At 38.4% G+C, this 576,716-nt stretch overlaps 2 protein-coding genes and 1 long non-coding RNA gene across 10 annotated transcripts; 1 reads left to right on the top strand and 2 right to left on the bottom strand.

Annotated features, from left to right (window-relative positions):
* Positions 1-104,231: 104,231 nt before the first annotated feature.
* On the bottom strand, positions 104,232-142,633 carry TMX3 (thioredoxin related transmembrane protein 3). Of its 2 annotated transcripts, XM_086372211.1 has the most exons (16): positions 142,376-142,633; positions 141,418-141,472; positions 138,096-138,135; positions 136,748-136,871; positions 130,181-130,226; positions 128,520-128,600; positions 126,384-126,483; positions 125,630-125,707; positions 122,956-123,022; positions 121,437-121,535; positions 119,004-119,061; positions 118,752-118,805; positions 115,347-115,403; positions 110,370-110,499; positions 109,117-109,185; positions 104,232-107,631 (listed from the first exon to the last, which is right to left on the bottom strand). In XM_086372211.1, exons 1-16 carry the CDS (start codon positions 142,419-142,421, stop codon positions 107,371-107,373), a joined length of 1,365 nt encoding a protein of 454 aa, XP_086228337.1. In that variant the 5' UTR covers positions 142,422-142,633; the 3' UTR covers positions 104,232-107,370. The 2 variants fall into 2 exon arrangements, with proteins under 2 accessions (XP_086228337.1, XP_086228339.1); XM_086372213.1 differs by lacking the exon at positions 130,181-130,226 and having other exon boundaries at positions 142,376-142,549.
* A 54,147-nt stretch (positions 142,634-196,780) lies between these two features.
* On the top strand, positions 196,781-475,077 carry CCDC102B (coiled-coil domain containing 102B). Of its 7 annotated transcripts, XM_086372205.1 has the most exons (10): positions 196,781-197,147; positions 238,104-238,710; positions 240,070-240,290; positions 251,103-251,211; positions 273,110-273,226; positions 295,852-296,061; positions 397,185-397,355; positions 431,015-431,118; positions 467,230-467,268; positions 473,898-474,178. In XM_086372205.1, exons 2-9 carry the CDS (start codon positions 238,120-238,122, stop codon positions 467,237-467,239), a joined length of 1,533 nt encoding a protein of 510 aa, XP_086228331.1. In that variant the 5' UTR covers positions 196,781-197,147; positions 238,104-238,119; the 3' UTR covers positions 467,240-467,268; positions 473,898-474,178. The 7 variants fall into 7 exon arrangements, with proteins under 7 accessions (XP_086228331.1, XP_086228332.1, XP_086228330.1 ...); XM_086372206.1 differs by lacking the exon at positions 431,015-431,118 and having other exon boundaries at positions 473,898-475,077; XM_086372204.1 differs by lacking the exon at positions 467,230-467,268 and having other exon boundaries at positions 473,898-475,077.
* A 73,302-nt stretch (positions 475,078-548,379) lies between these two features.
* On the bottom strand, positions 548,380-551,564 carry LOC147345880 (uncharacterized). Its single transcript, XR_015153406.1, has 3 exons — positions 551,461-551,564; positions 549,618-549,734; positions 548,380-548,622 (listed from the first exon to the last, which is right to left on the bottom strand). It is a non-coding gene; the product is annotated as an uncharacterized LOC147345880 (long non-coding RNA).
* Positions 551,565-576,716: the final 25,152 nt, after the last annotated feature.

The following is a 576,716-nucleotide window of genomic DNA, read 5'->3' as shown; positions in this document are numbered from 1 at the left end:
TCTGGCTGCCTTTGCCACAGGCCAATACATGTGGCATTGGAGAAGACTCCTGAGAATCCCTTGGACTGCAAGGAGATCCAACCAGTCCATCCTAAAGGAGATCAGCCCTGGGTGTTCTTTGGAAGGAATGATGCTAAAGCTGAAACTCCAGTACTTTGGCCACCTCATGTGAAGAGTTGACTCACTGGAAAAGACTCTGATGCTGGAGGGATTGGGGGCAGGAAGAAAAGGGGACGACAGAGGATGAGATGGCTGGATGGCATCACCGACTCGATGGACATGAGTCTGAGTGAACTCCGGGAGTAGGTGATGGACAGGGAGGCCTGGCATGCTGTGATTCATGGGGTCACAAAGAGTTGGACACGACTGAGCCACTGAACTGAACTGAACTGAATACAAGTTTTGATTATACTGATTGTTTTTGGCATTGTTATTGCTGTTGTTGTTGTTCAGTCACTCAGTCGTGTCCGACCCTTTGGGACCCCATGGACTGCAGCACGCGTTTTTGGCATTGAATCCTTTCAAAATAGGGAAGAATCTTTTAGTCTTTAAAATAATATGGTAATACAATTGCCATTAACCTGATGGAAAATATGGATTCTTATAAATCTCAATATGCTTTATCACATATGCTTATTTTTTAGAAATTACTTCACCCAATTTCAAACAGAATTTGAGATAATCTGTTTACAATGACCACCATATACATACATATAGAATAACACTCTCACAGATGTGAATATTAACAAGTAATACAGTAAGACATAATTGAAATGTGTACATAAAAATCAGCAGCTCAAGTAAGTGGGATCTAAAACTAGGATGAATAGTTTTCCAAAGATTTGAAGTTTTTCTCTATTCAAAAAGGGGTTATCTTCTGAAGGAACTCTAAAGGATTCTAAAGGGATTTATGGCTAGCTGACAACTGTCTCTTGGGAAGTTGTACAGCATCAAAACTACTGATCCAGGAAAGCTTGCCCACATTTTGGAAAATGTCTTAGTATACCTCTTCTGTTTTATCTGAAAGTAAAAGTGAAAGTCGATCAGTTGTGTCCAATTCTTTGCAACCCCAAGGACTGTAGCCCACCGGGTTCCTCTGTCCATGGAATTCTCCAGGCAAGAATACTGGAGGGGGTAGCAGTTCCCTTCTCCAAGAGATCGTCCCAACCTAGGGATCGAATCCAGATCTCCTAATTGTAGGTGGATTCTTTACCATCTGATTCACAATTGTCGTTTTTCAGAAAGTTTTTACTGATGTGAACATTCATCATCAAAATATTTACTGAAAAACTACTATACATTAACCAAAATATTTAACAGATATTAAGCTAAGTAAACCACTTTTTTTAACATACAAAAGGAGCCCATGTGGAGGGTGGGGGGAAACAAGAGGGATCCAGACACAGGAACAAATAGCTCAGTTGTAAACACTGTTAGTGTAGTGAACTGTATTCTAATACTCCATATATTATTCTTCAATCATTGGTACCCAAAAGAATCAATAGAATAATATGGAATTTAGATTTTAATAAACATGCTTTTAAAAATATACAATGAAGTAATTTGGGAATGATATTGTATTCAAAATTATTATACGTTGAATCTACCGTCTTTAAATCTTCATCTTGTCCCTTATGTTTGGCTTATTTTTAACTTTGCTTTGTCCTTTTTCTTCCTTCTAAAGTTACAAAAAGGAATTTTTCCTTGTCAGATTTCTATGCAACCTTTATTATCTATGATATTTTTACATTGCTTCATTATTATTAAACCATCTAAAATTAGTTCACAAACTTTACTTTTCAAGATGTCTCAGAAGACAAATTAACTTCACTGTGTCTTCTAAAAACACAACAAAAAGTGTCTCATATTTAACTTTTATGCAATAAAAAATAAAATGTCTACATATATATACTATGGAGCATTACACAGAGAACAAAGAACTATGTGTATGCATTATACATTCTGTATAGCACAGACAAAACTATCTCAACAGGTGCCACACAAGGACAACTGGCTTTGCAGTAGGTTGAGATAAGGAGAGAATATCATGGTATGAGATGGGTCATTTTTGGTTTAACCTTCAATTCAGTTCAGTTCAGTCACTCAGTTGTGTCCATCTCTTTGTAACCCCGTGGACTGCAGCACACCAGGCTTCCCTGTCAATCACCAACTCCTGCAGGTTATCCAAACCCATATCCATCAAGTCAGTGATGTCATCCAACCATCTCATCCTATATCCGCCCCTTCCCCTCCCATTTTCAATCTTTCCCAACATCGGGGTCCTTCCAAATGAGTCAGTTCTTCACATCAGGTAGCCAAAGTATTGGACTTTAAGCTTCAGCATCAGTCATTGCAATACATATTCAGGACTGATTTCCTTTAGGATGGACGGTTGGATCTCCTTGCAGTCCAAGGGACTCTCAAGAGTCTTTTCCAAGAGCACAGTTCAGAAGCATCAACCCTTCAGTGCTCAGCTTTCTTCACAGTCCAACTTTCACATCCATACATGACCACAGGAAAAACCATAGCCTTGACTAGATGGACCTTTGTTGGCAAAGTAATGTCTCTGCTTTTGAATATGCTCTCTAGGTTGGTCATAACTTTCCTTCCAAGGAGTAAGTGTCTTTTAATTTCATGGCTGCAATCACCATTTGCAGCGATTTTGGAGCCCCCCAAAAATAAAGTCAGCCACTGTTTCCAATGTTTCCCCATCTATTTCACATGAAGTGATGGGGACAGATGCCATGATCTTCGTTTTCTGAATGTTGAGCTTTAAGACAACTTTTTCACTCTCCACTTTTACTTTCATCAAGAGGCTTTTTAGTTCCTCTTCACTTTCTGCCATAAGGGTGGTGTCATCTGCATATCTGACGTGATTGATATTTCTCCCGGCAATCTTGATTCCAGTTTGTGTTTCTTCCAGTCCAGCGTTCCTCATGATGTACTCTGCATACAAGTTAAATACACAGGGTGACAATATACAGCCTTGACGAACTCCTTTTCCTATTTGGAACCATTCTGTTGTTCCATGTCCAGTTCTAACTGTTGCTTCCTGACCTGCATACAGATTTCTCAAGAGGCAGATCAGGTGGTCTGGTATTCCCGTCTCTTTCAGAATTTTCCACAGTTTATTGTGATCCACACAGTCAAAGGCTTTGGCATAGTCAATAAAGCAAAAATAGATGTATTTCTGGAACTCTCTTGATTTTCCCATGATCCAGCGGATGTTGGCAATTTGATCTCTGGTTCCTCTGCCTTTTCTAAAACCAGCTTGAACATCAGGAAGTTCACGGTTCACATATTGCTGAAGCCTGGCTTGGAGAATTTTGAGCATTACTTTACTAGCGTGTGAGATGAGTGAAATTGTGTGGTAGTTTGAGCATTCTTTGGCATTGCCTTTCTTTGAGATTGGAATGAAAACTGACCTTTTCCAGTCCTGTGGCCACTGCTGAGTTTTCCAAATTTGCTGGCATATTGGGTGCAGCACTTTCACAGCATCATCTTTCAGGATTTGGAACAGCTCAACTGGAACTCCATCACCTCCACTAGCTTTGTTCGTAGTGATGCTTTCTAAGACCCACTTGACTTCACATTCCAGGATGTCTGGCTCTAGGTCAGTGATACACCATCATGATTATCTGGGTCCTGAAGATCTTTTTTGTACAGTTCTGTGTATTCTTGCCATCTCTTCTAAATGTCTTCTGTTTCTGTTAGGTCCATACCATTTCTGTCCTTTATCGAGCCCATCTTTGCATGAAATGTTCCCTTGGTATCTCTGATTTTCTTGAAGAGATCTCTAGTCTTTCCCATTCTGTTGTTTTCCTCTATTTCTTTGCATTGATTGCTGAAGAAGGCTTTCTTATCTCTTCTTGCTATTCTCTGGAACTCTGCATTCAGATGCTTATATCTTTCCTTTTCTCCTTTGCTTTTTGCTTCTCTTCTTTTGACAGCTATTTGTAAGGGCTTCCCAGACAGCCATTTTGCTTTTTTCCATTTCTTTTCCATGGGGATGGTCTTGATCCCTGTCTCCTGTACAACGTCACGAACCTTAGTCCATAGCTCATCAGGCACTCTATCTATCAGATCCAGGCCCTTAAATCTATTTCTCACTTCCACTGTATAATCATAAGGGATTTGATTTAGGTCATAGCTGAATGGTCTAGTGGTTTTCCCTACTTTCTTCAATTTAAGTCTGATTTTGGCAATAAGGAGTTCAAGCTCTAGTCTAAATAATCCCATTTGGTAAATTACAATAAATTACTTAAAAATCTATACCATCTGGGAAGATATTCATTACAGTATATCTATAATAGTAAAACTAAATCATAAGTGACCAAATAATACATATTGGCTCAATGTCATTTATAGCTGTGAGCCTTGATAATATTATGAAAACTAACAGTAAGAAAAAAAGTTCAGTGATCTAACGCTAATGATATTTAGCAATATAAAAATATGAATTTAGAACATCAAGAAAGAAATATGTAATATCTCACTACAATGGTAATTATGAGTAAATCATTGTCTTAACACGTTAATGAATGCTACTAAAATAGTGTTCCTAGCAATAGAAATATTGGTAAAATTTTAGAACTATTAGAACTATTCTGTAATTGAACTTGCAAGAATTTAAACAAGAAATAGAATGCCATACAAATAGGAAGTGGATTTCTTACATTCTCTGATTTTTTAAAAAATACATTTAATTGTCATAATTCAAACAGTGTCATATAATTTTTTTAAACTTCTTTATATTTTTAGGTCAATTAATTATTGGCAGAAACATCTTTTTGTCAGTCTCTGAGCCATTAGAGTTAAGGAGATAGAAAGGAATGATAGTGATTCTCTTGACTTCTGTTGATTTACCCCTGTTGAAGCAGACAGAATTTTCTTTTAGGTATTAAAAAAAAAAAAAGACTCTGATTCACAACAAACAAACAAACACTCATACTCTCTCAATATAAAGTCCAATAAAAGCAATAAAACAAACCACATAAGCCACTATGAACCAAAGAAGACCCATATCCTTGTTGTTTTCTTTTTTTTTTCTTTCATCTTTGTCCTTTTGTGAGTATATAGCTTTCTGGGTACAAAATTTAGTCTTTATTTTCAAGTGATTTCCCATTAATTGAGGGAATCATTCCAAATCAAGTTGTTTTATTTTTTCTGTACTACACTTACACAGGAAATAATTTCAGGGGAGTGTTGGAGCTGGCTTGTACTGACTTGCTAGAGTCAAATAATAAATTTTCAGGAATTTTGAAAACTGATTGTTAAAGCATTGGTGGTTGAAACTAGCTGTTGTGAGATAATTTCCACCACAGTTCCCAGGTAGTTATGAATCCACCTGCCAGTCCAGGAGATGCAGGTTCAATCCCTGGATTGAGAAGATCCCCTTGAGTAGGATCCACTTTAGTATTCTTGCCTGAAAAATTCCATGGACAGCGGAGCTGGGAGGGCTACAGTCCATAAGGTCACAAACAGTCAGACACAACTGAGCACGCACACACGTAAACAGTCATCAAACCTACCAATCAGAACCTTGCTTTTCCCCCTTCTGGTGGCTTTTAGACATTTACCAGTACTGCACTGGCTAGAATTTGCTTCCATATAAGATTTTTATGGCAACCCACTCCGGTACTCTTGCCTGGAAAATCCCATGGACAGAGGAGCCTGGTAGGCTTCAGTCAATGGGGTCGCGAAGAGTCGAACACGACTGAGCGACTTCACTTTCACTTTCCACTTTCATGCATTGGAGAAGGAAATGGCAACCCACTCCGGTGTTCTTGCCTGGAGAATCCCAGGGACAGGGGAGCCTGGTGGGCTGCCGTCTATGGGGTCGCACAGAGTCGGACATGACTGAAGCGACTTAGCAGCAGCAGCAGCATCCTATGTATGAAAAACTCCATCAAGCACATCCCTGGAGTGGAATCGGCACAGAGAGTGGTCTGCACTCCAACCTACCAGCAACACTGTGCAGTGTGGCTACTTTCTTCACCATGAAAATACTGACTTCCTGGAAGGAACATTCTTCCCTGGAAATTTCTTTACAGCAATTGTGAGCTTTCTGCAGAGATGAAGAAATAATGAAATATAAGAAACTATTGTGACAAAATTAAAGTAGGGCTATCTGTTAGCCTAACCATCAAAAATCTATCCACCTTGCTTCTACAATAAATATTCAGTAAAAATTATTTTTCTTGAGGATGCCAATGACATCTTGGATTACCAAAAAATACCTTCTAAATATCCAGAGAAAGAGGAATTCATGTTAAAGGCAATTTTACTATTTTCTGCATTTTATTTTATATTTTCACAAATCATTTATCCATAGATAGCATGATATATATTAAAATTCTATTAATCACAGATAATTGGTTATATTAGATAAAGGAAAATTTATTCTTTCAACACATATAATTATAAATTACTACCTAGAAAAATGAAGATAATGGTAGTTTTCCTGTCTTTATTTTTGTTACAAGATGATGTGAGAATAATAAATTATGCTTGAGCCTTCTTTGGTGTAATATTGCTTTTCAAAGGTAATGATTTCCACCAGTGACTAAACTGATTTCAACACTTTCTTAATTCCTGGAAAAAGTTATAAACTAATACACACACACCACTCAGGAGCTGGTAATATGTGTTACTTGTTAGCAAGACTATTTTAGGACTGCTGCTGCTAAGTCACTTCAGTCGTGTCCGACTCTGTGCGGGTCGACCCCATAGACGGCAGCCCACCAGGCTTCCCCATCTCTGGGATTCTCCAGGCAAGAACACTGGAGTGGGTTGCCATTTCATTCTCCAATGCATGAAAGTGAAAAGTGAAAGTGAAGTCGCTCAGTTGTGTCTGACCCTCAGCGACCCCACGGACTGCAGCTTTCCAGGCTCCTCCGTCCATGGGATTTTCCAGGCAAGAGTACTGGAGTGGGGTGCCATTGCCTTAGATCACATAAAATGTTAAGATTTATCTTCCCATCAGTTTGTGGTAGGAGTCACTTAATTTGATTGTAAAATAGAATAATGGATGTTAATTCACAGTCTCAAAGGTACTTGAATCCCCAAGTAATAAATACTTAGAAAGGCCTGGCAATCCCTTACAAGAAAGTATTAACAATTATTTATTTTGTCATGGCAAAGGATACTCTGTAACTGGTGTAGCTAAACAAAAAACCATGAGCATTTTATTGTTATTGTTTATTCACCTAAAAATACATGAGATTACAAAGAATCATTTTCTTACCACTGAAGTTATAACTCTGGTTTTATAAAAGGATGAGTGTAACAGTAGCAGTCTCAGCCTAAATTCTACTATAATTTTTGACTAAGATTTTAAAAAAGCAGCTCCTGATATTTGTGAACTGATCTGACTCTCACAGCTAAACTGTGTTGATAGAGATTTTAAATGAAAGAGGTTTAAAATGTCTAAAGATATAAAATGAACAATCGAACCATAAGACAGAAGTGGGAGATAACGAAAGGACCAACTAAAAATCCTGAAAGTAAAAATATAGTCATTGAAACAAAAATGACAACAGATAGCTTGTAGATATACCACACATAGTTAAAGAGAGGAGTAGGGTCTAAATTAGGTTGATAGGAAGAAATTACCAGAATGCCACACATTCTGGTAAAATATGATATATGAAAAGATATAGATATCTTTCCATAGATATATGAAGAGATATATAGATATCTTTCCATAGATATATGAAAAGATATATAAAATGTCCATCAGCAGATGAATGGGAAAGAAAGCTTTGGTACATATACACAATGGAGTATTACTCAGCCATTAAAAAGAATACATTTGAATCAGTTCTAATGAGGTGGATGAAACTGGAGCCTATTATACAGAGTGAAGTAAGCCACAAAGAAAAACACCAATACAGTATCAGTTCAGTTCAGTTCAGTTGTTCAGTCGTGTCCAACTCTTTGCGACCCCATGAATCGCAGCACACCAGGCCTCCTTGTCCATCACCAACTCCCGGAATTCACTCAGACTCACGTTCATCGAGTCAGTGATGCCATCCAGCCATCTCATCCTCTGTCATCCCCTTCTCCTCCTGTCCCCAATCCCTCCCAGCATCAGAGTCTTTTCCAATGAGTCAACTCTTCGCATGAGGTGGCCAAAGTACTGGAGTTTCAGCTTTAGCATCATTCCTTCCAAAGAAATCCCAGGGCTGATCTCCTTCAGAATGGACCAATACAGTATACTAACGCATATCTATGGAATTTAGAAAGATGGTAACGATAACCCTGTATGCAAGACAGCAAAAGGGACACAGATGTATGGAACAGTCTTTTGGACTCTGTGGGAGAGGGAGAGGGTGGGATGATTTGGGAGAATGGCATTGAAACATGTATAATATCATATAAGAAACAAATCACCAGTCCAGGTTCGATGCAGGATACAGGATGCTTGGGGCTAGTGCACTGGGATGACCCAGAGGGATGGTATGGGGAGGGAGGTGGGGGGGGGGTGGTTCAGGATGGGGAACACGTGTGCACCTGTGGTGGATTCATGTTGATGTATGGCAAAACCAATACAATATTGTAAATTAGCCTTCAATTAAAATAAATAAATTTAAAAATAAATAAAATCATAAAAAATTTTGAATATTAGAAAAATGTTAAATCAAAAACCCTTAATATTTTTCTAAAAGAAATTTCAAATAAAATAAAATAGTATTTGAGAATTTTTCAGAACTGAACAAAAATATGACTCCTCAAGTTGGAAAAAGAATGTATATTATCTCACTTCACTCTCACAACTATTTGAATTGAGAATTATTTCTGGTGAAGAAAATAAGCACAGAGAAGATAAATAAGTTGGTTAAATCCATTCAGTGACCAGGAGTGGACTGGTCACCAGGGTTTCCAGACTCTGTTCCTGCTCTTGGGCACCTATCCCCAGATCAATGCCTCCTGGTGCCCTGGATCTAGTTAGAAGACTCTCCACCTTCATGACTATCTGTTTCCTATGGATAGATCAAATAAACTCTAGAGACAGTGTTTGAAAAGATAGACAAGACTGAGCATCCATCTAGGCAAATAAAAAGCCAACAGCATAAACAAAACCATTTCACTAAAGAGTAATTAAGTGCTTTTAGCTAGAAAAGGGTCCATTCGGGGCAATACTAGGTTGTTTGAATTTGACCTTGTACAAGGACATGAACTACTTCCTCACCATGTCGTAAGTTCCAGGAGTCAAAATCATGTCTTATTCATTTTGTTTTCACTACAGCATCAATAAAGTACCACACAGAGGAGATACCCTTCTTAGATGTGTGATGAGTTTGAGAACTAGAGCACCCACATTTAGGGAATGGAAACAGAAAAGGGAGCCAAAGAAGAAGATAGAAGATTTCAAAGAGATAGAAGGATAATATAGCATTGGGGAAGTTAAAAGAAAGTCTAAAAAAGAAGTAGTATTCAATGCCCAATGTCTACAAGAGATCTCTAAAAGACTTTTAAGTGTAGTAACCAAGAGATAGAAAATGAACTCCGTATATTTACCATCAAGTAAAAGGAGAGAGATCAGGTACAATACATAATATCTGTCTGCTACAAATATACAGTTCCACTAAGAAGACAAGAAATAATCAAATGCAATAAGACTTATAAGTCCAATTTCTACAATTTCAATAATCTGTCTTTGTTGTTTATGTAAAATTAACTCTACTAACTTACAAAAACAAACAGAAAAATAAGAATCTAATTTAGAAAATATTTTGAAATAGTTGAAGATAATCAACACTAGAAAAATGGAATGTTATAAGCAGTTCATATTGTATATTATAGTTAACTAAAATAGTAAACTTTTACTATTACATAATCTTCTTAGATTTGAAAATGCATAACCTTAGAATCTACTTATTACCTGAAAAATAGAAATAACACCCACAGTGGTCATTTTAGAAATAGCATTTTTCTCTCCTTAAAGAAGAATAAACTTAAGGAGAGTGTTATTGCTTATTATCTTAGAAGTTTGGATTTTAGAGCACATGCCCCTTAAAAAAAAATTTTTTTTTTTTCTCTAAGACTTATAGGAAAGTTACTTTTTCCTGTTTTCGAAAGACAGAATCAGGCTTTGCTCATAATATTATCATTCCAATTTATTCCTTGAAAAATTAACATTGAATAGTTTTATATACCGGGAATAGGAAATGGCAACCCACTCCAGTATTCTTGCCTGGAAGTTCCATGGACAGAGGAGCGTGGCAGGCTACAGTTCATGGGGTCACAAAAGAGTCAGACACAACTGAGCAACTGAGCACACACGTACACAGTTTTATACACAGTTGATCCTTGAGCAATATGAGTTTGAACTGCATGTAACCACTTATGCATAAATTTTATTCAAAAGTAAATACTACAGTACAACACATTCTGAGGTTGGTTGAACTATTAGAGGCAGAACCACAGAGACAGAGAAACCATGGATATGGAGAGCCAACTATAAAGATGGCAGGGTTTTGATTGTGGGAAGGGTGCCCAGCACTAATCCGTGCATTTCTCAAGGGTCAAGTGTATTTGTAAATATAAGGTATACACACAGTATGCAAACCCGCCTAGGCTTTTGCAAACCTACCCACAGTGAGTAGGAAGAACTTACCTTCTGAGGCCAGAGTAAGAAAACACTAAGTAGTCTGCCAACCTTTTCAATCTGGGCCAAGGCAGAAAAGCAAACCAAGAAATATGTATAATTGATATTAGTGAGAAAGTTTCTAATTAACTTTGCAGCAAGGCCCAAGAGTTCCATCAGCAAAAGCTTCTTACAAATTAAATGCTTACCCTGCCCCATGCTTTCTTCCTTTAAAACCAAAACTCTCAAGAGAGGAACAGCTGACAGCTACATTTAAATCCAATAAAACAACAGAAAATGAATCAGCTTGCTTTTACAGAGAAAAGTAACTGCAATCTAATGTTTACAAATTTATCAAATGATCAACTGACTTTTTTCTGAATTTTTCACTTCCCTCAATTAAGGTTTTTGTTTTGATGTTATTATTGTTTTTCCCCTTTTAAACCAAAATTGTCGTGTTAAATAGAGACTTGTGAGGATCAAAGACTTCGAATTTGTGTAGAACCTGGTCTTAGCTGTAATCTTAGGGCATCGGTCGGTCAGCAGCTACTAGAAACACTTTCCCGATATGTATGTATGTGTGGGCTTCTCAATCCCCAATGTCATTCTGTTACAGATCCCTGCGTCAGAACCACTTGTGTAAATTACTTAGCAACTACCCGCATGGCCGATAAATATATCAATGAGTCCGTCAACAATTGGTTAACTGTTTGGATTCTCAAAAACTTACTTTTTCATGTGAATACCATGGATTAGATGTCAGGGTATATCTTCGCCCCTTCTCTGGAACTGCTCTGTTTCACCCACATTTTCACAGTCTCCAGTCATTTCCATGTTAAAAACAAAAAGGGATCCTGAATCCTACTGGTTCCCCCAGCTATCCTTCTCTCTCTCTTTCACTTTTCCTTTTCAGCAAGTCTTCAGAAGGTTGTCTGTTCCTATTTTTCTTTTTTTTTTTTTCTTTTTTAAAATTGTTATTTTAATGGGAGGCTAATTACTTTACAATATTGTAGTGGTTCTTGCCATATATTAATATGAATCACCCATGGGTATACATGTGTTCCCCATCCTGAACCCCCTTCCCACCTCCCTCCCCATCCCATCCCTCAGGGTCATCCCAATGCACCAGCCCTGAGCACCCTGTCTCATGCATCAAACCTGGACTGGCAATCTGTTTCACATATGATAATATACATGTTTCAATGCTATTCTCTCAAATCATCTGTTCCTATTTTTCACTCCTCAAGACATTTAAAAATGGTCTCTGACTTCATAGCTTCAGCATTTACCAACATTTGTTCATTCTCTTTGAGGATCTTGGGCTTCCCTGGTGGCGGCTCAGTGGTAAAGAATCTGCTTGCAATGTAGGAGAAAATGCAAGAGATTCAGGTTTGATCCCTGGGTTGGGAAGATCCCCCGGAGGAGGGCATGGCAACCCACTCCAGGACTCTTGCCTGGAGAATCCGATTGATAGAGGAGCCTGGCAGTCTGCAGTCCATAGAGTGGCAAAGAGTCAGACACAACTGAAGCAACTTAGCAAAAATGCATAGTGGATCTGAGGGTGGCCAAGTGGAAAATTCAAAGATAATACAGAAGGCAATGCAGTGACTGCCAGTTACTGCATTTAGGGCAGCCCTTTCTATGGAGCAGGATCTACGGTTTGAGAGGCTAGCTTGGTAACAAGGAAACAGGTGCATAGAAAGACCTGTTGGTATAAACCTCTATAATATTTCTAATTACTTTGCTCATTTTTTTCTCTTCTAGGTCCCAGGTATTGGTCACATGTTGTTTTAAGCTTGATGGAGTTATCCCAGCATTGACAAAGAATACTTGAACTAAAACGAGGCCCTATAGAGTGACAGCTCTGTCTTTGTCTGCATACTGATATTTAGTGCCCAGAGAGACAACCTTTGTTCCACCATTGATTTTTATTTCAGAAGACAGAGAGCAAATTTAAGCTATGAGGGAAGGGAGTGTGGACAGAGTCAGAGGCTGAATCCTTTTAGGAAAGATTTGAACACACAGCTAAACACCTGGCAAGGGCAGAAATAATAACAAAGATAAACTCTATTTCAATATACAAAAAAAATTCCTTCATCTTGGATTAAAGACAATTTGCTAACTGGAACTATAAATCTACCTTACCTGTTGATGTTCTGACTCCAGAAAATTCTTTCTCTACTTTGTGAGCCAGTTTCTACACATATAGGAAAGCAATAAGGTTAACTCTGTCCTTCTAGAGTAGTTGGAAAGATAAATGAGGTAATATTTCAAAAGTGTGAAGAATCTCCTTAGAAGAAAATTGTTATATTAATCTAAGGTATAAATGCAATTATAGGAATAAATTTCTTATAATGAATTCACCTTAGAAGAGTATCCAGGTCTTACAAAAGGGTGTGGCATTGCTGATGTGGGGCTCTGGAGTAGGAAAAGGCAACCGACTCCAGTATTCTTGCCTTGAAAATCCCCATGGAGAGCCTTGAGGGTTACAATCGATGGGGTCACAGAGTCCAACACGACTGAACATGCACGCAATTCAACGATGAGTGGCTAGTAAGAAAAAAAAAGGTGGGGGGGACCAGAGCAATTTTCTGACAGCATTTTATTCATCAAATTAACTTAGTTCAGTTCAGTTCAGCTGCTCAGTCGTGTCCAACTCTTTGTGACCCCACGGACTGCAGCATGCCAGCCTCCCTGTCCATCACCAACTCCTGGAGCTTACCCAAACTTATGTCCATTGAGTCAGTGATGCCATCCAACTATCTCATCCTCTGTCATCCCCTTCTCCTCCCACCTTCAATCTTTCCTAGCATCAGGGTCTTTTCAAATGAGTCAGTTTTTTTAATCAGGTGGCCAAAGTATTGGAGTTTCAGCTTCAGCATCAGTCCTTCCAATGGATATTCAGAACTGACTTCCTTTAGGATGGACTGGTTGGATCTTCTTGCAGTCCAAGCGACTCTCAAGAGTCTTGTCCAACACCACAGTTCAACAGCATCAGTTCTTCAGCACTCAGCTTTCTTTATAGTCCAACTCTCACATCCATACATGACCACTGGAAAAACCATAGCAGTAACTAGACAGACCTTTGTTGGCAAAGCAATGTCTCTGCTTTTTAATATGCTATCTAGGTTGGTCATAACTTTTCTTCCAAGAAGCAAGTGTCTTTTAATTTCATGGCTGCAGTCACTATCTGCAGTGATTTTGGAGCCCCCAAAAAATAAAGTCTGTCACTGTTTCCACTGTTTCCCCATCTATTTCCCATGAAGTGATAGGACCAAATGCCATGATCTTAGTTTTGCAAATATAGGAGTTTTAAGCCAACTTTTTCCACTCTCCTCTTTCACTTTCATCAAGAGGCTCTTTTGTAAATCTAGAAATAGACACGTATATAGATGAACATGTAGATTTATATGAGCATAATTAGCATCTTTTTAGGTACATAGTACTGTGCCAGGTGTTGTAGGATATTTAAAAAATAGTTATTGTTTTCCATCCTCTACAATCAGAAAACTTTCTGAAACAGTAGTGGGAATGTGTTTTCTTTCTCCCATGAAATGGATCAATGATCCCCCATCTGCCTTAGGATAAGGTGCCACGTGGTCTCACCCTCGTTATCTCCCGGGTCACTTCTCTCTCGTCTTCCTCACTCACAACTACACGGAGCCCTCTCGAGAAGTCACACGGTGCTCCATACATCCTGCTCTGTCGAGAAGCCACCAGTACCTTCTGCCCTTTGAACGAACTTCTGCAAATTTTCACTTGTCCTGTCTTCTCTAATCTCTCTGTAAGTTCCAGCTTAGTCACTTCTTTTGGAATATATGCATTGTCCTTTCTCTCACCTCCATTAAGTTTTTGCTCAGAAGTCCCAATTCTCCATCACTCCAGACCCGTGCACTGTGTATGACTTCCTGTATTTATCCACAGTGCTATTCATCACTATATAAACAGTATAGATTAGTATATAAATATACTAATTAGTACAACTAGTATTCTAATTACTGTTATTGTCTATTAACTTTCTTTTTCCATCAGAATGAAAGCTTAAAATTTTTACTGTCTCATTTTTTCACTGATAGATCCCAAATGCCTTAAATGGTGACTGGTTCATACTTACGCAAAAACTTCTTAAAATAATAAGACAATAATGATAATACTACCACCTAACATTTAGGGTTGTTGTACTCTTGAGTAATCATAATAAAGAATTTGCACAATTCCAAGCACATGATATGCTAGTAAAGTAATGCTCAAAATTCTCCAAGCCTGGCTTCAGCAATACGTGAACCGTGAACTTCCTGATGTTCAAGCTGGTTTTAGAAAAGGCAGAGGAACCAGAGATCAAATTGCCAACATCTGCTGGATCATGGAAAAAGCAAAAGAGTTCCAGAAAAACATCTATTTCTGCTTTATTGACTATGCCAAAGCCTTTGACTGTGTGGATCACAATAAACTGGAAAATTCTGAAAGAGATGGGAATACCAGACCACCTGATCTGCCTCTTGAGAAATCTGTATGCAGGTCAGGAAGCAACAGTTAGAACTGGATATGGAGCAACAGACTGTTTCCAAATAGGAAAAGGAGTACGTCAAGGTTGTATATTGTCACCCTGCTTATTTAACTTATATGCAGAGTACATCATGAGAAACGCTGGACTGGAAGAAACACAAGCTGGATTCAAGATTGCCGGGAGAAATATCAATAACCTCAGATATGCAGATGACACCACCCTTATGGCAGAAAGTGAAGAGGAACTCAAAAGCCTCTTGAGGAAAGTGAAAGTGGAGAGTGAAAAAGTTGTCTTAAAGCTCAACATTCAGAAAACGAAGATCATGGCATCCGGTCCCATCACTTCATGGGAAATAGATGGGGAAACAGTGGAAACAGTGTCAGACTTTATTTTTTGGGCTCCAAAATCACTGCAGATGGTGATTGCAACCATGAAATTAAAAGACACTTACTCCTTGGAAGGAAAGTTATGACCAACCTAGATAGCATATTCAAAAGCAGAGATATTACTTTGCCAACAAAGGTCCGTCTAGTCAAGGCTATGGTTTTTCCCGTGGTCATGTATGGATGTGAGAGTTGGACTGTGAAGAAGGCTGAGCGCCAAAGAATTGATGCTTTTGAACTGTGGTGTTGGAGAAGACTCTTGAGAGTCCCTTGGACTGCAAGGAGATACAACCAGTCCATTCTGAAGGAGATCAGCCCTGGGATTTCTTTGGAGGTAATGATGCTGAAGCTAAAACTCCAATACTTTGGCCACCTCATGCGAAGAGCTGACTCATTGGAAAAGACTCTGATGCTGGGAGGGATTGGGGGCAGGAGGAGAAGGAGATGACGGAGGATGAGATGGCTGGATCTCATCAGATGCCAGAGATGGCATCACTGACTCGATGGACATGAGTCTGAGTGAACTCCGGGAGTTTGTGATGGACAGGGAGGCCTGGCGTGCTACAATTCATGGGGTCGCAAAGAGTTGGACACGACTGAGCGACTGAACTGAACTGAACTGAAGCACATGACAAGAGCTATATAAATATTAGTTGCAATGTATTATTTTTTTAAAAAAAATCAGTGTCTACTCACATTCAGAGAAAAGAAATCAACCCAAAGCCAAGTGATGAGCAGTAGAAACCCACTCCCTTTCAGGATTGAAGCTGAGTGTTCAGCCATAACAGCTCAAAGCTGAGTCACTCTACCCATAATTAACAAACTACCTTAGTCAAGGTCATGTCCTCTTTCTAAAAGAATCCTGCATCCAACTGATCATGCACCCAAAATGTTTAGGGCCTCCAAAATCACTGCAGATGGTGACTGTAGCCATGAAATTAAAAGCTGCATATTCCTTGAAAGAAAAGCTATGGTGAACCTAGAAAGCATATTTAAAAGCAGAGATGTTATTTTGCCAACAAAGGTCTGTTTAGTCAAAGTTATGGTTTTCCCAGTAGTCATGTATGGATGTGAGAGTTGAACTATAAAGAAAGCTGAGTGCGGAAGAATTGATACTTTTCAACTCTGGTGTTAGAGAAGACTATTGAGATTCCCTTGGACAGCAAGGAGGTCCAACCAGTCCATCCTAAAGGAAATCAGTCCTGAAATGTTCATTGGAAGGACTGATGCTGAAGCTGAAACTCCAATATTTTGGTCACGACAGAGGATGAAATGGTTGGATGGCATCACCAACTCGTGTCAGGGGACATTCAACTTTAAGGGATCCGATCTGTTTTCTTCCTTTGTGTACCATTTCTCAAGGACTCTGTTCCTTATCAGTTCCTGGAAAACAGGAACGAGCAGAGCTGCAGGCAGCTCTCAGGACTGAGATCATGGGAAAGAGCATCTGCTTGGATTCCCTTCAGTGACTCTCTTCAGTGACCCTTTACTTAAAGGACTATACATTTTGTTGCAACTGGTGGAATTTCATTCTTTTTAATGGCTGAGTAATCATCTTATTGAAGATATATAAGCATGTGTTTCTGCAAATAAAGTACCCTTGTTTCACTCGAGACTTGGGTCCCCTCTGTGCTTCTTCTCGTCGACTCCAGTCCCCAGGTCCCGGTCTCCAAAGACCGTGACAGACTTTATGGACATGAGTTTAAGTAAGCTCCAGGAGTTGGTGATGGACAGGGAAGCCTGGTGTGCTGCAGTCCATGGGGTGGCAGAATCGGACATGACTGAGCAACTGAACTGAACTGAAAATGTACCTCCTTCACCTTATTTTGGGCTCCTCTGGTGGCTCAGACAGTAACAAATCTGCCTGCATTAAGGGTAACCCAGGTTACATCTCTGAGTTGGGAAGATCCCCTGGAGAAGAGAATGGCTACCCACTCCAGTATTCTTGCCTGGAGAGTTGCATTGGGCAGAGGAGCCAGGCAAGCTATAGTTCCTGGGGTTTCAAAGTCAGACACAACTGAAGTGGCTCTGCTTTCACTTTTTCATCTTCTTAGAGACAATATGCAGAAGTAACCCAGTGCCCCAGCTCATGCACAGGTGAGATCCTTAATGTGACTTCCCAGTAGCCCAACACTCCTGCTTCTGCTCTATGCTGATGACATTATTCTCCAACAAAGCTCCTGAACACGTAAATTTCCATCTGAGTCAGCGTCCAAGAAACTCTGACTATAAAAGTTGGTGCCAGGTGTGGTTTGAGCAACAGACTCTAACATGACATTTCAGAACAGAATCACACTCTGGTGACTGACAGTGACAGCCATGTCCTGGTGGTAGGTGGGTACTGACAGACCTCTGCACACAGTAGTTGCATAACAGTTAATATGTTCACCAGTAGCAAACGTGTGTAAGAAGATGCACAGGATGGAGAAAGTTATCAGTCATCTGGGAAGTCAGGGGAGTAAAGAGTAATTCAGAAGACGGTGGACTTGAGTGGCTGTTGCTGGGAGTAATAGATGTCTTGAGAAAGCCTGAGGTTAGCAACTAAGGTTCAAGGTGAAAGTCAGAAATGATGGCAGCACTTGAAAACAGAAAAAGCTGAATCCAAGGACTTCATCATAGGAGTAGCAGAATTGAAGAAAATTTGGATTCTCAGCTCTGGAAGGTTTCTGTACCAAGGTCAGAATCCCAAATGAGGACTGGCAGCATGGGTTAAAAGCCAGGGCATCTGTGTTGAGGCATTCAAAAAACACAAATTTCCAGATGCCCTTGAACTCTTTAGTCCTGCCACATTGACCACTGCTTGAACACAAGATGGACTCTGCCTTGCAGGTAAATAGGTGGCAATGTAGGGACAAACCCAGGTGAAAAGTAAGACTTCATTCTGCCTGCTAAAATAGGAAAGTTTCCTCTACTTCCTTTCCTTAGAGCACTGACTTTAAGGAGTCTTGTAAATTCTTTCTCTATCACTTTGAAATGTATGTAAATCTTCTTAAAAACTAAATAAGCCTCTTGTCAGCTTTACAACCCAGTAATGTCTTTTTTAAGAACCCCCAGAACCATCTCTTTGAAATGTAATCTTCGAGGAATATACCTCCCTTAGCTCCCAGTTTCTGTAAAAGAAAAGGAATCTAACTTCAGAGGCCCCCACTCCAAGCTGCAAAACTACCTCTAGTCTCAAAGATATAAGGAGCTTATTTGTCCCTTTGGATAAAGTCAACCAGCAAACACAGATGATGGTTCCATTTACCAGGTGAATCTGAGATGAATTATGTGTGACAAATGGTCTGTCATGTCCTCTGACTTGATCTAGTTATAGTTTATCTTAGTAACACGTGTAATGGTTTATATTTGCTTGGCTCTATAAAAGGATGTGATTTCCCATCTTGGCAATCTCTTAATGGATTTCCTCTGATGCACATTACATTCTGTTATAATGCTTACTCGGTAATAAAATTGTTTCTTTCCCCTCTACCTTTGCAGAGAGGTTTTCTGGGCTGGAAGGAAATTTTGGTTTTCACTATATTTCTTCAGCAACTCTATCCTCAATTCAGTGCCTTCTCTCTCCTAGACACCAGATCCATAACCAACAAAGGGACTGTGGGATCTGCTAAGAAAGACAGGGCCACCTACCAGAAGAGCCGCAGGACATGGTTAAGATAAACCATAGGAACTTGTGTGTGCCTGAAGTAAATCTTAGAATGGTGGATCAATAGAAGAATAGACAGCCAGATAAGGGAATGTTTCATTATGGGAGCATTCTCAAGGGATGGAATTTAGCTCCATAGAAGAGGTCTCAGGAGACATTTTTAATAGTACTGCTTGATGACAATTGGAGGCTTAGAAAAAGTGACAGCTCATATTAAATGGAGTTAAAATGGTAGAACCGCAGTGGCAAACTCTGCAGGATGCAATCAAAAGGCTTGTTGAAGAGGGCTTGCTCAACTGGCTCTGCTCAATGAGACCCAAATAGCTACCAAATGACTCTGTGATGGGAAGGACCTGCCTGACGCTCCCTGTATCCGGGCAGTAAGGATGTTTATCTCAGTTTATCAGAGTAACGAGGAATATACAACATCTTACCAACATCACTAAGTACTGGTGCCTGTCTTCTTAAGGTAGGAATGATGGTAGAAGAGGCTGTTACAGAACTAAGCTCCCTGATAGCAATGGGAATAATAACAGTACTAAGTTCCCTGATAGCAATGGGAATAACAGGATTTCAAAGTAGGTGGACAGATCAACCTCCACAAGTGGGACTATCATAATGAGCAGACAAAAATGATGTGACAGCCACCTGAGTTGCAGGAGTATTTGAACTGTTAACAGCAGATGACTTTTCCAGATACGTGGGCATCAGAAAAGGATACTCTCAATTTATACAATGACAACTATTAACGCATGGATGCTGTGGAGGCTGTGGTTGACCACTTCTGTGAGAAGCCACAATCTCTTGCCTAGTTGTTAGACATGAGCCAGTTTTCAAGTCTGGAGCCCATTTTCTGAAGGAGAGGCAGAGTCTCAAGCAGGATGGCCCCTGAAATACCATGGTTAAGTCTGTGTGTTCAGTCATGCCCAACTCTGCAACCCCATGGACTGCAGCCCGCCAACGCTCCTCTGTCCATGGGATTTCCCAGGCAAGAATACTGGAGCGGATTGACATTTCCTCCTCCAGGGGATCTTACTGACCCAGGGATTTAACCTGCATCTCCTGCATTGGCAGGTGACAGATTTGTTACTACTGAGCCATCTGGGAAGCCCCTTATGTTATGTGTATAAGGTAATAATCCTTCCAGTTCATCCCTAGAAGACCTTTGGCCACTTACTCAGGTAACCACATATTCCTAAAAGGAAAAGCTCATACACTGTGAGGTCAATTGGGCAGAGGACCTGCATTGTCACTGAGACTTGGGAACACAAAGCATCATCAAGTCCCTTCATGAGACAGTAGAAGGAATATGTGGGCCAGGTAATAAATGGACACCGAGCCTAAGTCCAACTCATATTGTGTCCACTGGGACAATGCACTCTGCTAGTGGACTGGATATATTAGGACTTAGCTTGGTTTGCTGCATTGTCTTCTCATAGTGGGAAAGACCAGGTGGAAGCTTTCAAAACCATTCCCACCCTCTTCTGCCAAGAAGCCAAACATTAGATTGCATTCTGGGTCTAGGTTAGGGATCTACACCAACCTTAAGGACCTAAGGCTTACTGGAGTGATGCACTCCATTATTCCTCCATTTAATGCACTGATGTACGCCAGAAGTTGGCAAAGTTTTCCTCTAAAGGAACAGATTAGTAAATACTTCAGTCTCTGCCATAATCATTCAACTCTGCCTTTGTAACCCAAAGCAGCCAAAGATAATACCTGAACAAATGAGTGTGACTGTGCTCCAATAAAACTTTATTTACAAAAATATACAAAAGCCAGAATTGGGCACAGGTTGTGGTTTGGTGACCTGAAATGTGACAGTATTTTTTGTAAATAACTCATTTATTGAGAATAATAATGAGTTTTAACAATAAAAATAAAATAACTCATTTACCATTTGCCAGGTATGATCAGATTCTTCCACTTATCATGTATTCCTTACTACAGCCATATAATTATGTTCACTATTGTCCCCATTTAAAAAATATAGCCCTTTTTACTTTGTATAAAATACAAAAAAAAAAAAAAAAAAAAAGAAAATCTAGATCTTAAATAACCAACCAAACCAATGGGAAAATAGACAAATGCTACACCTATGACACTCACAAAAGACAAAATTTCAATAGCCACTAAACGTATAAAAAGACACCCAACGAGACACCATTTCATAGGTATGAATGTCATAAGAATAACAGATTATACTCTGCTCAAAATATGCTCCCCTCCTGCTAACAGAGGAGCATATTTATTCCATTGATGCTGGGCTTGGTATGTGATGCGAACTGATATGTGGCTTAGTGAGTCTCTCCCTGACGTCAGGCTTAGCCATGGGAAGCGGGGACAATGAGGGACACGCTAAGGGACAATGTCTCACGCTAAGGGACAATGAGGTATGATCAGACCCTTGGCTTTAGGAGTGACCACGTGACTTGCTGTGGAAAATGACAAGTAAACAGAAGTGCTGCGTGTCACTTCCGGCAGGAGCTCTCGGAGCAGGCTCACTGCCAAGACCCCCTCTTCCCTCTGCCTTGAGACTGACGACATCCTCAGCAGAGGACATGTCTTCAGCCAGACTGAGGGGAATAAAGCAGCCGCTAAGGAACGACGGGCTTACAACACGGGGGGCATGGAGAAAGTGGGTTTCTTAGCATTTGCGTTGATTGTATAGATCAGTTATGGCCAATTAGGTGGGATTTGAAGGTGTTAGGCTCCTTGCTGGGGGGGTCTCACCTTGGAAGGCTTGCTCACTTCGCCTTCATTTCCTAATGTGCCGCTACTGACATTATTTTTAGGGATAAGTTTGCCTTGAAGATGAAATGAATTAATACCTGGAGCATCGCCAGAGAGCTTCCCATGTGGCCCAGCGATAAAGCGTCTGCCTGCCAATGAAGGAGACTGGGGTTTGATCCCTGGTTTGATTCCTGGAGAAGGAAACGGCAACCCATTCCAGTATTCTTGCCTGGAAAATCCCATGGACAGAGGAGCCTGGCAGGGTCACAAAGTATCGGACACTACTTAGAGACTCAACAACAACAACAAGCATACCTAGAATAGCAGTGAGCACTTGCAGGGTTGATGCTATTTCTATGGTTCATTTTACTTCAGGAAGTCAGCACTGGTTATGCTAAAAAGTTGACCTGGTGGGGGGTGACAGAATCAGCAGCTACTTATAAAATTTGTCACCCTTCTTTATTCTTGAACCTTCCCCAACTATTATTTTGTGTCAGGATATTTGTTTTGAGCATGAGATCCCTCAGGAACAGACTCCAGCTTGGCAGATGGCCCCTCAGAAAGTAGAGGAAGGGAATATGTGAAGAGCCGGGAGACTGGGAAGAGATTCCTTACAAAGTAGTATGTGTGTTCAAAAGAGGGAAAAAAAAAATAGTAGGGGTGGGGGCGGTGAGAGGAGACAGGATTTTCCTGCAGGAAAGGATAAAAGAAATCTGAAAGTCATAGCAACTTTATCTAATCTTTGAATTTCTGTGTATAAAAGAGTCATTCTCTCTGACACCCAGGGAAGTTTGGTATTGTAATCACTGTGATATTTACATATGAAAAGCATCTAGGTAATTATATTCTGACTGTTCCACCTTCACGAAAAAGATAATCAAAACAAGAAAAGGGTCAGAAAGAACATACAACATTCATAAGGAATTCAAAGGAGTTCAGGCTCCAGAGTAGTGGGAGATGCTGCTGCTAAATCTGAAGTGTCTTGTAGGTCCTAACCCCATGGTCAGGACTTGAAGGATCTTTCCCATTCAGGTTAGTGCCAGCAGCACATCTGGCACATCTAATGTGGGCCCAGCTCTGCTGGTCTCTGGAGGTAGGAAACAGAGAGAGCGTGAACGCTGGCTGCCTCGAGAAACCCCAGCTCCCCTGAGGCACACAGGACACAAAACACGTAAAGAAATCTAACTATAAAGGGCTTCCCTGGCCGCTCAGATAGTAAAGAATCTGCCTGAAATGTGGGAAACCTGGGTTTGATCCCTAGTTTGGGACGATCCCCTGGAGAAGGAAATGGCAACCCACTCCAGTATTCTTGCCTGGAGAATCCCCATGGACAGAGGAGCCTGGCAGGCTACACAATCCATGGGGTTGCAAAGTCAGACACGACTGAGAAACTAAGCACAGCAAGCACAGGTATATAGGCCAAGAGTGGTACAGAAATACACCAAGAAGGAAATAAGTCTACCTTCTTGAGGCAGGAAAAAAAGAGCTCCAGAAGAGTAAAGTCTCATTATTATAAATTCAGAAACAAAGTGAAACATTAAAGGTTACTGAGTTGGCCAACATCAGCAATAGAATGTGAACTACAGACGTATTTTTTGTTATACAGAAGTCGGAAACTTTTTCCAACTCTTTTATGGTTTTGCTCATTCTAGGGCCATATCTCTCCAAAATGTAAATTTAAAATATTCTCATTTTTAAAACAGCATCAAATCTGAATTTTCATTAGGATAGAGAATTATTGTATCAATGCAAAGATTAAAATTCTGGTTCAAATTTAAACCTGGGGAAGTTCAAATTAAATTATCAGGATTAAATAGCTAATATGGAAAGCATATGGTAAAGAATACTTGGGAACTCGTATTACTGAAATCTCCGTATCAGTCAGAAAAATGCCTTTCTCTAAAACATTATCTCCTTCTGAAAAAACTGGAAAAAAAAAAGAATTAATTTCCTTTAGATATCTGGGACAAATTTAAAATATTTTTGAATTTATGAAATTATTTGGTAATAATGCTCACTACCTTGGAAGTGCTTAGGATTTGGCCATTTGGTCTTTTCCTGGCATCTAACTGAATCCATTCCTGGTATCTAACAGAGTCCATAGGATGTATATATTGTATAGAACGAAAACTTATTAAAAGTAATTGGCAATTAGAGAAGTTAAGAAGTCCCAAGATCTGCAGTCAGCAATCTGGAGACCTGGGGGTGTTTATGTTTTAGTTCTAGGCCAAGTGGAAAAGCCTGAGAAGCAAGAAACCCAACAATACAAGCTCCAGTATGAAAGCCAGCAGATTTCAGACCCTAGAGGAGCGGATGTTTCCCTTTGCATCCAAAGGCTGTGAAAAACAACAAGTCTCCCAGCTCCAGACAGTCAGGCAGGAAGATCCTCTTCCCCAGGGAGGCACACTCACATTGGGAAGAGCAACCTGCCCTACTCAGTCTATTGATTCAGATGGTAAACTCATCCAGAAACTTCACAGACAAACTAATCTGAAACAATACAAGAAAATAAGATGGTCTCTCCTGAAGATTTTTAAAGATTATTATAGTAAAATGCATTAGAAGAGTACTTTTTATTAATACAGACCTAGAAAAATATGTCTGCAATTATTTTTAAGTTTTAAAATTCTGGTTCTTCACATCTTAAAAATATAACACAAGCAAAATCTACATTGAGATGTTTCTTCTTCCTAATATGAGCTGTAAAACATTGTTCAGTTAATTTCTGTCACTCAGCCATGTCCAACTCTTTGCGACCCCATGGACGGCAGCACACTGGGCTTCCCTATCCATCACCAACTCATGGAGCTTATGGAAACTCATGTCCATCAAGTCAGTGATGCCATCCAAACATCTCATCCCCTCTCTTTCCCTTCCCTTGCCACCTTCAATCTTTCCCAGCACCAGGGTATTTTCCAAAGACAGTTCTTTGCACCACGTGGCTAAAGCATTGGAGTTTCAGTTTCCAATGAGTATTCAGGAGAGATTTCTTTTAGGATTGACTGGCTGGATCTCCTTGCTGGCCAAGGGACTCTCAAGAGTCTTCTCCAATACCACAGTTCAAAAGCATCAATTTTTCACTGCTCAGCTTTCTTTATAGTCCAACTCTCACATCCATACATGACCACTGAAGAAACCACAGCCTTGACTAGGTGGATTTTGTTGGTAAAGTAATGTCTCTGCTTTCTAATATGCTGTCTAGGTTGGTCATAACTTTTCTTCTAAGGAGAAAGTGGCTTTTAATTTCATGGCTGCAATCACAATCTGCAGTGATTTTGGAGCCCCAAAAAATAAAGTCTGTCATTGTTTCCACTGTTTCCCCATCTATTTGCCATGAAGTGATGGGACCGGATGCTACCGGATCTTAGTTTTCTGAATGCTGAGTTTAAGCCAACTTTTTCACTATCCTCTTTCACTTTCATCAAGAGGCTCTTTAGTTCTTCTTCACTTTCTGCCAGAAGGGTGGTGTCATCTGCATATCTGACATTATTGATATTTCTCCTAGCAATCTTGATTCCAGCTTGTGCTTCATCCAGCCCAGCATTTCGCATGATGTACTTTGCATAGAAGTTAAATAAGCAGGGTGACGATATACAGCCTTGACATACTCCTTTCCCAATTTGGAACCAGTCTGCTGTTCCATGTCCAGTTCTTTTGGACATGGAACTGTTGTTTCTTGACCTGCATACAGCTTTCTCAGGAGGTAGGTCAGGTGGTCTGGTATTCCCTTCACTTTAAGAATTTTCCACAGTTTGTTGTAATCCACACAGTCAAAGGCTTTGGCATAGTCAATAAAGCAGAAGTAGATGATTTTCTGGAACCCTCTCACTTTTTCAATGATCCAACCAACGTTGGCAATTTGATCTCTGGTTCCTCTGCCTTTTCTAAAAGAGCTTGAACATCTGTAAGTTCATGATTCATGTACTGTTGAAGCCTGGTTTAGAGAATTTTGAGCATTACTTTGCTAGCGTGACAGATGAGTGCAACTGTGTGGTAGTTTGAACATTCTTTGGCATTTAATTTCTTTGGGATTGGAATGAAACTGACCTTTTCCAGTCCTGTGGCCACTGCTGAGTTTTCCAAATTTGCTGGCATATTGAGTGCAACACTTTGATAGCATCATCTGTTAGAATTTGAAATGGCTCAACTGGAATGCCATCACCTCCACTAGCTTTCTTGGTAGTGAGGCCCACTTGACTTCACATTCCAGGATGTCTGGCTCTAGGTGAGTGATCACATCATCATGATTATCTGGGTCATGAAGATCTTTTTTGTATAGTTCTTCTGTGTATTCTTGCCATCTCTTCTTAATATCTTCTGCTTCTGTTAGGTCCATGCCATTTCTGTCCTTTATTGAGCCCATCTTTGCATGAAATGTTCCCTTGGTATTTTCTTGAAGAGATCTCTAGTTTTTCCCATTCTATTGTTTTCCTCTATTTCTTTGCATTGATCACTGAGGGAAGGCTTTCGTATCTCTCCTTGCTATTCTTTGGAATTCTGCATTCAAATGGGTATATCTTTCCATTTCTCCTTTGCCTTTCACTTCTCTTTGCTCAGCTATTATTAAGGCATCCTCAGACAATCATTTTGCCTTTTTGCATTTCTTTTTCTTGGGGATGGTCTTGATCAATGCCTCCTATACAATGTCATGAACCTCTATCTCTAGTTTATCAGACACTCTGTCGATCAGATCTAATCCCTTGAATCTATTTGTCACTTCCACTGTATAATCCTAAGGGATTTGATTTAGGTCATATCTGAACAGTCTAGTGGTTTTCCCTTCTGTCTTCAATTTAAGTCTGGATTTGGCAATAAGGAGTTCATGATCTGAGCCACAGTAAGCTCAAAGTCTTGTTTTTGCTGACTGTATAGAGCTTCTCCATGTTTGTCTGCAAAGAATATTATCAATCCGATTTCAGTACAGACCATCTGGTGATGTCCATGTGTAGAGTCTTCTCTTATTTTATTGGAACAGAGTGTTTGCTATAGCCAGTGCATTGTCTTGGAAAACCCTGTTAGCCTTTCCCCTGCTTCATTTTTGTACTCCAAGGCCAAATTTGCCTGTTACTCCAGGTATCGCTTGATTTCCTACTTTTGCATTCAAGTCCCCTATAATGAAAAAGACATCTTTGAGGGGTGTAAAACATTGACAGTTGTTTTAATTATTCACCCTACCAAGTATATTTCTGTTTACTTGACCCTGTAGTATCCTTGAATTTGAATATTCCATCTTTTATTCTCCAGGCCACAAACAACATTCCACGTGGGATATGATAATGCAGAGAACTTTTAAACTTCTTTCACTTAGAAAAACATATATGTTCTCTCCTCTCTCTCTCTCACAAACACACTCTTCAACCTCAAACAAGAGTTCAAACTGAAGCCTACTTTAATATAGTAGAGAGAAGGAACTTGGAAAAGTATGAGACAGAAATTTCAAACTAGACTGGAAACAAGCAAAAATTACTGGAATGTTCTAGAATTTGCCCTAAAATGATACTGCTAGGTAGTCAGAATAGGAAAAATGAGTCCAAAATGGCCGTGGCTAAAAGACAAAGAAAGGCAAAGCCTGCGAAAATGGAACAAAAGAAAATCTGAGGACGAGAGTGAGAAACTCGGGGGAAACAAACAGCCCTCCTGGCTAGCCCAGTTTGCATAGGGCAGGCTTAGGGAGAGGAGAAAAACATATATAAAGAGGGGCCCAAATTGAGCCCCTCTCTTCTTTTGGGTCAGCCCACCCTCATACCTTGAGGATTTATTTTCCTTTGCTTGCCAAATAAAACTGAGCTGTAACTGAGGTGTAATGCTGGTCTGCTGTTTCAAATCTTTGCTGCGGTGAGACAGAACCAGGGAAATTACACACTCCCTGGACAATATCAAGTGACGAGAAGAAGATGAACCCCTGGAATACATTATTTGGAAAAGTTATTTGAAACAAACAAACAAAAATACATATATATACATAATTATACCTCCAACGAATTGTGATTTTCAACAAATATATAACTCATAAAGATAATTTTTTTAAGTTTTAATCAGTCTATTATTTTCACCTCCATTAAATGGCTAAAAATAATGGGAATCTGAATTTATGATCTGTTCTTTTCCTAATGCAATTTTTGGATCAATTTGAAGAGATTAAATTTTAGGGATGTAGATGAAGTATAATGTCCCCTCACACTGTTTACCACACTATTTTAGTAATATATACCTACAGTGTAAAACAGTACAGAAATATGAAATGTTAACTTTTATCTGTGTGATAATTTATTTAAACCCTTCAATTGAATATTTCTCTTTTTATCATGAACAATTTTTTATTAAGACCTCTCAGTTTACATTCTTTTAAAAATATCCCAGAAAAAAAAATAAAAAAAATAAAAATATCCCAGAAACCACTATGAGGAGCAATTACTAGGGAATAAATACCAAAGCATTACCATATATAATGCTCTGATGTGTATGTTAAACAACTTTTCTCTCGTTAAATCTATCATTTCTCCAGTTTAGGCTAAAGGTTATAGCAAAATATGACATTTGTCATGAGTGGCTCATAAAGTGGGAGTGGCTATGCTTCTGAATTAGGTTCACCTCACCTTCCAGGCACATTACATTAATACCTAGATATCCTAGTTTGGGGCCCTCCCAGGTGGCACAGCAGTAAAGAATCCATCTAGCAATGCAGGATACTCAGGTTCGATCCCTGGGTCGGGAAGATCTCCCGGAGTAGAAAATGGCCACCCACTCCAGTATTCTTGCCTGGAAAATTCCATGGACAGAAGAACCTGGTGGGTGGGCTATAGTCCGTGGGGTCACAAAGAGTCGGACATGACTGAGCAACACACATCCTAGTTTTGTTTCCTAAGAGTTCCAAGCAGATGATTCCAATTTTACAAAAGAAACAGACATGGAAACCTTGTCCTTGTAACTAGTCGTGTCATGATAGAACTTTGACTTATACAAAGGCTCAGTGGGTTATGGGAAAAAACACTACATTATATGGGGCTTCCCTGGTAGCTCAGACAGTAAAGAATCTGCCTGCAGTGCAGGAGACAGGGTTTGATTCCTGGGTCAGGAAGATCCCTGGAGAAGGGAATGGCTAACCACTCCAGTATTCTTACCTGGAGAATTCTATGAACAGAGGAACCTAGTGGACTCCAGTACGTGCAGCCACAAAGACTCAGACACTACTGAGCAACCAACACTTTCACTTGTTTCTTTTTATGTGTTAATTAAAATAGAGAAAAAAATAAAGTTAGCTTTTCCCAGGTGTAAGTGCATATTTAAAGTTTCACATTATAAATTAACTATACTTCAATAAAAGAATGGTCAAAAAATTTTACAGTAAGCAAATATACCTCAAATGAAGATTTCCCCATATTTCTAGAAAATGCTGAACATAACTTATGAATGAACTTTATATCTGACCTTATTTTTTCAGTAAATGCAGTTGTGAAAATTGAGTTACAGATTCTTCCCTTTTAACAATTATCCCCTTCCCATGTACCTCTTTCTAAGATCAGTCTAGACAATTTGGCACACTGAGGCAGCAATGTTCAGAAGGATAACCTCCCCCATTTTTACCTTTAGTCTTAAGTTTTAATATCAAAATAAGGTCTTAAAATGATCCTTTCACAAATACAAGACTGACTGATGTTGCAATATTAGTTCTTTGTCAAAGGTTATATTCTTCTGTCCTCTTCTGCAGTCACCACCCATCAGCCCCTCCTTTAAAGATCAGCTTTTTTCTCCCAACATCTACATGCCACTCATTGGCTGTCCAGGTAGGTTTAGAGAACCAAGCTCCACGGTGGTATCACATGCCTGAACACCTGAGCTCGTCCTCGTGTTCTCTACACATCTAAGAGGATCTTGGAGAGGCAATGATGGAACTCCTCACCACAGTCATGTCTGCTTTTGCTCCAGGTCTCATAGCCCCTGTTGTGGTGGTTGCAACACTTTGTCAGGGAAGAGATGCTCATGTCAAGATGAACACCAAACAGTGGACAGACACATCCATTTGAGGGGGTGGCGGGGGAGGGCGGTCGGGGAGGTTTATAACCATAACACAGGAAAGACTTCAGTTGCTGCACTTCTACTGGCAGAGCCCGATCTCGCTTCCCAAGAGAGATCCAAGGTGGCATTCAAGGATGTGTCTATCTTGCAAATACTCTTCCAGATGGTCTTCAAGGTGGCCCTCCAGTCAGTGGTCTGAGCCTGCTCCTGGCACCTGAAAGCGGTGGTCAAGGGGAGGAGGAGCAGGGCCATCTGTGCAACGTGGGGTGGCACAGGGCCCCAGGGTCCCCAGAGCCCCACAGAGCCCGCAAAGCACCCCAGGCAGCAGCACAGGCCTCCCACATGGCTTTCACATCAACTCTTTATCATCCTCTAAAGATAAATATGTGAGTTATCTAAACCAGCTTTCCAGAGCACAGCATCACAATTTCCACCTAAGTTGTCAGGATAACCTTTTGAACAGAGGCATGGATCCTGCTACTAGGAGCTTTACCCAAAGCCAAAATCTCCCCTGTACAACACACAGCCATTTTCTAAAGACACATTCACATCACGTCCAAGCTCTTTTATCCTTAGAAAAAATTCCCAATAATAATCACTAAACCTGTGCTCAATTTCTTTGACACATTTTTCCTGGTTATTTCAGGTAACCTTTATAAGCTATCAAATATTACTACTGAGATTATTTTAGGTTAATTTGTCTTCTCTAAATATGACTTTGTTTACAATAAAATCACCATGTTCATTCTTTATATGAATGACTTTGTAAGTACTCTCTCATATGAGGCATCTTCCTCTTTTCCGAGGCCGGTTTGAAGAAGAAACCATACCTTATATCTAGGGATTATGAGGTATCTTATTCTCAACATTGGATTAGGAACTAAGGCTCTCTAAAAATGCCACTGATATAGTCCTACCAGCAATTTTCTATTATTGCCCTCTATTATTTAACCAGTAAAACAAACTACTTTAAAAACAAAGAAAATGAAAAAGACATTGAGTAAACAAGATTCACAAAAGATTTCTATTACTTTTTTTGGATGCATCAAATATGTAAATAAAAGACTCCCTTTGTCAAGTATTTTGACATAGAATCAGATTTTTTAATATATTTTAAAAGTCTAATACATATATAATTATAGTATTTGTTGTGTTTTTCCTGAAATGCCAATTTTTAACAATTTTAGAAATTCATACACCATTGCAAATTTTAGTGAAATGAAAATATTTTAGAGTAGCAACCTAATAAGTCAAGCTAATAACATCAATTCTAGAGAATAATCTGATAGTCAAAGTAAATACACCTGCATTTAATAACTTTCTAAACCTGTTGCTATATATACTCTAGAGAAATCCTCCAAAGGTTCATAAGGAGATACTTTGGGCCTGTTGACTGCAGTTTTGTATGCAGTATCAGAAGGACTGAGGCAACTACTCACCCATCTCTGGGGGGAAAGGCTAAGCAAAAGGACACGTGAGCAGGGTTTGGGATGCCATGGAAGAGTTAGACAATGGACTAGATGAAGCCAGCGATATGACTGGATCATATGATTTTAATATAAACATGATTGGAACAAGTGAGAAACAAAATGAGGTCTATACCACAATAACATATTTTAATTACAAATACATGCCCATCAACATTTACATAAGGAAAACTTATACACATAAAGACTAAAGAAGCATAAACTATATATATATATATATACACACACACACACACACACTATGCATACACACACACACACACACACACATATATTTGGATGCGACAACACAAATTGCAAAAAAATACTGAATTTACTAAGCACTGTTAGTGATACCATGGTCGTATTTCTCAAATTACATTTATATACTATATTATTGAGCAAATGAATAATATATATGGTTGGGTGTGAGCATTTTCATTGGGAAAGACGGGAGATACAAATGTAGAAGGGAAAATGGTGAGAAAGAATTTAGCATTGAATTTTAATTACTGGTATTAACATGAACTCATATTTTCTAAAATATGTGTATATTTTAGTGTTGTCCACAGAAATAGCCCAGGAGCGACAAGACCTTAATGGCAATTAACAAACCCAGATCTTGGTGCCTATGCCCACTTCTCAACAAAATAAACCGTGGCTCCTTGGAGTAATTTCTCCAGGACAGAGAAAGTACTGATGAATAAGTACTTGATGAATAAGTAACTTGTTGAACCAGAAAACACTTAAAGAGATGACAGGGTCATATCAAAATCACCTAGAAGCCACCTGAATGGATTCCACATTCCAAATTTAGGTCAACTTGAACATTAAGAAGAAAAATCATAGCAAGGGATGTTGACACATTGAATCTTAAAAAATGAATGGATCAAAAGAGGAGGGGGGTATCTGAAACAGAATATATATATATATATAAACCACTTTTTTGTACATCTGAAACTAACACAATATTTTACATCAACTATACTTTTTAAAAAAAAAGAATGATGAAAGACTCTTCTTTACAGATGAATGCTAGGAAAATAGTTAGAAAATAATTACTTTGCAACTACCAAGAGACAGACTAAGAAGATGATAGACCAAAGAGGACATGCTAACAACTGCTAATCTAAATTCTTCATTTTATTCACCTTTCAATATTTCTATAGCTTTGCAAATTTTACAAATAAATGTAACAAATTTTAAAAACAGACACCCAGAATGCTACCATGTTTCTCAAGGACTCATGCAAAATAAGGATACAGATGAAACACTATATAATTGTTTACCATGGGACAGGAGAAACAGGAATATGGAAACAGGGAAAACAGATCATATTTCACTGTCATTTGAAATGATACTAACACCTGAAGATGCCATTTTGCCAGGGGGAGAACAAAAACAAAAATAAAGAAAAAGATGGAATCATATTCCAAGATCAATCAAGCCCCTAAAATAATTTGTTTTAATTTAACTCTTTCTTCTTTAACCTTTCATCTAATCTAAGCCTTGTTTATAAATTCGGTACACAAAATATCACAGAATAATATTTTCTTTTGTGGGTACCAACAGTATAATACATATTTACTCAGAAACATAATTGCATAGTGAATGTCCCTTGCATTTTTATTACTTTTAACACAGAACCTCACATTTACACAGAGAGAAAGATTTTGAGATCTTGCTATTTTCTCCAAACTTTTGAATTTTTCACTTCCTTCCAGAATAAATATAATAGTTTAATGTAATAATCACATGGATATTTGCATATGAAAAGCATCTACTTAATTATAGCTTGACTGCCAAACTTGCCCCAAATAGGAGGATAAAAACATCTAAATAAAATAATACCAGATCATCAAAGCAAGAAGCAGAACAGCAGGAAGTCCAGACATCAATAAGATAAGTTCCAGTAAGATATAATATGCTAGCATTTCTTAAGTCTTTATAAATTTGAACCACACTATTTTTTTTTCATGCAAAACATAAGAATAAAAACCTTTCAATAAAAACTGTCATTATATGTAAATTGGTTATAAGAAAAGAGTCTTCTGGAATCTATACTGCGGAACTGCAACAACTGGATTCCTTCAAGTTAAAGGATCATAACACTTGGGAAATACTTTAAAAGACAATGAAAAGTGGACTGGGGGCAGTAGTGGCGACCACCCAGTAAACTGCCAGGGCCGGCACTCGCTTTGTCCATAACCCTCACTTTATCTGTACTTGCTCAAAGTTCCCAGAGGCTCAAAAAGAGTCAGGCTTTGCACAGGAAAGGCTTCCCTGGTAGCTCAGACGGTAAAGAATCTACCTGCAATGGTTTGATCCCTAGTCAGGAAGATGACCTGGAGAAGGGAATGGCAACCCACTTCAGTATACCCTAACCGAAACTGAGAGTCTGCGGCTCTCCGAGTTTGAGTACTTCAATAAGCTGAACCATTACCCAAGATTGTTCCACATTTGTAAGTCATGTTATACTTCAGAAATCCCTTGAAGCTCCATGAAGACCAGGAACCCATTACACACGCCCTTTATGTATTCAAAACTATGCATTATTTTCCTTAAAGACTGCACCAAAATTGTACCAGCTTTTCGAACCTGCTCAACATTCAGAAAACTAAGATCATGACATCTGGTCCCATTGCTTCATGGGAGGGAAACAGATGGGGAAACGGTGGAAACACTGGCAGACTTTATTTTGGGGGGCTCCAAAATCACTGTAGATGGTGACTGCAGCCATGACATTAAAAGACGCTTACTCCTTGGAAAGAAAGTTATGACCAACCTACAGAGCATATTCAAAAGCAGAGACATTACTTTGCCATCAAAGGTCGTCTAGTTAAGGCTATGGTTTTTCCAGCGGTCATGTATGGATGTGAGAGTTGGACTGTGAAGAAAGCTGAGCGCCGAAGAATTAATGCTTTTGAACTGTGGTGTTGGAGAAGACTCTTGAGTCCCTTGGACTGCAAGGAAATCCAACCAGTCCATTCTAAAGGAGATCAGTCCTGGGTGTTCTTTGGAAGGACTGATGCTAATGCTGAAACTCCAATAATTTGGCCACCTGATGCGAAGAGTTGACTCATTGGAAAAGACTCTAATGCTGGGAGAGATTGGGGGCAGGAGGAGAAGGGGACGATAGAGGATGAGATGAGATGGCTGGATGGCATCACCGATTCGATGGACATGAGTTTGAGTGAACTTCGGGAGTTAGTTATGGACAGGGAGGCCTGGACTGCTGTAATTCATGCGGTCTCAAAGAGGCGGACATGACTATGCTCATTCAGTGGAGCGGTCCTAACCTCTTCCAGGTGCTGCTACCTTATTGGAATGGATTTTTGATCAAATAAACTCTTAAAAGTTTGAATATGCCTCTGTTTATATTTTAAAAGTTCTATCACCAGAAAAACAAGCCAAAGGGACCCCAAGGGCCCACAGGAACCCCGAGCAATCGATTAGGCGGAGTTACCTGTGGAACTGCTGCCTCCTCGTGGCCTGCGGAGGTCGTGGGAACGTCCCCTCCCTTCGGATTCCGGTCCTCGTTTAGCAGCTTCGCGTCCGGAGCATTCACACTTTTTTTTTTTTTTTAATTTTTTTCCCCCTAATTTTATTTTATTTTTAAACTTTACATAATAGCATTCACACTTTGACTAAAGTCTCAACTTTTTCTGAAAACTGGGGCTTGAAACTGGCTGGAGTTGGCTTAGGTCGAACTTAGAAACCGGACTAGTTCCAGGGTCGGACCTGGTCCAATTTAGAAAGTAGTCCGGGTTCTGGTTCTGATGGGGCCTGGGTTAGATTGGTTCCGGCCTCAGACCAGGTCTGACTAAAAGTGGGCTGGGCCCGCGTGAGACCTCAGGGGACTAAAATTTGATTTTAAGCCTGAACAGTAGGTGACTACCAAAGATGATCTTGGTCATCAAGTGGTCACAGCGGAGACCTTGTAACCGAGAAAACTCGTAACGGTGTCCATTTAGGAGCAGCCCCTCAGGAAAAGGGATAGTTCAAGCATTTCTGTGAAGGGTAGAGGGAAGGTTAGTTTTCCTTCCCTGCAGTTTCTGGGGCCCAAGAGAGTCGCTGGGACATCCCGCTCACTCTGCAGACTGCATCCCGGGCAAACTGGCGAAGCCCACGAAGGGTAACAAGTCTCCCCAGGCCTGCCCTCCTTAACTTCTGTCTGGGTGACTAATTGAGAGAAGAAGGTAAATTTTTATGTTGTTCCTTCCTTTCCACATTTAGATTGTCTGGCAAAAGGCATTTCTAAGAATTAGATCTTTGAATTGTGATTTATGGATTTCCATTTGGGTACCCATTGGTTGTCTTCTTTCTCTCTCAGAAACAGCTGTTAACTTCTGGTCGAACTTGTTTTGTGTCCTGAGAACTTGGCTTTAGCAACTGTCAGATGGGGGGCCCCCTGAATCTGGCTGGAAAGAAGTATGGTTTATACCCCATTTGCAGCTAGAATCCTACCAACTTTGACCAGCTCTCAGGAATCGTCTGAGTTTTTCTTTCTTTCAATTATTTTTGAAAGCATTTCTGAATCTTGGGAGGGTGGAATCTTTTCACCCTCTTTGGGACCCTTCCTGTGTCCATGGAGTTGTTTAATATTGCTAGGAATATTTCCTGTTTCTCCTGGCTGACACTTGACAAGATTTTATTTATTTATTTATTTATTGTAGTGCTGAGATCAGAAGTTGGCAAAATTACAAGCTGATATTCAACAGCCTGATAGGATTTTTTTTTTTTTTTTTTGCGTTCTCCCCTGAGCTAAAATAAAACTAGGCACCCAGAGAGAAAGAAAAACTTTCTGAAGACAAATATATCTAAATCTAGAACATAGGAATTAAGAATCTTTCCAGCTTATACTTATATCATAGTTGAAGATTTTCTTCCTGATGTAAAGAAGCAAACTGAAGAATAAGTAGCTAAATGGCAGATCAGCCTAGGTAACTTTCAGGTTGCAACTCAATTCCTTGAGAAATTAAAAAAATAAATAAATAACTGCACTGTTCTTGCATGCATGGGTGCTGTCACTTCAGTTGTGTTGGACACTTTCCAACCCAATGGACTGTAGCCAGCCAGGCTGCTCTGTCCATGGAATTCTCCAGGCAAGAGTACTGGAGTAGATTGCCATTTCCTCCAGGAGATCTTTCCTTGACCCAGGGATTGAACTGTAATCTGTTACACCTCCTGCACTGGCAGGCACGTCCTTTACCACTAGCGCCACCTGCACTCTTCTTGGACATGGAAGCAACCTAGATGTCCATCAGCAGATGAATGGATAAGAAAGCTGTGATACATATACACAATGGAGTATTACTCAGCCATTAAAAAGAATACATTTGTATCAGTTCTAATGAGGTGGATGAAACTGGAGCCTATTATACAGAGCGAAGTAAGCCAGAAAGAAAAACACCAATACAGTATACTAACGCATATATATGGAATTTAAAAAGATGGTAACAATAACCCTGTATACGAGACAGCAAAAGAGACACTGATGTATAGAACAGTCTTGTGGATTCTGTGGGAGAGGGAGAGGGTGGGATGATTTGGGAGAATGGCATTGAAATATGTGTAATATCATATATGAAATGAGTCACCAGTCCAGGTTCGATGCACGATACTGGATGCTTGGGGCTGGTGCACTGGGACGACCCAGAGGGATGGTATGGGAAGGGAGGAGGGAGGAGGGTTCAGGATGGGGAACACATGTATACCTGTGGCAGATTCATTTTGATATATGGCAAAACCAATACAATATTGTAAAGTTAAATAAAATTAAATTAAAAAAAAAAAGAATCAAGTTTTTACAAGAACAGAAATGCAGCTTTAGAAACAGTTCAAAGCCCTTCTTTTTTTACCAATCCCCAACCCTGTCATCTTAAAAAGCTTGTAGGTACTATTAAAATTCTGAATTTAGGTAACAAAAGTCCTTGGGGGAACTCAAATTCCTTCCCAGTGCTTTTGAGATGTAAATGTTTTACCCAAATTTCTTTAGGAACTGAGAGCCATCCGTTATCAGAAGAAAAAGAGAAAAAGGAAAAGCTATTTGAAAACTAGGTGAATGGAAAATATTAAAAGCTCCACAAATATTAGTAAAACATTAAAGGCATCTAAGCAGTTATATGCAAGTTATGCCATCTGCCAGAAACAATCTATATTCCACTGCTCTTTTATAAACTAGTCAGCTTTGCATTATTTTGTCCATCTTATGGCTAAATTTTTAAAATGAAAGCTGTAAGATCTCTGTTTGCTTTCTGTCTGTATGTTTCTGTATGTCTATGCATGTATGTTATGGATGTATGATATTATGTGTATCTTAAAAATTCAATCTAAGATTCATTGTGAGAAGTTCTGCAAGGTTGATTTTTATAAAGCCTTATATGGTCAATCAGTACTCTTGCTGCACTTATATAAATAATTAGGCCAAGTTTAATGAGATTCCATTTAGTCTTCAAACAAATTAGTCTTACTGTGATCAGATTTGATTAAAATGAGGGTGATTAGACTGAGGAAAAAAAACTATGTTTCAATAGAAAATTGTAAAAACAACCTGTGGATGCCAGATTCTAGTCCATTCTAGTCTGTTCATTGTCTTTGAGGTTTTGTTATGTATCCACAAATTGAACTGGATCCTGAATTCTACTCTACTCAGATATCTGGCTAAAACACCTGGCTTGAGATACAGGTGCAATTCATATGGCAGATAATTATGGATGAAGTTAATTTTGTGGTAACTCTCAAAGTAGAGTACGGGTGGTTTTACCAATGGATGGAAGGTAACAAAGCCCAAATGAAAACCCTAGACAAACAGGCATTCTGTGAGTTTGAAAAAATAACAAGTGATGGTGACAATGGTATAGGAAGCAAGGAAGGAGAGAGAAGTTCCCCAAGTGAGTTTCAGTTCAGTTCAGTTCAGTTGCTCAGTTGTGTCCAACTCTTTGCAACTCCATGGACTGCAGCACGGCAGTCTTCCCTGTCCATCACCAACTCCCAGAACTTACTCAAACTCATGTCCATCTAGCTGGTGATGCCATCCAACGATTTCATCCTCTGTTGTCCCCTTCCCCTCCCACCTTCAATCTTTCTCAGCATCAGAGTCTTTTCCAGTGAGTCAGTTCTTCCAATCAGGTGGCCAAAGTATTGGAGCTTCAGCTTCAGCATCAGTCCTTCCAATGAATATTCAGGACTGATTTCCTTTAGGATTGACTGGTTGGATCTCCTTGCAGTCCAAGGGACTATCAAGAGTCTTCTCCAACACCACAGTTCAAAAGCATCAATTCTTCAGTGCTCAGCTTCCTTCACAGTCCAACTCTCACATCCATACATGACTACTGGAAAAAAAATAGCTTTGACTAGACAGACCTTTGTTGGCAAAGTAATATCTTTGCTTTTTAATATGCTGTCTAGGTTGGTCATAACTTTTCTTCCAAGGAGCAAGCATCTTTTAATTTCATGGTTGCAGTCACCTTCTGCAGTGGTTTTGGAGCCCAAAAAAATAAAGTCTGTCAGTGTTTCCACTGTTTCCCCATCTATTTGCCATGAAGTGATGGGGGCAGATGAATGATCTTCATTTTCTGAATGTCGAGTTTTAAGCCAACTTTTTCACTCTCCTCTTTCACTGAAGCACAAGCTGGAATCAAGATTGCCGGAAGAAATATCAGTAACCTCAGATACGCAGATGACACCACCCTTATGGCAGAAAGCAAAGAACTAAAGAGCCTCTTGATGAAAGTGAAAGTGAGTTTGGGACAAAATAACTCACTGAGACTGAAGAAAAGCCAAGCATAAGTTAGAAAAGACCTTTACATTTGGGGACTAAGAACCCAACCACGAAATTTAAAGGAGAGATTTCTATGGAGAGGTGTAGGTGGAAATTAAATTGCTTAAACAGTAAAGAAAGGTGTGAGTCATGTTGTCAGGCATTTTGGTAGTGAAAAGGAAATTAAAAAATTATCCCAGCCATGATGTCATTTAATCTCAATAAAGTCTATTGCAATACTTTTCCAAATCTGTTTCCTATACCCAAGACTCTTCTCATTTGAATCTATCCTAAACACCTCATCTTAGGACTATTTCCAATGTGAAGATCAAATAGTAACTTCCTTTTTCAAACATACTGACAACTTCATTGTGTGGTTTAAATTATACAAATTCTTCACACTCAGCTTCATGGTCCTTCAACATATAACATAAATAGTATGATTTCCCATTTATTCTCTGCTGCTCCCCAACACATATTCTGTGCTACACCAGAGTTGTAATATTTGTTATTCTGCAAATAACCCTGAACTTTCAAGTTACTATTCATTCCTGGTCTTTCTTCCCCTTAGTTTTGAGTAAGACTTCCACCTCCATGTTCTACATTCTTATGTATGCTTCCACTCTTTCCCAAGTGGTGCGTTCTTTATCTAACCTTTCCTGATTGCTGCAGAATATGTTCCCCCCAAATTCATATGTTGAAGCCCTAATCTCTGGTGTATTTGGAGGTAATAGGGTCTTTGCTTGCATGCGTGCTAGGTCACTTCAGTTGTGTCTGACTCTTTGCGAACCTATGGACCATAGCCCTCCAGGCTCCTCTGTCTGTGAGATTCTCCAGGCAAGAATACTGGAGTGGGTTGTCGTACCCTCCTCCAGGGGATCTTCCCAACCCAGGGATTGAATCCACATCTCTTACATCTCCTACATTGGCAGGCAGATTCTTTATTGCTAGTGCCTTCTGGGAAGCCCCTAATAGGGTCTTTAGGAGGTTATTAAGGTTAAATGTTATCATAAAGACAGGGTCCCTATCCAAACTTATCCATGCTGGCCTTATAAGAAAAGGAAGAGAGAGAGATTTCTGCAAGCACTCAGAGAAAAAGCCATGTGAATTCAAAGAGGAGGCCTGCAAAAAAGAAGAACTCTCATCAGAAAGCCAATTCCACATAAACTTCATCTTGGATTTTCAGCCCCCAAAATTGTGAGAAAATGCATTTCTGTTGTTTAAGCCACCTATTCTATGGTATTTTGTTTTGGCAACCTGACTTGACTAATACATTGATCCAAAATGAGATATCACTTGCATCCCCTCCACCACCATATATAGAATTCATTTTTGCCTAACTCTAGAGCACTATATCTATTTTTATAGCTATCTTGTCACAGATATTAGGATAAAATTTTTGGATGAGAAGAAATACACTTAGTTTTATAAACCCCATGTATTCTACATCCTGCACATTCACTAGAACAATTAATATACTGAATTATAATTATAAAAATTCTATAATTCGAACAAAGCCAGATTTTACTAAGAGAATTACCTGTCTGTATGTATGAATTGACTAAGTAGTCACCTCTCTGAGAATTTAAGGCTGAATTTGCAACCCTAATTTTCTGAAAATACTATAATATCTTTGCACTGCATTATTGTACAGATATATCTGAAAATCTGTATAGCTATTAAAAACAAACAGCAAACTAAAGTATATGTAGTTGTGTGAAACTGGAGAAGTCACTTTCACCCTGGACCACATCTTACAGACCTAAAAATGAAAGTAGATAGAATATGACTCCCAGTGCTCCCAATTATTACCACCTATGGGTCTGTGGATTTGAGGTGACTAAACAAGTACCAACCAATTCATGATGTTTTCATTGTAGCAATGTCTTCAAGCTTTGACCTTATCAGTAGAGTCCTGAGGGCATTTTAATTTGCTACTGTGTTGACTGTGGGGAGAAATTATTCGCAACACTGTCTGTGAGATTTAAGGAGAACAAGAAGTAAAAAAAGTATCTTCAAATTACACTCATCATGGCCCTAGTATTTGCTAGTGCTTTGCTTTGGATGCTTTCCTACACTCTTGTATCTTTACAAAAATTCTCTCACATTGGTACAAGGACTTCATTTGGAAAGGAGACAGATAAAGTTCAAAAGTATTGGAATTAAATTTCTCAAGATTTTATATATATAATAATTATACCAATACAGTATACTAACGCATATATATAGAATTTAGAAAGATGGTAACAATAACCCTGTATACGAGACAGCAAAAGAGACACTGATGTATAGAACAGTCTTATGGACTCTGTGGGAGAGGGAGAGAGTGGGAAGATTTGGGAGAATGACATTGAAACATGTATAATATCATGTATGAAACAAGTCGCCAGTCCAGGTTCGATGCACGATCCTGGATGCTTGGGGCTGGTGCACTGGGACGACTCAGAGGGATGGTATGGGGAGGGAGGAGGGAGGAGGGTTCAGGATGGGGAACACATGTATACCTGTGGCGGATTCATTTCAATATTTGGCAAAATCAATACAATATTGTAAAGTTAAAAAATAAAATTAAATTAAAAAAATATATATAATTATTGTTGTTGTTCAGTCGCTAAGTTGTGTCCAACTCTTTGCGACCTCATGAGCTGCAGCATGCCAGGCTTCGCTTTCATTCCCTATCTCCCTGAGGTTGCTCAAACTCCTGTCAGTGATCCTATCTAACCATCTCATCCTCTGTTGTCCCCTTCTCCTCCTGCCCTCAATCTTTCCCAGCATCAGGGTCTTTTCCAATGAGTCAGCTCTTTGCATCAGGTGGCCAAAATATTGGAGATTCAGCTTCAGCATCAGTCCTTCCAGTGAATATTCAGAATTTATTTCCTTTAGGATTGACTGGTTTGATCTCCATGCTGTCCAAGGGACTCTGAAGAGTTATGTCCAGCACCACAATTTGAAAGCATCAGGTCTTTGGCACTCAGCCTTCTTTATGTTCCAACTCTCACATCCATAGTTGACTCCTAGAAAAACCATAGCTTTGACTAGATGGACCTATGTTGGCAAAGTGATGTCTCCACTCGATGTATACAATATACAAAGTATAATTTAAAGTCAATATAATTATTATACATTGTATGTTTATTATACAACATATTATAATGATATGAATATATGTTTAGACATTAGTACATCATATATAACATATCAATATATTTTATATAGTTGTAATAATATATAATTTATGATGTAGCATATATATAGTTAGGGATAGGATCAGCACACTAAAGCTTGTGCTGTTTCCAACATTCTATGCTAACAGCTTTAAAATCACATTTTTAAATTTTAAAATTATAAAGAAATTAGAGAAAAGATGATTGTTTGAAAGCACAAGTTATTATGAGCTCTCACTTATGTTATAATGAAAAGTACAAAGAAAAATACAAAATAAAATGTCTCTTGCTAGACTATGCATTAAAATTTCTTATCTTAGGTTTGCTCTTTTCATTTTGGTTTTTTGAAATGTGTGGTATATTTACACAGAAGGAATAAACTGAATGCCACATATCTTTAAACTTGAAACCTGACATTATATTGAATTTCATTTGCTTCTAAGTTCTGTTCATCAAATTGTGAAATTCAATATTTTTTTTTCTTCCAGGTAATGGAAAATGCTTAAATAAATGACATTTTGGTCCACTATATTATATTTGGTGGTGGATCATAGATAAGAGTGGAAAGAAGCAAAAAGCTAAAGCATTTACTTTTCTAAAAAAAATAAGACTGCTACTATTTTTAATCTCTGTAACCTCCAAGGGTTTGTTTGGTTTTGTTTTGTTTTTGTTTTTTACAAAATTAAAAAAATACATTCTTAAGTTTGTGCTACACACATTAAGTTGGCTATTTTAAGATGATAAGCATTTCATATATTAGACATTTAACATAACTAAAAACCAACGCTTTAGAAAACAGGACTGAGGGGGTTGCTTACCAATTAAAATTTGTTGCAGGAAATTGAATGGCAACAGTTGAGATGTGATTAGCTCACAGCATAAAGCCAAGAGAAGCCTGTCAGTCTCCACCCGCTCCTTCCTGCTACCTCTGTTCCCACTATATTGTAGTCTCTCATTTTTAACTTTTTTGAAACTTCCCACACTCTCCTACTTACCATGCAAGAACAGATCTATTGAACGCTCCCTGTATCTTTCCAACTCCTCAATCCTTTAATTAACTACTTCATTCTGACTAACCCCTCTTCATGGGCCTCCAGCCACCTGGATGATAATAGTAAGCCCCTTTCTGCAGTTGATGCCGTGTGCGTCTTTAACCACAAAATTAGAGAACTCTGATGATCACATGGAGTTTTGACAATTCTGACATTTCATAGATGTTAAATTTGTCAATCTAGATTTAATTCCTCTTACTGTCTAAAACTTTGAAAGTACAGTGCTATATATGCCAAAATATATTTTATTCTGAAGACAAACAAGTAATGTCTGTCACCATCACACAGGTGATGAGAAGGTAGCCCAGAAGGGACAGTGCATTCTCACCAGGCTAGTCCTGGCCTCTCTCATCTCTTGCCCACAGTTCTGCAGTTTCCTCATCTCTCTGTCTCCAAGCTCATCATTCTTCAACTCATCCTCAACACTATCGTCACAGAGGTCTTCCTAAAATACCCTCAGTTGAGGCTGATTTTCAGGTCTAGTACTTCATGCTTTATTATTATCTATAAAATACAGCTCTGTCAAAACAAGATGTTAACAAATTGTTTGCTAAACTATTTCTACTAGTCTCCTATAAGAAATCTTCATACTTCTGAACTGGTCTTTTAGCAAACATTGAAAATATTTTTCCAGGCCCTCAAGATTTTCTTGCATAAATAACCATTCTCCTCATCTACACCTTCCTTTCCTTCCAACCATCCCCACATTGTGATGAAGGTTGAAAAACTGAAAGTGTTAGTTTCTCAGTCCTGTCTGACTCTGTGAGCCAATGGACAATAGCCCCTTAGGCTCTTCTGTCCATGGAATTCTCTAGGCAAGAATGCTGGAGTCAGTACCCATCCCCTTTTCCAGGAGATATCCTGACCTGGAGATCAAACCCAGGTCTCCTGCATTGCAAGCAGATCCTTAGCCACCAGGGAAGCCCGTGATGAACATTAGGACCACGCAGTGCAGTGATGTCTCTCTTGTCAAACCCCCTTTCACTTATCATCTGTCTTGCTTGTTTGGCTTGTACTAACGCTATCTCATAATACAGATTTTTATAGAAATACATTGTTCTCTTTGGGGATATAACTTTGTTGAGGGTAGAGACAACTCCCAATAAATGTATGTCAATTGTTAGAACAATTAAGGGGACTCAAGCAAGTATACAAATAATTTGGAGATCAGATTCAAAATAATCAAACAATCACCTGACTGACATTTATTTAGTTTTGACACTTTATTTATGGAAGATGTTAGATTGCAGGGATTTTTTTAATGGGTAGGAAATAGACTGTTGTGTGAAAATTGTATAAGTCTTAATTATGTTGAATTGGTTCATGGTGTTTTTTGGGTCTACTATAGTCTTCTACTTTTCTGTGTATTCATCCTATTAATTTTTGAGAGTTTGATATTGAAACTCCAACTAAAAATCTTAATTTATCTACTTAAAAAATAATTGTAATATACTCTGGAACTATGTTTAACTTTGGTCTGTATCTCCCAAGTCATATGCAAATGTGTTATCATAATTTCATAATTTAAAAATTAAGAAAGAGAAAACAAAACTGATTAGGAAATAGTCTGCCCTCTTCTCAAGAGAATAATCATGTAATCTTAATAACATACAGGCAAAATATTTCAAAAAATACACCTTATGCTATATAAAGAAAAACTTAGTACTGTACCTCGTATTTCACTTTAACTTTTATTATACATACCAAAGTCTCTATCAGTGGTAGTATCCCCTTGAGATACAAGGAATCTGTAACAACATTTAAATAAAAGAGAAAGGAAATTAGAAATCCTTCTGAGACATGTCTTCAATAAATTATCCATGCAAAACTGTTAAGATACTGGCAGGTGCTCAGAAATAAAATACTGAATCTTGCATCCCAGGAGAGTAGACCCATGTCAATAAATTCAGTTGTTTTAGTCTGAGAGTTCACATTACTTAATACCTTTAGAATCTACTCTTATTAAGATAGTGCTCTAGAGTCCAAACTGTCAGGGTCTTGCAACCATTTCAGTGTATAAGCTATCTCCTTTCTTATAAGATCCTATAGATGAGAATAATTATCCATGGTAGCAATGTAGTGTGAAGTGGAGAGGATCTAGCCCTGAAACAATATCTATCCTTTTACGAAATTGGTCTTCAAATGTAATCATTGAGAATTTTGACAAGGTGAGCTCTTGTTTTTCAGACGGAAGTCAAGGGTGAAAGTGGTGGAGGGATGTGGTAGATGGTTTTCTCCAGCAAGGAAGATTTAAGATTTGGGAGGGTTCCCAGTTTTCAGTCTGACTTATGTCTTCCTACATACCCCTTCTCAACATTTAGAGTCCCAGTTTTGAGCCACCAAGGCTCCTAATGCCCATAGTAGAGACCTGGCGACGTGTGTGGATCTGAATGGAAGCTGCGCAACAGTTCCAGGTAGGCCCTAAACCTGAGGCTCCAGAACAACTTCCCTGCAATGATATGAGTTAAAAGAGAACCCAGAATATACTAAATACCACATGCTAGCAACTCTATTATATACAAATGGGATAGATTCAAGAGCAAACAACCATAGATCTGTGATTAGAGCATAGATGAGTCAAAGGAGGGGAACAAAGAGGCCAAATGTAACAATAATATTTACTAAGGCATATACTTAACTCCAGGCTTTCCAGATGGTTCAGTGGTAAAGAATCCGCCCGCAGTGCAGGAAACACAGGTTGTGAAGATCCCCTGGCAGGAAATGGCAACCCACTCCAGTACTCCTGCCTTGCAAATCCCATGGACAGAGGAGCCTGGTGGGCTACAGTCCATGGGGTCACAAAAGAGTCAGACACAACTCAGTGACTAAACAGCAACTGCAGCAATCAACAATAATACTTAACTGTATTGAAGAACAGTCAGAAAAAGTATAATAACATGAAAAACTATGTAGGAATGAAATGAAACTATACATTTTTCTAAATTAGCTACTAATAATAAGCCTAGCATCTACCTTGAATAGTTAATGCAGACTCAAAATATATTAGTTAATCCTAATAGCTGACTGAACATATTAAGAAAAAATAAAAGAGGATGATTAATACCATAACCTATAATACACAGAGAAAAATGAATGTAAAATAAGTTATATATCCCAAATACTTTAGTTTATAAAGCCTAAAGATGAAAAGTAAGGAAGTTAATTTTTATCTTGATAAATTAGAAGAACAGTTTTGAAAAAACGAAGGACTTCCCCAGTGGTCCAGTGGTTAAGACTCTCTGCCGTCAGTGCAGGGGGCAAAAGTTCAATCTCTGGTTGGGGAATTAAGATCCCATATGCTATATGGAGTAGCCAAAGAGTAAATTAATTAAAATTTTTAAAATAAATTAATTTTAACAAATAAACAAGTGAAACTAAGAATAGAAAATTTAAAAAGATTAAAATCTTTAAAATCTTTTTAAATTTTCTATTCTTAGTTTCACTTGTTTATTTGTTAAAATTAATTTATTTTAAAATTTTTAATTAATTTACTCTTTGGCCACTCCATATAGCATATGGGATCTTAATTCCCCAACCAAAATATAAAACAAAAACTATTCAAAAAACTAAATAAATCTCAAATATGATGCTTTGATAAGATTAATAAGAGATTAACTCCATGAAGATTTAACAAGGCAAAAAGATAGTGAGCTTGAAGGGCAAGATCAGTAATGAACTAGGAATCAGAAGAGTACATATAGAAGAAAGTAGGGGGTTAGAGACAAATACTGTGCACTATATATGGTAGTCAGTTTGAAAATTGAGGAAAAATTATATCTTAGTGAAATACAAGTTACCAGAGTCAAGTCTAAAAAATAGGAGAAACTGAATAAGCCAGTTATAACTGCCAAAATTGTGAGTTTTTAGAGCTTTTCCACTGAAAAGGGCACTAGGAACAAATGGATTCACAAATGAGTTTCTGTCTCCTAAAGAACAGATAATTCCAATATTGTTTACAATATTCCAGACCATGGGAAAAACTAAACTAAAAACTCCTAATTTATTTTATGATTATAACATACCACAAACTTGGCAAAAGTAATGCCAAAGACTAATATGATACAGAGTAGATACGTAGCTATAACCAAAAAATTAGTGGAAACATACAAGAATTACAAAAATACATATGCAGTGCCTTATCAGGTCTGCAGGATTTTTTCACTTTGGGAAACTGTTTAGGACATTTTACCATAGCAACATATTAGAGAAGAAAAACCATATGAATGAATAGATACAGTACATGATATAAAAAAAAATTCCATCCTGTTAATAAAATCTCTATCTAGAACAGGAAAAAGTTTGTGCAAAATTAATAGAATTCTTGTGACATTTTGTTGCTACAGAGACTTGCATTTCATTAAATAAAATAAATGTTGCCCCTGGAAGTAAAGACACTCGATTACAAAAGAACCCTGGGGCTTTTAACTTTATTTCAATGTCACTTTAAAATATTAAAGATGGAGCATTAATTAAACATAGTGAAGTAAGATTTAAATATTAACTTGCAGACAACCAAGAGTTGTGCTTAAAGGAGAATGAGAATTAAAAACTTGGGATTGCTTGGGGAGCTTAATTCACACTCTAGTATGTACTTTAAGACAGTATTTTCCTCAAATAGGTATGAGTTACACAGTTATTTTTGAAAAAATATATAGTGCAAGAGGCAAATGTTTTCCATGAAAATGTGTAGATCTGAGGTTTTTTTCACTTCTTCATTTAATATTTTGTATTAATAGATATAGGGTGGGGCAACTGCAGTGGTAGTCATTTAATATCAGAGAATGTTTCCCTGATTTGGACTTAGAGGCATTGTGTTTTGAATATCAACTATGGAGTTAAAAAGAAAAAATCAAGAAACTTCATTCCAGTTTGTTCCTGTATACTTTACTAACTAGAGTGAAGGATGTCTTTCCTTCATGTCTTTGTACCTTCAAATCTAAGGGAAAAAAAGGTGTCTCAACTACTGGTTGGTAATTCTAGTCCAACATTTTTTTTCAGCCCTATTTAAGCACTGTCAGTATACGTCAGTTGAATTTAATGTTGCTTTGATATCACAAATTATACTCACTTTGAGGTTACTTGCACATCCACTTGCTGTGATGTAAGTATGTTAGAAGCCTATTTATAATCACAGAACATTCATGGAATTAAAAAACCAAAATGTTAACTCACTCTTTCATGAAATAAAGAAAAAAATTGATTAAACCATTCAAAAGATACTATAACCAGGACAGTCTAACAAAATGAGATGGGAATATCACCCTTTTCCATTAAAAATAAATAAATCTTCCTAAAAATTTAACTTGTAAAATGTAAGCTTCCAAATTGTATATCATCAGCTTTATTCATCTCACTATGAAATTACTGTCTGCTCCTGAAAATAATTATCCAGTGGTACCAATTATACAGGCTTCCCCAGTGGCTCAGCAGTAAAAGTATCCACCTGCAAAGCAGGAGATGCAGGAGACACAGGTTCTACCCCTGGGTCGAGAAGATCCCCTGGAAGAGTAAATGGCAACCCGCTCCAGTATTCTTGCTGGGAAAATCCCACGGGCAGTGGAGCCTGGCTGGCTATGGTCCATAGGGTCAAACGAGTGAGACACAACTGAACACACACACATTCACACACACCAATCATATATTCTTAGGGACAGTGAATTAGACGTTATTAGAGATTATAAAAGCAGTCTTTTTCACAACATAATTTATAAGGACAGAAATAGGGAATTTTAGTTTCTGAAATCTTGATTTAACAATGATTTAAGGACTTGTGCTCAACCCCAAGGTTAAGAAGCAGGCACACTCTCCCTTCTCTGGAGAAATATACTGTCTACATAGATACAGACATAAAACTCAAAATTATATTGGGGTAAGCAGAGAAGAGTGATGTCAGCAAGAAGACAGAATAGATATTTTCAGCACTCATTTGTTAGAATTAACAAATGATCTCAATAAAGTTGCAGGATACAAAATCAACGTATATAAATCAGTTGCACTTTTGTACACCAACAACAAACTGGTCAAAAAAAGAAATTAAGAAAACCATCCCATTTACAGCAGAATCAAATAGAATAAAATACTCAGGAATACATTTAACCAAGGAGATGAAAGAGCTATATGCTGAAAGCTATTAAACATTGATAAAAGAAATTAAATAATACGCAAATAAATGGAAAGATATCCTATGTTCATGGATATAAAGAAATAACATTGCTAAAATGCTAATACTTGATCCTGAATTGCCAAAGCAATATTGAGGGGGAAAAAAAAGCTGAAGACATCATACTCCCTGACTTCAGAGTGTACTATAAAGCTACAGTAATCAACAGTTTGGTACTGGTGTAAAAACAGAGACACAAATCAATGGAATCAATAGAGAACCTAGAAATAAACCCACACACTTATGGTCAATTAATCTATGACAAAGGAGACAAAAATATACAATGGGGAAAAGGCATTCTCTTTAATAAGTGGTTCTGGGAAAATCAGACACTTACATGTGAAAAAATGAGATTATATTTTCTCAAATCATATGTGAAAACAAACTCAAATGCATTAAAGATGTAAATTTAACAGCTGAAACTATAAAACTCCTAGTAGAGAATATAAGCAGAGCACTCTTTGACACAAATTGTAGAAATGGTTTTTTGAATCTGTCTCCTAAGACAAAAGAAATAAAAGCAAAAATAAGTAAATGGATCCTAATTAAACTTAAGCTTTTGCACAGCAATAGAAACCATCAACAAAATAAAAACCTACTGAATGAGAGAAAATATTTGCAAATAATATGACTGACAAGAGTTTAACATCCAAAATATACAAACAGCTCATACAACTCAATATCAAACCAAACAACAAACAACCCGATTGAAAAATGGACAGAAAAGAAGGAAACCTTGTTATTTACAATAACATTAATGAAGCTATGAACCTGAAGGACATTATGGTAAGCAGAATAAACTGAAGCCAAAATTTAAACACCGAATTATCTAACAGTCAAACTCATGAGAGCAGAAAATTGAACGACAGTGGCTAGGGGCTGGAGGGTCGGGGAAATGGAGAGATGTTAGTCAAAGGGTATGAAGTTTCAGTTAGGCAGAATGAATAAACTCTGGAGAGCTGATGTCCAGTATGGTGACTCTAGTTAATAATACTGTATTGTATACTTGAAATTTGCTAAGAGAGTAGATCTTAAGTGTTTTCACCACCACCACCACAACAAAAATAGTAATGATGTGAGGTGACAGGTATGTTAATATGATTGTGGTAATCATTTCACAATGTAGACTTATAAAAATTTTCACATGTTAAACGTTAAGCATACACATTTTTATTTGTTCATAATAACTAAACCAAACTGGAAAGATACTGAGAAAAGATCTATGGTATAAATTTGTATGGTATTAGTTCAGTTCAGTTCAGCCACTCAGTCGTGTCCGACTCTTCGAGACCCCATGAATCACAGCACGCCAGGCCTCCTTGTCCATCACCAACACCCTGAGTTCACTCAGACTCACGTCCACCGAGTCAGTGATGCCATCCAGCCATCTCATCCTCTGTCATCCCCTTCTCCTCCTGCCCCCAATCCCTGCCAGCATCAGAGTCTTTTCCAATGAGTCAACTCTTCACATGAGGTGGGCAAAGTACTGGAGTTTCAGCTTTAGCTTCATTCCTTCCAAAGAAATCCCAGGGCTGATCTCCTTCAGAATGGACTGGTTGGATCTCCTTGCAGTCCAAGGGACTCTCAAGAGTCTTCTCCAACACCACAGTTCAAAAGCATCAATTCTTCGGTGCTCAGCCTTCTTCACCATCCAATTCTCACATCCATACATGACCACAAGAAAAACCATAGCCTTGAATAGATGAACCTTTGTTGGCAAAGTAATGTCTCCGCTTTTGAATATACTATCTAGGTTGGTCATAATTTTACTTCCAAGGAGTAAGCGTCTTTTAATTTCATGGCTGCAGTCACCATCTGCAGTGATTTTGGAGCCCAGAAAAATAAAGTCTGACACTGTTTCCACTGTTTCCCCATCTATTTCCCATGAAGTGATGGGACCGGATGCCATGATCTTAGTTTTCTGAATGTTGAGCTTTAAGCCAACTTTTTCACTCTCCACTTTCACTTTCATCAAGAGGCTTTTTAATTCCTCTTCCCTTTCTGCCATAAGGGTGGTGTCATCTGCATATCTGAGGTTATTGATATTTCTCCCGGCAATCTTGATTGCAGCTTGTGCTTCTTCCAGTCCAGCGTTTCTCATGATGTACTCTGCATATAAGTTAAATAAACAGGGTGACAATATACAGCCTTGACATACTCCTTTTCCTGTTTGGAACCAGTCTGTTGTTCCATGTCCAGTTCTAACTGTTGCTTCCTGACCTGCATACAAATTTCTCAAGAGACAGATCAGGTGGTCTGGTATTCCCATCACTTTCAGAATTTTCCACAGTTCATTGTGATCTACACAGTCAAAGGCTTTGGCATAGTCAATAAAGCAGAAATAGATGTTTTTCTGGAACTCTCTTGCTTTTTCCATGATCCAGCGGATGTTGGCAATTTGATCTCTGGTTCCTCTGCCTTTTCTAAAACCAGCTTGAACATCAGGAAATTCATGGTTCACGTATTGCTGAAGCCTGACTTGGAGAATTTTGAGCATTACTTTACTAGAGTAAAGTAATTGTGTGGTAGTTTGAGCATTCTTTGGCATTGCCTTTCTTTGGGATTGGAATGAAAACTGACCTTTTCCAGTCCTGTGGCCACTGCTGAGTTTTCCAAATTTGCTGGCGTATTGAGTGTAGCACTTTCACAGCATCATCTTTCAGGATTTGAAATAGCTCCATTGGAATTCCACCACCTCCACTAGCTTTGTTCGTAGTGATGCTTCCTAATGCCCACTTGACTTCACATTCCAGGATGTCTGGCTCTAGGTGAGTGATCACACCATTGTGATTATCTGGGTCATGAAGATCTTTTTTGTACAGTTCTTCTGTGTATTCTTGCCATCTTGTCTTAATATCTTCTGCTTCTGTTAGGTCCATACCATTTCTGTCCTTTATCCTGCCCATCTTTGCATGAAATGTTTGTCTACATATCTATTATATATATGGAATATTATTCAGCCATGCAAAGAATGAAATCCTGTATTTATGACAACATGGATTGACCTACAGGGTATTATGCTAAAGTGAAATAAACCAGAGAGAGAAAGACAAATATTCTGTTATCACTTATATGTGAACTCTGAAAAATAAAACAAATTTAACAAAACTTAAACAGTCATAGAGACAGAGAGCAAATGGTAGTTGTCAGAGGGGAAGGGGTAGGAAGAGGAAAGAAATAGGTCAAAGGGGGACTAAGAGGTCCAAACTTTCAGTTACAAAGTCACTGAGTCACAGGTATGAAATGTAGAGTCTGGAGTGTAGTCAGTAATCATATGATACTTTTGTATGGTGACAGAGGGTAACTAGACTTAATGTGGTGATCACTTGGTGATGTATAGAAATACATTTCTTGTTTACCAGGAAGTAACATAGTGTTAAAAGTCAATTGTGCTTCAAAAGTGAATAAACAAACATTCATAGAAAAAGAGATCAGATTTGTGACTACCAGTGGTGGAGGGTGAGTGAAGGGGGGATTGAATGAAAGTCATTAAAAGGTACGAACTTCCAGTTATAAGATTAGTAAGTATTAGGGATATAATGCACATGATAATTATAAATAACACTGTTATTTATATGCAATATATGAAAGTTGTTAAGAGTAAATCCTAAGAGCTGTCATCACAAGGAAAAAATATGTGTCTGTATGAGATGATGAATGTTCACTAAACTTGCTCTGGTAAACATTTCATGATGTTGGTTTGCCAGATCATTATGTTGTACATCTTAAACTTATCCAGTGCTGTATGTCAATTATATCTCAATAAAACTAGATGGAAAAATCATACTAGAAGATAAGGCTAAAAAGAAAAAGAGTAGTGCTATAGCAGTATAAGGATGTCCCATACCATATTGGAATATGCTTATTCTTTTTTTAAAGATTTTTTGAACCACTTTTAAAGTCTTTATTGAATTTATGTTTTTCATTTTTGGCTGTGAGGCATGCGGGATCTTAGCCCCCTGGACAGGGATTGAACCTGCACCCTGTGTGTTGGGATGCAATCTTAACCACTGAACCACCAGGGAAGTCCTTGGAATATATTCCTTCTATAGAGTGACCTTGAGCAAATTATCCACCACCTATAAACCTATCTGATTGTTTGAAAAATGGAAATAATGATACCAAACTTTATGATCTTCTGAAGCTTAAAGATAGTGTGTGTAGCATCTAACACTCTACTCTGGCATTTAGTGTTAATTTATGAATGATACATATTGTGTATATTATTATTAGTTGGGATATGGCTGTGGCTGCTGTAAGAGGTACCCTAAAAGGCCAGACCTGAAACTGACCATATAATCTCATATGCAGAAATTAGTCTCTATCCTGAGCAGTTACCTGTACCGCGCTATGCTGTGCTAAGCCGCTTCAGTTGTATCTGACTCTTTGCAACCCTATGGACCATAGGGCACCAGGCTCGTCTGTCCATGGGATTCTCCAGGCAGGAGTACTGGAGTGGGGTGCCCTGCCCTCCTCCTGGGGGTCTTCCCCAGCCAGGGCTCGTAGTGGTGTCGCTTGCATCGCCTGCATTGGCAGGCAGACTTTTTACCACTGCAGCACCTGGAAAGACCAAGAATGTGCTGTAGGAGCCACCTATTTGATTAACATTGGAGCAGAAAGTTCTCTACCACAGTTATTCTTCCCCATTGTTAAGGAAATTTAAGACTGGATTCTCAAATATTGTTACCTCAAGCAAATGAGATTGAATGGTAATTGTATATTTCTCTTGCTAATTGTGCTTTTCAGACACTACATCAACCAGAGATATGAGAAAGGAAGATTATTTATTCAAAAATGTGTTAATTAGTACAGAGAGAAGAAGAAGACCTATGTATTATTTATAGTCCAATGGCTCATAACTTTGAATTAACTTCAAATATTTATGATCAGCTGAAATTAATGATGGCCTTTTAAAAGGAAATTTATATTTCACACAAAAAAAGTCTGTAAGTTTAACAAAAGTCCTACAAGGATGATAAAATTATATAAATTGAAAATATATACATTTATATTTAGTGAGCTGGGAACTGTAGTTTCATTCAGGATATACCCAAATCTAGATTAATTTGATTTTTAACTGTAGAGTTCTCCTAAAAGTGATAACCAGCAATTAAAACAGGCAGGTTTCTATATTTCAGAACAAGATCTAACATTAAAGCCCTAATATTATAGTTGAGAAATTCTTTATTTCATTTATAAGGAAAAATAAATATCTGGTTTAGAAAGTTTGAATAATCAAATACTTAAAAATACAATACAAACTAAGGATAACACTCTAAACAGATCCTTTCATTGCACCTCTTTCTTCTACACACAAAAAAATCATTGCGTGCTATGTTATTTCACATAGAAATGCTCTGGTTTTAAAATGTGTATGTTACTTTTAAGAAAAAAGTATGAAGCTATTATTTATAAAAGGAATACTTAATATTCAAAATTGACATTCCAAAGGTTAAAAATGGTAATCTTATTATTCTTCTCCTTTATACTGTTTCTCTGTTAACATAAACTGAATGCTATTTTCATACATAAACCTTTACATCTCTTAATGAAGTGCCCAATTTTCATGTACTCCTTTGTTATTTCAGACAAAAAACTTCTAAGTGCACAGTGATTTACATAAAGAAAATTCTGCAACCCTCGTTGTTTCTAAAATTTTCTATAGTTACCCTCTGACATAAAACCATTTCATTTAGTGTGTGGCCTGTGGCAATAGCTAATAACTCAGCAGTGGTCTCGGCGAGGAGATGAAAAGCTCCCAGCAGTGCTGTAAGTTAGTGCAATAACGCTGAGAGGTGGGTGCGTAGAATTGCTTTCTGATTCTGCTGATGACAAGCCTGCACATGAGATTTCCCCATCACGTAACCTTAGCCTACAAAACTCCTGTACATTGGCATAACTGTAAGATGTCAATAAAGTGTTTGTAATAATGACCATGAAAACCTTTTTCTTTAGACTAATAATGTATCCCTTATTGGATTTTCCTAATATTTTGGAGGATATACTGTGAAGGCAAATTGATTTTATTCATCTACAGTGTTTCATACATCTAATAACTTTTGAAGCTTCCTTTAACAATCCTTAGAAGCCTCGTTTTACAATCCATTAATTATATTTTAGTGTCTTTATGCAACTACATCACTTTACACAAAAAAAATAAAATTAAAAACATGCCTGCTTTAAAATGAGAATTACAGGTAAAAATCAATACTAATGATGTGTTCAACACTCTAACATTGATGGTGATAATACATTGTTATGCTAAACACAATATAGATAGTAATACACACACACACACACACACACATATATAATGGTATACAAAGGTATACAATAGAATGTTATACAGTATTAAAAATTTAGGAATATTAATGTCATGAAAAATGTTGACAGTGCAATATTTAGTGAAAAAATAAGCACTGTTCAAAGTAAATGTGGCTTCCCTGGTGGCTCAGTTGGTAAAGTGTCTGCCTGCAATGCAGGAGACCTGGGTTCTATGCCTCGGTTAGGAAGATCCCCTGGAGAAGGAAATGGCAACCCATTCCAGTATTCTTGCCTGGAGAATTCCATGGACCGAGGAGACTGGTGGGGTATAGTCCACAAAGAGTCAGACACGGACTGACTAACTTGCACCTGCAAAGTAAATGTAATAATTATTTAATTAGGGGAGAATGGTAGTTTTACTGAAGCTGGGCAGAATTCACCTTAACCAAGTGCTCTACTGTAATAAGACAAATCAAAATAAATGTCCCCTGAGAGGATGTAGCAAGGAGAGCTTGGCATCCCTCCTCTGACCTACCTGCAAATCATTCATAACCTGGATCTTGTCATGATGAAACACCAGGCAAACCCAAATTGAGGAACACTCAATAACCTGACGAGCCTGTAATCTTAAAGTAGCAAGGTCAAGAAAATCAAAAGAAAGTTGAGGAAGTGTCACAAGTTGAAGGCAACTAAAGGCAACTGACAAATACAACACAAGACTCTGGACATGTATCCTTTTGCTATACAGAGCATTATGACAAAAAATGGCAAAACTTGAATGGCATCTGAGGGCTAGACAGTAGTGATTATCTGTTAACTTCCTGATTTTGATGACTAAATCATAGTCATGTAGGAAAATGCCCTTGTTTACAGGAAACAGCATTCGTGTAGAGGGGTGATGGATCATCACATTGCCATCTACTTTAAAATAAGTTCTATTTGCTATTCTTGCAGTTTTTTCTTTCTAAACTTGAGATTGTTACAATCATACATAAAGTGTGAAAAATTAATAATCATATACAACCTGGTTACTTGGATAACTGAGAAACAAAACCTGGCTAAGTTTTCATCCTTCTGTTCAGAAGCTTGTTTTTCTATCAGGTATCCCTCATATGTACATATGTAGATGAATATTTATATATTATATTTTATTGATTTCTATTTATGTTTTGGAAAATAAACATTAACCACTATGAGCTATTGCAGGAGATGCAATAGATGCAGGTTCAATCCCTGGGTAGGTAGTATCCCCTGGAGAAGGAAATGGCAACCCACTCCAGTGTTCTTGCCCAGAGAATCCCATGGACAGAGGAGCCCGGCAGGCTACAGTCCATAGGGTCACAAAGAGTTGGACACAACTTAACCGACAACCCAGCAAGCACATTCAGGTATGTGAATGCACTCTGTCGTGTCCGACTCTTTGTGACCCCATGACTGTAGCCCACCAGGCTTCTCTGTCCATGGGAGTCTCTGGGCAAGAATATTGGAGTAGGTCACCATGTCCTCCTCCAGGGGATCATCCCAACTCAGAGATCAAACCCATGTTTCTTGCATTGGTAGGCAGGTTCTTTGCCTCTAGCACCACCTGGGAAGCCCCCCACCCCTTCCTGAATACTATCATTATAAGGAGCTACTACTTTGGGGGGCTTAAAAGAGCAAATCCAGGAAGAAGCCCTACATAACTTAAGGCAGGACAAAAGCTAGTCTCAGTTTCTGACAGGAATCGACTAGCATCTGCTGGCATTTGAATCTTCACTAACATCAAATTTGACCCCCAGAGGAAGAGTGGGACCTTTCTTCCCTCAGTTTTAATTTCCATTACCTTTTCTGCCTGATGGAATAGAAAGCATTCTTGTTCATTTGGGGAAAATCAACATTGTAATCTAGCTTACATTTCAGAGGAAGGAAAGTCATATTTTCTTCTCTAAAGCTCACTACATTTCTTTAGCTTTCAACTATGAGCATACTCTACATTTACAATCATAAAAATGTTATTTAGAATATATTAACCATCCATTAAATCTGAACACACTATTCAATAAATGGTAGCTAATAGCTTTATAACTTATCCTACAACAGTAATTGCATTTTAAAATGTGTAACTGCTACCAGGCTACATGAATTAATCCAACTTGGTTATGGTATATAATCTTTTAACATGCTGTCAGAATTAGTTTGATAGTATTTTGTTGAGGACTTTTGCATCATTATAATCAAGGCTATTAGTCTATAGGGTTTTTGTTTTTTGTTTTTTTTTCCCTTTGTTGCTGTGTCTCTGTCTGACTTTAGTACCAAGGTAATGCTGGTCTTGCAGAATGAGCTTGGAATTATTCCCTCCTCTCCACTATTATTTTTGAAGAGTTTCAGGAGGATTGGTATTAAATCTTCTTTAAATGTCATAGTCTTCTCTAGGGAGGTCAAACTGACCCAGAACTTTACTGTGCTGGGAAGTTTTTGATTACCAATTCAGTTTCTTTATTTGTTATTGGTATATTCCAGTTTTCTATTTCTTCATGAGTATCTAGATAGACTGTGTGTTCTTAGGAATTTATTCATTTCCTCTCAATTGTCCAATTCATTGGCATACAATTGTTCATTATATAAATTATTTTCTGATTTTAGTTACTTGAGTCTTCTCCCTGTTTTATTAGGTAGTCTAGCTAAGAGTTTTTCAATTTTGTTGAACTTTTCAACAAATCAACTCAGTTTCATTGATTTTTTTCTATTCTCTATTTGATTTATTTCTGCTATAATCTTTATTTCCTTCTTTCTGTTAGCTTTGAGTATAGTTTGTTCTTTTTCTGGTTTCTTGAGTTGAAAGTTAGTTTGTTGATTTAAGGTCTTTCTTTTTTAATGTATACATTAAAGCTATCAGATTCTCTTTTAGCACTGTTCTGTGTACCCAGCGTTTTGTCCCTAACAATCAATATTTGGTGCCTTTTAAAGTGAGTTTATTTATTCTCTGTTTTCCACACTGGATCCTCATTTTTGTGTGTGGTAGTATTTTTTGAGAATCTTTTGTATACCAACCACTGTATTGTAGCTGGTGGACATCACAGACAAACATAAGAATACTTACCACAGTATAATAAAGACTATAAGGGAATTAGTGTATTGGTGATAATAGAACACATATTTTCAATTCTATCTCCTTTTTAGAACATTCCAGTCACCACAAACTAAATTTGTCTTGTGACTGGCCAATGGAGGATTCCCTGAGGAGTGAGCTACAAGAGCTTAGATCTATCAGGGTCCAACCCTAGAGTTAGGTACAGTTTCCCAAACTGCATAGCATTGGAGAATGATAGCAAGATTTCAGGAAGGAGAACACCATGATGTCAACCACAGGCTGCTCACACAAACCTGAATGGTTATGGTGGGAGGTGGAGGTATTTGAAGTAAGAGTAGCATGTTAAGAGATGTTGAGTGTGGCCAGAATGTAGAGTGTGAGATCATAAGTGTGAGGATAGGCATAGAAAGGAATTTTAAGAAGTCAGGACTTATCATGAAGCAAAAGGAAGCTACTAAAGATTTGAAAGCTAAAGGATAATAGTAAAAAAGGAAGATAACTGTAGTTATAGTATAAAAATATCTTGGAAAGGTATTCTACCTAGCTGAGCTCGTGATGGTATATGGAGGGAATGGTGTGTGGATAAAGAGATTGAAAGGGTAAAAAGATTCTCTGGATCTGTGTAGTACAGCTAGGAAAATTATATCCATGAGTTAGAGAAATAGAAATATCAATTAAATTAAAGAAAAAAAAGTGAGCTAAAATTAGAAATACTGTGCTCCTTTGTCTATGGGACTTTAGGAGATAAATCAGAAGTCTAAGCAGGGATTTAGAAATTAGTAGCGTACAGAGGCAAATGGGGTTCCCTATGAGGAGTCAGAGAACCAGAGAGGGAACCCTAAAGAATACCAGCATTTAAGGGGTAGAGATAAAAACAAAAGCAGCTGCAGAGACTGGACGAGAGTAGCCAGAATGTGGGACACATGGAGAATGAGGCAGCAGAGAAGGCGAGGAAGAAATATAATTTTTTTTAAAAGTCAAAAACTACTATAAGTGACCAATAAGAAAGGTATGGAAATTATCTTTGGGATGCAGAGCAGAGAAAAAGAGATTGCTAGCCATCCTGGGAAACTAACTGAACCTCCCTGTGGCTGGTGACTGCAGTGTGTTAACAAGGAGCATTCCTGAGTTACAAAAGACTCCATGTCCATGAACTTGATGGTAAAGGCAGGTGTGAGTGAGGTCTAGATGGACAAATGCATATTTTCATTAAGATAGAGAGACAAGCAAATAACTTCAGTAAATATAACAGCACATTTTGTAATCACAAAGTAGCCCTGAATACTCTAGCCACAAGGCACTAAACACACTCTAAGAAACATACAATCAGGCAGATCAGAATGAATTAGTGTTCAGGACTTTACACCCCTTGTCTTTCACATGTGGAGAGGGCAATGACTGGTGCAACTGACTGTATTTTCACAAAGATAATTCTCCTTCTCCATCCAGATTTCCTGCTCAGAACAGGTGCTTGCCCAGGAGCATTGCTGTGCTTCTGCAGAAGCAGTGCCACATTCCTGAAAACAAAGAGCCCTGACCTCTGCAAATGTGAAAGAAGCCCTGAGGGCCAGCATAGCCCCTGTGGGCAGTGCTTTGCCCAACAGATTATGAGCAGTTTGATCTCCCAGCCCATCCTTCCTCAGAAAAACTGCATCACAAATAACTACAAGGAATCCTTCCCCTTGGACAGAAAGAAAGCTCTACAAGGGGTAAGGAAACCATTGCCTTTCCTTTTCTTTGAAGACAGTTGCATCATTTCATGTTTCAGTATTTATAGATGGTACTAGGCATCTGTATCAATAGAACTAATAGAGAGCATCCCTAGATTATACTGACACAATACCAGAGCATGTTAGGTCAAAAAAAGAAGCTTGCTCTAAAGGCTCTGAATAACCATTTGATTCCTGCACTCCCTCGTAGCTCAGATGATAAAGAATCTGCCTGCAATGCAAGAGACCCAGGTTTGATCCCTGGATCAGGAAAATACCCTGGAGAAGAAATGGCTGCCTATTCCAGTATTCTTGCCTGGAGAATTCCATGGACTCCCTTTTTAGTTCCACCCTCCTTCTCTACAGGGTAATGTCAACCCACTTTGCCTCATGTTCAAGAAATCAGGCTGCAGATTACCATCTGGTATTATTTTCTCTAGCCACGTGGAGGAATTACTCAAGCCATCTGGTCTATCTTGAACATGCATTCATGAAAAGTGCCCTCCATTCTCCTTGTTCTATCCTCCCAAACCAACAGGTCCCACAAACTAACTCATACTCTCTTCTCTTAACACTCCATCCAGCATCATTCTCCTCCCTGTGCTGTGCTATACTAAGTTGCTCAGTCATGTCCAGCTCTTTGTGACCACATGGACTGTAGCCCACCAGGTTCCTTTGTCCATGGGGATTATCCAAGCAAGAATGCTAGAGTGGGTTGCCATGCCCTCCTCCAGGGGATCTTCCCAACCCAGGGATCGAACCCAGGTCTCCTGTATTGCAGGCAAATTCTTTACTATCTGAGCCACCAAGAAAGCCCAAGAATACTGGAGTGGGTTCAATTCAGTTCAGTCGCTCAGTCATGTCCGACTCTTTGTGACCCCATGGACTGCAGCATGCCAGCCTTCCTAGTCCATCACCAACTCCCAGAGCCTACTCAAATTCATGTTCATCATGTCGGTGATGCCATCCAACCATCTCATTCTCTGTTGTCTTCTTCTCCTCCTGCCTTCAGTCTTTCTCAACACCAGGGTCTCTTCCAGTGAGTCAGTTCTTCACATCAAGTGGCCAAAGTATTGGAGTTTCAGTGGCTAGCCTATCCCTTCTCCAGGGGATCTTCCCAAACCAGGAATCCAACTGTAGTCTCCTGCATTGCAGGCAGATTCTTTACCAGCCAAGCTACAAGGGAAGCCCTACCTTCTCTTAATTCTTTATAGTACAATTTTTTATATCAACTTCACAAAAAGTTGGGGATCATATATAACTTCCTAGTCTATTTCAGTTATTTATTAAACATGTATTTATTGAGGAGTTACTAGGGCCCATATAGTGTCCATAAAACATTCTTGCCTTCTTGGAACTATGGCTTTAATGGCAAATAAAAGAACAATGATATAATAGCTATTCAAATCCATATCTTTTGATGTGACCTCCTCCAACTAAACAGAAACTATGTGGAAAACAAAATGTTATACTAAGTATTTCACCCTTATGGCAGAAAGCAAAGAGGAACTAAGGAGCCTCTTGATGAAAGTGAAATAGGAGAGTGAAAAAGTTAGCTTAAAACTCAACATTCAAAAAACTAAGATCATGGCATCCAGTCCCATCACTTCATGGAAAATAGATGGAGAAACAATGGAAAGAGTGACAGACTATTTTCTTGGGCTTCAAAATCACTGCAGATGGTGACTACAGCCATGAAATGAAAAGACACTTGCTCCTTGGAAGAAAAGCTATGACCAACCTAGAGAGCATATTAAAAAGCAGAGACATTACTTTGCCAACAAAGGTCCATCTAGTCAAAGCTATGGTTTTTCCAGTAGTCATGTATGGATGTGAGAGTTGGACCATAAAGAAAGCTGAACGCTAAAGAACTGATGCTTTTGAACTGTGGTGTTGGAGAAGACTCTTGAGAGTCCCTTGGGCTGCAAGATCAAACCAGTAAATCCTAAAGGAAATCAGTCTTGAATATTCATTGGAAATGCTGATGCTGAAGCTGAAGCTCCAATACTTTGGCCACCTGAACCAAGAACTGACTCATTGGAAAAGACCCTGATGCTGGGAAAGATTGAAGGCAGGAAGAGAAGGGAACAACACAGGATAAGATGGCTGGATGGCATCACCCACTCAATGACATAAGTTTGAGCAAACTCTGGGAGTTGATGATGGACAGGGAAGCCTGGTATGCTGCAGTCCACAGGATTGCAAAGAGTTGGACACAACTGAGGGACTGAACTGATGTACTAAGTATAGCATGAATCTTGGAGTTGGATGCACCTAATTCAAGTCTCAACTCTCTGTGAAACAGGCTATAAGTCAATTAACTTCTTTGTGGCTACTTTATTCACCTGTGAAATGAAGTCATTACTATCTACTTCTGAGGTTTCTGGAGAGGCTTAACTAATGTAATATATGCAAAGTTTACTTACACTGAGAAAGTAAACATTACTAAAGGAATTAAACATTACTGAAAGAATGAATCTTTTGATCTGTTTGAAATTATGAAGGTGATATATATGTATATATATATACATATATATATACATATACATATACATATATATGTGTATATATATCACCTTCATTAAAACAAGAGACTTCATTAAAACAAGTATGTCAATTGTTGCTTCCAAAAACTAAATAGAACACAAAAATATGAGTGGATAAAAAATGTTGTTATTAAAAAATCTAAAAAGACTAATGAATAGCTCTCATGCTGGTTTTTTATTGAGGGCACTGTATGCCTGGCACTAGGCTGATGAATTTGATATCACCTTATGTACCTTTCAAAACCAATCTGTGAATAAATTTATAGGGATCAAATTTAAGACTTAGAAAGGCAAGTAACAGGGTTGATACATGTCAGAGCCACTTGTCTTCACTTTACTGCCCAGGTACTGGCCATAATGTAGCAAGAGATTTTTCAATATACATGCAAGGATTTTCATAAACATACCAGAACAAACTACACCAAATTTGCAACTCTGAATTATTGTTTTTGCATTCTCTGTGCTTAAATGAAAGCTCCATACATCTTTAATAAATAAAAGAGTAAAGAGTAAAGTTTTGTCTCTAGATAAATGTTCAATTCAAGGGAGTCTCAGAAAGTCCTTTGTGTATTTCAAGTATTCCAATGCTGTTTATTTTTCAAACTCTCAGTGGAGTTTCTTCACAATCTGTGTATCTTTTTTTTTTTTTTTTTTTGCATTTGTGAAACTGAGGCATTCTCATCTTTTAAAAATGGATGTGATTTCTGAAGATGATGAAAATTTATTCAAGGCCAAAGCTGGAGAGAAAGCATGCAAACATGTTGAGTACAGCTGTTGTGGGATTACCATGAAGTCACACAACAAACTCTCCCTCTAAGTGGGGATCAGATAAAAGAGTTCTAGCAGTCCTCCTTTGTTCTGGTGCACGTGGCCTCTCACTGCACTCGGCTGTTTGATAGATTTTGACTGATGCAAAGAAAACATGCCGAAGAAGGAGTACAACTTACCTCTATCTCTGTTTTCTGTCCCTTTAGAGGAAATGATCAGCACCATGTGGAAACATTAGCAGATATATCTCAAGACAGCACTTTCATCTGACACTGTGAGTTATAACACCCTGTGTTTGCAGAGTGATTTATCATTTTAACATATTCTGCAGTTAGTTAACTTTACCGGGCCCCAAAGGTACAGTTGCTGGTATTTTCACTTCATTTTTCCCTCATGAGCACAACAAGGAAGTTTCACTCCCAAACTATTTTCGTCATGTCGTTCTCATCTTAGAAGTAAGTAACTCTCTTTGTGGGCTTTTGCACTTGTTTTTGCTAACTCTACTCAGCTTTAGTCCCTATGTATGTTGTTTTCAGTTTGATTTCAGGTTTTAAGTATTATAACATCATGTTCAGAAAAGTTTGTTTTTCCATGTGGAAGTCAGCACACATCACAGTACCACCATACCAGAAACAATGAGAAAAAAGATAGACTAATATGGTCACATAATTTAAAAAAAAAAAATCTGCACATAGCAACAAGTGATACAGACAAAGTTGAAAGATGACAAGCTGGTAAAAATTCATTTGGCAACCTTATATGACAGTGTGGCTTGTGATACATTGCATTTGTATTGTGGCTTATAGTTTATAGTGAAATAATTACATAATTGTTATTTAAATGCATATCTTTTGACTCCCAACTAAACAGAACTCTGGAAGCCAATATATTAATATGTCAGGGCACAGGCTTTGGAGGGAGGTGCACCAAATTCAAGTCTCAACTCTGTGTGCAATAGGCTGAGCCAACTAACTTTTCTGTGGTCCAGTCTCTTCTCTTCTGAGAATAAGGCATTATTATTTATTTCTTAAATTTTAATATAATCTAAATGGTATCACTTATCTTGGAATCTAAAAAAAAAGTCAACTCACAAAAACAGAGTGTAGAAAACTGGTTGTGAGGGGGCATGGGTAAAGGAAGAAGTTGGTAAATGGGTACAGACTTTTGTTCATAAGATGAGTAAGTTCTGAGCATCTGATGTGCAACATGGTGACTATAGCAGATAATATGGTATTGTTTAACTGAAATTTGCTGAGAGAGTAGGCCTTAAAAATTCACACACAAAACCAAGGAAACCAGAATTGTACACACAGACCTGAATGTTCATCACAACACTATTTACAATAGCTAGGACATGGAAGCAACCTAGATGTCCATCGGCAGATGAATGGATAAGAAAGCTGTGGTACACATAATGCAGTAAGATTAAATGTCAATTACAGGAGAAAAACTATTAAAAATTCCAACATATGCAGGCTGAACAACACACTGCTGAATAACCAACAAATCACAGAAGAAATCAAAAAAGAAATCAAAATATGCAGGGAAACGAATGAAAATGAAAACACAACAACCCAACACCTGCGGGACACTGTAAAAGCAGTGCTAAGCAGAAGGTTCATAGCATTACAGGCTTACCTCAAGATACAAGAAAAAGGTCAAATAAATAACCTAACTCTACACCTAAAGCAACTAGAAAAGGAAGAAATGAAAAACCCCAGGGTTAGTAGAAGGAAAGAAATCTTAAAAATTAGGGCAGAAATAAATGCAAAAGAAAAAAAAGAGACCAAAGCAAAAATCAACAAAGCCAAAAGCTGGTTCTTTGAGAAGTTAAATGAAATTGACAAACCATTAGCCATACTCATCCAGAAACAAAGGGAGAAAAATCAAATCAACAAAATTAAAAATGAAAATGGAGAGATCACAACAGACAACACAGAAATACAAAGGATCATAAAAGACTGCTATCAGCACTATATGCAAATAAAATGGACAACTTGGAAGAAATGGACAAATTCTTACAAAAGTACAACTTTCCAAAACTGAACCAGGAAGAAATAGAAAATCTTAACAGACCCATCACAAGCACAGAAATTGAAACTGTAATCAGAAATCTTCCAAGAAACAAAAGCCCAGGACCAGATGGCTTCACAGCTGAATTCTACCAAAAATTTAGGGAAGAGCTAACACCTATCCTACTCAAACTCTTCCAGAAAATTACAGAGGAAGGTAAACTTCCAAACTCATTCTATGAGGCCACCATCACCCTAATACCAAAACCTGACAAAGATGCCACACACAAAAAAAGAAAACTACAGGCCAATATCACTGATGAACATAGATGCAAAAATCCTTAACAAAATTCTAGCAAACAGAATCCAACAACATATTAAAAAGATCATACATCATGACCAAGTGGGCTTTATCCCAGGGATGCAAGGATTCTTCAATATCTGCAAATCAATCAATGTAATACACCACATTAACAAATTGAAAAAAAAAAAAAAACCATGATTATCTCAATAGATGCAGAAAAAGCCTTTGAGAAAATTCAACATCCATATATGATAAAAACCCTCCAGAAAGCAGGAATAGAAGGAATATACCTCAACATAATAAAAGCTATATATGACAAACCCTCAACAAACATTATCCTCAATGGTGAAAAATTGAAAGCATTTCCCCTAAAGTCAGGAACAAGACAAGGGTGCTCACTCTCACAACTACTATTCAGCATAGTTTTGGAAGTTTTGGCCACAGCAATCAGAGAAGAAAAAGAAATAAAAGGAATCCAGATTGGAAAAGAAGAAGTAAAACTCTGTTTGCAGATGACATGATCCTCTACCTAGAAAACCCTAAAGACTCCACCAGAAAATTACTAGAGCTAATTAATGAATATATTAAAGTTTCAGGATATAAAATCAATACACATAAATCTCTTGCATTCCTATACACTAACAATGAGAAAACAGAAAGAGAAATTAAGGAAACAGTTCCATTCACCATTGCAATGAAAAGAATAAAATACTTAGGACTATATCTACCTAAAGAAATAAAAGACCTATATATAGAAAACTACAAAACACTGGTGAAAGAAATCAAAGAGGACACAAATAGATGGAGATATATACCATGTTCATGGATCGGAAGAATCAATATAGTGAAAATGAGTATACTACCCAAAGCAATCTATAGATTCAAGGCAGTCCCCATCAAGCTACCAACAGTATTTTTCACAGAACTAGATCAAATAATTTCACAATTTGTATGGAAATACAAAAAACCTTGAATAGCCAAAGCAATCTGGAGAAAGAAGAATGGAACTGGAGGAATCAACCTGCCTGACTTCAGGCTCTACTACAAAGCCACAGTCATCAAGACAGTATGGTACTGGCACAAAGACAGAAATATAGATCAATGGAACAAAATAGAAAGCCCAGAGATAAATCCACGCACATATGGACACCTTATCTTCAGCAAAGGAGGCAAGAATATACAATGGAGAAAAGACAATCTCTTTAACAAGTGGTGCTGGGAAAACTGGTCAACCACTTGTAAAAGAATGAAACTAGAACACTTTCTAACACCATACACAAAAATAAACTCAAAATGGATTAAATATCTAAATGTAAGGCCAGAAACTATAAAACTCCTAGAGGAAAACATAGGCAAAACACTCTCCGACATAAATCACAGCAGGATCCTCTATGACCCACCTCCAAGAATATTGGAAATAAAAGCAAAAATAAACAAATGGGACCTAATTAAAATTAAAAGCTTTTGCACAACAAAGGAAACTATAAGCAAGGTGAAAAGACAGCCTTCAGAATGGGAGAAAATAATAGCAAACGAAGCAACTGACAAACAAATAATCTCAAAAATATACAAGCAACTCCTGAAGCTCAATTCCATAAAAATAAATGACCCAATCAAAAAATGGGGCAAAGAACTAAACAGACATTTCTCCAAAGAAGACATACAGATGGCTAACAAACACATGAAAAGATGCTCATGCTCAACATCACTCATTATTAGAGAAATGCAAATCAAAACCACAATGAAGTACCATCTCACGCCAGTCAGAATGGCTGCTATCCAAAAGTCTACAAGCAATACATGCTGGAGAGGGTGTGGAGAAAAGGGAATCCTCTTATACTGTTGGTGGGAATGCAAACTAGTACAGACACTATGGAGAACAGTATGAAGATTCCTTTAAAAACTGGAAATAGAACTGCCATACGACCCAGCAATCCCACTACTGGGCATACACACCGAGGAAACCAGAATTGAAAGAGACACTTGTACCCCAATGTTCATCACAGCACTGTTTATAATAGCCAGGACATAGAAGCAACCTAGATGTCCATCAACAGACAAATGGATAAGAAAGCTGTGGTACATACACACAATGGAATATTACTCCGCCATTAAAAAGAATACATTTGAATCAGTTCTAATGATGGAGAAGGAAATAGCAACCCACTCCAGTATTCTTGCCTGGAGAATCCCAGGGATGGGGGAGCCTGGTGGGCTGCCATCTATGGGGTCGCACAGAGTCGGACACGACTGAAGCAACTTAGTAGTAGTAGTAGTAGTAGTTCTAATGAGGTGGATGAAACTGGAGCCTATTATACAGAGTGAAGTAAGCCAGAAAGAAAAATACCAATACAGTATACTAATGCATATATATGGAATTTAGAAAGATGGTAACGATAACCCTGTATGAGTGACAGCAAAAGAGACACAGATGTATAGAACAGTCTTTTGGACTCTGTGGGAGAGGTCGAGAGTGGGATGATTTGGGAGAATGGCATTTAAATATGTATATTATCATATGTGAAATGAATTGCCAGTCCAGGTTCGATGCATGATACAGGGTGCTCGGGGCTGGTGCACTGGGATGACCCAGAAGGATGGGATGGGGAGGAGATGGGAGAGGGGTTCAGGGTGTGGAACACATGTACAGCCATGGCTGATTCATGTCAATGTATGGCAAAACCAATACAATATTGTAAAGTAATTAACCTCCAATAAATAAATAAATTTTTAAAAAAGGATGTGGTGCATATATGCAATGGAATATTACTTAGCTATTAAAAAGAATGCATTTGAATCAGTTCTAATGTGGTGGATGAAACTGGAGCCTATTATACAGAGTGAAGTAAGTCAGAAAGAAAAACACCAATACAGTATGCTGGTGCTGCTGCTCCTAAGTTGCTTCCGTCATGTCCGACTCTGTGCGACCCCATAGACAGGAGCCCACCAGGCCCCTCCATCCCTGGGATTCTCCAGGCAAGAACACTGGAGTGGGTCCAATATAGTATAATAGCACATATATATGGAATTTAGAAAGATGGTAATGATGACCCTATATGCGAGACAGCAAAGAGACACAGATGTAAAGAACAGACTTTTGGACTCTGTGGGAGAAGGCAAGGGTGGGATGATCTGAGAGAATAGCATTGAAACATGTATATTATCATATGTGAAATAGATCGCCAGTCCAGGTTCGATGCATGAGACAGGGTGCTCAGGGCTGGTGTGCTGGGATGACCCTGAGGGATGGGATGGGGAGGGAGGTGGGAGGGGGGTTCAGGATGGGGAATCACACCCCATGAATCACACCCGTGGCTGATTCATGTCAATGTATGGCAAAAGCAATAAATATTGTAAAGTAATTAGCCTCCAATTAAAATAGATAAATTGCTGCTAAGTCGCTTCAGTTGTGTCCGACTCTGTGCGACCCCATAGACGGCAGCCCAACAGGGTCCCCCATCCCTGGGATTCTCCAGGCAAGAATACTGGAGTGGGTTGCCATTTCCTTCTCCAATGCATGAAAGAAAAAAGTGAAAGTGAAGTCGCTGAGTCGTGTCCGACTCATAGAGACCCCATGGACTGCAGCCTACCAGGCTCCTCCATCCATGGGATTTTCCAGGCAAGAGTACTGGAGTGGGTCGCCATTGCCTTCTCTGAATAGATAAATTAATTTGCAAAAATAAATAAATAATATTAAAATAAAAAGCAGAGACATTATTTTGCCAACAACAACAAAAAAAGTCCACACCAAAAACAAAAGGAGATAGGGACCTCTCTGGCAATCCAGTGGTTAAGACTCTGCACTTCCAGTTCAGGGGGAACAGGTTTGATCCCTGGTTGGGAACTAAAGATGCCACATGCTGCTTGCCATGCCCACCCCCCCAAAAAAGACAGATAAATACATGATGTATGATATGTTAGTTAATTCCATGGAAGTACTTCTGTTACAACATTTCTCTGTATCAGATAATTATGTTGTAGACATAATTATATGTACATAAATATATTACCATTTTACTTGTCAGTTATACCTCAATCAAGCTGGATAGACAGATAGACAGATGGATATATGAGCATCAGAAAGAATGATGATGGCAGGGATTAAAATATCAAAGATGCTAAAGTACATGAGCTATTTTTATTATTATTATCACTACCAATGACAGTAAATAAACTATTCAGCCACTACTGGAAGTTGCCAGGATCCTGTATCCTAACTCTAGTGATTAATAAAGGCATCCCTTTGCAATTTCCTGTAGGTTATTTGTGTGACAAGTGACAAAGTTTATTCATATTATAGTTCATTCCTTGAAGAAAACAAAACCCTGGGAACCCATGCTGAAATCCCACTAGGATTTTATTTTGTGTTATTTGGAATACAAAGCAAAAAGCATCTGTCATTAAAGACACAAAAACCAAAAACAGATTTCTAAAAAAAGGGAAATTTAAACAAGCAATTTCCAGATTTTATTCACTCTCAGTGCCTATATGCAATTGTGTTTTAAGAAAGACATAAAGATCATACCAAACATGCTTACAAGCAAAAGTGTTAACCTACTAGTGCTGTGCTCCACCAGGAAGGAAAAACCATTCCAAGACTATGTCAAAGCTGTCAGGCCCTATTCAGAGATCACCCCCACCAATGCCCCATAACAATAGCCTAGCAGGAAATTCATAGGTTGAAATCCTAACCCCAGGTACCTTGGAATGTGACAGTATTTGAAGACAGGGTTTTCGTAGAGGTAATTAAGATAAGGTCACTGGTGTTTGTTTGCTTTAATCCAGTATGATTGGTGTCCTCATAAGAATAGGACTATTTGGATAAAGATACAGATGGAGGGAAGCTGATATGAAAACACAGAGAGAGCACAACCGCCTCTAAAGCAAAGAAGGAGACCTGCAAGAAATTGTTTCTCATGTCCCTCAGAAGGACTCAACCCTGCTGACATCTTGATCTTAGACTTATACCCTCCAGAACTGTGGGAAAATAAACTTAGGTTGTTTAAGCCGCCCAGTCTGTGGCACTTACTTATGGTAGCCTTAGCAAAACAGTACAAGGGCTGAGTCACATCTTAGTACAAAATGGTGATTTCTTCACAGCCAGGATTGATGTCCAGAATAATGGCATTAATGCCTGGAACCTTGGGACAGCATCTACATGAAAGATAAAACTATAGATTCATGTAGGGGCAATGAGGTATGGAAAATAAGGTAATTATAAAAAGTAGATGTAGATGCAGAAACACAGAGAGAAACCATTTAGTGATAAAACTACATTTTGCTCTCTTCATATTAAGAAGAAAAAAAAAAGCAGAGTTAGTTACTACATGCATCAAAAGAAGGACTCTCATGCCATTTCTAAACAGACTCAACACACTGTAACTAAAATTAAATGGTACAAATACATATTTACTCCTGTAATTGCCCTTAAATGTATTATTCATTTCAGAAGCTCTAAGAGGAGACTGGAGTGGGCCATCTGAAATATATAATAGAGCAGACAAGGATTGTGTGCCTTTCCCCAGTAGGAGAATATGTATTAGGAGGAAGCAATTGTTTGATGATGTGTGGGACACAACCGGATCTATTTGTATTCTGCCCTTTGAAATAGTCCTTGTATATACATATTTTCATGCCACACAGCTCAAGGGCTGGTGATTATCTCTTTAAAGGAACTGCTAACCATTTCAGGAAATTGTTGAATATAATATCTGAAAATGATTTCAGAGTGTGAAAACATTTTATACACTTTGCAAATCAAATGTATTCGGCTGGAAGGGACTAGCTTATGTTGCTGGCTCTATTTTGCATGTTTTTAATACTTAAGAGTCAGATGATTTAATCTTTGGCTTCTCGGGCAGGATGCAGGTGCACTGATGCTGATACGCCTCAGTAAGCGTCCTCCCGTACCTTAGGAGAGTTTTCAAGTCTGCCACATGACATGACATTTTCTGCTGACGGCAGACTGGTAAGAAAATTAATAGGTCTTTTCCCGTTAGGTATTTTCTGCTTCCAGTCGCACCTAGAGTTAATGAATACAAAAAGTTCACCTGGAATTTATTCAAAAGGAAAGAAGAAAAGGGAAACAGTAAAACTGCAAGCAAAAATCTCTTACAAATTTGGGCTTGAAGCCAGTTTTAGAGTAATACCCTAATTTAGTTCCTTTTGCTGACAAAGGAAAAACCCAAAGGAAACATAGACAGACATGTATAGCCATTAGTGTGGGGTCACTGATTCTGTTGGCAAGCCCCCAAGTGACTTGATGGACCTCATCACCTCCCTGTGAGATAGGACCTTGGGTCCGGACCCTATTTGCCTATAAATTATATTGTTTAAAAATAGACAGTTTCAGGGGGTGAATGAGAAATCTGCACCCTCCTCTCATTTTACTCTGAACCTAAAACTGCTCTAAAAATTGTCTTAAAATTGTGTTTTTAAAACACAATTCTGCAATATAAATGATATTGTTAGGAGAATTAAAAGACAAGCCACAGACTGGGAGAAAATGTTTTCAAAACATATTTGTAATAAAGGACCAATATCCAAAATATACAAAGAAACCATAAACTCAATGACAAGAAAATGAACAACTCAATTTAAAAATGAACCACAAATTTGAACAGAGACCCCACCAAAGAAGATATACAGGTGGCAAATAAGTATATGAAAAGATCCTTAGTATTATGTCATTAGCAATTTGCATATTAAAACAGCAGTGAATTACTATTACACATCTGTCAGAGCAGCTTACATCCAAAACATTAACACCAAATGCTGGCAAGGATGTGAAACAATAGAAATGCTAACTCTGCTACAGGTTAAGTTTGAAAGACAATTTGATAGTTTCTTGCAGAACTAAATATACTTTAACCATATGATCCAGCAACTGGCTTATATTACCCAAGTTGGTTGAAAATTTATGCCCACTTGAAAACCTGTACTGAAATTTTACAGCAACTTTAGTTGTAATTGCCAAAGTTTGAAAGCAACTGAGATGTCCTTAATCTCGGTGGTGAAGGTGAGTGGGGAAACAAGCTTGGGTATATCCAGACAACGGGATATTCAACAACAAAAAGAAATGATCTGCCCAGCCATGAAAGAACAAACCATAAAATATGGAGGAAGCCTAAATGCACATTGCGAAGTGAAAGAAGCCTATCTGAAAATGCGATGTACTGTATGATTTCATTTATATGACATTCTAAAAAAGGCAAAACTATGAAGGCAAATAAAATCAATGGGTTGCCAGGGATTTGAGGAAATTGGGGCCTGGGGGGATAAACAGATACAGCATGGGATTTTTAAGGCAATGTAACTATCTCTATGATACTGTAATGAAATACTTTTTAAGACTGGGACTGAAAACAAGTGTCGTGTTCTTTGTGGGAAATTAAATGATGTCAACTGGGTTTTGTGCTTAGATTCCTATGCATTTTTATTTAGGAGGCCTCAGGAATAATTACACTCAGGAAAGAAGGGAATGTCTCTTGTTTTCTAGCCACTTCCACATATTTCAGCTTCTTCATTTCATACTGTTAGAAACAATGGCAAAAACCTTCTAATTAAATATTTATATAAGAATACAATGCTTTTAGCTGTGGTTATCTTCATGAGCACTGAGGGAAGAGAAAAATAATTTTACTTTAACTCCTGCATAATATTTGCTTACTCATTTGGACTTTTATGAAGTTTCAGGCACGTATGTGCCACATCCTTAGGAAACATCGTTATGAACTCTTATCCTCTCTCCTCTTCTTTTCTATGACTTTTTTAATTAAATATTTTCCTTCTTTTCCTTTTCTAATTTTCAACCTAATTAAACCCAGCAAGCATTACTTAAATAGCTACTATATTACCAGATCCCATGCTAGGTATTATAAGTAATACAAAGGCATATAGAACTATATCTTTATCCTCAAGTGGAATACAATATTGCAGGAAGACAAACACACACATATATCATCTAAAATAGAATAAATAATGGTAAGTTCCCCCACTTACTATTTAGTGGTAAAACAAAGTGATATGAAAGCAATCATGTATATGGGTTGCTAAGTCGCTTCAGTCGTGTCCAACTCTGTGTGACCCCATAGACGGCAGCCCACCAGGCTCCCCCGTCCCTGGGATTCTCCAGGCAAGAACACTGGAGTGGGTTGCCATTTCCTTCTCCAACGCATGAAAGTGAAAAGTGAAAGTGAAGTCGTTCAGTCATGTCCGACTCTTAGCGACCCCATGGACTGCAGCCTACCAGGCTCCTCCATCAATGGGATTTTGGAAAGGCAAGAGTACTGGAGTGGGATGCCATTGCCTTCTCCCTGTATATGGGTTACATGATGAAAAGTGAACATCACTGAGCAGGTGACACAAAAACTGGACAAATTGTTTTAAAAAATAATTAAGGTTAAGAAAAGGGCTAAGAAATTTCAGGAAGCAAAAAGGAAATCATTAATGGGATAACCTTTACTTTGCCACTATGTAATTCTTTAAATGAGTAACTGAATTTACATCTTTGTTTAGAATTAATTGTGGACTGTATTTTTTACTATTAATTTTGCCATTGGTTCAGTTTTGGGATTAGAGATAGGCCAGCAAACAAACTAGACTAAGAAAATTTCTAACTTTTTCTATCATCAAGAAGACTAAATAACACTGCAATTAACTTTACTTAAAAGTTTGGTAAAGCTTTCTCTTTAAGTTAAGAACCAATTTCCATAATTTTAGATTAAAGTAGAATACTTTTAAAGTGTGTTCCTATTTTTGGCTGCTTAAGCTTGACATATTTTATTCTGTTTTTGGTACTTTGCATTTTCTTAGAAATTATCCATTCGATCTAAAATTATAAAATCCAAATATATTAATATAATAGTCAAGATAAGATTCTCCAATCCTTACCCCCCATCAAATAACCATATATTTAATTAACATCTTTCTCTTACCAAGCATTACATTTCCTCTCCTAACACCAATTATTTTTGAGGTCTTTATTTTTCTTTTTGGCTCTGTTCACTATTTGAATTTTGTAATTGTCTGTTTTCCATTTCATTCATTTCTGCTCTCCCTGTTAATTTAGACATTATACTTTCTTAGGATTTATTCTTGTGCATTTGTTACTTTGTTAAACTGAATGCTTACTTTATATACTTTTATCCTCCCTTTCCAAAAACTGTATTTAAAACTGGACAGTTTCTTCTCAGTATAAGTTTGATCACATTCTATAATTTCTTCTAGTCCTATCTCTGTTGTCTGTAATTAAATAGCTTGGAGTTTTTAATTTGATAAACTGTAAGACAGTATTTTTAGAAAAACAATTTAAATATAGCACATCATGCTTAGTTGCTCAGTTGTGTCCAACCCTTTGCACCAGGCTCCCCTGTTCTTCACTGCCTCCTAGAGTTTGCTCAAAATCACATTCACTGAGTCGGTGATGCCATCTAAACATCTCATCCTCTGTCGCCCTGTTCTCCTGCCTTCAATCTTTCCCAGCATCAGCGTCTTTTCCAGTGAGTTGATTCTTCTCATCAGGTGCCCTAAGTATTGGAGCTTCAGCTTCAGCATCAATTCTTTCACTGAATATTCATTCAGGGTTGATTTCCTTTAGGATTGACTAGGTTTGATCTCCTTGCAAGCCACAGGACTCTCAAGAGTCTTCTCCAGCACCTTAATCAAAAGTGTCAATTCTTTGGCACTCAGCCTTCTTTATGGTCCAACTTTCACATCCGTACATGACTAATGGAAAAACCATAGCTTTGACTAGATGGACCTTTGTTGGCAAAGTGATGTCTCTGCTTTTCAATATGCTAACTTTGTCATAGCTTTCCTTCCAAGGAGCAAGTGTCTTTTATTTACATGGCTATAGTCACTGTCCACAGTGATTTTGGAGCCCCAGAAAATAAAATATGTCACTGTCTCTACTTTTTCCCCTTCTATTTGCCATGAAGTGAATAGGACTAGATGCCATGATCTTATGTTTTTGAATGTTGAGTTTTAAGCCAGCTTTTTCACTCTACTTTTTCACCCTCATCAAGAGGCTTTTTAGTTCCTCTTCACTTTCTGCCATTAAAGTGGTATCATCTGCATATCTAAGGTTGGTGATATTACAGAGTCAGTTTCTGTGATTGTTCCATCAATTTTTGAAAATGATACTCAGTCTCTTTTAGATGTTTATTTTTATGGATGCTTAAATTAAACTTCTTAATTGCATGATTTAAATCCATAGTATCCTTAATTCTCGACTTAGTCGATCCATTGCCCAGAAACTACTTAAGGTTTCCCAGCCTGATCACATTGTTTTCATATTCTTATATTTTCATCATTTTCTGTTTCAGACATTTCAAACTTGTAATTCACATAAACATCGATGATTTTATACTCTCTTATTAGATTTTATATTCTGTCAATATGAAATATCTCTCTGGACTTTTAAATGCTTTTAATATCAAACCCTATCTTATGAAATAACATTGCCAAATCTGATATTTTAAAGTATCTAAGTAATTTTAAGAGTAGTTTTTCTTCTCTCTTTTTCTCTTTCTCCTCCTTGCTCCCTAACTCTCTCATTCTGTTTTTTATCCTTTTCATAAAATAATAAAACCTGTGGCAAAATTATGCTAATGGAAAATGAAATATTAACTTCATTTTTTTTAAAGTTAACCAAAATATCTTTTCTATCTCAAAATTAAAATATTCTTCTAGAAACCTAGATCATGAATCTGTATTTTATCCAAGCATTATGATTTCAGAAGAATTGTAGCTATGATTCAAAGTCTCCTTTCTAAAATAAAGGTCATCTGACAGAAAATTACCTAGTTATCTTATACTTGAACTCTTTCTTTCCTGATTAGATTCCAAGGTCCAAATCTGTCAAATCCAAATTTGTATCGAAAACAGGCACACAAAGTTTAATATTACAAAGGCAAAGTAAGCATGTATGAAAAGAAAAAAAAGTTGATCATTTTAAAGATTCATGCCTTATTTTTAAAAAATAATGGGAAAGGAACTGAAATGTCAAGACAAAAAATAAAAGACCCATAAACTGCAGACAGAGAGCACTATTTGGGGCTGGTTTCCTCTCTCAAGAGGGTTTGCTGCCCTCTGTCAGTCTTTACAGAAATAGAATTTAAAAAAAAAATACAAAGCATTTAAAAACCAAAATTAAAAGGGTTTGATTGTAAAATATTTCAAAGGGAAGTTTACGTGGTATATAAAGTAACCCTTTTAGTGGGATCCGTGAGGCTCTAGAGCCACCCCATCTCTGGTTCCCATGGAGAAGGCAGGTATGAGGGGTCCCACCATGTGAATCGTCTTGCTTTCTTACCTGATTTCACCCACAGACCAGATTCCCTAATGAAGACAACCATCTGTACAGTCTGCACAAATTAGACTGTGTGATTGAAATTCTATACAAAAGTGCACCAGAAAAACACCTCCTCTTGAAAGGTGATTGAATAACTTACAGGACATACAAAGAGCTGTATAAGAAATAGAGAAGCAGCAAGTAAAAGAGAAGTTAATAAAGCCAAAGTCACAAAAACAGATAAGAACACCAACAAGAAAATAAAATTTAAAGAAAAAGAGGAGTTTTCTACTCTGTTTACAGTTCACATGTTGAACAAGCATAAATCTTCACAGTGTTTTTTTGGATCTATCTCCTAAGGCAAAAGAAATAAAGGAAAAACTAAACAAATGGGATCTAATTAAACTTAAAAGCTTTTACACAACTAAGGAAACCATCAACAAAATGAAAAGACAGCCTACTGAATGGGAGGAAATATTTTCAAATGGTATAATAGGTTAATAGCCAAAATATATAAACAGTTCATACAATTCAATATCAAAAAACCTAGTCAAAAACTGGGTAGAAGACCTGAATAGATATTTTTCCAAAGAAAATATACAGATGGTTAACAACACATAAAAAGATACTCAAAATATTTCTAATCATCAGAGAAAGGCAAGTTGAAGCCACAATAAGATATCACCTCACCTCTCTCAAGATGGCTATCATCAAAAAGACTACTAATAACAAATATTGGAGAGGATGTAGAGTTGATAGGAATGTATACTGGTGTGGCCACTATGGAAAACTATGGAGGTTCTGCAAAAAGCTTAAAATAGAACTACCATATGATCCTACAGTTTCACTCCTGAGCATGTACTGAAGAAAATGAAGTCACTAACTCAAAAAGATACATGCACCCAGTGTTCATAGAAGCATTATTTTCAGTAGCCAAGATATGAAAGCAAACTGAGTGTCCCTCAACAGATTAATAGGAAAAAATATGTGGGACATGTGTATAATAGACTATTACTCAGCCATAAAAAAGAATAAAATTCTGCCATGTACAATGACATCGATGAACTTGGAGGGCAGTATGCTAACTGAAATAAGACAGAGAAAGACAAATACTATGTATTATCACTTATATGTGAAATCTTTACAAAAAAAAAAAAAGACTGAATACAAGAAAGCAGATACAAACTCAGATACAGAAAACTAGTAATTAGCAGAAGGGAGAAGTAAACAGAAAGGAGAAATATAGGGGTATGGGATTAAGAGATACAAACTACTATTTATAAAATAAATATCTAAATGTAAGACCAGAAACTATAAAACTCCTAGAGGAGAACATAGGCAAAATACTCTCCGACATACATCACAGCAGGATCCTCTATGACCCACCTCCCAGAATATTGGAAATCAAAGCAAAAATAAACAAATGAGACCTAATTAAAATTAAAAGCTTCTGCACAACAAAGGAAACTATTAGCAAGGTGAAAAGGCAGCCTTCAGAATGGGAGAAAATAAGAGCAAACAAAGCAACTGACAAACAACTAATCTCAAAAATATACAAGCAACTCCTGCAGCTCAATTTCAGAAAAATAAATGACCCAATCAAAAAATGGGCCAAAAAACTAACAGACATTTCTCCAAAGAAGACATACAGATGGCTAACAAACACATGAAAAGATGCTCAACATCACTCATTATCAGAGAAATGCAAATCAAAACCACAATAAGGTACCATTTCACGCCAGTCAGAATGGCTGCAATCCAAAAGTCTACAAGCAGTAAATGCTGGAGAGGGTGTGGAGAAAAAGGAACCCTCTTACACTGTTGGTGGGAACGCAGACTAGTACAGCCACTATGGAGAACAGTGTGGAGATTCCTTAAAAAACTGGAAATAGAACTGCCTTATGACTCAGTGATCCCACTACTGGGCATACACATCGAGGAAACCAGAATTGAAAGAGACACGTGTACCCCAATGTTCATCACAGCACTGTTTATAATAGCCAGGACATGGAAGCAACCTAGATGTCCATCAGCAGATGAATGAATAAGAAAGCTGTGGTACAGATACACAATGGAATATTATTCAGCCATTAAAAAGAATACATTTGAATCAGTTCTAATGAGGTGGATGAAACTGGAGCCTATTATACAGAGTGAAGTAAGCCAGAAAGAAAAATACCAATACAGTATAAAATGCATATATATGGAATTTAGAAAGATGGTAACAATAACCCTGTATGAGTGACAGCAAAAGAGACACAGATATATAGAACAGTCTTTTGGACTCTGTGGGAGGAGAGAGTGGGATGATTTGGGAGAATGGCATTGAAACATGTATAATATCATATATGAAATGAATCACCAATCCAGGTTCGATGCATGATACAGGATGCTTGGGGCTGGTGCACTGGGATGACCCAGAGGGATGGTACAGGGAGGGAGGTGGGAGGGGGGTTCAGGATGGGGATCACATGTATAACCGTGGCAGATTCATGTTGATGTATGTTAAAACCAATACAATATTGTAAAGTAATTAGCCTCCAACTAAAATAAATAAATTTATATTTTAAAAAATAAAATAAGAATTAAGCCTTAAAAAATAAATAAAATAAGCTACAAGGATGTATTGTACAGCACAGGGAGTATAATCAATATTTTATAAAGCTTTAAATGGAGTATAATTATAAAATTACTGAATCAGGACTTCCCTGGTGGTCCAGGTGTTAAGAATCCACCTTGCAATGCAGGAGACGTGGTTTCCATTCCTGGTCGGGGAACTGAGAGCCCACATGCCGCTGGTCAGCTACATCTGCATGGTAACCACTGAGCCCGTGCGCCACAAGTAGAGATCACACAACAAAGATCGTGAGTGCTGCAACTCACACCCAATGCAACTAAATAAATAAATATATTTTTTTAAAGTTGACTCACTCTGTTGCACACGTGAAACTAATAAAATATTGTAAATAAACCATACTTCAACTTTTAAAAGTAAGTACATTTTCTAAAATAAATGTTCAAATTTTCATCTTAAAAGAGGAAAAAATGGTAAAGAATAACATTCTAGTACACGTATGTAACTGATATTGGGGTGCAGGTAGAAAAAAAATTTTATGAAAAGGAAAAAAATCAAGTATCTCAGACTGTTCCTCTGAACTGCCAGTGTCAACAAAGTTTTGAAGTAAAAGAAAGTGTGAAGAGACAGTTTTATTCCTATTCATTTTTTTCTCTAAATGCATTAAGGAAATAGATATTCATTTTCAAGCACATATAACTCAGGGAACATAGGACCCATGAGCTCTTCTTGAAAAGAAAGATCTATTTTAAGGTGAAATCCAGTCAACCCAGAGCAGATATAAAACAAAGAACTCAGGAAAGGAAATCTGTGGTAAATGGATTGGGGGTGAGCATTAAATTGATTTACATATAAAACCATAACTAAACAACTCTTGCAACTATGGTTACAGAACAGAATGTAAAAATTATAAAGTTTATTAAAAAGTAAAATGCAACAAAATCAATAGTTTAGGAGACTGAATGTGGGAGGAAGTAGAAATATATTGATTTCCCCATTTTTCCATAATGAGACAGTAGACATGTCTGTAGTCATTAATTGACTCTAATCTCCTCCAATTTTGTTCATAGCCTTTGTTCTTAAATTGGGAGGAATTGCTTAGAAAATAATCTCTTCTATCATAAAGCATTTTCCTGAATTTCATCTATTCCTTCGATCCATATAGAAATTCAGGAGAAATAATTTTGTACTTACAGTTTAAAACTGTATATATGAAAGTTCTTATCACATTTTTTAAAAATTATTTTTTAAAGAAGTTAATCAGTTCAGTTCAGTTCAGTCGCTCAGTCGTGTCCAACTCTTTGTGACCCCATGAACCACAGCATGCCAGGCCTCCCTGTCCATCACCAACTCCCAGAGTTCACTCAGACTCACATCCATCGAGTCAGTGATGCCATCCAGCCATCTCATCCTCTTTCGTCCCCTTCTCCTCCTGCCCTCAATCTTTCCCAGCATCAGGGTCCTTTCACATGAGTCAGCTCTTCGCATCAGGTGACCAAAATATTGGAGTTTCACCTTCAACATCAGTCCTTCCAATGAACACTCAGTACTGATCTCCTTTAGGATGGACTGGTTGGATCTCCTTGCAGTCCAAGGGGCTCTCAAGAGTCTTCTCCAACACCACAGTTCAAAAGCATCAATTCTTCAGCGCTCAGCTTTCTTCACAGTCCAACTCTCACATCCATACATGACTACTGGAAAAACCATAGCCTTGACTAGATGGACCTTTGTTGACAAAGTAATGTCTCTGCTTTTTAATATGCTGTTTAGGTTGGTCATAACTTTCCTTCCAAGGAACAAGCGTCTTTTAATTTCATGGCTGCGATCACCATCCACAGTGATTTTGGAGCCCCCAAAAAATAGTCAGACACTGTTTCCACTGTTTCCCCATCCATTTGCCATGAAGTGATAGGACCGGATGCCATGATCTGAGTTTTCTGAATGTTGAGCTTTAAGCCAACTTTTCACTCTCCTCTTTCACTTTCATCAAGAGGCTCTTTAGTTCTTTTTCACTTTCTGCCATAAGGGTGGTGTAATCTGCATACCTGAGGTTATTGACATTTCTCTTGCCAATCTTGATTCCAGCTTGTGCTTCCTCCAGCCCAGCATTAAAGAAGTTAGTATTTATCCTTAAATTTGTTATTCATCCCAAAGAAAACCACATAATGGTGAAGGAAGAATCCCAGGGCTTCCAGAAACCTATTCAGTTTTTACAGTGTCCATTTTCATGAAAAAGCAATCATTGCTGAACCAAAAGATTACATTTTAGGAAAGAAAAGGAATCCGCAGCATTAACCCCTACATGATGGTGTGTTGACCTGTTACTGACAGCCGGGTCTGAGATGATAAACGTACTTCATTCTCGACTATCCTTTTTTTATCATCATCCCTTTGGCATTTTGCTGCACTCAGTGACACTTATACCTACTGTTTACTACTCAACAATAAAATTATCTGGTAGAGCATGAAACTAATTGATATGTTTTTTTCCTAATCTATTACTACCAGAGACTAGAACTTTAACAAATATTTCCATGATGATAACAGTATAGTTTTATTTAACATAAGCATCTAGGAATTTTCTTAACCAGGGAAAGGACTCTATGCATGACCATTCCTATGTCATTAGTTTGACTCTGGAGGATGTTCCTGTAGACTCGAAAGAAAAACACGACATGCTAATTCCTTGACTCAGGGGTTTGGCTTGTAGACAGCTCCCTGAGAAGGGCAAACTATTCCTGGACATATCAGAGCCCATATTTCTCAGCCCTCTTTCCTGTTTCCTTTTTTATCTTTAACTTTCACTATCATTCTATATTTTACTTATTTATTGTCTATCTTCCCCACCAGTACATACATTCAATGACAGAAGGACTTTATTTTTATTACTATACTCCCAGATCCTAGCAATGTGCCCATGACATATTTGGAGCTCACTAAATAGTTGTTGAATAAATAAATTGAATGCATGAATCTGCAAGTTATAACCATGTGTTATGTGTTACCTGCCATAAAAATAAATTTTAGAAGTAAGGTATTATTTTTTCCTGGAGTTATCAAATGTTAGCTACATTAAGCATGTGGCTTAAAAATTTAAGAATGCACCTTAAATTTTTTGTATACAAGTGCTTGCAAAAAAAACTGTATTTGTGGCCTTTAATTGATTCCAATATTGAAATAACTACAAAGAACTAGAATTTGTGCCAGGACATGTGATCTAGCAACCAAAATTTATACTATCATTGGAAATATACATTGGACAGATAGTGACTTGACAGTGTTTTTCTAGATGATCTTTGTAATTCTCATTACCCCATCTCAGAATATGTAGAAGTATTAGAAAGTTTATCTTGAATTCTTCAGTAGAAATCATGTTACAAATTCTTCTATTAATACCATAGTTGTTCCTGAACCATAATAAGTAGTCACATCTTAAGTACAGACAGGCTCGTGTTCAAGCTCCAGTAGCTCAGTTTGCTAAAGTGGTTAGCTTACCAGAACTGAAGGTCACACACTGGACATTTAGATTTTGGAGAATCACCTAGTCACTAAAACACATTTATAAACTGTGAAATAGAGTGTGTAGAGATGTCTAGTGCTTAGCCACACCAATTCTTTTCTCATTTTGGTGTGTAGTCAGATTATTTTTTTCTAACCCTAAAACAGATCAGGACTGTAGAACTGTTCCTCACCAGTTGTCTATGAGCATAAATTGCTTTGGTGACCAAGGAGTCCTCTTGTTTAAGATGGCGTAGCACGAGACAGGGAAGTCTCCCACAGTCTGGGCTCCTGAGCCATTATGGAGAGCAGAGCTTTCCATTTGCTGACCCAAGCTGCTTATGTACTACAAGCAAGAGATAAAACTCAGTGTATTAAGCCAGTGGGAGCTTGTATTTAACCTTTTAGTCTGTTACCGAGATATAATAAAAATCTTGAATATTATATGTATAATAATGATATTTACCTCAATATTATTGAGTGAATATCTAATACATTTAAAGCAATAGGCTCAGTGTCTGCATAGTCCTTTTAAAATTTTATGATTTTTAATTATCATTATTATTATTGCTAACTCTTTATTCACGTAATCCTTTAAAGTGGGCTCAAGAAGATAAGGGAAGAGAGGAGAAATGGCATTTAAATAAGGAAATCAATTCTAAAATGAATAAAAGAAAATTCAGCTGGTCATAACATTCATAGGGATGAAGATGGCATACAGAACTTAACCTCTACACCCACAGTATTAGCTTACGTTTCATCACATTAGACAAAACAACACAAGTGGCAGAAACAATGACTGAAACTGTTTCAGAGAATAACTCAACTTATCAGCTTTAGTTAAAGCAGCTACAAGGAAATGAAATCACCAATATCCTCCCCTCTCTCACACATAGACTATAGGCTGGAAATAAAAATCAGTGACTCTGTTTTGTAGAAATATAGAAACTTATTCAGAAATCTATGTGGAAAATCACACATTCTAGAACAAGTAAAGCAACCTTGAAATGGAAGAATGAAGTGGGAGGAATCTCTGCTCCCAAGGTCATGGTTTACAGTTTAGCTACAGTACTCAAGGCAGTGTAGTGTTGACAGATTCAGAGATCAATGAAACAGAATAGAGAATCGAGAGACAAATCCACCAAATGCACCCAAATGATTTTTGACAAAGATGCAACAGCAATTCAACAAAGAATAGTCTTTTCAATAAATGGTGCTGCTGCAATTGGACATCCATAGGCAAAAAAAAACTACCTAAAACAACACCTCACATTTTATTTTAAAACTAATTTAAAATAAATCCAGGACAAATGTAAAATTATAAGACTTTCAAAAAAAAAAAAAATAGAGAAAACTTCACGATTTAGGACTAGGCAAAAAGATCTCCAACTTGACACCCAAAGCACAATAAGCAATAAAAACTGTAAAGCTGTATCTAATTAAGATTTGAAACTTTTGCTCAGTGAAATGCCCTGTTAAGAGGATAAGACCAGTTACATGCTTCCCAGATGGCACTATTGGTAAAGAATCTGCCTGCCAGTGCAGGAGATGCAAGAGACACCGGTTAGATCCCTGGGTTGGGAAAATCCCTCGGAGAAGGAAATGGCAACCCGCTCCAGAGAAATAAAACCACAAAACGTGTGAAAATGATTCAGCTGGTTACATTAGGGGATAAGCCTTGATATTTGCTCTTTCTACAGAAAATTAGTGCAAGTAGTTTTCTTAGCATTTTAGTTAAGGCTTTTACAATGCTTTCTACCAACTGTCATAGACAAATAGCCTATCTATGTGCTATCAACCATATTACATTGGAACATAAAAATACCGTGATTTTTTAACTATGAATTTGTGTTTAATAGCTGAGACTGATTTTTAGGTGAAACAAACAGTGTTCTACTAATTTGATCACAGAATAACTATGCTGTTACAAGGAATGTCAGCAGGAACTGACTTCATTGGAAAAGGCCGTTCCATGCCTAATAAAAATGTTGTTTTGGTCACATCTGGAGAAATATGGTAATCTATAAATTTTAGCGTTCCAGAGAGCTGGTCTCATCGAAAGGCAGGAAAGGGATCAACTGGTCCCGTTCCCTGAGCCTTATTACTATATTCCCATTCCTCAGATGGAGCCGACTGATGCTGTAGGCCAGAATTGCTTTCACCTTCCTTTGAATGCCCTACACTCTGAATGTTTGTGCCCTTCCCTCACCCCCAATTCAAGTGTTGAAATCCTAAGTCTAGAGCTGATGGGCATTAGGAGGTGGGGCCTTTGGGAGGTGCCCAGGTCGCGAGGGTAGAGTCCTCATGAATGTCCTCCAGAGAAATCTCTTGCCTCTTAGCAGGAGTTGTCTTTCTTAATAGTCTGTTTCCTTTTGGTTCTCAGTAGAATACCCTGAGCTGGCTGGAGAGCTGGAGAGAAATTGGAAGGTAGCTGAACCCACCCGAGTTTGCTCACTCATAACCAAATTCATAATTTAAAATACAGCTGGTCACCATAGGTCAGCACACTGGCCTGATATCTTATCTACTCTTTCAAGAGGATCTGTGCAGAGCTACCCTTTTATTTAAGAAATATTGCTCAGCATGGCTCAGAGATAATAAACTTTACTGGGGAGCCACAGGGGCTGATTTGTCCCCGGAAACCTGCTCTTTCAAAGTTTTGCTGTGTTTTATTGGAAAGTCACTGAGTTGGTACTTGTTCCTCCAGATATAATCTTTCTCTAAATAACCACCCAACAATGTGTGGTTATAGATGACTGACAGGATGTAATGAGAACATTTGTTTGCTCAACCACTGAGCTTTTTTTTTTTTCCTAAGAAAGAAATATAAAACTAAATAATTCATATAACATTACCAACTCCCACAGTATTGATTATCATCATTGTCATCAATTTGCTGCCCCTCCAGCCATCCCAACAGGTTATTACTTACAGATTGTGGTATTATTTGCTGCCAGGATTCCAGTTTTAAAAATGAGTATAAACAACAGGAGGAAATTCTGAGCACCCCAGAGAGTTCCTTTCCTCTTGAAAATAACATAAGTTGTACCTCTGATTTTTAATTAATCAGATGCAGCTGATCCTAAAATTTCAAGTAGGATCAAAATGAGCGGCAAATGATAAGACCAAAATAATTGCAAGGAGTAAAGAACGGAAGTTATTAGAATGCATTTCTTTATGATTTAAGACCAATGACAGAGAAATCAAATTTTGATCATTTTTATTGACAAAAGGCTACAATTAAATGATATATTTATTAATTAGATTATAAAATAACAACAGTCTGTCTTATTATAGGTCCAGCTCCTGGATGTAGAGAGAAAAATATAAAATATGGCAAGCTATTAAAAATTACTTATCATTTATTACCAATGAGGAGATTTTTAGTTAAATATTAAAGAATTACCTTGAAGCATTTCCTTTCTTCTTCAGAAGGCTGAGAGTATTCTATTTATCTAAATTCAATAGCCAGGTTAATAACAAGCTATGTGACATGCAGAACGGGTAACTAGGGAAAAACACTACCATGTCATGTTGCAAGGCATATCCTCTGTGCTGCATACAAAAGAGGGCAGGGGGAGGCCCTTTCTACTCTAAAAATACTTAGTTGATAAACATTCTTAATAAGTTGTCTCCTCTAAGTCACACAAGCAACCAGAATAATAGCAATTTATAATAATTTATAGTTCTAGATTTTCTTGGTGCTGGGTCTATCTGTAAACGTAAGCTTTTCACAATTTGTTCTAATATTTGTGATAAGTATTTTCTTACCTTCAAAATTATCACCAAGGTACAATTTCAACAGTTTGAACAAAAACAGTTTAAAGAGGTCATGAAAAACAGTACCTCGAAAACAACAACAAACCCCAAAGCAATTTTCAACCCCCATTCATGCGCCTGAAAGTGGGCACAGGTGTAGGTCAGGGAAGCTGGATTGATTTCTGTGCTTCGATAGCTGAAGAATTGCCTTATAGTCTTAACCACCTTGATTATATAATTTTCCCATATATGTTTCCCCCTCAAAACTGAGAGGGGCCCCTAATGTCTGAATCTTTAAAAATTTTTAAACCAAATATAGCATTTAATATGTAGGGGATGATAAAGTCTACTTGAATTCAATCTACCCAACTTATTCATTATACAGACTTATAAAATAACTGAAATTGTTTATTTTTTCTATGCATTTTCATCAACGTGGCCCAAACACATACAAACACACAACCCACATCCTCTTTTTATAGCCCTCTGATATACTTTGAATTCACCTACTTATGCCCATTTAGCTTTCAAAGAATGAAATACATTCCGAATTGCTTCACAAATTACAGTCACTGCCCTCCTCCTCCCCACCAGCAAGCTTTGCCCAATCACTTGGTATTCTTACAGTGCTTTGGATTTGCCAAGGGTTTTAAAGTAATTTTTATTCTCTAGGCTATCATATTCTTGAAGAGTAACCATATTTCAAATGTACTTTATTACCTTATAGTTGCTTCTAGTCTTCCCTGGTGGCTCAGATGGTAAAGAATCTGCCTGCAATATGCAAGACCCAGGTTCGATCCCTGGGTCAGGAAGATCCCCTGGAGAAGGGAATGGGAACCCACTCCAGTATTCTTGCCTGGAGAATCCCATGGATAGAGGAGCCTGATGGGCTATAGTCCATGGGGTCACAAAGAGTCAGACACAACTGAGTGACTAATACACACATATATCACTAAGGAGGAGAAATAAGGAATCAGAGGGGATGTCCTTGAACAATATTAGTATCAACCAAGTGGACAACTTTGGAACAAATAGTATAATGTGAATTAAGTCATCATTCCTTTCCTATAATTTAGATTTATTATTATTCATGTGAAACTGCTGGCTACCCAACCTCCTAAAGCCAACTTTCTGCCAAACAGACTTGTCAGTAAATCACTAATCCACTGATGATTTTTCAGAGTCTATGACTTTTTTTTTCCTCTTCGTTTATATCACATCACTCTGGGTCCCTTGAGATGATCATATTTCATCTCCAACTAAAGAAAGAATAAAAATCTGAATAAATAGAATGTAGATTTCAATAATTACACTGTTTCAGAAATATATCAGCCATGAATCATGTTGCCTTTAGCAATTTTCAGCATCATTTGCTTATATATACTCAGATTATATATCAATACATCTCAAGAATTCAGAAGCAGTAAACGACATAGTGTTATAAGCTGAAACTGCAAATCAACAACCAGTGTTGATTGCTATTTGTGCAATACAGTATTATTCACCATTACTCTCAGTCATAAACCCTTCAGGTTTGCCCAGTAATTCACGTATTACTAGCAGCACATTGATTCATGACCTGCTTTATTTTATTCTATGATCTTGGATTCCTTTCCTTGTTACCAATGCTCATTTAAATCCCAGCAATCATTTCTTATCCAATATTCACTTCAAAAACCTACCCCAACTGTTGTAATCCATGAAATTCTTCAGAAGTGTGCAATGAAAGCATAATGAAAAGCTTTGCAATTGAGTCCTGGCTTAAATGTTTACTCCTATAACATGGGGCACATTGTTTATTTCACTTTAGCCTCAGATTCCTCATTTGTAAAGTTGAATGGTAATTATACCTATTTCTCAAGTATACAGTTATTCTATAATGAAATAATTTAAAACAAGTAATCATCAGAAGTTATATAACATGTAAATTGTTTTTAAATGTCTGTGCTTAGTCATTCAGTTGTGTCACTCTTTGTGACCTCATGGATGGTAGCCCTCCAGGCTCCTCTGTCCATGGGGATTCTCCAGGCAAGAATACATTAAATGTCTAGATGCTACTATTACACTTGGGGTCTAGGCACAGGACCTAGCGGTTTAATAACATGGTGTATTTTTCTGTCTTACCCTCCAGAATAGATTGCAAACTTAGTGATGCTAAAAAATTTGTACAGAAATTTTATTGTCTTCTGCAAAACATGTAGTGAGTACTGCTAAGTCACTTTAGTTGTGTCCGACTCTGTGCAACCACATAGACGGCAGCCCACTAGACTCCTCTGTCCCTGGAATTCTCCAGGCAAGAATACTGGAGTGGGTTGCTATTTCCTTCTCCAATGCATGAAAGTCAAAAGTGAAAGTCAGTCGTGTCCGACTCTTAGCTACCCCATGGGCTGCAGGCTACCAGGCTCCTCCGTGCAAAGGATTTTCCAGGCAAGAGTACTGGAGTGGGGTGCCATTGCCTTCTCCAGTAGTGAGTACAGTGCTAAACAAATACCCATTTCAGTAAAATCTGCTTAGAGATGGATGGGTTCTTTTTCTTATTTTTTCAACCAGATGACTAAATAGATTAACAAATGAGTTTAACTTGATGGCTCTCACTTGACATTTCATTACCTCTTTTCTTCAAAAGCGATTAAAGCATTTGAGCAATTTCTTTAAGAGAGTTTCTCGCTGGAACAAAATATTGGAGGAGTAAACAAACAAAGCAGGGACTTTCTTGTGATGGAAATGAAACCTTGTTTTAGGACAAAGCAGTAACAAAAATCACTAACGAGAAGATCACATACACTGAGAAAACGACAACTGAGTAGTAATCAGCCAAGAAAGGAAATAGAGGAAAATGGACAGCTTCAAGTTCCTGCTACACTGAGAGCAACTGGGAAGCTGTAGGGAAAAGGAGTTTTGGTGACCATCATATTCTAGCTTTGAGATCTTGCACAAATAGGTTAAAATCCGTTTACTCAAGTTTCCTCATCTATAAGATGGGGCATAATAACATCTTGTTCATAAGAGTTGGGAATATTGTTTAAGCAACTGTTAATTTTATCAAAAAGCAAGTTCTCTGACAGGTTCCCTAACTTTGGAAATTTCCTCTAAAACATTAGTCTTAAGAGGAGTGAACTAGAATGACCAAATCTGAGTAGATAATTAACTGCATAATTAAGCCAATACCAAGGTCTTGACTTTTCTTTATGATTAACTGAAAACTAAACCTTTGTGACATGTTTTCTTTTTTTTTTTTTCGTGACATGTTTTCTAAGAAACAGTTTCCTAATACCAAATTATTCAGTAATCTGTAATGATTCCATGTAATAAAATACAAAAATATATATTAAAAATTCATTGGGTTATAGCATTCACAATTAAATCAAAATGTACCACAGATATAAATGCAAAAGTATAGAATTCCTAAAATATAAGAGAAAGTCTACATGACCTTGGGAATGACAATGACTTTTAAGATACAAAGGCATGATTAATGAAAAAATAATTGATAAGTTAGAATTATTAAAATTAAGACTTCTGCTTCATTAAAGATACTGCCAATAGAATGAAAAGACAAGCTACAGGTTGGGAGAAAATATTTGCAAAAGACATAGCTGATAAAAGAATGGATTCCAAAATATGCAAATACTCTTAAAACTCAACAGTAGGAAAGTAAACAACCCAGTCTGAAAATGGGCAAATGATCTGAATAGACACCTCACGAAAGAAGATATACAGATGGCAAATAAGCATTTAAAAGATACTCAACATGATATATCATCAGGGAAACACAAACCAAAACAATTAAAAATTAAAACTACACACCCATTAGACTGTGGAATCCAAAACACTGACACCACCAAATGCTCGTGAGGATGTGGATTAATGGTATTAGCTGCTGTTGGGAATGTAAATGGGCAGCCACTTGGGAAGACAGTCTGACAGTTTCTTATGAAGTATACTTCCTACCCTATGATCTGGCAGCTATGTTCCTTGGTGTTTACCTAAAGGAGGTGAAAGCTTACACCTGCGTACAAAAAACCTGTGCATGACTGTGTTCAGCAGCTTTGTTCGTAATTGCCAAAACCTGGAGGCAACCAAGATGTACTTCAGAAGGCGAATGGATAAATCGACTGTGGTTCACCCAGAGAACAGAATGTTATTCAGGGCTAAAAAGAACTGAGTGGTCAAGCCCTGAAAAGTCATGGAGGAACCTTGCATGCATATTACCAAATGAAAGGACCCAATCTGAAAGCACTACAATACTGTATGATTCCAATCTGGAAAAGTAACCAGTGATTGCTAGGAGTTATGGGGAGAGAGAAGTAAATAGGTGCTGCATAGAGAATTTTGGCAGTGAAAATACTCCGTGTGATCCCACAGTGATGGAGAAATGCTTGGATATTTCTATTCATCCAACCCCGTAGAATGTACAGATGAAGAATGAACTCGAAGGTGAACTGTGGACTTTGGATGATTGTCACTGTAGGTTCATACTTGGTAACAAATGTACCACTCTGGTTGGGAACATGGATAACAGCAGAGACTGTGCTCTGGTGATGCGGAGAGGGTGGACAGGAAATCTCCATACTCACCACTCAGTTTTGCTGTGAAACTAAAACTAAAATACAGTTCTAAAAATACAGTTTAAAATACGTGTCTAAAATACAGGTCTAAAAATACAGTTTGTTTTAAAAAGAACTCTAGTAAGACATCTGGAGAGGCACATATAAGTATAAATCATTGATAACTTCAAGACAAATGCCAAGCTAGTTATGTTGAATGTTAACATCTGAGCTTGAGTTGGATGAAGGAGGTAAGACCAGGTCCCACAGGTCACAAAGGTTCCACATAGCCCATCCAGTTTCACCTGTGAACATGAAACATTAACTTCCTTAACCCCACCATGTCCAGCCTTCTTTATATCTGACCTCATTCCTGTTTGCAGCCTTTTAAAAAAGCAGTTTTCAACTTCCTTATTTCCATGCCCATCCTAACCTGATTCCAATCCATGGAACTCTCTCTTATTGCTCTGGTTTTGATTCCTGGCTGTATCCTGTCTCTATTTAACTTGAAATAACAGCGGTAAAAATTCTGGGCCCTTTTCTTGGCATTAATTAGTGTATGGCAAAAATGTATTTAGATGGTACTCACCTATTTTCTCAAAAAGGGTAAATTTAAGCCACTTCTGTTACACTTACATGTTACATGTTAAGTTTAACACTTACATGTTAAGTTTTATTCCCCAAAATGACACTTTTGTGGTGTATTAAAATAAAAATTGACTTTTTAATCTGATAAAACAGACTACAGAATTGTTTGGAAGTAGTTACTGTATAATTTATATCACATATCTGTACAAAGGACTTCCCTGGTGGCTCAGGGGTAAAGAATCCACTTGTACTGCAGGAGACACAGGAAACACAGGTTTGATCCCTGGGTTGGGAAGATCCTCTGAAGAAAGAATGGCAACCCACTCCAGTATTCTTGCCTGGGAAATCCCATGGACAGAGGAGCCTGGAGGGCTACAGTCCGTAGGGTCACAAAGAGTGGGACATGACTAAAGTGACTTAGCACACACGGCACTTGTATGTATCAAAATAATGATAATCAACCAACAGAAAATACACCAGCAGCAATGAGAAATACACACGTTCACACACACAGAGGCATTAGGGATTTGGTTTTTGCCTTCCATCAAGACCAGGGCAAGAGATGGTTTCTTTAAAAGCTAACTTTGAAAAGATCTGTTGCAAAAAAAAAAAAAAATGTTATACACTTAATAAGTTAGGCATTGTTTTTTTTACCCACTGAAAAGTGACTTATTTTATTCATGTGCATATTAAGAAGATTGCTCAACTTTGACTCCGTTGTCAGAAATTCTAAACTTGCTAGTCAATCTTGGAGGATCATAAAGCAGAAACACATCTATGAATATGAAGTTGGTATCTCCCTTGATCAATATGACAGTGATTACTTATACCTTCATCCTGTAAAGAAATTCCCTTACTACTCATCCTTATCACACTAAATTAGGATAAAGGGTATAAAATTTTTATTTTCTTAAATATGTCTGTTTCAATGATTTTTTTTCTCTTTATTTAAATACTAGAAAATAGAGATTAAATGAGAATAATTTGGAAAATTTATTCAAAAAATAAGTATTTCTGTTTTATTTGCATCTACCTGTTCTTCATAAACAAAATGTCCTTCATAAACATTTTGAAGATAGTGGAAGATTTAAGATGCATACAGCTAACAGTAACAAAATTTCATCCCAAGCCAATTTATACAGTGATAAAAACGCTTTATCTCACATAAAAGAAGTTCTGAGGAGAGCAGGTGGAGGGCTCAGTGAGCTTAAGCTCAAAGTTCTCTTCAGCCTTTCACACTGCCTGCGTGGCTCTCAGCATAGCATCTCATGGACACAAGATGGATGCCAGAGTTCCAGCAGTCTCATGCTGACTCCACAGCAATCAGCAGGAAGGTGAGAAATTTCTTCCTGCGTCTTTTGTTCTCAAAGTAAGCATTCTGAGGGGAGAAATGACAGAAAGTATGCCCCAAGCCCATTTCTAATGGGTGGGTGGTTTAATCACTCACAAGGAAAATTGGATTACCAAGACTAACTTGGGGACAAGTGAAGAAACTGGATATAGGAATAAATCAACATCTTTTCCTAAGGATAAATCCTGCAGGCACCATCAGTGGCTGTTATGTAACTGAAAAGCAAAAATTTTTCCTGGCTTTATTGAGGTGTAATTGACAAATAAACGTCATGCCATCCAACCATCTCATCCTCTGTTGCCCCTTCTCCTCCTGCCTTCAGTCTTTCTCAGCATCCAGGTCTTTTCCAATGAGTCAGTGCTTCGCATCAGGTGGCCAAAGGATCAAAGGATTGGGGCTTTGGCTTCAGCATCAGTCCTTGCAGTGAATATTCAGGGTTGATTTCCTCTAGGATTGATTGGTTTGATTTCCTCGCTTTCCAAGGGACTCCCAAGAGTCTTCAATTATTTTTATATATATATATATATATATTTGGAGTGTAATTACAACATCGTGTTGGTTTCTGCTGTACAATGAAGTGAATCAGTTACACGCATACATACATCCCCTCCGTCTGGAACCACCTTCCCAGCCCCATCCCCCCATCCCACACTTATAAGCCATCGCAGAGCACTGAGTTGAGCTTCCTGTACTTTTTTTTAATGCTTGCTTTTACAAACTAAATTCCAAAATCCTTTATGTATTTTCATTATACACAAAGTAGATATGCAGTGAACATTTTTCATAATCCATTATATTGTAATTCAATAAGTCATAAATAAAATGACTCTCTCTAGGGTTTGGCATAAGAAACTTGCCTCCAGTCATGAATTTCAAAATAATAAATAGTGTTTTATTTAGTTTAATGCAAGCTGCTATAATTGTAATTAGTCCCCAAATGTATAAAGTTAAAAAAAAAAAAAAACAGATAAGTCTGTTTCTAGCCTGCCCAATGGTACTTGTCAGCCAACAGCATAACGTGGTTCACTCTCATGCAGTCATTTTTGGATCCAGGATAAGAAAGTTTCCACTATCTTTACTTTCCAAGTTTTCCCTAGGGGTTTTCTCTCTTCCAGCCTGATGGAATGGCCACAGAGCATGGGACGAACCATACTCTTCTTCCGGACCAGGCTTGGAAATGTTACAAGTCATTTTTTACTCACATCCCGTTGGCTGGTGTCACAGTGTCCCAGCACAGAGTCTGGCTGGGAAGGGAGCCCAGATGTGTGCTGGCAGGAGGGCAACACAGACAGAGATGCACTCTGACACATACAGAGCATGTTGTACACTGATGACCATGCTTAATTCTCATAATTACCCCATGATGTAAGTGTGATTAATACCTCCATATTGCATATGAGAAAACAGACACATTCAAATAGATTAGTCTATTTTTTTTTCCAGTAAGTAGTGACATACTAATTTGCTTCAGTCGTATCCAGCTCTTTTCAACCCCTTGGACTGTAGCCCGCCAGGCTCCTCTGTCCATGGGATTCTCCAGTCCATGTCCACTCCAAGAATACTGGAGTGGGTTGCCATGTCCTCCTCCGGGGGATCTTCCTGACCTAGGGATTGAACCAGCGTCTCTTAACATCCCCTGCATTGACAGGTGGATTCTTAGCACTAGCACCACCTGGGGAGCCCAAGTAGTGTCACCTGGAGTCAAAATTTCCAAGTGTTTTCCTTTAATGTTACATTTGGTTCTCTGAGGAGAAATAAACTTTAGTTACTTGTCCTCTCAAGGTTGTCTCAGTCATTCAGAGAGAGTTCAGCAAGGTTTCAGCTGCCAGAGCCTGCCTTCAGCAGAAAGTGTCTGCGCTCCTACATAATTAAGTCTCAGTCACCCACTGCGCTTGATGCTTTAATACACAGCCTTTATCGGCTGCCTCTGCCCACCTGTATCAGTTCATTTATCCACTGGTGTTCTCAGAAATTTCCACAAAAATTGCTTTCACTCAGATCCTGTTTCAGGGTCTGCTTCTGAGAGAATCAAAACTAGGATAATTAATCTCAAAAACAATTTTGATTGAAAAAAAAAGTTGCAGAAGAGTTCAAGAGTATTATACAGAGCTGAGAGACATGCAAAACTAAATAACATTGTGTAGGGATATATGTATGACAGATCTTTTTTAATTTTACTTTATTTTTAAACTTTACAATATTGTATTAGTGTTGCCAAATATCAAAATGAATCCACCACAGGTATACATGTGTTCCCCATCCTGAACCCTCCTCCCTCCTCCCTCCCCATACCATCCCTCTGGGTCGTCCCAGTGCACCAGCCCCAAGCATCCAGTATCGTGCATCGAACCTGGACTGGCGACTCGTTGCATACATGATATTATACATGTTTCAATGCCATTCTCCCAAATCTTCCCACCCTCTCCCTCTCCCACAGAGTCCAAAAGACTGTTCTATACATCAGTGTCTCTTTTGCTGTCTCGTACACAGGGTTATTGTTACCATCTTTCTAAATTCCATATATATGCGTTAGTTTACTGTATTGGTGTTTTTCTTTCTGGCTTACTTCACTCTGTATAATAGGCTCCAGTTTCATCCACCTCATTAGAACTGATTCAAATGTATTCTTTTTAATGGCTGAGTAATCCTCCATTGTGTATATGTACCACAGCTTTCTTATCCATTCATCTGCTGATGGACATCTAGGTTGCTTCCATGTCCTGGCTATTATAAACAGTGCTGCGATGAACATTGGGGTACACGTGTCTCTTTCAATTCTGGTTTCATCAGTGTGTATGCCCAGCAGTGCGATTGCTGGATCATAAGGCAGTTCTATTTCCAGATTCTTAAGGAATCTCCACACTGTTCTCCATAGTGGCTGTACTAGTTTGCATTCCCACCAACAGTGTAAGAGGGTTCCCTTTTCTCCACACCTTCTCCAGCATTTATTGCTTGTAGACTTTTAGATCGCAGCCATTCTGACTGACGTGAAATGGTACCTCATAGTGGTTTTGATTTGCATTTCTCTGATAATGAGTGATGTTGAGCATCTTTTCATGTGTTTGTTAGCCATCTGTATGTCTTCTTTGGAGAAATGTCTATTTAGTTCTTTGGCCCATTTTTTTATTGGGTCATTTATTTTTCTGGAGTTGAGCTGTAGGAGTTGCTTGTATATTTTTGAGATTAGTTGTTTGTCAGTTGCTTCATTTGCTATTATTTTCTCCCATTCTGAAGGCTGCCTTTTCACCTTGCTAATAGTTCCCTTTGTTGTGCAGAAGCTTTTAAGTTTAATTAGGTCCCATTTGTTTATTTTTGCTTTGATTTCCAATATTCTGGGAGGTGGGTCATAGAGGATCCTGCTGTGATGTATGTCGGAGAGTGTTTTGCCTATGTTCTCCTCTAGGAGTTTTATAGTTTCTGGTCTTACATTTAGATCTTTAATCCATTTTGAGTTTATTTTTGTGTATGGTGTTAGATCATTTTTTAAAAGTGTTAAGGAATGAAACATGCAATTCAGGACAGTGCTGCTTTGTGTGAATAACCACATGAGATGGTTTTGTTATGCATCTACTGGACTAGGCTGAAAAGCATTTTCCAGAATTCTTTTTTCTGTATGTTTCCCATTAGTTCCAGCTGCAGGCCTGGTTCAGTGGTAAAGAATCTGCCTGCCAATGCAGGTGACATGGGTTCGATCCCTGGGTTGGGAAGATCCCCTGGAGGAGGGCATGGCAGCCCACTCCAGTATTCTTGCCTGGAGAATCCCATGGACAGAGGAGCCTGGAGGACTACAGTCCATGGGGTCACAAAGAGTTGGACATGACTGAGCGATACAGCATGCACCCAAGCCTGACAAACTGAAGTCTGAATTGAATCCCCCAAAAGAGGGCCAATGGCCCTCGATCAATTCCCAGTTCACACATCCAGAGACCCTCAAATTTAGGGGAAACCAGGTCCCATTGATGAAAAGATGCTACCTCACAGCAAAGGAAAAAAAAAAAAAATTAGAGTGTAAATCATCTTCTTTGCTGGACTTTTAACTGTCCTGTTGTCCTGTTATCAGGATGAAAGCCTTGGGGAAGAAAAAATAATCAGATATTAAGGATTTATGGACATTGGGTCAAAATTTCTGTGGTCCACCAGAAACAGCAAGGAGCTAGCAGGTCAGATAAGCCACAGGGTTTGGTCTCAAGTCCGTCTCACAGCAGCTCTCCTATCTCTGTGATTATTTTCCTGGTTCTGGAATGGATAATTACAAATAATGTATAGCGCATCTTAGGATTTCCACACGTCACCTGAACATGGTGTGAGGGCCATTTAACAGGGAGAGTTAAATGGAAGGCCCTGAAACTGGCTCTGCCTTGCCTTTTTTTTTTTTCATATTTTATTGAAGTATACTTGATCTACAATGTTGTATTAATTTCTGCTGTACAGCAAAGTGGTTCATTTATACACTTAGATACATATTCTTCTTCGCAGCCTTTTCCTTTATGGTTTATCACAGGATAGTGAATACAAAACTCTGGGCTTGTTGTTTATCCATCCTGTATATAATAGTGCATATGCTAACCCCAAATTCCCAATCCTTCCCTCCCCTGATTCAAAGGCTCTGCCTTTGAAAAATAGTAAACCAAAGGCAATACCACATTCCTGGAAGGACTGCAGGACTTATTGCCATCATCAAGGACATAAAAAATGCAGGGGTGTTGCTTCCATTCAAATTGCCTGCTGTGCCTATATAGAAAACAGATGGGTGTTGAAGAATGAAAGTGGATTATTGAAAATTTAATCAGGTGGCGACTCCACCTGCAGCTTCTGTTCCAGATGTGACTTCTTCGCCAGAACACAGAACACACCCCCTCGTATCTGGAATGTAGCTGTTGATCTGGTAACTACTCTCTACCAGGGAAGCTGTGGCATGCTGGCCAGATTCAGCCTGCAGCTTATTTTTGAGGAGGCTTTGAGCTAAAAAAAAATATTTCTACATTTTTTTTGAGTTAAAAAACAAAGTAAAGAATATGTGACAGAGTCCACACGTGGTCCTCCAAGCCTAAATTATTTATCATCTGGCTCTTTACAGAAAACAAAGTTTGCTGACCCCTTGTGGGGCTTTAAAGAAAATGTTTCTATATTGCTGTGTTTTGAGGCCTGTCGGAGCCAGTTTTACTCAGAGTTGGGAAGTGAACTGAAAACAAGCGTTGGAAGGTAATTTATGAGTGTTTTGAAAAAAAAAAAAAATGCTCTATTTTCCATGCTGTATTTCCCAAAAAAAAAAAAAAAAAAAAATGCAGTATTTCCAAGATTGTGACAAGGAAACAAGAGTTTATTATAATGCTTACTCTGTTTTGTCCCTTAACATTTATTTTTTAGAAGATTAAACCTACATAAAAGTTGCCAGAATAGTACAATTGGTGATTCTAGGTGAAGGGTACATAACACCGATATAGCTTGCCTGGAAAATCCCATGGATGGAGGAGCCTGGTGGGCTGCAGTCCATGGGGTCGCTAGGAGTCGGACACGACTGAGCGACTTCACTTTCACTTTTCACTTTCATGCATTGGAGAAGGAAATGGCAACCCACTCCAGTGTTCTTGCCTGGAGAATCCCAGGGACGGGGGACCCTGGTGGGCTGCCGCCTATGGGGTCGTACAGAGTCGGACACGACTGAAGCGACTTAGCAGCAGCAGCAGCAATTGTAAACACTGAACTATATTTGCTTTACTTACTTTCCTCAGTATACACGTAATAAGAAGTCTTTATAACATGGTTTTGTAAAAAAAAAAAAAAAAGCCAGAATACATAAACCTGATAAGAAGCAGAACGGGGACAAAGCCATGGCACCATCTCTTCCCTTCTGGCCGGTATCACTCCATGGGCACCTGGAAATTTAGTTCTTCTCATTTTCTTATTATTCTACAATCTAGAGTCAAATAACCCAGTTTCCTAGTGAAGAAACTGCTCTGATCACAAAAGTCCCACTGTCTAGAACTGAACTGCACTCTTGGATGTGCTGTGCTTAGTCACTTAGTCCCGTTGGACTCTTTGCAACCCCATGCACTGTAGCCCACCAGATTCCTCTGTCCATGGGGATTCTCCAGGCAAGAATACAGGAGTGGATTACCATACCCTCCTCCAGGGGATCTTCCCAACTCAGGGATCGAACCCAGGTCTCCCGCATGGCGGTCAGATTCTTTACTGACTGAGCCAACAGGGAAGCGCACTCTAGATGGCCCAGCAGAGACGCCTTCCTGCAGGACTGTGCGCTGGCGATTTCTGCATTTTGGTTTTGCATTGCTAAGTGAACATCTGGCATACAATTTATATTTGGGACCAGTTAAAAGCAGAGACATTACTTTGCCAACAAAGGTCCATCTAGTCAAGGCTATGGTTTTTCCAGTGGTCATGTTTGGATGTGAGAGTTGGACTGTGAAGAAAGCTGAGCGCCGAAGAATTGATGCTTTTGAACTGTGGTGTTGGAGAAGACTCTTGAGAGTCCCTTGGACTGCAAGGAGATCCAACCAGTCCATCCTAAAGATCAGTCCTGGGTGTTCACTGGAAAGACTGATGCTAAAGCTGAAACTCCAATACTTTGGCCACCTCATACTTATTGCAAAAGACCCTGATGCTGGGAGGGATTGGGGGCAGGAGGAGAAGGGGATGACAGAGGATGAGATGGCTAGATGGCATCACTGACTCGATGGACATGAGTTTGGGTGGACTCCGGGAGTTGGTTATGGACAGGGATGCCTGGCGTGCTGTGATTCATGGGGTCACAAAGAGTCAGACATGACTGAACAACTGAACTGGTCACATAAAATCTTGTTCTACATTAGATAGCGTAGAAGCAAGAAGTGCCATTGTGCATACACATTTGCATTTTACATTCCGTTTTCCACATAAACGACTCATGATGAAGCCAGGAAGTCTGAAACCTTGCCGGGCAGGTCACACCTCTCAGAGCTCCTCCGTCTTGCACGCCCTCGCCAGCAGAGGCGGATTTCAGTCCATTGTGCCATTGCTCATCTCAAGGGGAAATGAGAGTTAAATGAGCTCAGCGGACATAACCAACTTTCTTATCTTCAAGAATAAAAAACACTTTCCTGAAGCTGCTACTGTTATGCTGGCAAGCTGACTCCTGGTCAGCTGGGGCTGAGGGGTCAGGCTGGGGCTACTGAAGCATGTCACACTCTGGCATCGTCTTTGACTTCTGAAGGCTCACATGGAAATCACAAAAACTACAACTTTCTCTCAAAGGCACTGACACTCTGACCCCTCCTAGTAATTAGTTAAGCCATTGGTTCACCACGTGGAAAACATGTCAAAATCAACCAGGGAAGGTTTTTTCACTGTTCTGGCTTCAAGCAGACATTCATCCAAGACCAGCCAAATAGATTTTCTAGGATTTATACATGTTTCTTTTTTGGGGCTCCAAAATCACTCCACATGGTGACTGCAGCCATGAAATTAAAAGATGCTTACTCCTTGGAAGGAAAGTTATGACCAACCTAGATAGCATATTGAAAAGCAGAGACATTACTTTGCCAACAAAGGTCCGTCTAGTCAAGGCTATGGTTTTTCCCGTGGTCATGTATGGATGTGAGAGTTGGACTGTGAAGAAGGCTGAGCACTGAAGAATTGATGCTTTTGAACTGTGGTGTTGGAGAAGACTCTTGAGAGTCCCTTGGACTGCAAGGAGATCCAACCAGTCCATTCTGAAGGAGATCAGCCCTGGGATTTCTTTGGAGGAAATGATGCTGAAGCTGAAACTCCAGTACTTTGGCCACCTCATGTGAAGAGTTGACTCATTGGAAAAGACTCTGATGCTGGGAGGGGGTGGGGGCAGGAGGAGAAGGGGACGACAGAGGATGAGATGGCTGGATGGCATCACTGACTCAATGGATGTGAGTCTAAGTGAACTTCGGGAGTTGGTGATGGACAGGGAGCCTTGGCGTGCTGCGATTCATGGGATCACAAAGAGTAGGACACAACTGAGCGACTGAACTGAACTGATATGTGTTTCATTAGAGGCAATCGATGCTCTTGTAACCTGATAAGCTTTCTGGTTAAGAGTCCCTGATAAGCCCTACTGGTTAAGAATCTTTTAACTTAAAAGTATGACTCTGCAAGACAATGGAGTGTAGCCCCCCAGGCACCTGTCCATGGAATTCTCCAGGCAAGAATACTGGAGTGGGTTGCCATGCACTCCTCCAGGGGATCTTCCTGACCCAGGGATCGAACCCAGGTCTCCTGCATTGCACATAGATTCTTTACTGTCTTGAGTCACCAGGGAAGCCCATAGTAATTATTACAAACAATTTTAGATGGACATGTGCAAAATAGATAATTATTTTCCCACTGTTGAGGGACGGAGAATAAGATTACCTAAAATTTCCCACAGTTCTTGACCATCTATTCTTATTGTGACTATAGATTTTAAGATTTTATATCATAAGCTAAATAACAATTTTCCACATTAATATATATTTTATAAATACAAAAATATTTTCAAAGCTTATGATTGTATGTTAATTATCTTTTTTATTGCTTAATCATTAAGTATTTAGATACTTTGGGAATATGCATTTAAAATCAATTAAAATAACATGAATGTTTTACAAAAAAATCAGAAACCTTCAACTCTGAAACACGCTAGTGATAAATACATCATTATATAAATACATTATATTCAGTTGCTCATTCACTCATTCTACAAGCACCTACTGAACGCATACTTCTTGCCAAGCATGTTTTAGCAACTGGGAGTATAGCCTTGAAAAAAAAGTCCGGCCATTCGGAGCTTACATTTATTGTGTATTTGAGAGGGGAAGCAGTCAACAAACAACATATATGATCAAGAAGAGCTTACACAAAATAAAGCTGCGGGATAAAGGGGTTAGGGAGAGTGGGCGGCCAGCAGGTGCAATTGATAGAGTCATTAATACTGGCGTTAGAGTAAGTGACCTAAAATAGGGAGTGAGCCCTGAGGACATCCAGATTATTCCAAGTAAAGGGGAGTCTGGGGACAGGAAGGGGCAGAAGGCTGTTATGGCATGAACAAGCAGCTGGGAGACAGGGAGATGCAAGTGGGAATACGTGGGAGCCTTGGGAAAGCGCCCAGAGGCTCTGTCGGAGTACTACACCCAGGCTGACTTAAACAACAGGATTTTATTCTCAGTGTCCCTGGAGGTCAGCAGTCCAAGATAAGGGTGTCGCCAGGGTTAGTTCTTGAAGCCGAGACAGCTTCCGTCCCATGTCTCTCTCCGCTTCTGGAGGTTTGCGGGTGTGATCTTTGGCCTTCCTTGACTTGCAGAAGCCTCACCTCAACCCCTGCCTTCATCTTCATTTGGCATTCTCCATTTACGTGTCTGTCTTCAGATTTCCCCTTTTTGTGAGGACACTGGTCACACGGAATTAGGACGCACCCCATTTCAGTATGGCTTTATACTGACTGGGGCTTCCCTTTAGACAGTAAAGAATCCGCCTGAAATGCGGGAGACCTGGATTTGATCCTGGGACAGGAAGATCCCCTGGGGAAGGGCATGGCAACCCACTCCAGTATTCTTGCCTGGAGAATCCTATGGACAGAGGAGCCTGGAGGGCTACAGTTCATGGGGTCATAGAGTCAGACATGACTGACTGACACACTTATGCTAATTATGTCTGTAACAGTCCTACTTCCAAATAAGGTCACATTCTGAGGTACCAGGGGTTGCAACTCCATTGTATGAATTTCGGGGGGACATATTTCAATCAGTAACATGGCTATTAATGCTGAATGAGAGAAGCTATTGGAATCTTATGAGCAGATAAATGCCACGATCCCCCTTAAATTATAAGAGGACACCTTTTGCTGCTCCTTTGATGCTGGGCTGCAGTCAGGAAGGCTGGAGCAGTGAAGCCTGGTGACGGCCTGGACGTGGCAGCCTGAACACAGATGGGTCATTCCTGCGCCAGAGACATTCTCATTAAGAGATATGCTCATGGTGTATCCAGTGTGAAAAATACATAATCAAAATAAAGTTCTGTTTTTTCAATAATACACTCTCCCCATTTGATGCTACTTTAAAGAAGAAACCTTGAGGTTCTAGATTTTCACTTTATTGACAGTGAGAGTGAGGGGCTGGGTCTAAGACTACAATTTAGCAGTTGGATCAAGGACTCAAATCCAATTATTCTAGCTTTAAATTCTGCAATTAATACTTAATATAATCAGGTTTTACAAATACAAAATATATCAAACTCATGAATCTCAGGTTTTTCATCTTCTATATGAAAGAATTAATTATAACCTGATCTCTATCAAATTTGTTTAAATTTTTAAAAACTATGTTTCTATAATTACAAACTTACAATTAACAAGAGGGGAAAAAAATTACTTTGTGTAAGATGAGTCTCAACTGCCCTTTTTGCTTGCACAGAGAAAAATTTACATCCCAGACAACCAAAAGATAAATAGTAAAAATAAAATGGTTATATGTTTTCAATTAATTTATTTAGAAAAACGAAGGTTTACAATTGGTGCCTTAAGGCAGGAGATCATGAATTCAACAAGTTAGTATTAATAATACAGACTTTCAAAAACCTTTATAGATTAGTCCAAAGTAGAAAATTATTTTCTGCCCACTCTTGGACTCAGACACATTCAGAAAAAATATATATTTATAAAAATAAAACGGCAAACATAATCCCACCAATGAACTGATATCAGTTTGTCAGAATAACCTCTGTGTAATAAGAATAGCTGAGTGATTTTTCCCTGCCCTACCTCCATATCATATGAAGTGATGATGAAAATATTTATTTTTGAAAAATAAAAAACATCCCTGAAACAAAACACAAGAAACAGTAAGAACAAATATCCGCTAAATAAAAAAAGTGTAACTAATTGCTTTACTATTCATACAGCCTGTCCCGACTCAGCCTCTAGACTTCTGGCTCTTCATGTTATCTCTACTTCAGACACGAGGGAGCACATGTATGAAGAAGAAAATGGAAATCCCCGGTCTAATCCACCTAGATTTCAGATGGCAGTTTCAGAACTATTAATGCATACAATGAAGCAAAAAGGACTGCCAGCTATAATGAAGTGTGCTGCTGATAAAAACTCTCGCTGAAACATCTTTAAAAACTGTGAGCACCGGATTAAGCAACAGCAAGCATCTAGGATCCTGGATTTCAGAAGTTAGAAAGAGAACTTTATTGCAACTGAAAGAGAAGGCAGAAGTCCAACTTACTAAAGGATATTCCCCCTACTGACATGATCACAGTAAGACTTGTCACTGAATTAGGATGTTCAGTGTATCTATGTTCTACAAGATTCATTAAGAAACCTACCTTTATTTTGAAGAAATTTTTCCTAAAATGAAAACAGCATTCCTAGTAAACTCTGCTATCACACTAAAGGGAAAACCATACTAGTGAGCAAAACTTTTCCATTTGTTTTGTGAAGATACTGTGACAGTTATCTTAAACAACTAAAAAGCAAAATTTAAAAAAAAAAATCACTTACAAACCATCTATACTTTTTGTTTCCCCAACATCACATTTTGAAAACACAAACAGAATATGAGGCAACAGTACAGAGTTGTGAAAAAGGTAACAAAGAACTAAGGCTTTAATAGATGAGAAAAATCTCAGAATACAAACGTCACTGAACTGTGTTGATACCTACTAAGCTTTGCTCTTTTTCTCTTACCTCTTTTGCTGTTTAATTTACAGGTGTGCTTGACAAAAGACAAAACCACGCCGATGATGGACCTGATAGAGATAAACATGAAGAAAAAAGCCGTGACATTCTCGCAACCTCCTCCTGTCGCTGGTAGTGGCTAAGCTCTAACTTCCCGGCCAGGCTGAGCCCGAGGATCTGTGTCTAACTAAGACTTTCACACACACAGAACAAAACAAGCCTATTCATACCTATTTTCCAAAAGACTCACTTGTTACTCGTTAGAGAGAAATTTCCTTATTAAATTAACAGTATCTATATTCAATTTCCATTTAAGAATACCATTTCATTCTAGTGTTTCCTGCAATTTCCTGTGACTGCCTATGTGCTTCCATTATAAAAATGGTAATGATGAAGTACCAAATTTAAGAATAAATAATTATTATATACTAAAAGGTACAAGAAAGCAATTACAGGTGACTCCTTAGGACTTAAGACTCAAGAGCTTCAGGTTAGTGGTGATCATGGCATCAGAGATAACCCTAGGCTGCCCTGGGGACCGCAGCCCCGAACAGCTTCAGTATCAGGACCATAAATTACATACTTTCAAAGTGATGAAACATTTTAAAATGTTTAATAATTCAATGAATAACCACTCAAATTACAGTCACTTAATAAAAATCCTAAACTTAGTTCAAAAATAAAGGTCTCAAAAATAAGCTAATCTATGATAAACATACCATACTATTATTTAAAAAAAAATACCAACTTTGCTCATTACTTAGGATAGAATTCCGATGTTATTCCATCATGGAGAGATGAAGGGTCACTGGCTGAAATGGGTAACACCTGGGAGGATGGAGAGAGCAACTGGCAGATCTCTACTCACTGCCATGTGAATTTTCTTCATAGGCTGATTATGTCACTCATTATGAACAGGCACGCCCATAGCATAACATAACAGATGTCAGTAAATTCTGTATGTGTATATGTATGTGTATATATATACACACACCCACATATACACACATTAGATCTTAAGTTACCATAAAGTTACTAAACATAAACATAAAAATATATTACTAAGCAGCAAGAGCTTTTTATCAGAGAAAATTTTTAGATGAAATGCCAATATATAAAACAGAGAAACAAGAGTAGGCTGTTCTGGCTAAAGCAGGGGAGGCAGGAGTAACAAAGAGCCCTGCCCTTCCCACAGCGTTGGCTGAGACATTGACTCAGTGTCCGAGCCATCATCTGAAATCACTGATCCAAGTAAATCCTGTTTACGCGGTGAAGATTAAACGTAAGACAATACAGGCCCACATTATAGGCCCCTATGAAAGTTCTATAATGCAACCGAGTATAAAGGTAAGAAGTAACAGTTCCTCTCCTTTAAAAATAATAACAAAATAAAATCACTATGCTATATAAAACCAAATTATCTCATAATCTTAATTTGATCCTTGGAAAAAGTTACTAGTTCTCTTTAAAGTGCCTAAATTTCAAAGACTTAATTTTGTCCATATAAATCTTATCCAAAACAGAGGAGAATGCATGGTGGGAGGTGGAGGTGTTATTTTTCTCTATCACACATGTATCTTCTACCTGACTGGCTGATTTAAATATTCTGCCCAGGAATCTTAATTTTGTCACAGAATATTCAGATAGAGAAACATGCAAATAGAACTGGTCTGGTAGAACAACATCTACAAGGTAAACTCTGACGGAGTGTTTTGACTGACTGACTTGGACAAACTTCCCATCTCTTTGCTCCAAACATCTCCCCGTTTGTGGAAGGACTATTTTATAACCCATGCAGTTGATGTTAGCAAAATACAAATACCACGTTCTCTTCTGGAAAGGTCATGATTAAATGTCTAAATTCAATAAATAGACTCTTTTAATAATGTGAAATCCTATGCAACAGTCTATCCGAGCCGGGTCTCAATCCTTCTTCTTCTCTAGCACGTCTTTGGGCTCCTGCGGGGCGGGCAGCGGAGACGCCGCGCCCCTGGGCTGCGGGGGCTCGGAGCGCTCCGCCGGCTCCGGGCTGTCGTCGGGCTCGTTCTTGGACACTTCGTACCGCTCCTCTATGTAGCCGCCGTCCGCGTCGGCCGTGCAGATGCCGTAGCACATGATGCTGATGACGCCCAGGGGCAGGCCGAAGAGGAAGCAGCCCATCAGCGGGGAGCTCCTGAATATGGACTGTGGAGAAACAAGGAGGCCCCTGTGAGGCCGCCTGACACGGACACCGGCAAGGAACTTGAAAGCCACTACAGAGTTCCTCCTCCTACGGCCCTCCAATCTGCTTTTCGTTCCAATGAATCAATGTCAGTTTTTCTGCAGTAACTACCCCGTGAAAGACACTTTAGACATTTTATATCCGTGTATGTGAGTATGTGGAGCCAAGCTATCGGCAGCAAAAAAGGGCACCAAATCCTCCATTTTGTTTTGTTTTTTTTTAATTGAAACTTTTTATTTTGTATTGGAGGATAGCCGATTAACAACGCTGAGGATAGTCTCAAGTGGACACCAATCCATTTCCTTTTCAAACGACATTTGTTTTCCTCACATTAATCACAAAGCTCTTTGAGGTGGTTGTTATGTGCCAACAGCTTTACAGCCATATCCTGGCTTGAGAAGGCTGGTTATTTACCATAAGGAAGGTAATACTCTCTTCACATAACATTTTTTACTTGTCTGATTAGAAATTACTAAAATTAACTTAGTAATTTCCCTCAGATCCCAGAAAAGTAAAAGCAACATGAATGAGTTTTTCAACTATACTATAGTCTATGGATTGTGACTGTAACTCTTGAGAACTAAAGAGACAAATTCAAAGCAGAGCAGGGTCACTTGGGAGTGAGATAATGGAAAACAACATCACAGAGTCAAGGTGCTGCAAGCAAGAACAAGGCAGGCCGGGGTCCAGTGTGGGCTCAGACCGAGAAAATGTAAGAGGGACAGAGAACAGTGACGTGAGTCACTGGAAAAGGGGAGGAGAGTGATCAGTGCCGATCACTGCAGTTAACACTAATCATGCAGAGGTTCAGAGAGGACTTGGAGACAGGGCAGGACGAAGTGAGCAGCAAACCGCGTGGAGGCCATTCACACGCATGTGACCAGGGCCCAACCCATGGAAAGGTCACGAAAAATGGAAGGCGCAGGAGTAGGTCAGGATTAATAGCGGCAACTTCTCACCAGTGGAAGATGAGTTCAGTTTTAGTTACTTCAGGCCACAATGAATGAAAACACCCGAGGAGTAGTTAAAACAGCGAGAACTACGTTTAAGGCTTCAACAAATTTAGGGCTACTCTGCAGCCAAGCTGACAGCTGAAGCTGGGATAGTAAGAGAGATTTCCTGGACTTCTCAGCAAGAGGGTTTCAGATCCAAGGACTGAGAAGGGCAGGAGGAGGAAAGAAACTCTGAAAAACACCAAGTCATGCTGTTAAGTTGAGCGATACTGAATTCCAGTTGCCTCACCAATCATACAGAAAAAAACAACTGGAGAAACTTAATTTTCATCTGATCAGTATCTTTTCTTAACATAAATATGTACTAGATCTCATCTTGTAAGATGTATTTTTATCAAATCCTTTGCAACTCCAGATTTTATTAATATCTTAGACAAAACCTATATCCCTATGTTCTCAATTATCAATGACACTAAACACACTGTCACAACTTACCACAACAGTAGATTTGGCATCAAATACTATTCGTTTCAATCTCTGCAAAATGCTGTCACCTCCTTGGGCCTTAAAGTTAACAGGAAGAAACAAACTATTATTTCAGTGCTATCATTTCATTCATCTGTTAGGTAATCATTCTTAGGATGGTAGGTCAAGAGTTGACGACAAAAGATTACACGGAGCACCTGAGAGTTGTGGAGTAAACCTTCCTGTTCTTTCTATCCCTCCCTGCTTCTGTCCTCCTGTATGAACACACTCTGACTCTCCTCTGAAAACACGTCCTCCCTAGCACTCTGGCTGAGGCTGGCCCGCCCCGGGTACAGGCCCGCCCTGTTTCTGAGTTTAGCTGAGCGTGCTAAGAGCTGCTGCAGGGTCTTTCCTGTCCTACAGGGAGAGCCTCCTCGGTGATGAAACCCAAAGGGAAACAGGGCTGGAAGGCAGAGGGGGCAAGATTCCTGACGGAAACCCATCCAGTTCCTTATTCAGCACCCCCTGAAGTCTGTTCCCTCCCCCAATCTCACTAACGGACACAGAAGGGCTCTTACTCACACAGGTGAGCCTCACTTGAACAAGTGTTACCTTTACAAACATAAAACCCTACTACGTGGTTAAGAGCATTCCCAAAGAAGAAATACTTGTTACTCTGTGAGCCAACTTTCAAATAGTTTGTGTAAAGCTGAAACCAGTCTCACAAAATAATTAAGTTTCATGAAAGCACAGAAGTTTCATATTTTCTCTTAAAAAAAGTTTAGATTATCCATTCATCATTCTGAGAAATGTTTTACAGAATTCTATTTGGAATTGTCCACTCAGGCTGGTTCTAAATACACTTCCTGATCTTTTACAGAAACTGTGGCTTTATTCACAGGTTTTTTTAAGAAAACTAATCCAAGTGACTATTCAACTGTATTTGTGAATCCAGATACTAAGAATTATTTAGTTCACCATCAGATGGCTCTGTCCCCCGCAGACCTCTCAGCCTCCACAGCCCTGACTCTGACTCTACATGTCAAGCACCTCCCCGTCACTATGACAACCGGACATGCCCTCCCAACAGAGTCCCGCCCATCAGTGCCCTGGCCACTGACAGCCTGCGGAACTGACTCCACCTACAGTGAGAGAACTGGGGAGGACAGAGGTCTGCCCTACCCGGGGGGAGGCCGAATCATCTTCTCAGAATCACAGGAAAAGAACTCATTTCTCCTCTACGTCCTCCCATCACCCCTTTGAAATTACAGTGAACAACTCACATCTACTGTGCCATCCAAGATGTTATTAATGAACTGGACCATGTCTTCTGCATTCTTAATCTGTCTATCTAGTAAAAAGTACTGTTGGTTTGAAGTATTCAGTACAACCACAGTTGGGACTTTCAATTCACTGAAAATAAAAAAAAAAAAACAGAGAAGTCAAAATACATGTTAAACACAGAGACAACAAATATCCTGATGTTTGAATTAAATCCAAATAACTAAAAATACAAAAGGGAGCTATAATGGTTTTGCCTTCCTCTGTTTACATAATTTCAAATTGTGCATCAATTTAAAAAATAGCTAAATTAACATTTATGAGAATTGCTAGCATACAATATCAGATAGCTAAATATTTATGATTAAACCTAAAGATAAAAGTTAGTATGTATGAAGTGCCCGTTTCTGGGCAGTATAATCCCTTGCACAAGTCTATGTTAAACACCATCACTGTTAATCACACACAGCCCACTTCAGTTGAAGCGTTGTCTCCAGAGTCACTGCCTGTGGTCCACTCTGATGCTTTCCCACAATGCAGCTTAAAGCTAATATTTTTCATTTAAAGGTAAATAAAGGTGGGGGAGTTTGAGTAAACTCCAGGAGTTGTTGATGGACAGGGAGGCCTGGCGTGCTGCAGTCCATGGGGTTGCCAAGAGTCAGACACGACTGAGTGACTGAACTGAAGTGAAGTGAAGTCGCTCAGTCGTGTCCAACTCTTTGCGACCCCATGGACTGTAGCCCACCAGGCTCCTCCATCCATGGAATTTTCTAGGCAAGAGTACTGGAGTGGGTTGCCATTTCCTTCTCCAGGAACTGAACTGAAAAGGGGGAGGACTTATCTTGTAAAAGCAATTAAATGAGAAAATTCAAGTTAAATATCCAGCACATCCCTTGTACAGAACAGCAGTTCAATAAACATAATTCCAAAGCCTCTCAACTTGCCACCACCCCACAGTACAATCACCCATCCTCCTGGGTGCTCCAGGGACATACTAGATGTCAATTCAGTTTGCAGACAAAAACCGTAACATAATATTACTAATGTGTCATTTACTTCAAATACTTTTTATCTTTTTCCCTTCAAGGATAGGACTTTGCATAATTATAGAAAGGGCCTTCATTCAGGTTAGGGTGAGTTGTGTGTCTATTTGTATCAGTTCATGGTTATTCGTGTGTCTATTATGGAAAAGCACAGAACTTTACAGTAGAAACAATTCACAGCCCTGTATGATCACCACATGAGTAACTGAGTCCAGGAGGCTGCTTTCTTGCTTAATAATCCTCGACCCCTCCCCACACCACATGCTTCTCCCAGGGAGACAATGTGCGCATCTTCGCGTGTCTCCATGATTGCCTTGAGCAGAGGATCTACCTGCCAAGTATGGGGACGACAGGGAGGCGAGGCCTGGACCTAACTGGCAGCCTGCAGCCACATGGGACTATGCCCAGACAAGGTCAGCCAAGCCCAGACAAGCGAGAGAGAGAATAAATGATTACTGTTTTACACCAGTGGGTACTAGGGTACTTTATTATCCAGTATTATTAGGCAATAATTAACTGTGTAATTAAAAAATAATCTTAGCTTCATTCTTGTTCACAAAACCAGGAAACAACTTTTTGACTTATAGCAATTATCATTATATTGTATCAGAAGCAAAATTCTATTTTTATGGAATGAATTAAGAACCTGGTCTTCCTACAAAAATATACTTTATGAAGAAATTAAAATACACAGCTGAACTGGAAACAATATTTTCTGAGATAATTCAATTTGAATAATGATGAAAAATAACCCCTCATCCTATCTCACAGACACCTAATACAAAATAATTTAACACACCAAAGGTCTGAGAGGACCCTATTTCCTTGGAGAAAAAGTAAAAAACATAGTCAAAGCTACCGTGTTAAACTATCATGTAATATCATGTATTTTGCCCTAAGTTAAAAACTTCTAGGCATAAATACTGATTAAATTCCACTAACGTATGTGTCAGTACTGATGGTACACTGGTGAGGAGCTTTTGGAGTTAGAGAAGTCTGGATTCGGGGCCTGGGTCTCTGACTTACTTGCTGGGCATCATTTGGCTTATTAGTTAACTTGAGTTTCTTCTAAGAAATTTCCATTTCCTCATCTATATAAAATGGAAAGAATAATAGTACTTACACCTTACTGAGTTGGCGTAAAAGTCAGAAAACACAGGCTGACCACCCAGTCCAGTGTTGATCACAGAAGTGTTCATTGAGGACTTTCAATTACTATATAACCATCATTATATGCTTTCTCTCTTCTCTCAAAAAAAAAAAAATACAAACTTCTAACCATAGCAGTAGCAAAACTTCTACTATCACATAACTCACATTAGAAATAATACTCCTGAAGGAATGTCCATCCATCTCTAGAAATTCTGAGTATTACCCAGAATCAAGATGTTTATCAGGCACAAACTGCTTTGGCCTCTTGCTCACAATGTTTTACTTCATCACTTTACTGGCTTGCCTCCAAGAACATTATAAAAAGTGGTTGTATTGAAATCCTCACTATACACAGTATAACAAAATTCTACAAAACACATTTCTACTGTAATATGGGGCTTCCCAGGTGGCGCATAGTAAAGAATCCGCTTGCCAGTACAGGAGACACGGGTTTGACCTCTGGGTTGGGAAGATCCCCAGGAGGCAGAAATGGCAATCCACTCCAGTGTTCTTGTCTGGAGACTCCCATGGACAGAGGAGCTTGGTGAGCGACGATCCATGAGATCTCCAAGAGTTGGACATGACTGAGCACATTATAATGTGCCCCCTTTATAAGATCACGCAGCATAGCAATTTCTCTTATGTCTCTACAGGGTCAACCGAACTCCTGTAAGCAACAGTCATTTTATAGGTGATGGGAATGCGTAAACCATGTTTTTATACTTTGTATTGAGTATTAAAAATTCAAATAAGTACCTTTAATAATTGTATACTTTATTTTCCTTTGTCTTAATTTCTTCATTATGTATTAAATCTGGTACTTTATATCTTTGGTAAACCCTCTCAAATTCTTACTGGAATAAGGATAATGCTGCTAAGTCACTTCAGTCATGTCCAACTCTGTGCGACCCCAGAGACGGCAGCCCACCAGGCTTCCCCGTCCCTGGGATTCCCCAGGCAAGAACACTGGAGTGGGTTGCCATTTCCTTTTCCAATGCATGAAAGTGAAAAGTGAAAGTGAAGTCACTCAGGCGTGTCCGATTCCTAGTGACCCCATGGACTACAGCCTACCAAGCTCCTCTGTCCATGGAATTTTCCAGGCAAGAGTACTGGAGTGGGGTGCCTTTGCCTTCTCCAAGGATAATGAATTGATTATAAATGAATAAAGCTACTTTACTTTGTAATTTTAAGATTATTAAGACATTTGCTCCCTGGAAGAAAAGCTGTGACAAACCTAGACAGCCTATTAAAAAGCAGAGACACATCACTTTACCGACAAAGATCCATATAGTCAAAGCTATGGTTTTTCCAGTAGTCATGTATAGATGTGAGAGTTGGACCATAAGGAAAGCTGAGCACCAAAGAATTGATGCTTCTGAACTGTGGTATTGGAGAAGACCCTTGGACTGCAAGATCAAACCAGTCAATCCCAAAGGAAATCAATCCTGAATATTCCTTGGAAGGACTGATGCTGAAACTCCAATACTTTGGCCGCCTGATGCAAAGAACTGACTCATCTGAAAAGACCCTGATGCTGGGAAAGATTGAGGGCTGGAGGAGAAGTGGATGACAGAGCATGAGATGGTTGGATGGCATCACCGACTCAATGGACATGAGTTTGAGCAAGCTCCGGGAGTTGGTGATGGACAGGGAGGCCTCGTGTGCTGCAGTCCATGGAGGCCAAAAAGTCAAGCACCTGAACTGAACTGAACGTTGTAATTTTAGGCTCTGGAGGGATTTCCCCATTTTCACGCCTGTGCTCTTTTTAAGACCCATTTTCCAAACGCTCGTGTGTCTGCCTATTGCTCCCTGCCTGAAATGACCTCTCTGCGTTCTTCATTCAGCTACCTTCTCATTCTTTAGAACTTCTCTTAATTACTGCCTCCTCTGGCAAGCATTTTCTGAGCCCCTGCGCCTTCTGTGTGTCAGGATGAGGGCGGCAGTGGGGGGTTTCTCACATTCTCAGACAGTCTGCAACCATCATCCTGTCTAACCGAGCAAACTGGAAACATCTGAAGACGGGGACTCCATAATCTACTCACTTTTTTGCATCAACAGTGCAGTGCCAAACACAGCGTGTGACATACAGCAAATACTCACTAAATGTCCAATGAATCTAATAGGCTTTCATTTGAAATTTATTACTTTGGTATAGGTTTGGTAAATGTTTTCTAATATCAACTTTCTGAAGTGACAAATCATATCTTAATACCATAAGCATAATCAGTATTATTTTAAAACTGCATAGTTTTCCTATAAAGTCTGTTAAAATAAATTCTTTTAGAATAGTAATTAATCCCTGAATGCTAAAAATTTTCTAATTAAGTTTTATTCATTAAAACTGAATTAAGGTGCATTTTAGACAGAAACTACAAAGTTTACAAATTTTTGAATGATGATATTCTTTCCAAAATACTATGTTATCAACATTAAAATGGGAGTATATTTTTAGAATAGAGAATTTTAAAGTTTAGTAAGTTTCAAATACAGATTTTAAAACCTAAAGTAAAATATTTAATGGGAGTGTATCTTTACTAACATATACAAAGGTTTGCTTTCTTTCAGCTATTAGTCCTTCTGCCTGTCTTTGAAAAACAGAAATTTAAAAACTAATAGTCAGGACTGCCCTGGTGGTCTGATGGTCAGGACCCCACACTCCTACTGCAGGGGGCATGCGTTCAAACCTCGATCGAAGAACTAAAATCCTGTAAGCCACACAGTGTGGCCAAAACAACAAAGAAGAGTTGGTAACAAAATCATTGAGTCATTTAGCATTTTACTTACTCCATCAGCAAGGTATTTATATAGTCATTTCCATCCATATGGCCAAACTGAAAATCCCTAATCAACAACCAAAAAGAAGAGAGATAAAGAGAGCAATGTTAAATATTAATATACAAAAAGAGAATAAATACAAACCACTGAATTTATTGTTTGCTAAGCATGTAAATACTGTAAACATATAACATATAAATTATATACAATAAATATTAAAAAGTGTCAATTCTACTAGCTTTGGAGATACAAACACAATATAACAAGAAAATTTTAAAGACATTTCTATTTTGTTTCATACTATGTAATAGGAGAAATAAATATATATATATAATTGACACATCATTGAGAGACTCAGCATAAAAAAGGTACAATATGTAATGTGACAGATTTACACTGACTGTCTTATGACAAACTGACTCAGCACACAGGAAAAATACTACCTATTTTTTAGGTTCCATTTACTTTGAGTTCTTGTTAAAATCATCATCTTTCTGCATCTGATTTGTAGCTGCTCACTGAACTGTACCTCAAATGCATGACTAAACAGACAATCTCATTTTACTGGGCTTTGCTTTACTGTAGTTCCCAGATCGGAGAAGGCAATGGCGACCCACTCCAGGACTCTTGCCTGGAAAATCCCATGGATAGAGGAGCCTGGTGAGCTGCAGTACATGGGGTCCCTAAGAGTCAGACACGACTGAGTGACTTCACTTTCACTTTTCACTTTCACGCACTGGAGAAGGAAATGGCAACCCACTCCAGTCTTCTTGCCTGGAGAATCCCAGGGATGGGGGAGCCTGGTGGGCTGCCGTCTATGGGGTCGCACAGAGTCAGACACGACTGAAGCGACTTAGCAGCAGCAGTAGCAGTTCCCAGATAGTATGCTTTTTTCCTTTTTTCACCTTAACAAATTGAAGTTTCTTGCAACTCCGTTGAGTGAGTCTATCAGTGCTATTTTACCAACAGTATTTGCTCATTTTGTGTCACATTTTTAGTAATTCTCACAATATTACAAATTTTTTCATTATTTTTATATCTGCTCTGATGATCCGTAAGCAGTGATCTGTAATGTTACTGCTGTGATTTTGGGGCGCCATGAACTGTGTCCATGTAAGACTTCCAATTTAAGTAATAAATGTTATGTGTGTTCTGACTTCTCCACCAACCAGCCATTCTCCCATCTCTCTCCCTCTCCTCTGGCCTCCCTGTTCCCTGAGACACAACAATGTTGAAATCAGACGGGGTAATCACCCTACAATGGCCTCTAAATGTTCAAGTGAAAGAGTCCCGTGTCTCTCACTTTAAATCCAAAGCTATAAAAGATCCAGTTCAGAAAGGGAGGGAAGTTGAAGGTTGAGATAGGCTGAAAGCTAGGCCTCTTGCAGCAAAATAGTCAGCCAAGTTATGAATGCCAAGGGAAAGTTCTTGAAGGAAATTAAAGGTGCTATTCCAGTGACTACACAAATGGCAAGCAAGTAAAACAGCCTTATTACTGATACGCAGAGTTTGGGGGTTTCTGGATAGAAGATCAAAGCAGCTAAAACATTTCCTTAAGCCAAAGCCTAACCCAGAGCAAGGCCCTAACTCCCTTCAGTTCTGTAGAGGCTGAGAAAGCTGAAGAAACTGGGAAGAAAATTTGAAGCCAGCAGAGGGTGGTTTATTAGACTTAAGGACAGAAGCCTACTGCATGACAGCAAAGTGCAAGGTGAGGCAGCAAGAGCTGATGCAGAAGCCACAGCAAGCTACCCAGATCCAGCTCAGATCATTAATGAAGGTGGCTGCATCAAACTAGAGATTCTCAGTGTAGATGCAACAGCCTTCTGTCGGAAGAAGATGCCATCTAGGACTTTTGGAGCCAGAGAGGAGATGTCCATGCCTGGCTTTTAAACCTTCAAAGGACAGGCTGACTCTTGTGAGGGGCAAACATAGTTCGTGACTCTAAGTTGAAACCAATGCTCATTTATCATTTTAAAAATATTAAAAGTTTTTAAGAATTATGCTAAATCTACCCTGCCTTTTTATGACAACATAGCCTGGGTGTAGCATATCTATTTACAACATGGTTTGATAATATTTTAAGCCCTACTGTTGAGACCTACTGCTCAGGAAAACAAAAAAGATTCAAACTATCTGCTGGTTGACAATGCACTTGGGTCCCCCAAGAGCTCTGATGGAGAGATACAATGAGATGAATGTTGTGTTCCCTCCTGCTAACGTTAACACAACACCCATTCTTCAGCCCTCTGACTCTCAAGTCTTCTTAGGGAAGAAGCACATTTCCTAAGGCCACAGCTGCCACACACAGTGACAGATCTGGTGGATCTGGGCAGAGTCAACTGCAAACCTCCGGCAGGGAGTCACAATCCTAGATGCCACTGAGAGCATTCATGATTCATGGGGAGAGGTCAAATATCGACACCAAGAGGAGTTTGGAAGAGGCAGATTCCAACCCTCATAGACGATTCTGAGTCGTTCAACATTTCAGAGAAGGAAATGACTACTGATGTAGTGAACAGTCAGAAAACTAGAGTTAGGAATGGAGCCCGAACTGCTACAATCCTGTGATAACATATGAGTGGATGAGAGTTGCTTCTTATGGATGAGCAGAGAAAGTGGTTCCAGGAATCTACTCCTGGGGAAGAGGTTACCAAGACTGTTGAAATCACAACATTTAGAGGACTCAGAATATTACATAAACTTAGCTGACAAAGGAGCAGGGTTTGAGAGGATCACTTCAGATTCTGAAAGATGTTCTAATGTGGGCAAAATGCTGTCAATGCTATGGAGAAATTGTTCAGGAAAGGAAAAGTTGATCCATGAGGCAGATGTTATTGTTCTATTTTAAGAAAAAGCCACGGCCACCCCAATCTCGACCACCCTGGTCAGTCAGCAACCTTCAACACGGGGGCAACCTTCCACCAGCAAAAAGATTACAGCCCACTGAAGGATAGGGTAATGATTGTCATTTTTAAAGTATGGACATTTTTTCAGACACAGTGCTGCTGCACACTTAACAGACCACAGCATATATCAAAACATAATTTTTATATGTACTAGGGAAACAGAGATTCCGTGTGACTTGCTGTACTGCAGTGGTTTGGAGCCAAGTCCACAACACCTCTGAAATATATGCTTGTGTATGGGCATGTTTTCTTACCACATACTTACCCTAAATCCTAACAAGATGCAGGTATGATTCAAATTAGAAGGTTTTTTTTTTTTCTAACTTGTAAGACATATATCAACAAACTTCAAGTCCAAACAATTCATAATGAAATGCAACATGCTGTAATTAATTTCAGCTCCTTGATTCATCTTTTAAAGTATGGAATACACCTTACTTTTGCTTTACTGTATTACAAAATATAATGAAATAAAGATAATGGAGCTTTCCAGAATGCAAACACCTACCTGTGGAACTGGTCTCTGTAATCTCTAGCAACTTCCTGAATAATTGATTTTAATCTGTAAGAAAATAAAAAACACATGAACATTCCATCTTGTCAACTTGAAAAAATAAAATTATTCAATTATAGTATCTGCTGCTTTATCTAATGTTTAACGCTGCAGGAAAAGTAACATACCATATCAATTTATCTGAAGGCCATGTAAAGTCTGAACTGGATGACAGCTGAAGCTTAAAACTATTTCAAGGCACTATACCTGGTATGTTCAACTGATGTATTTTTCTCATCAATTACTGCAATAGCCACAAGCTTTCCTGAAATGAAGAATGACATATCTAAATTCTATAGTCCTAATTATACAAACTTTCCAATTATTACTGTACTTACGAACAAGAAAATAGTATATAGCTTATAAATCCAATTCCAATTATTTTAAACATATTATGTTTAACAGAGTGAAACCCTGAATTATTTAACATCAAGTGATAAATTCTAACCTACCTCCAACCCCCAAAATATAAATATCAATTAGTGAGTGAAAGTCGCTCAGCTGTGTCCGACTCTTTGTGACAAGGAGTATGTCAAGGCTGTATATTGTCACCCTGCTTATTTAACTTATACGGAGAGTACATCATGAGAAATGCTGGGCTGGAGGAAGCACAAGCTGGAATCAAGACTGCCAGTAGAAATATCAATAACCTCAGATATGCAGATGACACCACCCTTATGGCAGAAAGTGAAGAAGAACTAAACAGCCTCTTGATGAAAGTGAAAGAGGAGAGTGAAAAAGTTGGCTTAAAGCTCAACATTCAGAAAACTAAGATCATGGCATCTGGTCCCATCACTTCATGGGAAATAGATGGAGAAACAGTTTAAACAGTGGCTGACTTTATTTTTCTGGGCTCCAAAATCACTGCAGATGGTGGTTGCAACCATGAAATTTAAACACACTTACTCCTTGGAAGCAAAGTTATGACCAACCTAGGCAAGAATGTTAAAAATCAAGAGACATTATTTTGCCAACAAAGGTTCGTCTAGTCAAGGCTATGGTTTTTCCAGTGGTCATATATGGATGTGAGAGTTGGACTGTGAAGAAAGCTGAGCGCCGAAGAATTGATGCTTTTGAACTGTGGTGTTGGGGAAGACTCTTGAGAGTCCCTTGGACTGCAAGGAGATCCAACCAGTCCATCCTAAAGGAGATCAGTCCTGGGTATTCATTAGAAGGACTGATATTGAAGGTGAAACTCCAATACTTTGGCCACCTGATGCGAAGAGATGACTCATGTGAAAAGACCCTGATGCTAGGAAAGATTGAGGGCAGGAGGAGAAGGGGACGACAGAGGATGAGATGGTTGGATGGCATCACTGACTCGATGGACATGGGTCTGGGTGGACTCCAGGAGTTGGTGATGGACAGAGAGGCCTGGCATGCTGCATGCAGTTTATGGGGTCACAAGGAGTTGGACACGACTGAGCGAGTGAACTGAACTGGACTATACAGTCCATGGATTTCTCCAGGCCAGAATACTGGAGTGGGTAGCCTTTCCCTTCTCCAGGGGATCTTCTCAACCCAGAGATCAAACCTATGTCTCCTGCATTGCAGGCAGATTCTTTACCAGCTGAGTCACAAGGGAAGCCCAAGAATACTAGACAGGGTAGCCTATCCCTTCTCCAGTGGATCTTCCTGACCCAGGAATTGAACCGGGGTCTCCTGCATTGCAGGCAGATTCTTTACCAACTGAGCTATCAGGAAAGCCCCAATAATGGTAAATATTTAACAATTCATATACTCAAACTGCATTCTTTCACACAACTCACAAACTGATGAAAGTTAAGTATTTTGTTGAAAATTAATACAAACTAACAAAGCACTTCTTCCTAACACGTGGTTGGCTTCTTATAATTTTTGTAGTTTATATCTATTTGAGACCATTCAGCTAGTTTCTTACAGCTTTCTTTCTGTATCTATATTTATATTTGCTTTGCTTATCATTTTCGAGCATGTAACTTCAAGAAACCATGCCAACCTGACACCCTTATTTTCCGCACAAGTAGAAGTGTGCTTTCAAAGGTTGTCATTACTTGTATTCCAAATTCTATTACAAAATCAGTCTTCTGAGGACAGGTTTCTGGTGGTTATTTTTTTCTTATTTCCTTATTATCCAGGCTCTGTTTTCCCTGTCACTACTGATTCTTTAACGAACACTTTCATGTTGTTGCTAAGTCGCTTTAGTCACGTCTGACTCTGTGCGATCCAACAGACATCAGCCCACCAGGCTCCCCCGCCCCTGGGATTCTCCAGGCAAGAAGACCGGAGTGGGTTGCCATTTCCTTCTCCAATGCATGAAAGTGAAAAGTGAAAGTGAAATCCCTCAGTTGCGTCAGACTCTTAGCGACCCCATGGACTGCAGCCTACCAGGCTCCTCTATCCATGGGATTTTCCAGGCAAGAGTACTAGAGTGGGGTGCCAACGCCTTCTCCGAACGTACCCTTTCTAGCTAATCTTTATTCCACATGTATGTTCTTTGGTAATATTCATCTATATTCTCATAAAGTTGAACTGGCATTCAGGTCTGAAAGAAGGAATGATATTATGAAATAGAAATTAAAAATTCATTTCCTACAGATTTATGTAATCAGTTAAGGAAAAGCTTTGTAGAGTGATGGAGAGTTGTACATATGCTGTTACCAGTGTCTCCAAGTTCATACAAGAGGAAGCCATCCATCGTAAGGTAATTCTGAAACCTCTCCCTGTTGATCCAAGATGACAGATCACCATCTTCATACTCTTTAAAACAAAGTTAATAAATTAGAGTACAAATATGACATTAAAATGTTTACAATGTTTAATCTAGCAATATTTATAAAATGCCTGACACAGGACCATAATCTTAAAATCACGAACTTCATTTTTAGAAAGCTATTCGAAGCAAACAATCAAATGTAAAAAGAGGATTAATACACAAAACAATTCATCATTATAGCATCATTAACACAGCAAAAGATAAATAAATAAAAATATAGGAAATAACTGAAATACCCTAAACAGGAAGTAATTTAAATCATTATGGTACACATTGAGGAAGGCCATTTATACATTTTTAAAAATTACAATAATTAAGGGGTGAAGCAGGTGACAAAATAATACAACATGACTGTAATACTGCCAAAAATGCAGTATGTAAGAAAACTGACAGAATGATAAAATGAAGGCACATATATACTCCTACTACATAGTTTTCCTGGGCTCATGATTATTCTTGGATGATGTCCTTATAGACAATTATTTTACTCTAATTTCTTTGCTCTTCTGTATTTTATGACATCCTTTTTCTTATGTAAAACAAAATCACATATAACATCAAACACAGTATTTTAGCCTTTTCTAACATCATATACTTCCTCTGACAGGAAATATAATATCCAAGATAATTCTGTCCTAATTAGAAATGTAAGTCTGAAAAATGATCACAACTGCATGAAAAAGCAGCTGATGGAAACGCCTGCCAACGTGTTTGAAGGAAGACTGGATTTTATTGACTTCTTGAAAGATGTGCTTTTTCGGTCACTTGCTAAACAGAACGTTTTCAAGTTATCACACCTATAAAATGAGTAATATGACACAAATCTGAAAGCATTTATGGATTCAGATTGATGACTTAGGAGAGTAAACATAAAACCAGAAGTTGATCACTGGGTCACAATCTCCACTCCAGGTCAAATTTTCTGAAGATTATACATGAAAGTGATAAAACTAAAACTCATTAGGAAATATACCACGCCCTCTGAGCTTCATCCCCATGCTCCTGACATTATCAACAACAATGAAAAGGCAGGAGAAGCAGGCTTCACTGTGGAAGATGGCTTATTTCTTCCACTTCTTTGTGTGTCTCAAATGTCAGACCCTTTTAAAATGAATTCTGAATATTTTAAAGTAATGTAGAGAAACTGCATAGGGCTCATTTCTAAAGAAGGCAAATGATTTGATTTAAAAAAAAGAAAAAGAAACTTATTGTAAGGAAACTCAGAATGAAAGACCACTGAGTGGAAAACACGAAGCTGAAGGGTAAGAAAACCCAGCAGTCACTGAGCTAATGGGTTTTGTGAACAGTAGGTGCATCTGACAGCAACATCTAAGGCATGTAATAGACACAGCATTTTAATCGTAAGCTGTTTTGTTTTACATCAGTTAAAATGCTGGAACTTACCATCATAAACAAAATAGGTTTCATCTTTGAAAACAAGCACGGCGGGCATCTCTTTCAGGGTCACATACTGCATAAACCAGAAGAGGAAATGAGTTTGACAGTTAAAATTTTTCAGTTGGTCACCATGAGTTTTAAAAGTTTTGAAAGATACTTGGGGGAAAACTCACAATGCTAACAAAAAAATTACAAATGGTTAAAAAGAACACAATCAATCTCAAGCTCATTCAGTGACTGGACTTGTTACCTCTTGATACATCCCCTGGTACGTGCCCTGTCTGCTATGGAGGAACCATGGAATATTCTTAGAGTTGCTAACAGACAAAGATATCACAAGAAGTGGGGTCCAGGCGGCACGCTGAAATGGCAGAGGAGCTGGGGCGGAAGTAGCAGGCAGCACAGGCCCATCCTCCCCCCAACTCTCAGGCCGTGTGACAAAGACTCCTTCACTGCAGCTGTGAGTCGGCTTCCTGTGAACCCAGGAGGCATCACTACCTCACTGGAGAATAAGAGATGCTAACATATGGGAGAGGCGAGAACAGGCTTAGACTGGTTCATGAATGAGAACTCATAATGGCAATAAATAAGAAGAAATTCATTCAGTGGGTGCCTGCTTCTTAGCCCTGTGCTGTGCTTAGTCATGTCTGACTCTCTGCGACCCCATGGACTGCAGCCCGCCAGGCTTCTCTGTCCATGGGGATTCTCCAGGCAAGAATACTGGAGTGGGTTGCCATGCCCTCCTCCAGGGGATCTTTCCAACCCAGGGATAGAAGCCAAGGTCTCCTGCATGGCAGGTGGATTCTCTACCCACTGAGCTACCAGGGGAGCTGTGTTGTACTAATTTCAAAAGAGAAAAATTACAGAAGAGAAATCAGCATCAGAGCAGGAAAGATGTAACTTGGGTAAGCCACAGAGAATTACTACATGACATAAAAATGAACAAATTAGTAGACGACTAATAAAATAAAAATAATAAAAGGAAGGACAGCTGTCCTGGAAAGATTAAAAGGGAGGGAGGTATGTCTCAGGTGATACAGAATGATCTGGTTACAATGCATTAAAAAATTCCACAGCACCATGAAGACAGCCACTGAAGGGCAGCGGTAAAGCCCTCAGGAGAGGCTCTGCCATCAAGCACGCCGCTAGTCACCCATCCATACTGATGCTCTCGGAGCAGTTCAGAACATCCCATGTCTCTCCCTTCCAAGGGCATCCCTGAGTCAGCCATTCCTGAAATCACACACCTATGAGGCACCTATCCCCATTACTCCTCTGAAACCGTTTCTCTTAAAACCATCAACTACCTCCACGGGGACAAACACCACTGTTCCTTCCTCAAGTTGGTATTTCACAAGCATCTTGCACAACTGGCCACTCTTCTCTTACATACCTTGTATCCTGGCTTCCCTTTCACCTTGTTTTCCTACTTTACTGGTGAGTTTTTCTCATTATTCTCTGCTGTCTTTAGGACCCGGGACCTTTTACCCACCACCCTCCCCAAATTTGCACTCCATGTCTGAGAAGTTTATTTTATTATTTATGCGGCTGTGACTTAACTCCCAACCCTTATATCCAACAACTTATTTGATGTTTGTACTTGGATGCTTAGTATGTCAAATTAAAATAAACCTTCAAAACTCGATCTTTCCTCCCATACTCTTACCTTGTTCCTTCCCCAGTATTCCCAAGCTCCTAAGTAACACTACCAGCTACCTACCCAGTTGTTCAAACCAAAAACCTAGAGTCATCCTTTTATTAAATTACTAAAGCACCTCTTTATTTTGCAACTGAACAATTCAAAGTCACAGCTAGAGTCTTTTCATGTTTGAACCTGAACAACTATTTCTCAATCAAAATGAATTACAACCAAGAGAACACGTATAATGACTTATTATTCATCTCTTTTCCTCTAGGGCAAGCTCAAACAATTCCATCTCCAAACATAATTCTCTCCTTCTCCCTAATTCTTTTACTACCTTTCAAGCCTAAATCCTAGATTGTTTCAAGAGCTCAACTGATGTTCCTGATTGAGTCTCATCCTGATCCAGTCCCTTTTGCACTTAGCAGAGGAATGTCCTTAAAACAGACTTGAGACCAAGTCCTTCCCTAGCCCTTCGCATGCGTGGCCATGACCTACAAGGCTTCCACTGGCCTCTACCTCCCTCTCGTCTTTCTCACTGCAGTACAGCCGCAGTGGCGACCGCTGTCACTCCACTACGCCGGGCAGGCTCTCATCCAGGGCATTTGCATCCCCTGGTCCTTGTTTCTGGTTTACTTTGGCCACAGACCTGTGTGTGGCTCCTTCATGTCCCGTAAGTCCCAGTTCAAATATATTTTCTCCTCAGACAGATACTTCTTGATCAACCAGTCAAGAGCAGCCATCCCACCTCTAAATGACTACACTGCTGCTTTTTTTTTTTTAAGCAGTTATGATATCTTGTTCACAGCTTTGTTTCCCGAGGACCCAAGCACAGAAAGACTCATCCACAATACTAAAATTTAATCCACTTCCCCATCCACAAGAACATAACCTCTACCGTATGAGGGTCCTGATGACTTTGGTTGTCATCAATAATCCAGGACTTAAAACTGTGCATGCTACAATGATTAAAGAACAATCAACAGTTGTTGAATATACATATTAACACATTACTTAAAATTCAACTTAAAATATTACCGCAGGGACGACTTCTTCTGAGGCAGAAAAGAAGTATGTATATACAATTAATTCTGAAGCAGCATCAATGTATTTCTCCTGTGAAGATACAAACAGAAAAAAGGTAACTTTTAAACAGTAACCAAGATCAAAATTCATTCCTCATTAAACATTCAGAGCAAGTAGTATCATTGCTAAGTATTAATAGATCACGACAATTTGCTACCTTAAATCCTTTCATTTGGAAAGATTAAACATAAATAAACTGTTTCTTAGGCAAAAGACCATTATAACTAAGTGCTTTTATATGCCTTCAAATAATGTTCATTAAATAAAACAAGCTCAAATTACATTTATTAATTTAATTTGCTAATGAAGAGATAAGTGCATGTCCACACATGCAAACATACACATACATGTATACAATAATCTTACAACAGTGAGCTTTTGCCTATTACACTCAACTGCATGTTGCAGTCTCAAAGTCTCAAAATGCTGAAAAGCAATACAGAATTTAAATAAATAGGTCAAGAACAGAAGAAAGACTAAGGTAGGCCACATCCACCCACTTTTTACTCAATTGTTTCATGAAGGCAAATACTATAGAGGGTATATGACAAAGTGCTTTTATTATAAAAAACACTTAGATTGAACTAAAGTATTCCTAATAACGATGAAATAAGTCCTGAGTTTTTCAAGAAAGTCTTCATTATACAGAAAACTAAATTATAATACATTCTGTTCTTATGGATTAAAAAATAAAATCATTTGATACCTTCAGAGGTGACTCTCCACCTATATAAACAAAAAATACACGATGTCTCTTCTGCATATGTTCAAACATGTGCTGACTAGGAAGTGGCCGAATTAGAGCCCTGTTTGAAAATAGAACAAATGAAAAAAACCTTGTACTTGAACTAAGAGTAGTACATACTTTATTTCTATTTATGTCAGCCCATCATGTCTAATGTCACAAACTTTTATTACTGTATGAATTGCCTTTTAAGTATATCATTCAATCCACATAAATCTTATAAACTATAGCCTGTGACCACTATTAAAATACAGTACCTACAATTTGATCTACCAGTTTAAAAAATAAGCTTTAAATATGTCCCTCTGGAGAATATCACCTTAACCAATGTTTGGATAGGCAAAGATGGGACTATAGTCCATTTAGAATCCTCAGCTAAAAACAAAACCATCCACGTGAGAGGTGATTTTTTTTCTCCCTTTCAAAAGATCATTCACACAAACACACTGTGAAATATACTATTCTAGGAGTTAATAACATTATATTTAGAATGTTTATGTCTTACTCTGTCCATTTAAATGCTATGTAGTTTTAAAACACTCTATAAAGATTAAAATCTAAAATGTTCCTAAGTATGTTATTCTTCTAGGGAAAAATAAAATGGAAAATGGTAGCATATAAGAATTTTATGAAAACAAAACTGTAAGAAGTTTTATTATATATTTCAAAGCCAAATAAACTGAGAAATGAACTACATCAAAGGTGACTATAAAACATATGACTTATGAAATATTACTAAAAGCTAAGAGGCAGTCTGCTTCTAAATGTGGTCTATAAGATTTTTATTCCATCACATTTGCAAAAAGAACAAAATGTATTCTGCAAAGGCAAACATATTTTCAAAATGCACAGTTCTTTAAATGCATTGCATCACTCTATTCTAGTCTCTATTTTCACGCGTGAGTAATTAACTGGTAAGTGACGCAACTCCAGAAGTGATTCTTGAAATTTCCTTTGCAGTAGATTCAGTCCTGGTTACATCAGGAGAAGGCCATCTTAAAATTGCCAAAACATAAAGACTAATCTAAACCACAGGGGAATAAAGTAACCCTACTAGAGACCCCCTCATGTAATATAAAGTGACCTCAAAATTATTCACAAAGCAAATAAAATGAAACATGCAATCAGTAAGAAAATACAGTAAAAATTATACTTTATCAAAGCTTTGCAAACTTTAATATTCAAAGATCATTCCTAATTCTGTGTCTTTTCTCAAATAATTTAAGCTATATAGTATCATGCCACCCAACAAATCTACCCCAGTATTTCAATTTAACTTAAAAATATTTAGAGCTATCAATATATTACATTCTGTCAAACTCATAAGCTACTATATTTTCGAAGTAACCTACTTAGATAAATGTTCTCTTCAAGAAGTTATACATAATCCCACTAAACAATTATATGCACCAACTTTCTATATATGCCAGCAAGATGTAAATTAAAAAAAAAAATCACCAGATTCAAACCAAAAGGAAAGACAAAATTCATTTTTTTAGCAGTAAAACTTCAGAGATCTGAAACTCAAAAAGATCTCTGGGTTCTAATTACATTATATTCTAAGCAAAATGTGCAACAATACCTCACAGCTGGCATACAGGAGCATGTGAAAGATGAGGGAAAGAATCTTAGTTACATCTCAAAAGCATCTTCACGTATCACAGGCTAGGGATTAAAGCCTAAGACTATTCAGAACATCACGTTGTGGGGTTTCTCTTAACACTGAAACTAGACAATGAGCAAAATAATGTAAACCAGGTCGTACAAAGGCGAAACCATCATGAAATAAAAATTAAGGTTCACAAAGCCGTTAGAAGTAATCAAGTCTTGAAAATGTATTAAAAAAATCCATTGGGGAAAAGCTCTTCTATACACAAAATAAATTTAAATGTGAGTGAGGTCAGCAAGTATGTAACATAAATCATGGACCCCTTTATTTTTCTAGAGAAGCTCTTTGCATATGCTGTGCAACTCTATCTCTCCTCATAGACAATTTTATTTAAAAACCTAAAAATATGTATATTCAGTGCAGTTTATTAAAATACATTTAATTTTCAAACACTGATATCATAAAGGCCTGTCAGAACACAAACTTACCCTGACACCCTGTGAGCAAACTCAATTATATCATCTTTTGTTCGTGGTCCTCTATAATTATATGCTAGGTCTCCTTTTAATCTTAAAAGAAGAAAAGAAGATAAAAGTTTACATTAACTGTTTTCATATTTAATGATAATCACTCTCTTTTGTTACACAAATTACAGCATACAAAACAGTAAATGGAGTTTTAGAAGCAGCATAATCATGGGGAAAAAACAGCTGAACACTGCCTTCAGGGGATCAACAACTCAAAATGCAAAGAAGAAGACTATATTTTTCTAAAATTATGTGAAAAGATTTTACTCTATGTTTGATAGCTGCATATATTTATCCTTCTAATAAATGAAAAAATACACATTCATCGTCAGGAACTCAAAGCATAAGTCTTACTATCTTAGTCTTATGGACTCTGTAGGAGAGGGAGAGGGTGGGGAGATTTGGGAGAATGGCATTGAAACATGTATAATATCATGTATGAAACAAGTCGCCAGTCCAGGTTCGATGCACGATACTGGATGCTTGGGGCTGGTGCACTGGGACGACCCAGAGGGATGGTATGGGGAGGGAGGAGGGAGGAGGGTTCAGGATGGGGAACACAGGTATACCTGTGGCGGATTCATTTCGATATTTGGCAAAACTAATACAATATTGTAAAGTTTAAAAATAAAATTAAATTAAAAAAAAATAAAAACAAACCAAAAAAAGGTCAGTGAAAGGACAGGGAATTAATATTTTGGTAAAGATAAAAACAATTTTAAGCAATACAACAGAGTAACGTGATAAATCCACCAAGATTACAGGGTAAAACAATGCATTAAAAACACCTCTTCTAGAAAATTAGATAATCGTCTAAAATCTTGCCAATGAATTGTGTCCAACTAACTGAAATTTTAAAAGTTGTGAAAGTGCAACAGAACACCTATAATTAAACCAAAAGAATAAAAAAGATAATTAACTGAACACAGGAAACTAAGAGGCTTAGCAAACATTTTTAAACAGTGGGAGAAGGAGGGAGGCCAAGACAGAACCCAAGGAACTAAAAAATAACTTACTTTATTACAAAAATAAGTTTCCAAGTAATTCCTCAAGTCTTCATATTACCAAAATAAGGATGAGATCAGGATTAAACTCATGAGAAAATTCAATAAAACCATGATTACAAAACAAGGCCTTTAGAATTATCACAAGATATTTTTTACTGTATATGCTCTGTGACAGATGTGGTCAAATCTATAGGTGATAACTAACATCCATCAATTTTATTCTCTTTTTCTTTCACCTCTAATGAAGCAAGTCTATTTTAATTATAGAAAAGTAAAATCTGTTACGAGATAGGATTCACAAGTTAAACAGAATACACTCTTGAGCACCTGAGGGGTAAAAGACCTGTTGTAATTTACAACTGTACACCTTTGTCCTGCTAAGCGCCTCTCACAGTCCAACTCAAAACACATTTGGTGAATTAGCCTTAAATCACACATTAACTTAAGTGCAAAGAAAAAGCACAGATGGATCCCTTTCCCTGAACCACACTGCACCTAGAAAGAACTGCTGAACCCAAGTCTTCAATTCTCCAAGGAAGCTACTAGAAATATAATAAAATGTAAGTAGAGTGAACTAATAAAAATACACATATAAACATACAACACTCAACTTACAGCTTAATTGTTGGATAACCTCGAACTCCAAACTCTGAAGCAATGCCTTGATAAGAAAAAGAATAAATAATTCTAAATTTTTTTAAAATGAGAAACTAGGTAATAAATGAGCCTTTTACTTAAAAAAATATATACTTATACAAACCCATATAGATATGTTGTTCTTAACTCTTAAAAAATAATGTAAACACACAAAAAGGAAAAAACATGACATTCTCATACAAAATAATTACTTGATAATCCAACTTATGACTTACACAAAAATACTATAACAAAATAAAAAATAAATTCCAAGAGAGTAAGTTTTATCTATAAAGTACTTATTTTAAAAGATGTTGTTTTTTTAAAAAATTATATATAAATATATATATACCCACACGTATATAAAGTCTCACTCTTCATTTGACTTCATTTACAGGACACATTTCTCCAAAAAAAGGCCCAGTTTTCTGAGTCTTAAAAGAACTGCTTTGTACTTTAATTTTAAAAACATGAACTGTAATTGCAAAAATATTATCTCAAAGCAACATTACTTGTTTTAAAAGTTTCTGCTTTTGTAACAACCTAGAGTATTAATAATTTCAGTTACTTCGAAGTTACTGTGAAATCTCCACATTAATTAAAATAAGATACAGTCACTACAATGGCATCTTTTTAAGGAGAACAAAAAATAGTAACGAAAATAAGGAAACAATAGAGAATTAGACGACTTTAAGAGGCATAGTAATCACTATAGAAAATCAAAACTATACTACTTTACAGATTTAAGGCAACTGGGACAGAAAAAAAAGAAAATATTCTCAGTAGGCAAAATACAATATGTTTACACAACTATCCTAACTTATGCAAAGTATACTGTATTTACTCACATAATTGCTCCCTCTGTTCATTTTCTTTTATTTCCAGAATATTTTTTATGACAGTTGGGTATAAAAAAACTGGGTGCTGATTTACCAATCACTTTAGTAATCATTAATTTTGGTTTCTCTCCCCCGCACCAAAACACAGGAAAAAGACAAAGTGAATTTGTGACAGATAGTACCGAAAATCTCTCCTCCTTTCTTTTTCAACTCTAGACCTTTTCCCTTAAACATGAAGAGAGGTGACTAGGAGGCTCTGGCCAGTGATCAACAATGGCTTTTATTAGAGATGGCACAAACAATAGGGGTGACAAAAATAAAAACCTGGTGTATATATATGAAGATACAGGTCCTGTCTTTGAATAGCCCTGTGAGCTTAGACCAACACATAATTTATCCGTGCCTACCTCTAACTTAGGACTTAATTCTATCAAGTGTTACACATACATATATATAATTGAAGTACAGTTGGCTTTCAATATTATATTAGTTACAGCACAGTGACTCAATATTTTTATAGACTATGCTCTACCTAAGGTTACTATGAAACATGGCTGTATTTCTCTGTGCTGTGCAATACAGCCTTGTTGCTTATTTACACATGGTTTGTAGCTCTTAACCCCACGCTCCTATCCCACCCCTCTTTGCTTTCCTCGCCCTACTGGCATCCATACTTGGTTTTCTATTATCTGTGAGTCCCTTTCAGTTTTGATATTAATATATACATTGGTTTTGTCAGATTCCACAAACAAGTGATAACATACAATATTTATCGTTTTTTGTCTGCCTATTTCACTAAGCATACTACTTTTTAGGTCCATTCATGTTGCTGCAAATGGCAGAATTTCACTCTTTTTTTATGACTAAATAGTCCACTGTGTATATATGTGTGTGTGGGTGTCTCTCTTTCTCTGCCTCTCTCTCTTTATATATATATATACATATATACACATTTCTCGCATCTTCTTAAACCAATCATCTGTTGATGGGCACTTGGATTGTTTCCATGTCTCAGTTCAGTTCAGTTCAGTCGCTCAGTCGTGTCCAACTCTTTGCGACCCCATGAATCGCAGCACGCCAGGCCTCCCTGTCCATCACCAACTCCCGGAGTTCACTGAGACTCACGTCCATTGAGTCAGTGATGCCATCCAGCCATCTCATCCTCTGTCGTCCCCTTCTCCTCCTGCCCCCAATCCCTCCCAGCATCAGAGTCTTTTCCAATGAGTCAGCTCTTCGCATGAGGTGGACAATGTACTGGAGTTTCAGCTTTAGCATCATTCCTTCCAAAGAAATCCCAGGGCTGATCTCCTTCACAATGGACTGGTTGGATCTCCTTGCAGTCCAAGGGACTCTCAAGGTATTATAAATACTGCTGCCACTGGGGTGCATATATCCTTTCAAATTAGAGTTTTCGTTGTTTCCAGATATATACCCAGGAGTGGGATTGCTGGATCATAGGGTAGTTCTAGTTTTAGTTTTTTAAGGAAGCTCCATACTGTTTTCCAAAGTGGCTATATCAATTTAATTCCCACCTACAGTACACAACTGTTTTCTCCACATCCTCGCCAACATTAGTTATTTGTAGACTTTTTGATATCAGCCATTCTGAGAGGTGAGAGGCAACATGCCTTTGTGGCTCTGATTTGCATTTCTCTAATAATTAGTAATGTTAAGCATCTTTTCACATGCTTGTTAGCCATTTGTATGTCTTTTTTGGAGAAAAGTCCATTTAGGTCTTCAGACCATTTTTTAATCAGGTAGTTTTTTTGGATATTGAGTTTTTTTGATATAAGCTGTTTCTATATTTTGGTATTAAACCCTTATTGATCGTATCATTTACAAATACTTCTGGGTCAAGGATATTCTAATTGAATACCGTTATTGAGATTGCCCTCTTTCAAGTAAAAATAGATTATGTGAGTAAATATGTTCTTAATGCTCCTCACCTCAAATTAAGAAGGCAGGCAAACATAAGCCCTGATTACCTTCAAATGCATCTAATTAAGTGCCAAAATACAGAGACAAATGTCACTGATCTGGAGAGGGAGGGTATAGCTAGTAGCAACGGCTTACATAACTCAAAATCTACACAAATCAAATAAAATGAAATACGCAATCAATGAGAAAAATGGTGGTGGAATTGTATAGCTGATGTTACAGTTCTCGTAACAGGCTGCAGTGAGAGAATCCCAGCTCCACACTTCGTGCCATCACTTAATCTCCTCGACCTCAGTTTTCTTGCCTATAAGATGGAGTTGATACCATCCACCCTTTAGCCACTCGGTTCTTTGAAGGTTAACTTCCATCCCTGATAGAATTTCAGCTGACAGTGCTGGGGGAGGGAGGAAAAGGGAGCTAGTGGTATCCAGTGAGCAGAGGCCAAGGTCGGGGCTGAACACTGGACCATGCACAGGCAACTCTTCCCCCGAAACATCATCGGGCCCCAAATGTCCACCGGACCAAGTTGGAACAACCCTGAAATACAGTCACTGACTAGAAGGGCTTATACTCTAGAAACGTACGACTGATCTGCAAATTTATCTGCAATCACAGAATAAAAATAAGAATCTTATTGGCCAAATGCCCCTGAAAGTTTATACATCACAGAGGGGTAAAATATGATCTTTATATAAAATGATGTCACACTCAGGCATCAGTGTGGAATTTTCAGTGGAATTTTCAGTGGTTTCATAATAGAAATCAGTACATGATTACAGGTAACATCGTAACATTTTAACTTTTGGATGAGAAACTTTTTGTCCTCATTTTTTAAGGAATATGTAGAAAATGAAAGGCCAAAGTAACATCTGAATTTACACTGGACATAATATATCAAATAACACTAAGAAGTCATATAAACAGTTAAAACAAGCCATCAAGAAATATCTGATACAATTCCAAATACATATTGCAGGATAAATCAGCAAAGTTCAAATCTCTCCCATTCAACAATTCTATACACAGAGACTTGCTGGATTGAATATGATGGTGTTTATTTCAATCACTGCAATTACATGATTGAGAACTAAGCTACCCTCAAGTAGTCTTAAGAGATTTTCTCTACTTGATCACTGAATAATCCTATCCCACGCCAAACTGAAATCCCTTAACGATCCATCAAAATTATACTTTACTTCATGATTCTCTAACTCAAGAATCACCCGAAGTCCATGTTAAAAATACAGATTCTCATGACTCAATCTCATTTTCATTTGGTAGGGGAGGTGTGGGCCTTTGTAATCTGAATTCATACTGAGCACCAAGGTATCCTAATACAGGTAGCCTGCAGACTAAATGCTGGGAAACACTGATGCTGTGACCATCTGCAAAGCCACCTATGCAGACGGAAGAGACACACAGGAAACTGCCAGTCGTCCAGGGCTACACCATTAGAGGCAGAACACTGCCCACAGCTAGCCTGAAATGGAAATTCAATTTCTTCACCTGTTTGAGTCCAAGTTCTACTAAAATGCCTGTATTTGAGCTGCCCTGAAATATTCAAGAAAGCTGTAAGAATTATATGCCAAAAATCTATTTGTAATCTCTAAATAGTTTTTCAATACTTAACAACTTTCTTTTTTTTTAAGGAAGATGGTATTTTTCTCCATAGCACAAAAAACATCTTCTTGATCTATAAGGTGAAAAATGCATCCATCACTGACATCAAACACTACCAGACAATTTACTTGTGTATTGACTTTGACTCAGTGAAATGAATGAATTACTATATAGACAAGTGTACGTGTATGCATGTCTAATCAACATACATGCCTAGACATAAGCATTAACTTTCACAAAAGTTAAAAGGAGTGATTTTTTAAACACTGTAAAAGATTATATCAAGAAATATCCACTCAACCATACTATCTTCTCTCTAACTTCTTACCATCCATCTCACCCCCTCCTAAAGTCACAGCAGTTCACTTGTGTGACTCAACAATTCTAGTTCTAATATCTCACCTGCACTCTAGCTCCCCATATTCCCAAGCATCAATAAAGCAAAACACCGCAAAGTTGGAACAGCTACTAACACAAAAACACAGAATTAAATGTAATTGTTTTTTTCCTGGTAATGGTAATGTAGTCCAGTGTGAGTTCTGCTAAGACTCTTACACTATTATTTTCAATTGTTTTTCTTTATATCAGAGTCAATCTATCACATCTGTGATTTAACCCTTGCAAATGTCTATTAAGAATTACTGGCTCTTTACTCCCCTGCCACTCACTCAAGTCTGGCCTCCCAGTATCCTATATCAAGATGCATACAAAAGTCAGCTTAGATAATCTTTTTGCCTATAACTGCTCTTTTCATCCTACATGTTTCTGCCAAAAATATTTTTATCAAATCATCTGCCTTCTCAAAAATGTGTGTTAGCGCTCTATTGACAACTGACAAAACCCAAAACACCTTGTTCCACCTGAGAGGCTCTTAAAGTCTGGTATTATCCCTCAGCGCTTGACAAGCGCAAGCCATTGTGCCAGGGCTTTTGAATAAGAAATATTAATACAATCCTCACAACCTTGAGAATTATCACTCTCTCATTTACAGACAAGGGAACTAACATTCAGCGAGATTAATACTTCCCCAAAGCCACAAAAGTAAGAGATGACTGACCTGGATTTAAAACATAGGTCTGTCTTCTTCTAAATTTATACCCAGAGTACAAAGCTTACTTCCTAAAACGAAATAAGCTTTCGTATGTCATACTTCCACTTTCTTCATTAATTAATGCAAAAAGGAACCTATATTTTATTGCACACTACAAGAGATTGTACATGTGCTATATCATTTTAATCTCACAACAACCAATACAAAATGCATCATAATTAAACACTTACTGGTGTAGAAATTAAAGTTTAGCGATTTGGTAAATGTTAAGAAATGTGCCCCGGGCTACGGGAAACAGCAGCAAGCAGAGTGGGATCTGATCTACTTTCTGAGCCATGCTCTCCCCGAGTCTGTGTGACACCTCATATTCTCTGAACTTAATTTTGCCTTTTCCCAAATCCTTTAAGACAGGTATTGGTAAACTTTACCTGTACGGGGTCTGATAATAAAGCTTTTAGGCTTTGTGGGGCGATAGGCTCTGTTGTAAGTACTTGATTCTGCCTCTGGGTCACAAAAACAGCCACACAGACAACAGTAAACTCAGAAGTGACTCTGGTCCAGCGGAGCTCCATGCACAAAGCGGGCGGGGGCCAGACTGTCCGGGGCTGCGGTCTGCCAGCCTCTGCCTGAAGACATTGTAGTCTCTGGTACAGACTCGCTGAACCCATCTTCAGCTCTACGATTTCCCTGTAATACCCTCTCTAATGTGAGAACTCTCCTGGTCCCCACTTGCGTGTATGTTAGCTCGCCTCATCCTTCGAGCTCCCGTGGACTCCTCTACCATGCCACTCAGGCTGCTCAGACAACAAACGCTCCTTCTTCACCCTCAGTGGCATCCAGAGTTCACCACTCCATCTCCTGTAGTTGTCTCAGGCAACTGATTCTCTCAAGTGTGCTCCCAGTAGGAACAGGGACTTCCACATCTGTATTAAGTATAAGATTAACAGAGACTGCGTATCACACGTTCAACAGTTAACCCATCTAACTTGTAAAACATAGTCTGAAATCTCGTCTTCCTGTTACCTTAAATACTGCTTCCTGTAATTAAAACACTTGCGTTACGAGAAGAGAAAAACAATAAACCGAGTAGCTGCTTACTGGAATAAGAAGTAGCATCCATCTTTCCCACTTTCACTGGAGAACCGAGGCTTTTCATCTCAAGACCAACTTCATTCCAAATCGGTTCCAGCTTTTTACAATGGCCACACCATGGTGCATAAAACTTGTTTGGAAAAAAAGAGAGGGAAAACCACTAAGATGTTGTACTACTGTGGATGTCAATCTTAACTGTAAAAGAATCTTTTTCCCTAAACAACTGGATAATAATCTATTTTGGACCAAAAGTCTAAATATAATTTTTAAAGTGGTTACAAAATGAACATACACACATACAAATCCAGACATGTCAACTTCCAGGATACAACTCAACACTGATATTACTTTAAAGTCATTTTAAATGGCTACTGATATCTATTTCAGATACCTATTTAAAATAGATAATTTACAATTAAAAACATCTTTGCTCCAAAATGAGTTATGTCCATGTTAGATATAAAATTAAACCACCAAATACACTTCATATATCATATGCACACCCCTTAAGTGTTAATGATAAACATCAACTTATTTTTATTGCAAAAACTGCAATACAGTAGCTGACTCTGCTCCTGTAAGTATAACCACTGGTAAGACAGTATGGCATAGCGACAAGTCAGGCTGATGAAACTAAAATCCTGGTCCTTCCTTCTTCAGGATGACCAGATGGTCAGGGTGGTACTTAGGTGCCTCCCATTAGGTAGCATAACAAAAACTGTTTGTTTTGTACTTTTATGAAATAAGATTTAACTCTCTTGTAATATCAGCCTATGGAAACGTTCAAACATATATCACAGGAGACAGACAAACCAGGAGCTTCACGCCTCGCTGCCTGGCTTCAGTGACCGTCAGCTCTGTGCGTCTCATTCCATCTCTCTCCTGCCACTCACCCCGCTTTCTCACTGAGGCATGTCAGAATGCACCCAGACATCCCAGGGTTTAAACACATTCAAAACGTCACAGCGAGGAAAAGAAGATGCAAAGCTGATTCCCTCACTACCAAGATGAAAATATGACTTTGATTGCCAAGTGATACTAATATTCTCAATCTCTTGGATGAAATGAAATACTGAGTGGATTCTGTGATAAAACCATACCATAATCTCCCTCAGACATCATGCACACGTGGACTTGCTGAGAATTTCATCAAAAACAGGTTCCCCTGCCAGAGATCCTAAGGCTCTGAGGTTCCCTTTAATATAAAAACCCCGAGAGTACCACCTGAGAAGAAAAGTGGGCTACGACACTGGTACTGGTTCTGTCTGTTACCGTATATGGGTGAGGACAATGGAAAGTCACATTTAAAATAGGAGAGGGATGGGTGACCTGTACAAAAAATGTAAATACTCACATCTACAAGCCAAATGTCATCTTTTCGGTTTTCTTTAAACCTAAAAAACAAGAACACAGATCTTGACTGTAGGTTTCCACTTTACAACAGAATAGCACAGGTAAAGATAACAAATTGATAAATACGGGGGCACAGGACAAATTTTTTAGTAAGTTTTACTTTAAAAGTTTTACTCAGTGACCTCTAGATCTTATCCATTTAACACCTTAATAAAACAAAAGCAATGATAAAATAATTAGGAGTAAAAATTCAAGTGGGACTCTGTAGAAACATAAATGCTTCAGCTTGGAGCCCCTCTCCTCTACTTACACCTGTGCCTAACAGCGAACAGAGCAGGGCGGGGTCTGGGGTGAGCCTTAGGAAGTCTGCTGGCAGGCCTGGCCCCTGGGTGGGATCTGGGAACCTGACTCTCAAGCGGGTTCCCCCATTTCCCGTTAAGGGGTTTACAGTAAAAAATTCTATTTTATATTCATCTTGTGGGGCTACCCAAGAAAGTGTCATGGCCACCTTAAGCAAACTGTTCAACCAGAACGCTCTAACCGATGGCCATTATTCTTGATGTCTTTGCAGGCAGCTCTGCACCCAGAGGTAAAGGGCGGGGACCACTGTCTCCCATCATTTGATGCTTAATAGTCTCTCTCCTAGGCAATGGCACCCCACTCAGGTACTCTTGCCTGGAAAATCCCATGGACAGAGGAGCTTGATGCTGCAGTCCCTGCAGTCCAACAGCAGTCGCTTCGAGTTGGACACGACTGAGCAACTTCACTTTCACTTTTCACTTTCATGCATTGGAGAAGGAAATGGCAACCCACTCCAGTGTTCTTGCCTGGAGAGTCCCAGGGACAGCGGGGCCTGGTGAGCTGCCGTCTATGGGGTCGCACAGAGTCAGACATGACTGAAGTGACTTAGCAGCAGCAGCAGCAGCCTCTCCCTTATCCCATCAATGGGAAGGAGCTGACTGGTACAGAATCCCAGACAGGGCCCCACGTGGAAAGGAAGGTGTCAGGTACACCCATGACTGTGCTCACTGATGTGGGGCTAGGGCTGCAAACCCTAGGCATCACCAGATCCAGTGCCCTCGGGCAACCTGCACAGCAAACAAACATGGTCTCACAGGACCTGATGGTGCGGCCCAAGTCAGTGTAATGGGGATGGCTGGACCCAACCTAGAGACAGTGTCATCTGCAGTCAGGATCCAGAGAGTCCCTACGTGGCGATGAGGAGCCAAGGCGCTCCATCTGCCGAGAACACTCTGGCCCGCATGGTCATCAGTCCCTGGGGAGTTGTTTAGCCCCGGCCAGGGTTAGACAAGCAAGGCAGCCTTCTCACTCTGGTTCAGTCTTCTTCAGCCATGGCAATCCCTGCTCACCAGCCCAAGCTAGGATGGTGCCTGAATTTCCAAGTGCCATCCTCTTGCGGGCCCAGAAGGCAATTCGCTGCATGTCTGCTCACTCTGGGATGAAGAATAATTCAGTCCCCATGTTCAGCTGACAAGCATAGAATCCTCGTTGGCTACTTCCTTTAGTCCCTTAGTCAGCACAAGGCCATTCTGTTGAGCGTCATGGACAGAACAGAGCGCCTATCAGGGGCAGGACCGACCCTAAGCCCAGTGCCTCATCTTCACAGGCATCCAGCAACAGGTAGGAGCAGAAAGCACAAACCCAGAAGCCGGGCCCGGTTAACGGCCTCCTTGCCGACTATCCTTGATTCCTCACCGCAGACCCAGGAGCTCAGAGGAGGCTGGGGCGGCCGCGGACGCCAGGAAGGTGGGCCAGACAAGCTTTTCACTTACAGGAGACTCTGTTCTTGCTGTTGTTGTTTAGTTGCTCAGTCATGTCCGACTCTTTGTGACCCCACAGACTGTAGCCCACCAGGCTCCTCTGTCCATGGGATTCTCCAGGCAAGAACACTGGAGTGGGTTGCCATTTCCTTCTCCAGGGGATCCTCCTGACCCAGGGATTGAACCTGCATCTCCTGTCCTGGCAAGCGGCTTCTTTACCACCTGGGAAGCTCATTACAGGAGGGCCAACCCTGTCAGTTCAGCAGCACCCAGCTGAGGAGAGTCAGGGCCCCAGACTCGTGCACTGGCTCACCCCCGCTTTCTCCTCCTCGGAAAGGAGCAGGTCTGGGGTGCCACACCCTTCAGGGCACCACGAACTTTAACAAAATCACCTCAGTGTTAACAGTGGCTTCTCTGAGAATCGAAGCGCCTGTAACAATCCACGAGGGCGCCCAATACCCACCAGGAAGGCTGCTGAGCGCCCCGCGGGACCCTGGGGCTCTCTGCTCGTCAGAGCACCCTGCTGCGGGCAGGGGTGGTGAACAAGGACAACCAGCCAAACGGAGAGTCAAGACTTGACTCACTCACTGCACCAGTGCAGGCCAGCAGACAGAAACGAGCTGCCAGCTCCTCAGCACTGAGAGATGCATCTCACCTGGGAGGAGGCCCGAACCAAAGGCGTCTGCCTTGCCGAGGACCCACGCGCAGAGGGGAGGGATGAGGGAAGGGACAGGAGAGGAGAGGTACCGAGTCCATGTGCAGAAAGGGTCTCAGCCAAGCCCCTCAATAAGGAGGTTTCCCTAAGCAACGCCTGAGGCAAGGCCCCCCACCAACACGACTCCACAAGGGGCCCCAGGCTGAGAATGCAGACGCACACACAGGAGTCCGGCTGGCCTGGGGGCCTAAGTCTGTGACTAGGGCTCACGGCACCCCAGAGACCGCGGTGCACTGTCTGTGCCCCACGTCTGGTGCGGGGAGAGCAGCTTCCCCCCAGAGCCCTGCCAGGAAAAGCCATGTCACTGCCTATGCTCAGGCCTGAAAACCACACACAGGATTCTGGTCTAAAGCCGGACTTCTCACCTACGACAAGTAAAGCCTGGGGATTCATGCTGTGTTACTGGATGGTTACCAAACTCCAGCACCCACTCAGTAGTGACTAACAATGTACAGGTAAAACAGAAGACTCCAGCAGTTTTCCCTCTTGTGACTGTTCATAAAACTGCCCAGTGCAATCCCATTTTGTGCACATACAGCACTTAGTGCAACTCCTGGAGCAAAACTGGTGCTAGGTAAGCACTGGCCATTGTTTGCTTTTAAAAGATTATATTCACACAAGGTAGTGCCCTTGAAACTAACATATAAGTCAACTACACTCCAAAACAAAAAAAACTACCTCCAAACAAAATTAGCAAATTACGTACCACAGATTTACGTGCTCAGTAAAACAAGTGTTATTTTAAAAAATACTGGACTCATACCAGTATTCATACAACATCACAGCTAGAAGAAATGAAAATACTATTTAAAAACAGATATACTCACGAGTCATCTAGATCTTCCACGTGTCCTTTACAGAAAGCCAGATCCAGCAGAAAAACTGAAAACAAAAGACAAGATGTATACAGTAAAATACATGCTAATTTATCTTATGGCTTCCATTATATGCTTATTCACCTATAAAATGTTTCCAGTTTTTTACAACCTCCCAAAAAACACACCATTCATCCGAGGACACAAATTAGGCAAAAGCATAAGTCGTTCACCTGTTTAATAAATATTCATGACCATGTGGTGACAGCAGGCTCTACCTAGGCCAGTAATTCTAAAGGACGGAAGTTCCTTTTAAATATATTTTTTATTTCATCCTGTTTTTCACCATCTCATCTTTTGGGGGTAGATCTTTTGGGGGTACATTGTCTGTATTTCTTTTCCTCTAGAAGCAATTATCTTCTCAGCGATAAACTTCAAACACCATTCAAAAATATTGTCCCCTCCACCTCCAAATTGACAGAAACAAAATTGGGTTGGACTCCTAACACTGATCACGGAGCAGCGCCGGGCACGCGTGGGAGCTAAACGGTGCGAGTGGACCCATTGTGGGGAGGACGGCTAGGCGGGCCCGAGACTGAGCAGGACCAGCCGGTCCCCAGGCCACACCGCACAGCCCCGGGGCCCGGCCAGGATGCGCCCGCGCGGGCGAGGATGCCTCCGAGCTGGCCAGGCTCAGAGCCCAGGGACGAGCAGGTGTGCGCGCCCGCCGGGGAGGAGCGCCCTCGACGCCCGCCGACGGAGCCCGCGCTCCGCGAACCCCCTGCCGCCCCGAAGGCCGGTCGGAAGGCGCGCCTCTCCGGCGGAGCCGCGCCCGGTTAAGGGCCCCACAGCGCCCACTCTGTGTCGGGACCCGGGGCCCGGGACGGGAAAGCATCTCGGCGGCCGCGCAGGCCTCTCCCCACACGGAGACGGTCCCCGCGCCCGCCTGCACCGCCCCCGCTGCCTCTACCTGCGGCCCAGAACCGCAGGGCGGGTCCGCGCCTCCGAGCTGCCATGCTCGCCGCACGGGCGCTGCCAGAACCGACTCAGCGCCAGCGACAGAAACGAGCACCGGCTGCTGCCGCCTGCGCGCCCGGAAGGGGAAGCCGGCCGGCCGAGCCGCGGAAGGGAGGCTCGGGGCTGCGGGAGCGGGCGGGGCGCGCCGGCCTCCGCGACCCGCCCAGGCCCCGCCGACCTCCACCTCTGAGCATGCGCGGAGTCGCAGTGCCTGCGCGGCGCCGGCACGCATGCGCGGAACTGGCACGCATGCCCGATCGCGGCCCCGAAGCCCCTGCGCCAGGAACCGCCTCTGGGAGCGTGGGAACCTAGGGTGCGGGCGTGGGCGCCAGGGCGTCTTTCCTGGAAGTTAAATGCGCGCCAGACTTTGAACGGAAGACGAGGTAGACTAGCAACGCTAGAGATTTAATCCTGCCATTTCTTTCACCTGCTGCTCTTATTCAGTTGATAGAGTCCTGAAAAAAGATGGGTCTTAACAGTGGACAGAAAGATTGAAGACTCTGGATGCTTAGTGACCCTACATGTATTTGCAGAATGAATTTGGAATTTTCTTTGACCCCCGTTTGCAACCTGCGAGATCTGTTTCACAGGAGTAAACTCCATTAATGCGTTTTTGCCAGCTAAGCCTTCCTTTTAAAAAGTGTTTCCCTTGAAACTTGAAAACATGAAGTTAATCATGGGATGTAATTTATGATTGTTCCAGTTTCCTGATTTTTGAAATAAGTAAACTACCTGCTATAAAACATTTATATTGCTGTGTGGTTTTCTACATAAAAGTTTTCCGTAAAAGCTACTGAGTTTTATATGATAGTGATCGCTGCAGTAACTACTACCAATTACTGAATGTGTGTTATGAGAAAAAAAAATGGATTATGATGTCAGCCCATTCACCATAGGTTCAAAATTCTATGAGGCAGAAGGCTCATTAGTCAGTTCAGTTCACTCATTCGTGCCGGACTCTGCGACCCCACGGTCTGCAGTACACCAGGCTTCCCTGTCCATCCTTAACTCCCGGAGCTTGCTCAAACTCATGTCCTTCAAGTTGGTGATGCCATCCAACCATCTCATCCTGTTCTCCCCTTCTCCTTCTCTTTGATCTTTCCCAGCATCAAGGCCTTTTCCAGTGAGGCAGCTCTTCACATGAGGTGACCAAAGTACTGGAGCTTCAGCTTCAGCATCAGTCCTTTCAATGAATATTCAGGACTGATTTCCTTTAGGTTGGATTGCTTTGATCTTGCTGCCCAAGGGACTCTCAGGAGTCTTCTCCAATGCCACAATTCAAAAGCATCAATTCTTCTGGTGTTCAGCTTTCTTTGTGTTCCAACTCTCACATCCTTACATGACCACTGGAAAAACCATGGCTTTCACTAGACAGAGCTTTGGAGGTAAAGTAATGTCTCTGCTTTTTAATATGCTGTCTAGGTTTGTCATAGCTTCTCTTCCAAGGAATAAGTGTCTTAATTTCATGGCTGCAGTCACCATCTGCAGTGATTTTTTTGAGCCCAAGAAAATAAAACACTATTATTCCTAAAGACCAGAAGATTAAGTTCTAATCTGATTGAGAGAAAACTCTAGGTTTCATCTTGTTTATGCAGTCAGCATAGTATCCAGTGCAGGCGTTCAGCAGATCCAAATACATACACTTTTAAACTGAGCATCTAATTTATTCTGTAAGTTTAACATACATAAATAATCATTCCTCGTGAAAGTCCTCAAAGTAAGAAATAGTATAAATGAGGATCTAGAAGGTCAGGGGTAATTTGCTTAATAGTTGAAAATGATGGAATTGCTGTTGGAAACCAAGTCTCAGATTCCAGAGCTGGAATTCTTTGTGTAAAAGGACACTACCTCTTAGGATTCCTTTCCACTCTAGAATTTTCTCCCTCTCTCCCTTGTCTCCTATTTCACTCACCTTATTTTGGCTAATGGTACAAATGTTTGGCCAATTTCCCTGGAAGTTAGGCTAGGTACTTGCCTACTTGATATTTTCCATATCCAGCTGCTCACAACACCTTGTTGCTTTTATTACTTCAATGTCTCTTCAGTCCGCCCCCATTTTCTCCATCTCTATTATCCCCAGGTCAGGGCCTCACCTTCTCTTGCATGAATAATTGGGCTCCTAGCGTCGAGTTTCCCTTCTAAGACACTCTGTGCATCACTTGCTAGATGAATGTTTCAGAAATACCATTTAGAATTTTATTATAAAGATAGATTCCTTTAGCTTTACCCCTGCTCACTGGGATACAGGATAAAATTACAGCTCTACACTCCGTGCTAGTACATTCATTATCTGTTGTTTCCTCTAACCGCTCCCATTAGTCCCATCCTCCCCTCACGAGGTACCACTAGCAACCGTTCCCTGGTGAACTAGCCATGCTGTCTTCATCTCTTGTACCTTGTGTAAAACAAACTTCGTCATTGGATTGACTTATTACCATCAGCGTGTGTGCCACCAACAAAAATCTATGTTGCATTTTTTTTAAAGGCTTTATTTTTTAAGAGCAGTTTTAAGTGCACAGCATAATTGAGAGGAAAGTACAAAGGAATCTTCCCAAAAGAAGTAGACTAAAAAATTCTCAGTCTATTTCAAAATTTTGCCTTCCACAGAAGGTAAAAGAAAAACTTCTTTAATTTTTATCACAGCTTAAGTTAGCATGGGAAGGACAACAAAACCACTCTTGACCTAGGCCTGTTCTTTCCAGTAACATAACCACTAGTCACATGTGGCTAGTGTGATGGAGTTAACTAGTTCTATTTAATTTTAATAAATGTTAAATCCGATACTTGATTCAGTTACTGGAAAATGTTTATGTGGCTGGAAAAATGTAAATATGCATTGTACTATGAAGACAGTAAAGTTTCTCATCTTAATTATGTTGAAATTATAATATTTTAGGTATGAATTCATTAAATACATTAAAATTAATTTCATGTTTCTTTTTACTTTTCAGTGACTACTAGAAAATTTAAAGCTATATATGTGGTTTGCATTATATTTCCATTGCACACCACTGACCTAGACAATCTAAAAATGATCAGAATAGAGCATTGACTGAAAATGGTCAAAACAAACCTATAAAGAGTTTTTTTATATGGAAAACAGGCTGCCATATTTAAAATGGATCACCAAGAAGGACCTGCTGTAGAGCACAGGGAACTCTGCTCAGTGTTATGTGGCAGCCTGGATGGGAGGGGGTTTGGGGGAGAATGGATACATGTGTATGTATGGCTGAGGCCCCTTGCTGCTCCCCTGAAACTATCACAACCTTGTTAATTGGCTATACCCCAATACAAAATTAAAAAAAAAAAATTAAAAGGAAACAGGCTAAATTTACCAATGCTAAAACTTGTATTTAGTAAACTCGCAGTATAATATGAAGTACATTTTAAATCTTAATAAAAAAGTGTGTTTTTCCTGCTTATGTGTCTCCAGTGGTGATGAATTTCCTTGACATGTAGAGGGTTCTATATTAAATATGACATGTTCTTAGAAAGTTTTTCAAATGAACTACATATTATATATAGATATGCCTTATGTATTATGCATACACTTTCTCACCAAGAGGCAAGTACAAGAATGTCTATAACAAGTCTGCCTGTGAAAAACTGAAGAACTCAAATGTCTAATATCAGGATGGATACTGTGTGTGTGTGTGTGTGTGTTCAGGTGCTCAGTTGTGTCCGACTCTCTGCAACCCCACAGACTGTAGCCCACCAGGCTCCTGTGTCCATGGGATTTTTCAGGCAAGAATACTAGAGTGGGCTGCCATTTCCTCCTCCAGATGGATGCTATAGCAATGTGCTATATTGCTATGGCAATGAGAACGAATACATTTTTGTGAAGGGCACTGCATGGATGGATGCTCATGGACAAAATGTTGAGCAAAAATGAAAAACCAAAGAAAGGTACTCACTGTATGGTGTGGTTTGAACGTAAAGCTCAAACAACAGGCAAATTAATCTCGAGTGTTGAAAGTCAACGGTACAGGTGGTGTTTTCTTTCTTGATCTGAGTGCTATTACACAGATGTGTTCACTTTGTAAACAAGCACTGAGTTCTGCCTTTATGGTTAATGTACTTTTCTGTATGTAGACTCTATCAATAAAAGTTTTAAGATGAGAACAAAACTATATTTTTAATGTAAAGATCATTGAAGTAGGGCTTCTCAAATGAGCTAAGCATCAGTTAGCTGGACAGCCTGATAAAACTCCATTTCCAACCATTTCTTACAGAATCTGAGTCAGTAGTTCTGAATTTGCATGTCTCACAAGTTTCTGGCTGATGCTCTTTCTTCTGGTCTGCAAATCTCATTTAGTGGTGTTGAGGGAAAATCAATTCAGAATATGCTGTTCATTTTTAGATTCCTTTGCATAACGTACATGAGAAAAACTAGAAAAAATTACTTTTTTAGAGTTGTTATTTCTTGATGCTGTATCTAATGGTTTTCTTGTTAATTTTAAATGAAAATTAAAACTTTTATTGATATTTTTAAATGCCTTGGTTTTAATGTCCAATATGGGAAATATTGTCAGATAGAACCCACAGAATAAAAGAAAGTTGTCTGGTGTCCTCAGCATATTTTTAAGAATATACAGAGGTCCTGAGACCAAAAGTTTAAAAACAAAGTGGACATTTATAGAGCTCTTCAACAAGCAGGGAGTATATACACACGGAAAAGGTAAGAGAAAATCATGTGCTTAGTGTATCATAAAGTAAGTTTCAACAGATTGAAAAAAATATGCTATTATCAATATATTCTCTGACCACAACACAATGCGCTTATGACACACACACGTACAGGTGTGTGGCAGGCAGGGGCTGTTCTTTGTCGCTCTCCACAGGCTTTCTCTAGTTGGGGGCTGCTCTCTAGCCACAGTGCTTGGGCTTCTCCTTGCACAGCACAGGCTCTAGCACACGCTAGTTTCAGGACTTGTGGCTCCCAGGGCTCTGGAGAACACGCTCAGTAGTTGCGGTGCACAGGCTCAGTGGGATCTTCCTGGACCAAGGATGGAACCCGTGTCTCCTACATTGGCAGGCAGATTCCTTACCACTGAGCCACCGGGAAAGCCCCTCCTGAGAATTTTGGATCAAGTTTCAGTGTCTCTGGCTGTGGACACTGTTTGCACTCACCCCAGATCCTCTGTGGCTACTGCCTTTGTGGGGACAGCTCTAGGAAAAATCCTTGCTGACTAGAATGGATTAGGACAGGGGCCATTCATTCCCAGAGAAGGGTAATTGCTCTGTCCTTCCCTTGTCATTGAAATGTCAGTATCTACTGAAGCTGCAGAAATGCTGCTGATGCAGCGCTGCTGAGCTGGCTCTGTGACAGCGGAACGAGCTTCCTATTCAATGCCCCTCACCCAGATCATGAGAGAAGGTGAACCACCACCCTGGACCCAACATGTGATTTTGTTCTTGAGACCTCAGAGGACAGAAAAGAGGCAGTTTTGGATCTTTAATCTCAGCTTCCTCCTATGAGTCATCAGGGAAGGTCGGTAGGACATCTTTAGAATTCTGCCAACCACAGACAGTAATACAGGAAGGGCATGACATGAAGGATACGGTCTCCTGACCAATTCCTTTGTGAGGACCAAGGCCTTTTATAAATGCGTGGGTGAAATGGCCTGCAGATGGAGAAGAAGCTCTTTGGGGTCAGGGGGACACAGGAACACAGCCTGGGCCTGCTCATAAGCCCTTTACACAGGTGGTAGAATTAATTTAGGTGGGCATGGAGATGCTCCTCTAAGAATAAAAATTAAACTCTCGTTAAAAGTTGAAATAAGTGATTTTTAATAAAAGTCTACTGTGGGACTGTCTTCCTTACCTGAATGCCTAATTGCTATCAATATAATGATTGACTGAAACTCCTTCCTGGTGCAGAGGAAACTAACAAAAAGAAATAACTTGTAAATCTGTCCTAAATCCAGTACTAATTGGATTTCAATAATGGGAGCCCTTGTGTATGTGTATGTGTTAGTTGCTCAGTCATGTCCAACTCTTTGTGACCCCATAGACTGTAGCTGGCCAGCTGGCCATGGACTTCTCCAGGCAAGAATACTTGGGTAGCCAAGTGGGTTGCCATTTCCTACTCCAGGGGATCTTCCTGACCCAGAGATTGAACCTGGGTCTCCTGCATTGCAGGCAGATTCTTTACCACCTGAGCCACTAGGGAAGCCTGATAGGAGCCCTTCAGTTCAGTTCAGTTCAGTCGCTTGTCCTGTCCAGCTCTTTGCAACCCCATGAATCACAGCACACCAGGCCTCCCTGTCAATCACCAACTCCCAGAGTTCACTCAGACTCACATCCATCGAGTCAGTGATGCTATCCAGCCATCTCATCCTCTGTCGTCCCCTCTCCTCCTGCCCCCAATCCCTCCCAGCATCAGAGTCCTTTCCAATGAGTCAACTCTTCGCATGAGGTGACCAAAGTACTAGAGTTTCAGCTCCAGCATCATTCCCTTCAAAGAAATCCCAGGGCTGATCTCCTTCAGAATGGACTGGTTAGATCTCCTTGCAGTCCAAGGGACTCTCAAGAGTCTTCTCCAACACCACAGTTCAAAAGCATCAATTCTTCGGTGCTTAGCCTTCTTCACAGTCCAACTCCACATCCATACATGACCACAGGAAAAACCATAGCCTTGACTAGACGGACCTTTGTTGGCAAAGTAATGTCTCTGCTTTTGAATATACTATCTAGGTTGGTCATAACTTTCCTTCCAAAGAGTAAGCATCTTTTAATTTCATGGCTGCAGTCACCATGTGGAGTGATTTTGGAGCCCCAAAAAATGAAGTCTGACACTGTTTCCACTGTTTCCCCATCTATTTCCCATGAAGTGATGGGACCAGATGCCATGATCTTCGTTTTCTGAATGTTGAGCTTTAAGCCAACTTTTTCACTTTCCACTTTCACTTTCATCAAGAGGCTTTTGAGTTTCTCTTCACTTTCTGCCATAAGGGTGGTGTCATCTGCATATCTGAGGTGATTGATATTTCTCCCGGCAATCTTGATTCCAGCTTGTGTTTCTTCCAGTCCAACGTTTCTCATGATGTACTCTGCATATAAGTTAAATAAGCAGAGTGATAATATACAGCCTTGACGTACTCCTTTTCCTATTTGGAACCAGTCTGTTGTTCCATGTCCAGTTCTAACTGTTTCTCCCTGACCTGCATACAGATTTCTCAAGCGGCAGGTCAGGGGGTCTGGCATTCCCATCTCTTTCAGAATTTTCCACCTCTTTCAGAATTTCCCACAGTTTATTGTGATCCACACAGTCAAAGGCTTTGGCATAGTCAAGAAAGCAGAAATAGATGTTTTTCTGGAACTCTCTTGCTTTTTCCATGATCCAGCAGATGTTGGCAATTTGATCTCTGGTTCCTCTGCCTTTTCTAAAACCAGCTTGAACATCAGGAAGTTCATGGTTCATGTATTGCTGAAGCCTGGCTTGGAGAATTTTGAGCATTGCTTTACTAGCATGTGAGATGAGTGCAACTGTGCGGTAGTTTGAGCATTCCTTGGCATTGCCTTTTTTTGGGATTGAAATGAAAACTGACCTTTTCCAGTCCTGTGGCCACTGCTGAGTTTTCCAAATTTGCTGACATATTGAGTGCAGCACTTTCACAGCATCATCTTTCAGGATTTGAAATAGCTCAAGTGGAATTCCATCACCTCCACTAGCTTTGTTTGTAGTGATACTTTCTAAGGTCCACTTGACTTCACATTCCAGGATGTCTGGCTCTAGGTCAGTGATCACACTATCGTGATTATCTGAGTCATGAAGATCTTTTTTGTACAGTTCTTCTGTGTATTCTTGCCACCTCTTCTTAATATCTTCTGCTTCTGTTAGGTCCATGGTTAATTATAATCACTATCCTATACCTACGGCCACAAAAAATTACCGCCCTAATGAAGGACATGTTGGATGCAGCTGAGTGGGCCCTGCACCCTCATCCTACAGTAACGAGATGATGCTGATGAGGAAGAAGGATGGATTGTAGCTGTTGACCCTGGACTACAGGGGATGCTAGTAAACAGCACCCCAACAGCTTCTGCAGTCCCCATATGGGCCAGAACATTCAGCTGCTATGCAGATTATTCCACAAGCTAAAGATGATCGGTTTTCCATAGTTGACTTGGCTAAGGCCTTTTTTCTATATTGGTTGCTAGGGAGAGTCATCAACAGTGTGCATTCATGTGGAATGGTTCCCAATGTACTTTTGCCTCAAGGATATTTGAACTTTCCTGTGTACCGTCACAGTCCAGTGAGGCAGACCTGGTGTGATAGTACTAGATTATAGTGTTGTAGTACATGATACAGATGACATTATGATTATTTCTGAAACTGAGAATCAACCTAAAAGCAAATTTACAATGATGATATGACCGATAGAAAATGGTTTATGAGCCCCCCAAAAAATCCAGAACTTGGCATAGACTGTAAACTTTGGGAGGATTCCATGGGTTGGCATGCCCTGTGATACACTGCAGACCAATAGGAATGAAACCTTCTTTCTCTCCACCTCCCTTTTTAGACTAAATAAGAAGCCTAAACTCTTACAGCCCTTCTTGCTTTTGGAGAAATCATATCCCCCACTTAAGGACACTACTGCACCCAATTAATTTTTATTACCTGGAAAAGATCATTCTCAGTTAGAAGCTTCATTAACACACAAGCCTTCCTGAAACTGCAGAGGCTATAAGTGTAAATAAAAACAAAAAACAATAATTTTCTTTAATATCAGGAACCAGATTAAAAGTTTATTATTACCACACCTGTTAAATATTGTGGGCTTCTCAGGTGGCACAGTGGTAAGGAATCTGCCTGCCAATGTAGGAGATGCAAGAGATGCAGCTTCGATCTCTGGCTCAGGAAGATCCCCCAGAGGAGGAAATGGCAACCCACTCCAGTATTCTTATCTGAAACACTTCATGGACAGAGGAGACTGGCGGCTACAGTCTCTGGGGTCGAAGAGTGGGACATGACCGAGCACATACCACTCATTGAACATTGCACTGAAAGTCCTGGCTCGTGTAGTAAATAAAGAAGAAAAGGGGAGAGCATGAGGATGGGAAGAAAAGGAAATAGTAATGAATCCTGGATTATCTATATTAAAAATTTTAAAAAGAGCTCATGCAAATTATTAGCTCTAGTCGAGGTTCAGCAAAGTGTCTAGGTTAAGATATTTATGCAAAAATCAATAGTGTTTCTTTAAACTAGCAAAAAGAGAAAGCATACATTTAAAAAACATATTATTTCTAATAGTAACAAAAATGTTGCCTTGTAATAAAGCTAAGAGATATGACAGCCATGTGGAGAAAATTACAAACCTTATTTAAATAATCTAAACAAGACACAAATAAATGGAAAGATAAAACAATTTAGTGGATAGAAAACTCAGCATCACACAGGTATCTGTGATCCACAGATTACCTATCCATTCATTGACATTTCATTGAAAATCTCAAGTGTTTTATAAGGACCTTGACAAGCTGATTTAAAATTTTGTACAGAAGAGCAGACCTCCAAGTATATCCAAGTTGTTCATACAAAAAAAGATGAAGGTGAGAAAACGTATTGTGCTAGATATCAAGAGGGAAAGCCATTGGAGAATGACGTGGTATCAGGACAGGGACTATTGATGAACGGAATAGAAGAGACAACCCCAAAAGAGACTGTGTATGAATGGCAATGATGTGTGACAGAGAGAACAACTGAAAACACGTTGCTCTGCCAATTTCACATCCATAAAGACAAAACAATTTGGATCCAAATCTTACACTGTTAGCAAAAATGAACTCCAGTCTGAAAGGAGACAAGTGAACAAGCAATACTTTAAACCCTTTAGAAGAACATACAAGAACTTCGATTCAAAGGATTTCTTCAAAATTGCTAGTCCAAAGGAAAACATTGCTACGATAATTGAAAGACACTCTAGAGAAAGTGAAGTGGAAAGACAAGCAATAGATGTAAAAGTTATGAGCAACATGGATAACTAAGGATGAGTTAGTTAAAAAATCAGCAGGAGAAAATACAAAGCACATAATGATGACTAAAATACACGACCAGGCATTTTACAGAAAAGGAAAGACAAGTATCAAATAATTTGCAAAATGCTCTACTTCATATTAAGGAATTCACTTCATCGGTGTACCATTTGACTTTCTTTTTGAATGTGGTTGTGGAACATAGGGAATTCTCACACCCTACAAGTAAAATTTATATTTATGGAGACCTAAAGTTCTCTTCAGTTCAGTTCAGTTGCTCAGTTGTGTCTGACTCTCTGAGACCCCATGAACCGCAGCACGCCAGGCCTCCCTGTCCATCACCAACTCCCAGAGTTCACTCAAACCCATATCCATCGAGTCAGTGATGCCATCCAACCGTCTCATCCTCTGCCGTCCCCTTCTCCTCCTGCCTTCAATCTTTCCCAGCATCAGGGTCTTTTCAAATGAGTCAGCTCTTCGCATCAGGTGGCAAAAGTATTGGAGTTTCAGCTTCACATGTTTTAATACTGAATTATAAAATGTAACGTTTCGGGGGATGGGGAGGGTGGAAAAACTGACATAAATACAGTATGCAAAATACATTACAGTAAAGAATCTGCCTGCAATGCGGGATACCAATCCCTGGGTTGGGAAGGTCCCCTGGAGAAGGAAATGGCAGCCCACTCCAGTATTCTTACCTGGAGAATTTCATGGACAGAGGAGCCTGGCGGGTCAGACAGGACTAAACGACTAACACATTAATCAATAGCTAGGGGAAGCTTAGCGTAGTGCAGCGAGCCTAGCTCGGTGCCCCTGATGACCTGGATGGTTGGGACTGTGGAGGGGCATGGGAGAGAGGCTCAAGAAGGAGGGGAGATATGTATACATACAGCTGATTCATGTTGTTGTACAGCAGAAAGTAGCACAACGTTGTAAAGCAATTATACTCTAACAAAAACTTTTAAAAATTAAATGTAAGGTTGCATCTAAGTAAACTCCTTGATTGCATATCTCAGATTAGATTCCAGGCTATCAGTGTAATAGGTCAGATTCTTTTATCCATTAGAAATGCAAAAAAAAATCAATGCTCTATTATAATTTTCACAAAAATACCTATATTTACTTCCAAATGTCCCTAGGGTTAAAAGGTGCTAACCCAATTACGAAAGTCAGTTAATAGCCCAGTTAATTAGGTTATTTGCTTCTAGAGAGTTTGCCCAAGGGAATAAATTTAGATTCTCATCTCTTGGAAGAAACACTTGAAAGCTTTTTAGTTATTATGACAGTTCCTTCCTAATTTCAACAGAGGATGGATGTAACTCTGTCTGCTCACAGAAGTCTGCAGAACTTTGGTTTCCCTGGTGGCTCAGATGATAGAGTTCTCTTTTGATCTGATTTCACTAACCCTTGAATAAAACCCTGGTTTCTGATAAAGAAGTTCTGCGTTCTTTTATATCTTCCTTTCTTAGACATAGAATCAGTTATCTTTCCAAAAAATCTTGCCTCCTTTCCATGGAAAGTTAATTTTAGAAACTATAATCTGGGCTTTAATTTACATATTAAGCTGGTCCCATCTGAGATGATGTTGCCTCTAGGACATTTCATTGGACGGAAGGAGAAACCATTAATTTTATTAATAATTATATATGTAAATATATATCTGTTATATACAATACTACATAATAATATTAATTCAGTCATATATCAATTGTCAAATTCATTTAAAGGAGTTCAAACAAACAATTGTTAGGACTTTGAATCTCTGAACACTGTTTGCACTTCAATTAAAATTCAGAAAATTATTTTAATTGTATTACAGGCTCTTTTGGAGGAAATATATATATATATATATATCCTGTTATTTTCTTTCAATTAAAAATAATTTCTCAAGCCTCTGACTTTGGTATTCTAGGATCACTTAGAGGAACTATCTCCATTTTGGTACATGTTCAGTCACTCAAACATTAAAGAAGAGTTAATTTCAATAAAACATATTGCTTCAGGTAAGAGATTCTGAATCTCTTTTATGTGGGTCAGACAGTTTATTGAAGTTCAGGGCTTTTATGTGGAGTACCCTGTGTATTTAAAGCCCTAGTGGCTCTTCAGGTAAAGAATCTGCCTGCAATGCAGGAGCCACCAGAGACGTGAGTTCGATCCCTGGGTTGGGAAGATCCCCTAGAGGAAATGGCAACCAACTCCAGTGTCCTTCTGGGAAATTCCATGGACAGAGGAACCTGGTAGGTTACAGTCCAAAGAGTTGCAAAAGGTAGGACATGACTGAGTGACTAAGCACAAGCACCCTGTGTATTTTTAGGGTGTCTGGTATTTCTAGGATGGACCCCACAAAGAGCTCAGGTTATAGTAATCGTACCTTGAGGTCTTATTTCCTATAAATGGGTGCTTGGCGTTTCTTGAGGGCTTTTTATAGGAATGTCTCCTATGAAACATTCCTATGTTATCTTTCTTTTAAAACTCTCAAAAATAATATGATTCCATCTATGGGGTTGAAATTTTCCAGTTTTCTATATGTTTCAGAATCTCGTGGCTCCCAGAATCATGCATAGACTCCATCATTTTGAGTCCTCCTGCCATGCCAGTTGCATGTTTACAAACCTGGCTCTAAAAAGGTTCAACATCGATGGAGCAGGGTCAGGGCCTGATCTGACCTGATCTTTGGACCAAGGTACATTCCCTGGAGTGATCTAGACTAGAGACGTGAAGAAGACATCCATTTTATAAAGGAGAACGGTAGAGAGACATAAGAACTGGGGAAAAGGTTATGCAGAGGCTAAACGAACTCAATTTGTGATCCTTATGGGAATTCCTAAGTCTTTCTGAACAAAAGCAGCTGAGAAATGAGGTCAAAGGCTGGTCAGGTCAGCCCTGGACAGTGAAGGGGAGATAATGAAATGGGCCTGAAAGGAGATACCAATTACTCATACCTCTGGCATTCTTTGTCTTTTTCCCTGAAAATGAGACCACAGACTCAGACTTAAAATAAGTAGTGTTTGCTAAGAAACACATGAAAAAGTAAATGAAGGAAAGGAGTGGAATATGCGTTACATGTTGGTTCCTAATGTATCAAAATTACAAATCTGATCAAGTCCCTTTGAGAATTACCTTTTGGTTACCGGGAGCAGGCAGGAAAGAGAAGATGCTGTGCTAGTAACCAAGGGAGGGGAAGGCTGAACTCTGAGTTAGAAACTTCAAAAATTCAGAAACTTCAAAAAGTTATTTGAAACAGGCACTGAAAATGTAGATTTCAATGGGGTCAAAAAGTTTTTCTAATAAAATATTAAGGAACTATCATTTTGTTATGACTGTGTTTCTCAAATTGCTCAAACTACTGTCTGTTTTAGGGGTCGAGTTCTTAATAATTTGTCTTTACCTTGCAAGTCCTACTTTTGAAGCACAGCAAATTTGCCTTTGAAAAAGGCATCCTGGGATCATCACATGTGTTACTGTGTAATACGGCAACTTCAAGTGTTTTGACTCTGCGACCCCATGGATCTGTAGCCCACTAGGCTCCTCTGTCCATGGGATTTCCCAGGGAAGAATACTGGAGTGGGTTGCCATTCCGTTCTCCAGGGGATCTTCCCAACACCAGGGATCGAACTCAGGTCTCCTGCATTGCAGGCAGATTCTTTACCATCTGAGCCACCAGGGAAACCCATGTACCACTTATAGCAGCTTCAAGTGTTTTGAGTTAGTAACATCTTTATAGGTGAGTAAACGGAGATGTGGAAAATAAACTATCAGTAACTTTCTTAAAATGAGAACTTGGCTAAGACGCCTTCCAACCAACCGTCTCTATAATTTCAATTATAAAAAAGAAATTTTATACTTGATTGCATATGTTTACTTCTGTTTTGTGATAATTCCTTCCAACAAGTTAAGGTGTTTTTTTTCCCAGACTGGAAGAACCCTTAGGCTCAAATTTTAGTTAAACATGAGAATAGCGACATCTGCTGGAGACATGGGTTTCAGCATCGAAGAGCGACTGCGGATTTGCCAGTCGTGCCGGCGTTTCCCAGGAGAGACAACAGACACACATGCAAATAAATGGTGAATGACGAAGTCCAGCTTTAGTTATAATAAAGATTTCTTATGAACGAAGCCTGGCTTTTTAAGGCAAGATTTTGAAAGACCTGAAGTCTTCTACAATATCTTTGCAAAGAGACCCATAATACTAAGAAGCTTAAAAACTCAGAAAGAAAACAGCAGCAGTTGCTATAGTTACAAAAATAAACCTGTCTTCTGGGAAGAACTGAAAAGAATCGTTCGCTGCCCCTGGGAAGTTGTTTTCAGGGCTCATTAAGGAGCCCAGGGTGACAGGAGAGACGTGGCTTTGAAAAGACAAACAACAAGTGTCCCCTGTAGATTTGTTTACTCCACATGGTGCAGCATCAGAGGTCAAGATTCGCCAAAACAGCAGGGAGGGAACCGGCATATGTGTTATTTTAAATCCAGCCTGCATTTTAGGGTCAGTGCAATGCAGTATGTGTTGAATGCCGCAAGATGACAACAGCAACAGATTACTGTCATCACCTTGCTTAGGGAGACATCTCATGCATCACATATATTAAAACCCCAAATAGGAATCCACAAATGCCAAGGGTTGTATGTGGAATGACTCAAACGTCACAATTTTCAGTCTGTTTTAGATTTAAAGCCACGCCTCCTAACTCAGTCTTCTCAAAAAGAATCTCTCCCATTTATTTGCACGCAGATTTTCAGCAACGTCAACCTTTTCAGACACTTCTTCAGGCCAAAGAGCACAACCATTTACATGCATCTTCTTGAAAGAAACACTGGATCATTTTGGTACCATTTTCTAAACACAGTTCTTTCTTATTTACCACAGCCTGGCAGGACACAAACGGAGCAAGCGAAAGGTACAAGTAGTTTCATTGTCTTCTTCCTCGTCATATTTTCTAGAATTTAGAACAGAGTTTTCATGGCTATTCTTTCTTTTGAGTTTTTCTGGCTTCTGGTTTTTTACACAGTACTTGACCATGTCAAGTGATCATCATCCTCATAGCTTTTGAAGCAGTTCATTTTAGTATTTCCTTCATGAGTGTTTATAAAGGACTTCCTAATTTGGACAGTTTTCTGAAGCCTTATCTTGTTGAGATATATACATGTATTTTATTATAACAACATATTTAAAAGGACATTTACTTGGGTATATAATTTTAAAATTCCAAAACTCTTTTCCTTAACTATTAAAAATAATTCTACTTCCCGTTTTCTTTTTATTTGTCACAAAAAACAAATCTGTATTTTCTCTTACCATTGAACGCTTCAACAGTGAGTTAGCACAGTTCTGAAAGATGGCGTCCCACCGAACATACACGGCGACCCTGCATCACATGGTTTTACAGTCAGTCATAAATACCAGTACGGTACACATCGGCTATAATTTTCTTTTAAAAAAAGAATTGTTTTAAAAGTCAATGTTTTCGATTAAGTCAAAATGGCTCACAGATGTTCTGTCCTCAGAAGATATCCGAAAAATGGAAAATAAAGGTGTCCGAGGTGAGTAGTGCCCCTCCGTGTCGTACCTCTCCACAGTGGCTGCTGCAGTGCGGTGCTTCTGGCTGTGCAGCATCTGTGTGTGTCTCCTGCTTGCGATGTGTGCCAGTGGTTCCACTACACCCGCACTTTCGGCCTTGGAAGTGCGCCTGGTCACCCGCCAGCAGGTAACTGTGTGTCTCTGAGTTGTTTGCTTTTAGGTCTGTTTTGGCTTTTTGATTTTTTTGTTGTTGTTGTTTGTTTCTAATCTTCAGCTGGTGCAGATTATGTTGGCAGCCGATGACTGCAGGAAAAAAAAAAAATCAAAACACAAAAGGAAAAAAAAAAAAAGAAGGCCCTCCCCAAACCAAAAGACTTAAAAAACAAACAAAAAAAAACCAAACCCAAGTGGCAAGGAATGGAGAGTATCCTATTGTCTTGGAGGCTCATGGAATCTACTTCAGTCTATGAATTGTTCTCCTAAGGAGCGCCGCTGGCTGGCTGGGAGAGCTCTGTTCTCTGTGTTTCCTACTTCTGTGTACATTTTCGGTTCAAGTTTGCTTGGATTTTGACTTTGTTTTTAAATGTTTAGTGAAAATGCAGTGTCTACCGCCGTGTCGAATCTCTTTGCCTCTGTCTGCCTCTGTCTCTGCGTTTGTAGCTGTTCCTTAGAGCGCAGTGCGGTGGTGTCCTTGATGCAGTGAGCTCGAGTCTCCGGCTGTTTCTGGGGACGTGGTGGAGGCCGCATGTTGTGTTCTCTCAGCAAGAGCCAGTGGTTTCTACCCTGTGTGTTGGTGAGCAATCTGCAGAGGCAGAGACGCTGAAGTCTGGTTCCCGAGGGGGAGACGAAGAACCGTCCTCACAGGTCACCTCATCAGCTCTCTTTTTTTTTTTTTTGACCCCGGGACTGGGGGCAGCCAAAGCTGAGAGGCATCAAAACCAGTGCACAGCCAGGCCCTGCCACTAGCCCCTCACGATCTCAGTTCAGTTCAGTTGGTCAGTCGTGTCCAACTCTTTGCAACCCCATGGACTGCAGAGCGCCAGGCCTTCCTGTCCATCACCAGCTCTTGGAGTTTACCCAAACTCATGTCCATTGAGTTGGTGATGCCATCCAACCATCTCATCCACTGTCATGCCCTTCTCCTCCCACCTTCAATCTTTCACAGCATCAGGGTCTTTCCAAATGAGTCAGTTCTTTGCATCAGGTGGCCAGAGTATTGGAGTTTCAGCTTCAACATCAGTCCTTCCAATGAATGTTCAGGACTGATCTCCTTTAGGATGGACTGGTTGGATCTCCTTGCAGTCCAAGGGACTCTCAAGAGTCTTCTCCAACACCACAGTTCAAAAACATCAATACTTCAGTGCTCAGCTTTCTTTATAGTACAACTCTTGCATCCATACATGACTACTGGAAAAAACAATAGCTTTGACTAGATGGATCTTTGTTGGTGAGGTAATGTCTCTGCTTTTTAATATGTTGGTCTGTGCATCTTCTATTTATGTTCCTTGGAGAAGAAATGGTTGGTTGCTGTGTTTCTGTTAGCAGTCATGGAATGCCATTGCCTGCTCTGGTACATTCACTTGGTCACCAGTTTGTCTCTGATCTCTGGAGGGGACAGCCTGCCCCACAGCACCCATTATAAGGGTCCTGGGAAAGAGGCTAGCCCACCTGACCCATGGCTCACCAGCAGCAAGAGCAAGCAGGACAGGCCTGTCTAGGAACAGGAGCCTCTGGCTTCCCAGGGCCAGTGAGATGTCAGCGACCAGCCATCTCCCTCAGCCCATGGCCTAGTCCAACCAATCAGACCAAGAGAAAAACTTCAGATGGGTGGTTTGGCTGAGGAAGTGCCACTATTTTTCAAAGGCAATGCTCTACCTCTCCTTCCTATCCAAGGCAAACAGTTCTTGACAGATTCTAGGAAGTGGGTTGTCCATCTGGGCCCCCTGCAGAGATTTTGCATGCTCTCTACAAGTGAGGCCAGGCATGTCTGCTCCGCTCTAGTCCGAGCCATCTCACCTCCACAGGTCAATTTGCTCAAAGGATCTGCTGCAAAGGCCCAGAAGCCCTCATCACCCACCCCCACCCCCTGCCAACAAGCAGACCCTGTCAATAGTGGACAGCAAGAGGACCATTCCTGGCCCAGTGAGAATGGGGTCAGTGACCCTATGAAGGCTCCCAGAAGGTAAGCAGCTGAACCCGTCTGGAAGCTGCTACTGGTTTGTAAGCCATCACCAGGGCCTATGCTCGGTGAGGCCCTGTTCCCCACCCAGGCCTCTGCCTTGACCCTGCATCCTCAGTTGCATCAAAGGGACGCAAGCAGCAGCTAGGACCTCAGTTCAGTTCAGTCGTTCAGTTGTGTCTGACTCTTTGCGACCCCATGAACCACAGCACGCCAGGCCTCCCTGTCCATCACCAACGTTCAGAGTTTATCCAAATTCATGTCCATTGAGTTGGTGATGCCATCCAACCATCTCATCCTCTGTTGTCCCCTTCTCCTCCTGCCCTCAATCTTTTCCAGCATCAGGGTCTTTTCAAATGAGTCAGCTCTTCACATCAGGTGGCCAAAGTATTGGAGCCTCAGCCTCAACATCAGTCCTTCCAATGAACACCCAGGACTGATCTCCTTTAGAATGGACTGGTTGGACCTCCTTGCAGACCAAGGGACTCTCAAGAATCTTCTCCAACGCCACAGTTTAAAAGCATCAATTTGTCGGCCCTCAGCTTTCTTTATAGTTTGATTCTCACATCCATACATGACTACCAGAAGAACCATAGCCTTGACTAGATGAACCTTTGTTGACAAAGTAGTCTCTGCTTTTAAATATGCTGTATAGGTTGGTCATAACTTTCCTTCCAAGGAGTACGGTCTTTTAATTTCATGGCTGAAATCACCATCTGCAGTGATTTTGGAGCCCAAAAAATAAAGTCTGACACTGTTTCCACTGTTTCCCCATCTATTTCCCATGAAGTGATGGGACTGGATGCCATGATCTTAGTTTTCTGAATGTTGAGCTTTAAGCCAATTTTTTCAGTCTCCTCTTTCACTTTTATCAAGAGGCTCTGTAGTTCTTCGTCACTTTCTGTCATAAGGGTGGTGTCATCTGCATATCTGAGGTTATTGACATTTCTCCCGGCAATCTTGATTCCAGCTGTGCTTCTTCCAGTCCAGCGTTTCTCATGATGTACTCTGCATATAAGTTAAATAAGCAGGGTGACAGTGTACAGCCTTGACATACTCCTTTTCATCAATAACTCCTTGTTGTTGACAAACAACAACAACCAGTCTGTTGTTCCATGTCCAGTTCTAACTGTTGCCTCCTGACCTGCATACAGGTTTCTCAAGAGGCAGGTCAGGTGGTCTGGTATTCCCATCTCTTGAAGAATTTTCTACAATTTATTGTGATCCACACAGTCAAAGTTTTGGCATAGTCAATAAAGCTGAAGTAGATGTTTTTCTGGAACTCTCTTGATTTTTCGATGATCCAGCAGATGTTGACAATTTCATCTCTGGTTCCCCTGCCTTTTCTAAAACCAGCTTGAACATCTGGAAGTTCATGCTTCAGGTATTGGTGAAGCCTGGCTTGGAGAATTTTGAGCATTACTTTACTAGTGTGTGGGATGAGTGCAATTGTGCAGTAGTTTGAGCATTCTTTGGCATTGCCTTTCTTTGAGATTGAAATGAAAACTGATCTTTTCTAGTCCTGTGGCCACTGCTGAGTTTTCCAAATTTGCTGACATATTGAATGCAGCACTTTCACAGCATCATCTTTTAGGATTTGAAATAGCTCAACTGGAATTCCATCACCTCCACTAGCTTTGTTCATAGTGATGCTTCCTAAGGCCCACTTGATTTCACATTCCAGGGTGTCTGGCTCTAGGTGAGCGATCACACCATAGTGATTATCTGGGTCATGAAGATCTTTTTTGTATAGTTCTTCTATGTATTCTTGCCACCTCTTCTTAATATCTTCTGCTTCTGTTAGGTCCCTACCATTTCTGTCCTTTATTGAGCCTATCTTTGCGTGAAATGTTCCCTTGGTAATCTCTAATTTTCTTGAAGAGATCTCCAGTCTTTCTCATTCTATTGTTTTCCTCTATTTTTTTGCACTGATTGCTGAGGAAGGTGTTCTTATCTCTCCTTGCTAGTCTTTGGAACTCTGCATTCAAATGGGTATATCTTGCCTTTTCTCCTTTGCTTTTCACTTCTCTTCTTTTCATAGCCATTTGTAAGGCCTCCTCAGACAGCCATTTTGCTTTTTTGCATTTCTTTTTCTGGGGGATGGTTTTGATCCCTGTCTCCTGTACAATGTCACTAACCTCCATCCATAGTTCATCAGGCACTCTATCAGACCTAGTCCCTTAAATCTATTTCTCACTTCCACTGTAAAATCATAAGGGATTTGATTTACATCATACCTGAATGGTCTAGTGGTTTTCCCTACTTTCTTCAATTTAAGTCTGAATTTGGCAATAAGGAGTTCATGGTCTGAGCCACAGTCAGCTCCCGGTCTTGTTTTTGCTGACTGTTTAGAGCTTCTCCATCTTTGGCTGCAAAGAATATAATCAATCTGATTTCAGTGTTGACCATCTGGTGATGTCCATGTGTAGATTCGTCTCTTGTGTTGTTGGAAGAGGGTGCTTACTATGACCAGTGCCTTCTCTTGGCAAAACTCTATTAGCCTTTACCCTTCTTCATTCAGTACTCCAAGGCCAGATTTTCCTGTTACTCCAGGTGTTTCTTGACTTCCTACTTTTCCATTCCAGTCCCCTATAATGAAAAGCACATCTTTGTGTGTGTGTTAGTTTTAAAGGTCTTGTAGGTCTTCATAGAACCGTTCAACTTCAGCTTCTTCAGTGTTACTGGTCAGGGCATAGATTTGGAGTACCTAGTGGCCCCTCTTTCACCCTTTTCCATGAGAGTGCATTCTCCAAGAGCTGATTCCCCACGGCCCTCCCATGTCCACAGGGAGCCCAAGAGCATGGCATAATCCTGAGCCCAGGACTATGAAGTGCACTGGTCAAGTGAAGCCAAGGCGGGTGTGTTCAGACTCAAGCAGCCGTAGGGATTACCTTGTCCACTGAGATTGAGGTTTGTGTGGTCGCAATTATCCTGATCATTCTTGAACACGTTGAAGCATGTAGGCTTCACGTGTTCTATCTTATGATTGCGATAGCCTGAATACATACCAGCCCAGTGAGTGAGGCCTTAGCTCTCCCGGCACGCTGCATAAAGTCCACCATGGCCTGGAAGCCATTCTTCTGTAAAATCACAATTCTCTGGACAGGACCACAAGGGTTACAGATAGTATAAAGAACTTCCACGGTAATGGAACAGATGGGGTTCGGGATGGTAAAGAGAAGGCCACTGTTGGCGCTCCAGGAGTCACCAGAGTCCCAGGAGCGGGAGATTTTCTAGCTGGTAGAATAGACAAAAGCTGCGCAGCCCACCAGATAGATCTGGTTGTCGGTCGCGTAGTTCAAGGCGTTGCAAGGCCCCAGCACGTCTTCAAACTCCACCAACGCTTGTCTCTTTTTAGGCATCACCACCACAGAGCTGACGGTGCCAAATTCCTGCAAGGCCTCCACAAGGTCCGCTTCCACCATGCCATCACCTGGGCCCCTTATGCGAACGACTAAGAAGGCAGCGTTTTATGCGGGACATCGTCGTTCTCCCCGCCGCCCCCGCCTGCCACTGCCACCGCCGCAGCCGCCTTCATACTGGTCGCCGGCATTGTCTGTCTTGAGCCACCCTCAGTGCCACCTCCATAGTTACGGCCTCTACCGCCCGCGGCCGTCTTCACCAGCGCTCCCGACAGCCTCCACGGCTCTTCTGGCTGCTCCTACCTCCTGTTTCTGGGCATCCATTTCTGTTGTCAACCCAGAGGTATTTCTGATTTTTGTTCCTTTGTAGGTGAACTCTAACATGCTGTAAGCTTTATAAATTTATGTAAATCCTTGACCTACTTAGCATTTCCTGATGCAGTGTGTGTGTGTGTGTGTGTTTCCTGCTTGTTTGTTTATATGTTTGACATGAAGGCAGATACAATAAGGAAGTGCACACACACTCATGACTTTCCTGGACACTTCTTACCAGGGGGTCGAACCAAGCTGCAGGTTGCCGTATGTCCAAGCTCCTAAAAAGTCCTCTTTAGATTAGTGATATGTGAGATTACGGATAAACTCACCAATAGAAACGGCTAATGTTGTCGCATCTGTGTTGCTTACAATAGTTCTCACTGAACATTTTTATTTGCAGTGTGCCTTTTGACATTTTTTCTGAAGATGTTATTTCTGTCCTTTGAACCTTGCATTAGAGCACCACCATGTGGTGATACAAGGTAATGCAGGCAGTCTTATTCTTTACCACTTGGGCCACCAGGGAAAGGCTTGTTGGCGACATCGCTTGTTTAATATAGTGACCAGATACACTTCTTCTATTAAGAACAGCTTTTTCATGACAAATGCATTATCCTTTTATACCTAAACAATATTTTATCACTGCATAATAGAGTTGAACAAGAATTATTTAGAAAAAAAATTTTTTTTTAAATAAACATTTGGAGTAACAAAAGGCTGTCCTAGGACAAACACTGATCAAAAGATTAAAACTCACCAGTGGATATCACGTTTGATAAACCCTTAAAATTAAGCTTATTTAAAATCCAAGACCTAGTCCCATCTTATTCTATGAGTGCCCAAAGAAGTGCAGATTTTTATTTGTTCATCAAAACAACAATAATCTTAAATATTGAGCCCAGGAATGACATCTGTAAAACACAAAAATTTCTCCCCAATTTGAGATCTCTCCCCAATTCTGCTAATTGAGTGTGACCCAACATAAGACCTGTCTGATTTAAGTAGTGTTTTTGTAGCACTCTGGCCAAAACCGTATTCATGTCAGTGCACTTGGCATTGTGTCCTAATGCTGTGGGGAAGCTTTTCTTGATGCCTTAGTCCTAGTTAATTTATTTGCATTATGTTTTATTGATACATTTTTATCTTGACAATTTACATCATAACTGTTTCTTTACAGAGCACCACAAACTTAACTCATACAAGACATCACATGTTTAGGTTTGGCTCCTAGGAGACCCTGAGATGGGGGTTCTGTTTCCATGACATAGTGAAGGAGTGTTCCCTGGAGAAGAGCACTGGGAGGAGGGACAGAGCAGAAGAATCCAGGGCAGTGTGGTCCTAGCTGGAGCCTTGACTCAGACTGATCTCACGGGAAAGCTCTGGAACAACACTGTCCAGAAGAAATACATTAAATACACTGCATGCTGCGTATGTAATTTTAAGCTATCTAGTAGCCACACATAAAAGGTAAAAAGAAACAGATGGTTTAAACAGATTTTCAGTTCAGTTCAGTTAAGTCATTCAGTCGTGTCTGACTCTTTGCAACCCCATGAATCGCAGCACGCCAGGCCTTCCTGTCAATCACCAACTCCCGGAGTTCACTCAGACTCACGTCCATCGAGTCAGTGATCCCATCCAGCCATCTCATCCTCTGTCGTCCCCTTCTCCTCCTGCCCCCAATCCCTCCCAACATCAGGGTCTTTTCCAATGAGTCAACTCTTCGCATGAAGTGGCCAAAGTACTGGAGTTTCAGCTTCAGCATCAATCCTTCCAATGAACACCCAGGACTTATCTCCTTTAGAATGGACTGGTGGAACCTCCTTGCAGTCCAAGGGACTCTCAAGAGTCTTCTCCAACACCACAGTTCAAAAGCATCCATTCTTCGGCTCTCAGCTTTCTTCACAGTCCAACTCTCACATCCATACATGACCACTGGAAAAACCATAGCCTTGACTAGATGGACCTTTGTTGGCAAAGGGATGTCTCTGTTTTGAATATGCTGTCTACGTTGGTCATAACTTTCCTTCCAAGGAGTAAGTGTATTTTAATTTCATGGCTGCAATTACCATCTGCAGTGATTTTGGAGCCCCCCAAAATAAAGTCTGACACTGTCTCCACTGTTTCCCCATCTATTTCCCATGAAGTGATGGGACTGGATGCCATAATCTTTGTTTTCTGAATGTTGAGCATTAAGCCAACTTTTTCACTCTCCTCTTTCACTTTCATCAAGAGGCTCTTTAGTTCTTCTTCACTTTCTGCCATAACGGTGGTGTCATCTGCATATCTGAGGTTACTGATATTTCTCCTAGCAAACTTGATTCCAGCTTGTGCTTCTTCTAGCCCAGAGTTTCTCATGATGTACTGTGCATATAAATTAAATAAGCAGGGTGACAATATACAGCTTTGAATTACTCCTTTTCCTATTTTAAATCAGTCTGTTCCATGTACAGTTCTAACTGTTGCTTCCTGACCTGCATATAGGTTTCTCAAGAGGCAGGTCAGGTGGTCTGGTATTCCCATGTATTGAAGAATTTTCCACAGTTTATTGTGATCCATACAGTCAAAGACTTTGGCATAGTCAATAAAGTAGAAATAGATGTTTTTCTGGAACTCTCTTGATTTTTCGATGATCCAGCAGATGTTGGCAATTTGATCTCTGGTTCCTCTGCCTTTTCTAAAACAGATTTTACTTAAACCAAATATTGTCATTTCAGTGTATGTCAATATTAAACCTATTGATGGGATAGCTTCCTTTTTTTTTTTTTTGGTACTCAATCTTTGAAATCCCACCTGTGAACAGCATGTCTCATCTCAGGAGCTCGGTAGCCCTGTGTGGCTGGTGGCTGTCATATTCAGCAGTGCAGCCTGCATGCGTGCATGCTCAGTCACTTCAGTCCTGTCCCACTCTTTATGACCCTATGGGACTGTAGCCCCCCAGGCTCCTCTGTCCATGGAATTCTCCAGGCAACAATACTTGAGTGGGTTGCCATGCCCTTCTCCAGGGGGTCTTCCCAACCCAAGGATCGAACCCATGTCTCTTACATCTCCTGCATCAGCAAGCGGGTTCTTTACCAGAAGGGGTAAAGAAGGGGGCTATTTATTGGGCTCTCTTAAGATCCTGAGACAGTTCCTCTGTGTTTATTTCATACACTCAATCCTATTATTTATAGTGTATGTGAATTACCCTAACACAGGGCAGAGTAGACCTTTAGTGTTTTTACTAACTTATAGCAAAATTTAAAAACATACATCGTGTGCAACATCTTGTCTTAATCCTTTAAAATGGGCTCCAGATGTACACTTGAAACCAGACTCTGGATATATTACCACCATATTAAGAGCTTCTTCCAAAAGAACCAAACTTTGCATTATTTCTGGGCCCTTAGACTTACCCTTATGGCCACTATATCTGAATACAATTCATCACCTGAAGAGGTGATGAAACATTTGGAGATTACAAAAAAAAGACGTGTTAAGTCTTTTCAGCTGCGAATCGTATTCTATCAAAAAGAAATGTCAAAGGACTGTTGGAAGATGTATTAACTTCTCAGGAAAGCATCTTACCCAATGGGCTATGCTGCTTTTCTAATCCAAACTGTGCTGAGACTGCACAAAGGCATGGCAAGGTCCCCGATCACAGCATTTCTGAGGAGTCGTGATGGTCTGGCTTCAGAACTAGCAAGAGCCCAGTGTCTTCTTTGGTCTTAAGGTAAATGCCATCATGAAATTTTTACATCTATAGGCAAAAATGTACTTCTGAAATTCTCTTTCCAAGTGTTTTGTTTTATACATTAGCCCTTAAATTACCTGCTTTTTTTTTTTTTTTTCTCTTTAGCCCCACAGTATCTATACCATTTCAGGGTTATCATCTTTTATTTTAAAAAGCAACTGCTAATATATTTGGTTCTCTCTTAAAGGTAAACCTTAAAAAATTTATACAATTTTAACAGCTTTTCATAGGAATAATTGATACACACAGAGCCAAACATTTAATGTGTACAAATTGATGAGTTTGGACACAGGCAAACACCAGCATCAAAAGAACGGGTATTTCCCACATCTTTCCGGGTGTTCTTATGTCTCCCCCCCCTTTTGTTTTTTCTGGTGGTAAGAATAATTATGGGCTTCCCAGGTGGCTCGGTGGTAAAGAATCACCTGCCACTGCAGGAGATGCGGGTTTGATCCCTGGGTCACGAAGGTTCTATGGAGGAGAAAACGCTACCCACTCTAGTATTCTTGCCTGAAAAAAAGCCAAGGACAGAGGAGCCTGGTAGACTATAGTCCATGGGGTCACAAAGAGTCAGACACAACTGAATGATGGAGCACACACACATGAACACTTAACACGAGGTTTACCTCTTAACAAGTCTTAAAGTGCACAATACCGTATTGTCAATGGTAGGTACTAGGTTACACGGCAGATCTCTAGAACTTATTCATCGAGCAAGATGAAACTTTATAGCCGTTGAACAGCAACTCCCATTTCTCCCACACCCCTGCCCGTCTCCTGGAACCACTATTCGATTCTTGCTTCTGTGAGTTTGACTATTTTAGATCCTTCATCTAGGTAGAAACAGTATTTGTCCTTCTATGACTGACATTTCTTTTAGCACAATGTCCTCCAGGCTCACTTGTACTGTTTTGAACATTCTATTTAAATGTTGTATGTGTTGTGCTAACTCGCTTCAGTTGTGTCTAACTCTTTGTGACCCCGTGGACTGTAGCCTGCCAGGCTCCTCTGTCCGTGGGATTCTCCAGGCAGCAATACTGGAGTGGGTAGCTATCCCCTTCTCCAAGGGATCTTCCCAACCCAGGGATCGGATCCAGGTGTCCTGGACTGCAGTTGAATTGTTTACAGTCTGAGCCACCAGGGAAGCGCATGTCAGGGCAGGATTTCTTAAACAAGACATAAACATCTCCAATAAGAAGGAGAATATTGTTAAATGTATATTGAAAACATTCCAGATTTTCAGTAATTAAAAATTATCTGTCGACTTAGGTTGCCATGACAAAAGACTATATACTGGCTGACTTAAGCAAAGGCAATTTATTTTTTTTTCCCAGTTCTGGAGGCTTAGAAGTCCAACCCAAAGGTGTGGCTGGTCTGACTCCCCAGTGAGGGAGTGTACCTCGGCTTCAGGTGGCCCTCTTCTGGCTGTGTCCTCACCACGTGGAGAGAGAAAGGAAGCAAGGTCCCTGGTGTCTCTCCTTATAAAGTCACCAACCCCACCATAAGGAGCCCCATCTCCATGACCTCATCTGAATCTAATTACCTCTCAAAGACTCAATCTCTGGGTGCTGTCACACTTGGGGTTAGGGCCTCAATGTATGAAGTTTGAAAGGAACATGGCTGGTTCAGAGCATAGCCTACTTTCCATTTTCTACCTCTTACTCTTGCTGCTCCTTCTCTTGCTGTTGGAATCTTGCCCAGGTAACCTAACTTCACCCAAACTTTTGTCTCAAGTTCTGGGCTTCCCTGGTGGCTCAAATGGTAAAGAGTCTACTCTCAGTGTGGGAGACCCAGGTTTGATCTCTGGGTCAGAAAGACCCCCTGGAGGAGGAAATGGCAACCCACTCCAGTATCCTTGCCTGGAAAATCCCATGGATGGAGGAGCCTGGCAGGCTACAGCCCATGGGGTCGCAAAGAGTCGGACACAACCGAGTGACTTCACTTTCTTTCTTTCTGTTTTCAACAGGAATCTGGACTAAGGAGTTATTATTCAGTCGCTAATGTGTCTGACTCTTTGTGGCCCCATGAACTGCAGCATGTCAGGCTCCTCTGTCCTCCACTATCTCCTGGAGTTTGCTCAAATACATGTCCATTGAGCTGGTAATGCCATCCAACCATCTCATCCTCTGCTGCTCCTTTGTCCTTTTCCCTTCAATCTTTCCCAGCATCATTTTCCGATGAGTTGGCTCTTTGCATCAGGGCTAAGGAAACAGCAGTGGAATCAAGGAACTTGCTCCCCTACTGGCAAGAATTTTCTGGCTAGTGGTCAGTGAAGCCTATGAGTCAGAAAAAGACAAGATCTGTTCAAGGAACTGACAGTGATTATCCTGGCTCATCTGCACTGAGCATGGCTGAGCTCAAGAGCCAAGCCTGGAGAGGCAGCATGAGGCCAGAAGATGCCGATCCTTAAAGGACAGGTTTCAGTTTGGTCTTTCCCCTAAAGCAAACGGGAAAGTGCTGAAGGATTTTAAGCTGTGGAGCAACATGGTCATATTCGCATTGATTAGGTTTGCACGCGTGTGTGCGTGCTAAGTTGCTTCGGTGATGTCCAACTCTTTGCAAGTCCATGGACTGTAGCCCTCCAGGCTCCTCTGTCCATAGGATTCTCCAGGCAAGAATACTGGAATGGGTTGACATGCCCTTCTCCAGGGGATCTTTCTGGCTCAGGGATTGAATCCACATCTCCAATGTCTCCTACATTGGCAGATGGGTTCTTTACCACTAGAGCCACCTGGGAAGCCCATGTTAGCATGAGGAATAGACTAGAAAGGAGTAAGTGGTGATGAGAGTGGATGCTCCAGGTGGGTTTAGAGGCATTAATGAGTCCAGTTGAGACAAGGAGGTTGGTGGGAAGCATAGGCCATAGGAATTTTGCCTGCAATGTAGGAAAAAAACAGACATTTCTCCCTTTAATGGACAATTTGACTGTAGCGCCTTCTTTGAATACCCTTTGAGAGACTGCTTATTTCACTCAAAAGCAAGAAGTGAAAGTTGCTCAGTCTTGTCCGACTCTGCAACCCCATGGACTGTAGCCTACCAGGCTCCTCTGTCCATGAGATTCTCCAGGCAAGAAAACTGTTTTATAAAAATCCTGATTTCCTCAGTTTTATTGTGCTGTTAAATCTCTACTTGTTGGTACAACACAAGGAAAACAATATCCGTATTTCTCAGTTCTAAATAGACTTGTCAGCCTGCTTAACCACCCCCAAGCCTCTCCAAGAGCATATAGCAGTTAAGTGTTTATTTCTTGTGCATCCACGTGTCAGCTGGCGGTCAGCTGATCTTGCCGAGGCTCAGTTGTGGTTTCTCCTTCAAAGCGTGTATCTGTCTGGGTTTGAAGCCTGCTCAGGGGTTGGGCTCACAGGTGTGATCCATGAATAATCTGCATTCTGAGGTCTGTCTGCAGTTGGAGTGGCCACCCAGGGAGAGACGCTTCCTGAGAGCGACAGAAGTACAAGAAGAAATAACTGAAGCTTCTACTGTTTTCTGCTGGAGGAAGCAGGTCTCAAGGTGAAGACTAGTACCAGTGAGTTGGGGAAACCGTACTCTGCCTCTGAGAGGCCGGGGCAGGTTGCAGACACAGACCGCCCTTATCTGGAGGGGAGGGTTGCGACTGATACCAGCCCTTCACAGAAATGAAACGAGGTCCTCTTCTGCCCCACACAACCTGAAATAATTTTTACAGTTTCTTTTACGCCAATTTCTTATGGTTATTGTTCAGTCACTGAGTCATGTCTGACTCTTTGTGACCCCATGGACTGCAGCACGCCAGGCTTCCCTGTCTATCACCAACTCCTGGAGCTTGCTCACACTCATGTCCGTTGAGTCTGTGATGCCACCCAAACATCTCATCCTGTATTGCCCCCTTCTCTTCCTGTCCTCAGTCTTTTCCAGCATCAGGATTTTTTCCAATGAGTTGGCTCTTGGCATCAGGTGGCTAAAGTAGTCAAAGGGGTTCTTTTCTGTGTATGTTTTTCTTTAAGGGATGGTTGATAAATTCTTTCACAGAGAAGTCTATGTACTTTTGTAAGGTGTTTCTCAGATTTGAGTTTGCAACAGCCATTGCAAAGACAAATATATTTTGATTCCTTAGAGCCAGGCTTTGTAGAAAGAAGAAAGGATTTTCTGTGATTTTAAAAAGCTATGCTTTAAAAATGGTGAGCCGAGTCCAGAGTATGGAGCATAGGCTTCTATACAAAAGACGAATTGCTATACCTTGAAAGAAAGAACAGTTAGTTGTCAGTAGGTTAGAAGAGATGGTTCTGAGGGTACCTAGACTGGTGTCAATGCTAGTAGGTTAAGAAGGCGTTTGAGTGAGGTGTTAGATTTGGGGGGCTCATAGACTAGACGTTTTGGACCTGGCCTTCCAGACCACAAGAGGCAAAACATAAAATCTGTTTAAATTAGCAACAGCTGAGGGATGGTGTTTAGGCACATGGACTCAGAGATAGTCTCATAGAATTCATCATACTCCAAGGGTGTGTGCTCAAAGTAGCCAAGACGTTCCTAAGCCCCATAAAGGGGAGAAGAAATCCTTAGATGAGACCTTGAAGCCAAACGAGAAAATGTATAATGTATGACTGGTCCAGACAAGCAGCCGTAAGGGAGTGGTGATACTCACCATGAATATGTGCCCAGTCCTGTCTGACTCTTTTGTGACCCCATGGACTATAAGCCCACCAGCCTCCTCTGTCCATGGGATTCTCCAGGCAACAATACTGGAGTGGGTTTCCATGCCCTCCTCCAGGGATCTTCCTGAACCAGGGCTTGAGCCTATGTTTTCTTGAGACTCCTGCATTGACAGGCTAACTCTTTACCATTTGCACCACCTAGGAAAGTGAAGTCGCTAAGCCCATAGCAAAATACCGAAAATCATCAATGATGTACTATGTCAGGCCGCCAAACAGCAATGCCTAGAGGAGCTCTCCATGCAGGAGAAATGCAAGTCACACACCTTTTACTAGACTGCCTCTCCTTATCTCTTGCTCTCTGTGATTTAGGTAACTCCTAGAGGAAAGGAAAGGAGAAGAAAATCTGGAGAAATCTTGAGCACAGCTTTTTCAGGCTTGTGTTCCATGGGGCCAGCTTGTAAAACGGGGGCCGATGGGACCACTTGCTCCACAGAATGAGGCGGGGTGGTGTCCGGGGAGCACGAGCTTTGGGCTGTGCAGACATGTGGCCATAACACATTTGGATATCAACCAAGAGAATCTAAAGTTTCAACCTGGAACTTACTGAGTTACCTTGAACTGGGAAAAATATTAATAAGAGCTTTGTGTCATGAGTGGAAGTAGAGGTCAAAACTGAAGTCACTTGGAAGCTGAGTTTCTTCATTAGAGAGAAAGTCACATTTCTGCACATGTGAGTTGTTACGATGACATATAAACACACACATACTATTTGGAAATAAGAATCCCCAAGTTGCTGGGTTCCTAGATGTCTGGTCAGAGCCTCTTAAGGTAAATAGGTCTCTCCTGTTTTGTAATGCTTTTAGGATTATGTGCAGTTGTATTTATTTCTATTGTTTCATTTCCAAGGTTAGAGATTAATGTAAAAAAGTATACAACCCAGTGTAATGAGGAACAGAATCAAATTCTTCTCCTGTGGTGTCAGCCAAAGATCCAAGACTTCTTGACCCCCAAATCTGAACATGCTGGCTCGACTATGAAAGTAACAGCCAGCCAGAGCCTTGTACACAGTCTAATGCCATTCAACAGAAGGAAGACTTGTCCACTGAAATGGATTTATTGATATTTTACTGAAATCTCTTTGTGTTGCCAGTACAAGGTGAAATGGAACATTGGAAGTAAATCTGTAAAGCTGGTCCGCAGAGGCAGCCAAACCAGATAATTAGGAGAGAGCCACACTCAGCACCATATTGTTAGAACTCATACAATACAAATTATCTGCAGCTGTGAATAACTTCTAATACTTAAGCTTTGGGTAAAATTTTTACTTTTTTGACCCAAACTGTCTGGCTTGGCTCTCTCCCCAAGGGTGATGGCCAACTTTCCATTTTGCTTTGTACTTTACGGACTTGGGCAAAATCTGGACAGCTATGAAACGGGATAATTTTGTGCTTAATTCTGTAATACAAAGCTGAACTATTTAACAAGTCATTTATTATTCATAGAGATATACTGTCTCTTGATAAATGATTGGAATAATCAAAATATTAATTTTAGGTTTATTTGGAAATAGAGATTTGGAAATAATTTGTCCAGTCCAAGGAAAGAAGGAATGTTAACACTGGAGCCAGTTTTGTCCTGATCACTCTAAACAGACCAATTAAAAGAATACGCTTATTATTTTCTTTGGGAGAGCCAGCTAGTGCAGATTGCCAGAGCATTAATAGTTTAACAGAAAAAAAATTCTGGAAGAAAGAATATAAAATGCATGAAAAATTTATTTAAGGGAGAAAGAGAGTGAGAAAAAAAATAACTAGCATGAGTCTGGAAAAGGGAGTGATAGCCCTCTGGTAAGTGAAGAAAGGGCAAATGAATGTTACAGAATTTTGATTCTGGGGACAGAGACCATGAAAGATGAACTCTAAAGGAGAATTATCAGATGAAAGAAAGGATTGAGTTAACATCAACATACACTCAAAGATGTTTCATTAGCTGTGAGAACTTCTTCCAAAGTAATAGAGTGTTTTCGTTCTTGAAGGGTTCCCCTGGTGACGCAGATGGTAAAGAATATGCCTGCAGTGCAGGTAGGCCCAGGTTCAATCCCTGGGTTGGGGAGATCCCCTGGAGAAGGGGATGGCAACCACTCCAGTATTCTTGCCTGGAGAATTCCATGGACAGAGGAGCCTGGCAGGCTACAGTCCAAGGGGTCACAAAGTGTCGGACAAGACTGAGGGACTAATACTTTCTACTTTTGTAATGAAACACTCTTTCATTCTTGGGAGTAATATCTTCATAACTAGAAAAAAAAATGCCAAGACAATGGAATCAGATTGTGTGTCCCTTAAATGTTAAACCCGATCATTGTTTTCAGGGTAAGAGGATGTCTACAGCTGTAATTAATTTGTACTGTAAAAGTGCTGAGAATGAGGGGGCGTGAAGTGCTGGTGACCCTGGAAGGGAGCTGGGGAGAAAGGGAAGGTTAATTTGATATGTCCTGCAGGATCCAGAATGTTTTCTTCATGTGCAGTAAAAGCAGATACAAATCTACCCAAAATAAATATTTTTAAAGTTAATCTTCTATATCTTATTTTTTCCATAAAGTTTTAATTTAAATGTACCTACTGGAATTTTTAAGAAATTAAATGGCTGAAACTCTTTGTTGCATAATAGCCTAATATGAATTTATCTTAATAGTAAATTAATACTGAAGTATTGTTTTTAAGCTGCTTTCCTTAGAATAATTTTATTTCTTAAAATTGAATACAATTTTCTCTAGTAAAAATACACTTTTCAAATACATAAAAATATAAAGCATATTCTTCACTGGCTGTCATTAAGGGTGAAGATTCTGAGAAGTGTAAAAACATTCGTTTTAAAGATAATTGCCTGACATATAAGCATGTTTGATGTGATTTGTATTGCCCATGACTGAAATTTTGCTCGTACTTAAGAGAAAAACAAGTTTGCCAAAATGCACACCTTTTCTTTAAATGGTCTCTGTTATTTGTTAAGGGTTTCCCTGGTGGCTCAGATGATAAAGAATCTGCTTGCAATGCGGGAGACCTGGGCTTGATCCTTGAGTTGGGAAAAACCCCTACAGAAGGGCATGGCTACCAACTCTAGTATTCTTGCCTGGAGAATCCCCATGGACAGAGGAGTCTCAGATCAGATCAAATCACATCAGTCGCTCAGTCGTGTCTGACTCTTTGCAACCCCATGAATCGCAGCACGCCAGGCCTCCCTGTCCATCACCAACTCCCGGAGCTCACCCAAACTCACGTCCATCGAGTCAGTGATGCCATCCAGCCATCTCATCCTCTGTCGTCCCCTTCTCCTCCTGCCCCCAATCCCTCCCAGCATCAGAGTCTTTTCCAATGAGTCAACTCTTCGCATGAGGTGGCCAAAGTACTGGAGTTTCAGCTTTAGCATCAGTCCTTCCAAAGAAATCCCAGGGCTGATCTCCTTCAGAATGGACTGGTTGGATCTCCTTGCAGTCCAAGGGACTCTCAAGAGTCTTCTCCAACACCACAGTTCAAAAGCATCCATTCTTCTGCGCTCAGCCTTCTTCACAGTCCAACTCTCACATCCATACATGACCACAGGAAAAACCATAGCCTTGACTAGATGGACCTTTGTTGGCAAAGTAATGTCTCTGCTTTTGAATATGCTATCTAGGTTGATCATAACTTTCCTTCCAAGGAGTAAGCGTCTTTTAATTTCATGGCTGCAGTCACCATCTGTAGTGATTTTGGAGCCCAGAAAAATAAAGTCTGACACTGTTTCCACTGTTTCCCCATCTATTTCCCATGAAGTGGTGGGACCGGATGCCATGATCTTTCTTTTCTGAATGTTGAGGTTTAAGCCAACTTTTTCATTCTCCACTGTCACTTTCATCAAGAGGCTTTTGAGTTCCTCTTCACTTTCTGCCATAAGGGTGGTGTCATCTGCATATCTGAGGTTATTGATATTTCTCCCGGCAATCTTGATTCCAGTTTGTGTTTCTTCCAGTCCAGCGTTTCTCATGATGTACTCTGCATATAAGTTAAATAAGCAGGGTGACAATATACAGCCTGGACATACTCCTTTTCCTATTTGGAACCAGTCTGTTGTTCCATGTCCAGTTCTAACTGTTGCTTCCTGACCTGCATACAAATTTCTCAAGCGGCAGATCAGGTGGTCTGGTATTCCCATCTCTGGCGGGCTACAATTCAAGAGGTTGCAAAGAGTCAGATAAGACTGAGTGACTAAGCACATAATTTGTTAAGGGGTAAAGTAAGTGACCATAATATTACTAGTTTTAAAATCTGATTAAAAAAAGAAATATTAAAACAGAACAAAGTTTAAAATTAGGTAGTTCATTACCATTCTTTAATAGGCAATATTGAAGTTACAATATTTTTATTGATGGTTAAATTGTTCCATTTTAACAATTCTTGTTCCCTTGAGTGGGAAAATGTATTTGAAGGCCATTTATGTTGTTGGAGCAATCTTTGCTACTGGGGTTGTCATTACTCCTGCTCCTGTTATTTAACAAAGCCAGGCTAGAACTATATATTTCTATAAGTACTTTTGTATATAGTATGTATAATAATGATGTGAGAAGGGCATGGCAACCCACTCCAGGATTCTTGCCTGGAGAATCCTCAGGACAGAAGAGCCTGGCAGGCTACAGTCCATGGGGTTGCAAAAGTTGGACATGACTGAGCGACTAAGCACAGCACACATAATAATTATATATATTTATATAAAACACGTGCTTCCCTTGTGGCTCAGCTGGTAAAGAATCTGCCTGCAATGCAGGAGACATGGGTTCAATCCCTGAGTTGGGAAGATCCCCTGGAGAAGGGAACGGCTACCCACTCCAGTATTCTGGCCTGGAGAATTCCATGGACTGTATAGTCCATGGGGTTGAAAAAAGTTGGACACAACTGAGCAACTTCCACTTTATAGAAAATACAGAATAAATTTTCACTGATACATTCATTAACAATCAGGACTGGGATTTATATTAACCTCTTCCATCTTGCATTTGTATCTCTGTTTTCCCATTTTGCAATTCCTGGAATAATAATAAGCATATCACAGATGACATAATTTTTCACTTTATGTACAATACACACATAACAGTCTCAGAATAACAATATTAACTACCATCAAGAATTTGATGACTGAAAATAGTTTAAAATAGTTGCAGTTTTTTTGGGGGGTCAAATTATCATGATTTAAATATCTTGAAATCATTCATTACTCTGTGGTTATAACCTACTGGATATATATGTTCACTCATGTGTTCCATTTTACTTTGGAGTTTAGAGATTGATTACTTTTCCATTTATTATAACATGTTCCTGAAGTTGTATCTACTAACCAAAGACTATGCAAACAACTTTAAATTCTATTTTCTTCATCCAAGAACCCCAATAGTTGTCATTTTAAAAAACCTTATTTATCCTTTCATTTTTTATTTTATTTGACTATATAAGCAATACTACTCATATTTTGTCACTTAAATAGTCTACTTTATTTTTAATATATAATATATGCATATAGGGCTTCCCTTGTGGCTCAGCTGATAAAGAATCCGCCTGCAAGGTGGGAGACCTGGGTTCGATCCCTGGGTTGGGAAGATCCCCTGGAGAAGGGAAAGGCTACCCACTCCAGTATTCTGGCCTAAAGAATTCCATGGACTCTATAGTCCATGGGGTGGCAAAGAGTTGGACATGACTGAGTGACTTTCACTTTCACTTTTAAGCAATACTACTCATATTTTGTCACTTAAATAGTCTATTTTTAATATACAATATATACATATATTATAAAAATTGTATGTATATATTCATGTCCTTCCTAGTTAGTTTGTAGCATACAATATTTTCTGGTTCTTATTTTGTTTTTTAAGCACTATATTCTAGGTATCACTTTATAGTCATGTATAGAAATATCCCTTCACTCCTTTTTATAACTGGACAGTACTTTATTGTGTTAATATGCTACTACTTAGCATTCTAATATTGACACATATTTGTGCTATTTCCGATCAATGTTTTTAAAATCATTCTTATAATTGATGGCATTGGGCATATATCTTTTTGTATTTTTACTAGTTTATCTTTGCTATGTATTTATAAAAGGGGCATTGCTGCTGTATGCAAAGATAAAAGGTATCTTTAATTTTTCTAGCAGTGTCATGTTCCCCTTATTATATGTGAACTCATTTTTTATGTTGTTCCTCTAGAATTAAATTTAGATAAGATTCATGTGTTACATTGGGTTGATATGTATTTTATGTCTCTTTTAATCTGTATATCTCTGTTCTCTCTTTTTCCGTTGAAAATGTATTTATGGATGTCACCATGTATAGAATTCATTTTCTTCTCTTCCCTGTATTTCTTGTAAACTCAGTGGTTGATTTAAAGGTTTGATTTGATTTAGGTTTTCTTTTTGCATCATGAAGTGCCAAAGACTTCTATACAAAAGGTGTTGGGTATTTCCACGAAGAGATATGTTACAACTAAATGGCTCTCTGTGTGATGTTGTGATATTGACAGTCATTGATAACAATTTCCTTATTAGTGGCTCACAGAATGATACTCTAACTCGATTGTAATGTATTTGTGATTATTTATTTGCTCCATTCTCCCTGTGTTCTCCTTTTGGAATTAGGATGAGATGTATGTTCTATGTCCCCTAATTATCGTGTAGATTTTGTAAACTCTATTTCATATTATCCATATCTTTTATTTCTGGGGTGTATTCTAGATTTTTCTTTTGATTCTGTTTTCAAGTTCACTAATTGTCACCTCAGCTGAGTCTAATCTTCTGGTTAATCACTTCCAATGACGTTTTAAATGTTCAGTCATTTAGTTTTGCACTTAGAATGTCTTTTTATTTTAAAACTATGTGGACAACTTTCACAGCTTGATTTTGCTTGTTAAGATATTGACACACTTTGGACATACTTGTTTTGGTCTGTCTCGGTCATTCTGTGACAGAATCCTTTGTAGTTTTTATTATACTTCATTTTTCCTTCCTGGTTTCACACATCGCATCATGTACCTTTATGCACTGTGCTGTCTGTACACACGTGTGTGTATACAGGTCATTTTCCTTCAAACTTTGTGAGAGCTGTTTGAGGCCCTAGAAGTATTTTCAAGTCAGAATCATTTTAAAATAGATTTGCTGAGAAATTTTAGACTAAGCAGGTCACGGGAAGGCTCACAGTAAGCTCATACAGGTCCAGTTCTGCTTCCAGATGTTCCGGGGTTATTTCCACTTCTAACATTTAACACAAGCTCAAGAGATGCAGAGATTAATTGAATGTTTACATCCTGCACAGCCGGCTAGTTGATCATTTACTTTTGTGCTGAAGTGATAGCCGTGTGGAGTTCCAGCTCAATGTGATGGTCTATGGTAATGGACCCCCACCTTGACAAGTTCTAGGCTCAAGTTTACTTTTGGGTTTTTGGAAGATAATTTCACATTAAAAGCCGACATTACCATTTTATTCCTTGATTTCTAACTTTCATGTCTCATTTGACCTCGTATTTCTGAGTTGTCTGCAGCCCAGCAAAACAGCGTTTCTTTTTACTGTTGTTCTTTCACTCGGTTGTGTCCAACTCTTTGTGACCCCGTGGACTGCGGCACGGCAGGCTTCCCTGTCCTTTACCACCTCCTGGAGCTTGCTCAAACTCCTGTCCATTGAGTCAGTGATGCCATCCAACCATCTCGCCCTCCGTTGTCCCCTTCTCTTCCTGCCGTCAGTCTTTCCCAGCATCATACCAGCTATTTAAAATCTTATCATTAGTAGTCTTCAGGGGATATTTAGATCTCCATGCTGCCAGAGAGCACTATTCCATGGTATACTGAAATTTAAAGTAAGCAGGTTAAAACGAGTTTCTTGCCTGGAAGTAAAAAACAAAGAAAAGCTAAGAACAGTTTCCTAAATACATCAAACATGGTTAATCTGATTGTTCAACTCTCTAGAGACAAAAGAAAGCTTCAGGGTTGACAAGCATAATGCTCTGAACTCAATGGAAAATTTTCTTTACTATTTTAAAGAAAAATTCTTATTTGTAAGTTATAATTTGCTGGCATGTTAAAGGTACTAGATTAGAAACTAGAAATGATAGGGCTTGTGTGAGGGTCTTATTGTGATTAAACCACTGATGCACATGTTTAACAAGGGAGGCAACCCTTTCTGGTAAGAAAGGGAGGGATACAATTCACGATATTTGCAGCTACAGTCTAACAGTAGAAAAACAACTTAATTACAGTTTGATGTATTTGAGAATTTTAAGCAACATTTCCCCTCTCCATATGTGTAACTGTCCTTTAATTAATGACAAAAGTTACCAATTCCTGAGTCCAGAAATCTTTATTTGCCAAAGGAATTGATTAATATTCCACATATAACATCATTTAGCTTTATCTAAGTTGTGCCATTTCCTTTTCATCAACCAATATACTTTTTTGGAGTTCATATTGTATTTTGTATGAATTGGATATCCAAGAATGACTTCTTTTACCTCTGACAGTCTTGGATTTGTAAGTGAGTAGCTGCTATCATTTGGTGTGAGGTTTACTCAGTTTTAGTTTACTACCTCATCAAATGTCAGAGATGAATAGGACTGAGGATATTATCAGACCTAATCCTTAAGAAAAAAAAATACAAAACAAACAGCAAACAAAAAAAGACCAAGTCACAGTGATTGATTTGAAGAACTTTTTCCGAAGTCATTTACTTAAGTGTGTTTATATGTAAAAACCGATCAAATCCCTGATGCATAACTGAAGAAGTAAATCATATGCTCATTTGTACTGTTTTATTGAAAACCTAGTCCTTTTCAAGCAGTGTACTGGAAACTGGAGATAAAGGGTACGCAAGGCATGGGAACTGCTCTCAAGGAATTCAGAGTCAGAGGAGTGTAACTGTAAAGAAATAGTTTAGACTTCTGGTCAAAACACTTTCTAGTTCTGGCCTTCAATGCAGCCTTTGCAAATTTATCATTGCAAAGAAGAAAAAGGAGAAAACTCGAGGAAGCACCAGAACGAAAGAGAAACTGAGAAAATCTTGTGCTGGAATTTTGAAGAATTGAAGACAGTTTTATAAGGTAGATACGGTGTGTATGTGAAAAACTGATCTTCAGCATCTGACTTATCCTAAATTTTGATAGGGGTTATTCTGAATAATAAAATGAGGATGCTTTTCATGTTCCTGTTTAGCAACATACTAAGCATCCAGAGATGCTTAAAGCTCAACATTCAGAAAACTAAGATCATGGCATCTGGTCCCATCACTTCATGGCAAATAGATGGTGAAACAAAAGAAATTGTGACAGACTTTATTTTCTTGAGCTCCAAAATCACTGCAGATGGTGACTACAGCCGTCAAATTAAAAGATGCTTGCTCCTTGGAAGAAAAACTATGACCAACCTAGACAGCATATTAAAAAGCAGAGACATTACTTTGCCAACAAAGGTCCGTCTAGTCAAAGCTATGTTTTTTCCAGTAGTTGTGTATGGATGTGAGAGTTGGACTATAAAGAAAGCTGAGTACCAAGGAGTTGATGCTTTTGAACTGTGGTGTTGGAGAAGACTCTTGAGAGTCCCTTGGACTGCAGGGAGATCCAACCAGTCCATTCTAAAGGAAATAAGTCCTGAATATTCATTGGAAGTACTGATGCTGAAGTTGAAACTCCAATACTCTGGCCACTGGATGCGAAGAACCGACTCATTTGAAAAGACCCTGATGCTGGCAAAGATTGAAGGTGGGAGGAGAAGGGGATGGCAGAGGATGAGATGGTTGGATGGTATCACTGACTTGATGGACATGAGTTTGAGCAAGCCCTGGGAATTGGTGATGGACAGGGACTTGATGGACATGAGTTTGAGCAAGCTCCAGGAGTTAGTGATGGACAGGGAAGCCTGGCATGCTGCAGTCCATGGGGTCACAAAGAGTTGGATACAACTGACCAACTGAACTGACTGAAGCATCCAGAGAACTGAGCAGTCACTCTTGAGTGTGTTTCTATAATAGTGACAGAAGTTGTTTCCACATACCTTGCCCTCATCCCTGAGTAGCTTGGTAAACAAAAAATTCAAATGCCAACACTTTACTCTGGTAGGAAAGTTTTATGCACACACATGTGTTTGTGTCTTTATAGAGGTGTGAGCTTGCAGTGTAACAAGAAATAATGAAAAGTATAGTCTTCTTCACAAAAGAATCATAACAGTGTGACAATGGCAAAGCTGCTTAGCAGTGCATCTTGGAAATTATATTTTTTCCATGTACTATGTCAGTAGATTGCTTAACATGACTGGAAAGTAGGGAGAGAATAATAAATAGTTATTTACATTTTAAAATTTTATTTTTGCTTAAATTTGTGTTTTCATAGTAATCTAGTAATACACATCATATATTGCCACAGTGGTAGAAATCTATATTTTATAGATGAGTTCATATATTGTGGGTTCACATTGAATTTGACTTTGTGATTGCATAATCAAAATGCTTGCAGATGACTAATGTAGAGAAACAGACAATCATGCAGTAAGGGAAGGAAAAAAGTAATAAAAACATAGCCAGCTATACAGATGAGTTATATTAGTAATTCTACCGAGTCTTGCTATTGATTATAAGGAGCTCTGATAACTTAGGCAAACTTGCTGCTTTTTATAAAAAAGAAAATGAACTGATTTTCTTTTTTAATAAAACAGCTTTGTTGAGATGTAATTCATGTTCTGTATAGTTCACTCAGTTAAAAATGTATAATCCAGTGCCTTTAGTTGATTCACAGTTGTGCACCCAACATCATGATCAGTTTTAAAATGTTTTTATCACCTAAGATGAAGGAAAGAAAAAAATTTTCTTCCTTTTACCAGTTAGTCTTCATTTCCCTCTAATCTCACCTGTATGCAAAGTATAGTCTACTTTCTATATATTTTACAATTCTGGACATTTTGTAGAAATGCAGTCATGCAACATGTCTTTTTCTGCCTTTTTACTTGACATAGTTTTTTCAGGCTTCCTCAGTGTTATAGCAGGTACCAGCTCTTCATTATTTTTCTTTGCTAAGTGATATTCCAACAAATAGGTATACCAAATTTTGTTTATACATTAATCAGTCAATGAGCATTTAAAAAATATTTTTGGCTATTATAAACAATGCTGATGTGAACATTTGAGTACAAGTTTTTGGCTGGGAAAGAATGGAAACAGTGAGAGACTTTATTTTCTTGGGCTCCAAAATCACTGCAGATGGCGACTGCAGCCAAGAAATTAAAAGACTCTTGCTCCTTGGAAGAAAAACTATGACCAACATAGACAGCTTTAAAAAAGCAGAGACATTACTTTGCCGACAAACGTCTGTCTAGTCAAAGCTATGGTTTTTCCAGTAGTCATGTATGGATATGAGAGTTGAACTATAAAGAAAGCTGAGCCCCAAAGATTTGATTCTTTTGGACTGTGGTGTTGAAAAAGATCTTGAGAGTCCCTTGGACTTCAAGGAGATCCAACCAATCAATCCTAAAGGAAATCAGTCCTGAACATTCATTGTAAGGACTGATGCTGAAGCTCCAATACTTTGGCCACCTGATGCAAAGAACTGACTCATTGGAAAAGACCCTGATGCTGGGGAAGATTGACGGTGGGAGGAGAAGGGGACGACAGAGGATGAGATGGTTGGATGGTATCACTGACTCAAAGGACATGAATTTGAGCAGGCTCCAGGAGTTGGTGATGGACAGGGAAGCCTGGTGTGCTACAGTCCATGGGGTCACAAAGAGTTGGACATGACTGAGTAACTGAACTGACTCAGGATTTTATTTCAGTTGCAGATATACCTAGTAATGGAATTGTTGGGTCATACGGAAATTCTGTGTTCAAAATTCTGAGGAACTACCAGATTGTTTTCCAAAGCAGCTGCACCATTTCACATTCCTACCAACACGATATGAGGATCATATTTCTTCTCATCCTTCTAATATCTGTTGTTATATGTCTTGTTGATATTAACTGTCTTAGTGGATATAAAGTAGTATCTCCTTATGGCTTTGATTTGCATTTCCTAGTGTTTAAGATGCTGAGCATCTTTCCATGTGTTTTTATCTGTTTATGTATTGTTTTTGAAGATATATCTATTCAAGTTCTTTGAACATTTATTAATTGGGTTATCTGTTGTTGAGTTGTAAAACTTCTTTATACATCCAGGATGCTTGGTCATTATCACATATGTGATTTGCAAATATTTTCTCTCATACACTGGGTTTGTTTTTATTTTCTTTTACTCTATAGTGTCCTTTCATGAACCCAAAATTTTAAATTCAGGTTAAGTTCAGTTTATCTATTTTGTTATTGGTTATTCTTGGTGTCACATTAAAGAAGCCACTGCTAAAATCCATGGAAATGAAGATTCGTCCCTATGTTTATTTCTAAGTGTTTTATAGTTTTAACTCTTAAATAGAAGTATTTGGTAAATTTTGAGGGGTTTTATTTGTATGTTTGGTATGAGATAAAGGTCCAATTTCATTTCTTTGCGTGTGGATATCTACTTGTCCCAGTCCTATTGGTTCAACAGATTGCCCTTTCCCCACCTTAGCGCTCTTGACAGAAGTCATTGGCCATTGACATGTAACTTTCTTTTTGGACTCTCAATTTCACTGATCTATATGTTCATCTTTATTCTAGCACCACACTGTTTTGATAAGGATTGCTTTGTAGTGAATTTTAAAACTGAGACGTATATGTCTTCCAAGATTATTTGGCTGTTTGAATACTTTGCAATTACATATGAATTTTAGGATTATATTTTCTGCTTCTGCAGGAAAAAAAAGGCTGCTGTGATTTTAATTTGATAGTAACTGCATTAAATCTGTAGATCATTTTGAGAAGCATTGCCATTTAACAATATTAAGTCTTCTAATTTTGAGAATGAGATATTCTTTCCATTTATTTATATATTTGTTAATATCTGTCATCAATTTTTAAATTTTTTTTACTGTTTTGACATCAGTGTTTTTTGGTTTTTAGTGTACAGTACTTGCACATTCTTGTTTAAATTATTATTAGTTTTTTTCTTTTGGATGCTGTTGTAAATGGAATTGTTTTCTTAATATCCTTTCAGATTATTTGTTGCTACTCTATAGAAAATAAGTGATATTTGTGTTAATCTTGTAGCCTGAAAATTTTCAGAATTTGTGTGCTCCAACAGTTTTAATATGGGTTCTTTAGGATTTGCTGCTTATAAAACCACTTCACCAATGAATAGAGATATAGTTTATATCCAATTTGATGCCTTTCAGTTTAGTTTTCTTGCCTAACTACTCTGGCTAGGACTTCCAGCACAATATTGAACAGAAGTGGTGAAAGTGAGCATTCTTTATCATTATATTAGAGAGATAGTAGAAAGAAAATTTTAGTGTTTTATGGTTGAGCTTTATGTGAGGTATGGGCTTTTCATATATGCTATTTATCATGTTGAAGATATTCCTTTCTATTCCTAGTTTACTGGGTGTTTCTATCATAAAAGACTGTTGGATTTTGCAAACTGCTTTTTCTGGTATCTATTGACATGATCATATGTACTTTTTACCTTCCTTCTATTATTAGTGGTGTATTACATTGATTGATTTCCATATGTTGAAATTTCTTTGTATTCCTAGAAGTATATCTCACTTGCTTATGGTATACAATCTTTTTAATATGCATTAAATTCTAATTTTTAGAATTTTATTCAGGAATTTTTTATTCATATTTATAAAGGACATTGTGCTGCATTTTATTGTGATGTCTTTGTTTGGCTTTGGTATTAGGGTAATGCTGGCTTTCTTGAATCAGTTAGGCAGTGTTACCTCTTCTGTTTTTTGAAGGGCTTGAGAAGGATTGGTATTCATTCTTCTTTCAATGTTTTTTTAGAATCCATCTTCTGGTCCTGGGCTTTATTTTCTTTGGAGGTCTTTGATGATTCATTGTTCTTTATTTATTATAGATCTGTGAGATATTCTATTGTTTCCTTAGTCAGTTTCGGTAGTTTGTGAATTTATAGGAATCTGTAGATATCATTTAGGCTATCTAATTTGTTGATGTATTATTGTTCGTAGTACTTTCTTACAATCCTTTTAAAATTTGGTAGAAATGTCTCCACTTTTTATGTCTATTCCATTAATATGATTCTGTTCTTTTATTTCTCTCTCTTTCTCATTAATCTGACTAATGGTCATCAATTATGTTGACCTTTTAAAGAACAGACTTTTGTTTTGTTCATGCTCTACATTTGTTTATTCTTCATACTGTTTATCTCTGATCTAATCTTTCTTATATTCTTTTTGTTAGCTTTGGGTTTAGTTTTCTTTTCTTTATAAATTTCCATAAGGAGTAAATGCATTGATTGGAGCCACAAAGATCTCCTACTCTGTTTCAGTGGACATTCTCCTGGTTAATTATTTTCTTGGTTACCATAAACCTTTGCCTATCTTCCAGAGTTCCAGTACGTGGATTCTGACAATTTTAGCATGTTGTCAGTGGTTTTTTAACTTCAAAAATTGCCTAACCTACCATTTTGCTGATGCTATTTGAGACAGAAACATTTTGTATTCTCTTGAAATGGACAGTTTTACTGTAGATCTATGTTAATTCACCTATTCTCTGTCATAATATGTTCTGAAGAGGCCTGGACCTGTGTCAGAAAAATGACTTTATGCTAATCACATCAGATGAGCGAGAAGTAGTTAGTATATGGATGACCTTGCTAAGAGACATGCTCTACCAAGAATCGAAGAGAAACTCTACCATATCAATAAAAGTTAGTTATACAGGGCAACACCACCATGATAAAGGAAATACAAATTATCTATTGGTCATCTGTAGTGATTAATTAATGATATCATGAATGGTACATAACAAGATGTCTTCATTACTTATTTGATCATGGAGTTCAGGGATAATAGTTTATTTATGCTTATTTGTATTTTCTAATCTCTCAAATATCCATTAATTATGTAATAAATGTTTATGACCAAAACATATTTAAGTACTCAAGAAATTAACATGAGAAGGCTGAGTGGGTGGACAAAAAAATCTGGACATGTAATTTTTCTTTGCTGAAGTCAAGATTCTTTATCTGTAAAATAATGACTTTATTATATTAGTTGTTTTCCAAAGTGCTCCTTAGAGTCTGGGGAGTCTGTGGATGATCTCCAAGGGCCATTGTTGGAGGAAATTAGATATGAGGAGACTTTCCAAGTGGGCAGGTATCCAAGCCTTTCTCCAAGCATTAATGGAAGAAATTCCACTTTTGACGTACAAGACTTCTGTGTAATATTACTGTATTTTTTATTCTTAAAAGGAAGGCTTTTACTACATTAAAAACATTTTGAAAGCCAATGTGAAAAATAATTTCTTGGGTTAATTATGACTGTAAACTGTCAAAATACTAAAATACAATTGTTATTTTTTTTAATTGCTGGCAGTGTCATTTGACTTTGTCATGTATGACGATTTGCAGAATAAATAGAAGGCAAAAGTATCCAGTATGGGTATTTTAAAAGATTTTCATAACAACACTTATTGCCAAGCCTTGTATATTATTTCAGGTAAAGTGATAATATACATTATCACTAAAATTATTTTTAATTAATTTTAATTTTGAGATCTAAGAGATATTATAAATAGAATAGTCCTGAAGCATTCTGAGTGTTTATAAAAAAAAAATCAACAAAAGATTGTAAAAACACAAACTTCTTTTATTACAGTTATCTTTTGTTAATTTTCTGTTGTGTAACCAGAAAGATAAATTTTCTGGTCTAAATTTTCCAATCTGAACCAGTAACAATGCAATTTCTCCTTGAGGAAACAATTATAGTCCTGTTCTTATACTATCCTACCAAATACATTGTCATCATTGAATTCTCTTGGGAAGATGTTTAATCATGTTTATAGGCACAATTTTAGCATATTTTTATTTTTGAACTTCCAGGATTGGATTAAACTATACATTTTTATTTGACTCATCACCAAATTATTTCTGTTTTTATTGATTTGGAACATTTTAAAATTCATGAAAAAATTAACATATACATCTCTGCATACTTATTGTGTAGCAATATACCAAAATAAAATTGCCTTCAAAAATATTAAAAAAAATATGAACCTCAATTGTTTATTTCTTTTCTCCCATAGTTTTCCAAAGTCAGTAGAAATTAAGCCTGGGTAATGGGATATATGTATTGAAAATATCGGTGTCTTTATTTAATTAGCTAGTGGTTCTACATAGTTCTTTTTTACTTAAATTAAACCAATGTTTTTGTTTATCTTTTGCTTCTGTGTTAGAGTTTAATATTCTCAGTCATGCTTGATCTTTATCAGAGGTTAATTCCCCTCTGGCAGTTCAGAGTTGCCACTGTAACACTCTAATTTACAATAGCTGGAAATAAAAAAGATTTGAATTTTGCAATAGTGCTTTGCCAGAATTAAATAAAATCCTGAGGGACATTTCCTCCTTTAAAGTGCTTAGAATAAAAAGAATATCATTCACTTCTTTCATGTTTGCTGTATAGTCAAATCTATATGATAATGGTGATGATGATGTTACCGTTATTTTTATACCTGCCATTTAATTGAGTGTACGCTATATGCCAGGGGCATCCTTGGTGGCTCAGCAGTAAACAGTCCAACTACAGTGAAGTAGTCGCAGGAGGTGCAGGTTCGATCCCTGGATTGGGAAGATCCCCTGGAGAAGGGCATGGCAACCCACTCCAGTATTCTTGCCTGGAGAATCCCATGGACAGAGGAGCCTGGAGGGCTACAGTCCATCGGGTTGCTAAGAGTTGGACATGACTGAAGCAACTTAGCACGCACACATGCACACATATGCCAGGCTCTGTTGGCGTCTGTTTTTGCAGATTCAGAAGAATCCTTACCTCCCTGTGTTGCAGGTGAGGTGTTGGTGTCAGTGGAGGCTGCTGTAGAGGGGACATTTGTTTACCCAGCAGACCTGGCCCCTGAAGGGACCCCGGACAAGGACTTTGTGAGCCTGATTCAGGAGGTTTCCCACTGTGGTGTGTGCATGGAGATCAGGAAAGCAAGCTCTAGATACCACAGGCTCTTTGCTGCTGCTGCTAAGTCACTTCAGTCGTGTCCAACTCTGTGTGACCCCATAGACGTCAGCCCACGAGGCTCCCCCGTCCCTGGGGTTCTCCAGGCAAGAACACTTACTTTAAGTCTTATTTTTGAGTAGATTATTTGAGTGTATTTCACTACCAGTGGAGTCTCTTTTCTTCATTCTTCAGGGTCTATTTTCCTGAAGCTTTGCCATACTTTTTACGCTTTGTTACACTTCACTCGCTGAATGTTAAATTGTACTCTCAAGAAAAAATGATTCTTGGCATTATCAGTTTAGACGCATCAAGGAGAAGCTCTTTAGTTTTTGAATATGTGGTCATTCTGGAGTTTAAGTTACCAAGAAAAGTTGATCATAACATTGTAAAACGAATTAGAAATGGGTTCCCTGCTGTAAAAATGTCTTCTGTAATGTTTAAACATTTTTGTTTTCATTCCCTTTGCATTTGATTACCCTAACATGCACAGATTGCATAAGGGACTGTGTTTGAAAAGTGTGAGTAGAGTGGTGGTGGTGTGTGTGTGTGTGTCTCTGTGTGTGAAAGAGAAAGAGATTAAGAAGCCTAATGGGAGTATCCAGTCCAATTTCCTGGCTGTATACATGGGGAAAACAAGGCTGGGAATGAGAGAATCCCTTTACCCACAGCTGACAGCTCCTTATTCGCAGAGTGAAGCCGTGTCTTAGTCTTACCCTCCCACTGCTCCCTCACTCTAAACAAAGAATCTCCACCAATAGAGTTTTTGCCCCTTAGGGGACATTTGGCAATGTCTGGAAACATTCTTGTCATCACAGTTTGGATGTTCTGCTGGTGACTAATGAGCAGAAGCCAGGGATGCTGCTAAACACCCTACAGTGCCCAGAACAGGTCCACATAACAGTTATTTGGTCCAAATGTCAACAGTGCTGAGTTTGAGAAATCTTTCCAAACCGTGAAGTATATCACACTGTGATTAATTAAGAGGTGACAAACTGACTTCTATGAGCTTGATCAACACCCAATGACTAAATGTTCAATCCTAATTATGTAAAATATATCTGATGATTTAAAAGGAAATTACTGTCTCTGGACCATTGTCTCATAAGTACGTATTCCCAAGGATTGTTCAAAGTCTCACAAAGATGAATTTATTATAATTTCACAAAGTCTCACTGAGAAGTTCACCACATGCTTAATACAAGCCCAAGTAATACATCTAATTGTTTTCATCAGGCCTATGAGTTGGGCACCAGAGCAAGATCATGACCATGAAGCTCCCATGCAGAGAGGCAACAAAAGAAATTATATCATCAAACTGATTGTGCTCATATCTGCTTCCTGCTCCTTTTTATTTTTTTTTTATTTTTATTTATTTTTTATTTTTTTGTAGATTTATTTTTTTTATTTTTTTTATTTCATTTTTTTAAATTTATTTAATTAGTAAACATGTGCGCTCCTTTTTAGAATACAAAAAATTTGCTTTAAAATATTTTGAAGACATTGAAATTAAGTCAACAGACTACTTTAAAAAAATAATTAACAATAGGGATAGTTAGGGAGTTTGGGATGGACATGTACACACTGCTGTATTCAAAATGAATCAACAAGGGCCTACTGTATAGCCCGTGGAACTCTGCTCAATGTTATGTGCCAGCCTGGATGGGAGGGGAGTTTGGGGCAGAATGGATACATGTAAATGTATGGCTGTGTCCCTTCCCTGGTCTCCTAAAACTATCACAACATTGTTAATCAGCTGTACCCCAACAGAAAATAAAAGGTTTAAAAAATAATTAGCACTAATGATAGCCTTACTTACTTAATGTTGGGTCTGTTTTAAGCACTTTATATACAGTGTCCTTTTTTTCTGCAAGGAAGCCAATTTTGGTTTTGATTGAAATGCACTAGGTGATTTGAAATCAGATTAGAAACGAGTATGCACGAAATCATGGCGCACACTGTCACTCTACAAATACATCCTTCATCAATCAAGAGACAGGCTGGGAAGCCACATCTTTTATTAAACTAACTTGTGCCTATCCACATCCATCAGTCACATAAATCTGCATGTCAATGTGTGAGTCTCACTGCTGAGTTAGAGAAAGTATTACATCTCTCTCATTGTTCTAGAAATGGAAATTATTGTCTCACAGTGTCCAGAATTTCTTTATAAGCACAATGTACAATTTGTAATACAAAGCCAACTCTATTTGTGTTTTTTCAATTGAGGGAAAAGTTAAGGCAAAAGATGTAATAAAAGTAAATCAGATCCCTGATAGAACATATTTTAAAAAGAAGAGGCCCTGGTATCAGACAGACCTCAAAGTCATGTCTCTGAGAATGTCAGTCCCCTCATTTATAAAACATTACTGAGGCAATTATATGTTGCTTTAGGATAACCTACAAATACTGTTAATGATATTAAAATTGTAACAATTAAAAGTTAACAAAACAGCTGAATCCAAGGTCCACAGGAAAATCTTTTCCATTTGTCATACTTTGTCAATATTTCTGTTTTTCTTACTTGGTCAGTGAGAGGCATACACGTGTAATGTTTGACACTACTCTTTCAATTATACAAACAGAAAAAAGGAAAAAATTTTAAATCACCAAACACTAGTTCAGTGTTTTAGAGTATATCTTTCTAATTCATTTTCTCTACAAGTTGCCCCATCTTGAGATACCCTCATTAATTTTGTTTTCTTCATTGCTTTTATAGGTCATCCATACATTTATTCACCTATCCATTTATACCTTCATTCGTTTACTCATTGACTTATTTTCCTATTTGCAAAAGATTGGAAGACAAACACAGCATTACATCCTTAAGAAATTTACGAGACTTCTTTGGTGATCCAGTGGTTAAGAATCCACCCACAAACACGGGTCATGGGTTCGACCCCTGGTTGGGGAGGATCCCACATGCCCTGGGGAAACTAAGCCCATGCACCACAACTGTTGAGCCCACGTTCTAGAGCTCCTGCTCTGCGACAAGAGAAGCCACCAGGAGGAGAAGCCCACCCACCACAACTAGAGTCGATCCTGTTCACTGCAGCAGGAGAAAGCCCGTGCGCAACAATGAAGACCCAGCACAGCTGAAATAAATATTTTTAAAAATAAAAATAATAATAATAAAAAATTCACAGTTAGCTGAGGAAACACACATGTAAATAAGTCATGAACATCGCCTTTGGCTGCAGCATCAACTCTTTCCGTGGGAATCAGGAAAGGCCTCGTGGAGATGGTGAGAAACAGCTGTAAAACTGGGTAAAGGTTGCTGCGGGGGTTTTCAGTTTCATGGTTTCTTCAGCCTTCCTCAACTAGGTGATAAGGATTCCAAGGAAAGTCCGTTCTGATGAGAACTTATTCCCCATGGTTCCTGCAGTTAGATGGTGTTACAGCTCTTTATTGGCCTGCAGCTCCCACGCTAATAAAGAAGGCCGGAGGAGAAACCTGATGCCAGTGGGTTACAAGGATGACTTCTCTGCTCCTCCCATCCCCAAAGTCCACATGAGCTAACTGCGGTCCCAGCTCCTCCTGCCCTTCCCACTGTGACTTCTATCTAAGTCCTGACCTCGTGACCTTACAATCAGTTAAAGAATGCTTCTCTGGGCTTCCCTGATGGCTCAGTGGTAAAGAATCCCGCTGCCGATGCAGGAGACACAGGTATGATCCCTGATCTGGTAAGATCTCCCGAGCTTTGGAGCAGCTAAGCCCGAGCGCCACAACTACTGAGCCTGTGCTCTAGAGCCCAGGAGCTGCAACTACTGAGCCCATGTACCCTAGAGCCCCTGGGCCACAGCAAGAGAAGCCAACCCCGAGAAGGCCCTGCTCCCCGAGACTAGAGAGAGGCCTGTGCAGCAGTGAAGACCCAGCACTGCCGCTGCTGCTGCTAAGTTGCTTCAGTTGTGTCCACTCTGTGTGACCCCATAGACAGCAGCCCACCAGGCTCCCCCGTCCCTGGGATTCTCCAGGCAAGAACACTGGAGTGGGTTGCCATTTCCTTCTCCAATGCATGAAAGTGAAAAGTGAAAGTGAAGTTGCTCAGTCGAGTCCAACTCTTAGCGACTCCATGGACTGCAGCCCACCAGGCTCCTCCGTCCATGGGATTTTCCAGACAAGAGTACTGGAGTGGGGTGCCATTGCCTTCTCTGGAAGACCCAGCACAGCTAAAATTAAATAAATATGTTAAAAAAAAAACAAAAACACTGCTTCTCCACTTCGAGCCTCCTGTCCTTGTTCATGGAAGGAAGAAGAGAGAATGAAGAGGCAGCCCCATGAGCAAGACAAAGCTTCCCCAAAAATGTTCTTCAGACTCTCACTCTCATCTCACTGGTAAAGTCGTACTGTGTGGCCGAGTGTGTTCATACTGGGAGTCTTGGTAACATAAGGTGTTTTTTTGTTCTGCTTTTTAACCTGACTACACTGTTGCCCCAAACAAAAATAAAAATTCTTTTCGTAGGGAGGAAGTAGAGAAATAATACTGGTGAGCAAATATCAGAATTCACCGGGAAGACCTAACATATAAAGTGAAACTGGAATAAACACAAAAATCAGCTTTCAATGATGTGTGCAGAGTGCCTTAAGCTATTGTGAACTGGCCAGCAAATTATGAAAACTCCAAGGCTGAATTTTCTCCTCCTTTTTAATTAGGCGCCTCTTCCTTTTTATGGGATGTGGAATGTTAACATAATGGGGGTGTGTGTGTGTGTGTGTGTGTGTGTGTGTGTGAGTGAGAAGTCATAGTGGCAGTGCACTGTCTAAACTAAGACGGAGGTGAGGGACAACCTTGTTTCTACGATGCTGAGAGGTACCATGTGTCAGTCAACAAAGCATTTGTGAGCCAGGTTTGGCCATAAGGACAAAGCAGGGCACCTACTCCACATTCTGACCCCAAGGAAAGTAAAGCTGTGTGGAACAAGAGAGCCTTCACTCGACAGTTCCTACTGAGACAGTGCCTCCATACACAGTCAGATTTTACTCGCTTAATTTACAAATTTGCCAGTAAAATAATTGATGTGTTAAAACATAAATCTGATTGGTGTGAATTCAAAAGAGCTGGGGGAGATGAAGTGGAGATAGACAAATAGACATTCTTTCAGGATTTGCTATGAAAGTGTGTTGTCATATTCAAAGGGTGAAGAGGAATGAGGACTCAAGAATAATAAAATTATTTCTAGCTCGAGAGACTGGATGGTGGCATAGAAGACCAAACATTAATCAAGAAACACTGCATTCTGGCAAATGTATTTTGAAGAAGGGATTTGATAAGACGGTTAAAAATCATTAGAGATTTCAAGTAGCAGGAGTATTAGAAATAAGCAACTGTAACTCTTACTAAGGGCTTCATAGGTGGTGTTGGTGGTAAAGAACCCACCTGCCAATTCAAGAGATATAAAAGATGTGGGTTCGAGCCCTGGGTCAGGAAGATCCCCTGGAAGAGGGCATGGAAACCCACTCCAGCATTCATGCCTGGAGAATCCCATAGACAGAGGAGCCTGGTGGGCTACAGCCCACTGGGTCACAAAGAATCAAACACAACTGAAGTGACTTAACACACACAACATGAGCTCTTACTAAAGATGTAGAAGAACAAGCTTGGAGGCAGAGGGATCATTTCGGAAGACACTGCAGTGATCCAGACAGGTTATGACTGTTACCTGAACCAGGATTGTTGCAGGTGGAAGAGAGAGGACTGGGCAGATTACTGAAGTAAAGTCAAAAGCAACTGATGCTGCATTGAATACAGATAGAAGTCAAGGATGACATCCAGAATATATATATACACACACACACACACACATATATATATATATATTTTTTTTTTTTAGCAAAGTGTAAGACAGGTTGGCATTACTAAGGCAAACGATGCAGCTAGTCCATGGAAAGATGATGATTTCAGTTTTAAATAACTTGATGCTATATTGTCATTTTTTCTAGTAGCAGAGTATAGTGTGTTGATATATATGAGTGTTGGAGACTCAGAAGAGGATTGGATCCAAATGTAAGTATTTGGAAATCAGTCGGAAGGAAAGGTGATCATTGAAACCGTTAGAATGGGTGACATTATCCAGAGAGGTAATAGATTTACATGTAGACACACTGAAGGATGTAAGGATGAGGGGGAAAGGGCCACCTCCAGAGGGAGGGGAGAGAAAAGTGAGCGGTCACAAGGGAGACCAGGAGGATGTAGTGCTGAGATCCGAGAAGTCTTCACGTCGGTGCTGTGGTGAGCAATATCAAGGGCTACATAGGTGCCGAGTAGCACGGAGGCTGAGAGGAGTCTGTGAAATGAAAAATAGTGCCTGTGTGTGAACGCATGTGCCTGTGTGTGTGGAGGGGCAAGTATGTGTTTTCAGAGACAGTCACTTTGGTGAGCTAAAGGGAGTAGTGGGCAGATTAAGTGGAGTTCTTGGCTGAAAGGATGTCTTTCAGTTATCTTACCGTGAAACAGAAGAGAACGCTAACTCCAAGGGACGATGACCCACCTGAAAGCAAGATCCGTTGGCATACCTGAGACTTGCTGAAGAACTGATGGTGTTTAAGATCTCATGGGGAAAACCCAGAGGAAAGGAGAGTTCAGTAAGAGAAGGGTATAGTAACTGAGCACATCTTCTGAAAAGACAGGATGGAAGGAAACCTCAGAGGGTTCACTTTCTGTGGGGGAGAGGTCACCCCTCCATTGTATCAGGAAGAATGAAAGGATGCTCTTCACTAGAAAATAGATGACGGATCTGTTATACAGTTGGGACTTCCCCGATGGCTCAGCAGGTAAAGAATCTGCCTGCAATCCAGGAGACACCCCAGATGCAAGTTTGATCCCTGGGTCAGAAAGATTGCCCACAGAAGGAAATGGCAACCCAGTCCAGTAGTCTGGTCTGGAAAATCCCATGGACAGAGGAGCCTGACGGGTTACAGTCCATGGGGTTGCACAGAGTCAGACATAGCTGAGCGGCTAAGCACAAGCAGGTTATACAGCCAAGAATATTCCTCTGGATTAAAAAGGGAGAAAGAATAAAATCATTTGAAAATATTAACTCCCTAACTTTCAAATGCTGTTTTCATGCTATTTATTAATATAAGAATACAGTGACTGTTTTTTCTGCCCTCTCCTCTGAAAAAAACTTTGGACATTCCATGCTGTTAATTCAACTAGAAAAAAAATTTTTTTGTGTGGTCTGCCATCACCCATTCATCAGAACACTTCCTGACAGCTGCATCATGTCGCTGGAAGGTCACTCCATTTGTTTTTTTTCCCCCAGGCCAAGGGCCAGAGAGCTCTTTCTGGGGGCCCAGGAGTCTGCAGCTCACAGTTCTTGCCTACACGACTGAAATCAAAGGTTCTGACATACGGTTTCTGTATCTTGATTTCTATACCCAAGTGGTTTATTACATATTCTTTTTTCTTTGGGGACACAGTCTAATAAAGATCAGACTGAACCAATGATGCTTCCTATTGTTCCTGTCATCTGCATTATAATCTTTCTTTAAATCTTTTGCAGATAGATTCTTTTTGTTTGCCAATTTTTCTGTTACTGCTGCAAGTTATGCAAATTGCTATTAAACATTAAACACACTGGTGGGTGATGAAGGGGTGAGTGTTTCTCCCTTTATTATGCACAGTAAAATTTCAAATAGGTTGTGTAGAAGCATTGGATTACGGTGCTGAGTTAGGGAACAGTCAAACGATTTCCTTTCGGATCGCTCACTTGTGATCCACGGAGGGTGTTGTGGTATTGGTTTTGATAAAACTTCACAACCAATGGGAATCTTCTTCGAGTTAGTGTGGAGTGGCCTTAATGCTGGAAATAATCCTGTTGGCCTGGACCCCAGAGCTATACAGATGAGAAAAGGATGCAGGGAATTCTCCTGTTTACACATGTGTCTGTAACACTGAGCCGCCGGAGCAGCCCAGCCAGCCCAGAGGGTAAGATGCTTAATAACCTTGTGGCTTTTTATTTAATTTTTATATTTTCCTGCTGGGGCAGAACCTGTGTTGTTTTCAGAGCAAAGAAAAAGACAGTTGCTTATAAGGTCCAAAACAAAACTATCATAGGTCTGGAAAACAGAGGGAATGGATGTTTCTTCTTAAAGTGGACGTGATTTCTTCCCTCCCTCTTCTGTTTCCCACATTGGTATTATTTCTCCTGGCAGCTTGTCATACATTTCCAGTTTTGTAAAAAAAAAAAAAAAACTGTATACTAACAAAACTCAGGTAAGATTTTTCAACTCTAAATTTAGACAGTAAGATATGTTGACAATAAGACCTTGTCTTGTAGTTCCAAATGAATGAGTTAGCCAATGTGTTTGAAGTAGTTTATATTCTTAGAGTAAAAATAAAGTAGAATTTCTATGAAAATCCTCCTACGTATGCCTCGTGCATTTAGAGTTATTTTCATTTTGCTGGTCTGTGTCCTGAATTCCTGTCACTGTTAGCAGAAAAGTATACTTTAAACTTAGCATTAATATTGATTTCTCTATGTAAGTTACCTGGGTAGTGTGGAGAAGAGACATAAAATAATACAATCCTATATAAAATAAAAGGAAATGGATATTTAGAGAAATTCATTACAGAACTGAAGAAATCATAGCCTCTGAGAAGTATTTGCTTATGTTTCCTGCAAAGATAAATTATGAAATGAAGGTTGAGTGAGCAAAGCTGTTAAATAGAAATAAAAAGGAGATATTCTTTTAAACAATATAATTATAAATGTGTAACATAGCTTTGAAATGCACGGTGATATTTCTTGATATTCTTGCTTACAGGAGCACTAGCTTTCCTATTTTCTACAATCATCTGAGTACACGTTTGCTAATATTTTTGTGGGATAGAGTATTGTTACAACTTTTGATTAAATATTTTGTGGTTAATCATTTTATTGTCAAATATCCTCACATATAAATTAGTTTCTAATTCTGACTTTTCTCCATAGTTTTACAGAAGCATTAGATTAGAAAGGAGTTTTGAAAACCTAGTGATACAACAGTTGTATAAGTTTTGTGTAATTTTGCAATATTGATTTAATATCGATGTGTATTTGAGTATTTGGAAAAATGTTTTATATGAATTGCATTTCCCCCAAAACTTTAAAAAGTAGCTTCCTTGTGAGATAACATCATTCAGTGGGAGCTCTTTTGAAGCTTTCATGTGTTTTCATTGGATTCAGTATTTCTTTGACACAGGGACATAGCTTGTGGTGCCTCACTATGGGTGTAGCCTTGAAATTTATGATTTTACAGACACCTTGAAAGAAAAGTCTGGATGCCTGAGTTGAAGTTTAAAAAATCAGTGGAATTTCCACAGTGATAAGAGAACAGACTATGTAGGATTTTAATACCTTTAAACCATGAAATGTTTGCACTTTGTTTTATCTCCCTGGATATGTTCCAGTGTCTCCTAGTTTATAGTCTATGGGAACTTGAATAGAATTTGTATCCTCCTGTTGTGTGAAAATTGTATAAACCTTCATTACATTGAATTGGTTCAGAGTACTTTTCAGGTCTACTGTATCCTTGTACTTTTCTATTTTTCTTTCTATTAATTTTTGAGCATTTGATACTGAAACTCCAATTAAACATCTTATCTACTTAAATGATTGTAATATATAGTGGAACTACATGTAACTTTGTTCTGTATTTTCCAAGTCTCCTGTAAATCTGCTATCATACTTTCATAATCTAAAAAAGAAAAAAAATCAGTGGAACTTGAATAGTAGCTAACAACCCAAAAGACTCTTCTACAATGTAGAAGTGGTTGAAGCAAAGTGTTTTAAGACAAAAATTAATATAGAGCCAGGTAGGCTAGGGATGAGTAGCCCATCATCCCAGTAGCCCATCTGCTCCCATCTCACTGGAGCAAAAAAAAAATATACCTTGTGAGTAGTAGACACTGTGCTCATTAGAAAGAAGGACAGAGCTATGGAGCATCTTACAACTCACACATTAATTTTGTCCTTATATAATATACAGAGATGGCAATTACAAATTTCTGAAGATGCAAATTTCTTCTACTCATCCTCTTCTTCCTTCTTCATCATCTTATTCTTCTTAACCATAAGCTTCTTCTTCATTGTTGAAATATTTTCAACATGTAAGGGGGCTTCTGTGTGCAAGGTAATTACATACGTATCTACAATTTTGACAGCTATGCAGTCAAATGAACTTCATTTTACACAGTATCTTCATGTTATACATAAAGGAATCTGATGTTCAAAAATGTTAGATGATTTCTTTAAAGCCACAGATATGATAAGTGAAACAGGATTCCAAACAATGTCTTTCTGGCTCCAGAGCTCTTCCACTCTGCTGCACTGGTATTTTAGGAATGTAAATCTGGCAGGAGTTAGAGAGATGGTTGGGAGTGGGCTTCGGGGTAAGCGAGCCCCGGGAGTGGGTGGTAAGACCACAGGCAGATCAATTCCAGCAACTGTAGACCAAGCCAATCACATTCCCCTCAGGTGGCCCGCTCTTGCCTTTGGAATAGAACGAAGAAAATAAGCAGTCTTCACATTTAAGTTGGCTGTTCTCGTATTCAGCTCTTTTGTTTGTCTCTGTTATTTTCTTGAATGTTGTATTCATACTCAAAGAAGATATATTTTGATTTCTCAAAGGAAATTTCATCTCTGATTTTCATCTAATATTACTTATTCACAAATGAAATAAATGAAGTGACTGGAAATGAAATGACATTGGGAACACACTGCCATTCCTTTTTTTAAAACGTGGGCTATGAATGAATGCCTAGTGACCCCATCTTCTTAAAATTATGGAGATACAATTATTACCAAAGAAAATTATCCTGTAAGTTTTATTTCAGTGGATGAAGAGCATATATAAAATTTATGCTGCTAATAGATTATGTTGAGAAGAGTGTACAGGTAGGAAAAATAATAGAACCTATGAACAACACTTTCCCCTTCAAATGGCCAAACCTTAAACGTATTATTTTGCTTTTCCTCTAAAGAGCACGGAACTAGTCTCTTCAATAGCATTCATTTTCTTCTTCTCTATTTTTAAGTATTTTTAGTGAAATAAAATTATAAAAGTTCCTTATGTTATAATAATGAGTTTTGGATATATATGTATAATTTCTATGATATCATTTTAGAAATGTACTATTTTAGAAGCTTGCTATCACTTAAGTAGGATTTATTGAAGTAATATCTTTTGCCAAGCATCCAAAGAGATAAAGACAGTTGAAATGTAAAGATTCATCCTTTTAAACTTTTCATTGTTGAAATTATTTGTCATTTCAAATGCTTTGGTCACTGGCTTTATGATATTATAATTATTCAATTAAATTAAGTAACTAGATCTAGGCTGACTTCCAAGATTCTTTCCCAGAGAGGGGATTTTGTATAGCCCCATCCTCTGTGGCCTTACCGATTATAGATGCTCATCTGTGATCAAGTGTGAATTGAGAATTTGGTAACTAAAAAAAAGAAATAGGTATTTTATTGGAGAAAATCAGACCATCAAAGAGAAGATGGGTTGGGCTCAAGGCCATTTGACTGAAATCATAGCTTTGCAGAGGATTATTCATCTTTCTGTATGTGTTATTACCTGTGTGATTTATAATCAATGACATTTGCCAAGAATTGCTGTTAGGTGTAACAAAGATATACAGATATTTGAAATTAAGGTTCTGATAGAAGCATTTTTTTGGTATGTGAAGACAGAGATATCCTTAGTATTGGGTAGGAAAAATATGCTCATTGCAGAACTTACAAATAGTATTTTATCCTAATGCTTGCTTTTAATTTGTAGAATTAAAGTTTCAAAAAAAAACAGAAGTGAGTCTGTCAGCCACTGACTCATGAACATATGTTTCTAAGATGCAGGAACCATTTAGAAATGTAACAGGAGGTAAAGTGACAATATTTCAGTGAAGAGGAGCCTGAAACAACTTTAGTTTTTATGGAAATAGTTCTGAGGGTTTTTCACAGAGTCTTTCATTTCCTCCCTTAGTGAATTTAGGATTATGAAGGCATTATGTCAAAAGTTGAATTTCTGATGGCTGCCAAAGTTCTAATGGCTTTATTATTCAGTGTAGATTCATAGATTCCTTTCTTCTGTTTGCTCATCATCTGAAAGAGGTAAAAACATAACTCACATATTGTAAGTGCTCGGGGGATAGTAACCCTTTGTAGTAAAGACGAGGGGTGGCAGAGGAAGCACCAGACAACCCCTGGAGTTTAACATAGTTCTGGAAGATTCTATTCGTAAGCTGTTCCTAGGTAGAAGCTTGAGTAATTGCAGCTGTTGTGTAAGGGTTCAGGTGTGCTTCATTCCATCTTTTTAAAATAATCTTAAAAAAATATTTATTTATTTTTGGCTGCACTGGGTCTTCATTGCTATGCGTGGACTTTCTCTAGTTGCGGCAGGCAGGGGCCACTCTCTGGTTGCAGTGGGTTTCTCATTGCAGTGGCATCTTGTTGCAGAGCACAGGCTGTAAAGTGTGGGCTCAGTAGATGTGGTGCGTGGGTTCAGTTGCTCCGTGGGATCTTCCCTGGCCAGGGGCCGAAGTGTCTCCTGCATTGCAAGGCAGACTCTTATCCACTGGACCACCCTTCATTTCATCCTTAGTTCAGGATCCCCTGGAGGTTAAACTAACAGCAGAACTGAGTCAGGCCGAAACCAGACAGCATAGAGCTGCTCTCATCTCATTCTCAGATGCTGCCCAGGCTTCTCTGTTTTTTTTTACAATGACAAAGATTAAGTTATAAAACTTATGATTGTGTGGACTGAAAACACTGATTGTGGCAACTATGACTTAATAAATGGATCTAAGGATGTTGACCCTGTATGAATCTACTTACCGGCTTCTGAAGCTTGGATCAAAGTGAAAGTGAAGTTGCTCAGTCGTGTCCGACTCTTTGTGACGCCATGGACTGTAGCCCGCCAGGCTCCTCTCTTCATGAGATTTTCCAGGCAAGAATACTGGAGTGGGTTGCCATTTCCTTCTCCACGGTATCTTCCCAACACAGGGATTGAACCCAGGTCTCCTGCATTGCAGGCAGACTTTACCGTCTGAGCCACAAGGGAAGCTTGGATGTGGGACTACAATAAATTTGACCTATTAGCACAGCTTGATGGGAAACACTCCAGTATTCATGGAACTATAAGCAGGACCACTCTCTTACATGTGCAGTGTGAAAAAAAGAGGAATCGGAGATGATCTCTTGGCTTGATCCAAGAAGCTGGAATAATAAAATGTTTGCTGATAGAGGGAGGCCAGGAGGAAGAGTAGTTTAGAGGGTGGTGGTTAAGAATTTGTTTTTTGGATATGTGAAATTTGAGATGCCAATTAAATATTGAAATGCTGATGTTGTCAGCTGGATACATGAATCAAGAGCTGAAAGAAGATCTCAGGATGGAGAAATAATTGTGGTACACATCAGGAAGTAGGTGGATTTGAAGGCAAAGGACTGGATGCATTCAATTACACTGATTGCCACTGCGGAAGAGGAAAGAGTATGAAGACTCAACACTGGAGCACTTACACTTCAGGAGTGTGCGATGGGACAGACTTGCTAAAGTGGAATAAGAAGCAGCAATCAGAAAGGTGAGGCTTCCCAGGTGACTCAATGGTAATGAATCTACCTGCCAATGCAGGAGATTGGGTTCGATCCCTGGGTCGGGAAGATCCCCTGGAGGAGGAAATGACAACCCACTCCAGTATTCTTGCCTGAAAAATGCCATGGTCAGAGGAGCTTTGTGGGCTATAGTCCATGGAGCCACAAAGAGTTAGGCATGACTGAGCACATACCATCAGTAAGGTAGAAAACCATGAGAAACGGGTTTTCTAGAAGCCAAGTAAATGAGTAATCTGGAAAGTTGGAATGGCCAGTTTATACAAATGCTACTAATTGGTCAAGTAAGACAGGAATTTCAAGCCTGGAATTAAACATGAATTAGATTTAGCAATGTGGAAGTCATTGTTTTTGTAGACATATAGGCTTGCATATTGTTGAAGCTGAAGTTCCAAATTTGACCACCTGATGCGAAGAACTGACTCATTGGAAAAGACCGTGATGCTGGGAAAGATGGAAGGCAGGAGAAGGGGACGACAGAGGATGAGATGGTTGGATGGCATCACTGATGTTATCACCAACTCATGTTGATGGACATGAGTTTGAGCCAGCTCTGGGAGTTGGTGATGGACAGGGAAGCTTGGCATCTTGTAGTCCATCAGGTTACAAAGAGTCGAACATGACTGAGCAACTGAACAACAACAGGCATTAGTTCTTTCATCTGGATTTCCACTATTGATAAAATGCAGTTTCTAAGCATATATTTGTAAATACCATTGTTATTAATTATGAAAACTTGAAGTATAGGTTGAAAACCTCTGTAAGATAGAAAAATATTGCCAAAAGGCACAGAACGTATTTTTTTATTAAAAAAATTGAAATGTAATTTTCTACTCCTGTACAATTCTCTATGAAAAAGAAACCCCTTAGTTTTTTTTAGATATTTTAGAGTAGAACTGTCTAATTGGAATATATTCAAGCAACATATACAATTTAAAGTTACACTAAAAAGTCAGAAAATAAATATGGAAGTAACTTAATAGTATAGTTTACTTAACTCAATGAAAGTGAATTTGTTAGTTGTTCAGTCTTGTCCAACTCTTTGAGACCCCATGGACTTCAGATTACCAGGCTCTTCTGTCTATGGAATTCTACAGACATGAACACTGGAGTGGGTAGCCATTCCTTTTTCCAGGGGATCCTCCAGACTCAGGGATCAAACCTGTGTCTCCTGTATCATGGACAGAGCCACCAGGAAAGTTCCAATTTGCTAAATGTGGAAAATTCTGTAACTCATATGTTAAAATATTATTCTAAAATATAATCAATATAAAATTTTGAATGAGATATTTTACATTTTCATTTGCTATGCCGTGCCTAATTTACACACACAGTACACCTCTGTTCAGATGACCCTCATTTCCCTCATTTCAAGGGTTCATCAGGTCCGTCTGGCCAATGACTGCCATGTTGGAGAGTGCGGGCCCCAAAGTATAAACAAAGTGTTCCCACAGCAACCATAAGTCATATTTAGGCATTATATTTATGTCTGTGTTGTAAATAAGTGAAGATGTGTCTTTGGGTGACCTTCTCAAGGAACAGGTTTACCTTAGGTTTTCTGATTCTGAACCCTGTATTCTCTGGGTTTCACTATACCATTCTGATGATGTTCCATAGCTATATTTTTGTGATACTGAGAAGTATGTGACATATGGTGACCTGTGGAAATAACTGGTGCCAGTATGTTTTTAAGAAAACCTAATTGGTATGAAGAGCAGGAAATGATGAAAAATGATGAAACACAGTTTCTAGGAATCCACACATTTCTTAGTTTTTTTCCCCTTCTTTTTATGAATTAAGCAAAAGATAAAAATCTTGGAGAGCAGAGAGAGAAAAAAAAAGTAAAAATAGAGTTTTTGAGGAAGTTTAAATTGTGGCATCATCACGATTACCTGGAAAAGAGTTGAAGAAAAATTTTTTTATATGATTGAAAGGTAAATATAAGCAAAGCAAGTTTAAAAAAATATGTTTGAGTTTAATCTGGTTTCAGCTCTTTGCAGTTTTCCTTGCATATGTCTTACATTTTCTATTTTAGGGGCTGGAATGCCAGATCTTTTGAGAAATATAAACACTGGTTATTAACTTCCTGTTATTTTGACATTTTTAATCTAAGTCCTTCCTTGCTTTTACTAAGGAAATAAGAAAACTAAGCACACAATAAAATAAACACATGAAAACTGATTCTGGATCAATTAGCAGTTGTGCTAAGAACTGTTTTATGGTTAAATTGTTTTTTTCTTTAGTGTTATCTGTTTTTACGCCAAAGGACCAAAAAAAAAAAAAAGCCAAACAGAATCATCGACCCTTAGAGAGATAATTGGAGAAGTTGAGAGACTCTATGTCTAAACAAATCACTAATACATTTTGGCTAAAATGGAGAAAGCATAGCCAGGGAAGAAGTTACACAATCTCATAGAGTAACGAATCTTCAAATAAAAATCTAACATTTTTATATCTTTAAATAGTTCATGTCTTTTCTTTCTTAAGATTACATGTGTGCATCCTCACTCATTTACCACTTTTTGGGACCCCATGGACTGTAGCCCACCAGGGTCCTCTGTCCATGGGATGTTGGAGTGGGTTGCCATTTCCTCCTCCAGAAGATCTTCCTGACCCAGAGATGGAACTCACATCTCTTGCTTCTCTTACTTTGCAGGTGGTTTCTTTACCACTGATCCACTGCGTAAGCCCCTCGAAAATTACAGAACCTTACAAATGAAATGTCCTCAGTGAAATCAAGATTTTGGATATATTATTATAAGAGTAGCTTAAGTATTATACAACCACCATATCTGTTTTTTGAGGCTAAGGTTTTTTCTCCCCAATGATATATCTGAAAACTGATTACTTGTTTTATACTAATTAAAATTTAAAGAATTAGAACAAAATGTAGGATTGATATTATTTTTATCTTAGTAGAGTCCATAGATCTATAGGCTATAAATCTAGTGACAGTGACTAAGATAAGAAGTCAACATTTTTTCTAAACGTCAACATCTTCTTAGCTGCTGTTCTGATAATTTGTGATGAAATCTATGCCTATATTAATACATCTCAGTTTGTTACATAAGAATGTTCAGTTTTGAGCAATTTCATTGCTCTCCTTTGCTTTTTCTATATTATTTCAGGGGTTTCCCTTGTAGCTCAGTCAGTAAAGAGTCTGGCTGCAATGCAGGAGACCTTGGTTTGATGCCTGGGTCAGGAAGATCCCCTAGAGAAGGAAATGGCAACCCACTCCAGTCGCCTGGAGACTCCCATGGACAGAGGAGCCTTGCAGGCTGTGGTCCATGAGGTCACAAGAGTAGGACATGACTTAGTGACTAAATCACACATTATTTCAATCAGTTTTTCTTAGAGTTAAAATACTCCTTAGCAAGAAAAAAACAATTGGTTTAACATTCTTAATACCATAAATAAATATAGTACTATAAATGCAAAGTTTTAATTATATACAAAATCAATTTTGCATGTTCCTTTTATATTTTTTCCATTCATGTCATAAGAGGTATAATATACTCTCTGCAGTTTATAATACTCCTATTCAGAGCCTTGTGATTTCAAACCAAATTAATCATGTGTTTTAAGAAAACAACACAATTGTGAAAGTAGAGAGGTCCATATTCACTAATAATTTTATTTTCTCAGCGTCTTCTGTAATCTTATTTGCACGGGCATACAATTCAAGGACTACCTCTGACTTATAATTTGGAGCTGTCAGAGCCTTCACTGAACTCCTGCAGTTCTGCACTTTGAACATATTGCCATGGGTGGGTGGAGGCAGCTGGTTTCCTGTTTAAAATATTTTGAGAACTTTTGAAAGTTCAGTTCATTCTCAGCCCAAAGTTTCTTCATTTTCCATCAAGAAAGAAGAACCGAACACGTGTAAATATTTATATTTGGAAGATTAATCAGGAATATGTGATTAAACTCCAAGAACTGGGTTAGTCTGTGTTATAGTTTATGCAATTCTATTATTTCCAGTTCTTTCAACATGTTTAAAGTAATTAGTTTTGTTTGGTTCAAGACCTACTTTTTGTTATATTTAAAAAAGTGGAAGCATCTAGATCATTTGCTACAAGTAAATCTTTGGAGACAAAAATTTAATATACTTGAATTTGATTTGAATTTCCATGAGGATATTTCACGTGTAATCAGAATGTAAGCTCCATGAGGATGGATATTTAAATCTATTTATTTACTGATACATCTTCAACCCTTGGAACAGTATGCCTGGAACCTGGAGAAAATTCAGTAAATATTAGGTAAATGGATGGGCTTCCCTTGTGGCTCAGTAGGTAAAGAATCTGCCTGCAGTGCAAGAGACCTGTGTTTGATCCCTGGATTGGGAAGATCCCCTGGAGAAAGAAATGGCCACCCACTCCAGTATTCTTGCCTGGAGAATTCCAAGGACAGAGGAACCTGACAAGCTATTTAGTCCATGGGGTCACAAAGAGTCGGATATGACTGAGAGACTAACAGTTCACTTAGGTGAGTGAATGCCTGAATATTCAAGGCTCAAAAGCTGAAAAATTATGTTGTTCTACTTTAGCAGCATGCATAAATAAGCAGACATTATTGCATAAGCATGTGTATGTTTTTAGTAAAACGATCCTCAAAATGTATTGTTTCACATTCATTTCCTGGTTTGTGTGTCTCATTTTGCCCTTGCTTCATATAAGTTGCAGAAATAATTTTAAAACCTTTAAATGAATGAAAATAAAAGTAAAAACAACTGGAGATAAACATGGTACTTGAGAAATCTTAAAATTACTATCATTAAATTAATTAAACAAGGAGGTCTGTAGATGAAGGGGTTCAAATGCCGTGGTGGCCTGTGGACGCAAAACAAAATCTAAGCCTATTAATACCTCAAGGTCACTGAATTGAAACATAAGGACAACTAATCACAAACAGGCAACTTGGGGTAAACTACAGCTAATCAATCTTTATTTTGCTTCCATTTTTTCTTTATAAAAGACTCTGCTCAGCCTCCATCCGTGAAATCTTCTGGTTTTTGTACTACCTGACTGAATTAAATTTTGCTCAAATAAAGTCCTAATACTTTTAATATGCCTCAGTTTATCTTTTAACACTATCTATTTACCACGTTTGTTTTTAATTATGTGTATTTTAGATTGTGTAATAATTTTCTGGTCACATTTAGAGCTGTTGGGAGAGTGTTCATTTTGGAACAGGGTGTGTCACGCTGAAAAAATACAAAAAACAAACAAAACCCTAATAGGACCAAAACTTCAGAAAGAAGTAGTGAGCAGCGTCTTTCAGAGGAATTAGATTCTACCTACCTATTTATTTAACCAAGAAAGTTATTTGTAAACTTCAGTGAAGAACTTTTATAATGAACAGGCGTTTGCATCAACATACTCAGCAGGTGGTGAAGCCCTGCTCAGAGGTGGTTATGCATCACACATGTGGCTTCTATCTGATGACAATGAAAATGGGACGACAAAATTTCCCAAAGTTTTTTTTTTTCAGATCTACAATGTCATTAGAAAGAAAATTGAGGCAGAATTTACTCCCAATCTGCTTTAACAACCTAGAAAATAAAATCTCTAGTGTTAGTGTGTTTTGTTGTTATTCAGTTGCTAAATCCTGTCCAACTTATTGCGACCCCCTGGACCACAGCCCATCTGTCCTTCAGTATCTCCTGGAGTTTGCTCAGACTCATGTCCACTGAGTCTGTGAAGACATCCGACCATCTCATCCTCTGTCGCCTCTTCTCCTCCTGCCTTCAATCTCTCCCAAGAGTGTTTTAATTCTGCAATATTTTGGGGTGCTTACTGAGTTCAGGTTACTCTCTGGGTATGTATAAATTTAGCAATTTTTAGAGAGATTGTTTTGAAGAATTTTCTCCATTAGGAAGACTAAATGTATAAAAGTGTATAGAGCCCCATGGAAAGGTTCAGGAGAACAGTTTTTCTGTGTTGATATGATGCAGACTTTGAGAAAGGGGGAGTTTTGAAAGGAAGAGCCAAGGTGATTAAGTGATTGAAAGGTACAAGGCTTTTGGGAGAGATGACAGGTGAAGATCGTGGGTTTCATGGAGCATGAAGGACAGCCATCTGACTCTCACGGGTAGAGAGAGAAGCTGAATCAGATAATGAATGTGTGGATCTGGAAGCGACAAATATTAGACTGAGCATATTCACGTAAATAGATAAATGATTCAGTCACCAAATGTAGGTACCTTTTAAAGTTTCCACAATGGAATTAAATAAAAGAGTCTCCTACTGACTTCAAATGAAAGTAAAACTCTCATGAGGTATAGGCAAAAATATGCTTATAGTATTAGATTTTCATCATCACATGATGAGTGCTTAATCTCTTATTCTTAAACACTCTAGTGTAGAAAATAAAGAAGATTGAAAAAGCTTAAGTCATGGTTGGGGTTTATAGAAAGGAAAAGAAGCTTTCCATATTTCTATTAGGAAGGTTCAGTATTTTAATGGGAAAATATAATTTCATTTAAAATAGATTCAAAATCCACATTACATTAACATGTCAAATAGTCTTTGTTCTACTTTATGAAAAGTATTATATTTTAAAATGTGTGTTGTGACAAAAATTTAAATGTTAACCAAAGCATTTATTTCAGAAAAAATTTTCTTTTTAAGTTCACTGAGCTTTATATTCATTTAGAAATGATGACTATATCTGATCACTGGACTATAGATGTTATAAAACATTAGAAAATAACTTTCATGTGGTGGTGAAGTTAAAATAATAGAAGAGTTTTTAAAGAACATAATAAATAATTTGAATAGTCTCTCTACATGTTAGCATTACATATATGTAGAACCTGTTATGTCTTTCAGATGATGAGTGTTAACTGAGTAGATTAATGTTCTGAATAAATTTGTCCCAGGTGGTGACAGTGGTAAAGAGCATGCCTGTCAATGCAGGAGACAAAAGAGACAGGGGTTCCATCCCTGGGTTGGTAAGATCTCCTGGAGGAGGAAATGGCAACCTACTCCAGTATTCTTGCCTGGGAAATCCTGTGGACAGGGGAGCCTGGTGGGCTACAGTCCATGGAGTGACAAAGAGTCGGACACGACAGAAATAATTTAGCACTTAGCACAAAATACAAAAAGGAAGAACATTAATATTAATGATTCATCAGGCTTTTTCTGCTTTTGTTTGCTACAGAATATTTGGGGAAATGCATTAAAGCAAAAAATAAAGCAAAAATTATGCATAATCTGCATAATTTTATATTTTGAAATTATGAAACATGCATATTTTAGTTCAAACTAGAACTGCATTTCTCATATAAGAAATATTCCTTCTGAAGAATTATCATATAGGAATTGAGCATTGACACCAGAGGAATTTATTTTAATAATCCAAGACTAAAAGCTTGGCTAGAATGAGAAGTGAAATCCAGCAAAGGAAACATGGAAATTCTGAAAAGGAGAGGAATAGAAAGGAGACCAGCAGATAAGACAGGTGTAGCTGTACAAAGGACTTTGCCTTTAATCCTAAGAATACAGCAAGTCCCCTACATATGAACCTTCAAATTGAAAACTTTCAAGATCCTTGTGTTCGTATGTCCAATCACTTCCGGTGTGAGTGAGATTGCAGCTTGCCCTCTGTCTCCTGTTGCTGACATTCCTTCAGCTCCGTCATCTCCAACCTACTCTTTTTCCTCCAGTCAGTAACTCTTCTTATTTGTTCACTCGATGCCAGACCCTGGATGCCAGCTATTGTTTTGTATTATGGTACTTTTCAAGGTACTGTACTGTAAGAATAAATGTGTTTTCTTTTTTTTTTTTTGCATTTGTTTTGTATTATTTGTGCAACAAGCATTGTAAATATAGTATAGTACTACATAGCCTATTGTGTTAGTTGGGTACCTAGGCTAACTGTTTTGGGCTTATAAACAAATTGGACTTTCAAACAAATGCACTCTCAGAACAGAACTCATTCATATGTAACGGGGCTTACTGTAATGGGAAAGCACTTACACAACACTCTAAATCAATTATACTTCAATAAAAAATAGCGGGAAAGCAATTGAAAGATTTTTAGCAAAGGTGAAATAATCAAATGGGAAATATAAAAGTATCTCTCTGATTACTGAGTGGTGAACAGTGGTGAAAGGGAAACAGTCACAGATCTATTTCAGTAACCTAAGAGTGAGATGACTGTACTTGGACCAAGGGGGCTGAGATGGAGAAAAGTGAATATAGAGGTAAAACTTCTCAGAAAGTAAAATGAACAGGATGTGGTAATTGATTGAGTACAGGGGATGATGAACAATTAGTAAAGAAGTCTAAATTTTTGGTTTGTACAACTTAAGGGCTATTGGTGACGTTAACTAATAGGAAAAAATGGAGGAAAGCCAGAGTTAATCTTCTACAGAATAAGAAATATAAAGTTTTCTCTAACCTCCCTGAAACAGCAAAATTCACACTTTCCATTTCCACATAAATACACACACATATACACACAAGAAATACACTTTTCATTTCCAACAAGCCTGAGGATTCCAGATTAGTGAAATATATTTGTTGTGGCACAATGGACATACATAAACATAATCGCATGCATATGCATTTTGGCAGTTGTAAGCTCGTTTCTAATAGAATGAAAAGAGTAGCATTAGTCCGGAGAAGGCAATGGCACCCCACTCCAGTACTCTTGCCTGGAAAATCCCATGGACGCAGGAGCCTGGTGGGGTGCAGTCCATGGGGTAGCTACGAGTCGGACACGACTGAGCGACTTCACTTTCACTTTTCCCTTTCACGCATTGGAGAAGGCAATGGCAACCCACTCCAGTGTTCTTGCCTGGAGAATCCCAGGGACGGGGAGCCTGGTGGGCTGCCGTCTCTGGGGTCGCACAGAGTCGGACACGACTGTAGCGACTTAGCAGCAGCAGCAGCAGCAGTCCCCTCTGGAATAATCAGATGAATATGTTCTATGTTCTAGTCACTATAAGGACAAGAATAAATAAGATTCAAGCTCATAGATGGTGGTAGAAACAGATGTATTAAAATTATTCTGTGGTATCATAAATCCAGAATAAAATAATGAACCAATGTGTGGGGGCACCGATAAAGGAAGAGCAGTCTGGCAATGAAATATAGTGTAGATCTATTGTTCTCTCATTGTATTAGCCAGGCTTCACCACCATTACACACACACAGACGCACACACACACAAGGGATCTCTATGTTTATTGTCAACTTCTTCACCCACGTTTTTTAAAGGCACAAGACATGTCTTTATCTAGACTGCATGCCTTATAGAGTACAAGTGTAAGCTGATTGTTGATGACAGGATTAGGGTAGTCTTGCCTCTGTTTATACATTCTCTAAGAAACATGAATCTTATCTGTGCAGGAACCAGGGAAAAATCAGTTTGAGTTGCTTACTTCAATTTATCATTTCATTGTTCCCATAGCTTCTGATAACTCAGAAGTAGGATTGTTTACATTCCTATATCTTCTTCTTTGTTTCATCTTGAAGTGCTTTGCTTTCTCAATTTTAATAATCTCATTTCCCCTGATTTCATTTTACCAGACATTTTATTGCCCAAAGGAGGCATAGAAAATAGATTGTTCAAAAAACTGATTTTCAGGATAATATCCTCTAGCTTCAACTGAAGTTTTGGTACTAAGCGATTAGAAATGTGTGAACATTGGTTCTATATAATGCACTTCATTTTAGTCACACATTCATGACATACAGAAAGGAAATTTTATGTAGTAAAAAGAATCATAAAATAATAGCTACTATTTATTGAATGTCTACATCATGCCTAGATCTTTACATATATGATAGTGTTGCATTCTCACAGAAAACTGATAAGGTATTCTTCAGGTTTATTGCTAAAACTGAATCTGAGAAAAGTTAATTGAGTTCTCCAAAATGTTAACACCCAGTCAGAAGTTAAATCAAGTCCTTTTCCACTACCTTTCTGCCTGTTCCCTTCTCACTTTTTATAGTAACAAAAGAAATTGCAGAAATTTTCTTTGAGAGCCAATAGTTATTTTAAAATCAGGAATAATGGCTAAAAGTGTCAGGAAATAGGGAAAAGAGGTGGATTTGACTTTATTGTATAGCAAAATTAGAAATAAAATATTTTTGTATTCACGTTAACTTCTTCTGTTATGATTAATAAGATGTGCTTGACTCCTCTGTTGTTTCCCATCGTGGCAGGAAAAAAAAAAAAGCTGTGCATTGTATTCAAGCCAGCACAGTTCCCAAGGTAATCAGAACACTTACTCCTTTGCTGTTTAGAAAAAAAAGCAGTGTTTTTGAAATTGTTATCTTGAATTTATTTTACTAGTAGGGACAATCTGTTACTATAAAATGTTACATGTGTTTTTCTATTTTCTATTTCCTTTTATTATTACTTTTATGAAATGCTTATTGTATTTGAGAATTCTTTTGGCTTGTAATAGTACAGATAATCTCAAAGTAGAAAAGAATATGAGTTAGTTCTCTAGATTTTATTCAACAGAGATCCAGGAGACCAGGGACTCTGAGATTAGATTTTTTATGCTGTTACAGATTATTAGAAATTTAAAAGTAGATCTGGCCATTGTAAACATGATGAACAAACGGAAATTGACATCTGAATTTAGTCTTCTTCCAAAATATCAGTTACTTTCTTTTTCACATTTTCCATTTTGATTTTAGCATTTGAATAGCAAAATAATTATCTGGATTCTGTTTTTATGTTTCCCAAATGTTTGAGAAAGGAAGTGTGTTCCAAGAAGATGGAGGAAGTGCTTGAGTTTGCTTTTACTTCTTTTTCCCTCAAGTCCAGTTATCTTTGTGCTGTTAATGCACACCAGTTTAAAGCAGGCCTAGGTAATTTCACTGGTGATCTATTTAAACTGAATAGTTTAAAAAATGCAAGAGGGAGGAGGGAGGAGGATTCAGGATGGGGAACACATGTATACCTGTGGCGGATTCATTTCGATATACGGCAAAACCAATACAATATTGTAAAGTTAAAAAATAAAATTTAAAAAAATGAATAAATAAAAAATGCAAGAAAGATAACTGAGGAATGTTATCAAGCAAATGATCATAAGGGTGTGTGTGGGCGTTGTGTGTGACTGTGTATATGTGTGTGTGTGTATGGGGGGGGGGAAAGGCTGAATGACTACTCTGCCATGAGATTTGTTAAGGACTTTACAAACCATTTGTTTGCTCTCACTTGTGTCTTTGTTTCCATTGATAATGAAATTCTGATCATCTGAGCATGATTGTTTTAATGAGACTTAGTTTGGGACGGAGGAGCCTGGTGGGCTGCCGTCTATGGGGTCGCACAGAGTCGGACACGACTGAAGCGACTTAGCAGCAGCAGCAGCAGCAGTTTCTTAAGGCAAGGAAACATCTGAAGAACTTAATCTGAGCAGTTAGTTAACTAAACTATGAGTCGACTAGTGCATTACGGTATGTCCCCTCGTATTAAAGAGACATGATTGAGGGGGAAAAAAACAGGCGAACGTCTTAATTGTATTCTATAGGTACAAACTTCATCAACCACTTGATTGGAATTAAACACAGTGACTTTACAGGGCATTTCTGTATATTGTGCCCATTTTAAATCTCCACACTAAACCACTCTGCTGCTGCTGCTGCTAAGTCGCTTCAGTCGTGTCCGACTCTGCGACCCCATAGACGGCAGCCCACCAGGCTCCCCCATCCCTGGGATTCTCCAGGCAAGAACACTGGAGTGGGTTGCCATTTCCTCCTCCAATGCATGAAAGTGAAAAGTGAAAGTGATGTCGCTCAGTCATGTCCAACTCTTAGCGACCCCATGGACTACAGCCTACCAAGCTCCTGCGTCCATGGGATTTTCCAGGCAAGAGTACTGGAGTGGGGTGCCATTGCCTTCTCCGAAACCACTCTAGTTCACCACAACTAGTTGAGAAACTCTGAATTCAAGCAAGGTGTTGGCTTTCCATGGACTACAAGCAGAACTGATGGATCTGCAATTTGCGAGGGCTGTGAACCATGTGGACTGGTCCACGTTGTCATGTTCTTCCCCTTATGTGACTGACAAATTCTTACTCACACAATAGTGCTTCTTTCTCAGCCAGCAACTAGCTCCTGTTAGAGCTCACGTTCCTGTGTTGTGATGATAGTACTCTCTTCGCTATGTTTCTTCTGCTGCCTCACCTAAAAGCTGCTTCTTGACACCTAGAACTCTGGGTAGATGTAGTAAAGACAGCACCTGGCCACTGGATTCTTTCTGATTCTCTAAATGATGGCGTTTGGCCTTGATGACTTCATGTTAAATGAACAAACTGTAACCATAAGCCACTCAATGATTTTTTACAAAGGACATACCTATCTAGCCACCATCCAGCTCAAATAAACAATAGGAACTTGTACGCATCTCTAACCTTCCCTCATGCCTGCTGCCTGTCATTCCCACTCTCCCCAAAGGTAAACACTATTCTGACCCCTGTCATGAGAGCAACTTTACTTCTTTTTGAACTTATTATAAATGGGATCATGCAGAATAGATCATTTTGTACCAGCTTCTTTCACTTACCATTTTGTGAGATGCTTCTTTCTCTGGCACCCATGAATCCATTTTTACTCTTATATAGCATTCTATCACATGACTATAGCAAAATTTATGTATCCATTTTTAGGTTACAGACTATAAACAAGATCACTTTTGAGCTGTTGTGCATGCGTGCAAGTTGCTTCAGTCTTTGCAACCCTATGGACTGTAGCCCACCAGACTCCTCTGTCCATGGAATTCTCCAAGCAAGAATACTGGAGTGGGTTACCATTCCCATCTCCAGGGGATCTTCCTGACCCAGGGATTGAACCTAGGTCTCCTGCCTTGCAGGCAGATTCTTTACCATCTGAGCCACCAGGGAAGCTTGAACAGTTAGGAATAATGTAAAATTATTCTTATGGGTAGTGGTTTTATAGTGTGGTTTTAATTTTCATTTCCTTGATAACTAATGATGTCAGACCATTCCATGTGTTTATTGTCTATGTGAATATCATCTTTTATGAAGTATATATTTTTAAATTTCCCAGTGCTGTTCAGTCGCTAAGTTGTGTCTGATTCTTTGTGACCCCATGAACTGCAGTATGCCAGGCTTCCCTGTCCTTCACTATCTCCTGGAGTTTGTTCAAACTCATGTCTATTGAGTCAAGGATGCCATCCAACCATGTCATCCTCTGTCACCCCCTTCTCCTCTTGCCCTCAATCTTTCCCAGCTAGCGTGTCTCAAGAAATCACATTAACTTTTTCTTGAAGATTTATAGTAATTCATTATACATTCTAGATGTGAATCCCTAGTGAGAATACCTATGGGTAACACCTTCTCCCAATCTATTGTTTGCATTTTTCATTCTGTTGACAGTATCTTTTCTTGACCAGAAATTCTTAGTTTTAATAAAGCTTTATTTTTAATTATTTACCTTATGGTCATCGTTGACTGTGCTAGTTGGAAATCTGTGCTTACTTAAAGGCAATGATTTTTCCAAGTTAACTTTCAGAGCTTTATTGTTTTCTCTTACATTTATAGGTCAATGCTTTATTTGAAATTGATCTTTTATTTGGTGTGATGTAGGAATTAGTTCCATGTGGATAGATGTTTGAACTGGCACTTTTTTTGAAGAACAGGAAATAAATTTCCAAATAGAACTGCCATAAATCAGGGACCACACTGGCCTGGGTCTGTATTTGGACCCTCTCTCTTCCATTCATTTGTGTTCCCTCTGCCCAACAACCTCACTGTCATAATTACTAAAGGTTTATATTGTTATAACATCCAGCCATTTAATTCCTCTAAGTTTATTCTCCTTTAACTTTTTCTTGGCTGTTTTTAATTCTTGTTATTTCCATATGAGTGTTAGAATCAACCTTTCAATTTCCACAAAATAAACCTTCTAAGGGTTTTGATTGGAATTACATTGAATCTACAGGTTAATTTGTATGAATTGTGCTATTTTTATAATTTTGAGCTTCCTAATTCATAAACATTATATATTCCTCTGTTTATTTAGTTAGCCCTTAGTCTCTCCCAATAACATATTGCAGTTTATAGAACATATACTTACATATCTTCTGTTATATCCCTATTTTGATGTAGTTGATGCTATTGTAAAATAATATTGGTTTTTAACATTGGATATTCCATATATAAGTATTAGTTTCTAGAACTGAGAAATACATACGTTGAATTTATATCTAGCAACTTTATTAACTTCACTTATTATTTCTATAGTTTGTGGACTGCTTTGAAAATTTCTACTAATACAATTATATTGTAGGAAAATGACAGTTTCATTTCTGACTCTCTACTTCTGTTTCTTTCCACTTGTTAAGACCTCTCCTCTTGTGTAATACTGAGCAGTAGTAGTTTTTGCAGGTACCCCTTTTTCGTTTATGATTTGCCAGGGAATGCTTTCAATAATTCACCACTAAAGACTATTGCTTTGGGTTTTTGGCAGATAATTATCATCTCACATAATTTCCCTTCTATTTTTGATTTGCTAAAGTTTTAAAAAAATATCAACTTATGTTCAATTTTTTTCAAATGCATTTTATTTACCTTTTGAGATTGTTCTTGTTTATTTTGTTAATATGACTTATTACATGAATTGCAATGATTGGTAATCAAATGCTAAGTGACTTTTATATTTCTGGAATATAATCAACTCCTTTGCTTTATATAAATCCTGTTAACCACCAGATTTTTCTTCCTAATGTTTTTGTGTATGTTTTTTTGTGGGAGCTATCTGTCATGAAGTTCTTTTCAGGTCTTCATATCAAGGTTGTTTTGACCTCATAAAGTTATTGGGGTGTGTTCACTTCGTTTCTTTTATCTGGGAAAGTTTGTGAAAAATTAGTGTCATTTCCTGGTATGAATATATTGTCTTTATAAATTAATTATAAATAAGCTTTGCTGGATTTTAGAGACTCTTTTCTATTAAATATCTCTCATTCATTCATTCATACAATACATATTTACTTAAAATCCATCCTAACTCAGGCTTTGTGCTAGCCCCTGGGAATGGAATGATAAGCAAATATGGTCCTTACCCATAGTGAACTCACAGCTTAGTCAGTGGAAGAGATAATGAAGAAGTGGAGTACTTAGTCGTGTCCAACTCTTTGAGACCCCATGGACTATAGCCTGCCAAGCTCCTCTGTCCAAGGACTCTCCAGGCAAGAATACTGGAGTGGGTTGCCATTCCCTTCTCCAGGGGATCTTTCTGACCCAGAGACTGAACTTGGGTCTCCTGAATTGCAGGCAGATTCTTTATTATCTGAGCCACCAGGGAAGTGGGGGAGATAGAGAGTGAGCAAATCATTTTAAAACATGGACCACAACTCTGTTATACATTTATGAAGGATGAGTATCAATGTTCAGAGATCATAGGAGGGGACGTGATAAAAGTCATGACTATGGAAGCTTCCTGAGAAAGCCAACAGTCAGATCAATTAATTTGAACTGGCATCTAATTCATACATTTAGAATGCTATAAATGAGAATAACTCATTACCCAGCATGGATAGTCATTTTCTGTGGAGCTCATTTCAATATCACAAAAACTGCTGTGAGGTTTTCCAACAATGGATATTTTTATTGTTTAAAACAGATTTTACAGATGCAAATGGATAAATATTTAACATGTCAAATTGGCATTTTAGTTTGAAATAGGGAATTTTTAAAAACGGATTTTTAATTACATTCCTAAAGTATAGTAGATTTTACTGGAAAATGTTGATCCAGAAAAATAAAAATATTGAAGTGTGACTGAGTCATCATTTGAATAATGCAGAATAGTCAGACTAAAAAGGCTAATATATGTGCAAAGCTTAGGAAAATTCTTGACAATTTCACATTTTTCTCTTTTTCTCTGTCTCCAAATTTCAATTTAAGATGCAAATAATTTAGTTTATCTATCATTTGATTTGAAAAAATTATTCTTATTTAAAGATAATTATAAAATATTTCAAGTGGTTAGTAATTAGAAAACCAATTATCCCCAAATCAAATTTGATGAACGAAATTGCAAAACTTCATGATTTTAATGCTGCCTTATGTATTCAAAATAAGCACTACTGGACTTCAAAAAGTGCTATTGGATAGAAAGATGTTCTCATATGGTTGTACTTCACACTCAAAAAATGGATGAGACTTCCCTGGTGGTCCAGTGGTTAAAACTCTGTGCAGGGGGCACAGGTTGGATCCCTGGTCAGGGAACTAAGATCCTCTATGCTGCGTTGTGTGGTTAAAAAAAAAAAAAAAGAAAGAAAAATTCTAAACAACTAGTAGACAGTTTTTCTTTCTCCAAAAGCAAAACAATATCTTGCTGTCAATTGGAAGAGATACCTTTAATAATTTAACTTATCAGCATATTAAAATGTAAAAATGAGCATGTCCATTTTTACTTATCACTAGAGAAGAAAATTATATGCACTGAATTAAATGTACTAGCAACTTCAAGTCTTCTGTAATTGTAGACAGTCATGTGCTCTTGAGAAATATTTTAGGAAAATGAATTGTATTCTGCCCTCATTTTCTAATTTTAACTTGTTAAAGGCATTGTTGAATGTCAGTTTATATTTCCTGTTACAATGACCTCTTCAAAGGGCCAAAATATACTAACCTGAAAACCCCAAATATTTCTCCCTTGTGGCTTATGACTTCCCAAATATCAACAGAGACTAAAAGTTGATTTTTCGAACAATTCAATATTTTTTTGTGCCGACGGCAGTCTTTTAGCTATTTCAATGTAATCTGTAAAGAAACTTTTCTCTGCTGTCAAACTAACACCAAAACTTTAGAAAAGTGATTAACAAACTGAAGCTGTCTATAAGTTCTAAAGTTGCACTAAGTTTCAATTGAAGTATAATAGGCAAAAACATAATATTTGTTACATTTATTTCCTTAAATACAATATATCTGTACTGCCATGAACCCTTTACATTTTAGCACTGTCTGAAGAAACATCATAAAATGTGTTTTCTCTTAACCTATGATTGGCATTTGGATTAATATTTACTGTTTTATTTTCCCTCTTTTATATCGTTTAAGTTTTCCATTGATACTGACTTTAATTGGTAAAATTTAACATTTCTTAAGTACTTACACTTTTGTGTGAGGTTACACTGAATTGTTATGGATGGCCATGATAATTGACGATTTGAGGAAGGGATTTAATCGTCATGGGCTGTCTTTCTGTATTGCTACATGACAAACTGTACCAAAATTTTGTGACTTTATTTAATAAAACAGCTTTTATGGTCTCATCATTTCTGTGGCTTCAGAATCAGGTGTGGTCTATCTCTGACTCTCTCAAAGGGCTTCAGTTACAGTGTCAGCTGGGGCTGCAGTGATATTTAGGGTCAACCTGGGGTGGATCTGCTTCCAAGCTCCCTCAAATCGTTGTGGGCAGGGTTTAATTTTTCATAAGCTGATGACCAGGATAAGCCCCCAGCTCCTTGTTGTGTGAGTCCCTCTTCAGGAAAGCTTATGGTGTGGCTCTTGGCTTCATCAGAATGACCAAGAAAGGGGTTGGTAGAGTGCTACCAAGATGGAGGTGGTATCCTTTCCTAACATAATTTCCGAAGTGATACCCCATCACTTTTACAAGATTACGTGAGTCTGGGTGAACTCCGGGAGTTGGTGATGGACAGGAAGGCCTGGTGTGCTGCTATTCATGGGGTCGCAAAGAGTCAGACAAGACTGAGCGACTGATCTGATCTGATCTGATCTGAGAGTGAGGTCATTAGGGCTAGGTCCAGCGCATGGGAAGGAATTACATACAGTTATGACTATTAACACCCTATGGCAGAAAGCAAAGAGAAACTAAAGAGCCTCTTGATGAAGGTGGAAGAGGAGAGTGAAAAAGCTGGCTTAAAACTCAACATTCAAAAAACGAAGATCGTGGTATCTGGTCCCATTACTTCATGACAAATAGATGGGGAAACAGTAGAAACAGTGACAGACTATTTTTTTGGATTCCAAAATCACTGCAGATGGTGATTGCAGCCATGAAATTAAAAGACACTTGTTCCTTGGAAGAAAAGCCATGACAAACCTCTAGAGAGTATTAAAAAGCAGAGACATTATCTTGGTGACAAGATCCTTATAGTTTAAGCTATAGTTTTTCTAGGAGTCATATATGGACGTGAGACTTGGACCATAAAGAAGGCTGAGCACTGAAGAATTGATACTTTTGAACTGTGGTGTTGGTGAAGACTCTTCAGAGTCCCTTGGACTGCAAGGATATTAAGCCAGTCAATCCTAAAGGAGATCAATCCTGAATATTCACTGGAAGGACTGATGCTGAAGCTCCAATATTTTGGCCACCTGATGTGAAGAGCCAACTCATTAGAAAAGACTGCTGGGAAAGACTGAAGGAAGGAAGAGAGGGGGATGAGAGAGGACAAGATGGTTGGATGGCATCACTGACTTGATGGACATGAGTTTGAACAAGCTCTGGAGCTGCTGAAGGACAGGGAAGCTTGGCGTGCTGCAGTCCATGGGGTCACAAAGAGTGTGACACAACTGAGCGACTGAACAACAACAACAAAAGACATGAAGTTTCATCAAAAATTATATACATTATAGTATATAAACACACAAAAATACATTTTTTACCTATCAAGAAAATGCAGATTAAAGAGACACGAAGATATGCCTATCAGAAAGGCTAAAATGAAAAAAATTAGTGACAACAACTATACTAGAGAGGATGAAAGTGTAAAATGGTACAAACACTCTGGAAAACAGTTTGGCAGTTTCTGATAAAACTAAAACATCTATTACTTTATTTCCCAACGGTTGAACTCATGGCCATTTATACTAGAGAAATGAAAATTTATGTTCTTACAAAACTATGTATATCAATGTTTATAGCTGCTTTGTCTCTAATAACCAAAAACTGAACACAGCTCAGATGTCTTTCATAGGTCAGCAGGCTAAACAAACAGTGGCCCATACTTACCATGGGATACTCCTCAGCAATAAAAACAGGCAAAAACCCAAACCCAGAGTATGCACACTTACAGCAACTTGGAGAATTTATAGACTATTGCATAGAGTAAATGAGTGAAACTGTCAGTCTCTAAAGATTGTATGATGCATTCTTAAACTTTCATAATGTTTTGGTGATGAGAAACTTTTAGAAATGAGAACATTTATTTGTATTTATTTTTTTTTGTTTTTTAATATATATTTATTTTAATTGGAGTCTAATTACTTTACAATATTGTATTGGTTTTGCCATACATCAACATGAATCCACCACAGGTGTACATGTGTTTCCCATCCTGAACCCCACACCCCCCCCCACCTCCCTCCCCATCCCATCCCTCTGGGTCATCCCAGTGCACCAGCCCCAAGCATCCTGTATCATGCATCGAACCTGGACTGGTGATTCGTTTCACATATGATATTATACATGTTTCAATGCCATTCTCTCAAATCATCCCACCCTCACCCTCTCCCACAGAGTCCAAAAGACTGTTCTATACATCTGTGTCTCTTTTGCTGTCTCTCATACAGGGTTATTGTTACCATCTTTCTAAATTCCATAGATATGCGTTAGCATACTGTATTGGTGTTTTTCTTTCTGGCTTACTTCACTCTGTATAATAGGCTCCAGTTTCATCCACCTCATTAGAACTGATTCAAATGTGTTCTTTTTAATGGCTGAGTAATCCTCCATTGGGAGAAGGCAATGGCACCCCACTCCAGTACTCTTGCCTGGAAAATCCCATGGATGGAGGAGCCAGGTGGGCTGCAGTCCATGGGATCGCTAAGAGTCGGACACGACTGAGCGATTTCACTTTCACTTTTCACTTTCATGCATTGGAGAAGGAAACGGCAACCCACTCCAGTATTCTTGCCTGGAGAATCCCAGGGATGGGGGAGCCTGGTGGGCTGCCGTCTATGGGGTTGCACAGAGTCGGACACGACTGAAGTGACTTAGCAATCCTCCATTGTGTATATGTACCACAGCTTTCTTATCCATTTGTCTGCTGATGGACATCTAGGTTGCTTCCATGTCCTGGCTATTATAAACAGTGCTGTGATGAACATTGGGGTACACGTGTCTCTTTCAATTCTGGTTTCCTCAGTGTGTATGCCCAGCAGTGGGATTGCTGGATCATAAGGCAGTTCTATTTCCAGTTTTTTAAGGAATCTCCACACTGTTCTCCATAGTGGCTGTACTAGTTTGTATTCCCACCAACAGTGTAAGAGGGTTCCCTTTTCTCCACACCCTCTCCAGCATTTATTGCTTGTAGACTTTTGGGTAGCAGCCATTCTGACCTGCGTGAGATGGTACCTCATTGTGGTTTTGATTTGCATTTCTCTGATAATGAGTGATGTTGAACATATTTTCATGTGTTTGTTAGGCATCTGTATGTCTTCTTCGGAGAAATGTCTGTTTAGGTCTTTGGCCCATTTTTTGATTGGGTCGTTTATTTTTCTGGAGTTGAGCTGCAGGAGTTGCTTGTATATTTTTGAGATTAGTTGTTTGTCAGTTGCTTCACTTGCTATTATTTTCTCCCATTCTGAAGGCTGTCTTTTCACCTTGCTTATAGTTTCCTTTGTTGTGCAGAAGCTTTTAATTTAATTAGGTCCCATTTGTTTATTTTTGCTTTTATTTCCAATATTCTGGGAGGTGGATCATAGAGGATCCTGCTGTGATTTATGTCATAGAGTGTTTTGCCTATGTTCTCCTCTAGGAGTTTTATAGTTTCTGGTCTTATGTTTAGATCTTTAATCCATTTTGAGTTTATTTTTGTGTATGGTGTTAGAAAGTGTTCTAGTTTCATTCTTTTACAAGTGGTTGACCAGTTTTCCCAGTACCACTTGTTAAAGAGATTGTCTTTTCTCCATTGTATATTCTTGCCTTCTTTGTCAAAGGTAAGGTGTCCATAGGTGTGTGGATTTATCTCTGGGCTTTCTATTATGTTCCATTGATCTATATTTCTGTCTTTGTGCCAGTACCATACTGTCTTGATGACTGTGGCTTTGTAGTAGAGCCTGAAGTCAGGCAGGTTGATTCCTCCAGTTCCATTCTTCTTTCTCAAGATTGCTTTGGCTATTCGAGGTTTTTTGTATTTCCATACAAATTTTGAAATTATTTGTTCTAGCTCTGTGAAAAATACCGTTGGTAGTTTGATAGGGATTGCATTGAATCTATAGATTGCTTTGGGTAGTATATTCATTTTCACTCTATTGATTCTTCCAATCCATGAACACGGTATATTTCTCCATCTATTAGTGTCCTCTTTGATTTCTTTCACAAGTGTTTTATAGTTTTCTATATATAGATCTTTTGTTTCTTTAGGTAGATATATTCCTAAGTATTTTATTCTTTTCATTGCAATGGTGAATGGAATTTTTTCCTTAATTTCTCTATTTTCTAGAAATGAGAACATTTAGAAGTGGAAATAATTTAGTGGTTTACAAGGATTGGGGACAGGGTGAAGGACATGAAGATGGTACGTTGTGTCTTGAGTGGATACACAAACCATATATGTGATAAAATTGTTTAGAAAAAACACACAGACAAACAAAATTGTTGTTTAGTTGCTAAGTCATGTCCATATCTTTGCAACTCCATGGACTGCAGCACACCAGTCTCCTCATTTCTTCACGATCTCCCAGAGTTTTCTCAGATTCATGTTCATTGAGTTGATGATTCTATCTAACCATCTCATCCTCTGCTGACCCCTTCTCCTTTTGCCTTCAATCTTTTCCAGCATCAAGGTCTTTTCTAATGAGTAGGCTCTTCGCATCAGGTGGCCAAAGTATTGGAGCTTCAGCTTCAGCAACAGTCTTTCCAATAAATATTCAGGGTTGATTTCCAAATGGGTACAAGCTAAATTGAGAAAATCTGAATAAGATCAGTGAATTGTTTTGATTTCAATATCTTGGTTGGGACATTGCACATGGTTTTGGAAGATGTCATCAGTAGGTAAAATTAGTTCACAAGTACATGGGTTATCTTGGTATTGTTTCTTTAGCTCTACATGAATTTACAATTATCTCAATAAAAATTCAAATATAAACAAAGTATATACCTTCCTTATTTTGCATTTTCTCTTGATTTCTTAGTTTTTCTGGCTCCAGAATGTAAAAGCAAATAACAAATAGAAGCCTCTCAACTAACATAGTCATTAATATTTACTACAAAGTCACATAATAAGGATTGACATTTTAATTGTAAAGTACAGATATTTCAAAATACTAGGCAATAAGGTTCAGTTTACTGAATATTAGAGTGGAAATCTCTCCTGTCTTTAGGGTAGTTGAATTCCCTGTCTAACTTTCAAATGTTTTGTGTTATGGAAACCTCAAAAGTATTTAAAAAAAAATTCTTTTCCCTTAAGGTTTAGACTCATGAGTAATTTAAAGGAAATTCCATCCATATGTTATAATTTAATATGTTAGACTTCTTTTCTCTTTTCTTTATTATATTTGATGTCTGAGAACTCTCGAACTACTTCTTTCAAGGATCTTTTGGCAAGATTAGACTAAGTCAGAAACCAAAAATTTTCAATTTGGATTTCAACATACATCAATAATGTGTAGATTCTGTACCATGCCAAGAATTTTTCTCATTTTGAATCTAAATGCCATAAATAGAGAGTTGAAGATAAACAGTGGCATTGAAAGACATTGAAAACAATTCTGGTTAATGTTAATTCAGAGTCAGTAAATTTTCTTAATCTTAAATTGTACTTGACTTTTGAAATTTGTTAGTTTTCTTGTTAATTCTTAAAATAATTTTGTGTCTTATCACTTACTATTTAACAGAAATGAATATTCAGCAAACTATCTCAACTGCACATCTGCCTCTATTTAACCAGATCTGTCAAGTAATTTTTAAAAGTCTACTCTTTTCAAATAGGCCCTGGTCTTTTCTATCATAGCATAAACCGTGCTTAGTAAACATGTAGGATTTGGATGTAAAATATAATCTTAGTGTATATTAGTGATTATTAATTTATGGTCTTATAGTGAACATTTACTGAGAGTTTGATAGTCTCTGCAGATTCTGCAGATGCCTTATATTTTTTGAATCTGAAAAAGACTTTATAAGCATGTGAAATAAACCTCGGAAACAATAGTGAAACAGAAATTACTATCCAAAATATACTGAAAGTAACTATGATTTTCCCTTAAGTCTTTGCCCCTGTATAATCATAGCTAAAATATATTAAACAGAAAAGTGATCTGTCATGAAAGAATCATTTTCTCCAAGGACTGTTGACATTCCTAAATACACACAAAATTATAGTCCAAGCTCCTAAATACCACTATTAAAATCATGCACAAGGCAGTTAAAATATGTGCTTTCTGTATGTATAGATATGCAAAGGTACATTGTATATACATGTACATACATGTGTATACATGTATACGAACACATGTACACATGTATATACATAAACACTCACATATATGGTATATATTTTTGGAGGTGGCTTGTAAAAGCACCTTAAGGGTATTGAGGACTAAATACCTTAATTTTCTTCTTTTGAACAAGCAATTTAAAGCTACGTTGATGGCAGATATCTGAGCTCCAAAAGATAATCTTATCTTGAGACTTAGGCTGTGAGAACAGGGCTTGGAGTGTTCATGACCCAGCTTTCTTCTTCAAACAGTCCTCCTGGTATTTAGATCTTTCTGTTACAAGTAACGTAGAAAGTGATATTGGCTGCTAAGGACTGTAGCCTTGTGGATGGTTCAATGGGTTGAAACTAAATTCTTCCCCAAAGCCCTAAGTCTTCTTAAATTAAGAGGCAATGAGATCACACACTTTTGCTGTGGTGTTTGGGTCGGGTGCTGATATTTATCCTGAACGTTTGTGAAAGAAACGATTCAATACAATGGCAATAGTGCTCAACTTTGAGATGAAAGATCTCGATTAAGTCCTGTGTCTTAGACGTATCAGGTTTTTTGATTGGTCAAGACACTCATACCTGCTGAACAGAACTTCCATAAGCATCATGCAAAACATACATTAGAGGTGTTTTTAAAATCATTTTACTATATATATGTATAACATGTATACATGTGTGTGTGTATATATATATATATATATATATATATATAGCTTCAATGCCTTTAAAATTTTAAATGCTCAGTGCAGCACATATTGAGATCCAAGGATTTAGGGAAAAACATTCCACTCACAGGTTCAAAGGCAGGAATGAGCAAGGTCTCTTTAAGGATGAGGAAGACGGTCAGCTTAACCGGATCAAGAAAGGAAAGTGAAGAAAGTGGTAGAAATTGAGGTTTGAGAGGGAGGCTGGAGCCAGATCATGTGAAACTGAGACTGTGATTAAATGTTTTCATTTATTCTAATTGCTATAAGGAGGCAATGGTAAGTTTTAATTAGAGAGTTATACATTTATACTTAAAAATTTTAAAGGATTCTTTGGCTGCGGCATGCCAGCTAGATAAAGTGTTAGCAGACATTTCAATAGTAGCAATGTTGAGAGAGGGGGTGATTGTTTTCATAAGACAGAGGCAGCAAAGGTGGAGAGAAGTGCTTGGATCTAGGAAATAATTTGAAGGAACAAGACAATAGAGCTTGCTGACAACGTGTGGGTCGGAGAGAAACTAGGTTTTTGACTTGAGCTGTTGGATGGATGGTGGTACCATTTACTGTGACACTCGTGTGCATAAGTGCTAAGTCCCTTCAGTCGTGTCCTACTCTTCGCGACCCCACACACTCTCGCCCACTAAACTTCTCTGTCCAAGGGATTCTCCAGACAAGAATACTGGGGTAGATTGCCATGCCCTCCTCCAGGGGATCTTCCTGACCCAGAGATTGAAGCTGCATCTCCTGTGACTCTTGCACTGCTGGCGGATTCTTTCCCTCGGAGCCACCAGGCAGGCCCTACTGTGATGTTAATAATGGGAAAACCCCCAAATTTGCAGAGGGCTGGGGCTCAAAAGTCCAGTTTGGTCAATGTTAAGGTTGAGATAGAGATTCCCAATTAGACACCAAGTAGAGATACAGAGAAAATTTTGCACTGCATTAGTCTAGAGCTCAGGTGAAATGGAGCAATTAGAGTTAGGAATTTGATGGTCAATGGCAAAGGCATTCTCTTTAGTGTCATCAAGCTTTGACTCTCCACTATGCAGGGAGGAGCAGCTGCTGGGGCTGCTGCTGCTAAGTCGCTTCAGTCGTGTCCGACTCTGTGCGACCCCGTAGACTGCAACCCACCCCTGTCCCTGGGATTCTCCAGGCAAGAACACTGGAGTGGGTTAGGGAGGAGCAGCAGGGAGAAACAAAGGAGAACAAGTGGGAGGAAGTGCTGAATAATCAGAAGAAGGTGGTGATAAGGAGAACAAAAGACACATGTGTTTAAAAAGCAAGGAATTTTCAATTGCTTTGAAAGTTACTGAAGTCACATTAGGCAAGGGAAAAGATGAGTATCTGACTTGGCAATTGTGATCTTGACAAGTGGGATTTCTATGGAGTAGTGTGTACAGATTTCCAGTTGAAATGGGTAGGTGAGAAACGGGATGTGAGGAAATGAAGAGTGGAAACAAACACATGTGATAATTGTCTCTTTGGTCCTGGGGATACAGAAATAGGACACTTACTTGGTGAGGAAGGTGGTAAGGATGCAATTAGTGTGTGAAAGGGAATGATCCAACAGGGATGGAAATTTTTAGCTAGAGAGATTAATTTCAGGCTTCTGAACTTTAGAAATGTAAGATAATAAGTTTGTGTTGTTTTTCAGGCATTAAGTTTGTGGTAATTTGTCACAAGAGCAACAGAAAACTAATATACCATCTTTGTTGTTGTTGTTTAGTGGATAAGTCATGTTCGACTCTTTTGCGATGCTATGGACTGTAGCCTGCAAGGCTCCTCCCTTGCCTGGGATTTCTCAGGCAAGAATACTAAAGTGGGTTGTCTTTTCCTTCTCCAAGTGCTCTTACTGAGCCAGGGATCAAATCTGTGTTTCCTGCATTGGCAGGTGGATTCTTTACTGCTGAGCCACCTAAGAAGCCCCCAATATACCACCTTTACTGTGGTAATTATTTGCAGAATTGTCTACTACCCCTTAGCTGAACTTAAGTGTATTTTATTTGACTTCCCTGGTGGCTCAGTCAGTAAAGCATCTGCACACAATGTGGGAGACCCAGGTTCAAACCCTGGGTTGGGAAGATCCTCTGCAGAAGGAAATGGCAACCCACTCCAGTACTCTTGCCTGGAAAATCCTGTGGATGGAGGAGCCTGGTGGGCTACAGTTCATGGGGTCACAAAGAGTCAGACATGACTGAGCAACTAAACTTTCTTTCTACATTTTATCATGGCACTGTCTAATAATTATACTGAATAAATAAATTGTGCTCAGTTGTGTCCTACTCTTTGTGGCCCCATGGACTGTAGCCCACCGGATTTCTCTGCCCATGGAATTTTCCATACAAGAACACTGGAGTGGGGTGCCATTTCCTTCTCCAATGCATGAAAGTGAAAAGTGAAAGTGAAGTCACTCAGTCGTGTCTGACCCTTAGTGACCCCATGGACTGCAGCCCACCAGGCTCCTCCATCCATGGGGTTTTCCAGGCAAGAGTACTAGAGTGGGGTGCCATTGGTCTGGTCTTTCTCTTGTCCAGAATAGAACTTAATCTTGTGCCATCTCTCCTGTATGCTCCCTATAGCATAAGACAAATCGATAGTATTGTGATTTCCTTGAGTTGGACTTTATAAGATGTATTGTTTGAACATTCAAAAGGGCAAATTTTAATCTCTGCCACCAATATGGTCACAGATCGTCACACTGAAAATTAAATTCCAGATCATGTTTAAGAAATAGAGCCTCACGAACAATATCATGCAAGCCTTTGTGTAAATATTGTTTTGCTTTAGTAAGAAGTGTGTGCGTGTATGCTCGGTCACTTCAGTTGGGTTCGACTCTGCAGTCTTATGGACTGTAGCCTGCCAAGCTTCTCTCTCCATGGATCCTCCAGTTAAGAATACTGGAGTGGGTTGCCATGCCCTCCTCCAGGGGATCTTTCTGACCCAGGGATCGAACCTGCATCTACTGCATTTCCTGCACTGCAGGTGGATTCTTTACCAGTAAGTCACCCGGGAAGCCCTTAGTAAGAAATAGGGTGAATGAAACAAAGTATTTGGGAATATCATGTATAGATATAGCTCACAAATATGCAGATACATTAGGACATTTCTGCTTCTGATTTCAATTTTTCCTCTTGGCTTTTTGAAGTGATATTTTAGTCAATTTGGATTATCAATGTAAAGAATATACTCGGGAAAATTGAACAGGGGTCACAAAGAGTTGGGCATGACTGAGTGATGAACAGACTAAGAATAAATATTTTTATTAAAAATTTTTATAACTGCATTTCAAAAGTAAATATGACAGCCATTTGGGTTGTATTCTCCAAATTTCATTGTTAAGCCTGTGAAAACTTGCTGGTCAGCTGATGCAGAGCAATTTGGCAGCTACACACATTCCATCAAATGGGTGTGAGAAAATGCTAAATCTTACTGACATGAGAAGACCTTTCTCTTGTTCGCGACAAAGTGGTAACCAGATCCATGAAGAATTTCTGACTTAACCACACACATTCTTTAAGAGCAAATGGGAATGACATAAATGGCTTAGGAATTTTTCTTAGGAAATGCTTAGCAAAATTGGGATGGTTTGTGGTCTTATTCACCACAAAAGGAACATAACTAATGGAAAATATTGATGAATTCTATATTAAAGGAAATTTAACAATTTAGATTATTAAAACAATTTTAACAAAGGAATAGCTTTTAAATAAAGAACAAACAGAAAAAAAAAAAACACAAAACAGGAAGTCATAGGTCCTCCCAGTACCCCTTGGCTTGTCATGAAACTGATAGGAGTTATTTCATTGGTTCATTTGCTCTCACGTTATGACTTAATAATTAGAATTTTGAGTTGTTGGGTATATGCTCTTCTGGATTTTATTTTAATTTTCTAACTAATATTTATAGACACAGCCTTATAGTCCTCTACACTATTTAATGTCTATGAAGTTACACAAAATGGTATAAACATTGTTGCCGTTGTTGAGTTGCTTAGTTGTGTCTGACTCTTTGCAATTCCATCGACGGCAGCACGCCAGGCTTTCCTGTCCTTCACTGGGCAGGAGGCCCTGGAGTTTGCTCAAACTCATGTCCACCGCAATGTAAATTCCAGATTCAGTGTCACCTGCTCACCTTTAGAAGGTGGTAGTATCTTTGACATGACCAGGTTTTTGCTGTTCTTTCCAATAAAATGTGCATCCTGTTAGCCACCTGGAGACATCTGGATATTGTGGCAAGATTATTCTTACATGAAAATAAATTCGACTGGGCTCTCTAGCTCTACTGCAGCTAATACTAATTTCAGTTTTTGGCTCAAAATCTCAACGGATATTTTGGCTTATTTAGTTGGCACTATTAAATTGGATTAGATTACATGAGAAAATTGGGGTAGTTTGTGGTTTCCTTCGCTGAAACCTTGAAATAAGCATAAATACTAAAAAAATGCTAAGAAATTCAACAAGTGTCAGGCTTCCATACAAATAAATAGTAAGTAGCATAGATTTTATATGTATTGTTAGAAGAAATATACTTAAGCTATAAGCTCAAATCTTAGATAAAGTATCTTTCTATCTTAATATTTGTTTACAGGTGAGACATTTCATAAATATTTTAAACCAGAACTTTCTTGAACCTGATTGATGTCCCCGGTACTACAGAAGAGTAGTTAAATTATGCTCTATCCTCCAAGGAATTCTAAGTTATCTGAACCTAAATTTGTGCTTGGCAGGCAGACCACTATAAAAACTTCTAGGTGATCAGCCTGCCAAACCCCAGAAATTTTATTTTTCCAAGACTCATTACAAATGATTCCTTGGTACTTTATAAAGTGGATTGTGGATTTTGGATCTTTCTTTATGTCTACAATCACATTCCAAAGAAGTAAGACTGATAAGTTTACCTGTGACCCAAAAGGTTATCTTTTAATGTGTAACAGTAATTCTTTTTTTAGCCTCTAAAAATGTGGAAAACACTGATATTGTCTGGAAATGGTAACAATAATATCAAGATGCTATGTGGAGAGATTATTCTGAAATAATTTATTTTATAAGAAATGAGGTTAATTTTTTATCATGGAGCATTATCTTAGAAACATTATTTTTCTCAAATAATTTTTCCTGAAAACCTAAAGAAAAAACATCTCATTGATATAAAACAGTGATACATGGCTTCAACAATTCTAAGGAATATAAGAAGTTAGATAGGAAGCAATGAATAGTTGGCTAAGAAAAGACAGGGCTTATCACATGAGTTCCAATTCTTTAAAATAAAGATGATTTCTATTTTATCAGATAATGAAATTTAAATTCAATAATGACTTTTGGAAAACATATATATACATGTTTTAAAATGTTTACATTTGTGCTTATTTTATGCTATACTGATTTTAGAAAATAAAGTAAGCTTTATAGGCAATCTGTACATATTTATTTTATATTATTTAGTTGTCTTCTTTGTGCAAGTATTTCCTGCTTCTATATGATTCTAAAATCTTGAATTCACATCAACAAATGTAGACTTGTGTATAATTTGTATAATTTGACACTGTGTATGGATTTTTAAAAAATATTGTGGTCAACACTTGATCTATATTGATGTGATGTTATATTTGACATATAATTTGTATGTGTATGGATAATTTGACACTGTGTATGGATTTTTAAAAAATATTGTGGTCAACACTTGATCTATATTGATGTGATGTTATATTGTCATTCACTGTAATTATTTCATTTACCTCACTATCACAACTGCAGTCTTCACATTTAATATTTAGTGTTCTCTTGCAAAACACTTCTAAAAATATATTGTATTTTTCTGCTTTGACCCATACAAATTGCATAGGTTTTCGTGCTAATCACTTGTGCATGTTTAACAGGCCACATTTTATAGTGCAATATGATGTTTTACTTTCCTGAATATTAAAAACTGGTTCTTCTTTTTCTCTTTTTATCACAGTGAATGGCATCATGTATATAGCAACAAATGTTCCTTAGCATTATCTTTAGTATCTGAATCAATCTATTTTCTCCTTGTTTACGGCTTTTGTTAACATTATCGCATGTGCATTAGAGATCCTATACTTCTTAGGAAAAAAAAAAACCCAAGACAGGTTTCATTTAGAATTCATTTCCTATAGGTTAATGGAAAGCAATAAGTATAAACAATAAAACAAAAATCTCTTTGGACGTGGTTTTGTCTGCTCTGATAAAGTAACTTCTGCCAAAAATGCTTTTATTTCTGGTCAACCTCATTCTTCTGATAACATAAGACATCGTATGAGACAGACTTTTTTCAGTACGTAGGTGTGTGTTAAATCACAATACACTGCTCATTTCTTTCAAAGAGAGCTAAAATGTGTGATGGTTAGCTTGATTGGTTGGTGTTGGTAATTAGCAAGATCCCAAGATGGCAGAAGACATGTCACTATCACGGAGGAGGCCAAAGGGAGGACCTCAGATGTAGGGTCTCAAGGGATGGGAGAGAGGCAAGCATAGGCCTATGAGCTGCTAGTTGAGGGATGGGGTGGTGGGCATGTGGGGAGAGGGGACTGGGCTCCTGCCTAGTAATTGGGTTCCACAGAGGAGATCACTGAGGCGAGGTTTGTGCAAGGAACAGACACACGAGGGTGGCCGAAGCACAGAGCAGTGGACGAGGCCAGACCTTGCAGCTCCTTTAAGCAATGAGGAGGAGAATGAATTCACTCGAAACACAACATAAGGATCAGCCGACTACTTGTAGGATGGTTTAATGGGAGCTATCTGAACATAAAAATATCCAGAATGGAACTCTGCCCAACGTGTTTATGAATTAACCTAAAAGAGGATCTCACCAGAGTGGATATGGAAAGGCATTGGCCCTGGATTCAAAATTCCTTAATTCCCCAAATGGACTGACCTCTTCTCTTTTTATCTTTCATTTTTCTTTAATTTTTTCCTTAATAAAGTATAGCTGATTTATAATATTGAGTTAGTTTTAGGTACACAGCAAAGTGATTTAGTCATATGTATAGAAGTGAAGTCACTCAGTCGTGTCCGAGTCTTTGCAACCCCATGGACTGTAGCCTACTGGGCTCCTCCGTCCATGGGATTTTTCCAGGCAAGAATACTGGAGTGGGTTGCCATTTCCTTCTCCAGGGGAACTTCCTGACCCAGGGATAGAACCCGGGTCTCCCACATTGTAGGCAGACGCTTTACCGTCTGAGCCACAAGGGAAGCAGTTATATGTATACACATGTATTTTTTTCAGATTATTTTCCACTATACATTGTTATAAAATATTCAATTGTTCCCTGTGTTATACAATAAGTTTTGTTGTTTATCTGTTTTATGTATAGTGGTTTGTATTGCTAATCCCATACTCCTAATTTATTTCTCCCCGGCTCTCTTTTCACTTGGATAACCATACGTTTTTCTGTGGGTTGACTCCTGAGTGTCTGACTTGGACTGGGACCAAGTCTGACCTGCATCAGGACCCTCAGCCCTAGTTTCTTCATATCTGGGATAGAGATAATTATAGTACTGAACATTTCACTGAATAATATTCATGTTATAAAAATTGAGATTATACCCCCTTATTCCATGATATTCAGACCTTTTTTATAAATCACACATTTATCTGTTACTATCCCTAATCTTTAAGCACAGCTTTTCTCCTGCAGTGTGGGAGATCTGGGTTTGATCCCTGGCTTGGGAAGATCCCTTGGAGAAGAGAAGGCTACCTGCTCCAGTATTCTGGCCTGGAGACTCCCATGGACTACAGTCCATGGACTCACAAAGAGTCAGACACGACTGAGTGACTTTCACTTTCACTTTTCTCTTTCAAAAGAGAGGGAAGGAGGGGATTTGCTTGGCAGTCCAGTGGTTAAGGCCCCTTGCTTCCAGTACTAGGGTCATGGGTTTGATCCATGGTGGGGGAACTGAGATCCTGAATGCTGCACAATGTGGCCAATTATTTTTTTTTTAAACTAAACCAAAATAGAGGAAAGAAACTGAAAAAATTAAATAGTACAACTGTCCACGGTGACATACGAGTGACTTGTGTAGCACTGAGGATAACAGTCACCTTGCCTGGGCTAGCCAATCGGTATGCAGTTTCCCATTTAGTAGTCACAAGAACTCAACAAGGCACATGATAATTCTGGTTTCCTTTACAAATAAGGATATGAGTCAAAGGCAATTTGTGATTTGTACACGATCACCTACCTAGAAAATGACAGTCAGAACTCGCACCAATAGACTCTGGAGTCCAATGTCTCATACATAAAACTCCTCGTGGGCAAGAAATAATGCATGTAGTAATATACTCTATACATTGTGGACCCTCAAATTTTATTAATATGGCTATATACTGCATTCAAAACTCCTTGCAGTAATCATGGCAGCCTGATAGTTTTGAAAACAGCTTTATTGAGGTGTCACTGGTATAGAATACTGCATGTGTTTACTGTACACAATTTGATGAGCTTGGCCCTATGTGTGCACTCATGAAAGCATCATTTTCAAGATAATAAACATATCCATCACCTCCAAGAGTTTCCTGGTGCTCCCCACTCCTTTTTTTTTTTGTGTGTGTGGTAAAAACCATGCAAAAATCAATATAAGAAACCAGATTCAAAAGCATTAGAATATTTTCCCATATATCAAAGGCTCTGTGCTACAAACACTGACAAATGCTTTCATAGTCATCTGAAATAAAACGTGAACATTAGGTACACATTTACAGAGAAAAATGAATGCTTTAATAAATATGCATAAGGATTACATATCTCCACTTAAACTTGCTTGAGAAACACTTTAGGATAGGAAATATTGTTCAAGTTGAAGGGCTGAATAATTAAATCCCACTCTATTTTGTTTAGTCAGATGTGAAAAAATACATAGTTAACTGACAGGTAAGATCTCCATGTACCAGAATCCAATTATCAAGTCATCAAAAAACTAGTGAGATAAAAGTTAATGAGACATTTTAAGGACATTACAATTTTATGATACTGATTTATTTTTTTAAATAGTACTGTTAACTTTAATATGTTGAAATAAATTTTCTGTCTTCATTTGGAAATTTCTACCAAAAGAAATACAGCATTATTTATATGTATAAATATATATATATATATACACACACATATATATATATACATACACAGATACCAAGGTGGTTCAGTGGTAAAGAATCCACCTGCCAATGCAGGAGAAACAGGACACAGTCTCAGGGTCAGGAAGATCCTCTGGAGAAGGAAACGGGAACCCACTCCAGTATTCTTGCCTGGAGAATCAGAGGAGCCTGGTGGGCTACAGTCCATGGTGTTGCAAAGAATTGGACACAACTGAGTGAGTGAGCATGGCATAGTACCTACTTGTAATTAAGAGTTCTTTTTGTTTTTTGTTTTTTAATATTGATCTTGGTTTACTAAAGGTCCAAGAAACTTGGTCAGTTATATTACCATTGCCTCTGAATTACAGTGAATGAAAGGAACATTTACTCCAAGTCAGCACTAATTCAAATATGATTGGACATATACTAATACTAACAAAAATATTTACCATGAATTTATATTATTATCATAAATACTATGATAAGGAGTGAATTGGTTCGGCATCTCTACAGAATACTTATTAAAATGTGTGTGTGTGTGTGTGTTTTTACTACAACTGAAAGTAATATGCATTTAATATTATATTGTCTGTTTTTTCCAGTGAATCAAAGTTTATTTTGTAACTTAATTGAGATAATGAAACCCCTTCAGTTGATTAAATAGATGGTTCATAAAAAGGCAGTTTATGATCTGTAACTATATAAAAGGAAATGAAAAAGGGAGTAACTAATGTCATGAATATGAAATGTTATCTAAGACTATTTACACCAGAAAAATCTTTGATAATAAAAATGGGTAATCTTATACAAACACAGAACTTTATGAGTTTGTAAATTAACCTGCATGTTCTGAGCATTTATTTTAAAGAAAACGTTCCACTTGCTAAATCCTCAATGTGGCTATGTTGCTATATTGAATAAGGTAATGGGTGTACATACTCATAAGAAAGGTTTGCATTTACCAATTAATTTGTCTTTGCTATTTATACTTGAAACTGTTTTTAATTCCCTTTTAAATTGCTGAGACTGTGTTCAGTGTCATCTGTGAAGCCTCTAAATTTCTGGAGAACAGCCCATCATTTCTTTAGCAGTGTTCCTTAGAGGACCCTGTAAACACCCTAGGAAGATAACATTGATTTGACACATAATGTAATACTAAATTTGATTAAAAATATTTTTATGGGCATATTATGTATTGTAAATTTAGACTATAAAGTCTTTAAGGACAAAGACTACATCTTACTCATAATATTTTATTTTTTGAACTTCTAATGATATGAGCCATGGTAGGAAATTAATTCATGTATCAGTTAGACGTCATTATGACTGCAAGTAACAGAAAACTCATCATAGCTTAAATAAATATGGGTAATCGTTCTCACATAGCAAGGAGACTAGAGGCATGGCGTCTATGTTCCACGCTGCAGCGCCATCATTACATCAGGTACTTTCTCTCGTGTTCCACCATTTTTAACATTACAGGACAGCTTTTACACTTGCTGTCTTTCTAGATCATGACTTTGTTCGGGTAGGAAGAAGGCAGAAGGAAAGCGTTCTCATTCTCATATTTTCACATTTTTCTCGCAGATTTCCCCTCACATCTCATCAGCCAGAGCCAAGTCATATGTTGCTTTAAGAGTTAAATGGGGGTCTGTCATGGAAGACTTAGACCACTCATGATTTAGCCCCTCCTGGGATGAAATAGGGTTTTACCCTTCCAGAGATCAATAGCTTCTGCCTTCTACTTGAACAAATCGTGCTTTAGTTAGCAGGGAATAGGGGACCATTGAGCAGTTAATGGCCAATGTGTGTTGCAATAAATATTACCTGAAAAGGACCGGATTTGTTAAAATGAATTATTCATGTCCCACGCTAGCCCCAATTGGGTCTCTGCGTATTTATTTGTATTTGTTCGGCAAAATAAAATGGGAGCAATTTCTGTTTCTTTGAGGATAATTACGAACGCACGAATTCCTCTATATTTTTAGTTACAGAGGAAGGAAAAACATGCAGTATTGAAAAGATGCCTTGTTTCCGTCAACTTTAGGTAGGTATTGCTCTTATCATTGCAGAGGAAATTCAAATGCAATTATGTTCTCTGTCTTTTCTTAGGCCTGAAAAGATAAACATGAATTTAGATTCCATTCATCGGTTAATCGAGGAAACACACATCTTCGGGATGCAGCAGTCGTGCGTTAGATCACCGTGCGACCTGGCGGCACCTGCCCCGGCCCGCGGGGACCCTGGCAGCTCCTGTCCATCTCCTCTCGGGCCGCAGTCTCCTGCCGCCCGCAGTGGCCGTGCTCCCTCCTGGAGTACCAGCGAGTGGGATATCCGCGCTGAGCTTCGCCTGCGGGAGCTGGAGGAGGTCAAGGCCCGCGCCGCTCAGATGGAGAAGACCATGCGGTGGTGGTCGGACTGCACCGCTAACTGGCGAGAAAAGTGGAGTAAAGTTCGAGCCGAAAGGAACAGCGCCAGGGAGGAAGGCAGGCAACTCAGAATCAAGTTAGACATGGCCGTGAAGGAGTTGAGTGCTCTGAAAAAGAAGCAGCCTTTGCCGCATCCGGTGGAGGCCACCCAGGACCGGAAGCTTCCTGGTTTCCCCGAAGTGGCCCGTGCACAGAGAGACCCATTGCAAATTGGTTCCAAAACGTGTGAGTCCATCAGAGAGTGTTTGGGAAAAAGAGAATTTCCCACCAAGGAGAACGCAAATAGTAAGGTCAGGAGAAGAATCCAGAGATTGTGTGCATATGTGAATGCTGTGTCTACTCACAAGGAGGGGCGGGAGATAGCAAAGCCAGTGGTGACTGGATTTGTTGTTTAGGCTGCTAGAACAAAGGACCACAGACTGGGTGACTTTTCAGAAACAGGAATTATCTTCTCACCATTCTAGAGGCTAGAAGTCTGAGATCAAAGTGTTAGCAGGGCTGGCTTCCACTGAGGCCTTCTTCCTTGGCTAACAGACAGTCGTCTTCTCCCTGTGTTTTCACATGTTTTCCTCTGTATGTGTCTATTGTCGAAATTTCCTCCTCTTTAAAAAAATTTTTTTTTTATTGAGTTATAGTTGATTTACAGTGTTGTGTAAATTTCTACTGTACAGCAAAGTGATTCAGTCATACATGTGTTGTTTTTCCTGACAATCTCTAGGTCGGTCCATGTTGCTGCAGATGGAATTATTTCATTCTTTTTAATGGTTGTGTAATATTCCCTTGTATACATGTATCTTCTTTATCCATGACTCTGTCAAGGAACACTTAGGTTGCTTCCATGTCTTAGCTATTGTAAACCGTGCTGCAATGAACATTGGGGAGCATGTATCATTTGGGGCATGTTTTTCTCTGGGTATATTCACAGGAGTGGGATTGCATGGTCCTGTTGTAATTTGATAAATACTGGGCTTCCCTTCTGGCTCAGCTGGTAAAAGAATCCATCTGCAATGCAAGAGACCTGGGTTCGATCCCTGGGTTGGGAAGGTTCTCTGGAGAAGGGCAAGGCTACCCACTCTAGTATTCTGGCCTGGAGAATTCCATGGACTGTATAGTTCATGGGGTTGCAAAGAGTTGGACTGGACTAAACGACTTTCACTTTCACTTTCTTTCATTAACAACCCACAGAACATGCTTAAGGAAACTACGAATTCGTGTTATCTCTTTAAATAGTTTATACTATTTACTGTTTATATTATTACTCCTTTCTATTTAATTCTACCTCTAAAACAAAAAAATAATATCTTGCTGTTCTATGATTTCATCTAAAATGTTAAGCTTTTCCATAATGTATAGGGTTTATGGTAGATATAATGTAGATTTCATTGTAAATGAAAACTTTTAAAACACTGTGGAGATACTTGTTTTATTAGAATAAGGTAAGACGTAGAAAGGGAAAAAAAGCCTGAGAAATTATAAGTTAAACTTTGACCATATACCACTATTAGAGAATGATGAATAAATGAAAATAAAAATTTGATGTTGAATCGTAACATTTTATTTCCATTCAAAAATGTTTTTTTTCGTGATTTCTATATATTTAGTTTTAAAATTCAACACTAACCATTGTTTTGTATTTTTTTTTCTTTCAGGAAGCGAGTTTGATTATTGACCCATTAAAATTAAGTGAGGAGATGAAACTCAGTCTAGACTGTCCTGATTTATTCAAGAATGGCATTTCTGAAAATTGTACAGTGAGACCTGGATTAAGACTGCAGGCAATAAATCTGCCTCTGGAGAATGAAATGCCTGAAATTTCAGCTTTGCAGGGGCATTTGGATGATTTCCAAAAAGTCTTATGGAAAGAAAGGGAGTAAGTACTAATCACTATCTTCCTTAATGAAGTCTGTCTTTCAAACTTCTTAAAATTGTGAAGCCTTGTAAGCTGGCCATTTGGTAAAGTATTTTACCTATGACTAAAATATTAATTACTAATATTTAAAAATGTGTTGAATTTTACATTCATTTTTTGAATTTTGAAAAGTTATAACATGTTAGCTTTTATCTTTTTTTAAATCTTAGCCTTGTTCTCATCATCTCTGGTAGATTCACCTTTATTATATTTGAATTACTAATGTATATGGTTAAAATAGCCTGTGTATTATCTAACTTTTACAGCGCTCATAGATTTCAGTGAGTCAGTAAAGTTGGATACGTTAATATTCATAATGGACAGCTCACAATTTTGTGAGGTATTGATTGCCAAAAAAAGATGCTGTCTTCATTGACCATTTGGGGTATAGAGGAAGGATACTGATGCTGCTGAGTCACTTCAGTCCTGTCCCACTCGGTTGGACCCCATAGACAGCAGCCCACCAGGCTCCCTGTCCCTGGGATTCTGCAGGCAAGAACACTGGAGTGGGTTGCCATTTCCTTCTCCAATGCATCAAAGTGAAAGTGAAGTCGTTCAGTCGCGTCCGACTCTAGCGACCCCATGGACTGCAGCCCACCAGGCTCCTTCATCCATGGGATTTTCCAGGCAAGAGTACTGGAGTGGGGTGCCATTGCCTTCTCCAAGGAAGGATACTAGACTTGAGATTAGTATACCCTGATATTCATCTTGTTCTGACATACTCTGCATATGTGATATTGGATTAACCAAGAGCTGCTATTGTCAGCTTCATAAAAATATGGATAGAGATGCTTGTGTTCCAATGGTCTGTTGTTTTATAACAGAACTTCCCAAATGCTGATTATTATTGAGATAGCAATCACCAGGTATTCTGCTCATGAATCTTGAGCATGAATCTGTATGGACAGTTCATATTTTGCTACATGTGTCTTCAGCTGGGATGGCTCAAAGGATGGGCTGACTTTAGGTGTGTGGGGGTGTAGTGTATCATCTGAAGCCTCACTTACTCCCAGATCTGGCAGTTGATCTTTTTTTGCTCCTCTGGGTGTTAGTTGGAACATCTTCACATGGCCTATTTGTGTGGCCACTTGGCTTCCCCGTGGCATAATGGCTTGGCTGAACGTGAACATCCAAAGGGCACAGAGAGAAATAGACGGTATTTTAATGACTTTGCTTCACAAGTCACGTAGTATCACTTCTGCCCTCTGCACTGAAATCTTACGAGTATCAAACATAATGCCTAGGAAAGCAGCCTCTGATATGATTTACTCAACATGAGTTTTTTGTTGTTGTTTCCTCTTTATTACCCTAGAAAATTATTAGCATTGTGTGGAGTATTTGATGGTACTTTAAAATGTGGCCCCTAGATCTGAAAATAATTATTTTTCCATATTCTTTTGTTATAAGATTCTTAATGGACAGAATAAAAAAAAAAACTGGGAATGTATATTATCACTAAGTATGCATATAACTATATATTATGTAATGGTTTTAATTCCCCTGGTTTAAATGGATTGAAACAGTGATAAGTATGCACACAGACCTCTCACAAATACTCTAAGCTCTATAACAGTCAATCCTTTTCTGTCAGCCACAAGCCTCTCGTGAGTCCCTTTGACATTTATTCCTACCTCGAATTCCCTTTTTCAGATTCTTTGTACCTCACCATATGCACAGATTATGATAATACAAGTATCTGTGTAGGTAATAAATATTTATTATTCTACTACCAAGTGTAAATTCCTAACAGAAGTGATCAACATTAGTAGCAAAAGAGAATAAAATTGAATTTTATGCCTGCACCCATGTACTGTGCTTCCGTCTAACTCTGCGATCCCATGGACTGTAGCCCACTAGGCTCCTCTGTTCATGGGGATTCTCTCTGCAAGAGTCTGCAACCATATTAACAATTAATTTACTCTGTAACTACAAGTCTCAGTCAAGTTCTAACCTCCGGGCTTCATTTCTTGAAGGATTTAACTTTTTAGTGGTTATAGACTTCTCTCCAACCCACTCGCATTACTTCACCGACATATCATGACAGGAATAATGTGAAAATGCTGTTTCCGACGTGTAAACTCCCCAAGGTGCCAGCTTGAATGATACACCTTTGTGTCTTTACACTCTCACTTGTACACATGCCCTCATGTATACATCGTTTAGGTTTTGACTTCCTGGGATAAATGAATAATTCCCACGGTAAGTAAATCCTCCAGTTCTCAGCAGCTTGTATATATAAACTGTAGACAGGCTAGAGAGAATGAAGGTGGAAACGGGACTTTTGATTCCATTTTGCTTCCTTATTCTCCCTTTAAGAAATAGTCCCTCAGTGTGTACGCCCAGCAGTGGGATTGCTGGGTCATAAGGCAGTTCTATTTCCAGTTTTTTAAGGAATCTCCACACTGTTCTCTATAGTGGCTGTACTAGTTTGTATTCCCACCAACAGTGTAAGAGGGTTCCCTTTTCTCCACACCCTCTCCAGCATTTATTATTTGTAGACTTTTGGATCACAGCCATTCTGACTGGTGTGAAATGGTACCTCATTGTGGTTTTGATTTGCATTTCTCTGATAATGAGTGATGTTGAGCATCTTTTCATGTGTTTGTTAGCCCTCTGTATGTATTCTTTGGAGAAATGTCTATTTAGTTCTTTGGCCCATTTTTTGATTGGGTCATTTATTTTTCTGGAGTTGAGCTGTAGGAGTTGCTTGTATATTTTTGAGATTAGTTGTTTGTCAGTTGCTTCATTTGCTATTATTTTCTCCCATTCTGAAGGCTGCCTTTTCACCTTGCTAATAGTTTCCTTTGTTGTGCAGAAGCTTTTAAGTTTAATTAGGTCCAATTTGTTTATTTTTGCTTTTATTTCCAATATTCTGGGAGGTGGGTCATAGAGGATCCTGCTGTGGTGTATGTCAGAGAGTGTTTTTCCTATGTTCTCCTCTAGGAGTTTTATAGTTTCTGGTCTTACGCAGCACTGTTTATAATAGCCAGGACGTGGAAGCAACCTAGATGTCCATCAGCAGATGAATGGATAAGAAAGCTGTGGTACATATACACAATGGAGTATTACTCAGCCATTAAAAAGAATACATTTGAATCAGTTCTAATGAGGTAGATGAAACTGGAGCCTATTATATAGAGTGAAGTAAGCCAGAAAGAAAAACACCAATACAGTATACTAACGTATATATATGGAATTTAGAAAGATGCTAACAATAACCCTGTGTACGAGACAGCAAAAGAGACACTGATGTATAGAACAGTCTTATGGACTCTGTGGGAGAGGGAGAGGGTGGGAAGATTTGGGAGAATGGCATTGAAACATGTATACTATCATGTATGAAACGAGTTGTCAGTCCAGGTTCGATGCACGATACTGGATGCTTGGGGCTAGTGCACTGGGACGACCCAGAGGGAGGGTATGGGGAGGGAGGAGGGAGGAGGGTTCAGGATGGGGAACACATGTATACCTGTGGTGGATTCATTTTGATATTTGGCAAAACTAATACAATTTGTAAAGTTTAAAAATAAAATAAAATTTAAAAAAAAAGGAGAAAAAAAAAAAAAAAGAAATAGTCCCAAGAGTCCATGAATTAACATTAGCCAGCAATCCACAGAAGGAAGTTGCAGAATCTTTTTTTTTCTTCTATATAAGAGAATGTTTCCCAAGGATATAGTACACACTGTTACAATAAATCTGTCTAATCTTTTAAATTCTTCCTCCTGGAATCTCAGTGAGTGGGTGGCTGGAGTTGAGAAGATGGGAATGTATTTTTTTCTATGTTCCCATTTAGTGGGAAATTTCTCTTGACTAGAGTACAACAATTAACCTAGAGAACTCAGGGACTCATTGCCAACATCTCATGACTAGAATGCCCTCATCGAAAACACTTAAGTTTTTCTATTATTTGTACTCTGAGTATTTGTTCAGTTTGATAAATAATCGCTCAGTATCTGGAAGTCGCTTGTGTACTGAGAACTTGTATATTTATGATCTCTTTTAAAAAATGACTTCCCAGGTAGAAATTTTGAGATGACAGAAGGAAAACTGATCCTCACATAGAATGCTGCTGCTGCTAAGTCACTTCAGTTGTGTCCTACTCTGCGACCCCATAGACAGCAGCCCACCAGGCTCCCCTGTCCCTGGGATTCCCTAGGCAAGAACACTGGAGTGGGTTGCCATCACCTTCTCCAATGCATGAAAGTGAAAAGTGGAAGTGAAGTCGCCCAGTTGTGTCCGACTCCTAGCGACCCCATGGACTGCAGCCTACCAGGCTCCTTCGTCCATGGGATTTTCCAGGCAAGAGTACTGGAGTGGGGTGCCATTGCTTTCTCCGAAGAGAAACGATGAGATGAACTATTCTGATGCAGTGTTTTAGCATTCAGAATTAGTTCTAAAGTTAAACTGCAGATGGCACCTTTATCCCTTAGAAAGTGCTGGCTTTGTGTTGATTAATCTGAGTTTTAGTCTCCCTTTTAATTTAATGTAATTAATTTATTTTTAATTGAAGGATAATTGCTTTACAGTATTGTATTGGTTTCTACTAAACATCAATATGAATCAGGCATAGGTTTACCCATGTTTCTTGATTTGTTTTCAATATAAGAAGAGTTTTGCTTTGCTTCATTAAATGTTGTGTTTTTCTGTAATAAAATTAGATTTTAAATATTGGTGAGATGGTATCCCAAGTTGAAAATGCTCCAGTGACTAGCATGAGATAGAAATATAGACATGTACACACACACACGGATGTGAATATACGTGTATCCCTCAATTAACATAATGAAAAATTTCATGCAGGTCTGGTAAAGTGCGTGTGTGCTTAGTTGTGTTCGACTCTTTGCGACCCCATGGATTCTAGCCTGCCAAACTCCTCTGTGCATGAGATTTTTCAGGCAAGAATACTGGAGTGGGTTGCCATTTCCTGCACCAGGAGATCTTCCCGACCCAGGGATTGAACCTGCATCTCCTGTGTCTCCTGCATTGCAGGTGGATTCTTTCTTTACCTGCTGAGCCATCAGGGAAAGCCCATTTTATTGTACCTTTTGATCCCATCTCCTTGCTTTGCCCACGTCCCAGCTCCTGGCATCCACCACTCTATTCTCTGTTTCTTTTATTTTTTTGATTTTTTTTTTTTTTATTGAAGGATAGTTGCTTTACAGAATTTTGTTTTCTGTCAAACCTCGACATGAATCAGCCATGGTTACATATGTACATCTCTGTTTCTTTAAGTTCAACTTAGATTTAAGCCTTTGATCCATTTCAAGTTAATTTTTGTGTTTTTTTGCCTTTTTTTTTTTTTAACTGTAAAGTATCTCTTTTGTGTTTGGGCAGTCCTATACCTATGAGAGAATCTATCTGTCTGTATAGACTCTAAAAACGCTAGTACGTTTCTACCTCAGTTCCCTTTGCAGGTAGGCTGCAGACCTTTGACATAGCCATTTGGATATTTTAGCAGAAGGCATTACTCCAAAAAGAAGAGTGGGCCAGAATCCAACCTGGTGAGGGGGGGAAGACAGTGGATGTGGTCACATCTTGTTTTCAGAGCCAAAAGGGACCTCTTGTGTCTGGTGACACCACCCTGTGACTTGAGTTGGGGGTATTGAGGTCGTGCTGTGATGTCTGTGCCTAAACGGTGACTGCAGTATGGTGCTGGCAGGAAGACTTTCTGTGGCTTTATCTCTGGTGTTTCTGACTGCACGTTCCCCATTTGCTTTTCTGGCTCTCCCAGAGATTCCTTGTGCTATTAATATCCCTCTCTGCTTAAATGAGCTGATTCGGGTGTATTGTTTGTCAGTCACGTAGTTGATACCGGGATAATGTGAGGCAACAGGCAGTGGGGGCATCTGAGGACCAGTTCTGTGACATGAGGTGGGTTTTTCTCCTGGCTGTGTGCCTCCACGCCTTGGTCTCTGATCCTCTTGGGCATCTCCGAGCTTAACAGTATTCATTAAAGTCATCGCTTTTCTAATTAAATTACCTATATATGGCTTTGACTGTTGAAAGATGCTGAAAATGAAAGATATTGAGAGATGTTACTGCTGAAAGAGTAAATAGGAGTGAATCACAAAGTGACAAATATGTTGCATATTAAAAGTATATTTGTATAATTTTTTATTATTCATCATGTAATATTAACTTTAAATTTTAGACTAAGGGAAACTGTATATCTAGATATTATTACAAATTAATTATTTTTGCCTGGCAAAAAAAATGACGTTTATAGGTCTCTAAGAAAATACTAAGAAACTACTGACTAGATACTTTACAATGAAATTTCACACAGGTTTCAGAAATGAATTAATATCTATTGTCAGATAGTAATATTTCAGGGATTTTATTTCTGAAAAATATTTTGATTAATCTTCTTGTCTAGATGTTTAAAATTTATGCTCACTTATTTGATCATCATGGGACAGTTAACAAAGTATAAAAAGATTTCATGGAAATATAATCACATATTCATATCTGTTTATAAAACCATTTTGGTTCATATATATTTTTAGATCATGAAATATATATTTTAGCAGTTTGATTTTTAAAAGTTTATATAATCATATTAAAATATTGTATTTTTTCTGAGCTTTGTCTTAGTAATTTTGTTTTTTTAAAGAATCTGTGCATAAAATATGCAATATCCTTTAAAGTAAATTAGGTTTGTTTGTTTTTCTTTTTTGCTTTCTTGTAGTTCAAATATGAAGATAGTTTAAATTCCAATTATAAATTTAAGTATAATTGTCAATTTTGAAAATCTCTTTGAAATGTAGAACAAATGGATTAGGTCAGAAAATTAAGGATTTAAAGAATGCCCTTTGTTGCGTAAATTTAAGTGCTCACTGTCCTTACGGCCTAATGCTCGAAACAGTCACGAATTTTTTTAATAAAGCTATGCTAAAAAAAATCCAAGCACCACATTGCTATTAAATAAATTTTTATGAATTGCCTGTTCTCTCACTTCTCTGACTAAATTGTACCCTTTTACATAATAAAATGTATAATTTTCTTTTACTAAAAAATAAATAATTATTCTATTTATCATATTATTTTATTAAATAAGTAAATAATAGTAACTTTTAATAACTGTTAGTATTTTTATTTAAGATGCATACTTAAGAGAGAAATAATGTAGTATTTTAAATATGACTAATCTACCTTAAATAAAGAATACAAATGATTATGTATTCATTTTAATATACTTTGCAAAATTCAATTATTTTTCTTTCATGAACTGGCTTTGGTTACTTATTCTGAATCTAGATATAATCTAAATATAGTTGTATCTTTATACTATATATTTTATACATCAAACTAAGATTAAAAGTTTGACATATCATTTGAAAGGTTCTTCTTGAACTTCTTATAAAACTCTTGAGTATATAGCTACCCCAATAATTTTGATGACATTTTTGAGGATCAGCATTTATTCTACAGTAACTATAAATCATTTTAATATTAATATGAGCTTCTTTTGCTAACATTATAATCTGATTTATTAAAGTGTGATGTTACAAGCTGATGCTGATTTCTCAACATGTATAATTTTGAATTTATAAATTCAGACTTTTCTCAAATTTTCAAGTTTTAGTTTTATATTCCAGTTATAAATATATTAATTCTCAAAATTAATTTTGAGAAAATTTGTCACTGTGCACTTCTTTACACAAATATAGTTGGTTAATATCCCTTAATGAACTTATTTTATTAAGGTTTTCCTTTTCCTTTTTGAAAATATCAATTACTGACAATATATTCTACTCATGTAATTCTAATGAATTAAAATTGTAAATACAGTGATTCTTAAACATTTTAATGAAATCATAAGCAGTACAATTGTATTATATTTTCAACTTAAATTTACAAGTTCAAGTTAGTACTTACAAATATTTAAATATGCCTTATCATCTAAAACTTCAAAAGCTAAATGCCAAACATATATGTTAATGTACAATTGACTTTTATATATTCTTTCTATATTCAACACAAACTATTAGTATTTGGAAGCTTGTTCATTGTTTCTGTTCTTAGTACTATTCTTGAAATCCCAGACAGAGTTACTAAGGCAAAAATCACAGCATGGTAGGCAAATGGGGTGTCATCAGCTGGCTAAGTCTGTGTATCTATCAGAATTTTTGGAGTCTTTTTGGGTCCTCAACTTCAACAGTTCAGGTTGAGAAAAATGAACATTTTTCTTTGTTCATTGCAATGTATTTGCTGTGTTAATAAGGGATTCCAAAATATAGTCCTATAAATGGTGCTGTTTTTTTTTTTTTTTTACAATTGAGTCTTTTGAGGTGAAGTAAAGCCATAGCAGGGGGAGGAAATGAGAACCCACTCCAGTATTCTTGCCTAGAGAATCCCATGGACAGAGGAGCCTAGTGGGCTGCTGTCCATGGGATCACACAGAGTCTTCTGGACACAACTGAAGTGACTTAGCATGCATGCATGCACTGGAGAAGGAAATGGCAACCCACTCCAGTGTTCTTGCCTGGAGAATCCCAGGGATGGCGGAGCCTGGTGGGCTGACGTCTATGGGGTCGCACAGAGTCAGGCATGACTGAAGCGACTTAGCAGCAGCAGCAGAGCCATAACAAATTCTTTTACATCCCCTCATTTTATGACTTGATTCATAAACTTGAACAACTGTTTAGTTGTTTAGTTGCTTCGCTTTGCAACCCTGAGGACTGTAGCCCACCAGGCTCCTCTGTCCATGGGATTTCCCAGGTAAGAATACTGGAGTGGGTTGCCATTTCCTTCTGCAGCAGATCTTCTTGACCCAAGGATCGAACCTGTGTCTCCTGCATTGGCAAGCAGATTCTTTATCACTGAGTCACCAGGGAGCGCCCACAGTGGGCTTCTTACCCATTGACTGCATTAAACTAATATGTTATGGCCTAGTTGTATTTTAAATTATTTTCATAGTATTGCTAGCTAGAAGATTTATAGTTCTTGTAAATATGGAAATGACATTCTATTGGTAATGTCAGGCACATTTTCTATTTCTAAGACACTGCAAGTGACAATTTTGCCATGTGTCCACCACAAAATAACATGTATCATTATTTTTCTAGCTTCTTATGTTTTACCACTGTTTTTTCCCCAGCTTTGTCCACCATCTGATCCCCAGATTAAGCCTACGTATTTTTCATTTTGTTAGTATCATTTCCTATATCAGCTCTCTTCAGCTGCATAAAAAGATAGTTATGAGTCAGAGACTCGGAACAACAGTGTATTTTGTCCAGGTGGATGCAAGGTCAGCTGGCCTCCACTGGCCCAGCTGGGCTTGGCTTCTGGGTAAGGTTGGACTCAGTTCTGCTTCCTATGTTTATTTGGGGGACAGATGTTCCTGGGGAAGCTCTTTCCACATTGATGGCTGAGGCATAAGACAAGAAGCCTAACCACCCAAATTCAGTTCAGATTTCTGCAATCCGTCACTTTGGTTAATATCTCATTGTCAAAGCCCAGAATCGAGGGCTGGGGAAAGCCCTGTCCATAGAAGCAGAAGAGAGAGAATGAGTATTTTTAACAGTAATCTAGTGGTGCTAGATGCACCCACCTGACGATGCAGGAAACATAAGAGATGCAGGCTTGATTCCTGGGTGAGGAAGATCTTCTGGAGGGAGGGTATGGTAACCCATTCCAGTATTCTTGCCTAGAGAATCCCATGGACAGGGCAGCCTGGTGGGCTACAGTCCATAGGGTCTCAAAGAGCCAGACATGACTGAAGCGACTTACTACGCACCCCATACAGTCTACTACATGGATGAGGACTGGCCATTTGCAAAGGTTGACCTTTGTTAATTACAACCAGAAATAAACCATTATTTTCAGTGACTCACTCTAACAGACATGTGGGCATGGGAAAAATAATCAGTGATGAGATATTAAAGGACCAGATTTTAATTCAAGTTTTGTCACTTATTCTACAAATAGAGAAATTAATTTCAATTATTTTAACTAATTTAAAGATCCCAGGGAAATTGTTAAAACAGAATTTCAAAAAATACAGTATTTTTGTATCTCCAATAAATGATTGATTACTTAAATCGTTAGGTGTGCTCCTTAGTATTCTCTGTCGTATCAAAGAATTCTTCCTATACAGTCACAATATGAAGTTGGATTAAAACCATGTTAAACTTAGAAACATATATACCTCCTTTGTAAGGAAACAATATGAATAAGAAGCATTGAAAGAAATGAATGAACAATGCAGGAGAAAGTAGGCAGAAAGTCAATTATTTGATACTGGCAAAGCCAAATTAAGTATATTTAAACTACTGTAACAGAGAAGGCAATAGCATCCCACTCCAGTACTCTTGCCTGGGAAATCCCATGGACGGAGGAGCCTGGTAGGCTGCAGTCCATGGGGTCGCGAAGAGTCGGACACAACTGAGAGACTTCACTTTCACTTTTCACTTTCATGCATTGGAGAAGGAAATAGCAACTCACTTCAGTGTTCTTGCCTGGAGAATCCCAGGGACAGGGGAGCCTGGTGGGCTGCCGTCTATGGGGTCGCACAGAGTCGGACACGACTGAAGTGACTTGGCGGCGGCAGCAGCAGCAGCAAACTACTGTAAAGCTAGTTGGCAGAAAAACAAATTAAACTGACTTTTATCCAATATTTGCAATTTTTAATAAGCTAAAAGAAAGTTTTCTGTCATGACAATGATCATATGTAAATATCAAAAATTAGAAAAATAGAAAATATAAAATTGAATGCATTCCTAAAATTGTTTTTAAATTGTAAGACTATTTCGCTTTTGGTTCTCTATTTAGAATGCGCTTATCTTTGGAAAAAGAGATAGAACGACTGGAGTCAGCTTTGTCTGTGTGGAAATGGAAGTATGAAGAACTGAAAGAATCAAAGGCAAAAAGTCTGAAACAGGTAGGGAGGTGTACGATGTAAAGGGAGCATGAAAGTATTCTCTGTTCCATGTGTAACCCGGTGGGCAGAAGACTGAATAGACAGAGAAAAGGAAGTTAACAGATTGAATTCCCTCTGTAAGAGATATTGTAACTCCTGTATCAATAGTGGAATCAGTGGAATCAAGCTTGAGCCATAAGAAATCTTGTTCTACATTTTTAATGAATACATTAAAAATGAATACATTCATTTTTAATGAATATTTTAAAAATAACACACATTTTTAATGATCAACCACATGACACAATTAACTATCCAGTTCTGGCACATATGAGGAGATAGACAGCCGAAGATGCCATCATATCAGAGCATCTATAATAACCAGCTTTATCTTACTCTTTTATAAAGCTGTCTGAAAATATTCATTTATCTCAAATGTATTTAGGTTCTTTTCATATTGGCATTATAGTTATTCAGAATTAGCCTTTATACAATTCCTTTGTGCTTTCATCAATAAAATGCTGTCATGAATGCTTTCCATGATTTATTAATATTCATTATTTAAATAATATTGTGTGTATTCTGTGTGCTTAGACACTGTGCTAGGCCAAGTGTGTGAGATAGAATAATAAGCAGAGCAAAGTAAAGCAAAATATGGAGCAAAAGTACTGACACGCTAAATGCTCTCAAATGAATTACAGTTTAGTTCACATGTGTACTATACATACACATATATGGTGGAGAAGACTCTTGAGAGTCCCTTGGACTGCAAGGAGACCAAACCAGTCCATCCTAAAGGAAATCAACCCTGAATACTCACTGGAAAGATTGATGCTGAAGCTGAGGCTCCAATACTTTGGCCACCTGATGCAAAGAACTGACTCACTGGAAAAGACCCTGATGCTGGGAAGAATTGAAGGCAGGAGAAGGGAAGGGGGCGACAGAGGATGAGATGGTTGGATGGCATCCCTGACTCAATGGGCATGAGTTTGACCAAGCTCCAGGAGATAGTGAAGGACAGAGAAGCCTGGTATGCTGCAGTCCATGGAGTCGCAAACAGTTGGACGCGACTTAGCGACTGAACAGCAACAGATACACATACGATCTGTTGGTGTCTAAAGAAGCTGTGTATCAAAATATTATGTAACCATGCCTTAATCTAAAACACTCTTCCTCTAGTTCCATCAGAAGCAATAGTTTCTGTTTCTGAAATTCCATATGAATGTCGCTGCAGGTTTGTTTCCAGCCAGTGATAAAGTGTGGAGTCATTGACCCAAGTCTGCCGAAATACGGTGAGGGGATATGCACAGACCTTTGCTGCCCCTTGTTATGGGTCCTTTGCAGGCATCCTGACATTCGTAGAGCATAGTTATCATCATTCACAGTCTCCTGCCTAAAAACCATTTTTTTTAATTTGTTTTTTTTTAATTTTATTTTATTTTTAAACTTTACATAATTGTATTAGTTTTGCCAAATATCAAAATGAATCCGGATAATTTCAAACTGTGAGAACCACAGACAGTTTGGTAACATTTCTCAATGAGACGTAAATTTTAAAAAGTTAAGCTAGATACAATTTATTTCTGCCCTATGGATTCATGTAATACTGTCAGAGGGTTTTTTTCCCATCTTAAACCGTGATTATGTATGTGATGTTTGCATGTATATAAACACATTTATGATGGATTCGGTGAATTTATATTCATGGGTACCTAAGTGAACACGATGTCTCTGGGTGTGAACACTGACATTAAATTGATGTTCTATATGAAAAATATCTCATAACGCAAAAAACATGTTCGCTTAGGATGTACGTGTATTTGTCTTAGAATGAGTTCTAAATCTGATTGAGAAAATTAATAAAGATAGAATGCATCTTTAATTGAAACCATGCATTTACAGTCTCCTGCCACTAGTGGGCAGTGCAGACTTGATAACAGCAACTTAGCTTTTCCAAAGCAACTGTTTTTGAAAAAGCTCATGGTTTTCAGTTGGTTTACAAAATGATAATTATATTTTAAAACATTTAATGATTTCTATTCAAAGGTGATATTTGAGGGTATCAAATTGGAAAATGTCTACTTTAAATTGCTTAACACAGCTTTGTTGATGAGAAAAAAATAAAACCAACATAGAATTTCACAGTGTAAATAGGGTCTATATTTTGATGCCCACGCAGAAATGTATATTAAAACATATGTGATTCTTTTACTAGATAAAATGATAGAATGTCTGGAATAGAGGAAGCTTCAAAATTGTTGAGGAAAATTTTTTTAAGTGTCTGAACTTTTGAATGCATCTTTCAGTTAAATGAACTAAAAATTTGAAAAATGAAGAAAAGTGGCAATGAATGAAAAAAAGAGGATGAAAAGTTAACAGAGATTTAAAAAATATTGTTTGAATTATTTACATGGAATTATTTTTCTAAAATATGTTTGTTTATTTATTTGGCTGTGGCAAGCCTTAGTTGTAACATGTGGGAGCTAGTTTCCTGATCAGGGATGGAACCTAGGCCTCCTGCATTGGGAGCACAGTCTTAACCACTGGGCCACCAGAGAAATCCCTACATGGGATTTTTTTTTTTTTTAATATTTCTTTCCCTGTTCTAAAAGGGAATTTGTGATATTCAGAGACTTTGGAAGTCCTGTAGTATATACATATAATTTACTTTTATAAAACATTATAGAATGTTTAAAAAAATTAGACTAAAAATACTTAGTCACATGTAATTTTTATATATTCTTCGTTTAATTGTTTTATAATAGATTGTAAGAGGAATCTTACAGTACATTTAGAAGGGTCATTGTGCAGAGTTATAAGTGTGAAATATTTAAAATTCAAATAAGTTGATTGACAGATAAAGTTAGCATGATACATCCTCTGGAACTTCATGTGAATTCTCCTTTCTTACTCCACTTCTCAATAGTTCTGATAAATGACCCTTCCTTTCACTGTAGATTTTCATCTATAAAAGTTTTTGAATATTGCATAATTCTTTTTAAATGCCTGAAACTTACAAACAAATACATGCCTGGCTAAAAACTGCTAATCTCTCCATTAGAGAGATTAGCAGTTTTTCGAGTTGGAAACAGATGTGCTTAATAGACCAAGTTTTTTTAAAATGTATTTGAAAGTGTGGTGTGCTTTAGAGGGAAATCATTCTTAAATTACTGACATTTAGAGAAGAGTAAATATGAGAAGTTAATTGTAAAATCTAATAGGTATTTAAAATGCAACTTAGACAATGAGCAGCAGTAGAGATGGTTATATTCAAAATGCTGTTCCCATGCTGAATTTAGTACTCAGTCAGCTTTCCCTCTGTGAGTCTGTGACTACTGATTTGAAGTTGGAGTATTAATTCCAAGAGTGCCGTAATGCCCATTTTTATGGAACTCATAATATAGAGAATCAGATATTCACATAAGTATTATCGATTACAAATAAGTATGATACCTTGCTGAAGAATGGATGCTTTTGAACTGTGGTGTTGGAGAAGACTCTTGAGAGTCCCTTGGACTGCAAGGAGATCCAACCAGTCCATTCTGAAGGAGATCAGCCCTGGGATTTCTTTGGAAGGAATGATGCTGAAGCTGAAACTCCAGTACTTTGGCCACCTCATGCGAAGAGTTGACTCATTGGAAAAGACTCTGATGCTGGGAGGGATTGGGGGCGGGAGGAGAAGGGGACGACAGAGGATGAGATGGCTGGATGGCATCACTGACTCGATGGACATGAGTTTGAGTGAACTCCGGAAGTTGGTGATGGACAGGGAGGCCTGGCGTGCTGCGATTCATGGGGTCGCAAAGAGTCGGACACGACTGAGTGACTGAACTGAATTGAACTGACTGATAATACCTTGCTTTAACAATAAGTAACTAATTCTTTACATAATTGAAGCTTTTTTTTTTTTTTTTTTTTTTACCATATGTAGAGAAAACTGCTAGTATTTTAAAATTGGCCTTAAGCTAAATATGAAATTTTAACTTTTAAATCTTTCTTTGAAAATTTTGTTTTTTTGTCTGGTGTCTTTTTAGGGACTTTGTTTAGAAATCTATCTTCTTGTGATAATAGCAACATCCCTAGTAGTTTATCAGTTACAGTGTTCTTTTATAAATATTTGTTTTAAATACTTGTAGTGTTAGTCGCTCAGTCGTATCCAACTCTTTGTGATCTCATGCATTGTAGCCCTCCAGGCTCCTCTGTCCACAGAATTTTCCAGGCAAGTATACTGGAATGGGTTACCATTTCCTTCTCCAGGGGATCTTCCCGACTCATGGATAGAACTCCAGTCTCTTGTGTCTGCTGCATTGGCGGGCAGATTCTTGAACACTGCAGCACCTGGGGAGAGTAGGTGAAATCCTAGACTAGTTTTCTTATCACCTGAGAGGCTGCTGCGTACATCGCTGAAGATTTTAGATTTTCCAGGGCACTGAAGTGAACCTTCACATCTATCGTCCCATGCATCATGAAAATCTGTTCAACTTGTTCTTTGCAAGACATAAATTAGCTTATCAGGAGAAAGAGTGATACTGATAAAATACCATATTAGAATTCTATAAATGTATAAGAACAATGAAGCCTATGGGACATCACTTTGCTCATACAAGTGCCTTTAAGACCTTTTAAAACAAACGTAGTTAAGAATAATGTAAGCACTAAATTATGTTAAGTCAGAATTAATTGAACTACTAGTGGATAATTTATGACATCGTCAAGGTAACCCTCAGAACACTGATATGACTGACTTAACTCTGAGGCTATTATAAGTATTATCAAAGAAAATTAGGCTACTCAGAACCTACTTTACTTGTACTAATAGAAACATAAAGTGGTAAAGAAAAATGATAGGTTGAAATCAGATGTTGTAGCATCTGATTAAGTTAACCAATACTAATTTAAAATTTTAAATATATTACAAAGAAGTCAGCTGATATTTAATTAGCCTACACAAATGAATACTTTGAGAATGATGATTAAAGAGGATTGTAAAGATAAAAGATAAGATCTCTAAGGGAGTTACACAGTGGCCACGGCTAGTAGTCTATCTGTGAACATCTTTATTCTCTATTCCAGCTGACAGGACACTTTCCAGCGATGCATGCCTCATAAATCCAAAAATTCTGGTTTTATCTTTCCTGGAAGAAATCCCTATACAGGGATACTCAGTTAAGACCATTCTGGAGATAAGGAGCCAGCTTTTAGTAAATAGCATGAGCTTTTTTTTACTTGCAAGGCAGTTTTCATGTTGAAAAGGAGATTGGATCAAGGCATTCTGCTCGTGTCAGCTCTGCTATGTATATACTGACGTCAAAGGTATTGATTGTATACACCTGAGTGAAGGAAGCAGCTATGAAACAGGAATGCGTAGTACACCATTTAAAAAACTGTGATATAAAGAAATCTGAAAAATTTGTGCCCATTATCCAGAGATCCCCTGGAGAAGGAAATGGCAATCCACTCCAGTACTCTTGCCTGGGAAATCCCAAGGACAGAGGAGCCTGGTGGGCTACAGTCCAAAAGAGTTGGGCGTGACTTAGCAGCTAAAGAACAACAACCGCAATACTGTATTGTTAACTACAAGTACTATGCTGGACTACAGATCTCTCGAACTTATTCATCTTGCTCAACAGAAACTTTCTATTCATTTAAACACAATTCTTCATTTTTCCCTCCCCTGCTCCTAGCCTCTGGTAACCATCCTGTTCTGCTGCTGCTAAGTCACTTCAGTTGTGTCTGTCTCTGTGTGACCCCATAGACCGCAGCCCACTAGGCTCCTCTGTCCCTGGGATTCTCCAGGCAAGAACACTGGAGTGGGTTGCCATTTCCTTCACCAATGCCTGAAAGTGAAAAGGGAAAGTGAAGTCCCTCAGTCCTGCCTGACTCTTAGTGACACCATGGACTTCAGCCTACCAGCCTCCTCCATGCATGGGATTTTCCAGGCAAGAGTACTGGAGTGGGGTGCCATGGCCTTCTCCAACCATCCTATTCTACATTTCTGTAAATCAGGCTGTTTTAGATACACCTCATATGAGCATCATGCTGTGTTTTCTGTTATTGACTTATTTCACTTAACATAATTTCCTCTAGGTTCATCCATGTTGCAAACGGCAGGATTTCCTTACCTTTAAGGCAGAATGAGATTCCACTGTATGTTTATACCTCATTGTCTTTATTCATTCACTATTCATGGCCATTTGGCTTGTTTCCTTGTCTCGGCTGTTGTGAATAATGCTGCAGTAAATATGAGGAGGGCTTCCCCTGGTGTCTCAGCAGTAAAGAATCTGCCTGCGATGCAGGAGCTGAGAGTTCAATCCCTGGGTCAGGAAGATACCCTGGAGGAGGGCAGGGCAACCCAGTCCAGTGTTCTTGGACAGAGTTACCTGGTGGGCTACAGTCCCTAGGGCTGCAAACAGTCAGACATGACTGAAGCGACAGCACGCACGCGTGCACCCACATATGTGCATGCAGATATCTCATAGAGACCCTAATTTCAATTATTTTGGTTATATATCCAGAAGTGGGATTGCTGGATCACATGGTACTTATATTTTTAATTTTTGAAGGAACCCCTGAACTGTTGTCCTTAGTGGAGATTTCCCCTATACCTCCTGTCCCTGCCCATAAAAGCCTTTCCAGTGGTCAATATCACTCAACAGAATGGTACGAATTTTACCAAGGATGAAAGTACATTGACACGTAATCACTCAGAGTCTACCATTTACCCTAGGGTTCAGTCTCAGTGTGAATGTACCTTAGGGTACGTTCTATGGGTTGTGACAAATGTATCCTGATATATATCCACCATGATGCTATCAAATGTAGTGTTTTTTACCGTTTTAAAAATCCTCTGCTCCATGCATTCATCATTCCTTGCCCCACCCCTTCCAACACCTGGTAACCACTGATATTTTATTGTATCCATAGATTTGCCTTTTCGGAATATCATAGAGTTGGAATCACACAGTATGTAACCTTTTTAGATTGACTTCTTTCATTTAATGATATACTTTCCTCCATGTGTTCTCATGGATTAATAGCTCCTTTCTTTTTAGTACTAAATAATATTCCATTGAAAGGATGTACCAAAGTTTATCAATCACCTGCTGAGGGATATCTTGGTTGCTTCCAAGTTTTAGCAATTATGGACAAGGCTGGTATGAACTTCTATGTCCAGGGTTTTATGTGGTTTTCAACCCCTTTTCCCTGGTAGCTCAGCTGGTAAAGAATCCACCTGCATTGTAGGAGACCCCGATTCGATTCCTGGGTTGGGAATATCCCCTAGAGAAGGGAACAACTACCCACTCCAGTATTCTGGCCTGGAGAATTCCATGGACTGTATTAAATCTGCCTGTGGTGCAGGAGACCCAGGTTCGATCCCTTGGTTGGAAAAATCCCCAGGAGTAGGAAATGGCAACCCACTTCAGTATTCTTGCCTGAAAAATCCCATGGACAGAGTAGCCTGGTAGGGTTGCAAGAGTCGGACAGGACTTAGTGACTAAACCACCACCTCCACAATCCCTTTTCATTTTTCACAAATTTGTTTTTAATTGGAGAATAATTACAATGTTGTGTTGATTTCTGCCATACAACACACATGAATCAGCCATAAGTATACATATATCCCCTCTCTCTGGAACATCCCTCCCACCCCACGCCCCTCATCTCACCCTGCAAGGTCATTTCAGAGTACGGGGCTGAGCTTCCTGTGTTGTACAACAATTTCCCGTGTTTTTTTTTTCTACAAAAACCCCGTAGCCAAGATCGCTTCAGTCACGTCCAACTCCCTGCAACCCTATGGCCTGTAGCCTGCTAGGCTCCTCTGTCCATGGGGATTGTCCAAGCAAGAATACTGGAGTGGGTTGCCATGCCCTCCTCCATGGTATCGTCCCTACCAAGAATTAAACCTGAGTCTCTTATGTCTATTGTGTTGGCATGCATGTTCTTTACCACTAGTGCCATCTGGGAAGCTATCTTTTTTACCCGTGATAATGTATATATTTCAATGCTATTCTCTCAATTGGTACCCCCTCTCCTTCCACCATTGTGTCCCCTAATTATTACCCCCTGGTAAATGGGTTCCGGTCTTAGATTATTTTCTAGGCCTCTGATCACCTTCTAAACAGCAGCGTCTGAATAAGGCATCCTCAGGGCTGTGTCCAGGATAGCAGCTCCAAGTGTGGCACGTTATGTGGGAGGAACTGAGTGTAGCTTCTCAGATGAGAAAGAGCTCTGGACGTGGTGGAGACTCAGAGCATCACACCCTCTTCTTCTAGGCTCTGGTGCATCCTAATTAGTACCAGTAGTTTTAAAGAGAGTGGAGAAATCATAAAGACAGAAGGCTCCATTAGCTGGTATTTTTACAGAGATCATATGGGAGAACTGAAAAGGCGCAGATGACACGCTAGAACAAAGAGTATTCTTTGAAATGCACTTTAGAATGTGTAATTGTCACTTGAGGCAATTTTCTTTTGTAATATAGTTCTGAGGTTGCGATCAAAGCCAATGGAATATATAATTCTATATTCACATTAACATCATCTAGCATACACAAAAGGAGGTGCTGATGAAATCTCACGAGGGTTCTCACATGAATAATCTGGATATTATAAAAGGAAGAGTAAATAATCTTTTTCTTCAATTGTACCAAGTTAGCAAAATGCAGTAGATTCAACTGAAAATAATTTTTTAAAATATATATGTCTAGGTATCTCTTGAAAGATTTTTATTTAATTGGTTACGAGTGATGATTATCTGTGTATTTAGAAGCTCATTATCCTGCTGCACACCTTGAACTGATATCTGCTGCTCTAAAATATGACCTGGAGAGGAGGGTGGGAAGTGTGGAAATCCCCAAAACCCGCTGTGATAATTCCACATTAAAGCTCAACTTGGCTTGGCCACCACCACGTGCCCATGTATCTGGTCAAACATTATTCTGAGTGTGTCCGTGAGTGTGTTTTGAGATGAAAGTAGCATTTGAACGAGTAGACAGTAAAGCACATTGCCCTTCCTGATGTGGGTGGTCCTCATCTCATAAGTTGAAGGCCTGAATAAACAAAAAGTCTGACCTACGTGCAAGTAACAGAGCACACACACACGTGTCTTGGTCTGTTTCGCTAAAGAACCAAAATATATCAACTTTACCAAAAAATCTATAACCTGACCATATCTTCTCTGCAAGTTCTAGTTTCTTTCTGCTCAATGGTTTTTTTCTCTTTTCCAGTTGTATTAACATAACTGGCATTGAAAGATCTACATGTACTCCTAGTTAGTCACATCAATATAAAAAGAAAGAAATGCTTTATATAGTTTATGACATCTTACTTCTGGCCTATTTTCCATTGTTATGACCTTTTGTTCCACTACATAGATGGTTTTCGCTGAGTCTAGATAATGCATTGTTTATACAAAAGCCACAAAGTCCCAAAGAAGAAAACTGATTTTGTCAGCTCTTTCGTCATGGGAAAGACTTATACAGAGCAGGTTCAAATCTCCAATGATTTTGAAATGCCATATGTTAGGGGAAAGGAAGAACATATTAACAAGTTTCAAGGTACCAAAGTAGTGAAAAATCATGTAAAATGGAATGTTTCCGAGAGTAGTGTAATTATGTTACAAACAGCATCATATGCGAAAGTTCAAGTGCCATTTTAATACTGACAGAGAGAGTTTAAGTATGAAATCTTTGAATTGATTTTGAATCACATTCACAATGATAAATTATCTACAAAGAGAAGTGGATGAGGAGGCTTCTTGATTCTTCCTAAAATAGGGATGCCAAGGAGACAAATTAAAGAGGTGAAAACTTGTACTGTGTTTCAGATTGTTTGATTAAGAATGCTTCTAACATATGCTCTTTGTGACTTAAAATTAAATTACAAGATTTAATTGCTGTAATTCTTTTGATTAATCTTTCCTTTTTACATATTTTGATAGGTTTATTTATATGTAATTCAGGCTTACCAGGTGGCTCAGTGGTGAAGAATCCAGCTGCCAATGCAGGAGATGTGGATTCAATACCTGGGTTGGGAAGATCCTCTGGAGAAGGAAATGGCAACCCATTCCAATATTCTTGTCTGGAGAATCCCGTGGACAGAGGAGCCTGGCAGGTTGAAGCCCATTGGGAGTCAGATATGACTTAACAACTAAGCAACAACAACAAGAGATATAATTCACATACCATGCAATTCATTGTAAAGAGCATACTACAGCTTGTGCAACTGTCACCATGATCATCATCGGTTGAGAAAGAAACCCTGGATCCTTTAGCGTGCATGCGTGCTTAGTGTTGTCTGACCTTTGTGACCCCATGGACTGTAGCCCACAAGGCTTCTCTGTCCATGGGATTCTCCAGGCAGGAATACTGGAGTGGGTTGCCATTTCCTTCTCCAGGGGATCTCCCTAACCCAGGGATTGAACCCATGTCTCCTGTGTTGGCAGCCGGATTCTTTACCGTCTATGCCGCCAAGGAAACAGATCTTTCAAGCAGTCACTTCTTAGTTCCCTAAAATCCCCACAGCTTTAGGTAATCACTGACCTAATGTAGTACTGTAGATTTACCCATGCTGGACATCTCATAGAAGCGCAACTTTAAATGGCTTCTTTCAACTTATGTAGATTTTTAAACTGAGTTTCTATAATCTGCCTTCTTACCAATTATTCCTATGACAACTTAATAAAGAACATAAACATGCTGATTTTTTTAATGGAAAACTCATTAAATTTTCTAACATTTAGAAAAAATTTCTAATTTTTAGAAAAAAATTAGGAGGCATAATTTTCTGTTTCCCACACATGCTTAGTTGCTCAGTTGTGTCCAACTGTTCGCAATCCCATGGGCCATAATTCGCCAGGCTCCTCTGGCCATGGGATTCTCCAGGCAAGAACACTGAAGTGGTTGCCATTTCCTATTCCACCTGTTTCCCATAAGAAAATATATTAACATTTAGCTGTTTTATGCATGTCTGAAGCAAGAGGTTAACATTTTGAAATGATATTATTTTTCTAAACGAAAGCTTTGATTTTGACAGATGTTCGGGTGCATATACTTAGTTGCTCAGTCATGTCCAACTCTTTGGGACGCCATGGACTGTAGCCTGTCAGGTTCTTCTGTCCATGGAGAGTCTCCAGGCAAGAATACTGGAGTGGGTTGCCATGCTCTCCTCCAGGGGATCTTCCAGACCCAGGGATTGAAACCAGATCTCCTGAATTGCAGGTGGATTATTTACCAGCTGAGCCACTAGGGAAGCCCAAGATTACTGGAGTAGGTAGCCTATCCCTTCTCCAGGGCATCTTCCCCATCCAGGAATTGAACTGGGGTCTCCTGAATTGCAGGCAAATTCTTTACCAGCTGAGCTACCAGGGTCAGATACATAGGTTATCAGATGTATAGGTCATCAAGAGACGGAGACTAAACAGGAAAACAAAGAAAAACATTTCAATTTCTAAAACTTTGCAGAAAAGAAAGATATTCTTTCATTATTACCAAAGTTGGTACTAATTTCTTACTTGGTGAAGTTAAATCACACACGTTAGCCCTAATAAAATATATTCAAACATGAGTATTTGATTTTTCCTAGTCTTCAGTTCAGTTCAGTTCAGTCGCTCAGTCGTGTCCGACTCTTTGCCACCCCATGAATTGCAGCACGCCAGGCCTCGATGTCCATCACCAACTCCCGGACTTCACCCAAACTCATGTCCATCAAGTCAGTGATGCCATCCAGCCATCTCATCCTCTGTCGTCCCCTTCTCCTCCTGCCCCCAATACCTCCCAGCATCAGAGTCTTTTCCAATGAGTCAACTCTTCGCATGAGGTGGCCAAAGTACTGGAGTTTCAGCTTTAGCATCATTCCTTCCAAAGAAATCCCAGAGCTGATCTCCTTCAGAATGGACTGGTTGGATCTCCTTGCAGTCCAAGGGACTCTCAAGAGTCTTCTCCATCACCACAGTTCAAAAGCATCAATTCTTTGGCACTCAGCTTTCTTCACAGTCCAACTCTCACATCCATACATGACCACAGGAAAAACCATAGCCTTGACTAGACGGACCTTTGTTGGCAAAGTAATGTCTCTGCTTTTGAATATGCTATCTAGGTTGGTCATAACTTTCCTTCCAAGGAGTAAGCATCTTTTAATTTCATGGCTGCAGTCACCATCTGCAGTGATTTTGGAGCCCCAAAAAATAAAGTCTGACACTGTTTCCACTGTTTCCCCATCTATTTCCCATGAAGTGATGGGACCGGATGCCATGATCTTTGTTTTCTGAATGTTGAGCTTTAAGCCAACTTTTTCACTCTCCTCTTGTTCATCAAGAGGCTTCTTAGTTCCTCTTCACTTTCTGCCATAAGGGTGGTGTCATCTGCATATCTGAGGTTATTGATATTTCTCCTGGCAATCTTGAATCCAGTTTGTGCTTCTTTCAGCCCAGCGTTTCTCATGATGTACTCTGCGTATAAGTTAAATAAGCAGGGTGACAATATACAGCCTTGATGTACTCCTTTTCCTATTTGGAACCAGTCTGTTGTTCCATGTCCAGTTCTAATTGTTGCTTCCTGACCTGCATATAGGTTTCTCAAAGGCAGGTCAGGTGGTCTGGTATTCCCATCTCTTTCAGAATTTTCCACAGTTTATTGTGATCCACACAGTCAAAGGCTTTGGCATAGTCAATAAAGCAGAAATAGATGTTTTTCTGGAACCCTCTTCCTTTTTCCATGATCCAGCAGATGTTGGCAATTTGATCTCTGGTTCCTCTGCCTTTTCTAAAACCAGCTTGAATATCTGGAAGTTCAAGGCTCAGGTATTGCTGAAGCCTGGCTTGGAGAATTTTGAGCATTACTTTACTAGCGTGTGAGATGAATGCAATTATGCGGTAGTTTGAGCATTCTTTGGCATTGCCTTTCTTTGGGATTGGAATGAAAACTGACCTTTTCCAGTCCTGTGGCCACTGCTGAGTTTTCCAAATTTGCTGGCATATTGAGTGCAGCACTTTCACAGCATCTTTCAGGATTTAAAAGAGCTCAACTGGAATTCCATCACCTCCACTAGCTTTGTTCGTAGTGATGCTTTCTAAGGCCTACTTGACTTCACATTCCAGGATGTGAATCTAGGTCAGTGATCACACCATCGTGATTATTTGGGTCATAAAGATCTTTTTTGTACTGTTCTGTGTATTCTTGCCAACTCTTCTTAATATCTTCTGTTTCTGTTAGGTCCATACCATTTCTGTCCTTTATCAAGCCCATCTTTATATGAAATGTTCCCTTGGTATCTCTAATTTTCTTGAAGATATCTCTAGTCTTTCCCATTCTGTTGTTTTCCTCTAGTCTTACACTATAGTAATTATGTGCAGCTTCAGGCAATATTTAATTAAGAATTAAACGATGCTAATCCTTAAAAATCCTGTTTTCTAAAATTAAAAATCTAAAACATGCTTTTGCCTCCCTAAAAACTTTAATGTTCTGTAGTTTCATGTTCTATATACAAAAACAGGAAATAATATAAAGAACCTCAATGAACCCCATACACTATATTTAGTAATTATTGTCTCATGGCTGGACTCTTTTAAACCTCTATGATCTTCATCCCCATTCCCAATTGCATTATTCCATCTGGAAGCATTTTCATTTATATCTCAAAACATAAGGCCTCTTTTTTTGTTAAACACAGCAATATCATTTTCAAACCTAAGAAATTAACATTACTTTGCTAATATCAAATACTCAGTGTTCAAATGTCCAGTATTTAAATAAACATCAATTTTATTTTCACAGATGACTCATTTGAATAAAAACTCAAATGAGGCTCAGACATTTTAATTGGATATGTCTTTGTAAGTGTGTTTTAATATGTAGGTTTTTCTTTATATTTCTTTATATTTCTTTATATTTCTTTCTCATTTTTCCTTTTAAAAAGCCAAGTCACTTATCTTATAAAGTTTTATTTTGGGGTTTAGAGATTGCATCCTGTGGTGCTATTTAATATGTCTGTCCTCTATATTTCTTACAAAAGGTTCATTGGATCACTAAGTTTAATGTAAGTAATTGTTTCAGAGTGTTCTCTTAGGTAGTGTATTCTTCCTATAAGAAGCATGTGGTTTTTGGATGTCCATGTAGCACTAACAAACTGATGTGTGATCAACTTTCTCAGGGTTCATATTTAAAAAAGAATAAATAAAACTGATGATAATTCTTATTTCATTTCTATCAATAAGTAATTTCATCCATGGATACACAAATTAATTGGAAAAATGTGTCCATCTCATTAAAAGATGCATTGCCAGTAAATGATTAATTTATATTTAACAATTATGTATCACAATATGTGCTATCTGGTCTTATTTTTACAAAACCATGTACCTGAAATAATCTTTAAAATAATTCAATCCAAGATACACTTTTTAACATTTGGAACCTTACAATCGTAATATATGCATACATATTTTATGTACATATTTCTATTGCATCTTATAGAGTAAAAACCTTTTCAAGTATAAACACATGTTACAGTGTGATGACATGAAAGAGAAGGAATAGAAATAAAAGTTTAAGAAATAAAATTAATGATATAATTTTTTTAACAAATGAGAATGAATATTACATTTATGTAGTTTTTGTATGTCATTGCTTGAAGCATTGGAGAAGGAACTGACAACCCACTCCAGTGCTCTTGCCTGGAAAATCCCATGGACAGAGGAGCCTGGTGGGCTACAGTCCATGGGGTCGCAAAGAGTTGGACATGACTGAGCAACTTCACTGTCACTTTTCACTTTCATGCATTGGAGAAGGAAATGGCAACCCACTCCAGTGTTCTTGCCTGGAGGATCCCAGGGACGGGGGAGCCTGGTGGGCTGCTGTCTATGGGGTTGCACAGAGTCAGACATGACTGAAGCGACTTAGCAGCAGCAGCAGCAGCAGCAGCGTGAAGCATGATACAACCATTTTACTTAAAATGTCAATAGATAAAATTCACCAGAAATTTTATTTTTTGAATCTAAATAAATATAATATTTTAAGACACACTTTAAAAACGTAAAGGATACTTTAGCATGAGAGCAAAAGAGTTTAAAGACCACTAAAATCAGTGTTTTATTTTGACTTGAAAGATACAGTAAAATTTGTGTTAATGGTAGTTACACATCCTTTAGTCTGTTTACTACCATTTTTTCAGGCTGAGGGAGGGAATTAGGTAAAGTTTACTTAAAAGAATATTTGACTAAGTTTTGAATCTATAAGTGATGACATTTCGGAGGCTTCTCTGTATGCTTATGGTTAATTCAAATTATTTGAAAGAGCTGAACCTTGTTGCTAGCTGTCCCTGGGAGAGTGGCATTTGGAGAGCCTTCTCCTGGTTTTTTTTTTCAGTCTTCATTCAGGTTGTCACAATATTCCTTCTGTTATTTTTTTTTTTTTTTTGGGCTTTGAGCATGTAGAATCTTAGCTGCCTGTCCTGAATGGAACCTGTATGCTCTACATTGGAAGGTGAAGTCATAACCCCTGGAGCACCAGGGAGGTGCCTGCGTGGCCTTCTGCTGGGGCAGTCTCCTTCCTACATTCCTCACTTTTCATGAGAATCTGGTATCCTCACCTGCCTAACTGTTAAACACTTGGTCATATATTCTGAACTAGCTGATAGTCAATACTTATCCCCAAAGCCAAATTATAAATGTTATGTATCAACATAAAAGCAATGGGAAGAGCCACTGAAGTGTGTTGACCAAGGTCAATATGATTCTAATAAAAAATGACTCAAAGTTTAGTGTAAAGAAGAAATTGGAAGGCATGGGTGATGAAAAAACGGTTCTGAGTCTGTCACGTAATCCAGAAAGAAATAATCAGATGCCCTAAGCTTGGTGGGGGATGTGCAGAGATGTGGAAAGTTGAGAAATATACAAGTGAAAGAAACCATGATGTTTGGTGATGAACTGAACATTGAATGCGTTTTCCTTCTCCTATATTATCCGATTAAATAAGAAAATATTTTAATTTATGTTACACAATATTTTTGTTTTCTAGACATCCTCCCCAGAAAGATTTTCCACTCTATGCTAATCTAAATGTATTAAAGTAAACATTTACATATAATGTTGCTAATTTTCCAGAAGCAAATTATGGCAGATATTTCTGAAGTCAGAGATGTGATAAGTTGCCTGATTTAACCTTTCACAAATACTGCAGTGTGAAAAGAGGAACTTTGAAGAGGAATTTTGGAATTATATTATGATGCAATTTCAAAAAAAACTATTGCAGCAAGAGACTACACTTAAATGAATTTTACATAAAAGAACATAAACTTGGAAAATGTTTTCTGATGTTGACTCATTCCCTTCATCAGACACCTCCTATTTCTGTCATATCCAATTTAACTAATGTGATATATCATTTGTGGATGACACTCATAATTCTGCTGAATTAATAACTTTTAGCATCTGCCTGTCCATGACTTTTAACTTTTCAGTTGCTACATAGAGATTTTTAGTTATAGCTCCATTAATCCAAAGGTTTCCCAGGTGGTGCCAGTGGTAAAAAATCCACCTGCCAGTGGAGGAGACACAAGAGACGTGGGTTCGATCCCAGTGTCTGGAAAGTTCTCTGGAGTAGGAGATAGCAACCCACTCCAGTATTCTAGCCTGGAAAATTCCATGAACGAGCCTGGTGGGCTACAATCCATGGAGCTGCAGAGACTCGGACAAGACTGAAAGACTAAGCACACACCATTAGTTTAAACCTTAAGTTGAAGAGCTAAGTGGCAAAATTAAGGTGGTTTTGAGTTCAAAATATTTTTAAATGATCAAAATAACTCATTTTTTTCTTTACCTATGTTACAAAGATATTTCTAATGTAGCAAGGTGTGGTTGGGGAACTCCGTGACTCTAGAATCTTTTAGAGTAGGAAGGAAACTAGAATTCCATTTTGTTTTCCACTCTTTTCGTTTTCATTATTTGAAACAAGGCTGGGAAGAATTCAGTAATTTGCCCCCAGCAAGAACCTGTTAAAGAAAATAACTCATTGTTTTAATAGGAGGGAGTATAGTTGTTTCATTAATATGCTAATCATTTTTTTCTGTTATATTTTCATTGCTTTAGCTCTATAATATTTTATTTATTGTTTTTATTTTCTTTTTTGTTCTTGCTTGTTTGAAGTCTGTAGGAAACATGAAGTCAGAGTGGCTGGTTTAGAATCAGGGGTTGGAATAAATAGAGACCAGAACTGAGGGTTATAGAACTAAGAGGCTAATAAAGATTTTGATTTATACTCTGAATGGATTGGGAAGCCTGAGGAAAGATTTGAATATAGGAATTACATAGTTTGACTGACTTTATAAAAAGCTTTATTTGACTGCTGTGTTGAGAAAGAAAATACAGATCCACAAGGAGAAGCAGAGAGTGTGGCAGCTTATTAAAATAACCGAGATCATGGTGGTTGACCAGGGCAGTAGTGGTGAAGTTAGAAAGTGAATGGATTTAGTAAATTATGTAAAGGCTAAGTTTAGCTGATTTGTTTTTAGTCTGAATATGGCACATCAAAGGAAAAATATTAAGCATAAGTGAAATATTTTGGGCTTGATCAAAGGGAAGGATAGAAGTGATTTTTGCTGAGATGGCAAAGACTAGCAGAGGAACAGGGCTTCCCTGGAGGCTCAGCTGGTAAAGAATCCACCTGCAGTGCAGGAGACCCTGGTTCAATTCCTGGGTTGGGAAGATCCCCTGGAGAAGGGATAGGCTACCCACTCCAGTATTCTTGCCCTTCCCTGGAGGCTCAGATGGTAAAGAATTCACTTGCTATGCAGGAGATCTGGGTTCAGTCCCTGGGTTGGGAAGATCCTCTGGAGGAGGGCATGGCAACCCACTCCAGTGTTCTTGCCTGGAGAATCACATGGACAGAGGAGCCTGGTGGGCTACAGTTCATGAGGTTGCACGGAGTTGGACATGACTGAGCAACGTTAAGCACAGCACAGCAGAGGAACATTTGAAGGAGAAGTACTTAGTCTTTACAAAATGTTAAGCTTTGGAATCCTATGGAAGTGATAAGTAGAAAGTTGGGTGTGTGAATCAGGAGTTCAGGGGAACACCTTCAGGATGGAACTAGACATTTGGAGGTTGTTAGAGTTCTGATTGACGTGCAGTACCATGAGTGTGCATGAGCTGTCCAAAGGATTGAATGCATCAAGGGAATGGGTACCCTCCAATATTTAACTCTGTTTTATAACTCTTCTAGTAAATTTTATTTGAAGGAAGGATGACTAAGCATATGCTAAAAATGTTGTTTTATTGTTCTTTAAAATTTGAAATAGCTTTGCCCTTAATTTATGAATGTAATATATATTTATAAATATATAAACCTAGACAGCATATCAAAAAGCAGAGACATTACTTTGTCAACAAAAGTCTGTATAGTCGAAGCTATGGTTTTTCTGGTAGTCATGTATGGGTGTAAGAATTGGACCATAAAGAAGGCTGGGCCTGAAAAATTGATGCTTTCTAATTGTGGTGCTGGAGAAGACTCTTGAGAGTCCTTTGAACTGCAAGGAGATCAAACCAGTCAGTCCTAAAGGAAATCAACCCTGGAAGGACTGATGCTGAAGCTGAAGCTCCAATGCTTTGACCACCTGATGTGAAGAGCTGACTCATTGGAGAGGCATTCTTTCCTGCTGCTGGGAGAGACTGAGGACAAGAGGAGAAGGGGATGGCAGGGGATGAGATGGTTAGATAGCATGACTGACTCAATGGACATGAATCTGAGCAAACTCCAGAAGATAGTGAAGGACAGAGGAGCCTGGCATGCTTTAGTCCATGGGGTTACAAAGAGTTGGACATGAACAATAAAAACAATTATGTATGCATTTTTTCCTCAAGATAGTGATTAAATTTTTAATAAAACATTCTCTTTCATATCTGAAATTGTATCATTTTTCCTGTTTTTTTTTTTTTTTAATCAGACATTCTATTCCTTAGTCCTGGTCACATTTTTTTAATACTCTTGAGGCTCTACCGATGTCCAGAGATCCTTGATTTTCCACTCACAATGATGAAATAAAATGGAATTATTTTAGGTAATTTATGTGGATTCCCTCTACTGCCATGTATGAAAATGTGTTTTCCTCCCTCTTCTCTCCTTTGAGGGGTTTATTGAAAGTTCTGTTGACAACAGAAGGGCTGATTATTGATCTAGTTCCCTGGGAAGTAATGACCAAGATTTCAGAAGTGAAATGAGGGGCACTCAATTACCAGCATGAGTTAAATTTTATTCTGATGAACAGTCTCAAACCTGTTGCTTGCACTTTGTTATTCTTTTATTAGAAAAATGACCTTTATTTTATTTTGGCCAGCGATTAGCACCACGCTGTCTATTTAACCGACATGAAAGTGGAGAGAAACGTGTGGAGACAGCCATTTAGTGGACTTTGTTGCATGATGTCCTGTTGCACTCCTGCCTCGCATGGTGTATTTTCCACATTACCAGCACTGGACGTGGATCCTTTGTGTAGTTGGCAAATCAGCTCCTCCTTTCACTGTGGTCCCTTTCTAGTATGTTGGGGTGTTGGTGTCTTTTGTTATGCTCCTTCTGCTATCTATTTCTATAAGCTTATTGCTTTTCAGAAAATTATTAAGACACTAAGTTTTATAATTATAGATGGAGCATTGGTTTATGATTAATAACTCAGGTAATGAATTTGGCAGGAACATTCTCAAATTTTCTTCCCCCAGTTATTAGCTTTGTGAATTTGGGAATGTTACTTAAGCCTAGTGAAAATATGGTTTATTTTTCTTTAAGGGGTAATAAACAGACCTAACACAAAGGATTACTGTCAGCATTAAGTAAGGAACTGTATATCAAGCCTGGTTTCTTGAGATTAGTATATGCTTAATATTACTATTTGGAGTAGGAAATGGCAACCCACTCCAGTATCCTTGCCTGGAGAATTCCATGGACAGAGGAGCCTGATGAGCTGCAGTCCATAGGATTGCAAAGAATTGGACATGACTGAGTGACTAAGCATGCAATATTATTATTAACAATAATAACATGAGTAACATTATTTAAAAATTTTACATAAGTGATATAATGATAGATTTTATATTCTGATTTATTGTCTGGTTGTGTGCCAATTATGTAATTTTAATTCTGGAAATATTTATCTACATAGTATGAAAAAAACATGTTAACAAAACAAAAAGCACATGTGCATATATCCACATATTAAATGTATATCAAATGTTATGATCCTGCTGAAAACTTCTAAGAACGGCTACAGGGGAAAATCATTGTTTGCATTTCTAGGATTTTTCTCATCCTTATGTTTCTTTTTATAGACAATTTTTTTTCCCAGTAGTTGTAGGTTCACAGCAAGATTGAATGGAAGGTGGTGTTGCCTGATAGCTCAGTTGGTAAAGAATCTGCCTGCAATGCAGGAGACCTCAGTTTGATTCCTGGGTCAGGAAGATTCACTGGAGAAGGGATAGGCTACCCGCTCCAGGATTCTTGGGCTTTCCTTGTGGCTCAGCTGGTAAAGAATCCACCTGCAATGGGGAGACCTGGTTTCAGTCCCTGGGTTGGGAAGATCCCCTGGAGAAGGGAAAGGCTGCCCACTCCAGTATTCTGGCCTAGAGAATTTCATGGACTGTGTAGACCATGGTCCATAGGGTTGCAAAGAGTCGGTCACGACTGAGTGACTTTCACTTACACTTACTTACATGTAATTCCCACCCCACATTCATATGTGGCTTCTCCCATTATCAAAATCCTTCACCCAATTTATTCATTTATTGACACACAGTCACCCAAATTACTTTAAGGTTCATTCGGTGTTATACATTCTATTGGTTTAGACAAATATATATCAACATGTTATACATGTATAACTATATGGGCTTCTCTCGTGGATCAGATGTTAAAGAATCTTCCTGCAATGCAGGAGACCCAGGTTCGATTCCTGGGTCAGGAAGATCCCCTGGAGAAGGAATGGCAACCCACTCTAGTATTCTAACCTGGAGAATCCCATGGACAGGGGAGTCTGGTGGGCTACAGTCCATGGGATTCAGAGTTGGATAAAACTGAGTGACGTTCACTATTGTAACAACATGTATCCATCATTAGAGTTTATCATACAGAATAATTTCTCTGCCCTAAAAATCCTCTATGCTCCAAGCATTCATCCCTTCCTCCTCCAGTCCCTGGAAACCACTGATCTTTTTACTGTCTCCATAGTTTTGCCTTTTCTAGAATGTCATAAAGATGGAATCTTTATGTATGTAGCCTTTTCAGATAGACTTCTTCCACTTAGTAATATGTGTTAAATTTCCTCCATGTCTCTTCATTTGTCTGACAGCTCTTTTCTCTTTAGTGTTGAATAATAGTCCATTGTCTGCATGTGCCAGAGTTTGTTTATATCATTTTCCTGCCATAGTTTTCTATGGCAATTAATTGGCATCTTCTATAGATGTTCTACATATGTCTTACAAACTTGAGTGTCATATAGATGTATTGTTTCCAGTGCCCAAATTTATCTCTGCTATGATCTATGCACTATTTATATTTCATAGAAAATATACATAAGTAGGATTACAAAGAATACTATGGCATTAATATTCAAGAATGAAAGATCAGAATTAATTGGATTAGTTTAGAATCCGGTTGGTCAATTATTAAGAATGTGTGGAGGTAACGGAGATTTGTCTAATTTTCAATTGGTGAATTTAGATTAATGAAGATTTGCTGATTTGCTTTTCCAACAACACAGGATTTTTCAGCTGCAAGTGTAAAGAAGTACATGGTTCAGCTGCAAAACCTATAATAGCAACAACAAAACCAATCAGATTCCACAAAAAAAAAAACAAAAAAAACTGAAAGCAAAATGAAAGACTAATATGAATAATCCTGGAACCAGCCTTTGTAATTTGTGATTATGAATTTTTCTTTTGGCAGTTTGACATTCTTCATGGTCAACATAAAAATGAAATGGAAGAAGTATCAGGACTTCTAAGGGAAGAGTCAAAATCTCAAAACAGCAATGACAGAGTGGCCTATGAGTTAAGAGCAGAGGTAAGATTTTGGATAGAGTAGCGACTAAAACACATCTGAAGATTATTAAATGATACGCTGTCCTAAGAAGTAGAACTGGGGAGTCTTAGGTTATTTTATGGAAAAGAATGCTGCTGAAAATAAAAAAATAATACATCAGTTTGCATGTGATTTACTTATTTATTTGGCCACAGTGCAAGGCATACGGGATCTTAAGTTCACTGTCCAGGGATCAAACCCATGCCCTCTGCAGTGGAATCACAGAGTCTTAACCACTGGACCACCAGGGAAGTCTGGTGATTTAAAATGTGATTTAAAATACTGTGAAATCATGTTGGCCCAACACTCTGTCTGAATTATCTGAACGTTACAAAGACATTATTTGACTGAAAAAAGCACCCGATAGCTGATACATTTTACTGTAAATAAACACATTAAACTTTTGATTAGCTGCCTGGGATCTGATATGTTAAGATATTATCTGGAATAATGACATACAAGTTTTGTTGCATGTAGTTCTTGGTTGAATTTCACGTGGCCTTTGGCAACTAGCTGTAGGCAGAACAATGTCATTTTGGTTATAGTTAATCCATTTCTTAGATATACCAAGAAAAATAGTGGAAATCTCTATATTCCACTCCCACACCACCAACAACAAATTAATTTTCAGATGATACACTCTGTTTTATTAGCCTTGTTGATAACGAAGGAATTATCCTCAGAGATAGGAGGGGAGAATAAATTGTTTGTGCTTTATAGAACACTGTGTTAGTGCATTAAAAGTGGGAAATCATAAATTATTTATTTTGTAACAGGTAATTCTGGAAGATGTCTTAGATACAAATGTGTAGGAACAATTCAGGAAATGGAATTAAGCAAGTGAAAAATAGACTGGGAGGAAAGTAATTTGTATTAGAAGATTTCTCCCTTATAAAATTCTGTCAAGACTGAATTCACCCCACAGTGTTTTATATCAGGTGATATAGCACAATGGAAAATGCATAGATTTTGGAGCAAAAACGGCTCCATCACTTACTGATTACTTTATCCTGGTCCATTGCTTAAGCCTCTGAGTCTCAGTTTACAGGTTGTATGGAAGTAAGAGGAAATACTGGGTACCACACAGGATTTTTCAAAAGATTACACACTGCAGGGGAAAAGTGTTGGAGGCAGAGTGCTTTACTGTTGGGAATTAGCTGAGGTAGTTAGCTCTGCCTGAGATTAGTTTTTCCCTTGTCACCTCTTCTGAGTCATATAAAGAGTGTTGGGTGAGGCAGGGCATATGGAGACACCCTGATGAGAAAGACCGACCTGTTGAAAACATCTGTTCCTAACAGTTACGTCAAAGGGAAAAACAAATGATGGCTCTTTCAACTTTTGTTTTCTAAGAGGAACCAAACCATCAAGGTAGATACCGCTTCTTGGACCTGAGATCTGAGAAGCATCTTTGACGAGGTACTGAACAGCACGTAGAATGCAGGCTTATTTAGGAGTTAGAGACAAATGCATGGAAGTCACATAAGGGTGTTCTTACTCTCCTCAAAAGCTGGCAATTTTGTCTTAGATCCTCATTTTCAGGGTATTTGGGGAACCATAGCAATACAGGATCTCTGATGTGCAACTTTTTTAGTTTGGTGTAATAGAAAGTTCCGAGACTCATTTGAGGAAACCATTTCACCTCCATAGAGCTCAATTATGTATCTTAAATTCTATACAGTTTGCCCACCTAAAGACACTTTCCCACAAGACATTCAAGCACTGTGAGACATAATTTTGCTATTTTGAAATTCTTAGTGAAGCTCTTAATGCTGAAAGCTAATGTAGACATGAATTGGCTATGTCTTTGGCTGTGTGCACTTGAATGCTATACTCAGCTGAATTAAACTGAAGAAAGAAGACTTTTTTCAAAAGAAAACAAATATTGGGAGAAATTCTTAGAGGAACAGTGAGCCCCTGTGTGTGTGTTGTGTAGGTGGGTATATGTGCTCATTTGAATTTTAAACCAGGATAGAAGCTGTGATCTTGTTTTTGAAAAGAAGACATAACCATTGCATTGTTTCACTTTTTACACTGGTTATATTTAGGTCTTAAGATCATATCATGACTTTTTATGTTTGTATAAAAGTCATTGGGTGATTATACTGTAATTTAATATAATCTATTTTTTAAAATCTGCTTACTTTTATTATTAGATATATAAATCTGCCGGCAATGTGGGAGACCTGAGTTTAGTCGCTGGGTTGGGAAGATCCCCTGGAGAAGGGAAAGTCTACCCACTCCAGTATTCTTGCCTGGATAATTCTGTGGACAGAGGAGCCTGTCTGTGGTCCATGGGGTCTCAAAGAGTGAGACATGACTGAGAGCCTGACACTTTCACTTTCACATGTAATCAACACTGCAGTAAATATGCATGGGTAGACACATCTTTAGACATTCAAAAAATGGCTTAGGTTAAATTCCTAGAAATAGACTTTTTCAAAAGAATGTTTATTTTTTTCAGTATTTTATACACACTGCCAAATTGTCCATTAGAAAATTATATCAATTTATATTCGTACTCACCTGCAATGTATAAGCATGTTCACTGTATAGCCAACAATATATATTATTGTTTTTTAATACTTCCCTAGTTGATAGGCCAAAAAGATCATTTTAATTTGTATTTTATTGAACTAAATACACACTTCTAGTTGTTCATTTTTATTGGTATAATGTTTATTGTAATAGCTACCATTTGCTGAGAACTTACTGCATACATCAATATATACTGCTGGGTTGTTGAAATATAAAATCTTATTTCATATTTTAACACTTTTAGGTTCTGTGTATTCTTAGCTGCTTTTAATGGAAAGCATCCTAGAGAACTTAACCTTGCTCAAGGTTACAAAGACAACTTCAAATGTTATTGAGATCATCTTTTACCTCTGTTCTCCTTTAGTTCCAATTTCTCAGGAACGCACACTCAGGTCAGATTTTCAGCAGGTTAGGAGCTTAGTTAGCAAAGGTTACCAGCTCTGAGTTAAATCCTGAAGCCATGTGTTATCAGCAGCCAGTAACTGACACTGCTACCTTGGTTTCTCCTCTTCTTGTGGATTTACTAAAGCAATGACTCTGGAAATGTGATTGATTTTAATTGTTGGAATTAAAAAATAGTGTTTTCATATCAGACATCATGATTTTCTAACCATTGATGATTCTTATGTATCATGGACACCTTTTTTGAAATTGTTTGTTGCTAATACCCACCAATTTGATAACAATATTGTTTTCACCTATTGTTTAGTCACTGAGTCGTGTCTGAGTCTTTGCGACCCCGTTAACTGCAGCACACCAGGCTTCTCTGTCCATCACTATCTCCCTGAATTTGCTCAAACTCATGCCCATTGAGTCAGAGATTGCTGTTGTTCAGTCATTCCGTCGTGTCCAACTCTTTGAGGAGTGTGTTTTGCTTGTCTTTCAATCTGCCCAGCCTCTTTCAGAAGTAGTTTGATGACGATCTTGGAAATTGGATTGGTCAAAGAAATTTAAAATGCAGCCCTGAGTTAAAAAAAGGCTCCATAGTATTTAAAACATTGACTTTTCTGGTCAGCGTGTGATGAGGTGAATTCTCTAAGCATGGAGTCATTTGATAAATAAATGTTAACATGTGCATGTGTGGATGTGTTAATGGGGCTTCTCTGGTGGCTCACACAGTAAGGAATCTGCCTGCAGTGCAGGAGACCTGGGTTCAATCCCTGGGTCAATGAGATCCCCTGGAGAAAGGAGTGGCTACCCACTCCAGGATTCTTGCCTGGAGAGTTCCATGGACAGAGGAGCCTCGCGGGCTACCATCCATGGGGTCACAACGAGTAGGACACGACTGAGAGACTAACACCACCATGCATATATGCATGTGCATAACCAATGCATTTCATTTTTCTCCACATTTAAGATCAAGACCCCTTGAACTAGAAAGGAGAGTTTGTTTAGAATGGACATGGACTGGCATTCCGAGTGAAGAAATCATTACTTCTTTCTACAACCTAGCTCTTGCTCGAAAGCAAACTCATAATCAGGAAACACTCGCATTACATTTTTTAGGCCAAATTTTTGGGTTATTTTCCAAGAGAAAATAATTAGTCTATCTTGTATTATTCAAAAAAAATTATCACTTACAATTCAGTTTCAAATTTTCAGGAGTTTTGATTTCATATTTCTTTTCTGTGGTTTGTTGTTTTTTCTTCTCACCTATTCACACATTTACATCTTATTCCTGTTTCATCTCAGAAAGATTAAGTCGATATGCTTTTCCCTTAGTTGTTGTAGTATAGTCGCTTGGTCGTGTCCAACTCTTTTGTGACCCCAGGAACTGTAACCTGCCAGGTTCCTCTGTCCATGGAATTTCCCAGCAAGGACACTGGAATGGGTTGGCGTTTCACACTCCAGGGGGTCTTCCCATACTTTTCCCCACTTAACTCAGTAAGTCACATAGAAACTGTGAACACTATATGTAAATCAAACATAAAGGACTCTCCCTGTTGAAGAGAAGTGGCCTTCCGCCAGGTACCTGGGAACCTAAGAAATGACATGAGGTGAGTTCCCTGATTTTCTTTTCCCTGCATATATCCCACGGAGAAGGTGATGGCACCCCACTCCAGTACTCTTGCCTGGAAAATCCCATGGATGGAGGAGCCTGGTGGGCTGCAGTCCATGGGGTTGCTAAGAGTCGGAGACGACTGAGTGACTTCACTTTCACTTTTCACTTCCATGCATTGGAGAAGGAAATGGCAACCCACTCCAGTGTTCTTGCCTGAAGAATCCCAGGGATGGGGGAGCCTGTTGGGCTGCCGTCTATGGGGTCGCACAGAGTCAGACACGACTGAAGTGACTCAGCAGCAGCAGCAGCAGCAGCATATATCCCAGAATTGGAGCTGACGAGGCCAGAAACCTGGAAATACAATAGAATCAGATGAAAACAAAACACAACTGAAATCCGTTTACTCCAATCGAAGGACCAGGGAATGGCCAGCTTAGCAAGACAGGAAACGTCTAGACGAGAAATGTTCTAACCCACCAAATAACTACAGAGAACAGTGGTGCTCCACCTCAACTCCCGTTAATGAAGCTGACCGGGGAGCCTACACTTCCACTCTTGCAAGGCAGTAGAAAGTTGCTCAGTCCTTTCTTCTGAAGTGGTGACATCAAAGACTGAGTTGGAGCCAGGGTCTCATCCCCGTTGGGCAGTAATGAGACCCCCAGACGTTTTCCTTGGTGTCAGTGAAAATCAGGTGGGGAGCCTGTATCACCTCCACCCTCTCCCCCTAACAAGGTCTAGTGGAAATGGGGACTCCATCCCCCTCCAGCAGGGGGCATCCCCACCCAGGTATCAGTGGGGGTTTGTGGGGAACCTGGACTTGTACCTTCATCTGGAAGTAATGAGTTAGTGCTGTCTCTACCTTTCAGAATGGTGTGTCAGAGGGACCCACCTATGTTTAGATAAAATAGAGTCTCATAAGATAATACTGAATATGTTCAGAACACAACTGAATATTACTCATCATATCAAGAACCAAAATATCTCAGAGTGAATGAAAAAGGCAAGCAAGAAATGCCGATTCTGCAAAGACAGAGATGTTTGCATTCCTTGGCAAGGATTTTAAAGTGGCCATCATAAAAACGCTTTAATCAGCAATAGTAACCATGCTTGAAACAAATAGAAAAAGTAGCCATGCATAGCCACTTGTGTTTAGCCCCTCAGTCATGTCTGACTCTTTGCAACCCCATGGACTGTAGCCCACCAGGCTCCTCCATCCATGGGATTCTCCAGGCAAGAATACTGAAGTGAGTTGCCATGCCCTGCTCCAGGGGATCTTCCCAGTCCAGGGATTGAACCCTAGTCTCTTAGGTCTCCTGCATTGATGGTGAGTTCTTTACCACTGGCCCCAGCAGAGAAATAGAAAATACAAAGAAGAAACAAATGGAAAGATTAGAAGGTAAAAGCATAGTAACCACAATTTAAAAAAAAATTATGAATGGAAGGGACAAGGGAAAGAATTCAGTCTGAAACAGTCTGGAAGAGAAAAAACCTTTGCTAACAAGGATTGTGGTAGGGGGCCTGTGGGATGCTAACAAATATCAAACATTTAAGCCTCTGGAGGCCAGTGTGACAGGAGATATTATGTGGGCTGAAAATATTACTCAAAGAAATAGAGTAAAAATTTTCCAAATATAGGAAAAGGGTCAAATCTGCAGTCGAGATGCTTAGCAAACCCCAATTAGTATAACCTTAAGTAGGTCTACATCAAGACACATTAGTCAACGTGTGGATAATTAAGAAAAAATAATCTTTACAACAGGAAGGAAATTACACCTGAGCTATAGGGAAGAAATAATCCAAATGACAGTGAAAATTGCATCAGAAACCATGGAGGCCAGAAAAAAGTAGCACACACTTGTCCAAATTCTAAAAGAATTGTCAACTCGAAGTACTATATCCAGTCAACGTGTCCTTTAGGACATTTTCAGATGAAAGAAAACTAAGATAAATTGTCTCCAGTAAGTAAGCACATGAAAAGATGTCAATACATGAGCCATCAAGGGAATGCAAATTAAAACCACAGTGAGCTTGTAACTACATACTTATCAGAATGGCTAAAATAGAAATTAGTAACAACAGCAATGCTGGTGAGAATGCAGAGCTACTGGCCATGCACCTTTCTGTAGGAAATGTAAATCATACAGTCACATAGGAAAACAGTCTGGTGGGTTCCCAAATAACAACTCTCGTATGACCAAGAAATTGCACTCCTGGGTATTTCTCTCTGAGAAATGAGAATGTATACTTGCAAACGGATATCCACACAAACTTACGCATGGATCTTTAAAGCAGTTTTGTTTGTAAATGCCAAAACTTGGATACAAAAACAATACCTTCAATGAGGAAACAATAAGCCTTTACAACCATACCTTGGGATACAGCTCAGCAGTTAAATGGAATGAATTTTTTATCTGTACAGCAATCTGGGTGCATCTTTGGAGAAGCATTTTGAGTGAAAAATCTTAGAAGATAACATAAGCCCATAATTCCATTTGTATTACAGTACTGAAATTACAAATTTTTCGAAACAGAGAGCAGATTAGTGGTTTCAGGGGATGAAGGAGGGATTGGAGGGGAGTGTGTGTGGCCATAAAGAGGCAACATGATACATCCTTCTGATGAAAATGGCCCCTATTTTGACTATATTATTGTTGACATCTGGTTATTACATTGTTACAACTATAGAGTTGTAAGATGTTACCACTGGGTCAAACAGTATATATGGCACTTGGGATCTATTTTAATCATTTCTTACAATTGCTTAAGAATGTACAATTATCTCAAAAATACAGTTAAGAACTTTTAGTCCTCTCTCAGTATGTATGACAAGTTCCACCCTTTCTATATACTCCTCTGAAAATAGGCATCTTTATTTCCATTTTTGGGGTCCCAGAGACCTGAGTCCAAATTCTTACCTTGGCACTTTCTTGCCATCTGGCTTCCTAACAACTACATAGGTTTTCTTCTTCTTTTTTTAGAAAATACTTTTTATTTATCTATATTTGGCTGCCCTGGGTCTTTGTTGCTGCGAGGGCTTTTCTCTAGTTGAAGTGAACAGGCTTCTCAATGCAGTGGCTTCTCTTGCAGAGCATGGGCTCAGGGCACACGGGCTTCAGTGGTTGCAGCACGTGGCTCAGTAGCTGCTGCTCCCAGCTCTAAAGCACAGGCTCGGTAGTTGTGGTGCTCGTGTTCAGTTGTTCCATGGCATGTGGGGTTTTCTCAATCCAAGCATCAAATGAATGTCTCTTGCATTGGCAGGCAGATTCTTTACCTGTGAGCCACAAGGAAAGTCCCTACGTAGGCTTTCTGAGTCTGTTTGATTGTCTGCAAAATAGAGTTTAAGTAATAGCTCATCTAAAGGAATTAATTCATCCATATATGTGAAGTACTAAACATTGTATATTATATATATGTAGTAGGCATGTAAGGAATACATATTTTCTCCCTTGTTATTCAAATTTCATTTTGTAGATCCTATATCGGAATGACAATCAGATTTTTACACATTAGTAACACTGTAGATGATTCTGTGATATCCCATAGAAGACTTCAGGATACTTCTATAATATGCATGTGTTCTTCCTCTCCTCAGCTGTAAACTTTTTGGAATTTAAGGCACTGTCTTACAGTAAGGACTTCCCTGGTGGCTCAGACGGTGAAGTGTCTTGCTTACAATGGAGGAGACCTGGGTTTGATCCCTGGGTCGGGAAGATCCTCTGGAGAAGGAAATGGCAACCCACTCCAGAACTCTTGCCTGGAAAATCCCATGGACAGAGGAGCGTGGTGGGTACTGCACTGACCACAGATTCTGGTGCCAAATAGGTCTCCAGTGAGGGTGTTGCATCTTTTAATGTGAATAATCTGGCTCCAAAATTAGTCTGTATACCTGCCAAAGGAGTGGAATCCTTTCCTATTCTTGAATCACCAAGTGTTTTGAATTATATCTTTTCACGCATTGACGCTTAGGCAAATCTCCAGTGATCATATGGACAAAGACCATGAGAGTCTGGAACTGGAAAGAACCTAAAAGTTACCACATAGTCCTTCATTTCACAGGGTCCCTTTCTGACATTAGTGAATTACCCACAACGGCACTGGATGTGTCCCCCTCCCCACGCCTTTGACACATTTTCTCTGATGCTTCATTCATATTAAAATCTTTTCACATCATATTAGAATATGCTCTTTATTTTTTAATTTATTTTTAATTGGAGGATAATTGCTTTACAGTGCTGTGTTAGTTTCCACCATACAACATGAATCAACCATAAGAATACACATATCCCTTCTCTCTAGAACCTCCCTCCCACCAATGCTCTTTAAATGATTTCTTTTTCTTCCTAATCCTAACTGAATGCAGTATGATATAAGCTGAAGGAACCAAATATATTCATTTTTCTCTTTTTCAGAATGTCTATATTTATTTACTTTTAAAATGCTGCTTATTAAGACAAAAAGGCCCAGATGGGCAACATGTTAAATTTAACTTGTGATTATATAAGTAGTCTTCTTTATTTTGCTTATGCAGGATAAAACATAAACATTTTGTAACATAAGATTTTTTCATGTTCAGCAATTGTGTCATTGTTGGGGTTTAAGGCAAATTTTCTCCATGTGTGCGTACCAACTGGATTCTCAAAATGACAGTGAAATGAAAAACAAAGCCAGGCAATGAAATAGTAGTTTATATGCTCATCCTCTCATTGTCTAATTCAGTCATTTGTTCAGCAAATATTTATCAACAATATCCAGTATGCTTGGTACTCGAATTAAGCACCGGGGTTTCAATAGAGTGGTTGCCACCTTGGGAAGCAAACCAACCAACCCAGACAGTTAAACCCAGTGTGTTAAGTACTTAGATGGGTGGAGAATAGTGATCTATGTGAGCTCATAGAAAAGGTGTTGAGGATGAGATGTGAAGGATGAATAGCATCGAAGTTACGTAAAGAGGAAAAGTAGAGGTAAGGACTGTGAGTGGTAAAGGGAGTAACAGGTGAGACAGCTAAAGACTGTAGTATTGCCAGCAAATAAATGTAATACAAAGAATGTTCTGACTGTTACACAATAGGGAGGGTCGAAGAGGATCCTTCCTGGTGGGCCTCTGTTCTTAGTAAGGGATGCAAAGAAGAATCTGAAGTCTTACAGTGGCAAAAACTAGTTTATTGAAGAAAGAACAGAAGAACACCTCAAGGAAGAAGTGGGCCAAACCAGGAGAGGGACTGGCAACGGAATGATGAGATACATGGTTTTCAAGACAAGGCTTTTACATATTCATCTAGGTGGGCATGGAATGACAGTTTTGATTGATTGTTGCAAGTTGCAAAGCAGCAGGCTCTATTGCTCATGTCTTTCCCATAATTCAGCCTGTTCTAATTAGATGTATGTATGTATAGAATATTTATGAGCCTTTTATAGGCTCCGGGCTGCCTAAGGTCACTTGAGGACACAGCTGTGCTTCAAGGTGTAATGTGCCCAAGTTGGAGAAGCCCCTGTGGTTAGTTTGTATCCACTGTGTGCCTAGGGAGCCCCAGAGTTGGAAAAGTCTGTGGTTATTTTGTATTAATAGCCTATCCATGAGCTCCCCTGGGCCACTTGCAGGGTGTCTACGGTGGGGTTTAGAGATTATCTTGCATCTTTTTCTGTTAGACCACCCTGTTTTGCTCACGTCTAACTGCATAATTTGACTTGTAAAAAAAATTAGAGCATTTTTGTTGAGTAGGAGAATATATTGAAGAGTTGGGTTTTGTTTTTTTAACATATTGGGATATTCAGTTCAGTTCAGTCACTCACTCCTGTCCGACTCTTTGTGACCCCATGAATTGCAGCACGCCAGGCCTCCCTGTCCATCACCAACTCCCAGAGTTCACTCAAACGCACGTCCATCGAGTCGGTGATGCCATCCAGCCATCTCATCCTCTGTTGTCCCCTTCTCCTCCCGCCCCCAATCCCTCCCAGCATCAGAGTCTTCTCCAACGAGTCAACTCTTCGCATGAGGTGGCCAAAGTACTGGAGTTTCAGCTTTAGCATCATTCCTTCCAAAGAACACCCAGGACTGATCTCCTTTAGAATGGACTGGTTGGATCTCCTTGCAGTCCAAGGGACTCTCAAGAATCTTCTCCAACACCACAGTTCAAAAGCATCAATTCTTCGGCACTCAGCCTTCTTCACAGTCCAACTCTCACACCCATACATGACCACAGGAAATACCATAGCTTTGACTAGACAGACCTTTGTTGGCAAAGTAATGTCTCTGCTTTTGAATATGCTGTCTAGGTTGGTCATAACTTTCCTTCCAAGGAGTAAGTGTCTTTTAATTTCATGGCTGCAGTCACTATCTGCAGTGATTTTGGAGCCCCCCAAAAATAGTCTGATACTGTTTCCACTGTTTCCCCATCTATTTCCCATGAAGTGATGGGACCAGATGCCATGATCTTCATTTTCTGAATGTTGAGCTTTAAGCCAACTTTTTCACTCTCCTATTTCACTTTGATCAAGAGGCTTTTGACAGTAGATAAAAAATTCCTCCTTTTCTTCTTACTCAACTATATGTTATGTTGTTTGTGCAAATAATTTGATTACTAGGAGAGGAACATAGTCTAATTAGGAGCAATTCATTCCCAAATTTTTTTTGAAGGTAAGGTGGGAGGGGGAACACAGAGGGTAGAAAGTATTTTATTCTCTGTTTTAAAAGAGAAAATGTTTTCAAGGTGTTTTCTTAAATTATAAATTCAATTTTTAATTCTGGAAATAACGTATGGTCCTCCTGTGCTTCCCTGGCTCAGCTGGTAAAGAATGCAGGAGACACGTGTTTGATTCCTGGGTCAGGAAGATCCACTGGAGAAGGGATAGGCTACCCACTCCAGTATTCCTGGGCTTCCCTTGTGGCTCAGCTGGTAAAGAATCTGCCTGCAATGCGGGAGACCTGGGTTTGATCCCTGGGTTGGGAAGATCCCCTGGAGAAGGGAACGGCTACCCATTCCAGTATTCTGGCCTGGAGAATTCCATGGACTGCATAGTCCAAGGGTTTGCCAAGAGTCAGACACAACTGAGCAACTTTCACTTTCACTGTGCTTCCCAGGTGGCGCTAGTGGTAAAGAATCTTCCTGCTAAGGCAGAAGACACTGGTTCAGTTCCTGGGTGAGGAAGTTCCCCTAGAGGAGGAAAATAGCAACCCACTCCAGTATTCTTGCTGGAGAATGCCATGGACAGAGAAGCCTGGTGGGCTACAGTCCTTAGGATCACAAAGAGACAGGTCTGAAGCGACTTACTGCATGCTGTGCTAGGATCTATTAATAGTAGTTCAGTGGTGTCAAAAGTATAAATGAGCCTGACCTCAGAGAACTGCCTTCAATGGGAGAAAACAGCTTTCATCAAAAAATCATACAGTTCATTGCATATGTTCAACTCTAGGGGAGCTACAAAGTCGATGTGTGTGATGGTGGGGGAGTTGGGCTAGTTAGGAATTTTAGATGAAGAAATACCTGAGACTTTATTTACTGACATACTTAAATGGAATCTTTTTTAATGAGAAGGGTGTCATATAATTAGAAATCTGGTGCCGTCATAATTTAATTTTCTGAGATTGCCACAATAGGTGTTGATTTGAATTCTTTTAAATCACTTGTATCACATACTTCTTATTGACTTTACATGTTCTAGCAAAGAAACCTAGATTACTGAGAATATGGTGAATGTATCAGAAATGATTATATAATTTTGAAAGAGGATATTGACGTTTGCAAGCAGGTTAATTTAGAAGCCTGTTAGTGTTATGGATTTAAGCATTCTGGCACATTCTGAGTTCTTATTGATGAAATTCAGGAACTAGAATCTATAAAAAGATATGTGATATGAGTAAACCATCAGAGAAAAATAATATTCTTGGAAAAGTGAAAATCAAACTGTCACACATGGATATGCATTCTGGTCATTTAGACAAATATAAGTCTAAATAGTCCAATTATCCAAGATGAAATCTGTCACTTGTCCTGGAGTTACAGAAAACTGATAAATATAAAACTGAATAATGGATGAAAACCAGTGATCATTTAACCAGGAAGTATTAAGTGCCTCAAGTAACAGATTTTATTTTTTCAGAAAGGGTTTTAAATGATGTAGAGTGAAATGCAGGATTTGAATGTCTTTACTTGGGTATCTCAACAGCAGTATCTTTTCCAGATGACTAGGTCTTTGGGAAAGTTTTCTGGCTAAGTTAGATTCATGATTTAATTGTTGTTGTTCAGTTGCTAAGTCATGGCCAATTCTTTGATCCCATGGACTGCAGCATGCCAGGCTCCTCTTTCTATGCAATTCTCTAGGTAAGAATACGGGAGTGGGTAGCCATTCCCTTCTCCAGGAGATCTTCCTGACCCAGGGACTGAACCGGGGTCTCCTGGATTGCAGGCAGACTCTTTACTGTCTGAGCCACCAGGGAAGCCCAGTATCTCCCGGAGTATGCTCAAATTCACATCCATTGAGCTGGTGATTTAATTACAATCTGAGATTTAAAGTCTTTAACTGTAAATTCTTATTAACTTTCATTGGGTAGAAAACAGTCTCCTAAAGATTGGGTTGTCAGAGGTAATAGAAGAAATTGCATTAATCAAAACTCTTAAATGTTAGAGTCTCAGGATCAGCCTATGTCTTCAGAAATCCCTGCACATTTCTGAAATCCCAACCTTGAGGGACCTTGGGTTTTCTCAGTGTCCTCTGGTTTCTTAAGATCTCTGCTGTGATGCCTTCTGGGTCTTATTCTCTTTGGTTCACACACATGCATTTGGGACTTCTGTTCCCTTGGCCTGCAGGTTCTGTGCAGTTTTTTCAAGATCCTGCTTACTGCTTTCCATGGGAGGAATAACGGAATTTAGCTAATTCATTTTATAATGCTATTAACACTTTTGTGTCTTCATATTAAGTATTCCCCTCAATGCTTCAAATTCAAAATGGCTTTACTACATATATTACAATATAGTTGCACTGAATCAGGATTCAAATCTCCAGTAGAGAGAAATATTCTGTTTCATGCTAGAGGCATTTGATTGAGAACTTTCCTATTATCCTCAAAAATGCTGCCCTTAGAAAATGTGCTTTCGTGTCAAGAGAGACATTGTGGAAGCATGTGCCTTAAACTAGATGAGGAGATGGGAAGAAGACAAGGTACAAATGCAAAAGACGAGAGCCTTCTGTTTCAAACTTCTGAGAGGTTGAAAGAAAAAAATAAATCAAAATGGGAGGAGTGCATAATGAGCATAACATACTCGTTGGGAGTATGATTTGATGTGTTTACATTTGACTACATTTGATGTGTTCAAAATGGGCTTCCCAGGTGGCACAGTAGAGAATCTGCCTGCCAGTGCAGGAGATTCATGTGACCTGGGTTCGATCCCTGGGTCAGGAAGATCCCCTGGAGAAGGAAATGGCAACCCACTCCAGTATTCTTGCCTAGGAATTCCCATGGCCAGAGGAGCCTGGTGGGCTACAGTCCATTGGATGGCAGAAGAGTTGGACTTGACTGAGCGACTGAGCAAGCAGGCACAGTGTATTCAAAATACATTGGTTTCCCATGTACCTATTAATATAGCCTGGTGAGTATAAGGTTTTAAGGGCCACACATACTGAGGAAACCAGTTGCTAGTTCTGATCCTCCAGGTCTCAGATCCCTTGTTAGTATCCATACTTCCTTCTGTAGGTGATGTCTCCTCTTGCAGGATGTCCACCCTGATTGGTCTGCTCTCTTTTGCACACTGTCTTTCTGACTGTGCCACGTGGTCTCCAGAGAATGCTCTGTGGCTCTTGGATATTTATCTTCCCTGTTGTGTGTGAATCAAGGTTCCTATGCTGCTGCTAAGTCGCTTCAGTCGTGTCCGACTCTGTGCGACGCCATAGACAGCAGCCCACCAAGCTCCCCCATCCCTGGGATTCTCCAGGCAAGAACACTGGAGTGGGTTGCCATTTCCTTCTCCAATGCATGAAAGTGAAAAGTGAAAGTGAAGTCGCTCAGTCGTGTCTGACTCCTAGCGACCCCATGGACTGCAGCCTACCAGGCCCCTCCGTCCGTGGGATTTTCCAGGCAAGAGTTCTGGAGTGGGGCGCCACTGCCTTCTCGGAAGGTTTCTGTACCATCTCTAAATTATACTAGTGGAATAGGTGATTTTGTTTCTTTCCATTTTTGATTTTTGGAGGCTGTGTTGAGAAAGAAAGTTTTAGTCTATGGTCATGTTCTAAACGATGTGATCCCCAAAGGATACTCTGTTTTGACCCCAGGTGGTCATTTATCATAGCATTGCTTACAGAAAAATAACTTTAAGAAACTTATTTCTTTGATATTGTAAAATGGACATTTAAGTAACATAGGTCAAAGAGAAATTTAATGGAATTTAAGGCTGAAGGATAAAAAATACGAAGTCTTGAGGGATGCTGCAGAATTCAGGGATATTTTTAACATCAGTGACCATATTGGGAAACGGTTATGTCTGCTGTGGGACAGTGCTTCTCAGATCTCAATTACAATGAGTGTAATTAACCTAGAACCCCAGCTGCCCTTGTCTGAAATCCAGGGAATGACAGTGCGCTTCTCATAGACAACTCCCAGCCAAAGACGGGCCTCCTGGTGTTGGGACATGCAACCCTTCTCACTAATGACTTTGACTCAAAAACTCCTCTGTGTCCTCACCTCCCTTTCCGAGGAAGGCACTGATATCCAAGATGATCAGACCCAATCTGCCTTCCTTCCCTGTCTCTGCCTCATGCGGAGTCATTCCTGATCCCAATCTGACTGTTCTCGGCCTTTCCTGTCTCTCCCCCTTTCTCTCTCGTATGCAGTCCCCGCAGTCAATTTACTGTATTTTAAACGCCAGCTGTAAGAGTTGCTTCTTGAAATATCCAGATTAACCCAATATCAAAGACAAAAATTAGCAAACTAAATGCTAACAGAAAAAAAATCACAATGAATGTAGAAAGAGGGAAAGTCAATATTAGGAATTAATACAAAAAAAGTAGAATAGAGTTAGCAAAGACAGAAGTTGGTTTTTTGGGGAAAAAAAAGCATTCAGGCAAAATTAATTAAGAGATATAATTTAAAAACTCTAGTAATAAAAAAGGGACAAAATTTTAGATAGAGCAGAGGTTTATAAAGATAGGGAACCACTCTGCAGAGAGAATGCTAATAAAAATAAAATCTTACATGAAATGAATTATTGACCAGAAAATATAACTTACCCAGTATGACTCTTGTAAAAATAGAAAGCTGAAATCCATTTAGAACATTAAATAAAGTAAATTAAAAATTAATGAATTAAAACTTTTTATAATAAAACTCTAGCATCAGAATATTTTATGGTTAAATTCTACCATTCTGAGTAGATGATTCTAGTTTATAGAGAATCTTCTAAAAAAGAGAAAAAAAGAGGGAAAACTTCCCAATTCTTTTTATTGTATTAGTTTAATCCTTATACTGCATCTAGACAAGGGTAATATAAGCAAGGAAGATTATAATCAATTTCACACATAAATATAATGGCAACAATATTAACCAAATATGAGTAGTCAATATTTTTTTGATGAATAAAAAATTTGTCACAGGAATACAAGGTATATAATAACATTAGATCTTTTATTATGTAAGTCAGCACAAAACAGAGTACAAGAAAAAGTCAATTATGTAGTTATCTCTAAAGTTTCTTAAAAAAAAACAGTTGCTACAGTTCCTATGATTATAAAACAGTTCCTATGATTATAGGAAAAAGCATTTTAGCACACTAGGACTCAAAGTAAACTTTTTAAACCCGATAGAGTAACAAAATTGTGGAGCAAATATTTTATTTAATGATGAAGTATTAGAAGCTTGACAAACCTAGACAGCATATTAAAAAGCAGAGATATCACTTTGCTGACAAAGGTCTATATAGTCAAAGCTATGGTTTTTCTAGTAGTCATGTATGAATGTGAGAGTTGGACCATGAAGAAGGCTGAGCACCGAAGAATTGATATTTTCAAATTGTGGTGTTGGAAAAGACTCGAGAGTCCCTGAACTGCAAGGAGATCAAACCAGTAAAGGAAATCAACCCTGAACATTCAGAAGGACTGATGCTGAAGCTCCAATACTTTGGCCACCTGATGTGAAGAACTGACTGATTGGAAAAGATCCTGATGCTAGGAAACATTGAGGGCAGGAGGAGAGGGCGGCGACAGAGGATGAGATGGTTATACAGCATCACTGACTCAATGGACATGAATTTGAGCAAATCCCTGGAGATAGTGAAGGACAAAGGAAGCCTGGTATGTCCATAGGGTCACAAAGAGTTGCACATGACTTAACGAGTGAGCAACAAAACCAGAAGCATGGTACCACTTTTTATTTAATATTCTATTTCAGATGCCAGGCAGTTCAACAAAAGAAGAAAAGTAATAAAGTTATAAGAATTGGAAAGATACAAAATTGTAATGATCACAGAAGGTATAATTATTTAGAGAACACAAACTAATCTATAAAATATAATTCATGAGAGTTTAAGGATACTGTTGAATATAAGACCAATTAAGTATACATATATATATGTATATATACCAGAAAAAAATCATATTTGTAAATATAACATATATGTATTATAAATAGAGTAGAACCTGGGTAAGGATTGGAAGACTAAAGAAACAGCAGAGTAAGAGCCCAGACTCAGAGTCACCTGCATAAGGACAGTTGATCTATCAACAGCTGTCACTGGAAGCCAGTGGTAAGTAGAGGAGGCTGTAAAAAGTACTGACTTTGGATTAAAGATGAATGGAAGGAATTAACTTGCTTATTATAATATTAATATTAGTTTTTTTAATGAACAATCTTATTTTAATACTTAAAAAGTTTGTGTGATTCTGGTTTGATCAATGAAACAAACTCATTTTTTTTTCTTCACTAAGTTTCTTGAAAGAATTCATCAGTATATCTCTTTTGTCAAATTTCCCCCCCAAAGCAGATATTAAAAAAGCAATATTAAAACATAAAATTGTTACACTAAGTCATTCTTGACACAAATGGTGATTTAGGGGTTTCTCATTAATACCTTTGCTACTATTTCATTTTTATCATCATACTCTAGCTCTAATTCATTCTACCATCTCCTTTTCTACTATTTCCCCCATATAAATCATATACTATGTACTTTTTCCTTCTTTACAGCTCAGTGTTAATAAAGTTAAGTTTCTATTTTATTTGAACCATCAGAGTATAATACAATAGTCAGTATAACTTTTAATTAAAATGATGGTTAATCCTTTAGAAGAAAAAATAAATACATTGATTAACATGAAACATAATCTCAGTTGAGTGGAAAACCTTACTTTAGGTGATTTCCACAGATTTCGTGTTCTTTAGACACTGAGAACTGTCAAAATCTCTGAGAAGAGCATCCCTGGGGCCAAGACAGTTTGTCTACTTCTAAAATTACTTTTAGGAGAGATTTGGGAAATAAAGAGCATCTACCCTTTATGATTTGCTTAATTTCCTAGTGCAGATTTTATTAAGTATTTTATATTTACACAGTTTTTCCTCGCTGTTGTTGTTGTTTTTCAGTCGCTAATTTGTGTCCAACTCTTTGCAACCCCGTGGACTGCAGCATGCCAGGCTTCCTTGTACTTTACTATTCCTAGAGTTTGCTCAAGTTCATGTTTACGTATTATAAGGATACTCTAAAAGGTCTGAAATCATAAGGAACCATCTCATGACCTGCAAAATGTATATAGGTCAACAAGGAAGTGATGACTAGAATGACCACAAGCTGTTATTCAGTTCAGTTCAGTTGCTCAGTCATGTCCGACTCTGCGACCCCATGGACTGCAGCACACCAAGCCTCCCTGTTTATCACCAACTCTCAGAATTTACTTAAACTCATGTCCATTGAGTCAGTGATGCCGTCCAACCACCTCATCCTCTGTTGCCCCCTTCCCTTTGTTCCTTCAATCTTTTGCAGCATCAGGGGTGTTTTCCAGTGAATTGGCTCTCTGTATCAGGTGGCCAAAATAGCAGAGCTTCAGCTTCAGCGTCAGTCCTCCCAGTGAATATTCAGGGTTGATTTCCTTTAGGTTTCACTGGTTTGATCTCCTTACTGCAGTGCAACACAGTGGATTCAGAATGTGGTTTGTATCCATATATAAGTAGGTATCTGTTAGCCTCGTGTGGGTGGGATGAACTCGTATTGAAAGCAGAGAGGAGCCTTAGGTGAACCATGGCTTGGACTCTTTGTCCACCTTGACGTTACTTCTACTGTTAGAACCCCAGTTTCCCTGCTCGTGTGTAGCACACACAAACTTACAGGATGGTGGTAAGGATAAGAAATAACCTTAGAGCTATTTACTAGGAACATACTACTACTGCTGCTGCTGCTAAGTCACTTCAGTCATGGGAACATACTAGGTTCTTAGTAAAGGGTAATCATCTTTTACTGCTATGGAGTGACAAGCTTCCTGCCTTTTATCTCTTCTTTTCAAAAGCAGTGTTTGTAATGAGGTTTTATAGCTAACTTGTCTGAAATGAAAATTCTGAATATTTGCACATCTATTGCTGGAACATGCACATCGTTTGTACGCAACACTCACTGGCCTGAAGAACAGCGTATAGTGCATTCTGTTGGGGGATTTCTCAGTCGACAAGGTCCATTTACAAAATGATTGTTGTCTTGATAAAATGTGCTGAAAAATAATACACTGTTTCACCTGTTATTGTTTGAATTGGCTGTTGGTGTGCTTTGTTCTTTAGAAAACATATTTGTGACAAATATTTATGTTGAGTTTGAAAGTTTAATAACTATTTTCCCTAAATCATTCCTGTCTCATAATACTAAGTTGTAGGAAATACTTTCCGTATTTTATAAATGAAAAATAGTGTCTTGGGATAAAAAGAACTGGGAATCAAGTTTAGGTCATTCTACTGAAAAATCCTGTCTTTACCTGACTCCTATCACACACACAATACAAAGGAACTATGACAACAGTAATAAGAGTTAAGAGTAAATGTGCTGAGAAATTCTATTGGCAGTTGAACTGGTGAGTGAGTAACTGGCTCTGCTAGGATGCTATCTTATTTCGCTTTGTGCCCAATTGCTGTGATTGAAATACAAAGGAGCTTCTTGCTAGAGACACAGTATGCACGCTTTCTTTCCTTCAGCAGGTCCTTGTGAAGTGCTGACCTAGCGTGTGTCAGGTGCCAGATGATGAGCAAAATGGCCCAACTCTGGTTTCATAAAACTTACCTTCTAGTTATTTTGTTCATTGCAATCTATTACTGATGCCCTTTCAGCAGCATTAAGCAGTGACAAGGGGCGAAGATTGGGTTTATAGATGAATATGATTAGAAGTGACCAAATTGTTAGGCTGTGTACACATTTGTCACTCATATCTCAATGAAACTGGAAGGAAGCAAGCAAATACATAAACACTGATATACATATATATGAATAAATGAAATGACTCAATTTGGTCCTTGGGAATAATCACAATATTACATTTTTTTTTCATAAGAAACTCAAATGATCCTTTAAATCATACTTCCTTCTAAGTGTAAGTATCTGCTTGTTTAACTTGCTTTCATACCTACTCTCTGGAGAAGGCATTGGCACCCCACTCCAGTACTCTTGCCTGGAAAATCCCATGGACGGAGGAGCCTGGTAGGCTGCAGTCCATGGGGTTGCGAAGAGTTGGACACAACTGAGCAACTTCACTTTCACTTTTCACTTTCATGCATTGGAGAAGGAAATGGCAACCCACTCCCGTGTTCTTGCCTGGAGAATCCCAGGGATGGGGGAGCCTGGTGGGCTGCCATCTATGGGGTCGCACAAAGTTGGACACGACTGAAGCGACTTAGCAGCAGTAGCAGCAGCAGCATCCCTACTCTCCTAAGCTCCTAATATGTCATGATTGGGCTCTTGGCTCTTAGAATATTCAAATCCATCTCTACTTCCTTTTATTGAGATACTCTTAGCTTGATTCTCCTTCCCTGGCTGTTCAGATGGTAAAGAATCTGCCTAAAATGCAGGAGACCCAGGTTCAGTCACTGGGCTGGGAAGATCCCCTGGAGAAGGGAATGCTTACCTACTCCAGTATTCTTGCCTGGAGAATTCCATGGACAGAGGAGCCTGGTGGGCTATAGTCCATAGGCTTGCAAAGAGTCAGACATAACTAAGAGACTAACACTTTCAGTATTAATTAAAATTCATAGTATATTACAGTTAGAATTAAAATGTTTTAGAATTTTTCTGTTGATCATTGGAAGTGAATCAATAGAATTCCATTTCAAATTGATTAGTTGTTAGAACTGCTTACAAAATACTCTGAAAGCTTAAAGTAATACCTGGTATTTCTTTCATCTTTTTAACTCATATTTAATTGAATGGCTTTTAAGGTAGTAGATTTTGTATGATTCCTAGAAAAGAATAATCTGACAAGAAAGAATCTTTAAAGATGAAGTAAAAAATAAAATTGCTAATAAAATTTATGATCCAGTTTTCACAAACCCATACTTTTTTGATGTTTATTATATGCCTAAATTTATCAGATAATTGGTATGTCAATAAAAACCTTCAAATAATAAATAATAGCACAACATTATTTAAGTTTTGTTGTTATTGCCGTTAATATAATTCCTTTCTTCAACTTTTTAAATTTAGATTTTTTTCATTCAAGCCATCTGTTATTTATTTAACATTCTATTTCTACTTGTTATCTGTTATGAGGTATAAATTCAAATTCAGCAATGTCTTTTAAATGCATAAAGTTTTACAAAGACTTGACATAGCATCCTGTTTGTCCTTGACCAAGAATACATTTATTCTCATAAAATTAATTTTTCATCACTAAGTTGATGACTTTTTATTACGACTTTATTATTTTCATTCTGATAAGTGATGTGATGCTAGTCAAAAAGTTTAAGCATTAATCTTAATAATTAAAGTCATGTCATGTTCTAAATTGGATTGTGAAATACTGTTTTCACCTCATATCCCAAACAGGCACCCCAAATGTCAAATCACGTCATCTAAAATTTGATCCCTTAGTTTATTATGTTTAATTGATAGAGAAGGTCTAGTGCCAAGAATGTAATTTTAGTTTCCTGTTTTTTTCAGAAACCAGAGCCTCACTTAGATTTGGGAACAGAACATTTTCTACAATAATGGCACAATTATGTGTATATGAAAAAGCAGTTTTTAGACTTTTTAATCAAAATTAATTTCCAAAGATATTATTGAAGTCTAACATTTTCTTAATGTTGATTTCTCTTTGAAAATTTAAAGTCATGGAAGCTACTTTATAATAGTGCAATACTATTCAACACTTTGCCATCAAGCCATTTAATACTAACAATGTAAAAACAAGTAATTTTCAACCTCGATCCATAACAAATTGTTTTAAAATACCTCTGATTTTAATCATGTTGCCAACCTCCATTCCCTGAAAATCAAATAGGCCATTCATTCAGGCAAGTTTGACTATATTGTACAGTATTCTAATCATGGCATTTATGATATTTTATTACATTCACTTGTCTATATTTGCAATGACTAACATAGTGCCTGGAAGTTGAAAGGTATAGTAAATAAGTGAATGAGTGAATGAATATATGAACTATATCCATCCAACCAAAATTGCCCAAGAAATGATTTTGTTCCTTCTCAACTGATAAATTCTCATCAGCTGAGTGGAGATTGATGGCAAAATATCATCAATGTCTCACTTAATATACTTAATTGACAAATATGGTCTGTTTGGTTCTAGAAATAGGCCCATGAACCAAGAGAAAGGGTAAATTTATCTAGCACATGATCTGATCTTAGGGCTTTTGTGTTGTTTTCAACTTTCAGACAAATAGTGTTCTCTTTTTAAAAATTGTGTAGACACTTCCTTGGTGGTTCAGTGGTTAAAACACCACACTTTCACTGCAGGGGGCACAGATTCAAACCCTGGTCGAGGAACTAACTTCCTGCATGCCTTGGATGTGGCCAAAAAATAGAAAACGTAATGTATAAAAGGACATATTCACTTTGGCAATTGCAAATGCTACATGTTGCTTTTCTGTGTTTTCTGTGTTTAGCTAGAGAGATTGCAGGCTGAAAATACATCTGAGTGGGACAAGAGGGAGCTCCTTGAAAAGGAAAAACAAGGACTGGAGAGAGAAAATAGAAGGTTAAAGGTCCAGGTGAAAGAAATGGAAGACCTCCTGCACAGGAGAAATAGATTAAGTGAAACCTCGGAAGGCCCTGATTTCAAGACGTCAGGAGTTGAACTACAGGAAAAAAACAAGGTATGGGAGCTCTTTGGAAGCAAATGTCCTCACGTCCTTTGTATTTTTGCCCTGGGGACTGGTGGGTACCGCCTTAACTTTCACAACTTCAAGCCTGAATACATTTTTTTGTACTACCTCGTATCTGATAGTTTGATCTTTTCCCGTGGTAGTATAAAATGTATCTAAAATGTTATTCATGCATAGGAAAAGAGAGCATGACAAATGTTGTGTGAACACGTTAGAGTATGACAAATCTGAGAGTTTCAAGCTTTTCCAAAAGGAAGAAAAGCATGAAGTCAGGAAAGGACCTCTGTGTGTTTGGTTTCCTGTCATAGTTTTGTCTCAGTTATCCAAGCAGTTGATCTTATTTTTCAGTGAGTATTTTTCTCCATCAGTTTGGGCAACTATACAATTAGGATTTGTTGGTGTAAGGTAAATATCCACATAAACATTTAAACATATCTGGTTTACTCCTCTTTGATTTCTTTTTAGTCTCAGAAAAATTATTTTTAAATCAATTAAACACATCATGTTACAAATAACCTTTATAGGCTATGACATAAATGTTAAAACCTGAATTACAGTCAAATTTTGACTTTGGGAAAGTTAGCTTGCTTTGGAATTTTGTCCTAAAGCTAATAGACATATTTACTGCTATAGATGTAATTTTTTTGATACATGGCTTTTAGATTTTTAAAACACTCTCAGTGGCAGTTGTAATGTATGTGTGTTAGTGTCAATATGTTGCAACACACACACAGCTTGTTCCTGTTTCTCCCATGTAAGTAGCTATGGCACCTTAATGCATCATTCTATCTTTTTCACTCAGTTACTTTAACAATGAGTTAAAAATGAGTTTGAAAAGTTCATATTTTTTGAGTCATATAAGTAGTTCATGTTCATATCAGCTGTAAAAGCTAAATGGGCAGAAAAATTGAATTCCATATTACTTTTCTTTATTCTTTGTGATTTTAGGGATTTATTGCAAATATAAGATTAAATTGGATTAGTGTCTCATGACTTGGTGATGTAAATATCTAAAGTTAAATGTTATAGTCAGTAATCATAATTTTCTATTGTACAGATTCATAAACCATCAGTAATGGTATATGCTTCTGACATATACACAACGGATAAATCTGTAGAGAATGTTTTGCAGCTTGCCACTCATGAAAGCACAGAATTATTTCAATTACGGGGCAAGTTTTGATCATCAAAATATCTGTTTCCCTTTGATTCACTGAACAGAGCAAGCACTTATTTATATTATACCCTGTGCCAGTCACTGCTCTGGATGCTGGTGATGTGAAAATGACTGAATCATTATCCTTGCCCAGCGTGGGCTTAGTGTGTGTCTGGGAAGATATTACACATCCATTGTTATCAATAATACATTGTGATGATGGCTAAGAGCAAAGTGGAACAGGAACATGAAAGAAGTACTTCATTCTATCCCACTGTGATGCCTTTCTGGTTATATCCAGCTGTTATAGCATAAAGTGTGTCAGTTAGGAAGTATGAGGGCTGATTGGGGCCTGTTTGGAGCTGGTGTGTGCCTGCATGCTCAGTCACTTGTCTTGTCCAACTTTTTGCGACCCTGTGGACTGTAGCCCACCAGGTTCCTCTGTCCATGGGATTCTCCGGGCAAGAATACTGGAGTGGGTTGCCATGCTTTCCTGCAGGGATCTTCCTGACCTAGAGATCAAACCCACGTCTCCTGTACCTCCTGCTTTGCAGGTGGATTTTACCACTGAACCACTGGGGAAGCCCTTGGAGCTGGTATATATGCCAGTGTGCCTTATCATGTTAGCAGACCACTCTGAGTTTAGATCTGGGCTCTTGGGACCAGTGTAGTTCTTTGGTTTAGAAGTAGACAGAGCTTGGAAACCAGGAAGATTTTGGAAGATCTGAACAACTCGTTGGGTGTGCTCATCAATCACAAGGCTATTCCTTCAGTGTATGTCATTTTGATGGCTGGGAGGAGGTGTTAGTGCATTTTTTTTTTTAACCTTCTTCATTAAGAATTCAGACTCACTAATTAAACTAAAGGCGTCCTAGGTGGCACCAGTGGTAAAGAACCCATCTGCCAACACCGGAAACATAAGAGACTTAGGTTCAATCCCTGGGTGGGGAAGTTCCCCTGGAGGAGGACACGGGCAACCTACTTGCGTCTTCTTGCCTGGGAAATCCTATGGACAGTGGAGCCATGCAGGCAATGGTCCATAGGGTTGCAAAGAGTCAGACAGGAGTGAGCGACTTAGCACGCACGCACTTAAACCAAAAGAATTACCTGTCGTGGAGCAGCTGCAGGTCATAATCCCTGGGGCCACAGAAATCTTTACAGATCAAAATATCAAGGTTCGGATGTCTCTCAATATCAAATGAATCAAAGCTTCATACAGAACAAGCCAAAGTCCAGGAAATCGTGTAGATGTTATTATAACACAAATCCAAACTGTGGTTTTAACATTATTTCAATAAAACTAATCTGTATGTGTAAAATTATGTGCATCAGTACCATATAGGAATAACATGTTTGTATATATATGTATATATACATTTATATATAAGTGCCCTATAGGATTAGCATATATCTAAATGCATAAAAATACTATGTATGAATAAGATGAGGAAATGGATGCTGGCATATAAAATGCTAAACTCATAAATCTCATACAAACATAAAATGAACACATGTGAAAGGTTTTATTTCATCCATCCACTCCTGAATCAACCAGTAAGATGATATAGCCAGTTGAATGAAGGATCTAAGTAATAGACAAATGGACAACCAGAATGCACAAATGAATTTGGTTATCAGATGCAAAACGGATTTTTTTTTTCCCACAAGGGATAAAGACATAGATTGCACTTCCGCTAGGCAAAATTAGTCTGCATCTCTATGGATGAGAATTATATGCATTGCTGTGGGTTATCTAGAAAGTACACGGTTGTGTGTACAACAGCCTACAGACAGTGAAAGCTGCAGATCCCTTTAGAATGATAAAACCCTAGCTGGAGAATGGTGTTAGAAAGGACCATCTTTCCCAAGGCTCGGTGAAAAGCCAAATAAACAGCTGTAAGGTTCACTAATTCGAATCCCTTTCTGAGCTCTTACCTGTCCTGTTTCTCCCTCTGTTCGCTTCTTTGAACTTCAGGACAGAGAATAAAGTTGATTGAAAGGAAAGGAAAAGAAAAGTGGGGTTTGTGACCACCGTAACGCGATAAAACATAACAAAACAACCAAAGAGGAAACAAGAATGCGTTACCTGATATTTATCAAACTATGTCATGATTTTGCTGTAACGGAGAAAAGTAGAATTGCAATTCCCAACAATTTTAGAAAATAGACTACCCTGTAGGGCTCATGTGGTTTCTTCAGTTAATGGCAGAGATTTCTGTGCTTGTGAAGCCTTAATTCTCTTGATGTGCAGTATATGTATTTTCCATTGCAAATCATGCTTTTTCAAGTGAGACATCATTGGAAAAAGTGGTCAGAATTCTACTGAGCAAGTCCCCATGGCTCGTCGTCATGCCTCTCATGAAGCGCTTTGGAAGCCTGTTTTCTTAAATCATTCTGGCAACTGATTCCCTTCATTCAGGTCACATACGGGGTCATTCTCAGAAAGTTAATGTGACAGAGTGGTAATTGATGTGTCTCAGGAAAATGATGAATTAATCCCAAAGTGGAAAGGCCATCAAAGTCAATTCCTAATGAATTTACTTTACTGAAAGTGTCTGTTCTTTGAACAGAATTGGCATTATGTATATTTTGTTTAGCAACTTTGTCTTCAGAAAGGTATTATTTCCATTTAGTGGTGTAGCAGGCAGCTCTCTTAACTTTAACTTTCCTCCATTCATTATCATTCTTCCAAAGCCTTCTTTTACTCATAAATTTCTTGAATCATTTAAGAATAAACAATAATTATACCTATTCTTTTGCTGTTAGAGTAATAAATATAGAACACTATAATTTGAGGTTATTAGATTTATTATATTTTCTTATGTTTTTCTTTAGCTGTTCTTACTCTGCTTTGCTCTGAGATACACTAGAAATTTCAACTTTTAAAATTGTTATTAGTAAATACTTATATAACTGTATCGCTTCTTGACCTTTTGGCTAAGATCAAGTGTGAATACTTATATAAATATAGAGATGTTTAGACATATGGAAAAATATAAAAAAGTATGTTAAATCTGCTATATCTTATTAATCAAAATGAAAATAATTTATTTTGAAGAATAGCATGTATACCACACTATTATAGGGTACAGAAGACATTCTTCAAAATAAATTATTTTCTCATGAAACTGAAAAACACATCCACGGTGTTGTGTACATTTTAACAAAGATGAATGGAATTATGTAGATTGAGCAAAACAATGTCCTTTTGCCTAAGAAAATTTGAAGTTAGCAGAAATAAAGATACTTAAGTACCACTTACAAATATCATAAGGATGATATCTACTGAAAATGCCCCACTGAATCGAAATAAATCAATATACTGCAAAATAGGGTGGCATTTACTTTAATATAATATGGTTGCTTTCACCTCCACTCAAATACACACACACATGCAGGCACACACATCTGTGCACACACCCACAGTGAATTGATTTCTACAAAACTAATACTAAACTAGGAGTATTAGTTTTCTTCCCCTTTTGTGATTCTCTACTGGAACAAAAGTGCACACATAAGATTTTATATGCATGAAGCAGCATTTCTGGGAATAAATTATTTGCCTGTGGAGTTCTACTTTCTCTTACTAAAACACCAAATGCTGTCATGTCTTGTGAAATTAAAATCATGACTATTAAATCTCAGTCCACGTGTTTGGCACATCCTCACAAATGTGTAGCAGATCATTAAATGAATGTGTGTGTTTATGCTTTGATTTTCATTATTTAAATTTTACTGTATATTTTCATTTATCTTCAATTCTCATCCTCTCTCTTTTATTCTATTACAAGGCAAATGTGAGAGCCAACAAAGTCTGTAGGGTTAATGGGATCTTTTACCAGCCTCTAAAACCTCCTTTTTATGTGTCAGATAAATAACATTTATCCCATAACCAATTAAAATGAAGATGCAAATTTTGACTCTTTAGGTCACTTATATTTTACAGAATTAGAACTTCATGAAATTTTATAGGTTGTGATATTCAGATATGAAATTGTATCTCATTTTGTATTTTATATGACTGGCATACTACTAATAATCTGCTATATTATTATAAAATGATTGGCAGTTCCCATAGCTGTTGTCAGTTGATTTATGTATTAGTTTGATTTAAAAAAGTGATAGAAATAATATGTAGCTTCTTATTTAAAATGACAAAATGCTATGGTTATAATATTTCTTAAAATTAAAAACCAAATTAAAAATAAAGCTATAAGACTAGAGGAAAACTCAAATAGCTTTAATAGAGCTGAGACATTCCCAATTTTTTTTTTCTTTCTTATAGTGAAATCACAGTACATGAAGCTAAGCATTTTTTTCAAGTCTTCATTGTATTTGTTACAATATTGTCTCTGCTTTAACCGTTTTTGGTTTATCAGCAACAAGGCATGTGGGATCCTAGCTCCCTACCAGGGACGAACCAGCACCCTCTGTATTGGAAGGCGAAGTCCCAACCACTGGATTGCCAGGGACGCCCTGAAGTTAACTGTTTTAAAGTGAATATCTTAGTGGCATTTGATAAATTCACGATGTTGTACAACCACTTCTGATTCTAAAACATTTTCATCATTCCCAAAGGAAATCCAGTAAGCATTATATAGGAATTCTCCCAAGACGCCAGGAACCACAGATTTCCTTTCTGTCTCCATGGATTTACCTGTTCTGGCTATTTCATATGAATGGAATCATAGAACATGTAACCTTTTGTATCTGGCTTCTTTAACATAAGGTTTCCGAGGTCCCTGAACTGTGCAGCAAGGATCAGCACTTTCTTCCTTTCTTTGTTGGCTGTGGAGTATTTGATTGTATGGATATACTACAATTTGTTCATCCACTCATGGGCTGATGGGTACCTGGATTGTTTCCATCTTTTGGTTCTTTTGAACAGAGCTATTAAGAACAGGAATGTACATGTATTTATTTGGGTACCAGTTTTCAATTCTTTTTGGTATAGATAGGGGTAGAATTTCTAGGTCATATGGCAATTATATAACTTTGGAGAGACCAACAGTGTTTTTTTTTACATTGACTGAGCCATTACTTTTCCAGTACAACATATGAGAATTCTTATTTCCCTGTATCCTCAGTGATACTTGTTTTTTTTTTTGGTTTTGTTTCTGTCTTTTAAAAATTATACCCATTCTACTGGGTGTGAAGTGGTAAATCTTGTTGTGGTTTTGATTTGCATTTCCCTCATGACTAGAAATGTTGAAAATATTTCATGGGCTTCTTGGCTACTTCTGTCTTTTCTTCAGTTCAGTTCAGTTCAGTTCAGTCACTCAGTCGTGTCCGACTCTTTGCGACCCCATGAATCGCAGCACGCCAGGCCTCCCTGTCCATCACCAACTCCCAGAGTTCACTCAGACTCACGTCCACCGAGTCAGTGATGCCATCCAGCCATCTCATCCTCTGTCGCCCCCTTCTCCTCCTGCCCCCAATCCCTCCCAGCATCAGAGTCTTTTCCAATGACTCAACTCTTCGCATGAGGTGGCCAAAGTACTGGAGTTTCAGCTTTAGCATCAGTCCTTCCAAAGAAATCCCAGGGCTGAACTCCTTCAGAATGGACTGGTTGGATCTCCTTGCAGTCCAAGGGACTCTCAAAAGTCTTCTCCAACACCACAGTTCAAAAGCATCAATTCTTCGGTGCTCAGCCTTCTTCACAGTCCAACTCTCACATCCATACATGACCACTGGAAAAACCATAGCCTTGACTAGACGGACCTTTGTTGGCAAAGTAATGTCTCTGCTTTTGAATATGCTATCTAGGTTGGTCATAATTTTCCTTCCAAGGAATAAGCGTCTTTTAATTTCATGGCTGCAGTCACCATCTGTAGTGACTTTGGAGCCCCCCAAAATAAAGTCTGACACTGTATCCACTGTTTCCTCATCTATTTCCCATGAAGTGATGGGACCAGATGCCATGATCTTCGTTTTCTGAATGTTGAGCTTTAAGCCAACTTTTTCACTCTCCAGTTTCACTTTCATCAAGAGGCTTTTTAGTTCCTCTTCAGTATCTGTCTATTTAGGCCATTAGCCCATGCCTTTTTGTTGTTGAGTTGTGAGAGCTTTTTGTATATTGTGGATATTAAACCCTTCTCAGATATTTGATTTGCAAGCATTTTCTGCCAGTCTTTAGCTTATCTTTTCATTTTCTTGATAGTGTCTTCTGATGTATGCAGTTTTTTTTTTGCATGCAGTTTTTAATTCTGATGAGTGCCAGTTTATTTTTTCTTTTGTTGTTCATACTTTTAAGGTGTAATTTCTAAGAATCTATCACTAAATCAAGGTTATGATAATTTACTCCTATGTCATCTTCTAAGACTTTTATAATTTTACATGTTATGTTTAGATCATTGATTTCATCTGAGCTAATTTTTATATATGGTTGTAAGGTAGGGGTCCTACTTGTTTGTTTTACATATGTATTTCCAGTTACCTCAGCACAACTTGTCTAACAGACTGTTTTTTCCCTATTGAATAGTCTTGACACTTTTGTTGAAAATCAGTTGTTAATAAATGTATGGGTTTATTTTCTGGATTTTCACTTCTATTCCATTGGTTTACAAGTTTACCATTATATCAGAGAATTCACCTTATAGCCAGTTTCAAAATCAGGAAATGTGATTTCTCCAATTTTGTTCTGCTTTTTCAACATCATTTTGTATATTCAAGGGAAATTGAATTCCTTATGAATTTGAGGATGAGCTTTTCCATTTCTGCAAAAAATGCCATAGGATTTTGATAGGGACTCTATTGAATCTATAGATGACTTGTGGAAATATTGAGATCTGTTGAATATTTGTGTTTCTCCAAAATTCATACATAAAAACCTAAATTCTGATGTGATGGTATTGGAAGTGGGGCCTTTGGGAGATGATTAGGTCTGAGGGCAGAGCCCTCATGAAAGGAATTATTGTCCTTATGAAAGAGGCTCCAGAGAGCATGTTGCATTATTATTCAATGAAAGTGGTAACTGTTAAATGTGTGATTCAACTCATATATAACAGGTAAATAGGACCAAATATTAATGAGTGAAAGAATGAAACTCTTATCCTGGGTCTATGCTCAATATTTGAGTGATTTTGGTCGAGGAATAATCTTTGTGGTTTAATTTTTTTTAACTTTATAAAAAAAGTTTGGAAAAAATACCTGAGATGCTTCCAACACCCAAATTCATGATCCTGTTATGTTTTTGAAAATTTAGCTACTGGTTTAAATAAAGACATTAATTCAGGTTCATGAGGACAACATAATATTTCTTTGGAATTTCAGTTTATTTTTTACTAAAATAGCTATTGGCTCCTAGTACAATTTAGTGTACTCTTTCCACTTACTGGATTTATTTCTTTTTAATTCACACAGTTAAATTTAATGTGGTTGTTGACATAATTGAGTGATTTTTCATTTCATATTTCTCTGCCACTGGCCATCACTTTGTTTCCCTATCATTTTATTATGCTTAATTTAATGGTGTTTAAATATCCACAGCATTTGGCAGCTTTTCTAATTCTCTCAAAATTCTAGGAAAAAAGAGGAGAGGAAGCACCAATACCTCAGTAACTAACAAGAATCATTTCTTTGCTTTTAAACTAGTTTTGATTAATTTTCCATTACATAGTTTCTTTTTTTTTTCTTTTGTGTGGGTGGTTCTATTTCAGTGCAGTGAATAGGAAATCAATCAAGAAGCAATAATTACATATCACATTCATATTTCACATTCACTTCTTTTCTATTATTCTGAAAGCTTGTTACTCTATGTATGCTTGGTAGAATTTACATGGTGAAAAGAAGGAATTTAAAAATAGATTAGATGTTCTAATCTCCTAGAGCAGTGTTTCTTAACGTTGGATCCTGATCCTATCTGTACCAGATAGGGTGCTGTCTGAAAATAAAAATCCTGAATTAATAGGCATATGACTTAGGAACTAGAAATGTATATATTTTAAAACAATAAACTAGGTGATTTTTATGTGCAGTAAGATTTGGAAAATCACCATTAACATCAATGTTCCCAAGATTCTTTGTAATAACTGTAAATGACTTCAGATTGTTTCTGATATAGCATTATTGAAATGTATGTGTGTGTATGTGTGTGTGTGCAAGAGTGTGTGCATGTGTGTGTATTTATGTGTATGTATGTATGTGTATAACTTTAGGAAGGAAGGTGATCAGGATAAATATCTCCTGTTAATGGTAATTTTAAACTATTTATTTTCAAGGACATTTTAGACACGTTATGGTTAATTGAAATAAACATCACAAATGAAATTTGTTTTCTGATCTCCTGCGCCACTGCTTGACAATCTGATTCTCTTTGCACTGGAGGCTGGCTAGTGGCTGTTTCAGCGTCGTGTCCTTGACAGTGTGGGGGATGGGCAGAGACCTGCGAGAGGCCCACCGTGCCAGGCTGAGGCTGGTGTAGGGGAGCAGTAGCATATGGAGAAATAATTAGGTGGCAGAGTCTGTATTACAAGAATGATTTTACCTTAAGCCAGTTGAAATTAATTATCCTACTTTAAGACAGACAGAATTAATTCAGTTTCTCCCCAAAGCAACTTTATTTGGCACGATGGCTGGGAAAGGGGTGTAGCTGGAGTGTTTGCTTTTTTTAAGTGATATTAACAAGCATCTTATAATTAGACCTATCATTTGGATCTATACACAATATAGGAAAAGAAAAAAATTCAGATCTACAAATTTTTAAAACCCAAATGTGTCCTACTCTTCAGATAATTATCTGAGTTTTATTGCTTTCTAGTCTTTATATTTGAATGAGTTACTGCTTATTAGCCTAACTCATACCATATAGAAATATTCCTTTCATTCATTATTCTTATTAGATTTGTCTTATTCACTTTTTGCTTATTAGCATGTAATCCATTTTAAGAAAAAACCCAGCTCCAGTCTGCTTTTAGTTTTAATGGTTGTAAGGAAACTATAAATGAAGAATTTTTAAAAATGAGTTTAAAAGTTTTTCAGCTTTTTCTGTGATGTGGGGATTATGAGTTTCAAATGTTGTAATCCATCTTACTACTTATGTGTTTGAAACATAATTTATAAAGAATAAAAGAAGAATATTAAGACACGACTTTATAAAAGGTTCAAATTATCTCATCTCATCTAGTATAGGTATATTTCATTTTAAGTCAGGTAGCATCTACCATTTCATTAGTCTATTGATTTGCTCAATAGTCATTTACCAGATACTGTGTCACTCAGAGTTTGACTGTAGGTATCAGAAAATAGATTAAATAACATAAAAGTATATAATGCAAGGAATCAGATGATTTTGAAAGATTGAGGAAGCAGACTCTGCAATGGATGTATAGGAAAAACTCCTTGTAGACCACCATGCAACAGACAGAACTAGAAAACCAGTTTCCCATCCCCACTGCTGGAAAGGCATCAGGAGGATTCAGGGGTTGGATGTCCCTGTTTCATCCTCCACCTCCAGGATCACTCACTTAGCTACAAGCTGGGATAGGAAGTCAGAGGACTCCCCAGAGGACCGGGCCTGCCAGTCTTATAACTTCTGTTGCCTTTCTCTGCACAAATCAACTCCAAATCCAAGTCTTGCTTGAATGCATCTCTTTTCTAGCATCTGAATCTGAAGCTCTAGCTACAAGAGTTTTAGGAGAGTACAAATGTTTGGGATTTCAAGAGGAAGAACTAGGAGTCTGGGAAAAAAATGCAGGTATCATCATCTATTGTATGTTTCAGACAGACACAGCCTAGATGGGGATTTAAGGGTGGCAAGACATACAATGTACAGCTGCTACAGCTGTCCTGAAAACTACAGTCAAGTCAAATCCTCAACAAAGAGATCTTCAGTGATGAATCAGCATCTCTGTTAAATGCTGCAAATTAGTGGATTCATGTCATTGCTTCTTCCTGGGAAATGATGATTCAGGTGGAGATGAGAAAGATGATAGGAAACGGTTACCTAAAGAGTGATATGAGAGCATTCCACACCAAGTGAAGAAGGGCAAGAGCTCCTTGGCTACTGGTTAAGTTCATACCTTTGGGGGGAAAACAAGTTCCTTGAAGACTATGGATGTTCTTTCCTGAGATAATTTTGTCTTGGGTAGCGGGAGAGCGCTGGATTTGAGAAATCTTTCCCCAAAGAAAGCTGATGACTTGAACTTGGAAGAAAACTTGAGGCTCTGAGGCTCTACAATTTGTGTCTGCTCCCTCCCAGGTCCCTGATTGGGTGATAGAATTTCAGGGAAGGCTGGTGAGTGTAGGGAGGAGACGAGCTCAGCCAAGTTCACGCGCTGTGAAAGTGGAGGGCAAGCACAAAGAAAGGGTCGTGGGATTTCCTAAATTAAGCTCCTAAGTGCTCCCCTTGGAGGATCTGGCAGTTGTACTTTGCTGGTGCAGCTAACAAACCGTCATTTTATGACCTTTTCAAGTTACTTTACCCTTAGATCCCGTTGTTCCTCTGTGTAAATATACCAGCCCTGAAATTAGAGCACCTTTCTGGGTTGTTTTAGGGACTTTTCTCCATCAATTTAGATTATTCTTGGAGTATGATAATGATATAACATAGCTTCTTGAGTTATTAAGCCTGTGTCAAATGAGTATTCTGAAAGCTTTCTGTTAGCATGCTCTGCAAAATACTTGTCGATTATTTCTTTACCTAAAAATGGCTATGTTTTGCTCTGAATCCTCATCTATTTTTATTCTAAACATCCTAAAGTACAATCAGTGTTTGCCTTACTCTGGAAATACAGTTGTTTCTATTGGTATACAACCTGAAGATAAATCTCAAGTAGAACATGGACAGGCTGAAACTGTATAAGAATGTGTCCAGCGCTTTTGTTTGCCACACTCACAGTATGGAAACGCATATTACATTTTCCCCTCTCTATATACACAGACATGCAGAGCTACATATACACAAGAAATCGTCACATATGCATATGACATTGTGGTAGGCCAAGTATTAATACATCTAAGATGATAAAGACAGGAAGTTCCTAATTTTTTTTATTAACATAATGAATGATATAGTCATCTGAGATCAGAAGATATAAAATGTACATATAAATCTCTGTTTTATCAAAGCAAAAATTACAAACTTAAATACATTTGGAGATTCAGCACCCATTCTGTTTTCTAAAGCCTCGGGGGTGGTTGGTATTTTGGGCCTCTCACCTCTATTTGGGCCTGCCCAATAGCTCTGTGGTAAAGAAACCACCTGCCAATGCAAGAGACACAGTTTTGATCCCTGGGTCTTGAAGATCTCCCAGAGAAGGAAATGGCAACCCACTCCAGTATTCTTGCCTACGAAATCCCAAAGACAGAGGGGCCTTGTGGGCTACAGTCCATGAGGTCCCAAAGAGTCAAATAAAACCTAGCGAGTAAACAATCTCTATTCACTGGCTTCTACTTAGAACATGCATTGATTTTTCACTAGGTTCAACTCCATCCCCAAACCTGGGATTAGGACTTATATCCCTTCTTCCTCCAGGTTGAGTAGATGATTCATGTTTAGCTAATTAAAATATTTAAGTTTCCTGGGCACACACACTAGGATGAGCAAGTAACCATGTCAGAGACGATTAAGTGTAATGATGCTTAGATTTTTCAGAGAGACACATTTTCTTGTCTGTTAAAATTAGACCTGAGAAAATGTAGATTTAGAGCTGTAAAAGGCATTTTACCATCCCATGGAGCTACCTGGGAAAGACAGAGCAGGAGCTGGAAGAGGGACCTGCCCAGGAGGCACACTGAGCTTCTGGCTTCAGCGTGGTCTGTATTAAGATGTCTGTGGGGGCTTCCTTGGTGGTCCAGTGGTTAAGACTCAGTGCTTCCACTGCAGGAGGCACAGGTTCAATCCCTGGTTGGGAAACTAAAATCCTACATGCTGTGGCTGCTGCTGCTGCTAAGTCACTTCAGTTGTGTCCGACTCTGTGCGACCCCATAGACGGCAGCCCACCAGGCTCCCCTGTCCCTGGGATTCTCCAGGCAACAACACTGGAGTGGGCTGTGGAGCAAGACCAAAAAAAAATTAATTTCAAAATAATTAAAATAAGAAAGCGGCCTGCCCTCCTGCCCCAAGCATCTTACTGTCAGGATTCACCCTAACCCAGGAGGAGATGGGTGTCTTCCCGGTTCCAGCCTGGAACAGAGGTCACCACACTTAAAAAGATGTCCCTGGGATTTTCAATTATTTGGGTCAAGGAATTTTCTTCTTCATGTAAGAATGACTTGAGTTCCCAATAAAATTGCATAATTCAAATTTTATTTTCCAATAAGTTAAAACCATTGCAATATTAATAGCAAATATTGTCTTTACAAGAAGCCGTTTTTTAAGGAAAATGTAGTTTAAGTTAAAAAAAAAAAACTCTTCTATTTCAAGAAAAATCAGGGAATTAGGATACACAAGTGATATTTGGCTTCTAGCTCTCAAGTGTGTGCTGTATATAAACAGAAAAGGGAAAAGCATTATAGTGATACGGATAATAACCTACAAATGCACGAGTCAGTGTGTATTCTCTATGAGGAGGAACCTCAACTTCATGAAAGGTAGCTGGAAGTAATAGGATTCCCAAGGAGAAGACTCCATTCATTTTCTACGGTGATCATAACAAATCATCACAAGCCTGGTTGCTCAAACATCAGAAATTTATCCTCTGATAGTTCTGGAGGCTTGAAGTTCAAAGTGGAGGTTTAGCCAAATAAGATCCTTGTCAAACTTCTGCTATCTAGAATTCTAAGGCGATGTATTTGTGTGGTTTAAACCTCTAAGTGTGTTAAAATTTGTTACAGCAACAAGAGGGAACTATGTGGTACTACGACTTTCCCCTTGAATGTGATGCTCTGCCGGGGCTGGGATGTACCTCTCTGTAATACCTCTGCAAACTACACAAAGTGTACATGATGCTAAAATGATATGCAGAACACAGCTTCCACTAGAGCACAGACTGTACCGTGCCTGGAGCTAGGTACAGTACAAGCATGACATCGTATAAAATCTGTTGATAGGTGTTTTTCTTATCATTCTCCTTTTACTCTTGACATCTTGTGAGGTTAAGTAACACAGTCAATAAATAAAGGAACCTGTATTCAAAGGCAGGTTTGCACTGATGATCGGGGGGAAAAGCATTATTTGAATCATGTTGCTTTCCTGTGAAGTAGAAATTAAAGAGCTGGGAGCAACCTTGATAACAGAATCGCATTAAACTTGCTGTGTTTATATCACCTGGAAAATGATATCACACATGAGTAGCCACCAACACAGAGTCCATGGCTTCTGGGGACCTGACTTGCCTGCATGTGCTGTGGATGGATTCATAGTAATGAATACGTGGTTTCCAGGGGGAGGCTTTCAAATTACTGACCGTGACAAGGGCTCATCAGCAAACCTTGCTGTTTGTGCATAGCTGGCTTCATGACGTGCTTGTTTTCTGCCATGTTTACTGCTGTTGGTGGCATAACCATCAGGGAGCTCTCCTAGGAGTGAAATTATTGAGCTTCCTACTTTACTAAAGTTAGTCTTATAACTTTTAATACAGTCTCTGCCCTCCTCTCCCTCCTTCTCCCCAACACTTATCAGATTTCTCTATTTCTACTGACTCATTCCTGTTTTTCCTTATATAGCAGATTTGGTTGGCAATATCAACAATAGTAAGGGCTTCCCAGGTGGCTCAGTTCTAAAGAGGCTGCCTGCCTCTTTAGAGATGTGGGTTCGATCCCTGGGCCAGAAATATCCCCGGGGGAAGGAAGTGGCAACCCACTCCAGTATTCTTGCCTGGGAGATCCCATGGACAGAGGAGTCTGGCGGGCTATAGTCCCTGGCATAGCAGAATCAGACACAACTTAGCGACTAAACAACATTAACAATAGGAAAACAGCAAAACATGTTGGATCCACAGCTTTTCACACTGGAAAGGACATTTTCATGCAAGAGGATGCAGGTAGATCCACTGACTCTTATCCACCAGGCCCCCACTTTGGTCTCTAATGTTGAGTCCCACTGCTGTTACCTGTTAGCTCGCACTGGGTTTTACCTACCTGTGGGCTCTGGCCAAGCCCCGCAGAAATGAATTCTTCTCTTTACCCTGTTTCCCCTTAACCTGGCTGGGTTGTTTCAACCTCTTACTTGTGGCCAGTGATTCTCAGGTTTTAGTGATGCCCAGAAGCACCCAGTTCAGTTCAGTTCAGTCACTTAGTCCTGTCCAACTCTTTGAGACCCCATGGACTGCCGCACACCATGCTTCCCTGTCCATCACCAACTCCTGGAGTTTACTCAAACTCATGTCCATCGCATTGGTGATGCTATCCAACCATCTCATCCTCTGTCATCCCCTTCTCTTCCTGCCCTCAGTTTTTCCCAGCATCAGAGTCTTTTCCAATGAGTCAACTCTTCGTATTAGGTGGCCAAACTATTGGAGTTTCAGCTTCAGCATCAGTCCTTCCAACGGATATTCAGGACTGATTTCCTTTAGGATGGACTGGTTGGATCTCCTTGCAGAAGCACCCAGAGGGCTAATTAAAACCCAGATTGTGCATGTGTGCATGCTAAGTTGCTTCAGTTCTGTCTGGCTCTTTGAGACCCTTTAGACCATAGGCCTCCAGACTCCTCTGTCTGTGGAATTCTCCAGGCAAGAATACTGGAGTCAGTTGCCATTTCTTTCTCCAGGGGATCTTTCTGACCCAGGGATCGAAACTGCATCTCCTGCGACTCCTGCATTGCCGGTAGATTCTTTATCACTCATCCACCGGGAAAGCCCCTGAAACCCAGATTACTAGTCCCCATCCCCAGGCTTGCTGATTGCTTGGGTCTGTAGTGGGGCTTGAGTACTGGATTTATGTTTTTAACAAGGGCCCCGGTGACCCTGATGTTGCTGGTCTAAAGACCACACATTAGGAGCAACTGTGACAACTGCAGCACTCAGAAAGGCAGCATGGAAAAATGAGGAAGAACAAATATCCCCACGTGACAGTTCTCTGATCCTGCCACAGATAAGCGTTGTTAGGTCCTCCCACCCTCCACGCACCCACAGCCTCTCCAAGAAGTGTCTTGCATCCCATTGCTCTTCAGCCCTAGCTTCATATGAACCTCACTTGGAGGAGTTATTAAGTTTCAGATACCACTCCCCAGATAGTCATGAGCTCAATTCAGTCAATCTTTTTTTTTTTTTTTAAAGCACCCCTCCTCCACTGAGGGATTCTAGTTAGTGTACAGCCAGGTGGTAGACCCCAGAAGGGAGGCCTGACTTGACAGGCAACGAGCCCTCCTACTCCTTTATTCTGGAGGCCCTTCTGTGGTCTCCTCCTATCACAGTGGCCCAGACATCCAAGGTTTCCTCAAGCTGACGTTCTTTTCACTTGAAGAGATGCTTCTCCTATAAAGTATAAAGTAGTGAATAACCTCAGAAGGAGACTTTGCCCCCTCTGCTCAGTGCAGAGCTCATCTGCAAAAGTGTAACTACATATCAGGTCAAAAGTCTAGTAATAGCAGAAGAAAACCCATGCATCACCAAGGTAGTAATTAGTAAAAGCTTAATACTGTATGCAGACCAGAGACCGTTCATGAACGAAGAGCCCTCAAACCAGTATGGATGGAGCTTCAGGAGTATATTCTGAGGCATGCCTGCTCAGTCACTAAGTCATGTTTGACTCTATGAGACCCCATGGACTGTGGCCCGCCAGGCTCCTCTGTTCATGGGATTCTCCAGGCAAGCATACTGGAGTGGGTTGCCATGCCCTCCTCCAGGGGATCTTGCCAACCCAGGAATTGAACCCGTGTCTCCTGCATTGGCAGGCAGATTCTTTACCATCTGAAAAACAGTTTATGTAAGTGAGGAGAAGGTGACAGTTGATGCTTCACTGAGGTGGGTTATACTGTTAGAGTTTTCTTAAGTGATGGGGAATTGGTTAGTGGTTACTTTGTTTCAATTTGAGGGGAACAGTTTTAAGTTTTCCTTATGCTTTCCAGGCGCATAAGCAAGAAATCACCCTACTTGTGCTAATCTGGCCAAATAAGGTGCATTCAGCTTGTTTGTGTAACTAAACTGATTTTGTCTGCTCAGGGAATTTTCGAGGCTTGGCTTCATTTGTTTTTGATTTTAACAATCATCACCATGCCCAGCAGACTGCCCCCCAGCCGCACTGCGAGGGAGTAGCAGGAGAGGGCTGAAAAGAACCCAGGACGCGGGTCTCCATTTTCCTCGTCCCTCCATCCCTCTTCTGAGTGAGCATCTCCAGGATTGCTCTTCTCTACTCACTGAGTCCTCACTGAGGGTTGGGGTTGTCGTCAAATCAGAAAAAGAAACAGAGCCCCAGGTAAGCTATGTCCTCATTCCAGTTTTTATTCATGGTGCTCTTGACCCCAAAGCATCCTCCCTTCTGTGTGTGAATACCATCTCTTTATTCTTATTTCCTGAGCCTCTATTATGTGCCAGAACTTCCCCAGGCTGTAGCATCAAGTATTCCCTTTTGTGTCCATGTGTGGTTATTACTGCTGCCAAAATGCAGCTCCAGTGTACTGGTGTCAGGTTAAATCTCAAAGATGGGGTTTGGGGTGAAGTAGGAAGAAAGAGTTTCATTGCTTTGCCAGGCAGGGGGAGCCACAGAGAGCTAGTGCCCTCAAAGTTGTATGACCCACGCTGGACTGGGTATTAAGGAGTCTTGTGTTGGAGGAGCTGGACATGATCAGCTCGTGGACATTGTTCTGATTGGCTGGTGGTGAGGTAATAGGGAGTCAGCATCCTCAACCTTCCGTTCTAATCCATCTGGGCTCTACCTGCTTTGGAGAAGCATATAGTGAATTTCTTCCACCTGGTGAGGGTTTTAGTATCTTAAAAATAGCTCAAAGGATATGGCTCAGAACATTATCTATACTCCTTTGGGGAAGAACTAAAGGTCCTTGACTTTGTTTAATGGCTAAAGTATTATTTCATCTTGCTCGACTGTTTTCTTCTTTCTGTGTTTTCTCTCACATTTATTTTTGGCTGATGTTTTTCTACAGACAAAAGGAAGGTGGAGGATGTGGGTGGGAGTCTTCTGAGATGGTCCCATAGGATCCTGCTTGGTTACACTAATTCGGATGAGACACATTGATTTTTTAACATTTTATTTTTGTTTTATTTAATTTTGGTTAAACTGGGGAGCTCCATTGCAGTGGACACACATCTGTTCTAATCATTCAGTTATTTTGGTAGCGCACTAGCTATACTAAAGGTATGAGACATTTTTAAAAGACTGAACTGATAAAATACCAATGTCTTAACACATTGCATTTTATAAACAAACCACTTAAAGCAGAAACATTCTGATATTGCATTTATAAATTTAGAGTTTCCTCTAATGGGAATAATAAATTAACAAAATGTTGTTAAAACTGGATGAAAAATCAGGATGAAAAGAAAGCAAGCCAACACAGATATATTATGGCTTTTGCTAACATTTGGTGAGAAATGTAGTGCAGGAATATTTCATTATGTTTTCTTAAATATTGTACATTATAATAATGGCTGTAACAATGTAGACTATTTTTAAATATGTAAGGGCTAGGAAAGTTTCAAATTCTAACCTAGAAAGGTAACTGAGGGGAAATGTAAACTTTTTTTTTTGCCTTTTAGTCAAATGTGGTCCTCATCTTTACAATTTTATATTAATGAGTGCTTCTGCCTTTTAAAATGACTATTATTTCTTTGTATCATTAATAAATGAATCAGATTATGAGATCAAATACCTATGTAAAACATGCATTAGGGAAAAGTAGGTTTTATTTTAATTATTTTTTATTGGGGTATAGTTGCTTTACAATATTGCATTAGTTTCTGCTGTACAACAAAGTGAATCAGCTGTCTGTATACATGTATCCCCTCCCTCATGGACCCCCACTCCCATCCACTCTCTAGGTCATCAAGGAGCCCCAAGCTGAGCTCCCGGTGCTGTATGGCAGGTTCCCACTGGCTATCTGTTTTATACAGGGCAGTGCACATACGTCAGGTTCGATCTCCCAGTTCATCCCACCCCTCTCCATGCCCCTGTATCCACACGTCTGTTCCCCTCATCTGGGTCTCTATTCCCACCCTTCAGATAGGTTCATCTGTACCATTTTTCTAGATCCTACCTACATACACTAATATATGATATTTGTCTCTTCCTGACTGACTTCCCTCTGTATGACAGACTCTAAGTCCATCCACATCACTACGAATGACCCAGTTTCGTTCCTTTTTAGGGCTGAGTAATATTCCATTGCATATATGTACCACATCTTCTTTTTCCATTCATCTGTCAGTGGATGTTTAGGTGGCTTCCATGTTCTGGCTAACGTAAATAGTGCTGCAAAGAACACGGGGGTACACTTGTCTTTTCTCAGGGTATATGCCCAATAGTGGGATTGCTGAGTCACATGGTAGTTCTATATTTTTAGTTTTTAAGGAACTTGCGTAGTGGCTGTATCAATTTACATTACCACCAACAGTGCAAGAGAGTACCCTTTTTGCCATACAACCTCTAGCATATGTTTTTTAGACTGTTTTGATGATGGCCATTCTGACTGGTATGAAGTGATACCTCATTGTCATTCTGATCAGCATTTCTCTAGTTAGTGATGTTGAGCATCTTTTCATGCGTTTGTTGGCCATCTGTATATCTTCTTTGGAGAAATGTCAATTTAGGTCATCCACTCATTTTTGGTTGGGTTGTTTTCTGGATATTGAGCTTCGTGAGTTTTATATTTTGGAGATTAATAATTTGTCAGTTGCTTCATTTGCAAGTATTTTCTCCCATTCTGAGGGTTGTCTTTTTGTCCCATTTATGGTTTTCTTTGCTGAGCAAAAGCTTTTAAGTATAATTAGGTCCCATTTATTTATTTTTGGTTTTGTTTTCATTATTCTAGGAGGTGGGTCAAAAAAGATATTGCTGTGATTTATATCAAAGAATGCCCTGCCTATGTTTTCATTAAAGAGTGTCTGGTCTTACAATTAGGTCTATTCCATTTTGAGTTTCTGTATATGATGTTAGGGAGTGTTTTAAAATCTCTGTTTTTTTCTTTGACTTGCTGTTGGTATCCATATAATTTTTAAAAACGTATAATTTTTTAAACTTATAAGATTATAAGATAAGGTTATAAACATATAATCTTACCTCTTTTAAAGGAGATAAGAGCTAATGAGAATATAATTCTCTTTTAGAACAATAATAGACATAACTGTTCAATTGATTTAAAGTTAGAAAATGTCTGAGTGTTATTTCGCATACATTAAAACTCATAAATATCCATGGTACTGTGAAAATATTTCCATAATGAAAATGATTGCCCTTATTTCCATGAGTGACTTTTCTTATTATTAAATCTCCTTATGTAATGAATATCTTTGTGGTACTGCCTTTTTCCCATGTCTTCTTTAAGGTGCATTTCATTTTTGAAATACTTTTCCTTCTAAGGTTTATTCAGGTTTAATTTGTGTTCATCGTTCTTTATAGAGTACATTATTAAAGTAAAATTTTCTATTTCTTCCTGGTCCAGTTTTGGAAAGTTGTACTTTTCTAAGAATTTGTCCATTTCTTCCACGTTGTCCATTTTATTGGCATATAATTGTTGATAGTAGTCTCTTATGATCCTTTGTATTTCTGTGTTGTCTGTTGTGATCTCTCCATTTTCGTTTCTAATTTTATTGATTTGATTTTTCTCCCTTTGTTTCTTGATGAGTCTGGCTAATGGTTTGTCAATTTTATTTATCCTTTCAAAGAACCAGCTTTTGGCTTTGTTGATTTTTGCTATGGTCTCTTTTGTTTCTTTTGCATTTATTTCTGCCCTAATTTTTAAGATTCCTTCTACTAACCCTGGGGTTCTTCATTTCTGCCTTATGATCCAGCAATCCCACTGCTGGGCATACACACTGAGGAAACCAGAAGGGAAAGAGACACATGTACCCCAATGTTCATCACAGCACTGTTTATAATAGCCAGGACATGGAAGCAACCTAGATGTCCATCAGCAGATGAATGGATAAGAAAGCTGTGGTACATATACACAATGGAGTATTACTCAGCCATTAAAAAGAATTCATTTGCATCAGTTCTAATGAGGTGGATGAAACTGGAGCCTATTATACAGAGTGAAGTAAGCCAGAAAGAAAAACACCAATACAGTAAACTAATGCATATATATGGAATTTAGAAAGATGCTAACAATAACCCTGTGTACGAGACAGCAAAAGAGACACTGATGTATAGATCAGTCTTATGGACTCTGTGGGAGAGGGAGAGGGTGGGGAGATTTGGGAGAATGGCATTGAAACATGTATAATATCATGTATGAAACGAGTCGCCAGTCCAGGTTCGATGCATGATCCTGGATGCTTGGGGCTGGTGCACTGGGATGACCCAGAGGGATGGTATGGGGAGGGAGGAGGGAGGAGGGTTCAGGATAGGGAACACATGTATACCTGTGGCGGATTCATTTTGATATTTGGCAAAACTAATACAGTTTGTAAAGTTTAAAAATAAAATAAAATTTAAAAAAATAAAGTAAAGTAAGTATGCTTGTTTTCTAAATTTAAATAACAAATTATTACCCAAAGCATTTGGAAGATCAAAAAAAATCTGGAAAACATTAAATTTTAGCTCATTCTTTAAGATTTTTCAGTCAGTCAGTTCAGTCGCTCAGTCGTGTCCGACTCTTTGTGACCCCATGAATCGCAGCACACCAGGCCTCCCTGTCCCTCACCAACTCCCGGAGTTCACTCAGACTCACGTCCATCGAGTCGGTGATGCCATCCAGCCATCTCATCCTCTGTTGTCCCCTTCTCCTCCTGCCCCCAATCCCTCCCAGCATCAGAGTCTTTTCCAATGAGTCAACTCTTCGCATGAGGTGGCCAAAGTACTGGAGTTTCAGCTTCAGCATCATTCCTTCCAAAGAACAACCAGGACTTATCTCCTTTAGGATAGACTGGTTGGATCTCCTTGTAGTCCAAGGGACTCTAAAGAGTCTTCTTCAACACCACATTTCAAAAGCATCAATTCTTCAGCGCTCAGCTGTCTTCACAGTCCAACTCTCGCATCCATACATGACCACTGGAAAAACCATAGCTTTGGCTAAACAGACCTTTGTGGGCAAAGTAATGTCTCTGCTTTTGAATATGCTATCTAGGTTGGTCATAACTTTCCTTCCAAGGAGTAACCGTCTTTTAATTTCATGGCTACAGTCACCATCTGTAGTGATTTTGGAGCCCAAAAAGATAAAGTCTGACACTATTTCCACTGTTTCCCCATCTATTTCCCATGAAGTGATGGGACCAGATGCCATGATCTTCGTTTTCTGAATGTTGAGCTTTAAGCCAACTTTTTCACTCTCCTCTTTCACTTTCATCAAGAGGCTTTTTAGTTCCTGATCACTTTCTGCCATAAGGGTGGTGTCATCTGCATATCTGAGGTTATTGATATTTCTCCCGGCAATCTTGAATCCAGCTTGTGCTTCTTCCAGCCCAGCGTTTCTCATGATGTACTCTGCATAGAAGTTAAATAAGCAGGGTCACAATATACAGCCTTGACGTTCTCCTTTTCCTATTTGGAACCAGTCTGTTGTTCCATGTCCAGTTCTAACTGTTAATTCCTGACCTGCATATAGGTTTCTCAAGAGGCAGGTCAGGTTTTCTGGTATTCCCATCTCTTTCAGAATTTTCTACAGTTTATTGTGATCCACACAGTCAAAGGCTTTGGCATAGTCTATAAAGCAGAAATAGATGTTTTTCTTTTTCTGGAACTCTCTTGCTTTTTCGATAATCCAGCAGATGTTGGCAATTTGATCTCTGGTTCCTCTGCCTTTTCTAAAACTGCTTAAACATCTGAAAGTTCACAGTTCACATACTGCTGAAGCCTGGCTTGGAGAACTTTGAGCATTACTTTACTAGTGTGTGAGATGAGTGCAATTATGCGGTAGTTTGAGCATTCTTTGGCATTGCCTTTCTTTGGGATTGGAATGAAAACTGACCTGATTTTTACAGGTCAAATAATATTCTCCTGCCAATGGCTTACAATACAAAGTCCACACAATAAACGAGTCAAAGGTTAAGAGTTTATTTGACATTTTAATTGTTTCTACTACCTGGAAATATTTGAGTAAGATAAATGGAGTAGCATGTGGAATGCAAAGTCGTGTGGTGTGTGAGAAGGTGTAGACTTCAGAAGCGGACATATATTTGTTTTAGAATCTGGATAGATTTTTTTTTAAACCTCATCAAGTCTTAGATACCTGATTAAAAATTCTCATAGAAATATTGTGAGCATGAAATAAGATCATGTCTATTACACAAATAATGCTTGCCATAAAGTTTTTTTCATTCACTTATGTAAGCATGTGTTCATTTATTCAATAGGTGTGAGCCTCTAATGCAAGAGCACTGTGGCAGCCACAAAAGGCCCTGTGTTAATAAGATAAACTCAGTTTCTGCCTAAGAGCATTTAGATGCCAATACTCAATGGTTTCTACCTCCCCTGTTCCCTGTCCTTATGTAACTGGTCTATTTTATCTAGTATATGATATATTGAGCCAAAATTTTCCTACCTGAGAAATGGCCTAATAGCTCTTAAAAATGATGAGAGGTTTGTAGTTCTACTTTTCTATAGTTACACATGATGTAACATCAATAGTAAACAGTTAGTCTATTGGTTATTTAGACTTTCTTTTGTAAGTCAAATAATTCTAAAAATTTTCCCTCCCTCTGGGAATATAATGGTGACCACGAAAGAAAATGCACTATTGGTTAGTAAAGCTTGCTAGAGAAGCAGGGTCTTATATAACCTGCAGATAATGTAAGTGGTCTGTTGGCAAGAATAGGACTTGGCAAAGGTTTTTTTCCAAGGGAATGGGGAGGGGATCAAGGCACGCACCAACTCTTTCTAGGTGGGTTTGGTTTGGAGCACAACAAAAATCTCATTTGCAGACAATAAGTGGGCGGTTAGGTTTTGTTAACAACTCAAGCTTGGGATGCTGCTGAATTCTGATTTCTCCACCAGAACATCTTTGATCTGAGACTCAGTTTTCTCCTTTATAAAGGGATGATAATAGTAGCATTTACCTTACAGAGCATTTGTGAGGATTACATGAGATAACTTCAGAGCGCTCATCCTCTCAGCACAGAGTAAGGGCTCAGTGGTAAAGAATCTGCATGGGTTCAATGTCTGGTCAGGAAGATCCCACAGAGGAGGAAATGGCAACCTAGTCTGGTATTCTTGCCTGGAGATTTCCTTGGACGGAGAAGCCTGGAGGGCTATAGTCCATGGGGTTGCAGTGAGTTGGACATGACTTCATGATTAAACAGAAACAAAGAGCTCAAAATATTTTGGCTACGAAGTTATCTTTGTGAGTAATATGACGTGAGTAATGTGAGTAATTGTGAGTAATGTGAGGCTTAGACATCAGAAGTGTTGTCCGGGTGATAAGTATGGATTTCAGAGTTTTGGACTCAAGCAGGTGATGATTCTATGGGAAGGTGAAAAAGTTAATAATTGACAATGGAGGAAGCAAAAATAAGAGACTGGCCCTGATCCCGCAGAAATCATATATGATAAGAAGTTAGAGGAGGTAGTGGCCACTAAAAAATACAGTCAAAACCTGAGAGCAGAGAGATACATTATTTGGTGGGAGGGTTAAGGACTCAGAGTCCGGGAGACAGCATCTCAGTAGCCCTGACAGATTGCTCTGAGGAGGCAGGTGGGAAGTCAGGCTATATCCAAGTTTGTAACAAAGGGAGCAGGCAGTCTGAACATCAAAAATCATATATCAAATGAAGGAATGTAGCATTCTGTATAAGATGCAAGCCTCTGGGCTCACTGCATTCATTCCTTTCATATGCACCTCAGGGGCCAATCTAGGGCCAATCCTGTTTCCCTGATCACCTGAAGGAGTGGTAGATGGCTGCTTCTTGCATCCCCCATCAGCAGTCACCCTGGAGGGTGATAGCATCCCCTGGATTACAGGTTTGGAAGCCCTCATTCACATTTGGAGGCCAAAGTCACTGATGGCTGAGACATTTCTTATTTGTTAATCTGGCAGAAGATATTTTCATTTCACAGTAGAGGTGGTCAAAGAGACTAAAAAGGAGGATCAGAAGCAGGAGCAAACTGAAGAAGGTGGTTTTGCTTGGAAAATCTTGATTCCAAGAAATGGAAGTGGTCACCTCTGCCAAGTGCTGCTGAGACAGAACATGGGGAATGAAGGGTGTCCTCTGGATTGAGAATTTAGGGGTGTGTGGTGATCTTGGTGGGAGCTTCTCAGAGAGGAAACAGGGGAAGAAGTCATTGGAATGGAAAAGGAATAGACTGGACCAGAGGTGAAGAAGTGGAAGAAACTACTATAGACCACTATTTGAAGATACTTGACTGTGAAATTTTTTAAAAGATTTTTTTTTTGACTGTGGTGGGTATTCGTTGCCTCATGCTGGCTCTCTCTAGATGAGGTAAGGGGGGCTTCTCTGTGGCAGTACCCAGGCTGCTCATTGCCTGGGTACTCATTGCTCATTGCCATGGCTTCTTCTTCTGCAAGCACAGGCTCTTGGTGACGGGGCTTCCGTAGTTTCAGCTTGCTGGCTCTAGAGCACTGGCTCAGTAGTTTTGGTGCATGGGGTAGTTGCCCCGTGGCATGTGGGATCTTCCAGGATCAGGGATCGAACCGGTGTCCCTTGCATTGCAAGGCAGGTTCTTAACCACTGAACCACGAGAGAAGCCCTTGATTGTGAAGTTTTACAAAATGAAAACAATTTGAAATGAAATGAAACAGTTTATATTGAGTAATAAAGTAAATTTTTATTAGAGACATGAGTTTTTAATGCTGATGCATAGAGAGGTAGTGTTTAGAATTATTGGGCAGAAAGAAGATAACCAAGAATTCACGCTTTCTGAACTTGGTAGCTCAGTTGGTAAAGAATCTGCCTGTGATGCAGGAGACACGTGTTTGATTCCTGGGTCAGGAAGATCCACTGGAGAAGGGATAGGCTACTCACTCCAGTATTCTTGGGCTTCCCTTGTGGCTCAGCTGGTAAAGAATCTGCCTGCAATGCGGGAGATCTGGGTTCGATCCCTAGGTTGGGAAGATCCCCTGGAGAAGGAAAAGGCCACCCACTCCAGGATTCTGGCCTGGAGAATTCCATGGACTGTATAGTTCATGGGGTTGCAAAGAGTCTGACACGACTGAGCGACTTTCACTTTCAAGTTTTTTGAACATAGATGGATGCATTGGCCCCAGTCGGATGCTGTCACCTGTTCTGTTGCAGGAAATTGGGAGGAAGAGCAGACCTGTGCTGATGCAGGCATCTTTCCATCAAGAGTTTGACTGATACTTCTCTGGGCATGTGGAATAGAAGGAACAACCATTATTGCAGGGCATGTAGTTGAACTGATAGCTTTTGGTACCTAAGCTTAATAATGTAAATAGGGAATTACAGGGTGATGGGCTGGAGGTCATGGTGAAATGGCAGAATAGGTGCGTGCTTAGCAGTGGTGGTGAGAGCAATAAGGCAGATCAGCTAGAAGATGAGAAATTGGTTTCCAGTGAGTTATTTAGGATTTTAATTGAATATTTCTGAAATCATCACAACTAAAGATTAGTAGGTATAAAGCTATACATTTTTCAAACCTATAAAGGACATTGAAAAAGACACTGAAAACTCAATGAAAATTTTATTGGATTGGAACAGAGGTCTTAATTTGAGAAGAAAATTTAGCCTAGCAGAAGGTTTTTCTCTCTCAAAAACTCCACCCAGCAGGGGTGTCAAAGCTAGGAAAGCCTTAATTTCACCCTTCAGTGTCTCACAAGACTAAAGACTTCAGTTTTGAACAAATGGATGGGAAGGTTGTGTGGAGTTTTCTACCTGAAATGGAACCATTTTAACCTTCTGCCGAGTTTTCCACTTTATAAAATAAAAGCATCCGTTTTCCACCAGGCTGTCTTTGTGTTGGCCTTACTGAGGCAAGAAGGTGGCTTTTATGGAAGCCCCTGCTGGTGGACTCGGTGAAGCTTCAGTTCCCACCTCAGCAAGTCAGAAACACCTGGAAACCTGAGTATTTTAAGCATTAAAACTGTGTGAAATTTAAGTTGGTATTTCAACTTAAATCCTTCTTTCCACCTTGTTTGAAAACTTCTGGAAGTTAGTGCATCAATTACATTGACTTAATTTCATGTTATATTTCCAAGCACAAACCATCTCAATAGCTAAGTATTTCAGACAATGAATTTCTGATAATTTGATAAAATTTTCTTGGATCCTACCTTTGTTAGACCAACTAGGGATGGAATATATGGAACGTAGTTGAGCTTCTAAAAGTGAACAAATTATATGAATATATAGTATACCTAGAACCCCCAAATCTACCCTATCTTTAATATTTTTGTGACAAAATTTATTACTATAGTTTCACACAATTCTGAAAATCAAAAGAAGAATCGTGTTGCCACCTATATCAGCATTAGTTTTTTTACTTGTCTGGTTTATCGTTTTTGTTTTGCTCTTTAATTTCTCCTGTAACATCAGAAGTTTCCTAGGGCTGAATTGTGATTATGACACAGACCTTGCTGGAAAGATCTATGAGTAAACTTAGGGCAAAGCAAGCTGTAAAGGACCCAGATACTTCGATTCATATTTGTATGACATTTAAGTATGCAAGATGTATATTCATATTTTTACAGGCTATTTTTATTATAGGTATTTTTAGAACACTAGTAAAGGTGGATCCTAATAGTTTAGTTTATGATAAAGTGGCAAGAGTCACTATCTGGAGGAAAATAATTCATGTTGTGAAAAGGCGGTGATGACTGACATGCAGGCGGATCTGCTCTGTGTCGCTGTGCCGGCTGGGTTCTGTGGAAGGCCACCTGGTCCAGGCAGTGACGGGGCTTAAATTAAGAATGTACTGAGCTCCTCATGTCATGGGTTCAGGGCTTCTACTCTGTGCTGTCTGGGAAATATCTTGTTTTAATCAATATGAAGGCACCATGTCAACTACCTGCCCATAACTGTCAAATTGTATAAATATAAAGGTCAAAATATTTTAGCACTGACTAAGGGATTTCCTTTGAAAATTATCAGAAATCAGCATTTGGGATGGTTACTTCATTTTTCTATATCCCAGAAATGACTCTTTGATTACATCTAAGGATATTGTATTACTAAAGCCTAGTAAAAGTGAATATTGATTAGGTACAATGTCAAGAAATCTATAGAAAACACTAATCACTATAGCAGTTGTATACATGTGTACATACATTTTATTTTTCTCAAACAAGTGATATATTTGAAAAGCCTGTTTTCTTTTACCAGTTAGAGAACCCTCCAGTTATTCTGATTTTCCTTTACATCACATAGCTCATTTAGAAACATGATCAATCAATTTAGTTTTTTTACATGCTGATAGTCCAGCCATCTTACAATTTAAGGTAGGTTCTACTGTTCATGAGATCATCAGTTTTCTTAATCATAACACAAATTCTTGGTATAGATTTTTCTTATACTTATCTTAATCTGACACCATTTTTGTATACTTGGAAAATCAAAGGGTCACTTTTATTCAATAAATTTAGTTCCTTAAGTGACACATGCTCTTAAGCTGAATATTTTTATTCACACTCATGAAGCCGTAATAGATGAATTGGGAAATCTGCCATTCCTCTCTCCCAATTAAAAAAAAAATGACATAAATTACCATTAGTTGATAGAATTTCAGCTGAACCTTCATTTGCCTATATATTTGAAAAATTAAAATGATGTAGGAAAACATTAACAACAGAAATTTAGTTGTCAAAAGTAATAAGATATAATATTTCATTACCTAATTAAATATATCAGGACAATTTGTATCTGGGAAGCATTCATTGTGCATAGAATATACAATTTACATTTTAAAAATAATTTACTTTCATTGTTATAATCTCTAAAATGTTGCATTTATTTTATATTCCAAAACTAAGGTAAATGTGAACTTAAAGGATTCTAAGTTTATTTTGTTTTGTTAAGCGTCTATGTTTTTGTGGAAATACAGAAGTTAACTATTCTATAGTTAACAGAATGCAGAATGTTTTTACTACTATGTTTACTATTTCTTGGATAGTCTATGAAATGATGATTCATTTTCCGTAGACATAGTTCTGAGGACAGTGAGATTAACAGTTTCTGGGTGGTAATTAAGGCTTTCATCACTCCCAAAGCACCTTCCCCTTACATTAGTTTTGAAGAAAGTTCTGTGTTTGAATGGAGAAACTAATAGCCTGATGATATTGTAGTTAGACTTTAACTTTTAAAGGGCAGTGTAGAGGGGCGGTTCAGGATTGGGAACACGTGTACACCATGGTGGATTCATGTTGATGTATGGCAAAACCAATACAATATTGTAAAGTAATTAGCCTCTAATTAAAATAAATAAATTTAAATTTTTTTAAAAAGGGGCAATGTGATCTGTAAGTCAATATTATCCAGAAAAATTATGTTTTGTTTGTTTTGTATTTAGAGGCTTTACAGTTTGTTATTTTTGGCCAACTGTTAGATTGTATGACTAAGCAGACAAGGCATATTATTGCACTTTATATAAATACATTTTAAAGACATTTGTTCTTGTTGTTCAGTCACTAACTCACATCCAGCTTTTTGCAACCCCATGAACTGAAGCATGCCAGAGTTCCCTGTCCTTCACCATCTCTTGGAGTGGGCTCAGACTCATCTCCATTGAGTCGGTGATGCCATTCAACCATCTCATCCTCTTTCATCCCCTCCTTCTCCTGACCTCGATCTGTCTCAGCATCAGCATCTTTTCCAGTGAGTTGGCTCTTTGCATCAGGTGGGCAAAGTATTGGAGCTTCAGCATAAGTCCTTCCAATGAATATTTAGGACTGATTTCCTTTAGGATGGACTGGTTGGATCTCCTTGCAATCCAAGGGACGGACTCTCAAGAGTCTTATCGAACACCACAGTTCAAAAGCATCCGGTACTGGATGCTTGGGGCTGGTGCACTGGGACGACCCAGAGGGATGGTATGGGGAGGGGGGAGGGAGGAGGGTTCGGGATGGGGAACGCATGTATGCCTGTGGCGGATTCATTTCGATATATGGCAAAACCAATACAATATTGTAAAGTTAAAAAAAATAAAATTAAAAAAAATAAAAAATTAAAAAATCTTAATTCAAAAAAAAAAAAAAGCATCATTTCTTCAGAGCTCAGTCTTCTTTATGGTTCAACTCTCACATCTATACTTGACTACTGGAAAAACTATTGCTTTTACTACACAGACCTTGGTTGGCAAAGTGATGTCTCTGCTTTTTAATGCACTGTCTAGGTTTTTCATAGCTTTTCTTCCAAGGAGCTTGCATCTTTTACTTTTATAGCTTTGGTCACTGTCCACAGTGATTTTGGAGCCCAAGAAGGTAAAATTGGTCACTGTTTCCACTTTTTCCCCATCTACTGTCCATGAAGTGATAGGACCAGATGCCGCAATCTTAGTTTTCTGAATGTTGAGTTTTAAGCCAGCTTTTTCACTTTTCCTCTTTCACTCTCATCAAGAGGCTGTTTAGTTCTTTGCTTTCTGCCATAGGGATGGTGTCATCTGCATATCTGAGGTTGTTGATCTTTCTCCCATTTGTGCCAGCCTACTTAGGGTAGTCTAGACTGCTATAACATACTGGACCTAAAAAGTATAATGACTTGACTTATTGGAGTGAACATCATGCTCATCTAGCCATCTAACTTGGACTCTGACACCTTCCATTTTGTGATTTACTAAGGTATTCATTCTCAAAGTGGTGAAATTGTTTTTTGGGAGTGGAGGTGAAATATTTTAAATATTACAATAGTTTGTAGCCCTCTAAAGGGCCGCAGTATGTAAACAGCTATATGCCCACGGTATTAAAATTTCATGAGAAGGGAGGATTCGGGGAAAAAATGAGGCCTAAAAAGGCTTGTTGCGGAAAGTGTGAATGGGAATGGGTATTTGAGGAACACTATCCTAGGGCTTTGCTCTTGGGTTTTTTTGTTTTTTGTTTTTTTGCTTCCATCTGACTGACAGGAGACGATAGAGAGCAGGAATATGTGTAGAAGGGCTTTATGATCAAGCATGAAAGGGGCCTGGAACACGCCTTCCTATAACCATTGGCTGAAATAGTCACATGACTATGGCTAACTGCAAGAGAAGCTGGGAAATGTAGTCTAGCTGTGTGTCCAGGAACAAGACAACCAGATTTTGGTGAGCAGCTGCTGCTGCTGCTGCTAAGTCGCTTCAGTGGTGTCCGACTCTGTGCGACCCCATAGACGGCAGCCCACCAGGCTCCCCCATCCCTGGGATTCTCCAGGCAAGAACACTGGAGTGGGTTGCCATTTCCTTCTCCAATGCATGAAAGTGAAATGTGAAAGTGAAGTCACTCAGTCGTGCCCGACTCTTAGGGACACCATGGACTGCAGCCTATCAAGCTCCTCTGTCCATGGGATTTTCCAGGCAAGAGTGCTGGAGTGGGGTGCCATTGCCGAGCAGCTAGTGGCCTTTAAGTTTCAGTTCAATGACATGCACCTATCACAGGGTGGATGTTCAGTGAATGTTTCCTGAACTGTGCTGAGCTGATGTACATCTCTGTGTCAGCTTCTTCAAAGATAATTTGTATCTCAACTCTGTAGAGCATGTCAGTGGGTTTTTGACTAACTGTGGAGACTTGAATCCATTTTACTTTTTTTCTTATTCAGTATTGACACTACATAATCTGTTGGTATTTCTGTGAATTTAGTCTAGATTTTTGTTGTGTCCCTTATTTTTGAGTTACATTATTTTAATATTTAAATATATATTTATCTTATATTAAGTGACTCTTATTACTAATGTACAAACACCTTGAATTCTTCTTAAAAATATTTTTTAACCAATATTTGTATAGATATAGGATAAACCACTTTGAATTGAGAGGCAGTCTTTTTTTTTTTTTATAATAACCAAATTATAAAAATTCCTATAACACATTGTACTTGTGGATTAGTTACATTGGAGAGGATTGTAGATAAAGCCACCTAAATGCCTTAAAATGCATAGTGGTGCATGTAATTACTTCAAGTGTATTTCTTGGACTAATATTTCTTTCTCCTTTATTCCATTTTATGTGACACAATCTTCTGGAAAAAAATTTAGAGATGAATTCGATCCATTTAAAAAAATGTCTAGGATTAGATTTGAGGTTATGGGGTTTGGGGAGAAAAGTACCTAACATTGTTATGAGACATAAGAAACCTTAGTTCTAGACCTGTCTTCACTATGAAACATACAGATTATTAAATCAGTCTTAATTTTCTCAAGAAAATGGAGGGCCTTCCTCAGATGAACTTTATAATCCCTTCTGCTTTATTGAATGGGTTTCCAGGTGGCAGAATGGTAAAGAATCTGCCTGCCAATGTAGGAGACACAGGAGATATGGGTTAGATCCCTGGGTTGGAGATTGCCTAGAGAAGGGAATGGCTACCCACTCCAGTATTCTTGCCTGGAAAATTCCATGGACGGAGGAGCCTGGGATCGCATGGGATCGCAAAGCATCAGACATGCCTGAGGACACTCACACTGCTGTACTGACAGGTGACACAGGAAGATCCCTCTGTTTCTAAACCTCCTTTCTGCTTGAGGATGGTAAGACAAATAAATTTAAAGCCTACTAAGCATCTTGAGAGCAGACACTTAGTCTTATTTGTTAAGCTAGGTATTCAGTGTTTTCAGCTGAAAATATAGTGCACCTTCTTTTTTATTTTGTATTTCTGTCAATGTATGTGAATGACTACGTTTCCGCAGCTCTATATTAATACTTAAAAGTATTACTTACTCTTCGTAAAATCTTCTGGAGAGGTTTTTCTTTGAGCATCATCATTTCATAAAGGAGAAAAGTGAGGTAGAAGGAAGACCCAAATCTTGTGAGAGGAGACTGAAGTTTGGATTCAAGGCTGGTTGATTCTAAAGGCCACTCTCCCCATAACTCTGAATTATTCCTCCATAAACTTTCTGTAAGCACTTAAAGGCAACTCTCATGTTTCTTTTTTGTGAATTTGTTCACAATTTAAAGTTGAATTTTAAGGAGATAAATTCATTTTTACCCAGAGTTTTTGGAGAACAGATATTCTTAATTTTAAGCAAAATAATATAGGGTTTTTACTTTTCTCCATGAGAAAATTTTAGATCCCTTAATAGTTTAACTGGTAACATTTGACTTTCTTGGGCAAGTGGGTAATTTTGACAGACTATTTAGCCACAGGTCCTTAAGACTGGGGCAGTCATTCTTGAGGTGAAGTCTCATCTTATTTTTTTTAAGTTGCCTTTTCAATAGTTTAAAACTCTAATGAAATTAACCCAATGCACTCAACATGCAGACTCTTTTAATATTTTATGATTAAGTGGCAGTATTAAATAACTCACTCGATTAGTATACATAAACCTTTGAGTAATAATGAATCATTTGAACATATGGGCCTGCCAGTTCTCACATTTATTTTTGCCTACCACAAAATGTATCTATTTATTTAGTGATCATATGGATAACATTATTTGTGACATAATCTAGTAGGTTTTGTTTTTGTTTTTTCCATGTCAAAATTCAAGTACCATTTTCAAATATTCTTTTAGATATCTTTCTGGAGAGTAGAGACATAATGCTTAGATGACACCAAGTTAGGGAATTTAGAAATATTTGAAAAAAAATAGTGAAATAAGAATTCTACAAAGAGGCACAATTTTTTAAAGTACATTCAATCATGATTTACTGAATATTTGCTTGGCATATAAGTTATGTGGTTCTATATATTAAGCATTTATTATCATAAATATTTATCCCTTGAAATATATTTATGAACTGCTTAAATTTTCAAGTGTATTACAAGTAAAGCAGAAAATAATACTGGTCATACTTTTATCTTTTTTTTTCCTATGTTTTCCATCTTTTTATTTATAGTCAAAAGTATTCCACATATAATTCCATCTTTCAGCAAAACTATTTCTTTATATTAATGAATCATACTGTAAGGGAAAGTCATCTTACAAAAGCTAACATTATTTCATGGTCCATTACAGGAAATGCTTACTAACTCTGATATATATAAATTTGCTCTGAAAAGTCTCATAAAAGAAGCTTGTGATATATAAATTAATGAATTCTCATTAGGAGTTGGTCATTCTTCATTACATAAGAATTTTCTTTGCTTTTGTAAACTTGGAACAGAGTTTATAATTTATAAAATTTTATAATTTATCATTATAATTTATAATCTAAATTATTATAATTTATAGATTTATAAAGTTGATAATTATTATTTCAATGGGCATTTGAAAAGGATATACACTTACCTTTATAATGACAAAAAATATAATAAGTCACTTAAGACAAAGAAGCCTGGGATCAAAGTATACAATTTAATTTTATTGCACTTATTATAAATTGGCTAATTTCTTTGGCTTATAGTAGTTAATAAAGTACCTTTTACAGAAAATAGAAAGCACAGGTGACTGAATAATAGAGATAAACTAGAGGTCAGTATACTTCCCAAGGCTGGACCTTATTTTCAAGAAATTAATGATTCACCCAGGTTGGATCAAGTTCTAGAAAAGCCAACTGTCCTGACCAGACAGCATTATAATCATTATATTACATTTAATAAATATATTCCAAAACTTGGAGAAAATATCTGCTATCCTCTGTTCCTTCAAATCATAGCACTAGTCACAATGGCCTGCACTTAGCATTACTTTTATGCATATTTATATGTAATTTTTAATAGGAAGAAAAAGTTAAAATCTAGTGACATGGGCCTATTAACTAAGCTCTATTTGAGAAAGCTGCTGCTGCTGCTGCTAAGTTGCTTCAGTCGTGTCCGACTCTGTGCGACCCCATAGACGGTAGCCCACCAGGCTCCCCCGTCCCTGGGATTCTCCAGGCAAGAACACTGGAGTGGGTTGCCATTTCCTTCTCCAATGCATGAAAGTGAAAAGTGAAAGTGAAGACGCTCAGTCATGTCTGACTCTTAGCGACCCCATGGACTGCAGCCCACCAGGCTCCTCCATCCATGGGATTTTCCAGGCAAGAGTACTGGAGTGGGTTGCCACTGCCCTCTCCGATTTAAGAAAGCACGTGGTATTTAAAATTAGTAGAGAAAACTAAGAAATTCATTTATAACCATGCTGAGCCAAACTTTAAAGAGTTTAGAAATTTAAACCATTGCTTTAATTATGAGTCAGATAATTACAAATTCATTTGGCAGGTAAATCATTGCATAATATTTAGTGTACTAATTAAATTAGAATTTACCTTATTAAAGACATGAGCCAAAGGTTAAATAGAGGATGTGGTAAAAGTTAAATCTAAATTCATTTCTTCCAAACATATTTTTGTATAATAAAGTGTGAACAGATTACTTGTGAAATGTATCTGTTACCTCTAACATAGTTCTGCTTTTACAAGTTTCTTGCATTAATTTCCAAGGTAGCAGAACTCCTTGGTAACCATAGTATACTTGACCGTGAACAGGGGCCTGTTGGGTATTTCAGAAGTCACTCTTGTAAGTTAGTTTTAATTTAGATAGGTGTTCAGTATTGGTATATTTACTTGTTGCATACTCAATAAATAGCATAAATACTTCTGAGAAGTCATGGATTAGATACAAAAAAAAATCAAAATGCAGTATAATTTTATAAATGTGAAATACAGAGGAACCACCCCATTTTCTCACAATGCAGGATAACCAACGTAACAGCAGTTTATACTCGAGAGAATGATTCATGAAAGGATAAAAAGACCATGCTTCCTTTATTGATTTTACCTTATTAGACTTTCATTTGTATATCATCTGCCTTCCCTATGGTGTGTGGGCTCCTTACGGCAAGGGCAATTAATTGTTCTGCTTCGTACCATAAAAGAAGACCCCTGCACTTGCCAGGTCATACTAAAAAAGGTCACCTGTATGCATGCCAAGTCACTTCCGTTGTGTCTGACTCTGTGATCCCGTGGACTGTAGCCCACCAGGCTCCTCCGTCCATGGGATTCTTCAGGCAAGAAAAATGGAGCGAGTTGCTCTGCCCTCCTCCAGGGGATCTTCCCAACCCAGCAATCTAACGTGTGTCTCTTAGGTATCCTGCATTGGCAGCCAGTTTCTTTACCACTTGTGCCACCTGGGAAGCCCCTCCTATTTGTTAAAATAACCATACAGTCGTAGTGGAGTGAACTATGTAGGCATGAAATGATTTTGTGGACATAAAATTTAAAAGGCAGAAAGCAATTTCGATTTCCAGTGGAGATGACTTGATTTTGTAGAGACATATTTTTTGAAGCAAATAATGAGTTACTAGTATTTCAACTTGAAGGGTACATGTATTTCTTAATGACTTATAAAGTTTCTGGTAGAATCAGTATATATATTAAGTTGATTTTCAAGTGGTTTGTTATATTACTAGGCAGATATTACCCTACCCATATCTTTTTGCAAACAATTGTGTTGCTTCTTCTCTAACTTTTGTTGAATGTCTAGTATGGTACTTTACTAGGCTCTAGAGTATGTTTACAGTGTCAAGACACATTTCCTGCTTACTCTACAGCTATTCATAAATAAAATCTAGGGGGATAGGTGTCCCTTTTATAACATGACATGGATTTATTAAAAATTTTGAATAAAGCAGACATTTTGAGTCATGCACAAAAATGAAAGCTGCCATACATCCACCTGACTGAGTGCAGACATTAGGGCATTATATAGATTCAATCATCTAAGATTAATCATATCAATAGTAACAGTGAAATCAGTATTAGTATCATATTTCACAGGTATGAAATTGAGTTAGGGAAAAAGTATGGGAAAATTCTTTGGATTAAAAATTTACTCAATAATCTGCCTTGTAAGCTCTAGTCTAAGTTAAAATCTAATAATCAGTGTAAATAACCAAATAAAATTGCAAAATGAGTACTTTCAAGGTCACATGTATGGTTTGCTTATCCTGAACAAATGAAAATTTTAAAAGCCATATCTTCATTTTCACCACCCACATCTCCGATGCAGAACAAATCATTTCTTACTGACCATTTTAATTCCACCATTAAGAAACATGAATATAAAAGTTAGCCACCTAGTTTATTTGACCTGACTTTGTTTTGCGGCCTGGCAGAGTATTTTATAGTTTGTTGATTCTCAGTAGATAATGGATTGAAACTGTTTTTAATAGTGTTGTTTACTGAAGCATGCGGTTACAATGTAACCTCAAGGTACCCTCATAAATGTGGTGGAAAATCTCTTGTACAACAGCAGTAGAGCAATTTGTCCTTGTTTATTCCCTAGAGAGCACATCCATACACTTTGTTCTTATGAGAGGATCCTTTCAGAATTGTCCTTTCTAATGTCGATATTGTAATTGGGGCCTGATATTGCTGATACCACTATATTTTCTGATCTAATCCATAGATATTAAAACGATTGACCTTGTGTACTGCTGCCTTGGACGAAAGGCATTGTTAAATATAGGCTTCCCTAAATGACCACTTTATTTTCTGCTTCTCTACCACATAGTGTATGTAATCATTTTCCTATTTTTTTTCCTCAATACATTTTATTGAATTTTTTGTTTAGTGGCTTAGTTGCTCTTAAGTATCTTTGGCCCATAAACACTTTGCAGTTTTTCTGTGGCTTTATTACTTTTCATATTCCAAAATTACAGCAGAGTAAAAATCAGAATACACTGAAGCAAAAGTGAAATTCATACATAACCTTATCATGTAGACCAAACCACTATTAGCCCTGTCATATATACTACTAGAACTTTTTTGTGTTGATGTGTACAAATTATTTCTCATGTACATAAATACATACTAAAAAAAAGCTAGAGAGTTTAGCCTCTGATTTCCACTTAGCAATATATATTCCTGTAACCAAAATTCATGTACTTGCTTTATACACACACGTAAATAAATATATGCCATGAATACAGGCAAATTGGAAGTGGTCAAACAGGAGACGACAAGAGTGAACATCGACATTCTAGAAATCAGTGAACTATGATGGACTGGAATGGGTGTATTTAACTCAGATGACCATTGTGTTTACTACTGCAGGCAGGAATCCCTTAGAAGAAATTGCGTAGCCATCATGGTCAACAAAACAGTCCAAAATGCAGTACTTGGATGCAATCTCAAAAACTACAGAATGATCTCTATTTGTTTCCAAGGCAAACCATTCAATATCACGGTAATCCAAGTCTATACCCTGACCAGTAATGCTGGTCAAAGAAGCTGAAGGTGAACAGTTCTATGAAGACCTACAAGACCTTTGAGAACTAACACCCAAAAAAGATGTCCTTTTCATTATAGGGGACTGGAATGCAAAAGTAGGAAGTCAAGAAACACCTGGAGTAACAGGCAAATTTGGCCTTGGAATACAGAATGAAGCAGGGCAAAGGCTAATAGAGTTCTGCCAAGAGAATGCAGTGGTCATAGCAAACACCCTCTTCCAAAAACACAAGAGAAGACTGTACACATTGACATCACCAGATGGTCAACACAGAAATCAGATTGATTATATTCTTTGCAGCCAAAGATGGAGAAGCTCTATACAGTCAGTGAGAACAAGACCAGAAGCTGACTGTGGATCAGGTCATGAACTCCTAATTGCCAAATTCAAAGTGAAAGTGGAGAAAACCACTGGACCATTCAGGTATGACCTAAATCAAATCCCTTATTACTGTACAGTGGAAGTGAGAAATAGATTTAAGGGACTAGATCTGATAGACAGTGCCTGATGAACTATGGAATGAGGTTCATGACATTGTACAGGAGACAGGGATCAAGACTATCCCCAAGAGGAAGAAATGTAAAAAAGCAAAATGGCTGTCTGAGGCGGCCTTACAAATAGCTATGAAAAGAAGGGAAACGAAAAGCAAAGGAGAAAAGGAAAGATATACCCATTTGAATGCAGAGTTCCAAAGACTAGCAAGAAGAGATAAGAAAGCCTTTCTCAGTGAACAATGCAAATAAATAGAGGGAAACAACAGAATCGGAAAGACTAGAGATCTCTTCAAGAAAATTAGAGATACCAAGGGAACATTCCATGCAAAGATGGGCTTAATAAAGGACAGAAATGGTAGGGACCTAACAGAAGCAGAAGATATTAAGAAAGGGTGGCAAGAATACACAGAAGAACTGTACAAAAAAGATCTTCATGACCCAGATAATCACGATAGTGTGACCACTCACCTAGAGCCAGACATCCTGGAATGTGAAGTCAAGTAGGCCTTAGAAAGCATCACTACGAACAAAGCTAGTGGAGGTGATGGAATTCCAGTTGAACTATTTCAAATCCTGAAAGATGGTGCTGTGAAAGTGCTGCACTCAATATGCCAGCAAATTTGGAAAACTCAGCAGTGGCCACAGGACTGGAAAAGGTCAGTTTTCATTCCAGTCCCAAAGAAAGGCAGTGCCAAAGAATGCTCAAACTACTGCACAATTGCACTCATCTAACATGCTAGTAAAGTAATGCTCAAAATTCTCCAAGCCAGGCTTCAGCAATATGTGAACCGTGAACTTCCTAATGTTCAAGCTGGTTTTAGAATAGGCAGAGGAACCAGAGACCAAATTGCCAACATCCACTGGATCATTGAAAAAGTGAGAGAGTTCCAGAAAAACATCTGTTTCTGCTTTATTGACTATGCCAAAGCCTTTGACTGTGTGGATCACAATAAATTGTGGAAAATTCTGAAAGAGATGGGAATACCAGACCACCTGACCTGCCTTTGAGAAACCTATATGCAAGTCAGGGAGCAACAGTTAGAACTGGACATGGAACAACAGACTGGTTCCAAATAGGAAAAGGAGTACATCAAGGCTGCATATTGTCACCCTGCTTATTTAACTTATATGCAGAGTACATCATCAGAAACACTGGGCTGGAGGAAGCACAAGCTGGAATCAAGATTGCTGGGAGAAATATCAATAACCTCAGATATGCAGATGACACCACCCTTATGGCAGAAAGTGAAGAGGAACTAAAAAGCCTCTTGATGAAAGTGAAAGAGGAGAGTGAAAAAGTTGGCTTAAAACTCAACATTCAGATAACGAAGATCATGGCATCCTGTTCCATCACTTCATGGGAAATAGATGGAGAAACAGTGGACACAGTGGCTGACTTTATTTTTCTGGGCTCCGAAATCACTGTAGATGGTGATTGCAGCCATGAAATTAAAAGACGGTTACTCCTTGGAGGGAAAGTTATGACCAACCTAGATAGCATATTGAAAAGCAGAGACATTACTTTGCCAACTAAGTTCTGTCAAGTCAAAGCTATGGTTTTTCCAGTGGTCATGTATGGATGTGAGAGTTGGACTATAAAGAAGGATGAGCACCAAAGAATTTATGCTTTTGAACTGTGGTGTTGGAGAAGACTCTTGAGAGTCCCTTGGACTGCAAGGAGATCCAACCAGTCCATCCTAAAGGAGATCAGTCCTGGGTGTTCATTGGAAGGATTGATGCTGAAGCTGAAACTCCAGTACTTTGGCCACCTAATGTGAAGAGCTGACTCATTGTAAAAGATCCTGATACCGGGAAAGATTGAGGGCAGGAGGAGAAGTGGACGACAGAGGATGAGATGGCTGGATGGCATTACTGACTCAATGGACATGGGTTTGGGTGGACTCTGGGAGTTGGTGATGGACAGGGAGGCCTGTCATGCTGCAGTTTGTGGGGTCAAAAGAGTTGGACACAACTGAGCAACTGAACTGAAATATATATATGCACACACAAGTATAAATTGATCTTCCATTTTATTTTAATGCCATTTAAAATAACTTTCAACTCAACTTATAAATTACAGAGAGTGTATATCTAAGTACTTTAGAAAAATTTCTCAATTTTTATATAATTGATCAAACCAGATATTATTGATTATTTCAAGCATGGTAAGGTTACATTTTGGATATATGGTAAGACGTTCCCATCTGATAAACTCTTATCTGGCTGAATATAAGAGCTCTGAAGATGAAATACTTGTATTATATTTCTGTATGGCTTCTTAAAACTAAAAATTAAACTCCTGAGATAAAGATTTTCATTCCAAACTGGACCACCCAATATTATACTATTTACCTTGAAAATCCATTCTGTAACTGAAATTATGCTTCAGTAGTTTTGTAATCATATATGTAATTATTGAGCTTCCCAGGTGGTGCTAGTGGTAAAGAATCTACCTGCCAATGCAGGAGACACAGGAGACATGCATTTGATTCCTGGGTCAGGAAGATCCTCTGGAGGACAGCCTGGGCTTTCCTGGTGGCTCAGACAGTATAGAATCTGCCTGCAGTGAAGGAGACCCGAGTTTCATTCCTTGGGTCTGGAAGATCCCCTGGTGAAGGGAACGGCTACCCACTCCAGTATTCTTGCCTGGGAAATCCCATGGACAGAAGAGTCTGGCGGGCTATGCCCACAGGCTCACAGAGAGTTGGACATGACTGAATGACTAACCCTTTTGCTTTCACACTTTGAATTCAGTTCAGTCACTCAGTCATGTCCGACTCTTTGTGACCCCATGGATTGCAGCATGCCAGGCCTCCCTGTCCATTCCAACTCCCGGAATTTACTCATGTCCACCGCGTCGGTGATGCCATCCAGCAATCTCATCCTCCATTGTCCCCTTCTCCTCCCACCTTTAATCTTTACCAGCATCAGAGTCTTTCCCAGTGAGTCAGTTCTTCGCATCAGGTGGCCAAAGTATTGCAGCTTCAGCATCAGTCCTTCCAATGAATATTCAGGACTGATTTGCTTTAGTATGGACTGGTTGGATCTCCTTGCAGTCCAAGGGACTCTCTCAACAGTCTTCTCCAACACCACAGTTCAAAAGCATCAGTTCTTTAGCATTCAGCTTTCTTTATGGTCCAACTCTCACATCCATACATGACTACTGGAAAAACCATAGCTTTGACTAGACAGACCTTTGTTGGCAAAGTAATGTCTCTGCTTTTTAATATGCTGTCTAGGTTGGTCATAACTTTTCTTCCAATTAGCAAGCGTCTTTTAATTTCATGGCTACATGCACTATCTGCAGTGATTTTGGAGCCCCCCAAAATAAAGTCTGTCACCGTTTCCCCATCTATTTGCCATGAAGTGATGGGATCAGATGCCATGATCTTAGTTTTCTGAATGTAAAGTTTTAAGCCAACTTTTTCAATCTCCTCTTTCACTTTCATCAAGAGGCTCTTTAGTTCTTTGCTTTCTGCTATAAGGGTGGTGTCATCTGCATGTCATACTTTAATTATTGCAATAATAATCCCCAGTAGATACACCACGGGCCAGTCAATTCTTATACATGATGCAGTATTTTTAGGGGAAATGCAGAATCTGATACATAATGTGTGTTTCAGGAAACAACCCACATTATTTTAAACATAATATGAACAATGCCTTAACACTGATTTGAGAAAAGGAGTGAATATAAGTGGGTTTTTTACATGAAGGAAAGCATTTAATGGGCTTCTCTGGTGGTTCAGTTGGTAAAGAATCTGCCTGCAGTGTGGGAGACCTGGATTTGATAGTGGGGTTGGAAGATCCCCTGGAGAAGGAACGAATACCCAGTGTAGTATTGTTGCCTGGGAAATTCTATGGACAGAAGAGCCTGGCGGGGTATAGTCCATGGGGTCATAAGAGTTGGACATGACTTAGCAACTAAACCACCACCACCAAAGCATTTATTTCTCTCTGAGCTTGGGGTCAGAGTAGTCATGTCCAGTAGTCACGTATGGATGTGAGAGTTGGATTATAAAGAAAACCTGAGCACTGAAAATTTATGCTTTTGAACTGTGGTGTTGGAGAAGACTCTTGAGAGTCCCTTGGACTGCAAGGATATCCAACCAGTGCATCCTAAAGGAAATCAGTCCTGAATATTCATTGGAAGGACCGATGCTAAAGCTGAAACTCCAATACTTTGGCCACCTGATGTGAAGAACTGACTCATTGGAAAAAACCCTGATATTGGGAAAGATTGAAGGCAGGAGGAGAAGGGGATGACAGAGGATGAGATGGGTGAATGGTGTGAGCCTTCTCAAACTCACTGGACGTGAATTTGAGCAAGCTCCAGGAGTTGGTGATGGACAGGGAAGACTGGCGTGCTGCAGTCGATGGGGTCGCAGAGTTGGACTCAGCTGAGCGACAGAACTGACCTTGGGGTAACATGGTTTTGCACCCTTCTAGAGAAAGAGGAGTATCAGTGCTCTACACTTTATGAAACCGTCATCTCACCTAATGCTACCTGTCACTCACATATGGTCAATGATATAGGTGATCAAGTCATAGAATCACTGGAGTGAGTAGAGACTTAAGGTTAGGAGCTCTGAATGGAATTTGTAGCTCCCATTTGCATTATGCCCAGTGCTTGCTTATAGGGTCCAAAATATAGTGACTGCAGACACATTGGAATTACCTTAGGGAGCTTAAAAATAAGGAAAAGGCAAGAGATGGTCACATGTCACTAGTTTACAGCAGATCCAGCGGTTTTCTTGACTCTGTGTTTATTGAACAGTTACTTATTGGTCATATAAAGTTCAGGAATTTAAGTGTGATATATTTGCTTAAGTGGTTTCCTCTTAATAGATAACCATTTTTCAGCATTTCCTCTGTAAGCTCCCACACCTGCTACCAGTAACTCCACACATATTTATTTTTCTTTCTGCAAGAAGAGGAGCTCGACATGTTTTAAGTTATTTTTGATTAATTAGAACATGTGTGAGTATGTGTGTGTATGTGCTAAACTAGACTAGAAATTTATGGCTTCTGAACTGTCACATGACAATATGAAAGAAGTTAGCACATTTGCTTTCAAGTGACAATTATAAAAATAAGTGAGAATTGCAATAAAAGTCCCATTGTTGGTGCACAGAGAAATTGCTTTGCACCTGTTTATTTTTCCCCCCTTAAACCCAGGATACCAATCTCCTTCGTCTATTAAAACTAAGATGCATAACTTCCTTTAAGGCACTACTTAAATTCTACCAACTATAGGTTTTACTGTTCAGTGATAATGCCTTTTTTTAAAATTTGCTATCTAACCTATGCTATCCTGTAATACCACTTTATGTTATTTTCTTCCATTTCTGGCCTTATCCATGCTGAGCCAAATAATTGAAGTATATCTGGAGAAATTAATGAGACATGGAAAATGGTGCTACCATCAGTGCGTGATCACTGTATCACCAGGGGCTGAAATCAGTCCTCAAATTGCCTAGAAAACTGACCCCACATCTCCTGCTTTGACACTGCCTGCACACCTTTCCATTTCAAACCTTTTCAACTCTTCTGAACAGCCTTCTCTCCTCTCTGTATCCTCTCTACCAGTAGCAGAATATTTATTGGGCACCTATTGGCCAGGCATCGGTGGTTCTGGGTGCTGGGTATACGTGTGACTCAAACTTTGTAGACAGTTTGCGCTCTCATACAGATTATGGTCCATTCATAAGGAAGGATTCATATACTAGATGATGATCAATCAGGGGAGATGGAGATGAGTCATGGGAGATAGGATATGATGATCACGCCTTTTGCATAGGAGGGTGAGGGAAAGCATCTTGTCACTTGAATACAGTTGGCAGGGGAGGGAGCAATCCATGCCATTACCCAGGTCTGGGTAGTTTCATATGAAGAAGCAGCAAGTACTGATACTATGAGTTGGGACCATGCTTGGTTTATCTGAGCAACAGGAGATGTTGTTTTATATTTCATAGAGAAAACAGGCTCCCTCAGATAAGTATTTAATCATCCCTTCATCTCCCAAGTTCATGATGGATGCCATCCACTCTCTCCTCTTTACCTTCTGCTCTGATGACAAAAGAACCCTTCCATCAGAAGCCAATTCCTCCAGGAGAAATGTGTTGTTCTTTAGTCACTGAGTCATGTCCAACTGCAGCACACCAGACTCCCCTGTCCTCCGTTATCTCCCAGAGTTTGCTCAAATTCATATCTATTGAGTCGGTAATGCTATCTAACTATTTCATCCTCTGCCACCCCCTTCTTCTTTTGCCTTCCATCTTTCCCAGCATTGGAATCTTTTTCAGTGAGTTGGCTTTTCGCATAAGGTGGCAAAAGTATTGAAGCTTCAGCTTCACTCCTTCCAATGAATATTCAGGGTTGATCTCCTTTAGGACTCACTGGTTGGATCTCCTTGCTGTCCAGCAGACCCTCAAGAGTCGTCTTCAGTGTCACAATTTGAAAGTATCAATTCTTTGGTGATCAGCCTTCTTTATGGTCCAGCTCTCACATCTGTACACAACTGCTGGAAAAACCGTAGCTTTGACTGTATGGACCTTTGGCAAAGTGATGTTTCTGCTTTTTAATATGCTGTTTTAGGTTTGGCATAGCTTTTCTTCTGAGGAGCAAGCATCTTTTAATTTCATGGCTGCAGTCACCATCTGTGGTGATTTTGGAGCCCAAGAAAATAAAATCTGTCACTGTTTCCACTTTTTCCCTTCTGTTTGCCATGAAATGTTGGGACTAGATGCCATGATCCACCAGGAATACTATTTCTCTCTCTCTCTTTTTTTTTAACTAAGAAGTATCACCCATATGTAATTCTCTCTGTCTTATATATGCTATCCTCTTCTTCTACTCTGTATTTCCTATTAATGCTCCTTTCATAAAAATAAAATAAAATGTTAAAAAGCTTGTATCTCAATCATACTATTGCAGTTCTGACTGAGCATCCGTTATGAATTTGTGGCCACTAAATAAATTATTGGACTATCCACATATATTTTACATTAAGTACTAACTCCAGGTGCCTCTTGAAGTACAGGAAGCATTTCTGATGTCAAAATCTGAGAGAAATGTCCTTAACCAGTTTATTGGTTTCATCAGTGCTAAAGTATTTTGACTTTTCTATCAATTCATAAGGACATGATGATACCTAAGAAGCTGACAACCTAGAAATAGTTACATTATCTATAAAGTACTTGATATCTATTCAAGGATAGACCCAGGTTTGATCCCTGGGTCAGGAAGATCCCCTGAAGAAGGATATGGAAACCCACTCCAGTATTCTTGCCTGGAAAATCCCATGGATGGAGAAGCCTGGCAGGCTACCGTCCATGGGGTCGCAAAGAGTTGGACACGACTGAGTGACTTCACTTTCTTTTCTATGCAAAAGAGATGACATTAAATCCTACGATCCTTACTTTCAGGGGTTGAATGTGGCTGGATCTTGCTGAATGCTCTTGGCAGTGTTTTCTATTCTAAAATATTTTTATCTAATGTAGATATGAGAAAGTTTTGCAGACTGCAGAAGTACTTCAAAATATACACCTCTGAATATGCAGAGGTGTTAATATGTGAGAAGTAGTAAATTTCAAAATAGCAAAAGCTAAAAGCCTCCATCCACAGGCTTTATACGTGGGCTTCTGTATGTTTTCACAGCATTTGAAAGCTGCAAAACTTCTTTCAAGAGACAAAGTTTTATTGATATAACGTATAGAAGTAGTAAAAATTAAAGTTGAAGAAAGTGTATATATATTGTTTAGTTGTGGAGTCATGTCCAACTCTTGTCACACCATGGGCTGTAACCTGCCAGGTTCCACTGTTCATGGGATTCTCTAGGCAAGAATACTGGAGTGGGTTGCCATTTCCTTCTCCAGGGGATTTTCCTGACCCAGGGATCAAACCTGATTCTTCTTCATTGGCAGGCAGTGTTTTTACTCCTGAGCCACCAGGGAAGCCCAGTATTATGTGTGGTGCTTTAGTCGGTAGGTCGTGTCCGACTCCTGTGACCCCGTGGACTGTAGCCCACCAGGCTCCTCTGTCCATGGGTTTCTCCAGGCAAGAATACTGGAGTGGGTTGCCATTTCCTTTTCCAGATATCATGTATACTATTCGATAAATGTCAGAGTTTAAAAAAAATGTATTTGAGCTAAATAACTTTTTAAAAGCTATGACCAACCTAGACAGCATATTAAAAAGCAGAGACATTACTTTGCCAACAAAGGTCTGTCTAGTCAAAGCTATGGTTTTTCCAGTAGTCATGTATGGATATGAGAGTTGAACTGTGAAGAAAGCTGAATGCCGAAAAAGTATTGATGCTTTTGAACTGTGGTGTTGGAGAAGACTGTTGAGAGTCCCTTGGACTGCAAGGAGATCCAACCAGTCCATCCTAAAGGAAATCAGTCCTGGATATTCACTGAAAGGACTGATGCTGAAGCTGAAGGTCCAATACTTTGGCCACCTGATGTGAAAGAGCCAACTCATCGGACAATACCCTGATGCTGGGAAAGACTGAAGGCGCGAGGAGAAGGGGACAACAGAGGATGAGATGGTTGAATAGCATCACCGACTTGATGGATGTGAGTTTGAGCAAGCTCCAGAAGTTGGTAATGAACAGGGGAGCTGGGCGTGCTCCATTCCATGGGGTTTCAAAGAGTCAGACATGACTGAGCAACTGAACTGAACTATTTTTTAAAAGTTTGCCTTTAATTTTCTTTTCTGGAATTTCTTTTATATTTCTGTAGGATGGTATTTTTATTCCATATTCCAAATCATTTTCCTACTTGGCTCATTAGATTATAAGGACATTCAAGATAACTAAAATTTTTGAAAAACAGTTCATTTGCAGTATTGTGTTAACATAGGGTGTACAACAAAGTGATTCATATATATATATATGTAATTATTTTCCATTATGTTAGGTAACTATTGAATATATATATTCTGGTGGCTCAGTGGTAAAGAATTGGCCTGCAATTCAGAAGACCCAAGTTCGATCCCTGGGTCGGGAAGATCCCCTGGAGAAAGGAATGGCAACCCACTCCAGTATTCTTGCCTAAGAATCACATGAACAGAGAGCCTGGTGGGATACAGTCCATGGGGTCACAAAAAGTCAGATACAACTTAGCACCTGAAAAACAACAGCTAGGTGTGTGGGAAAAGTAAAAGAAGCAATATCTTTCTTATAGTCTATCAACTTTCTTAAAAAATTATGCATAAACCTCTTATGTTTATCAATATATTAATAGCAACAGGTCCTAGGTTGATTTATTACAGAAGTGATGTGTTAATCACCTAAAAGAACAAACTCATTCTTTTAGTAGTATGTTTTTATGTGAAAATGAAACATGCTAATGATAAATTATAGACATAAGGCATAAGCTAATTTGAATTATTTATATACTTTCACACAATAAAATATAGACAATCATCATCAGTTAAGTAAGGATACTCTCTTAGTATTGGAAATGTAAATATATGTGTGACAGCATTAAAAATTTCAAAGAGTGATTAGTTAGCTGAGTGCAATTGACAGTGGAGAGTTCAAAAATTGTGGGGAAGGAATGGACACACAGAGAATTAGCTGAAAGGTTTTGTTAAGGAGCCAATTTTAACTTTGCCTGGGGGATGATTAGAATTTAAATAAACAGATGATGGGCAGAGGGTCCCAGGAAAAAATGTACAGTAAAAGGAAAGAAGCAGAAATGAGAAATTCAGACAGGGTGTCTGTAAAGCAGTTGATTAAGGATTTGGTCCTACATGAGAATTCAGTCTGCCTTGGGAAATTAAATTTGAGTGGTAAGCAGACCTCAGGTTTTAATTTATCCACTTAATGAATACAATACTTGAAATCACTCAAAGTATTTTACTTGTAAAATATTTTAAAACAAGGATGATTTTTTTTTCTCGGACCCCATGGACTGTAGCCAACCAGGCTCCTCTGTCCATGGGATTCTCCAGGCAAGAATACTGCAGCGGGTAGCCAGGGATTGGTTTGCATCTCCCACATTGCAGGCAGATTCTTTACTGTCTGAGCCACCAGGGAAGCCCTTTGAAAAGATTAAATGATTCTAAAATGAAATATTTAATGTTTTCTCTTTTATACCATAATACTGACAGGTAGAACAACATAAAGTACATACACATAATTTCTTTATATGTTTATTGAAACTCTTTTTTGGTCAGGAAGATACTGATTTTTATCATTTAATTTCCCTTCCACAAGTATCCGCAGATGCATGTAAACTTTAAAAAAATGACTATATTAAAAAAAAAAAACCGACTATATTGTTGTAATACTCTGTAATAGATCAAGTAGGCTAAGAGGTAAGCACCTTGAATTTTAATTCTGCTTCTCCACTGCCTCATGAAGTAGTTTTCAGCAAACTATGTAACTTTAAGGATGGCAGATTGCATGCCCCTCTTTAAAATGGGGTAACTCACAGCTAACTTAACTCTTCAAAATTTTGACAATCTAGTAAATAAATATTTTAAATTATAAGTTGTTTTAAAAAATAGAAAATGTTTATATTTTCAGTTTTAGAGAAATGTTGGATACATTTTACCAAGTAATTTTAGTATTCTATTTTTAAAATTTATATTTAATTGGAGGATAACTGCTTTACTTTAATATTCTATGTTAAGCATTTTGGACCAATTTTCAACTGTTAAATCTATGCCTATAGATATAGTGATGAGGTCATTCAGTAGGGTTGGAAATGAAATATTTTATCACCCTATTTGAAGCAATTTAAAATGTACAAATTTTAATTTTAAATTGCAAGAGTATTAAGAAAAAATAAACCCAGCAAGGTCCATTTGTAAAGCCCCTTCTCCCCACCAATTTTGTTGTTGTTGTTGTTGTTGTTGTTATATATAAGCTTGGACTATAGTTTTAGCTCATAGTTTTACAAAGTTAAATTGTTCTGAACTTCTCTTATAGAGATATTATGTGTATTTTTTCCATAACTGGAAGTTAATCAAGTTTAATAAGAAAAAAAGGACATCGCTATTTTCTCCCTTAAAAAAGCAATTTGTTTCATCCAAATTCATCTTTGAATTAAGTTCATCAACATATAAACAAAATACTGATTGTCAATGATTTAATAATTTGACTCCATTGTTAAGAAATGTCAAACCACCACATTAAGTTTTTTTCAGAGCAGTTTCTTAGTGTTTTTTTTTGTGTGTGTGTTTTCTATTTCTACAGTTCTTTGGAGTTTAAGATTTTATATGTTTAATGTATTTCTAAGCATTTTATTACTATATTAGTTACCATTTAAAACACCTGCAAAAAATGAGCAGAGAAACAGAGTACACATCTGTCTCAGATAAAATAATTATTGAGGAAGAAAGAGAGTTCTCAGAATGAGCTGTTGAGGGTGGGGGCAGGTATGATCTACCACATTCGTGATTCAGTACTTGATCAAATTTGGTGACAAACCAAAGTTTAGGTGCCTGTGGCGATGAGAGAAGGTGGACTAAAGTTTGCTCAAGCTGAAGTTGAATAGGTAAAAAAAAATATGGGCAATTGTTACTCCCTGGTCAACCCCAGTGAGACACAGTTTTATCAGGACTTGGCATTATCAAGCTTTATAATTATTGCCAAGTGCCATCAAGGATTTATGTCAACAAACTGTTATAATTGTTGGGAAGCTAAAACTGTGCAACCACTTGTGAGAAATTTTTCATCATTTTGTTTCAGGTTGCATTACTCATGAATCAACAATTTTGGCATTAGACATCAAGTCATATCAAAACCCTGGCACATGGAGACCAAAGATGTGGACGTACTGTATAAAGTAGCATAACATAGAAACAACCCCAACACCTCTAAAAATACAGTGGAAAAATAGTGACACAGACAGACAACAGGACATTTTAGATGACTGAGAACAAAATGAACTAAAGCTGGGTGCAGCAACATAGATGAATCTTAAAACATATTGAGTGAGAAAACAAGTCGCAAAATACAACATCCAGGATAATGACAGTTTTACAAATATTGGATTGACCAAAAAGTTCATTTGGATTTCTGTAAGATGTTGCAGTAAAACCCAAACGAACATTTTGGTTAACCCAATATCAAACAGTGTTTGTTAGTAACCTGTAATAGACGTAAGAGGGAAGCTGGTGCTTAAAAACCGTAAGAATGATCAACATAAAATTGAATGTCATGTTTACTTTGGGGAGAAAGTGGACAGACAGAATATGGGACACAGCTGCACACAGGTAGAAACATAAAAGTACTGGTAACGCTCCAGCTCTTAAGCCCCTGGTTGGGATCATGAGTATTCACTTCATCATATGCTTCATTGCTCAGTCATGTACAACTCTTTGCAACACCATGAAGTGCAACATGCCAGGCTTCCCTGTCCTTCACTATCTCCTGGAGTTTGCTCAAACTCAAGTCCATTGAGTCAGTGATGCCATCCAACCATCTCATCCTCTGCTGCCTCCTTCTCCTTCCCTCAATCTTTCCCAGCATCAGGATAATTTCCAATGAGTCCACCCTTCACATCAGGTGGCCAAAGTATTGGAGCTTTAGCTTAGGCATCAATCCTTCCAATGAATATTCAGGGTTGATTTCCTTTAGAATTGATGGGTTTGATCTCCTTTGATCATATCTTTCCTATACTTTAAAACAGTCTAATATCACATTTAGAAATTTAGATTAAATTACAGTAGGTTCAATACCACCATAAATGTCATGGGAGAACTTGTATTTATGTATCATTTTAAATAGTAGAAAGAATTTAATTTACTGTGTAATGGTCTTTACTAATCACAATAGTGTGATCACTCACCTAGAGCCAGACATCCTGGAATGCAAAGTCAAGTGTGCTTTAGGAAGCATCACTACGAACAAAGCTAGTGGAGGTGATGGAATTCCAGTTGAGCTATTTCAAATTCTAAAAGATGATGCTGTGAAAGTGCTACACTCAATATGCCAGCAAATGTGGAAAACTCAGCAGTGGCCACAAGACTGGAAAAGGTCAGTTTTCATTCCAATGCCAAAGAAAGGCAATGCCAAAGAATGCTCAAACTATCGCACAATTGCACTCATCTCACACGCTAGCAAAGTAATGCTCAAAATTTTCCAAGCCATGCTTTAACAGTATGTGAACCATGAACTTCCAGATGTTCAGTCTGGATTTAGAAAAGGCAGAGGAACCAGAGATCAAATTACCAACATCCACTGAATCATACAAAAAGCAAGAGAGTTTCAGAAAAATATCTACTTCTGCTTTATTGACAATGCCAAAGCCTTTGACCTTGTGGATAACAATAAACTGTGGAAAATTCTTCAAGAGATGGGAATACCAGACCACCTGACCTGCCTCCTGAGAAATCTGTATGCAGGTCAAGAAGCAACAGTTAGAACTGGACATGGAACAACAGACTGGTTCCAAATCAGGAAAGGACTCATCAAGGCTGTATATTGTCACCCCACTTATTTAACTTCTATGAAGAGTACATCATACAAAATGCCAGGCTGGATAAAGCAAAAGCTGGAATCAAGATTGCCGGGAGGAATATCAATAACCTCAGATATGCAGATGACACCACCCTTATGGCAGAAAGTGAAGGGGAACTCAAGAGCCTCTTGATGAAAGAGGAGAGTGAAAAAACTGACTAAAACTCAACATTCAAAAAACTACAATCATGGCATCTGGTCCCATCACTCCATGGCAAATAGATGGAGACATAATGGATGGAAACAGTGATAAACTTTATTTTTTGGTGCTCCAAGATCACTGTAGATGGTAACTGCAGCCGTGAAATTAAAAGACACTTGCTCCTTGGAAGAAAAGCTATGACCAACCCAGAAAGCATATTAAAAAGCAGAGACATTACTTTGCCAACAAAGGTCCATCTAGTCAAGGCTATGGTTTTTCCAGTAGTCACATATGGATGTGAGAGTTGGACTATAAAGAAAGCTGAGCACTGAAGAGCTAATGCTTTTGAACTGTGGTGTTGAAGAAGACTCTTGAGAGTCCCTTGGACTGCAAGGAGATCCAACCAGTCCATCCTAAAGGAGATCAGTCCTGGGTATTCATTGGAAGGACCGATGCTGAAGCTCCAATACTTTGGCCACCTGATGTGAAGAATTGACTCATTGGGAAAAACCCTGAAGCTGGGAAAGATTGAAGAGGCAGGAGGCAGAAGGCAAGAGGAGAAGAGGATGACAGAGGATGAGATTGTTGGATGGCATCACCAACTCAATGGATATGAGTCTGAGTAAACTCTGGGAGTTGATGGGAGACCTGGCGTGCTGCAATCCATGGGGTGACAAAGAGTCAGACACGACTGAGCAACTGAACTGAGTCTTTACTAAAGGGGAGTCACATTTACATTTAGGAGTTCATTTTTGTTTAAATGATCAGTTTTTGTGTCCTAGGAAAGAGATAGATTGAAATAAGTAATTAAAAAGCTTGTTCTGGGATCTATTCTAAGCTTTGCTTATATCAATTGGATTATTTTTGCCTACAAAAATTTTGTTTTGTATTCCTTTACTTGCTGTTGTTGAGTAAGTTGAAATGAAAGGGTTAGTCACCCACAGTTGTATCAGACTCTGCAACTCCATGGAGTATAGCCCACATGGGTCCCCTGTGGATGAAATTCTCCAGGTAAGAAAACTGCAGTGGGTAGCCTTTCTCTTCCACAGCGGATCTTCCCATCCCTGGGATCGAACCCAAGTCTCCTGCCTTCCAGGCAGATTCTTAACCATCTGAGCCACTTTGCTGTTGTGGAATAAGTCAAGTAAACATAAAAATGCTTCCTCCGGAGAACCAATTATGATATTCAGAGGGGAAGAACACCAGGTGATGCCTGAAGAAATCTTACTTTCCTGTGATTATCTCCCACCATTAACAATGGTGATTTCATGAAGCTCTAAGGAGAAAATTGACTACTTCTAGGATAATTTGATAACTTCTGGAGCATTATCTGAATCTACTTACATGGCATAAAATGCTGTGGTTTTCATTGAATTGCTTCATCCTTTAATGTCTGACTTATGACTTCTTTGCCTCCTTGTTGGCATTCTTTACTCGAATATTTGCAGTGATACTTGTGCACGTTTTCAGTGTGAAAACATCATAACCCTTGAGTACAATCCCATCAGTGACACAGGGTTGATATGAAGTGCCTCTTTATAGCAATGACATAACATCCACAGGAAATGCTGATTTTGGGAAATATCTCGCCAGCTGCTCTAACAAACACTAGAACTACTCTCACAGCTTTATTTCACTTTCTCCATGTGTCTTAAAACTAATAAAAATGTACTAGACAATATCTATGAAGTGAAACATCAAATATGATGAATTTTAAAGGGTGGCATTTTTGGGGCTTCCCAGGTGGCGCAGTAATAAAGAATCTGCCTGCCAATTCAGGAAAAAACAGGATCTTGACATGGGTTCAATCCCTGGGTCGGGAAGATACCCTGGAGAAGGAAATAGCAATCCACTCCAGTGTTCTTGCCTGAGAAATCCCATGGGCAGGCTACAGTCCGTGGGATCTCAAAGAATCAGACATGGCTTAGTGACTAAGCAACAACAGCATTTATATTTAACTTTAAAATGATTAAAATATAAACCTTTATTCCTTTTGTAGGCATGAAGACTATAACAAAGGTACCTTTACATTCGATAATACAGAAATAGTATTTACATCGAAGAAGACGTAAAAATTAAAAGACACTTTCAGGCATGCATTATCTTCCATAGTTTGCAGTAGGCATTTTGCATATGTTATATAATTTAATATTTATGAATCTACAATAATGCTGTGGATCTGTTGTTAACAGTCTGATTTACAAAAGGAAGACTTGAGATTTACAGACTGTAATGACCTATGCCAACAGTTATTCATACAATGGAAAAAGAATCATCTGAACTAAGTCTTCCCTGCTAAATCCAATTAGGATTCTGCTCTCCATGCCACTGTGGGAGAGACATTGGAATTCGCTTCTGATTAAGGAATTTATAAACTTAAATGTCTTCAGCTTTTTTTTTTTTTTTTGAAATGCTTTAGTTACCATCTGCCCTGCCATGGTAACCATTGGCTAAAGCAGCATTTCCAAATGCTGATACATTTATGTATGAAAGTAAAGTGAAAGTGTTAATCGCTCAGTCGTGTCTGACTCTTTGTGATCCCATAGACTGTAGCCCACCAGGCTCCTCTGTCCGTGGAATTCTCCAGGCAAGAATACTGGGTGGGTTGCCATTCCCTTCTCCAGGGATTTTCCTGACCCAGGACTCGAACCCAGGTCTCCCGCATTGCAGGCAGATTCTTTACCTTTTGAGCCACCAGGGAAGCCGCTTCATTTATGTATGTAGTTTTAATATTAGTAACCAAAATTTGTATATCTTCTTTTTGACCATTTGTAAGGCTATCTGTTGCTGCATAAGATAATTTTCCAGAATCTCTACTTGGGATTAATTTATATTTCAGTATTATATTAGTATATATTAGTTTATGTTATAGTTTGTATTTTAGTATTTTACGTTATAGTTCATATTTTATGTATAGTATTTTATATTTATAGTTAGCATTATATTTAGTATTTATAGTTTATGTTTAGTATATTATATTCATTTATAGTTTATGTTTTACTATTTTTTTAGTATATATTAATTTGCAAGACAAGATGACTCCTGCAAAGACAAAGTTAAATGCCTCTAATAGCTCTCTTTCCTCATCATCAGAAAGCAGTGCCAATACTATACTGCTTTGAATTTAGAACTGGAAAAGTCACCTGTTTGTAAAGCAAATATTGATTTAGAAACGTTCTTAAGGCTCATTCTGATTCTTCATTTAGTATTATTTTTTTAGCTTTTGTTTTATGTTGGAGGATAGCTGATTAATATATTTTCAGGTGCATAGCAAAGCATGTTGCTTCTTTATAAACTGTAAAAAATGATTTTGCTTATTAGGTGTACTCTAGATAGTCACACAAAAGTGCACTTCATTTTAGGAAAGCATACTAAAAAATCTGTGTACTTTCAGAGGATTGCATAGGGGGGCAGAGAAGAGATTACTTTGCATTTTAAAGCACATATAGGAAAGTCAATGGAGTATATCAGTAAATTGTGTTGTTGTTTAGTCACTAAGTCATGTCCGACTCTATGCAACCCCATGGACTGTAGCCCACCAGGCTCCTCTGTCCATGGGATTTCCCAGGCAAGAATACTGGAGTGAGTTGTCATTTTCATCTGTTGATGGAATTCTCCAGGCAAGAATACTGGAGTGGGAAACCATGCTCTTCTCCAGCCAGGTCTTCTCTCTGTATCTTCCCAACCCAGGATCGAACCCAGGTCTCCTGCGTTGCACACAGATTCTTCATCTGCCACGAGGGAAGCCCTGTATTACACATTATCAGTTAGCAGTTCATTTTATACAATAGTGCCTTCCCAAGTGGTGCTAGTGACAAAGAATCCACCTTCTAAAATGCAGGATTTTAGACTCAAGTTTCAGTCCCTGGGTTGGGGAAAATCCCCTGAAGTAGGGAATGCAGGGCAACTCACTCCAGTATTCTTGCCTGGAAAATTCCACAGACAGAGGAGCTTGGCGACAGACCGTGGGGGCTGCAAGAGTAGAAAGCGACTGAACACACACATAAGTTTCCTGCAGTGAGTATATGGGTTCCAGGTGGCTACTTATGTAGGAAATTAATTCTTTCTTTCATGACTCTATCCCCAAGCTTCGATATTTGAATATAATAAATAATACAAATTTTATTTAACCATTTTAGAAGTTGGTGGCGGGGGGGCAATTTTTACCTTTTTACTTAAATGGAAAATGTTCTTATGAATTTCACTGAATTCCTGAAACATCTGGGGAGTGAAATGTTAATGAAGTTGCTGGGTCCTTTAGTGATGAATATTGCCACTGCCCTGAATCTTGGCAGAAGAGCCTGACTTTGGATGTTTCTCCTTGACACTGACCCTCACCTGCCTCTCATCTCGGGAGCACAAGGCCGTATTTTCCATTAGTAGAGAAAAACACGATGACGCATCATTTTCCTTTTTTGAACTTCACCTCACTGGACTAAGCCCCAAAACAAATACTCTACTGCCTTTTAAGAGTGAAAGATTTTTGTCTAAGTTTGAAATATTAGAAAACAAATGAATCACTACCTAACTGATGTTATAAAACAAATGTATTTTTCTGTTAACTCAAAAGGGATGCATTAAATACATTGCCACACATAGAAATAAGTGCAAATTTGGATTTTCTCAAAAGAGCTTTCAAAGTATGAGAGGATTGTTTTTCATACAGAATTGTTTGTGTACAAGATAGTTCACATGAATGTGGAAATAATGATGTTTATATTTTCAAACACAGATAAAAATGGGATGAGAAAATTTTCAGTTATTATTGAACATTCACACTTTGGTATTAAGACAAATATTAATTTCTTTAAAATGAATTTACAGCAGTATTCTTTACATAATACTTTCTTAGTATGTGATTAACTTTATATGAATTTTTAGGATAGCATTTATTGTTAAAAGTTAGAATGTACCTGTCAAGCTATTCTGCCAACAAAATTGAATTCTTAAATAGGAGGCTTTGAAATTCATCTTATACTTGATCGTTCTACAAATGGTGTTATGTGTATGCACATATAAGAACTGCATTTTTGAAGAAATATTATAATTTAAGTTCTCCAAAAGGGTATAATTTGATATCAACTAACATACCTTTTTATAGATTTTAGTAGAGTTGTACCTGATTTTATATATCTAAAATCTAAAACCCTCTGTGGGACTCTAAGCTTATTTTTAAGTTTCATAAGATGTAGGATCTCTGAACATTTTACTGCAAACATTATTTTTGTATATTGAATATATGTTGTGCAAACATTTCTTTCACTAGATGTTTCTGCTGTAGTATCCTGGAGAATTTGCTTTTGCTTTTCCAAAGAGCAGCCATAAACATTATTTCGAAGTGATATTCTAAATCATTTCTAAAATTCTCGTATTTTCTAATGCATTCCAGAATGTATCCCATCCTAAGATTTGTTTTACTTTAGTTTAAGTGTTTTGAGGTAATTTGTTTCCTTGGTTTTCTGATATAGTTTTGAAAAGCAAACACAGCTTTGTTCCATTTACCCTCTGGAGTCTCTTTATTATTATTATTTTTTTTAATTTTATTTTTAAACTTTACAATATTGATTGGTTCTGCCATATATAGAAATGAATCCGCCACAGGCATACACGTGTTCCCCATCCTGAATCCTGAACCCTCCTCCCTGCCCATATCATCCCTCTGGGTCATCCCAGTGCAACAGCCCCAAGCATCCAGTATCGTGCATCGAACCTGGACTGGCATCTCATTTCATATATGATATTATACATATTTCAATGCCATTCTCCCAAATCATCCCACCCTCTCCTTCTCCCACAGAGTCCAAAAGACTGTTCTATACATCAGTGTCTCTTTTGCTGTCTCGTATACAGGGTTATTGTTACCATCTTTCTAAATTCCATATATATGTGTTAGTATACTGTATTGGTGTTTTTCTTTCTGGCTTACTTCACTCTGTATAATAGGCTCCAGTTTCATCCACCTCATTAGAACTGATTCAAAGTCTCTTTAGATTTAGCTCTGAACTCTACAAGATACAGGTACTCAGGCACTCAGTTGTGCCCAACTCTTTGTGACTCCATGGACTGTAGCCCATGAGGCTCCTCTGTCCACAGAATTTTTCAGGCAAGGATATTGGAGTGGGTTGCCATTTCCTACTCCAGGGGATCTTCTGGACCCTGGGATCAAACCTGAGTCTTGTGTCTCCTGCATTGGCAGCTAGATTCTTTACTATTTGAGCCACCTGGGAAGCTGAACTCTACAAAGGCAACTTAAAAATCCACGTCTTCGGTCTGGTTTTCTCATGCTCAGGTCAACCCCCTACGTCAGGTTATCCAAAAAGTGAATGTCCTTGCATGACTCACTAACACCTCAATAAACGATCTATTCTTTATTTCCATCTCCATACAAAACATGCTCTCCAATGACAGTCATACTCTTCTTTATTTCAAACTCAAAATATTTTAGTTATCATTATAATATCCTTTTATACCATTGCCTATCTGCAGAAATTGATTGGATATGTATTGATTTACTGATTATTATTTTGTCCATCTTCTAGTCAGTCTCTCCACATTTTCCAGTCAGTGTTCAACAATTATATATTGGCCATGTACATTTAGGTCCTAGACCAGGCCTGGTATGTATTGATCATAATGGTAAATCCAACGAAGTCGTTGCTTTCATGGAGCTTAGAGTCAAATAAGGAAGTGCAGTTCAAATCCTGTTTTTTGTATTCCTTACACATCAGGGGTCCATCATCTAAATTTTCTTTATCTTCACATCAATAATTCAAGCCCATCTCTGGTGGCAAGATCTAGGCTTGCTTTCAATGATTTCTACACAGTGGCTCCAGCAGTTGTTTTTAGTGATTTTCTTTTAATCAGAAACATTTATTTATTTTAAGCAATTTCATTATTTTTGGCTGCATGCAGGCCTTCTCTAATTGCAGGGAATGGGCTTCTCATAGTGCTGGCCTCTCTCATTGTGGAGCATGGGTTTCAGTAGCTATGGCGCACGGGATTAGTTGCTCCTCGGCTTGTGGGATCTTCCTGGACCAGGGATTGAACCCATGTCGCCTGCATTGGCAGTCGGATTCTTAACCACTGGGCCACCAGGGCAGTCCTCAAAGGCATTATATGGCTCTCTATTTCCTACCCTGCCAACATATCCAAAGTATCCTTTCTATTTTTTAAAGGCATTATTTCCTCGACTCACTCCTGTATTCTTGTGTCCTTATATTCACTTGTTACATTTTTGGGGGTACATATCCATATATCAGGTGCTAGCGTGGGGACTGGTGGTATTTTCTCAGGGACTTTCCAGTTCATCTGGGGAAAAGATCTGTAAGCCCATAGGCCCAGTCAGTGAGAGATTAGTTGTGCTTGTAAAATCTGGAGTGCTGTGACTTCAATAAGTCAGGAGGTTATGGAGAGCTCCCAGGAGGTGAGACGTAAATACAAGAAAATAGGTACTAGTCTTAGTATACATACTAGAGAGGTTAGAGGAAGGAAGAGTTGTAAGGTGGGAAGGGGTGATTGGAGAGAGGGAGGGAGAGAGACTCTGAGTTAATCTCACATCATATATAATCAAGCGAGTCAAACATCAACACTTTTTGTTAAGAACTTCAAATAATACAGACTAAACAAAAGTTAACCCTTGATAATATCCTTCATTCTATTCTTTTTTCAGAAGCAGTTGACCACTATTTTCAGTTTGTTTTGCATCTTTTCAGACCTTTTCTCTATATAAACAAAAAACGCATCTCATTGTTTTACTTGGGTTTTTCTTTTACTAGTAAATTCGAATTTTCTTCTCTGAAAGTTGAACAAGTTGTTAGTCTCTCAGTCATGTCCAACTCTTTGCAACCCCATGGACTGTAGCCCACCAGACTCCTCTGTCCGTGGGATTCTCCAGACAACAATACTGGAGTGGGTGCCCTCCTCCAGGGGATCTTCCCGATCCAGGGATTAAACCCTGGTCTCCTGTATTGCAGGTGGATTCTTTACTGTCTGATCCACCATATTTGGGTTTTCTGCAGGCACGTGTCAACCCTTCTTGTTTTTTCTTCCTTGAGAATTAGCTTTTGTCCTTTGTCAGGTATTGTAGTGCTTGCTCATGACTGGAGAGAAGACTAAAGTTAATGGAGACAGACATGTGTTTATGGAAACTTCATACATTATAAAATTGATAAGTTGATTCATGTGGGACAAGCAAGGATTCTTCAGGAGATGGTGTGGAGAAAAACATGTCATTTAGTATGTGAAGATAAACCAGATTTATTGTGGACTTGATTATGAACAGCAGAACCATAATGTTATAAAAAGCTAGTTGAATATGTTCATGACTTTGTCATGAGGAGGAAATTCTGAAAACTCTAAAGCAAAAATCACAGGAAAAACATGGTCTGTTTGTATGAATAAAAATGAAAGATTTCTGTAGGATGAAACTTCAGTGAGAGTTAAAACACATCTACAGATTGGGACAAGATATTTGCAGTTTTAAAGTCAGTAAGAAAAAGTGTCTATATAGGGAATTCCTGTTAGCCAGATAAAAAGATAGAAATAGAATATGTTTATTAAAAATAGGCAAATAATATATCCTATATATATATAAGTGATCACCTTTAAATATTAACATAAAAGGTATATTTCTTATTACCCCATGTTAATTAATAAGTATATTTCCTGCCCACCGTAACATCATTTACATCTTCCTGTTTTCTATCTCCATCTGTTCTGTTGCTCTCCATCATCAGTCTTCTGGTATTCTACTTAGAGAATATTTTTTTATAATTAAAAAAATAGCAGCTGTTGCAATAACATATAACAACTATATTTGGAGATACAAACTCTCATACATGTGCTTATTTTAGTTTAAATCTTCTACTACTTTTTCTGGATAAATTCCATAGATGGTATCGTCCAGAGTGGTACAGTCTAAGTACCTATGAAGGTATTTCTTTTTCTACCTGAGAGCTGAATGACTGCTCCAAGAAGATTCAGATATTGCTGATGACTCTCAGGCCCTGAACACCAGATACGTTGTGGCGGAGATGTCAAATCTGAAATGTGGAAGGTTCTTTCAGAACAGAAAGTAATGTCTGTCCTCAGTTACGGAAAGCTTCTGTCTCCATTGCTTCACATGTTATATAACCACCAATGTTTCTTCTTTTGGAAATTCAATTAAGTAGATATTTAAAGTTCTCGATATGCCCTCTGTTACTTTTAAATCTCACCTTATGCTTTCTACAAGTTGTCATTTTCAGGACATCCTAGGGGAGTTCCTTGACTTGATTTTTGAGCTAACAAGTGTACTTGTCAGCTGTACCTTTTTGTTATTCAGTTCATCTATCGTATCAGTTTAAACTCCATGACCAAATCCCAGTTTCCAAAATCTCAGGTTAACATTTTTATTGATACAAGTTTCTCTTGCATCTCTCTGAGGTTATTAATGTTAATCTAAATTTTTCTGCTTTTAACTCACGTTTCTTTGAATGGAATACTTTGTGTTTAATGTGGTGCTTCTTTTGGCTTTTACTGATTACTGAATCAGTAAAATTTTTGAATTCAGTAAAATTGAATCAGTTGTGAATTTAGTTTTTAAGATTTCCAGTTTCATCGTTGTCTTAATCAGCTCAGGCTGCCATAACAAAATGCCATAGACCGGGCGATTCGAATTGCAGAAATCAGTTTCTCGTCACCCTGGAGGCTGGAAGTCTCAGATCAGGGTGCCAGCATGACTGGGGTCTGGTGAGGACTCTTCTGGCTTGAAGACTGCAGCCTTCTTGTGTCTTCATGTGACCTTTCCTCTGTGCCTGGGCTTGGGGCAGGGGAGAAATCTTCCTCTTTTTATGCAGCCACCAGTCCCATCATGAGGCCTCGCTCTGACTTCATTTAAGCCTAAAAATACCATCACATTAGGGGTTAAGGTGTCAACATATGAATTTGGGAAGGGGAGGGTGCACAAACATTTGGTTCATAATAATTTTATTTCGGTGAAATTATCAATAACACAGGGCTTCCCTGGGGGCTCAATGGTAAAGTATCTGCCTGCCAATGCAGGGGACGCAGGTTCAATCCCTGAGTTGGAAAGATCCCCTGGAGAAGGAAATGGCTATCCACTCCAGTATTCTTGCCTGGAGAATCCCATGGACAGAGGAGCATAGGGTTGCAAAAAGAATCAGACCTGACTTAGCAACTAAACAACAATGACAAAACCATATGCATATATAACATAATCTATTGATGTCACCATTTAAAATCCAATTGATATAGAAACTCACCTTAACATCCCTGTATGACTCCATTTATAGCAGAACTCTATGAATGTTTTCTCTATAAACCTTGAGAACCTCATTGGACAGTTATAATTTTTGCTTCAACTGTCAGACATAATCTAGGAAACTCAGAAGGAGAAGGAAAGTCTATGATACTTACTCACATTTCCCCCCTTTCTTTGCTTTCTTCTATCTTCATGTTCTAAGATTTATTTTTAAAATTATTTTCTTTCTTTTCAGAGAACTTTTGTTAGCCTTCTTTTAGCATAGGTCTGCTGCACACAAATTCTTTTATCTGCGAATTTTTTCATCATTCCTGAAGGATACTTTTGCTTAAAATAGATTTCTAGACTGACAAATCTTTTTTTTTATCCTCAGCACTTGAAAAATGTTGAGCCTTGTTCTATCTGTTTACTGGTTTCTTCTGAGAAATTGTTGTCATTTGTATGTTTTCCCCCAGTAGGCAACGGGTTATTTACTATGGCTGCTGCTAAGATTTTCTCCGTCTTTAGTTTTCAGAAGTTTCACTATGATGTGTCTTGGTATGAATTACCTTGACTTTATCTTGTTTAGTCTTTACTCACCTTCTTGAGTCTCTAACTGTTGCCATTACTCCTTTTAGTGATTTTTCAGCCTCAGTCTCTTTCTCCTCTTATCTAGGCCTCCAATGATAACAAATATGAGACCTTCCATGTTCATCTCACAAGTTCTAGAGGCTCTGTTCCTTTCTCTCCAGTCTGTTTTCTCTCTATTGCTCATTGGGCAATTTCTGTTGTTCCGTCTTCAAGTGCAATAATTTTTCCCCCTCTTTCCCCTGTATTCTGTCATCAAGCCCATCCAATGATTTTTAATTTTACTTATTATACATTTCACTTTACAGTTCTTTTAGATTATTTTTTATATTTTTATTTCTTTATTGAGTTTCTATTATTGAGAGTTTCTATTTTTTTTTCATTTGTTTCAACTGTATGTAATTGCTTGTTGAAATATTTTTATGGTAGTATCTAAAAACCCTTGTCAGAAAATTCTGTTCGTCATCCCAGTACCAATGTCTGTTAATGATCTTTTCTCATTGAAGTTGAGATTTTCCAGGTTCTTGGGAGGATGGGTGATTTTTCTTTTATTGAAATCTGAATGTTTGAGGCATGTTATAAGACTCTGGATCTCAATTTAATTGTTTTATCTGGCTTTGTCTATTACTGCCTCCGGAGGTAGAGGGGTATACCACCTTGGTACTTCCAAGTTTTAGTGAAAGTCCAGTTTCCCCGTTCAGCCCCTGCTATCACATGGGATTGAGACAGGGTCCTCATTACTGCAGAGCAGGGGTAGAAATTCAGGCTTCCCGTAAGGCCTCTTCTGTTAGCATCCACTGATGGGTGGAGGGTTTCATTTTCGCCACATACCCTGTGGTTCCCATTGGCACTTCGCTGTGGTTTTACACTAGTTGATGGGCTTTCCCAAGTGAGGCTAGTGGTGAAGAATCCACCTGCCAATGCAAGAGATGAAGCAGACAATGGGTTCGACCCCTGGGTCAGGAAGATTCCCTGGAGTAGAAAGTGGCAGCCCACTCCTGTATTCTTGCCTGGAAAATTCCATGAACCACGGAGCCTGGTAGATTACAGTCCACAAGGCTGCAAAGAGTCAGACACAACTGAGTACCCCCCCCCCACACACACACACACATAACTTGTGGTCTCCATTGACACTTTGATGTTTGATACTGTTTGACACTTTCCTGCAGTTCTTGGATACTCTGCTGTTTCGCACTTTTATTTTTAATCTTACTGTTTCAGTTCAGTTAATTTCTAATGACCTATCTTCAGTGTCATGATTCTTTCCATAGTTCCAACAACTCTGTCTTACCTAGCCGAGTCTCATTCTCATGACTGCTTTCTCTCTACAGACTGCGTTTTTAGCCATTCTTTATAAATCAGTCTTTTGTTGAATTATGGACAAGTTGTGTGGCATAATAAATGCATACATTCTTGTTTTTCTTATGTCTGGAGATGAATAGTCCCTTCCTTTGGTTAGTCATACAGAGTGTGTTCTTGCCTGGAAAATCCCGTGAACAGAGGAGCCTGGTAGGCTGCAGTCCCTGCAGTTGCAAAGAGTCAGACACAAGTGAGTGCACACACACATACATAGAGTATGTCATATTAATCAGTTCTGATTTGGGGTGTTTTGGGTGCTGGTTAATAGGTCAGAAGGTTCTTCTCTATCTAATCAACCCTTGACTGTGGCCCATCCCTCTGAACTGCTCCCCAGAGAGAATCATCTTTCAGCTCTCGCTGCTGTGTCTGACTGTTATTTTGTTATGTGCGGTATTGAGGAATGGGAGGGTAACGTTCTGATTGAACCTCAGTCTCAGGCAGACCCTGAGAACTTGGTATGAGGAAAGTGACTTTTTCTAGGGTTCCTGTCCTTCCTCCAAAGACAATACAGTCCCGTATATTCCTGCCTCTCCCTCAGCAGAGATTTGTATTTTATTGTTTGTTCCCAATTCCACTAGCTATAAAAAGTCAATTCCTATTATTTTGTTCATAACTACACAGGCCTTGGTACACAGTAGCTGCCTAAATACTTGTTAACCCAGTAAATAAGGTGTGTCTGTCTGTCTGTGTGTGTCTTTTCTGTGTGTGTGTCTGTATGTCTGTGATCTCACATAGAATGTGAGATCTTCGCTCACTGTCCAGAGGCCAGTCCCCTGCATTGGAAGCACAGAGTCTTAGCCACTGAACCACCAGGGTAGTCCCATCAGTACCTCTTAATTACCATAGTATATACAGTGATAAAATATATGCCAGAAATTCATTTTGTGGGTGTTATTTTTCAGGGTCTTATTTTTTTCCATACATATAGGTTGACAAAAACTATTCTTAGTACTTTAGTTAGAATTTTTCTTTTGCATTATCAATTTGTATAACAAGACCTTTTTTTGGTGAATGATCTTTTTCATCTATCCGTGTGAGAAATATATAATCATCAAAAATATTAGCGCCCCCCCTTATCCATGGGTATAAAAATTATATAATTCAACAAGAATAAAAATATTTTGTAACTTACATATACATATTTATTCTGGTAAGTGCAAATTATCTAGCCTTGAAATATAATTTCATTACTTTTCAGCAAATCTTATATCATGTAAATCCATCAGCCCTGGCTATTTTCCTTATTGAATTTGAGAACAAGAAATTTAGGTTCCTTTTAAGCTGTCAGGATGAGAGACTTTCATAAAATATATTAGCAAATGAGAAATACTTAGCATATTTATTGCTATGGTAATCATAGACTGACTGTATTTCAACAGCAAACAGAGATACAGTATTAGCAGTAAATCTTTAAAGAACACTTATTTCTTTATCTTTCAAGTTCTTTGGATATCCCATTTCTTATATAGCTAGGGGTTTATTTTTAGATTAAATAAATCAAAACATAAGGAACAAGAGCTTCTATAAATTAGAAGTAGTATACATATTCATGCTTTTCTATCTTACATATTTTTTCTTTTATAAATATTTTTTCATACCTTGTTAAAAAAACAACTGATGCTTCTGTTTCACACCAAACTTGGGAGGATAATGTGCTTAGATTCTTATGTGTTATTCTTTAAAAATATGTACATATAGACTTCATCTTTCAAATTGTGTTATTTTTTATACTGGTTTCTAATCCTTTCTTTCCTGTAAAATTTCAGTGTTCCCTTGGAAATGTTTAACTTGTTTTTACCTGTTTCCTCATCTGTAAAATTGTGTTGTTAATAGTACCAGGATTCTTTTTTGAGAATTAGATGATTTCCCATTTGTATTTAACATAGAGTAGCCTCTAGCACATACTGATTAATAATATATTGATGTTAATATCTTCTGAATGCAATATACTTCTTTTTTAAATTATTTAATATGAAATACTTCAATAAGCTAAATACAACATGTATGGAATTTGTAATGATTTTGGTAGTAGGTACCTAGGATAATCCTTGCATCTTAGATTAAAGGTGCAATATGAAAAATGTTATGTATGAGTCTCATAATTTGACTCAAGGGGGAAGTAAACTAAATGTGATCTAAGTGTGCAGCAAAATATGTATCTAAATCTAAACACAGATATTAGAATCAAGGAAGGAATATTCAGGAAAAACGAAGTGGAATAAGTACCTGGAATATAAAAACATTACTTCTAAAAAGAACACTGTAGGAATAGTAATGTCATATTAAAATATCTTTTATCAAAAATTTTTCTTGATGAGCTTTTAATCAAATTCATTCTGATTAGCTCCAATTTTTCCATACTTCTTTTTGTTACTGGTAGATGGACCTAAAAGTGTGCTTTCAAAAGTATCTTCAAATTACATAATTATAGTATTTTCAAATTACTTATTTCTGAGTAATTAGACTTGCTTCTTCATCTGACTGTTGCTTTAAGAAACTGGTTATCATTCATTATTGCTTCTCAGACTAACATTCAGTTCTACTTGCTTACAATTTTTCTTTCATGTCTTCATCCATTTGTCTCTCTGTCCTTCCCAGCAATTACCTAGTGAAGTTAAATTCACATGTAAATACACACAAATACTTCCATAGGAAAAAAGTCAATACTTTGAAGTTTGACCCTGCCAATTATTAATTAATAATTGTTAATAATTATTAATAAATAATTATAGGATCACTTTCTGTAAAAAGTTTTTCTTCTATCTTTGCCTCTATCTTTCCCTCTCCCCTTTTATTCTATCCCCTTCAATACACTGTCTCCAACAAATATATCTGATAAAATTAATGCCAGTACCCAAGACCAAGATAAGTCAACATGCAGGTGATGCTTCTCCTTTCGTCACAGAACAAAGTCATTAGAAATGTTAGAATGGTGACTAGAAAGGTGAATGTTTGAAAACATAGCCACATTTTGGAATAGTATTTTGAATTCTTTCTTCAAAGACAGTATTGGAATTTGGGATCTGGACTCTTTATCCTTAGTTTATGTTTCCTTGTAAGTTTCCATAGTCAGAGGATAGGGGAAAGGCATCTCATCGTAATTTCTGGCAGCAGGACAGAGGCACCCACAGGTCCCTGCCTCCCTTCCCCTGGTCTGCCTGCCATCACAGCCCCTGTCCAGACCACTCAGCTGTGCCATAAAGGAACATGCCTTTACACTTCCTAGTTCAAGGGAAAACTGTGGTCTTTTGTTTCCACATATGTTAGGAATTCTGTTATCATCCTGCAACTAAATCAGCTTCCCTAACAGAGTTCTCAAACGTTTTGATTTCCATTTGTCCAAACTTACTGTGAACTACTGAGAAAGGTTTGTTACCCCTTACCTAAAGAGCCACCTGGGAAGCCCTACACCTCTTAAAAAGCCCATTAACCCAATAGGTGCTAATACTTTGAACAAATTTGTCAATCGATTTCACTAAATTGATCTTTGGTTCAGAAATATACATGAAAAGACATTTTTTTTTTTTTTATGAAAAGACATTTAATATTAGTGGTATAATACATATTATTGTAAGTTTAACTTAATGCTGCTGCTGAGTCACTTCAGTTGTGTCCCACTCTGTGCGACACCATAGACGGCAGCCCACCAGGATGCCCCGTCCCTGGGATTCTCCAGGCAAGAACACTGGAGTGGGTTGCCATTTCCTTCTCCAATGCATTAAAGTGAAAAGTGAAAGTGAAAGTGAAGTCGTTCAGTCGTGTCTGACCCTCAGCAACCCCATGGACTGCAGCCTTCCAGGCTCCTCCGTCCATGGGATTTTCCAGGCAAGAGTACTGGAGTGGGGTGCGATTGCCTTCTCCAAACTTAATGCTAGTAACAATAAAAATTTTAGGGATTCTATACTGATCATTTTCATATTTAACTGAAAAAATATTGACACAGTGAATTTTGCTCTTTTTGAAAGTACTGTCTCTACTTTGTATAGTTTTCTTAGCTCTTTGAACAAAAGTGTTGTCTCTTTGCTTAAAGGTTAAGGAGAACTTCTAAAAGATCTCCTATAGTAAAGGAAAAGGAACATATATTTGCAGTCTCATGTAGGACTTTTATGAATTCCTTAGTCATGGACTGTGTTCATTTTAAAAAAGGATTTCATATACAAGCAGTAGATTTCTAATGTTATTTTAGTGAGATTTGCATAGTAGGTAGTCTGGCAGTGGGTTTCCCTGCTGACTCAGCAGTAAAGAATACGCCTGCCAATGCAGAAGACCTGGGTTCCATCCCTGGGTTGGGAAGATCCCCTGGAGAAGGAAATGGCAACCCACTCTGGTATTCTTGCCTGAGAAATCCCATGGACAGAGGAGCCTGATGGACTACAGTCCATGGGGTCACAAAAGAGTCTGATCTAATTTAGCAACTGAGCATACAACCATTTATATATTTCTCTGAGTCATATTTGATCCTTATCTTCCAGTTTGCTTTGTATCCAGAATTAGACATAGTCTTAATAAATATTATATTTCTTTGACCCAGCCATGAGATATTATAGTAAATCACTTTTATCTTAACAATAGTTTTAATACTGCAGGATGTAGTTGACTGGTATTAACCAGCCTCAGAGCTGGCTTGTTGTTTATTGAGCAAGCCTAAAAAGAAAACGACATAAAGATGAGCAACCAAAAGCAAGATATCTGATTTCAGTCAGGAGGCTTAAAACTGATTTTAGTTAAACTTCTTAATATAACACATTATTAAAACATTTTGTAACTGTTATTTCACAAGACCTTAAATTGCTATTTCTTAAAAATATATACCATTTAAGATTCTTTCAGGAGAAGGCAATGGCACCCTACTCCAGTACTGTTGCCCGGAAAATCCCATGGATGGAGGAGCCTGGTAGGCTGCAGTCCATGGGGTCGCTAAGAATCCGACAGGACTGAGTGACTTCACTTTCACTTTCCACTTTCATGCATTGGAGAAGGAAATGGCAACCCACTCCAGTGTTCTTGCCTGGAGAATCCCAGGGACGGAGAAGCCTGGTAGGCTGCAGTCCATGGGGTCGCACAGAGTCGGACACGACTGAAGCAACTTGGCAGCAAGATTCTTTCACCCTTTTATTTTTGCAAAAGTAGCATTTTTCCCCCCACAAAGGTTACTTCTTTTTTTTTTTTCTTTTTAAAAAAAAAAATCTTCAAAATCATGACAAAGATGCCTACTATTTTGGAAATAGTTTTTAAGTGCTAACAATTATTTTTTTCTAACACAAAATAGTCACAGATTTGCTTTTTGCTGTTTTGCAAAACTCAGAAACATTGAATCCACTGCATCTTTAACTTCTGCAGCACCCAATCTTTGCAAGGTTTGAGCCACTCTATATAAAAGATACAAAAAAAAAAATCAGGCTTATTACAAGGAACAAACTCTGAATCACTGCTGACTTTACAAACTTTTATCATCATTTATGTTGTCAATTTCATTTATATTTAACCATTTTATTAATAAAATTTAAAATAAAATTCAACTAATGAATACTTTTTTAAAAGAAAATATCAAAGTTATTGATCTGAAATAAACATTGTCAGATATTTTTCCAGAAATCATTATTAAAAGTAAAATTTAACATAAATCATTTAAAACATTTAGATAGGCTTTTTTTTTTTAATAGATAATATATATAATCTGTCAAAATTACCTCCTTCATCCCTACACTATGTTGAAAAGCACTGTGATAAAAGCTGTGAGAAATTTAAAGGTTTATAAGACATCACAATCCCTCCAGGGAATTTAAATTAATTGTGAATTTAAAACATGTCATGGTGGAAAGATTACCAGAAGCAATGCCCCAAAAGTACAATGGGAAGTACAAGCATCTACCCAAGGCACCAATGCCAACTCTATTTATACTTTTATACTATGAGATTAATCTTTCATGATTGATTAATTCTGGGAATTTTGAACGCCCCTGTCTTCTTATGGCTAAAGTTTGTAGTCACTGTTTTCTCATGAGCATTCCATAGGTCAAGGGAAAACAGAAGTTTGGTTATGAAATACTTCATTTATTACTTGTGTCCTAAGAAAACAATAAGGTTATAGAGCAATTCATTGTATATCCATCTAATTCTTAATTGCTCAGTCATGTCCTACTCTTTGCAACCCCAAGGACTGTTGCCCACCAGGTTCCTTTGCCCATGGAATTTTATAGGCAAGAATACTGGAGTGAGTTGCCATTTCCTCCCGAGGGGATCTTCCCGACCTAGGGGTCAAACCTGCACTTCGGGCGTTTCCTGCCTTGGCAGGCAAATTGTTTACCACTGAGTTTCCTGGGAAGCCTTGTGCATCTGGACTGTCACCAAATGTTGGAGGAGGGAAGCGGATACCTACTGTGCAATTTACAATAATGTTTGGGAATTCTCTGAATTAATTTTTCTAATTTAATCTCCAAACAGTTATTATCATAGATGTAGTCAAACTGATACAGAGTCTTTTGAAATGTATCATTGGGATATTTTGGATATTTTTGTCTTGTGGAGAGGATGTTAACATGATAAATTAAGGCTATGAACTCCAGGTCTATTTCCAAGTTCATGTATGTGGTTTGAGAATATTTTCTGAGGTTGATGGGCTTTCTGTGTACCATCATTGTTAGCTCATAATATGATTTCATAAGCAGTTGCCTAGAAACTTTGCACTCACTTGTCTTTGGCCATTATACAAATGATTTCTTTCTTTCAGTAATTCAATAACCTTTTACCTATTATGTACAGAAGAAAAGCACATCTCATCTCCTAAAGTGGCCCATTAAAAAAAAAAATCCCTCCATGAATCTGTGTAGACTAACTCCATGGGACCTCAGTTCTTCAAACTTTCTTGTAATCAATATTTTTTATTTTCTTCCCTGGGATATTTATCAATGATTGAAGTGTTATGTTCTTAAGATTCAGTAGAAATCCAGATACCTTTCAGAGAAGTGTGCTCTGAAGAGACACTGCCCGTAAAAAATTGCCTTTCCTTAAAGGACATTTTTTTTCTTCATTGCTAAATGGCATAAATTTTATAAAGTATAAAATTTTTTCTCTTTAGGTTTGGTTTACTTTCAAATAATTGATTTTGGATCCCTATATCTTTGCACATATCTGTACAAAAACAGCCAAGTATTTTACTAATGAAACTTAATATTGTACTGAAAATCTAACACATTTTTACAAATCTTAAATGTCAACATTAAAAAATTACTTAAGTGTTCCCAGAATAGTAATCTATTATTTTTAAACAACTCTTAAATTTTCTTATTTTGATAACAAAATGTGAATTCAAGTAGAAATTTTTTAAAAATACAGAAAACATCACAAACCTTAATTAAAAGGAATATTTTATAAAATCATTGCATTTTCTTCTGAAATAATGATTTTAAAATGATTTATAATGGTTGCCTTATAGTGCACATGTGCTGTGCTGAGTTGCTCAGTCATGTCCAACTCTTTGCAACCTCATGGAATGTATCCCTCCAGGCTTCTCTGTCCATGGGATTCTCCAGGCAAGAATACTGGAGTAGGTTGCCAGGCCCTTCTCCAGGAGATCTTCCCAACCCAGGGATCAAACCTAGGTCTCCCCCATTGCAGGCAAATTCTTTACCATATTGAGCCACTAGGGAAGCCCCATAGTGTGCATAGAGTAATGCATGTAACTAAAGCTCAATAAGTGGTATTAATATTTAGGTTCTCTTTAGCATATACCTGATTATTCCTTTTTCCATCACTGAATCAAAGTTGGACCCATTTTACTTATATTTGCATTGCCAAATTGTCACTCGAAAAGTATTAATTGACTTTCATTAGCAACAGACAACTAACATAAATCTTGTGACTATTTAGACATATTTCTGGGTTTCTCCTTTCTTTAAACTCATCTGTCTGTTTTTGTCATAATACCACTTGATTTTAATACTGTGACTTCACTACATTTTAACTTGTAGTGAGGATGGCAATGCATTTCTCTCAATTTTCTTGGTTCTTTTCTCAACTCATATTAGCAGCTAATTTTTCAAATTATCCTTCTGTGTTTCTAAAGAAAATCCCATAATGATCCCCTTGATATGTTTGACATTAAGTTTGTAAATTAATTTAGAGTTTGGATGTTGTTGTTCAGTTGTGTCCAACTCTTTACGATGCCATGGACGGCAGCACACCAGGCTTCCCTGTCCTTCATCATCTCCCTGAGTTTGCTCAAACTCATGTCCATTGAGTCAGTGATGCTCTCTAACATCTCACCCTCTGTTACCTACTTCTCCTGCCCTCAGTCTTTCGCAGCATCAGGGTCTTTTCCAGTGGAGTCAGCTCTTCACATCACGTGGCCAAAGTATTGGAGCTTCAGTCTCAGTATCAGTCCTTCCAATGAATATTCAGTGTTGACTTCCTTTAGGATTGACTGGTTTAGTAAATTTGTGAATTTGGAGATTGTCTGTATACATCATTAATAACTGTTTACATTATTCAAGTCTTTTTTCCCCATTTGGAGAAGGTTCTTTATTTATTAACTATGTATTTCCTACTCAATTTATTCTTAGGTATTTTATACCTTTTTTGCTTATATTAATTGTATCTTCTTTTAATTATAGTTCCTCTCAGGTCAGTTCTGGATCACAAGAAATGGTATGGTTTGTACATATTTTTCTAACATATAATCAGATTGATCCTAATGTGTTTTCATGTTGTTCAGTTTATAATCTGTGGTTTGCTTGTTTATACTCTCATGCAAAAAATGGTGATTTTCCCCCATATTTTAATATTTGTAACTTTTAAATATATACTTGGCCAAAGTTTAAACGGCAACACTAAAAACTAGGGTTGAAAATGGGCATTCTAAGCTTTTCCCTGGTATTTTAGGCTAGCTATAATGTTTTTTTCTGTCATTTTAAATTGGAGGGTAATTGCTTTACAATGTTGGGTTAGTTTCTTCTGTACAACACTGTGAATTGGCTATAAATACACACATATCCCTTCTTGAACTTCCCTCCCACTCTGTTTTAACAAACTGTGATGATGAGGTGATTTGATGATTGATTGTGGGCTTCCCTGGTGGCTCAGATGGTAAAGAACCCATCTGCAATGCAGGAGACCCAGGTTTGATCCCTGGGTTTGGGAGATCGCCTAGAGAAGGGAATGGCTACCCACTCCAGTATTCTTGCCTGGAGAATTCCAAGGACAGAGGAGCCTGGTGGGCCACAGTCCACGGGGTTGCAAATAGCTGGTCATGGCTGAGTCACTAACACATTTTCTCTATGGAGACTTTATGAGTCTAAATATCCTATTTCTAATTTACTGAATTTTTATACTTTGGACTGACACTGAATTTTAGTGCAAGTCATTTGAATTTTGTAATTTCACACCTGCAAGGTGGTGCAGAAAAGAAGTCCTGATGAAATAGGACAAATATGAGATCACACAAAACAGATAAAAAGGAAAATGAATAGCTTCAGTGCTAAATTAGGACTTTATATTAAAGACTAAGCAGTAAAACTGGAAACAAAGCCTTGTATTGTCTTTAAACAAATTTCTCAGTCACTATATTGATTTTTAATCATTTGTTTTACATTTGTTGGCTATGTCAGAAGTTGGCGTGAAAACTATTTTACTAAATTTCCTTTTTAATGTAAAGGACAATCAGTTTTGCTGTGGGAATTTTCTTTATTGCTGAAATGGGTTGTTTTATCCATATCCATTGACTTTTTATTTTGTTGTGTTGGTCTGAGACTACTATGATATTCTTTCTATACTATTCTAGTGATTCAGAAACTGATAGGCCATGGCCAATAGCTTTTGGAATTTTTACCCCAAAAATAATTTTTATCGTTCTTTTAAAAGTGATCATTATTAACGTATATGCAGTGCTAGAACATAGGCAGCTGTGATACCTTTGATGTAGATTTGTTTTTGTAAACAAAGCAAAAAAGACTGTCTTTCTAATGTTTGCTGGAAATTTGGATTTTTTTCCTGCTTGTTTGATACTAAAGAGTTTATGTTTGTGCAAACTATCCTTAAAAAAAATTAATCACACTGGAGAAGGAAATGGCAACCTGCTCCAGTATTCTTGCCTGGAAAATCTCACGGACAGATGAGCCTGGTGGGCTACAGTCAGTGGCATTGCAAAGTCGAACACAACTTAGGAACAACAACAACACATGATCAGGCAGACTGTGATTTGGAGAAATAGTTCTTGATGGAAATGTGGCATAAAATGAAGAGTGAAATAACCTAGCAATATGGCACACAGAGTTTTGTAAGAAATTAACATTTGTGTATAGAATAATAATTGCAGATATTCAAACAATAAAGTCCATGGCTAAAAAAAAAGTTGATCAAATGCTGTTAGGCTTATATTAAGACAATATAGGATTTTCCCCTCACATTTAGGATTTGATAGAATAAATTAAAAAACCTCTTGATAGTAATAATCTATTTCTGCCATCCTAGAATAAACACTTCTTTTTCATCTTTTAATTTACTGATGAATTCAATTTGCTACTATTTTAGTTTGGATTTGTCAATTTGTACTTAATTTGTTTCCATATGCAGTTGGAAAAGCTTATTTTTATTTGAAATATTTGTTGAATAGCTTAGAAAATGCATTTTATGATCACATTAACAACCAAATTTACTCTGGATGTGACAGTACATGAGATACTATTTATAGCAACAACCTTTTGGTGTACTTGATTACTTTTTGAAAAGGAGAGTTATGATTTGGTTTTATATAAATTAGTGAATTACTATAACATGATTTTCTTTAGACTATTATGATTAGCTACAGTCCTTTGAAACTTATAAGTGCTTTGGATGAAAATACAGGTGCACTTAAACTCTGAAATAGTGTAAAATTCAGCATGGATATTGAGGGAGGGAGGAGACAGGAAGAGATGAAAGAAACAAAGCTTATAATAACAGTGACGTGCAATTAGCACAGAACTTACCCATTTTAAATGGTAATGGTAGCCTTTGCACTGGTGAATAATGATAATAATAACAACCACGTCGGAATTTCAAGAGTTACAAAACAAATGCTTATTTCTTGCTCACTGTACACTATATGTGGAGCCCGTCTGGTTTTCTCTTATTCACTCAGGGACCCTCTGAGAGCGACCCCTGTTCCATTCTGAGAAGCAGCCGTCTTAACATTTCCTTCCGAGCTCCCTGAGGCGGCACCCACCTCTGAACCATGCTGACACACTGTTAGACCAGATCAGTTAACCTTCAGACTAACTGCAAGGTTAAGCTGGGAAATTTAGTGCACATCACACCCTTTATTTTAGTAGAGAAAGAACAAAGAGCAAATGAGAAAGAAGGGGACAGAGGAAAACCAGGCAAAAGAGCTGCCCCAGAAATCAAGGGGCAGAGATCCTTTAAGAAGAACCAAAGCCATCTTTAAGTTCAGCTAGATGGATTAGAACAAGGACAGGATCTTGGCTAGCTGTAACATGTTAGTGATCTGGATAAGACTTGTCTTGCTGGAGAAGAGACAGTAAACCCTGATTAATGTTGATTGATAATGTCACTAGAAGTAAGACAATGGTACAGTGAATATGTATTTTCTGGGAGTTTTGTTGCAATATGGCAGGGAAATCAGGTTGATTCTGAAAGGGCATTTTGATATTTTAAAATATTTAATGATCTAGAGATCTTAGTATATTTAAATATATTAAATATATATCCCTAAAATATTTAAAGGTGTTAAAAACACTATATATTTCAAGAGGATTAGTCTCCTGAGAAATGAAAAATCAGTGATGTTGCAGGTGAGAGGAGAGGTCCTCAGACCATGAGTACGTGGTCTTAATAGCAAAATACCTGTTTCTTCCTTTGTCAGAGGAGAGAAGACAGAAAGAAAGATACAGGTCAGGAGTGGACTTGGGGGCAGAAAGAAGAGGGACTTCTTGTCTGTTTCCATTTCTCCATGCTGTATCCACTTAGATGATTAGTGAGAGTGAGGCTGAGAGAACGTGGAGATTTGCTGACAAAATCTCAGAAGTTAGAGAAATGAATCTTCCATTAACGTGCAGTGGGCGGTGTTCAGCACAGTTGGTTTGACACTTGGCCAAACCGGTGGTGAGAAGGACTCAGGGAAAAACTATTTTGTTTGCAAGAGAGAAATTTTGTTGAACTAATGCACACTTATACTGGTTAAGAAGAGATATGAAGGCCATAGGGAAGTAAAGCAAAATGTATTGACTATTGACAGGTGGTTTAGAGGTCTCGATACAGTCAGAGAACTGCTGACATGGGAATACTGAAATTGTTGAACCCAATTGTTGGGACCTATTGACCAGAGGGATTTGAAAACAAGATTTATTATAACTAAGCCATTAACTCATTAACAAAGCAAGCATCTTTTAGTGTCTATAATAACTGTTTGTGTTATGTGAAAGAACTTGGCAGCAAAAGAACTTGGCCATGAAAAAATACATGACACCCTTGGCTTCACAAAGCTTGCTGTTTCATTAGTGTATTGAGGGGAACCAATATAGAGTTTTTTGAGATTATATCATAACCCTTTCATCCTGGCCAGGAGATGAGATGCTCACATTTCAGCTGGAGTTTGAAAAGGAGTAGGATCTAGAATCATTTAGGAAAAAAACAAAAACAAAAAAAAACAGTGGGGAGGTCAGAGAACTTTTCAAACAGAAAGGAGATTCTTTTGAGGTTGAAAAAGAGTTAGTGTGGTGTGAGATATCACCATTATCTCTTGATGATAAGATTATAGCCTATTCTAGAGGAAACTTCTTAAAAAATTTTCTCTGAAAGCATATGATGCTTAACTGCTATAGTTCAATATCTCAAAAATGTTATCCTCATTTATATATTGCCAACAGTGTAAGAAAAAGCTAAGTCCAATATATGGATATTTTAATTTATGATTTATGAGAATTAATATATTCATTTGTCTGTATATGATATGGTGACTTGAAGAATTACACACATGAATGTGTATATATCTAAACACATTGGTTGTGATGTTTTTATAGCCAAGCATACTCTCTTGGACTGTGTATTCCTCTTTTTTTCCAACATATTTTTTTTTAATTGGAGGAAAATTGCTTTACCCTCTTAAAAGACAACAGATGCTTCTAAGTGTTCTCCATCTGCATATCAATGGAATTTCTATTTTCTAGTACACTTAAATTTTTTATTTTTAGTAAAAACTAGGTAGTTATATTTTAAACAAATAAGACTGCAAATAAGTTCCACTTTTTGTTACAAGACCAATTTGCTTTTCTTTTAGTGATGTTGTTGTTCAGTCACTTAGCTGTGCCCCACTCTTTGTGGCCCCATGGACTGCAGCACGCCAGGCTTTCCTGTCCTTCACTATCTCCTGTGGTTTGCTCGAACTCATGTTCATTGAGTCAGTCATGCCATCCAACCATCTCATCCTCTGTTGTCCCCTTCTCCTGCCTTCAATCTTTCCCAGCATCACGATGTTTTCCATTAGAGTCGTCTCTTCACATCAGGTGGCCAAAGCATTGGAGCTTCAGCTTCAGCATCAGTCCTTCCAATGAATATTCAGGGTTGATTGCCTTTAGCATTGACTGGTTTATAGTCTAAAGAATAGTTGCCAATCAATAACATTTGTTAAATGACTAAGAACCTAGTGAAATATCACAGCAACAATTTAATCAAATATTTCTTAATCATATAAAATAATGTATCATATATATATATATATACCTGTTTTCTTTCAAAATTGTACATAACTACTCTGTAGAGGAAAAGTTTTAAATGTATTCATGTCTTTTCTGCTTAGCATCACAAACCACAAAGATTTGCACCATAGTTAAAAATACAGTTTTTAAAATAAGTGCATTTTGTCATCTGTTTATTTGTGTCCAGAATATTCAATTTCCATTTTTAGTATTTTTTTTTTCCTTAGAATTGGAAGTATTCATTAATTTGAGAGGAACTCTAATCGGGTGATTGTTATTTTTGAGTCTAATTTATGTAATCTGGGTAAATATATAAACTCTTTCAGACATTTAGTAAATTTCAGACATTTAGTAAATCATTCTCTCACTCCCATAGTCTTTATCTCCGTGCCAAAGTGAAGTGGACATTTGGCAAGTGACCAGTTAATTTGATTAATGCAGACGCCAGACAACATTATGCAGGGAAAAATGTCACTTGGCAGCTAAACTCAGGTCTTAATGGACCAAATGGTTTGATGCAACTGCAGGGAGAGTCTGTTCCTAACCTTAGATGAACTGACCATATAAAATTCACAGAAAATGCAGGTAGTTGGACATTTGCAGCTCAAGCAAGTGTTTTCAACTTTTCTTATTTTACAAGCCTACGATCAGATGCATTGGCTCCATCTCAACTGCATATGCAACGATGTGCGTATTTCTTTTTCGACTACACGTGAAACAACATAATAACAGGGTCCTCTTCTTTCATGATCTAAAGTGAAAAGCTCTGAAAAAATGTATTATGGAGGGATCACCTAAAATATTCAATTACCAGGTGTTGACTAGCAGCTAAGATTTATTATTGACAGGAGAAAACCTGTTCACAGATTTTTTTTTTTAGCCTTAAAATGACCTTCATTTCATATTTACAAGTTGAAGTTAGTTTCATAAAATGTTAGATAATTAGTTGTCTGATTTTTGGATGGTACAAAACTGATTTTGCACAATTATTGACTGGGGAATGATTACAGCTGTATTTTTGAAAGAGTGAAAATTATTCTGAAGAATAACACAAAAGCATAATCAAAGCAATATGAATCCAATGATATTGATTTTATAGCATTTCGAGAAAATTTTCCACGTAAAGGAGTGTAGAGGAAAATTGCCTTCCTGTGTAACAGAATTGCACTTATCGTTGCCTTTCTTTTGCATCTGTAATGGCATTCATGCCTTTGGCAGAAATATACCATTTTCATGGTTGAAGGAACTTTTTCTTTTTTTACCTTTCTTAAAAAATATTTTAATTGGAGGATAATTGCTTTACAATGTTAGTATCTGCTGTACGACAGCGTGCATCAGCTGTAAGTAGTTACCTATCCCCTTCCTGCTGAGCCGCCCTCTCAACCTACCCCCATCACACTCCTCTAGGTCATCACGGGGCACTGAGCTGAGCTCCCTGTGCTAGACAGCAGCTTCGCACTAGCTGTCTGTTTTACACATGGTAGCGTGTATGTTTCAGTGCTGCTCTCTCAATTCGTCCCACCCTCTCCTTCCCCTATTGTGTCCAAGTCTTCTCTACATCTGAGTCTCTATTCCTGCCCTGCAAATAGGTTCATCGGTACCACTTTTCTAGATTCCATATATATGTGTGTATATATATATATATATGTTAGTATCTGATACTTGTTTTTCTCTTTCTGATACTTGTTTTTCTGATGTTAGTATCTGATACTTGTTTTTCTCTATCTGAAATCATTCTGTATGACAGGCCCTAGGTTCATTCACCTCAGTACAACTGACTCAAAAACCCCATTGGGAACTCTTGTAGCTGTGCTAGACTGTGTTAGTATCTGTATGTGTAACACTTGGGTTTACACCGACTGAAATAACCCCTAATATATTTCACTTATTCAAAAATTATGAAAAGAATTCCACTGAAATTAAGAATCTTGAGTCTATTGACAACATAGCTGGTTGAGAAATTATTTTCAGAGAATGTGTGTTTAAGACATGCCGAATAAACAGGACAGAGGAGCCTGAGGATGGTTGCTATAAACACATGGACTGTAACCCACCAGGCGCCTCTGTCCATGGAATTCTCCAGGGAAGAATATTGGTGTGGGCTGCCATTTCCTCCTCCAGAGGATATTTTCCACCCAGGGATTGAACCCTAGCCTCTTGTGTCTCCTGTGTTGGCAGGTGGATTCTTTACCACTGTACCCCCTGGGAGGCTCATATAAACAAGGCATATAAAGCAGAGTCCAGAACTCAGAATGCTTCGTATAATGTTCAGTATGGGACCCTTGAACCTTGTTCAATATTGTATGTAAAGAGTTATATTTAAAAGTGTGTTACATAAGCTTTTCCTGAGTTTTGTTGAATAGCTATAGCATGAAAATGTAAAAAGAGAATATGAAAACAATATCTGTAGCCTAATTTTCAATTGTGAACTTGGGAGAATACTTAGAGTGGCCTATAGAAATCAAGAACATATTTGCATAAGCACTTTTTCCCTCCTGAGACTTAGGACTGTTCATCTTGCAAAGATGACAAGAACATGTACAAATAAAGCACATTTATCAGAGAGTGGTGACAGATGTTAAAAATCACTCAAATTCCTGTTTTTAGCATCAAAATTTAAAAAGAACAAATGAGATTATTACCAGTCACATAGGTAAATTTAACATAAGTAACAGGAGTTAGAGTAAGTTCTCTATAAGAAAGTGATTCAAATTTTCTCCACTGTATTTATAGCAACCATTCTCAGGCTCCTCTGTCCATGAAATTCTCCAGGCAAGAATACTGGAGTGGGTTGCCATTCCCTTCTCCAGGGGGATCTTCCCAACACAGGGATGGAATCCCAATCTCCTGCATTGCAGATGGATTCTTTACTGTCTGAGCCACCAAGGAAGCTCAAAGTTATTCAGATTTCCTCCACTGTGTTTATAGCGACCATTCTCAGCCCTGACATAGCTCTCAATCATATTCTATTTTCATGTGTGTTAACTTATCTCGTTTTTCAAATAGAATGTGAGCTCCCTTAGGCCAGAAATGTGTAACATGTATAACCCAGGGCTGACTACATTTTCCAAAGTTACCAACTAGCTCCCTGAGACATCCAGACTTTCCACGTTCTGGGCAACTGGCACTCACTGTTTGTGTCACCAGCCAGCACCCAGGTTCCCATCGCCAGACGCCGCTGAGTAGAGCAGAAGCAAGTGCCATCCCTCGACTCGAGGACATGTCCTGACAGAGTTTCTAGCCCTAGAGGTTTCCCTTGATATGTGTGGGACCCGTGCCTTTTCTTCTGTTGTTGATCCAAGCTTTCCAACTTGCTCCTTCCCCAGGAAACTCTATTCTTTAACCCATGCAACACCGCATTGTTGAGTTCATGACCCATGACAGCCACCACAGAGGGACCTTCTTTGAATAGGAGGCCACCTTTGGATAAAGAATGGGGATACTTTTAGTTTTAGATCAACTAAATTGTTTTCCTAATTTTATTTTAACGTACCTAACTTTGGCCTCTAATGCTTCTCTCTTAGAAACGCCAACACAATGAGAGAAGAGAAACAATTCAGTTATTCCACACTGAAGGATTTATGTGCCTTAATTGATCACCCATTAAACAGGTTCATACTTCCCGACCCCCTGTGAGATTACCTTAACGTGCCAATTCTGAGTGAACTCCGGGAGTTGGTGATGGATAGGGAGGCCTGGCATGCTGCAATTCATGGGGTCACAAAGAGTCGGACACGACTGAGCGACTGATCTGATCTGATCTGATAGGGTAGTTTTGACAATTTCATGTAGGTAATAGATATTGACTTCTGGATTTGGGGGCAATCGAGAATTAAATATTAATAAATGGAATGAATAGGTGTTTAATTCTCGAGTTCTGAGACAGTCGGAGGTTGTGAATAAAACATGCTCTATCTTTCTCAGATCAGATTGGAAAACTGAGTTTAGCTTTGGGCTTCTATATCTATGGTTGGTTATTTCAACAGAAAGTAAAAGGCACACTCAATTTGTACACCTGTGATCACTCATCTTGTTCCTAAAGCAAATACTCTGTCAAAAATGGAGAATGGCATTGAAACATGTATAATATCATATATGAAACGAGTCGCCAGTCAGGTTCGATGCACGATACTGGATGCTTGGGGCTGGTGCACTGGGACGACCCAGAGGGAGGGTATGGGGAGGGAGGAGGGAGGAGGGTTCAGGATGGGGAACACATGTATACCTGTGGTGGATTCATTTTGATATATGGCAAAACCAATACAATATTGTAAAGTTAAAAAATAAAAAGGCATAAAAAAAAAGGAAAAAAATGATGGCACATTGGTATTCCATGGAAGAGTAAAATTTTAGAGAGTAATATTTATTTAATAACAAATTTTACAATATTTTTAGGACTGCAATAGCAAAAAGTCCGTTTCAGTCTTTTTCTATGTCAGCAATTCATTTTTCAACTTGATATACACCTTTTGAAATATCTTCCACATGTAATACATTGTAGGTGCCTAAGAGATTAAAAAATGAGTTAAAAGGAAACCACTTCCCTCATAAAACGTGCAGTTCGTATCTGTGTGGGCCTGGTCAAGTAGATGGAAACTGCTCTGTTAAATCCCCTCCATTGGACATCTAGGGCGCTTCCGTGGCAATATTGTGTTAGTTTCTGCTGTACAATGAGGTAAGTCAGCGTGTGTACACATATGGTCCCTCCTCTTGGACCTCCCCACCTGCCATCCCAGGTTATCACAGTAGTGCAGACAGGGCTTCAGTGGACATTGAGGGCCATGTGTCCTTTTGAATTATGATTTTCTCAGGGTATGTGCTCAGGAATGGGATTGCTGGGTCATATGGCAGTTCTGTTTTAGTTTGCTTACTCCTTGGAAGGAAAGTTATGACCAACCTAGATAGCATATTCAAAAACAGAGACATTACTTTGCCAACAAAGGTCCATCTAGTCAAGGCTATGGTTTTTCCAGTGGTCATATATGGATGTGAGAGTTGGACTGTGAAGAAAGCTGTGTGCCAAAGAATTGATGCTTTTGAACTGTGGTGTTGGAGAAGACTCTTGAGAGTCCCTTGGACTGCAAAGAGATCCAACCAGTCAATCCTAAAGGAAATCAGTCCTGGGTGTTCTTTGGAAGGAATGATACTAAAGCTGAAACTCCAGTACTCTGGCCACCTCATGCGAAGAGTTGACTCATTGGAAAAGACTCTGATGCTGGGAGGGACTGGGGGCGGGAGGAGAAGGGGACGACAGAGGATGAGATGGCTGGATGGCATCACCAACTCGATGGACATGAGTTTGAGTGAACTCTGGGAGTTGGTGATGGACAGGGAGGACTGGTGTGCTGCGATTCATGGGGTCGCAAAGAGTTGGACACAACTGAGCGACTGAACTGAAGGAACCTCTGCTCTGTTCTCCACGGTGGCTGTATCAATTTACATTCCCACCAATAGTGCAAGAGGGTTCCCTTTTCTCCACACCCTCTCCAGCATGTATTGTTTGTAGATTTTTTTGATGATGGCCATTCTGACGGATATGAAGTGATACCTTGTTGTAGTTTTGATTTGCATTTCTCTAATGATTCGTGATGTTGAGCATCTTTTCACGTGCCTCTTGGCCATCTGTAAAGAGATGAATAGATAAGATGTGCATATGTACAATCGAATATTATTACTCATCCACTTAAAGGATTGAAAGAGGGCCATTTGTGGAGACATGGATGGACCTAGAATGTATCATATGGAGTGAAGGAAGTCAGACAGAGAAAAACAAGTATCGTTTATTAACACATAGATGTGGGGATCTAGAAAACATAGTACAGATGAACCTGTTTCCAAGGCAGGAATAGAAAACCAGACAGAGAACAGATGTGGGCACAGTGGGGCGGGGAGGGTGGTGCCAGCTGGGAGATTGGAATTGACATGTCCACATGACCAGTGTGAAACAGAGAGCTAAGGGGAAGTTGCTCTAAAGCACAGGAAGCCCAGCTCCTTGCCCGGGGGTGATCTAGAATGGGGAGGTAGCGAGGTCCAAGAGGGAGGGAGTAGATGTAATCATACGGCTGACTTGACTCCATTGTACAGCAGAAACTAACAGCGTCGTAAAGCAATTATATTCCAATTTTTTTAATGTAAAAAGAAAAAAAGAGCACCCCCTCCATTTGTAGACGTTGGGGTCAGAGCTGCGTTGCCTCAGTTTGCCATCAGGCCGGTGGCCCTGCAGTAGGGATGCTGGTCCCTCCTTCCCCCTCGCCAGTCTGCCTCACGCTTCTCAGGGCTGTGGGCCAGGGCTGGAAGCGAGGACAGAGGAGCAGGCAGGCTATGAGCTGGTGCTCCGTGCCGGCTCGTTCTGCTTAGCATCCTCCTCCGTCAGCCCCTGACCAGCCGTCACCCTGAGCTCTCCTGCAGTCCCTTTCATGTGGTATTGTTTTGCTGGTGTCATCTCACTCATCCCACTGGGGTGGGGGGATTTTTTTTTTAATAAAGCAATTCCAGCTCCTCTCTCAGGGACCACTCGTTCAGACTCATCCCAAACATTCACGCCTTTCTGCTTTTTCCAGAAATTCTCAAAGCACAGGCAGTTGCCAACGACACACCTTCTCCCTGCTCCATGGCAACATACTTTTTCTAGTATGCGTCACTCTGTCCCCCGGATGCCAGGTGACACGTGTGACATGGTTCTCTGCTTCCCCACCCCTGCGCTGTCTTCACGTGGGGCAGGGAACTCCACTCTGCTTCTTGGGGAAGAAACCGCTCCAAGGCCCGGGGAACAGGCCTTCTCAGCATCTCCCTGCCCACCTGTCACCCACCCAGGAGGCTTACAGACCCTCCGGGTGGGCAGGGCCTGATGGCTGTGGGACCAGCTTTCTACCACACTTTTATTTTTCTTTCTGGTCATTTGTTTTAGAAGGAGAGGCACTTAAAAATATTTTGTTCTCAGGGTTGAGGTCTTAGGCAAACTGGACAAAAGTAAAACCCCTGTTTCATGTCTATCTTATTACTGTGTGTTTGCGGTGTATGCATACATCATTGGAATCCTTATGCACATAAAACACTGTGCTTCTGTTTATAATAGCCAGGACATGGAAGCAACCTAGATGCCCATCAGCACATGAATGGATAAGAAAGCTGTGGTACATATACACAATGGAGTATTACTCAGCCATTCAAAAGAATACATTTGAATCAGTTCTAATGAGGTGGATGAAACTGGAGCCTATTACACAGAGTGAAGTAAGCCAGAAAGATAAAACACCAATACAGTATACTAACGCATATATATGGAATTTAGAAAGATGGTAACGATAACCGTGTATGCAAGACAGCAAAAGAGACACAGATGTATAGAAAAGTCTTTTGGACTCTGTGGGAGAGGGAGCGGGGGGATGATTTGGGAGAATGGCATTAAAACATGTATAATATCATATAAGAAACAAATTGCCAGTCCAGGTTCGATGCAAGATACAGGAAGCTTGGGGCTGGTGCACTGGGATGACCCAGAGGGATGGTATGGAGAGGGAGGTGGGAGGGGGGTTCAGGATGGGGAACACGTGTACACCCGTGGCGGATTCATGTTGATGTATGGCAAAACCAATACAATATTGTAATTAGCCTCTAATTAAAAAAAATAAAAAAAATAAAACACTGTGCTTTGTTATTCCACATTCTTTTAGCCTCATTATTCCAATGTCATCAAAATTCTTCCCATATAAATGCTCATAATATTACAGTACAAGGATTAATTATTAGTTATTCAATAATAACCCAATCATATAGATTATTTCTAGCATATTATTGTTGTTAGGAGGAATGCAGAGTGAATATTTTTGAACACAAAACTTTTATTTATATGCACATTCATTCACATATATGTATATTATATAGTATTTTCCTAGAATAATTTTCTTGTTATAAAATCTAGAACAGAGTTAAGACCTGCTGATCTATTTTGGTAATTTATCCTCCCCAAAATGTCCTGAAATTTTACATTTTCCTTCAGCAGTGTAAGAGAGTGTCTTTCTTACTGTTTCTGTACTGACATTCTTATTACTATTTTTTTCATTTCTTGGATTATTGGATTTCCTCTTCTGAGAATTTTCTTTCCTTTGTCTATCTTTATCTTAAGTTATTTCCTATTAATTTTTATAAACACTAATTATGGTTTTCTTTCTACTGGACTTTATTTTTGTAATTTATTTTATTGAAGTATAGTTGATTTTCAGTGTTGTGTTACTGCTGCTGTAACAAATCACTACAAACTTAGTGACTCAAAGCAGATGACCTCTTACCGTCCAAAAATGCATCTTCAGGGCTAAAATCAGGTGTCAACAGGCCTGAGTCCCCCCGGAAGGTTCTAGGGGGAACCTGCTTCCTTGTCCTTTCGTCTTCTAGAGATGCCTCTGTTCCTGACTGTGGCCTGTCCCTGGTATCTGCCTGTGTGGCTTCTGTTGTCACATCTACTACTGACTCTGACTCCCTGCGTCTGTCTTTTTATTTATTTATTCATTTATTTATTTCATTGAAGGATAATTGCTTTACAGAATTCTGCTGTTTTCTGTCAAGCCTCAGCATGAATCAGCCATAGGCACACATATATCCCCTCCCTCCTGAGTCCTCTCCCGCCTCCCTCCCCATCCCACCCCTCCAGGTTGACACAGAGCCCCTGTTTGAGTTTCCTGAGCCACACAGCACATTCCCGTCCGTCTCCTGGCCTTTCTGATCATCTCCTTTTTCTCTCCATTATTGACTCTTATGCTCTTTCTCTTACGCAAATGAAAGGAGGAGTTGTTTGGCTATTGAGTCTATAAATCTCAAAACACAAGTCTATTTATTTAAATAATTTATTTCTCTAGAATTATGAGCAAAAGCAATAGCCTTATCTATCTGGAGAGTTTGTGCAGAGCCATTTTCATATAAAAGGGCTGCACGGATCACTTAGAGAAAGCCTGATTTATGGAATGAAATTAAACATTTTCCACAGGAAAGTATTTTCTCTGAACATTTGCGGCTTTGTGCAATTACAGGCCTCTCAGTGTGGGTATAGAGAAGGTCGAAAACTTGGTTATAAAGCATTGCTTAGCTAAGTGTGCATGGCTTTAAGAAAAAACTGTGTGGGAGTGAGCATTCCCCACTGAGGGTGAGTCAGTGCTCTCTCTTTATTCCCCCATGGGGGCCTGTAAAATAGAAAAAGAAATTCTGATTCCATCTACAATTTTGGTGACTAACCATTAAGCATTTAACTTAATATCTGTATGTTCTCTAGAGACATGAAATGCTGTATGAGTACTAAATTATATTTGTAACTAATGGTTTAGTTCTAGGGTTTAAATAGTCATATTTGCAATTCTTTGGAAATATTTAAATATCACAGAGTCAGTATATGTTATGGATATTATAATATATTGCCAACTATTACAAAATTTTATTAGGTGTAGATTGAATGGGTGATTAGCACCTGCTATTAAGGAGACATTTTTATTCAGCCTATGTCATAAGAACTAATTTGTGTCTGCATATGAGTTACATTAGAGATATACTCTGGAAAAGGCAATGGCACCCCACTCCAGTACTCTTGCCTGGAAAATCCTATGGATGGAGGAGCCTGGTAGGCTGCAGTCCATGGGGTCGCTAAGAGTCGGACACGACTGAGTGACTTCACTTTCACTTTTCACTTTCATGCATTGGAGAAGGAAATGGCAACCCACTCCAGTGTTCTTGCCTGGAGAATCCCAGGGACGGCGGAGCCTGGTGGGCTGCCGTCTATGGGGTTGCACAGAGTCGGACACGACTGAAGTGACTTAGCAGCAGCAGCAGCAGATATACTCAGGATGCACGCATATACAAACCCATACATAAAGGTGATATAAATATAAGTATATTCTTACTGACTAGGTCTACAGTTTTTCTCAGCAACTTTTCTAGGTACCTTAGAACACCAATGCAGAGGCCTTGTTTTTGCCAGATAGAATATCTTGATATTTGTTTCTTGTCACTTTCTCCTTGATTTGGTTCTCTGACTAAAAGGAAATAATTACCTGTCACCACTGTTGTTTAGTCACTCAGTCATGTCTGACTCCTTTTTTTCCCCCTGGACTGTAGCCTGTCAGGCTCTTCTGTCCATGGGATTTCCCAGGCAAGAATACTCGAGTGGGTTGCCATTTCCTCCTCCAGGGGATCTTTCCGACCCAGGGATTGAACTGGCATCTCCTGCGTTGCAGGCAGGTTCCTTTCTACTGAGCCACCTGGGAAGCCCCCTGTAAGGAATAGAGCCACTGCACGTCCGTTCCTCTCATTCACTGTTTCATTCCTGCAGGTGCTGGATGGTTATTGGCCGCTATCCTTATGCCAAACCAAATAAAAAATATATTAACATAACCTGAGGGGGATGATCTGAGTCACCTCTTAGATTAGCTCAGAAGCCTTCTGACTGGACTCTTCATGTTCATTTCTGCTTCTTCTATTTCTTTTCACTTGGCCTGGGACCAGCTGTGTATAAACCTCTTCAGATTTGATAGACACCACCTAACTGCTTCTGACTTGCCTCACACCGTCTGAGAGAAAACCTCTTTCTTTTCCCGTGCACTGTACAATCCAGCCTGTGTGCAGTCTAGAATCATAAACACATTTTGTTGTTTGCTTCATCAGTCAATGAGACATTGTAAATATATTCATCTGTTCATACACTCATTTATCATTGATTGAGCACCTTCCTTGTTCCAGACACTATTTTATACTCTTCAGATAATTGATGGACTATACAGTTAAAAGAGAAAGACCACAAAAAGAAAAAGCCATATCCTAGTAACCCTGATGGTGTATCTGAGAGGCATTTTTTTTCTTTTGTAGAATGAGTCAATTTAAAAATGACTAAAAGACTAGTACCTTTTGATGTGCACTAAAACTGCTGGCGAATTAAGTCAAAAATTTTTTAAAGATGTTAGTTGGTTTCACTTAATATTATTGTGCTAGACTATTGGTAAGGATGGGCTTCCCAGGTGGCTCAGCAGTAAAGAATCCGCCTGCCACTGCAGGAGAAGCAGGAGACATGGGCTCGATCCCTGGGCTGGGAAGATCCTCTGGAGAAGAAAATGGCAACCTGCTCCAGTATTCTTGCCTGGAGAATCCCATGGACAGAGGAACCTGGTGGGCTACAGTCCAAGGGGTCACAAAGAGTTGGACACGATTGAGCACACATTCATGTTGATCAGTCGTGTCCGACTCTTTGCGACCCCATGGACTGCAGTCCACCAGGCTCCTCCATCCATGGGATTCTCCAGGCAAGAATACTGGAGTGGGTTGCCATTTCCTTCTCCAATTAGGACAGCACGTGACAACTGCCCAGATCTCTGCAGCTGATACAAGCCTACTTTTTGTTCATTTCTTAATCCACTGAAGTCAGGAGGTTCTCCTTGGTGTGTCTTCTCCATGTAGTGACTCAGAAATCTGTAATTGTCAGCTTTTTAGCTCCATCATTTTATAGCCCTTCAGTTCCAGGTACTTAGGTAAGGAAGTTCCCATGGGGTGTCTCCTTTTTAGAGCTAGAAGAGATAGAAACCACATCCTTCCACATTTTAGCAGCCAGATTTTAGTCTCCGTGTCCCACTGAAAGGCAAGGCTTAACAAAATAACTCCTATTTTTATTAATCTGATATAGATATCAGTTCATTTCCAATTTTGAATATTTCCAAGGTGTTCTTTTTTAAATTTTCTTTAGGTTAGCTCATAGTTGTTCTGTAATATTCTGCTTGTTTTCCAATATGCTAATTATTAATTAATCTATTTTTTAATTTTTGTTGTAATAGAGTATTTCTATCCTTAATAATTCATTCCTTCAATTTTCCTCAGATAATTTGGTATGCTGTATCCAACAGTTTGAATTGATTGCTTTTTATATACAAAGATAAATATATATGCATACACCTTTCTATGTGTATGTGCATACATATATATATATATATATATCTTTCTGTAGTTAAATTAAGATCATATATTTCTGTTAGTAACAGCTTTGACTGTCTCTTTAAAATTTGTATTATATTTCATTATTTCCAAAATTTCACAGTTAGATCTCCAGTTTTCTGTTGACCTGACAACTAATTAAATTTCACCTTCCCACCTGACTAAATTGTTTCTTCTCTACATATATAGGTGCATTAAATATATGTTGACTGTGTGTGTTAGTCGCTCAGTCATGTCCGACTCTTTGCAACACCATGGACTGTAGCCCACCAGGTTTCTCTGTCCATGGGATTCTCCAGGCAAGAATACTGAATTGGGTTGACATTTCCTCCTCCAGGGAATCTTCCTAACTCAGGGATCGAACCCAGGTCTCTTGAATTACAGGCAGCTTCTTTGCTGTCTAAGCCACCAGAGACTACTTAGTAGGATAAAAGAATCTTAAGTAAATGCAAAAACAGGTACAAGTTTCAACATGCAATAAAAACTATAAAGGAAATGAAAGATAAGTGAAAATAATACTCTGAGTCATTATTCACATTTGGGTAATCAAGAAAGCATTTCAGAGTAAATCATATTTAAACTGGGACCTGAATGATAATTAGGAGGCAGATGAGTATGGAGTTGCAAAAGCTCTTTGTAGGCAAAAGGAAAAGCATCTCTGAATACTCTGAGACAGGAAGGGATTTGATGAATTCCAAGAACTGTGAAAAGATAAATTCCCAAAGAACATCCTGTCTGAGTTCTTTCATCAAGAAAATGTGGATGGAAAACCCTGTCTCTGCCTGAAATTAAATTGATTTTGCCCTGCCTCTCACATATTAGGTTAGCTGGATTTAGAATTCTAGGTTACTCAGCAACTGAAGACATTATTGTATTTATTGTAATAAAGTTTCTTGTTGCTGCAGATTATAAGTCTACTGTTCATTTCTTTATATGTTTTTATTTCCCACTATCTGTCTGTGCTTTAATAATCTCGCCTAGCTTTTTTTTTTGTTTGTTTCTCAGTTTGTTTACAGTCTGACTAACTTTGAATATATTCTTATATTTTTATTTTGCTCAGTATTTTTGTGCAAATTTTTCTGGTCATTTTTCCCCCTCAATAACCTAGCATTGAGAGGTTGCGCTGTCAACAAAAAAGGCAAAATTTCACTTGGAGAAAACCACTTTTATCTTTGTTCCTTTACTTCCTGTTTGCTTCCCAGCAAGAGTCAACAGATATTTTGGGATTATAATACACAAAGCTTAAGAACAAAGTCCACATATGAGCTAAGGGTGACCAAGCAGAAAGATGAAAAGAACCCAACCTCTGGTGGCAATCACTGAGTTGTTCTATTCCCTCTGCATTACTGACACCTCACCTTACTATTTCATTTGATAATTAACTAACATAGCCTAGCCAGTTTGTCTTCCTATCCTGTTACATTTAATGTTTCACAAACGACTTACACCTGTTGTGTCATTTAAAGGTTACCATTCTTGGGAGAATGGAATTGAAACATGTATGATATCATATAAGAAAAGAATTGCCAGTCCAGGTTCGATGCAGGATACAGGATGCTTGGGGCTGGTGCACTGGGATGACCCAGAGGGATGGTACGGGGAGGGAGATGGGAGGGGGGTTCAGGATGGGGAACACATGTACACCCGTGGCGGATTCATGTTGATGTATGGTAAAACCAATACAATATTGTAAAGTAAAAAAAAAATAATAATAAATAAATGATAAATGGTTAAAAAAAATAAAGGTTACCATTCTGTGAAATTGCTATTGTATGCATTTTACAGATGAGGAAACTAGGATTTAAAAAGAAGTCAAAGTTAATGAAGCTTTTTTGTATTTTCAAAAAAATTGAATATTATTGGGAATATTGACATAACTGACTATTTAAGAGATTAGTAGATGCTCAGCAAACATTTTTTTTTTTGATCAGTTGCTTAGTTACCTGTCATACTGAATAAGCACAAATGGCATTGAATTCACACAAACTCCAGTGTTTGATTTTCAACCTGTGGACCTCACACACACACACACATCTACACATAGAAAAGACTGATGTAACATGTAGCTACTACATTGTGGCTTTGCACCCTTTTTGCTTAACTTTCTCAGGAAAGTTTCCATCATCTATTTTCCATCCATGGTATTTGTACTGTATTTCTTCTTTTGTAGAGAGTAGTTTTTATTGAGATGTAATTGACTTAATAATTTCACATAAGTTTAAGGTGTACAATGTGTTGATTTTATGCATTTATATATTGCAATATAATTACCACCATAGTGTTAACACCAACATTATATTACATAATTGTTTAGTTTTTGTGGTGAGAAAATTTAATACCTAGTCTTTTAGCAACCTTGGAGTATATAATACAGTGTTTTGACTATAATCATATCTCCCCAAGTGACAGCCATAGGAAAATGAGTGTTGGCCTTTGTGCCACCTGGAAGGAAGATTATGAGACAGATAAGAAAATGTAGGAAGTTTATTAGGGAGTACACCACCTATGGAGAAAGAGACCAAGTGGCAAAGGGCAGAGAGAACTAGGACCAGGGTAAAGTGATAACCTAGTACCTCTGAGTACCTCTGAAGCTGGGATAGATCTTGGGTGGTGGTTGTTCACTCACTCACTTGTGTCTGACTCTTTGCAACCCCATGGACTGCCATATGCTTGTTCTTCACTATCTCTCAGAGTTTCCTCAAACTCATGTCCATTGAGTCAGTGATACCGTGGACTGTAGCCCACCAGGCTCCTCTGTCCATGGGATTTCTCAAGCAAGAATACTAGAGTGGGTTGCTGTTCCCTTCTCCAGGAGACCTTCCTGACCCAGGGATCAAACCTGGGTCTCCTGCATTGCAGGTGGATTCTTTACCATCTGAGTCAATGGGAAGTGCATAGATCTCGGGAGCTATTGCAAATTGGGGTGAGAAGAGTAGCTCCTGACCAGGCTGCCCCGGAGAGGGGGTGTGGCTTAGCAAGGAGGTTTCTTACAGCCAAGGGGAAAGGGCAGCGATTAGACATTTCCAGTAACTGGTGGAATCCATCCTCCTTCCTGAAGGCGGCCCTGGAGGGCCCAGGACAGTATCCTCTCACCCCAGGTCTTTCCTGCTTATCAACCACCTTTCATAAATCATTCCCTCCTATCCACTTATTGGCTTATCTCTTAGTACTTGTCACAATGAGAAAATTTGCTTGTTTGATTGTCTCTAACCTATTATTTCTGCTGGATTCTAACATCTGTGAGGTTAAAGATCGTGTTACCTTGTTTACTTTTATGCTAGTCGTTTGCACATAGTAGACCGTAAGTGCTCATTGAATGAATGACTGATATTGTCTCAATTCTACAGAAAGCACTAAAACCACTCTATTTACATTTAACATATAAGATATTAAGTGAGCCCTCTAAAGATGCCACTTAAGACCACAGAAATGTTCTCATTTTAAACGTGTTATCGTTCACCAAGTATCATATGTGTTTATGGATAACACTGAATTCTACAGAAATATACATTCTTTTGATGTCTGTACTTCTTGAGGTCAGAATTGAAGATATAAATAGATACTGACATTTATCCTAATAAGCAGGTGGTGTAAGATATTTTTATAATGTACTTAATTTGGATGAGCATGTGAATTCTTTATTCAAGTAGATGCATTTGATTGTAATAACCATCCAATGTGTCTGAGTCAACTTTTGAGAAGAGAGAATCTGCTCTTGTTGATAGCATTATTACTCACAGCTGGAGTCTAACAAGGCTATCAACAGACCATGAGCAAGTTATTTTCAATTTTCTAAGTGCTTCTCTCTTTTAAATATAGTTGAATCATATAGTATACTGTTAATTTCAAGTTCTCTACATATCAATACACTATTATTATGCATGTTTGAAATTACAGATGCCAAAATTTTCTAATTTTCTATGATTATTTTTTAAAAATTGAACAAAATAACATAATAACTTAAAAGTTTGCCAATCTCATTTTGTTTTTCCTTCAAATTCATGCATGCAAATGAGCTTATTTGATGCATTTTACCAGCCTTTCACTTGTTATTTAATATTATAAGAAAATGCATTTTAATTCTGTCAGCTTGTCACAATCAAAATCAGTTAAACTTCAGGGACTTCCCTGGTGGTACAGTGGTTAGAACTTCACCTTCCAATGCAGCAGGTGTGGGTTCCCTAGTCAGGGAACTAAGATCCCACATACCTCATGGCCAAAAAACCAAAACATAAACAGAAGCAATATTGTAACAAACTCAATAAAGACTTTATAAATCAGATCAGATCAGATCAGTCGCTCAGTCATGTCCGACCCCTTGCGATCCCATGAATCGCAGCACACCAGGCCTCCCTGTCCAAAACCAATTCCTGGAGTTCACTCAGACTCACGTCCATCGAGTCAGTGATGCCATCCAGCCATCTCATCCTCTGTCATCCCCTTCTCCTCCTGCCCCCAGTCCCTCCCAGAGTCTTTTCCAGTGAGTCAACTCTTCACATGAGGTGGCCAAAGTACTGGAGTTTCAGCTTTAGCATCATTCCTTCCAAAGAAATCTCAGGGCTGATCTCCTTCAGAATGGACTGGTTGGATCTCCTTGCAGTCCAAGGGACTCTCAAGAGTCTTCTCCAACACCACAGTTCAAAAGCATCAATTCTTCGGCGCTCAGCCTTCTTCACAGTCCAACTCTCACATCCATACATGACCACAGGAAAAACCATAGCCTTGACTAGACAAACCTTTGTTGGCAAAGTAATGTCTCTGCTTTTGAATATGCTGTCTAGGTTGGTCATAACTTTCATTCCAAGGAATAAGCATCTTTTAATTTCATGGCTGCAGTCACCATCTGTAGTGATTTTGGAGCCCAGAAAAATAAAGTCTGACACTGTTTCCACTGTTGCGTGATCTATTTCCCATGAAGTGATGGGACCAGATGCCATGATCTTCGTTTTCTGAATGCTGAGCTTTAAGCCAACTTTTTCACTCTCCACTTTCACTTTCATCAAGAGGATTTTTAGGTCCTCTTCACTTTCTGCCATAAGGGTGGTGTCATCTGCATATCTGAGGTTATTGATATTTTTCCCGGCAATCTTGATTCCAGTTTGTGTTTCTTCCAGTCCAGCATTTCTCATGATGTACTCTGCATATAAGTTAAATAAACAGGGTGACAATATTGTCACTTTATAAATGGTCCACATTAAAAAGAAAATCTTAAAAAATGAAATCAGTTAAACTTCAACATTTCATGTATTCAGTTCAGTTCACTCACTCAGTCGTGTCCGACTCTTTGTGACCCCATGAACCGCAGCACGCCAGGCCTCCCTGTCCATCACCAACTCCCAGAGTCCACCCAAACCCATGTTCATCGGGTCAATGATGCCATCCAACCATCTCATCCTCTGTCATCCCCTTCTCCTCCTGCCCTCAATCTTTCCCAGCATCAGGGTGTTTTCCATTGAGTCAGCTCTTTGCATCAGGTGGCCAAAGTTTCAGCTTCAATCAAGATCAGTCCTTCCAATGAACACCCAGGACTGATCTCCTTTAGGATGGACTGGTTGGATCTCCTTGCAGTCCAAGAAACTCTCAAGAGTTTTCTCCAACACCACAGTTCAAAAGCATCAATTCCTCAGCACTCAGCTTTCTTTATGGTCCAACTCTCACATCCATACATGACCACTGGAAAAACCATAGCTTTGACTAGATGGACCTTTGTTGGCAAACTAGTGTCTCTGCTTTTCAATATGCCATCTAGGTTGGTCATAACTTTCCTTCCAAGGAGTAAGCGTCTTTTAACTTCATGGCTGAAATCACCATCTGCAGTAATTTTGGAGCCCAGAAAAATAAAGTCAGTCACTGTTTCCACTGTTTCCCCATCTATCTGCCATGAAGTGATGGGACAGGATGCCATGATCTTAGTTTTCTGCATGTTGAGCTTTAAGCCAACTTTTTCACTCTCCTCTTTCACTTTCATCAAGAGGCTCTTTAGTTCTTCTTCACTTTCTGCCATAAGGGTGGTTTCATCTGCATATCTGAGGTTATTGATATTTCTCCTGGCAATGTTGATTCCAGCTTGTGCTTCTTCCAGCCCAGAGTTTCTCATGATGTACTCTGCATATAAGTTAAATAAGCAGGGTGACAATATACAGCCTTGATGTACTCCTTTTCCTATTTGGAACCAGTCTGTTGTTCCATGTCCAGTTCTAACTGTTGCCTCTTGACCTGCATACAGATTTCTCGGGAGGCAGGTAAAGTCTTTCACCCTATGTAAATAGTCTAGGAGTTAGGTTTTCCAGGTGATGTAATGGTAAAGAATCCACGTGCTAATGCATGGGATGCAAGAGGCTAGGATTCAGTCCTTGGGTGGGAAAGATCTTCTGGAGGACGAAATGGCAACCCACTCCAGGATTCTTGCCTGGAAAATTCCATGGATAGAGGATCCTGGTGGGTTACAGTCCATGGAATCACAAAGAGTCAGACCTGACTGACCATACCATCATCCTAAACTGACTTTTTATATTTGTGTTTTTAAACTGATTTTTTAAAAATATCTTTAATAATGAAATATTTTTCTCCCAAAGTGCAATTCAGTTTTAATCTTTTTTTAGAACAAAGTAAAATGTATCCTATGAACATAATTTAAATATTTTGACTGTATATACCATTTGATATATTTTCTCGTAACGAAATGTGCCCAGGCTAGGCCAGGTTCGCTCGACCTCAGCTGTAAGCAAGATTCTCCTACTGGCCCAGACTGTTGTACCTCCAGGCATGTATCCTCCTTTTAAGTGCTAAAAATTCTACATCGCCTCTTCCCATCTGAGGAGACTGCTCACATTTCATTGCTCACTTATGTTTTGTCTACTTTTCTAAAACAATTACTGCTAAGAGTAAAGCTTACTACAGTTGGCATACACTAGCAGTCCTCAAACTTTGTGTTGAGTCATAAACATCTGGAGGGCTTGTCACCCAGTGTTGCTGGGTCCCAAGTCCTGAGCTTCTATTAATAATTAAGTAAATCTTGGCTGGAGTTCCCATGCTGCAGGCTTGGGGACCACTCACAGGGAATAGACATTGACTAACACACCCACCTCCTGGGCCTGAGGATAAGGTGACCTTCCCTGAACAAATGGCCTCACAGTGGATCATGAAGGCCACAGATCTACCTACAAGGATGACACATGCTTGGGGGAAATTTGTATTGCCAACAGCAAAGTTTTTCTTTCCTTTCTTCCTATCTGCACATCTCAAAGGTTGTTTATATTTACTTGTGCATGCTAAGTCACTTCGGTTCTGTCTGACTCTTTGCAACCCCTGGACTGTAGCCCACCAGGCTCCTCTGTCCATGGAATTCTCCAGGCAAGAATACTGAAGCAGGTTGCCATTTCCTCCTCCAGGGGATCTTCCTGACCCAGGGATTGAACCCATGTCTCTTAAGTCTCCTGCATTGGCAGGGAGATTCTTTACCACTAGTGCCACCTGAGAAGCTACTTATGTTTACTTAATTCCATTTAAACCAAATTAAGTGAACTGTACAAGCCTAAAGCCACAGCATGGATGGAGAAATAGTTTTACTAAATTGCAAAGGTATTTAGGTAGTTGCAACGAGGTGCATAATTCCTGAGAAAAAGCCATCCTTTTACAAATTGTGACAACCCTTCCATTAAGCTCTGCATTATTTTTGTGGCAGATTCTTTATGTTTGTGACAGATCAAGAAAATCTGTCATTAAATGCTCCATTTTCATTCCAAATAATAGAACTGTGTTCCCTGTTGCATATCTCAATGTGAAGCCATCAGGTATATAATTTGGCATTGGGAAATTGTATTCTGAAGGGAAGAAAGGAGAAGTCTGTTTGCATTCTATTAATAAATGTGGTTTGGGGTGTCATTTGCTAAAACACTGCTGTGAAGCCATAAACTGCACTGTTACGGTGAGGCAGAGGAAGGGATTGTGGGTCTGCCTGTCAGCAGGTGTCTAGCTACCTGTCGAGGTCTCTTTCCAGCTGCCATCAGCATTGCTGGGGTTTAAATATCACTGGTTGTGATTCTGACTCCTGTGAGGGGCCAGGCGTTGCAGGACAGCGGCAAGATTCCAGGAGTCTCTCAGCTGTCTGATATTCACATTGTCAGGGGACACTGGAAAGTGTGATGGGTGACTGGTTGTCATGGAGCCCTTCTCTGCCTTTTCCTGAGAGTGGTCAGTACTTTCTCCCCAGGTCCTGCCCTGCAGTCCACACCTTCTTCCCACCTCTGCAGGACTTTCACCTGTTCTAATTGGAGTTCTGAGTCTCATGGAGGCTGAGAGGCCGCCAGTAATAAATGGTGTGATAGCACAGTTCACTTCACACCAGCTTTTCTTCCCTGTGATAACATGTGCTTCACATTCTTTTGTGTTTTCCTTTACTTAATAGAGTATTTGGAGATATCATGTCCATATACAAAAGGCTGCCATATTATATTTAATGACTTAATGGCTTTTTATTTAATCAGCTCTATATGATGGTATGACATTCATTTCTAATCATTCACTATTAACAGAAAAAGAATTCTGTACTACATATCCACATGGACACAGCATTTCACCCAACCATGTTGTCTATCTGTAGAACACATTTCTGGAAGCAGAATGGCTGGGTTGGGGTTTACATACATTTTTCATTTTAAAGAATTTGGCAAAATATTTCCATTAATCATGATTTTGTGATGTTTTACCAACAGATTATCTTATCACACTTAATCCTGCCAGTCTGAAGACTTGAGGAACAGCACCTTGATGTGTTTTCTTTCATTATACTTTTTTTTTATATATAATTGTAGACTGAGTGCAGGAGAAGGGGTGACAGAGGATGAGATGGTTGGATGGCATTACCAATGCAATGGACATGAGGTTGAGCAAACTCTGGAAGATGGTGAAGGATAGGGAAGCCTGGCACGCTGCAGTCCATGGGGTCACAGAGTCAGACGGGACTGAAACACCTTAGCACGCACTCACATAAGAAATAGTATGGAGAGATCTGTGTGTATTTTCTCTAGATTCCCCCCATGGTATCACCTTACAAAACTATGGTCGGATATTACAATCAGGATATCAACATCAATGCAGTCAAAACACAGAACTTTTCATCAAGATGAGGATCCCTGATCTGCCCTCACCACATCCCCTGCTCGCCTGAAACTGCCCTCCCCTCCAACCTTGATCCCCAGCAGCCATGAATCTCTCCTGCATTTCTGTAATTTTGTCTTGTCAGTATGTTACAGAAATTGGAAAGGTGTTTCCTGAGTTTTGGATGAGGATGAATGGCTTTCAATGTTTAAGATATTCTGTATGCTTTCCTGTGAACTCTGACCTTCCATATTTTATATGAAGTTAACTGGTATAGACTTCATATAACTCATTAGTAAGAGACCTGTCCCTTGTTACAGCATTTTCTGTGTAGGACAGACTATTTTATTAGCTATACACACACTGTATACCTATTATGATTAAATTTATTATTCTGTGATCTCATGATGGTATATAGAAAACCTTTCCCCATTGGCAATTTAAAAAAAGTATCTAAGTTTTTGTCCAGTGTTTTCCAATACTTTATGGCTTTTTAAAACTATTAAATCTGATTCTTTTTTATTAGTGGTAGTAATAGTATATGAGTAAAGGTCTCCCAATTGTCTACCTAGTTGTCCCCAAAATTTTTGACCATACATTTTTAACTAGTGCCCTCTCATGTGCTTTTCTATGTGTATTATATATTATTTGTATTTTGTATGCATTATTTTTATAAGTACTATGACAGTGTTTTTCAGGAAGTTAAAGAAATGTTCTGAGACTTTCCTAAAGTACTATAACATTATGAGGAACTAGAGGCTTTTTTTTTCTTCATAGTATTAATAAAGATGTTTTCAACAATTACAATATTGTTAATTTTGCACAGCAAACTTGAACTAAAAATGAAAAGCTATGTTAATTCCAATCTGAAGCCAATTAATGTAACCTGTTAATTCATTTCTTTACAGTATTGATTATAACAAAGTTGGTTAGGAATCAGTCCCTTCATGGTGGATTCACTCTGGTTTCTTCCCAGATGGGTCCCTTACTTCAGATCTCTGAGCCACATTCACGTGCTTTCGGCATGAATATGGCAGCACTAAAACTTTTTTCTTAGAGAAATAACTAAAACCAGATAGTCTGCTAACTTTTAATACTTAGACTGATTTATCAGATGAACAGTTCTTCTTGTTCTTATTTTTATTACATCTTATTCTTCCTTTATGGATACAAGATTTCTTTTGGAAAACATACATAAAAACTAAATTTGCATAACATGAAAAATGGGTCATTCACTCAAGTGCATAAAGAGTTGCACTGTATTTTAGCCATACAGAAATACATCTTCCACCTATCGTAATATGCTAATCATAATACAGAAAATATGGAAAAGACCCTGATGCTAGGAAAGATTGAGGGCAGGATGAGAAGAGGGTGACAGAGGATGAGATAGTTGGATGGCGTCACTGACTCAATGGACAGGAGCTTGAGCAAACTCTAGGAGATGGTGAAGGACAGGGAAGCCTGGCGTGCTGCAGTCCATGGGGTCACAAAGAGTTGGATACAACTGGGTGACTGAACAATGACAATCATAATGTTTAACTGCAGAAAGGTAGAGTTCCAGATGAAAAGATACCCATCTGAATTCTTCCTAAAGTGTTCTTCTGTTTTTTCAAAAGAAGTTGCCCATCCTCTGATTTTATCAGAGCAAGCTATAAATAACAGGATCCTTGTTTTCTTTTGAAAGGAACTCGTGGACCTTCAGCATGCCTACTGTAAGCTAAGCAGACAGTACCAGGCAAAGACAGCAGAACTGACTCACGCCAACAACCTCGTGGATCAAAATGAAGCTGAAGTGAAGAAACTGAGACTTCGAGTAGAAGAACTAAAATGGGGACTCAACCAAAAAGAAGACAAGGTACTTTTTAAGTGGAACACATTTTAGATAGATTCAAAATAGCATTTGATAGCGTAGAAAAAGCATTTTCTTTTTTATTAGCAAATGGCATTACTTGATATAAAAACTTCACATTTTAAATTTGAAATCAACTAAAAGCATAAGGAAAGAGGAAAATATTACATAGACAACATGCTTGTTTTGTAGTGTTAGTTGGGCATTTGCTACATATGCCCTATAGCTTCAGATACGTTTTAGCTTGGGGGTGTGTGTGGGTGGGCGTGGTATCATTGGTGTCATTAAAACTTGATTTTTTTAATGTACTTTTGAAGATTTTATTTGTTATAGTGCTGTGTTTCATATTGATGATGAATATGATAAATATAGCAGTTTTATCATATCAATTTTAGGTTGATTTTGAACATATGTTTGATTAATATACACTGAAGATTGTAGGTGAGTGCTTAGGCTTAAAGAATAAGTTATTTGTGTATTGGCCTTGATATAAAAGTTTATCTCAGTTATAGTCCTTTTTTTTTTTAGCACAAAACTTGATGTTTTAATGGAAATCAGATATATAGAGACATCCAGAGGAGCAGTTAATGCTGGAGATATAAATCTGGTGGTGGTCATGTGTTAATACACAATATTTAAAACCACAAGACTGGCTGAGATTATTGAACAAATAATAGACAAAATCCTTAGGACTCTTTGAACAAAAAGTGTTAGTAGCTCAGCTGTGTCCAACTCTTTGCAACCCTATGGACTGTAGCCCGTCAGGCTCCTCTGTCCATGGAATACTCCAGCAAGAATACTGAAGTGGGTTGCCATTCCCTTCTCCAGGGTATCTTCCCGACCTAGGGATCGAACCCAGGTCTCCCACATTGCAGGCAAATGTGTCTACTAAAATACAGCCCTTTCACAGTCCCTCCTGTCCTTCCTACACATTCACATAATAAATATCTCCTATTTGTTTTGCCAAAAAAAAAAGTTTGTGTTTTAAGCTTTAATTTTACATCTTATAGAAACATAATGTATGTTGTGATTATGATATGATATATATATCCTCTCCAGTGCTTTCTGATGTTCAAAGAACGTAGGCAGCTCAGTTATGTCGTGAAACGTCAACTACCTAATGGTCTATGGCATGTTTAAGAATGTGATACCTTAATGGTACACCTGTGACCGGGAGGATTTCAGCTGCAGTTACAAACAACACAGAGAGTTTTCCTGAGAGAAACAGTGCCCCTGTCAGTGTGAGAGCGTCCGTCACCCATGGCGGCAGCTACTTCAGATGGGGTTCCAGGCATTGCGTCTGCTCCTGTCGGCCAATTTTCGAGGCAAAAATAATTAGTTCCCTGGTTTAAAAAGTGTGTTTGCAGATACTGCCAAACAGTTGGAAATTAAAAAAAGAAAATGGAAATTGTTTTTCCAAGGGGTGATTCAATAACAGAGCACAGTCCCCCTTTGAAGATTTAATTTTTCATCCAATCTGTTTGCAGTCAAGCAAACCAGATCTTCTTATCTAATAACATCCATGAAAATAGAATTATTTGACCAGTGTGAGGCTCACATATCACCCCCTGATCTGACTATAGCTGACTTGTCCATGGGCATTTTATCCTTGATGTCTCTTTTTATGAAGACGTACATGTTCTTTTTAATGATGTACATGAGTGGTGAAGCTGGACTGTGGAAGAATAAGTCAGAAGAGGAATAGAGGCAGTCTCACGAGAGTGGTTTGGGGTTTTTACCTCATTGTAGCCTTTATTCCTGTGAATGGTTTTGATATACATGCATTTGTTGCAGGAGGTGGTAAATAAACCTTTGTGTTTGCCAATATCGGCTTTAAGAAATTGCTTGGGACTGAATCATCAGGAAGGAAACTGTGATAATACGCAGTGTTCCAGGGCTAATGAAGTACTAGTTCCCAGAGATCCGATTCAGCCGTCTAATTGTGGAATGTTAAAAACAGCTGTGGTCTTCAGAAGGCTTATATTAGTTGCCCCTCCCTGTGAGAGACTCAGTCTCCCCACATCATCAATGTCAGTCTTGGCACGTGTGACGTTTGCTTTGCTCAAGAAGCAGAAGCTCCGTGTGCCACTCACCATCCAGAGCTTTGCGAACCCAACATGCCTCTTCTCCCATGTATCTTTTCCTGCCGTCTCTCATGTCATGAGGCTAGCAGGTCCAAAATTCACATCATTCTCTCAGCACGAATTCTGAAACAGGAAGGCTATGGAGCAGAGCCCTTATGGACCCAGACGGATCCACATGGGTAAAACAAAAGTCAATATTTATTGTGGTAAGCCACTGACATTTTGGATTTGTTTGTTACTATAGGAAAACTTAGCTAAGGCTGGCTGGTATAGTCCTTCAAACAAAAATGGCCTGTTAAAATTACATGACATTGGCTCTGGTGCTATCTGCAGGTGGTAAGAAAGCTTATGGCAGGTGAGAATGACGGCAGCCCATTTTGTGGAGTCTCAAAAGCTTTGGTACATTATTTCCTATAATGCCTTGGAAAGCAGATGATGGACAGAATGAGCTTGTGGTTTTTAGATGAATAGGTATGTGGCTAATACTTTTGTTTGTTTGTCTGCTACTATTGCCTTTGACAAGTACCCAAAGGAAAGATGAATTCAGAAAAGACTTGTTGAATTTTCAAAGAGATATGTAAGGTAATACAGAAATTTAAGTACTTCTGTGACTGCCAGGGTCTGATTTTCATTTGCAAACGCTGAGACAGAAAACTAAGCATGGCTTTGAGCAATGAACATTATTTAAGGTTGAGCTTTTAAGCAAGGGCCAATTCAGTGGTGTGGCTTTCAAGCCTGTTGTTAAAAGCTCTTCATTAAGGTCATTTTCTGTAAACCCTTGAAGTTGAATAAAATGGCACAGGGAGAAGACAGATTGTGCCTCTCCCAGAATATCCCACAGATTCAAGGCAACTACCGGTAGCTCAGAGACAATCGTCTGCCAGAGAATTATACATGGGACAGCTGACCTGTGGAATTTACTGAATTCAAAAGAAAAACAAAAAGGCTGTAAGCTTTTGTGAAAAATATGCTGACAAATGAGTTTCCAGCCTGCGATAAAAGAGACTGATTTCTCAAGATCTAAAAGAACCTTCAGTTCCTCCAAAGGTTGTGGGCTGAGCAATGCTGTCAACACCAGAACACAGGGAGTAATGTCCAGAGCTGTATTCAGATATGGACACAGCATGTAGTGAGGAAAGACCAACTACAGAACAACGCCAAGGACATTAGAAAAGCAGTGACTCGGCAACTGTTATCAGGAGGCTTGCTCAGCATGCATTAGGCTTAGTTGCTCAGTTGTGTCTGAGTCTTTGTGACCCCATGGACTGTAGCCTGATAGGCTGCTCTGTCCACAGGATTCTCCAGGCAAGAATACTGGAGTGGGTTGCCATTTCCTCCTCCAGGGGAATCTTCCCAACACAGGGATTGAACCCGTGTCTCCTGGGTCTCCTGCATTGGCAGGCAGATTCTTTACCACTGAGCCACCTGGGAAGGCCCAGGCAAAACCCAACAGCTTTCCCCATGAGCAAGATATGAGCTTCTTGAAATATCTGCCAAGTTAGATTTTATAAATAGCTTCTATTTTCTCTTATCAGTATGAAAGTTTTTATTGTAATTTTCTTGCCATAGTTGCAGTGTATGATGTTGAGGGTATGAATTACTTGCCTTTTGAGCACATAGATTTCTGGAACAAGAGAAGGCATATTGAGATGTGATATAGATTGCAGATTTTCGAGGCCTAGGCTGTGATTGAAAGGTTGCTTGGGTAATTTCTCTTGGGGAAGGAGTGAAAGTGTACAGGTGTGTATTTTATACTACTTGTTGCCCCATCTGTGCAAGGAATACAGTTCCCAAGCATAAATGGTGGGCATGTGACTTGTTTGGCAAATGGAATTTGTGGGGTTTTGAAATAGAATCTTTTGAAACTATAATTCCTTGTAGATAAGTATTTGGACATACTTCATGTTTGAAACTTAAAAATAGATGTTGAAATACACGTTCAAAACATAAAATAGTTCAATGTTCTGCACCTCTACATCCAACCAGTTGATCACCGGGGGTGACTGATCCAAAGGAGGATCAACTCTCATGGGTCTGTAATCTGGATTACTTAATTGCAGTTGTCAGTCTTCAGTTTTTCTCTGATTAAAGGTCATCCCTCTTTCTGATGGCTGGGCATGAAAATATTCCTTATGGAAATAAGATTTCACGTTAGATAGCAGCCAACATTTCTGTAATTTGACTTATCATTGAGAAGCAAAGAAAATTCTGTCAGTTTCACTGCTGAGCTTTTTAATTTCACAGTAGCAAATTCTTCAAATTGCAATTAGTTGAGATTAATGTTTAACTGGAACTGTCAAATACAAAGTTCCTGACTCCCACAAGTCAACAAATTTTAAATAAATGAAAATGAGATATTAATCCTCTATACAGTAGACAGAAATAGATATTTGGAGGCCCATGAGAGAAACCCAGGGTCTGATTAAAGGAAGGAGCAAATTAAAAAATTCTTTTTTTGAACGAGTTGGTTTTCTTTAAGCAAATTACCCCCAAGTCTAATTTGACATGTGTTTATTAGAAGTTAAACATTCTTTTCTCATCATTTCATTGAAGTCTTTCTGTGAATATATATATTACATTATATGATGGTAAAATTTAATTGAGACTTCACTACTGTAAGGCAGAAATAATTACATATATATCCACATTAAAATACCAAAATAACTGACCACTGTAATAAATATGGTGTGAAAAGCAGCCTAATGAATAATATAATGATGTAGTAACCAAAGTTAGTAGAGACCAAAAAGGCAGTACCTAAGAAGCAAGGAGTATAATATAAACAATTACTATGACACATGGGTACTTTACACTGTATGACTAGTATTAAGAAGACTGAAGGACTGAATGAGATAAGGCTTGCCAAGGACTATTTTAAATTTTTCAAAGCAATACCATATCATATAAAGAAAGAAAAAGAAAAAAAAATCAGCTATTATCTTACTGTCATATCCTGTTACTGCAGTGTATATTAACTTCAAATGCCCCGGCAATTTTATGCAGAGGTGCAGTCCTCATTCACAAATAATATACTCAGTCGGTTACCATAGCTTTCTTGCTGCTGTGTACTTTTCATACTTGCTATTTCAAGGAAAGGTGTAATATTTATCTCCTTGTTTATAAATTATTTAATAAACCAACCCTTTTTTACTGAATGTCATTTGTATTTTTTTTTCACAACATAACTTTACCGTGACTATTGTCATGTACAGTTGACCCTTGAACAACACGGGCTTGAACTGTGTGGGTCCACTTAATAGGAAGATATGTTTCAATAGTAAATACTACAGTACAGCCCAGTCCATGGTTGGTTAAAAGTGCAGACATATAGGGCAAATGGTAAGTTATAGGATGATTAACTTCCAAATTCAAGATTCAAAAGTACAGACCTTTTATCCCCCACTGGGAAGAAAAAGTCTTCTAAGTGGGATTGCATGACCCAGATAACCACAATGGTGTATCACTCACCCAGAGCCTGATATCCTGGAATGCAAAGTCAACTGGGCCTTAGGCAGCATCAACACGAACAAAGCTAGTGGAGGTGATGGAATTCCAATGGAGCTTTTTCAAATCCTGAAAGATGATGCTGTGAAAGTGCTGCACTCTGTATGCCAGCAAATTTGGAAAACTCAGCAGTGGCCACAGGACTGGAAAAGGTCAGTTTTCATTCCAATCCCAAAGAGAGGCAATGCCAAAGAATGTTCACACCACCGCACAATGGCATTCATCTCACACGCTAGGAAAGTAATGCTTTAAGTTCTCCAAGCCAGGCTTCAACAGTACGTGAACCATGAACTTCGAGATGTTCAAGTTGGATTTAGAAAAGGCAGAGGAACCAGAGATCAAATTGCCAACATCTGTTGGATCATGAAAAAAGCAAGAGAGCTCCAGAAAAACATCTACTTCTACTTTATTGACTGTGCCAAAGCCTTTGACTGTGTGGATCACAACAAAATGTGGAAAACTTTTAAAGAGATAGGAATACCAGACCACCTTTACCTGCCTCCTGAGAAATCTGTATGCAGGTCAAGAAGCAACAGTTAGAACTGGATGTGGAACAACAGACTGGTTCCAAATCAGGAAAGGAGTGTGTCAAGGCTGTATTATTGTCACTCTGCTTATTTAACTTATATGCAGAGTACTCATGCCAAATGCCGGGCTGGATGAAGCACGTGCTGGAATCAAGATTGCCCGGAGAAATATCAATAACCTCAGATATGCAGATGATACCACCCTATGGCAGAAAAAAAAAAAGAGGAACTAAAGAGCCTCTTGATGAAAGTGAAAGAGCAAAATGAAAAAGTTGGCTTATAGCTCAACATTAAAAAAACTAAGATCATGGCATCCAGTCCCATCACTTCATGGCAAATAGATGAGGAAACAATGGAAACAGTGAGAGACAGTGATTGCAGCCATGAAGTTAAAAGACGCTCGCCCCTTGCAAGAAAAGCTATGAGCAAACTAGCCAGCATATTAAAAAGCAAAGACGTTACTTTGCCAACAAAGGTCTGTCTAGTCAAAGCTATGGTTTTTCCAGTATTCATGTATGGATATGAGAGTTGGACTATAAAGAAAGCTGAGTGCCAAAGAATTGATGCTTTTGAACTGTAGTGTTGGAGAAGACTCTTGTGAGTCTTGTACTATAAGGAGATCCAACCAGTCCATCTTAAAGAAATAAGTCTTGAATATTCATTGGAAAGACTGATGCTGTAGCTGAAACTCCAGTACTTTGGCCACCTAATGGGAAGAACTGACTCATTGGAAAAGACCCTGATGTTGGGAAAGCTTGAAGACAGGAGGAGAAGGGGACAACAGAGGATGAGATGGTTGAATGGCATCACCGACTTATTGGACATGAGTTTGAGCAAGCTCTGGGAGCTGTTGATAGACAGGGAAGCCTGGTGTGCTACAGTCCACAGGGTCACAAAGAGTCAGGCACAACTGAGTGACTGAACTGAATGAACAGAAGTAGGATTATTTACTTAAAGGATATGACTATAATATGGCTCTTGATACATTCAGAATTACTAATTTTCTTTGCCTATAAATGACATGGAGAAGGCAATGGTACCCCACTCCAGTACTCTTGCCTGGAAAATCCCATGGACGGAGGAGCCTGGTGGGCTTCAGTCCATGGGGTCGCTAAGAGTCAGACACGACTGAGCAACTTCACTTTCACTTTTCACTTTCCTGCATTGGAGAAGGAAATGGCAACCCACTCCAGTGTTCTTGCCTGGAGAATCCCAGGGACGGGGGAGCCTGGTGGGCTGGCGTCTATGGGGTCACACAGAGTCGGACACGACTGAAGTGACTTAGCATAGCATAGCATAAATGACAGGTCAAACTGTGGAAATATTGGTGGAAATAATAAATACATATTATTTAAAAATAATATGTAAAATCTTAACTGTTGCAAAAGTAAGTTCAAATGTCAAATGATGTATTTATAAAGCTAAGAATTTAATTGCTCAGTTTGCCAAGTTGTTAATTGGATTTACTCTCAATTTAAACTGCTTCTTTTTGTTAAACTCTTTCCTTAGTGTGGCCATTATTATTATATAGTATATATGTTATTATATTATTCCGTTCAGTTCAGTTGCTCAGTCATGACCAACTCTTTGCAACCCCATGGACTGTAGCACACCAGGCCTTCCTGTCCATCACCAACTCCTGGAGCTTACTCAAACTCATGTCCATTGAGTCGGTGGTGCCATCCAACCATCTCATCCTCTGTCATCCCCTTCTCCTCCCACCTTCAATCTTTCCCAGCATCAGGGTCTTTTCCAGTGAGTTAGTTCTTTGCATGAAGTGGCCAAAATATTGGAGTTTAGCTTCAGCATCAGTCCTTCCGATGAATATTCAGGACTGATCTCCTTTAGGATGGACAGGTTGAATCTCCTTGCAGTCCAAAGGACTCACAAGAGTCTTCTCCAACACCACAGTTCTAAAGCATTGATTCTTTGGCACTCAGCTTTCTTTAGAGTCCAACTCTCACATCCATACATGGCTACTGGAAAAACCATAGCTTTGACTAGATGGACCTTAGTTGGCAAAGTAATGTCTCTGTTTTTTAATATGCTATCTAGGTTGGTCATATATTTTTCCCAAGGAGCAAGCGTCTTTTAATTTCATGGCTGCAGTCCCATCTGCAGTGATTATTCCCTTATTGTAGCTCAATACCTACTCTTGATTTTTCTATATATTTTTTAATAATAGATTCTATTAGTAAGAGGACTTTGAAAATATTCAGTGGTTCTTCTGTGTTAAAAGAGATGTAAATCAGGGATCAAGTAGTTCTTAGTCCCTGTGTGTTAGTTGCTCAGTTGTGTCTGACTCTTTGTGATCCCATGGACTGTAGCCTGCCAGGTTCCTCTCTCCATGGAATTCTCCAGAAATACTGGATTGGGTAGCCATTCCCTTCTCTAGGGGATCTTCCCAACCTAGGGATCAAATCTAGTTCTTTCACATTGCCAGCAGATTCATTACTGTCTGAGCCACCGGAGAAGTCCTGCTGCTGCAGCTGCTAAGTCGCTTCAGTTGTGTCCGACTCTGTGCGACCCCATAGACAGCAGCCCACCAGGCTCCCCCGTCCCTGGGATTCTCCAGGCAAGAACACTGGAGTGGGTTGCCATTTCCTTCTCCAATGCATAAAAGTGAAAAGTGAAAGTGAAGTCGCTCAGTCGTGTCCGACTCTTCACGACCCCATTGACTGCAGCCTACCAGGCTCCTCCGTCCATGGGAAATTCCAGGCAAGAGTACTGGATTGGGGTGCCATTGCCTTTTCCGGGAGAAGTCCTAGATACCTGCAATTCACAAATAAAGCAGATGAGAAGGAGCCTATGGTAACTGACAAATAAAAGCTTTATGGTGAGGGAAAGAAGAATCAGTTAACTTTGAGATGACTTTCATGCTTCCAAGAGTTCATGGATTTCTTCATTGAACTAAGATTTGGTGTAAGTACTGAGCTATAGATCAAATATATTCCCAGTGTAAAGGTCACAGTCTAATATGATTGTATAAGCTGGCTGCACAATAAAAACCCTTTGGAATATTTTGTTTTTTTTCAACCTTAGATCTGTTTTTAAAAAATTATATTGGAGTATAGTTGAATAACAATGTTGTGTTAATTTCAAGTGTACAACAAAATGATTCAGTTATACATATACATGTATCTGCTCTTTTTCAAATCTTTTCCCATTTAGTTTATTACAGAATATTGAATACAGTTTCCTGTGCCAACAGTAGGCCCTTGCTGGTTATCTGTTTTAAATATAATAGTGTGTTTATGTCAAGGTCAAATTCCCAGCCTTTCCTTTTGGTAATCATTTTGTTTTCTGAGGCTGTAAATTGGTTTCTGTTTGTAAATAAGTTCATTTTTTTTTTTAAGATTCCACATAGAGACGATGTCATATGATATTTGACTTACTTCACTTGGTATGATAATCTTTAGGTTCATCTATATTGCTGCAAATGGTATTATTCCATTCTTTTTAATGGCTGAGTAACATCCATTGTATAAATACACCACATCTTCTTTATCTGTTCATCTGTCAGTGGACATGTGGGTTGCTCCCAGGTCTTGGCTATTGTATACAGCACTCCAGTGAACACTGGGTACATGTATTCTTTCAAACCATGGTTTTCTCCAGATATATGTCCAGGAGTGGGATTGCTGGATCGTATGGAAACTATTCTTAGTTTCTTAAAGAACCTTCTTACTGCTGTTGAGAGCAGCTGCACCAATTTACATTCCCACCAACAGAGCAAGAGGGTTCCCTTTTTTCAAACCCTCTCCAGCATCTATTGTCTGTAGACATTGGTGATGGCCATTCTGACTGGTGTGAGGTGATATCTCATTGTAATTTTTACTGGCATTTCTTTTATAATTAGTGATGTTGAGCATCTTTTCATGTGCCTCTTGACCATCTGTACATCTTCTTTGGAGAAGTCTCTATTTAGGTTTTCTGCTCATTTCTGATTGGGTTGTAAAAATATTAATACTCAAGACTTATCTCTAGTAGCAAAGTCAATTTTTATGGGTGGGGCCTGTGCATGAGTATTTTTAAAATACTTCTTAAATGATTCTGTTTTCTAATGACTTATCAGAACCCCTGTTCTCAGGAGAAAAGACTGCCACCATTGAAATTCAAATTCGTAACTTTGGTCCCCACCGAATACACACATTTACAGTAACAGATTTTACCAGTAGAGTATAAATGAAATGGCTTGCTACAGAAACCAGGCTTTTAGTCCATTGTAGTTTGTACCTGTATCATAGTAATTTGAAAAACTAATTGATATGATCTTCTAGTTTTGAGAAAAGTTCAAAAGATAGAAAATCACTTAAACAGATGGAAAGAATAAGATACTATGAACAATGTAAGTTTACACTCAAAATGCTAGTGTTTTGCTAAATGCATTTGTCGGCGTGGCTTTACACTTAGTAATTATCACCTTAATCACCTTATTACAGTTTAGCTAATTTTGGCTTTGCATTTTAATGCTCTTGGTGTCAAAAGGTGTATCTTTCCAAAAGTCTGATATCATCAGCAATGATGAATGTGAGAGACACTTTGTTTAGACCTACAGAACATTAATTATCTAAATTAACAGCTGATTTTTAAACAAGCCTTTATTTGGAAGGACACAGACCTTTCCTAGCCCTAAATATATTTTGGTAAAATCTCATTAACTTACACTCGGCTAATTTTAAGACTGTGAGAATGGTGATAGACTGAAATTTGAATTTATCTATGAAAAAGATGTGGTAAGTGTTTCAGGTTAAGGTTAAAAATAAATAATAAAGAGGCCAGTTTCAGGTTCATGTGGGGACAGAAGCGGTGACCAGTGATTCAGGATCTGAACTGAACTGCAAAAACCAGCCCAGTCCATTTATTGCCTCCTGGATGAGATGGTTGGATGGCATCACTGACTCGATGGACATGTGTTTGAGCAAGCTCCGGGAGTTGGTGATGGACAGGAAAGCCTGGCGTGCTGCAGTCCATTGGGTCGCAAATAGTTGGACATGACTGAGCGACTGAACTGAGTTTCTGTGTTAGATGTTAGAATACACCTGAGTTCTTCCCCAGAAGAGGTTTATAGTGTCCCTGGGGATAGCCCAACATAAATGTTTGAAGTTAAATGTGCAAAATCAGTGTCAAGATGGTGGTATTTATAGGATGCAAGAAAGAATTGGCCATATTTCTTTTCCTTCCAGTGCTTAAAGGCTATTTATGTGTTCGTTTTAATTATTTATCATCTGACACCTCAACTGGAATATATGGGCAAAGACCAGTACAGTTGTGCCCCTAACTGGGCCAGCTTTCAGTAAAACTGTCCATTCTCTTCTCCAGGTGATCTTCCTGACCCAGGAATTAAACCCAGGTCTCCTGCATTACAGGCAGATTCTGTACCATCAAATCACTAGGGAAGCCCAAAACTGTCTCAAGTGCCCTTAAAATAAAGACATTATCGCACTATAACATGAGCAGAAGTCTTGCATCCTCATTGCTATACACAGCTAATCTAAATCCTAATAAATCCTCTTCCTGTGGATAGTTTGAAGGGTACCACTTCCTGCAATTATTTCTCATGATCCTGCTCTTTCTTTACCCTACCAACCACCTAGATTGTCTTTAAAGGGGTTTAGGACAAGCCATCCCAAGTACTCTTGCCTGGAAACTCCAATGGACAGAGGAGCCTGGTAGGCTGCAGTCCATGGGGTTGCGAAGAGTCAGACATGACTGAGCGTCTTCACTTTCACTTTTCACTTTCATGCATTGGAGAAGGAAATGGCAACCCACTCCAGTGTTCTTGCCTGGAGAATCCCAGGGACGGGGAAGCCTGGTGGGCTGCCGTCTATGGGGTCGCGCAGAGTCGGACACGACTGAAGCGACTTAGCAGCAGCAGCAGCATCCCAAGTTGTGCCACTCTGGCATGTGTATTATTTAGAACTGAAAACAAGCCCAAAGACACAGAATTTTGAACTTTCCCTCTTACTATCTAAAAGAATATAAACATAGCTTCTTCCTGGGCTTTACTTTCCCCTTAAGCCTTAGACCCCTACTTCCATCTCCTTCAGTAGGTTCAGTTGCTCAGTCATGTCCAAATCTTTGTGACCCCATGGTCTGCAGCACACCAGGCTGCTATCCATCACCGACTCCTGGAGCCTGCTCAAACTCATGTCCATTGAGTTTGAGAAGGCTCAAACCATCCTCTGTAATCCTCTTCTCCTCCTGCCTTCAATCTTTCCCAGCATCAGTGTCTTTACCAATGAGTCAGTTCTTCGCATCTGGTGGTCAAAGTATTGGAGCTTCAGCTTCAGCATCAGTCCTTCTAATGAATATTCAGATTCCAATGAAAAATCAGGAAATCGTGATTTCCTTAGGATTGACTGGCTTGATCTCCTTGCAGTCCAAGGGACTCTCGAGAGTCTTCTCGAGCACCACAGTTCAAAAGCATCAATTCTTTGGTACTCAGCTTTCTTTATGGTCTAACTCTCACATCCATAATGACTACTGGAAAAACCATAGCTTTGACTAGATGGACCTTTGTTGACAAAGTGATGTCTCTGCTTTCTGTTTCACTGTCTAGGTATGTCATATCTTTTTTCCAAGGAGCAAGCGTCTTTTAATTTCATGGCTGTAGTCACCATCTGCAGTGATTTTGGAACCCCAAAAGATAAAGTCTGTCACTGCTTCCATTGTTTCCCCATCTATTTGCCATGAGGTGATGGAACCAGATGTCATGATCTTCGTTTTCTGAATGTTGAGTTTTAAGCCAACTTTTTCACTCTCCTGTTTCACTTTCATCAAGAAGCTCTTTAGTTCCTCTTTGTTTTCTGCCATAAGGGTGGTATCATCTGCATATCTGAGGTTATTGATATTTCCCCCAGCAATCCTGATTCAAGCTTATGCTTTTTTCATCCCAGCATTTTGCATGATGTACTCTGCATATAAGTTAAATAAGCAGAGTGACAATATATAGCCTTGATGTACTCCTTCCCCAATTTGGAACCAGCCCATTTTTCCATGTCCAATTCTAACTGTTGCTTCTTGACCTGCAAAAAGTTTCCTCAGGAGGCAGGTCAGATGGTCTGGTATTCACATCTTTTGAAGAATTTTCCACAGTTTGTTTTGATCCACACAGTCAAAGGCTTTGGTATAGTCAATAAAGCAGAGGTAAATGTTTTCCTCAAACTCTCTTGCTTTTTTTGATGATCCAACAGATGTTGTCAATTTAATCTCTGGTTCCTCTGCCTTTTCTTAATCCAGCTTGAACATCTGGAAGTTCTTGATTCACGTACCGTTGAAGCCTAACTGGGAGAGTTTTGAGCATTACTTTAGTAATGCTCCATCTCCTTAGTCAATGTATACCTCACTTTGCTTTGCTTTGGGGCTTCCCAGCTGGCACTAGTGGTAAAGAATCTCCTGCAATGTAGAAGACCCTGCTTAGATCCCTGGTCAGGAAGATCCCCTGGAGAAGGGTATGGCTACCCACTCCAGTGTTCTGGCCTGGAGAATCCCATGGACAGAGGAGCCTGGCAGGCTACAGTCACAGAGAGTCAGACATGACTGAGTGACTTTCACTTTGCCTTGCTTTGGAATTCTTTATACTTATGTTGATTCATGCTCTGTATATTATAAATTGTATTTTCTCATGTTAACTATGTTCTATTATTTTATTTGCCAATCGAAAAACTAGGAGGGAAAAAAAAGGTAAAATCCCCTTTAGAACTTAATAAAAAACCAAATGCATCATGTGTGCTATATTCTAAGCTAAAACTGTTTTGATTTCTGTGTAGAAAATTATAGCGTGTGATAAGAACTCAGTAAAATCAGCATGTTTTAAGGACAGGTTATATGGAAGACTTTAGAGCATGATCATTTGTTAGTGTTTCCCTCTCCTCTTAACTCTAGGCAACACTTTTAGACCACCAGTTCAATGGACATGAGTTTAAGCAAACTCAGGGAGATAGTGAAGTGCAGGGAAGCCTGGTGTGTTGCAGTCCATGGGTTCACAGTGAGTCAGACACGACTTAGTGACTGAACAACAACAACATATTTTTATTCTTCTTTTGAACAATGTCTGACACTTTATTAGCATTTTTTGTCGAGTTCTATTGTTTCCACTCATTTATGCTCTGAAAAATGGAAGTGGTATAAAAACCTCATTAGGAAAAAGGACAACAATAGACAACACAGCAAAGAATAATCACTTTTCTTCTTCCTCTTTGGTTGAGTTAGTCTCACTTCTCAGCACCTACATTCTTCATGCAAATCTGTCTTCTCTGTTTACATATTTCCTTTTATACTGACATCCCACTCCCATCCCCTTCTCTCCATGTGCAGCCACTTAATGAGATTTTGTGACTGCTTTTAAGTGTTTTTTTTTTTTTTTTTTTTTTTACATTTTGTTCTTTGTGTCATGTGTATGTGTTTTAACTTGTGTTAACTCGGTGTCTGGTCCATACCCCAGGGAGATTCTCACACAGATCTAAGAGGGGTTCGGTACAGGGTGTTGGTTGCAGGTTGTTCCTGGGGGCTCAGAGGAGGAGCATCTGGGCCTTTGGTCACAGGGTGAGTGGACACATCTGGATGGGCACCAGAGGGTACTCTGCTCTACAGCAGATGACTCAGTTCAGTTCAGATCAGTCACTCAGTCGCGTCCGACTCTTTGTGACCCCATGAATCTCAGCACGCCAGGCTTCTCTGTCCATCACCAACTCCCAGAGTTCACTCAGACTCACATCCATTGAGTCAGTGATGCCATCCAGCCACCTCATCCTCTGTCATGCCCTTCTCCTCCTGCCCCCAATCCCTCCCAGCATCACAGTCTTTTCCAATGAGTCGACTCTTCACGTGAGGTGGCCAAAGTACTGGAGTTTCAGCTTTAGCATCATTCCTTCCAAAGAAATCCCAGGGCTGATCTCCTTCAGAATGGACTGGTTGGATCTCCTTGCAGTCCAAGGGACTCTCAACAGTCTTCTCCAACACCACAGTTCAAAAGCATCAATTCTTTAGTGCTCAGCTTTCTTCACAGTCCAACTCTCACATCCATACATGACCACTGGAAAAACCATAGCCTTGACTAGAGAGACCTTTGTTGGCAAAGTAATGTCTCTGCTTTTGAATAATAATTATTGTCTCATATAAATCTTACTACAATCCTGAAATTAGATCTTTAATTACAGCAATTTTAGAAATCTGAGTGAGTAAATGACAAGACCATAGTCAGATGTGGAGAAGAAGAGTTAAGATACCAATTCAGGTGCTGATATACATATTAAAAGTTTTATACAGTTTCGTATTCTTTGCACAGTAATTTTGCAACACTGCATTCAATATTATTCTCTGTAAATGAACATTTAAAGAGAGAGTTTTCTTTAGGATCTTGGTTTCTATATTGGATTACCAGGCATTTTGATAAAAGCTTAGTGTTTCAAGTCCCTGGTGAGCCATTTAAAAGGGAACATTCAGGAATAATTTTTTTTTTTCCTGCTCTAAAAAGAATATTTTTGCCTTGCAAAAACCACAATTGAGCTTAATAGTAAAGTATTCCAAATATTTTGGTAAGATAAAACAAGGGACATTCTATTGTGTCAAAAGAATTAAAATCCTTAAAATTTTCTCATATGGAATATATAATGAGAAAAATGACATATTTAGGATATTAACATTATGTTTGTAAAGACAAATGTCAAGAGTGGAATTATATTACTTTCAAGTACACGTGTTTTTTTTAACTTTCTAAAATAAAAATTATGATATTTGAACTTGTCTTATTTTGAAGTTTTGTCATTTAAAAGATGTTTAGTAAGTCATTTATTATGACATTTTGATTATTTCATGTGAAAAGTTAAATTATTTTTTTAGAGTTGCTCAAACTGGAATAATTAAAAAAGAAATGACTACTTGTATTTAAACACTCAGAACTCTAAGACTGTGAAATTCTTATGAGTCCTTTCTCCATCATGCTATAATAAATTAACAACTTGGGAAGTTTAAAAAGATACACAAACCAGATCTATAACTGTTCATTTCTGTGTCTTTGCTGTAGTTCAGAAATCAGAGAAACTACAAACCACAGAAAATTAGGCATATTTAAATTTGTAATTTGAAGCATTTCAATGATGACTATTATGCAAAACTAAAATTTATAGTGGCACAACAAACAGGTCTCTTTTTCTTTTCATGGAGGAAAAATGAGTGTTTTTTAATGCAAGATGAATAAATACAGCCATCTCCTAAAGATATAATATCTATGTTCTTACTATATCTTCATATTTTATTGCTTTAAATAGCAGAAAATATTTTATTTTTGGTTAAAGTTATCAATTTAAAAAAGCACACTAGAGTTCTGGTGTTTTTGTTTGCTTCAAGTACCTGATTAGCTTAGGAAAGGAAGAGGTATAATTCTGTTCCGTCTTGGGAATCGCATATTTGATTGAAAGCCATCACTTTTGGGAGTGAAATTGGTGCATCAAATAACTGAATTGTATGTTTCAGAGGTGATCATATTTTCGAATACAATGGGGCAGGACTCTAATGAGAAGTAGAAAGTAGAGCAGAGTCAGAGCTGAGATCCAGAACTCTTCTCTGGAGGTTGGGGAAGGGGGAAGTCAGAACCAGGATGTCAGATCTAGATTGAGGCCATTTTGGTACAGAGTCTACACCAGAGAAATCCAAAATGCGTGTTCTAAGCATGAGTCTAAAGCATCCAGGAGTCCTTGGAGTTGGTGCACAGTCATCCCCATCACAAAATACTCTTGCAGTCATGTGGGTGGGGTTATTAGGGCAGATCTCCTGAAGGAGAAGAGGGTCAGGATCCATTATGGCCTCAGATAACAGGAACCATGCACTGCCCCAGCCTGGGGGCACGGCAGTGTGGTCAGTGTGTGGCTGGTCCTCTCGCCTTCCAACACTGTTTGTCTCGGTCTCTCTGGTGCAGGGGATACCTCAGCCTCATTCCTGTGTCCTGGGATTCTCTGGTGGTGCCTTGTCCATGAATAGGGGGTGTGAAATCAGAAACACCCTCTGTCACCATCTTGGTGATGTCACTCCTCATTCTTGTTAACTCTTATCACTGAGCACAGTACCCCCAAACAACAGCTTTTAGTGCTCTGCCCTCTCAGTTCCTCAAATTCTTTCTTTCCGATTATCTTGTCCTTCACTCGACATTACCAGCCTACTCCCGAGGTCACACTTGATATTGCCTTCATCAATTATTACACCTTCTTCAGGGTCTCAGACTCTCCAAACATAAGCTTATCTTTCCAATTTAATTTTTTCAGTACCAAGCACAAAACTTCAACCCCTTGGAGCATACAGTCTATTGATACTATCTTTACATTGTCATTTATCCACCTCCATTTTTTATTTCAATCCTTACTCGTAAATGTGATGTCTCAACATTACAATCCTTTCTCTGCATTATACCTCCATCTCCTTGCCTCCATATCTTTTGCAGACATTCACTTGTGAAACTCAAGCTCTGGTTGAATGCAACCCTCTGCTTTGTCTGCAGCTGCATATGGCACTAGAGAACCGAGTGCTCTGCTAACAGGTCTTGGTTTAAATTCATCTCAAGTAGCATCTTAGTGTTCTAGCGTTAACTTTTCTAAATGACTATTTCACTTCCTCTCTCTTTTACTCCCTCCTCACTCCTCCACTCCTCACTCCTATCAGCTCCTATCTGAGCTGATAATCTTTCTGCTGAATTTACTGAGGGAAAAAAAACAGGAATGTGGAATACAGAATATGCACTCTCACCATCACATCTACTCAACTAATTTTTATCAACTGCAACACCTATATTCTGCCTATATATCTGGTACTATGGATGAAATTTCTCTATTTCTGTATGTGGTCAGCAAATATTTTATATATATATATATATATATAATAGATTACATAGACATATATATGTACAGATTCACATGTATATACATATGCATGTATAAAGATTTTACATATATAATGTTTTAAATAAACCAACTTCCTTTACATACCTCATTGCTGCCACTATTAAATTTTACTCCCTCCCTTTACAGCAAATCCTTGAAAGAGATGTATGATACTAACTTCTTATCTTCATAGCCTTCATTCTCTCTCTAATCATAACAGTGATACTTTTGATCTCTGCCTCTTTACTAATGCAAACTTGTCAAGGTCACAAATGTGCTCCACATTTTTAAAGCCAGAGCTCCATTCTTGGGTTTCATCTTCCTGAAAATATCATAGTAATTTGACACAATCAATCCCATTCTTAAAGTAACTTACTCTCCAGGCTTCTAGAAAAATCAGTGTTTCTTGGGTTTCACCTTCTGCTGTGCTTCTTGATCTCAATCTTGTTTTCATGTCTTCAGCTCTGCATGTGTCTTAACCTAAGACTTAGAAATATTTGATCACAGACTTTGTAGATTTTTAACATGTAAGAGTTTTAGGGATTGTAAAATGACTTTGTATTGAGAGGAGCCTAGCAGGCTACAGTCCATGGGGTCGCACAAGTCAGACATGACTTAGTGACTGAACCACCACCACCACCACAATATAAATGGAGAGTTCAGTTGAGTTCAGTTCAGTCTCTCAGTCATGTCTGACTCTCTGCAACCCCATGGACTGCAGCACGCCAGGCCTGCTGCAACTCCCAACTCCACCACCAACTCCCGGAGTTTACTCGGGGAGTAAACTTGGAGTTTACCACCACTAACTCCCGGAGTTCACTCAAACTCTTGTCTGATGAGTCGGTGATGCCATCCAACCATCTTATCCTCTGTTGTCCCCTTCTCCTCCCACCTTCAATCTTTCCCAGCATCAGAGTCTTTTCAAATGAGTCCATTCTTTGCATGAGGTGGCCAAAGTATTGGAGTTTCAGATTCAGCATCAGTCCTTCCAATGAATATTCAGGACTGACTTCCTTTAGAATGGACTGGCTGGATCTCCTTACACTCCAAGGGATTCTCAAGAGTCTTCTCCAACACCACAGTTCAAAAGCATCAATTCTTTGGTGCTCAGCTTTCTTATTGGTCCAACTCTCACATCCATACATGACTACTGGAAAAACCATAGCTTTGATTTGCTGGCAAAGTAATGTCTCTACTTTTTAATATGCTGTCTAGGTATGTCATAACTTTTCTTCCAAGGAGCAAATATCTTTTAATTTCATGGCTGCAGTCACCCTCTGCAGTGATTGAGAGAGTAAAACTGTTTAAAGTTGGTTTCAGTGACTCAGATTGTAGGCAGTGATTCTATTAAAAGGTGAAAAAAATTTTTGAAAATTTGGAATCTAAATGTTACTCTAGTGAAGGAATGCTTACTACTGTGTCATTGGTTTTCATATGTACAGAACCAGAATATTGTTTTAAGGAATGTGCCTTAAATATTGGTTTCCCATCTGTATTCCATCACTACCCATAAGTCTCCACTGACTTTTGTAGTATTACTAAGGCCATGGTGGTAGTGATGCATTGCAATAAAAGTGTGCTGACTTCATTCTACTTACTATTTAATGGAAAAAATGTTGTCTTTATATTTCAATATTGTATAAGTTTTGTAAATCATGACTATATTTCCATGTACTTGTTCCTTGCTGTTATTTAAATAGCTACTTCCTTATCATCACTGTGAAGCAAAGTTGATCATAACTTATTTTCTACTAGGGAATACACAAAGTACAATATTTTCCTATGTTTTAAACACTTATCCTAATGTGCCATTAAACTTTTTTCTTATATTAAACAGTTCAGTTACTGCTATATATTATTTTAGATAATAGTCATCAAAATTATTCAGACAAAATTAAAGTTTCTTGGTGAAGAGATTTCTGGAACGATATGGTTGTTGGTTTAGTTACAAAATAAACCAAAATTGTAATATAGGCAATTGCAGAAGTTTGGAACTCAGAAACTTAAATGTAATTCAATAAATAATGAGGTGTCCATTTCTGTTCCAGAAATATGTTTAGAAACACTGCACTTTTGCAATCTCTTCTATTTCTTTGACACTTTCGTAAGAAGTGGCCAATAACCATTTTTATAGGTGATGTATGCAGAAGTTCATGCCCTAGTCAGCTTGTATCTTCCCTTAATGGAAGAGTATATATTTTAATTATAGATTTTTTAAATTTGAATCTTATTAAAGAAGGATTTCATTTGTTTGGTCTTATTTTCAATGCCAGGAACATGACCCATATAGTTAGGTATGTACTGGTGAACTGGTTTCATTCTTAGGGAAGTTTCAGGATAAGTAACTTCCTCTCTATACATTTTTGTCTTTTTGGAAAACTTGTAATCTGGAAAGGTGTTTGTATCATAGAGGAAAATATTACTTGCTTTTATCATTATAGTTATCTCTCTAGTCCTTGTAGTCCATTTCAGACACTTAGAAGTTTTCCTCTAAGTTAGCAAAACTTATTATCAGATTATGATACTCTCCCTACCCTCCATGGAAAGTGAAGCATTAGTCTTTCAGTTTAGCAGTTAAAATATCACTTGTTTTCACCTCTTAATTTATAAATCTATAGTAATTTAAAATCTACTATATTTTTGTAGTCTTTATAAACATCTTTTTGAAGGCTTTTCATTTTCTCAGTTCAGTTCAGCTCAGTCGCTCAGTCGCATCCGACTCTTTGCAACCCCATGAATCGCAGCACGCCAGGCCTCCCTGTCCATCACCAACTCCCGGAGTTCACTCAGACTCACGTCCATCAAGTCAGTGATGCCATCCAGCCATCTCATCTTCTGTCATCCCCTTCTCCTCCTGCTCCCAATCCCTCCCAGCATCAGAGTCTTTTCCAATGAGTCAACTCTTTGCATGAGGTGGCCAAAGTACTGGAGTTTCATCTTTAGCATCATTCCTTTCAAAGAAATTCCAGGACTGATCTCCTTCAGAATGGACTGGTTGGATCTCCTTGCAGTCCAAGGGACTGTCAAGAGTCTTCTCTAACACCACAGTTCAAAAACATCAATTCTTCGGCGCTCAGCTTTCTTCACAGTCCAACTCTCACATCCATACATGACCACTGGAAAAACCATAGCCTTGACTAGATGGACCTTTGTTGGCAAAATAATGTCTCTGCTTTTGAATATGCTATCTAGGTTGGTCATAACTTTTCTTCCAAGGAGTAAGCGTCTTTTAATTTCATGGCTGCAGTCACCATCTGCAGTGATTTTGGAGCCCCAAAAATAAAGTCTGACACTGGTTCCACTGTTTCCCCATCTATCTGCCATGAAATGATGGGACCAGATGCCATGATCTTCGTTTTCTGAATGTTGAGCTTTAAGCCAACTTTTTCACTCTCTACTTTCACTTTCATCAAGAGGCTTTTTAGGTCCTCTTCACTTTCTGCCATAAGAGTGGTGTCATTTGCATATCTGAGGTTATTGATATTTCTCCCGGCAGTCTTGATTCCAGCTTGTGTTTCTTCCAGCCATAAGCAGGGTGACAATATACAGCCTTGACGTACTCCTTTTCCTATTTGGAACCAGTCTGTTGTTCCATGTCCAGTTCTAACTGTTGCTTCCTGACCTGCATACAGATTTCTCAAGAGGCAGGTCGGGTGGTCTGGTATTCCCATCTCTTTCAGAATTTTCCACAGTTTATTGTGATCCATAGAGTCAAAGGCTTTGGCATAGTCAATAAAGCAGAAATTGATGTTTTTCTGGAACCCTCTTCCTTTTTCCATGATCCAGCAGATGTTGGCAATTTGATCTCTGGTTCCTCTGCCTTTTCTAAAACCAACTTGAACATCTGGAAATAACATTGTTTCTCTTTCTAATTTTTGGTATCTAATTATTTTTAATAAGAGTTTGAACCTGAGTTGTAATCAATTAACCAAGAGTACTTTCTGGTTTTTAAATGTTCCATTAGTTTCTAAGTTTCTCTTCATTTTGGGTTTTTTGGATGCAAGTCATGTGGCTTTTAATAAGGTTGCCATTTCCTATGTTTTATGAAGGTCTCACCACACTAATGACACCCCACTCCAGTACTCTTGCCTGGAAAATCCCATGGATGGAGGAGCCTGGAAGGCTGCAGTCCATGGGGTCGCTGAGGGTCTGACACTACTGAGCAACTTCACTTTCACTTTTCACTTTCATGCATTGGAGAAGGAAATGGCAACCCACTCTAGTGTTCTTGCCTGGAGAATCCCAGGGATGGAGGAGCCTGGTGGGCTGCCATCTATGGGGTCGCACAGAGTTGGACACGACTGAAGTGACTTAGCAGCACCACACTAATACACTCTATTGTATTAATAGAAACAGATTTCTCTGACTACTGGTAGATTGTCACCAGTATATGTGGCCGATAGGGTGGCAAGCACTGTTTTAAGTGGGCTAAATTGCTTGAGTATAAAGAGGTGAGGAAGAGTTTTCAAATGATGTTAGGTAAAATTGAGTGGTTTTGTACTGAATTCTCTTGTTCTTAATGCTTATATTACTTTAAGAGTTCTCCAGTTGTAATCACACTTCATATTTGCATTTCTATAACTGATATTTCTGCAATTTCCTTTTTAGTTAAAATAATGAAGAATAATTATATTTTTGTACCCATATTCAACGTTAGTTCGGATTTAAACCTGCTGATTCTATACACGTGATAAGAGATTAAAACTTTGGATAAAAATGGCAATTTCATTTCTTCATTAAGTTTCATGATGCTGGAATTCACTCCAATACCCAAGGGCAAATAGGCACATAGTCCACTGCTCTTGAAAAGCTTCTTTCTGAAAGTAGACATCTGTTGTCTGTTAATTAAGTAACTTACAATAGGGAAGGAAGGATTGTTGGCTCCCTGGGTACTTTAATAATGTTTTCAACTGTTGAGATTCCCAAAGAGGAAAGTGGGAAATATATACCTCAAGATGCTGATCCAATACAAGCACTGTTGTCATGAAAATTAATATTATTTGACAATGTTTTGTCTTCCTTTGTTGTTAGACAAGATATTATTATTCTCTATGCACATTAGATATTGGTCAGATTAATGCAACTTGAATTCAGTTTTAATAAAGATCCATATCAAAAGCCTTGTGAGATACTGCTTACAAATTAAATACCCTTAGTGTTTTGTCACACATTTTGATGAGACTATTCCACTCCATGGAAATAGATGCTCTATAGTTGTCTGTAATTTGGATAAAATTAACACCAATTAAGTCTCCCTTATCAAGATGCTACATGGTAAACACTTGTAATATTGCTGCCCCAGGTGATCCAATGGAATCCTGTAGTGTTCTCTCAACTACACATTTGTCACATAATATCATGGCTTTGATTCTACAGTTGCTGTGGTACTCTGAACAAATTCTCAGTATTGGTCCCTTAGGGCATAAATTAAGACTCATCAGCATTGTAGGATGCCAAACACTTAGCTCTCACTGACCATCATGCAACTTTAATTTATTGAAAAGAAAAATAACTGAGCTAAAATGAACTGTTTAATAGAATGCTTTGTATATAAACAAATAGTCACATAAGATTATGTAGGTCAATACATCTTAAAGCAGTGCCAATAACTATTAGACTTTTAAGGCATCAAGTCCATCCAGTTCAAAAGTTCATTATATAGAGGTAAAGCAATGAAATATTCTAGATTCAAGTGATACAGTTATTTAAGATAACATTCTTAAGAGATCTGGGATTATTGGATATATTCAATTGACTTACTTCTATCATAGCTACCCTAGAATTAATTTTTGTTTGGCCTAATATATAAATATTACAGCAATGGGAATATGCCATATTTACTCTTATTGTCTATGTTAACATTTTTGAGATCTAATTCATATACCATAAAATTACACTTTGAAGTGTTCAGTTCATGGCTTTTAGTAAATCATAGAGTTATCTAACAATTACAGTAATCCAGCTCTCCATTATCAGTCATTCCCCATCTTCACTTTATCCCCAGCCCTTGGCAATCACTAGTCTACTCTCTATCTCTGTGGAATTTTAGACATTCACATAGAGTCATAGAATAGATGGCCTTTTGTAATTGACTCCTTTCAATTTGCATAATGTCTTCAAAGTTCATCCATACTGTCGCATAGATCAATACTTCATTTTTGTATGGCTATACTACAGCTTTTCCTTTTTCAGATGATAAGTATATAGGTTGCTATACTCCTTGGCTACCATGAATAATGCTACTATGAACATTTATTTACAAGCTTTGGTGTAAATGTACATTTTTATTTCCTTTGGAATTGCTGTATCATATAGTAACTGTGTTTACATTTTTAAGACCCACCAAACTCTTTTCCAAAGTGACTGTGCCATTTTACATTCTCACAAGCAATGTTTGAGGGTTCCAATTCCTCTACATTCTCACCACCACTTATCAGAATTCATCTTTTATTACACCACCATCATGGAAGTAAAGTGGTATCCTATTGTGGTTTTGATTTGAATTTCCTTAATGAGTTTTGATTATTTGTAGATTTTCTTGGGAACAATTTATATTCAGGTTCTTTGCCCATTTTTAAAAAGTTGATTTGTTCTGTTTGTATATTCTAAATGCAAGCCCCTTCTCAGATACATGATTTGTAAATACTTTCTGACATGTATATTAACTTTTCAACTTCTTGATAGCTTCATTTGAAACTTTTAGAAATAATTTTAATCAAGTCCAGTTTGTTTATTTTTTCCTTTTGTTGCTTGTGCTCATGGTGTTTTGTGTAAAAGAAGATTGAATATTTCAATGCCCTGTAGATTTACTCCCCTGTTTTCCTAGCATTTTATAGTTTTAGATCTTATATTTAGGTCTGTGACTCATTTTGAGCTGTTGTTGTTTATTAATAGTCATTAAGTCATATCCAGCTCTTTTGCAACCCCATGGACTGTAGCCCACCAGGCTCCTCTGTCCATGGATTTTCCAGGCAAGATTAATGGAGTGGGTTGCCATTTTCTTCTCTAGGGGAATCTTCCTGACTCAGGGATCAAACCCTTGTCTTTTGAATCATAGGTGGATTCTTTTACTGCTGAGTCACTAGAGAAGCCTGTTTGACTTAATTTTTTTTAACTGAGGTAAGGTAGGAGTTCAACTTCAAAATTATGCTTGTGACTATTAGTTGTCCTGGAACTATTTGTTGAAAAGATAATTCTTTATCCCATTGAAATACCTTAACACTCATGTCAAAATCCAGTTGACCCTAAATGTAGTACCTTTTTTCTGGACTCCTGATATACTTTTATTCCACTGACCTAAATGTCTGTCCTTCTGCATTGCCTCGATTACTACAGTTTCCATAAGTACTGAATTCAGAAAGTGTCAGTTCTCCAAATTTATTCTTCTTTTCTAACTCTATTACTGTTTTTATACTTTTGTTGTTGCTAAGAATGTTGGGGTTTTTTCACAGATATATCCACATGTGTTCCCCAAAAGAAGGAAATATAGTCACTTGGAAAATTATTCTGGCTTGGTAGGTATTTTTGAATTTTTTTTTCCTGTTTGTTTTTGTCACTAAGATGACAATAAAGGCTTTGGGGAAGTAACTGATTTAAATTACTGGGAATATAATTTTTATCTTTTATTCACTGTAAGGTCCACTTAGAGAAACTGTCTCTAGGTTTCCCAAAATATAGTTTCTTAAAATAGAAATCTCTCAAATCTGAACCATGTGTCACTTCATCAAGTTACTCAGTTGAACTGTTCACTTAAAAGTTAACATTCCTTTTGCTCTAAAGAGTTTAATTATTATTCAGTTGAGATATATTAGTTTTGTGAACCCTATAGCAACTGCACTGTTACCTTACCTCATTAGCAAATTTATAGTTTATAGACCTCAAAGTTCAACAAATTATTTCAATGATTACATTAATGCATAGCTTACTTGTTTCACATTTTTAAAACATATGACGATTGCTTAGTAGGCAATAAATCATTTCATCATTTTCATATAGATAGCAATATTTGATAACTTGAAATTAATTCTGAAATTGAAAAATATGTAGAATCATGTAACATAAGCTATATACTTAGCAAACTTCTCAAAAGGCAACAACCACTTTCCATCAGAGATCACCAAGAAGTTTCAGTAAAATGTTCCTATTGATTTTGATCTTTTTTTTTTTTTTTTCCCCAGGTAAACAGTATATTGTGGTATATTCCTTAAGTGGTTCAGAATATTTCAGTTCCAATTAAAAATATCTGGAAAATTAGTCTGTACTAATCGTTTATAGTCAACAAGTTGTCATACTCACTTATTTCTTACAAAGACTTCATTACATGAGTTTAGGGAATTTGTTAACAGGTTACTTACCTGAGGGCTTCCATGGTGGCTCAGTGGTAAAAGAATCTTCTTGCCATTGCTGGAGACGCAAGTTCAGTCCGTCATCCAGGAGGATCCCCTGGAGAAGGAAATGGCGACCCACTCCAGTATTCTTGCCTGGAAAACTCCATGGAGAGAGGAGGTTGATGGGCTATAGTCCCACCAACAAAAAGTCGGACACGACTTAGCTACTGAACAGCAACAACACTTACCTGAAGTTGTGCGATCCTTCATTACCTTAATCAAATCCTGAACTGGAGAGATTATGAAGACACCCCACTATGGATGCCCTGGAGCAGACTGGCCAGAAGACCCAATACTAAACATGTCAGTTCAGTGACGGGAATGGGTCCTGCTCCATTACTAATGGAAAGATGAATCAAAACTGATTATCAATCATTTCCAGTTCAATTTAGGTAAGGACTTACAGTAAAAATAAAAATGGGTCTATGAGCTGTTGTCTGCAGCATCTAACAGGCTTTCCTTTTCTAGTCTTTATTTCATTTTCCTCTTTTCAAGGATAGAGATAAATAGTTTACATAAATTGCAAGTCCTTTTTAGTTGAAGTCACTGTCTCCATATTACCAAGTCTTAGACTATAGCCAAACCTTGTTATATTGCCATTTTGATCAAGCTTGTATACATGGTTTAAGCATATTTTTCTTGAATCACAAATTTTTGGGAATCTACCCAGATTTCAGCCAGACTGGTTGGGGCCTTACCAGAGAAGCAATTGGAACAATGCAGTTATTATACTCAACAATATTATACTCAACAGTAAATATTGAACTGAATTTATCTGGGATATGGAAGTTTCAGGACATCAAGGCTATAGAATTTGCAAATTATGGTCTTTCTTGGCAAAGACATTTAACAAAAGTAGAAGGGCATCTGTTGCTTTAGCCTACCCAGCATCCATTTATTCTTCTTTTTATACATGCAAACACTATTCTAAGCACTTGAAATCTATATATGAATAAAATGAATATCCCTTTTGCAAGGAATTTTCATTCCAGTGAACAGAGACCAAGACAATTCATATATAAATCATATGACTCCTGGAGGAAAAAAGCAGTGTTCTTGTTTTCAGTGCAGGCTGCAATATTAAATATGATGTCTGGCCTCAGATTTGAATAAATACGTGGAAGATGTTAATGAAAGTTAATCATCCAGATAACTGTTGAACAGAGGTTCCAGGAAGAAGGAACAGTGAGTCAAAGTCCCTGATGGGAATGATCAAATAGAGAAAAAACAGGATAATATATGAGAGAGCACCCTGTATTGATGAAAGTATGTGTGTCCTTGAGTAGGTGAAAGAGGATGGCATCTGGTGCACAAATGGGGACAGGGAAAGTGTGTGTGTGCGTGTGCAGCAGTTGCAAGAAGCTCACAGTCTCTGAGAGATTTCACCAACAGTTCATTCCTTACTTCATATCAGAATTTATAACTGTGAGTGAGGAAAATAACTTCTGTCACTTTTATTTGATAGAGATTTTGTTTTTTAATTAGATTGTTTTTGTGTTTAAAAAATCTTATATTGGAGCATATTTGACTTAAATGTTCTGTTTCTGGTATACTTCAAAGTGACTCAGTTACACATATACATATATCTAATCTGTTCTTTTTCAGATTCTTTTCCCATATAGATTCTACAGAGTAGAGTTTCCTGTGCTATACAGGAGGTCCTTGTTGATTATCTATTTTATATACAATAGTATAAATATATTAATTACAACCTAATTTATCTCTGCCCCTTTGGTAACCATAAGTGTGTTTTCTAGGACTGTCTTTTATTTTGTAAATAAGTTCATTTGTAGTGGAATTATTTGTATGTGGGATCATTTTTTAGATTCCACATACAAGTGATATCATAGGATAGTTGTCTTTCTCTTACTTCACTTAATATGATCATCTCTAGATCTATCCATATTGCTGCAAGTGTCATTATTTCACTCCTTTTTATTCCTCAATAATACTCCATTGTATATATGTACCACATCTTCTTTATCCATTCGTCTGCCTACAGACATTTAGGTTACTTCCATGTCTTGATTATTGTAATCAGTGCTGCAGTGAACATTGGGGTGCGTATATCTTTTCAAAGTATGGTTTTCTCCATATATATGCCTGAGAGTAGGATTGTTGGATCAGATGGTACCCTAGTTTTAGCTCCTTAAGGAACCTCCATTCTGATTGCCATAGTGGCTACACCAGTCTACATTTCCATCAACAGCGTGCTGTACACCCTCTGCAGCACTGTAAGTTGGTAGAATTTTTGGTGATGGCCATTTTGAATAGTATGAGGTGATGCCTCACTGTAGTTTTAATTTGCATTCTCTAATAGAGATGTTGAGTATCTTTTCATGTAACTTACCTTTTGGCCATCTGTATGTCTTCTTTAGAGGAATGTCTATTTAGATCTTCTGTCCGTTTTTTAATATATTTTTTTGCTCTGGAGGTACATAAGCTATTTGTATATTTTGGAGATTAATCTCTTGTCCATCCTATCATTTACAAATATTTTCTCCCACTTTGTGGGCTGTGTTTTCATTGCTTATTTTTTCCTTTGGTATGCAAAAGCTTGTAAGTTTAACTAGATCCCATTTGTTTATTTTTGCTTTTGTTTTCATTATTTTCAGTGGTGGATCAAAAAAGATCTTGCTGTGATTTATGTCAAAAAGTGTTCTGCCTGTGTTTTCTTTTAAGGGTTCTGTAGTATCTGGTCTTACATTTAGGGCTTTAATCCCGTTTGAGTCCAGGTGACACTAGTGGTAAAGAACCCATCTGCCAATGCAGGAGACTAAGAGACCTGAGTTCAGTCTCTGAGTCAGGAAGATCCCCTGGAGGAGGGCATGGCAACCCACTCCAGTATTCTAGCTGGGAGAATCCCATGGACAGAGGAGCCTGGTGGGCTATGGTCCACAGGGTAGCAAAGAGTCAGACACAACTGAAGCACCTTTCCATGCGTTCACAGTGTTAGATAATGTTCTAATTTCATTCTTTTACATGCAGCTGTCCAGTTTTCCCAGAACCACTTATTGAAGACATTCTTTTCTCCATCGTATATTCTTGCCTCCGTTGTTGCAGATTAATTGACCATATGTGTGTGATTAGACATAAGAGATGTGGGTTTGATCCCTGGGGTCAGGAAGATCCCCTGGAGAAGGGAATGGCAACCCATTCCAGTATTCTTGCCCAGAATATCCCCATGGACAAAGGAACCTGATGGGTTACAATCTGTAGGGTTGCAAAGAGTCAGACATGACTGAAGCGGCATAGCACATGTGATTAGAATCAGATGTGAGCCAAGTCTTTGAGGTAAGGACTGAATTCCACATTGGGCATTTTCCATTGCATTTTCAACATCCTTAAAGTTAAATGTTATTTTTTATTGTAAATTTTATAAAAATTTAACAGATTTAGAAGAACATTTCCACCAGTATTTTGTATCATTTTGCTTTTTCTTTATATGTTATTTAATACAAGAAATGTAATGAATTACTCATAATATTGTGAGCTTTTTTTCCCAAAGTTAAATATCGTGAAATAGCATTATGAAGCCTAGTTAAACATTTTAATGTCAGCAGAATGTTCTATCAGAATGATGAACTATAATTAAACATGAAACTTTCAGTAACCATTCAGGTCAATTTGACTTTTTCATGAACATAATAAAAAATATTTGAGCAAAAAGAGCTTTTGTGTGTCTCATATTATTTTTCAGACATTTCAATACATGATAACTTCTTAAAAACATGAATGTCAACACTTCTGGAATATATTTCCAAAATGCATTACAAATTTATTCCGATTATCCCAGTTTCAAATATAATAAACAACTTAAGCTCTTTATTTTTCAGTTCAGTCACTCAGTTGTTTCTGACTCTTTGTGATCCCATGAATCGCAGCACGCCAGGCCTCTCTGTCCATCACCAAGTCCCGGAGTTTACCCAAACTCATGTCCATTGAGTTGGTGATGCCATCCAACCATCTCGTCCTCTGTTGTCCCCTTCTCCTCCTGCCCTCAATCTTTCCCAGCATCAGAGTCTTTTCAAATGAGCCAGCTCTTCGCATCAGGGGGCCAAAGTATTGAAGTTTCAGCTTCAACACTTTATTCTTTGTTGTACCAAAATATTCCTTAAATATCTAATAATAGCTATCTGTAATTAAGTTATCCAGTTAGTTCCCATATTTTCCCACATTGGCATTCCTAAAGTCCAAAAGGGTAGAATAAAAGATGAAAATTTATAAACTGAAAAAAATACAAAAAGGTAATATTTCTCATTGATTTATTAAGTCATCTGGGAATTGTCCCAGGTAATGCCAAATAGATGGGTTTTTTTCCAAGTAGATATTTGGAAGGGTATGAAAATATGAAATAATCTAATAGTCCATAATAATAATTGTCAATCATTATTAGCCTGTTACTTTATTCTTATCATTTTTATCCTGATAGAAAATATTTAATGAGTCATGAATGTTGAGCATTGATTCCTCCCTAAATAATGAAATTTGTTGTAAGACTGAAGAGGCAAAATTAGTCTATATGCTAAATAGTCTGGGCCTACTAGAATTTTCATTGGAAGGACTGATGCTGAAGCTGGAACTCTAATACTTTGGCCACCTGATGCTAAGAACTGACTCACTGGAAAAGACCCTGATGCTGGGAAAGATTAAGGGCAGGAGGAGAAGGGCACAACAGAGGATGAGACGGTTGGATGGCATCACTGACTCAATGGACATGAGTTTGAGCAAGTGCCAGGAGTTGGTGATGGACAGGGAGGCCTAGCGTGCTGCAGTCCATGGGGTCACAGTCGGACGTGACTGAACAATTGAACTGAACTAAAATTTGTAAGAACTTTTAAGTAATGCATAAATATTTGTACTCTAATAAATACGTCTGTAACATTTCTCTAACAAAATAGACAACACTATTGATTTGAATAACTTCAAGTAAAATACAATGATTAAATCCAACATAAGCATAATATATTAAATACATGTTACATTAACTGCAGAAAAATGAGAACTAGAGAAATGTAGAAGATCTGTAAAAAAAAAATTTCTGGTTCAACATTTATATAAAGTAGAAACAAGAAAAAGCGAAGTCCACAAAAACCTGCACAGGTTAGATAAGAGAGAACTTTTATGGTAAGAAAATAAACTTTAAAATAGTGGATGTCAAAAGAGTGTGGGTATTACTAAAATTGTCTCAATGATTGACATTCAAAAATAAAAAATTATTTCAGAGTTAATTTTGATATACTTTAACAATGTTTACTTCATGGGCACAAATAATTGATAGGAAAAGGTTTACAGAATGGTATTACTCCATGAAGTTATGAAAAGGAATAGCTTTTTAGTCCTGGAAGATAATAATACCAACTCAACTCTATAGAATTCTACTGTTTAAAATGTTTTAACTTGAATAACACTGGCCAAGGAATCAGAGAATTGGGATCAGTTTTCATATTTAGCAATATTTTGACTCTGTACATACTAAGGAAGATTTCATATTTAATAAAATTGTAAGAATAATCAAAATTATCACACTGACCTTATTTTACTATAGTGCCACAGCTCAGCAGTCTTTGGAGAGATAAGATTTTTGTCTTAAAGTTGTTTCTATATCCATAAAAATGTCCAGATGATTTTGAAATATTCAACTGGATGAATATGGTTGCTAGATCTTGTAAAGAAAAGACAACAGTAAAAGTATCCAAAACCTACCCCATGGAAACTCCACTCAGGCTAACAACTTGACAACTTAATTAACTGTTTATTACAATGTGCTTATTTAGATAAAAAATAAAATTGTATCAATAATACAATACCTCATACCATATAGAAAAGTTAATCCCATCTTGATCTAGGACTTAAATGACAAATACAAAGCCTTAACAAATTTTAGTTGACAATATAGATTAATATTTTTCTAAGCTTTGAATAGGGAAGTATTTTTAGCATCATTAAATACATCCCAACTGTAATAGAAAATAGATAAATGTTTAGTAAAATAACATTTACCCAAAGATCTCTTAAATAAAATGGAAAAAATAAGTTATAAACTTGATAATACTTGGTGAAGATACTCAGAACACTTACAACTGACAAAGGGTTAGTGTCAAGATTACAGCACAAACATGTACAGGTTGAAAAAAGAAAAGAGCTCCAAATAGGGTCATGAGCAGAAGACCTGAATAGGAATGAGAGAAAGACACTGAACCAATAAAAATATAAAGAGGTATTGACCCTAATTTATTTAGCAAGGATTGGCAAAAGTTTTACCATCTCACATTGAGCACATCTGTCCCAGGACTTGACAATCAGGAGACCATCTAATTGCCTTTGTGAGGGAAGTTAGTAAACTGCTTTGGGAGACACTTTAGCTTTATCTTTTATAAAATTCAACATTAAAAAATACAACCTGAAAATTCTCTTACGTATGTCTTTAGAGACTACATTGCACATATACATCAGGAGTTACACACGCAAAAGTCCACAGAAGCTCAAGGCTGCAAACAGTCTACTACTCATGAACAAGAGGGTGGTTACTGTCTTAGCATTACTGTGCAGTATAATCGTGTAAAACAGAACAGGGCTACAGAGAGACACTCATGTAGATGAGTCTTAGCAGTTGAAGTATCAGATAATTATAAACAGCATAATACCCATTTTTTTATGTGTAAGTTAAAAACAACTAAAAGAATACATGTTAAAGGATATTTCTGTTTGTACCTTTTTGTTCCTTATATATATGAACTTACCAGGTGGTGCAGTAGTAAAGAATCCACCTGCCAGTGCAGGAGATGCAAGAGACACAAATTCGACCCCTGGGTCAGAAAGATCCCCTGGAGAAGGGAATGACTACCCACTCTAGTATTCTTGCCTGGGAAATCCCATGGACAGAGGAGTCTGGTGGTCTGCAGTCCATGAGGTCATGAAGAATCAGACACAACTTACCACACACACACACATATATATACTATACTTAAATATATGTATAAATACACACATGAAAACAGAACCATTTGCAAAGTCATGGTAATAATAAGGTAGGGGAGCCCATGTTAGAAACAAGGCAAGAATGCCAAGATAGAAAAGATTCTGCCAAATATTCTAGAGTCCATGTGGATGTTTATTATTAAATATGTGAACTAATTTTATAATTAAGAATAATATTACTATGTATTCATGCATATATACAAAATAATTTCATGCCTAAGAATGTGTTACACAAAAAACAGAGCTTGTTTTTAGAGATTTTCTTATTTCAGTCATCATACCTGAAGCATTTTTCTATTTTGCTTTCAGCTTGATGATTTCCTGAATCAGATCCATAAGCTCCAGAGATCTTTGAATGAACAGAAAGAAACAAATGAAAACTTGGAAATTAAACTCAGGCACTTACAAAATCGGTAATTATTTCATAAAACATGTTGAATTCAAGATTGGGACCTTAGATAAGGAAATCTTGATGTTTTATCCCTCATAATTTCCTTAACAACCTGAATATCCAATGACAGATGAATGGATAAAGAAGATTTGGTGCATATATACAATGGAATATTACCCAGCCACTAAAAGGAATGAAACGGGTTCATTAGTAGAGATGTGGATGGACCCAGAGTCCATCCATACATATAGAATGAAGTTAAGTCAGAAAGAGAAAAATAAATGTCATACATGAATGCATATATGTGGAATCTAGAGAAATGGTGCAGATGAACCTATTTCCAAGGCAGAAATGGAGACACAGGCATAGCAAATGGACATGTGGATGCGAGGCAGGGTGGGACAAACTGGGAATTGGGATTGACATACACACACTACCCTGTGTGAAATATATAGCTAGTGGGAACCTGCTATAAACACAGGGGGCTCGCTTGGTGCTCTGTGATGACCTAGAGGGGTGGGATGGGGTGGGGAGGGAAGGAGACCCAGGAGGGAGGGGACATATGTATACTTCATTATAGAGCAGGCACTACCATTGTAAAGCAATTATATTCCAGTAAAAAAAAAAAAAAGTAATGTAGTTATTAGAAACATTAAAAGAAACTTAAATATATAGGCTGCTTAACTCTTATTAATATTTGTCCTAATAAATGTTACACTATAATAAAGATAGTTTAAATATCACACAAAATCAACTTTAGTTCTAAAGGAATAAAATTTCTGAAAGACAGAGGGAGCTTTCAGAATACATTTTACATAAATAGAAGGAGTTACAATACTTGTAAGAAAATATAAGTTGTAAGCCATTCAGTTCGCTGGACAGTGGATAAGAGAATCACTGTACTTAAGTAAAGCAGTGGTTTAAGTAACTGATAGACAAAGACACATACGCATAATCTATATGGTAGGAGTGGTATGTTCTGCGAAAAATGTTTTCAGCCCAGAGATCAGTCAACTTGGGATAGTTCTTCATAAAAGGTAAAAATGGACAGAGGTGTCAGATACTGTGGATTTACACTCCAACTGATACAAATAATCTCAGAAAAGTAACGAATCACCTGGGACTGACGTTAAGGAAAAGCCAAGTTCCTCAAACTGAGAGGGCTTTTGACTTTCATCTGGATAAATAGTTTGCAGTAACGTCGTGGAAAAGTCCTCCAGTATCGGAAAGTAGTATCAAGGTATAAATCAGGTGGAAATAAAGCTGTGATTTCCTTTCAGTTGCATGAACAAAAGCAAAGCACAAAATTGCACATAGAGGAGTATTTGAGACTCTTATAAAGTATAGTTTACTGCGTCATTCATATTTGTGTTTAGTTTTTAGATAAAGAAATTTACTTAAACAACATTATGTAATCCTACCTAGCTATTTCCAAAGAAGCAGACCTGGTCTTCCTCTTTTCCCACTAGTGGGAATGAATATTTATTAATCGATTTGTAAAGAAAGCTTTCTCTTGTCTGATCATCTAGTTTGTCTCTTTGTAAAAGACTGTATCGTTACCTCTAGGCTCCAGGGACAAAGAGGCCAGTCAGTGGCCTTCCACTGACCACTGCGTGTGCCCTGGCCAGAGGTGGGGTCCCAGGATGGGCCCCATGACCCGTAAAGTTCTATTAAGCTTTGTCTTAAGTCTCACTTAGTTCTTAACAAAAATTGTTTGGCCAATTTGATTTTATTTTTACCTGGAGACAATTTCTTACTTTGAGACTGCCTTCTCTATGTCCTCTGAAATCTGCTTTAAATTTTTATTTTTTTCACTTATTTTTCTCTTACAAACACTCATCCCACAGGCTTTGACATTCTGCCTGGGACTCTTGCTGATTAGACCCACAGGTTGACCACATGTTTTGGTTTCCATGTGCTCACAGATGACACTGTTCCTCATCATTGCAACAGTGCATAAATGTCTCCCTGTCTCCAGTGGCAATGGCTTCACTGCTTTTCCACCAGCGCTAATAGCCTCTTTATCATCTTTCCAGTGTCTACTTGTTGATGTCCCTAAACCAGTGCCACCTATTTTGTTGTGGCAGCATCTCACGACCAGATACCAACGTCTGTTTGAGATCTCTAGTGTTGCAACATGAATTAACCCCAATATTTAATTGCCTAAAACATTAACCACAGTTCTTTGGGTTTGCTCCTTCATGTAGATGAGGTGGGGTTTACACTGGCAGCTGCATTCCACAGAGCTCTCTGGGGCTAGAATGTCCACAATAACCTCACTCCTATACCTGGTACTTCAGCAGGGGTGAGAAATGCCCATTGTCTGTTGGGTCTCTCCCTTGTCCTGAGGAATCGTGCTGGGGAGTTTCCCAGCACCCCTTCCTCCAGATTCTATTGGCATAGGTATCATGACATTTTATCCCCAAATACTTTATAAATCTCTTTAAAAAAACATCTTCCTGCAAAATCACTATATGCATTATCAGACCTACAAAAACTCACAGTTGTAGCCCCCAGCTGATTAGACTTTGCCCCTACCCGCATTCCTCTGGCTTAATCAGATACACTTTGCTATATTATTATTTCTATGACCTTGAGCATGTTACTTATTGTAGAACTCTAGAACACCCCCTTAAGGACTGAATAAAATAATGTTTAAGAAACATCTGACAGAACACATGACATTAATAAATATGCAACAAATATTAGTTTATTCATCTCACTCTACTTTTTAAGAGGCAATTTCCTCCAGAGAAAATACATTTAGAGAGCAAATTTTTATGGAAAGAAAATATACTGGAAAGAAATCTTGGAAATGCCTCCCAGAAAAATGTTAAATACTAATGCTACTTGCCCTTGACTTCAACTACATAAATCTTAGCTTCCTATTAGGTATGTTTTCTTACTTATTTTGAAATGTCTTTGTGATTATTCACATTTTCACTAGACAGCATTTATAGTAATAATGATCTTGACATTATATACCTGAAACTCCGTATATTAGATTAGAAAAATGTCAGGAACAATATTATGATATAAAAAGATAGGCATTAACCAGTAAAATAAATGTCAAGTTTTCTGTTTAAATATTGTTAACTCTCATTGTAGGGAAATGTTTAGAATTGTACCTATCAGAAAACTCTCAGAATAAAAGAAAGTTGAAACCTAAATATTTTAATTAGAACACTCATAATCACATTAATGAAGAAACCTCAGTACTATTTTAAAGAATACCCCTTTGCATTAATTGTAATATCAACCAGTTTTAAATATAAACATTTAAAAACAGAACTACAGTAACTTAAGCATAGTTTATATTGAACAACCTAAAAAAAGGATATTACAGTGGGGAATGTTTATTATTATATTGCTGCTGCTGCTAAGTCACTTCAGTCATGTCCGACTCTGTGCAACCCCATAGAGAGCAGCCCACCAGGCTCCCCCGTCCCTGGGATTCTCCAGGCAAGAACACTGGAGTGGGTTGCCATTTCCTTCTCCAATGCACGAAAGTAAAAAGTGAAAGTGAAGTCGCTCAGTCATGTATGACTCTTAGTGACCCCATGGACTGCAGCCCACCAGGCTCCTCCATGCATGGAATCTTCCAGGCAAGAGTACTGGATTGGGGTGCCATTGCCTTCTCCGTATTACCATTGATTTATGTCAAATATGAAATGATATATACAGAATATGTGATTTCTATCTTATGACAGTGCTCTTGGAGATATTTATAGAAATACAGGAAATGGGTTGTTAGCTTACTTTAAATCAAACTTGAAAATATGATACTGTCTTCAGATCCCAAGAGGAGCTTAGAGGTTAGACTTTAAAGATTGGTGTCCAACTAACATACACATTGTACACATTTCTGTCTAAAATGCAAAGAACTTCTGTGTGCCCCCTGGCTTGGCCCCTGGTTACTTCTAAGACTGAGAACTGTGGCTGATGTGGGAAGGAAATGATCTCTAAACCTTCTCACCTTGGGAAGTGAAGTGAAATGAAAGTCACTCAGTCGTCTCCGACTCTTTGCGACCCCATGGACTATAGTCCATGGACTTCTCCGGGCCAGAATACCTGGTCCCTTTGTACCACTCTCTTCATTGTGGCTGAACTTCAGGTATGACCCAGTGAAAAGCGTGAGAATGATACTGTTTCTAATCTGAATACATTTTCATCTTGTTGGCATGACCCATTTCTAAAGATGTACACAGACGATTTTTATTTGCCTCATAAATTGTTGTGAAGATAGTAATATTTTCTAATGTTACCTGCAAATATCTAGTTTCTATATCTTCAAATGAAAGCTAAATTTTATATTCATTTTTGGAACATAACTAGTGAAGGAACATTTGAAAATTTCTACTCTCATGGAAGAAGATTCTGCTGGTTAGAAAAGAATAATTTTTAGAGATATGTTCATACATCTATTATATGCAATATATCCACCAAAGAAAAACACTACAAAGATTTATTCAGAAGCAAACTGACAGACCAATATAATTATTTTTTACAAGCAGCTTGGCAAGTTTAACTAGGAAAACAATTTCTATACTGAATGTAATATTGTTCTTATTTGAGCATATCTTGCCTTTGAATGTATTCTGTTGGGGGAAAAAAACTTCTCAGTCCAGCTTGAACCACAGAGTGAGGTATCAATCTTTGGCAAATGTGATGTGAAAGAGACTGTCCTATTCAGCAGCTACATTGATGGCTCAGATAAACAAAAGTAGTAAATATATAATTCTACATTATTGTGTTAGAAATAAAAATGGTTCTAAAGAGAATGTAATCAGGCAAAATTTAAAGCATAAATCACATAGTAAAATATACTGATATAAGAAAGGGCTGCTGAAACACAAATATTAATATTGGATTTCATTTTTCACCCTATAGGCAGTACCTTACATGCTTTATGAGATAGAAATTAGAATCTCTACTTTACAGGTGAGAAACAGTGGCTTTAATGAATACATGATTAACTTAAGTGTCATATGCAAGTCTGTGGATTGGAAAAGACCTTTCACTTTAGACTTGTCAGAATTACAGAACTGATGGTTGGAAACTGTCAGACGTGCATAAGACATTTAAACAATTCCTTTCATCCTTTAAACTTTCTGTTTTCTCACCTGTAAAATGGAGTTAACAATGCCTGTTAAACCTAACCTACCACTTAAAAGAATGAGAAAAAGGACAAACAAAACCTAAAGTCAGAAAAAGGAAGAAATAATAAAGATCAGAGAGGGAATAAAATATCTATTAAAAGAACAAGAGAAAATCAATAAAACAAAGAGCTGGTTCTTTTAAATGATAAACAAGATGTACAAACCTCTCACCAGACTAACCAAGAAGGAAAGAGATAACCCAAATAAAATAAGAAATGAAAAAGGATACACAGCAATGATACTGCATAAATAGAAAAAACTACAAGGGAATACTATGAACAATTATATGTCAAAAAGTTCAGTGACCTAGAAGAAATGGACAAGTATCTATAAACATACAGCCCATCAAAATGAATCACTAATAGGTAATTTGAATAGATCAATCACTAAAAATGAAATAGAACCTGTAATCTAAAAACTCCCTACAAACAAAAGTCCAGGACCACATGGCTTCATAGATGAACTCTACCAAACATGCAAAGAACTTATCCTTCCCAAACTCATCCAAAAAACTGAAGAGGAGGGAACACTCTCAAAGACATTCTATGAAGCCACCATGACTCTAATATTAAAACCAGACAAAGACATCCCCAAAGAAGATAATTACAGGCCAATATCTTTGACTATAAATGCAAAAATTCTCAACAAAATATTAGCAAGCCAAATCAATAACATATATAAAGGATCATACACCATGAACAAGTGATACTCATCCTAAGTTCACTAGGATTGTTCAACATACACAAAGTAATCAATGCAATGCACCACATAAATAAAAGGCTAAAACCATGTGATCATCTAAATGCAGAAAAAGCATTTGACAAGGTTCAACAGCCGTTTATGATAAAAACCCTTACCAAAGTAGGGACAGTGGGAACGTATCTCAACATAATAAAAGCTATTTATGAAAGACCCACGGCCAATATAATACTCAATTGTGAAAAGTTGAAAGCCTTCCCACTAAAGTCTGGAACAGGACAAGGATGCCCCCTCACCTCTGCTATTCAACACAGTACTGGAAGTCCTAGTCACAGCAATCAGACAAAGACAAGGTTTCCAAATTGGAAGGAAAGTGGTAAAATTGTCATCATATGTAGATGATATGATACTATGTACAGCAAACTCTAAACACGCCACACAGAAACTACTACAACTGATAAATTCAGCAATGTAGCAGGATAAAAATTAACATATAGAAGTTAAAATATTAGAAAGGGAACATAAAAAAATACTTTTAAAAACTGCATCCCCAAAATAAAATGCTTAAGAATAAACCTGACCAATGAGGTAAAAGACTTATATACTAAGAACTATAAAATATTATAAAGAAAACTGAAGATAATCCAAAGAAATAGAAAGGTATCTCCAGGTACTTATATTGGAAGAATTAATATTGTTAAAATGCCAAAAGTGCCCCAAAAAACTGCCAGATTTAATGTGATCCCTATCAAATTACCCGTGATATTCTCACAAAACTAAATAAATAATCCTAAAATTCCTGTGGAAAAGACCCAGAGTTACCAAAGCAACCCTGAAGAAAAAGAACAAGGCAAGAGACATAACCCTTCCAGACTTCAGACTACATTATAAAATTACAGTAATCAAAACAGCATGTTATTGGTACAAAAAACATATGGATCAATGGAACAGAATAGAGAGCTCAGAAATAAACCCATATAGCTATGGTCAAAACCTTTAAAGGAGACAAAAATATACAAAAAGGAAAAAGTCTCTTCAGCAAGTGGCAGGGAGAAAGTTGGACAGCCACAAGCAAATCAAAGTAACAACACATCCTCTTACCATATCAGTTCATTCAGTTCAGTCACTCAGTCATGTCCGACTCTTTGCGACCCCATGAATCACAGCATGCCAGGCTTCCCTGTCAATCACCAACTCTCGGAGTTCACTCAAACTCATGTCCATCGAGTAGGTGATGCCATCCAGCCATTTCGTTTTCTGTAGTCCCCTTCTCCCTCCTGCCCCCAATCCCTCCCAGCATCAGGGTCTTTTCCAATGAGTCAACACTTCGCATGAAGTGGCCAAAGTATTGGAGTTTCAGCTTCAGCATCAGTCCCTCCAATGAACACCCAGGACGGGTCTCTTTTAGGATGGACTGGTTGGATCTCCTTGAAGTCCAAGGGACTCTCAAGAGTCTTTTACAACACCACAGTTAAAAAGCATCAATTCTTCAGTGCTCAGCTTTCTTCACAGTCCAGCTCTCACATCCATACATGACCACTGGAAAAACCATAGCCTTGACCTGATGGACCTTTGTTGGCGAAGTAATGTCTCTGCTTTGAATATGCTATCTAGGTTGCTCATAACCTTCCAAGGAGTAAGAGTCTTTTAATTTCATGGCTGCAATCACCATCTGCAGTTATTTTGGACAGAAATGGTATGGACCTAAGCAGAAGATATTAAGAAGAGGTGGCAAGAATACACAGAAGAACTGTACAAAAAAGAGCTTCACTACCCAGATAATCACGATGGTATGATCACTCGCCTAGAGCCAGACATCCTGGAATGTGAAGTCAAGTGGACCTTAGAAAGCATCAGTATGAACAAAACTAGTGGAGGTGATAGAATTCCAGTTGAGCTATTTAAAATCCTGAAAGATGATGCTGTAAAAGTGCTGCACTCAATATGCCAGCAAATTTGGAAAACTCAGCAATGGCCACAGGACTGGAAAAGGTCAGTTTTCTTTCCAATCCCAAAGAAAGGCAATGCCATAGAATGCTCAAACTACCACACAATTGCACTCAACTCACACGCTAGTAAAGTAATGCTCAAAATTCTCCAAGCCAGGCTTCAGCAGTACATGAACTGTGAACTTCCAGATATTCAAGCTAGTTTTAGAAAAGGCAGAGGAACCAGAGATCAAATTGCCAACATCTGCTGGATCATGGAAAAAGCAAGAGAGTTCCAGAAAAACATCTACTTCTGCTTTATTTACTATGCCAAAGCCTTTGACTGTGTGGATCACACAATAAACTGCAGAAAATTCTGAAAGAGATGGGAATACCACACCACCTGACCTGCCTCTTGAGAAATCTATATGCATGTCAGGAAGCAACAGTTAGACCTGGACATGGAACAGACTGGTTCCAAATAGGAACAAGAGTATGTCAAGGCTGTATATTGTCACCCTGCTTATTTAACTTATATGCAGAGTACATCATGAGAAATGCTGGGCTTTAAGAAGCACAAGCTGAAATCAAGATTGCCGGGAGAAATATCAATAACCTCAGATATGCAGATGACACCACCCTTATGGCAGAAAGTGAAGAGGAACTAAAAAGCCTCTTGATGAAAGTGAAAGTGGAGAGTGAAAAAGTTGGCTTAAAGCTCAACATTCAGAAAACTAAGATCATGGCATCTGGTCCCATCACTTCATGGCAGATAGATGGGGAAACAGTGGAAACAGTGTCAGACTTTATTTTTTTGGGCTCTTACCATATCAGATCAGTCGCTCTGTCATGTCCGACTCTTTGTGACCCCATGAATTGCAGCACGCCAGGCCTCCCTGTCCATCACCAACTCCCAGAGTTCACCCAGACTCATGTCCATCAAGTCAGTGATGCCATCCAGCCATCTCATCCTCTGTTGTCCCCTTGTCCTCTTGCCCCCAATCCCTCCCAGCATCAGAGTCTTCTCCAATGACTCAACTCTTCGCATGAGGTGGCCAAAGTACTGGAGTTTCAGCTCTGGCATCACTACTTCCAAAGAAATCCCAGGGCTGATCTCCTTCAGAATGGACTGGTTGGATCTCCTTGCAGTCCAAGGGACTCTCAAGAGTCTTCACCAACACCACAGTTCAAAAGCATCAATTCTTTGGCGCTCAGCCTTCTTCACAGTCCAACTCTCACATCCATACATGACCACAGGAAAAACCATAGCCTTGACTAGACGAACCTTTGTTGGCAAAGTAATGTCTCTGCTTTTCAATATGCTATCTAGGTTAGTCATAACTTTCGTTCCAAGGAGTAAGTGTCTTTTAATTTCATGGCTGCAGTCACCACCTGCAGTGATTTTGGAGCCCAGAAAAATAAAGTCTGACACTGTTTCCACTGTTTCCCCATCTATTTCCCATGAAGTGATGGGACCGGATGCCATGATCTTCATTTTCTGAATGTTGAGCTTTAAGCCAACTTTTTCACTCTTATCACACACACACACACACACACACACACAAATCAAAATGGCTTAAAGACTTAAACCTAAGACATGACGCCATACAACTCCTAGAAGAGAACATAAGCAAAACATTCTCTGATGTAAATCATACATATGTTTTCTTAGGTCAGTCTCCCAAGGCAATAGAAATTTTAAAAAAAGAGATCTAATCAAACTCACAAGCTTTTGCGCTCTATTGAAAACCATAAACAAAATGAAAAGACAACCTACAGAATGGGAGAAAATATTTGCAAATGTTGCAACCAACAAAGGCTTGATTTCCAAAATACACAAATACCTCAGACAATTGAATGACAAACAAACAAACAAACAAACAGCCCTATCTAAAAATGGACAGGAGACCTAAACAGACATTTCTCCAAAGAAGACATACAGATAGCCAAGAGACAAAGATGCTCAATGTAGCTAATTGTTAGAGAAATGCAAATCAAAATGACAGTGAGATATCACCTCACATCAGTCATAATGGCTGTCATTAAAACATCTACAAATAACAGATGCTAGAGTGGATGTACGCAAAAGGGAACCCACAGCCACTGTGGAAAACAGTATAAAGGTTCTTCAGAAATCTGATAATAGCATCACCATAAGATCTAACAAACCCACTCCTGGGTATATATCCAGACAAAACTATAATTCAAAAAGATAGCTTGCACCTCTATGTTCATAGTCACACTGTTCAATAGACAAAACATGGAAACAAACTAAATGTCCATCAACAGATGATTAAAGATGTGTTACAAACATACAATATACTCAGTCATAAAAATAATGGAATAATGTCACTTGCAGCAACATGAATGCAAATAGAGATCATCACACCAAGTGAAGTAAGTCAGAAAAAGATGAATACCATATGCTATTACATATGTGAAATCTAAACTATGACACAAATCAATCTATCTATGAAACAGCATCACAAATGCAGATAAAGATTGATGATTACCAAGGGAGAGAGGATCGGGGAGGAATGGAGTGGGAGCTTGGTGTTATCAGATACAAGCTTTTATATATAGAATGGATAAATAATAAGGTAGAGAGGATTGGGGAGGAATGGAGTGGGAACTTGGTGTTATCAGATACAAGCTTTTATATACAGAATGGATAAACAGTAAGGTCCTACTGTACAGCACAGAGAACTATATTCAATAATCCTATTATAAACCATATGCTAGCAAAGTAATGCTCAGAATGCTTCAAGCTAGGCTTCAGAAGTAAGTAAGTAGGCAGAGAAATTCCAGATGTGCAAACTGGATTTAGAAAAGGCAAAGGAACCAGAGATCAAACTGCCAACATTTGTTGGATCATAGAAAAACCAAAGGAATTCCAGAAAACATCTACTTCATTGACTACACTAAAGCTTGTCATTGTGAGGATCCCAACAAACTGTGGAAAATTCTTGAGATGAGAATACCAGACCTCGTGACCTGTCTCCTGAGAAACTTTTATGCAGGACGAGAAGCAATTGTTAGACCCAGACATGTAACAACAGACTGGTTCAAAATTGGGAAAGGAGTATGTCAAGGCTGTATATTGTCACCCTGCTTATTTAACTTCTATGCAGAGTACATCATACGAAACGCTGGGCTGGATGAAGCACAAACTGAAATTAAGGTTTCTGGGAGAAATAGCAACAACCTCAGACATGCAGATGATACCACCTAATGGCAGAAAGAGAAGAGGAACTAAAGAGCCTCTTGATGAGAGTGAAAAAGCTGGCTTACAATTCAACATTCAAAAAATTAAGATCATGTCACCCGGTCCCATCACTTCATAGCAAATAGATGGGGAAAAAGTGGAAACAGTGATAGATTTCCTCCCCTCCCCTTGGGCTCCACAATCTCTGCAGATGGAGGCTGCAGCCATGAAATTAAAAGATGCTTGCTCCTTGGAAGACAAACTATGACAAACTTAGCATATTAGAAAGCAGAGACATCACTTTGCTGAGAAAGGTCCATATAGTCAAAGCTATGGTTTTTTCCGATAGTCATGTATGGATGTGAGAGTTGAACCATAAAGAAGGCTGAGAACTGAAGAATTGATGCTTTTGAACTGTGGTGTTGGAGAAGACTCTCGAGCATCCCTTGGACTGCAAAGAGATCAAACCAGTCCATCCTAAAGGAAATCAACCCTGAATATTCATTGGAAAGACTGATGCTGAAGCTGAAGCTTCAATACTTTGGCCACCTGATGTGAAGAGCTGACTCATTGGAAAAGACCCTGATATTGGGAAAGATTGAGGGCAAAAGGAGAAGTGGGAAACAATGGATAAGATGGGTGCATGCATCACTGACTCAATGGATATGAGTGTGAGCAAACTCTGGGAGATAGTGGAGGACAGGGGAACCAGGGGTGATGCAGTCCATGGGGTCACAAAGAGTTGGACATGACTTAGTGACTAAACAACAAACCATAATGGAAAAGAATATATAAAAATATGTATGCATAACTGAATCACCTTACTGTATGGCAGTAATTAACATTGTAAATCAGCTATATGTCAATTAAAAAGTGAAAAAAATACATAAAAAGTCAGGTGTTACAATAAATCAAGAAAAAAGAATCTCCAACAAAGCCTGTTTAATTATGATCTGGCAAGCATAATTTAGTGTATGCTTGGAGAAGGCAATGGCACCCCACTCCAGTACTCTTGCCTGGAGAATCTCATGGGCGGAGGAGCCTGGTAGGCTACAGTCCATGGGGTCATGAAGAGTCGGATACGACTGAGCGACTTCACTTCCACTTTTCACTTTCCTGCATTGGAGAAGGAAATGGCAACCCACTCCAGTGTTCTTGCCTGGAGAATCCCAGGGACAGGGGAGCCTGGTGGGCTGCCATCTATGGGGTCACACAGAGTCAGATACGACTGAAGCGACTTAGCAGCAGCAGCAGCAACTGTGCTTTTGAAGTGTGGTGTTGGAGAAGACTCTTGAGAGTCCCTTAGACTGCAAGGAGATCCAACCAGTCCATCCTAAAGGAAATTAGTCCTGAATATTCATTGGAAGGACTGATGCTGAAGCTGAAACTCCAATACTCTGGCCACTTGATGGGAAGAACTGACTCACTGGGAAAGACCCTGATGCTGGAAAAGACTGAAGGTGGGAGGAGAAGGGGCAAACAGAGGATGAGATGGTTGGATGGCATCACCAACTCGATGGACATGAGTTTGAATAAGCTGTGGAAGTTGATGATGGACAGGGAAGCCTGGTGTGCTGCAGTCCATAGGGTCACAAAGTGTTGGACAAAACTGAGCGACTGAACTGAACTGTGCCATTTTTATAGAAGGCCAATGTGTTTAATGATTATTTCATGAGGCTTAGATTAAAACTATTAAATAAAGATGAGAACTACATCAATGAAATGTTTCTCATTGGCCAAGATTTCAGTAATCATTTTTTAATTTATTCATGTAATACATTTTTCTTTCATACTTAATTCTAACCATACTGTTTGGTTCTGATCACCACAAATAAATGTAAGAGGCTCTCAGGAAGAATGCAATGAGTAGGTTTCAGAATGTTTTCTATAAAGGGATAGTAGAAGGAATTAAGTTTGTTACTTTTAACAGTTTCTTCAATTTGTCTGTTACCATTAAACAAAATTAAACATTTTTCAGAAAGATGCTGGGCAATACTCTGTAGCAAGAGATGATTAAGTAGAGGAATCTGAACTAAAAACTAAAATGACATTTTAACATTAAGCTATAATTTAGAATAAATATATAATAGTATTCAGATCCGTAAATTGGAATTTTGTGAATGAACATTATACTCTTAGAGGTATGATCAATTCAGTTATAAAATCAGATTTTATCAGTTCTCTTTAGCTTGCTTTTAGGTCTATTTATTCTCTGTGAATGATAACTCAGATTATTATGGTTGAGTGAAAATACTGCTTTTATACAAAATCTAACATTTCTCTAGGTATTAAATATTTTGGCCTAAATTCTCTGAAATTAAATGTGACATCTAAGAAACGGCTCTCAGTCTAACTGTTGAATAGAATTCAGTTCTTTGATATATAATTTTAATAGTTATTCCTGCAGTGGTATGAGGGGATTAAGTTTTCCAGAATCTGACTCATTATTTATGAAAGGAAAATATGAATGCTTATTTGGAATCTAAAAAATACTTTCATTCAAATGTCACAATCACCCTGAGGCTACACATTGTACACACATTAGTAACAAAAATTGAGGTAATTTTTGAAAATGTAAGAATAAGAGAATACAATTGACCCTTGAACAACTCTAGGGTTAAGCATGTATAATTTTAGTGAGTCCTCTCTATCTGGTTTCTCATCAGTAGCTTCAACTAAGCACTGATCCTGTAGTTCTATACCATTTATTACCAAAAAATGTCTTTGTACAAGTGGACCCACGTAGTTCAAACCTGAGTTGTTTAAGGATCAGCTGTGCTTTTGTTGTTGTCATTCAGTTGCTAAGTCATGTCTGACTCTTTGAAGCCCCAAGGACACCAGCACGCCAGGCTTCCCTATCCTCCACTATCTCCCAGAGTTGGCTCAAATTCATGTTCATTAGAGTCAGTGATGCCATCCAACCATCTCATCCTCTGACGTCCCCTTCTCCTCCTGCCTTTCATCTTTCTCAGCACCAGGGTCTTTTCCAATGAGTCACCTCTTCCCATCAGGTGGCCAAAGGATTGGAGCTTCAGCATCAGTCCTTCCATTGAATATTCAGGGTTGATTTCTTTTAGGATTGATTGGTTTGATCAACTATACTTATTTCCCATCAAATGGTAGGAATGAGAATAATTTCTGGGGACTCTGATTCTGTTTATAACCTGGTGTTTTATCTCAGAAACCACACCCAAAATGGCAATAGTTAGTACAAGCATTTGGGAACTGGGAAACAGGTCAGCGAGGGTTGACTGCTGCCAGGTAATTGGGTGTTTTTCAGCACACCTGTGCTGAGGTATCACTGCTTGTGACCTGATAGCTTGGCAGTACTGCCAAATGCCCCAATCTAGAGACTGGAAAAGATCTAGAAGGAAAGTATGAATAGCACAGATTTCAGTAGGATTATATCATTCTACTGACACTTGGCCAATGTGAGAAACTTTTATAGGAATCCACTGAGAACTAGGAGGAACTTCCCTGGTGGCTCAGATGGTAAAGTCTCTGCCTGCAATGCAGGAGACCTGGGTTCAATCCCTGGGTCGGGAAGATCCCCTGGAGAAGGAAATGGCAACCTACTCCAGTACTCTTGCCTGGAAAATTGCATGGATGGAGGAGCCTAGTAGGCTACATACAGTCCATGAGGTCGCAAAGAGTCAGACACGACTGAGCGACTTCACTCACTCACTCACTGAGAACTACAGTTAAGCCTCTGAGGAAGGATTACTAATCCCTCTTGTATAAAATTCCCTTTATATTTTAAAAATTCAAACTCTGTAACAACTACCAAAAAAACAGAAAATATGCTTTAACTTGACTAAATCTGTTTGGCAATGATAATGTCATTGGTGATATTAATGATACCTATAAAATAATGCTGAACACTAAAGAATAAATTTTTCATATTTTCATTACAACATAATGGAGTTATGATTTTGGACAGAGAGAATGAGTTCAGTAGCCCTCTGCCTAAGATCATTTAAATTAGTAACATAAGCATCAATAACAAACCATACAAAATAAACTACAAGTAAATTTTAAAGAGAGAACAAAAGTAAACAGTGAAAGTATTAAGAGAAAATGAGAGTTTGTTGTCATTTGGGGAAGGCCTTTTTAAGCAAATGCACATCTCAGAAACTATAAATTATGACATTTCATGAAATTTAAAAATTTATTTTAATCAAAGGCTCATTCCTCAGAGCCAACTACTTTTAAGTATCTTAGGTGCTTTTCCTGCTACTTATCCTCATATATCTATATTACATGAAAGTGAAAGTTGCTCAGTCATATCTGACTTTGCGACCCCATGGACTATACAGTCCATGGAATTCTCCAGGCCAGAATACAGGAGTGGGTAACCTTTCCCTTCTCCAGGGGATCTTCCCAACCCGGGGATCAAACCCAGGTCTCCTGCATTGCAGGTGGATTCTTTACCAGTTGAGCCACAATTCAGTTCAGTTCACTCATTTGTATCTGACTCTTTGCGACCCCATGGACTGCAGCACACCAGGCCTCCCTGTCCATCACCAACTCCCGGAGCTTACTCAAACTCATGTCCATTGAGTCAGTGATGCCATCCAACCATCTCATTCTCTGTTGTCCCCTTCTGCTTCCACCTTCAATCTTGCCCAGCATCAGAGTCTTTTCCAATGAGTCAGTTCTTTGCATCAGGTGGCCAAAGTATTGGAGTTTTGGCTTCAGCATCAGTCCTTCCAATGAATATTCAATGAATAGTCAGGACTGATTTCCTTTAGGATAGACTGGTTGGATCTCCTTGGAGAACAGAATGGCAAATCACTTTAGTATTCTTGCTTTGAGAACCCCATGAACAGTATGAAAAGGCTGAGCCACAAAGAAAGCCCAATATTACATGATTTTCCTACTATTATTTTTATATTCTCTCTTGAGAACTCATTACTGGATGAAGACTTAATCCCTTCTTCATCACAACTTCAACCACTCTTTCCCTGTATCATCACATTGGGGTGGCCCCAAAGTTTGTTCGGGGTTTTCTGTAAGATGTTATCTTTTCCCAGAGCCACTCTTGTGTCTCTTTTATACAGAATATAAATGGTGCTACTTGAAGTCAATGTTTCATCCTTTACAGATTTTGAAATAGTAACAAAAATGTCATAACTCACAAGTTAGTGTGCATTCTTTTCTTTATGACTTTGGCATGCTTGATGTTGTCTACGCATTCTGTGTTTTCCTATAGGGATCATGCCGCACAGTATAGCTTTTATGTTTTTTCCTCTGCACTGGGCTTGGGAGTTATATTTCTTGCCTTCACTTCTACAAAAGTCATTTAAGTTATTTTTAAAATCTTGACCCCGTGATTATATCTCTGTAATTAAAGTGAAGGATAAAATTACATTTTTAAATATCCCCCTCCCACCATGAAGAATTGTCTTTCTTAATATTTGGCTTTGTTCCTCCTGCCTGTCTAGAAATTACTTGAGTAAAAATACATAAACTAGAGATATACATTTATAGTTTTATTAAATACATTTACCCTGATTTTCAGTTTATAACTGTTGTTGTCTGCTCACTAAGTCTTGTATGATTCTTGCGACCCCATGGACTGTAGCCTGCCAGACTCCTCTGTCCATGGGATTTCTCAGGTAAGAATACTGGAGTGGGTTGCCATTTCCTCCTCCAGGATATATCTTCCTGACCAAGGGATCAAACCTGTGTCTCCTGCTTGGCTGGAAGATTCTTTACCAGAGTCACTAGGGAAGCCCGTGTAACTGTTACACTTTAGACTTAAATCAATGACTCATCATTTTTGATGTTTGTAGTCAACCTACTCCACACTTTTGGTATTGCTGGGCCCCTAAATTTATGTCACTTTTCAGGTGATTGAGGTATCTGTGTGAGAGACAATTCCTTTATCTTTTCCATCCAGCTAAATAAAGTCATAATTTCATATATATTTAAACTTAGACTAAGTGTCACACTTCCCAATTCATATTTACCAGGGATTAGACTCAGGAGAAGGCAATGGCACCCCACTCCAGTACTCTTGCCTGGAGAATCCCATGGACGGAGGAGCCTCGTAGGCTGCAGTCCATGGGGTCGCTAACAGTCAGACACGACTGAGCGACTTCACTTTCACTTTTCACTATCATGCATTGGAGAAGGAAATGGCAACCCACTCCAGTGTTCTTGCCTGGAGAATCCCAGGGACGGGGGAGCCTGGTGGGCTGCCATCTATGGGGTCACACAGAGTCGGACACGACTGAAGTGACTTAGCAGACTCAGATTCATAATTTCTGTGTTGACCATACTTTTAAGATGTTTTGGTATTTGCATTTTTTAAATGAAAGCATATTTAAGTATTTTTATTTGCACTGTTAACTAGTATTAAAGTTTAACTGACATTTGATTTGGCTCTTACTGATCTCTTTATGTTGGTTCTTCATTCAGTAATCTGGGAGACATGTCTCATAAATTTGTCTAAGAAGGATAAGCAGCTCCAGTTGCTTTTACATGTGAAGAACAATTTGGGGGTTGAATATAATTCTAGGTTCACAAAATAGTGCCATCAATAAACACTGTTCTGCTATGCTGGTGTTATACAAGAGATATCTGTCATTAATGTTTGTCTCTTTTTTTTTTTTTGCTACAAAAGTACTAACATTAGTCTTATTCTTTGACTCTGTGAAAAGGAACTATTCCAAGGTAAATTTGTAGCTAATAAGTTAGATGTAGCTTTTTAAAATTGAAGTATAGTTGATTTAAGTTAGATGTAATTGTGAAGAGTACATTTAATCTGCATGTGCAAGTCTTTAAATTTCAGTTGAGAAAGAGATGAGATGCAATATTATTTCTGATGTATTTTTGTTTTTCTATGTTTTATTTCCACTTCAAGATCATTAATTATTCCTTCAGAAATGTCAGTAGATGTCTGCTTTGCCATGTTTTTTCACTGTATCAATTACGTTATCTCCATGCACTTTTTTTTAAAGTAGATGATTTTATTTCATTAATTCATTAAAAATGAATTTATAAAACAAATTAAAATGGGTGTAATCTTTTTCTTTCTTTTTTTTTTTTACTTTACAATATCATATTGGTTTTGCCATACATCAACATGAATCCGCCACGGGTGTACACATGTTCCCAATCCTGAACCCCCTTCCCACCTCCCTCCCCATACCATCCCTCTGGGTCATCCCAGTGCACCAGCCCCAAGCTTCCTGTATCCTGCATCAAACCTGGACTGGCGATTCGTTTCTTATATGATATTATACATGTTTCAATGCCATTCTCCCAAATCATCCCCCCCTCCCTCTCCCTCAGAGTCCAAAAGACTGTTCTATACATCTGTGTCTCTTTTGCTGTCTCGCATACAGGATTATCATTACCATCTTTCTAAATTCCATATATATGCATTAGTATACTGTATTGGTGTTTTTCTTTCTGGTTTACTTCACTCTGTATAATCGGCTCCAGTTTCATCCACCTCATTAGAACTGATTCAAATGTATTCTTTTGAATGGCTGAGTAATACTCCATTGTGTATATGTACCACAGCTTTCTTATCCATTCATCTGCTGATGGACATCTAGGTTGCTTCCACGTCCTGGCTATTATAAACAGTGCTGCGATGAATGGGGTACACGTGTCTCTTTCAATTCTGGTTTCCTCGGTGTGTATGCCCAGCAGTGGGATTGCTGGGTTGTATGGCAGTTCTATTTCCAGTTTTTTAAGGAATCTCCACACTGTTCTCCATAGTGGCTATACTAGTTTGCATTCCCACCAACAGTGTAAGAGGGTTTCAAAAGCTTTACAGACAAGCAAAAGCTGAGAGAATTCAACACCACCAAACCAGCTCTCCAACAAATGCTAAAGGATATTCTCTAGACAGGAGACACAAAAACGGTGTATAAACTCCAACCCAAAACAATAAAGTAAATGGCAATGGGATCATACTTATCAATAATTACTTTAAACGTAAATGGGTTGAATACCCCAACCAAAAGACAAAGATTGGCTGAATGGATAAAAAAACAAGACCCCTATATATGTTGTCTACAAGAGACCCACCTCAAAACAGGGTACACATACAGACTGAAAGTGAAGGGCTGGAAAAAGATTTTCCATGCAAATAGGGACCAAAAGAAAGCAGGAGTAGCAATACTCATATCAGATAAAATAGACTTTAAAACAAAGGCTGTGAAAAGAGACAAAGAAGGACACTACATAATGATCAAAGGATCAATCCAAGAAGAAGATATAGCAATTATAAATATATATGCACCCAACATAGGAGCACTGCAATATGTAAGACAAATGCTAACAAGTATGAAAGGGGAAATTAACAATAACACAATAATAGTGGGAGACTTTAATACCCCACTCAGACCTATGGATAGATCAACTAAACAGAAAATTAACAAAGAAACACAAACTTTAAATGATACAATAGACCAGTTAGACCTAATTGATATCTATAGAACATTTCACCCCAAAACAATGAATTTCACCTTTTTCTCAAGTGCACATGGAACCTTCTCCAGGATAGATCACACCCTAGGCCATAAATCTAGTCTCCATGCACTTTTAACTCTTAGATACTCGTTTCCTCTGAATTCTGAGACGGCTTTTCAACTTTGTTCAGTTTTCATAGCTGCTAGTGTTCTGCACTCAAGACAATTTTAAAATCTGTTTCATGGGTTTGCTTTCATCTTTCTCTTAAGTTAGACAGTTTTTTGGGTCCCCCCCCCACCATTTTGGTCATTAACTACAACAGCTTCCCTAATAATGTCCCATATCCATCATAAAGGCCATCTCACATCATGTCTTATAGGAGATTCCTAACAAAATTAAACACACACACATAGAATTTCAAAATTTAACTTTTCTTTGGGTATTTATTGTATTTTATTCTAACTTCTCACAATATTATATCATTTCCTTTTCTTGATATTTTTTCCTTGGATGAAATGTTCTCACTGTTTATTTGTTTTTTTTTTTTTCTGTTAAGTGTTTTGTTGACTTAACTTTTCTTATATGAGGAGATACTTATTCAGGTCAAAGTACCTACATTAGTATCAATTCATTTTCTAAAATTTCCATAGCCTTCATACCATGTGATCCTAATGATAGAGAAAACATCACTAGTTCAACTTATCACAAAATGACAGTTACCTTGACAATTTAAACAGTGAGTCAGAGAGACTGAGGGGAAGAATAAAATTTGTTCCAGCTGTTGGTTTTTAAGCAAGAAGATCTATAGCAATTTGGCAGCACTGTCTTTGTCATATTTGAAATACTCTGACACCTTCCTATTAAAATACCTATTAAACATTGCAAAATCTTTACGCATTTCAGCAGCACTGGAAAAGAGTAGTTTTTGGTATAGAGAGAAGACAGGGTTTCCATTAGGAAATGGCAGGACCCAGCTGGCCACCCAAGCATCATCTGGATCTTTGGTTTCCTTCTGTAGTTCTGGCTCACACACAGCCCCACTTAGTATGTCTGCCTTCTGTCCTGCTTTTAATTTCTGCGTCACCCTTTATATCAGAGGAGCATGTGGCATTTAGTTTGGCAGCTCTTCTATCACCCAGTGAGTGGCTTCCAACTCCCACCCGTGCTTTCTATCTTTTTTCTGCCAGAATAATTCTCTCCTCCTATTTTGACAGGAACTCTTGGCAAGAAAGAAAAAGACTCTGAACGACTTTAGGATATATGGCATAAATAGTTGACTTTAGACCCTCTGTGTTCAAGGTTTTCTACTTGGTTCTCCTTGTGGTATGCTTTATACCACCACAGCTATACTATGATATAATAATCCCAGTCGGTACTTGGAGTAAAAGTCTTTTATAGCCATAAATGTGTGTTATGCAATGACAGTCAACTGCTGACATATTTTTTTTTCCTATGGTTTATGGTCTAGAATTGTACTGTGGTTGCTGTAGGTAAATTAAATGTTACTTGGGATTTAATGCAGTGCATTGTCAATACCAAATAATAGATAATAAAACAGTGTAATAAATTACCTTAAAAACAAATACAGAAAATTGTTTAATGTACACCATCAGCTCTTATTTCTAAGACTTTATGTGGCTTCCATAATGGAGTAGATCAGCAGATTAGCATCACTAAAGCATATTAAGAGTTTCCTGAAAAGGAGCTGACCAGAAAAACACCTATCCTTCTTCTCCTTATTTTCAGTATTAAAAATTAAAGTTTCAAATGTCACCATGCAACAGAAATACAATGTGAGCCAGATATGAGCCACATTTTAAAAAGGAAAAAGTTTGTGAAATTATGTTTTACTCAACCTAACATATCCAACATATTGCCAACTATCAACCTATAATAAATATAAAAAAGATAAATGGAAAGATAGTCCATAATCATGAATTAGAAGAATTAACAGTTAAAACAGCCATCCTACTAAAAGCAATCTACAGATTCAATGTAATCTCTCTCAAAATTCCCCTGACATTTTCCACAAAAATACACACCAAAAAACTAAAATTAGTACAGAACCACAAAAGACCTTGAATAGCCAAAATCATCTTGAGAAAGAAGAATAAAGCTGGAGGCATCATACTTCATGATTTCAAATTATATTAAAGTGATAGTAAGCAAAAAAAAATTATGGTTTTGACATAAAAACAGACACAGATCAATGGAACTGAATACTGAGCCCACAAATAAAACCGACACGTATATGGTCAATTAATTTACAACAAAGAAGCCAAGAATATATGTTTGGGAAGGAACAGTCTCTTCCATACACGGTATTGGGAAAACCGGGAAGTCAAATGCAAAAGAGTGAGATTGGACCTATGTCTTCAGTTCAGTTCAGTTCAGTCACTCAGTCGTGTCCGACTCTTTGTGACCCCATGGACTGCTGCACTCCTTGTCCATCACCAACTCCCGGAGTTTACTCAAACTCATGTCCATTGAGTTGGTGATGCCATCCAACCACCTCATCCTCTGTCATCCCCTTCTCCTCCCTCTGTCTTACACCATACACAAAAAGTATCTTAAAATGGATGGAAGACTTGAATGTAAGTATCTGAGACAATAAAACTCTTAGAAGAAAACATAGGCAGTTACCTCCTTGATACTAGTCTTGGCAATGATTCTAACACCAAAAACAGAGGCAACAAAAGCAAAAATAAACAAGTGAGCCTACATTAAACTGAAAAGCTTCTGCAGAGCCAAGGAAACCATCAACAAAATAAATAGGCAGTCTGGGAATGGGAGAAAATATCTGCAAATCATTATTCTGTTAAGGGGTAATAACCAAAGCATATAAGGGACTCGTAAAACTCAATAGCAAAACACCAAACAATCCAATTAAAATATGGGCAGAGTATCTGAATAGACATTTTTCCAAAGAAGACATACAGATGGCCAACAGGTGCATGAAAAACTATTCAGCATCACTAATCATCAGGGAAATGCAAATAGAAGCCTCAGTGAGTTATCACCTGACATCTGTTAGAGTGGTACCATCAGAAAGACAAGAAACGCCAAATGCCAGCAAAGATGTGGAGAAAAGGGAGTTCTGTGCACTGCTGGTAGGAGTGTAACCAGCACAGAAACTATGGAAAGTAATATCAGCATTCCTCAAAAAATTAAACATAGAACCATCATGTGATCCAACAATTTTACTTCCAGTTATTTATCTGAAGAAAATGAAAATACTAACAAGAGAATTTCTTCACCCTTATGTTTACTGCAGCATGATTTTCAGTAGCCAAGATAGGAAAGTGAAAGTGTCAGTCGCTTGGTTGTGTCCAACTCTTTGTATGGACTGTCGCCCTCCAGGCTCCTCAGTTCATGAAATTCTCCAGGCAAGAATACTGGAGTGGGTAGCCATTCCTTTCTCCAGGGGATCTTCTTGACCCAGGGATCGAACCTGGATCTCCTGCATAGCAGACAGATTCTTTACCGTCTGAGTCACCAGGAAGCCCAGGCAAGATATGGGTATAGCGTAAGTGTTCATCACTGGATGAGGCAGTAAAGAAAACACTGTATATACAAATTTACAATGCACTATTATGTATTCATAAAAAATAAAATCTTGCCATTTGGGACAATGTGGATGAAACTTGAGGGCACTATGCTAAGTGACAGAAGTCAGAAAAGACAGAAACCATATGGTCGCACGTAGATGGGGATCTAAACAAATGAAGCTCACAGATACAGAGAACAGACAGCTGGTTGACAGATTCTAAGGGTGAGGAAAGGGGTCAAATGCTTACGGGGGTCAAAAGGTGCAAACTTTCAATTACAAAATACGTCACATGGGCATGCAGCGTGCAGCATGGTGACTAGGGTTAATAATTCTGCACACTTACTGCACACTTAAAGTTGCTAAGGAAATAGATCTTAAAAGTTCTCATCAAAAGAAACAAAGTCTAACTATGTGTATTGTAGATGCTAACTAGATTTATTGTGGCAATTACTTTACAATATATACGAATATTGAATCATTAGGTTGTACATCTGAAACTAATATGTCAATTGTACCTTAATAACAAAAGGTTGCTGTAATTTTTTGATATTTACTTTATACTTAGAGCAATACATCTCAATTTATACTACCTCATGACCGTTGCCTGATAGACAAATAGGGTTACTGACCACACGTGAAGTGCAGAAGTAAGCTGGGAGGCAGAGTATTTAAATCCTTTCTTCTAGAAATAGCAATAAACATTTGAGGAAAAGCAAAATTTATTTTCTACTAACTCTCATATTCCATATAAGAGAAAGCACAGTCAGTTTCTCTTCTAGATAAACTAAATTAACTAAATGGTTTTCTTAAGTATTATAGTACTTCTATGCATCTATAATAGGAAAATGCACACACATTTTAAAATCTCAAATATATGTAATTAATTGCAGTTATAACTGAGGAAGCAACAGCTACTACTATCTGCTCTGTAATGAGACATGAAGCAATGTCTTAATGTAAATTAATGTTAATTATCTTTAGAACTTAAAAATATTTCTTTGCAATGAATGCATATGTGAAACATATTGTTTATTCTTCCTATGTTTTAGCTAGCTATGGTGGAGCAGAAGTCTCTGGGTCAGTCATCACTGAAAGTTTTTGGAGATCATGTTATTATAGGTTTTTCCCTTATTTTCTGTTGACAATGTATTTTCACTAATACTAAATGGATATCATCAAGACATAAGGTGAAAATATATTTCCCCGGTTCAGCTATTGTGATTTAACTGACCTTTGTCATATTTAAGAACTGAAGAAATGAGAGATGGAGACCCACAGTCTAACAATCTGATCCTTCCTGTTTGGGAAGTTTATTGTCTGGGATTACCTTTTTAAGGTTTATGTTCCTTAATTATTATTAATTTGGCTTCCACTGGGACAACTTAAAATGGTCCCTTCCTACCGCTTATAAAAAGTATATGCCATTGTTTTGTTAACATTTGTCTGTAGTGTCCTTCCTCCAAAATGTGAGCATGTAAATAAACTCTGTAGAGATTACTTGTATTCTATTGAAAATATCAGTCATAACACTGTTCTAGTTGTTTGATTGTGACTGGTGAATTTCTGGAATATTTGTCTTCTGAAAAACAGAAATACATTGTGTGGAAAAGGAAGTTATGTATGTCAATAACATTTTACAGTGCATTCCTTACAAATACTTATTTAAATACAGAATTATTTAAATTTTGAGTTACTCAAATTCAAGTGTATTTCCATTTCATTATTTTATTGCATGCCCCTCAAATTGTATAATATTCATACATTATAAGGTATCTCAGCAAGTGTGTTGTTTGTAAGCTACCCTGTGGTGTCTTGTTATGGCAGCCTCAACAGACTAAGACATGGTTGGAGTCTGGTGTGAATCCATTTTAGTACCGGTGTACTTCAGTTGATCCCCAGAGGATGAGATGTTTGGATGACCCAGTGGACATAAGTTAGAGCAAACTCCAGGAGATAGTGAAGGACAGGAAGGCCTGGCATGCTGCAGTCCATAGGGTCGCAAAGAGTTGGACACAACTTAGTGACTGAACAACAACTTACAACTAAAGCATGATTTTGCTTGTAGGAATAGCGTTTCTGGTATCTCAAATGCAAGTCTTAATGTGTATATCAAGGTTTCTCCAGTACAACTGGGAAGGAATCTCAGCTTATCGCCAGAACAGTGAGATCTCTAAAGCTCTCAGCTCCTCAGTATCTGTTCTCTGCAGAACCTTCCAGAATTGAGTCTTGCACATGGTCAACACAGGACCTGTTAGAGGACCTAGGACATATTCTATGCAGACGTTTGGAGTGTGTCTCTCTGCTTTTCTCCTGATACTTTGCCACCTACACCCCAGCTACTCCCACAGTCACAGACTCTGATCTGTGTCCTACACTCACTGAGGCCAGTATTCTCTGTTGGGCTCTATTTCTCTATGCAGCATTTTGAAAAATGTTCCTCGTGAGACATGCAGGTTTAGTGTAGGTCCCACTTCAAATACTTCCCTTCTAAAATTCATGGCATATATTTTTCTGGAACTGAGCTGTAGGAGTTGCTTGTATATTTTTGAGATTAGTTGTTTGTCAGTTGCTTCATTTGCTATTATTTTCTCCCATTCTGAAGGCTGTCTTTTCACCTTGCTTATAGTTTCCTTTGTTGTGCAGAAGCTTTTAAGTTTAATTAGGTCCCATTTGTTTATATGACCCAATCAAAAAATGGGCCAAAGAACGAAATAGACAATTCTCCAAAGAAGACATACAGATGGCTAACAAACACATGAAAAGATGCTCAACATGACTCATTATCAGAGAAATGCAAATCAAAACCACTATCATTTCACGCCAGTCAGGATGGCTGCGATCCCAAAGTCTACAAGCAATAAATGCTGGAGAGGGTGTGGAGAAAAGGGAACCCTCTTACACTGTTGGTGGGAATGCAAACTAGTACAGCCACTATGGAGAACAGTGTGGAGGTTCCTTAAAAAACCGGAAATAGAACTGCCATATGACCCAGCAATCCCACTGCTGGGCATACACATGGAGGAAACCAGAATTGAAAGAGACACATGTACTCCAATGTTCATTGCAGCACTGTTTATAATAGCCAGGACATGGAAGCAACCTAGATGTCCATCAGCATATGAATGGATAAGAAAGCTGTGGTACATATACACAATGGAGTATTACTCAGCCATTAAAAAGAATACATTTGAATCAGTTCTAATGAGGTGGATGAAACTGGAGCCTATTATACAGAGTGAAGTAAGCCAGAAAGAAAAACACCAATACAGCATATATATGGAATTTAGAAAGATGGTAACAATAACCCTGTGTACGAGACAGCAAAAGAGACACTGATGTATAAAACAGTCTTTTGAACTCTGTGGGAGAGGGTGAGGGTGGGATGATTTGGGAGAATGGCATTGAAACATGTATACCATCATATATGAAATGAATCACCAGTCCAGGTTCAATGCACGATACTGGATGCTTGGGGCTGGTGCACTGGGATGACCCAGAGGGATGATACGGGGAGGGAGGAGGGAGGAGGGTTCAGGATGGGGAACACATGTATACCTGTGGCGGATTCATGTTGATGTGTGGCAAAACCAATACAATATTGTAAAGTTAAAAAAAATTTTTTCAACATATAGAAAAAAAATAAAAATTCATGGCATAATCCATTGCTTTCAAATGTCTTTTTATATATATTTTATACATTCTGCCCCATTTTGATAACTATTTACAGCAGTTGGGTAAGTTTGATACCAGCTATTTCATCTTGCTCAGAAACTATTAGTTCTTCACCTATACTTCAGCCACTCCCAATAAATCAGAACATTCAATTAAATCTTTTATGTTTGAATTTTCTCCCCATCTTTCTGCTACTACTCTGGTCAAAATTATCATAAACTCTTCCCTGGATTCCTACACTAGCTTTCAACTCATAGCTCCATTTTCAGCACATATTTTAGAGAGTGGAATTCTAGAAATATAAAATATTATGTCCCTCTATGGGTGATATATTTCAGTAGCTTCTCGTTAAACTTAAGAATAAATGTTTGAACTCCTTCCAATACTTGGGACAATGTAAACCTTCTAAATGGTTTTCTATGCACATCTCTGTTTCTTCTTTATGTTTCATCAATACTGATTTTTTTTTTTAATTTATGCATCTCCAAAATTTTACCCACAGCTATACTTTTAGCAGCCTGATTTTTTTTTTTTTTTAAATGACCAAGACATGCTCATCATTCTTCCCCTGACTTCTTTCTCCAGTTTCAGGTGACAGCTTAAGTGTTACTGTCTTGATGAAGCATTTCCTGATCTCATAGAACTTTACTCTTAATCTCCCAGCATCCTAATCTTTTAGTTCAAGCCACATACCATAATGTGATTTCCCACTTAGATACAGGTGTATGCTTTTAATATCTATATTTTCCATATGTAAGCATCATGAAGACAGGGATCATGTCTTTGTTTTAAATACCACTCTGTGCCCAGTGATATTACATGGTAGTTCAGTTCAGTTCAGTCACTCAGTCGTGTCCGACTATTTGCGACCCCATGAATCACAGCACGCCAGGCCTCCCTGTCCATCACCAACTCCCAGAGTTCACCGAGACTCACGTCCATCGAGTCAGTGATGCCATCCAGCCATCTCATTCTCTGGCGTCCCCTTCTCCCCCTGCCCCCAATCCCTCCCAGCATCACAGTCTTTTCCAATGAGTCAACTCTTCGCATGAGGTGGCCAAAGTACTGGAGTTTCAGCTCTAGCATCATTCCTTCCAAAGAAATCCCAGGGCTGATCTCCTTCAGAATGGACTGGTTGGATCTCCTTGCAGTCCAAGGGACTCTCAAGAGTCTTCTCCAACACCACAGTTCAAAAGCATCAATTCTTCGGCGCTCAGCTTTCTTCACAGTCCAACTCTCACATCCATACATGACCACAGGAAAAACCATAGCCTTGACTAGACGAACCTTTGTTGGCAAAGTAATGTCTCTGCTTTTGAATATGCTATCTAGGTTAGTCATAACTTTCCTTCCAAGGAGTCAGCGTCTTTTAATTTCATGGCTGCAGTCACCATCTGTAGTGATTTTGGAGCCCAGAAAAATAAAGTCTGACACTGTTTCCACTGTTTCCCCATCTATTTCCCATGAAGTGATGGGACTGGATGCCATGATCTTCGTTTTATGAATGTTGAGCTTTAAGCCAACTTTTTCACTCTCCACTTTCACTTTCATCAAGAGGCTTTTGAGTTCCTCTTCACTTTCTGCCATAAGGGTGGTGTCATCTGCATGTCTGAAGTTATTGATATTTCTCCCGGCAGTCTTGATTCCAGCTTGTGTTTCTTCCAGCCCAGCGTTTCTCATGCTGTACTCTGCATAGAAGTTAAATAAACAGGGTGACAATATACAGCCTTGATGTACTCCTTTTTGTATTTGGAACCAGTCTGCTGTTTCATGTCCAGTTCTAACTGTTACTCCGGACCTGCATACAAATTTCTCAAGAGGCAGATCAGGTGGTCTGGTATTCCCATCTCTTTCAGAATTTTCCACAGTTTATTGTGATCCACACAGTCAAAGGCTTTGGCATAGTCAATAAAGCAGAAATAGATGTTTTTCTGGAATTCTCTTGCTTTTTCCATGATCCAGCAGATGTTGGCAATTTGATCTCTGGTTCCTCTGCTTTTTTTAAAACCAGCTTGAACATCAGGAAGTTCACGGTTCACATATTGCTGAGGCCTGGCTTGGAGAATTTTGAGCATTACTTTACTAGCGTGTGAGATGAGTGAAATTGTGCAGTAGTTTGAGCATTGTTTGGCAATGCCTTTCTTTGGGATTGGAATGAAAACTGACCTTTTCCAGTCCCGTGGCCACTGCTGAGTTTTCCAAATTTGCTGGCATATTGAGTGCAGCACTTTCACAGCATCATCTTTTAGGATTTTAAATAGCTCAACTGGAATTCCATCACCTCCACTAGCTTTGTTCGTAGTGATGCTTTCTAAGGCCCACTTGACTTCACATTCCAGGATGTCTGGCTCTAGGTCAGTGATCACACCATCATGATTATCTGGGCCATGAAGATCTTTTTTATACAGTTCTTCTGTGTATTCTTGCCATCTCTTCTGAATATCTTCTGCTTCTGTTAGGTCCATACCATTTCTGTCCTTTATCAAGCCCATCTTTGCGTGAAATGTCCCCTTGGTATCTCTAATTTTCTTGAAGAGATCTCTATTCATTCCCATTCTGTAGTTTTCCTCTATTTCTTTGCATTGATCGCAGAAGAAGGCTTTCTTATCTCTCCTTGCTATTCTTTGGAACTCTGGATTCAGATGCTTATATCTTTCCTTTTCTCCTTTGCTTTTCACCTCTCTTCTTTTCATAGCTATTTGTAAGGCCTCCCCAGACAGGCATTTTGCTTTCTTGCATTTCTTTTCCATGGGGGTGGTCTTGATCCCTGTGTCCTGTACAATGTCACGAACCTCAGTCCATAGTTCATCAGACACTCTAGGCCCTTGAATCTATTTCTCACTTCCACTGTATAATCATAAGGGATTTGATTTAGGTCATACCTGAATGGTCTAATGGTTTCCCCTACTTTCTTCGATTTAAGTCTGAATTTGGCAATAAGGAGTTCATGATCTGAGTCACAGTCAGATTACATGGTATGTGGTACATAATAGGTGTTACAGAAACATTCACTGAATTAAAGAAAAATATATAATATTTAACTTCAGAAAGAAGGAGGTTTCAAAGTCAACATCTGGAGGTTTAATAATTAAAATTTTCAAAGACTCTTTAAGAATTGGAACTGGAAGAAATCATAAAGATTACTTATCCAACCACCATGCTGATTTAATAACCCCTTTGATAACATCACCTTTACTTGAATCATTCCAGAATCAGGGACTATTTCACAAGGAATTATATTCTATTTTCAGACAATTCTTATTATTTTAAATTTATATAGTTTATTAAATTTTATATAATTTTGTAAATTTATATAATTTAAGCCTTCTATTGAAATGTTTTACTTATAATATTATGGCAAGTGGTCTCTCACTTGTACAAAAGAATTCTGACAACGATGATACACACTTTTTTTCCTTTTATATTTCTTCTGAAATTAAACTAAAGCCATAATAAAAAATGAAAATTATTCTTACATCTTACTGTGTTAGAAAGTGACATTCCATTTTGGATGCTTTAACATTATTGGCATTCTTTGAGCTATATGTTAGATCTCTTTATCACTGTGCATAGTTAATGATTCATATTTGCATGCACTATAAGAAATTTTGAATGTGAGTCAAAATATAGACTTAAAAAAACAAATTTATGGAAGGAGAGTCTTTTAGCTAACATTAACAAAGATACATGAAAAATTTTAACTACAATGTTCACATCTGCCCATTATTGTCAAAAAAGAAATGAAAATCTTCGTGTGTATGTATGCATTACAGTAAACAGTTACTATTTTGAATGAGAAGACTCATGTAACATAGAAAATCTACTTAACGCACTTTAGCTCAGTGTGTGTGCATGGTTTAGAAACAGATCTATACTCTGTCTCACAGAATTGTAAAACGGTCAAATGATAAAACACATTTGAAAGCATTTTTAGTTTTCAAGAGAAATGTTCTAATACTGCCCACTGTAATCATAAATAATTTTAAAGAGCTGTTATATATATTTTTAAAATAAGTAAAATGAAAGACTAATCATAGACACAGTTCTTTGCTTCTATATGCATGAAGCAATTTGCAAAACTGAATTATTTTGTTACCATGGTCTCTGTTTCTGAATCATTTTTATCACCACTATTCTTTGGGATGTATTTGTTGGGTTTGCTGACAGAGTGACCCACTTTCTTCCAGCTCTTCTTTGAGACTATATTAGACCCTTCTAAAATTGTATTAACTTTTATGGGTCACTATATGAGTTATTGCTTCAGCACAGTAAGTTACATTTTCCAAATTGCTGCCAATGGATCTTCATTAATCTGGGGAAATGGAAGTGTTTGGTGGTATAATTACATATTGTATCCTTTTAAGATTCTGGGTGAGTAAAAATAGAAACCATATATGATATAATGGTGTTTTAGCTATGATACTAAAATCTAATAGCGCCCATCATTTACACATTCATATGTAAAATGCTGACATGAGAAGATATAAGCAGTCCTTTTCAAAATGCTGTGGTAAGATTATACATTGATCGTGCTTTCTCTAAACATAGCAGTAAGAAATAAGACCTGTTTTTATAAAGTCATTAAGAAACCTAAGCATGTTTAGTGGTACAGATAAAACTCTCCATTAGCCAGAAACAACAGAGAAACATAAAACAGGAGTGTAGCTGCAGGCAAGAGTGTGCCTGTCTCTGGATCCAAATGTGGGCTGTGATGAATATGACTCAGTGTGGCAAGAACCAGATTCCCCCCTTATAGAGCAAAGGGAAGAAGGGAGAAAAGACATTCACGACACTTGAAGAATCTCCCGAATTTCTCATCATTATCAAAAGCCTGTACAAAACTGATCAAGAAAAAAGGAGGAAAGCTATTTAGGAAAACCTATTCTTATAGGTGAGTTTTATCAACTTTAAGAAACAGATAAAAAAACATTTTAGAGAAATTCAAAAGCACATTTCCTAACATATGTTATAAGGCAGGAAATTATTAACACTTAAACTTGATAAAAATAGTATAAAAGAAGAGAATTACAGGTTTATGTATGATTATGGGTGAAAAACTTCTAAGTGATAATTTTGGCACATGGAACCTACAAGTGTTATAAAATATGCATCATGACCATATGGTGTTTATCCTCAGAATTCAAGAAAGGTTCTCTATCAAAAATGTATTAATATATTCTACCAATTCAACTCAGAAAATGGAATGATTATTATAAAAAATAATAAAACAATTTTAAAATGTTAACCCATATTCATGGTTAAAACTAAGAATATCTGAGAAGTTCCATTTTCTACTTAGAATTTCTACTTTAAAGAAATCAAATATTATTATTTACAGGCAATCATTTAAACTCAGGAGTTCAGAAACAAACCAAAATAGCAAAAATAACCAGTAAATCTGCTATTCAAAGTTGTACCACAGTAGATGAATAAGCAAGAAGAAAGAGGCAATTGTGCTATTATGTACAGACAAAACATATATCCAAGACAAGGTACAGACCCATTATATAAAAAGTTAAATTTTCTTGATAAAAGTTCAATTAACTAAAGATAATAAGAAAAAATTCCAATAACAATTCAAAATCTATGAACAAAATACTTAAAATATGGCTCTGAACAAGCCAAAACAATGGATAATATGTTATAATAAGAATGTCATTTCTAAAAAAAAAAAAAAAAAAAAGAATGTCATTTCTCTCCAGACTAATCTTTAAGTTCTTGCATTTCCAATCAGAATATCAACAGAAATCCACATGGAATTTATCAAATTGTATTGATATTCACATAGAAGGGAGTAAAGAAAGTAGTTTCAAAAATAGGCATGCTATTTCTGAAAGCAAAAAAAAAAAAAAGGAAGTGGCTTCAATCATTATCAGATATTGATAATCATTTAGAACTACGATAATTAAGGTAATGGATGTTGGCTTCATAGATCATAAACCGTGTTCTGACCTTGTGGAAAACTGCACAGCAAGTAGAATGTGTTCAACTTGTTCATAGATAAATACCCCTGAATGGTATTTCCTATTAAATTCAAATATATTATAAGAATGTCCACAACATTTTCCAGTGAACATTTCTTTTAGCTATTTTAGAAATCACAAATTTAAAAACAAGGTCAGGTGGTGAGATTGTGTCTTCTTACAATTTATATTACTTTAAAAATGAACTAATACAGTGAACATAACTAAACACCAAGTCTTTTTTTTTTTCCTCTATGACTGTAATGTTTTTGCTGTTTTGATGAACAGTTATCCATACATATATGCCATAGATAAATAAATGGGTCAGTGGATGGACAAACAGGTACAAAGAAAAAGAAAGAAAGGTAATTCCATTATTTCAAGAATATTCTTTGTCTTGCTCATTTCTTTATACCAAACAGTTAGAACAATGTCTGGAACATTCCACATGTGTAAGAAACATTTTCTTTAATATAAAAATACTAATTTACCATTAAAGAAATCTTATATACTTAACTGCATTCCCTTTATTTAAAAACACTATCATGGAAGCTGGATTAGATAATTTTGTGCTGAAATCTCATAAAAAAGGTCATATTGTGTATTTCACATTTGCAAAAGGTAATTTTTTGGTGGCAAAACTGAGTAAGAATTTTAGAGAGTAGAAATAAGGAAATGTTACCTCAGTGTTGGTTTACCAATTATTCTAGACTTGTAAGTTAACATATATTTGAAACCTACACTATTCAGATTGAAAATTTAATAGTATATAAGACCTATAGAAATAGAAGCACAATTTCTGTTCTTTTATTTCTGAGTTCAGAATCCAAATGCTGATGTGAGTAAAGCCTTATATTAAAGTTTTGAAGGTAAAGTGAATATTGTGATAGGAAAGCTTTGACATTTTAAAAGATGGAATTCCAAGACAGCAAACAAAGATTCTAATCTTTTCTTGGCCACGTGTGTTTGCACAAAAATGTTTGCATTATTTACAAGAACATGAGCTGATAATCATCTCACTTACTTATTTGCATTTAATACTGATTGATATTGTTTCTTAATAGATTTTCTTCATCATTCTCTTATTCTGATTTAGAGATGACAAACTTGAATGTGAATGAATGAATCTGCTCTTTTCTATATAATCTGTATATTTCTAAATCTTTTCTTGTTTCCATGAATGAGAAGTTGTAAAATATGAAATCATCCTGTGACTGTTTATTTCTTCATGGTACAGTGAGAAAAGGAAATTAAAGCTAAATTCCATCAACCTCATGAATGAATAACTACATTGTACATTAATCTTATATTGTATTTCATAGTATAGCTAAGAAACTCACATTTACACTTCAGTGGAGCTATGTTTTTAACAGCATTCTTAAAGCAGCTACCTGGAACAATTTTAAATGTTCTGTTTTCAGACATACAGAAATATACACACACATGTAGTCATTACTTCTATTCTTTTAATATATTTGTTTTTTCTTTCTGATTTACTTCATTCTGTATGACCTGAATGTAAGGTCACACATTATAAAACTCTTAAAGGAAAACACAGGGAGAACACTCTTTGATATGAATCACAGCAAAATCCTTTTTGACCCACCCCCTAGAATAATGAAAATAAAAACAAAAATAAACAAATGGGACCTAATTAAACTTAAAAGCTTTTGCACAGTCAAGGAAACTATAAACAAGATGAAAAGACAACCCTCAGAATGGGAGAAAATATTTGCAAACTTAGGTTCAGTTGCTCAGTCACGTGACTCTTTGTGACCCCGTGGATTGCAGCACGCCAGGCTTCCATGTCCATCACCAACTCATGGAGCTTGCTCAAACTCATGTCCATCGACTCGGTGATGCCATCCAACCATTTCATCCTCTGTCATCCCCTTCTCCTCCTATCTTCAATATTTCCCAACATAAGGGTCTTTTCCAAGGAGTCAGTTCTTCACATCACGTGGCCAGAGTATTGGAGTTTCAGCTTCAACATCAGTCCCTCCTAAGAATATTCAGGATTGATTTCCTTTAGGGTAGACTGGTTGGATCTCCTTGTATTCCAAGGGACTCTAGAGACTCTTCTCCAACACCACAGTTCAAAAGCATCAATTCTTCGGCACTCAGCCTTCTTCACAGTCCAACTCTCACATCCATACATGACCACAGGAAAAACCATAGCCTTGACTAGACGAACCTTTGTTGACAAAGTAATGTCTCTGCTTTTGAATATGCTATCTAGGTTGGTCATAACTTTCCTTTCAAGGAGTAAGCATCTTTTAGATGTTTTTCTGGAACTTTCTTGCTTTTTTGATGATATGTTGGCAATTTGATCTCTGGTTCCTCTGCCTTTTCTAAATCCAGCTTGAACATCTGGAAGTTCATGGTTCATGTACTGTTGAAGCCTGGCTTGGAGAATTTTGAGTGTTACTTTGCTAGCGTGTGAGATAAGTGCAACTGTGTGGTACTTTGAACATTCTTTGGCATTGCCTTTGTTTGGGATTGGAATGAAAACTGATCTTTTCCAGTCCTGTGGCCACTGTAGAGTTTTCCAAATTTGCTGGTATATTGAGTGTAGCACTTTAACAGAATCATCCTTTAAGATTTGAAATAGCTCAACTGGAATTCCATCATCTCCACTAGCTTTGTTCGTTGGAAAAGGAAATGGCAACCCGCTCTAGTACTCTTGCCTGGAGAATCCCAGGGATGGGGGAGCCTGGTGGGCTGCCATCTATGGGGATTAATTTTCAAAATATACAAGCAGCCCATGGAACACAGTATCAAAAAAACAGCCCAATCAAGAATTGGGTGAAAGACCTAAAAAGACATATCTCCAAAGATATACAGATGACCAGCAAACACAGGAAAAGATGCTCAAAATCACTAATTATTAGAGAAATGTAAATCAAAACTACAATGAAGTATTACCTCACAACAGTCAGAATGTGCATAATCAAGAAATTTATAAACAATAAGTTCTAGAAAGGGTGTGGAGAAAAGGGAACCCTCTTGCACTGTTGGTGGGAATGTACATTGATACAGCCACTATGAAGAACAGCATGGAGACCCCTTAAAAAACTAAAACTACCATATGATCCGGCAATCCCACTAATGGGCATGTACCCTGAGAAAAGCATAACTCACAAAGACACGTGTACCCCAATGTTCATTGCAGTACTGTTTACAATAGCTAGGATATTCTTTTAACATATAAAAGCATAACTTGGTGAAAATTATTGAAGGATTGGAGGCAGGTAAAAGATATGGATTTAAACAGAAGATCTTTATATACATATTTAGTATGTAACTTATTTCTATAGATGGATTAATATAATTTATCATTCATATTTTTGGCTACTATGGTATTCCCATTTACTTATGTCCTCCAAATACTAAATACTGCTCTATATATTATCCTAATTTTTATAATATCTTAGTTCACTGATATATTTTTGCATAGAAATGTGCTTCAGAATGTGAAAGCACAGCATTTGATCTAAGGGAATATCTCCCCATTTTTGTACCCATAGTGACTTTTAAAGACAAGAGAAATGGCCTTGAATTCAAGGGTAAGTGTCTAACTCTTCACAATAACCACATTAAGCTAACTAAAAGTTATGCAGGATATGGGACAATTAGATTCTATGTTGTTCTTCAATTCTAATATAAACCATTGGCACCTAAGTATCCTTTAAGGCATCTAGAATGTATATTGTTAAATTGCAATCTATTATATAATATTTATGAACATCTTTTTGGTACATTTTTGTCTTTTTAAAATTAAGCTGAAACTCTGTACATTCTAATTTCATTTTTCTGATAAATTCCATATGTTGCAGTTTGAAAATGCCCTTTACGTGTAGACTTCCACTTCCTTATTTAAATGTTTTACATAAGGTATTTTCTTCCTTCCATAGCTACATGCTAAATAACTTTAGTTATAATTTTAAAAATGTTTCTATTGAAATTGTCCTGATTAGGAGAAAATGCAGATCGTGTCAATGAGCTATACTATTTCTGTTTAATTTTACATTTTAAGTGATTTCCATTGTTGGTGTGTTTTTCATGATTTAAGATTTAACTTTGACATTGATACTGCACAAGTTTGTATTTGAGTTTTATGTCATCAGTTGGCACCTCAGAGTTGATGCCTAGGAAACTGAGTAGTAGAGTCACACAGCTCTTAAAGATTTACAATATTATCTTATTATTATTGCCACGTCTGTCAAGAACTATAGAACTCTGGCTGTAAAACTTGCTTACACATTCAAATGTGAAGACAAAAATATTGATTCAATCACAGATAATTTTCTAGTAGCACAGTTGATGTTCTGTGTTTACTTCTGGTTATTAAATTTTGATGATTAATCATTTCTATGACATATGCAATTGACAACCTCAAATAGCAAAAATTAATGATGACACGTCATTTCAACTTTTAAGAACATGTCTTCTGCTTTTAGAAATTCCCATTTTGAAAAGAGATTAAATAAAAAGGAAGTAGTTTAAGTTATTTGGATTGGTTTGCATGTGTGTAAGCAGGAAGTTGACAGAATTTGCATTTTTTAACTGTAAGCAGAAAAATCTCAGAGACCCATACAAATCTGAATTTCCCCTTTGGTTAAAAATAATACCAAGCTCATAAATGCCAGCTGATTTCTGATAGAACTCCCACAAAATTGTATTTTATTGTATTTTTTACTTTTTTATCTCTTTATGGAAAATAAGGTCAGTCAAATTTGCTATAATATTCATGCCTCATTTATCTATTTGCAATAGAATTGCTAGTGCAGAAATAAAGAAAAAGATATGATTCTGGGAGGGAGAGAAGGAAAGAAGATTAGCTAAGTTGCTTTTAATTCCTCTAAGATAGTTAAGAATTAAATCAACTTACACTACCAAATCCTCTGCTTATACCTCATTTCATTATGTTAGCTTTATTTACTAAATTTATTAAATCTATTACCTTTAGGTATATAAAGATAAATATCTCATCCATTTAAGCAATATAATCAAATATTAATTCTGGCCACAGAATTTAAATTTTAAGGTTTTGCCATAGAATCTAAAATTTACTGTGTATTTTTATTAAATTAAAAATATTAAATTAAAAATCTCAAATGTTGACAGCATTAATAAAATTTTCAGATGTATTTCATGGACCAATGAGTTCCCACAAACATTTTCATTGAGGGGCCAATTGTATGTGGTGGATTTTATTAACACCGAAATCAGATTGATTATATTCTTTGCAGCCAAAGATGGAGAAGCTCTATACAGTCAGCAAAAACAAGACCAGGACCTGACTGTGGCTCAGACCATGAACTCCTTATTGCCAAATTCAGACTTAAAATTGAAGAAAGTAGGGAAAACCACTAGATCATTCAGGTATGACCTAAATCAAATCCCTTATGATTATACAGTGGAAGTGAGAAATAGATTTAAGGGCCTAGAAATAGAGTGCCTGATGAACTATGGAATGAGGTTTGTGACACTGTACAGGAGACAGGGATCAAGACCATCCCCATGGAAAAGAAATGCAAAAAAGCAAAATGGCTGTCGGAGGAGGCCTTACAAATAGCTGTGAAAAGAAGAGAAGCAAAAAGCAAAGGAGAAAAGGAAAGATATAAACATCTGAATGCAGAGTTCCAAAGAATAGCAAGGAGAGATAAGAAAGCCTTCTTCAGGGATCAATGCAAAGAAATAGAGGAAAACAACAGAATGGGAAAGACTAGGGATCTCTTCAAGAAAATCAGAGATCCAAAGGAACATTTCATGCAAAGATGGGCTCGATAAAGGACAGAAATGGTATGGACCTAACAGAAGCAGAAGATATTAAGAAGAGGTGGCAAGAATACATAGAAGAACTGTACAAAAAAGATCTTCACGACCCAGATAATCACAATGGTGTGATCACTGACCTAGAGCCAGACATCCTGGAATGTGAAGTCAAGTGGGCCTTAGAAAGCATCACTATAAACAAAGCTAGTGGAGGTTATGGAATTCCAGTTGAACTAGTTCAAATCCTAAAAGATGATGCTGTGAAAGTGCTGCACTCAATATGCCAGCAAATTTGGAAAACTCAGCAGTGGCCACAGGACTGGAAAAGGTCAGTTTTAATTCCAATCCCAAAGAAAGGCAATGCCAAAGAATGCTCAAACTACCGCACAATTGCACTCATCTCACACGCTAGTAAAGTAATGCTCAAAATTCTCCAAGCCAGGCTTCAGCAATATGTGAACTGTGAACTTCCTGATGTTCAAGCTGGTTTTAGAAAAGGCAGAGGAACAAGAGATCAAATTGCCAACATCCACTGGACCATCAAAAAAGCAAGAGAGTTCCAGAAAAACATCTATTTCTGCTTTATTGACTATGCCAAAGCCTTTGACTGTGTGGATCACAACAAACTGTCGAAAATTCTAAAAGAGATGGGAATACCAGACCACCTGATCTGCCTCTTGAGAAATTTGTATGCAGATCAGGAAGCAAGAGTTAGAACTGGACATGGAACAACAGACTGGTTCCAAATAGGAAAAGGAGTTTGTCAAGGCTGTATATTGTCACCCTGTTTATTTAACTTATATGCAGAGTACATCATGAGAAATGCTGGGCTGGAAGAAACACAAGCTGGAATCAAGATTGCCGGGAGAAATATCAATAACCTCAGATATGCAGATGACACCACCCTTATGGCAGAAAGTGAAGAGGAACTAAAAAGCCTCTTGATCAAGGTGAAAGTGGAGAGTGAAAAAGTTGGCTTACACCTCAACATTCAGAAAACAAAGATCATGGCATCCAGTCCCATCACTTCATGGGAAATAGATGGGGAAACAGTGGAAACAGTGTCAGACTTTATTTTTGGGGGCTCCAAAATCACTATAGATGGTGACTGCAGCCATGAAATTAAATGACGCTTACTCCTTGGAAGGAAAATTATGACCAACCTAGATAGCATATTGAAAAGCAGAGACATTGCTTTGACAACAAAGGTGCGTCTAGTCAAGGCTATGGTTTTTCCTGTGGTCGTGTATGGATGTGAGAGTAGGACTGTGAAGAAGGCGGAGCGCCAAAGAACTGATGCTTTTGAACTGTGTGGTGTTGGAGAAGACTCTTGAGATTTCCTTGGACTGCAAGGAGATCCAACCAGTCCATTCTGAAGGAGCTCAGCCCTGGGATTTCTTTGGAGGGAATGATGCTGGGGCTGAAACTCCAGTACTTTGGCCGCCTCATGCGAAGAGTTGACTCATTGGAAAAGACTATGATGCTGGGAGGGATTGGGGGCAGGAGGAGAAGGGGACGACAGAGGATGAGATGGCTGGATGGCATCACTGACTTGATGGACGTGAGTCTGGGTGAACTCCGGGAGTTGGTGATGGACAGGGAGGCCTGGCGTGCTGCGATTCATGGGGTTACAAAGAGTCGGACACGACTAAGAGACTGATCTGATCTGATCTAATATTTACAGATCTAATAAACATCGGTTAGGATACTAAGAAACTTTATAATACTAGTATATTAAAACTTGTAATGGCCAACTGATATTTTTTATTTAGTTCCTGAAATTCTTTCATAACTAGTCATATATTAGAGAAACTTATTTGAACAGGGGATTAAATGCAAAATAAGATACTTGCTTGTTATAAAAATATATATTATACTGTTAGCAATATCAACAAATAGAATTATTGAGAAAGTTTCAAACTTTGCTAGATTTTCGTTGAATCATATGAGGTATTTGAGAGCCTGAAACTATTATTTAATTAGCTACAGAATAACTGTGTCAGGGAAATATAAGTGGGAATGAAATGATCCACCCTGTGAAAGTCCAGCCTTGCCTTCATGTCTTTTCTTCATATATACGTATATATCCATGAGTTACCACTTCTGAAGTATGTTGGTTTAGACCAGTGTCCTCACTTGACCTTTATCAGAGATGAGAGTCTTCACCATCCTTAGCCCACTCCCCACAGTCTCCACCTGGAGCCATCAGCATTCTCTGCAGGTTCGCCCTTCTCCAGAGGCAACCTGCACCCACCCATCTCGCTTTTGATTTCTCAGAGTGTATGGATTATTCATTTTCAATGCCCCTATTATTTATTTTTATTGAAGTAGAGTTGCCTTATACTATTACTATTAGTTTCAGGGGTATAGCAGTGACTTTTTAAAATAGATTATAAGGTTATTATGAAATACTGGCTATATTCCTTGTGCTACATATTATATCAGATCAGATCAGATCAGATCAGTCACTCAGTCATGTCCAACTCTTTGCGATCCCATGAATCGCAGCACGCCAGGCCTCCCTGTCCATCACCAACTCCCAGAGTTCACTCAGACTCATGTCCATCGAGTCAGTGATGCCATCCAGCCATCTCATCCTCTGTCGTCTCCTTCTCCTCCTGCCCCCAATCCCTCCCAGCACCAGAGTCTTTTCCAATGAGTCAACTCTTCGCATGAGGTGGCCAAAGTACTGGAGTTTCAGCTTCAGCATCAGTCCTTCCAAAGAAATCCCATCATTCCTTCCAAAGAAGGGCTGATCTCCTTCAGAATGGACTGGTTGGATCTCCTTGCAGTGCAAGGGACTCTCAAGAGTCTTCTCCAACACCACAGTTCAAAAGCATCAATTCTTCAGCGCTCAGCCTTCTTCACAGTCCAACTCTCACATCCATACATGACCACAGGAAAAACCATAGCCTTGACTAGATGAAACTTTGTTGGCAAAATAATGTCTCTGCTTTTGAATATGCTGTCTAGGTTGGTCACAACTTTCCTTCTGTATCTTAATTTATACCTAGTAGTTTGTACCTCTTAATCCCCTTCACCTATCTTGTCAACGCTTTACACTCACTCTCATCCCTGGTAACCACTAGTTTGTTCTCTGTGAGTCTGTTTCTGTTATGTTTATTTGTATATTGTTTTAAATTCCACATATAAGTGAAAATACACTGCATTTGTCTTTCTCTGTTTGACTTCCTCCACTAAGCATAGTACCCTCCAGATTCATCCATGTGGTCATAAATGGCAAGGTGTCATTCTCTTTTATGGTTGAGTAATACACGTGTGTGTGTGTGTGTGTGTGTGTTTCACGTCTTTACCATTCATCTGTTGACAGACACTTAGGTTGCTTCCATATCTTGACCATGGCAAATAACGCCGCTATGAATGTCAAGGCATATATATCTTTTTGAATTACTGTTTTCATTTTCTCTGGATAGATATCCAGGAGTGGAATTGCTGGATTATCAAGCAAATGCAAATCAAAACCGCAATGATATAGCAACTCATTGCTATCAGAATGCCTATTTTCAAAAAGACAAGAAATAATAAACATTGGCGATGATGTGGAGAAAAGGAAACTTAGTACTGTTGCTGGGAATGTAATTGGTGAAGCCACCATGGAAAACAGTATGCAGGTTCCTCAAAAAATTAAAAACAGGACTATTTTTTGCTTTTTAAAATACAAATTTTGACATACCAAAACCCAACCCTGCATTCCTTATTCCAGGATCATGTAAAAGTTTTTCCTCTTTCAAACAAATTTATCCCATTTACTCTGATCTTATTTTCCCTAGCTTATCTGGAATCTAAATTTGGCCATGAAGCTTATTTTTTCTTGTCACAGATTTTCTGACTTTGTACAAGCTTCTTTGATGCTGCCTATCAAATATATACTTAAGTCTTTGAGTGATTTCACCTTCCACGATTCCATTTTTAACTTCCTTTCTTACAGATCCCTTGGGCTAAATATTCTCTAGTTACTAATTACTATGTCCATTTCCTCAATTTACTATTTATATTAACTTAATACATGTTTCTATAAGGCATCCTATATGCTGAGCATTGCTTTAAGCAGTATTGTATTTTTAATACAATATTGTATTTTAAGCATATGTACTATATGTGTGTAACTCAATCCATCTGTTCTTAAATACCATGCAAAATTGGTTTTGATTATGAAAGCATATTTTCACATTCCAGAAAACCTCAGAAAATAGAAAAAACATGTAATCACAAAAGTTATTCACAATCTCAAAAGTCAGAAATACTGATAACTCTTTGCTCAATTTTGCATAATTTTGCAAGTGTCTATGTGTATGCATAGGTTCATTTTGTGTACTTATAATGTGTGTATGTACTTGGAGGATCCTAAGTGCTAAGAATTGCATATTTACTCTCTGTTATGCATTGTTCTAAGTAGAATTCTGCATAGAAGTACTGATGCTGAAGCTGAAGCTGCAGTACTTTGGCCACCTGATGCAAAGAACTGACTCATCGGGAAAGACCCTGATGCTGGGAAAGACTGAGGGCAGGAGAAGAGGGTGACAGAGGATGAGATGATTAGATAACATCATTGACTCAAAGGACATGAGTTTGAGCAAACTCCAAGAAATAATGAGACAGGGAAACCTGCTGTGCTGCAGTCTGTGGGGTTACAAAGAGTCGGACACAACTTGGCAAATAAACAACAAGTAGAATTCAGCCATCTAATCTCAACTGTGTATTTATTTCCCACATTTCAAAATGGATGAAACTGAGGGAAAGAGAGCTTAAGTAATTTGCTTATTAAGTGACAAATCTGGGATTCACATTCAGGCAGCCAGACTCTGGAGTCCATACTCATGTATATAATGTCTGTTCTATACAACACACACAAACACTCTTAGACTTATGCATATACTAAATATACATCTATATGCTAGTTACATGATTACATAATATAACCACAATTATATCTATGCAGATTTGACCCTGCTTTTTATACAAAATTATTTTTAAATATTTTGCTATTTAAAATTACTAAAACACCATTTTTAGATTATAATATTCTAAGTATGGATGTGAGAGTTGGACTGTGAAGAAGGCTGAGCGCCGAAGAATTGATGCTTTTGAACTGTGGTGTTGGAGAAGACTCTTGAGAGTCCCTTGGACTGCAAGGAGATCCAACCAGTCCATTCTAAAGATCAGTCCTGGGTGTTCTTTGGAAGGAATGATGCTGAAGCTGAAACTCCAATACTTTGGCCACCCCATGCAAAGAGTTAACTCATTGGAAAAGACTCTGATGCTGGGAGGGATTGAGGGCAGGAGGAAAAGGGGATGACAGAGGATGAGATGGCTGGTTGGCATCACTGACTCGATGGACATGAGTTTGAGTGAACTCCGGAAGTTGGTGATGGACAGGGAGGCCTGGCGTGCTACAATTCATAGGGTCGCAAAGAGTTGGACACGACTGAGCGACTGAACTGAACTGAATTGAAGGTATGAATGTTCTTCCCTGGTGGTATGAATATATTATTGGAAGTTATTCTATTGTTAAACATTTTTCTTTCAAATCTTTAAATATTGTCCATATTATTGCAATAAACATCTATGCATATAAATTTCTGTTCTAATTTTTCATTATTAACTTAAGAATACTCTGGGGACAGAGGAGACAGACACAGTCACTGATGTTTGGGTGTTTTAGTGGGTCAGTGTGAGGGGAGCTTGTGGAGGGCTGGCAGGAAGGAAAAAAAAAATAGATGAAAATATGAGTAAGATCCCATACTATTTGAGTGCTGGACAGGAAGTATCAGTATACTGTATAGACAATAGTGAGAGAGGAGAAGCTAGCTGATGGTTTATCTTATTTGTACTAACATGAAAATATCATGGCTAAGAACTATAGTTTGGCTAGGGAATCTAAAGGGCTTTTAATAATTCCTCCTGGGATGTCTTGGGAAAGGAAAAATGACCATCCATATGAAAAATTTGATGAATGTAGGCTATTCATTCAAATAATCCTAGCCTCACTGCTGATTTTGTTTTCTTCTATGAATCACTTGGCTCCACTGAAGGCCAAGTCTAGATGGATAAGGTATTATCCAACCTCTCTTGCTTTTAATACAGTGATTTTCTTCCTTTTCATTTTCTATGGTTGGGTTTTGGTAAAATAGTCTATTGCTTTTCACGTTTAAATCTTTTCAACACCATGGATAGTTTATGTATTTGTGGTCTTACTCCAAATGATCACTGAAGTAAGACTGTTGGGGGTGAGCAGAGCTTGAGGCCAGCCTGTTTTTGTGGCTCATGGAAGGCATCTTTACTTCTTCCCAGGCAATGCCTCAGGGCCAATTGGACTTGTAGTGATCTACTTACATAATCCTGATTTAATTTTTCTTATGGGAAATTATGCAAGTTCAGGAGCTCTATACCCTTATATTGAAATAATTATTTTCAAATTCCCCAAGAGTGTTTTCCCAATTCAAGGGAAGTAAAACATTCATCCCAAGACTAATAAAATGTCCACCACTAAAAAGTGTTTTGAAAAGCAATGTTTAATTTTTTTTCTTCATAGGCTTCTTTTTTGTAAAGGCAAATGATGTTTATGTTCAGAGTCATGAAGCAAGAAACTATTCTGGATTCTTACATACTAAGCGGAAAGAGGAAATGATGCTTCATCTACTTCCTTAAGTATGTGACTGCAGTTAGACCTTCTGGTAGCTTTTTATTATGGGTGAGAGTCTGCTCAGTGTGTTTTAATTTCTTCAGAAGACAAGCTCCCATCTGTAAGGAAATTACATTCTGCCATGACTGAGCGTACAGAAATTATTTTTGAGGGAGGCAGAGAAAAATAGAGAGCAACAGAACTACAAAAAGTAAAGAATTCAAGTAATCTGGATCAAACCAAAGGAAGGAATAGCTTGTGGATGTCCCATTAGAACACAGGACATTGTTAATCTTTATAAAACTCACCTGCTCCACCTTACAGAATCAGCCTTACTACACCGATTCCTTTCCTAGTTTTATTTTCCTTATGCAAAATACATAGCCTTAACATTGAGAGAGTCAATTCCTAGGCAGGTTGATAAGAAGTCCAGGGGTCCCCGAGGAAATAGAGGTCTGGAATTCCCAAGGAGGAGGAAAGAACAAACTTTTTTTTTCTCTCTACATTCCTTAGTCTTAGTCACATAAAACAGTTTTTGTTTTGTTTTCTTTAAACCTGGAACTGATGATTACACAACAAACAACTCAGTTTAAACTCTGTACTAGGGATTATATAACAACAGTGTATCCTGCTTGAGGACAGTTTCTCCTTCCTGAAAACCTTCTGACTAATCCTGATATCTTAGAATGTAAATTATGGGAGTCTGGTAGGATCTTTCTATTGTTAAATTCTAATCCTGTTACTCTAAAATGTAAATTGTGGGAGTGGGTCTGGTAAAATTTTCACAAACTTGAGACATTCTTTTGATTTATTGTAATAACTAATTAAAAAGTATATAATTCCCTTGCTAAAGACTAGAAAAGGGGCACTGTCCACCCTCTTCTGATGTCTATGTCAGAAGCTTTCTCTGCCCCTTTTCCCTGAAATAAAAGTGCCACACAAGAACCCTGAGTGGTCAAGCCTGGTCTCTGGTCCCAAAGCTAAATTTTCTTCTTTGGAGATCATGAATCCAACACTGTTCACCGTAAGCTATCAACATCAAACAAACTTAAATATTTCTTGTATCAAAAGATACTTTTAAAAAAATCCAGATTTTATTGAGATCTAATTGACATGTAACATTGTGGAATTTTAAGGTGTGCAATGTGAATGATTTGATACACATGTATGTTGTGAAATGATTACTGCAATAAGATTAGTTGAACACTTCCATCACCTCACATAATTACCTTTTCTGCATGTGTGTTGGAAACTTTTAAGATCTAGTTAGTGGACCGAGCGAAACCATTGCTGGGTACCCTGAGAAAATCACAATTCAAAAAGACACAGTACTTATAGCTTATAGCAGTACTATTTACAATAGCCAGTATACGGAAGAAACCTAGATGTCCATCTACAAATGAATAGATAAAGAAGCTGTAGTACATATGCACAATGGACTCTTAGCCTTAAAAAGGAATGAATCAGTTGAGTCAGTTGAAGTGAGGTGCATAAACCTAGAGACTGTTTTACAGAGTGAAGTAAGCCAGAAAGAGAAAGACAAATATCATACATGGCTCAGACAGTAAAGACTCTGCCTGCAGTGCAGGAGACCCAAGCTCAATCCCTGGGTCGGGAAGACCCCCTGGAGAAAGAAGTAGCAACCCACTCCAGTATTCTTGCCTGGGAAATCCCATGGACAGAGAAGCCTGGTGGGCTACAGTGCAGGGGGGTCTCAAACAGTTGGACACAAATGAGTGACTAACACATACACAGAATCTAGAAAAATAGTACTGATGAACCTATTTGCAGGGCAGGAAAAGAGACACAAATGTAGAGAACAGAATTATGGATGCAGTGGGGGAAGAAGAGAGTGGGACAACTTGAGAGAGCAGGGTTGACATATAGACACTACCATGTGTGAAATAGCTAGGTAATCGGGAGCCGCTGTGTAACACGGAGAGCTCAGCTCGGTGCTCTGTGATGACCTAGAGGGGTGGGATGGGGGTAGACGGGAGGCGCAAGAGGGAGGGCCACACGTACATGAAGCTGATTCACGTTGTATAGCAGAAACTAACACAACACTGTAAAGCAATCATCCTCCAATTAAAAAAAGATCTTAGTGCTCAAAACACTCTAGTGACAATATGAGTAGAGTTTTCTTCAATCTAAAGTGAAACTTAGTAAAGAAATAAAAGCGAGTTGATAAAGCATTAGTATCATTAAAAATAAATCATTTTTTTCCTTTTTCACGCTTTTGTTTCTATCCTGGGGGTGGGGAAGACCAGCTAGCACAAAGTATCAATATATCCCATCCCATTTTCTTTCTGCTTTCATTCCTGAAAATACCTTCTACAGCTGTACCTCCATTTCTGCCTTAATGTGCTCAGCCTGCTATAACAATGATCATGGACTGGGAGGCTCATAAACAACAACGAAATGTGATTTTGTCACAGTTCTGGAAGATAGAAATCAAAAATGAAGGTGCCCATGTGGTCAGGGGAAGGCAAACTTCTTTGTCTCCTTGTGGGTTGAGATGCTGGAAGCAATGTGGGGTCTCTCTTAAGAAGGCGGTGATCCCACTTATGTAGAGAAGGAAATGGCAACCCACTCCAGTATTCTTGCTTGGAGAATCCCATGGACAGAGGAGCCTGGTGGGCTAGAGTCCTGAGGGTTACAAAACATCTGGACACAACTGAGCAGAAATGACAACCCACTCCAGTGTTCTTGCCTGGAGAATCCCAGGGATGGCGGAGCCTGGTGGGCTGCCGTCTATGGGGTTGCAAAGAGTTGGACACGACTGAAGCGACTTAGCAGTAGCAGCAGAGCGACTAAGCAACAAGCCCACACGTGAGGATTCCACTCTCCTGCCCCAATCACCTCCCAAAGGCCCCACCTCCTAATACATCACACTGGGCATTAGAATTCCATCATGTGAGTTTTGGGGGCCACAAACATTCAGACCATAGCAACATCATCCCTAAATCTAACATTTCTTATTCTACTTTCTTACCTCTCAGGACTGGCATTAAACTGAATGGTTTCAAAGAAACTGCATGATGCCAATTAAAGTTTAAGTTCAATAGACCTGTCATTGGAGATCCAAAATAGAGAGGCTAAAAGGAACTCCTGCAGTGTTCTGACACCACTGCTTCTGCATTGACGTATCTCTTCTCGCCACACAACTAGAATTCACAGCACCTCTGTCTCAGGGTCCCATCTTTTGACTAACAGCTTTACTCCTACTTCAATGATGTATTCAAAAGCACAAGCAGGCTGTTTATATGTATGCATAAGATTATGTTTTGTTCTGACACGTGATTTTGAGAGAGCTAAAATCCAAAGTTAAATATATCTATCTGCAAAATAGACAATTATAAGTTAATCTAAAATTCAGCATGTCCTCCAGGTTACTTGTGCCATATTCCCTGTTGGAGAATGTTTTCTAGATGAGACACTAGCTGTTTCTGTGAGCACATACATGCTAAAGCTACAGCAAAATTTAGTTTGACACTGACTCATGAAGGCAATAAAGAAATTATATTTTTCTACTTCATTATTAATGCTTTGGCTTCATAAGTGCATTAACATTTTTCTTTTGTTTTAGATGATGCCTTTGGCTGTAAGACTGTTGTTCTGCAAAGTTTAAATGTAGAATAGAAAAGGGACTTCCCTCGTGGTCCAGTGATTAAGACTCTACTCTTTGAATGCAGGGGCTCGAGTCTGACCCCTGGTTGAGGAACTAAGATCTTGGCCATGTGGCACAGCCGAAAAAAAGTAGAACAGAAAAGCTTAAATACTGTCCATTTTGTGGTTCTTCCCTTGGTTCTGTTAGTGCTTCTCCTCTATGGAATTGCTACCTTTACAACCTCACTATTTGTAAATCACAAGTGTCAACTAATATTCTTCCATGCAGATTTCCTCTTTTCAGATAAGCTAAGAATTCAGGTGAAGTTATGTTCAATAACTTGCTGAGAGTTTTTCTGTCTGTTTAATGATTTACATTGGGGTTGAACCCAGGTCTCCCGCATTTCAGGCAGATTGTTTACCATTTGAGCCACCAGGGAAGCCCCCTTCACTTATGTTCAATAACTTGTTGAGAGTTTTTCTGTGTGTTTAAAGATTTATATTAGGGTCTCAATAGTTAACTTTATTGTTATTGTTTTTTTCTATAATATTTATGAAGGGTACCATGGATCTATCATATTGAATTATTTTAATCATCTTATTCTACTTGGAAAAGCAGATGTTTTATCTTGTATCATGTGGCATAACACATTTATATAACATTTAAAAGATTTATAAGCCTGTTCATATATTACTTTGAAAGCAGAGTACAGTCGACTTGGTATTTGACTATATGTATATTGCTTAACCAATAGACAATCATGGCTTCCATTAGATCTGCCTTCCCTTTAGATCACTGAGCTTTGAGATGACCCAAAAGGTTTTTCTGGAAATTGTTTCCAGCTACACATGCCAAATACAGGTATAAAGCTCACTTTATACTTATACATATTCTACTAGAAAGACTCACACAAAAATGTATTTATATGGTAAGACCTGGGAACAAGGATTCATTCACCTAATGACCAAGTTAGTCCTTTGTATGATTTCACACCTGCCATAGGTATGAAATGCCTGTGCAGCAAGGTGATCTCATCATATAAAAAGACCACTTTGCAACAGGCTTTAAAAATAGCCACCCTTATTTAATTCCTTCTGTGTGCTGCCCACTGAACTCAGTAGGTTTCATGGAATAGGGTTATTATCTATTATGTTATGGAGACAAATAAATCAAGGTTCACAAATGTTCTGGAATTGGCCAGCTACAGAACACTGTGGGCTGGACTTCCAAGTCCGTATCTTCCAGACCCCATGGCTCATCTTCTATCCCTGTTGTTGCACAATAACTCTGGGTCCAGTATAAAGACCCTGCCGTATGAGGGAGAATGGTGGGAAATCTGATGCTCAGTTTTATTTTTATGAGAGGTATCCCTGTGACACTGTAGCCACTGAATAAGAAATCCTACTTTGATTCAGAATATTTTCTAACTAATGAAAACAATCTGTCATAGACATGACCCTCCATTAAAATTAGACTCAGCTTCTCACCTATGATTTTGTTTTTCTATCTTGCTTTTAAACAAAATTTACATTTAATAAACATATAAAAATGTATACAGCCTTTATTTCAACATTAAAATTTCAAGCCAGAAAAACATTAGGTAATGCTGTTAAAATATAAACAGCATGGAATTCAGGTTTGTGACTAGTAATTTTAATAAATGGTATTTTATCGTCCTTTACATTGTTAATCCTGGTATTTTGCATTAATTTATATCAAATTCTTATTTTTAGAAATTTCACATTCTATATTACTTTTACATAGGATCTATTTAAAAGCATAAAGTTTCATAAGGGAAGTTACATTAAATAAATGGAGATTTCCTTAAGAAAACAGCAACAAATTATATTCAGTTTAAGTTTTTTCTTATGAAAAAGATTTTGGAAATCAATGTATTTTTTGGCATGGAAGTTTTCAATTCATATTGATAAAACTTAAGAATAACTTTATTGGTTATGGCATTGTTGGGCACATTTTTTTAAGGACCATAAAGCAAAGATTGGCTTGCTTATTCAAAATCTGATCAGCTGACACTTTTTTCTTCAGTAGTATAATACCAAAATATTTATCAACATTCTTTCCCATTGGCCAGAAATAAATCCTGTCTTCCCCATAGCAAGGAATTACCTGCTCTTTTGGATAACATTAAATCCCTCTAAATGTTACCATCACTCTCATACACATTTAAAAAATAAAAAAACAACTAACCTTGAAAGGTTTAACTTTTAAGCCATCATTCCATACTTAACTTTCTGTTTGGAAATGTTAAGAACTATTAGCAGTCTTTTGTCTTGTTGAGGCTGTGGTTTCATTCATCTTATTCTGTGACACACATATTGTCATTCCAGGACTACTGGTGGTGCTGATAACTAAGAGTCTTTAACTGAATTTGTACTTCTCCCAGTGAAGAAATAATGGATTCCAAGGGATGGTATTTATCACTATCTTATGTGACCATTTTAAGGATCATATTTCCAAAAAAAATAGATGAATCTCAGAGTTACAGTCTTTATGCTCATGAAACAAAAAATTTTCAGTCTCACAACTGTATCACACTTTCTATAACAAACTGAAGGCACAAAGCAAAGATTCGAGAGTGCAACATACTTGATTACTTAGAAAATGCAAGATTTTAAGAACTTCTGCTTCTCTATCTGTAATATGAATATCATATCTACTATAATGAATTATTTTGACAGTGAAATGTATAAAAATATAAAAAATGTAGCCTAATTGTTGGGACAGTACAGGAACCCAATACATTTTAGTTTATTGTTGATTATTTTGAGGACTTATAGCTCACTCTTATATATTAGCCAAAAGCTGCTGAAAATATTTGAACTACTGTATACAGTATGACAGATAATGCTTTTTAAGGTTTTGACTTTTAGAATATGCCTGTATAAATGTATTTTAAAGCTCAGTCTCTTATGGAACTTAACCCTGTATTTAAAACAGTGTTTCTATATTTAAAATCAACTATCTATCCATTGACCCCTATGTGTAGGCTTAATTTTTAATTCTACAAAGAGAAGAATGTATACAGAAAGATAATTAAAAGTCTTGCTTGCACGTGTTCCCCCATCCTGAACCCCCTCCCACCTCCCTCCCCATACCATCCCTCTGGGTCATCCCAGTGCCTCAGCCCCAAGCTTCCTGTATCCTGCATGTACACCCATGGTGGATGCATGTTAATGTATCGCAAAACCAATACAATATTGTAAAGTATAAAATTAATTAATTAATTAAAAAAAAGAATATATATAAAAAAAAGTCTTTCTTGCTTGACTCATATAGCCAAGAGACACGTATGGCTTCTATACGGACAAAAAGAATCAACATAGTTGATATAAGACAGTTAAGAACTAAAATCAAATTTGCACGAGCACCCTGTCTCCAGCTACTGTGTGACCCATGATAGCTTTCACAGCAAAAAACCTTTAAGGATGAAATAAAATTACTGGAGTTTGCCAGGTGCATTCTTGCTGAATCAGACTACTTGGTATGCTGCCAATTTCTACTGTTTCTCACTGAGGGAAAAATATCCCTGAATAAAATGTTAGTAATGTTTAAAGGGGAAAATCAGCCCTCATCTAAACTTGAAAGCTGTGACTAAGAAAAGACTTTGCCACAAAAATAAATAAGTAAAAAGAAATAAGAACTTTAAATAAGTACACAGAGTTGAAATTACAGGATCATTTTTAACCCAAGAAACTTATTATGGAATTGCTGTATGCTGACAATACAAAATAAATAAGACACTTTCTTTGCAGAGCAAGTGTTCAGGAAAAATTACATAATGAAAAAGATATCTGACTAATCTTTTGGGGATTAAGAGGCAATTATTAGGTCAGGGTAAGCAGGGTTGGAAAAGGCTTTTGACATACATGAAGTACATCAATTTGTTGGAAAAACTGCATAGAATCATGGAAAGATTTCATCTCAGATTGAAAAGTCAGAGTAGCCATATTCTGTGGCTACTTGATCATCTAGTTTCCTCATGTTCAAAAGTGGGTTAATGATAGCTGTCTATGCATCCACTAGTAAGTAACAGCCAGCAGTGTAAAAAATCACCTTGGATTTTAGACAGATTTAGTGGATTGAGTGTCAGCAGGAGATCTGGTGTCCTGTGTCTCAACAACACGTTTATGCCCTAGAGAACTGTTTTTAAGGAGAAGCAAATACTTGGAAGAAAGTCTGACCTGGGTTCGAGTCCTGCCTCCTCCTTATTTGTATGACTTAGAGAAATGACTTAAAGTTTATTAAGCTTCAGATTACTCATCCTAAAAATGGGTCACAGCTTAGCCCAGGGTCCCTTTTCAATAAATGTTAGTTCTTATTGTTAGTATTTAAAGAATTGTATTCTCTCAGTGCATAATAAACAGGCATGCATCAGTTCTGCTCCTATGTTGACTGTGAGAGTCTGTGCCTGACTGTCACATGTTTGAAATAAATACTGAAGATGGCCTATCCCAAACAGTTGGACACATGTTGTTTGGAATCACAGAAACAAAATTACTATCAATAGTCTCAGGGTATAGTGGAGCTGTATTCTAGGCACTCATTTGAAGGACTTGAGGAGTTCCTTTGCTGACAGAGAAGATGAGCTATATAGGTGTGTAAGTTTCCATTACACTCCAGCAACTCTGCCACAAGGCAGAATGAGAAGAGACGTCAGAGAGAAATAGGTTATTGTGTGTCAAATATATGAAACAGGTGTTATGGGAATTCAGAGACAAGATGGTCAAGGTGGAATGGGCAGTTTTGGAAAGGATGTGTGGAGGAGGGGAGATGAAACGTCATGCTTCAGTATCAAAAAGCTTTGGGTTGGATTTCCCTAGCAGTCCAGTGGTTGAGAACCTGCCTGTAAATGCAGGGGAGGGACACAGGTTTGGGACACGGGTTCGATCCCTGGTCTGGGAAGATTCCACATGCTGTAGGGCACCTAAGTCCGTTCAGAGAAACCACTGAAGCCCATGCTCCTACAGCCCTCACTCCACAACAAGAGAAGCCACCACAGTGAGAATCCCCTGCACCACCAACTAAAGAGTAGCCCCCAAACACTGCAACTAGAGAAAGCCCATGCACAGCAACAAATACCCCAAATAAATAAGTAAATACATTTATATAAGGAAAGTTTTGGGTAAATAAAAAGATGGAGACCTGCAGCAAAGATGAGGCGAGAATGCAGAAGCATGACAAAGGGACAACAGACCGTTCCAGTGTGATGTTAGAAGAACAGCAGGATATGCGGTTGGATGGATGGAATGTTAAAGCCATATGGAGGTCATAGATCATCCTGCTCCTAAGTGTGGGCTGAGCGTCCCTGCAGGGGCTTTTGGGAAAAGAAGAAGGGATGCTCCTTCTCAAATAGGCAGACTGTCATGACCTACACTTCTAAGCTCCCTTATCAGCTCCCATCATCAGCTCAGGAAGCTGCTGCTAACCCCCTTTGGCTTGAGGGCTCTTCCCTATAAGACCCTGATGTGTTCTTCTAGACATCTCCAGGAGATACTTTCCTTTGTGATCAAGTCTAAAACTGTTCAGCTGCAAGACTACAGTCCCTATTATCTCTCTTATAAAGAAAATGAAGGTGTTGTGTCAATCCAAAATTAGATTTGAAAAGGAAAGAATAACATAAAATGACTTTTAGAATAAAATGTATCTCAAACTACTGCCTGGATATGTTGCCCATTTAATTTTTATGGCTTGATAAAACTACCAATTTTACACGTAAAATATTTATTAAGATCTTTCTTTTTGTTAACCTTGCCCAAGATAAGGATTCTTGGATTTGTTTTTCATGGTCTGGCTCGTGGAGGATAAAAATGGCACATGTTGACGGAGTGGCCTTCACTGTGTATTACTCAGTGGGATGGAGAGAAGAAAGATTAATGCCAGGTCTGTCCCAGAGAAACAGTTCAGGATTCAACTAAGTAATCTGATTGTAAGGGAGAGAGTGACACAGAGACCCCAAGACCATGAAGGCATGGATCACATCACACACAGTTCATCCAAGGACGAGCAGGATGCCTGGTCATAAAAAAGCAACAGTAAATAAGGACGTGGCACAATTGGAGGGCAATGACCTCAAACTGATCTCTGAACATATACTGTATCTATTGAATATGGTGCTTGCCCATCGGGATGGTCAGATTAAGTTCCCTGTTTCATGGGGCGGGGGAGACAAGTGCAAAGAGGAAGAATCACATTGAGTAGGACTCAGAACGTCTCCCCTCACATATCCTTACACGTTTTTAAAAAAGGAAACTCATACTTAGAAAGACTTGTCTCAATTCAGAATATAATATTTATTACGTGCTTACAAAAGTGCTGGTAACAGACAAATCTCTCAAAACTTTTCAAAAGGCATTCCATAGAGCTAATAGTCTGGGCCTAGGTTTCTACCAGTGTCTTTCCATGAATTTCTGCTGCCTCCCCCAGTATGAATCCAAATATGAATGACATCTATGAACACAACATACTCTGGATTCGAGACTTCAAAATTAAATATCTGACTTACAAAGCCAATAATACTTGCAGTGTTCTAATTATTATGCTTCATTACTGAGAACCGTTAGAACAGACACACACACATACACACACACTTTATTTTATTGGCCTCATCTGAATTACTTGAGCAGATTCACCAGGATATAGGGAAATGACTTTGTTGATACATATTCTACACAGCATTTGAGGCCTGGGCATACTTAGCTACCTCATGTCCTTTGGCACTTGAGTGCTCAGTGGGCTGATGTCTTTTGGCACTTGGGGACAGATTAAAAAAAAAAAAAAAAAGCACTATGGTTTTTCTTGTTTAAACAATGCTACAGTAGGAGTTTGGTATTCTGAAAATGACATGTACTATTTTATGCAAGCGTCACCGTTTTGTTAAAAGTGTCTGTGCATAATTTCCCCACTTGCTTTAAATGTGGGGTCCTAATTGATAGCCTTTTTCAAGTGAAATAGTGTCAAATAGAGACTCAAAGAGTCTGTTATCACCAGGCAATTACATTCAGTTAATAACCTGGCTGTATTTTTTGTTCATGTAGGACATCTTTGTAAAGCCCAAGCATTAATGGATTTTATTCAAAGTGACAAAGGAAATATTAAAATTGCAATACAATTTTTTTAATCTTCTCCTATCTAAATGGGAAAGGTATCCGCATCACGGCATTAACTCACCCAGAGCAGAGAAAGTTAAAATATTATTTCTGCAGAATGACCTTTCCACCACAGTATTTGCTTGGCTCAGAATTATAATTTGGCCACAAACATGCTGTTTAAAATAGATGAAGCCGGAAATGAGCAGAGAATCCAATTTTAAAAATTAATTTAATTTTTAATTGAAAGATAATTGCTTTACAGAATTTTGTTGTTTTCTGTCAAACCTCAAGATGAATCAGCCATAGGTATACAAATATCCCCTCCCTTTTGAACTTCCCTCCCATCTCTCTCCCCATCCCACCCCTCTAGGTTGATGTAAAGCCCCTGTTTGAGCTTCCTTAACCATACAGTAAATTCTCGTTGGCTATCTATTTTACATATGGTAATGTAAGCTTCCATGTTACTCTTTCCATACATCTCACCCTCTCTTCCCTTCTCCCTATGTCTACAAATCTATTCTCTATGTCGGTTTCTCCATTGCTGCCCTGTATGTAAATTCTACAGTACCATTTTTCTAAATTCCGTATACATGTGTTAGAATATGATATTTATCTTTCTCTTTCTGACTTACTTTACCCTGAAAAATAGGTTCTAGGTTCATCCACCTTATTAGAACTGACTCAAAGGTGTTCCTTTTTAAGGCTGAGTAATATTCCACTGTGTATGTGCACCACTCCTTCTTCATCTATTCCTCTGTCGATGGACATCTAGGTTGCTTCCATTTTCTAGCTGTCGTAAATAGAGCTGCAATCAACAATGGGATACATGTGTCTTTTTCAATTTTGGTTTCCTCAGGGTACATGCCTAGGAGTGGGATTGCTGGGTCATATGCTGCTTTTATTCCTAGTTTTTAAGGAATCTCCATACCATCTTCTATAATAGCTGTATCAATTTACATTCTCACCAACAGTGCAAAAGCACTCCCTTTTCTCCACACGCTCTTCAGCATTTATTCTTTGTAGACTTTGATGATGGCCATTCTGACCAGTGTGAGGTGATATCTCATTGTAGTTTTGATTTGCATTTCTCTAATAATGAGCAATGTTGAGCATGTTTTCATGTGTTTGCTAGCCATCTGTATGTCTTCTTTGGAGAAACGTCTGTTTAGATCTTTTTTCCACTTTTTGTATGGATTGTTTGTTTTTCTGGTATTGAGTTGTATGAGCTGCTTGTATATTTTGGAAATTAATCCTCTGTCAGTTGTTTCATTTGCTATTATGTTCTCCCATTCTGGAGGTTGTCTTTTTACCTTGCTTATAGTTTCCTTTGCTGTGCAAAAGCTTTTAAGTTTAACCAGGTCCCACTTCTTTACTTTTGCTTTTATTTCTGTTACTCTAGGAGTTGGGTCATAGAGAATCTTGCTTTGATTTATGTCATCGAGTGTTCTGCCTATGTTTTCCTCTAAGAGTTTTATAATTTCTGGTCTTACATTTAGGTCTTTAATCCATTTTGAGTTTATCTTTCTATATGGTGTTAGGAAGTGTTCTAATTTCATTCTTTTACATGTGGCTGTCCAGTTTTCCCAGCACCATTTCTTGAAGTGGCTGTCTTTGCCCCATTGTATATTCTTGCCTCCTTTGTCAAAAATAAGCTACCCAAAGGCACATGGGTTTATTTCTGGGCTTTCTATCTTGTTCTGTTGGTCTGTATTTCTGTTTTTCTGCCAGTACCATACCATCTTGATGACTGTAGCTTTGTAGTATAATCTGAAGTCAAGAAGGTTGATTCCTCCAGCTCCATTCTTCTTTGTCAAGACTGCTTTAGCTACTCAGGGTCTTTTGTGTTTCCATATGAATTGTGAAATTTTTTGTTCTAGTTCTGTGAAAAGTGTCATTGGTAATTTGATAGGGATTGCACTGAATCTGTAGATTGCATTTGGTAGTATAGTCATTTTCACAATTCTGATTATTCCTAACCAGGAACATGGAATATCTCTCTATCCGTTTATGTCATCTTTGATTTCTTTCATTCAGCTCAGTTCAGTCGTTCAGTCATGTCTGACTCTTTGCAACACCATTAATCACGGCATGCCAGGCCTCCCTGTCCGTCACCAACTCCTGGAGTTCACTCACTCATGTCCATCAAGTCGGTGATGCCAACCAACCATCTCATCCTCTGTCATCCCCTTCTCCTCCTGCCCCCAATCCCTCCCAGCATCAGAGTCTTTTCCAATGAGTCAACTCTTTGCATCAAGTGGCCAAAGTATTGGAGTTTCAGCTTCGGTATTAGTTCTTCCAATGAACACCCAGGACTGATCTCCTTTAGAATGGACTGGTTGGATCTCCCTGCAGTCCAAGGCACTCTAAGAGTCTTCTCCAACACCACAGTTCAAAAGCATCAATTCATCGGTGCTCAGCCTTCTTCACAGTCCAACTCTCACATCCATACATGACCACAGGAAAAACCATAGCCTTGACTAGACGGACCGTTGTTGGCAAAGTAATGTCTCTGCTTTTCAATATGCTATCTAGGTTGGTCATAACTTTCCTTCCAAGGAGTAAGCGTCTTTTAATTTCGTGGCGGCAGTCACCATCTGCAGTGATTTTGGAGCCCCCCAAAATAAAGTCTGACACTGTTTCCACTGTTTCCCCATCTATTTCCCATGAAGTGGTGGGACCAGATGCCATGATCTTCGTTTTCTGAATGTTGAGGTTTAAGCCAACTTTTTCACTCTCCACTTTCATTCTCATCAAGAGACTTTTTAGTTCCTCTTCACTTTCTGCCATAAGGGTGGTGTCATCTGCATATCTGAGGTTACTGATATTTCTCCTGGCAATCTTGATTCTAGCTTGTGTTTCTTCCAGTCCAGCATTTCTCATGATGTACTCTGCATATAAGTTAAATAAGCAGGGTGATAATACACAGCCTTGACATACTCCTTTTCCTATTTGGAACCAGTCTGTTGTTCCATGTCCAGTTCTAACTGTTGCTTCCTGACCTGCATAGAAATTTCCCAAGAGGCAGGTCAGGTGGTGTGGTATTCCCATCTCTTTCAGAATTTTCCACAGTTTATTGTGATCCACACAGTCAAAGGCTTTGGCATAGTCAATAAAGTAGAAATAGATGTTTTTCTGGAACTCTCTTGCTTTTTTGATGATCCAGCGGATGTTGGCAGTTTGATCTCTGGTTCCTCTGCCTTTTCTAAAACCAGCTTGAACATCAGGAAGTTCACAGGGCATGTACTGCTGAAGCCTGGCTTGGAGAATTATGAGCATTACTTTTCTAGCATGTGAGATGAGTGCAATTGTGTGGTAGTTTGAGCATTCTTTGGCATTGCCTTGCATTAGTGTCTAATAATTTTCTGTGCACAGTTCTTTTGTCTCCTTCAGTTCAGTTCAGTTCAGTTGCTCAGTCATTCCTAGATATTTTATTCTTTTTGTTGAAAAGGTGAATGGGATTGATTCCATACTTTCTTTTTCTGATTTTTCATCGTTAGTATATAGAAATGCAAGTGATTTCTGTGTATTGATTTTGTATCCTGCAACGTCGCTAAATTCACTGATGGGCTTTAATAATTTTCTGATACTATCTTTAGTGTGTTCTATGTACAATATCATGTCCTCTGCAGACAGTGAGAGCTTTACTTCTTTTCTGAATTGGATTCCATTTCTTTCTTTTTCTTCTCTGATTATTGTAGCTAGGACTTCCAGAACTATGTTGAATAATAGTGGTAAAAGTGTACACTCTTGTCTTGTTCCTGATCTTAGGAGGAATGCTTTCAGTTTTTCACCTTTTATATGACCTTTACTATGATCAGGTAAGTTCCTTCTATGTCCATTTTTTGTACAGTTTTAATCATAAATAGGTGAATTTTGTAAAAGCTTTTTCTGCATCTATTGAGATTATCATATGGTTTTCAATCTTTCAATTTGTTAATATGGTGAATCACACTGTTTGATATTTGTATATTGAAGAATCCTTGCATCCCTGGAATAAACCTAACTTGAACATGGTGTATGAGCTTTTTGCTGTGTTGTTGAATTCTGTTTATTAAAATTGTGTTGAGGATTTTTGCATCTGTATTCATCAGTGATATTCAGTTCAGTTGCTCAGTCATGTCTGACTCTTTGCAACCCCATGAATTGCAGCATGCCAGGCCTCCCTGTCCATCACCAGCTCCCAGAGTTCACCCAGACTCACGTCCATCGAGTCAGTGATGCCATCCAGCCATCTCATCCTCTGTCGTCCCCTTCTCCTCCTGCCCCCAATCCCTCCCAGCATCAGAGTCTTTTCCAATGAGTCAACTCTTTGTATGAGGTGGCCAAAGTGTGATATTGGCCTGTAGTTTTCTTTTTTTTCAGTGTTTGTTTTTCATATCAAGGTTTTGATGGCCTTGTAGAATGAGTTTGGAAGTGTTCCTTCCTCTGCAAATCTTAGAAAGAATTTTAGAAGGATAGGCATTAGCTTTTCTATAAATGTTTGATAAAATTCTCCTGTGAAGCCATCTGGTACTGGGCTTTTGTTTTTTGAGAGATTTTTTGATCACAGCTTCAATTTCAGTGCTTGTAATTAGGTTCTTCATAATTTCTATTTCTTCCTGGTTCAGTCTTGGAAGATTGAACTTTTCTAAGAATCTGTCCATTTCTTCTAGGTTATCCATGTTATGGCCATATAGTTGTTCATGATAGTCTCTTCTAATCCTTTGTATTTCTGCATTGTCTGTTGTAACTTCTCCTCCTTCATTTCTAATTTTGTTTATTTGATTCTTCTCTTTTTTTCTTGATGAGTCTGGCTAAAGGCTTGTCAATTTTGTTTATCTTCTCAAAGAACCAGGTTTCATTTTATTGATCTTTACTACTATTTCTTTCATTTCTTTTTCATTTATTTCTGCTCATATCCTTTTTGTTCTTTTTCCAGTTGTTTTAGTGTAAAGCTAGGTTGTCTATTCGATGTTTTTCTTGTTTCTTGAGGTAGTATTGTATTGCTATAAACATCCCTCTTAGAACTGCTTTTGCTGCATCCCATAGGTTTTGAGTTGTATTTTCATTATCATTTGTTTCTAGAAATATTTTGATTTCCCTTTTGATTTCTTCAGTTACCTGTTGGTTATTTAGAAATGTGTTATTTAATCTCCATGTGCTTGCGTTTCTCACAGTTGTTTTTCTTGTAATTGATATCCAGTCTCATAGCGTTGTGGTTGGAGAAGATGCTTGATACGATTTCAGTTTTCTTAAATTTATGGAGGTTTGATCTGTGAACCCAGATGTAGTCTATCCTGGAGAATGTTCCATGTGCACTTGAGAAGAAGGTGTATTCTTCTGCATTTGGATGGAATGTCCTGAAGATATCAATGAAATCCACCTCATCTAATGTATCATTTAAGACTTGTGCTTAATTATTAATTTTCTGTTTTGGATGATCTGTCCATTGGTATGAGTGGGGAGTTAAAGTCTCTTACTATTATTGTGTTACTGTAAGCTTCTCCTTTCATGTCTGTTAGTGTTTGTCTTATGCATTGAGATGCTCCTATGTTGGATGCATAGATATTTACAATTTTTATACCTTCCTCTTGGATTGATCCCTTATTTATTAAGTAGTGTCCTTATCTCTTTTAATCTTCTTTATTTTAAGGTCTATTTTGTCTGATATGAGGATTGCTACTCCAGCTTTCTTTTGCTTCCCATTTGCATGGAATGTATTTTTCCATCCTCTCACTTTCAGTCTATATGTGTCCTGAGGTCTGAAGTGAGTTTCTTGTAGACAGCATATATATGGGTCTTGTTTTTGTATCCATTCAGCCAGTCTGTGTCTTTTGGTTTCAACGTTTAATCCATTTACATTTAAAGTAATTATTGATATGTATGTTCCTATTGCCATTTTCTTAATTGTTTGGGGTTGATTTTGTAGATCTTTTTCCTTCCCTGTATTTCTTGACTATTTAAGTCCCTTTAATATTTGTTGTAAAGCTGGTTTGGTGGTACTGAATTCTCTTAACTTTTGTTTGTCTGAAAAGCTTTTCATTTATCCATCAATTCTGAATGAGATCCTCCAGGTACAGTAATCTTGGTTGTAGATTTTTTCCCTTTCAGTACTTTAAATATGTCCTGCCATTCCCTTCTGGTCTGCAGAGTTTGTGCTGAAAGATCAGCTGTTAATCCTATGGCGTTCCCTTGCATGTTACTTATTGCTTTTCCCTTGCTGCTTTAATAGTCTTCCTTTGTGTTTAGTCTTGATTACGTTAGTTTGATTAGTATGTGTCTTGGTGTGTTTCTCCTTGGGTTTATGCTGTATGGAACTCTTTTCACCTCTCATACTTGATTGAGTATTTCCTTTTCCCTGTTGGGGAAATTTTCAACTAAAATCCCTTCAGAAATTTTCTCATACCCTTTCTTTTTCTCTTCTTCTGGGACCCCTATAATTTGAATGTTGGTGCGCATTTGATATTGTCCCAGAGGTCTCTGAGACTATCTGCAGTTTTTTTCATTCTTTCTACTTTATTCTGCTCTTAAGAAGTTATTTCCACCATTTTATCTTGCAGCTCACTGATTCATTCTTCTGCTTCAGTTATTCTTCTATTGATTCCTTCCAGAGTATTTTTAATTTCAGTCATTGTGTTGTCTGTCTCTGTATGTTTATTCTTTAATTCTTCTGCTGCTGCTGCTGCTAAGTCGCTTCAGTTGTGTCCAACTCTGTGCGACCCCATAGATGGCAGCCCACCAGGCTCTGCCGTCCCTGGGATTCTCCAGGCAAGAACACTAGAGTGGGTTGCCATTTCCACCTCCAATGCATGAAAGTGAAAAGTGAAAGTGAAGTCACTCAGTCGTGTCCGACCCTCAGCGACCCCATGGACTGCAGCTTTCCAGGATCCTCCGTCCATGGGCTTTTCCAGGCAAGAGTACTGGAGAGGGGTGCCATTGCCTTCTCCTAGGTCTTTGCTAATTGATTCTTGCATTTTCTCCATTTTGTTTTCAAGGTTTTTGATCATCTTTACTATCATTATTCTGAATTCTTTTTCAGGTAGTTTGCCCATTTCCTCTTCATTTGACTTCTGTGTTTCTAGTTTATTCCTTCATTTGTGTAGTATTTCTCTGCCTTTTCATTATTTTTTTTTAACTTATTGTGTTTGAGGTCTCCTTTCCCCAGGTTTCAAGGTTGAATTCTTTCTTCCTTTTAGTTTCTGCCCTCCTAAGATTGGTCCCATTGTTTGTGTAAGCTTCATATAGGGTGAGATTTGTACTGGGTTTTTTTGTTTGTTTGTTTTTCCTCTGATGGGCAAGGCTGAGTGAGGTGGTAATCCTGTCTGCTGATAATTGCACTTGTATTTTTATTTAATTTGTTATTTAGATGAGGCATCCTTCACAGGGTGCTACTGGTGGTTGGGTGATGCTGGGTCTTATTTTCAGGTGGTTTCCTTTGTGTGAGTTCTCTCTATTTGATACTCCCTAGGGTTAGTTCTCTGGTCTAGGGTCTTGGGTTCAGTGCTCTGACTCCAAAGGCTCAGGGCTTGATCTCTGGTCAGGAATGAAGATTCCACAAGTGGTTTGTTATGGCATTAAGTGAGATTAAAACAAATACAGAAAACTGAGAAACCAAAGATGAATCCCAGACAAATGGCAGTCACAAAATCAGGCAGATAATAGTTAAAATAATGGACTATATACATATATACCCATAAGCAAAGTCAAACAGTCCAACTAAAATAAAGTACAGCAGATTGACCTGGCAAACAAAGGAAATCAAAAATTATATTTACCAGTTAAGAACAAAACTAACTAAAGCACAAACCAGAATACAAAACTAAAGCAAGGTGCCAAGTGGGGAATAAAACAATGAAAATAAATCTAACAAATAGGTTGAAAGGAAAGAAAGAAAAAATAGATATGCAAAGTTAAATAGAGGTAGATGAAGAAGACTTATGTACACTAAAGATTCCCTGAAAGGAGAAAAGAACATTAGGAAAGGCAAACAAAGGAATAAATGTAGGAAAAATATAATAGGTTTAAAAAATTAAAAATATAAAAAAAGAAAAAAAGGAAGAAAGAAAACACAAAAGGAAAACTCCATAGAACTGCAAAAGCCCAATGTGGAGGCAGAGGTTTATAGCAGCAATAAAGAGTGTGACTGAATATACACATATACATATGCACCCATAAACAAAATCAAAATAGTCCAACAAAAATAAAGTAAAATAGATTGACCCAGCAAACAAAGGAAACCAAAAATTGTATCTACCAGTTAAGAATAAAACTAACTAAAGCACAAACTGGAAAACAAAACTAAAGCAAGGTGCCAAGTGGGGAATAAAGCAATGAAAATAAGAAATATGTTGAGAGGAAAGGAAAGAAAGAAAAGAAAGAAAGATATGCAAAGTTAAATAGAGGTAGATAAGACTTATGTACAATAATGATTAACTGCAAGGGGAAAAGAAGAGTAGGAAAAGAAAACAAAGGAATAAGTGTAGAAAAATAATAGGTTTAAAAAATTAAAAATTTAAATTAAAAAAAGGAAAAAAACAGAAAAGTCCGCAGAACTGCAAAAGCCCAACATAGAGGCTAAGGTTTATGACAACAATAAAATATGTGATTGAGGGGGAAAAAAGCTTAAACACTTAATTAGATTTCATAGTGCCAATAAAATTGACAACTACAACTGAGGGGGATGAAAGGGGAAAAAAAGGAACAAAGTCCAAAAGAATCTGCAGAACAAGTCAAAATATAAGGATAAATGTTTTTGTTGAGTCACTGCTGTCAGAGTCCTTTCCCTCACTGGGAGTCACAGTCACCTCACCTCCCTCGGATGCCCTCCAACACTGTGCTGATCTCTGGACCTGCTGTGGGGGCAGCTCAGATTCTAATCTGGTCCTATTCCTCTGTGTTCTTACCTCCAATGTCCACATCTCAGAACTAGTGCATATTCTTTGATGGGAACTCTCAATGTCCTTTCATATATTCCATAGCCACAGAGCCTGTCTAGTTGATAGTGTGGATTTAACCTGCAGCTTGTACAGCTGGTGGGAAAGTTTTGGGTCTTTTTCATTAGCCACAGTGACCATGGGTTTCAATTATGGTTTTATTTCCACCTCTGCATGGGGGTTGTCCACTGGGGTTTGCTCCTGAGGCTGCCCTGGAGGACTTGGATCTGCCCCAGTGAGGGTCAGGTGTGGAGGTGGTGCAGCTGCTTGGGTCACAGGGGTTTTGGCAGCACCGGGAACTCAGGGGAGTTGGCAGGTAGGGCAGCAGGAAATATAGTGCTCTAGAAGGGTATGGCAACCAGTATTGGCCAATATGTTCCAGTATTGTTGCCCAGAGAGCCCCCCTGACAGAGAAGCCTGGCAGGCCACAGTCTATAGGGATGCAACGAGTTGGACACGACCAAAACAACCCTGAGCGCATAGATGCAAGTGTTTTTGCCTGTGGCAGCTCTGCCCCAGTGAGAGTTGAGCATGAAGGTGGTGCAGCTGCTTGGCTTGCAGGGACCCTGGCAGCACAAAGTGTGCAGAGACACAGATTGTCTCTGCTGCAGGAGTTATGGCCCTCTCAGAGTCTTTTTTCGAGCCTCTTGTAGCTGGCGATCAGAAGGCCCCTTTGGCCAGTTTTTCTCTGTAACTCCGCCCATTCAGGCACTTCAGAGGGCTCTTTTGCCTGGGGTCCTTCTCTGTTGTTCAGCACATCAGGCACATAGGGGGGCCCCCCTGGCTGGGGTCCTACCCTGTAATTCAGTGCATCAGGCATTTGATGGGCCAGCCTCTTTATTGTTCAGCTGCTGATGCTGGCGTGTGGTGGGAGAGAGGCTATGGTGATGGCTCCACCCTCTACGTGTGACTCAGCAGTATCGCCTGGCTTCCATGGCTGCCCAGCTTTCCTCCACAGGCATTTCCCACCACAGTCTCCCCCCTCACATCCCCTCAATCTGTCTCTACACAGTCTGTAGCAGCCCTCACCCTGGGATTGCTCCACAATCCCTAAACTCCAGCTCCCAGCCGCTGCGCCTTCCAGGGGATCTGCATCCCTATCTGGGGTATGTATGGCTGGGGCAAGGACTGTCTGATTCTCATTCCATTTAGGCTGCCACAGGTCAGCTCTTTCACTCTCAGCCTTAAATGTTTCTTGTCTGACTCAGACAATTGCCCCCATGTGCAGATCAGACCCCTGCTTCAGTTCCCCACCCACTGAGGGCAGGTCCAGTCCTTCTAACACTCCTGTTTCTTCCCCTAGTCCTTCCTCCTACTGAGTTTTTCATGGGTCTATATATTCTTCTCGGCTGGTCATGTCCTCCTGTCCACTCGCAGCTGTTGTGCATGCACTTCTGTGTCTGAAGGTGTATTCCTGATATATCCATGAAGAGAGATGTACTCCACATCTACCTACTCCTCTGCCATCTTGTTCTCGCAAACCCAGTGTTTGAATATATACAATAAACTTATACAATCTCCCTCTACTCATTATTTTTACCTCCTAATATTGGAATCAAAATGTTGCCAATGCTTTTCTATGTGTCTTTTCCTAATTCCCCAAATATATATTATCCATTTTCCCAGCTAGAGTAAATAATTTTTAACAAGCAAGTTGATAAAGCTGACACTAATATATATATAATTCTTTCAACACCTAAATTATTGTTCTTAAAAAGCATTTGCAAAAAGTCAGTTTTAATCATCATTCACCCCAATTTACAGATTTAAACAGATAAATTGATGTCACCAAGAAAATAATAGATGTCTAGCCCAATAGCAACACTTAAAAATACACATTATTCAGCAAAATGTTCCTGAGAAAATAAAGACCTAAATTTAGGGCCAAACACTATAAAACTCTTAGAGGAAAACATAGGCAGCACATGCTTTTACATACATAGCAGTAAGATCCTGTTTGATCCACCTCCTAGAGTAATGAAAATAAAAAAAACAAAAATAAACAAAGGGGACCTATTTAAACTGAAAAGCTTTTTCACAGAAAAGGAAGCCATAAACAAGGTGAAAAGACAACCCTCAGAATGGGAAAAAAATATTTGCAAATGAGGAAACTGACAAAGGATTAATCTCCAAAATATACAAGCAGTTCATCATGAAGCTCAATGTCGAAAAAACAAACAACACAATCAATAAATGGGCAGAAGATCAAAACAGACATTTCTCCAAAGAAGATATACAGATGACCAACAGACACATGAAAAAATGCTCAACAACACTCATTATGAAAGAAACGCAAATCAAAACTACAATGAGGTGTCACCTCACACCGGTCAGAATGGCCAGCATAAAAAATCTACAAACAATAAATTCTAGAGAGGGTGTGGAGAAAAAAGGAACATTCTTGCACTGTTGTTGGGAATGTAAATTGATACAGCTCCTATAGAGAACAGTATGGAGGTGCCTTTGAAAAACGAAAACTACCATATGACCCAGCAATCCCACTACTGGGCATCTACCCTGAGAAAAATCATAGTTCAAAAATACACATGCACCCTTATGTTCATTGCAGCACTATTTACAATAGGCAAGACATGGAAGCAACCTAAATGTCCATGGACAGATGAATGGATGAAGATATGGTACATATATACAATGAAATATTGGAATATTACTTAGCCATTAAGGGGACAAAATTGGATCATTTATAGAGATGGGGATGACCACAGAGTCTGTCGTATGGCGTGAAGTCAGAAAAACAAATATTGTTTATTAACACATATATATGGAATCTAGAAAAATGGTACCGATGAACCTATTTGCCGGGCAGAACTTGAGATGCAGATGTAGAGAACAAACTTGTGTAGCAGAATGAAGGACAGGGTGGACCGAGAGACTGGGATTGACATATATATACACCATCATGTGTAAAATAGGGCTTCCCCGGTAGCTCAGCTGGTAAAGAATCCACCTGCGATGCAGGAGACCCCAGTTTGATTCCTGGGTCAGGAAGATCCACCAGAGAAGGGATGGGCTACCCACTCCAGTATTCCTGGGCTTCCCCGGTTGCTCAGCTGGTAAAGAATCCACCTGCAATGCAGGAGACCTGGGTCCAATCCCTAGGTTGGGAAGATTCCTCTGGGAAACGGAAAGGCTACCCACTCCAGTATTCTGGCCTGGCCTGGAGAATTCTGTGGACTGTAGAGTCCATGGGGTCATAAAGAGTCAGACACAACTGAGTGACTTTCACTCACTCATGTGTTAAATAAATAGCTAGTGGGGACCTGCTGTCCAGCACAGGGAGCTCAGCTCAGGGCTCTGAGATGACCTGCAGCAGTGGGATTGGTGGGTGTGAAAGGGAGGCTCAAAAGGGAGGGGAAATATGTACACATTTAGCTGATTCATCTCACTGTATAGCAGAAACTAACAACAACCCTGTAAAGGAACTATACTGCATAAAAAGGACAAACATTATATGATATTGCCTATATGTGGAATCTAGAAAAACGGGACAAATGAACTTATTTACAAAACAGAAACAGAGTCACAGATGTAGAAAACAAACTTATAGCTACCAGGGTGTAAGAAGCAGGGAGAGACAAATTGGGATATTGAGACTAACGTATACACACTACTAAATATAAAATAGAGAACTAGTAAGGACCTACTGTATAGAACAAGGAACTCTTCTCAATACTCTGTGATTGACCTTTACGGGAAAAGAATCTTAATAACAATGGATATATGTATATCTGTAATTGATTTACTCTTCTGTATACCTGTAACTAACACAACATTGTGAATCAACTACACTCCAATAAAAATTTTAAAAAACAAGTAAACAAATGAAATTAAAGCTGTGTTTTAATGTCCTACTCTTTACATATTTGATAAGCAACTTGGGATTTTTCAGTTTGGATAAAAGAACAAAAAACAGGTTCAAAAAAAATCTACTAGACACTTACTGTGTGGGAAGCATCTGGTTTATGAGTAATTCATAATACATTCCATTCATTTATTCATACGTTCTGTTCTTCCACTCATCCTTCTATAAGTGTTGTGAGATTACAATAAGCCAAGATTTTTTACACACTAGGGAAGGAACAGTGAACAAACAGTGACACATGTCGATGCTTTTGGAATTCATAGTTTAGAGCAAGAAGAAGATAAGTAATCTACACTTCCAATAAAATGTGATAAAAAGTCCCAAACCTGTGTGTGTTTGGTTATACTTGGAATATTTGTAAGCAGAGTTGTCCCATGAACAACCCAGGGCTTATGGCCACCCACCATCCACTGGGTCAAAGAGTGTAACTTACATTTGGCTCTCTGCATTAGCAGATTCAACCAACCATGGATTGAGCAGTACTATAGCAGGTACTACTGAAAAAAAATCTGGATAGTGGACCCATGCAGTTCAAACACCACACCTTTTCTATTACTAAACCCTCTTTCCCAGCCCAGGTCTGTACAAACAGCTTAGCTGCAAACAACATTTCTTCCGCCAGAGATATAATTAAACAAAACCATTATCACTTTGTAAGAATCGACATTTATTTATCTGGACATAAGTTGAATCAACAAATGAAGTATAACATTAAGGAAATTTATTTTACCCTTTGTATTTCAGTATCTCCTATATTATATAAATATGATTAAAATAAATCAAACTAAGGAACAGAAGCCAATAAGAGGAGTTCGCAAAATACACACCTTGGACTGCACATGACAGAAGATGAATCAGTGATTTGGGGGTTAACTTCCTCAGGTCATTTCCTGTTTTAACAAGTTCACATTAATAATAATTTAATATCAATCCTGTCTTCTCTTTTTAAATGTTTCCTTATTTTTCTTGTAATATATATTTGAGCCTTTAAAGTTCACTGCTTTTTCAACATTCTGATAATACTTTAATGTGAAATTAAATCGTGTTGCTCAGATTTTAATTATACTTAAAGAGTATTACTTTAGCACTTAATATTACCTGATATTTGGCAAAAATATGTTGAATATAATAGAACCTAATTTCTATATCTAGAGGCAAACTTTATGAATTCACCTTAGACTATTTTGAGAATAAAACTATGTATATGAAGAACTAGAAGAATATTATAACTATTTTAATTATTTGCATTTATTATGTTTCCCTATATCCTCAAGTAAGAAAGTGTATTTTCCACCAGTTCTCCAGTTTTCAGATAAAATATCTGACTAACAGCAAAATCCCATCTTATATTGCAATGCTCATAAAAAACACATATGTGCCTTTGATTCTGAATATATATAGTGCTCCTAAATCAACACTTACATCATGAGAAACGCTGGGCTGGAAGAAGCACAAGCTGGAATCAAGATTGCCAGGAGAAATATCAATAACCTCAGATATGTAGATGACACCACCTTTATGGCAGAAAGTGAAGAGGAACTAAAAAGCCTCTTGATGAAAGTGAAAGAGGAGAGTGAAAAAGTTGGCTTAAAGCTCAACATTCAGAAAATGAAGATCATGGCATCTGGTCCCATCACTTCATGGGAAATAGATGGGGAAACAGTGGAAACAGTGTCAGACTTTATTTTTTTGGGCTCCAATATCACTGCAGATGGTGACTGCCGCCATGAAATTAAAAGATGCTTACTCTTTGGAAGGAAAGGTATGACCAACCTAGATAGCATATTGAAAAGCAGAGACATTACTTTGCCAACAAAGGTCCGTCTAGTCAAGGCTATGGTTTTTCCAGTGGTCATGTATGGATGTGAGAGTTGGACTGTGAAGAAGGCTGAGCACTGAAGAATTGATGCTTTTGAAGTGTGGTGTTGGAGAAGATTCTTGAGAGTCCCTTGGACTGCAAGGAGGTCCAACCAGTCCATTCTAAAGGAGATCAGCCCTGGGATTTCTTTGGAAGGAATGATGCTAAAGCTGAAACTCCAATACTTTGGCCACCTCATGCGAAGAGTTGACTCATTGGAAAAGACTCTGATGCTGGGAGAGATTGGGGGCAGGAGGAGAAGGGGATGACAGAGAATGAGATGGCTGGATGGCATCACTGACTCAATGGACATGAGTTTGAGTGAACTCCAGGAGTTGGTGATGGACAGGGAGGCCTGGCATGCGGCGATTCTTGGGGTCGCAAAGAGTTGGACACGACTGAGCGACTGAACTGAACTGAACTGAAATCAACACTTATCCACTTAACTCTATTATACTCAATAATGGCAAAGTGTCCCCATGTAATCGATGCAACTTGGTTATAAAACATTATCCAGTCTCAAGATTTTGGTCCCAGGAGTAGAGGATTACTGAGGAAAAAACAGATGATAATACTTATGTGGCCAGAAGTCTTCCATGCTGCAATTAGTTTAGGTGGTTTAATGAAAAAAACTACATTTTTTTTTTTTTTTGTATTTGCTACCTCCATCAATAAATACCGACTCAAATTATTATAAAATACTTTAACATAACAGAATTAAGTAATACACCAAGCTTACATTATTAACCTATATTTTAGGCCCCTATAGTCCATGGGGTCTCAAAAGAGTCAGACACAACTTAGTGACTAAACAACAAAATGGATGTGGATAGATAGATGGAAATATAACAAGTAAAGGAAGTTTTATATGGAGAATAGACAAATGCATAACAACTTTATATTAGAAATGTGCATTTGTGCTATGAACACTGCCAGCATGTAGCTGGAAACATAAGACCTAGGACCAGATGAAAGAGTGTTTGGGGGTGAGATACAGCTTGTTCTATGAAATATAGACCTTCTGTATACATGCCACAGAAGTCTTCCCAGAATGGTAGAGAGGTATCAAGTTGTTTTTAATTTTCTTTTTATTTCTTGTAAGACCACACTATGAAGTGATAGACTTGGTCACTATAAACAGTACATGGACTGAAGCTGCATAGCTTAAACTGGAGATCACTACTGTTTTCTGATCCTGTTTTCATTTCTTTAATAAACAATATCAGAAGTTTAGAGAGTCTTGCCCTAAATTTCCAAACCTGAAACAGCAGGCTTGAGATGTGCAGGTAATTCAGTTACTGCCATGGCTATAGTAAAACCACAGTGTATTCTGACACTGGAAGTTGCTTGGTAAATACATACATATCAATATGTTAGTCATTCAGTCATGTCTGACTCTGGGACTCCATGGACTTCTGACATGACTGAGCGACTGAACTGAATGAACTGAACTGGACTGTAGTCTACCAGGCTTCTCTGGCCATGGGGCTTTCCAGGCAAGAATACTGGAGTGGGTTGCCATTCCCTTTTCCAAGGGATCTTCCTGACCCAGGAATCTAACCCAGGTCTCCTGCATTGCAGGCAGATTCTTTTCGGTCGGAGCCACCAGGGAGGCCCACCTAACACATAACCAAAAACACTTCAAGATACTTAACATTGCTTGGTAAATAAGTGAAGTGAAAGTCACTCAGTTGTGTCTGACTCTTTGCAACCCCATGAACTATACAGTCCATGGAATTCTCTAGGCCAGAAGACTGGAGTGGGTAGCCTTTCCCTTCTCCAGGGGATCTTCCCAAACCAGAGATTGAACCCAGGTCTCCCGCATTGCAGGCAGTTTCTTTACCAGCTGAGCCGCAAGGGAAGCCCAAGAATACTGGAATGGGTAGCCTATCCCTTCTGCAGGGGCTCTTCCTGACCCAGGAATCGAACCAGGGTCTCCTGCATTGCAGGTGGATTCTTTACCAACTGAGCAATGAGGGAAGCTTAGTAAATGGGCCTCATTAGATCCATGCTATAATGGCGTTTGATTGGTTGGTTTAGGTTTCTAATACCTAACATCAATAAATTTTCTTCTGTGTCTTTTTTTTTTAATAATAAAAAGATTTCATCTTCTTGTTTACATAGCACCTGTGTGTACATGGTAAGTAACTTCAGTCATGTTTAAGTCTTTCCAACCCTATGGACTGTAGCTCACCAGGTTCCTCTGTCCATGGGATTTAGGCAAAAATACTGAAGTGGCTTGTCATGCCCTCCTCCAGGGGATCTTCCCAATCCAGGGATTGAACCCATGTCTCTTATGTCTCCTGCATTGGAAGGTGGGTTCTTTACCAGTAGGGCCACCTGGGAAGCCCCTAATAAAGCACCTGTTAGTGTTAGTCAGTCATGTTCAACTTTTTGCAACCCCATGGACTACAGACTGCCAAGTTTCTCTAACCATGGCTTCTCCAGGCAAGAAGAGCAGAATGGGTATCTATTCCCTTCTCCAAGGGATCTTCCTGACCCAGAGATCAAACCCATATCTCCTGCATTCAGGCAGATTCTTTATCATTTGAGCCACCAGTGAAACTCACCTAATATGTATCCAAAAAGTACTTCAAAATGCTCCTTTAAATTCTATTGTGTTTAGAAAGATGACAGATTTTTATATGAAGGAATGCTTTCAGAGAATCTCTATTCTATGAGAAAGTTCTGGGAATTATTTAAACGCTCAGAATTCATTACTTAACACAAGCACTTTGCCTTGATTACATGGAGAGATAATTACCCCTACTTACTGTCTTTTTCTCCCACTATTCTTCAAGTTCCTGTAACGTAATGACAGCTAGTGATACACCACAGGCTCTCTTGCTTTGTACTGTGCTTACAATGGCTGTAGCAGTGGCCACCTATTATCACTGTGGGCAAAAACAAAAAATCCACTTGTCTATGATGAGTGTAGGATCTCCCATCATACAGGTCAATATGGAAATCTAAGGGTATTTTGGTTCCGAGTGTGAGTTTAGCTGTGGGATAATCTGTCCAACGCTTTGCCCTATGATGGTTACTATACATGAACTATGAAGGACACAGGCCCATGGGGGATAATGTGACATAGAAAGTATATGAACCTTAAAAGCCCCATGGTCTATTCTGATCCGCAGAATGCAAACTCTTCAGAAAGTTTCAAAATTCTTTACCCAGTGTGAGGGGATAGTAAATTTATCAAAGGCGGATGTACAAGAATCAATAGGGAATAATATAACTGGTGCTTGAAGAAAGCATGAGCCTTGAGCAAATGGACTGGAACAAGGAAGTTACCCTATGTGTTCTCAGTTTTATTATAAGATTGTGGACACTCCTCTTCTGTGTGGTTAGATGAGATCATGAGAAAGAGTTACATATTTGCATGTTCATTCACTGAAAAGTGAAAGTGAAGTCGCTCAGTCGTGTCCGACTCTTTGCCACCCGTGGACTGTAGCCCACCAGGCTCCTCCATCCATGGGATTCTCCAGGCAAGAATACTGGAATGGGTTGCCATTTCCTTCTCCAGGGGATCTTCCTGACCCAGGGATTGAACCCAGGTCTCCGGCATTGCAAGCAGAAGCTTTAACCTCTGAGCCACCAGGGAAGCCAGTTCATTCAGTAACTGATTTCAAAAGAAACCCTGGTGGTCCAAGTCTCTACCTATCTTAGTTAAGGAATAGGTGTTACGCATATGTGGGCATAATGACTGCATAACCAAACAATCCTTTTGTACTTCATTTGACATGCATAAATTTTACTTGATAATTTCTAATCTAAGAGGATTAATTAAATACAAAGGAGATTTCTGTCAAAAAATCCTGTCATAGACACTGATTTTGTATGGCTTGATGATGGCTTACAGTAAATATATAGAAGGTTTTCTGTTTGTGAATGAGTTATCTGCTCCAGTATAAAATCTGAGGTAGCTAAAAAGCATAAGGACTGAGAATGTCATGGATTGTTTTCAAACAGATAGTGAGTTCATATAATGAATGTCTTTGCTGGATCTAGTATCACTGACCTTAGGTAGAAGGATCTTCTAACTAAAGCAAAGTGCAGATGGAGAATAATTGCCAGGTTGGGAGATACTAATGTATTAAAAGTGAAGCTCAGTGTATGGCATAGAAAATCTAAAAAGCTACTAAATTTTACCTGGGAGGTAGTACTGAAAATGATGTCACTCTGATTTTCTCTGAGAAACTTTATTCTTCAATGATGCTGACTTTTGGAGTTAAAGGTATCAGGAATACTCGACCTCATGGTCAATATTTTCTTAAAAAATTAAGTTTGTTACATATCCTAATTGTTTTCTTTGTAGTTACGTAAAAGGGAATTGTTGCTATTTCTATACTGCATAAAAGTTTAGAATTTCTAAATTTCCAGTTCAGATACTGGTGGTGTTTTTTGTCTCTTGACTGGACTCTAACCAATACATATATTCAACAAATGTTATCTCTTACTACTCATCCTGTTTCTTTACACCACATAATGGGGCTTTTGAAATAAACCCTGATGGTTAACAAAAGCTACAATACCTAAAGCATTAATCAGCTATCTAAAAATAAGACTATATTTTAAGGAGCATTATATTTCAGTATTATTACTGTCATTACAAAGTAAAATGAATTCTAAAGGTACTACTACTGAGGCAGCTGCTTAAACGCTCTCTGCAGCAAGATAGGGATCTTCTAGGATGTAAATCAACATACTAACTTCTTTATCAATAAACTCTTACTATATATATACTTTTTGAGCTGAAGTAAGGCACGCTGTAATTCACGATGTCTCAAAGAGTTGGACACAACTGAGTGACTGAACTGAACTGAAACACCATACTTAGTTGCTTTATATTCTGGCACAAATTCCTTATCTTACTGAAGGACCAGCATCAATCTGCAATCCATGATTTGAATATCACGGTTTAAGAAAATCTAATTGAGAATTGCATGGCTACTTATTGAAGACTTGAAATTTCTTTGCATAATTCTCTTGAAGCCTCTCTCTTCTTATGACTCTCTAAAACCTTCTGATGATCTCAATGCTTATAGAATTGTAGCTGTAACTAGTGCTATTTTTAACCTTCAAATTTTTTTCTGTAACAAGTATTGTTTATTTCTTTGAAAGAATTTCCTACCTATAGACTACTGCTCAATCCATTTCACTTATTAATATGTTACTCTTTATTCCTCTATATATGATATTTTTGGCTATCTCTTTGTCAGAAGGAGTCCATTTTTCAGTGGTTGTTATCCTACAGTTTATTTTTATTTTTTTGGTCACTGCTCTATTCTATTCCAGTTTTAATTAGCACCGTTTGGTTCGATTAGCGTCTGCAGCTGTTACTGGAAATGAAGTCGCTTTGTCCCACTGCACTTTCTCCCATTGTAATGGGCAGGCATTTTGGTAATTAGATTACTGTTTACTTCACAACCTGAAACTGAGCAGTCATTGTCAACCTTCAGAAGCATCAGTATGAATTCACACAGTACCTGCCATCTGTTCTTTTCATGCAGTCATAACAGATCATTTCTGAAATTTAACTGCATTTCCATCATTTCACTGAATGGTATATAAAAACATCCAATAATAGTCATCAAGCAGTACACCTACATTTTCTTCTTTTATGTACCTGTCTAATCAAATGCTAAAATGCTTGAAGCCTGTAAATAGTGTCAGCCTCATAAACAATCAAGTAGAAATTATTTCCATGCATTGGGAGAGCTGTTTTCATGCAGAGCTCTCTACCCTAAGAGAAAACTGAACCTTAAGGAATATCAATTCCATCTCAGTTCTTCTTATGTGTTTACCCAGTTCATATTTTAATAGAGGGTCCAAACAACCCACAATGCACATTGCCAGATTTATAAATTCAAATTTAGAAGGTGTAGTATTTATTTTTTTATCTTTCATGCAGTTATTTAGCTAGAGGATAAGAAACCATTTTTCTTTCTTTCTTCTTTTTTTTTTTTAATAAAGTGTGCTATGAGCCATAAATAGACACATTTTACTCATAGAAACCTGCTTGGTTAGGTTCAGCTGGTAAAGATAGTCTCTCTGAAATACTTTCTCTGCTTATTCAATCAAGTTATTCCATCTTTCCACTCTTAGCACCTTTGAGGGTGCTATCCACCATGTGTTCAGAAACCCAAGCCAGCCCCTACGCTATTTTATTTATCGAGCCTTTCCTGTGTGGACTTCTTTTTTCCAGGTTATTCTGTCTAGGTCAACTAGCCTGTATTTTTTTCAAGACACCCAGTCTTGCTTCTCAGGATTTTCTCTGTAATTCAAACCTATATCAAAGCAATTTATTTGGTGTTTCCTATTATTACCTACACTTTTAATTGTTTTTGAAATTTCTCTGCCTAATCTACACAAGATTGCATATATTTTCCAATTCCATTTATAAATCACATTCCAATGAACACAAATATATTCATAATGTCTGAATTGACATCTGTAAGAAAAATGTCCATGTATTTAGAAGCTGTTCATAACATCCTATTTAAATTCTTACATGTTTCTTTGTGAAATGAGACAGTGTTAGCCAGTCGTGTCCAATTCTTTTGACTCCAAGGACTGTAGCCCGCCAGGCTGCCCTGTCCATGGAATTCTCCAGGCAAGAACACTGGAATGGTTTGCCATTTCCTTCTTTAGATCATGTTTTATATACGATGTTAAAATAGAGGTATCTAAATAATATAAGACACGTGGACAGAGTCTATAAATGCAAAGTTAGAAGATGAAATGTTCATTTATTTTTATCTACTTTGTTACAAAAAGAATAAATGACGAGCAAACACGTGGTGCAAGTGCGGAGGTGTCGGAATTGTGTGAATCAGCTTGTTTTAATAACCAGTGTTTGGAGGCAGTTGCTTGTCAATTTATATTCTTGAAGATTCACACCATTTAAATGTTGCTAAGAATTTCACCAGGTGCACAGACCATCTCAAGGAGAATCAATTAAAAGTTCATTAGGGCCCTTTCATTTATCAACAGCCATGGGGTCTCATGGGAGCCAGAACTCGGAACAGTAACTGTTTAATAAAAACACTTGTTCACCTCTATTTTAATGTGATCATTTAAAAGGACTATTCATTAAATATACCATTTTTCACTATTTTGAGGTTTTGGGTTTGACATTTTTATATAAAATTACATTTGTGAAGTAGGAATATATTAAATCCACAGAAGATCAGTATTTTCCTATTTTTGTCTAAACAAGCTTTTTATGCTTTATGAGCTATGTGTATTTGTCTTTTAATTTGGTATTTTTATTATTTTGGCATTTATCATGCTTGGTATTCTCTGAGCTTCTTGGATCTGTGGTTTGATACCTGACATTAATTTTGGGAAATTCTCAGGCATTATTTTATCATATATTTCTTCTTTTCCTTTCTCTCTTCTCCTCCTGTATTCCCATGACCAATATAATAAACCTTTTGCAGTTAATCTCCTAGTCCTTGGATCTTCTATTCTAGCTTTTACAGTTTTTGTTCTCTTTACTTTTAGGTTTGAGGATTTTTTTTCATACAGTCTCCATATCAGAGATTCTTTGCTATGTCCAGTCTACTAATCAGTAATAAGCCCATGAAATGTGTTCATTTGTCTTATATATATTTATAAATCTCTAGCATATCTTTTTGGTTCTTTCTTAAGATCCTCACCCATTTGTATGCTGTCTACTTGCACTAGGAGAGCCCTCACTCTATTAATCATAGTTGCTTGAAATCTCTGCTACATCCCTACCGTATCTGTTTTTGATGCTTGCTCTGCCTCTTCACATTGTGTTTTTTGCTTTTCGTTTGCCTTATAATTTTTTATTGCTCATTGGACATGATACACTGGTAAATTCCCCAGGTAAGAACATTGGAGTGGGTAGCCATTCCCTTCTCAAGGGGATCTTCCCAACCCAGGTATCAAACTTGGGTCTCCTGCATTGCAGGCATATTCTTTACTGTCTGAGTCACCAGGGAAGCCCATAAATAAGCCTTTGGTCTCATGGTGATAAGATGTACAAGGGGGCTTTCCTGGTAGCTCAGCTGGTGAAGAATCTGCCTGCAATGCAGAAGGCCCCAGTTTGATTCCTGGGTTGGACAGATCCCCTGGAGGAGGGCATGGCAACCCACTCCAGTGTTCAAGCCTGGAGAATCCCCATGGAGAGAGGAGCCTGGTGGGCTATAGTCCACAGGGTCACAAAGAGTTGGACATGACTGAGTGACTAAGCACAACAAGATACTCATGGAGGGGATGCATTCTATAATCCTACAACCAGGTCTCAGTTATTAGTGAGCCTGACAGGCCTCTGGAAGCTAAGACTCAGTTTTCTCAGGTTTTTCCTCCCGACTCAGGTGGGACAGGAAGACTGGAGGTGGGTGTTGCCTTTCTGAAGGTACATGAGGGTCAGATAACACCCAGAAGTCAGGATCTAACCAGTTTCTCCTGAGGGCAGGATTTGACAGGAAGAAGAGTGCCCCCAGGTATATTTTGAACATTTTCTTTTTCCCTTTCCCCCAGGAAGTCTGAGGGGAATCTGGTCAAGTTCCGGAGGTAAATCTCACAACACTATTTGAACCTTCCTGTGCCTGGGTTTCCCTGGTGTTTAAAACTTGAGTTTACTGCACTAAACTTCCAGCAGCTCATCAAGTACAATGCCCCAACCTGGGTTCCCAGAATGTTTCTGCCTCTGTATCTCTGTTCTGAGAAGCCCTGACTCATCATAGTCATCCATTTCTTCAGTCTTGAGGGCAGTAATTTGACCTCACCTCTTTCTTTTCTTGTTGTTCAGTCGCTAAGTTGTGTCCAACTCTTTGAGACCCCATGCACTGCAGCACTCCAGGCTTCGCTTTAGGATTGACTGGTTGGATCTCCTTGCAGTCCAAGGGACTCTCAAGAGTCTTCTCCAGCACCACAGTTCAAAAGCATCAATTCAGTGCTCAGCCTTCTTTCTGGTCCAACTCTCACAATGTACATGGCTACTTTTCTTACAGAACCAAAAAAGAGTTGCTAATTTTCCAGTCTGTTCAGCTCTCTGCTTATTGTTAGGTTACAGTGGCCCCTTCCAAGCTCATTACATGAAGAACTGGAAAGCAGGAGTCTGCTATTTGACTTTATTTTTAAAAATTTAATCTTTACACAAGACTTGGCCATAAGGTTTTCTTCATAAAATTTAAGTTGGCATCATTCACTGAAGTACAACTTCTAATTAGGTATACTGATTTATCAAGTGAAGATTGTTTCCCATCTCTCCAGGACTACACTTTGCTTTCACATGGATTTCTATTAATATCATGTGAAATAACCTGGGTCCTTGGCCACATTATTACTTCTTTTTGTGTTGGCAAGTAAAACCAGACTGTGAAATGGTTGTATGACTCAATATTTACTAAATATTATTGCATCTGAATTGCTGTTCTTCAAGTGGGAGAACTTATGGCATGTAAGTTATAACTCAGTAAAGTTGTTTTAAAAAGTCAAGAAACAAAAAATTTCATCGGATACACCAGGGGTCTCCAACCTCCGGGATCTGATGCCTGATGATCTGAGCTGGAGCTGATCTAATGATGATAGGAATAAAGTGCATAATAAATGCAATGTGCTGAAACCATCCCTAAACCATCCCTGACCCCTCTCCATGGAAAAATTGTCATCCATGAAACTGGTCCCTGGTGCCAAAAAGGTTGGGGACCACTGGTATACACATTTGTTTTTCTCTTTAAATATTGTTCTCATAGCTTGAAAAATGTTTTATTTTATATAACAAGTATTTTTTTCTAAATCTAAATATGCATTAGGAGTCACTGGAATGACCAGAACTAATTATTTGAATGTTAAGGAATTTAGTTTTTTATTTGCCAAAAAAGTAAAAATTAACTATTTTTAAAGCTACAGAAAAAATGTCATGCCTACTAATCCTTCCCCAGTTTTTCTGGAATTCTTACTTTGGTAGAACTAGTAAACAGAATTTTTCAATAAAGATAAGGAGACTGTGTGTTTTTAAGCAGCTTTACAGTCTTAGAATTAGGGAGGGATTTAAAAAACTTAAGGGCTTCCCTGTGGCTCAGAGGTTAAGCGTCTGCCTCCAATGCAAGAGACCAGAGTTCGATCCCTCAGTCCAGAAGGTCCCCTGGAGAAGGAAATGGTAACCCACTCCAATATTCTTGCCTGGAGAATCCCATGGATGGAGAAGCCTGGTAGGCTACATACAGTCCACAGGGTCGCAAAGAGTCAGACATGACTGAGCGACTTCACTTTCACTTTAAAAAACTTAATCTAATTTTAGAATGGAAATAATAAAACTAATATGAAGTATTCAACTATCTTTTTTTAAGACATATCAACTTTAAAATTAATATCAAGAGGAAAAGCTGATACATCGCTGACAGCCCTGATTTTCTATTTAAAAATTAACTTTTTAAAAAGTCACATTTTATTAAAGTAGTGAAAAAGTTGGCTTAAAACTCAACATTCAGAAAACGAAGATCATGGCATCCGGTCCCATCACTTCATGGGAAATAGATGGGGAAACAGTGGAAACAATGTCAGACTTTACTTTTTTGGGTTCCAAAATCACTGCAGATGGTGACTGCAGCCATGAAATTAAAAGACACTTACTCCTTGGAAGGAAAGTTATGACCAACCTAGATAGCATATTCAAAAGCAGAGACATTACTTTGTCAACAAAGGTCTGTCTAGTCAAGGCTATGGTTTTTCCAGTGGTCATGTATGGATGTGAGAGTTGGACTGTGAAGAAGGCTGAGCGCAGAAGAATTGATGCTTTTGAACTGTGGTGTTGGAGAAGACTCTTGAGAGTCCTTTGGACTGCAAGGAGATCCAACCAGTCCATTCTGAAGGAGATCAGCCCTGGGATTTCTTTGGAAGGAATGATGCTAAAGCTGAAACTCCAGTACTTTGGCCACCTCATGCGAAGAGTTGACTTATTGGAAAAGACTCTGATGCTGGGAGAGGTTGGGGGCAGGAGGAGAAGGGGACGACAGAAGATGAGATGGCTGGATGGCATCACTGACTCGATGGATGTGAGTCTGAGTGAACTCCGGGAGTTTGTGATGGACAGGGAGGCCTGGCATGCTGCAATTCATGGGGTTGCAAAGAGTCGGACATGACTGAGCGACTGAACTAAACTGAATTAATTCACTTTACTCCTTTCCTAATAACACAAGAATCACAGTAATTAAAAAGGAGATAAAAGTTTTTAAGTAAAAGGAACACGTGAGTGGTGATAGGGTCTTTGAAGTCAGTTTAAATGTAAATATGCATCACAATATTGATCTCTTTGTTAAATCAGAAATGATGGTGATTTTCTGCTCTTAGTATTAAAAAACAACCTTAATGATAATGGTGAACATACTGTAGAGAGATTTAAGATTAGTTGAATCCAAAAATCCCTTTTATCTTTTGCACTGATTTCAAATCTCTAGCAAAACATTTTTTAATAGGGGCAGGCAAATTGCATATAAGACAGCCACATCTTACTATTTTACTAGTCCCATTAGTATCAGAGCTAGTTTTTCTTTTTAATGTCAACTACAAATTGGTGCTTGCCAAGGGCATTTGCCATCTGCCTCTGCAGAAATTGAATTCTGTGCTGCTGCAGCGGTTGACCTTCAACACCCCCTGAGGGAGTTCAGGGTGCAGAGGGAGGCACTCTGCTCCAAGGAAACTGGTAGAACAGGTCTTTAGAGAGTTAGATATTTTCAGGAAATGATTTCATGATCCTAATCCTTGCATCTCTTCATATCTAGAAAAGCACTAAATCCCTTCATGGTGACATAAGCTCCTCATCATTAGCAAAAAACCTTTCCTAAAATAAGGGTGTGATTGCATTTAACTCTTGCTTCACCAAAATCTTTCCTATTGACCTTCCCCCACTGTCTCTTTGAAGCAGTCTCTCAGAGCTATCTGAGGTGCTGTTTCCTGGGCTACAGTCCTCATTTTGCCCCAAATAAAAGTAGAACTCTCACACTGTTCATCTTTTTAAGTCAACATTCGCATTATATATTATGCCGCATGATTAAATTGAATTGGTACCCACGAATATCCTAGTGTTGAGGGTCTTGACACAAGATTCAGCGTTTGTTTTTTAATCCCAGTTAGAAGGAAATGGCAATCCACTCCAGCACTTTTGCCTGGAAAATCCTATGGACGGAGAAGCCTAATAGGCTACAGTCCCTGGGGTCGAAAGGAGTCGGACACGACTGAGCGACTTAGCTTTCACTTTCATATAAATAGTATTTTGTGCATGATGACCTAATTCATTTGTATCTATAAGGAATGGCAAATCCTTCCATTTATAGGGATTTGCAACTATACTGAAAATTAAATGGTATTATCAACAGAATAGAAACGGGTATTTTTAGTAGATTCCAGAGGAAAAAAGTCCTAGTTGTGGATAATTGAGATTTATCTGCTAGAATGAATCCTCTTGATACTACAAGCAGGAATTTATTCAGATTTGACTTGAGTTTCCTTTCTGAGGGGTATTTTTTCCAGGGAAACAGAATCTGTAAAGTTTTAGTGCATTTTCATAAATTTGTATTATTGCCAGTTTCCCATAGGGACTGAATATGGAATTTAAAGATATCATGTGTAACCTAACTCAAAATCTAAAGCCCCATAAAAATATAAATTTTCATATTGTTTTATGAACTTGTTAGAGAACTACTATCATCTGACTGTAAGTGTTGTATCTTTTGAGATATCAACAGTAACACCTAACTAGGATGGGTGTACCTTCAAGTGGGGAGGGAACCCTCAAATAAGAAAACAAGAAAGAGCATTTTACAGTGAAAAGCTCTTGCAGATTGGCAGTCCACTCCTGGCAAAGTAGTCTCATGTTGTTGACAGGAAATCAGGCTTCCAGATTTCTGCATCTCTATAAGCTTTGATAGCTGCTAGACACAGAGCTGTCGTGTGTCTGTCTCATAGAGAAGGAGGTGGGAAATGCAAAAGAAGGTGCCCTATTCTAAGGGACCTTCTCAGAACCACCCCTGACAATGGTACAGACTTCTTAGGGGCCAGATTTTAGGCACAGGCCACAGGGAGCAGCAAGCAGTCTGGAAATTCTGCCTTCATTACAGTGGTAATGCACAGGAATAAGAGCTGGGATATTATTATTACTAAAGAAAATGAAAATGGATATTGAGAGGCAACAGCAGCCTGACACAAGCAAAATATGTCTTCTCTTAGTATCTGTTGTTGTTGTTGAGTCGCTCAGTCATGTCCAACTCTTCGAGACCCATGGACTGCAGCACGCCAGGCTTCCCTGTCCTTCATTATTTCCGAGTTTGCTCAAATTCATGTTCAGTGAGTTGGTGATGCCATCCAGCCATCTCGTAATCTGCTGCCCTCTCCTCCTTTCGTTATACAGTAGTGGTAACCTTAATCAAAACTTATTCAAACCCACTAAGGAATTATTTCTTCCACTTTGGCACTTTTTAAAATTAATGTTAAAATGCCATAATCACAACTAACATTTGAGATGGTTCCAAATTTTCCACGTCAGTTATAAACCCCCACATTTTTTTATCAAAGAATTTCACTACCTCCACTTAAATAACAACTTTCCCTCCCTTTCAGTTCAAAATGGAAATGTCATGTCTCACAAACAATCTCTACGAAAACATTTCCCTATGAGCCAGAATGTGCCCTCTTCACTCTCTGAGGTCTCTGTTTCTCTCTGGATGCTTTAACTAGAGAGATGTGTCTATATGGGGGAATTATCAATGTGTACACCTTTCAAGGCTGTGATTTTCTTGCCCTTTCCTCTGAAAATGAATGTATTCTGAACAATGATGCCTATTTGTTTACATGGCAGGGAATGGGTTCCTGATTCCTTCAAGTCTCTTCTGCTATCTTTGCCTTTAACATAGTCACAGAGCAGAGAGTATTTTGAATTATTATGCTCAATTTTTATAGAATAAATGGGGGAAAAAATGAACAGGGTCTGAGCATTTTTTTTTATCATTCCTCAGCACTGAAGTTCAGTAAATCCAACATGTGGATTTTTTTGTGCACATAAGACAGTACCCCAGGGTCTTCAAATGTCCAAGCAGGCAAAGTAACCCAAGGAATCCAAGTAAACCCTACGAGCTGGGTTGCTCTGTAGATCTGCTATAAGAAAACAGGTGCTAGAAATATCTGTGTGAACTAAATTTAAGAATATATACTTTGATATAGAGTGCCACTTAACATAATCAACATTTTTATTACTCTTCTTGATAGCCGGCTTATAATTATGCATGCATTCCTCTGTATACCTATATGCATAGGGACATTATATATATCATATATTTAATATGCATTAATCTTAAGAATATATTCCATCAGCCTATATTTGCAGGTGGCTTAAATGTTTCCCTCAAGGATACTTCCTAAGATTAAACATATAAATAAATGCATCTTCTAGAAAATGGGTAAGTTGATGAGTATTTAAAAGCAAATAAATACATAAGTATGTTCATCTTATACATGTGTAAGTATGTAAACATTTGGCAAATTTTATGTATTCAGTTCAGTTCAGTCTCTCAGTCGTGATAAAGGTAAACTATGTGTGAGCAGAAAAGTTGCCAAGGAGAATGGCTCATGTGTACAAATACTTATGTATATCTTGGGAAGGTGAGGGAGCATGCTAGCAAGGTCCCTGCATAGGGTTTGGGTTCTTGCCCACATTCTAGGAACAAGCCATACAGAACAGTTACCAAGCTGTATCTTGGAGCCTCATTTTCCAATTTGCAAAATGAGATGGATTGGCTTACTCTGGATGATTTCTAATTTTTTTTAATATATATGATCATTAAGAAGTGACAACCATACAACAGCAAAAACAAAGAAAGATGCCATTTCTTGAATCAGTTTTAGATCTAACGATTTGTCAATGGAGACAGCCATCTAAATTCAGAATAAGAGTATAGGCCAGGATTTTGAGAACTTGATATAACTTTTTATAAGTCTTCATTATACAAATTGAATTCAGACTAAGTCAATTTACATCTGCAACACAGTACAACTATTAATAAAATTATAGCATGCCTGTGGCACCTACCACCTCTAAGGAGGTGTCAATTCTTAAATACTTCATCATTTTAATTAAACAAAAAAGTGGTCCTATGACTTGTGATTCCTGCAGATACACTGGGTTTTAAAATTTAGCCAAACTGTACATTCTTTGTTGAGGGCCTTTTTTTTCCTTTTTTTTTTTTAAATTTTTATACTTCTTTGAATCTCACACTTTATAGGTCCCTTAAAGAAGGTGAATCAGAAGAATGTTTTCAACCAGTGACATTGACAGAATATGGAATGTGGACTGACAATTATATATTCAAGTGTAAAGATTTATGTAAGAAAACAGCCCTACCCAGACATGAGAATATTATTATTCTAATTCAGAGATTCAAATAATAGAATTCTATCAACTCCATGTCCTCACGTCCCATAATAATGAGCAGTTTTTGAAAGCAATAAAAAGAAATATAGGGCTCCCAGAAGACGAAGTGAAAGAGAAAGGGTCTGAGAAAGTATTTGAAGATATTATATTTGAAAACTTCCCTAACATGGGAAAGGAAATAGCCACCCAAGTACAAGAAGCACAGAGAGTCCCATACAGGATAAGCCCAAGGAGAAACGTGCGAAGATGCGTATTAATCAAATTTAAAAAAATTAAATTCAAGGAAAAAATATTCAAAGCAGCAAAGGAAAAGCAAAAACATATAAGGGAATCCCCGTAAGGTAATCAGCTGATTTTTGAGCAGAAACTCTGCAGGCCAGAAAGGAGTGGTGAGATTAAAGTGATGAAACAGAAAAACCTACAACCAAAATTACTCTACCCAACAAAGGCCTCATTCAGGTTTGGAGAAATCAAAAGCTTTATGGATAAGCAAAAGCCAAGAGAATACAACACCATCACATCATGTTTATAACAAATACTAAATGAACTTCTCTAGATGAGAAACACAAGAGAAGAAAAAGACCCACAAAACAATTCCAAAACAATTTAAAAATGGTAATAGGAACATGCATATCAATAACAACAATGAATATAAACATTAAATGTTCCAACCAAAATGGAAGTGACACAAAACAAAACGGATACAAAAATAAGACTTGCATACATGCTGTCTACAAGACATAGGGACTTCATACCTAGTAATACATACAGAAAGAAAGTAAGGGAATGGAAAAAAGATATTTCATGCAAATATCGAAAGAAAGCTGGAATAGCAACACTCAAATCAGACAAAAATAGGCTTTAAAATAAAGACTGTTACAAAAGACAAGAAAGGGCACTATGTAATGACCAAGGGATCAATCCTAGAAGTAAAGTAAAGTAAGACATAACAATTGTAAATACCTATGTACCCAACAGGGCTTCCCTGGTGGCTCAGAGGTTAAAGCGTCTGCCTGCAATGCAGGAGACCTGGGTTCAATCCCTGGGTTGGGAAGATCCCCTGGAGAAGGAAATGGCAACCCGCTCCAGTATTCTTGCCTGGAGAATCCTATGGATGGAGGAGCCTGGTGGGCGACAGTCCACAGGGTCTCAAAGAGTTGGACACAACTGAGCGACTTTATTTTACTATGTACCCAACATAGGAGCACCTCAATACATAAGGCAAATGGTAGCAGCCAAACCAGAGTAAACTGACAGTAACAAAATAATAGTGAGGGACTTTAACACCCCATCACACCACTGGACAGATATCCAGTCAGAAAATAAATAGGGGAAAATAACAGACCAGATAGACTCAGTTGATACTTAAAGGACATTTCTGAAAGCAGCAGAACATATCTTCTTCTCAAGTACACATGGAACATTCTCTAGGATAGACCACATTTTGGATCACAAATCAAGCCTTGGTAAATTTAAGAAAATTGAAATCATATCAAGCATCTGTCCAACAACAACACTATGCGATTAGAAGTCAATCATAGGAAAACTGTAAAAAACACAAACACGTGGAGGCCAAGCAATACACTACTAAATAAAGCTAGTTTTATTCTCCAGAGATCCCCGAAGAAATCAAAGAGGAAATAAAAAATACATAAAAACAGATAAACAATGAAAAGACAACAACCCAAAACCTATGGGATACAGCAAAAGCAGTTCAAAGACGGAAGTTTATAGCAGTATAGTCTCACCTCAAGAAACAATAAATGTCTCAAATAAACAATGTAAACTTACACCTAAAACAACTAGAGAAAGAACATAAAACAAAATCCCGAAGTTAGCAGAAAGAAATCACAAAGATCACAGAAGAAATAAATGAAATATAAATGAGAAAAACAATAGCAGAGATCAATAAAGGTAGAAGTTGGTTCTTTGAGAGAAGATAAGCCAAACTGATAAACCTTTAGCCAGACTCATTAAGAAGAAAAGGGAGAGGATTAAAATCAAGAAAATTAGAAATGAAAAATGAGAAATCACAACTGAAACTGTACAAAGGATCATAGGAGGCTACTATAAGGGATTATATGCCAATAAAATGGACAACCTGCAAGAAACGGACAAATTCTTAGAAAGGTACAACCTTCCAAGACTGAACAGGGAAATAAAAATATATACAGACAAATCACAAGCAATGAATTTGAAACTGTAATTAAAAAATCTTCCAACAAACAAAAGTGCAGGACCAGATGGCTTCACAGGCGAATTCTATCAAACATTTTGAGAAGAGCTAACACCTACCCTTCTCAAATTCTTCCAAAAATTTACATAAGGAGGAACACTCCCAAACTCATTCTACAAGGCCACCATCACCCTGATACCAAAACCAGACGAAGGTATCACAGAAAAAGAAATTACAGAAAAGAATCACTAATGAACACAGATGCAAAAATCCTCAACAAAATTCTAGCAAACAGAACCCAATAACATATTAAAATTATGATATACCATGATCAACTGGAATTTGTCTCAGGGATTGAAAGACTCTTCAATATATGCAAAGCAATATGATAAACCATATTAATAAATTAAATAATAAAAACCATATAATCATCTCAACAGATGCAGAAAAAGCTTTTGATACAATTCAATACTCATTTATGATTAAAAAAAAGAACTCTTCAGAGAATAGGCATAAAGGGAACACACCTCAACGTAATAAAAGCAATATGACAAACCTACAACTAACAATATTCTCAAAAAAACGGAAAGCATTTCCTATATGGTCAGGAAAAAAAACAAAGATGTGCACTCTTGCCACTATTATTCAACACAGTTTTAGAAGTCCTAGCCATGGCAATCAGAAGAATAAGACTAAAGAAGACCCAAAATTGTCAGTGTTTGCAGATGACATGCTACTATGCACAGAAAATCCTAAAGATGCTACAAGAAAACTACTATAGCTCAATGAATTTGGTACAAAATTAACACAAAATTTGATACAAAATTAACACACAAAAATCTCTGGCATTCCTATACAAGAACAAAAGACCAGAAAGAGAAATTAAGGAAACAATCACATTTACCATTGCAACAGAAGGAATCAAATATCTAGTAATAAACCTATCTACAGAGGCAAAAGACCTGTATTCTGAAATTTTAAAACATTGATTAAAGAAATCAAAGATGACACAGATGGAAATATATACCATGTTCCTGGGCTAGAAGAATAAATATTGTGAAAATGACTATACCACTCAAAGTGATCTATAGATTTAATCCCTATCAAACTATCAATGGCATTTTTCACATTAGAACAAACATTTTTTTACAATTTGTATGGAAACATAGAAGAACCTGAATAGCCAAAGCAATCTTGAGTAAGAAAAAATAAAGCTGGACAAATCAGGCTCCCTGACTTCAGGCTATACTAGAGTGCTATAGTAATCAAGACAGTATGGTACTGGCACAAAAACAGAAATACAGATCAATGGATAGGATAGAAAGTTCAGAGATAGCACCTATGGTCACCTAATCTATAACAAAGGATGCAAGAATATACCATGCAAAACAGTTTCAATAAGTTGTGCTGGGAAAACTGGACTGCTATATGCAAAATAATGAAATTAGAACACTAACACCATACACAAAAAATAAACCCAAAATAGATTAAAGACCTAAATATAAGTCTGGACACTGTAGTACTCTTAGATGAAAACATAGGAAAAGCACTCTTTGACATAAGCCACAGCAAGATCTTTTTTAAAGTGATGAAAAATAAAAAGAAAAATAAACAAATGGGACTAATTAAACTTAAAAGCTTCAGCTCAGCAAAGGAAACCATAAACAAGATGAAAAGCAACCCTCAGAATAGGAGAAAACATTTGCAAATGAAGCAAGTGACAAAGGATTAATCTCCAAAGTATATAAACAGCTCATACAGCCCAATATCAAAACAAACAAGCCAATAAAACAATGACACAGCAGAAACCAACACAACATTGCAATTTCCTCCAATTAAAAAATAAATTTAAAAAAGAAAAAAGAAATGGGCAGAAGACCTAGACATTTCTCCAAAGAAGACATACAGATGGCCAAGAGGCACATGAAAAGATGCTCAACATCATTAATCATTCAGTTCAGTTCAGTCACCCAGTCGTGTCCAACTCTTTGCGACCCCATGAATCTCAGCACGCCAGGCCTCCCTGTCCATCACCAACTCCCGGAGTTCACTCAAACTCACGTCCATCGAGTTGGTGATGCCATCCAGCCATCTCATCCTCTGTCATCCCCTTCTCCTCCTGCCCCCAATCCCTCCCAGCATCAGTCTTTTCCAATGAATCAACTCTTCACATGAGGTGGCCTAAGTACTGGAGTTCATTAATTGTTAAAGAAATGCAAATCAAAATGACCGTGAGGTATCATCTCACACCACTCAGAATGACCATCATCAAAAAAATCTACAAACAATAAATGCTGGAGAAGGTGTGGGGGAAAAGGAACCCTCTTATACTGTTGGTGGGAATCTAAACGGATACAGCCACTATGGAGAAGAGTATGGAGGTTCCTCGAAAAACTAAAACTACTGTTTGACCCAGCAATCCCATTACTGGGCATATGTCCTGAAAAAACCAGAAAGCAAAAAGATACATGTATCCCAATGCTCACTGCAGCAATATTTACAATAGCCAGGACATGGAAGCAACCTAAATGTCCACTGACAGGCGCATGGATAAAGAAGATGTATAACATATATATAATGGATACTACTCAGAATGAAACTGGGTCATCAGTACAGATGTGGATGAAACTAGAATCTGTTCTACAAAGTGAAGTAAGTCAGAAAGAGAAAAACAAATACCGTACATTAACTCATGTATGTGGAATCTAAAAAAAAGTGGTAGAGATGAATCTATTTGTAGGGCAGGATTAGAGACATAGTCGTGGAGAACAGACATGGGATGGGAAGTGGGATGTGGGATGAATTGGGAGATTAGGGTTGACATATATACCCTATCATGTGCAAAACTGATAGCTAATGGGAACCATCTGCATAGTACAGGGAGCTCAGTTGGATGCCCTGTGATGACCTAGAGGGTCGGAATTGAGGGGAGGAGGCTCAAGGAGAGGGGATATAGGTGTACATACAGTTGATTTACTTTGGTGTACAGCAGAAACTAACACAACATTATAAGGCAAGTATACACCAATAAAAAAAATATTTAACAAAATAAGGGATGGATATCTTCAGGCAGCATCACTGAGATGCTTACTCTGATCAGAAAGATCACAAGGAAGTAAGAGGAGTCAGGGAATTTGGGGAACTTTTCATGCAGACTACAGGCTGAGGTTTTAGGTCATTTTTCAGCACAACCAGGGACATGAGGGTACCCTAGCTGAACTGGACTTTAGAGACCATTTGTCCCCCATAATTTAAGGTGTATCAGTATGAAAACAAAGACCCAGAGAAAGTAAATGGCCCATGCAAACTTCAATTATTTTGTCGATTTGCAACTTCTCTTAAACTGGAACTCAGTTCTCTTTCACTCTTTCTCTAATTACCAACTTTAGAAGTCACCTCTCTCTTCGTTGAATTAGAGACCACAGTAAATTTTTCCATTTGAATGTTTCTTATGTGCATTTGTTTTTTACTGTTCTAGTTCAAACATGCGAATTACGAGAATGAGGAATTTTGAAAAGAGGGTTATTCAAAAGTAAAAAGACAAAATTAAGCTGTGTGTGTGCGTGCGTGCTTGTATGTATCAGTCCTTCAACTGGCATGTGAAGTTAAACCTCTTGAAGAAAACTGTTCCTTCCAGTTTCAGTCTGCATGGTCTTACATGTAAGTGTGAGCACATGTGTGTGTGTGAGAGCATGTGTGCTGAGAGGTAAATAGTCTATGGCCATACCACCCTGAAGGAAATCAACCCTGAATATTCATTGGAAGGACTAATGCTGAAGCTGAAGCTCCAATCCTTTGGCCTCCTGATACAAAGATCTTCCTCACTGGAAAAGACCCTTGTGTTGGGAAAAATTGAAGGCAGGAGGAGAAGGGGATGAGATGGTTGGATGGCATCACTGATTCAATGGACATGAATTTGAGCAAACTCAAGGAGATGCTGAAGGTCAGGGAAGCCTGGTGTATTACAGTCCATGGGTCACAAAGAGTCAGACACTACTGAGCAATTGGACAACATACCACTCTGAATGCACCCGATCTCATCTGAGAGGTAAATAAATGAAAATTAGGGAAGAAGATTGTGTTTGCTTTTCACTCATAAACTGGTGTTTTTCTTTACACCTTGATAACACACAAGAAATAAACAACCTTAAAGTAGCATGGCATTTTCTATTAAGGTTTTCTATCTTACTTTGATTTTTCCATTTCAGTGCTTCATTTTTACCTCCAAGTAATTGTGCTAACCCAATGAACATGCAGCTACCAATCCCCAAATGCCTTACAAGAGAAAAGCATAGTAGAGGCCATGTTAATTCTAAAAGGCACTGATTTCTTTCTTGTATTCTGTTAATAAATCATTGAAAATGCAACATTTTCTTGGGAAACATTCTTAAAATCAGGTCACCATTCATGGCTTTAAAACTAGCTTCCAACATTCTGCAAATGGGGAAAAAACTCAATATGAATAAAAAGTGAACTGATTTGCATAATGAACTTTTCTGTTCATCTATGGGCAAGCTAAGGGAATTCTCTGAAAGTTGTAAAATTATGTTTCTGCTTTGTTTCAATGCACCTGAAAAGTACAAAGTAATAAATCTCATTTGGCGGAAATGATACTAGCTCTTCAACCCTGTTTAAGATCCATACATCTTTGGATAAAATGATTCTGTCAAATCTGGCTATCTTATTGCCAAAACTGACGTAGGTGAAAGCAAGGGTAGTGACAAAATTTGACTTTTATCCAGAGAAAAATGAAGCTCTCTTGTGGCAGAGTTTTGAGCTGAGCAGCAACATGACCTAACAACATATTTCAGAAACACCCGTCTGTCTGAGAACAGAGCGTGGAGGATGAATGCAGATGCAGAGGGCCCATTTGGGATGCTGCTGGGACAAGGCAGGAGAAAATGCCAGGCAGCAGGGCAAAGTCAAGAACTGATACACTGATACTGGAGTGGTAGCCATTGCCTTCTCCAGGGGACCTTCCCAACCAGACATCAAACCTGGGTCTCCTGCATTGCAGGCAGATTCTTTACTATCTGAGCCACCCGGGAAGCCTCAATTTAGGATTATAACTATAGAGAAATTATGGATTATAGGAAGAGCCTTTAATTATTTTTTTATAAATTTGTGAGTTTTATTGTCAAGTAAGCCCGGATACATTTATATATGTTGGTCTTCCAGTAACATACCTTTCTCTGAAATACCTTAGAGCTTTAAGGAAAAGAAGAAGAAGAAAAGAAAAAGGTCACTGCTATAAGGAGAACCAATCTTTCACCACCTAATCAGTTCAGTCACTCAGTCTTGTGCGACTCTTTGTGACCCCATGAATCGCACCATGCCAGGCCTCCCTGTCCATCACCAACTCCCCGAGTTTACTCAAACTCATGTCCATCAAGGAGGTGATGCCATCCAGCCATCTCATCCTCTGTCGTCCCTGTTTCCTCCTGCCCCCAATCCCTCCCAGTATCAGGGTCTTTTCCAATGAGTCAACTCTTCGCATGAGGTGGCCAAAGTACTGGAGTTTCAGCTTCAGCATAAGTCCTTCCAATGAACACCCAGGACTGATCTCCTTCAGGATGGACTGGTTGGATCTCCTTGCAGTCCAAAGGACTCTCAAGAGTCTTCTCCAACACCGCAGTTCAAAAACATCAATTCTTCTGCGCTAAGCCTTCTTCACAGTCCAACTCTCACATCCATACATGACCACAGGAAAAACCATAGCCTTGACTAGACGGGCCTTTGTTGGCAAAGTAATGTCTCTGCTTTTCAGTATGCTATCTAGGTTGGTCATAACTTTCCTTCCAAGGAGTAAGCGTCTTTTAATTTCATGACTGCAGTCATCATCTGCAGTGATTTTGGAGCCCAAAAAAATAAAGTCTGACACTGTTTCTACTGTTTCCCCATCTATTTCCCATGAAGTGATGGGACCAGATAGCATGAACTTCGTCTTCTGAATGTTGAGCTTTAAGCCAACTTTTTCACTCTCCTCTTTCACTTTCAAGAGGCTTTTTAGTTCCTCTTCACTTTCTGCCATAAGGGTGGTGTCATCTGCATGTCTGAGGTTATTGATATTTCTCCCACCAATCTTGATTCCAGTTTGTGCTTCCTCCAGGCTAGCGTTTCTCATGATGTACTGTGCATATAAGTTAAATAAGCAGGGTGACAGTATACAGCCTTGATGTACCCCTTTTCCTATTTGGAACTTGTCTGTTGTTCCATGTCCAGTTCTAACTGTTGAGTCCTGACCTGCATATAGGTTTCTCAAGAGGCAGGTCAGGTATTCTGGTATTCCCATCTCTTTCATAATTTTCCACAGTTTATTGTGATGCACACAGTCAAAGTCTTTGGCGTAGTCAATAGGGCAGAAATAGATGTTTTTCTGGAACTCTCTTGCTTTTTCCATGATCCAGCAGATGTTGGCGATTTGATCTCTGGTTCCTCTGCCTTTTCTAAAACCAGCTTGAACATCTGGAAGTTCATGGTTCACATACTGCTGAAGCCTGGCTTGGAGAATTTTGAGAATTACTTTACTAGCGTGTGAGATGAGTGCAATTGTGTGGTAGTTTGAGCATTCTTTGGCACTGCCTTTCTTTGGGATTGGAATGAAAACTGACCTTTTCCAGTCCTGTGGCCACTGCTGAGTTTTCCAAATTTGCTGGCATATTGAGTGGAGCACTTTCACAGCATCATCTTTCAAAATTTGAAAGAGCTCAACTGGAATTCCATCACCTCCACTAGCTTTGTTCATAGTGATGCTTTCTAAAGCTCATTTGACTTCACATTCCAGGATGTCTGGCTCTAGGTGAGTGATCACACCATCGTGATTATCAGGGACATGAAGATCTTTTTTGTACAGTTCTGTGTATTCTTGCCACCTCTTCTTAATATCTTCTGTTTCTGTTAGGTCCATACCATTTCACCACCTAATAGAGTTGATCTTTTTTTCTTAATGTAATTATAGCCTGTAAGGTGGCTATGAAACTGTTTTATTTCAATACTTTGTTCTGTCCAAGAGAATAACATTTATGACATTTTTCTGCCCACCGCAAAAATCCATCACACACAAAAGTAATATGCAGTTGGGAATATAAGGTTACCATTAGTCTAGTTCAGTAACACTAAAGACCTGCTTTAAAAAAGATGTTGCTAATCTATGCTAAATATTGGTAAGTGAAATAGGTCAGGCAAACTGAAGTACACGTTATTCCATTTTCATAAAATTCTAGAATGTCAAACTAATCTATGCAAGATTTCTACTAACCAAAGGTATAAAAACATGTTTATTTCACTGAAATTCAAGCACATTGAAAGGTCCACAGATTTCTAAAACTAGTATCTTTATCCTGATTGGTATGTTCTGTGCTTGTCCATGAATTTTGTGTTAGTTTTTATGAAAACTTTTAGAGAACAGTACCATGAAAATTAGCACACAATAATGGGTAACAAGCTTCTTTCAAATGAAAATTTTAAGATTAATAAAATCATACGATTTTAGAGAAATATGTGTTTCTTATACCACAGTTTTATGCACTATTAACATCATAAAAGTATTCTAAAATGCTGAGACACATCACACAAATTAAAACCCAAATTCTGTCATCAAGGGATGATTTTATAAATATCAGGTGAATGTCATTCCAGATGTGTGTGCATGCATGTGTGCTTGTGTGTGTACACAGACATGATTGGATGATGAAGGAAGCATTTGAAAAGACTGAACATTGTTTGAATTTTCAAAAGATGGTACAATATTGTCAGTGTTGAACACTGAGAAGTCCTTTCAGTCTATCAGCACTCCCAATCTTTCTTTTGGGTTATTTTCCCTCTTAGCCATTTCTTTATCCTTCCATGCTTTAACACCCATGACAACAGAGCACTTGTGGAATTACTAATTATGAGAGTGAAATGTAGTCATACAATATGTGCCTTTCTTTGGCAGATGCTTGTCAAGTCAGCTCTATAATCAAGGAATCTACTGCTTTCTTTCCCTTTAAAGAAATTTTGGTCAAGAGATAAGAGGCGTGAGCCTTCCCACAGAGAGAGTGAAAATGATACTATGTCAAATTCATCCACGTGATTCAGGAAAGTTGTCAGAAGGAACCATAAGATATTCTTTATATAAGATATGCATACTATAAATATGATGAGTTTGAGATATTTTCCCACTAACTGTTATCTGTAAATACTTCATACAAATACTTGATCTTCATACATTATTTCCTTTCTAGAAGCCTGCTGGTCATTTACGGAGAAGGCAATGGCGACCCACTCCAGTGTTCTTGCCTGGAGCATCCCAGGGCTGGCGGAGCCTGGTGGGCTGCCGTCTATGGGGTCGCACAGAACATCTATTTCTGCTTTACTGACCATGCCAAAGCCTTTGACTATGTGAATCACAATAAACTGTGGAAAATTCTGAAAGAGATGGTTTTTCCAGTGGTCATGTATAGATGTGAGAGTTGGACTGTCAAGAAAGCTGAGTGCTGAAGAATTGATGCTTTTGAACTGGGGTGTTGGAGAAGACTCTTGGAAAGTCCCTTGGACTGCAAAGAGATCCAACCAGTCCATTCTGAAGGAGATCAGCCCTGGGTGTTCTTTGGAAGGAATGATGCTAAAGCTGAAACTCTAGTACTTTGGCCACCTCATGCAAAGAGCTGACTTATTGGAAAAGACTCTGATGCTGGGAGGGATTGGGGGCAGGAGGCAAAGAGGACGACAGAGGATGAGATGGCTGGATGGCATCACTGACTCGATGGAGGTGAGTTTGAGTGAACTCTGGGAGTTGGTGATGGACAGGGAGGCCTGGCGTGCTGCGATTCATGGGGTCGAAAAGAGTCGGACACGACTGAACGACTGAACCTAACTGAACTGTGTGAATCAAGTGACCTGTATGGTGATAAGACCACTGCCTGCAGCCCACATTGTTCTGGCCTGGCCATTTATTTTTATTAAAGACATTTAAGAGTAATTCCATATTATGTGAAAGCAAAAAAAGAGGTAGGTTTAAGGAACATCATATTTAGGTAAATTTTATTGATAGCTCAATTTGTGGTATTTTGAAAAATTCAGTTTCAATTATCATCATCATGAAGGGCTACCTAAGGCTATTCCCTTGACACAGAAGCTCCTCTGTGCTCCAAATGGGGATGCAGAATTTCAGCTCAAGTTTTCATACTACACAGTTTATTTTACGTAGTCTCTAGAAACATACAACCTTCCTGAATCAGGAAGAAATAAGACAGCAGAACAGACCGATCACTAGCAGTGAGATTGAATTTGTAATAAAAAAAAATCCCAAGCAAACAAAAGCCCAGGACCAGACAGCTTCACAAAGAAATTCTACCAAATACATAAAGGACACCTATCCTTCCCAAAGTATTCAAAAAAACTGAAAAGGAGGGAGCACTTCCAAATTTCTTCTATGAAGCCATCATTACCCTGATACCAAACCAGGTGAAGACTTTGCAACCACCACCACAACAAAAAATCATAGGACAGTATCTCTGGTGAATATACATACAGACTACTTTCAGCAAACCAAGCTCTGTTCAGAAACCTAATAATAATTCACAACACACTAAAATTTAAGGTATTTCTGTAGTCATTATAATTATTTAATAATTATAAAGCATCTCGGAGAAGGCAATGGCACCCAACTCCAGTACTCTTGCCTGGAAAATCCCATGGATGGAGGAGCCTGGGAGGCTGCAGTCCATGGGGTCGCTGAGAGTCGGACACGACTGAGCGACTTCACTTTCACTTTTCACTTTCCTGCATTGGAGAAGGAAATGGCAACCCACTCCAGTGTTCTTGCCTGGAGAATCCCAGGGACGGGGGAGCCTGGCGGGCTGCCGTCTATGGGGTCGCACAGAGTCGGACACGACTGAAGTGACTTAGCAGCAGCATAAAGCATCTGCCTACAATGCGGGAGACCCAGGTTCCATCCTTGGGTTGGGAAGATCCCCTGGAGAAGGAAATGGCAACCCAGTCTAGTACTCTTGCCTGGAGAATCCCATGGATGGAGGAGCCTGGTAGACTACAGTCCATGGGGTTGCAAAGAGTCGGACATGACTGAGCAACTTCACTTTCTACCTCCAAAGAGGTTTTCGATCTGGTCAATTTAATTTTTTCCAGGAAATCTGTAAGTGCTCCATTAAACTGAAAAAAAAAAAAGGGGGGGTCATTGAGGTGAATGTAAACACAGGGAGAAATGGGTGCATAACAGTGAGAGCAGTTATTCACCACCAGGTGGTCCAACATTAAAAACGTTGTACTTTCTGAGACTTCTTGGATCTCAACTCACTGAAGGAGAGGAACTCTGTTAAAAATGCAGGATGTGAGTTCAGCCTGAACCCTCAGGTTGTGTGCTTAGTCGATCAGTCGTGTCCGACTCTTTGGGACACTACGCACTGTAACCTGCCAGGCTCCTCCGTCCATGGGATTCTCCAGGCAAGAATACTGGGGTGGGTTGCCATGTGCTCCTCCAGGGGATCTTCCCGACCCAGAGATTAAACCCAGGTCTAGCACACTGCAGACAGATTCTTCACCATCTGAGCCACCAGGGAAGATGAACACTCAGATTACCCTTGTGTAGAACTAAGCAACCTGGTTACGTCAGCTCACGTTAAGCTATCCTGAAAATTCTCCTTTTAAGCGTTGAGTTTTCCACTGTTTCCATCATAAGGAATATTACTACCTAATATTCTGATCATTATAAATAGACTTTGTATCCTTACATAAAATTAAAGTAGTTCAGTTGAAAATGCTTTCAACATTATTTTGTCTCCTGTATACTTAGCACTTTGTGGGTGAAAAATGCCATTATTTTTGGTCTGTGTTTCCACAATTTAATGTCAGATGGACTAACAGTATTCTTTCCTATAGAGGTATCATTTTCAATAGGACTTCTTATAAACTACTATATTTGTTATTTAATTGAAAATTGATAGTTAAGAAAAAAGAATTCTTTATAAATCTAAAACTCTCTTAAACAAATATAATTTAAAGTAAGTTGACATATACAGGCATATTTAGCCACCTGTTTGTATACACAGGTATTCCTTTAGCAAAACTAAATGACCCAAATTATTCTCATTTCTGATATTTAATTTAGTATGACAAAGGCCATATGATACATTAAAAATACAACCTATATAGGGATTTTTTAGACACTGCATTTATGTAATAACTTACACACAATAATTTGTATTAAAATTCCTTAAGCATCCCTGTTTTTTTACTTGTAATATTTGTGTAGCAGGATTTCACTTTGAGGATAAAATATGTTCTTAATAAATTCATTAAAGAAATTAATTTTATTTATCTCACCTTTTATTCTACTATCAGGGCATATAATTGAACTTGCTGTCACTTTTCAAACTATGTAAATGCCTATGTATCTACATTTAACTTTTTTTTTTTTAATTGCAATGCTCTTCCAACTCTTGAATTTTTAAGCTATCATGCTCTTGTAGCCCTTTCCAGATACTACTGCTTATTTTGAGATACAAATTAACCAAATAATAATAGCATGTTTACTTAGAGTGGAGAATAAAATGGTAACCCACTCCAGGATTCTTGCCTGGGAAATCCCACAGACAGAGGAACCTAGCTGGCTACAATCCATGGGGTAGCAAAAGAGTCAGACACAGCTGAGCCACTAAACAACAGCAATAAACTTAAAAATGATCAGGATATACATCTACATTTCCCTGTCTTGAAAGAAACGTGTAATTAATGATTACTTACTAAATAGCATATGTTGCTGCTGCTGCTGCTAAGTCGCTTCAGTCGTGTCCAACTCTGTGCAACCCCACAGATGGCAGCCCACCAGACTCCCCCGTCCCTGGGATTCTCCAGGCAAGAACACTGGAGTGGGTTGCCATTTCCTTCTCCAATGCATGAAAGTGAAAAATGAAAGTGAAGTCGCTCAGTCGTGCCCGACTCTTAGCTACCCCATGGACTGCAGCCTACCAGGCTCAGAGGCTGTCTGAGATATTGAAACATGACACACAGGAATGTCCAAATTTGGGCACAAATTCTTGATACTCATATTAGCCAAACTCCCTCATGTTCTATGGGAATTTACCACCAAAGATGAAGGGAAACTCCAGTCTAGTTTGCAAGTTACAAATTAATCAATGGTATATTTTAAAGGCAATGAATTAAAGTCAAAGTTGGGAGTTAAATTTGTCTGGCAAGTTTCTTTGAATAAATTCCCTTTATTTTCTGTTGGTAACAGAAAATAAGGATCTGATATTACTCTAATTTCTTAAGCCTCTGTTTTCCTTGAAATGTTTCTTTTTTTAATTGCCAGCAGAACTTGAAGCTTCCCATCCTCCCACCCAAGTTCATGATAGGAAGGAGCAACAAAAACACATTCTTGTCCCTGTGCATGATCTAATTACAGCTTCCTGGTCTCAAAATAACTCACCTCTCACTTTTATCTCAGGAAGATTGTCAGGGATGTCATGCCATTACTTTTGCTTTTTAAGTAGGTTGGAAAAGAGCACACATTATAAACACTGAAAAACATCTCATATGTTTGTTCTTGTCTTTTATTATTATTTAATAAATACAGGACAGCCAGCCTTAATGCCAGGTTAGGGAAGGTGATTTAGGCTCCTCCTAACTCTCTTTTGGAATACAACTTTGAGCCCTGAGCCACTGTGTAAGAAATCTGGCGGCCTTGAAGCGATCTTTTTGGAGAGATCCCAAGACCAACGCAAACACAGACAGATGCCCCAACAGCCTGGCTTCCACCTGCGTCTTAGAGCATCAGTACTGAACCAGTCACTGACACATGAGTGAGTGAGTCATAAAATTCCACTCTTCAGCCTTCACACCTTATGAAGGAGCGTCACACATCAAGGAACAGAGACAATTCCCACTCTGTGCCCTTCTGGAATTCCTAACCAACAGAATCTGAGTAAAATCAATGGTTGTTTGATGGCACTAACTTGAGAGTAATTGTTTCATAGCCACTGGAACACAATGGACTAGCTGCCAAGTCGCTTCAGTCGCGTCTGACTCTGTGTGACCCCATGGACTGCAGACTACCAGGCTTCTCCATCCATGGGATTCTCCAGGCAAGAACACTGGAGTGGGTTGCCATTTCCTTCTCCAATGCATGAAAGTGGAAAGTGAAAGTGAAGTCACTCAGTCCTGTCTGACTCTTAGCGACCCCATGGACTGCAGCCTACCAGGCTCCCCCATCCATGGGATTTTCCGGGCAACAGTACAGGAGTGGGGTGCCCTTGCCTTCTCCCAAGGTTGAACCATAATACCACATACGTCTGGCATGCTGCAGTCCATGAGGTCTCAAAGAGACACAACTGAGCGACTGAACTGAACTGACCTTGTTTTAGTGACAGTGAAATTCACTGGGATGTTAGCTAACCTTACTGCAGTAATCATTTCACAATGTATACATGCATCAAATCATCATGTTATACACGTTTCATTGTGTTTAATTGACACCATTGTTTAAATTGATACAATGTTTCATGTCAATTGTATATCAATAAAGGTTGAAAATGAAATAAAAATAAATGAATAAATAAGTCCATCATCTCTAGATGGGGGAGGATTGTCACATGACAAGAGTTACCATCTACTGTACACCTAGCGTCTCAGGGTTCCTGGGCACTCCTAGCACCACTACTGGGGTAGCGATATCCTTTATGGATGTGTGTTGTTGCTTGATATCTCCGGGGAACTTGTAGTCTCTTATTTAAATGCAGCATTTACTTGCTCACTTAATCACTTTTTGAACTTTTGTGCCCCAAATTTGTTCACTTCCTCATTAGAAATACTTTAGTATTAATTGGAAGTTTCCATTGCTTAGATAAGTGCTTCCTTGCAGTAGGAAAAAAAAACATAAATTTTGGAAATCATCTATGACAGTTCCTTTTGGCTACTGAGAAGTATAAAAATGACATGGCAGTATAAAATAAAATGTTCGCAACTCGTACTAATTTATTTTTCAAGAAGTATGAACTTTGTTAATATTCTCTGAGTAAAAATATCTTTACTGTAAACAACAGATGCTTGAATTCCTGTGTGCAGACTCAAACCACAGGTAGGAACACTCATTTGAGTTGAATTCTTAGCACCAATGATGACAAATGTGAAATATATTTGCATATTTTATTATATAATACTCTTTTCTAAACTGATTTAAAGGAATTTTCTCTTCCATTCATTTCAAACTGAAAGTCACAAAATATCTGAAAATTCATTTAAACTGTCAATTGTCTGTATTGGTAGATATCTATTGCTATCTTTAATGAAATATCAAAATGGATGAATTAGAATTTTATCCACTCTTTTCTGTGTACTGTTGTTTATAACTTGTTCTCCAGTTTCTGCCCGCCCCCAACCCTGCAACCCCACAATGGGTTTAGGAAGTAGCAAAAAGTGGCCAAAGGTCTTGGATACTGACAAAGCATATAACCAGACTTGTAATTAAGGACTGTTTCTTACACAAAATGTATTACACATAAGAAACTTAAAGTAGCCTTTGCATAGAAATAATTTTGTCTATTTGGTAATATTTTCCTGATTAAGAGCTTTATCTTAATTAGAAGATAGAAAAAGTGCATTTGTTTCAAATTATTTGCCTCTAAATTGCATTGCAGCACCAAGATTGCCATTCTTCGAAGATTATTCTTCTTTACTTCAACATGTACATTTAATAAAAATAAGTATTGCAGCTTCCTCCGAACTGCCTTTAAAGCTTATTACTTCTCAAATATTCTCAACCATTTTTCAAGTTTTTACATATTGTTGTTAGCACCATGTGATAGCCAACTGAGCTAACCAGCCACCTTTATGTATTGAATCTTGTGGAAGAAATTGAGTTACAGCATCTGCAGTGAATAAAAACACTACACTATAAATGGATACTAGCCATTTATGGAAATTGAGTTTAGTTTTTTATTCCTACACTTTTGCCAAGTACCTTTCCACATTATTCTTTTTGAAAACTGTATACAGCACCCTGGTAAAAGTTCCCCACAACACTTTCAGACCAGTGCACCTTTATTAATGAATGTTCTAGAGGAAGCAAGTAAGACTTGGGCAGCGTTGGTTCGAGACTAGGTCTGCACACTGATAATAAGGCACCACAGGGCCTTTGCTTCACAGTCCCTATGTTACTGCCTATCTCAGGACATGGCAGAGTGGTACAGAAGCATCTTTCTGAGCAGCTCCCTGGTCCCTCTTATCCTATTGGCTGACGGCTGGTACCCAGGGAACTCTGACAAGCCTTCTGACAACCTCTCCTTAAATACCTTTTCTCCATTCTTGGGCACGAATGGAAATTTTCAGTAGGATCATCTGAAAAATCTTTAATCAAGCAGCATATACATTCTAACTAGACAAAATATATCTATAATGTGTATATTTGGGGATGGGTACCTTTTGGAGATTTCCCTTTATATGAACCCAATTACCAAGCTACCACTCTCATTAAAATATATGTGTGTGTGTGTGTGTGTGTGTGTGTGTATCGAAGATTATCCAATTATCACACTAGGAAAGCCAGCAAAGCATAATATAAACCAATGAATAAATATGCAAATATACAACAAGGAAGCAAATGATCAAATGAACAATGAATGGATAGTGCATTTTAAAAAGCGCTACCATGTGTTACGTCAAGTACTTAGTCAAGTTCTAACTCTTATTTCTGGGCATGCTGTTTGGACAAGTGACAATCTTGCTGACTCTGGACTTTTCATAGGAAAAGGAAAAATAAAAAAGAACCATACCCATATGTCTGTTATAAATATTAAATGAGAACATCCACAGTAAAAGACATCACACTGAATCTCTAGCATAAATAAATTATATAATTGGTTCCCCCATGACACTGTACCAATAAGTCTCTAAGACCTTGAGCTACCAGGGGTCCCAGGCTTAGGTTCACTCCAAAAATTAAGAGGTCACTTCTCTATCTTTAGCCTGCTAGTGCTCAAAAAAATAGATCATTTTTAGGTTTTCAAATGAAGTCCCATGAATACCTGGATTGAAGTTTTGCCAAAACTGAGCATCCGCCATATAAATCTGCAGAGGTTATACTTGACTGCATTAAACTCAAATGATGCATCCTTTTGGATATCAGGAGATGGAGGATACGACTTAAGCCTGACATCTCAAGTATCTCTAGTTCTTCCCAAAAGGCAAGAACGCAGGCTGGTATTTATCTCAGTGAGAACAAACCATTGTGTGTGTGTATGCATGCTTAGTCGTGTCCGACTCTGTGTGACCTCATGGACTACAGCCCACCAGTCTCCTGTGTCTGTGGGCTTTCCCAGGTAAGAATACTGGAGCGGGTTACCATTTCCTTCTCCAGGGGATCTTCCCCACCCAGGATCAAACCCAAGTCTCTTGCGTCTCCTGTACTGGCAAGTGGATTCTTTACCACTGAGCCACTGGGGAAGACCACATTAAGTCCTACCAAATGAATGAAAACCCTCTAAAGGGCATTTGCTAGACATGCTACAATCCCAACTACTTCTTCCTGAAAATTCATTATATTTAGCTCATGTGTATCAGCGTGTGTGTGTGCATGCACAAACTTCCTTTTGTAAGCCATAAAACCTCAACCAAGTTTCCATGTTTCACACTGTGTCATGTGTACCAATTTATTAAATTGTTTATAGTGTATAACAAAATGAGAATCACCATACTCTTGCATTGACTTCTGTATTCATATTGCATTTATAAAACCATAAATGTGGATGCTTGTATTTGATAATCTACTAATAAGAGATGTCTAGAAGCAACTATATGCCAATAAAATGGACAACCTGCAAAAAATGGGCAAATTCTTAGGATGGTACAACCTTATAAGATTGAACCAGGAAGAAATAGAAAATATAAACAGACCAATCACACACAATGAAGTTGAAAACTGTCATTTAAAATTTTCCAACAAACAAAAGTCCAGGACCAGATGGCTTCATGGGTGAATTATATCAAAAATTTAGAAAGGAGTTAATACCCATTCTTCTCAAACTTTCAAAAAATTGCAGAGGGAAGAACACTCCCAAGCTCGTGCTAAAGGCCACCATCACCCTGATACCAAAACCAAAGACATGATCCCCCCAAAATTACAGAAAATTACAGACCAGTACCACTGATGAACATAGACACTAAAATCCTCCACAAAATACTAGCAACCAGAATCCAACAGTACATTCAAAGGACATACATCATGATCAAGTAGGATTTATCCCAACGATGCAGGGATTCTGCAATATATGTAAATCAATGTGATACACCATACTAACAAATTAAAGTATAAAAACCGTATGATCATCTCAATAGATGCAGAGAAAACTTTTGACAAAATTTGAAACCCATTTATGATTAAAAAAAAAAACCTCCCCAGAAAGTGGGCATAGAGGGAACCAACCTCAATATATTCAAAGTCATTAAAAAAAAAAAAAAAACCCACAACAAACATTTAAAGCTTACCACAACCAGTATTCCCAGGTGGTCACCCATCCAAGTACTAACCAGGCCTGATGCTGCTTTGCTTCCGAGATCAGACACATTCAGGGTGGAATGGCCGTAGACTCGAACATCCTTCACAATGGTGAAAAACAACGCATTTTCTCTTAAGATCAGGAACAACACAATGATGTCCACTCTTGCCACTATTATTCAATATAGTTTTGGAAGTTCTAGCCACAGCAACCAGAGAAGAAAAAGAAAATAAAAAAACAAGTACAAACAGGAAAAGATGTAAAAGTGTTACTGTTTGCAAATGACATGATACTATACATTGTTGTTTTTCAGTTGCTGAGTCCTGTCAACACTTTGTGACCCCATGGACTGCAGCACCCCAGGCTTCCCTGTCCTTCACTGTCTCCCAGAGTTTGCTCAAATTCATACCATAGAAAGAAAATCCTAAAGAGACCACCAGAATACTACTGGTGGTAATCAATGAATTTGGTAAAGTCGCAGGATACAAAATTGCATAAATATCTCTGGCACTCCTATATGCTAACAACAACATATCAGAAAGAGAAATTAAGGAAACAATCCCATTTACCACTGCAACCAAAAGAATAAAATACCTAGGAGTTGGCCACCTCATGCGAAGAGTTGACTCATTGGAAAAGACTCTGATGCTGGGAGGGATTGGGGGCAGGAGGGGAATGGGACAACAGAGGATGAGATGGCTGGATGGCATCACTGACTCGATGGACATGAGTCTGAGTGAACTCCCGGAGTTGGTAATGGACAGGGAGGCCTGGCGTGCTGTGATTCATGGGGTCACAAAGAGACATGACTGAGCAACTGAACTGAACTGAACAGAAACCTACCTGAGGCAAAAGATATGTACTCAGGAAACTATAAGATATTAATGAAACGAATCAAAGATGACACAAACAGATGAAGAGATTTACCATGTTCTTGATTGGAAGAGTCAATATTGTAAAAATGACTATACCACCCAAAGCAATCTACAGATTCAAAGAAATCCCTATCAAATTATCAATGGCATTTTTCACAGACTTAGAAAAACAAAATTACAATTTGTATGGAAAACACAAAAGATTCCAAATAGCCAAAGCAATCTTAAAGAAAACCAGAGCTGGACAAATCAAGCTCCCTGACTTCACACCATCCTACAAAGCTGCAGTAATCAAGATGGTGTGGCACTGCAACAAAAACAGAAATACAGATCAATGGAACAAGACAGAAAGCCCATAGATAAACTCGTACACCTATGCCCACATAATCTATGACAAAGGAGGCAAGAATATACAATGGAGAAAAGACAGCTTCTTCAATCAGTGTTGCTGGGAAAACTGGACAGTTACATGTACAAGAATAAAACTGGAACACTCCCTAACACCACACACTCAAATAAACTCAAAACAGATTAAAGACCTAAATGTAAGGCCAGATACTATAAAACTCTTAGGGGAAAACGCAGGCAGAACACTCTGACATAAATCACAGCAAGATCTTTTTTGATCCACCTCCTAGAGTAATGAAAATAAAAACAAAAACAAATGGGACCCAATTAAAATTAAAAGCTTTTGCACGGCAAAGGAAATCATAAACAAAATGAAAATACAACCCTCAGAATGGGAGAAAATATTTGCAAATGAAGCAACTGACAAGAGATTAATGTCCAAAATATACAAACAGTTCATGTAGCTCAATAGCAAAAAAACAAAAACACAATTATAAAATGGGCAGAATACCTAAATAGACTTTTCTCCAAAGAAGACATACAGATGACCAACAGACACATATAAGATGCTCAACATTACTAATTGTCAGAGAAATGCAAATCAGAAGTGCAATGAAGTATCACCTGATGCCAGTCAGAATGGCCATCATCAAGAAATCTATAGACAATAAATGCTAGAATATAGCATTTATTTATTTCTATAGTATATTATTTATTATGTGTTATTATATTATTATATTACTCTATAGTATATTATTTATTTCTATAGTATATAGAAAAGGGAGCCTTCTTAACACTGTCAGTGGAAATGTAATTGATACAGCCAATATGGAGAAAAGTATGGAGGTTCCTTAAACTGAAAACAAAACCATCATATGACCCAGCAATTCCACTCCTGGGTATATACCCAGAGAAAACCATCATTCAAAAAGATGCATGCACCCCAACGTTTACCGAAACACTTTACAATAGCCAGGATATGGAAGCAACTTAAATGTCCATCAACAGAGAGATGGGTAAAGAAGATGTGGTACATATATACAATAGAGTATTTCTCAACCATAAAAAGGAATGAAATTGTGCCATTTAATAGACATGTGGATGGACCTAGAGACAGTCATAGAGTGAAGTCAGAAAGAGAAAACCAAATACTGTATATTGATGCATAAATTTGGAGTCTAGAAAAATGGTACAGATGAAACTATTTGCAAAGAAGTAGACACAGACACATAGAGAACAGACGTATTAATACCAAGGGGGAAAGGGGGGGGATAAATTGGGAGATTTGGATTGACATATATACACTACTATGTATATAGTCGTCAGAACCTACAGTCCAGCACAGGGAACTCTACTTAATGCTCTGTGGTAAATGGGAAGGAAATTTTAAAAAAGGGTGGGGGGAGGATATATGTATATGTATAGCTGATTCTCTTTGCTCTACAGTAGAAACTAACAAAACATTGAAAATCAGCTATATTCCAACAGAAATTAAAAAGAAAAAGAAGTGCTGAGCATGAGAGGCCCATCCAGGGTCCACTCAACAGGACTTCCTTACTTCATTTTGTTGCATAAAATATGGTCTTAGAATCAGCAGCGACAGTAGGACCCAGCAGCATTTTAGAACTACAGTTCCACTGCAGATACACTGAATCAAAATCTACACTCTAATAAAATCACCAGGAGATTCAACTGTTTAGGAAACATGGCTCTAGAACTTGCCATGGTTTCATCGGGTCCTCCTCATTTGTGTGATTATACGGATGCAAGTGTCCTCAAACTTATGGTTAGACAGAGAGACACTAGAGAATTGTCAAGAAATGCATTTAGATTGGTTTCTGATGATCATCACTGTGTGTGTGCATGAGTGTATGTGCGTATTGACCCAGTCATTAAAAATTGAGCATTGTCTACAAGAACTGAAAAAAGACAATGCCCCCTAATAAAAATTTTAGCTGGCCATTTTATCACCCACATATTAACAGAACAGCAAATAAACCATTTTGAAAAAGTAAAAGACAGATTAACAACTTCATCCAAGTAAGAGATAAGGAAAAGTAATGGTGAATATTAATCCTATATAACCGTAGCACCAAGAGTAACTTAGATGTGGGATTATGTTTACAGAATCAAGTGAAAGTGGTATGAATTTTGACAATATAGAAGTTAGACAACTTCATCTTATGTAGCTGGGATTTAAGATACATTACTTAGATGTAGAAAATAATAGAGTCATAAGAACATGAAACAGTAAAAAGTTAAACATTAAGAAATGTATTGTGTGTGTGTGTGTTTAGTCACTTCAGTCATGTCTGAATTTTTGTGGCCCTTGGACTGCCACCTTCCAGGATACTCTGTCCATGGGATTGATTTCTCCAGGCAAGAATACTGGAGTGGGTTGCCGGGCTCTCCTCCAGGGGATCTTTCCAACCCCAGGATCGAACCCACATCTCTAACGTCTCCTGCATTGGCAGGCAGGGTTCTTTACCTAGCACCACATGGGAAGCCCCAAGAAATATATTATAATCAATCAAAATGAATGGAAAAGAGAATGGGTAAAAGAATGGGAAGGAAAAGAAATACTTAATTTTATTACTCATAGAAGGAAATTAACAGATACTATTTAAAACAGAGGATTAAGAGTATTACATAAATACTTATAAATGTAATAAATAGAACACAAACACAGACCTTTAAAACACACAATCAAAATAATAAAAACAAACCAAAAACTTTAAACCCATAAAAATATTTTAAAGCATAATATATTATAAAATATAATCCCCAAAGTACCTGTTATATCAACAAATGTCTAACCTATTAAAAGAAAAATACTTTCAAATAAAAAAATATTGAACTACAAGGATTGATTTTGAAAGTCAAAATGAATATTCCAAAGAATAAAATGGAAAGAAAAAGATCTAAAGATTCATAATTGTTGATAGTTTGTTAAAAATCTCTAGTCTTGGGATTTGTTAAGCTAACATTTTCTGTTAGTACCAGAAGTAAAAGTTTTTAAAGCAGTCAGAAGAATCCTTAATTACTTACATAAAGACAGAAATACACATACATGTGTGTATAATAAAACCCTATTCTAGAAGATTTATAGAAGCTAACATTCAGTGGTGTTATTCAGGATGATTTTTATTTATATAATTTGTTTTTCCAAAGTTACATTTTGTAATCAGGAAAAAAATGTAACCAAGCAAAAAATAAAACACTTTATCTTCTGAAATATACTTGATATACATTTATTAATATCCAGAGTGAAATACCTAAAACCTGAGAAAGCTCATTCTGTATTTTATTGGTAAATGGTTATCATATAAAACTCATAAAAAGACAAACTGATTTTTATTACCTATAACAATAAGGAAACCTTCAAAAATTTAATTTTTAAAATGAGAAGTAAGCTACATATAACAATTTTATAAGCAATTTCATTATTGAAATCCTTAAAGTTTCTGCAAAAAATATTGCAATAATGGTTTGATGCTATTACCAGTTCAATGGACAAAGGTGAAAAGGGTAATAAGTAAAATTAAAATCATTAATGTATGTCATAAAATATCCCAAACTGCAACTTAGGAAATTGAATAGCTGACTAACGCCTTAAAATTTAATGAATTTTTAAAAAAATATTTGGAATATTCTGAACATTATCCATGCCATATATTTTGATACAATAATAAAATAATCAGTGATTAAAGACTTCACTTTACCATTCATACATATCAACAACTCAAAGATTATAAAACAAATGTTTCTTTGATAGCTAATAAACACTCAGCATTTGTTAAGAAATAACTTCCATTATGCATAAATAGGAACTGTTCCATCTATCCTAACAGTGTATTCCTAGCTGACAGCCTCTTCAAGTCCTCTGGGTTTTATGCTTTTTCCACATGCTCCGAGGTAGACTGGCACTTTCAAGGTTATCAGAGAAATAGACATGTGCCCTCACACATCCCAAGGATCCAATCACACGTGCTGCTCTTGAGGGCTCACTATCATTAGGAGGACAGGGAATAAATCTCCACAAGGTTGGAGAAGACAGATTATTCAAAACTTTCAGCTTCTAAAAAGACAAGCTGTTCTACTGTGAGCTCTATGAAGGATCTCAACGCCAGATGGAGTGTCAAAATGCATAACCTAAGAATGAAGTAAGAAGTCCATATGAAAGCGAGGCAGGACAGACTATCTGGGCAAGTGACATTAAACCACAGATTCATCCGGCGGGTGGATCACAAGTCAGACAGTTCTAAAATAAGCTTCCATGGAAATGCTCATGACAAAGACTATTCATTACAAAAGCACACACACATCCATCCATCTACACCCACACATACACACAGCTTCTCTTAGTAATTTGAAGATCTTTTACAAGAGATTAATGTAGTAAGAGAATATATCAAGAATGTCATATAGAAAAAAATTAATCCATTAAGGAACACCATCTGGTAGTTAACAGAGATGCACACTCACCCTTAACGCTTCTGTGTCTAAACACGCCATGGGCCAGAGAACCAGACGCTTGTACCAAGGTTAAAGAGCAAAGTCCTGTGGCTTCGATCTCTCTCGGTAGCCCTTCCATATCCATGTATTTTTAAGAGTACTGTGATGTTTTGGATGATTTTTTTATACTTTATCAGATCAGATCAGATCAGTCGCTCAGTCGTGTCCAACTCTTTGCGACCCCATGAATCGCAGCACGCCAGGCCTCCCTGTCCATCACCAACTCCCGGAGTTCACTCAGACTCACGTCCATTGAGTCAGTGATGCCATCCAGCCATCTCATCTTCTGTCGTCCCCTTCTCCTCCTGCCCCCAATCCCTCCCAGCATCAGAGTCTTTTCCAATGAGTCAGCTCTTCACATGAGTTGGCCAAAGTACTGGAGTTTCAGCTTTAGCATCATCCCTTCCAAAGAAATCCCAGGGCTGATCTCCTTCAGAATGGACTGGTTGGATCTCCTTACAGTCCAAGGGACTCTCAAGAGTCTTCTCCAACACCACAGTTCAAAAGCATTAATTCTTCGGTGCTCAACAATAATAATAATAATCATGCAAAAGAAAGTGCAAATATTACTTTGCATTTCTTCCCTACTGCCCCCCCCCCCCCAACTACGACCCAAGTTATCAATCCATTTGAATGCGTATTTACAGAGAATTCACTGTACTTCCCAGGTGGCACTAATGGTAAAGAATCTTCCTGACAATGCAGGAGACTTAAGAATCTGGGATTTGATCCCTGGGTTTGAAAGATCCCCTGGAGAAGGGAATAGCAACCCACTCCAGTATTCTTGTCTGGAGAATCCCATGGACAGAGGAGCCTGGTGAGCTACAGTCCACAGAGGGTTGCAAAGAATTGGACATGACCAAAGTGACTTAGCATGCACTCAGCACAAACCACTATATTCAAAGATATTCAAAGGCTTGTCTTAATCTTGACTCCATGATGTTCACAGGCTGAGTAGCTTCTTGTAACTAGAAAAGAATTAAAAATTTATGACAAAATTTTTCATGCTCTTCTTTCAGATGTTCATATCTGCCGGGAGCCAGCATATTGCATACTGAGTGCATATTGCATATTGAGTGCAGCACTTTCCACAGCATCATCTTTCAGGATCTGGAATAGCTCAACTGGAATTCTGTCACTGCCGGGAGCTAGCGTGAGGAGCTCCACCCATGACAAAGGTCATGAGGAAGGAGGCTCGGCAAACGCAAAGGCAAAGGCAGGATCGAGCCTCAGGAGTTCCCCTGGAAATTCTCGAGCATCTACCCCCAAAATCAGAGTCTGCCTACTTTCTGCTTTGTGCTTTCACCTACACCTCTGACTTTATGGGAGGCTGTCCCCCACTACCTCTCTCTGAAAAAAAGAGTTAGCTTACAGCTCCAGTTAATAATTCCTGGGTGTGACAGTGTTTCAACCTACAGACTCCTTTGGAAGTCCTCTAGCCTGCCTGAATAGGTTTTTCCGGCCACATGTGATTGCTCAGAGCCTCCCAACTGTGAGAGGCATGAGATGTTCTAAACTGTCTAAATACAGATTCTTTTGAGTAGTTAAAAGATTGATTAGAAATTGTATTGGTGAAGGGATTTTCACTTGTTGGGCCAATGTTTGCTGCTAAGTTTCCATATCCCTTACCTGCTGTGTCCCTGGCAGTGTATTGATTAATATAATTGGTGTAAGTAGTAGCTTTAATGTTTGTAACCTAGGACCCTTGAGTTAATTCTTTTTCTTGTTATAGCCCACCACACCTTTGCTCTGTAGGAATGCAACTTTATCTAATGCTTTTTGGAGGCTGGCGCCTGACTTTAGAATAATCACCTTTAGAGAAAAATAAGTTTCTTAAAATGTTAACAGGCCTCCGGGCCAGAAGATGATGCAAATCACCTAAACTTTTGCATATGATAAGTTTGTAGGAAGAAAGCCTGGCTTACTGCATGACTCTACCCCTTCCCTCATTATCCTCTATGCATAACTTAAGGTATAAAAACTACTTTGGAAAATAAAGTGCGGGCCTTGTTCACCGAAACTTGGTCTCCCCATGTCGTTCTTTCTCTCACCTTCTGGCTGAATTATTCAGCCTCTTTTCTCCACTGAATTTCCTCACTGAGCTATCCTTATTTCAGCCTCTTTTCTTCACTGAATTTTCCTACTGAGCTATCCTTATTCTATTACTCTTTATATCCTTAATTAACGTTTAATTAAGCAGTTGTTTCTTGATCCTCGCCGTCGCCGTCCCCGCTTCGAATTCCCTGGATCCACCGGGCCTGGACCCTGGCACATATCACTTGTTAAGACTGAATGGATTTCTTTTAAAATCTGCTTTACAAAACAAATAAGTGTGTACCTACATGTGCATGCACTAGTAATGACTGAGTTACACCCCTTAATATATGACTGTAAATATTTTAGTCCTAGTCCTTTATATCGCAAGTGCCCTGAGAAAAAAAGAGAAGAGTTAAGGCATAGGGAATATGCTCTGCCAAATATTTTAAAAGCTGTAATGTTAATGGATGGTAAATCTATGCTCTGTAGCTCTAAAACTCAGAAAATCTACTTAATACAAAACATAGTCTCAAAGCAATGCTCAAACCATGGGAATTTTAGAATCACAGGCATTCAAGATGGAGCTGAAGGAGCAACAATGATTTCCTTTATGGAATTAGAGTTGATTGGGCTCCTCAGGAGGTGATAGTGGTAAAGAACTGGCCTGCCAACGCAGGAGATATAAGAGAAGCAGGTTTGATCCCTGGGTTGGGGAGATTCCCCTGAAGAAGGAAATGGCAACCTGCTCCAGTATTCTTGCCTGAAGAAGCCCGCGGACAGAGGAGCCTGGAGGGCTACAGTCCAACAGAGGGTCGCGGAGAGTCAGGCGAGACTAAAGCGACTTAGCACGCACACAAGACACTGAAGGAATATATCCATCCACCACAATTCCAGTCGATTTTTTCTGCTCACGGGGAAGATATTCCCACGTATCTGTATTGGTTTCCCGTGGCAGCTGTGTCAGTTCTGGGTTAGTTTCACATGACACAGAATGGGGAGGAAAAAGTCAAAGCCCCAAAACCTGGATGGCTTAAAGCAACAGAACTGTACTGCCCCACAATTCTGGAAGCCGTTAAGTCCAAAACAAAGAGCTTCAGCAGGGCTGGTTCCCGCTACGAGCGATCTAGGGGAGGATCCTCCCTTGCCTGTCCTAGCGTCTCATCGCTACTGGCCATGCTTGGGGTTTATCACCTTGACGTCACTGTCTCCATCCTCACGTGACCTACCCTGTGTCTCTTTTCTTACAAGGATCCTGGTCATATAGGAATGCAAGTATCAGTGAAAGACTTGAAGAAAGTCGACAATTCCTTTCTTCAATATAAAAAATGCTTCTTTAGGTATGTTATTTAAACCTATTATCTGATTAGCATTTGTTATGATTGAAAGACTATGCAAGCTTTTTTTTTTTTAATTAAGAACTCCAGGTTTGGGAGCTTTTTTTTTTTTTTTCTTTCTTTCTTTCTATTGTTTTAGTCAGTCACCGCTTACTCTAGAGGAAGGGAATCATCCTCACCCCTTAACAGCAACTATACTGCCCCCTGGACATTTGATTCAGGTCATAAGGTACCTACACCCTGCATGTCTCAGATAAGCAGATTTCTTCACCTCTGCTGAGAGGTCTCAGGTATGACCTAAGGCAATTTTTTTCCTTACACCATTAGCTTTTGGCATTTTCTGTTGCATTAGGCTGTCTCAAACATAAACTGAATTTTATCCCCCCTGCCTCTTTTTATGCCTAATTTTTGTACTGAAGAAAGATCTGGGGACACATTTTTCAAGTGAAAGTATAAATTCTATTTGTATTTCTGAAAAAAATCATCTTTAAATACAGGGAAAACATTTTCATTTCTTCCTGATACTTTCTTGCTTGTTTGTAGATGAAACTGGAAGGTACAGGGTCCCATATGAATCTTTCTCAAAGTGTGTGCAGTTTGTTTTTATTTTGATAGTTATTACAATAGTTCAATGGACTTAACTGACCTCCATTTAGTCATTAACTTGTTTTTAATGTGTATACCAATGATATAAATACCTTTAAAATGAATTAAAATTTTGAATTTAGATTCTTCACTGCACTTAAAAATTCTTGCTCAAAAGTCCTACCTAAGTGAATATTAAGTAGCATATACAGCCTGGAAAAATAACTCTAAGTGCTTGAGTAAGAACATTATATTTACCTGTCTTCTACAAATCCTATAGGAGTTAATAGAGGCTTTCAATCAAGGAACATCTATATAAATCAGCATCAGCCAAGAAAAATGTGTTCTATAACTCTAAATGTAATCATTAGCTTTTGAAATACTTAACATCTAAATTGTCACAAGTCATTGATTCTACATTTTCCTTTTAAAATGCTGTGCTATTTTGATATCAAAAATATTTTATAACATGTAAAATGTAAATATCAATTCAAACAACTAATTCAGACATTAAGAACTTCCATTCTAAATTATCTGTAAAGTGTGTATACATTTGGAAATGTTTGCTAGTGTTTTTTATTAATCATGTAATATCTAGTATTCTGTCAGTTGAGAGTTACAGTTATGAAAAAAAAATTGAAAATATAAAAAAGATTGAGGAATTTAAGGTTAGTTCCTAGATACCTGATGCTAATATCAACAAACTTTAACAAATATTGAGCCATATTTGTCTAAATTTAAGCTTCTTTATTTCAACTCAGGGTTTAAACTATAATAAGAGATGCTTATCTGGTAAAATAATTTATATTGTTGCCTATAATTCCAGTCTCAGCATATAATCTCATATATACACATATAGGTGAAGTTAACAATTACAACTTTTTTTTGTCAATTCTATTTATAATGTTAAATTGTCAACTCCATTTTAAGGCCAAGCCAGAACTGGAGAAATAAGGGCATTAGATTACTTTTTCTGCTCTTTAAAATTAAATAGAGCTGGAAATTTTATTCTATTTTATACTTGTTTTTAATCAATAAAATACTTAACATTTTAATCAAATTTACCTTACTTTTGCTCTGACTGTATTAGAATTGTTCTGTAAGGTAATCTTTTGTTACCATTAAAATTTTAATTGGAAGAAAATATAAATAGAGGAAATCATAAAATAAAAATGTGCATCTTGAGAAATTAGTACACAGAGAACACCATTATCACACCACCCAAGTCAAGAAGTAGATATAGTTTTCATTCCAACATCACAGCTCCTGCTATTGAATACATCCATTAAATTAGTTACTTCCCGGACTGCAAGGAGGTCCAACCAGTCCATTCTGAAGGAGATCAGCCCTGGGATTTCTTTGGAGGGAATGATGCTGAAGCTGAAACTCCAGTACTTTGGCCACCTCATGCGAAGAGTTGACTCATTGGAAAAGACTCTGATGCTGGGAGGGATTGGGGGCTAGAGGAGAAGGGGATGACAGAGGATGAGATGGCTGGATGGCATCACTGACTCGATGAACGTGAGTCTGAGTGAACTCTGGGAGTTGGTGATGGACAGGGAGGCCTGGCGTGCTGCAATTCTTGGGGTCGCAAAGAGTCAGACACGACTGAGTGACTGAACTGAATTGAACCTTTCTAGAAATCCCTTCCTTGCTTTTATCACTATGTATCCTTAACCATTCATTTTATCTGTTTTGAACTTTACATAAATAGGAACACAGCTATATATATTCGCTTTTATGGGTCTCTTAACTGACAACTTTTAAATGAAGATACAAAGTGGTATAGATAGGCATACAAGAAAATTATCTTCAAGGTCAGTGATGTTAAATTAAGAAGAAGACAGGACTTTTTCCCTGTTCATACTCTTCTATTGTGGCCATGACTATTTTCTCTTGAACCTTTACCTGCCTGGTGAGACAGCTGAAATATATATGACTACACTGAATCTTAATTCAGCCAATCAAGAACATAGCTGATTTCTACAATAAAAATGCTAGAAGAAGCTTTCTTAACATAACTGTGAGTAGTTCTGGGAGCAGTTAAAACAAAAGCTTATGTTAAAACACAAGTGTACCTGTAAAGACAAGAAATTCTGTAGTTCATGAACTGAAAGAATAGTGATTTTTAGAGTCTTAAACAAAATCATTTATTTCATATGGACATCTAGAGATCAATGATAGATCAAAGAACAGGGTAAGCCCTCAGTTATATTTCTTATCTGGCCTGAGGAGAATTTCATTCAAACGGATTTAGATTCCCAATTTTATAACTTAAGAAGCTTTTCAGTTAATGAAGTAACGTTGGCTCCTACAGTTCTGTCAGATGCTATGTTTCTTTGCTGTTCTGACAACTCCATTTTTAGGGCTGAAAAAAAAGAAAGAGCACCAGTGTTCAAGAACTGTGGAAATAATACTGAAATCTAGACACAGATGAAGATGAGCTTTAGTGAAACACTTGGTGAAATACTTGATAAGATAATGTACCCTGTAAGAACGGAGTTGATGAAGACTCTCTTTTTTCATTTTCAAAATAGGTTTCTTTTTCTGCAACAATTGGCCTATCATAAAAAGTTTTGATTACGTTCCTGTGTAAAAGGAGTTTTTGTCTTTTTTCTAAGTATCTCTATTTCAGTTGTTTCACTGACCTTTACCATTAAGCGGAAATTTCTGAGTCTGCATAGATGAGCTAAAACTGTTTTTAAGTCAGAAAAGAAACAATGGAAGATAATTATACCTTCCTCTGAAAATGCCGAATGCAGGCAAGGTATTTTCAAGCGGTGTTATTTCTATTCCTAAAATGAAATACATTTTAGGATGAGCTTTAGGATGAGTCTGTAAATATGTAAGTTACAGGGGTATACACTGGTTGCCAGGAACTTATCATTGTGACATTTCTCTATTTAGAAGTAGGACATCAGATAAAAATGGTATTGTTATTGTGATGGACAACACGTGTATATATGCAATGCTAAACATAGCAATTAGTCACTAGGAAATAAAGATCTCTTTTTCCATACATATTAGGTAAAAATTTCATCTGCACATTTCATCAGACCTAGCTATTTTTAAAGAGAAACTGATGTAAAACTTAGTATTTTACACACCATTAGTTTTGCTACATATGTTTGGGCACCTCTTGGGGATTTTTTCTGGTAGACTTGTTTTATACAGTTTTTAATCCTGAAATCGAACTGACAGAATTGACAAGCAGCTTCTCTAATCCCTCATCAGAAAGCCATACTGAGAGGAAGAATCTTAACACACCTCAGGATGCCCTCCCCTCATTGAGAAAAAATGGAGTAAGAGAAGAGACTAGTATTGGTGCAAAGACTGTGTCTTTCCAAACAAGCCCTTGCTCACCAGCGCCAAAGACGTGAACGCTCAGAAGTCAAAGAAGAGCTGGACGCACGTCTTGTCTTTGAGGCAGAAAAAGTGAGAAACAGCCAAGGAGAATAACCATCGGGAACTAATGATGTCCTGAACAAGTAATGGCAGAAAGGAGAGGAAATTATTTTACCTCTAAAATACTTCAAAAGCCAAGAAACAAGCCAGATAGCTACTCATCTCAGTACAGGGAAAAAAAAAAATTCTGTATTACGTATATTCCTATAGAACTTAACATGTAGATTAAAAGCCAAGTATATGAACTCATCTCCCAGTTAGGATTCTAGAAGGTGGTGCAGGCAGCCTCAGGTAGGAGACAAGGGAGATGAAATGGAATTCCCACGTTCTCTTCATTAGTTACTAGCAACCTGTATGCAGTACAATTCTGTGCCAGGAACTACTTTACTTGCTGTTGTTGTTGTTGTTTATTCACTAAATGGTGTCCGACTCTTTGCCACCCCATGGACTGTAGCTTGCCAGGCTCCTCTGTCAATGGGATTTCCCAGGCAAGGATACTGGAGTGGGGTGCCATTCCCTTCTCCAGGGGATCTTCCCAACCCAGGGACTGAACCCTCGTCTCTGGCACTGGTAGGCAGATTCTTTACTGCTGAGCCACCAGTGCAACAGAGAACTATTTTAAGTACTTTGCAAATGTGAACTCATTGAATCCATGTTGCCAACCTATATTCTGGCTACTACCACCTGGCATATTTTACAGCCGAGAAACCGGAGGCATGCAGGAACAAAAGCTCCCCCAGATCACAACGCTAGTACGTGGCAGAAATAGGATTTAAATTCAGGCACTGTGGCTCCACCACCCGCGGTCTTAACCCTTGCCCTGCCCCTTCTACACCGTCACTTGGTTAGATGTGTCAGGTTTACCTTTACTTGAGCCTTTACGAACAAACAGACAAAAAAGAAAAGCTCACGGAGAATGCTTTTAACTAATTTTTCTTGCTTTGTTATCAGAAAGCACCCACCCACACACAGCTGGTATGTGAATTGCAGAAGGTAGCCTGGCTAGAAAATAAAGCTAAACTTTCTATCTAGTGAGTTAGGATGCTTCTTATCATGTAGACTTAACTGTTTAACTTCAGTGTCTTATAAATAAAACTATTCCACATTGGAAAATAAGTTATTTTCTTAAAAATATAGAAGAAAAGCTTTCTGGAGTAAAAAAATAATAATATGCATTAAAATAAACCTGAAAAAATACATACCACGTGTAAATGCACATACAATTATTGACAGATGTCACTTCAAAATAATTGATTCAAATTTACCACATATTAGCAAACAGAATTTATCTGTACACTGAAATAATATGATAGACACAGAAGGCTTATTCAAGGAACACATGGATAGTTCAATTTAAAAATGTTAGACTCCACTGAGATTTGAGGCGAAAAAGCATAATAATCCACATAACAAATTCTCCTGTCTCCAAAAAAATTGATCAAGTTCATAATTTGGGGAGGGAAGGAATTTAAAAACCTAGGAATTGGGTAGAACTCTGATAGCCAGATAAAAATGTATAAATATCAAAAGATTTTCCATAAAATACAAATATTTTCTATCAAATCATTTAGAGAAATAAGCCTCTGTAATGCCAAGCAGATGCCTAAAAATCATTTTTAAGGATGAGAAAACAGAAACGGCCCACCTAGAAGTTAAAACACGTTCAGCTTCACAAGAAACCGAGGGCGATACAAACTAAAACCCCTGTAAATGCTATTGCTCATCTGCTAGCTTGACAAAAATCTAAAAAATCAATTCATACAAAATTCTGTTGAAGATATGGAAAAACTTAAACACTTACCCACTGCTGCCGGAGTTGGAGAGATGAATATGACCGATTTGAAAAGCATTTTTGGCAACACTCTGCAAAGCTGACCCTTATCCCCACAGCTCTCAAATGGGTGCACACAGGAATCATCTGGGGTCCTTATAAACTTGTGATTTGTGGCTCCACCTCCAGCCAGTCTGACTTAATTGATGATACCTGGGCGTTGGGAGCTTTGGACGCTCCTAGGTGATTCTAATGGAGAAGGCAATGGCACCCCACTCCAGTACTCTTGCCTGGAAAATCCCATGGATGGAGGAGCCTGGTAGGCTGCAGTCCATGGGGTCACAAAGAGTCGGACTCGATTGAGTCACTTCCCTTTCACTTTTTACTTTCATGCATTGGAGAAGGAAATGGCAACCCACTCCAGTGTTCTTGCCTGGAGAATCCCAGGGATCGGGGAGCCTGGTGGGCTGCCGTCTATGGGGTCGCACAGAGTCGGACACGACTGAAGCAACTTAGCAGCAGCAGTAGCAGCAGGTGATTCTAAAGGGCAGTGTTGTTTGGGAAGCTCTGCCCAGTTCCCTCTAATGAAGGACCTACACTATGGAGAATCTCTCACACATAGCTAGAGAATCTCTCACACATGTGAACCAGGATAGTTACAAGAGAGTTAATAGTAAAAATGGTCATAATAGCAAAATATTGAAAACAGAATGTACATCAGTCTAGAATGGATATCATAGAAAAAAAGAAATAAAACCTCATTCCCAGAAGCCTTGATTCTCAGAAGAATATTATAGAGTGAAGGAAGTCTGTCTTAGATGATAAACAAAGTGTGATTTCCAGTTATACGGTGTCTAAAGTACACACCACTTGATAGAGTTTTAATTAGGGAGGCATAATTGGATAAAGAAGGAAATAGAGGATGTAGGGCAGGATAGATTTCAAGACAGTGGTTGATTTCGAGGAGAAGAAAAGGAGTGGTCAGGGAGTGGACACTGGAAGCTGCATTTAATGTCCTAAGATTTTTCTTGGTTGTACGTGTTGTTCAGTTGCTAAGTTGTGACCGACTCTTTTGACTCCATGAACTATAACCCATCAGGCTCCTCTGTCCATGGATTTCCCAGGAAAGAATACTGGAGTGGCTTGCCATCTCCTCCAGAGGATCTTCCTGGACCAGGGATAGAACCCATGTCCCCTTGGCAGGTGGATTCTTTACCATTGATCCATCAGGGAAGCCCTGGTGTTGTAGGTACACAGCTATTTATTTTACTGTTGCTCTTTACCTTTATTTCATGTTTTACACATTTTATATATTAGCTGTATTTCAAAATAATTTAAAACTAAATTGATGTACAGATTTTAAACAGGAGAGTGGATAATAGATTGTTCACATAGTAACCATCACTCAGACTATTGAGAGAAGAATGTGTGGGTGATGTGTCAAGTGTGAATACAAATAATGAATAGAGTCTGTTGCAAAAGCTGATAAGGAATCGTATCATTTGGGCAATTACAGCAAGGTCTGAGAGTCAAAGATGGATGAGGAGGTACTCAGGATTCAGTGATTCAGAAAATGGAGCTGAGGGGATGAGCAGGAAGGGGAAATGGAAAGTCAAGGCATCTTTTGGGTTTCTAAGTTGGATCACAAGAACACTGAAGTATGTTCTTGTGGGCACATTCAGTTGGACACGAGACTCCTCACCTACATGCAGGTGTGCAAACAGAGATGTAAAAGCCAGGTCTCAGGAGGCAGGGCAGAGTATGGGCATTCTTCAGCATCATCAGTGAGGAGATACTAAATGTACTTGTGGCTGAAAAAGAGATTTCATAGGATAATGTGAAAAGACAAATTCCGAGGAAGTAAACATAGAATGTTGAGCTTTAAGCCAACTTTTTCACTCTTCACATTCACTTTCATCAATAGGCTTTTTAGTTCCTCTTCACTTTCTGCCATAAGGGTGATGTTATCTGCATATCTGAGGTTATTGGTATTTCTCCTGGCAATCTTGATTCCAGCTTGTGCTTCCTCCAGCCCAGCGTTTGTCATGATGTACTCTACATATAAGTTAAATAAGCAGGGTGACAATATACAGCCTTGATGTACTTCTTTTCCTATTTGGAACCAGTCTGTTGTTCCATGTCCAGTTCTAACTGTTGCTTCCTGACCTGCATACAGGTTTCTCAAGAGGCAGGTAGGGTGGTCTGGTATTCCCATCTCTTTCAGAATTTTCCACAGTTTATTGTGATCCACACAGTCAAAGTTTTTGGCATAGTCAATAAAGCAGAAATAGATGTTTTTCTGGAACTCTCTTGCTTTTTCAATGATCCAGTGGATGTTGGCAATTTAATCTCTGGTTCCTCTGCCATTTCTAAAACCAGCTTGAACATCTGGAAGTTCATGGTTCACGTATTGCATGGGAAATAGATGGAGAAACAGTGAAAACAGTGTCAGACTTTATTTTTTTGGACTCCAAAATCACTGCAGATGGTAATTGCAGCCATGAAATTAAAAGATGCTTACTCCTTGGAAGGAAAGTTATGACCAACCTAGATAGCATATTCAAAAGCAGAGACATTACTTTGCCAACAAATGTCCGTCTGGTCAAGGGTATGGTTTTTCCAGTGGTCACATATGGATGTGAGTTTGGACTGTTAAGAAAGCTGAGCACCGAAGAATTGATGCTTTTGAACTGTGGTGTTGGAGAAGACTCTTGAGAGTCCCTTGGACCGCAAGGAGTTCCAACCAGTCCATTCTAAAGGAGATCAGATTTCTCCTGGGATTTCTTTGGAAGGAATGATGCTGAAGCTGAAACTCCAGTACTTTGGCCATCTCATGCGAAGAGTTGACTCATTGGAAAAGACTCTGATGCTGGCAGGGATTGGGGGCAAGAGGAGAAGGGGACGACAGAGGATGAGATGGCTGGATGGCATCACTGACTCGATGTACGAGAGTCTGAGTGAACTCCGAGAATTGGTGATGGAGAGGGAGGCCTGGCGAGCTGTGATTCATGGGGTCGCAAAGAGTCAGACATGACTGAGTGACTGAACTGAACTGAAACATAGAAGTTCAAGCAAACACTGAGAAGTTATGCTAGAGAATTGAAAAGAAATAAGCCCAGTGAGGTATTTGGATAATGAGAAGACAATAAACACGGCCATGTGTCACCAGAAATCACTTTTACTTACTACATATTAAGTTGGTTTTAAAAAATTAAAACCTGTGTTATCCTAAGGCTGTTAAAAGCCAGTGGTTTAAAAAGGAGAAGCAAAGATTCCACCAGAAAATTACTAGAAATAATCAATGACTATAGTAAAGTTGCAGGATATAAAATCAACACACAGAAATCCCTTGCATTCCTATACACTAATAATGAGAAAACAGAGAGAGAAATTAAGGAAACAATTCCATTCACCATTGCAACAAAAAGAATAAAATACTTAGGAATATATCTACCTAAAGAAACTAAAGACCTATATATAGAAAACTATAAAACACTGGTGAAAGAAATCAAAGAGGACACTAATAGATGGAGAAATATACCATGTTCATGGATTGGAAGAATCAATATAGTGAAAATGAGTATACTACCCAAAGCAATTTATAGATTCAACGCAATCCCTATCAAGCTACCAACAATATTCTTCACAGAGCTAGAACAAATAATTTCACAATTTGTATGGAAAAACAGAAAACCTCGAATAGCCAAAGCGATCTTGAGAAAGAAGAATGGAACTGGAGGAATCAACCTACCTGACTTCAGGCTCTACTACAAAGCCACAGTTATCAAGACAGTATGGTACTGGCACAAAGACAGAAATATAGATCAATGGAATAAAATAGAAAGCCCAGAGATAAATCCATGCACATATGGACACCTTATCTTTGACAAAGGAGGCAAGAATATACAATGGATTAAAGACAATCTCTTTAACAAGTGGTGCTGGGAAAACTGGTCAACCACTTGTAAAAGAATGAAACTAGACCACTTTCTAACACCATACACAAAAATAAACTCAAAATGGATTAAAGATCTAAACGTAAGACCAGAAACTATAAAACTCCTAGAGGAGAACATAGGCAAAACACTCTCTGACATACATCACAGCAGGATCCTCTATGACCCACCTCCCAGAATATTGGAAATAAAAGCAAAAATAAACAAATGGGACCTAATTAACCTTAAAAGCTTCTGCACATCAAAGGAAACTATTAGCAAGGTGAAAAGGCAGCCTTCAGAATGGGAGAAAATAATTGCAAATGAAGCAACTGACAAACAACTAATCTCAAAAATATACAAGCAACTCCTACAGCTCAACTCCAGAAAAATAAATGACCCAATCAAAAAATGGGCCAAAGAACTAAATAGACATTTCTCCAAAGAAGACATACAGATGACTAACAAACACATGAAAAGATGCTCAACATCACTCATTATCAGAGAAATGCAAATCAAAACCACTATGAGGTACCATTTCACACCCGTCAGAATGGCTGTGATCCAAAAGTCTACAAATAATAAATGCTGGAGAGGGTGTGGAGAAAAGGGAACCCTCTTACACTGTTGGTAGGAATGCAAACTAGTACAGCCACTATGGAGAACAGTGTGGAGATTCCTTAAAAAACTGGAAATAGAACTGCCTTATGATCCAGCAATCCCACTGCTGGGCATACACACTGAGGAAACCAGAAGGGAAAGAGACACGTGTACCCCAATGTTCATCGCAGCACTGTTTATAATAGCCAGGACATGGAAGCAACCTAGATGCCCATCAGCAGATGAATGGATAAGAAAGCTGTGGTACATATACACCATGGAGTATTACTCAGCCATTAAAAAGAATACATTTGAATCAGTTCTAATGAGGTGGATGAAACTGGAGCCTATTATACAGAGTGAAGTAAGCCAGAAGGAAAAACATAAATACAGTATACTAACGCATATATATGGAATTTAGAAAGATGGTAACAATAACCTGGTGTACGAGATAGCAAAAGAGACACTGATGTATAGAACAGTCTTATGGATTCTGTGGGAGAGGGAGAGGGTGAGAAGATTTGGGAGAGTGACATTGAAACATGTATAATATCATGTAAGAAACGAGTTGCCAGTCCAGGTTCGATGTGCGATACTGGATGCTTGGGGCTGGTGCACTGGGACGACCCAGAGGGATGGTGTGGGGAGGGAGGAGGGAGGAGGGTTCAGGATGGGGAACACATGTATGCCTGTGGCGGATTCATTTTGATATTTGGCAAAACTAATACAATTATGTAAAGTTTAAAAATAAAATAAAATAAAATAAATAAAATAAAATAAAATAAATAAAAAGCATAGAGAAAAAAAAAAAAAAGTCTGTTCTTTTAAAAAAAAAAAAAAAGGAGAAGCATTTCATCACACTATCTTTTTTAAAAAATAAGAACCCCATAACTGGCAATTTAAAATGAAAATCTATAAATCCTTTTTATCACTGTACAAAACTATGGATCAGCTATTCCTCTACTAGTCAAAAATTTTAAGGAAATGAGAAAACATAGTGATTGCATAGCACTTTTTTGAGTCTTTTAAATTTGGGCAAGTATCAACAGATATTTTAACTTTGTAGTATTTCCATGGCACATTTATTAAGTTATGGAATTTTACTGAAAGCCCTAGAATTTCAACATATCTAGTCTTTCAATGACTTTGTGGAATAAAAGCAGGACAGCTATATTTGTCTTCCTTTCAAACAAGAATTCCTTAAGTATTTGAGAGTGAAATGGAGGTTACCTGAGGAATTAGAGAAAAACAATAATTAGAAAATGGAACCATCAACTAACGTGATAATGTTGTTTTGTGCCAGTCATTTCTTCTTTAAAAACGCAAACGTTTCTGTAAACAGTCATATTTCCATATTACAAGTAGGACTGTGAGGTTCATGTGATTTAAGCAATTTTTTGAAGGTCATAGACTTATATATGGCTAGTAAGAGCTGAATCCATGGTGGTCTAACTCTATAAATTTATGACAAATTAAAGCAAGATAATGTTTTTGAAAGCAGAACTGATCTAAATATTCATTATATGGAAAATTCCACTGTTTTTTTAAATTTTCATCTAGTAGCCTTAAACTCAATTTTCCTTTTTGTGTACAGACTGGTTTCTTTGGTGAAGTAATTTGTGTGGATTATCCAAAAGCTGTCTACCATTTTATTCATAGAATGAGTATGAATTCCTTTGTGTAATATTTTCCATTATTCATTCATGATATTAGAGCTTACTCTGTACAAACAATGAATCATGGATTTCAATTTTGAAACATTATTAATCATTAATGGGATCTAAATCTGTCTACTTTGTGGGCACGCACAGATTTCTACAAGATAGAAATGTTACATGCAGCAAAAATAAGCAAAATAAATCAAACATTAAGAGGAACATAAAATATATTCTTTATTCCTCAGAAATTATATCAGGTTTCAATTATTATGATTATTTTTCTAACCAGTGTTATTTACAACAACATCACATTTACATATTTATTTTCTAAATAGTAGAACGCCATCTCTTTACTAAGGACATTTGACCCCTTTGAAAGCTCAAATCTTTTTTCATAATCTTTTCTCCCATTAACTGCCTTGTTTATTTTATGCTCAAGACACCTTAGACCCTCGTGCAACAACATTTTGTGAGGGTTTTTCATGCCAGTTATCACTTGGACATGAATGAGTGATTAAACCACAACAACCATCACTACTCCAAACCACCTTATATCTAAAGTCTTCCTCTCTTCCCCTCAATGTCATTTTTGTATAACAAATTCTTGTATCTGTTCTTCCCCACGCAACACACACATGCAGCCTCCCTTGAAGCACCTCCTTCAAATTTCCATGACCCCACTATTTTGCTTGAATTAAACACTCTTTGCTCAGGACTTCTAAATAAACATATGAAAAGATGTTCAAACTCAGTATCAGGCAAGTTAGTAACAAAGTACCACCGTGCAGCCAAAATAGAATGTATGTGTCAACTAGGGCTTGGGGTAACCAGAAGTCATATGCCTTGCTGTTGAAATGTACGTTATTATTTCCATTTTAGGAAGCCATCTGCAATATGTACTAAATCTGAACTAACATATACCCTGTGACTCAGCAACTATACTCCTGGTTATACAGGCACAGAAATATGTATTATATGTACTGACAGACATATATGAATGAGAAGATTATAAAGCAAGAGCTAAGCACAAAACTCACCGCCAATGCCTACCAAAATAGGAAGGGTGAATACATTATGGTATATTCATAAAATGAAAAATAACAAGAAAAATGAAATTAAAAACTGCTACAATATGATGTCTGTCTCAAGAAGCATCCATTTAAGATGACAGAGATAAAAGAAGACACAGGTATGACATATACAAAAATTGAAAATCTTCAAAATTCACCTCTGGTATTAGAAATCAGGATAGTAGATACTTTCCTGGAGAGAAGAAAGAATGAACGTATGAGAGATGGTCTATAGTGCTGAATATATTCCATTTCTTGATCCAGATGGTATTTTGCGGTTAAAATTCTTTAAGCAGTACAACCATGATGTCTGCTCTGTATCTATCTATATATATCCTATTTCCAAAAAATACGTTATTAAAACATGAGACTATAAAGTGCTTGACATCCTGAATCCCACAGAAATATAGAATTGGTCTCCAGGATTTATATATATAACTGTTTTCAAAATTCTTATTTAAATCAACTATAAAAACAATCAAACTAATGGTATAATTAAGTCCAAAAGTACAGAGGAAAAAAGTCATAGTGGGACTATTTAAACCTCTCTGAGTTCAAAAATATTATTTATTCCAATTATGTGAATGTAAGTTCAAAGCAAGGAAATACCAAAGAATGCTCAAACTACTGCACAATTGCACTCATCTCACACACTGGTAAAGTAATGCTCAAAATTCTCCAAGCCAGGCTTTAGCAATACGTGAACCATGAAGTTCCAGATGTTCAAGCTGGTTTTAGAAAAGGCAGAGGAACCAGAGATCAAATTGCCAACATCCATTGGATCATCGAAAAAGCAAGAGAGTTCCAGAAAAACATCTATTTCTGCTTTCTTGACTATGCCAAAGCCTTTGACTGTGTGGATCACAATAAACTGTGGAAAATTCTGAAAGAGATGGGAATACCAGACCACCTTACCTGCCTCTTGAGAAACCTGTATGCAGGTCAGGAAGCAACAGTTAGAACTGGAAATAGAACAACAGACTGGTTCCAAGTAGGAAAAGGAGTACATCATGGCTATATATTGTCACCCTGCTTATTTAACTTATATGCAGAGTACATCATGAGAAACGCTGGGCTGGAAGAAGCACAAGCTGGAATTAAGATTGCCAAGAGAAATATCAATAACCTCAGATATGCAGATGACACCACCCTTATGGCAGAAAGTGAAGAGGAACTAAAAAGCCTCTTGATGAAGGTGAAAGAGGAGAGTGAAAACGTTGGTTTAAAACTCAACATTCAGAAAACGAAGATCATGGCATCTGGTCCCATCACTTCATGGGAAATAGATGGGGAAACAGTGGAAACAGTGTCAGACTTTATTTTGGGGGCTCCAAAATCACTGCAGATGGTGACTGCAGCCATGAAATTAAAAGACGCTTACTCCTAGTAAGGAAAGTTATGACCAACCTAGATACCATATTGAAAAGCAGAGACACTACTTTGTCAACAAAGGTCCGTCTAGTCAAGGCTATGGTTTTTCCAGTAGTCATGTATGGATGTGAGAGTTGGACTATAAAGAAGGCTGAGGGCCAAAGAATTGATGCTTTTGAACTGTGGTGTTGGAGAAGACTCTTGAGAGTCCCTTGGACTGCAAGGAGATCCAACCAGTCCATCTAAAAGGAAGTCAGTCCTGAATATTCATTAGAAGGACTGATGCTGAAGCTGAAACTCCAATACCTTGGCCACTTGATGGGAAGATCTGACTCATTGGAAAAGACCCTGATGCTGCGAGGGACTTGGGGCAGGAGGAGAAGGGGACGACAACAGAGGATGAGATGGTTGGATGGCATCACCAACTCAATGGACATGAGTTTGGGTGGGCTCTGGGAGTTGTTTTTGGACAGGGATGCCTGGCATGCTGCAGCTCATGGGGTCGCAAAGAGTCGACATGACTGAGCGACTGAACTGAACTGAAGTTCAAAGCATCAAACTGTATAGTTGTTATATGAGAAAAACATGTACGTAATACTGTTTTGGTATATTTCACTAAATTTCTATGGATTTAATCTCAGTTATAATAAATTGAGGTTTTGCTAAGTGGAATTTTATTTTTTTAATGTTGTAGTTTATATTAAGAATGAAATTTGCCTGTCAATATTTCATCTGTCTGTTAACCTTCCTTTGACAAGAAAAAGTCCACAATTTCAGTATGAATATTCTTTTCTTATGTATTTTCCCTGAATTTGAGAAATGAGTGTATTACTACAGATTTATAAAACTACATTAAAACAGAATGGGAATACATAAACTCAAGTGTTAACAAGGCCACTGTGTAGGATTATGTTACACTGAACCCATTCACAACATTTTACATTATCAGGGACTGACAGTCAGGAAGGAATAATTGTCTATATTTTAGTCTTTGAACAGTGAGTTTACCAATTTATGATATAATTTTACTAAGGGTAAGTACTGGAAACAAATTGTCATTATTTGGTAATGACATTTTGGAATGTAATTTTGGAACAAAAGCTTCCTACCAGCTCTTGTTGCTTTTTGATTGCCAAGTCGTATCCAACTCTTTTGTGACCCCATCAGCTGTAGCTTGCTAGGCTCCTCTGTCCATGGGATTGTCCAGACAAGAATACTGGAGTGGGTTGCCATTTCCGTCTCCAACCTACCAGCTCTAGGATTCATTAAATTTGTTATGCACTAATATTTCTTTGTTTAGCTTCTAGATAATTACTTATGACGCTAACAGCTCGTACCGTAGGGTGTGTAGCCTGTAATGCAGCATGCACTGTGAAGTAGAGATCACCCCTCAAATTTATATGCTTGAAAATGTTTACATAAAGGATGATATAAATTCTATATGATTAGACAACTAGAACACTGAAAATTTAGCTTCAATTACAGATGTCTTTTGTCTGCATATTTTGTTTTCAAGTAAAACCAATAGCACACTCTGCATAATAGCAATTCCCTTCTCTTGGTGTTAACATAACATTAATCCTTAGGAATTCTGAATTTTTACTGATCAACTTCAGTTCAGTCACTAAGTCGTGTCTGACTCTTCGGGACACCATGGACTGCTGCATGCCAGACTCTTCGGTCTTTCACTACCTCCTGGAGTTCACTCAGACTCACGTCCATCGAGTCAGTGGCTGTCTGTCCATCCAGCCATCTCACCCTCTGTCGTCCCCTTCTCCTCCTGCCCCCAATCCCTCCCAGCATCAGGGTCTTTTCCAATGAGTCAGATCTTCACATCAGGTGGCCAAAGTATTGGAGCTTCAGCTTCAGCATCAGTCCTTCCAATGAATATTCAGGACTGACTTCCTTTAAGATGGACTGGTTGGATCTCCTTGCAGTCCAAGGGACTCTCAAGAGTCTTCTCCAACACCACAGTTCAAAAGCATCAATTCTTTGGCCCTCAGCCTTCTTTATAGTCCAACTCTCACATATGTACATGGCTACTAGAAAAACCCTTATTTATTATTTTATGTTATTATTTAACCCTTTCAAATTTGTATCAGATTACTAGAGAAGCAGATCACTTTAGCTGCTGATATCTGAATTTCATTTGTTATTAAGTAAATCTTCACCATCCCTGAGACTCACCTGCTCTAGCTGTGACACAGAAGACACACTCCATTTGCTCCACAGAAGAATGATTATGTTATTCTCTGTTGCTGCCACAACAGAGGACCACAGTAACAAATGACCACAAGCTTAGCGTCTCAAAAAATATTTTGGCACAGTTCTGAAAGTCAGAAGTTCAACAGATCTCACTGGGCTAAATCAAGGTATTTGACAAGGCTGTGTTCTTTCCTGAAGGCTCCAGGGAGAACCCTTTTCCTTGTCTTTTCCAATTTCTAGAGGCTGCTTACACTCCTTGGCTTGTGGCTTCCTTTCTTCATCTGCAAAGCCAGTAATGTTTCATATATATGATATCACTTCATTATATCTCTCTTTGACTACAGCTGGGAAAGAATCTGAGCTTTTCAAGGATGCCCTGATTCAATTTGACCCACCCAGACAATCCAGGGTACACCCCATCAAATCTTTTACATCGACCCCATCAGCAAAGCCCCTTTGCCAGGTAAGGTGAAACAGTCACTTATCATGGAGGTTAGAAGGTAGGCAATTTGGGGGTAGAGGGTAAGGCACTGTTCTGCCTATCACAACAAGGACGCGTTATAATGGGTTATTTTAGGATCAGAGATTTTTGAAGATGAACAAATTGATTCTGCAAATGTTTTCAAACATGCATTGGATGGCAGGGCCTAGGGAATCATAAGGTGTCACAGATGACGACCAGTCCTCTCTTAACTTGGTACACACTGAACAGTTATACAACATTTAACTGGTGTTACTATTTGGTGGAAAGGAAAGGCCCTGAGGGTTTCCATTGATTAGTATGTGTTCATGGATTGTGATTTATTTTGTTTGCCTCCCATAATATAAATTATTTTCCTATATGTGAGTATTTGACACCATGCAGACTATTGGTGGAAGGGTTTCCCACCTCCTGTTATGGACCTTAACTCCTTGTCTCTACATCCTGGTGGCCAGGCTGGGCCCATAATACCTTTGCTCTGCCAGTCACATGTGTTCATGGGTAGTGCCGCTGGGGCCACATGCCAGCAGCAGTGCCCTTAGATGCTCCCTAGAGCATGAGTTGAATGTGGTTTCTGTAGCCAAGTTTCCCTTGTTTTTGTTTTTCTCTCCCCTGCTTTCTTAGAATAGCTTGTCAGCTTTATGTTGCTTCTGTGAGATTCTGATATGCTTCATAAATTTCATCTCTGCTTACAGTATCCAAAATAGGGATCTGATATTTACAACCAAGAATGCATAGGTGACTCTGTTTATTCTTAATCCCAAATTCAAGGAAATAAATAATTTATCAGGAAAAAAAAAATTGAATCTACTAACATACTATAGCCAATCTTGGTTATAGATTCCATTATGTACATAACCAAAATCTGGGAAGGAAATTTTCTATACAGAATGAGAATTGAAAATCAGCTAGGATTTGGAAGTCATGTGTGCATTTTTTTTAAAGCTAAAAAAGAATCCAGATTTTAAGTCACTTTGTATCATGGTGCATGTAATTAAAGGAAAGGATGTACTCTGGTTTCACTTTCCTATCTCTTGATGAAAGTAACTCTATATGAGTCAGATTGCCATATTTTGGGCAGCCAAAGGAATGGAGTCACTGATAATATTGATTTTCTTAGCACAGGAGAGCACAAAAAGCTCTCTTGGTGAGGGAAATTTATGTAATAGAGTTTTCAAATATTGTTCTAGAAAGGCATGAAAGAAGGGTGCTCTTTTTGTTCACTTGCTCTAAAAAAGGTTCCCCCGAACTCCGTATAGCTGACTGTCTAAGCCTACCTCACTGCCGCCCCAACCTGGTGAATTCCCTCTCACACCAGCTCTCTTGCTCTACAAAATACTCCGTAAGCAAGATGATGGGAAAGGGGGTGGGGAGAGGAAGTCGTACCATGTTTGGATCTATAAAATATGACAAGTTGGGGGAACGAAAATGCCCTTTGTATGTTTACTTTGTGAATGCAAATGTGAAATACATCCTGCACTGGAGCCATCTGTACTGGTCATATCAAAGTGACATGAGCTTCTCCTCCAGACTTTTAGATGTGCGTCCAGTGGTTGGATCAAAACGACAGAATAGCAGCCTGTGGGTATACAAGCAACTCCTACAGCTCAATTCCAGAAAAATAAATGAACCAATCAAAAAATGGGCCAAAGAACTAAATAGACATTTCTCCAAAGAAGACATACAGATGGGTAACAAACACATGAAAAGATGCTCAACATCACTCATTATCAGAGAAATGCAAATCAAAACCACTATGAGGTACCATTTCACGCCAGTCAGAATGGCTGTGATCCAAAAGTCTACAAGCAACAAATACTGGAGAGGGTGTGGAGAAAAGGGAACCCTCTTACACTGTTGGTGGGAATGCAAACTAGTACAGCCACTATGGAGAACAGTGTGGAGATTCCTTAAAAAACTGGAAATAGAACTGCCTTATGATCTAGCAATCCCACTGTTGGGCATACACACTGAGGAAACTAGAAGGGAAAGAGACAGGTGTACCCCAATGTTCATCACAGCACTGTTTATAATAGCCAGGACATGGAAGCAACCTAGATGCCCATCAGCAGATGAATGGATAAGAAAGTGGTGGTACATATACACAATGGAGTATTACTCAGCCATTAAAAAGAATACATTTGAATCAGTTCTAATGAGGTGGATGAAACTGGAACCTATTATCCAGAGTGAAGTAAGCCAGAAAGAAAAACACCAATACAGTATACTAACCCATATATATGGAATTTAGAAAGATGGTAACAATAACCCTGTGTACGAGACAGCAAAAGAGACACCGATGTATAGATCAGTCTTATGGACTCTGTGGGAGAGGGAGAGGGTGGGGAGATTTGGGAGAATGGCATTGAAACATGTATAATATCATGTATGAAACGAGTCGCCAGTCCAGGTTCGATGCACGATACTGGGTGCTTGGGGCTGGTGCACTGGGACGACCCAGAGGGAGGGTATGGGGAGGGAGGAGGGAGGAGGGTTCAGGATGGGGAACACAGGTATACCTGTGGTGTATTCATTTTGATGTTTGGCAAAACTAATACAATATTGTAAAGTTTAAAAATAAAATAAAATTTTAAAAAAAATGTGCTCCTTCTCCTTGGGTATTGCCAAGAGACGAAGGTGGAAGAAGAAAACAGATGTGCAAAGATGGAGAGGAATCCATTAGAAAAAGTTCTGTGAAGGGAGTGATGTGGTTAGCATGGCAGTGGACAGGACCCAGCAAGGTGCGCCTAGTGAGGGTAAAGGGCACGAGGGGGTTGGTTTAATAACCCAGAGGAGTTAGTATTTCAAACAGAGATGGGGTATACAAGAACCTGGGAAGCATACATTTTGGAATTGTGTGTTAAAAGAAGCATTCTATTTTAAAAGGTGGGAAAGAGGCAATTGACCATCGTGTGGTCAACACTACTAATAGAAGTTGGCTTGTTTTCAATGAGTTTTCCCATTAATGTTTGATCATTAACCCATTTAAAAGTGGGTCGTTTGCTGCATCACAGCACAATGACTCTCAAGCTGTCACCAGCCGCTTAATGAAAAGCAAGTTTCATTAGACCAGACATCCAGCCAAACAGTTAAGACAGACTGAATCGAAATAGAAAATGAGGAGGGTAACCTGCCTTTAAAAAAAAATGACTTGCCCTTGTTATTTTATCAGTTTAATAACACAGGAGTACCCCTCAGGTACATAATCTCTGTGAAGTCTCAGAATGGTCCAAATGTCTTCTCAGAGAACCAATAAAACAGACCAATTTTGTGCCTAGTTTTCATGCCTAACAAATACAACAGTTTATGGTTTTCTCTTAGTAGAAACAAGGAGGTTTCAGTATGCTAGTATCCATTAAGCATTTCAAACAGTTATTGATGGCTAGCATGTCAGCAGGGCTATCCTTAGTTGGCTTTCTTTTAAGCTATGTTACTCAGTTGCTCATTAGGACTGAAAGCTTCCATCAGGGGCAGTTTTGTTAGGTTCTTATGACTGTGGAGATAATGTCTGAAAGCTGCTGTTTGCACATCAGGGAAGACATTGACGGAAATCTGATTGGATTTAATACCTTCATCTGCTAAAGGACTGAACTGTACCTGATAGATTTGTGCTGCTTAAAACTAGCTCTGAAAAGTGTGTCCAGCTTCCTCTCCACTTCCTTCTGCCCCAAGACTCGTGAGGTGGCAGTTGATATTAGAGTCACCTCTTCTCAAAATAGATCAAGACAATGCATTCTCTGTTGGAGTTGCATTTTAAAGTGGAGTGTAAGTGGACTTTGCAAAGGTAGTGCTTTGTTCTTAAGCTTGTGAATTTCCGTTAGGTTTTAGGATCGCTTTTCTTGAAGGTTATTTTAGTGGAAGGGTACATACTCTGACTTTCAGAAAACATTGAAGTACTTAATAACTCAGAATTCATCAAAAAGAATCTATAATCTGCAGATCCACATGAAAATTGATATGTCACTTACCATCTTGGTATCTCCATGTTGTTATGAAATTGCCTTTAGAGGGGAAAAAAATGTGTCTTTTGTCCTAACCAAGCCATTCAGCTACATTATTTAATTATTTAGTTTGGGGTAACGTGAGGTCCTTTTATTACTGTTCCTTGATTAAACCAGAGTTCAGATGTTTTATTATGTCACCGTTCTTTGAATGTTTTTACTAAATACTGATGAGTGTAAATGTGCTTGTACATGTTACCTCATCAGTATGTTCATTTTTAACCATTAGTCTTTATTTCTTTTTTAATTCTATATGCAATAAATTAAAGGACTCAAGAAATCTGATGTTACAGGTTGTGCTCTCTAATTTAACATCTAAATCATTCCAACTTTATGAAATTTCCATTTAGGTAAACTAAGGTGAATATGAAGATATTTCCTCTGATTCAATTTAGTCAATTAGGAAAAAATATCCTCAATTTTCAATAGATACACATAGGAATATGTCATTAGGTAAGCTACCTGAAATAATGAGATGATATTTGCAGACAGGCATGCATTTTTCTTGTCAGAAAGACCCAATTTTAGTAAGAGAGCCAAGATTTAATTTATAATAAAATAACATGCAGATGCCCACACTAAGGAGAGAGAAAGAGACAATCTCACAGCAAGGAAAACTGTCGGCGTATTTGAATCCTAAATAAGAAAGGAAGCATGTGAGCTGGAAAAATAGCCAAGCCAGGTGGGAGGGTGAGTGGCACCCAGCCCACACAGCACATTTCCATGCTAAGAATATGGCAACCATGGTCTGTCCTGTTCTAGTTATTGTCTAGCAGCTAAAGGGCTTGACATCATGGTGAGATGCACAAGAATGTAAAGAAGGCCTGCTTACCTTTTTCAAAACACAGTTACACTTTTCAGAATGCGAACATGACCTGGAAGTCAGTGATTTCTTTAAAAAAAAGAGAGAGAGAGACAGAGATCCACTGGGTTGTAATCTCAGAAGTGCCAAACCCAATGGTAATTCCATGGCAATTCCAAAAGTATAATCACACGCGGGGCAGGCTTTGCCAATGAGACAGATGCTATCCTTGGAAGTCCTTTCTCCTTTTTTTGGGTAGCATCTGAGCCTTCTACGTTACCAAATGATGACAAATAAAAGATGATAGTATTTGTAATTACCATGAACATTTAAACTGAGTCATGTACTACAAAAAATATGCATGAAAACGCACACCTGTACTGAAAGTCTACACACATAATAAAAATATGTGCATATTAGTTTTCTCTTATTCCTCAAAAGCAAGTTCATCTGATGGATTGTACAGATGAAGTAGCATCATGACATTGTCTTTATCTCCTGTCCTTAGACAAGATGCTTTTTGGAATCTTACTGGGTGACATGTGGTAAGAGAGTTTGATATCTGTTCATTTAAATCAAATCCAGGGCTGTGTATTCTGAAACACATTGCAGGTCATAAGTAATGTCTGTAGAGCTTGTGTTCTATATGTGGTATACCTTCTATAATGTCGATTTTGAATTTTCCTCTACCGACAGATTTAGAAGCATTTACTTTTCATTGTCCTCTTATTAAAAAGTTAAATGAGAGAAAAGAGAATATATTCAGTTCTCCCCAAAACTTCTGCATGCATATGTATCCATGGACATATCGATGTAAGAAAAACCATACAAGAATTCTGCCTGTCCACACCCATAAATTCAGAGAATCAAATGCAGAGTAATTAAAATGATGTGTGTGTGTGTGTATGTGGACATGCACCTACATGCCTATTTTTTCATAATGATACTGAAAATGAAAGATTAAATAAAAACATCAATATAAGCAAATCACTGGGGGGAAATGGAAGTAAACACCAAATGAAAAGGCTAAGAAATTAAAATAGGTGTTTCTGTAAAGTGAAACTTATTTTGTCAAAATGCATCAAAATTTAAGATTTTACAGAGATCAAGCATTCACTATTTCACTCAGTTTATGAGGCTAAGGATTCCAGGTGGAGATTACCTGAGTGGTTGTGACTCAGGATGTCCCGTGAGGTTGGAATCAAACTGCAGTTGTGAGCTTCTATCTCCACACTCAGAGTTTTGCTCATAAAGTTCAGCCTCCAGGCTAAGCTTCCAAGCTCAGTTGTGAGGCTATAACCCAGAGCTGGCATTTCTTGCTACAGGGATCTCTCTTGCAGATTGTATGGGCTGCCCTGCGTTGTGACTCAAGAGGAAGAATGAGAATGAGAGACAGTGTTCTCAAGATGATCTTCCCAGATGGCACAGTGGTAAAGAACCCACCTACCGATCCAGGAGATGCATGAGACACTGGTTCGATCCCTGGGTCTGGAGGATCCCCTGGAGAAGGAAATAGCAACGCGTTCCAATGTTCTCACCTGGAAAGTTCCATAGACAGTGCAGCCTGGCAGGCTACAGTCCAAGGAATCACAAAGAGTTAGACAGGACTGAGTTACTGAGCACATACTCAAGGTGGAAGCCACCATCTACTTATAATCTAATCTCAGAAGTAGCATGCTGTCCTTTCTGATATTTCTACTTAAAAAATATAGAGACTACTTAAAAGTCAGTCTCTAAGTACCATCCATACTTCAGGACAGAGATTAAACTCCATCTCTTGAAGGGAAAAGTATCAAATAATTTATTGACATCTTAAAACCCATCTCCAAGAGTACCTCATCTTCAACCCACTTATTTTGACTACCAGAAACAGTACAAAATTGATGTACATTGTGTTTTGTTTTCATAGAAGTTGCAATTTATTAAAATATCTGTAACATTTAAATTGAGAATGGTATAGTAGAGTGTACACAGTCTTTTTAATTAAGAATATCTGAAATTGAATCCCTATTCTTACACTTGTTAAATGTAATCATGGGCAAATTACTTACTTTGATTTTTACTTCTGCAAATCCAGGAAAATAATGACACTTGTGAAAATTAAGTAAGCTTATAAATTTAAGGAAATTAAAATAACTAAGAAAATTTTCAATAAATATTAGTTAACATGATTACTTTTAAAGATTTTTTTCAATTTGTAAAAATCTCTTCATACTCATATCCCTTAAAGTAATTTTATGATGACAATCAGTATAAATAATAAAGGATTCATTACACTATTGAGAGTTTACTTAAACAATAAATCCATATCTGCACATTCATAAGTGGCAGTAAAAATGAATTGGTGATTTTAGCTGACAAGAGCACCGAAATGCACAGCTAGGCAGGAAATGTGCCATATGCCGTGTTACACCTGGACTCTGTGTGACTGCACCTTAATCACTCTCCTAACATCCTCAAAGCACCTGAATATTGGAAGACATAAGGGATTTTGCCTCCTCAGTGGTGCTTTTCCATCCTAAACTTGGTTGACATTTATTAATCTTCAGTTGTAAATATGAAGATGCAACTATATAGCTCTTCTCTAAGAAGTACTTACTCTGGTGCATTTTATATGCTCTTCCTTGATTGGCATCAACTTGGGTCAGGAATTCTGTTACCTGAGTTTTTTCAACCCCTTCCAAGCAATTATTTAATATGTAAACTTCCAGTATGAAGGTAATTAAGATAGAATAAAACTCTTTAATTCCTTAATTGTTCTCCATGTTACAGCATCCTGTGAAGACCACTTTCTAATCTTGGGATTCCAAGATTTAAACTGTGAAAAGAAGTCCTTAGGCAGAATTAATCTGAAAAAATATCCTTTAAAATATTTTTTCAGAATGCCTGAATTAATGGGACTTAGAAATAACCATTCTGTTATTTGATAAAAAGTTCTGAGCAGGTTTGAGACAGGGTCAAGATCTGCTTGAATCTCAATCTTCACCTCATTAGACAGTGGACTGTGAGTGAAGGAAAAGGTATACAAACCATGTTTTGTTTTGTGGTCCTGGGATTAACAAATGATGCCCTGCCTCTTGCTTATAAATCCTGCCATTTCCAATGTCTAGTCTGGGAGTCTAACTCCAGTGAGATTGACAGTACAGGCTAACAGCACAAAAACAAACAAAAAACTGATTCTAACTAAGAATTGCTCCTGGGAGGAAGGCCACCAAGAGGTCCTTTTTCACATCAGCAGAAAACTAGGAAGATTTTGAGAAACTCAGAGGGGGCCCCACAGGTGAAGACTGAGATGCCTGAATCTCTTGAGTTAGGAGATGCTGTGGCTACTATAGGAACACACCACCCATTGCTGGGGTGTTGATAGGGCCATAGGGATGCCTAGGAGACCAGCCCCCCACAATAGCCCTTCTGTCATTACAAGCAAAAGCAAAACCCAAACCCAAGCAGAAAGCAGAAGAGAAAGCCTTTCCTTCCTCCCCCCAGTCCTGGAGTCTCCCCAAAGGTTCCCCCCAACCATAGGCTGATGCTGACAAGGCAAAGAAAGAAAAAAAAAAAAAGTTTGTGGAATAGAGGCCCTGTATCACAATGTAAAACAAAGAAGGGGGGATGTGGAGCCGAGAAGGAACAAAACACTGGTAAATCAATCAAGTCTGTACAGAAATGAACTGTCAACTTGACAACTGTATGTTGGTGCCACGGCATCTCATCTTTGGTAGCCATGACTGTGGCAATATTTCATTGTTCCATATTTTTGTTATGTCAGTGTAGTACTTTATATTCCCTTAAACTTTACCTTCACCACCTACTTCTTTATCTATTAAAGTTTATTGACTAGCAAAAACTATGGTCTACAACCCCATGGTCTAAAACAGAGCACACGAGACCCAGTGACCATCAATGTCAATAACACAGAATTTCCTCATCACATTAATAATTGTAATGTGAAAACAAAGGAGAAAAGGAAAGATATAAGCATCTGAATGCAGAGTTCCAAAGAATAGCAAGGAGAGATAAGAAAGCCTTCCTCAGCGATCAATGCAAAGAAATAGAGGAGAACAACAGAATGAGAAAGACTAGAGATCTCTTTAAGAAAATTAGACATACCAAGGGAACATTTCATGCAAAGATGGTCTCGATAAAGGACAGAAATGGTATGGACCTAACAGAAGTAGAAGATATTAAGAAGAGGTGGCAAAAAATACACAGGAGAACTATACAAAAAAGAGCTTCATGACCCAGATAATCATGATGATGTGATCACTCACCTAGAGCCAGACATCCTGGAATGTGAAGTCAAGTGGGCCTTAGAAAGCATCCCTATGAACAAAGCTAGTGGAGGCGATGGAATTCCAGTTGAACTATTTCAAATCCTGAAAGATGATGATACTGTGAAAGTGTTCCACTCAATATGCCAGCAAATTTGGAAAACTCAGCAGTGGCCACAGGACTGGATTGGATTTCATTCCAATCCCAAAGAAAGGCAATGCCAAAGAATACTCAAACTACCACAAAATTGCACTCATCTCACACTCTAGTAAAGTAATGCTCAAAATTCTCCAAGCCAGGCTTCAGCAATACATGAACCATGAAGTTCCAGATGTTCAAGCTGGTTTTAGAAAAGGCAGAGGAACCAGAGATCAAATTGCCAACATCTGCTGGATCATAGAAAAAGCAAGAGAATTCCAGGAAAATATCTATTTCTGCTTTATTGACTATGTCAAAGCCTTTGACTGTGTGGATCACACAATAAACTGGAAGATTCTGAAAGAGATGGGAATACCAGACCACCTGACCTGCCTCTTGAGAAACCTATATGCAGGTCAGGAAGCAACAGTTAGAACTGGGCATGGAACAACAGACTGGTTCCAAATTGGGAAAGGAGTATGTCAAGGCTGCATATTATCACCCTGCCTATTTAACTCATATGCAGAGTATATCATGCAAAATGCCAGGCTGGATGAAGCACAAGCTGAAATCAAGAATCTGGGAGAAATATCAATAACGTCAGATATGCAGATGACACCACCCTTATGGCAGAAAGTGAAGAGGAACTAAAAAGCCTTTTGATAAAAGTGAAAGAGGAGAGTGAATGTTGGCTTAAAGCTCAACTTTCAGAAAATGAAGATCATAGCATCTGGTCCCATCACTTCATGGGAAATAGATGGGGAAACAGTGGAAACAGTGTCAGACTTTATTTTTGGGGCTCCAAAATCACTGCAGATGGTGACTGCAGCCATGAAATTAAAAGATGCTTATTCCTTGGGAGGAAAATTATGACCAACCTAGATAGCATATTCAAAAGCAGAGACATTACTTTGCCAACAAAGGTCCATCTTGTCAAGGCTATGGTTTTTCCAGTGGTCATGTATGGATGTGAGAGTTGGACTGTGAAGAAAGCTGAGTGCCAAAGAATTGATGCTTTTGAACTGTGGTGTTGGAGAAGACTCTTGAGAGTCCTTTGGACTGCAAGGAGGTCCAACCAGTCCATCCTAAAGGAAATCACTCCTGCGTGTTCATTGGAAGGACTGATGCTAAAGCTGAAACTCCAGTACTTTGGCCACCTCATGTGAAGAGTTGACTCATTGGAAAAGACTTATGCTGGGAGGGATTGGGGCAGGAGGACAAGGGGTCGACAGAGGATAAGATGGCTGGATGGCATCACTGACTCGTTGGACACGAGTCTGAGTGACTCCAGGAGTTGGTAATGGACAGGGAGGCCTGGTGTGCTGCCATTCATGGGGTTTCAAAGAGTCAGACATGACTGAGCGCCTGAACTGAACTGATGACATTCATGCCATACTGGGGGATGCAAAAATTATGCTTTCCCTGCTCTGGTACAACTGAGCTAGAATTATGTAAAGCTTCCTGTTTACCTATTAGCTGCTCATCTTTCCTATTGTCTATAGGTCTTCCACTATATTATTCTTTTAATTTTTATTTGTATTTGGGTATAGTAGATTAACAATGTTGTGATAGTTTCAGGTGAACAGTGAAGGGACTCAGCCATACACACACATGTACCCATTCTCCCCTCAAACCCCCTCCATCCAGGCTGCCACATAACATTAAGCAGAGTTCCATGTGTTCTACAGTAGGTCCTTGTTAGTCATCTATTTTAAATATAGCAGTGTATACATTTCCATCCCAAACTCCCTGTCTCTCCCTTCCACCATTCTTCTTCATATGTTTTTTCTTTAAGTCTGTGAGTCTCTTTCTATTCTGTAAGTTCATCTGAATCATTTCTTTTTAGGTTCCCCATATGAGGGATGTCATATAAGAGGAATGAATAAAGAAGATTCGGTATACTTACACAAAGAATATTATCCAGCCATTAAAAACAATGAATCACAGAAAACTAATCAAACTGATCACATGGACCACAGCCTTGTCTAACTCAATGAAACTATGAGCCATGCCGTGTAGGGTCACCCAAGACAGACGGGTCATGGTGGAGAGTTCTGACAAAACGTGGTCCACTGGAGAAGGGAATGGCAAACCACTTCAGTATTCCTGCCTTGAGAACCCCATGAACAGTATGCAAAGGCAAAAAGATAGGACACTGAAAGATGAACTCCCCAGACTGGTAGGTGCCCAATATGCTACTGAAGATCAGTGGAGAAATAACTCCAAAAAGAACGAAGAGATGGAACCAAAGCTAAAACAATGCCCAGTTGTGGCTGTGATGGGTGATGGAAGTACAAATCCAACGCTGAAAAGAACAGTATTGCATAGGAACCTTGAATCTTAGGTCCATGAATCAAGGCAAATTGGAAGTGGTCAAACAGGAGATGTCAAGAGTGTGTACCTGGAAGATATTGTGTTAAGTAAGGCAGAGAAAAGCAAATACCATATAATTTCACATATAAGCAGAATCTAAAAAATTAAAGAAATAAAATAAAAAATTATCAAACATCAAATCCAAACTGACTCACAGATACAGGGAACAAATTGGTGGTTGAAAAAGAAGGGTTCAAGGAGATGGACTAAATATATGAAGGGCATTAAAAGGTAGAGTTTTTTTGGCTAAAAAATATATAAATCATGGGAATGTAATGTACACATAAGGGTTAATCAATAATATTGTAATAACTTTTATGGTGCTAGAATTGGACAGATTATGTCATCCTTTAATAATGTATAACTATATTTAATCACTAGTTTGTACAGCTTAAACTAAAATAATATTGTATGTTGTATACAACTCAATAAAAATTAATGTGAGAAAACTGACTCCAACCAAGAAAAAATTAAAAATGAACAAGGGTAGAATGAAATAGAAAATAAAACTTCATAATGCAGCACACATGGGGTGGGTAGGTATGAAAGCTTGTTTCAGTTGTATCTTTATATGTTATGTCAAAAATAAAAAGTATTTTGCATTTTCAAAGCAAAAAAAAAAAAAAAAAAGAGTGAACATCAACATTTCAGGAATGAGTGAACTAAAATGGACTGGAATGGGTGAATTTAACTCAGATGACCATTATATCTACTACTGTGGGCACGAATCCCTTAGAAGAAATGGAGTAGCCATCATAGTCAACATGAGTCTGAAATGCAGTACTTGGATACAATTTCAAAAATGAAAGAATGATCTCTGTTCATTTCCAAGGCAAACCATTCAATATCACAGTATTGCAAGTCTATGCCCCAACCAGTAATGCTGAAGAAGCTGAAGTTAAATGGTTCTATGAAGACTTACATGACCTTCTAGAACTAACATCCAAAAAAGATGTCTTTTTCCTGTGGTCATGTATGGATGTGAGAGCTGGACTGTGAAGAAGGCTGAACGCCAAAGAATTGATGATTTTGAACTGTGGTGTTGGAGAAAACTCTTGAGAGTCCCTTGGACTGCAAGGAGATCCAACCAGTCCATTCTGAAGGAGATAAGCCCTGGGATTTCTTTGGAGGGAATGATGCTAAAGCTGAAACTCCAGCACTTTGGCCAGCTCACGTGAAGAGTTGACTCATTGGAAAAGACTCTGATGCTGGGAGGGATTGGGGGCAGGAGGAGAAGGGGACGATAGAGGATGAAATGGCTGGATGGCATCACTGACTCGATGGACGTAAGTCTGGGTGAACTCCGGGAGTTTGTGATGGACAGTGAGGCCTGCTGTGCTGGGATTCATGGGGTCACAAAGAGTCAGACACAACTGAGCGACTGAACTGAACTTTCATTATAGGGGACTGGAATGCAAAAGTAGGAAGCCAAGAGATATCTGAAGTAACAGGCAAATTTGGCCTTGGAGTACAGAATGAAGCAGGGCAAAGTCTAAAAGAGTTTTCCCAAAAGAATGCACTGGTCATAGCAAACACCCTCTTCCAACAACACAAGAGAACTCTATACATGGACATCACAAGATGGTGAATACTGAAATCAGATTGATTATATCCTTCGTAGTTAAAGATGGAGAAGCTCAGTATAGTCAATAAAAACAAGCCCGGGAGCTGACTGTGGCTCAGATCATGAACTCCTTATTGCCAAATTCAGACTGAAATTGAAGAATGTAGGGAAAACTGCTAGACCACTCTGGTATGACCTAAATCAAATTCTTTACAATTATACAGTGGAAGAGACAAACAGATTCAAGGGATAAGATCTGTTAGACAGAGTGCCTGAAGAACTATGGACAGAGGTTTGTGACATTGTACGGGAGGCAGCGATCAAGACCATCCCCAAGAAAAAGAGAAGTAAAAAGGCAAAATGATGGTCTGAGGAGGGCTTACAAATAGCTGAGAAATGAGGAGAAGCTAAAGGCAAAGGAAAAAAGTAAAGATATATTCATTTGAATTCAGAGTTCCAAAGAATAGCAAGGAGAGCTAAGAAATCCTTCCTCAGTGATCAATGCAAAGAAATAGAAGAAAACAAAAGAATGGGAAAGACTAGCAATCTCTTCAAGAAAATTAGACATACCAAGGGAACATTTCATGCAAAGATGGGCTCAATGAAAGACGGAAGTGGTACGAACCTAACAGAAGCAGAGATATTAAGAAGAGGTGGCAAGAATACACAGAAGAATTGTACAAAAAAAGATCTTCATGACCCAGATAACCATGATGGTGTGATCACTTACCTAGAGCCAGACATCCTAGAATGCAAAGTCAAGTTAACCTTAGGAAGCATCCCTATGAACAAAGCTAGTGGAGGTGATGGAATTCCAGT

This window comes from Bos grunniens, chromosome 24, assembly GCF_055505025.1.
Source record: "Bos grunniens cultivar Pamir isolate PY7600 chromosome 24, Bosgru_T2T1.0, whole genome shotgun sequence".
Classification (NCBI taxonomy): Eukaryota; Metazoa; Chordata; class Mammalia; order Artiodactyla; family Bovidae; genus Bos; species Bos grunniens.
The sequence above is the reverse complement of the archived record's forward strand: the minus strand, read 5'-3'. Positions and strand labels throughout refer to the sequence as shown.

Coding starts and splice junctions, on each gene's coding strand:
- TMX3 (XM_086372211.1), bottom strand. CDS start 142,421: ATGGCAGCTCGGAGGCGCGGACCCGCCCTGCGGTTCTGGGCCGCAG. Junction 141,473..142,375: donor CCTGCGGTTCTGGGCCGCAG/GTAGAGGCAGCG, acceptor TTTTGTTTTCAG/TTTTTCTGCTGGATCTGGCT. Junction 107,632..109,116: donor ATGCCAAATCTACTGTTGTG/GTAAGTTGTGAC, acceptor GTTTCTCCACAG/TCCATATTCAGGAGCTCCCC.
- CCDC102B (XM_086372204.1), top strand. CDS start 238,120: ATGAATTTAGATTCCATTCATCGGTTAATCGAGGAAACACACATCTTC. Junction 240,291..251,102: donor GTCTTATGGAAAGAAAGGGA/GTAAGTACTAAT, acceptor TTCTCTATTTAG/AATGCGCTTATCTTTGGAAA. Junction 397,356..431,014: donor TCAACCAAAAAGAAGACAAG/GTACTTTTTAAG, acceptor TTTTGCTTTCAG/CTTGATGATTTCCTGAATCA.